This window comes from Mobula birostris, chromosome 28 (assembly GCF_030028105.1).
Source record: "Mobula birostris isolate sMobBir1 chromosome 28, sMobBir1.hap1, whole genome shotgun sequence".
In the NCBI taxonomy this organism is placed as follows: Eukaryota; Metazoa; Chordata; class Chondrichthyes; order Myliobatiformes; family Myliobatidae; genus Mobula; species Mobula birostris.
The window spans coordinates 20,841,188-21,399,424 of NC_092397.1; the positions used below are offsets into that span (position 1 = coordinate 20,841,188).

At 45.4% G+C, this 558,237-nt stretch overlaps 10 protein-coding genes, 13 non-coding genes and 1 pseudogene across 23 annotated transcripts; 11 read left to right on the plus strand and 13 right to left on the minus strand.

Annotated features, from left to right (window-relative positions):
* The first annotated feature begins 19,894 nt into the window (after nt 1-19,894).
* On the plus strand, nt 19,895-19,966 carry trnag-ucc (transfer RNA glycine (anticodon UCC)). The gene has a single exon. It is a non-coding gene; the product is annotated as a tRNA-Gly (tRNA).
* A 36,470-nt stretch (nt 19,967-56,436) lies between these two features.
* LOC140189319 (histone H4-like) lies at nt 56,437-56,936 on the plus strand (annotated as a pseudogene).
* Nucleotides 56,937-57,496: 560 nt separating this feature from the next.
* Nucleotides 57,497-57,907, plus strand: LOC140188951 (histone H3). Its single transcript, XM_072245607.1, has one exon. The coding sequence runs from the start codon at nt 57,497-57,499 to the stop codon at nt 57,905-57,907; it is 411 nt and encodes a 136-aa protein (XP_072101708.1).
* Nucleotides 57,908-58,900: 993 nt separating this feature from the next.
* Nucleotides 58,901-59,524, minus strand: LOC140189147 (histone H1-like). The gene has a single exon (XM_072245846.1). It carries the CDS (start codon nt 59,519-59,521, stop codon nt 58,901-58,903), a length of 621 nt encoding a protein of 206 aa, XP_072101947.1. The 5' UTR covers nt 59,522-59,524.
* A 17,863-nt stretch (nt 59,525-77,387) lies between these two features.
* Nucleotides 77,388-485,870, minus strand: LOC140188818 (uncharacterized). The gene is made up of 3 exons (XM_072245467.1): nt 485,491-485,870; nt 170,713-170,720; nt 77,388-77,788 (listed from the first exon to the last, which is right to left on the minus strand). The coding sequence occupies exons 1-3, from the start codon at nt 485,868-485,870 to the stop codon at nt 77,388-77,390; spliced, it is 789 nt and encodes a 262-aa protein (XP_072101568.1).
* LOC140189033 (histone H2B 1/2-like) lies at nt 78,701-79,075 on the minus strand. Its single transcript, XM_072245714.1, has one exon. The coding sequence runs from the start codon at nt 79,073-79,075 to the stop codon at nt 78,701-78,703; it is 375 nt and encodes a 124-aa protein (XP_072101815.1).
* Nucleotides 81,083-81,709, minus strand: LOC140189095 (histone H4). Its single transcript, XM_072245795.1, has one exon. It carries the CDS (start codon nt 81,504-81,506, stop codon nt 81,195-81,197), a length of 312 nt encoding a protein of 103 aa, XP_072101896.1. The 5' UTR covers nt 81,507-81,709; the 3' UTR covers nt 81,083-81,194.
* trnag-ccc (transfer RNA glycine (anticodon CCC)) lies at nt 100,083-100,154 on the plus strand. Its single transcript has one exon. It is a non-coding gene; the product is annotated as a tRNA-Gly (tRNA).
* trnan-guu (transfer RNA asparagine (anticodon GUU)) lies at nt 102,970-103,043 on the minus strand. The gene has a single exon. It is a non-coding gene; the product is annotated as a tRNA-Asn (tRNA).
* Nucleotides 103,174-103,245, minus strand: trnam-cau (transfer RNA methionine (anticodon CAU)). Its single transcript has one exon. It is a non-coding gene; the product is annotated as a tRNA-Met (tRNA).
* On the minus strand, nt 203,803-203,884 carry trnas-aga (transfer RNA serine (anticodon AGA)). Its single transcript has one exon. It is a non-coding gene; the product is annotated as a tRNA-Ser (tRNA).
* On the minus strand, nt 205,034-205,105 carry trnaa-ugc (transfer RNA alanine (anticodon UGC)). The gene has a single exon. It is a non-coding gene; the product is annotated as a tRNA-Ala (tRNA).
* Nucleotides 207,809-207,880, minus strand: trnam-cau (transfer RNA methionine (anticodon CAU)). The gene has a single exon. It is a non-coding gene; the product is annotated as a tRNA-Met (tRNA).
* On the plus strand, nt 252,026-252,097 carry trnaa-cgc (transfer RNA alanine (anticodon CGC)). Its single transcript has one exon. It is a non-coding gene; the product is annotated as a tRNA-Ala (tRNA).
* Nucleotides 427,808-427,879, plus strand: trnag-ucc (transfer RNA glycine (anticodon UCC)). The gene has a single exon. It is a non-coding gene; the product is annotated as a tRNA-Gly (tRNA).
* LOC140189107 (histone H4) lies at nt 464,568-465,075 on the plus strand. The gene has a single exon (XM_072245813.1). It carries the CDS (start codon nt 464,582-464,584, stop codon nt 464,891-464,893), a length of 312 nt encoding a protein of 103 aa, XP_072101914.1. The 5' UTR covers nt 464,568-464,581; the 3' UTR covers nt 464,894-465,075.
* Nucleotides 465,589-465,999, plus strand: LOC140188992 (histone H3). Its single transcript, XM_072245655.1, has one exon. It carries the CDS (start codon nt 465,589-465,591, stop codon nt 465,997-465,999), a length of 411 nt encoding a protein of 136 aa, XP_072101756.1.
* On the minus strand, nt 467,002-467,657 carry LOC140188997 (histone H1-like). The gene has a single exon (XM_072245662.1). The coding sequence runs from the start codon at nt 467,635-467,637 to the stop codon at nt 467,002-467,004; it is 636 nt and encodes a 211-aa protein (XP_072101763.1). The 5' UTR covers nt 467,638-467,657.
* Nucleotides 485,871-486,735: 865 nt separating the features above from the next.
* Nucleotides 486,736-487,122, minus strand: LOC140189179 (histone H2B 1/2-like). The gene has a single exon (XM_072245871.1). It carries the CDS (start codon nt 487,120-487,122, stop codon nt 486,736-486,738), a length of 387 nt encoding a protein of 128 aa, XP_072101972.1.
* Nucleotides 487,123-495,014: 7,892 nt separating this feature from the next.
* Nucleotides 495,015-495,372, minus strand: LOC140188819 (histone H2B 7-like). The gene has a single exon (XM_072245468.1). The coding sequence runs from the start codon at nt 495,370-495,372 to the stop codon at nt 495,109-495,111; it is 264 nt and encodes an 87-aa protein (XP_072101569.1). The 3' UTR covers nt 495,015-495,108.
* Nucleotides 495,373-532,407: 37,035 nt separating this feature from the next.
* On the minus strand, nt 532,408-532,481 carry trnan-guu (transfer RNA asparagine (anticodon GUU)). Its single transcript has one exon. It is a non-coding gene; the product is annotated as a tRNA-Asn (tRNA).
* A 6,573-nt stretch (nt 532,482-539,054) lies between these two features.
* On the plus strand, nt 539,055-539,127 carry trnaa-ugc (transfer RNA alanine (anticodon UGC)). The gene has a single exon. It is a non-coding gene; the product is annotated as a tRNA-Ala (tRNA).
* A 5,744-nt stretch (nt 539,128-544,871) lies between these two features.
* trnas-aga (transfer RNA serine (anticodon AGA)) lies at nt 544,872-544,953 on the plus strand. Its single transcript has one exon. It is a non-coding gene; the product is annotated as a tRNA-Ser (tRNA).
* Nucleotides 544,954-552,974: 8,021 nt separating this feature from the next.
* On the plus strand, nt 552,975-553,046 carry trnad-guc (transfer RNA aspartic acid (anticodon GUC)). The gene has a single exon. It is a non-coding gene; the product is annotated as a tRNA-Asp (tRNA).
* Nucleotides 553,047-558,237: the final 5,191 nt, after the last annotated feature.

Genomic DNA, 558,237 nt, shown 5'->3' on the forward strand with positions numbered 1-558,237 from the left:
TCCCGCGCCTTCTCACCATAACCTTTGATGCCATGGCTACTCAGATACCTATCAATCTCTGTCTTAAATACACCCAATGACTTGGCCCGTGGCAACAAATTCCATAGATTCACCACCCCCTGACTGAAAAAAAATTCTTCGCATTTCTGTTCTGAATGGGCGCCCTTCAATCCTTAAGTTATGCCCTCTCGTACCAGACTCCCCCATCATGGGAAACAACTTTGCCACATCCACTCTGTCCATGCCTTTCAACATTCGAAATGTTACTATGAGGTTTCCCCTCATTCTTCTAAACTCCAAGGAATACAGTCCAAGAGCAGACAAACGCTGTTCATATGTCCCTGCCACGTGCTAGCGAGGGCAAGAATAGTCGGATCAGGCAGTTGAATGCGTGGTTGAGAGACTGGTGTAGGGGACAGGGCTTCAGATTCTTGGTTAATTGGGATCTCTTCTGGGGGAAGTATGACCTGTTCAAAAAGGACAGGTTACACCTGAACCCGAAGGGGACCAATATCCTGGCGGGAAAGTTAAATAGAGCTGTTAGGGAGGGTTTAAACTAATTTGACAGGGGATGGAAACCGGAATGATAGAGCGGAGGAAGGGGAAAACAGAAATAAATCTAAGATAGTGAGCAGTAAAGATGTGAGGAAAGACGGGCAGGTGATGGGGCAAATTTGTAGCCATTGGGATGAGTTGCAGTGCAATAAAGTTGCAGTGAAATCAAAGCGAAAAGTATCAAATACTGGTCTTAAGGTGTTGTACTTAAATGCACACAGCATAAGGAATAAGGTGGTTGATCTTGTTGTACAGTTACAGATTGGTAGGTATGATATTGTGGCCATCACTGAGACCTGGCTAAAGTATGCATGTCTCTGGGAGCTGAACGTCCAAGGATACACGGTGTATCGGAAGGATAGGAAGGTAGGCAGAAGGGGAGGCATGGCTTTATTGGTAAGAAATGATATTAAATCATTAGAAAGAGGTGATATAGGATCGGAAGGTGCAGAATCTTTATGGGTTGAGCTAAGAAATAGCAGGGGTAAAGGGACCCTGATGGCAGTTATCTATAGGCCTCCAAACAACTGCAGTGATGTGGACTACAAATTACAACTGAAAATAGAAAAGGCTTGCCAGAAGGGCAGTGTTATGATAATTGTGGGGGATTTTAACATGCGAGTAGATTGGGAAAATTAGGTCAGCACTGGATCTCAAGAGAGAGAATTTGTAGAATGTCTGCGAGATGGCTTTTTAGAACAGCTTGTTGTTGAGCCCACTAGGGGATCGGCTGTACTGGATTGGGTATTGTGTAATGAACCGGAGGGGATTAGAGAGATTGAGGTCAAGGAATCCTTAGGAGACACTGATCATAACATGATTGAGTTGACTGTGAAATTAGAAAAAGAGAAGCCGAAATCTGATGTGTCGGTATTTCAGTGGAGTAAAGGAAATTACAGTGGCATGAGAGAGGAACTGGCCAAAGTTGACTGGAAATGGACACTGGCGGGAAAAACAGCAGAGCAGCAGTGGCTGGAGTTTATGCGAGAAATGAGGAATGTGCAAGACAGGTATATTCCAAAAAAGAAGAAATTTTTGAGTAGAAAAAGGATGCAACCGTGGTTGACAAGAGAAGTCAAAGCTAAAGTTAAAGCAAAGGAGAGTGCATACAAGGAAGCAAAAATTAGTGGGAAAACAGAGGATCAGGAAGTTTTTAAACCTTACAAAAGGAAACCAAGAAGGTCATTAAGAGAGAAAAGATTAACTATGAAAGGAAGCTAGCAAATAATATCAAAAAGGATACTAAAAGCTTTTTCAAGTATATAGAGAGTAAAAGACAGGTGAGAGTAGATATAGGACTGATAGAAAATGATGCTGGAGAAATTGTAATGAGAGATAAGGAGATGGCAGAGGAACTGAACGAGTATTTTGCATCAGTCTTCACTGAGGAAGACATCAGCAGTATACAGGACACTCACTGAAAAACCATTGAGGATACAGTTGAAGATGTTTGAGAGCAAGGGACAGATGTGAGGAATTCCTTCAGAGAAGTCCTGTCCCTGGAGTGATTGATGGTAAGAAACAGCATTGTTTTCCATTGTGCGTGAGATGAGCGCCACCACTGGAGTGTCTTTCCTGTGCTTCCCGGTGAATGTACTTTTGCCTGTGGGAGGCTGGTCAGAGAGAGATGTCATCACTGACTGTGAAATGATAATGAAAAGACATGGAATGAAAGTGAATTGTTAGGAGATGACGACGATACCTCTGCCGGGCTGGATTCAGGAAGTTAACAGATCGACAGGTGAGTGAACAGGGGATGCAAATTTGTTTCACAAACACAATACTCCAGGTATGCCTAAACTAACCTATTGCATAATTGCTCAGTATCTCCCCATCGATCAGTTCTTAAATTCTATTCCCAGCTCCCTGCCGTCTGTGAACTTGGAGTGTCTAAATGTAGTTAACTTGGCCAGGTGACATGTGGATTATGAGCAGCTGTTTCAAAACTCCGATCTGGCCCAAGAGTAAATGTCTGCCACATAGCAGAGAAGAAACTCCCTTGGTCTGTTTCCAGTCAGTCAAAAGATTGTTAATCCATGTCAGCAAAATGCACCACGAAATTATGTCCTTTAATTTTAGAATGGAAAGGAATATATGAAATTACTTACTCTGCACATACAATATATCTATTGTCATGTACCCTGTGAAGGGTTAAAGAACCAGCAGAAATGGAAAACACTTTGGAATCCAGTATTGCAAATAACTAATGGTATATATTAGTTACTAAGTAATTCAGTAATATAAGTGTAGATAAATCAAACAGGTTAGCAGTGATTATATATATATAAGTAAATATGGAAATATATGAAAAGCAAGCTTCATCAAGTCTAGGGGTAAATAGATAGTCTTACAATGAGAGTAAAGTTCAGTTCAGTTCGTGGTATTGAGTTGAGTAGTGATGGAGCGAGAGAGAGGGAGAAGTCTGAGTCTTCAGGTGAGCTGACGCCGTAAGTCTTCCTGTTGTCCTCGGAAATCCTTTAGAAGTCACCGACTACGACCACAACAGACTCAGATCATTCTTCTGTGGTGGAATTGTCAACCCAGCAAGGGTGGTACACGAATAACTCCCCACCGGTCACACCCTTTTTGCACTGCTAGAGCCACTGATCGATCCGCCTGATCAATCCTCCAAACCCCAACTTTTCTGTGGGCACAACAAAGCTCATTCAGTGTCCAAAACCATGTGTCTGTAGGTCTAACAGCTGACCTTCTATTTATCTCACCACGCTGAATACCAACTGTCCATAAAGCAGCTCCTCCCTTCTCTCTCTGTAAGAACATGGATGCTGCGAGTGTCCTTGTAGAAAGTATAAACAAACTGTGAGCAGTCCTTGCCTCTCTCTCTCTTTCTTTCTCTCTCTTTCTAACGAAGTGTCTTTGTTCCACAACTCACACACACACACACACTCTCTCTCTCTTTCTCTATCTCTTCCCACCCCCCCCCCCCCACACACAGTTCGCAGGGATACTTCAGCACCCCAACACATCCCCTTCCTTTTAGAAAAAAAATGATGCAGGCAAAACTTTACTTTAACTGAAAATTATAAAGTTTGAAACATGTATAATCATCAGATAACAGAGCAAAAACGTGTACAATTTCTAACTTAACATCTAGATAAACTATCAGCTATAATGTTGTCAGTACCTTTCACATATTTGATTGTCAGGTCATATTCTTGCAATATCAGAGTCCAATTTAATAACCTTCTATCCCTATCCTTCATCTTAGTTAGAAACACCAACGGATTGTGATCCGTGTAAACCACAAGTGGTCTCTGGGCAGGACAAACATAGTCTTCAAAATGCCAGAATAAGTGCTAGCAATTCCTTTTCAACAGTTGAATAATTTTCCTAATGCACATTAAATTTCTTTGAGAAATAAGCTACTTGGTGTTCAACGTCATCCACACCTTTCTGTAACAATACTGCCCCAGCAGCTTCGTCACTAGTGTCTGTTGCTATAGAGAATGGTTTTGAAAAATCAGGTGCTTTGAGCAGAGGATGATAACACAGGATGGCTTTCAGATGTTCAAATTCCTCTTGGCAAGGATCATTCCATACAAATCTTTCACTCTTCCCAAATAATTTCGTTAGGGGCAGAATGATGTCAGCAACGTTCTTGCAAAACTTACCATAATACCCAACCATTCCTAAAAAACATTGTCAAAGCTTTCTTGCCAGTTGGAACGGGAACCTCAGCAATAGCTTGAACCTTGGCCTGTACAGGAGCCAGTTGGCCTTGGCCTACTGCATAGCCCAGATATGTAACTGTGGTATGACCAAACTCACTTTTAGCGAGGTTCACAGTAAGATTAGCCTTGTACAACCTTTCAAACAGTTTTTCTACCATTGCAATATGCTCTTCCCACGTGTCATTCCCTACAACCAGATCATCAATATAAGCCCCTGTGTTTTCCAGAGAACATTGTCAACGTTTTAGATCACATGCTAAATCTGCACAAACTGACATAGTATAGGCTGTAAATGCTGGGAAATATTTCCATGATGTCAACAAAATCCACTCCTCGGGGCCTCGACGATAAGACAATCCGATCCAATGTTGGGGAAATTACAGTCAGACACTACTCTGTTGTTTTCACTACTTTCCAGAACCTGCCTACATTTCTGTTCCTCTTTCTGCTGCTGGCATCTCAAAAATCTTTGGAAATTGAAGCACACATCAGTTACGGTTCTCCTTCACCAACTCTCTGTTACATCCTGAGAGATGTCCAGTGGGATTGGGGGATAGATACTGTCCATGAATTGAAGTCCATTATCACGGTTGTACAGCTCTCTGTCCTTGAAATGCTGTGGTTGTCCGAGTGTTTAACGGTTGTTAAACAAATGTTGTTGCGATCTTTGTTCTTAAAGTACGGTGCCGGCAGTTTAAACATCATATTTAACTGCATGTGGTCTGGGTCTCCCAATGTACTAAATTCCCCCAAAGGACTTACCCATCAAAATGATTTGAGATCCAACAGCACTTCCTGTTTAGTATCAACACGCTGGAGAATATCACCATATAGCCTTTCTCATCACACTTTCCTCCTTGTCCTTTTCCTTAGTGATCACCAATATTCATTTTCTACCTCGCATGCTAACTCTGTCTCGGGGCATAAACTCCCACCTTTGTCCTTGGGTAGTCCTGTCCTCTCCCACTACACTGTTGTTTTCTGTGTATGCATACGATGCCTTGGGATTCTCATTGATCCTCCTGAATGAGGGCATTTCCTGGTAAATCTTCACTCTCCTGATTCACTGTGTGACTTGTTTCTTGCTTCCTGTATGTTCCTCCAAGATCCTGTCTAATTTCATCTTCCTCGTCCTTACATATGACTCCTCTTACGTTTTTAAACAAATACAATATTTCTCATCACCCTAAGTTCCTGACCATCCCTGTCCTTCTCTACCCTCCTCATAGGAACAGGGAACTACTAAATTCTGACCGGCAGGGCTGTATGTGACTCTCACAGTATCAGACATCAGCTGACATCAGCTCCATCCAGTAACAACCAGTAACATCAGCTCCCAGAAAACTCTCTATGACACCTGCCCAATTCTTCCACAAATTTATAATCATTGACTTGCAGGTGAAAAAAAAAATTCTTATCAATAATCATCTGAAACCCTCCAGAATTAAGATCCATATATCTTTCCCAATTAAACTCCAATCGTCTTGCTAGGTTAATTTCCCAATACCATACCAAGTATGTCTCCCTCCCTGGTGGACCGTCTACATACTGTTACTGGAAACATCCGTGAACACACCACACAAATAATGCCCCATCGGCTCAATGCTACTTACGGACCGGTAGGTCTGGATCCCAAAACTCCCTCCACATGCCTCATGATAAAAATCGTCAGAGTGGCTTCAGCAAGCTTCCCTGTGAGAATATTACTTCCCCTTCACTGTAGCCAATCCCTGTTACACCAGTCCCACTTATCCAGGAAGAGAGCCCAATGATCTGTGTTGCTGATGCCCTCCCTCTTGCACCGAATTGTTAGCCACACATTTAAGTGTACCAACTTACCATATCTTACCTCGCAAGCGTGTGGCACCTGAAATAATCCTGAAATCACCAGCCGAGAGTTACTATTTCCTAACTTTCTGTCCTACTCCTTAAATTCTTTTTGCAGGACCTTTTCTCTCTGTTGTTAGTTCTAAGAAGGAACATGACCTCTGGCTGTTCCTCCTGCCCTTTCACAATGGCCCTTACTTTCTCAGAGACATCCTTGGCCATGGCATGATTGGGGTAATGCATCATCCTGCAATCTCACTCATGTACACACATACTCCTGTCTGTGCCCCAGTTATAGTGTTCGCTGCATGTGATTTATATCTTTCCATCCCCGTGTACTTTTGTGCTTTCTGTTTGTAATGAACATTGTTTGAAAATTCTTTCATTATATTCTTCTCTGGTTCAGCTCAGGCAATTTACTTATGCATTCGCAAACAAAGGAGACACGTGTTGAAACCAACCATTTGTTAGAACTCGTACAATTTTAATATCGAACAAAAAAACTAATGTCTACAGTAGTAGATGCACATAATTCAAAATAATACTAATCATCCACAAATAAGTCGATCTCTGTGAAAGAGTGGAACCACAGCAGATCCGGCAATGTCACACAGCCGGTTCCCTTGCTTCTTTCCTTCCTTCCTCCCTTCCTCCCTCTCCCTCTCCCTCACGATGTCTCTGTCGCTTTACTATCTCGCTCCCTCTCTCATTCTATTCTCTCTGTCTCTCCACACGCCCATTCCCTCGCGCTCACTCCCGCGACATCTTCCTCGTGTCCTCTCCCTCGCGTGCTCTCCCTCACGTGCTCTCCTTTGCGCCCTCTGCCTCCCGCCAACTCCCTCGTGCGCTCTCCCCCTCGCGATGTCCCCTTCTGTCGCTCTCTCTCGCGCTCACCATCGCCCGCACGCTCTCCCTCAGGCCCTCTCCATCACGCTCACTCTAGCGTCATCTCCATGGCACCCTATCCGTCGCGCCCTCTCCCTCACGTGCTCTCCCGCGCGCCCTTTCCTCGCGATGTCTCACTCGCTCTCTCCTTCGCGCCCTCAGCCTCGCGCTCACTTTCTCTGTCTCTCCATCTCTCACAGAGAGACAAGTGAACGGATCGGTTCTCTGTCTTCAATTGTAAAACAGGAGCATTCTCCTACAGGAGGATAGTTCAAGTTGGCAATGAGAGGGAGAACCAACAGGTAGAGATGGAGGAGAAAAGGAAGGTGAAGGAAAGGACGGGTTTTGACGGGAGCAGGAGTGGTTGATAGAGACGAAAGTAAACCTCAAGATCAGGCAGTTTTGTCAGAACCGGGAAGCAGGGAAAACAGGTTCTCTTCAAGCTCCAATTTAACAGGGCGAGAGGTGAGGCGCAAAAGGGATTTTTCTGGGATGGTGAGGTCAGTGATGCCGTCGGGCTCAGCTGTAAACAGTTGTTTTGTAACTCTAAAGCAACACACAGAAAATGGAAAAGATTAAACAGTTGACAGGATTCTGATGAACGGTCTCGGCAGGAAAAGTCGACAATTTACTCTTTTCATAAATGCTGCCTGGCCTGCTGAGTTCCTTCAGCATCTTGTGTGAGGAAAATAGTAAACAGTCGACGTTTCCAGTCGAGACCTTTCATCAGGATGTGATTTTGTGTGAGTTGTTTTGTATTTCGAGCGAATGCAGATTTTCTCGTGTTTGTTTTGTTACTCTGTTCATCACATTGTTTCCATTTAGCCACAAGTGGGGGGATAGAATAGGGAGCATGAAGGCAGCTGAATTGTAAAACTTTGCAGCATTTATTTCTAACGTTTCATGAGTTTCAAAATCAGATTCAGCGGGTATTTCACCGCATTCTTCAGTTCCTCTCGGAATTTGCTCTGAGTCAGGGCGTAAATACACGTGTTGGTGCAGGAACTGAGAACCTGCAGCATTCCCGATGTGTGTTCTGTGATGTAACCGGGATCCGTGACAGAATAAACAAAACTCATTGAAATCCGTTGATAGATAGAAAATACCACCTGTGTTCCCCACAACAATATGAAACTACCGGTTATGCTGAAGAGCAAAACGATGGATTTGCGTCGGTTCTCCATCTCCCGGTCCTTGTCATTCTCTCCACTCTTTTGTCCCCGGAGCCCCCTGCGGGCTCGACTGGCCGCTAAAATGCGCCTGACAGTCAGAATATTGAACAGCAACATCAGAAAGAATGGGACACAAGGGACTAAAATGCGGTGAAACACCTCAAATGTCGCCCATGAGGGAGAGTTTTTGTAGCTCGGTGCAGTAACACAATCCCAGGGAACACCGTTAATTGTTTCTCCAGACTCATATACAAAGCCCCAGGGGACAGTCTCCAAACAGGCCAGCACACTCACTGTCCCGATAACCACAGCCGCCGTTCTCTCGGTGCAATATTTTGTTTTCAGCTTCTCACAGCAAATAGCCACAAATCGATCGACGGTGAAAGCGACAGTCAGCCAGACTGAGGCCGCAGTGCTCGCAAAAATCAACCATAGACCAAGTCTGCACACAGGAGTGATGGACAGGAATGATCGGGGAAAATAAATCGCAGCAGTCCCCCTCAGCATCGGATCGGAGATAACGACCAGGAGATCGGCCGCTGCCATTCCCACCAGGTGGCGAGTGACACATTTGGAGAGACCGCACTTTCCCCGGGACAGGATCACAATCGCCACCAAGTTCGCTGGAAGAGAGACAGAGAACAGCAAGTTGAGAAAACACTGAGCAGAAGCCGATGCTGCAGCTTGAGGGGATCCTGTAATATTTCCACTTTATTGTTACATTTAGCGGTGGGAGAGTCGAGAGAGGGCGCAGAGCTGGCGGGACAGAGAATGAGTTTACACAGTAAAATAAAGTCAATATCATCTGAATACGGATTTCTTATTGATGAGCGGACTGTGAAGTGGCAGTACAAAATCTAAAACTGGGTATCTACCTCCTCAGAGTCAATACTGGAATCTCGTCTGGATGAAATGAATAAATCCGGACGCTGATGGCGGGATTCTTCCACCAGACAATCATTAACTTCCATGGCGATCCCTGTCAGCGACAGAACGGCCGAAGGACGGAACAACAACAGGAAATGCTGGAAACACTGATGCAGGTAAAACAGAACATGTGGAAAAACAGTTAACGTATCTCTCCTCAGAACTGTTCTCAGAGAGACCCCTGACACGAGTATTAACTGGTTTCTCTTTCCATACAAGCTGCTTGGGGCTCAGCATTCCCCGAGTTTGTTCCTTGTTCCAGCATTTACCACCTCACTGACTTTACAACAGAACATTGACCGATTCCAACAGATACAGCGAGTTCTGGCAAATCCTCAGACAGGCATGACGCCTCCCGTTGATTCCATCACAGGGAAGCAGGGGAGAGGAATTCAACGTCCAGCAGCAAACTCGGTGCCGTCGTCAGATGTCTGTCAGATAGAGATAAGATGGAAAACGTTTCACTCTGAAGCACTAGGTCGGCTGTGTTAATTGACTCTGCAATGAGTTCAGTCTGTTTTCCATCAGCTGTTTACATTCAGGCATACCGCAGACATTTATTTAAAATCGACAATAGATTCGATCTACAACACGAAAGTCCGCACATTTGCTGAATTGTTACTACCAATCATTTGTTTGAGTGTTGCTCATAACTCAGAAATCCGCTCACATACAAATGCAGACGATCAATTAGTATAATCTCCGCGGGATCTATAAACACAACATTTGCAGATGCAGTGCAGCTGCTGCAAGACCAAACGCACAGAGACGGAACATCCCATTATTGATCACAAACCGCTGGAAGAACACTGTCTGACAAGTTCAGTTCCACCCATGTTGGCGGATTCGGTAAATTCCTGCCTCGGTTTGTTTCTAGATCCAAATTCCAGCATCTGTCGTCCCGGTGTTTCTACTCTCTTTAAGAAAAGCGGAATACCGGGACGAGAATGTGAGCGTTTAAGCCGGCGGCAGAATCAATCACAACATTGGAATTAAACTTCAACATCGCCCACGGCAGCTGACACTGCGGCTTACCGGGAATTCCAAAGGCTGAAATAAAAGGATAGTAAACGTCTTCTATCCGCCAGATGACTGGATACACCATTTCAGTGAGAATCTGTGATTTCTGTTGCTCCTGCATTCACAGCTCCGGCAGACAGCTGATGCATTCAAAGCGGCCCTGATTTATACAGAGGATCTGTCTCCAGAGATACGATTATACACCTCACTAACTTGCTCAGTTACAGTTGCTTGAACAAACACTTTCATTCAAAACCTTTGTCTCTATTGTAAATATTCGGGCGATTAGAGACAAATACATGAAAATTCTTTGGCATTACCTCAGCAGAGTCTCTGGTGAAAATAGGCCGGTTGATTTAATTACAAAGTCTGAGTTTTGTCACGGACCAGCGACATTTACAGATCTCGTCTTTTTGTTGGCTAATTACTGATTTCTGAACGGACACCAGCGACACAGACCGATCTCTACTTCCGTCCCTACAGTTTCCCATTTTGTAAATGTTGTTTAGTACTTCAGCTTTTTCCTGATCTCTCTCTCTCTCAGCCCCCCCCCCACACACTCACACACACACACACACACACACACACACACACACACACACACACACACACAGACACACACACACACGCACACACACACACCGAGAGAGAGAGAATTGTACACTTGTATTTCTATGTTATATCAAATGTCCTGTTGAACATACTGGACAGGAAAATGGAGGAATTTAAGGTGGGGAGTTGAATGGAAGGCAGGGTTTGTGGGTCCGCACAACATTGTGGGCCGAATGGCCTGTACTGTGCTGTACTATTCTACACTTCTATGCTCTATGCTTACTATAAATTGCAAATTGCACATTTAAACAAAGACTTAACTAGAGATTTTTACTCCTTGTGTATATGAAGGATGTAAGTTATAAAGTCAATTCAATTCAAAACCCACAACCACAGATTCGAACAAAGGTATAATAGTGAGACGGCGATTAGGATGGGAGTGGTCAAATGAGCACATTGCTAATGTACAATCAGGAGAAAATATGCAGATGTTGGAAATCCAAGTCAACACAAGAAATTCTGCTGAGTTCCTCCAGCATTTTGTGTGTGATATTGCTGAAGTCACAGTCTTTAATGGGCATCTCAAATCTGTCAAATGTCAAAAGAAATTGAGAAGAAACATTTCAATCTGCAAAGGAATTGGCAAACTGTTTAAATAAAAAAAAAGTACTCGAAACAGGGAGATGAATAGATGCAGGATGACTGAAAGTGAAGGAGAAAAAAGGCAATCGTGAGATAACATGTTAGCTGAGAGAGAGAGAGAGAGACAGAGACAGAGACAGAGAGAGAGAAAGGGAGAGAGAGAGAGACAGAGAGAGAGACTGAGATTGAGAGAGAGAGACAGAGAGGGAGAGAGAGAGACAGAGAGAGAGGGAGAGGGAGAGAGAGAGGGAGAGAGAGACAGAGTGAGAGAGTCAGAGAGAGGGAGAGAGAGACAGAGAGAGGGAGAGAGTGAGAGAGGGAGACAGAGAGAGGGAGAGAGACAGAGAGAGAGACAGAGAGGGAGACAAAGAGGGAGAGAGAGAGACAGAAAGAGAGAGGGAGGGAGAGAGAGACAGAGAGAAAGAGACAGAGAGAGAGAGAGAGAGAGAGAGACAGAGAGAGAAACACAGAGAGAGAGACAGAGCGAGAGGGAGAGGGAGAGAGAGAGAGAGGGAGAGAGACAGAGAGAGAGATAGTGAGAAAGAGTGAGAGACAGAGAGAGGGAGAGAGAGAGAGGGAGAGAGACAGAGAGATAGAGAAAGAGAGAGAGGGAGAGAGAGAGAGGGAGAGAGAGATACAGAGAGAGAGAGACAGTGAGAGAGTCAGAGAGAGGGAGAGAGAGAGGAAGAGAGAGACAGAGGGAGAGAGAGACAGAGAGAGAGGGAGGGAGAGAGAGAGAGACAGAGAGGGGGAGAGAGAGAGAGAGGCAGAGAGAGGGAGAGGGAGAAAGAGGGATAGAGAGAGAGGGAGAGACAGACAATTAGGCAGATGTTTCTCCTGTATCTGCCAGTCTCTGCTACAGAGTGAGGGTGTAGGAGTCAATCTCTGCTGGTCAGTTTTGGGTGCCTTGTGTAAATGTCTGCTTGATTCTCCAGCGGTCAGTCTCTGGTACAGTGTGAGAGTGTGGGGTTCATTCTGTACCTGTCAGTCTCTGGTACAGTGTGAGAGTGTGGGGTTGATTCTGTACCTGTCAGTCTCTGGTACAGAGTGAGAGTGCGAGGTTCATTCTGTACCTGTCAGTCTCTGGTACAGTGTGAGATTTGTGGTTAACACTGCATCTTTTAATCTCTCATCTAGTGTAACATTACAACATTTCTTTCAGATTTATTCTTGCAGTTGAATTTTTTGATTAAGTCTATTTTTCATTTTAATCAATACCACAGAGACGATGCCACTGGTTACATTGAACTAATATTCAGGTACTTTGCAGCAGAGCATCTGGAGCAACAAGACTAGACCATTGATTCAAACACTCTTCTGTGATAAATATATAACTTTCCTCGAGTCTCGGTGTGGGATGGTTTGAGTGGTGTGTACTCTGTAGTGACATTTGGGCTGATGGAATTGAGAATGATTTTGACTGTAAATTTGTAACCTGTGTGTGCACAGTGATCAGTAATGAGACCTCTGTTTGATCAGATTAAAACACACATGGGTGATCAGATCGCTGATGACATGAATATTGGTGCAATTGTGGGTGGTGAGGAAGGTTGTCAAATGGACAGAACTGGATGTAGTTCAGTTGGAATCATGGATGGAGAAACGGGGGACAGAGTTTAATCTGGACAAGTATGACGAGTTTACATTCCAATGTTGGAGGAATGTACACAGTAAATGACAGCACCCTTGGGAGCAGTGATATATCTTGATGTGTCTGTCCATATCATCCTGCAAGAGGTATTGAAAGGAAATGGAGATGTGCGGTAACCTTGTCTTCATCAGTCATGGTGTTGTGTACAAACCATAGGATGACGTGTTACAGCTGGACAAACCCTTGGTTAGGTCACGTTTCGAGCCGTGGGTGCAGTTCTGTTTGCTACATCACAGAAAGGACGTGGGGACTGTGGAAAGGGCGCAGAAGAGATTTCCCAATGTGCTGTCTGGATTAGTATAGGGAAAGTTGGATAACACTTGGATTGTTTTTTTTTAATTTTATTTATAAACACAGAGCAAAATAAACCCTTTGAGCTACACTGCCCAGCAAACCCTGGTAACCCAATTTAACCCTAATCTATTCACAAGATAGTTTACAACCACGAGTTAGCCTTCCCGCTACATTGTTGGACAGTGGGGAAAAAAGAGGAGGATCTGAATAAAACTGACGCAATCCACAGGAAGAACATACAGAGACTCTTTAAAGAAGGTGCTGGGGCTGAATTCTGACTCCGATGCCCCGAGCTGTAACAGCATCATGCAAATCCCTACATGGTCATGGCGCCCCAGAGTGCAGTCTCACCTGACACCAGTGTCAGCAGAGGTATCGTGGGCCGAATGGGCTGTTCCTAATCCTGTTTGCAGCTATAAGTAGTAGAGAGAACATGACATTTTATTGATGGGGAACAGAATACAAATGTCGGGAGCTTATGCTTCCCTTATAGAAACATTGAAACATAGACAACCTACAGCATAATACAGGACCTTCAGTGCACAATGCTGTGCCACACATGTACTTTAGAAATTACTTAGCGTTACCCAAGCCCTCTAGTTTTCTGAGCTCCCTGAACCTATCCAAAAGTCTCTTAAAAGACATTATTGTAAACTCCCCCCAACACCGTCACGGGCAGCCCATTCCATGCACTCACCACTCTCTGCATAAAAAAACTTACCCCTGACATCTCCTCTGTGCCTACTTCCAGGCACCTTAAAACTGTGCCCTCTCGTGCTAGCCATTTCAGCCCTGGCAAACAGCCTCTGACTATTCACATGATCAATGTCTCTCATCATCTTATACACCATAAAAAGGGTGGGGGAGCCCATTTATATATTATTCAGGGAAGAATCTCAATGTGTTGGAATCAGTTCAGGGAATGTTCACTGGACCAATACTGGTAGTGAGCTGGTTGTCTGATGAGGAAAGTCTGGGCTTGTGTTTTCTGTTCGTACTGTCTCCATGTGCTTATACGACCAGAAGATACAGGGGCAGAAGTAGGCCATTGAGTCTGCTCTGCCATTCGATCATGGGCTGATCCAATTCTTCCAGTCATCTCCACTCCCCTGCCTTCTCCTCATACCCTTTTATGCCCTAGTTAATCAAGAACTTATCTATCTCTGCTTTAAATGCACCCAAAGACTTAGCCTCCACAGCTGCTCGTGGCACCAGATTCCGCAGCTTTACCACCCTCTGACTAAAGTAATTTCTCCGCATGTCCGGTCTTAATGGACAATCCTGAAGTCATGCGTCTTGTCCTGGACCTCACCTACCATGGGAAATAAGTTTTCCATATCTAATCTGTTCAGGCCTTTTAACATTAAGAATGTATCTATGAGATCCCCATTCATTCTCCTGAACTCCAAGGGATACAGCCGAAGAGCTGCCAGATGTTCCTCATATGGTAAACCTTTCATTCCTGGAATCATTCTCATGAATATTTTCTAAACCCTCTCCAATGTCAGTATATTCTTTCTAAAATAAGGAGCCCAGAACTGCGCACAAGACTCCAAGTGTGGACTAACGAGTGCCTTATAGAGCATCAACATCACACCCCTGCTCTAATATTCTATACATCTAGAAATGAGTGAAAAAATTGCATTTGCCTTCTTCACCACTGACTGAACCTGGAGGTTAACCTTTTGGGTATCCTGCACAACGCATCGCAAGTCTCTTTGCATCTCTGCATTTTGAATCATCTCCCCATCTAAATAATAGTCTTCTCATTTATTTATTTTACCAAAGCGCATGACTATACACTTTGCAAATTGTATTTCATTTGCCGCTTCTTTGTCCATTCCCCTAAACTATCTAAGTCTCTCTGCAGGCTCTCTGTTTCCTCAACACCACATGCTTCTCCACCTATCTCTGTAGCATCAGCAAATGTTGCCACAAATACATTAATCCCACAGTCCAAATAATTGACATACCTCATAAAAAGCAGCGGTCCCAACATCGACCTCTGTGAACTCCACTGGTAACTGGCAGCCAGCCAGAAAACGATCCCTTTGTTCCCACTCTCTGTTTTATGCCGATAAGCCAGTGCTCCACCCATTGGCAACTAGAACCAGGGACCAGTATTTCATGATTTGAGCAAAAGATCAGAAGATTCTTTTCTGAATCTTAATGCACCCTCAGACATTGGAATTGATTAACTGACAGGTTTTTTGGATAATATCCTTGTATGCTTTTAAGGGAAAGAGAGGGGGATAGTTTATAAGGAGGGGGTGAAATGTTCCTGTGGGCAGACAGGAACATGGAGTTTAATGTTGAAACAGGACAGTCGTGACCTTATTAAATGACAGAGCAGGTGGGAGTTGCTGAGTGGGGACCCCTGCTCCTCATTTGGATGTGGGTGTGAGCCTGTGGTGTGCTGACCAGGACTGTACACAGAGATCCAGCCGTGACCCCACTTGTGTCTATACAATTCCAGCAGAGCTCCCTCCCCTGCCATTCTGTATCTTCAGCCAACAAAAGCAAGCCTCTCATCCACCTTTTAAACCCATCGAATGCTCCGTCCTTCTAACTTGAGGAATCATTCCACATGCTCTCCCTCTGACCCTCTATTCTTCTCCATATTCCACAATGTACCGTCTGTCTCCTGGCCTTTTTGGGCTCCCCATCTGCATTACCTCACCTCACGGATTAAATTCCACCTGCCTATCTGTCCAGTCCACTGATACCTTCCTGTAGTCCTCAGCTTTCCCCCGCACTCTCACCCACATGGCCAACTACACTGGACAACAAATATTTTGCTTCCTGATTACTTTTAGGTACGTATATCTTATGGATTTGGACTGCTGATATTGAAAATCACTATGCAATGTCCCTATCACACACCATCTCTTTGAAATTGCCTATATTTTTATATTTCAATTCATAATCCAAGTCAGATTATTTGATGCCAAGATTAAGGGAGGCATTTGTGCTGGTCCACAAATCAAGCAGGCCAGCAATAACAGGCAATTCAAAGAACTTCTATTGGGACCAGAGAAAATCGCATGGAATGCATTCAAGGAAGTTGTTGAAAATGTTCAATATTTTCCCAGGGACCAGGGAAATATTGACCAGCTGTGTTTCACTGTAACTGTCGTACTGGAAATGTGTGTCTGGGTCCTGGGCTCAGTGTGGGACTGAATGTCTCTGCTGTCTGAGACTGTGGAACAAATGAGCTGTCAGTATCTCTGTGCTCAGTAACACACCTTGTGTGTGAGAGATGGAGCCACTGTTCTATTCATTGAGCCTTGCCAAGAGGGAACATTGGCGAACATTGAAGTCTTTCCTGCAGGTAGGAGAAGGAAAGTGAAAGAGGTAAAAGGCAGACACGGTGTGAAGCGACTGGTGCAGCCAGTGCCAGTGTGTGAGGCCACTCACAAGCTGCAGCTCTCAGCTTCTTCTGAGCAGCAGATGGAGGAGGCTCCAAACCAAGGAAGAGACGGACAAACCCCACCACTTCCCGGTATGGATCCGGGAGTGGAACAGAGGGATGGACACAACTTTCATTTCCCATGGGATTCACCACTCGGAGCACTCACTGTCCAGCAACAACAGACATTGGGAAGTGGGCTAATGGGAAACCGTCTTCCCATGGTCAGGGGAGAGGAAGCAGCAATTATAGTCAGCAGCAACTTCTTCCCACTCCGCCACACTCGCCGTGGCCCAATCCCAGCGCAGGAATTAATTCTCACTCCACATTCAAGCTACAGGACCTAGGCCTCTGCAACTGGATCCATGACTTCCTAACCGGAATACCACAATCTGTGCGGATTGGAATAACATTTCCACCTCACTGACAATTAACATTGACACTCCACAGAGCTGTGTCCTTATCTCACTGCTCCACTGTCTCTACACCCAGAACTGTGTGACTAGGCATCGCTCAAACAGCATTTATAGATTTGCTGATGATACAACCACTGTTTGCAGAATTTCAGATGGTGACAATAAATCATAAATTAGGGTGAACTACCAGTTAGTGGAGTGTTGCTGCAGCAACAATCTTGCACTCAACGTCAGCAAGATCAAAACGCTGCTTGTGGACTTCAGGAAAGGTGAGATGAAGGAACACAAACCAATCCTCATCAAGGAATCAGAAGTGGAGAGAGTGGACAATTGCAAGTTCCTGGGTGTCAGCATCTCTGAGGATCTAACCCGGATGCAACATATGATGCAGTTATGAAGAAGGCAAGACAGCGGCTATATTTCATTAGGAGTTGGAGGAGATTTGGTTTGTCAAATACACTAAATAAACTTCCAGAAACGTAGAGTGGAGATCATTCTGACTGGCTGCATCTCCATCTGGTATGGGGGGGGGGGGGCGGGCTTCTGAACGAGATCAAATTAAATAGCAAAAACTTGTAAAACTGGTCAACTCTACCATGGGTCCAGGCTCGGTAGCACACAACATCTTCAAGGAGCGGTGCCTCAGGAAGGCACCGATCATCATTGAGGATCGCCACCACCCAGAACGTGCCCTTTTCACACTGTTACCATCAGGAAGGAGGGAGAGAATGCTGAAGGCACACACTCGGTGATTCAGGAACAGTTTCTTCCCCTCTGACACCCAAATTCTGAATTCTCAATGGGCATTGAACCCAAGAGCACTACCTAACTACTTTTGCTTTTAATTTATGTTTTAATTCTTGTTTAACTACATATTTTAACTTAAATATTGAATACTTAATGTAACTCAGTTTTTTCTCTATATTTATTTATCATGGATGTCATTGTACTGCTGCTGTAAAGTTAACAAATGTCACGACGTATGCTGGTAATATTAAATCTGATTCTGATTAAGTTGCTAATTGAGTCTGCCTCATCCTCTCCAGCAACAACCTCCATTGCCCTCACTCCAGAATCGATACCATTCGCTCAGCAACACACGCACAATTCTGGAGGAACTCAGCAGGCCGGGCAGCATTAATGTAAAAGAGTACATCTTTGGCATCTTAAGCCAAGATCCTATGCTTATGAGTAAAAATAAAACACATATACTGATTTAGAATAGTCCAAACACCATTCTCCCATTGTTGATAATGCTGTTTGTCCAAGACCTTCCCACATAGGAACTATTACAACCCCTTTTCCACAGAGCCCCATCATCAGCATAGAAAGCCAAACTGAACTCAGGCCCAAGACCATTAAAAAGTAGAATTAACTATCAGATTAAACAATATTAAACTGATAACATTATACTGGGGAGGGAGGAACATTATCTTCTGCAAACTCTGATGACCCACCCTCACTGAAAATGATTCCCCTAAAAAATGATACCCATTTGCAAAACCAACGCCAACACCAAGCTTAATGAGTGTAATAAAAATCCTCTCCCTCCATTGCATGTCATAAAACGATTTCAATGTCCAAAAACACTGCAACTACCGATTCTTTCAGTGTAAAAGGATTCCCAGTAGTACAAGGGCGTCATAGATCTCCCTTTGCGAAACCCACATCGGTAGTGACGAAGTAATTCTCTCTTATCCAAAACAATCATCAGCCTAATTACTATCATTTTCACCATTATTTTACACAACGAGGAAGTGAGACAACAGGCCTGTAGAAACTGGACAGCATCGGATCTCACCCAGGTTTTACAACAGGCTTCACCACAGACCTTTTCCAGTCTCCTGGGAACATTCTTTGCTTCCAGATCTTCTTATAAAACTCAAACAACTTCTTTTAGACTGCCTCAGGCAGATACTGGAGTACAGTATATGATAGTTTCCCATATCCTGTCCTGGTCTATAGTACATGCCTTACTGGTGGCAAATTTCCATTCAGCCAATGTAAAGTCATCATCCATGGCAATCTCAAATGCCTCTTGTTTCTCACAAATCTCCCCACTGTCCACCAAGAGGCTCTCTCTTCTCTTAAAACACTCATCCCCTATATTGTCTAGACTATGTGTGTTTGCAAACGTGTTTCTCAAACACTTTGCCTTTTCGTTGTCCTTTGCATCAAATGTCCGTTCTCCACTAATACTGGAATCTAGTTATAACCTCTGACACCATTCATTTTCTTCAGCATTCTCCACACCACCGTCAGAGGATCATGGGACGGGAAGCCTTGGGAGAAAGAAAGAGGGAGGGGGATTCCCAGAGGATAGGCAAGGAGTATAGTGAGAGGGACAGAAGGAGAAAAAGAGAAAAAGATATAATAATAATAATAATAATAATAATAATAATAATAATAAACAAATAAACAAACAAATAAATAAATAAATAACGGATGGGCGGCCCCATGATCCTCTCATATCCCTTTTGCCAGTCAACTGTCCAGCTCTTGGCTTCATCCCTCCCCCTCCTGTCTTATCCTATAATTTTGGGTCTCCCCCTCCCCCTGCCACTTTCAAACCTCTTACTATCTCTTCTTTCAGTTAGTCCTGACAAACGGGCTCAGCCCGAAAGGTCGACTGTACCTCTTCCTTTACATGCTGCCTGACCTGCTGCGTTCAGCAGTAATTTATTATGTGGGTTGTATAACTCCGGTCTGTTGGGGATGGCGACATTAATTTACCGGAATAAAACTTGCAGCAGAGTGAGGAATGATCCGACAGAAAGCAACTTGGGGACTGGTCGAATCACATGGAACTATGGGAGACGCCTCACTACTCGGATGCTTTGCCACGTCATTGAGCGATGGTGGTATAGTGGTGAGCATAGCTGCCTTCCAAGCAGTTGACCCGGGTTCGATTCCCGGCCATCGCAGATTGTACAGTTTTAGACTACATAACATATAAACCTTTGACATAGACACGATCCACGCAGAACTCTAAGGGCCATCACGCTAATTCACGCTGTGAGTGTAAATTGATTCATTAATTATCATTCACTGGTCATGAATCAGAGTTGGAATTAACATCCCTCGAGAGTTTCTCGTTAAATCCTGTTCTGACTCTATTCCAGATTCTACAAGAATGGACACTTCACAGGAAGGATCGGCAGGATTTGTAAAGTGTTGCCTGATTAAAGTGTTTGAGCTTGTTTGCCTTCATTGGAATATCAGAGCCTGAGAGGAAACTTGACCGAATTATCAGAATCAGAATCCTTTATTATCGCCAAGTATGTGACACATACAGGGAATTTGATGCCGGTTTCCCTGAGCTCTCGCTGTACAGAATCAAAAAGCAAACAAAACAATAGTGTAAATAACCTTGAACTATATACAATGAGGTACTGTGTACCAGAGTATGTACAGGTGGACTTCGTTTATAATAGACTAAAATTCAAGTGTTCATAAGACTGATGGCAGACGGAAAGAAACTGTTCCTGTACCTACGGGTCCTGGCATACAGTGATCTAAAGCGCCTACCAGAAGGAAGGAGTTGGAACAGGTGATGTCCAGGGTGTGGTGGGTCTACAGTGATGCTGTTTGCTCGCTTCCTGACTCGATGAGAGACATAGACTGGGCAGATAGTCAGAATTGGTTTCCCAGGGTAGGGGTTTGAAATTCCAGCGGGAATGAATTTAAGGTAGGAGAGAGTTTAAAGATATGCGGGTCACGGTTTCAGACAGAGTGGGGTGGGTGCTTGGAACGGGCTGTCAGGTTCAGAGACGGAAGATATACAATGTGTTTAGATAGGCATATGAATATGTTAGTGTAGAGCGACATCGATAGAGGCACAAAGAGAAAATCTACAGATGATGGAAATCCAAGCAACACAGAAAATGTTGGAGGAACTCAGCAGGCCAGGCAGCATCTGTGGGAAAAATACAGTCGACGTTTCGGGCCGAGTCCCTTCATCCGGACTGGAGCAAAAACCGATGAGGAGTCAGAGTTAGACGGTGAGGGGAGGAAGAAACACGAGGTGATATTTGAAACCGGTGGGGGTGGGGAGGTGGCTGGTAAATTAAAGACCTGAAACTTTGGTTGGTGAAAGAGACACTGGGCTGGAGAATAGGGAAGGAGAGGAGGCCATGGAAGAAAGAAAAGGGGGAGGAACACCAGAGGGAGGTGATGGGCAGGTAACAGATAAGGTCAGAGAGAGAAAAGAGAATGGGGCTTCGTGAAGGAGGGTGCATTACCGGAAGTTTGAGAAATCGATGTTCATGCCATCAGGTTGGAAGCTACCCAGATGGAATATAATGTTTTGGTCTTCCACCCTGAGTGTGGCTTCATCGCGACAATACTGGAGGCCATGGGCTGCCATGTCGGAATTGGAATGGGAAGTGGAATTAAAATGGGTGGCCACTGGGAGATCGCTCTTGTTCTGGTGGAGGGAGTGTAGGTGCTCGGCGATGTAGTCTCCTAATCCGTATCGGGTCTCACCGATATACATGAGGCTACACCAGGAGCACTGGATACAGTAGATGACCCTAAAAGACTCACAGCTGAAGTGTCGCCTTACCTGGAAGGATTGCTTGGGGCCCTGAATGGTACTGAGGGAGGATGTGTAGGGACAGGTGTAACACTTGTTTCACTTGCAAGGATAAGTGCCAGGAGAGAGATCAGTGGGAGGGACGGACACACATGGGATTCACATGGGATCCCTGCAGAGAGCAGAACGTAGAGGGGGGAGAGAAAGATGTGTTTGGTGGTGGGATCCCGCCGGAGATGGCGGGAATTACAGAGAATTGTGTGCTGGAGGCGGAGGCTGGGGTGGGTGAGGTAGGTGAGGACAAGACAAACCCTCTCCCTGGGGGAGGGAGCGAGGATGCGGTGGGGGCAGACGTGAGCAAAATGGAAGAGATTCTGTTGAGAGCTGCTGTCATGGTGGAGGAACGGAAGCCCCTTTCTTTGAAAAAAGACGAATTTCTCCTTTGCTGTTGAATGAAAGGACTTATCCTGAAGGCAGATGCAGCGGAGACGGAGGAATTGAGAGAAGGGGCGGGCATTTTTACATGTAATGGGGTGCGAAGCGGTATAGTCCAGGTAGCTGAGAGAGTCTGTGTGGTTATAATAGACATCAGTAGACAAGCTGTCTTCAGAGATAGAGACAGAGAGATGGAGAAAACGGAGGGAACTGTCGGATATGGGACAGGTAAACTTTTGGGCAGGGTGGAAGTTGCAGGCAAAGCTGATGAAGTGGACGAGTTCCACATGGGTGCAGAAAGAGGTAGCAATGCCGTCATTTACATAGTGTAGGGAAAGTTAGGGAGCGACACCAGTGTAGGCTGGGAACATAGACTGTTCCACGTCGCCGACACACAGGCAGGCACAGCTGGGACCCATGCAGGTGTCCATGGCTCATCTTGTGTTGAAAGGAAGTGGGAGGACAAGTTCCGCCAGACGGAGATGAATGGTGGTGGAGGAGAGCTGGTTGGGTCTGGTTTCCTGATGGAAGCGGAGAGATTTGAGACCTTCCTGGTGCGGGGGTGGGTGGTTTGCTGGACGTGTATAGGGATTGGACATCCATAATGAAAATAAAAAGATCGAGGACCTATATGGGATGAAAACAATTAAACTCCAACTGAATGATCCAAAATTAAATCAAAACCACGACATTAGACCCGGCAAGTCCGTTAGTTCCAAGGATGTCGCTCGAGGAAATATACACTTATGGTCAAAGAGAATGGTGAAGGAGTATGTAACTTACACACTCCTGACAAAAATATACCATGCGCCCCGGATACTGTACTCTCTCTTTCCCCTTCTTCTATCCGGCTGAAGGTGCAGGACAGCACGTACTACAGGCTCGTGGACTCCGCCGTTATGTCCATTGGATGGTGCCCGAGTCGATAAGATGGAGTCTTGACCTCACAATCTACCCGTTATGATGCGGCACCTGATTGTTTACCCGCACTGTGCTGTCTCTGTCGCAGTTACATTTCATTCTGCATTCTGTTATTGCTTAACATTGTTCTTTCTCAATACGCTGTGTAATGATTTGATCTCTAGGAATAGTGTGAAAGAGAAGCTTTCAGAAAATATTTTAATTCCCACTGAAGTTAATGCGGCAGTCGCAGGGTCTCCGGACAGCACAGCGTTACCCAGCTGGCAATAAAACGCGCCGCAAAAACTGCCGGGTTACCTCCGTCCCTGGGTGGGCTCGGACCACCAACCTTTCGGTTAACAGCCGAACGCGCTGACCGATTGCGCCACAGAGACAAACTGGAAAAGGAGACTATGAATGGTCTATTCCGGGGTTGGAAGATGGTGACTAACAATCGATCAACACACATCAAAGTTGCTGGTGAACGCAGCAGGCCAGGCAGCATCTCTAGGAAGAGGTACAGTCGACGTTTCAGTCCCAGACCCTTCGTCAGGACTAACTGACGAAGAGTGGTAAGAGATTTGAAAGTTGGAGGGGAGGGGGAGATCCAAAATGATAGGAGAAGACAGGAGGGGGAGGAATGGAGCCAAGAGCTGGACAGGTGATAGGCAAAAGGGATACGAGAGGATCATGGGACAGAATGTCCGGGGAGAAAGACGGGGGGGGGGGAGGGGAACCAGAGGATGGGCAAGGGGTATAGTCAGAGGGATAGAGGGAGAAAAGCAAGAGTGAGAGAAAGAATGTGTGTGTAAAAATAAATGACGGATGGGGTACAAGGGGGAGGTGGGGCATTAGCGAAAGTTAGAGAAGTCGATGTTCATGCCATCAGGTTGGAGGCTACCCAGACGGAATATAAGGTGTTGTTCCTCCAACCTGAGTGTGGTTTCATCTTTACAGTAGCGGAGGCCGTGGATAGACATATCAGAATGGGAATGGGACGTGGAATTAAAATGTGTGGTCACTGGGAGATCCTGCTTTCTCTGGCGGACAGACCGTAGGTGTTCAGCAAAGCGGACTCCCAGTCTGTGTTGGGTCTCGCCAATATATAGAAGGCCACATCGGGAGCACCGGACGCAGTATATTACCCCAGCCGACTCACAGGTGAAGTGTCTCCTCACCCGGAAGGACTGTTTGGGGCCCTGAATGGTGTTAAGGGAGGAAGTGTAAGGGCATGTGTAGCACTTGTTCCGCTTACAAGGAGGGAGATCAGTGGGGAGGGATGGTGGGGACGAATGGACAAGGGAGTCGCGTAGGGAGCGATCCCTGCGGAAAGCAGAAAGAGGTGGGAAGGGAAAGGTGTGCTTAGTGGTGGAATACCGTTGGAGGTGGCGGAAGTCACGGAGAATAATATGTTGGACCCGGAGGCTGGTGGGGTGGTAGGTGAGGACCAGGGGAACCCTATTCCTAGTGGGGTGGCGGGAGGATGGAGTGAGAATCTCCCCCTCCCCCTCCCACTTTCAAATCTCTTACCACTCTTCCTTCAGTTAGTCCTGACGAAGGGTCTCGGCCTGAAACGTCGACTGTACCTCTTCCCAGATATGATGCCTGGCCTGCTGCGTTCACCAGCAACTTTGATCTGTGTTGCTTGAATTTCCAGCATCTGCAGAATTCCTGTTGTTGCGTTTTTAAGACTAACAATCGATGTTGTGAGGCGGCTTTTCACATATCACAATCACAACATTGGAATTAAACTTGAACTTCCACCAACGGCAGCTGACACCGCGGCTTACCCGGAATCCCAAAGGCTGTAATAAAAGGATAGTAAACGTCTTCTATTCGCCAGATGACTGGATACACCATTTCAGTGAGAATCTGTGATTTCTCTTGTTCCTGAATTCACAGCTCCGTTAGACACGCTGAGCTGATGCATTAAAAACGACCTCGATTCAAACAGAGTCTCAATCTCCAGCGATACGGTCAAACACTTCACTAATTGTCTTAGTGACGAGCACGTGAACAAACACTTTAATTAAACACCATTGCCTCTGATGTAAACATTGGACGATTGAAGACCAACACATCACAATTCTTGGGCATTACTTCAGCAGAGTCTTTGGTGGCAATGAGGCCGGTAGATTTAATTTTAAACTCTACATTTGTCACGGAAGAGCTACTTTTTACAGATTTCATTGTTTATTGTTTGATCATTATTGCGCTACAAATGGAGACCAGCGCCCCTGAACGACCCATATTTCGTGTCCCTCAGTGCTGTCCTTCAGTCCTGCAACTCCCTCCTGGTCGCACACACAAACAGTCTGGCAACACAGATACGAAGAAAAATACAACAGAGAAAACAAGGTCGGGATAGAAAGCGTCAAATAACGACGTTCTTGATGTACAAACACGAGAAAATGTGCAGATGCTGCAAATACAAGGCAATACCCAGACAGTCCGCTGAGTTCTTCCAGCACTTTGTCTGTGATATTGCTGATATAACAGATTTTATGAGCATCTCAAATCTGACAAAGGTCAAAGGAAATTGTCTTGAGCCGGAGGGCGGTGAGTCTGTGGAATTCTTTGCTGTCGACGGCGATGGAGTCCGAGTCACTTGGTATGCCTAACGCGGAGGGTGGTAGTTACTTGCTCAGTAAGGAAGTCAAAGACTGTGGAGAGAAGGCGTGAGAATGGAGTCGATGAGGATAATAATTCAGCCAAGATGGAATGGGCAGACTGACTCTGCTGCCTTCTCTTACGGTCTTATGACCGTATCCCATCAGCGCCTGGGTTCAGGTGTACAGAATTGTTCGCACTTCTGTTGTTTATGTTTCCTCAACGTCGTATTTATTGTTCTGTGTTTATCAGTCTGCATTTCACGGGTGGTGTAGAAAACTGCACAAAACACAGCGTGATATAATCATTTGCAGGTTGACTGTGTGGTTAAGAAGACATACGATTGTATTTAACTTCATCAACCGTGGGATTGAGTTCAGGAGCCGACAGGTAATGTTACAGCTATATAGGACCCTGATCAGACCCCACTTGGAGTACTGTGATCAGTTCTGGTCACCTCACTACAGGAAGGATGTGGAAAGTATAGAAAGGGTGCAGAGGAGATTTACAGGGATGTTGCCTGGATTGCCGAGCGTGCTTTATGAGAATAAAAGCATAGAGACATAGAAAACCTACAGCACAATACAGGCCGTTCGATCCACAAACCTGTGCCGAACATGTCCCTACCTTAGAAATGACTAGGTTTACCTATAGCCCACTATTTTTCTAAGCTTCATGTACCTATCCAAAAGTCTCTTAAAAGACCCTGTCGTATCCGCCTCCACCACCTTTGGCGGCAGCCCATTGCACGCACTCACCAATCTCTGAGTAAAAACCTTACCGCTTCATCTCCTCTGTACCTACACCCCAGCACCTTAAACCTGTGTCCTCTTGTGGCAACCATTTCAGCCCTAGGAAAATACCTCTGACTATCCACATTATCAATGTCTCTCATCACCTTATCCACCTCTATCAGGTCACCTCTCATCCTCCGTCGCTCCAAGGTAAAAAGGCCGAGTTCATTAAACCTATTCTCATAAGACATGATCCCCAAGACATGCTTTGAGGGTCCGATGGAGTCAGACCCCAGGATCCTTTTGATCCTCCACACTGCCAAGAGTCTTACCATTAATACTATATTCTTCCATCATATTTAACCTATCAAAATGAACCACTTCACACTTATAACTTACAGATTGAGTGAACTCGACCTTTTCTCCTTGGAGCGACGGGGGATGAGAGGTAACCTAATAGAGGTGTATAAGATGATAAGAGGCATTGATCGTGTGGATAGTCAGAGGTTTTTTTCCCAGGGTTGAAATGGCTCACACCGTTTTCAGGTGCTTGGAAGTCGGTACAGATGAGAAGTCAGGAGTAAGTTTTCTTTACGCAGAGTGTGGTAAGTGCGTGGAATTGGCTGCCGGCGACGGTGGTGGAGCCTGATGCATTAGGGTATTTTAATAGACTCTTGGATAGGTACATGGTGCTTAGAAAATAGAGGACTATGGATCACCCGAGGTAATTTCAAAAGTAAGTCCATGTTCGGCACAGCATTATGGGCCGAATGACCTGTATTGTGCTGCAGGCTTTCTATGTTTCAATGTTTCTATATATAGAAAGTTAACAGAACTGTTAGAGCGGGCATCGGAAGCTGGAAATAGGAGGTAGTAATAGAGGACAAATAAATGGCGGGCGAAATTATTAGGCATTATGCGTCCGTCTGTTATGTTGAGGATACAAGCAGTATGCCAGAAATTCGAGAGGGGTAAGGGATGTAAGTGAGTGTAGTTGCTATTATTAAGGAGAAGGTGTCTGGAAGCTGACAGACCGCAAGGTCACCTGACCAGATGGACTGCACCGCGGGTTTCTGAAAGGAGATTACGAGATCGTGGAAGAGTTAATGGTGATCTTTCAGGAATCACGGGCTTCTGAAATGGTTCAGAGAAATAGAAAATTGTTAATCTGATTTTGTTCTTCTCGACAGAAGGGAAGCAAAATACAGAACACTACAGGCCGGTTATCAGGGCTGTTATGGTTGGGAAAATGCTGGAGTCCATGAGGTTTCTGGGTGCGTGGAGACACCTGTTCAAATAGGCCGGCCTACATGGTTTCTTTCAGGGGAAATCTTGCTTGATTAATCTGCTGGAATTAATTCGGGAAATAACAGGCAAGATGGACAAAGGAGCATCAGTGGATGTTGTTTACTTGGATTTTAAAAGGCATTTGTCAAGGGCCGCAGATAAAGTAGCTAAACAATATTAGAGCCTACGGCATTACAGGAAAGATCCGAGCATCTGCTGCCAACATGGACTGGACTGCTTTCCTATTGAGCCGTACTTCTTCAGAATTGGACCCGACTCCCGATCTTGTGGCTCTGTGATTATGCAAAGGAATAGGATTATTCCAGAGAGTATCGGCCAAGATTCATTAGGCTCTCCTGACCGGACAAACCTTATGATCCTCTGCCCCATCCCCTCGGTCGTTAAAGATATCTTTCCTGAGGCAGGCAGGAGAGCGGGTTTGTTTGAGTCTACCTTCCTCAGACGGCGATAGAAGCCACAGGAGGAAAGAGTCTACTTCGGGTTAATTCAGCTGCAGCTCAGCCGCTGTCCATTGATATTTATGCCGAAGAACTGCCAGGAAACAAAGAGAAAGAACGCGGAAGAGACACGGTGGAAGAATGATTCCGGGAATGAGAGGGTTAACATATGAGCAGCGTTTATCCGCTCTTGGACTGTATTCCTTGGAGTTTAGAAGAATGAGGGGAGACCTCATAGAAACATTTCGAATGTTGAAAAGTATGGACAGAGTGGATGTGGCAAAGTTGTTTCCCATGATGGGGGAGTCTAGTACTAGAGGGCATGACATAAGGATTGAAGGGCGCCCATTCAGAACAGAAATGCGAAGATTTTTTTTTATGTCAGAGGGTGGTGAATCTATGGAACTTGTTGCCATGGGCAGCAGTGGAGGCCAAGTCATTGGGCGTATTTAAGGCAGAGATTGATAGGTATCTGAGTAGCCAGGGCATCAAAGGTTATGGTGAGAAAGCAGGGGAGTGGGACTAAATGGAGGAATGGATCAGCTCATGATAAAATGGCGGAGCAGACCCGATGGGCCGAATGGCTGACTTCTGCTCCTTTGCCTTATGCTCTTATGGTTTTATGAACAGAATGTGTGACAGCAGGGCCACTGAAACTAGGTTCAGTAAATAATGTGAAACACATTCATTGCTGATATGTCGGGAACGAGGTCTCCGAATGCGTCGGAGGACAGACAGCACAGAGATAATATCAGGAGGGGGCAGGGTTATAGCAAATACGAGATGAAAAGCAGAGAGAAAGGAGCGAAATAAATCAACAAAGAACAATTAATAAAGGAAACCCTCTATTGGAGCTTAGAAAAATAGAGGGCAATGGGTAACCGTAGGTAATTATTAAGATAGCGACATGTTCGGCACAGCATTGTGGGCCGAAGGGCCTGTATTGTGCTGTAGGTTTTCTGTGTCTCTATGAAACGATGTGACGTCAGCAAAGAATCGACAAATGAAAATGAAGAGAAGAATGAGCAACGTCCACGACGGAGCAGCGCGTCACCACGTTCAGACAACAGCAGAGAGGCGCAGCGGCAGCGTGCTGGGCCCATGGGCGTCCATTCGGCCGATGGATTGACGATTGTTTCCATGGAGAGCTCTGGAGGTGACGGAGGTCATATCAAATTAACCCGGGCCTATCAGGATAGTAGAAAACTGTCCTGACGTGTGTAAACTTAGAGAGCATCACATGGAGAACGTTATGCGGATGTTTTTGGAAACTGGAACCCATGCCTGAGTGACTGGTGAGGCAGGTACACTCACAACATTAGAGAATTGTCTGGGCGACCACCTGAATCATCAAGACACTGAAGAGAATAGCTAGTAAGCGAGCTCTTTTCTGGTGTGATTGGTAGTTGATTGTCAACGCGGACATTGTGGGCCGAAAGGCTTGTTTTAGGGTCGCATGATTCTGTGAATCTATATTACATTTGTGTATCACAATAAAGAGTTTTATTTACTCTAGTAATGAGGGAGGGGGCTGAGAGAGATCCCATTGTGTATAAATAGACAGAGTGGATGGTGAGTAGACTGACACCACTCAGTGTGAACACATCATCCGACATGTTTTGATGTGTCCTAGTTGGCTGTGGCAATCTGAGTTGGAGTGCGAGCAGGAAGCTGCACGGATCAGTTCACTGTGAAAATGCAAGGGACAGCACTTCAGTCCTTGATCCACTGGCCACCCCAAGGTGAATAATAATTTTACACTCACCCATCGATTTAAGTAACTTCGGGAATTCGTACGCGGATTGTCAGGGTTGAACCACTCGGACGCTAGAAGTGTATGACTGTGGTTTGAGCTGTTTTCTGAACGTGGTCACTGTGATTCCTCACTCTGGTGCAGTTCCTGTTATGTCCGGTTGAGGTCGCCATCCTCCGACAGACCGGAGATACACAACACCCAGTGTTTCAATGAAGTGGGAGTGATTGGTTCAGAATTCGATTCGCTACATATCGTTTCCCGCCTGTCGCATTAAAAAAGCAGAAATATAAATATATAACTGTGATTAAAAATGTTGATTCCAACAACACGGATTTGGGCTCGAATGAGAGCAGTTCCTTTCGCTAATCCTTGAACACAACAGGTGACTGAATCGCTGGAGCAAACTGAGACACTGCTGTGGGAGGGACACGAGTGAAAGGCTCCAGTATTACAGCTGAGAAACATCAAGGTAATTCTGTTCACCCTCCTGTACTCTTAAATGTGCATGACATGAGCTATTAACTGCAATTCCTCGTTAGTATAGTGGTTAGTATCCCCGCCTGTCACGCGGGAGACGGGGTTCAATTCCCCGACGGGGAGAGATGAATTTTACTACATTATTCAACGGGAATATTGAATTCAAAAGACAAATAAAAGCGGACAAAGAATTTGTGTTTGCGCTATCCAGTTCATTGGGCATTGGGAAGGATGGAATTGCTCGGGCTGCTGTGATCCTTCCGAGAAGAAAGTGGTGTTATTGTCAACCTCTTTCCTCAAGAATCCCCTGAGAATCTATATCTCAGCACCGTTCTTTGTTACTTGTTCGTTGTTACACTGAGTCCATCATTCCGGGCATATTAATCCGGGGCTTTTGTTGTCGACTATGAATTCCCGCATGGTCCCACCACAGTAGTAAGGTAACTAACTAATATCAGTCCAGACGAAGTGTGCCGGTCGGAAACGTCGACTGTTTACTCTTTTCCATCGATTTGCTTGGTCTGCTGAGTTCCTTCAGCATTTTGTGTGTGTTACTTGGATTTCCAGCATCTGCAGATTTCTCTTGTGTGTGACCAATATTAAGTGTCACCCTGGAACACATCGATTGCATCCTCATCTTGTTTTGGTGTGCAAAATGGCTCCAGTCCCCTGCTATGCAAAGGGAAACTCTGCTCTTCAAAGACCTTTCTTCCCTGGGTTGACTGCACACTATCTGTGAACTATCCTTGCCAAGGCGCTACATTAACTTGACTTGCTGTAACATCCACAGTCCCCACTTCCCTTTGCGTCCTGTAAAGGACCACATGAATTGTGGATGCAGCTGAATTGCAGAGAAAATTCGAGTCTCCCCAGTGATCCTGTCATCGTCTGTCTGCAGAGTAGGATTGCTGAACGATAGGAGGCAGCTGTCCTTCGGGTCCTCTCTCCACAGAGTGCTCTCAGTAATAAACTTAAACAAGTTTCAACACCAGCAAGAATATAAACCACTTGCCCACTGTGCACTGGAGTTGCACAAACTTCCTGGCAGAGAATGAGGCTAATCAGAAGGGTTCCAAAGGTGATGATAGAGTCGTATGTAACTCCTGCCCAAACTTCTTCACTTTAACAGCTTCTAACAGGATCTGCACGGATAAAATCGACGATGTTTTGCATTATTTCAGTCCAATAATGACACAAGTTCCTCCCCTCTCGGCCAACAGGAAGTTTAATGCTGTTCAGATTTGAAAGGCCATGATGCAGCTTGCTGCCACTTTGTTAGAAATGTCTTTGATGACCAGACTTGTATCATGCAGCACTACAGCAGTGTTGTTAGCCGATCACTGCAACACTGGGGTCATTGAATTTTTTGAGGATGTAACTAGTAGACTGGATAGGGGAGAACCAGTGGATGTGGTATATTTGGATTTTCAAAAGGCTTTTGACAAGGTCCCACACAGGAGATTAGTGTGCAAACTTAAAGCACACGGTGTTGGGGGTATGGTATTGATGTGGATAGAGAATTGGTTAGCAGACAGGAAGCAAAGAGTGGGAATAAACGGGACCTTTTCAGAATGGCAGGCAGTGACTAGTGGGGTACTGCAAGGCTCAGTGCTGGGACCCCAGTTGTTTACAATTTATATTAATGACTTGGATGAGGGAATTAAATGCAGCATCTCCAAGTTTGCGGATGACACGAAGCTGGGCGGCAGTGTTAGCTGTGAGGAGGATGCTAAGAGGATGCAGGGCGACTTGGATAGATTGGGTGAGTGGGCAAATTCATGGCAGATGCAATTTAATGTGGATAAATGTGAAGTTATCCACTTTGATGGCAAAAATAGGAAATCAGATTATTATCTGAATGGCGGCCGATTAGGAAAAGGGGAGGTGGAACGAGACCTGGGTGTCATTATACACCAGTCATTGAAAGTGGACATGCAGGTACAGCAGGTGGTGCAAAAGGCGAATGGTATGCTGGCATTTATAGCAAGAGGATTCGAGTACAGGAGCAGGGAGGTACTACTGCAGTTGTACAAGGCCTTGGTGAGACCACACCTGGAGTATTGTGTGCAGTTTTGGTCCCCTAATCTGAGGAAAGACATCCTTGCCATAGAGGGAGTACAAAGAAGGTTGACCAGATTGATTCCTGGGATGGCAGGACTTTCATATGAAAAAGACTAGATGAACTAGGCTTGTACTCGTTGGAATTTAGAAGATTGAGGGAGGATCTGATTGAAACGTAAAAAATCCTTAAGGGATTGGACAGGCTAGATGCAGGAAGATTGTTCCCGATGTTGGGGAAGTCCAGAACGAGGGGTCACGGTTTGAGGATAAAGGCGAAGCCTTTTAGGACTGAGATTAGGAAAAACATCTTCACACAGATAGTGGTGAATCTGTGGAATTCTCTGCCACAGGAAACAGTTGAGGCCAGTTCATTGGCTGTATTTAAGAGGGAGTTAGATATGGCCCTTGTGGCTAGGGGGATCAGAGGGTATGGAGGGAAGGCTGGTGCAGGGTTCTGAGTTGGATGATCAGCCATGATCATAATAAATGGCGGTGCCGGCTTGAAGGGCCGAATAGCCTACTCCTGCACCTATTTTCTGTGTTTTCTATGTTTTCATGATCTCGTCTGGTAGGTCCCCAGAACAGGAACACTAGAATCCAGTTACACTCATCAGTCTCCTTCATGCTTCAATGCTGGCAGGTGTTAGTATTTTCTACTACAGACTCCAAATATCAATAAGTATTTGACAGCTTCTGTTCAGGCCAAAGGCTCAATTTAAAGACAAAGAGCATACTCCTGGCAAACAGCAGTGAGCCTGCCATCCAATATTGTAAGTGCCATTAACAGAAGTTACAGGATTACTGGTGACATGGACATTGCACGTACTGTTACCTAAATCTGATCCTATTACCCCGTAGTTGCAGTAACAGACTTCACCCTCATCCTCATGAAGCAGCTTCAGAGCTGAGGATTTATGCAGTCCATGATGAGAAGTTTATTGCCATCGTTGAAAGCAGTTCCATTGGCAAGTGTGATTTCTCTGGGCAGTGCGGTCCAGTGCTCCCTTCACAGCTCTAATCTTCTTAACAAAGTGGTAAACAGAAACAAACTCAGTACAATTGAGGGGTAGAGACTGCACTGTTAACCCACCTTCCGAATGTCTGGGCCCCCTACAGCACACTCAACAACTCGACCAACATGCATTCATAACTAAGGGTCATGTTGTTTTAGTGGAACATGAGCTGTGCTGCCTCGCCTGTGACATGAAGCACACAAACCACATACCCACTAACATTTCTCCCAGTGTCGGATCAGGAGAAGAAGCTATCAATGCCAAACATTGACATACCAGCTTACATCTGGTGCTATCTTACAATGGGCAGAATTACAATTGTACAGATTCTACAGTACAGATTGGGAAAGGATAAATTAAAGTAAGCTTCATAGTCTGTGGTGGTGATGGCGATAGAGGCTGAAACTGACTGTTATCAAAGTTGCCTTGGCGCTGAGGGTATCTTTGAGTTCGGTGGCCAGGCTGTCTCCATCTTTTACCCCTACTGTGTCCACCGCCAACATCCCCATGTTTGTTAAAGTGAATCAAAGAAATGCAAAATCCATACAGTTAGAATAGCTTTTTCTAAACAATGCTATACGCTTTTCAAAACAAAAATAATACCAGTCACAAGTGGGTGACAAGTCAAAAGCATGTAAGGCAGGTAATGTTGAAAGTAAGAGTTAAACTGTAAACAGAAGTTAATCTAGTAATGATCAAAAACAATGTGGTTACTGTTATTTTATTAAATATAAAACAGAATACAAGTTAAAATAACGTTCAAATTAATAAATAATTAATCAAATTAATTAATAAAATAATGGGCAACTGTCACAATATTTTTATACAATGGTCAATATTAATGAGACAGTGGTAGAACAGTCCAGGGAGTCTCCAGTCCTCACACAAATATTATCCATTCCCTTAACAGTTTGAATCTTCCAGTAATCTTTCCCCTTCAGCCCGTAGAATGATTGTATTTCTTACTTTAATGGCGAAAAGATGTATTTTACAACATTGGAAGGAGATTAATGCCCCAACTACGTTTTTTTTTGTTTTCTCAAACGATACTATCTTTAGATTGGGAAAAAGTCAGAAGTAATCTTTATGATACTTCAGTAGAATTTGAACAGACCTGGAGATCTTTTATTCAACATTTTCATTTAATGTAACTTTTTTTTCTCTTTGATAATATTTACATTTCCTTCTTGGTTTTTAACGGTTATTAATGGAGGTCGGGTTTGAGGACGTGATTGTTTAAGTTGTTTAAGTCTACTTGATACCTAGTTAGCCTATTGCTTTGCTTTGCTTTTTAGGTTAGTTGCACGGTGTTTTTTTTTGGGGGGGGTCTTTTTTGGGGGGTTTTCTTCTCTTTATTGATATATATGGAAAATTAGTATACTACTATATTACCTCATTATTTTATAACTAAAATGCACTGTTTGTATTGTTTTTTATGCATTAATATCTCCTGTAAATTTATATCGCAACAATGTATTAGTTTATATATGTTGTACCTTTTGTGTACTAATTCAATAAAAAAAGATTTAAAAAGAAAGAAAGAAACAGTTTGAATCACTTGATTTCATCTGGAATTATTGTAAACCACTCAGAATTTTACTTACCTCTTTTCACCTCAGACAAGTAACAGTCTGCATTTTATTTAACCTGGCCTAATTTACTCATCATTTACAATAACATTCATTACGATCGAGTAAATCCGTGAACTTCTGAAATATCTTGCTTGTCTACTTTATAAATTCATTAACGTGCTCATCTGCTTTTTGTGCAATACTGTATATCATATGTCACTGTGGAGTGTGAAGGAAACACTTCAATATAACACACCATTTTAGTTCAGAGTGCATAAAAGTCTCCATATTGCTCATTCTGCCATCGTGCTAGTGAGAGGTTTACACCTGCCTCGGCGAGTACTCAGGAGACACGACTGGGGTGGGCTTTGTTGTAACCGTACCTGTGGGAGGCAGAGGTACAGCAGGTTCCTACTACTTCCTACTCAGACATTGGTACGAGTTGTGTCTTGCTGCACACTGAGGTATACTCGATTACATTTTCCTGTTCTTTCTGAGTCTTTTTTCTCTAACTTTATTTCATCTTCTTTGCTCTTACTGTGAGAAGCAACCAATTATTTTTGCATTTCGCTCCAGGTGAACACCACAGGGCAGCTGAAAGTTTCCTCACACCTTTCTCCTTATATCTGTACTTCTGCAAGCACTCCCTTCTTCCATTCCACCCACTGCTCAACACACTTCATTCTGTCTGCTCCATAATGTGTGAACACACACGCCACCGGAGTTCTCTTAGATGTCCAGGACAGTGACCCTCACGTGACCATTCAGACACATAATCAGGGCACTCACTCATACTTCAGAATTCCCTTTCTTTCGTGCATCATGGGGTCAAATCCACCCCAAGGCATATGCATCATGACCAATGGGATTCCATCCCGGAGGTGGCAAATCCTACAAAAGGTAGTGGATTCGGCCTGGTATATCACGGCTGAAACCCTCACAACCACTGAGCACATCTACATGAAACATTGCCGTAGGAAAGCAGCGTCCATCGTCAAAAATCCTCACCACCCAGGCAATGCTCTTTTCTCATTGCTGCCATCAGGTAGAAGGTACAGGTACCTCAGAACTCACACCACCAGGTTCAAGAACAGTTACTACCCCTCAACCATCAGTGTCTTGAACAAAAGGGGATAAATACACTTATTTAAGAGCTCTGTTATATTGTTATGTCATACTCGTTATTTATTGCTATTTATCTTTCTTCACTTGCACAGTTTGCTTACAGTTTATCGTTCCTCATATTTACAATTTACAGTTACTGTTCTGTAGATTTTGTTAAGAATGCCCACAGAAAAGGACTCTGAGGGTTGTAGAAACATAATAGAAACATAGAAAACCTACAGCACAATGCCGGCCCTTCGGCCCACAAAGTTGTGCCGAACATGTCCTTACCTTAGAACTACCTTGGCTTACCCATAGTCCTCTATTTTTCCAAGCTCCATATATCCATCCAGGAGTCTCTTTAAAAACCCTGTCGTTTCCGCCTCCACCACGGCCGCCGGCAGCCCATTCCACGCACTCACCACTCTCTGCGTAAAAAACTTACCCCTGACATCTCCTCTGTACCTACCTCCAAGTAGGTTGTACAGTATATGGTTTCACGTATGTACTGTCAGAATAAATTGTACTTTGAACTATATGGTGACATATAAGTACTATAATAACAACTTGCCTGGGTTTAACTTTTGACTTTGACAATATTTTTTCGTGACGCTCTTTTTTCACGGAGTGTTCAGTGATCCAGTTACAACGTGTTTTGCCGAAAATTACAAAAGATTATCCACACAAAAATATACAGTATACAAACATTAAATATTTCTAAGACCGTGAAGAGTCAAATTAAAATATGAATATTACTGTCTATAACACACTCAATTTCCGTGGGGGTGGGGACACCGATCCCGGAAATCTCCCACTGTCCCCATTCTATTTACAATGTTCGCAAATTCCCCAGCTGATCCAGTGATTGACAGCTCCCGCCGCCCCTCCGGCACGTGACACAATATGAATACGACCATGGCGAGCTGACGTCACAGAGGGCCCTCCTTCACCGACATCGTTTCCTGGGAAACGGTCCGGTCCGGGGCTGGGCGGTAAATCCGGGATGGACGGGACGGCTCTGCAGAGAAGTGGAGCCGATCTCTACTTGTTGGGGTTTCGGCTCCGCTGTGGGATCCGCCTCTCCTCTTCCTGCCCGCGGAACAGTGAGTGTCTGTCAGCGCTTCACTGCACCGGCTCTCTGCCTCAGGTACAATATTTAAAACATATTTCCACAGTCACATAGATGGGAAAGGTTGAGAGGAATACGGCCCTAATGCAGGCAGATGGGACGAGTTCAGGTCGACAACTTGGTCGGCGTGGATGAGTTGTACCGAAGGGACTGTTTCAGTTCTGTATAAACCAGTGACTCTATTTTGGGAGGTTGAACCAGGGCAGGATGTACACAGTGAACGACAGGTTCCGGGGAAGTTTTCATGAACACAGACTTTATGGGTTTCTGCCCCCCACACCTCCGGCGGCTCATTCGGGATACCAATTATTCTCTGTGTGAAGTATTTACACTTCAGATCCCCTTTTCACTGTGACCTTAAAACTATTCCCTTTAGTTTTAAAAAGCCGGTCAGGATGCTGTCAATCGTGCCCCTATAGAAAGTTTTTACGATTTGGGTTCCACACCAAATTTCTTCAACCGTCTGAGGTGAAAGATGCGCTGTTGTGCCTTTTCCCCACACAGCCGGTATGCACAGACCACGTGAGATCCTCGGTGATGTTTATGCCGAGGAGCTTAAAGCTGTTCACCCTCTCAACCCCCGATCCATTGATGTCAATAAATGTCTCCATTCATCCTGTAGTTCACAACCAGCTGTTTTGTTTTTGCGATATTGTCGGAGAAGTTGTTTTCTTGACACCACTGTGTCAGGGTGATGATTTCTTCAATGTAGGTTGCCTCATAATTATTTGAAATTAGGCCAATCAGTGGAGTGTCGTCAGCAAATGTAATCAGCAGATTGGAGCTGTGGGTGGCGACACAGTCATGGGAATAGAGAGAGTAAAGAAGGGAGCTCAGTACACAGCCCTGAGGGGCACCTGTGTTGTGGGTCAGAGGGACAGCGGCGAGGGAGCCCACTCTTACCACCTGCCAGCAATCTGACAGGAAGTCCAGGATCCAGCTACAGAAGGCAGGATGAAGGCTGATGTCTCTAAGCTTCTTGTTGAGGCTGGAGGGAATTATGGTGTTGAATGCTCAAGTGTAGTCCAAGAACAACATTCTGACGTAAGCATCCCTCTTCTCCACGGGCAATGTGCAGAGCTGTGACTATTGCATCAGCTGTTGATCGGTTGTGTCAGTAGGCAAATTGGGGGTCCCGTGTTCGTGTCAGCACACTGCAGATGTAGTCCTTGCCCACCGTCTCAAAGCATTTATTTATTATTGAAGTGAGTGCGACAGGAGATTGTGGGATTGAGTTCAAGAGCTGTGAGGTAAAGCCCTTGGTCAGACCCCACTTGGAGTTCTGTGTTCAGTTCTGGTCACCTCACTACAGGAAGGATGTGAAGAGGAGTGCAGAGGAGATTTACAAGGATGTTGCCTGGATTGGAGAGCATGCCTTGTGAGAATAGGTTGAGTGAACTTGGCCTTTTCTCCATGGAACAATGGAGGATGAGAAGTGACCTGATAGAGGTGTACAAGATGATGAGAGACATTAATCTTGTTGATAGTCAGAGGTCCTTTCCCAGGGCTGAAATGGCCAACACGATGGGGCATAGATTTAAGGTGCCTGGAAATAGGTACTGAGGGGTTGTTAGGGGTAAGTTTTTCACACAGAGTGGTGGATGTGTGGAATGCACTGCTGGCGATGGTGGTGGAAGCGGATAAAATAGCGTTTTTTTAAGAGCCTCTTACACAGGTACATGGAGCTTAGAAAAATAGAGGGTTCTGCACTAGGGAAATCCTAGGCAGTTTCAAGAGTAGGTGACATGGTCTGCACAACATTGTGCTGTAGATTTCTATGTGTTCTATGAATAAGTAAATTACAGTCAATAATTTATATGTATATTAAATAGTAAAAATAGTGCAGAAACTGATATAAAATATATGTGTTTTAAAAAGCGAGGTAGTGTCCAAAGCTTCAGTGTCCGTTTAGGAATTGGATGGCAGAGGGGCAGAAACTGATCCTGAATCACTGAGTGTGTGCCATCATTTCCAAAAATATCCCCACCACTAATGTATGAGTCACCAGGGTATAGTTTCCTGTCTTGTCCCTATTGCAGTTCCTAAAAAGGGAAAGAATATTTGTCATTTTCCACTCTTCTGCATCCTGGCCTGTAATTAAAAAAGCATCAGTTTTGAATTTTGTTAAATTTTTCACCATATTTAATCCCTCAACCATCAGGTTTTTGAACCAAAGTTCAAAGTACATTTATTATCAATGTATGTTTATATTCTACAAACTTGAGGTTCGTTCCAAACAGGCTGCCATAAAACAAAGAAAGCCAAAAGAACCCACTGATAAAATAAGACTGTCAAACACCCAATGTGCAGAAAGGAAAATAAATCATGCAAACAATAAACACAAGCAAATACTGTAGCATTTTGAACTGAAATCCTCAGAGAGTCCGTCCACAGATGCTTAGTTCAGCGCAGAATGGAGCAGCGAGCTGAACCGGCTCGTCCCTGGCCTCGGGCCCAACACATTGACCATTTCAATCTGGCCTGGCACCGAAATCATCATCCAAACACTGGGTTCAGTTGCTTCGATATGATCTGGGGCCTGGTCCCCGCTGCTTCCATTTGGCCTGTACCTGACTTTTCCATTTGGGCCCGGCGTTTAAATCAAACGAACTTCGTGTTTTCCTCACTGTCAGTGACGGGTCCGCTGCCTCACCTCCGTTCTGCCACATCAAATTGCCTCCAAGTCCAAAGGGAAGTTACAGGCTATTCATTTACTAGAAAAAGAGATTCACCAGTGTCACCTTAAACCAGAACCAGTGGAGATAACTCGGTTTAACTTCACTTAACTCATCACAAACTGTTTCCCACAATTACGAGGTTAATTCCCGGGATGGCAGGGCTATCATATGTTGAAAGATTGGAGCGACTGCGCTTGTATACACTGGAATTTAGAAGGATGAGAGGGGATCTGATTGAAATGTATAAGATTATTAAGGGATTGCACACACTGGAGGCAGGAAACATGTCCCCGATGTTGGGGGAGTCCAGAACCAGAGGCCACAGTATAAGAATAAGGGGTAGGCCATTTACAACGGAGTTCAGGAAAAACTTTTTCACCCAGAGAGTTGTGGATCTGTGGAATTCTCTGCCTCAGAAGGCAGTGGAGGCCAATTCTCTGGATGCTTTCAGGAAAGGGTTAGATAGAGCTGTTAAAGATAGTGGAGTCAAGGGATATGGGGAGAAGGCAGGAATGGGGTACTGATGGTGGATGACCAGCCATGATCACAGTGAATGGCAGTGCTGGCTCGAAGGGCCGAATGGCCTACTCCTGCACCTATTGTCTGTTTCTGTTGACTCACTTCCACAACCTCTGCATCTTATGTTCTCTATTTATTTCTCATTTCTTTATGATTATTATTATTTTCTCTCTTGTATTTGCACACATTGTTGTCATTTACACATTGGTTGTTTGGTTACTGGGTTGGGTGCGGTCTTTCATTTATTATGTTGTGATTCTTGGATTTACTGAGTAAGACCATAAGACATAGCAGCAGAATTAGGCCATTTGGCCCATCGAGTCTGCCCCACCATTCAATCATGGCTGACGCTTGTTTCTCCTCCTCAACCTCACTCCTCGGCCTTTTTCCTGAAGCCTTTGATGCCCCATCCAATCAAGAAACTATCAAACTCTGCCTTAAATACACCCAACGACCTGGCCCCCACAGCTGCCTCTGGTAATAAATTCCACAAATTCACCACACTCTGGCTAAAGAAATTTCTCTGCATCTCTGTTTTAAATGGGCGCCCCTCTACCCTGAGGCTGTGCCCACTTGTCTTAGACTCCCTCGCCATGGGAAATGGGAAACGTCTTTTCCACATCTTCTCTGTCTAGTCCATTCAACATTTGAAAGGTTTCAATGAGATCCCCCCTCATCCTTCTAAATTCCAGTGAGTACAGACCCAGAGCTATCAAACATTTCTCAGATGCTAACACTCTCAATCCTGGAATCATCCTTATGCACCTCCTCTGAACCCTCTCCAGTGCCACCACATCTTTTCTGAGATGAGGAGCCCAAAACTGTTCACTGTCGTCAAGGTGAGGTCTCACCAGTGCCTTATAAAGCCTCAGCATCACATCCCTGCTCTTATATTTGAGACCCCTTGAAAGGAATGTTAATTATAGTATTTGCCTTCCTCACCACCAGCTCTATCTGCAAGTTAACCTTTAGATTGTTCTGCACGAGGACTGCCAATTCCCTTTGCACCTCAGATTTTTGGATTTTCTGCCCATTTAGAAAGTCTGCACATTTATTTCTACTACCAAAGAGCATGACCATGCATTTTCTGACATTGTATTTCATTCGCTACTCTCCTGCCCATCTCCTGATCTGTTTAAGTCCTTCTGCAGCCGACCCATTTCCTCAACACTACCTGCCCCTCCACCAGTCTTCATATCATCTGCAAACTTGACAACAAAGCCATCTATTTCATCATCAATATCATTGATATACAGCATAAAAAGAAGCGGTCGTAACACTGACTCCTGCAGAACACCACTACTTACTGGCAACCAACCAGAAAAGGATCCTTCTATTACCACTCGCTGCCTTCTACCAGTCAGTCAATGCTTGTAACTTTCCTGTAATACCATGGGCTCTTAATGTGGTAAGCAGCCTCATATGTGGCACCCTGTCAAAGGCCTTCTGAAAGTCCAAATATACAACATGGCAGCATCCCCTTTATCTATCCTACATGTAATCTTCTCAAAGAATTCCAACAGGTTCATCGGGCAAGATTTTCCCTTAAGGAAACCATACAGTATTTGTCCTATCTTGTTCTGTGTTTCCAAGTACTCGAGAACTTCATCCTTAACAATTGACTCCAACAACTTCCCAACCACTGAGTTCAGGCTAACTGGTCTATAATTTCATTTCTGTTGCTTTCCTGGAGTCTTAAAGAGTGGGGTGACATTTGCAGTTTTCCAGTTATCTGGCACCATGCTAGAATCCAATGATTTTGAAAGATAATTACTAATGCCCTCACAATCTCTATTGCTATCTCTTTCAGAACCGTAGGGTGCAGTACATCTGGTCCGAGTGACATGTACCTTCAGGTCCTTCAGCTTTTTGAGCACCTTCTCACTTGCAATTGTAACTGCACTGATTCCTCTTCCCTCACACCTTTACACCCTTTAAGGTGGGGGGTAATATGGGATGGAGAGTTTAAGGGGCAGCACAACATTGTGGGCTGAAGGGCCTGTATTGCGCTGTACTATTCTATATTCAATATCTGGCACACTGCTAGTGTCTTCTGCAAAGACTGATGCAAAATACCCATTTAGTTCATTAGCCATCTCCTTGTCCCCCTTTATTATTTCTCCACCCTCGTATTCCAGTGGTCCTATATCCACTCTCATCTCTCTGTTATTTTTAACACACTTGAAAAAACTATTACTACGCACTTTGATATTGTTTGCTATTTGTTTTCACATTTCATCTTTTCCCTCCTGTTATTCTTTCTGTAGGCTGTTAAAAGCTTCCCAATCCTCTGTCTTACCACTAATTTTTGCATTGTTGGATGCACTTTCTTTTGCTTTTACATTAGCTGTGACTTCCCTCATCAGCCCCATTTTACCATTTGAGTGTTTCTTCATTTTTAGGAAAACATCTATCCTGCATCTTCCTCATTTTTCCCACAAACTCACACCATTGCTTCTCTGCTTGATCCCTGCCAGCATCTGCTTCCAATTTACTTTGGCCAACTCCTCTCTCATACCACTGTAATATTCTTTACTTCACTGAAATACTGATACGTCAGACTTTTCTTTCTTCCTATCAAATTTCAAGTTGAACACAATCATATTGTCATCACTGTTTCCTAAGGATTCTTTTACCTTAAGCTCCCTAATCATCTCAGGTTCATTATATAACACCCAATCTAATGTAGCTGATCCCTGTTCTAAAAAGCCATCTTGTAGGTATTCAACAAACTCACTCCCTTGAGATCTATTTCCAACCTGATTTTCCCAATCTATCTGCATGTTGAAATCTCCCATGACTATCATAACATTGCTCTTTGGCACGTCTTTGCTATTTCCTGTTGTAATCTGTGGTCCATATCCAGGCTGCTGTTTGGAGGTCTGTATATAACTGCCGTCAGTGTCCTTTTACCCTTGCAGTTTCGAAACTCAATGCAGAATGATTCAGCATCTTCTGATCCTATATCACATCTTTCTACTGAATTGATGCCACCCCCTCTGCCTACCTTCCCATCTCTCTGATACAACATGTAACCTTGGACATTTAGCTCCCAACTGCAAGCATCCTTCTGCCACGACTCAGCGATGGCCATGACAGCATGTCTGACAATCTGTAATAGGGCAATAAGATCATCCACCTTATTTCTTATACTCTGTGGGTAGAGATATAACACCCTGAGTACAGTATCGCTACCCTTTGATTCTGCATCCCTCATGCACTGATACCCACCCTGCTGGCTGCGGTGATGTCCTATCATCTGCCTGCCCTTCCTGACAGTCTAATTGCATGCTATCTTTGCTTTTTTACCCTCCATCCTATCCTGAGTGCCTTCACTCTGGTTCCTACAACCCCACCCTTGCCACATTAGTTTAGCCCTCCCCTACCGCTCTAACAAACCAGCAGTATACCCAGAAGAAAACTAATCTCAGGGTTGTATATGGTGACAGAAATATATTTTGATAATACATTTACTTTCAGCTTTGATCTTTGTAGTAGAGAGCCGGGTGTTGTACTGGTCTGTGTCCTCACTGGCCGGTGCTGTGCTCTGGCAGCTCAGTGTGCTTGGTATACAGTGTCGGTGTTTCGACAGAAGTGTGTCCTTATTACACAATTGACCTTGTCCACCCTGGAGCTGAGAAGATTCACTGGCGACCAGAATGATTTGTTTTGGTCACCCTGCTGTATGACAGACAGCATTAAGCTGGAAAGAGTGCAGAGGAGATTTGTGGAAAGGATTTTAGACAATTTTCCCTGGAATGTTGGAGAATGAATTCTGATACTGCAGAGGCGTATAAATTCATGAGGAATCTGGGTTGGATCAAAGAGAACAGTCTTTTTGCCAGTGTTGGGGAATCAAGAACTGGAGGGCATTGGTTTAAGATGGGATGTAATAGGGACCTGAAGGGCAACTTTTCCACACACAGGCTGATCAGTAAATGGAATGAGCTGCTATGGGGAGTGGTTGAGTCAGCTACATTAAAAAGGCACTTAGGCGGGTAGATGGAAAGGAAAGGTTTTGAAGGATATGGGTCAAATGGAAGGAAATGAGACAAGGGGGAGGACAACCTTGTTCATAATGTGGTGGTGAGGGGGTTACAGATCACAAGCTCAGATGGGAACTTTGGTCAGCATGGACTATTTGAGCTGAAGGGCTCGTTTCTGTGCTGTGTGAATTTGACTGTAAACCCTGGTGACTTATTTCAATGACATTAAACTTTTCTAAATGACATTATTTCTTTATAGATTATGGACTCCAGTACCTGAAGTGAAGTTAACTGGACTACAGTTACTTGCTTTTCATCTTTCACCCATCTTCAACAATGGTTTTCAACTCCACTGGGACCTTTCTGTAACAGTGAGTTTTGACAGACTTCAATGTCTCTACTTTCTCTCCAGACTTCCTGTGAAAGCCTCCAGTGCAGGTCTTTGGGACCAAGTAATGTTTGCGTTTAGTCCCATTAGTTTTTTCCCTCGTGATGGTGATTGTACGCATTATGGCACAATATTGAAATGTCACCATCTGTGGGATGTTTGCTGCACCAGCACTGTGAACACTAATGCAAATTACTGGAGTTAACTTCTCTGCTTTTTCCTTGTTAGTTTTAGTTTTTGTCTCATCACTAGTTCCTGGAAAAGTCCTGATCTTCTTGTCTGCCTCCTTTGACCACAGAATGTTCTTTGCTGTCTGGGATCCCTCTATCTAATCGGGATCAACGTCTGCTGAGTGTTACGAACACTCTCTCCTTAAACATCTGCCACTGCTCATTACTGACCTGTCCCTGAGCCTATTTACCCCATCTGCCCCAGACAACTCCACTGTCACGTCTCTGTAATTGTCTTTATTTAGGTTGAGAACACTGGTTCTGACCTGGTGTTCACCCTCAATCTGTCGTCTGGAGATCTCCCACATTGTGATCACTTCTTCAGGGATCCTTCACCACAAGATCTCTCTGTAATCCCACCTCATTGCACAGATTACATCTGAAATGGCCCGTTCATGGGTAAGATACTGCTGTAGGAAACTGTCTCTGACCATTCCACAAATTCCTCTTCCACTGTACCAGTTAGATTAGCTTAATCAATACACAGACTGAAGAAAACACACAGAAAATGCTGGAGGAACTCAGCAAACAGTTGACATTTCGGGCTGAGAACCTTCATCGGGATTAGAAAGAAAGGGACAAAAGCCAGAATACGGTGGTGGGGGAGAGGGAGGAGGACAAGTGAGGGGTGGGGAACGTGTGGTTTGTGGAGGGATGATGATGTGAGGAGCTGGGTGACAGGCAGAAAAGGCAAAGAGATGGAGGGAAAGAAATCTAATAGGAGAGAATGATGGGCCATGGGATGACACGGAGGAGGTGGAGAACCAGAGAGAGTTGATGAGCAGGTCATGAGGGTGCATGAGGAGAGGTGGCAAAAGTCAGAAGAAAAGTAGCAGTTCACTGGGGGGGGGTGGCAACAGAGGGTAATCATTTCTTGAATTTGGAGAAATCAGTGTTCATGCCTTCGAGGTCGGAGGCTGCACAGTCAGAATATGAGGATTTGCTCATCCAACCTGTACTTGGCCTCACTGTAGCGGGAGAGGAGGCCGTGTACGGACATGTTGGTGATGGCCCTCTGCAGGTCAGGGTCGATCATGGATATTGCACCCTAGTGTCAAAGTCAATATGTAAGTCAGGGAAGTGTGATATGTAAAGCAAGCAGTTGCCCATGCAGGGGCCCCTGCTCTCCACACAGCTGATGAATGCAAAGCAACGTCAGAGACCGATGCAGTCAGGCACCAGCGGTGTTGCAGGATTGCCAGTCTGCATTGAACACAGGACCGACAGGGAATCCAGCTCCGGATTGTTCCTCAGGGTTTACTCTCGAAGTCTTCCCATGAATGGGTCTAGCCACAGCCCAGTGGAGGTTTGAGATCAGAATTTTTCTTCCACTGGATCTGCCAAGTATGGCTGAGGAGCCTCATCTGCCCATAGCAATTGGTTATATGATGCCAGTAAACCCATTTGCATCTTCCCCTGTCACTAGAAACAGTTTGTCGGATGTCGTAGCTAAGCCATATGTAAAAGCCAGGAGCTGGACTTGGTTGACAGAGACAATCTGAGGCACACACCATTGGCAGCATTTAAATGAAAGTGGGAGCTTGTCCCATTATTACCCCACCACCAGTTAAAACAGCTGTAAGGGACCGATATGTCGGTATGTGAATGGGAAACTCAATTGGAATGGGTTGCCACCAGCAGATCGTGGTTGTTGCAGCTCACAGAGCAAAGATATTCGATGCAGCGCTACCCTAATCTGCTTCTGATTAAATCTCTCATGACAACCACAGTTCCATTCTCATCTCTGATATTTCCCCTCTTTGTGTTTTATCCCATCAGGAGGAACACCTGAGGATCTTGAGACCACTCCTCCCCGTGTCTTCTTTCCTTCCCCTTTTCACCATCACTGTCGCTACATGTAAAGTGCCGATGAAAAGTATTCACGCCCCTTGGAAGTTTTCATCTTTTATTGTTTCACAACATTGAATCACTTTGGTTGAATTTGGCTTTTTTTTATACTGATCAACGGTAAAAAAAACTCATTTGTGTCAAAGTGAAAACAGATCTCTAAATTAATTACAGATATAAAAACATAAAACAATTGCCTGTATAAGTATTCACCCCTTTTAATATGACACACCAAATCATCACTGGTGCAGCCACTTGGTTTTAGGAGTTACATAATCAGTTTAATGGAGATCACCATGTGTAGTCAAGGTGTTTCAATTGATTGTAGTAAAAATATGTCTGTTTCTGGAAGGTCCAACTACTGGTGAGTCAGTATCCTGTGAGAAACTACAGCATGAAGACAAATTAACACTCCAAGCAGCTCTGCAAAACTTGGAGTACAGTTATGTCACTCATCCAGAAATGGGAAGAATATGGCACAGCTGTAAATCTGCCAAGAGCGGGCCGTCCTCAAAAACTGAGTGACCGTGCAAGAAGGGGACCAGTGAGAGAGGCTCCAAGTGACCTGTGACAACTCTGGAGGAGTTACAAGCTGCAGTGGCTGAGATGGGAGACACTGTGCACACAACAACTGTTGCCCAGGTGCTTCACCAGTTGCAGCTTTTTGGGAGAGGGGTGAAGAGAAAGCCACTGAAAAATGCTCTCATGAAGCCTTGCCTGGAATTTGCCAGAAATGACAGACCCTGAAGTCAGCTGGAAGAAGTTTCTATGGTCTGACATAAACAAAATTGCCCTTTTTGACCATCAAACTGAACACTAAGTTTGGCGGAAGCCAGTGAAAGGCAAACACAAAACCAAAGCTACACAGGAACGCCTTAAAACAAAGTTAATGTCCTGCAGTGGCCAAGTCAGAGTCCAGACCTCAATCTAATTGTGGCTGGACTTGAAATGGACAGTTCACACACAAACTGCATGCACTCTGACAGATCTTCAGCAGTTTTGTGAAGAAGAAGGGGAAAAATTGCAGTGTCCAGATGTGCAAAGCTGATAGAGACCTATCCACACAGAGTCCACTATGATTATTGCCAAAGGTGCATCAACTAATTACTGACTTGAAGGAGGTGAATACTTATCCGTCAATTATTTTGTGTTTTATATTTGTAATTAAATTAAATCCCTTTTTAAAGATCTTTTCATTTCGACACCACAGTGTCTTCTCTGATGATCAGTGTTTTAAATTAAATCCACTATGATTCAACGTGGTAAAACAATAAAACATGAAAACATCCAGTGAGACTAAATACTATAGGCACTGTATCCACCCCCTCACCAGCACATTATGAACAAATCCACTCTTCTCCTTTCCATTTTGCCGATTCCGTGTGGAACATGGAACATGATGGAAGGTTGAGTTCCCAGTCCCAGTAACCATGTCCCTGCAATACCTGGTAGATCAAACATATTCGTCAAAACGCAATTTGGAATAGATGGCAACCTGTCCCTTGGCCCACAATATACGTGCTAATCATAATAATGTTGAGAATTTATAAAGTACTGGTGTGGTCTCACTTGGAGTATTGTGAGCAGTTTTGGGCCTTTTATCTTAGGAAGGATGGGCTGAAACTGGATGGGTTTCAAAGGACGTTCTCAAAATTGATTCCAGGATTAAACAGCTTGTCATATGAAGAGTGTTTAGTGGCTCTGGGCCTGTATTCACTAGAATATCAAATGGTGAAAGACCTTGATAAATTGCATGTACAGAGGATGGGAGTATCTAAGACCAGAGGACACAGGCTCAGAATAGAGGAGGATCCTTGTAGAATGTGGAGATGAGGAATTTCTTGAGCCACAGAGTGGTGAATCTGTGGAATTCATTGCCAAAGGCAGCTATTGATCCAAGACTTCATGTATATTTATATGTAGAGGTTGATAGATTCTTGATTGGTCAGGGCATGAAGGGACACATGGAGAAGGCAGGAGATTGGGGCCGAGAGGAAAATTGGATCAGCCACAATGCCTAAGCAGGCCATGCCTTTCCAAACGTGCATAAATCCTGTACCTCAATATCCCCCCCAGTAGCTTCTCTACCACTGAAATGAGGCTGCCCTGCCCATAGAAACACAGAAAACCTACAGCACAATACAGGCCCTTCGGCCCACAAAGCTGTGCCGATCATGTCCTTACCTTAGATTACCTCAGCTTACCCATAGACCTCTATTTTTCTAAGCTCCATGGATCCATCCAGGAGTCTCTTAAAAGACCCTATTGTTTCCACCTCGACCACCGCCGCCAGAAGCCAAGTCATCGCACTCACCACTCTCTGCGTAAAAAAAAAAAAAAAAATCTCTTCTGCACCTTCTTCCAGGCACCTTAAAACTATGCCCTCTCGTGCTTGCCATTTCAGCCTTGGGGAAAAGCCTCTGATTATCCACAAGATCAACGACTGTCATTATCTTGTACACACCTATCAGGTCACCTCTCATCCTCCGTCACTCCAAGGAGAAAAGGCCGAGTTCACTCATCCTATTCTCATAAGGCATGCTCCCCAATCCAGGCAACATCCTTGTAAATCTCCTCTGCACCCTTTCCATGGTTACCACTCCTTCCTGTAGTGAGGCGACCAGGATTGAGCACAGTACTCCAGGTGGGGTCTGACCAGGGACCTGCATATCTGCCACATTACCTCTCGGCTCTTAAGCTCAATCCCACGGTTGATGAAGGCCAATGCACCATATGCCTTCTTAACCAGAGTCAACCTGCGTAGCAGCTTTGAGTGTCTTATGGGCTTGGACCCCAAGATCCCTCTGATCCTCCACACTGCCAAGTGTCTTAACATTAATGCTGTATTCTGACATCATATTTGACCTACCAAACTGAACCACCTCACACTTACATGGGTTGAACTCCATCTTCTACTTCTCAGCCCAGTTTTGCATCCTACCAATGTCCCGCTATAACTTCTGACAGTACTCCACACTATCCACAACACATCCAACCTTGGTTTTACCAGCAAATTTACTAACCCATTCCTCCACTTCCTCATCCAGGTCATTTATAAACATCATGAAGAGTAGGGGATCCCAGAACAGATCTCTGAGGCACACCAGTGGTCACAAACTGCCATGCAGAATATGACCCATCTACAACCACTCTTTGCCTTCTGTGGGCAAGCCTGTTTCTGGATCCACAAAGGAATGTCTCCTTAGATCCCATGCCTCCTTACTTTCTCAGTAAGTCTTGCATGGGGTAGCTTATCACATGCCTTGCTGAAATCCATATACATTATATCTTGGGCTCTACCTTCATCAATGTGTTTAATGAAATCCTCAAAAAATTTAATCAGGCTCGTAAGGCACGACCTGCCTTTGACAAAGCCAAGCTGACTATTCCTAATCATATTATGCCTCTCCAAATGTTCATAAATCCTGCCTCTCAGGATGTTCTCCATCAACTTACCAACCACTGAAGTAAGACTCACTGGTCTGTAATTTCCTGGGCTATCTCTACTCCCTTTCTTGAATAAGGGAACAACCTCCGCAACCCTCCAATCCTCCGGAACCTCTCCCATTGTTATTGATGATGCAAAGATCCTCGCCATAGGCTCAGCAATCTCCTCCCTCACTTCCAGCAATAGCCAGGGTACATCCCGTCCAGTCCCAGTGACTTATCCAACTTGATGCTTTCCAAAAGCTCCAGTACATCCTTAATATCTATATGCTCAAGCTTTTCAGTCACCTGCAAGTCATCCCTACAATCGCCAAGATCCTTTTCCATAGTGAATACTGAAACAAAGTATTCATTAAGTACCTCTGCTATCTCCTTCGGTTCCATACACACTGTTCCACTGTCACACTTGATTGGTCCCATTCTCTAGCGTCTTATCCTCTTGCTCTTCACATATTTGTAGAATGCTTTAGGGTTTTCCGTAATCCTGTCTGCCAAGGCCTTCACATGGTGTCTTCTGGCTCTCCTAATTTCATTCTTAAGCTTCTTCCTGCTAGCCTTTTAATCTTCTAGATTCATATCATTATCTCTTTTTTTGAACCTTTCGTAAGCTCTTCTATCTTCTTGACTGGATTTACAACTGCCTTTGTACACCACGGTTCCTGTACCCTACCGTCCTTTCCCTGTCTCATTGGAATGTACCTATGCAGAACCCCACACAAATATCCCCTGAGGATTTGCTACATTTCTTCCATACATTTCCCTGGGAACATCTGTTTCCAACTTATGCTTCCAAGTTTGCCTGAATAGCCTCATATTTCTCCTTACTCCGATTAAACGTTTCCCTAACTTGTCTGTTCCTATCCCTCCCTTATACTATGGTAAAGGAGATAGAATTGTGATCACTATGTCCAAAATGCTCTCCCACTGAGAGACCTGACACCTGACCAGGTTCATTTCCCAATACCAGATCAAATACAAGTCTCTCCTCTTGTAGGGTTATCTACATATTGTGTCAAGAAACCTTCCTGAACACACCTAACAAACTCAACCCCATCTAAACTCCTCACTCTAGGGAGATGCCATTCAATATCTAGGCAAATTAAAGTCTCCCACCACAACAACCCTGTTATTGTTACATCTTTGCAGAATCTGTCTCCCTACCTGCTCCTCGATGTCACTGTTACTATTGGGTGGTCTATAAAAAACACCCTGTAGATTTATTGACCCCTTCCTATTCCTAACTTCCACCCACAGAGACTCTGTAGACAACCCCTCCCTCACTTCTTCCATTTCTGCAGCCATGATACTATCCCTGATCAACAGTGTCACGCCCATACCTCTTTTGCCTCCTTCCCTGTCCTTTCTGAAACATCTAAAGCCTGGCACTTGAAGTAGCTATTCTTGCCCCTGCAACATCCAAGTCTCCGTAATGGCCACAACATCATAGCTCCAAGTGCTGATCCATGCTTTAAGCTCATCCGCATTTTTCATAATACTCCTTGCATTAAAATAGACACATCTCAAACCATCGGTCTAAGCGCGTCCCTTGTCTATCACCTGCCTATTCTCCTTTTCCAAGCTTTCTCTATCTGAGTGCCAACCTCCCTTTCCTCCGTCACTTCAGTTCAGTTCCTACGCCCTACAGTGCTAGTTTAAACTCTCTCCAACAGCCTTAGTAAACCTCCCCGCCAGGATATTGGTCCCCTTGGGATTGAAGTGCAATTTGTCCTGCTTGTACAGGTCACACCTGCCCCAAAAGAGGTCCCAAAGATCCAGAGATCTGAATCCTTGCCCCCTGCTCCAATCCCTCAGCCAGGCATTTATCCTCCACCTCATTCTATTCCTGTACTCCTGAGATTACCTGTGAGGTCCTGCTGCTCAACTTCCTTCCAAACTCCCTGCAGTCTGTTTTCAGGACCTCCTCCCTTTTTCTACATATGTCATTGGTACCAATATGTCCCACAACCTCTGGCTGTTCTCCTCCCTACTTCAGGGTATCGTGGATGTGATCAGAAACTTCCCACACCCTGACACCTGGGAAGCAAACTACCATCCGTGTTTCTTACCTGCGTGGACAGAATCGCTTGTCCAACCACCTAACTATAGAGTCCCCTATCACTGCTGCCATCCTCTTCCTTTCCCTGCCCTTCTGAGCCACAGGGTCAGACTCTGTGCCAGAGGCGTGGCCACTGTTGTTTCCCCAGGAAGGTTGTTCACCCCCCCCAACAGTACTCAAACAGGAGTACTTATTGTTATGTGTGACAGAAACTGGGGTACTCTCTAGCAACAGGAATTCTGCAGATGCTGGAAATTCAAGCAACAAACATAAAAGTTGCTAGTGAACGCAGCAGGCCAGGCAGCATCTCTAGGAAGAGGTGCAGTCGATGTTTCAGGCCGAGACCCTTCGTCAGGACTAACTGAAGGAAGAGTGAGTTAGGGATTTGAAAGTTGGAGGGGGAGGGGGAAATCCAAAATGATAGGAGAAGACAGGAGGGGGAGGGATGGAGCCAAGAGCTGGACAGGTGATAGGCAAAAGGGATACGACAGGATCATGGGACAGGAGGTCCGGGAAGAAAGACAAGGAGGGTGTGGGGGGGGGTACCTAGAGGATGGGCAAGGGGTATATTCAGAGTGACAGAGTGAGAAAAAGGGGAGAGAGAGAAAGAATGTGCGTATAAAAATAAGTAACAGATAGGGTACGAGGGGGAGGTGGGGCATTAGCGGAAGTTAGAGAAGTCGATGTTCATGCCATCAGGTTGGAGGCTACCCAGACGGAATATAAGGTGTTGTTCCTCTAACCTGAGTGTGGCTTCATCTTTAAAGTAGAAGAGGCCGTGGATAGACATGTCAGAATGGGAATGGAATGTGGAATTAAAACGTGTGGCCACTGGGAGATCCTGCTTTCTCTGGCGGACAGAGCGTAGGTGTTCAGCAAAGCATCTCCCAGTCTGTGTCGGGTCTCGCCAATATACAAAAGGCCACATCGGGAGCACCGGATGCAGTATATCACCCCAGCCGACTCACAGGTGAAGTGTTGCCTCACCTGGAAGGACTGCTTGGGGCCCTGAATGGTGGTAAGGAAGGAAGTGTAAGGGCATGTGTAGCACTTGTTCCGCTTACACGGATAAGTGCCAGGAGGGAGATCAGTAGGGAGGGATGGGGGTGACGAATGGACAAGGGAGTCACGTAGGGAGCGATCCCTGTGGAATACAGGGTGGGGGGAGGGAAAGATGTGCTTAGTGTTGGGATCCCGTTGGAGGTGGTGGAAGTTACGGAGAATAATATGTTGGACCCGGAGGCTGGTGGGGTGGTAGGTGAGGACCAGGGGAACCCTATTCCTAGTGGGGTGGTGGGAGGATGGAGTGAGAGCAGATGTACGTGAAATGGGGGAGATGTGTCAGTATTACAATTGAACAAAGAGAACTATGGTGCTGTGAGGGAGGAGCTGGCCAAAGTTCAGTGGAACAATATCCTAGCAGGGATGACAGTGGAAAAGCAATGGCAGTGTTTCTGGGAATAATGCGGAAGGTGCAGGATCAGTTCATTCTAAAGAGGAAGGAAGATCCTGAGGGGAGTAAGGGGAGGCCGTGGCTGACAAGGGAAGTAATGGACAGTATAAAAATAAAAGAGAAGTATAACATAGCAAAGATGAGTGGGAAGCTGGAGGATTGGGAAACTTTTAAAGAGCAACAGAAGGTAACTGAAAAGGCAATACGCGGAGAAAAAATGAGGTATGAAGATAAACTAGCCAAGAATATAAAGGAGGATAGTAAAAGCTTCTTTAGGTATGTGAAAAGGAAAAAAAAAATAGTTAAGACCAAAATTGGGCCCTTGAAGACAGAAACGGGTGAATTTATTATGGGGAACAAGGAAATGGCAGACGAGTTGAACAGGTACTTTGGATCTGTCTTCACTGGAGAAGACACAAACAATCTCCCAGATATAATAGTGGCCAAAGGACCTAGGGTAATGGATGAAATGAAGGAAATTTATATCAGGCGGGAAATATTGTTGGATAGACTGTTGGGTCTGAAGGCTGATAAGTCCCCGGGACCTGATGGTCTGCATCCCAGGGTACTTAAGGAGGTGGATTAGAAATCGTGGATGCATTGGTAATCATTTTCCAATGTTCTATAGATTCAGGATCAGTTCCTGTGGATTGGAGGGTGGCTAATGTTGTCCCTATCTTCAAGAAGGGAAGAAGAGAGAAAACAGGGAATTATAGACCAGTTAGCCTGACCTCTGTGGTGGGAAAGATGCTGGAGTCAATTATAAAAGATGAAATTACGACACATCTGGATAGCAGCGACAGGATCGGTCCGAGTCAGCATGGACATACAAAGGGGAAATCGTGTGTGACTAATCTTCTGGAATTTTTTGAGGATGTATCTATGAAAATGGACAAGGGAGATCCAGTGGATGCAGTGTACCTGGACTTTCAGAAAGCCTTTCATAAAGTCCCACAAAGGAGATTAGTGGGCAAAATTAGGGCATGTGGCATTGGGGGCAGAGTACTGACATGGATTGAAAATTGGCTGGCTGACAGAAAACAAAGAGTGGCGATTAACGGGTCCCTTTCGGAATGACAGGCAGTGACCAGTGGGTTACCGCAGGGTTCAGTGATGGGACCGCAGCTGTTTACAATATATATTAATGATTTAGATGAGGGAATTATAAGTAACATTAGCAAATTTGCTGATGACACAAAGCTGGGTGGCAGTGTGAAATGTGAGGAGGATGTTATGAGAATGCAGGGTGACTTGGACAGGCTGGTTGAGTGGGCAGATGCATGGCAGATGCAGTTTAATGTGGATAAATGTGAGGTTATCCACTTTGGTGGTAAGAACAGGAAGGCAGATTATTATCTAAATGGAGTCAAGTTAGGAAAAGGGGAAGTACAACAAGATCGAGGTGTTCTTGTACATCAGTCACTGAAAGCAAGCATGCAAGTACAGCAGGCAGTGAAGAAAGCTAATGGCATGCTGGCCTTCATAACAAGGGGAATTGAGTATAAGAGCAAAGAGGTCCTTCTGCAATTGTACAGGGTCCTGGTGAGACCACACCTGGAATACTGTGTGCAGATTTGGTCTCCAAATTTGAGGAAGGACATTCTTGCTATTGAGGGAGTGCAGCGTAGGTTCACAAGGTTAATTCTCGGGATGGCGAGATTGGAGCGACTGGGCTTGTATACTCTGGAATTTAGAACGCTGAAAGGGGATCTTATTGAAACATATAAGATTATGAAGGGATTGCACCCGCTGGAGGCAGGAAGCATGTTCCTGATGATGGGTGAGTCCAGAACCAGAGGCCACAGTTTAAGAAAAAGGGGTAGGCCATTTAGACCGGAGTTGAGTGGTGAATATATGGAATGCCTGCCCCAGAAGGCTGTGGAGGCCAAGTCTCTGGATGCTTTCAAGAAAGAGATGGATAGAGTTCTTAACAATAGCGGAATCAAAGGTTATGGGGGTAAGGCAGGAACTGGATACTGATTGTGGATGATCAGCCATGATCACAGTGAATGGCGGGGCTGGCTCGACGGGTCGAATGGCCTACTCCTGCACCTATTGTCTATTGTCTGTTCCTGCTCGTTTAAACCCTTCCGTGCAGCTGGAGGGAATCTCCCCGTAAACATATTGTCTCCCCTCCACCTTGGACCCGTCTCCCCTTCATTTCGAGAGTCCAATGATCCTTGTACCTGAAGCCCCCACCCACCTCACACCAGCTCCTCAGCCACACCTTTACCTGGGCTTTCGAAGGCGCCAGAAGCGCGGTCTATATATCTGGTTATGTATCCTGTTCCTGTATGTGACCGGTCTTTCATTTCCCTGGGGACTCAGAGGAACAATTGTTCTAATGAATCAACCCTCTCATCACTGGAAGTGACTGCACCCTCGCCCACCAACTGCTGTGTGTGAGGGCGCTCGCACTGGTCATGGAGCCAGGTGGGACAGACCGAGGTCCTCGGGGATTTGTAGAATGGAAAAGCACTTCCTATAATTTAAAGCAGGAGAATCAGCAAAAACCCAGAAACCGTTCAGTACGTACGTGGTGTGTGAGGGAGTTTTGTTTTTCGCTGGAGCGCTTTGTGTCGGATGAATCGTTGGAAATTGGCGGTTGTGGTAAAGTGAGGCGGAGCTGGACGATGAGAGGCCGCTCTCGGCTCTGTCCGTCACTCTGACTCTGTCTCCTCCCCTCCCCGCCTCTGTCTCTCTGCGCGTTTCTCGGGCAGGTCGGGGCGCTGTGTATAAAAGGAGACAGCAGCAGGCAGTTTGTCAGTGAGCGGCGACCTGAGTGAAGCAGCATCATGTCTGGCAGAGGGAAAGGCGGAGCCAAGCGGCACCGGAAAGTGCTCCGTGATAACATCCAGGGCATCACCAAACCGGCCATCCGCCGTCTGGCTGCCGTGGCGGCGTCAAGCGGATCTCGGGTCTGATCTACGAGGAGACCCGCGGGGTGCTGAAGGTTTTCCTGGAGAATGTGATCCGGGATGCGGTCACCTACACTGAACACGCCAAGCGCAAGACCGTCACTGCCATGGATGTGGTGTACGCTCTGAAACGCCAGGGCCGCACTCTCTACGGCTTCGGCGGCTGAAAATCACCCACTTCCTCCCGAGCACGAAACAAAGGCTCTTTTAAGAGCCACCCACCGCCTCACGGACGAAGCCGTATCCACAGACAAAATTTTGATTATTTTTTATCGATATATTCACCTGAGTTACATTTGCAACAGATTAATCGGTTCCGCTTGAAATCAACCTGCGAACCTGCCTTTCCAGTCCGTGATTACAATAAAATCTCTGAATTCATTAAGGTGGATCTTAATCCTTTTATCCGTCTCGGACAGAAATAAGTTCACTCGTTTAGAGAAACGATTCCGTAATTACGCATTTAAATCTTAACTGAGGGAATTAGATATTAAATAAAAGTGAAATTGTATAATCCGTCATAGAATTAATTGCAAATAAAAATAATCAGGCAGTTGCTGGCTGCTCTGAAATTGGCGGGCGATTTGAACTGTATCCCGCGCTAATCACATTGCACTCTGATTGGATGAACACCGACTGCCAGTTAACACTTTCTCATTTGGCCCTTAATTGTTATTCGCCATCAGCCTGCATGAAATGAGTCAACCAATCGCAGAAACTAGATCCTTTAATAGACACCTGATGACGAGCCAATCAGAGGCGATGGGATGGCCCTTCTCAAACAGTATATAGTCATGTCCCTGAACCCATTCCGTCTATATTGTTCCTGTATTTCAGCCTGTGTTCTCGGTTTTGAGGGAGAATGGCCCGCACCAAGCAGACAGCGCGTAAATCGACCGGAGGGAAAGCTCCTCGTAAACAGTTGGCGACCAAAGCGGCGCGGAAGAGCGCTCCAGCCACCGGCGGAGTGAAGAAGCCTCACCGCTACCGGCCCGGCACCGTGGCTCTGCGGGAGATCCGGCGCTACCAGAAATCCACCGAGCTGCTCATCCGCAAACTTCCCTTCCAGCGCCTGGTGCGGGAGATCGCTCAAGACTTCAAAACCGATCTGCGCTTCCAGAGCTCGGCCGTCATGGCCCTGCAGGAGGCTAGCGAGGCTTACCTGGTCGGGCTGTTTGAGGACACTAACCTGTGTGCCATCCACGCCAAGCGAGTCACCATCATGCCCAAGGACATCCAGTTGGCCCGCCGCATCCGCGGGGAGCGCGCCTAAACCCAGCCTCCACAACAAACAGAAGAAAAGGCTCTTTTAAGAGCCACTACCACAGCAAAGGAAAGGGCTGTCGCTTGCTGATCATTGTATTATTGTAGTGGCGATCGGCCCTCCTGATGGGGTTGTTCGGTTTTGTACTAACTGACCGCGATCATCAGCTGTTCTGTGCCGTCTGGTTGATTCAGCGAGGGACAGGAGGTGAATGCGCTCCCTCCCCGTCAGGGTCTCAACTGGCCCTTCATTTCTCCCACAAACCAGCCATGTACAGCTGCTGCGGCTGTTACCGTTTTGTTTGCTTTGGACATGCCCGGCTGTCCTTGGAGTGGGAGCATGTGGTCGCGCTGGGAACAGAGGGGGATTTCCTGGAGCGGTGACCCCAGGCAATAGTGCTTATTGTTTTTTTTTAATTTGCTTTCCCTCTCTTGTACATATTTGATGTTGGTGTTTTGTGTGAATAAACTTATGTAGTTTTGTGGCTGGTAACTGAATGAAGGTCAGTCGGCAATGTCACGGGGTAGTTTATCATATATCTTCCCCCTGCAGTCCATCCCCAGAGACAGATCCCTCTCTCAAGACGCCCCCTCCCCTCTCACATGGGTTTCAGCAGTTCCCAATCAACACAGCAGAATCGGGCTTTGGGGTGTGAGGCGCGTAATCTCCGCTGGAGTCAGTGTCTCAGTCACTCTCTCCCGGCATAGGAGAAGGGACTGGGCTTACACCTACATCACATGTCTCTCAATCTCAATCTCTCTCTCTCACACACACACACCCTGAGTGAAACTCAGTGTTTCACTTCAAATCTGGGACGTCACGGCGGCACTGAATGTCAGAGAGGTACCGGGAATATCGGATTTTATGGGAGAAGTTCCCCCGGAAAACTCAGTCGGACCCGCAGCGGGAATCACAATATTCATGATCAGCTCTTTTCTGAGATGTGGGTGGCTCTGAGAAGAGCCGTTGGGTTCAAACACTCACAAATGGTGTATTCTCGATTTACTTTTTGACTGCTGTCTTCTTGGGCTTCGGCGCCGCCTTCTTAGCCGCTGTTTTCTTCACTGCCGCTTTCTTGGCCGCTGGTTTCTTCGCTGCCGCTTTCTTGGCCGCTGGTTTCTTCGCTGCCGCTTTCTTGGCCGCTGGTTTCTTCGCTGCCGCTTTCTTGGCCGCTGGTTTCTTCGCTGCCGCTTTGTTGGCCGCTGGTTTCTTCGCTGCCGCTTTCTTGGCGCCAGACTTGTTGCTGGAAGATTTCTTTGCCGGTGGCTTGTTCGCTTTCTTCACCGTTTTCACGGCACTTTTTCCTTGACCGGATTTAAAGGATCCCGAAAGACCCGCGCCCTTGGTCTGAACCAAGGAGCCGCTTTCCACTCTCTTCTTGATGCACATCCTGATCTGGGCGCGACGTTTCCCCACATCGACACCGCTGCTGGTCAGAGCCTTCATGATGGCCACAGCGGACATCCCCTTCCTATCGCGACAACCCGCCACAATCTTGTCGATTTGTTCGCCCAGCTTGGGACCGGCTGGTTTGCTCCGGCCGGCCGCCTTCTTCTTGGGACTCCTCTTTGCGGCGGCGGGTGCGGCTGGAGGAGCCATTTCGGCGGGTGCTGTCTCGGTCATGTCGGCGACTCTGGAAAATGCTTCTCACAATCAGACTGAATGAGAACTGAAGCGAAAGGCGGCGGCACAGAGCAATTTAAAGGCAGCGAGCGGACGGGGCGGAGACATCCTGCTGTCAGCTCCCGGAGACTTCAGTTTTCTGTGTTTCTCTCTCCTCAAAAACTCTCCGATTCCAATTAAAATCGGACAGTCCGGAGACTCGGACTGGCCCCTGTCCGTCACTGACGCCGCAAAGTTCGCTGGAAATAAAGTTTATTCAAGATTAAAGGCAGCTCTTTCTATTTTAACCCGTTTCATTATTGCGCTGCCCGCGATCTCTCTCCCGATCAGTGACCTGTTCTCTCCTTTTGGACTGAAATACTAAAAGTAACGAAAACTTTGCGGTTTACTCCAGCTTCGGGACGGAGCGGGAGAGTGAGGCGATTCCGTAACAGAGAATTTTTTTTCATTTTGTTTATCAGACGCTGGGAAATCCTACGATATGTTCGGACCCACAAACACAGCGACAGTAGTCTAAACCGCCCGCCCCTTTTACACACTCTCTCTGACATAATGCTCCCAGCAACACACACAGAAAATGCTGGTGAACGCAGCAGGCCAGGCAGCATCTATAGGAAGAGGTACAGTCGACGTTTCGGGCCGGGACCCTTCGTCAGGACTCTGGTGCTAAATGCGGCCTGACTTGTTGGGTTCCTCCAGCATTTTGGCCATCAAAATTAAACGACAGTTTCCATGTCATATAACACTGATAAATCTGATTCTGATCCCAAGGAATAGAGGACAAAGGACATTGTTTGGCCAAATTCTCTGTGTAACTGAGAACCTCAGGTCCGGGAAACATCATTGGAAATCTTTTCTACACTCTCCCCAGTTTAACCCTGTTTCCGATAACGGTGACGAGAGCTGTACACAAATCAGCAAGTGTGGCCTCCGGTCACTTACACAACTCTATCATAATGTCCGAACTGATATACTTAATCCCCTGACTAATGAAGACCAGCATGTTACGTTCTGCATCACCCTGTCTACCAGTGATATCTCTTTCAATGAACCGTGTGTGCACTTTACCCCTAAATCTCTCCAGTCCATTCCACTCCCTAATGACCGATCATTCACAGTGCAAGTTGATTTAGGCTAGTTAGAAGAGTGGGCTGAAAGATGGCAGATGGAGTTTAATGTTCATAAATGTGAGGTGCTATATTTTGTTTGGACTAATCAAAATATGACATACATGGTAAATAGTAGAGCATTGAAGAATGCAGTAGAACAGAGGGATCGAGAAATAATGGTGCATAGTTCCCTGAAGGTGGAATCTCATGCTGATAGGGTGGTGAAGAAAGCTTTTGGTATGCTGGCCTTTATAAATCAGAGCATTGAGTATAGGAGTTGGTATATAATGTTGAAATTGTACAAGGCATTGGTAAGGCCAAATTTAGAGTATTGTGTACAGTTCTGGTCACCGAATTATAGGAAAGATGTCAAAAAAATTGAGAGAGTACAGAGAAGATTTACTAGAATGTTACCTGGGTTTCATCTCCGAAGATACAGAGAAAGGTTGAACAAGTTGGGTCTTTATTCTTTGGAGCGTAGAAGGTTGAGGGGGGACTTGATAGAGGTATTTAAAATTATGAGGGGGATAGATAGAGTTGATGTGGATAGGCCTTTTCCATTGAGAGTGGGGGAGATTCAAACAAGAGGACATGAGTTGAGAGTTAAAGGGCAAAAGTTTAGGGGTAACATGACGGGGAACTTGTTTACTCAGAGAGTGGCAGCTCTGTGGAGTGAGCTTCCAGCAAAAGTGGTTGAGGCAGGTTCGATGTTGTCATTTAAAGTTAAATTCAATAGCTATATGGACAGGAAAGGAATGGAGGGTTATGGGCTGAGTGCAGGTTGGTGGGACAAGGTGAGAGTAAGAGTTTGGCACAGACTAGAAGGACTGAGATGGCCTGTTTCTGTGCTGTAATTGTTATATGGTTATAAGTTCTACACTGGTTTGACTTTCCAATATGCACCGCCTCACACTTAACTGTATTGAAATACATTTGCCACACTGTGGCCCTCTTCCCGAAATGATCACGGTCCCCCTGTAATCTGCAACAATCTTCTTCGCTATCAAGAACATTTGCTGATCATATGTAAATCAAATATACAAATAACAAATGTCGAGGCTCCAAACTCTGGCCCCTGCAGCTCACCGCTAATCACCGGCCTCCATTCTGTGAAACAACCTTCAAGCACAACCCTCTGCTTCCTACCACCAAGACAACTTTGAATCCAGCTGACTCGCTCACACTGGAGACAGTGGGGCCTAACCTTCCAGACCAGGCTGCCATGTGAGACTTTCTCCAAGGTTCATATAATATCACATCTACCTTTTTACCCTCCTGCATCTTCAAAAACTCAGAGATTCTCCAACCACAACTCCCTGTGCACAAAGCCCTTATGACACCTAATTCGCTATTCAAATGCTGGTACATCGTGACTCAGAATCCTCTCCAGTAGCTTCCCCACTACTGATGTCAGACTGACCTGCATGTAGTTCCCGGCTTGTCCTTGCAAATAATGGAAAAACATTCGCCTCTTTCCATTCTCCAGGATTTTCATCAGTGGTTTCTACCTCCCGTGAAGTAATTGCTCAGGTCCGGAGGATTTATCCCCCACCTAATGCATTGTATGGCCCTCCATTCTCTGCACATCCACGTACCTATCTGGGAGACTCTTGGATGCCTGTATTGTTCATCAGGCAAGGTGGTGCTGGCGATACACGGTGACATCGTGAGGGCAGCTCACAAAGCATGTAGATACACTTCTTCTGAACTACTATCACTGCAAACTGCAGCCTGTAATTTCCATTTAAAGACATGTACTTGGAAACCATTTGAAGAAACAAGCAATTTTCTGAGCTCTTTGTTGTCTCTGCAAACTTGACTCTTAGAAATGCAGGTATGGCACCTTGAAGTTCGAAGTTCAAATTCCAAAGTAAATGTTTTATCAAAATACTCTAGATATATGTCACCATGTACAAACCTGACATTTGTTTTCCTGTGGGCATAGTCAGTCAATCCAAGAAACATAATAGGATCAATGAAAGACTGCACCCAACGAGATGGACAATCAACCAATGTGCAAATGACAACAAACTGTGCAAATACCAAAGGAAAAAAATCAGAAATAATAATAATAACTTAATAAGGAATAAATATCGAGAACATGAGATGAAAAGTCAGTGAAAGCAATTCCATAGATAGTGGGAACAGTTCAATGTTGGGATGAGTAAAGTTGAGTGAAGTTATCCCAACATATTCACATGCCTTTTGTACACTGGCCGTGATCAGTGAATGTGGTTAGTATCGGAATCAAAATCAAGTTTATTAATACGAATATATGTCATGAACTTTGTTGTCTTGCTACAGCAGTACACTGCAATTTATTAAAAAAAAACAGTTAAAATAAGAACTATACATTAAACTAAACAGTGTAAAAAGAGGATCAGGGAGGGGTGTGAGCCCGAAGATGAGAATGAGAAACATGATACCTGATCCATTCTAGCCTGTTTTACTCTTTTCATGTCTGAAAAATAAAACTTTTAGTATCTTCTTTTATATCATTTCCCAGCTTACTTTCACAATTCATCTGTTCTCTCCAGGTTGCTATTGTAGTTGTCTTCTGTTGTTTTCTTAAGTTTCCTAATCCATTAATTTTTGTGATATTGTATGCCCTCTCATGTTCTTTTATGAGGCCTTTGTCTTCTGTTGTTAGTGATATTTGCCTCATCCTCCCTTTCAAATACTGTTTCTGCTGAGGGATGAACTGATCCTGCATCCGTCAAATTACTCCTGGAAACTCAAGTTTTTCATACAAAGGTAATCTGCTTAATACTGGGGAAGTCAAAATGCCCGACTGCTGTAAGCCTGTTCCCATTACCCCTCTGTGTGACTTACCAACACGTCTGGTCCATAATATCTCACCCTATCGGGAGACTGGCAGTATAATCCCATCAAAATCATCATACATCATTTTATTTAAAACCTCCACTTACAAGACCTTATCAAAACCCTCACTTATTACTGCAGTGTTGGTCTCCTTAATCAAAGATGCAACACCTCCCACACCTGAGTCTGAGAGAAGTGAAATGTCTTTGAAGCATGATAACTGTGTCCTTGTTGACAACTTCCATGTTCAATATGTACACCAGCATCTGTGTGGCAAAACCGTGACCCTCAGGTACACTTTAAATATTTCCCCTTCACCTTAAAAAATTATCCTGTAGTTTTACACTCCCCTACCTTCACACATAGACTGGTCACCCAATGATTTTATAAACCTCTGAACGGTCACAGCTTCTTATCATCTAGGGAGAGAAAGAGAGTCCCAGCCTATCCAAGCTTCTGCTGATAATTCAAGGCCTCCAGTGTCAGTGACATCCTCATTAAACTTCCCTCCACACTGTCCAGCTTTGTGACATCCTTCTTGCAACTGGGTGAGCAGAACTGTGCACAATACAGTGTGGTCTCACTTTGACTTTTACAGTTGCCATATGACATCCCAACTTCTCTACTCAATTCCCTGACCAATGAAGACAAATAGGACAAACACCATCTTCACCATCCTGACTACCTGTGTTGTCACTTTCAGTGAATGATGTTCCTGTATTCCATGGTCTTTCTGTTCTGTAATACTCTCCAAGGGACAATAATTTACTGTGCAGGTCCTTCCCTGGTTGAACTTCTCATAATGCAACACCTCAGCCTTGTCCATGTCAACATCCTTCTGCCATTCTTTGGCCAACTTCCCCAGTTCATCTCGATCCCATTGTACTCTCAGATAATCTTCACTGTCCACTCTACCACCAATGTTGTTGTCACCTGCAAACTCACTAATCACATTATCAACAATGACAGGGAAATTGTTAACATACATGACAAATGACAGTACCAGCACTGATCCCTGTGAATGTGACTGGTCAGAGGCCTCCAACCTGAATAACAAGCTGCCACGACCACCCTCTGTCTCCTTCCACCAAATCAATTTTGTGACGCTGATGTTAGGTAGTGTTGATAGTCCAGTTGGAAATCAGTTAGTGGAGAGGAGGAAGCTGTTCCTAAAACATTACGTGTGCGTTCAGGTTCCTGTACCTCTTCTCCAATGGTAATAATAAAAAGCGGGCACATCCTGGATGGTCCAGAGAGCAGAGCAGATACAGACCTGACATGGGAGATTTGAAGGGGAAAGTGAATCCATTTAATGGGACTGGTGAAGCAGAGTGACTTGGAGAATTGATCAACAGGAGACATGGCCTTTCAGGAGAGCAGCAGCAGCCGGGTCTGTGATTCTGATGTACAGCAGGGGAGGGTGGAGACAAAGAGATCTGTAATCACTGGTTTACTCCTGATGCCAAGTGCTGGTAAGGACAGGGCAGGTGGATGTGAGGATGAGGAGCTGGTACAGGAGAACAGGTTCAGGTTTCCAGCCACTGGGATCTCTGCTGGGGCAGAGGTGACCTGTAGAAGTGGGACAGGCTGCACTTGAACCAGCCGGGTCAAATATGGGCAGATTTGTTAATGTGTCGCAGGAGGATTGAAATGATTCATCAGTGGGTTGGCAACCAAAATAGTGGTGTGGCAGATGATAGCCCTTTACTCTGCCATGATAGTGGCTCCTAAAAGAGCCTTTTGTTGTGTTTAGTGCCAAGGCTGGGTTCAGGCGGGCTCCCCGCAGAAGCATCGAGCCAGCTGGATGGTAACTTACTCGGCGTGGATGGCGCACAGGTTAGTGTCCTCGAAGAGCCCCACCAGGTAAGCCTCGCTCGCCTCCTGCAGGGCCATGACGGCCGAGCTCTGGAAACACAGATGGGTTTTGAAGTGCTGAGCGATCTCCCGCACCAGGTGCTGGAAAGCCGAGGATCCAGCTGCACAAGGAGGGACAGAGGCCGAGGTTCTGTAGCTATTTTATCAGGACGAGGAATGATGGTGTTAAATGCTGGGTTCTAGTCAATATACAGCATCCTGACATAGGTATTTGTATTGCCCAGGTGCTCCAGTGCTGTGTGGAGAGCCACTGAGATCACATCTACCGCAAACATATTGTGGCGAGAGGCAAATTGCAGTGGGTCCCGGTCCTTCCTGGGACAGGTGTTCATTCTATCCATGACCAACCTCTCAAAGCATTTCATAACCGGAGATGTGAGTGCGACTGGACAATAGTCGTTAAGGCAGCTCACACTGACCTTCTTGGGTTCGGGAGCAGTTGTTGCCCTTTTGAAGCAGGTCAGAACTTTTGACTGCAGCAGTGAGAGATTGAAAATGTCTTTGACCACTTCCAGCAGTTGGTAGGCACAGGTTTTCAGAGCCTTACCAGGTACTCCATTGGGCCCTGCTGCCCGGCGAGGGTTCAGCCTCTTGAAAGACAGCCTGATGTCGGCCTCCAAGACAGAGATCACAGGGTCATCAGGCGCTGCACGTATCCTCATAGCTGTGGCTTTATTCTTCCTCTGAAAGTGAGCATAAAAGGGGTTGAGCTGGTCTGGTTGTGAAGCCTCACTGCCATTCATGATGTTGGGTTTGCTTTGTAGGAAATAATGGCTGCAACCACTGCCAGAGTTGACGTGCATCTGATGCAGGGAACATCTGGAATTCTCTACCCGGTGGGCATGAGGTCTGGATGAATGGACGGGTTTAAAGAGGAAGGGGTGGCACAGGAGCATCATGGTCAGCGCAGTGGTGACAGTACCAGTGACCTGGGTTTAATTCCCACTGTTGTCTGTCAGGAGAGCGGTTCGCATCTGGAATTCACTGCCTGCAGGGGTTGTGGGAATAAACAAACAGGACGTTCAAAGCCGAATTTGTCAGATCCTGCAGAGTCAGGTATACTGGTTCCAAACCCTCCCCTCACCTCCCAGCAATGTTTAAAGTCCATGGTAGACAAGGTTAGTTTGTGTAATAAAGACACTCTTCAGTAAAAACACTGACACTGTATTTCAAACACACTGAGCTGCCAGAGCACAGCACCGGCCGTGAGGACACAGACCAGTACAGCACACAGCTCTCTAAATAAAACACAATACTGACAGCCCAGAGCTGGACAACCCAGCATTTCACTGTAACTCTGACCTATAAACATCATTACCCCATCTACAGTATTTCACTGTAACTCTGACCTATAAACATCATTACCCCATCTACAGTATTTCACTGTAACTCTGACCTATAAACATCATTACTCCATCTACAGTATTTCACTGTAACTCTGACCTATAAACATCATTACCTCATCTACAGTACACACTTCATAATTTTGTATACCTCTATCTAATCTTGCAACAATATTCTGCATTCCAAGAAATAAAATCCTAACCTATTTGATCTTTCCAGAGAACTCAGGTCCTTAAGTCCCAGGAACATCCTTGTAAATTTTCTCTGTACTCTTTCAAGCTTATTTACATCTTTCTTATGGGTAGGTAAACAAAACTGCACACAATACTCCAAATTAGGAGTCACCAATGTCTTACACAACTTCAACATAACATCCATCTCCTGCACTTTGCCCTTTGTAAATCGAAGTACCATGTGCCTAAACTTTCTTTTTGACTTCATCTATCTGTGATACCACTTACTAGGAATTATGAATCTGTATTTCCAGATCCCTCAGCTTTAATGCACTTTTCAGTGCCCGACTGCTCACCGTGTAAGACCTACCCTGGTTTGTCCTTCGAAAATGCAACACCTCATCCTTGTCAGCATTAAATTCCAGCTGATCCAGATCACAGTGCAAGCTTTGAGCATCTTCCTCACTGTTCATTATACCTCCAATCCTGGTGTCATACAGAAAATTGTTGTCCCAGTTCACCACATTGTCATCTATATCAAAGATCTGGATGATAAACAATGGACTCAGACTGATTCCTGTGGCACATCACCAGTCACAGGCCTCCCGTCAGAGAAGCAATCATCTACAACCACTCTCGAACCTAACACTTAATCCAATTTACTACCTCATCTTGATGCTGAATGACTGAACTTTCTTGACCAAGAACCCATGTGAGACCTTGTCAAAGGCGTTGCTGAAGCCCATGTAGGCTACATCCACTGTCTTGCAGTCATCAACTTTCCTAGTAACTTCCTCAAAAAAACTCTACAAGAGTAGTTAGACATGACGTACCATATACAAAACTATATTAACTATTCCCAATCAGTCCCTGTCTATCCAAATAATTATATCTATGGTTGTTATATCTAGAGTTTATGTCTGGATCCAGAGCAAGTGGGCAAGGGACTAAACCAGTACTTCACATCAGTATTCATCAATGTGGTCATCGAGGATAGTGAGATCAGAGAAGGGAGTGATGCTGATATTCCAGGGCATGTTGTTCCTCAGGCAATAGAGACAAACCAGGAAATTATAGACTGGTGAGATTTGGATCAATGCTCGGGAAATACTCTTAGACGTAGGACCTCTCATAAAAGTTTGGAGGGTAAAATGAGGATATCAGGATTTGGAAGGCAAAGTGAGCAAAATCCCAAGAGATTCTCTCAGTATATTCATAGGAAAAGGGAAGTTAGATGGAAAATCATTCCCCATGGAGATGAACATGGCCTCGGTATGTGGAACCGAAGGAAATAGGAGAGGCTTTCCATGAATATTTCCAACAGTTATCTCACCATTGAGAAAATGCGGAAGCTAAGGAAGTGACAGAAATGAGCTGCGATGTCTTAGACCACATTCAAATGGGCAGGGATCTGTATTTGAGGTCTTAAGATTCATTAAGGTTGTTAAATCTCCAGGGTCTTATCAGGTACATTCTCGTACTTTGTGGGAAGCTGGAGAATACACTGTGGGGGCCAGGGGAGAGAGGGGACATATTCAGCCAGATGGGATCAGTTGTGGTCAGTGCAGACACTGTGGGCTGAAGGGCCTTTCCCTGTGCCGGACTGTCCCACGTGTGTTGTGTGTTGAAACTCAGACGGACACTCACTGTTACCGGTCGGCAGGCAGGAAGAGAAGAAGCCGGTGTTCACAGTGGAGACGCAGTCAGGTCCACCAGTCCGCTCCCACATCCACATGGCAATGGCAGAGAACAAGGAGCAGCTCGTCTCATCACCTCTGTGGCCCATTCCATCACCTCTCATTCTTCCAAAGGGCAGCAGGTTCAGACCGACCCTTCAGTTCAGTCGCTGCCGCCCCGCCGGGGGGAGGAAGCCTCACCTCCGCCCCCGGGCCCAGGGCGCTCCCCCTCCCGCCTCCGCGGCCCGTTGCCGAGGCAACGAGTCTCACGCTCCATGTGCTTCTCTGTGACGTCACAAGCAGCGACTCGGCAACGGGACGGGAAGGCAGCGGCCCAGGAGGCGGAGCAGAGTGAGCTGTCAATCAGAGGAGCCGCTGGTAAAGCTGCAAATCGGTCAATGTACTCTTCATGAAAAAGACCCGATCAGCGGGGGAAACCTCAAGTCGACCCCGGGTCCAGGGCCCTACCCGACCCTGGGGACTTTTCCAAGACTGCACTCTGGCTCTTGGACGTGTTTCCGCAAGATGCTGTCCTGTCACGTGACATCGCGGCCGCAGCCCGGGAGGAGGAGCGATGTAGCTGTCAATCAGAGGAGCGGCAGCGGGCCGTCACTGTGCTCGGAGGGATTTTGTTGTCAAACCTGTAACTGGAGGGAAAATGAACCTCTTGTAAACGAAAACAATAAAGATGTGGAAAATGGAAATGAGCGAGGTACAGTATAAAACTAAACAGAAGGGAAAGCTAATGCTGAGATGTTTAGTATGAATCAATTTCAGACATTCCACCCTGCAAAAACTCATTTCAGAGAAATAGCATCACCATTTCAGGATTTCAGGGAGGTAGAACCGGCCCCGCTCCTCCAGCAAGCCCATATACCACCCCCCCCCCACCCCCGGTCGACCTCCTAGGGCGCATGTATACGGGACATTTGATTATGAAAGAACACAACAATTTGACAAATATAGTAATTATTTACACACATACACATATATTATATATGTATATATACATACACATATTCCTTGTTGAGTATTTTGTTGGCAATCTCAATGTTAATGCAAATAACTTTTCTATTTCTTTTGCAAACTTTCCTTGTACTGTGATGTGGCTCTGCTGAAAAGAACTGTGAAATACTTGAGCAGCCTTCCCTGCAATTAGCCTCCCTAATATGTTATGTTCCCTAAAAAAAAGCATAAGGTGTATCCTTATTATATTGTCTTATGTAATACTTTGTTTAGTGATTTTGTCTAATCTGTAAACTGGGTATCTGCAGAAAATGTGACATTAAAATATGTACTTATAGATTATCATGGAGTCATTTTTTTATTCTATTACAACTTTAAGCACGTGTACAGGGAGTCTGGCCTCGTCACATAGGACATCAATAGAGTAGCTCTTTAGCAGCTAGCCAGCTAGTTTAGATAACATTAGTTATGCTACAGGAGCAGGGAGGTACTACTGCAGTTGTACAAGGCCTTAGTGAGACCACACCTGGAGTATTGTGTGCAGTTTTGGTCCCCTAATCTGAGGAAAGACATTCTTGCCATAGAGGGAGTACAAAGAAGGTTCGCCAGATTGATTCCTGGGATGGCAGGACTTTCATATGATGAAAGACTGGATCGGCTCGGCTTATACCCTCGGGAATTTAGAAGATTGAGGGGGGATCTGATTGAAATGTATAAAATTCTAAAGGGATTGGACAGGCTAGATGCAGGGAGATTGTTCCCGATGTTGGGGAAGTCCAGAATGAGGGGTCACAGTTTGAGGATAAAGGGGAAGCCTTTTAGGACCGAGATGAGGAAAAACTTCTTCACACAGAGAGTGGTGAATCTGTGGAATTCTCTGCTACAGGAAACAGTTGAGGTCAGTTCATTAGCTATATTTAAGAGGGAGTTAGATATGGCCTTTGTGGCTAAAGGGATCAAGGGGTATCGAGAGAAGGCAGGTACAGATTTCTGAGTTGGATGATCAGCCATGATAATACTGAATGGCGGTGCAGGCTTGAAGGGCCGAATGGACTACTCCTGCACCTATTTTCTATGTTTCGAATGAACGAATGATGCCTGTTAAACTCACCTCAACATGCCTTTTACAGTCTTAACCCACCATGGGCAATAGAAAAGTCATTGTTGCAAACAGGGCAGCGAGCAACACTGTTGTTATTTTTGACCTCTATTAGGCAGGAGTACACTTTAATGTAGTCTGCAGTGATGTAAGTTTTATATTTTCTTTTATTGAAACACTTTGCCATGGCGGTGCAGGACACGAAACTGAACTGATGGAGAGACAGAGGTCGACTGTAAAGCCCACCCACAGAGAAATTGGATGTCCAGTCCCTATATACTTCCATCCCCCATCAGGAAGGTCTCAAAGCTCTCCGCTTCTTTTTGGATTCCAGACCTAACCAGTTCCCCTCTACCACCACTCTGCTCCGTCTAGCGGAATTAGTCCTTACTCTTAATAATTTCTCCTTTGGTTCCTCCCACTTCCTCCAAACTAAAGGTGTAGCCATGGGCACCCGTATGGGTCCTAGCTATGCCTGCCTTTTTGTTGGCTTTGTGGAACAATCTATGTTCCAAACCTATTCTGGTATCTGTCCCCCACTTTTCCTTCGCCACATTTATGACTGCATTGGCGCTGCTTCCCGCACGCATACTGAGCTTGTTGACTTCCTCAACTTTGTCTCTATCTCTGGAGACAGCTTATCTACTGATGTCTACTATAAGCCAACTGACTCTCACAGCTATCTGGACTATTCCTCTTCTCACCCTGTCCCTTGCAAAAACGCCATCCCCTTCTCGCAATTCCTCCGTCTCCGCCGCATCTGCTCTCAGGATGAGGCTTTTCATTCTAGGACAAGGGAGATGTCTTCCTTTTTTAAAGAAAGGGGCTTCCCTTCCTCCACCATCAACTCGGCTCTCAAACGCCTCTCCCCCATTTCACGCACATCTGCTCTCACTCCATCCTCCCGCCCCCCCCCCACTAGGAATAGGGTTCTCCTTGTCCTCACCTACCACCCCACCAACCCGAGTCCAACATATAATTCTCCTTAACTTCCGCCACCTCCGACTGGATTCCACCACTAAGCACATCTTTCCCTCCTCCCCTCCACCAGGGATCGCTTCCTACGTGACTCCCTTGCCCATTCATCTCCCCATCCCTCCCCTCTGAACTCCCTCCTGGCACTTATCCTTGTAAGTAGAACAAGTGCTACACATGCCCTTACACTTCCTCCCTTACCACCATTCAGGGCCCCAGACAGTCCTTCCAGGTGAGGCGACACTTCACCTGTGAGTCAGCTGGGGTGATGTACTGCGTCCGGTGCTCCCGATGTGGCCTTTTATATATTGGCGAGACCCGACGCAGACTGGGAGATTGTTTCGCTGAACACCTACGCTCTGTCTGCCAGAGAAAGCAGGATCTCCCAGTGGCCACACATTTTAATTCCACGTCTCATTCCCATTCTGACATGTCTATACACGGCCCCCTCTACTGTCAAGATGAAGCCACACTCAGGTTGGAGGAACAACACCTTGTATTCTGTCTGGGTAGCCTCCAACCTGATGGCATGAACATCGACTTCTCTAACTTCCTCTAATGTCCCACCTTCCACGTGTACCCCATCCGTTATTTTTTTATATATACACATTCTTTTTCTCCCTCCGTCCCCCTCACTATCCCCCTTGCCCATCCTCTGGTTTCCGCCCTCCCCCTTTTCTTTCTCCCTGGGCCTCCTGTCCCATGATCCTCTCATATCCCTTCTGCCAATCAACTGTCCAGCTCTTGGCTCCATCCCTCCCCCTCCCGTCTTCTCCTATCATTTCAGATCTCCCCCTCCCCCTTTCAAATCTCTTACTAGCTCTTCTTTCACTTTGTCCTGACAAAGGATCTCGGCCCGAAACATCGACTGTATCTCTTCCTAGAGATGCTGCCTGGCCTGCTGTGTTCACCAGCAACTTTTATGTGTGTTGCTTGAAATTCCAGCATCTGCAGATTTCCTTGTGTTAATGCCACAGAGAAAACTGATAGATCTATTTAGCACAAGGAGAGACCAATCAGAATGCTCGCTCCCACTGTCCCTCTCATTTCCAGGATATTGTATATAATTTGCGGGCATCAGGGAGCCACTATTAATATGCGGGAGACTCCCAGAATTTCCGGCAGAGGTAGGATGCCTGCAACTGATTGCTGAGAATTTTAGCTTCATCGGTAAAGCACCGTGAGTCTAGGAGATGGTGCGAGAGTCAATGGCAGAAAATAAAGAGATAGTAGATTAACAAAGAGATGTCAGGCACCCGTTTGATAATATTTGGTTTCGCACACCACTGCATACTGGGTGCTGTTCTGATGGGCACACTGTAAAAACATGATTGCTCTGTAATCTGTGACCTGGTGCTCTCGTCCCCATCCCCCTGCCAATTCCCGGGAGCAGAATGAACCTGCCGGACAGTGTAGAGCAGGTTTACCAATTGTTGTCTGGGATGGAGCTCTTCCGTTGTGAGCCCATAAAATATAGGAGCAGAATTAGTCACTTTGGCCCATTGAATCTGCTCTGCCATTTCATCCATTTCCCTGTCAGTCCCAATCTCCTGATTAGTCCCTGTAATCCATCATGCCCTGAATAATCAAGAAACTAGCAGCCCCTGCCTCAAATATACTCAATGACAGCCTCGACATTAGCCTCTGGCAACAAATTCCACTCTCTGGCTAAGGAAATTCCTCCTCATCTCTGTTTAAAGTCCCTCTATTCTGAGGCCATGGCCTCTGATCCTGGACTCCCCCTCCATTGGAAACGTCATCTCCATATCCACTCGACCACGGCCTTTCTACACTTGAGAGGTTTCAATGAGATTCCTTCTCATTCATCTGAATTCTGGTGAGTACAGGCCCAGAACATTCAAATGGTCTTCATATGATAACCCTTTCAATCCCAGAGTCATTCTTGTGAACGTCCTCTGAACCTTCACACCCTTCCTTAGATAAGGGCCTAGAATTGCTCACAATACTCCAAGTGAGTCCTTACCAGAGCCTCAAAGCCTCAACATTACATCCTTGGCTCTTCTATTCTAGTCCTCTCGACACTGTATCCCATCTGCCATTAAATATCCATTCTCCTAATCCATCTAAGCCCTTCTGTAGCGCCTCTGCTTGCTCAGCACTATCTGCCTCTCCATGTATTTTTGTACTGTCCGCAAAGCCATCAATTCCATCATTCTAATTACTGACATACAGCATAAAAAGAAGCGATCCAAAAACTGATCGCTGTAGAACTCTGCAGGCAACCAGAAAAGGCTCATTTTATTCCCACTCTGACTCCTGCAAATCAGCTATTATCTTTCCTGTAATATCATGGGTTCTTAACTTGTTAAGCAGCCTCATGTGCAGCACCTTGTGATATACAAAGGACCAGACAGGGCACTGAGTGTATTACAGATTGGAGTTTCAGTGAGGTGGTCTCTCCTGAGGTACAGGCAGCAGGTAGCTGAGTGACTGTGAGGAGAGGTAACGGGAACAGGCCCTCAGTACAGCAAGCTCCTGTGGCCATTCCCCTCGGCAACACTGAACCTCTTTTTGCTACTGCTGGGGGATGTCCTGTCACTGAGACTGGCTCTGAAGCTTACCGGGTGAGGGCTGTCAGCCAGGGTGATCGTTCTGAGTAAATCGATAGATGAGTTGGTGGGGGTCAGTGAGAGATTCTGGATCCACAAAATGATGGTGTGTTGCCTCCCTGGTGCCAGGGTCAGGGACGTCTCAGAGCAGATACAGAACGGGGGCGGGGGCAGTGTTCATTCAGCCAGAGGTGGTGGTTGATGTCAGTTTCTAATGGACAGGCAGAAAAGGGAAGGGGTGCCACACAGTGAATATAGAGAGTTAGGGAAGAAGTTAAAGAGCGGGACCTGAAGGGTTATAACCTCCAGGTAAATCCCAGTGCCGTGTGGTAGTGGTGTTAGGGACAGAAAGTTAGAGCAGATGAATTTGTGGCTGAGGAGCTGGAGCAGGGGCAGGTTTCAGGATTCTGGATCATTGGAACCTCTTCTGATGACCTGTACAAGAGGGATGGTTTGCACCTTCACTGGAGGGCGGTCAGTATCATGAGGTTCATTGCTGCTCCCTGGGAGGGCTGAAACGAGATTGACAGGGGGATGTGAACCGGAACACCAGTCACTGAATGGAGAGATTGAAGCTGAGTTTGATGTCATGCACAGTAATGTTGTAAGGATGGATTTTGAGGCAAATCCACATCTGACATGGAGTTTTTTTTTAAAGACCAGCTGCACAGTGTTTCAGGGCCAGTTTGTTCCAGTGAGAGGGAGGGTCAAGGTCAGCAAGGTACAGGAACCTTGGATGATGAGAGAGGAAATTAATTTAGTCAAGGAGGAGGAAAAAGCATTTGTAAGGTTTAGGAAGCTGAAATCAAACAGGGTGAGGTGTCCAACAAGGTCCCACATGGTAGGCTCAACAAGGAGTTTAGGATGGGTCCACAGTGATGTGGCCTATTGTCTTTCCCATGGAAGGGAGTGGTTAGTGGTGCATGGGTCCTGTTCTGGGTGGAGGTCTGTGATGAGTTGTGATCCAGAGATGTTTGTACTGGGACCTCGGTTACTCGTGATATAAATGATGTGGATAAAAATGTGGTAATCTGGGTTTACAGATGGCACACAGATTTGTGAACACTGTGCATTGCACAGAAGAGTTCCAAACGATACAGCAGGATATTGAACAGTTGCTGATATGGTAGGAACATTAACAGTATTGACAAAGAGAAGGATGATGGAGTCCAAGCATACAGTCTCACTGAAACTGCGAGCACAGGTTGACGGGGAGGTGAAGCCGTGTGTGACATGTTTGTCTTCCTCAGGCAAGGCATTGAGTTCAAGCACCAGGACATGATGTTACAGGTTTCTAAAAGCTGGTGAGGCCACATTGAGAGTACAGTGCTCAGTTCTGGTCACCTCATTATTGGAAGCGTGTGGAGGTTGTGGAGCAGATGCAGAGGTGGTTTACCAGGATGTCTGGTCTGGAGGTGGTGTTCGGTGAGGAGAGGCTGCACATGTTGGAGCTTTTTCCTCTAGTGGCGTCAGCTCAGGAGAGAGTTGACAGAAATTTATAGATGTTTGCAGGTCATTGTTGGTGTAGATAGCTAGCAATACTTTTCACAGGCGTGAATTGCCTTCTACTAGTTGACATGTATTTAAGGTCAGAGGAAGGAAGTGAAGAAAACAGAGTAGTGGAGGTTTTGAATGCACTGCCAGGGGTGGTGGCAGAGGCAGAGAACACAGGAATATTTAAGGAAATCTCAGACAGGCACAGGAATAAGTAGAGAAGGGCCAAAGTTCCACCCCTGTACTGTCCTGTGTTCATGAACAGCAGATGGCCCCGGGCATGGATTCATGCACGAGGCTGGGGTATTATATCGCAAACGATAAATGGTTGTGCGAGGGGCAACAAATGCTACAAATACCTGTCGCATTTCACAGTACAAATGCTACAGGTATGATGGAGTGGAGGGAAGAGAGGAGGAAGAGATGTGCTTGATCAGAGAGAACATCTCAGTGGTACTTGGAGATTGTCCCAATAATATTGAAGTAAGGAAGGGATAGCAAACACCAGAGGGCATATGGACAAAGTCAAGGAAGGGAAGTTTAGGGCAGACATTAGGGGAGGGGTAGTTCTTTTTTTAAAAGAGGGTTGTGGGTGCCTGGAATGATTTGCCAGGGACGGTGGTGGAGGCTAAAACATTAGGGGTAATTTAAGAGACTCTTGGACAGGCACATGGATGAAAGAAATACAGAGGGTTACGGAGTAGTGTGTGTTTAGTACTTTTGTTTAAAGGAATCTATGGGTCGGCACAACATCGAGGGCTGAAAGGCCTGTACTGTGCTGTGGTGTTCTAGGATGTTTTGATGGGATTGTATTATTGGCCATCAAATATCAGGAGTCAACAAGGTTGTAATAGAGGGACATTTCAACTTCTCTCACGCTGACTGGGACAGCCGTAATGCCAAGGGTTTGGTGGATCAGAATTTATTCAATGTGCCCAGGAGATTCTTCTCAATCAGTATTTCGAAGTTCCTACCAGAGACAGGGCAACACTGAACCTCTTTGTGGGAAATCAGACTCGACAAGTGACGGGTCCTTCGGTGCTGGAGACCTCGATCCACCCACCCACCCACGCCCCCCCCCCCCCCCCCCCCGCTCCCTGGCACAAACCAAAGTCTGTTCTCAGAGCGACCCACCGCCTGACAGAGGGAGCCTCTCGGGAAATCTGACCAAACTCTCTCGCAAAATATTCATTTATATTTCAGAGACCTGGGTGGACGAGATTTCCAGTAAATACTGTCAGTTCCACACGGTAAATGCACTTTTGTAGATAAATGTAAATATTATTGTTCTGTGAGGCGGTGGAAATTCTCATGAGGCAACGAACAGGCGATTTTCCCGCCTGCTGCACACCGGAACGGTCCCGGGTCAACCTGCAATGTCAAACCCAGACAACGCGGATTTAGGTCATGAAGAGCGGAGTCGTACAATGATCGAATATTAAATTCTCTGTCCGGGGGCTGACTCTGGAAATTAATTTCACGACCCTAGGCCGAGTGAACCCGCTGACTCTCCGCAAGGGGAAAGCTGCATTGCGCCGGCAGAGAGGGGAAATGAGTCAGGACCGAAGCGGACCGATTTCTGTGCAGATAGATATCGGTTTACTTCGCGGAAGAAACGTGACGGACATTGAACTGTCGTGACTGTGACAGATACAGAGTCCAGTTACTCTGAACGGAAATCACCCGCTGCTCAGCCCTTCCACAGACACTGTGAGTGGCTCTGAAAAGAGCCTTTGGGTAAATAGGTTCAGCTTACGTCGCTTCACTTACTGGCACCGCCGGTTTTCTTGGGCAACAGCACGGCCTGGATATTGGGTAACACACCGCCCTGAGCGATAGTCACCCCTCCCAGCAGCTTGTTCAGCTCCTCGTCGTTGCGGACGGCCAGCTGCAGGTGTCGGGGGATGATGCGGGTTTTCTTATTGTCCCGGGCCGCGTTGCCGGCCAATTCGAGGATTTCGGCTGTCAGATACTCGAGCACAGCAGCCAGGTAGACCGGGGCTCCAGCACCCACCCGCTCAGCATAGTTGCCCTTTCTTAGGAGTCTGTGAACCCGGCCGACCGGGAACTGCAGTCCAGCCCGAGACGAGCGAGATTTGGCCTTGGACCGAACTTTGCCAGCGGTGCCTTTTCCACGTCCAGACATTTTCACAGTCACCACAACTGCTCCAAAGAGAATGAAACAATGTTCGCCACGCCCCATCTCGCCCTTTTTATACGTTCTTTGAGAATGCAAACTGATATTTGTGATTGGTGTAAATTTTCTTATTCTCATTGGTGAAGAGAAATGTCCCAATCGAAGAGCTGCCTTAATAACCAATCAGCAGTCCGTAAAGATAGAAGCGCCGAAAGTAACCGTCTCCTTCCCAAAGTACACTGAAATTTCGAAAAAGCCCGCCAAAAAAATAAATCTCTTCTTCAGATTTAATCAGAAATTAAATAATTGCTGATCTGTTTGACGATTGAGTGTTCGTACTTCCCCGTTACTGAAACCGGGCACATTTAATGCAAGTGTAGTTGATATTGAAATGTCTGGGAACTCAATCCTCTAATTTCTTTCAACCCGTAACGGAACCGAGTAAAACTGAATCTCAGCTTCTGCCCGGTGCCGGTCATTGCGTAAACGTTATCAGGTTATGGACAAACGGCTCTTCTCAAACTGTGACCAGCGGCTCGTCTGCAATTTAAAAATGTTCTATGAAACAATCATGAACTCGTTCAGGCCTCGCATTGAAATAATATTCAGAGAAGTTACCCAACTGTAACTAACAAACTCCAGAACCCACAGCTAAAACAGCAAAGGCAGCAATCCTCCGCTCGTCATGGATACCGGTGGGGACGGACTGATGAGGATTTGAAGGTAACAAGTCCGTGTACGTGCAGTGGGAGGAATGTAAAACACCGGGATTATACGGAGATGAACCGGATACTCCAACCCTACCTTAGCTCTTGTAAAAGACACCAGACATAAAATGTGTGCAATTTAATGTCTAAATTTTAGTACAACCCTCTTAGTGAAATTGTGAGTGGCTCTTAAAAGAGACGTTTTGTTTTCGATCATCGCACTGGAGAGCTTTACTTGGAGCTGGTGTACTTGGTCACCGCCTTTGTCCCTTCGGACACGGCGTGCTTGGCCAGCTCCCCGGGCAGCAGCAGGCGCACGGCGGTCTGGATCTCCCGTGAGGTGATAGTTGACCGCTTGTTGTAGTGGGCCAGGCGGGAAGCCTCGCCCCCGATTCTCTCGAAGATATCGTTGACGAACGAGTTCATGATGCTCATGGCCTTGGAGGAGATGCCAGTATCGGGGTGAACCTGCTTCATCACTTTGTAGATGTAGATGGAGTAACTCTCCTTCCTCAGCCTCTTGCGCTTCTTCCCTGCCTTGCCTGCTGGTTTGGACAAAACTTTCTTGGTGCCCTTCTTCGGAGCGGATTTCGCTGGCTCAGGCATTTCTTCCGTCGGTTTCAGACCCTGAAGAAGCAGAACTGACTCGGAGCACGAATTAAATAGGCAGCGCCCGGAACAGTATGCTAATGAGGTTGGGTGATCTCATATTTCCCCACACTCTGTTCCATCTGTCACATTCTCAACCATTCACTCTCCTGTCTACATCCCTCAAACCTTCTCACTACTGACACTGTCCCTCCCGCTCTGCCACAGCAGCAGACATAGTCACTGAGTTATGCAGCACAGAAACAGGCCCTTCAGCCCAACACATCCATGCTGACCAAGTGGCCAAACAAAACCATTGTCAGGTGCCTGCATTTGGCCCATGTCCCTGTGAAACTTCCTTCTCCACAGTCCAAGAGATATTGCAACTGTGCCCAACTATACCACCACTTGGGGTAGTTTGCTCCATGTAAACAGCACATTCTGCGTATAAAACCTGATCCTCAGGGTCCCATTTAAATCTTTCCTCTTTCACTTTATACCTGTAATCTCTCGCTTCCAACTCCATATCCCTGGAGATAACAGATTCACTATTGACCGTATCAATGACTGCCATTATTTTTTCACCTCTCTAATGTCACATACAATCTGGTGAGAAAGGTCCTGGCCTATCCAGCCTCCTGTTAAATCCCTTTTGCACCCTCTCCAGTTTCATGTCACCCTCTGATCCCAGGGCAACTATAACTGTACTCCGTGCTCCGAGAGTAGTTTCCCCGAGGCTGGTAGAGCTGTAATGTGACGTCACAGTCCAGTGCCCGATACTCTGACCGATGAATGCGAGTGTAGCGAACAGCTTCTTCACCGTCCTGCCGACCTGTGTTTACACTCTGAAGGAATTCGATATCTACACCCCGATATCTCTGTTTTACAGCACTCCCAGGGACAGACCATTCCCCACGGCAGTTCTGCCCTGGTTCGTCAATGACAATGGAACTACTCACATTTATCTGTCATTCCTCAAATCACTGACCTCATTGATCACCATCCTGTTGTAATGTTAGTTACATTGTTTCACACTCCACGATATCACCAACTTTACTGACATCGGCAGATTTGCTGAGCCGGACGTTGACATTGTCAGCCGAGTCTTTAGCAACAGCAGACTTGACTCGAATCCCGGTGCCAGACTATTGATCACAGGTCTCCAGTCTAAATAATGACTTTTTCTCCGACCACCAGGCCGATATTGTACCCAGTGCCCTGGATCACGTGGTCTCTCCTTCCAGACACGGTCTCACCAGTCTGAAGCTCCCGGGCTTTTCCTTGCAGCGACACACACACAATGCTGGAGGAACTCAGCAGGCCAGGCAGCGAGTAAACAGCCGGCGTTTCAGGCCGAGACCCTCCATCAGCATCTGCACAGTTTCTTGTGTTTAGTTTTCCTTCGATTCTAAATTACTGCATAACATAACCCATCCTCCAGTCCTCTGCCACTACTCCTGCCCGAGAAACGCGCAGAGAGGCAGAGGCGGGGAGAGGAGGAGACAGAGTCAGAGTGACGGACAGAGCCGAGACCGGCCTCTCCTCCTCCAGCTCTGTCTTCACTTTAATACACCCGGCAATTTCCAACGGTTTTTCCGAAACACAGAGCTCCAGAGAGAGAGAGAGAAACACACCACGTCATAGTGAAGGATCTCCAGGAATTTACTGGCGGTCGGACTTCATCGGATCAGAATACAGTGTGATTGGCGCAGGATTAATTTCAAATTGCCCGCCAATTCAGGGCACCCAGCAACGGTGCTTGACTACTTTTAAAATTATTTACCATTAATTGTACAATGTCAGTTTCTTTTAATGAATTTAATATCTAATTAGAGTTAAGATTTGAATTCATAATTCTGGAATCGTTTCTCTAAACGCCTGAACTGATTTCTGTTCGAGACGGATAAGAGGATGAAGATCGATCTTAATGCGTTCAGAGGTTCTGAAGTAATCACGGACTGGAAAGGCAGATTCGCAGGAATATTTCAAGCGGAACCGATTAATCTGTTTCAAATGTAACACAGCTGAATATATCGATAAAAATAATTAAAATGTTGTGGATACGGCTCCGTCTGTGAGGCGGTGGGTGGCTCTTAGAAGAGCCTTTGTTTTGTGCTCGGGAGGAGGTGGGAGTTTTTCAGCCGCCGAAGCCATAGAGAGTGCGGCCCTGGCGTTTCAGAGCGTACACCACATCCATGGCAGTGACGGTCTTGCGCTTGGCGTGTTCAGTGTAGGTGACCGCATCCCGGATCACATTCTCCAGGAAAACCTTCAGCACCCCACGGGTCTCCTCGTAGATCAGACCCGAGATCCGCTTGACGCCGCCACGGCGAGCCAGACGGCGGATGGCCGGTTTGGTGATGCCCTGGATGTTATCACGGAGCACTTTACGGTGCCGCTTGGCTCCGCCTTTGCCCAGTCCTTTGCCTCCTTTCCCTCTGCCAGACATGATGCTGCTTCACTCAGGTCGCTGCTCACTGACAAACTGCCTGCTGCTGTCTCCTTTTATACACAGCGCCCCGACCTGCCCGAGAAACGCGCAGAGAGACAGAGGCGGGGAGGGGAGGAGACAGAGTCAGAGTGACGGACAGAGCCGAGAGCGGCCTCTCATCGTCCAGCTCCGCCTTCACTTTACCACAACCGCCAATTTCCAACGATTCATCCGACACAAAGCGCTCCAGCGAAAAACAAAACGCCCTCACACATCACATACATACTGGAGGATTTCTGGGAATTTGCCGATTCTCCTGCTTTAAATTATAGAAAGTGCTTTTCCATTCCGCAAATCCCCGAGGACCTCGGTCTGTCCCTCCCCGGCCCCATGACCAGTGCGAGCGCCCTCACACACAGCAGTTGGTGGGCGAGGGTGCAGTTACTTCCAGTGATGAGAGGGTTAATTCATTAGAACAATTGTTCCTCTGGATCGCCAGGGAAATGAAAGACCGGTCACATACAGGAACAGGATACATAACCAGATAAAAAACTGCGCTTCTCTAAGGGTCAGAGCCGTCTCCATTTCCTGAGGAGACTGAGGTCCTTTAACATCTGTCGGACGATGCTGAGGATGTTCTACGAGTCTGTGGTGGCCAGTGCTATCATGTTTGCTGTTGTGTGCTGGGGCAGCAGGCTGAGGGTAGCAGACACCAACAGAATCAACAAACTCATTCGTAAGGCCAGTGATGTTGTGGGGATGGAACTGGACTCTCTCACGGTGGTGTCTGAAAAGAGGATGCTGTCTAAGTTGCATGCCATCTCGGTCAATGTCTCCCATCCACTACATAATGTACTGGGTGGGCACAGGAGTACATTCAGCCAGAGACTCATTCCACCGAGATGCAGCACTGAGCATCATAGGAAGTCATTCCTGCTTGTGGCCATCAAACTTTACAACTCCTCCCTTGGAGGGTCAGACACCCTGAGCTGATAGGCTGGTCCTGGACTTATTTCATAATTTACTGGCATAATTTACATATTACTATTTAAATTATTAATGGTTCTAATACTATTATTTATGGTGCAACTGTAACGAAAACCAATTTCTCCCGGGATCAATAAAGTATGACAATGACTATGGCTTCTGGGATCTTCTAAAGCCCAGGTAAAGTGGTGGCTGAGGAGCGGTTGCGAGGTGGGTGGGTCTTCAGGTACAAGGATCATTGGGTCTCAAGGGAAACGAGAGATGGGTCCAAGGAGGAGGGGAGCCAATATGTTTCCGGGGAGTGGCCTTCATGCTACACGGAAGGGTTTAAACGAGCAGGGATGAGGTCCTGCACAGTGATTTTCGGGAACAAGGTTAACAAAAATCAGGACTTCCAGGATTGTATTACGATTCAAAGCATGTGGCTGTGGGGTGGGAAATCGATATTTCATGCAGTTTAATATGTTGCTGAGGAACTGATGTGGGAGGGAGGTCTTCATGGATCAATGGGTTCTCTTCCAGGCAGGTGGGAGACCAGGACAAACGAGACCATTTGCATCTGAACCGGACGGTAACCAACATTTTCGCCAGGAGGTTTGATGGTGTCACTTGGCAGAGTTTGAACTAGAGTAGCAAGTGGGAGAATGTATGTATGACAAGACAGTCTGAAAAGAACGAGAGCCAATGTCAGGCTAATAAACATGGTGGGACTGATCGGCTGAAATGAGTTTATTTCAACATTAGGAGTGTTATGTTGTCAGACGGACAGGGCTGGCAGCTCAACATTCCTGGGTTTGATTGTTTTACATGTGACTGGGGATGGGGGGGGGGCGGTTAAAAGATGCAGAGGTTACCCCACTGGGAATGTCACAGCAAACTGGAAGGCTCATTTACAGAGGCAATCTGCAGTTACACTGATGGGATTATTGTATTGGCCCCCAATAACCACCGGGAGGTGGAGGATCAGATATGTTGATGCTTATGGAGAGGTGCAGAACAACAGGGTTGTCATAGTGAGGGACTTCATCTTCCCTAGAATTGACTGGATCTTGCTTAATACTTAGATGCGCAAGATTTGTTCAGTGAATTAGAGGAGTGTTTGGAACATTATGTACAGGGCCCAACCAGAGTTGAGAACATACAGGAATTAGTTTTGAGAAACGAGCCAGGCCAGCTAACAGCCGAGAGTCAGTGAACATTTTGGGAACAGTGATCACTACTTTTTTTTTTTAAAACTTATGAGTAGAATAAAATTAGATCTTGTATGAATGTACTAATTTGCAGGAGGACAAGTCAGGACGGAGGAAGACAGGAGCCAAGGGGCATTGATCGGGAGCAGCCACTGTCAGACAAGTCCACATCTGACATGTGGGAGTTGTTTAAAGAGCAGCAACTCTGAGTTCAGGATCAGCATGTTCGGTGAGGAGTGAGGAGGGGGAAGGGAACTTCGGATGAGCACAGAGATCCTAAATTTAGACAGAAGGATATGTAAGGTTTGTGAAGCTAAAGTCAGACTGGGTACCTTTGGAATATAACGATAGCAGGGAAATGCTAAAGCAGATGATAGGAAAGGCCAAATCGGGGCCACAACCGGTCCTTGTGAAGTGGGACTAAAGATAATCCCAAGGCCTTGTGACTTGTATTAATAAAACGAGGATAACCAGAGAATGGAAAGGTCAACTCAAGATTAAAGGAGGAATGATGTGGTTGAAGTCAGACCAAGTGGCTGAGGTACTAAATGGGTACGTTGTGTTAGTATTTATGAGAAGGAATTGAATGGCAATGAAAACAGAGTGAGACATGCTAATGTGCAGAGACATGTTGAGATTAAGGAGGAGGTTGTGCTGGGATGTCTGAAAATCAATAAGATGGATAACACCCCAGGCCTGAAGGCATATATCCTACAATAGTAAAGGAAGCAGGCGAGCAGATTGCTGGGGATTTGACAAGGATCTATGTGTCCTCGATCACAACATGTGAGGTCCCACAGGACTGGAGTGTTGCAAATGTTGCAGTTTTGATTAAGAAGGGAAATAACAAGAATCCAGGAACCTATAGGCAAGGCAGCCTCATTTCAGTGGTAGAGAAGCTACTGGGGAGGATATTGAGGTACAGGATTTATGCACATTTGGAAAGGCATGGCCTGTTAAGGGACAATCAGCATGATTTTCTGTGGGCAGATCACACATGATAAAATTGATTGAGGTTTTTGAGGAGATAGTACAGACTAAGGTATAGGAGCAGAATCAGACCATTTGGCCCATCAAGTCTGCTCCGACATTTCATTGTGGCTGATCCATTTTTCCTCTCAGTCCCAGTCTCCTGCCTTTCCCCTGTATCCCTTCATACTCTGACCAATCAAGAATCTATCAACCTCCGCCTTAAATATACATAAAGTCCTGGCTTAACAGCTTCCTTTGGCAATGAATTCTACAGATTCACCACTCCCTGGCTAAAGAAATTCCCCATCTCCACATTCTACAAGGACGATCCTCTATTCTGAGGCTATGTCCTCTGATATTATACAGTCCCATCTTCTGCACATCCACTTTATCACTGCCTTTGACCATTTGATAGGTTTCAAATGGGCCACCCCTCATTGTTCAGAAATTCCAGAGAAAACAGGCCCAGAGCCATCAAACGCTCTTCATATGACAAGCTGTTTCATCCAGGAATCAAACTGGAGAACGTCCTTTGAAACCCACCCAATTTCAGCTCATCCTTCCTAAGGTAAAGGGCCCAAAACTGCTCACAATACACCAATGAGGCCTCCCCAGGTTTATAAAGTCTGATCATTATCATGATTGGTGCAGATATTGTGGGTCGAAGGGCAGGTTGCATCTGTCCCATATTGTGTACTGTCGAATATGTTTGATCTAAAAGCTATTGCAGGGACATGGTTACAGAGAATGGAACTGGGAATTCGACCTTCCACTGTATTCAATGTTCCACACAGAATCGGCAAAATGGAAAGGAGCAGGGTGGATTTGTTCATAACGTGCTGGTGAAGGAGTGGATACAGTGCCTATAAAAAATGTTCAATCTCCTTAGAAGTTTTTATGTTTTATTGTTTTGCAATGGATTTAATTTTGCTTTTTTGACACTGATCAACAGAAAAGACTCCACGGTGTCAAAGTGAAAACTGATCTCCACAAAGTGATCTAAATTAATTGTAAATATAAAACAAAAAATAATTCATTGCATTAGTATTCATCTCCTTCAAATCAGTAATTAGTTGATGCACCTTTAACAGTATTTACAGTTGAGTGTGTGGATAGGTGTCTATCAGCTTTGCACATCTGAACACTGCAATTTTCCCCATTCTTCTTTACAAAACTGCTGAAGCTCTGTCAGAATGCATGGGTTGGTGAGTGAACAGATCTTTTCAAGTCCAGCCACAAATTCTCAATTGGATTGAGGTCAGGACTCTCACAAAGCCACTCCAGGACATTAACTTTGTTGTTTTAAGGCATTCCTGTGCAGCTTTGGTTTTATGTTTGCGGTCATTGTCTTGCTGGAAAATTAATTTTCTCCTCTAAGTCGCAGTTCTCTTGAAGACTGAATTAGGTTTTCCTCCAGGATTTCCCTGTATTTTGCTGCATTCATTTTACCCTCTACCTTTATGTGCCTTTCAGGGCCTGCTGCAGTGAAGCATACCCACAGGATGATGCAGCCTCCACCACACTTCACGGTAGGGATGGTGTGTTTTTGATGTTGTGCGGTGTTTGGCTTACTCCAAACTTAGTGTTTGTGATGGTCAAAAAGTTCAATTTTGTTTTTGTCAGACCACAGAATCTTCTTCCAACTGACTTCAGAGTCCCCCACAATTCTGGCAAACTTCAGGCAAGATTTCATGAGAGCATTTTTCAACAGTGGCTTTTTCTCTGCCACTCTCCCGTAAAGCTGCGACTGGTGAAACACCCAGGCAACAGTTGATGTATGCGCAATCTCTCCCACCACTGAAGCTTGTACCTCCTCTAGAGTTATCATAGGTCTCCTGGTGGCCTCCCCCACTGGCTCCTTCTTGCATGGTCACTCAGTTTCTGAGGATAGCCTGCTCTTGGCAGATCTACAGCTGTGCCATACTCTTCACACTTCTGGATGAGTGACTCTACTATACTCCAACGGCATTCAGTGACTTGGAAATATTCCTGTATCCATCTCCTGGCTTGTGTTGTCAATTACCTGTTTGCAGAGCAGCTCGGAGTGTTGATTTGTCTTCACGGTGTAGTTTCTCCCAGGATACTGACTCACCAGCAATTCGACCTTCCACTTACAGGTGTACTATTACTACAATCAATTGAAACACCTTGACTGCACACGGTCATCTCCAATTAACTGATTATGTAACATCGAAAACTAATTGGTTGCACCACTGATGATTTGGTGTGTCATATTAATGGGGATGAATACTTAAATAGACAATTATTTTGTGTTTTAGATTTGTAATTAATTGAGAGCATTTTGTAGAGATTTGTTTTCACTCTGACACAAGAGTCTTTTTCTATTGTTTAGTTTCAAAACAGCCAAATTCAATCCACTGAGATTCAATGTTGTAAAACTATAAAACATGAAAACTTCCAAGGGGTGTGAATACTTTTCATAGGCACTTTACATGTAGGGACAGTGATGGTGAAAGGGGGAGGGAAAGAAGACATGGGGAGGAGTGGCCTCAAGATCCTGAGGTCTGGTCAAAGGCATTCAAGGAAATATTAAATCAAAGAACATACAAAGAGACAAGGGCTGGTGGTAGACAAGAGAATCAGGAATTTTCTAGGAAGCAGTGATGAGATAAAAGCTAAAAGTAACAAGGAACACGCAGAGATGTTAACTCAATAATTTGCATTAGTGTTCACAGTGGGGCACAGCAAACATCCCACAGATATCTAACGGTGACATTTCAACATTGTGCCATAATGTGTAACGATCGCCATCACAAGGGAGAAACTAATGGGACTAAAAGCAAACTTTACCAGGTCCCAACGACCTGCACTGGAGGCTTTCACAGGAAGTCTGGAGAGAAAGTAGAGACATTGAAGTTTGTCAAAACTCACTGTGTTACAGAAAGGTTCCAGTGGAGTTGAAAACCATTGTTGAAGAAGGGTGGAAGATGAAAAGCAGGCAACTGTGGTCTTGTTAACTTCACTTCAGCTACTGGAGTCTATAATCTATGAAGAAATAACAAGTCGTTTGGAAAAGTTTAATGTCATTGAACTAACTCAACAGGGTCTACAGTCAGATTGACACAGATTCCACAACGACCAAAGTTCCCAACTGAGCTTGTGTCTGTAACCCACTCAACACCACATTATGAACAAGGTTATCCTCCTCCTTGTCCCATTCCTCTGCATTTGGCCCAGATACTTCAAAATCTTTCCTTCCCATCTACCTGTCCAAGTACCTTTTTAATGTACCTGACTCAACCACTCCCCTTAGCAGCTCATTCCATTTACTGACCAGCCTCCATATCCCTCATGATTTTATACACCTCTGCAATATCAGCACTCATTCTCCAACATTCCAGGGAAAATTGTCCAAAACACCTTTCCACAAATCCTTTGAGATCCAGTAACATCCCCGCAAGTCTCCTCTGCACTCTTTCCAGCTTAATCATGTCTGTCATACAGCAGGGTCACTAAAACTAAACACTATTTGCGAAATGTAGCCAAACCAACGTGTTGTACGACTGCAACATCTCATCCCAGCTTTTGTGTTCCGTGACCTGACTGAAGGCCAGTGTTCCAAAAGCCTCTTCCACACCCTGTCCATCTGGAACCTGCTCTTGGACCCTGTAACCTGGGATGTTGAATGTTCAGTCATGTTTGACAAACATACCAGAGACTTGAGACTTTACAGGGGAAGTTGGAGAAGTGGTGTTTTTGGATTTTCAGGAGCCATTTGCCAAGGTGCCACATGGCAGGCTGGTGCACAAGACCAGAGCTCAGTACTGGGAAGGAAGTGTGTTAATACTGACTGAAGACAGTTATCATACTGAGACAGAATAATGGGTCTGTTTCGGACTGGGATGATACAAGTACTGCAGTAACACAGCGACCAGTTCTGGATCGTCTGAGGCTTGGATGGGGCATAATTTGTGTTCAGGAAGGTTTCCTGAAACAATATGTCGTCCACCAGGGAGGGGGACATTCTTGACTTCACCTTGGGAAATATGGGACTCAGCGGAGTGGTGGCAGGAACAACCAGTGTTCAAAGAGGAATTAGACAAGTCATTCAGGGGAAATGACCTGCAGAGCTGTGGGGACGGAGTGGGGAATGGGACTGGAAAAGTTGTGGCAGGAGTTGGTATTAACTTGATGAGTCAAATAGTCTCGACAATCACAGAATGATTCTCTGCCCAATAATAGTCTGAAAAAATCATTCTGGTCGCCAGTGAATCTTCCAAGCTCCAGGATGGACAAGATCAATTGTGTAATAAGGACACACTTCTGTCAAAACACTGACACTGTATACCAAGCACACTGAGCTGCCAGAGCACAGCACCGGCCAGTGAGGACACAGACCAGTACAACACCTGGCTCTCTACTACAAACTTCAAAGCTGAAAGTAAATGTATTATCAAAATACATTTCTGTCACCATATACAACCCTGAGGTTAGTTTTCTTGTGGGCATACTGCTGGTTTGTTAGAGCGGTTGGGGAGGGTTAAACTAATTTGGCAGGGGCGTGGGAACAGGCGTGAAAGGACTCAGGGTAGGACAGATGGTAAAGAAAGCAAAGATCGCATGCAGTCACACTGTCAGGAAGGGCAGGCAGATGACAGGACATAACTGCAGCCAGCAGGGTGAGTATCAGTGCATGAGGGATGCAGAATGAAGAAGGGTAGCAAATGCTGTACTCAAACTGTTATATCTCAGTTCACAGAGTTTCATAAATAAGATGCATAATCTTATTGCCCTATTACTGATGGTCATGTATAATGTTGTGACCATCACTGAATCACGGCTGAAGAATGTTTGTAGTTGGGAGCTAAGTGCCCAAGGTTACACGTATCAGAGGGATAGGAAGGTGGGCAATGGGGATGGCGTGGCTCTGCTGGTGAAGAATGGTAACAAATCAGTAGAAAGATGTGACAAAGGATTGGAAGATGTTGAATCCTTGTGAGCTGAGTTTAAAAACTGCAAGTGTAAAAAGGACGTTGATGGCAGTTGTATACAGGCCTCCGAACAGTTTCTGGGATGTGGACCACAGGTTACAACAGGAAATAGAAAAGGCAGGTCAAAAGGGCAATGTTGTGGGAGATTTCATCGCAGTCATGGGAGATTTTAACATGCAGGTCGATTGGGAAAATCAGGTTGGAAATAGATCTCAAGAGAGTGAGTTTGGTGAATGCTGAACAGATGGCTTTTTGGAGCAGTTTGTCATTGAGCCTGCGAGGGGATCAGCTATACTGGATTATGTGTTATTGAATAAACTGGAGGTGATTTGGGAGCTTAAGGTAAAAGAACCCTTAGGAGGCAGTGGTCTCAGTATCACTGAGTTCAACTTGAAATTGGACAGGGAGAATGTACAGTCTGACACAGCAGTGTTTCAGTGGAGTTAAGGTAGTTACAGTGGTTTGAGAGAGGAGTTGGCTAAAGTAAATTGGAAGGAAATGCTGGCAGGGATGGCAGCAGAGCAGCAATGGTGTGAGTTTCTGGGGAAAATGAGGAAGGTGTAGGATAAATGTATTCCAGAAACAAACAAATACTCAAATGCCAAATAGTACAACCGTGACTGACAAGGAAGTCAATGCTAATGTAAAACCAAAAGGGAGGACATACAACAAGCAAAAATTATTCAGAATACAGAGGATTGTGAAGCTTTAACAGCTGACAGAGAGCAACCTAAAGAGGGAAGAGATGAAACATGCAAGCAAGCTGGCAAACATGATCAAAATGGATAGTTTTAGCTTTTTCAAGTACGTAAAAATAAAAGAGAGATGAGACTGGGTAAAGGACTGCTAGAAAATGAGGCCAGAGGAATAATAATGCTGGGGGTTGGGGGGGATACAAGGAAATGGCAGATGAACTAAATGAGTATTTTGTATCAGTGGAAGATACTAGCAGTGTGCCAGGTGCTGAAGGGTGTGAGGGAAGAGAAGAGCAGTTATTATTACAAGGGAAAAGGTGCTCAAAAAGCTGAAAGACCTGAGGGTTCATGAGTCACCCGGACCAGATGAACTGTACCCCAGGGTTCTGAAAGAGGTAACGCTCCTGACTGACCGTGTGAAGGAAATGGAGCTGGAGATGGACAGACCCAGAGTTTCCAGGATGCTGAGACCAGAGATTCAGTGGGTTGGTCAAACCTGAGGTCAGGCTGCAAATAGTTTGGTCACGACCACGACTGGAAAGGGGAAGAGACAGACAGTGCAATGTCTCCCTGTGGCTGTGACCCTCAGAAACAAGTACACTCATTTAGATACCCCTGGGAGGATGACGAACCAGAGCACAGCAGCCCGTCAGGTCGGTGGTACTGACACCCCAGTCCGATGCTCCGCGGGAGGAAAGGTCAATCACAGCAGTGATGACAGCAGACTCACAGTACAGGGGATGTGCAGCAGATTCTGTGGCCGCAACAGAGATAACACGGTGGTGTGTCCCCTCCTGGGTACCAGAGTGAGGCACGTCTCAGATGTGCAGAATTTCCTAAAGATAAACTTGCTGGTTGAGTCGGTGGCAAGGAAGAGCCAAATGCCATGTTAGCATTCATTTAGACAGGAGTACAATACAAAAGCAAGGATGTAATGCTGAAGATTGATAAGGCATTGGTCCGCTCACACTTGGAGTATTGTCAACTGTTTTGGGCCCCTTATCTAAAAAAGTACGAGCTCGCATAGGAGAGGGTCCAGAGGAGGTTCACAAGAATGATCCTGGCAATAAAAGGGTTAATGCACAAGGATTCTTTGATGGCTCTGGGCCTGTACTCAACGGACTTTAGAAGAATTAGGGAATCTTGTTGAAACCGATCAAATATCGAAAGGCCTGGGATGGAGTGGGCAGTCTAGGACCACAGGACACAGCATCAGAATACTAGGACACCCTGTTAGAACAAAGATGAGGAGTAATTTCCTCAGTAAAGGTAGTGAATCTGTGAAGCCTATGTCAGGACGTTGTTCATTGACTAGAGCTCAGTGTTTAACACCATCATTCCCACAGTCCTGATTACTAAGCTACAGAACCTGGTCCCTCTGCAGTTGGATCCTTGACTTCCTAACCGGGAGACCACAATCTGTGCAGACTGGTGATAATCAGAATGTGTGGATTAATGGAGTCGGGCTAACCCCTATTGACATCAATGGATCCGGGGTTAAGAGGGTAAACAGCTTTAAGTTCCTCGGCATCAATATTACTGAGCTCACATGGTCTATACATACAGGCTGAGTGGTGAAAAAGACACAACAGCGTCACTTTCACCTCAGACAGTTGAGGAAGTTTGCTATGGGCCCCCAAATCCTAAGGACTTTCTACAGGGGCACAATTGAGAGCATCCTGACTGGCTGCATCACTGCCTGATATGGGAACTGTACCTCCCTTAATCGCAGGACTCTGCAGAGAGTGGTGTGGACAGGCCAGCACATCTGTAGTTGTGAACTTCCCATGATTCACGACATTTACAAAGACAGGTGTGAGAAAAGAGCCTGAAGGATCACTGGGGACCTGAGTCACCCCAACCACAATCTATTCCAGCTGCAACCATCCAGGAAATGGTACCGCAGCATAAAAGCCAGAACCAACAGGCTCCGGGACAGCTTCTTCCACCGGCCATTAGACTGATTAACTCACACTGATTTGAGGGCATTTCTATGTTACATTGACTGTTCTATTTATTATCAATGATTATAAATCACTATGATTGCACATTTAGACGGAGACATAACGTAAAGATTTTTACTGCTCATGTACGTGAAGGATGTAAGAAATAAAGTCAATTCAAGTTCAAATTAATATCTTCTCTTCGCTGATGATCAACACTGGCCCTGGTGCACCTCAGGGATGTGTGCTTAGCCGACTGCTCTACTCCCTCTATAACCATGACCGTGTGACTAAGTATAGCTCAAAAGCCAACTACAAATCTGCTGTTGGTAGAATTTCAGATGGAGAGGAGAGAGCATACAGGAGTAAGATTTACCAGCTAGTTGAGTGGTGTCACAGCAACAACCTTGTGTTTAATGTCAGTAAAACAAAAGAGCTGATTGAAGGAAGGGTACGATGAGGGAACACGAACCAAGGATCAGAAGTGGAGAGAATGAACAATTTCAAATTCCTGGGTGTCAACATCTCTGAGGAACTAACCTGGTCCCAACATATTGATGCAGCTACAGTATAAAAAAGGCAAGACAGTGGATATATTTTATCAGGACTTTGAAGATATTTGGTCTGTCACTTTAAAACACTCAAAAACTGCTATAGATGTATTCTATATACTGTATATTATTTAAACTATATTATTTGTTTTTGCACTGTTTTTAATCTACATGATATATATATCCCTATACACACATACTGATTTATTCATTCTTTCTATATTATCATGTACTGCATTAAACTGCTGCTGCTAAATTAACAAATTTCATGACACCTGCCGGTGGTAATGAACTTAATTCTGGTTCTGACTCTGAATTCATCCCCACAGACGGCTGTGGCCAATTCATTGGGGATATTGCATCATCACTGCCTGGTTCAGAAATTGCACTGTCTCGGATCGCAAGACCCTGCAGCGGATAGTGAGGACAGCTGAGATCATCATCGGGGTCTCTCCTCCCACCATTACAGACATTTACACCACACGCTGCACCCGTAAAGCCAACAGCATTGTGAAGGACCCCAGACACCCCTCATACAAACTCTTCTCCCTCCTGCCATCTGGCAAAAGGTACCGATGCATTCGGGCTCTCACGACCAGACTGGGTAACAGTTTCTTCCCCCAAGCCATCCGACTCCTTAATACCCAGAGTCTAGACTGACAGCTACATCATTATTATATTGTAATTTGTCCTGTACTGTGGCTATTGTTTTGTTTATTATTTATTGTACTGCCCTGCACTGTTTTGTGCACTTTGTGTAGGTCTGTAGTCCAGTGTAATTTCTGCGTTGCCTTTTCTTATCTCACTTAGTCTAGTGTAGTTTTGTGTTGTTTCATGTAGCACCATGGTCCTGGAGGAATGTTGTTTTGTTTTTACTGCGTACTGCACCAGCAGTTTATTGTCGAAATGACAATAAAAAGTGACTTGACTGTATTTAATGTGGAGGTTCTTGATTCTTGGTGGGGGTAGGAAGAGGATTTGAGAGGGTTAAGAGATCTGTCATGATCGTTGATCCCTGGCAGAATGGTGCAGCAAACTGCATGGGGCCAAATGGCCTAATTCTTCTCCTGTACTTCATGGTCTGATGGTCTCGCAGCAGTCGCAGGACATTTCAAATGGAAGGCTGAGCAGCCAGACATGGTGGTGGACGGTGCATGTTAGTAATAGCAATGTAGGGAGGAGGCGGGATGTGCCCTGTGCAGTAAATATAGAGAAAGAAGAGAGAAACTAAAATTACTAAGCTTCATATTACCGCCAGTGATACTTGTTAGTGCAGAGAGATATAGGAAGATACCACTGATGAATGTGTGGCTGAGAATCTGGTGCAGGGGACAGTTTCATGGATTAATGGAATCATCTGGAGATGGGTAGGCAGAAACTGTTCACTCCCCAGGGTCTTCTACGGAAGGAACAGTTTTCTCACTCCGAAAACTGAAGGGAGTAGTTTTGGCGTGAGAGATTGGAGGTTTAAAGGGGATCTGAAAGGTGAGTTGATGGAGGTGGATAAAATTATGTGAGGCATATAAAGGTTAGAGGGACAGAGACTGTTTTCCGACTAAAACTGAAGGGAATGGATTTAAGGTGAGAGGGAGGAGGTTTTAAGGTGATCTGAGGGTAAATATTTCGCATGGAGAATTGAATTGACCTTATTTCTTACATCCTTCACATGTATCAGGAGTAAAAATCTTTACATCATGTCTCCGTCTAACTATGCAATCACAGTAATTTATTATAAATGGAACAGTCAATGTAACAGAGAATAGCTGGTATCCCAAATGAGCCGCCAGAGGAAGTAGTGGAGGCAGAAACACACAAAGTCTCTGTTCATGAACACTTCTCAGGAACCTGTCATTCACTGTGTACATCCTGCCCTGGTTAAACTTCCCAGTGCTGGGTCCATTGTTGTTTTCCATCTGTATTAATGATCTGGATGAGAATGTATTAAACTGGATCAGCAAATTTACAGATGACACCAAGATTAAGGGTGCAGAGGACAGCGAGGAAGGATTGCTAATCTTGACATGGGACGTGGACCAGCTGGAAAAATGGCAGATGGAATTTAATACACACAAGTATGCGGTGTGTGCAACTAAGTTGAATGGGAGAAATGTGTGGTTTAAAGAGGATCTGAGGAAAACTGCCCTCGCTCCCCAGGAGGTTACAATCTGGAACACTCTGCCTGAGGGGGTGGTGCAGGCTGGTATTTAAGGACCATCTGGATGAGCATTTGAATCACCAAGGCAGGGTAGGAGACAGACCAAGTGCTGAGTTAGCAAAGACAGATTCTCGATGGCCACTATGGACATGCAGAAACCACTGACTGTGAAAATGCAGTGGGAACCTGAAACACAGAACTTCAGGATGGACTCAGCTAAAACATTCAGAACCCAGTACGATGGATTTTTGTTGTACAAAGGTATTAATGGTCAAGTACTGAACAAACCCCCTTAAAAGGCTACCAAAATGCTCCCATTTCCTGGGCACTAGTTACAATACTTTGAAATAGGAATTTGGTGAAGTACTCTGGGTGATATTAGGACAGATGGCTGACAGCTTGCTCACGGTGGGAGGGTGCAAATGTCTTCTCAGAGGATAAGGGGTTCAGTGGAACAAGCTCACAGCTGAGAATGAAGGTGACAAACCCCACTGCATTGGAGGACTGCTGTGGTCAGGGTTGTACAGGATAGAAACAGACCCTCCAGCCCATCACATTTATGCCTCCATCATGCACAGCTATAATAATCCCACTTTCCTGCATTAGATTCATATCCCTCTGGGCCTTGCTCACTGAAGCCCCTGTGCATGTGCCTCTAATATTGTTACACAGTTCCCTGTACGTGGCATCACAGGTAGACAGGGTTGTGTGTTCTACTTGCCTTGTCAGCCAAAGAACTGCCTCTCATTAGAGCAGGACAAAACTGTTTAAAGAGAGATTTAAAGGGGATCTGAGGGGTAAATATTTCACACAGAGAAGAACTGGCATCCGGAATTAACTCCCAAAACAGAGTCACTGGTTTATACAGAAATGAAACAGTCCCTTCGGTACAACTCATCCCCGCCGACCAAGATGTCGACCTGAACTCGGCCCATCTGCCTGCATTAGGCCCGTATCCCTCTCAACCTTTCCCATCCATGTGACTGTGCAAATATGTTTTAAATATTGTACCTGAGGCAGAGAGCCGGTGCAGTGAGGCGCTGACAGACACTCACTGTTCCGCGGGCAGGAAGAGGATCCCACAGCGGAACCGAAACGATCGAGCCCACGTCGCCATTGTCCTGACGCCACCAGCCGGGATTTACCGTTCCCCAGGAAACGACGGAGGTGGGACATCTGTGACGTCATTCGTCACGGATTGGTTGTCTCTGTGTGTCACGTGATGGAGAGTGCACTGCCCGGGAGGCGGGGCAGAGGGAGCTGTCAATCAGTGGAGCCGCTGAAAAACTTGCCACCATTGTAAATAGAGTGGGTGCAGACGGAGATTTCCGGGATCGGTGACTCCCTCCCCACCCACGGGAATTGAGTGTGTTAGAGACAGTAATATTCATATTTTAATATGACTCTGCGGCATTATACATATTTAATGTTTGTATTTTGCATATTTTTGTTGGATAATCTTTTATAATTTGGGGTAAAAACCTTGTAACTAGATCACTGAAAAATTCATGAAGAAAGAGCGTCACGGAAAAATATTGTCAAAGCCAAAATTTTAACCCAAAGTAAGTTGTCCTCATGGTACGAAAATATCACCATCTAGTTCAAAGTAAAATCTATTCTCACAGTAGATTCATGTCACCACATACAACCCTGAGATTCTTTCCTGCGGCAATTCTTAGCAAATCAATATAACTTACTGTGAACTGTAAATATGAGGAATTATAAACTGTAAACAAACAGTGAAAATTCAGGAAAAAAAGCAATAAATAATGAGCATGAAATAACCATGTAACAGAGTCCTGAAAAGAGTCCTGACGTGAGTGTATCTATCCCCTTTTGTTCAAGTCCCTGATGGTTGAGGGGTAGTAACTGTTCTTGAACCTGGTGGAGCGTGCACTGAGGCACCTGTACCTTCTGCCTGATGGCAGCAGTGAGAAAAGAGCATTGCCTGGGTGGTGAGGATCTTTGATGATGGATGTTTCTTCCCTATGGCTATGTTTCATGTAGATGTGCTCAGTGGTTATGAATGTTTTACCCGTGATGTAGCTGGGCTGAATCCACTAGCTTTGTAGGAATTTCCACTCAAAGACATTGGTGTTCCTATACCAGTTCATAATGCTGCCAGTCAGCACACCTACCATCAGACATTTATAGAAGTTTGACAAAGTTTTCAATGGCATGCTGAATCTCTGAGATTCCTGAGGAAGTAGAAAAGCTGTCATGCCTTGTTCACAGTAATATTTATATGATGGGTCCAGGACCGGTCCTCTGAGAGAGTGACACACAGGAATTTAAAGTTACTGACTCTCTCCACTTTTGATCGTACTTTGATTACTGGCTCATGTACCTCCAGATCCCCTGCTGAAGTCAACAATCTGTCCCTTGGTCTCACTGACATTGATTGAGAGGTTGTTGTTATTATGCCACTCAACCAAGTTTTCTGTCACCCTACTGCATGCCAATTCACCACCACCTTTGATACAGCCCACAACAGTGGTGTCATCAGCAAACTTGTATATGGTGTTGGAGCTGTACTCAGCCACACAGTCATAGGTGTAAAGTGAGTAGAGCTGGGGGCTAAGCACACTTCCCTATGGTGCTCCTGTGCTGATAGAGATTGTGGAGGAGACGTTTTTGCCAATCTGAACTGGCTGGGGTCTGCACCTGAGGAAATCCAGGATCCAATTTCACATGGGGGTATTGAGGCCCAGGACTGGGAGTTTACTGATTAGTTTTGAGGGGATGATGGTGTTGAGTGCTGAGCTGTAATCAATAAAGGGCATTCAGATGTTTGCATCTTTGCTGAAAAGATGTTCCAGAGTTGTGTGAAGAGCCAACGAGACAGCATCTGCTGTTGCTTCAGTAGGGGAATTGGAGAGGATACAAGTCATCATTCAGACAAGAGCTGATATGCGAATTCTTGGTTCCATCCCTCCCGCTTCTGTCTTCTCCTATCATTTTAGATCCCCCCTCCCCCTCCCACTTTCAAACCTCTTACTAGCTCTTCTTTCAGTTAGTCCTGTCGAAGGGTCTCGGCCCGAAACGTCGACTGTACCTTTTCCTAGAGATGCTGCCTGGCCTGCTGCGTTCACCAGCAACTTTGATGTGTGTTGCTTAAAAATGAGTCCCTGCTTTTCGAAGGTTAAGTCCCGGCTCTATGTTGATGTTCGGTCCCGAGTCTGTCTCTGATCTCCAAGAACCCAAGCCTCGACGATCCCGCAGCCAAGCTCAAGAGGAAAGGCCCCAGCTTGTCTCCTAGTCCATGGTTTCTAGCCCTGGTCCCGCTTTCCCCAGCCCACGTCTGCGTTTTTGTCCCTGTTCCTGGTCTGAATCCTGTCACGTCCCTACTCTAGTCAAGTCCTGTTCCTTGTACTTCAATGTCTGTGTCTCGCATTTGGGTCCGTTCCCAGCACCCCTTTGTGACAGTTCTAACACCCCGGATACCTCTATTTTCATCAGGAAACAGAGATATTATCTTATTTTAACCCAATAAAGCCTTCTCACAGTTTCTTATCTTAACGATTGGCACATCTCCTCCTCTTCAGGTTTGAGCACATTCTATACTCCCTAAAGCAGATTTCAACTCTGCAGTTAATTTCAAACGAGAAAACGTGCGGATACTGGATATCCAAACAACACATACACAATGCCGGAGGAACTCAGGTCTGATGAATGGTCTCGGTCCGAAATGTGGACTGAACTCTTTTCCATAGTTGCCGTTGCGTTTCTCTAGCATTTCGTGTGTTGTTGCAGTTAATTTAATGAGATTGATGAAAGAAGGCTGTTCCAGGTCAAATTTAAACATTACCTTGAAGTCTTTTTTCCTTCCAAAGTATCCAGCCTTTCCTAACAAATCACTTGAAATTATTCCAGATCCAGATTCCAGATGTAAATTCAACTTCATTCCAACCTCCTCCCGCATTCACCAGAACCCTCAGTTTCCGGATCTTTTTCCAGACGGAGGGCCCCTCCTGAACCTACATTATTTCCCACAATCCCCACACATTCACTGCCAGCGCCACCAACCGCTATTGCTCCTGAGCCAGTCAGCAGCTCGAACCCTCTTCTTGGTTCTGCTGTCAATCAGGTCCAGGGGCGGGGCCACGCAGCGTTTACGTACATGCTGCAATGACGTCACAAACATTAAGCTAACCTTCCTCCAGTGCACTTTTTGAGCGTCTGGTCGGAGGGTCCGGGGCTGCGGGAGGGGCAGGGTGACTTTAAACCCGTCGGTAAACACGGCCACATGGTTTGGTTGTCTCCAAAGTGTTTCAGCTGTACCTTTGCCTGTCTTCTCCACACAGTCACCCAGGGAATCTGACAGAGTCGCCATGAGTGGTGGGAAAGTGCGGGGGTTCATATCTTGGAGCAGCAGCCCCGGTTTAATGTTTCGGAGTGAAGGATTCGGTCACCGAGCTTAACGCCGAACGGCGTTGAAGTACAGACACGATGATGGAACACTGAAAAAAAATGCTGAACAGACCGTCCCTTGTTCTCGGGAAACTCTCCAGTCGCGGGCTATTTGCACACTAGACTCTCCCATATTCTAATCCTGTCTTCATTTGAAGCAGGAAAACGGTCTTCCCGTCGGCGAATCGAACCCCTCTCTCTCGCGTGACAGGTGGGGAAACTAACGAGGAATAAACAGGAGTGTGGAACCTGTCACACGGATGTCAGGGTGCAGGAGAACTCATAGAGTCACTCTGATGTCTGTTTGCTGAGTGTAGAGGTGGCGCATTTTACCCATCCCCTCCTCACCGTGTGACTGGAGGGGTCTCAGACTTCTTCAGTGATTCAGTCACTGATTGAGTTCAAGGACTGGCCAACGGAAGGGATCCCATTAAAGTCTAACCGCGTGTTTGTTTGAACGGATATTTATAATCAGAATTTGGTTCCCATTTACTGATACGTCAAGCAGGAAACCATTTGTAGCCCTTCGAATCTCTCGGGTCGATTCTCCCTTCAGTCGGATCCCAGGTGCTGTGTTTCTCCGGTCTGTCGGAACGTCGCGACATCCAGTGGTCGGAATAGGAACTGCAACAGAGTGAGGCATGATCCTTCAGAAAACAGCTCAGACACTGAGAATCGAGTTACAGACTCTTATAGCACCAGAGACCATTCAGTCACCGAATCTGGTTTGCATCATGGGGCGATGGTGGTATAGTGGTGAGCATAGCTGCTTCCCAAGCAGTTGACCCGGGTTCGATTCCCGGCCATCGCAGGTTGTACACTTTTAGACTGAAAAAGATAACCTCTCACCAAGCACTATGAACGCAGAATTCATGGGCAATTTACTGTCAGTGAAATTCACTCTAATGGATCAGACGGATCCCTCAGGTACGATGGTGGTGGTCCCTGATGTAGGAGGATCGAGGACCCCAAATTGAATGAAAAACATAACTTTAGACCCCATCCGTTAGTTCCAAGGACTCTGCTCGAGGAAACGTACACTTTCTGGTCAAATCGAACATACAGATTCCTGATGAAAGACACAACGCGCCCCAGATATTTTCTGGTCTCCCTCCTTCATCCAGCAGAAGGTACACATCACAGTCTCATGGAAAGTTGTGTCTGTTGAATGGATCCCTAGTACGATAAGATGGACTCTTGACCTCACAATCCACCTCGTTATGGTGCTGCAGCATATTATTTACCTGCGCCGTGCTTTCCCTGTGGCTGTTACACTTTATTCTGCATTTGCTTATTGCTTCACTTTGTTCTCTCCCAATGCACTGTGTATTTGATCTCTATGAACAGAGAGAAAGAGAAGCATTTCACTGTATTTCGGTATATGTGACTGAAACACGTAGAACAGATTCAATTCCCACTGTACTCATCGCGACTGCAGTACGGAGCGCTGCCTCCGGACAGCGCAGCGTTTCCCAGCTCGCAATGAAACACAGCAGAAACAGAAGAGCTGAAATTGCAGAGGGGGCGGCAGTGAGAGAGGGTTTCACTGAACTCTCGTCGAAGGGAAGATTTAAACTTCTTCAGGGTAGGCATCCATTGAAGGGACTTTGAAGTACAGAAGTCGAATCACAAACGAGAAACTGTGCAGAGGCTGGAAATCCTCGCAACACACACAAAATGCTGGAGAAACTGAGCAGGTCAGGCTGCTTCATGATCCTGAAGAATGTGACTAAACACATTGATGAAGGTAGAGAAGTAGATGTAGTGTGTATGGATTTCAGCATGGGATTTGATAAGGTACCCCATGCAAGGCTTATTGAGAAAGTAAGGAAGCATGAGATCCTAGGGGACATTGCTTTGTGGATCCAGAACTGGCTTGCCCACAGAAGGCAAAGTGTGGTTGTAGACTGGTCATATCCTGCATGGAGGCCGTTAACCAGTGGTGTGCCTCAGGGATCTGTTGTGGGACCCCTACTCTTCGTGATCTTTATAAATGACCTGTATGAGGAAGTGGAGGGATGAGCTAGTAAATTTGCTGATGCCACAAATTTTCAGGGTGCTGTGGATAATGTGGAGGGCTGCCAGAGGTTACAGCGGGACATTGATAGGATGCAAAACTGGGCTGAGAAGTGGCAGATGGAGTTCAACCTAGATAAGTGCGAAGTGGTTCATTTTGGTAGGTCAAATATGATGACAGAATATAGTATTAATTGTAAAGCTCTTGGCAGTGTGGAGAATCAGGGGGATCTTGGGATCCGGGTCAATAGGACACTCAAAGCAAGTTGACTCTCTGGTTAAGCAGGCATACGGTGCATTGGCCTTCATCAACCGTGAGATTGAACTTAAGAGCCGAGAGGTAATGTTGCAGCTATGTAGGACCCTGGTCAGATTCCACCTGGAGTTCTGTGCTCAGATCTTGTCACCTCACTACAGGAAGGGTTTGGAAACCATAGAAAGGGTGCAGAGGAGATTTACAAGGATGCTTCCTTGACTGGGGAGCATGCCTTATGATAGATAATAGGTTGAGTGAACTCGGCCGTTTCTCCTTGGAGTGACGGAGGAAGAGAGCTGATCTGATGGAGGTGTAGAAGATGAGATGCATTGATCGTGTGGAGAGTCAAAGGTGTTTCCCCCCCTCCCCCCCCCCCCCCCCCGCAGGGCTGAAATGGCCAGCACGAGAGGGCACAGTTTTAAGGTGCTTGGAAGTAGGTACAGAGGAGATGTCAGGGGTAAGTTTTTACGCAGAGAGTGATGAGTGCATAGAATGGGCTGCCAGCGACAGTGGTGGAGGCGGATACGACAGGGTCTTTTTAAAGACGCCTGCATAGGTACATGGAGCTTAGAAACATAGAGGGCTATGGGTAACCCTAGGTAATTTCTAAAGTACGTGCATGTTCGGCACAGCACTGTGGGTCGAAGAGCCTGTATTGTGCTGTAGGTTTTGTATGTTTCTATGTTTCTAAGGGTTTCGGCCTGAAACGGCGACTGTGTACTTTATTCCATAGATGCTGCTGCACATTTTCTCTTGTATGAGAGAGAAAAAAAAACTGCCGGATCACTAGCGTGTGTAAAATAGACCCGCAGGTTTGTTGGGGACCCGAGTCACTCCAATCTCAAACTGTTCCAGCTGCTACCATCCGGGAGTCAGTACCGCAGCTTAAAAGTCGGGACCAACAGCTCCGGGACAGCTTCTTCCACCAGACCAACAGACTGATTAATTCACGCTGATACAATCGTATTTCTATGTTATATTGACTGTCCTGTTGTACATACTATTTATTACATATTACTATAAATTGTACATTGCATAGTTAGACGGAGACGTAACGTAAAGATTTTTTTCTCCTCATGTATGTGAAGGACGTAATTAATAGTTAATTCAGTTCAATTCCATGGAAGAGACTTCACAGTGCAGAAGTCGAATCACAAGCGGTAAAATGTGCAGGTGCTGGAAATCCAAGCAACACACACAGAATGCTGGAGGAACTCAGCAGGCCAGGCTGCTTCATGAACCTGTGAAGGGTTTCGGCCTGAAACATCGACCGTATACTTTATTCCGTAGCTGCTGCTGCACATTTTCTCTTGAATGAGAAAGAGATTAAAAAAAAACTGCTGACGATCACCAGAGTCCCTGGGTGGGCTCGAACCACCAACCTTTCGGTTAACAGCCGAACGCGCTCACCGATTGCGCCACAGAGACGAGAATTAAATGAAGTACGAATAAATGACGAATTTTCATTGAAATCCGGTTTCCTTTTACAGATGCATAATATGACACATTTGTGTTTTAAAACACGAGGATGCATAAGCGCTGCCGCTAACAGAAAATATAGCAGAGGATGGTTTCGATCCATCGACCTCTGGGTTATGGGCCCAGCACGCTTCCGCTGCGCCACTCTGCTGCCGAGAATATAAAGAATTGTTGTATGTGAGTGTTGTGGATGCTTTGTGTGTGTTGTGTATGTGTTTATCTCTGTGTCTGTTTATGTCTTAGTCACAGTCATAGTCATAGTCATAGTCATACTTTTTTGAACCCGAGAGAAATTAGGTTTCGTTACAGTTGCATCAACCAAGAATAGAGTATAAATATAGAAATATAAAACCATAAATATTTAAATAATAATATGTAAATTATGCCAGGAAATAAGTCCAGGACCAGCCTATTGGCTCAGGGTGTCTGACCCTCCAAGGGAGGAGTTGTAAAATTTGATGGCCACAGGCAGGAATGACTTCCTATGACGCTCTGTGTTGCATCTCGGTGGAATAAGCCTCCGGCTGAATGTACTCCTGTGCCCAACCAGTACATTATGTAGTGGATGGGAGACATTGTCCAAGACGGCATGCAACTTAGACAGCATCCTCTTTTCAGACACCACCGTCAGAGAGTCCAGTTCCATTCCCACAACATCACTGTCTGAGTCTGGGTCTGGGTCTGTATATGTCTGGGTCCATTCCCGCTTTTCCCCCTATTCATACCCAGTTTCTTTCGTTCATTCCCTGTTTCTCCTCTTTCTCTTTTTCTCCACCTTTCTTTCTTTCCTCCCTACTTTCTGGCCCACTCAGTTATCATCTCTGTGCCGTTTATGCTCTAACCGCCTTGCACCTCGTTCCCGATATTTCACCAGTGACTCTGTTCTACATTGTTTAGTTGTTCAGACAGACAATTCATCCCACTTCTGAGGCTTTTTAAAAGCATGAACAGCGACGTTTTCACCCACAACGGGGACTCAGTCCCGAGGTGCCATTAACTTCCTAATCCTGGCCTGATGATTGGATGACTGTCCGAGTCCCTTCAGTGCTGAACCAGCAGTTCACCTTGTGAAACGGAACTCGCGACATTAATGCATTGCAAACACTTCCCTCAAATGCAGCAATTCCTCCTCCGGGATTAACTGTTCGTATCACGTTCAGACCATCACGGCCGGACCAGTGAGTGACAGATGGAGCGGTAGGGACTATCGCTGATGGTTCGCCCCTCCCTGTAACGAGGGGCAGTTTTTCCATTTCTCCACCGTAGCTTTGTAACTGACACAGTAAGGGTTGGGTTTTAACTCCCCCACGTGGGACGGTGTAAAGACACGCTGGCAGCTGATTATCCCCTATCACCGGGCTTCTCCCTCTCTTCTCCCACTTTTCAATTCTACTCCTCATTTGATTTCTCCAGACCTCCTGAAGGGTCTCGGCCCAAAACGTCGACTGTACTCTTTTCCATAACTTCCTCCGTCGCTCCAAGGGAAAAACTGCCTGACTTGCTGAGTTCCTCCAGCATTTTGGGTGTGTTGATCCGTGTCTTGCTAAACCCATGAATCATCTTCCCAAATCTTTTGTAAAGTAGATATTCGGAGAAATGTTCTTATATTGTAAAAATAAAATTACGTGTGATTAATTCAACAAAAAGCTATTAACAGATACCAAAACGTACCACAGAAAATGTAATTTAAAGACCTTTTTCATGAAAGAAATTGACCCTTTCCTTCCCAGTAGCAGACTCTTGATATGAGTTGTTTCTCTGGTCTGGGAATGAGTTTCCAGATATTAAATTGATATTATATCCGCCAGTGAAAAGAAATACACACACACACACACACACACACACACACACACACACACGTGTAAACAAACAGTAACACACACGCACAGGCACGAAAACAAACAGATACACACGCACAAACACACGCATACTCACACACACTCCCCCACCCCCCCGCACACGCGGAAACAAACTAAGTTAAATACAGAAAGCGCAGTGACTAGCAAACTGAAGGAATAAATGTGATAACACAGTTGAGATATTGAACACGAACAGGCCTGGAAATATCTCAAATGAATTATGTTAACATTAGTTGTATGTGGACATTAATAAATACGCGATGGTCATAACCTCCTGGCAGCGTGTTATGCCTTTGGAGAGACGGCGCTCCTCTGAAGACACCAACGGAAGAAGCACTGGAAACATTTCGAGGTAGTTAAACTATCACTGAAGTGGAGTTATGGGAGTGAGTTGCAAACTCAGCACAAGAAATGAAAGAAGTGAGAAGGGAATCTATGTGAAAAGCCGAGTGAGGGCACAGTGCAGATGTTGAGGGACGAGGAGAATCAGCGAGGGAAGGATGAGGGAGTAACTTTAAATTCCTCAGTGTTATCATTTCAGGTTATCAATCCTTGGCCCGGCACATACGTTTCATTACAGAAAAGGCTCGGCAGCGCCTCTACACGCCATCTAAACTGTTGACAGATTTCCATAGGTGTGCGGTGGAGAGCATATTTACTGGTGGCATGAGGACCTGGCATGGGACCACCAATGCCCTTGTACGGAAAAGCTCACAAACAGTAATGGATAGAGCCCAGTCCAGCACAGGTAAATCCCTCCCCGCCGCTGAGCTCAGCTACACGGAATGCCGGATCCTGGCCATCCAGGTCATACTCTCTTCTCGCTGCTGCCATCAGGAAGGAGGTAACCCATCAATAGGTCCATTACCCCTCAGCCATCAGGCTATTGAAGAAGAACGGACAACTTCATTTACCCAACACTGAACTGTACCCACAACCCAGAGACTTACTTTCAAGACTCATCACTTCATGTTTTCGATATTTATTTATTATTTACTATTAACACTTTCTTTGTTCTTTCTTGTATTTGTGTAGTTTATGGTTTTGTTCACCTTTCTCGTTTGCTGTCTTTGCTGAGTGTGGTATTTCATTGATTCACTTTTGTTACGTTCCATTTACTGTTGACGCTCCTATGGTGACGTGTATATAGTTCGGGAATAAATTTAGTTTAATCTTGCAACTTTGGACTTTCGGGAGAGGAATCTATTGGGCGAGACACGGATGCTGTTTCACACTGTTAGCGACGTGGTGGAAAGATTGGTGGAGCCCAGCAGCTTTATTCTCTGGGACAGCATTGCGGCAGAGGACAGCACCGAACGGAACGCCTTATCTCCGGACATAGAAGATAGGAAGGGGAGTGGGCGACACAGGTCTTCCAGTTGTTTCATTTGAATGGTCATCTCTGCATTGCAATCACCGGACCACTGTTCCAGCATTTCATATCAACGGGCTGTTGTGACTGTAATCTATATCCTCATCCAGGAGGAACCAGTCTCATCACATCCTGTTTGTTAAGACACCTCAGGATTTTACATCTATTCTGTAACAAGTTCTTACTGCTCTATATTCCAGAATATACAATCCTTGTATCTTGAACTCGGTTCAGAACACAAATTGCACACCACAGGTATTAATTTAATTTAAAAAAAAATAAAGTTTACTCGTTTCCCGCGATTAACACCACCCCTTTAAATGCCTGTACTCTAAGTGGTGTTCCAGATGTTGTGTCTCTACATAATTGAAAAAAAATTTCTCTACTGATGGATTCGGGTCTCCTCGCTATATACCTTGCTTGCTTAACCGAAGTTTTGGAACATGCTGTATGGTTGCCAGCAAGCATTTTGGAATTGACGTCCTCGCCCAGCTGAATCACATTGACTGTCAGAGGGCGACAAAACCTTACCATTCCGATAAAATGCTTCCTTCTATCTTAAGCTACTATGTTGATTAACGTTACCTCCCATTTCACTGAACTTTACACACTCACTAATATTTTGATATCTTTCTTTTTATATAGTTTTAGAATCGGTGTGAAACTGGAAGGTGTATAGCCAGACAGTGAGGTGGGGATGTGGAACATATTGACAGAGCAGCTGATCTACTGTGGGGAGAAGAGGCATTGTTTGCAGTCCAGAGCTTCTGCAAACTGATCCATAGTAACCATCAGTAATCAATCCCCATCATTCCTCGTGTAGGTTCTTATCAATTCAGGGTTTTCATTGGAAATTCTGTCGGCTGAGTGACCCTGGTCACTCTTAACATTCGACTGATCATCTGCTACCAACATGGACTGAACTGCTTTCCTATTGAGTCGGACATCTTCAGAACTCCTAACCATGGGGCTCCGTGAGTGTATGAAGAAATGAGATTATTCCAGACAGTATCAGCCCACAGTGTTTAAGGTCTCCTCAGCGGACAAATCTAGTGACCACTTGCCGCATTCTCTCGTTCACTAAAGGTATCCTTCCTGAAGTACGGGCCCCTACCTGCAGGCAGGAGAACGGGGTTGTTTGGATCTCCCTTTCTCAGAGGCAATAGAGGCGAAGTCTATTAACGAGAGAGGATTCAAATTCAACGCATATTTATGATCAAAGAAGGTATAAATTATACACCTTGAGATTTGTCTGTTCATAAGCAACCACAAGGCAAGAAACTCGAATAATCCAATTTTAAACAGACCAAAAGCCAATGCACAGAGAAGGAGAGAGAAAGAAACACACATCGTGCAAACAAGAGAAGCAAGCTAACAGCATTCCGAACCAGACTGGATAACAGATCCGCTCCCGGAGCATCCGGAGTAGGCCAAAAGACTCGGTCCCCGGTTTTTACACCAACGAGCCAGAAAAGCACAACAGCGGGATCCACCGCGATCTATTTCATTGTGTTATTTATTCAATTACATCAACGGGCTGAGAAGTTAACGAGACCTCGGGATTCATTAAATTAAGTCACCTTGGTGTGAGTGAAACTATCGTAAGCTGCAAAATACCGACAGGAGGAAATAGTGTCCTTTGGCTAATTTCGGCTCTCTATTGTTCGACCCATTGATGTTTGTCCCGAAGAACAGCACACAGACAAAGAGGGAGAACGCAGTATAGACACAATGGAAGATAAACAGAATGTGTGACAGCAGGGCTACTGAAATCGTGTTGATTAGATAATGCAAAATACATTCATTGCTGACATGCCTGGAACGAGACCTCCGAATGGGTTGGAGCACAGAGATAAGGACAGGATGGGGCCGGGGGTAGGAAACACGGAAAAGAAAACAGAGACACGGGCAGAGAGATAGGCGCGAAATAAATCGACGAAGACCAGTTATTAAGGGAAACGATGTGATGTCAGCAGAACACCGATAAGTAAAAATAAAAGAAAAGATTAGAAGCTTCCACAACGGAGCAGCGCAACACCACGTTCAGCCAATAGCAGAGTGGCTCAGCGGAAGTATGTTGGGCCCATGGCCATTCGGTCGAAACCATCGGTCCCTCCGCGACTCCCTGGTCCACACGTCCCTCCCCACGGATCTCCCACCTGGCACTTATCCCTGTAAGTGCAAGTGCTACACCTGTCCCTACACCTCCTCTCTTGTCACCATTCAGGGCCCCAAACAGCACTTCCAAGTGAGGCAACACTTCACTTGTGAGTCTGTTGGGGTCATCTATTGCATCCGGCGCTCCCGGTGCAGCCTCCTCTACATCGGTGAAACCAGACGCAAATTGGGGACCGCTTCGTCGAGCACCTCCGCTCCATCCGCCAAAACAGATAGGATCTCCCAGTAGCCACCCACTTCAACTCTGCTTCCCACTCCCATTCAGATATGTCCATACATGGTCTCCTCTACTGCCATGATGAGGCTAAACTCAGGTTGGAGGAGCAACACCTCATATACAGTCTAGGTAGTCTCCAGCCCCTTGGTATGAACATAGAATTCTCCAACTTCCGGTAATTCCCTCCTACTCCCGTCCCCTATCCCTATGTCAAGCTGCCCCCTCCCCCAGTTGCCTACCACCTCCCTCATGGTCCCGCCTCCTTCTACTACCCATTGTGTTTTCCCCTATTCTTTCTTCAGCTTTCCTGCCTATCACCTCCCTGCCTCCCTTCCCCCACACCTTTACCTTTCCCCTTACTGGTTTTTCATCTGGAACCTACCAGCCTTCTCCTTCCCACCCTCCCTCCACCTTCTTTATGGGGCCTCTGCCCCTTCCCCCTACAGTCCTGACGAAGGTTCCCGGCCCGAATCGTCGACTCATCGTTTCCACGGATGCTGCCCGAACTGCAGAGTTCCTCCAGCGTGTTGTGAGTGTTGCTTTAACCCCAGCATCTGCGGATTATTTTGTGTTTACCATTTATGACTTGTCTAATTTACCACAGATTCGAGAAACGAAACTTCTGCGCACTCTGTAAACGGACTGAAGCGTTGAATGCAGGGGATATTCATAAGGATTTTGGCTGAGATGGAGAGTTCCCGTGTAAGCGGAGACTGGATAGAGTGCGGTTGTATCCATGGAGTGCTGGCGGTGACGGAGATCTTTGAAGGTCATATCAAATTAGCCGGGGCCTATCTGAATGCTGGTATAATGTCCTGACGTGTGTAAACCTAGACAGCATCAGATTAGGAATTTCATGAAAACGGTGTTTGGAAACTGGAACCCATGCCGGAGGCAGATACACGCAGAACATTAGAGAATTGTCTGGGCAAGCACCTCAACCAGCAAGGCACTGAAGGCAATAAATCAGTTCGTAAGTGAGTTGATTTACTTTTACTCTGGTGAGATCGGTTCTTGATTGTCGGCATGGACGTGGTGGGTCGAAAGGCCTGTTTCAGGGTGACATGAGACTGTGATTCTATCTTACATTTGTTAATCACAATAAAGGTGGGTTTAATTTAATCGTGTGCTGGAGAGAGGGTGTGGAGAGGGATCCCACAGGGACAGGCAGATTGAGTGGTGTGTAGAATGACACACTCAGGGTAAACACATCATCTGACAGGTTTGGATGCGTTTTAGTTTGTTGTGGGAGTCTGGGTTACAGTGAGAACAGGAAGCTGCACTGGTCGGTTCATCGAGAAAATCTGAAAGGTAGGAAATCCACCCTTGATCGACTGGCCAACCCAGGGTGCATAATAATTATATACTCAATCATGGATATAAACAATTTCGGGAACTCGTACGCTATTTAGCAGGTTTGACCAGTCGGCCGAAAGAAGTCTGCGCAGATCGGGTTCTATGAAGAGTTTATTTCTGATAGTTTCGATGAAAGATGAAAACTCTGCTAAATGCAATCGTTGGAAATTACACCTGCGTTAATTTTCTGTGAGACCGCGATGTTCACCATTATATCACCATTGTGCCATCATTCTGCAGGAGGCTTGGGTCCTGAATCGTCTCCAGGGGTGTTTGACTGTGGCTCGAGCTGCTTTCTGAGCCCGGTCACTCTGATTCCTGACTGTGCTGCAGTTCCTGTTATGTCCAGTTGACGGCGGCATCTTTCTACAGACCGGAGATACAAAACTCCCAGTAATTGGCACGGAACCGGACTGAAGTGAGAATGATTCCTTCAAAATTCGAAGAGCTACACATCGTTTCCGCCCTGTCGCATTACTTTTCAACAAGACGGAGTTGAGTTCGAACGAGAGTACTTCCTTTCGCTAATCCTTGAACACAACGGTGACTGAATCGCTGGAGGAAACTGAGACACCTCTGTGGGAAGGACACTGACTCCAATGTTGCACTCAACAAACAACAAGGGAATTCTATTCACCGTCTTGAGCTCTTATATGTGCTTCAAATGTTATACCAACAGTAATTCCCCGTTAGTATAGTGGTTAGTATCCCCGCCTGTCACGGGGGAGAAAGGGGTTCAATTCCTCGACGGAGAGATACTAATCTTACTGCTCAAAAGATAAAGAAAGGTGAACAAATAATTTGGCATTGAAGTGATCAGTTCAGCGCTCATTGGGAAGGTGGAATCTCTTGCTGCTGTGAGCTCGGAATGGTAGAGTTTTCCAAGAAGAAGGACACTTTGTGTTCAGACTGCTTCTTCGAATCTCCCTAGGAGAATCTGTATTTCGCAGCGTTCGTTGTTACACTCAGCGGCTGAGTCCATCACTCCGAGCACACTAAACCCTGGGTTTAGTTGTCAGCTCCGCATTGTCCACCACTTTAGCAAAGTAACTAACCAACATTGACTGTCATTTGCATCCTCATCTTGCTTTGCTACGCAAAATGACTCCAGTCCCCTGCTGTGCAAAGGGAAATCAGACTTTACAAAGACCTTTCTTGCCGAGGTTGACAGCACATTATCTGTGAACTTTCCCTGCCAAGGCGCTACGTTAATTTGACTTGCTGTATCTCCTCCCACTTCCCTTTCGTTCTGTAAAGGACAACATGGATTGTGGGTGCAGTTGAATTGTCCAGAGAATTCAGGTCTCCTCAGTGATCCTGTCATCGACTATCCTGAAGAGGAGGGTTGCTGAACAACAATGCAGGCAGCCGTTCTTTGGGCCATCACTCCGCAGAGTGCTCTCATGCAAGAAATTAAAACAAAGTTTAATATCAGCAACTGGAGTTGCACAAACTTCCTAGCGGGGACTGAAGCCAATTATAGGTCCCAAAGGTGATAATAGAGTCGTATGTATCTCCGGACCAAACTTATTACCCTTAACAGCTTCCAACGGGATCCATACGGTTAAAGTTGGTGATGTTCTCAGATATATCAAGGGTGTTTGTCCATTATTCCAGACCAATGATGGCACAGTTATCTTCACTCTCAGACAACAGAACGTTTAATGCTGTTCGGTTTTGAGACGCAACTTTGCAGTTTTCTGCCATTTTGTGAGAAATATCATTGGTGTTCAGACTTATATCAGCACTGTGGCTGTGTCGTTAGCCAATTACTGCAACACTGGGGCCATACCGATGCTCCCACGAGTCAGTCTGGTGGGTCCCCAGAACAGGAACACTAAAATCCAGTAACGCTGCTCAGTCTCCTTCAGCCTTCAAAGCTGGCAGATGGTATGTATTTGGTACTACCTTCGCCAAATTATAATAACCCCTTGACAGTGTTTGTTCAGACCAGAGACACCATTAAAGTAGAAAGGGGATACCCCGGGACAATAAATACAGTCGGCTTGCTAGCCCATTCTGTAAGTGCCATTAACAGAAGGTGTGATATCACTGGTGATATAGGTATTGTTACCTAAATCTGATCCCATCACCCTGTAGATGCAGTAACAGACTTCACCCTCATCCTCACGAAGCAGCTTCACAGCTGAGAATTTATGCAGTCCATTATAAGAAATTTAATAGCATCATTCAAAGCAGTTCCATTGGCAAGTGTGATTTCTCCGGGCAGTTCAGCCCAATGCTCCTTTCACAGCTCTAACATTGATACCACAGTGAAAAACAGAACCAAACTTTCCCGAACCTCGTCACCTCCATTTGGCCTTCGGCCCGGCGCTGACATCGATGGAAGCTTGTGATCTCCTCGCTGTCAGCGAAGGATCCGCCACCTTGTCACGGTTCTGCCACCTCGAATTGTCTTCAATTCCAAAGGGAAGTTACAGACTATTACTTGTGATAATCAACCCACACAAATTGCTGGAAGAACTCAGCAGGCCAGACCGCATTTATGGAAGAAGATTTTTTTTTCCATAGATGCAGCCTGGTCTGCGGAGTTCCTCTGGCAATTTATGTTTGTTGCTCGAATTTCCAGCATCTGCAGATATTCTCTTGTTTGCCAATTGCGATAATCGTTTGCCAGAAAAAAAGTGCGATGGACAAAGCAGAAATGAACCTCATGATACCGACCACTACCCCCTTTCAGTGAAGCCATCTCTTTTGTACAGTTCACCTTTGCACCACATGAAGTCACGGAGATCCGGTAAATGCAAGTAGGCATTTTCCATGCTGAGCTCTTTGACTTCGCTAACTTTGCCTCCAACTTTCACCCTGTCCTCAAATTTACCTGGTCCATTTGCGACACCTCACCCTCCTTTCTTGATCTATCTCTGTCTCTGGAGACAGCTTATGTACTGATGTCTACTATTAGCCAACAGACTCTCACAGCAACCTGGACAATTCCCCTTCCCAACCTATGTCTTGCAAAAATGCCATCCTATTCTCGCAATTCTTCCGTCTCTGCCGCATCTGCGCTGAGGATGAGGCTTTTCATTCCAGGACGAAGGAAATGTCTTCCTTTTTTAAAGAAAGGGGCTTCCCTTCCTCCACCATCAACTCTGCTCACAAACGCATCTCTCCCATTTCATACACATCTGCTCTCACCCCATCCTCCCGCTACCCCACTAGGGTTAGGGTTCCTCTTGTGCTCACCTACTGCCCCAGCATCCTCCGGGTCCAACACAAAATTCTCCGTAACTTTCACCACCTCCAACGGGATCCCACAACCAAGCACATTTTTCCCTCCCTCTCTTTCTGCTTTCCGCAGGGGTCGCTTCCTACGCGACTCCCTTGTCCATTCGTCCCCCACCCCCCATCTCTTCTCACCTATCTCCCTCCAAGCACTTATCGTTGTAAGCGGAACAAGTGCTCCACCTGCCCTTACACTTCCTCCGTCATCACCATTCAGAGCCTCCGACAGTCCTTCAGGGTGAGGCGACGCTTCACCTGTCAGTCGGCTGGGCTGATATACTGTGCCCGGTGCTCCTGGTGTGGCCTGTTATATATTGTTGAGACCCGAAGTAGACCGGGAGACCGTTTCTCTGAACACTTACGCTCTGTCCGCCAGGGAAAGCAAGTTCTCCCAGCCACACATTTTAATTCCACGTCTCATTCCCATTCTGATATGTCTATCCACGGCCTCCTCTACTGTCAAGGTGAAGCCGCACTCAGGAAGGGGGAACAACACCTTATATTCCGTCTCGGTAGCCTGATGGCATGAACATTGATTTCTCTAACTTCCGTTAAAAAACACAGAAACATTACAACACAGAAACAGGCCTTTTGGCCCTTCTTGGCTGTGCCGAACCATTTTTCTGCCTAGTCCCACTGACCTGCACCTGGACCATATCCTTCCATATACCTCTCATCCATGTATCTGTCCAAGTTTTTCTTAAATTTACCACTTTGTCTGGCAGCTCATTCCACAGTCACACCACTCTCTGTGCGAAGAAGTCTCCCCCCCCCCCGATCCCCAATGTTCCCTTTAAATTTTCCCCTTCACCCTTAAACGATGTGCTCTGTTGTTTTTTCTCTCCCTTAGCCTCAGTGGAAAAAGCATGCTTGTATTCACTCAGTTTATACCCATGATAATTTTATATCCCTCTATCACATCTCCTCTCATTCTTATACGTTCCTAAGAATAAAGTCCTAACCTATTCAACCTTTCTCTGTAACTCAGCGTCTCAAGTCCCGGCAATATCTCTGTAAACCTTTTCTGCACTCTTTCAACCTTATAATATCTTTCCTGTAATTAGGTGACCAAAACTGCACACAATACTCCAAATTCGGCCTCACCAATGTCTTATACAACCTCACCATAATATTCCAACCCTTATACTCAATACTTTGATTTATGAAGGCCGAAGTACAAAAGCTCTCTTTACGACCCTATATACCTGTGACGCCACTTTTAGGGAATTTTGTATCTGTATTCCAGATCCCTCTGTTCTACTGCACTCCTCAGTGCCCTACCACTTACTTTGTAATTTACCTTGGTTTGTCTTTCCAAAGTGCAATACCTCACACTTGTCAGTATTAAACTCCATCTGCCATTTTTCAGCCTATTTTTCCAGTTGGTCCAAATCCCTCTGCAAACTTTGAAAACTTTCCTCACTGTCCACTATTCCTCCAATCTTTGTATCATCAGCAAATTTGCTGATCCAATTTACCACATTATCATCCAGATCATTGACATAGATGACAAATAACAATGGACCCTGCACTGATCCTTGTGGCACACCACTAGTCACAGGTCTCCACTCAGCGAAGTAATTCTCCACTACCACTCTCTGGCTTCTCCCATTGAGCCAATGTCTAATCCAATTTACTACCTCACCATGTATACCTAGCGACTGAATCTTCCTAACTAACCTCCCATGCGGGACCTTGTCAAAGGCCTTACTGACGTCCAGATAGGCAATATCCACTGCCTTCCCTACATCCACTTCCTGGTAAACTCCTCGAAAAACTCTAATAGATTTGTTAAACATGACCTACCACTCACAAAACCATGTTGACTCTCCTAATAAGTCCCCATCTATTCAAATACTTGTAGATCCTATATGTTAGTACTCCTTTCAATAATTTACCTACTACCGAAGTCAAACTTATTGGCCTATAATTTCCCGAATTACTTGTTGAACCCTTTTTAAACAAGGGAACTATATGAACTATCCTTCAATCCTCCGGCACTACACCCGTGGATACTGACATTTAAAATATATCTGCCAAGGGCCTCTGCAATTTCAATACTATTCTCCTTCAAGGTCCGAGGGAATACCCTGTCAGGTCCTGGGGATTTATCTACTCTGATTTTCCTCAAGATAGCAAGCACCTCCTCCTCTTCAATTTTTATAGGTTCCATGACCTCACTACTTGTCTGCCGTATTTCTATTGACTCCATGCCAGTTTCCTTAGTAAATACAGACGCAAAAAAAAAATAACTATTTAAGATTTGCCCCATTTCTTCTGGTTCCATACATAGCCGAACACTCTGATATTCAAGAGGACAAATTTTATCCCTTGCTATCCTTTTGCTCTTAATATACCTGTACAAGCTTTTTGAATTATCCTTCACCTTGACTGTCAAAACAATCTCATGACTTCGTGCCACTCCTCCCCTTCTTACCCCACCCCTTGTTTATTTTCATTCTCCCCCTTTTTTTTACTTCTTTCTCTGTCCCTGTCACAATCACTCCTTGCCTGCTCCCCATCTTCCTCTGTGCTCCCCTCCACCTTTCTTTCTCCCTAGGCCTCCTGTGCCATGATCCTCCCTCTTCTCCAAATCGGTATCCGTTTTGCCAATCAACTTTCCAACTCTTAGCTTCATCCCTCCCCCTCCTGTCTTCCCCTATCATTTCGGATCTCCCCCTCCTCCTCCCACTTTCAAATCTCTTACTATCTCTTCTTTAAGTTTGTCCTGACGAAGTGGCTCGGCCCAAAACGTTGACTGTACTTCTTCCTATAGACGCTGCCTAGTCTGCTGCGTTCCACCAGCATTTTGACTGCGTTGCGTGAATTACCAGTATCTGCAAATTTTCTCGTGTTTGCATTTTCCGTGCGGGTTTGGAGGGACTACAACCAGAGGTCATGAGTTAAGGGTGAAAGATGAATGTTTAAGGAGAGCTGGAAAGGAAAATTCATCACTCAGATGGTTATGAGAATGTCTGAACAAGCTGCCAGCACAAGTAGTGCATACAAGTTTGATTTCAACATTTAAGAGAAGTTTAAATAGTTGCGTGCATGGTAGGGGTATGGAGGCATATGGTCCCAGTGCAGATCGATGGGAGTAGGTAGATTAAATGATTTGGCATAGACTGGATGGGCCGAATGGCCTGTTCCTGTGCTGTACGTTTCTATGATTCCATGAATCTATGATGCAGAATTCTGAAACCTGCCCCTGCACCAGCTCCTCGGTCACACATTCATCTGCTCTAACTTTCTGTTCCTACCCCCACCACCACACGGTACCGGGAGTAACACGGAGATTACAACCCTTCAGGCCCCGCTCTTCACCTTCTTCCCCAACTCTCAATATTCACCGTGTGGGACATCACCCCTTTTCTGCCTGTCCATTGGTTCCGACGCAAACCACCAATTATGGCTGAATCAACACTGGCCCGCTGTTCTATAGCTGCTCTGAGACGTCCCTGACCCTGGCACCAGGGAGAGGACACTCCGGTTTAAGATGGCGCTGGTGAAGCACAGCGATGACTCACCGGTATCAAACAAAACCACGAATTACTTCATGAATCACACATTTTCAAGTAAACGATCACTGCAATCAATAGCCTATTGTTTTCCTATCGGAGCTGAGCTTTTCAACCTCCTGTACAACCTGGCATTTTTGCGGTGTGAACTGAAGAATTAAAGATGCAGGACGGTTGTGCGTGACGTGCCCGGGCCGGAGAGTGGGGAACGAGACAATGTTTGGCCATTGCTGGAGAGGACTGAGAGTTGATCCGATGTGACAGAACTGAGGCGAGGAAAGCGGACACAACGCAGAGTAGAGTTGACTGGGCCCGGGCCCAGGCCTGCGAGCGAGAAAACACCTGAGGTTTGATCGATTTAAATGCCAGATCAGGGAGTCGGGGTCGGAGGCAAGGGACGGGCCGGTTCAGCTGGCTGCTCAGCGAGGTGCACTCGTCTCTCCACTGAACCGAGGCTCTGGCCTGCAACTAACGGGCTGCTCGGCTGCAGTGACGACTGGCTTCACAGCCCTGGACCCACTCTCTCACTCTCGTCAACTTCAGGTGTCTGATCGCTTCTGTTGTTTGCACGATTTGTTTTTATTTTCCTGCACTCTGCATATTTGATGGTCTTTTTTAAAAAGCGTTCCATCGGGATTATCCATTTTTTAGCTGCCCGTATGGAGACAAATTTCCAGATTATGTATGATATATATATACTTTGATCATAAATGTACTTTGAACTTTGAACAGCATAATTTTGCGGATAGTGGGCAGCAATCGAGTTACACAGCGCTATCACTTGCTTCTTAACCAGCCAGACTCAGAGCCAGTCTCAGCTCCTCAGCTTCTTCCTCCCTCATTTATTTTCTGCCAGTAACTCCTATACCAACCACTAGACTCGCCGTTCTTTTCCGATAGAGTTAATATTATCAGCGAGAAATCAGTTAATATCAATAATTCGGCATTAACATTTTCCTAGTACGGGGCTCTCCCGAGTCGACGTCTGTTTCTTTCCTCTCGCAGGCGATCCTCCAGTAGATTATTTTGGTTCTGGTGAGGTCATGGCTGGACAAATCTGCGTGGATAACTTCTCTCACGTCAACTCTGAACAACCTATGTGCTCACTATCACTGGTCTCTAACTCGTGTCTTCAGTATTATTTATTTGCTTGTTTACTTGCATTTGCAGAGATTGTCGTATTTTGCTCCTTGATTGTTTCTCAGTCGTTGTATGTCTTGCTTTGATTATGTGGTATTTCTTTGTTCTACTGTGTATAATGGCAATAAAATGAATCTCAAGGTGGTAATGGTGACATATACTTATTGCACTTTGATAACAAATTTAATTTGAACTTTGTGTATTGCATGCTGTTCTGGTTTCCTCTCTTGAGGAAAACTATTGGTTTCCTTGGTGTTGCAGAGCAGGATGACCATATTGATGGCGAGTTTGTCAATGAGCAGAGGTTGAATTGACTGCGATTATGCATGCTGAAATTCAGAAGAATGAGAGGGAAACTTAGAGAAACATACAGAATTGTGAAAGGGATAGACGAGATAGACAGTAATGTTCATTCTTCTAAACTAAAACTAGGGGTCATAACGTCAATATTCTGAGGAATAGATTTAGGATGGAGTTGACAGGAAATTGGATATAAAAGGGAGTAGTGAATTTGTGATATTCTCTGTGCAAGGAGGGGGTGGAAGCTAACTTATTAAAGACATCTTCAAGAAAAATACCAGGAAATTTGACGAAGGAAAGGCAGTGGATGTTGTCTACATGGACGTTAGCAAACCCTTTGACAAGGGCCTGCATGGGTTGTTGTTCAAGAACGTTCAGTCGTATGCCATTCAAGGTGTGTTAGTGAAATGCATTACAGTTTGATTTTGCTGACTAAGCCAGAGAATGGTAGTAGATGCTGCCTCTCTGACTGGAGCCTTGTGACGAATGGAGGGATGCAAGAATTGGTGCTGGCTTTTTGTCCAGAGACTGGGAGATACAGGAGAAACACCACAATCCTGCAATCTATGCACCTGTTTCTTGTTGTCTTTCTACCTGCATGGCCTATCTATTTTTCAGTTTGCCTATCGGCGTCCGTCTCTCCGTCTCCCCGTCTCCCCGTCTCTCCGTCTCCCCGTCTCCCCGTCTCTCCGTCTCTCCATCTCCCCGACTCTCCGTCTCTCCGTCTCTCCGTCTCTCCGTCTCCCCGTCTCTCCGTCTCTCCGTCTCTCTCTCTCTCTCTTTCTCCAACTTCCTCACGCTTGTCTTTCTCTCGTTCTTTTCCAGCCGCCATGCACCTATTCGTCTGCCATTTTCCAGTATTTTCTTGTATTATTTAACAGTCTGCCCAGTCCTTTGCAGATTGAAATATTTACTCTCGATGTCTTTTTACTTTTGACAGATTTGAGATACCCATTAAAGACTGTTACATCACCAAAATGACAAACAAAATTCTAGAGGAATTCAGTAGCATTCCTTGTGTTGTCCTGGATTGCCAACATCTTCAGATTTTCTCCTGTTTGTACATTAGCGACGTGCTTATTTTACCGTCTCTCTATTGTATCTTCGTTCGAATCTGTTTTTTTTTGTGTGTATTTCGAATTGCATTGACTTCATTACTTACATACTTTATATAGTCATAGTCGTATTCATAGTCATACTTTATTGATCCCGGGGGAAATCGGTTTTCGTTACAGTTGCACCATAAATAATAAATAGTAATAGTAATATTACTATTAGTAAATCGTAAATAGTAATAGTCATAGAAATAATAAATAGTAATAGAATAGTAATAGAAATAGTAATAAATAGTTAAATAGTAATATGTAATTTATGCCAGTAAATTATGAAATAAGTCCAGGACCAGCCTATCGGCTCAGGGTGTCTGACCCTCCAAGGGAGGAGTTGTAAAGTTTGATGGCCACAGGCAGGAATGACTTCCTATAACGCTCTGCGCTGCATCTCGGTGGAATGAGTCTCTGGCTGAATGTACTCCTGTGCCCACCCAGTACATTAGGTAGTGGATGGGAGACATTGACCAAGATGGCATGCAACTTAGACAGCATCCTCTTTTCAGACACCACCGTCAGAGAGTCCAGTTCCATCCCCACAACATCACTGGCCTTACGAATGAGTTTGTTGATTCTGTTGATGTCTGCTACCCTCAGCCTGCTGCCCCAGCACACAACAGCAAACATGATAGCACTGGCCACCACAGACTCGTAGAACATCATCAACATGGTACGGCAGATGTTAAAGGACCTCAGTCTCCTCAGGAAATAGAGACGGCTCTGACCCTTCTTGTAGACAGCCTCAGTGTTCTTAGACCAGTCCAGTTTATTGTCAATTCGTATCCCCAGGTATTTGTAATCCTCCACCATGTCCACACTGACCCCCAGGATGGAAACAGGGGTCACCGGTACCTTAGCTCTCCTCAGGAAATCTGTAACTGACTTTGTAAGCAACTATCAACGATAACCCACTACCACCGGACCGGTCAGCAGGTAGACGATGGCATCCTCAACTCCTAGTCGGGGCTGGTAGGCCAACTGGAGGGGATCTAAGTGTGGCCTGATCATAGGACGGAGCAGCTCCAGAACAAGTCTCTCCGGGGTCTTCATGCTGTGGGAGGTCAATGCCACCGGTCTGTAGTCATTGAGGCCGCTGGGGCGCTGCGTCTTCGGCACAGGGACGAGGCAGGACGTCTTCCACAGTACAGGAACCCTCCGGAGCCTCAGGCTCAGGTTGAAGACATGGCGAAGTACTCCACATAGCTGAGGGGCACAGTCATTGAGCACCCTGGTACTGACACCATCCGGTCCTGCAACCTTGCTTGGGTTGAGACGTTTCAGCTGTCTTCTCACCTGTTCAGCCGTGAAGCCCACCATGGTGGTTTCGTGTGGGGGAGGGGTATAGTCATGAGAGCAGGGCGGGGGACTGTGAGGAGGGGTAGGAGGGGAGAGTGGAATATGTGTTGGTTGGGGGCCGACAACAGATGGCTCACGTGGGGGATGAGCAGGGGTCATAATGTCAAATCTGTTAAAGAACAGGTTAAGTTCGTTGGCCCTGTCCACACTGCCTTCAGCTCCTCTGTTGCCAGTTTGCCGAAACCCAGTGATGGTCCTCATCCCACCTCCAGACCTCTCTCATGTTGTTCTGCTGCAGTTTCCACTCAGGCTTCCTCCATGAGAAGTAAAAATCTTTACGTTATGTCTCTGCCTAAATGTGTAATGTGCAATTTGTAGTAACTTATAATAAATAGTATGTACAACAGGACAGTCACTATAACATTGAAATATATTTGTGCAATTGTTTCTGTGTGCGTGTGTGTGTGTGAGAGAGAGAGAGAGAGAGAGTCACCAGGAAGAAGCTGAAGGACTGAAGGACAGTTCAAAATGGGAAACTGCAGGGACAGAGGTAGGGATCGGTCAGTGTTGCTGGTCTCCGTTGAGAGATGAATAATTAGCCAACAAAATGATGAAAACTGTAAGTATAGCTGTTTCGTGACAAAGCTCAGTCTTTGAAATTAAATCTACCGGCCTATTTCCACCAGATACGCTGCTGAGGTAATGCCAAATAATTTTGATGTATTTGTCTCCAATCGACCCAATATTTACATTAGAGCAATGGTATTGCATTGAAGTGCTTGTTCAATCAACTGTAACTAAGACAGTTGGTGAGGTGTACAACCCTGTCTCTGGAGACAGATTTTCTGTATAAATCTGGGCCGCTTTGAATGCATCAGCTGTCTGCCAGAGCTGTGAATACAGGAGCAACAGAAATCACAGATTCCTTCTGAAATGGTTTATCCAGTCATCTGGCAGATAGAAGACGTTTACTACCCTTTTATTTCAGCCTTTGGAATTCCCGGTAAGCCTTAGTGTCAGCTGCCGTGGGTGGATGGTGAAGCTTAATCCCAATGCTGTGATTGATTCTGCCGCTGGTTTGAACTGTCACATTCCAGTCCCAGTATTCGGCATTTCAGGAATGGAGTGGAACCACCGGCGCTATGGATGCTGCGATTTCTATCTAAAACCAAACCAATACAGCGAATTCAGCGGCCAATTTCTCAGGGTGTGAGCGGGTCAGGCAGCGTACTTCCAGCGCTTTATGATCAATGATGAGATGTTCGGTACTCTGCATTTGGTCTTGTAGCAGCTGCACTGCATTTGTAAATATTGTGTTGATACAGCCCGCGGAGTTTATGTCAGTTCCTCGTCTGCATTTGAATGTGAGTGATTGTCTACTTAGGAGCAACAATAAAACCATTCACTGCAGTAACACTTCAGCAAATGTGAGGAGTTCTATCTTGTAACACGAAACTGTTGTGGATTTTTAGTGAATATCTGCGTTATGACTGAATATAAAGCAGTTGATAGACAGCACAATGAAGTTGATGCTGAGTCAATTAACACAACCGACGTGGTGCTTCATAGTTATCACTACTGTGAAATGTATTCCATTATATATACATCCGGCACTGTTACAGACATCTGACCACGGCACCGAGTTTGAATTCCTCTCCCCTACATCCCTGTGAAGAACTCAGTGGAAGGAGTCATGTCCGTCTATGAGGTTTTGTCAGACTGCGCTGTATCTGTTGGAATCAATCAATGTTCTGTTGTAAAGTCAGTGAAGTGGCAAATGCTGGAATAGGAAACAAACTCGGGGAATGCTGGAAACACCAGGTAGCCTGTATGGAAAGAGAAACCAGTTAACACTCGTGTCAGGGGTCTCTCTGAGAACAGTTTTGGGGAGAGATACTTTTACTGTTTTTACACATATTATGTTTCGGCTGGATGAGTGTTTCGTTTCCAGCATTTCCTGTTTTTGTTCCGTCTTTCAGCTATTCTGTCGCCGATAGAGATTGCCCTTAAAGTTGATGATTGTCTAATGAAAGAATTCCGCCATCAGCGTCCGGGTTTATTCATTTCATCCAGATGATAGTGAGGTCAGCTGAGAAGATCATCGGGGTCTCTGTTCCCGCCATTACAGACATTTACACCACACGCTGCATCCGTAAAGCAAACAATATTATGAAGGACCCCACGCACCCATCACACAAACTCTCTCCCTCCTGCCATCTGGCAAAAGGCACCGAAGCATTCGGGCTCACACGACCAGAATATGCAACAGTTTCTTCCCCCAAATCCATCAGACTCCTCAATTCAGAGCCTGGACTGACACCAACCTACAGCCCTCTACTCTGCCTATTGTCTTGTTTATTATTTATTGTAATGTCTGCACTGTTTTTTACACTTTCTGCAGTCCTGAGTAGGACTATAATCTAGTGTAGTTTTTCTGTTGTTTTACGTAGTTCAGTGTAGTTTTTATATTGTTTCTTGTAGCACCATGGTCCTGAAAACGTTGTCTCGTTTTTACCGTGTACCAGCAGTTATGGTCGAAATGACAATAAAAGGTGATTTGACGTGAGACACAGAAGGCGCCGGTAGAAAATGTTCCATCCAGTATTGACTCTGAGGAGGACGTTATCCAGTTTTAGCTTTCCGCTGCCACTTCACATTTCACTCATCAGTAAGGAATCCGTATTCAGATCAGATAGAATGTATTTTACTGTTCAAACTCCTTCTCTGTCTCCTACAGCTCTGCGCCATCTCTCGACCCTCATACTGCTAAATGCAGCAATAAAGTGGAAATATTACAAAATCTTCTCAAACTGCTGCATTGGCTTCTGCTCGGTATTTTCTCAACTTGCTGTTTCCTGCCTCTCTTCCAGCGAACTTGGTGGCGGTTGTGATCCTGTCCCGGGGAAAGTGCGGTCTCTCCAAATGTGTCACTCGCTACCTGGTGGGAATGGCAGCGGCCGATCTCCTTGTCGTTATTTCGGATCCGCTGCTGAGGTGGACTGCTGTGATTTATTTTGCCCGATTATTCCTGTTCATCACTCCTGTGTGCAGAATCTGTGAATGGTTGGTTGCCGCGAGCACTGCGACCTCAGTCTGGCTGACTGTCGCTTTCACCGTCGATCGATTTGTGGCTATTTGCTGTGAGAAGCTGAAAACAAAATATTGCACCGAGAGAACGGCGGCTGTGGTTATCGGGACAGTGAGTGTGCTAGCCTGTCTGGAGACTGTCCCCTGGGGATTTGTATACGGGCCCAGGGAAATAATTGACGGTGTTCCCTGGTATTGTCTTCTTACACCGAGCTTCACAAACTCTCCCTCATGGTCGGCATTTGAGATGTTTCACCTCATTTTGACACCTTGTGTCCCATTCTTTCTGATTTTGCTGTTCAATATTCTGACTGTCAGGCGGATTCTAGTGGCCAGTCGGGGCCGCAGGGGGCTCCGGGGACAAAAGAGTGGAGAGAATGACAAGGACCGGGAGATGGAGAACCGACGCAAATCAATCGTTTTGCTCTTCAGCATAACCGGTACTTTTGTATTGTTGTGGGGAACATTTGTGGTATTTTCTATCTATAGACGGATTTCAATGAGTTTTCTTGATACTGGCACGGATCCCCGTTACATAACAGGACAGACAGCGCTAATGCTGCAGGTTCTCAGTTCCTGCACCAACACGTGTATTTACGCCCTGACTCAGAGCAAATTCCGAGAGGAACTGAAGAATGCGGTGAAATACCCACTGAATCGGATTTTCAAACTCATTACACATTGGAAATAAATGCTGAAAATTATTATAATTCAGGTGCCTTCATGCTCCCTATTCTAGCTCCCCAGTTCTGGGTAAATGGAAACAATGTAATGAACAGAGTTATAAGCAATCACGAGAAAATCGACAGTTGCTCGAAATACAAAACAGCACACACAAAATCTGATCCTATAAAGTGTCTCGGCCAGAAACGTCGACTGTTTACTCTTTTCCTCACATAGAATGCTGGACGAACTCAGCAGGTCTGGAATTATCTATGGAAAAGAATAAACTGTCGACGTTTCTGGCCGAGACCCTTCATGTGTCATAATGGGGTGCTGGGAACGGACCCAAATGCGAGACACAGACACTGAAATACAAGGAACAGGACTTTACTGGAGTAGGGACGTGACAGGACACAGGCAAGGAGCAGGGACAAGAACGCAGACGAGAGCTTGGACCGCGAGCCAGAGACTGGACAAGGACCCAGAACCTGGGTTTTGCTCGGGTTCGGGCGCCAGAGCCAGGCATGGACATGACATGACTACAGGCTTCAGGCTGGGGTCCTGGTCCTGTGGCTTGAGCTTAGAGACAGGCTGGGTTCGTGGTCATGAGGCTTGCGGCATGGAGGCAGGCTTGGTGTCTTGAGGCTTGAGGCTTGGAGACAGGCTTGGTGTCTTGAGGCTTGAGGCTTTGAGGCAGGCTTGGGGTCTTGAGGCTCGAAGCTTGGAGACAGGCTGGGGGTCTTGAGGCTTGAAGCTTGGAGACAGGCTGGGGGTCTTGAGGCTTGAAGCTTGGAGACAGGTTTGGGATCCTCGAGGCTTGGGTTCTTGGAGCTTGGCTTGGGATCTTGAGCTTGGCTGCTGGCTGGGATATGGGATCTTGAGCTTGGCTGCCGTTGGGTACTTCGAGGCTTGGGTATGGACACCGAGCCAGAGACTGGGCAAGGACACGGAATATGGGACTTGACTCGGTCCCGGACTTCAGAACTGGGCAAGGACAAGACGAGGCTACAGGACTGAACATGACTTCGGTGTGGAACTCCTGGGTAGGGCGAGACATAAGGACAGGTAAAGGAACATGGACAGGACTCGGACAGGACTGGACTAGGCATGGACTGGACAAAGGCCTTCAGGAGCACGGCGCCTGCGACTAAAAGAGACAGGAGCATGGAACACAGAGTCAGGACCCCTCCTTCGGAACAGGATGTAGGACCGGGAGTCGCACAGATAACACAGAGCCGGGACCCCTCCTTGGGAACAGGACATAGGGTCGGGACTCATGCACAGAACACTGCACATGCAGAGACGGATCCCAACACAAGGTGGCGGCAAACGGCCGGACCCATCTAGCGAAGGCGTGGAATCAGAGACAGATCCTAACACTAGATAGCGGCAAACGGCCAGAACTACCTGGTGAAGGCGTGGACACAGAAAGACAATTCCACACAACGAAAGACAGTTTCTTATCGTGAGCTAACAAGGCTGTGGGCTTACTCCGGCGGTAAAACTTCAGTGGAACAGGCAGGGTATACAGGCGGGGCATCCTGGCTAGGTGAGTAGGCAGAAAGTCAGGCAAGGGGGGGAGGGGGTTGACAGGGAGGGGAACAAAACAGTTCAGCAGGGATTCGCTGGTTTGCAGAGGTATTTATGTCTCAGCCCCAAAATGAGAAACATGTGCCCACAACAGAAACTGGGGTAAACCAGAAATCCCGGAACAACGAACCATGGACCGGACCATGAACCAGAACACGGACATCACGGACTGGACCATGACATCATGAGAGTCCTGTTAACTGCTTATTCTTTTCCATTTTGTTTGTGTTCCCTTGGAATTACATAACAGTTATTTACAGCTCCTCCCGTCAGTATCACTGGCCTCAACACCACAGAGAAATCCCTTTTGCATCTCACGTCCCGTCCTGTTAAATTGAAGCTTGAGGAGAACCTGTTTCCCCTGCTTCCTGGTTCTGACAAAACTGCCTGATCTTGGAGTATATTTTGGTCTGTATCATCCACTTCTTCTCCTGTCATAACCGGTCCTTTCCTTTTCCTGAGAGAGTGAGTGAGAGAGAGAGAGAGAGAGAGAGACAGACAGACAGAGAGACAGAGAGAGATGAGGCTGCATGATATTGTCGGATGTGTGTTTCCCCTCCATCTCGGAGATCGGCTTGTTTAGTGGATGATAAGTATTATTTTGAATTATGTACTGTTACTGCAATAGAAATTTGTTTTTTCTTTCTGTATTAAAATCGTACGAGTTCTAACGAAGTGTTTTGTTCTAACAAAGTGTGTTGTTTCAAACCGTGTGCAGTCTCCTTTGTTTGCGTATGCCTAAATCAATACCCTTAACTGAATCCAAAACGAGAGGCAATTTGAAGGCACATGAATATACTGAGATGGAATGCTATGAATCACATGCAGTCATCACTTTAGCCGGGTGCTGGGGGTGTGGTCACAGACAAGATTATCTGTGGAAATGAGTGAAACTGCAGGAAGGTACTTTGCATCGATCATGCCAGGGACAAGGATGTCTCTGAGAAGGTACAGGCCATTCTGAAAGGGCAGGGCCAGCAGCCAGGAGTCATGATCCTTATTAGAACTAACAACACAGAGACAAGGTACTGCAAATTGTATTTAAGGAGTAAAGGAGTAGGAATTTCAGGATTTCTTCAGTTGTCACATGCTTGCGAGGTAGGGTATGGTAATTTGGTACACTTAAATGAGTGGCTAACAATCTGGTGCGGGGGGGTGGGGGAATGCATCAGGAACACAGATCATTGGGTTCTCTTGCAGAATAAATGGGACTGGTGTAAGGAGGATGGGTTACAGTGAAGGGAAACTAATATTCACACAGGGAATCTTGCTGGAGTCACACTGATGATTTTTATCATGTGCCATGTGGAGCGGGTGTTGGGATCCAGAGCTACAGGTCAGTAAGTAGCATTGATCGGAAGGTAGAGGTGAGGTCAAAGAACCCCCAAAGGAAGTAAAGATGGGGACACATTAATGAGCAGAGTGGCACCGAAAGGCAGATGTGAGTTTATTTCAGGGCAGAGTGTAGAACAGTGAAAGCAGGTGTGCTTAGAGCCTGGATTAGTAATGTCAAGGTAATTCATCCACTGCAGAGATCTGGTTGAGAGAAGGGTAGGACTGGTATCTGAACATTGCAGGATTTATATGATTCAGACAGTCCAGAGGGAGCTAAAAGAGGTTGGGGAGCTGTACTGCTGATCCGGCAGAAAGTAACACGTTTGAGGTCATCCTAGAGGCTCATCAAGTAAGACAATGTGGAAGGAATCAGGAATAAGAAATGCACAATCACGGTGATGGGATTATACTGTAGACCTCCCAATAGCCAGTAAGAGAGAGGAAGAGATATGTTAGCAGGTTATGGTCTAATGTAAAAACAATAGAGTAGCATTGAAGAAGAAGAAATCTTATAACTCCGGCTAGACTCACAAGGACGCCGTCTTCGCGGCATTTTTGTCGCAGGCTTTCTTAATTTTACGAGGCAGAGTTGCCAGCTCGACGCTCAGCCAAGTACGGATGGAATGCCTGCAAGGGTGGGGGCCCTCTGGGTTCGAACTCGGGAGGTTTCAGCCGGCAAAGTAGCTGTAGTGGCTGAATAATCTTCTCAGAATAACTGAGGCACCTTCACCACCTGAGGCTTGGATGCAGCATTATTTGTGAGGTGTGTTCAGGAAGGTTTCTAGAAACAGTGTATAGGTGGTCCGCCAAGGAGGGGGGCATATGTGGCATAGTATTGGGAAATAAGCCTAGCAAGATGATTGGAGATTAAATGGGAAAACAAAAACTAAGGATGATAATGCAGGAAGTTTTCAGAAGGTTATTAATAAGGATAAACATGGACAAGCAGGTGGGTGAATGTAAGTTTCTGGAAATCAAATTACAGCAGAATCCAGCAGGAATCATAGAGAGTAGTCTGGGAGCTGATGTTACTGGATAGAGCTAATGTTAAGTGATTTCTGACATGCGAGCGTCTCTTACAGTCCAGTCAGTCAGAATTCAGGTGTACCCTGTTTCTGTGAGGAGGGTAGAGAAGGACAGCGTCGTTCAAGAACCTAAGGTGATGGGAAATATTGTACATGTTTAAAAATGCAAGAGGAGTCATGTGTAAGGTTGAGGAAGATGAAATTAGACAGGGTCTTGGAGAACCATTCCAGAAGCAAGAACCAGGTCACACTGTGAATCAGGAGAGCGAACAGTGATCAGAAAATGAATACATTGAGTTTATGCCTGGTGGCAGAGTTAGCATGTGAGGTAGAAAATGAATTCTTTGCATTCAATGGCGATCACTAAGGAGAAGGACATGGAGTACAGCGTGAAAAGAAAGGGGGTATGGAGATATTCTCTGGCTTGTTAATACTAACAAGGAGGTGCTGTTGGGACGTTCAGACCATTTATATGGGTAAATCCTTTGGGTTATTTAGTACTTTGGGATACACAGACCACATGCTGTTAAATATGATGTTTAAATTGCTGGTACTGTACTGTAAGGCGACAGAACCTAACAATATCTGGCCCGTCTTGCAAGGGGACGGACAAAGTCTATTTCTGGTATAAACATACCCTGCATATGTGACTGCTCAAGAAAGGCAGCAGTTGAATACAGGGACAGTGAACTTAACCATATCTAGACCTTCAGTACCAGCACACAGGCCCGTGCAGTGAGCACACGGATCTGTACATACCCAGAACTGCACTCCACCATTAAACACTTCTACAACACAGGGACTTCAAGGAAAGACACCTGTACAACCCTGATACTGGACTGCTATTCATAGACAATATCTATCCCCTCCTTCCGACTGGGCATCTCTCAGGATGTAACAGAGATTTGAAAAGGGAGAACCTTGAATTATGTGTGCTTCAATTTCCAAAAGGTTTGGAAATGCCACCGGCAGAAAGAGGAACAAGAATGTAGGTAGTTTATGGAAAGTTGTGAAAGCAGCTGAGGAGTGTGTAACTGTAATTTCCCCAAAATTGACTGAGATTATCTTCGTGCAGAATTTGTTGGATTTTCCAGAATTTACGCTCTATACTATGTAAGTTTGTGCAGATGAAGGAATTTCATCTAGAACTTCGATAATGTTGAAAACATAGAAAACGTACAGCACGATACAGACCCTTTGGCCCACAAAGCTGTGCCAAACATGTCCTTACCTTAGAACTACCTCAGCTTACCCATAGCCCTCTATTTTTCTAAGCCCCATGTATCCATCCAGGAGTTTCTTAAAATAAGCTATCGTTTCTGCCTCCACCAACACCGCCGGCAGCCCATTCCAGGCACTCATTATTTTTAAATTAAAAACAAACTTACCCCTGACATCTCCTCTGTACCTATTTCCAAACACTTTAAAACGATGTCCTCTCCTGCGAGCCATTTCAGACTTGGGAGGGGGAGGGGTGGGGAAAGTAACTCCGACTATCCACAAGATCAATGCCTCTCCTTATCTTGTACGCTTCTATCCTATCACCTCTCATCCTCCGTCGCTCAAAGAGAAAAGGCCGAATTCACTCAAACTATTCTCATAAGGTATGCTTCTCAATCCCGGCATCATCCTTGAAAAGCAACACTCACATCACACTGAAGGAACTTCCTTGAAGATCTCCTCTGCACCTTATCTGTGGTTTCCACGGCCTTCCTGCAGTGAGGCGACCTGAACTGAGCACAGTACTCCAAGTGGGGTTTGATCAGGGTCCAAAAGAGCTGCAACCTTACCTCTTGGCTCTTAAACTCGATTCCACGATTGATGAAGGCCAATGCACTGTATGCCTTCTCAACCGCAGAGTCAACCTGCTTAGCAGCTTTGCGTGCCCTATGGAGTTGGACCCCAGGATCACTCTGATCCTCCACACGGCCATTAATACGTATTCTGTCATCATATTTCACCTTTACAAAATGAACCACCCCACACTAAATTGGTTGAACCCCACCTGCCACTTCTCAGACCAGTTATGCATCCTATCAATGCTCTGTTGTAACCCCTGACAGCCCTGCTCACTTTATCCACAACACTCCCAACCGTTGTGTCATCAGTATATTTCTAACTCATCCCTCCACTTCCTCATCCAGGCCATTTATAAAAATCACAAAGAGTAGTGGTCCGAAAACAGATCCCTGAGTCACACCACTGGTCATCGTCCTCCATGCAGAAATGATCTGTCTACAACCACTCTTTGCCTTCTGTTGGCAAGCCAGTTCTGGATGCACAAATCAATCTCCCCCTGGATCCCATGACTCCTTATATTCTCAATAAGCCTTGCATGGGTACCTCATCGAATGCCTTGCTAAAATCCATATACACTACATATGTGGCACTCCCTTCATCAATGTGTTCAGTCACATCCTCAGTATATTCAATCAGGCCCGTTAGGCACGATCTGCCTTTGACAAAGCCTTGCTGACTATTCCGAATCATATTATGCCTCTCCAGATGTTCATAAATCTTGCCTCTCCGGATATTCTCCAGCAACTTACCAGCCATTGAAGAAAGACTCACTGGCCTCTAATTTCCTGGGTTATCCCAACTCCCTTTCTTGAATAAAGAAACAACATCTGCAGCCCTCCAATCCTCCGGAACCTCTCCCGTCTCATTGATGATGCAAACATTATCACCAGAGTCTCAGCAATCTCCACCCTCGCTTCCCGCCGTAGCATGGGGTAAATTCCGTCCTGTCCCGGTGACTTATCCAACTTGATGAATAATGAGCACACCATGTTGGGGAATTTACTAAACTGAGGGCAAGCTAATGAGAACTATACTGGGCAGGAATGGGGAGAGTGGAGACTGGGAGCTGCTGTGATCGGGTAAACTCACATCTGGCCTGTCGGATTTATTTAAAGTCGAGCAGTTCATCAACGTTGCAAATTGTCAGAAAGGAGAAGCGACCGTGAGGAAACTTTAGTAAGTGGAAATTATACAAGGCCCCCGATGAATGTAGAGCAATATGCAAATTAAACAGAGAATCAAGTGTTGAATGATGCTGGGAGAAGGGGAATTATTTTGCAGAGAAGACTGGCGAGAATACCAAGGCACTTTGCAGATATATTAAAAACACGAGGAACATCACAAAGAAGGTGGGAAAGTAGAACAACTCAGAGGAGAGAACGTATGCCTGGAGGTGGGCAAAGCACCAAATGATTACTTCATGTCAGTATTCCTTGAACGGAAAGTGATGCAGTAAAGAAAGTTCAGGAGGATACAGCAAAATTCCACTGCACGTTGATAACAAGCTGATGGGAGCGTCGAGACTCTCACTAGACTGGATGGGATACATCCGAGATTATTGAGTGAACGAGGCTAGATAGCAGATTTCTGGGGCCTTCACGGAGACCTTTGTCGACTATTTTTAATGGCACATGTTGTTTCAAAGGACTGGAGATGTGTCGATGTTGTTTCCCTGTTTAACGAGGGCAATAGTGACAATCCAGGAATTGGTTGACTCCGACATTAATGTTGTGGAAATAACTGGAGATAATTCTTACTCATAGAATCAACCTACATTGGTAAAGTCATATCTTTTCAGGGTAGCCATCATGGCTTTCTGTGGGTGAGATCACATTTTATGTAAAACAGTTGATTGATGAAGGCTGGGCCGTGGATATTGTACACATGGACTTTGATAAGCTTTCAACAAGGCCTCTCATGGTAGGCTCATCCAGAGCATTTAGACTCCATGGGGATTTGGTAGAGACTCCGTGGAGATTCCATGCAGAAAGCAATGGTTGAAGGGTGTTATTCTAACTGGAGATCTGTGAACAGAGGTTCTCCACGAGGATCAGTGCTGGGAACTGAATTTAAACTGAACTGAATTAACTTTATTTCTTATATCCTTCATATACATAAGGAGTAAAAATCTTTATGTTACGTCTTCATCTAAACGTGCAATGTGCAATCATAGTAATATACAATAAATAGAACAGTCCATGCAATATAGTGTACACTCAAATCAGCGTGAGTTCATCAGTCTGATGCCCTGGTGGAAGAAGCTGCCCTGGAGTCTTTTGAACCTAGCTGTTATGCTGCGGTACCGTTTCCCGGATGTTAGGAACTGGAATAGATCGTGGCTGGGGTGGCTCGAGTGCCCAGTGATTCTACGAGCCCTTTTTACAAACCTATCCTTGTAAATGTCCTGAATCATGAGAAGTTTACAACTACAGATGCGCTGGGCTGTCCTCACCACTCTCTGCAGAGTCCTGCGATTCAGGAAGGTACTGTTCACATACCAGGCAGTAATGTAGCCAGTCAGAATACACCCAATTGTGCCCCTTTAGAAAGTTCTTATCATTTGTGTGCCCACACCAAACTTTCTCCACCGTCTGAGGTGAAAGTAGCTTCAGTGAGTAGAAAGTGGGGGTTGTGCTTTATTCACCACACAGCTGGGGTGCACAGACCACGTGAGGTCCTCGATGATGTGCATGCCGAGGAATCGGAAGCTGCTCAACTCCAGACCGATTGGAGTCAATAGGGATTCGCCGGTCTCCATTCCTCCTGTAATCCGCAACCAGCTTCTTTGTTTTTGCGAGGTGGGGGGGGTTGTTTTGCTGACACTACTGTGTCAGAGGGATGACTTCTCCCCTGAGGGCCAGCTCACTATTGTTTGACAGTAGGCCAATCACTGTCGTGTCGCTGGGTAATTTAATTAGCAGCTTAGAGCTGTGGGTGGCGATACGGTCACTGGTGTACAGGGAGTAAAGGAGGGGAATCAGTTAGCAGCACCGAGGGGCTCCTGTATTGAGAGTTAGAGGGTTCGTGGTGAGGAAGCCCACCCTTACAACCTGCTGGTGATCTGACAGGAAGTCCAGGATCCAGCTACACAAAGCTGGATCAACGCCGAGGTCTCCGAGCTTCTTTTCGAGCCTGGATAGAACTATTGTGTTGAATGCCAAACTGTAGTCCAAGAACAGCATTCTCACATGTATGCTTCTTCTCCAGCTGTGCAACGACTAGCTGTAGAGCTGTGGTTATTGTGTTCTCTGTCGATCGGTTGTGTCGGCAGGCAAATTGCAGGGGTTCCAGTCTGGGTGGCAGCGAGCTGCAGTTGTAATACTTGACCAGCCTCTCGAAGCCATTGCTTATTATTATGGTGTGCGCAAGAGGACGCCAGTCGTTCAGGCATGTTACCTTGGTATGTTTTGCTACAGGGACAATGGTGGATAACTTGAAGAAGGAGGGCACTCTGTCCTGGGAGGGGAGATTGGTGAGGACGAGTGAGACATCGCGGCGAGAGACAGATTGAGACACAGATAGGGGGCAGGACGGAGAGAGAGTGAGACAGTGAAATTGAATGAGACATTGCGAGGGAGAGACAGAATGAGACAGAAACGGAGAGGGGGATAGAGAAATAGTGAGAGTGAATGGGACATCGTGAAGGAGTGAGCGAGAGGCTGCAGGACGCGAAGGAGAGAGAGCGAATGAGTCATCGCCAGAAAGATGGCGCGAGGGAGTTGGCGTGAGGCAGAGGGTGCGAGGGAGAGGACCTGAGGGAGAGCGCGTGTGGGGCAGACAGAGAGAGAGAGAGAGAGAGAGAGAGAGAGAGAGAGAGAGAGAGAGAGAGAGAGAATTGAATGAGACATATAAAGGGTAAAGGGAGACCGGGACAGTAAGGGAGAAAACAGGCTGCGTGACAATGTCGGATCTGTGTTTCTCCTCCAACATGAAGATTGGCTTGTTTAGTGGATAGTAAGTATTATTTTAAATTATGTACTGCTGCTACTGTAGATATTTGTTTATTCATTCTGTATTAAAATCGTACGAGTTCGAACAAAGTGTTTTCATTTCAACATGCGTGCAGACTCCTTTGTTTGCAAATGCATGTGTAAATATCCTGAGCTGAATCAAAAAAGAATACAATGAAAGATTTTTAAAACAATTTTCATTGCAAGATTCTGTTACATAAGCTCATCAATATACAGGACATGGAAGGATATGAATCACAGGCAGCAAGCACCTTAGCCGGGGGAACACAGACGGGAGTGTCTGTGGAAATGAGTGAGATTACAGGATAGTGCATTACTTCACTCATTCCAGGGACAAGGATAACTCTGAGAAGCTACAGGCCATCCTGAAAGGGCAGGATGAGCAGCCAGACCTTATTAGAACTAGCAACAGAGACAAGATTCTTTAACGAGAATTTCAGGGAGTTGGGCAGAAAATAAACATAGAACATAGAACATAGAATAGTACCGCACAGTACAGGCCCTTCGGCCCACAATTTTGTGCCGACCCTTAAACCCAGCCACACATTTAACCCCATATACCTGTCCAGCCATCTCTTAAATTTTACTAGTGTTTCTGCCTCCACCACATACTCAGGCAGTGTATTCCACGCACCAACCACTCTCTGAGTAAAGAATCTTCATCTAATATCCCCCTTGAACTTCCCACTCTTTATCTTCAAGCCACGTCCTCTTGTTACTGAACAGTGGAGCCCTGGGGAAGAGGCTCTGGCAGTGCACTATATCTATTCCTCTTAATATCTTGTATACCTTTATCATGTCTCCTCACATCCTCCTTCTCTCCAAAGAGTAAAGCCCTAGCTCCCTTAATCTCTGATCATAATGCATGCTCTCTAAACCAGGCTGCATCCTGGTGACTCTCCTCTGTACCTTTTCCAATACTTACACATCTTTCCTATAGTGTGACGACCAGAACTGGACACAGTACACCAAGTGTAGCCTAACCAGAGTTTTATAGAGCTGCAATATTACCACGCGACTCTTAAACTCTATCCCGCGACTTACGAAAGCTAACAACCCGTAACCTTTCTTGACGGCCCTATCTACCTTTGAGGTTACTTTCACAGATCTGTGGAAATGTACCCCCAGATCCCTCTGCCCCTCCACACGACCAAATATCCCACCATTTACTCTGTACTCTGTCTTGGAGTTTGTCCTTCCAAAGTCTACCACATCACGGGTTGAACTCCATCTGCCACTTCTCAGCCCACTTCTGCATCCTATCATTGTCTGTCTGCAATCTTGGACAATCCCCTTCCCAATCTATCACACCACCAACCTTTGTGTCGTCTGCAAACTTGCTAACCAACCGTTCTACCACCACATTCAGGTCGTTAATAAAATCACGAAAGGTAGAGGTCCCAAAACGATCCTTATGGGACACCACTAGTCACAACCCTCCATTCCGAATGTACTCCCTCCACCACGACCCTCTGCTTTCTGGCAGGCAAGCCAATTCTGAATCGACCTGGACAAACCTCCCTGGAGCCCATGTCTTCTGACTTTCTGAATAAGCCTAATGTATGGAGCCTTGTCATATGCCTTACTAAAATCCATGTAGATCACATCCACTGCAGTACCCTCATCTATATGCCTGATTACCTCCTCAAAGAACTCTACCAGGCTTGTTAGACACGATCTGCCCTTCACAAAGCCATGCTGACTGTCCTTGATCAGACCATGATTCTCTAAATGCCCAGAGACCCTATCTCTAAGAATCTTTTCCAGCAGTTTTCCCACCACAGAAGTAAGGCTCAGTGGTCTATAATTACCCGGACTACCCTTACTACTTTTTTTTTTTGAACAAGGGGACAACATAAGGCTCACTCCAATCCTCCGGTACCATTCCCGTGGGCAACAAGGACATAAAGATCCTAGCCAAGGCCTCAGCGATCTCTTCCCTCGCCTCGTGAAGCAGCCTGGGGAATATTCCTTCAGGCCCCGGGACTTGTCTGTCCTAATGTATTTAACAATTCCAGCACCTCCTCTCCCTTAATATCAAAATGCTCCAGAACAACAACCACACTCATATTGTCCTCACCGTCATCAAGTTCCCTCTCATTGGTGAATACCGAAGAGAAGTATTCATTGAGGACCTCGCTCACTTCGACAGACTCCAGGCACATCTTCCCACCTTTATCTCTAATCCGTCCTACCTTCACCCTGTCATCCCTTTTGTTCTTCACATAACTGAAAAATGCCTTGGGGTGTTCCTTTACCCTACTCGCCAAGGCCTTCTCATGCCCCCTTCTTGCTCAGCTCAGCCCATGCTTAAGCTCATTTCTTACTACCCTATTTTCCTCAATAGACCCATCTGATCCTTGCTTCCTAAACCTCATGTATGCTGCCTTCTTCCAGCTGATCAGGTTTTCCACCTCACTTGTCACCCATGGTTCCTTCACCCTAACATTCTTTATCTTCCTCACCGGGATAAATTTATCCCTAAGACCTGCAAAACATCGCTAAACATCGCCCACATGTCCATAGTACATTTCCCTGCAAAAACATCATCGCAATTCACAACCGCAAGTTCTAGCCTTATAGCCTCATAATTTACCCTTCCCCAATTAAAAAATGGTCCTGTCCTCTCTGATTCTATCCTTTTCCATGATAATGTTAAAGCCAGGGAGCGGTGGTCACTGTCCCCCAGATGCTCACACACTGAGCGATCTGTGACCTGACCCGGTTCGTTACCTAATACTAGATCTATTATGGCATTCCCCCTAGTCGGCCTGTCAACATATTGTGACAGGAAATCTAGGAATATTCAGAATTCCTTCCTGCCCTGGTGCCAGCCACGTCTCTGTAATGGCCACTACTTCATAATTACATGTATGTATCCAAGCTCTCAGTTCATCCCCTTTGCTCCTAAAGCTTCTTGCATTGAAGTACAGGCACATTAGCCCTTCTACTTTACTAACTTTACACCCTTTATTCTGTTTCTCTTTCCTCAAAGCCTTCGAATATATATGAGATCTGGCTATAGTCCATGCACTATTCTTGCAGATCTCGGATGACCTTTATCCTCCTTCACCTAATTATCTGCTCTAACACTCTGGTCCCCACTCCTCCCCGCAATTCTGGTGTATTTCCTCCGGAGCAGCACTCGGAATCCTTCCCACAAGGATGTTGGTCCCCCCTCCAGTTCAGGTGGAACCCATCCCGTCGGAACAGGTCCCACCTTCCCTGGAAAAAGGCCCAATTGTCCAGAAACATGAAGGCCTTCCTCTTGCACCAACTCCTTAGCCACGTGTTCAGCTTCATTATCTTCCTATTTCTAGCTTCACTAGCACGTGGCACAGGTAGTAATCCTGAGATTGCAACCCTGGAGGTCCTGCCCTTCATCTTTGCACCTAACTCCCTAAACTCTCTTTGCACCGCCTCCTCCACCTTCCTATACAGGTCATTGATCCCTACATGGACCACGACATCTGGCTGCTCACCCTCTTTACTGAGGATACAGAGAAATCGCAATGAGACATCGCGGACCCTGGCACCAGGGAGACAACAGACCTTCCGGGATTTTCGATCTCCCACAGAACCTCTTATCTGTCCCCCTAAGTATCGAATCCCCTATCACTACTGTTCTCCTCTTTTCCCTCTTTCCCTTCTCAGCTGAGGGTCCAGTCTCAGTGCCAGAGATGCGACCACAGCAACTTGTCCCTGGTCGGTCTTCCCCATCAACAGCTTCCAAAACGGTATATTTATTATTGATAGGACCGGCCGCAGGGGTGCTCTGCTCATTCTGTCTATTTTCCTTCCCTCTCCTGACAGTCATCCAACTACCTGTCTCCTGACTTTTAGGGGTGACTATCTCCCTGAAACCCCTCTCCATTTCTGCCTCTGCCTCCCGAATGATCCGAAGTTCATCCAGCTCCAGCTGCACTTCCCTAACTCGGTTTGTCAGGAGATGCAGCTGGATTCACCTTTTACATTTGTAGTCATCAGCAACAATTTTGCTCACCCTGTATTCCCACATACTGCAAACGGAGCACTCGACTGCCCTAACAGTTGCCTACATTATCTACTCGTAAGTTAATTATATTAATGAAAAGAGCTTACACTTCTTTACCTCACTGGGTGCAAGCTCTCAAGGAAGTAGGAACCCTAGGGTGGTGATCGCAGGATTACGTCAGGTGCCACATGCTTGCGAGGTAAAATATGGTACGTTGATACACTTAACTGTGTGGTTAGAAATCTGGCGCAGGAAGGAGGACATCACGTAAACAGACCATTGGGCTCTCTTCCAGGATAAGTGGGACTGGTGTAAGGAGGATGGGTTACAGTGAAGGGGAAGGAACATTCTGACAGGGAGGCTTGCTGGAGCCACCCTGATGATTTTTATCATGGGGCATGTGGAGGGGGTGTTGTGATCCAGAGCCACAGGTCAGTAAGTAGCATCGAGCGGAAGGTAGAGATGAGGTTGAGAAACCGCAAAAGGAAGTCTAGATGGGGTGTAAGAACAGTTAATGCAGATGTAGTTATAGCCCGGATTAGTACATGTCGCGGTGATTCATACATTACAGAGATTTGGTTGAGAGACGGGCAGGACAGGTATCCAATTATTGCAGGCTTTATATGATTCAGACAGTCCAGAGGGAGGTAAATGAGGTTAGGGAGCTGCATTGCTGCAGTCAGAACATCACAAAGCTGAGCTCATCACGGAGGCTCATCCAGTAAGACACTATGGGTAGAACACAGGAATAAGAAAGGTGCAGTCGTTGTGATGGGATTATACTGTAGACCTCCCAATACCTAGTAAGAGAGAGGAACAGGTATCCCGGCAGGTTATGGACTGATATGAAAACAATAGAGTAGCTGTAGTGGGTGAATAATCTACCCAGAATGATTGGGACTCCCTTATCACTTGAGGCTTGGATGGGGCATTATTTGTGAGGTATGTTCAGGAAGGTTTCCATAAACAGTGTATAGATGGTTCACCAGGGAGGGGGACACTGTCGGCATAATAGTTAAATGAGCCGAGCAAGATGATTGGAGTTTCATGGGAAATACCTTAGGATGATAATTCTGGAGGTTTTCAGATTGTTATTGATAAGGATAAGAATGGACCTGCAGGTGGATGAATGCAAATTTGTGGAAGGAAAATTAAAGCAGAATTGGACAGGAGTTATAGAGAATTGTCTAGGAGCTGATTTTGCTGGTTGCTACTGGATGGAGCTGATGTTAGCTAATGTCTGACATGGAAGAGTCACTTACAATCCAGTCAGTCAGAATTCCGGAGTTCCCTGTCCTTGTGAAGAAGATAAAGAAGGACAAGGACCTTCAGGAACTTATTGAGATGAAATTTATTTAAAAAGGTAGGAAGGGTCATATATCAGGTCTAGGAAGATCAAATTGGACAGGGTCTTGGAGTATCATACAGAAAGCAAGAAACAAGTCAAACTGTGAATCAGGAGAGTGAATAATGACCAGGAAGTTGTCACACCCTGCACTGTACTCCATCATTAAACACAAGTACAACCCCAGCTCTTCAAGGACAGAGACTTGTACAACCAAGATAATGGACTGCAAATCATAGACACTATCTAATCCCGTCCACCCCTGGGCATCTTTCAGGGGAATTGATAAAGAAGAATATTGAATGATATGCACTTCAATTTCCATATGTTTTTGAAACGCCACCGGCAAAAAGAGAAACATGAATAAAGACAGGTTATGGAAAGTTGTAAAAGCAACAGAGTTGCAACAGTGTGACTGAGATTTTCCCGATTTTGACTGAGATTATCTTAGTGTGGAGATTCAGAGGAGAGGAATTAGTTGTCATCATAAAAAAAAAAGATTTACCAGTAGTTACGGCCTATACTATGTAAGTTTGTACAGATTGAGCATTTCATCTGAAACTTCGATAATGCTCTATAGATCTATAGTGGAGAATAGCCTGGCTGGTCTGGTTTAGAAACACCAAGGCCCTTGAATGGAATAGCATCTGAAAAGTTGTGCATGCAGCCGGTCCATCACAGGTAAAACCCTCCCCACCATTGAGCACATCTGCACGGAGAGCTGTCACAGGAAAGCAGCATCCATCATCAAGCACCCCATCATCCAGCTGATGTTCGCTTCTCGATGCCATCAAGAAGGAGCTACTGCAGCCTCAGATCCCATAGCACCAGGTTCAGGAATAACCATTCCCCTCAACGGTCAGGCTTTGCAAGCAGAGGGGATAATTTCACTCACCACAACAATGAACTCACTTTTAGGGACTCCACAACTCAGGTTGTTGATAGTTACTTCGTATTTATTATCACTTTTTCGTTTATTGTTTATTTACACAATTTGTTCTCTTTGTTGTCTTTTATAAATTGGTCATTTCTCCATCTTTGATGTGTGCAGTTTTTCATCGATTCTTTTCTGTTTCTTTGTAGTTACTGTGCATAGCCGCAACAAAATGTATATGGTAACATTTCTGCTTTGATAATAAATATTTTGCATCAGTCTTCACTGAGGAAGACAGCAGGATACTGGACACTCAAGGGTGGCAGGGAAGAGAAGTGTGCGCAGTCAGAATTATGACAGAGAAAGTACTCAGGAAGCTGAATAGGCTAAAGGTCGATAAATCTCCTGGACCAAATGGAATGCACCCTCGTGTTCTGAAGGAAGTAGCTGTGGAGATTGTGGAGGCATTAGCGATGATCTTTCAAAAGTCGATAGATTCTGGCATGGTTCCGGAAGACTGGAAGATTGCAAATGTCACTTCGCTATTTAAGAAGGGGGCAAGGAAGCAAATAGGAAATTATAGACCTGTTAACTTGACGTCGGTGGTTGGGAAGTTGTTGGAGTCGATTGTCAAAGATGAGGTTACAGAGTACCTGGAGGCATATGACAAGATAGGCAGAACTCAGCATGGATTCCTTAAAGGAAAATCGGGCCTGACAAACCTATTACAATGTTTTGAGGAAATTACCAGTAGGCTAGACAAGGGAGATGCAGTGGATGTTGTATATTTGGATTTTCAGAAGGCCTTTGACAAGGTGCCACACATGAGGCTACTTAACAAGATAAGAACCCATGGAATTACAGGAAAGTTACATACATGGATAGAGCGTTGTCTGATTGGCAGGAAACAGAGAGTGGGAATAAAGGGATCCTATTCTGGTTGGCTGCCGGTTACCAGTGGTGTTCCACAGGGATCAGTGTTGGGGCCGCTTCTTTTTACATTGTACATCAACGATTTGGATTATGGAATAGATGGCTTCGTGGCTAAGTTTGCTGACGATACGAAGATAGGTGGAGGGGCCGGTAGTGCTGAGGAAACGGAGAATCTGCAGAGAGACTTGGATAGATTGGAAGAATGGGCAGAAAGTGGCAAATGAAGTATAATGTTGGAAAGTGTATGGTTATGCACTTTAGTAGAAAAAAATAAACTGGCAGACTATTATTTAAATGGGGAAAGAATTCAAAGTTCTGAGGTGCAACGGGACTTGGGAGTCCTCGTACAGGATTCCCTTAAAGTTAACCTCCAGATTGAGTCAGTAGTGAAGAAGGCGAATGCAAAGTTGGCATTCATTTCTAGAGGAATAGAGTATAGGAGCAGGGATGTGATGTTGAGGCTCTATAAGGCGCTGGTGAGACCTCACTTGGGGTACTGTGGGCAGTTTTGGTCTCCTTATTTAAGAAAGGATGTGCTGACGTTGGAGAGGGTACAGAGAAGATTCACTAGAATGATTCCGGGAATGAGAGCGTTAACATATGAGGAACGTTTGTCCGCTCTTGGACTGTATTCCTTGGAGTTTAGAAGAATGATGGGAGACCTCATAGAAACATTTCGAATGTTAAAAGGCATGGACAGAGTGGATGTGGCAAAGTTGTTTCCCATGATGGGGGAGTCTAGTACGAGAGGGCATGACTTCAGGAATGAAGGGCGCCCTTTCAGAACAGAAATGCGAAGAATTTTTTTTAGTCAGAGGGTGGTGAATCTATGGAATTTGTTGCCAGGGGCAGCAGTAGAGGTCAAGTCATTGGGTGTATTTAAGACAGAGATTGATAGATACCTGAGTAGCCAGGGCATCAAAGGTTATGGTGAGAAGGCGGGGCAGTGGGACTATATAGGATACAATGGATCAGCTCATGATAAAATGGCGGAGCAGACTCGATGGGCCGAATGGCCTACTTCTGCTCCTTTGTCTTATGGTCTTATGGTCTTATAAATTTACTTTCAGCATTGAACTTACAGTGAACCAGGAAATGACAATCTTGTCCCCTGCATCAGTCTCCCGTTCACATATTCATCAGAATCATTATTTGATTTCTGTCCTCAGCCAATATGTGGCAGAGGGAGTCATCTAGAGATTACTGCTCTTGAAGTTGTGCTTTTTCAGCTCTCTCTTAACTCGCTATATTCACTGTGCAGACGTTCAACCCTCTTTTTACCATGTCATATGCACCAACAGCACTTGAGAATTATCTGCAGCTGCTCTGTCACGTTCCTGACCCTGGTACTCAGGATGCAACACACCATCCTGTTATTTCTTTTACAGACACTGAATTTTGTGTCTTCTCTCAACTACTGTCCCGCCGGATCTCTTCCTCCCTTTCTGGGCATCAGACACATTCACAGTGCCAGCATCCTGGCTGCTGCTGTTGTGTCAGCCCCCGTCAGTATTCAGACGGTGTACTTGTTGTGAGGAGAGCAGCCACTGGGCGATCCCGCACTGTCTGACTCTTCCTCCTCTATCTCCTTGTAGTACCTAAACTTACCAGAAACCTGCACCTTAGGGGTGACCATCTCAGTAACGATCTGCTCTCAGTGTCCCAGATGATCCTTGGTCTGTCGATCTCCCCCTCCATTTCCTTCACTGGGTCAGTCAGGAGCTGCATCTGGTGCACTTCCCTCAAGTGAAGTTATCGGGAACATTGACCGAATCCCTGATCTCCCACATCCTGAGGCAGATCATGTCACTGGCATAACTGCCATTTCAGCTACTCAAATAGGGAGAGGGATTCTGTAGAAAACCTCTGAAATTTGCCTTCCCAGAGTACAACACTTCATCTGCTATTTCTCAGCCACATTTCCAGATGGTCTGTGTTCTGTTGAATCGTTTGGCAATCTTCCTCACTATCAGCAGAGGAGGGAAGGAACAGCCGGAGGATGAGGGCAGGGACAAAATTGATACTTGATGTCAGTGTTTATCACACAGAATGTGATAAAGAAAACAATGATAAGGAAGGATATGCTGACATTACACAGCACGTTGATAACAAGCTGGTGGGAGCGTCGGGACTCTCAAAGAACACTAAGTGGATAAATCACCGGGACTGGAAGGAATATATCCCAAGTTTTTGAGAGAATGAGGGAAAATAGCAGATTACTGGGACCTTCACAAAGATCGTTGTATGCTCCTTTTAATTGCTCATCCTTTGCCAGAATACTGGAGATAAGGTAACATTGTTCCCCTTTTTAAAGCGGGCTGTAGAAACAAAGCAGGAAACTATAACTTTGACTCAAAAATTTGCGTGGGCAGAGACATGGCAAATGAGGTGTGGTACTCTAGGACGTCGAAATTTACAGTTCTTTTCTTTAGAGTATCTCTATCTATTAGAGTAGCTGGAATTGCAGTTACGCCAATGACGTGCCTGGCTCAAGAAGTGGGATATCGGGGAGTCGGTCTGTGTCCCCGATAATTTCACACGAGGGAACTTCACCAGCCGCAGCTGCTAACTGACCGTGTGAAGGTTAACTTCCTGAACAGGACGACAGCATCGTTTAGAGCTATTAGGTGGGACCTTGCCGTGGTTCACTCGCTAGATTGTTTACAGGAAAGATGGATCTGCCAAGTGGAAAAAATTGAAAAGTGTGATGTCAGGAATTCAGGACCTGCGTGATCCTGTAAGGGAGAAGAAAAAAGGCTGGCAGGTTTCAGGAACCGTGGTTGCTAAGAGATACCGAGGCTGCGGAAAGAGGCAGGTGCACAATGCACGTAAGCAGACTTGAACTGGTCATTCTCTTGATAATACAATGAACAGATGATATTAAACTTAGGAGGGAAAGCACTGGATAACGGCAGTACTGAAAGCCGGGATGAGACAAATGACCAACAAATTCTTTTGGTATATAAAGCGTTTCGGAGTTAATGAAATCTTAGTGGTGTTAAAGAAAAACTAGCTGTTATTAAATGCTTGACCATCTGTAATGAGTAACAAAAGGAAAATGGAAAGATGTTTAATGAAATCTTAAATCTCTTCACTTTTCACTGTGTGGGAGCTGATGGAAGTGAAGTAAAAGCGGAAAATCAGTAGTGATGTATTGGAGCAGATATGAGTTAGCGGGGGTGGGGTGGTGGTGAGGGAAAATGGCAAAAATCTTGGCGAGGTCCTTTGAGATTTTTGCTGCATGCCCATCCACGGGTGATATTTCGACAACTAGACGGTGGCTAAACATGCAAATGGCCTGAGGGCCGTTCTCTGTATGGATTCTAACAAAGCTGCTGACAAATTCCCACATGAAAATTTAGTCTAACAGGTTAGATTGAATGGGATCCAGAGAGTGGGAGCTGATTGGATTCACAATTTCCTCAGTAGTAGGAGGCAGATAGTGATACTTGAAGGTTGCGTCTCATAAAAGGATGTGTCACGGGGGTCAGTTCTGGGACACCAAATCCAAGCGGCGCAGCGTATGGCAGCCGTGTTGCATGCTCAGAACCAACTTTAAAGCGTACTTCCCATTCCAGCAATTTCCTTCGTATTTCTTGCTCAAGAAGCCGATAGTCATATCAGATATGATCTCCTGACTCTTCTAAACATCAGAAAAATGATATTTACACACAGCGTGCCGTATTTCTACACTAGCAAGTCCTGCCCTTACGCGATCATTTATTACTCTGTTTCTACATCGGAAACAACACCGGAGGCGAGGAAGAAGGGCCGGCGTCCAGGTAGGATTGAGACGGTGTGCTAATTGGCCTCCGCTCCGTAGCATACTCCTGGCTAACGTTCAGCCCATGAATAACAAGTCCGTCGCCGGACACTTCAATGGAGCGTCGCTATCTAAAGCCTCTCCGAAGATCTGTCAACACATCCAGGTGAGCAGACGGGGAGACAGCATACTCGACCACTGCTACTCTACCTTCTGCAATGCTTACAATTCACTCCTCCGTCAGCCGCTTGCGAAGTCGGATCACTCCTCCATCTTTCTTCTGCCCAGGTACAAAACAGAAGCTGAAACAAAAGGCGGCCATAATTAAAACCGTTCACTGTTGGCCCGACCTATCGTTCTCCATGCTTTAAGACTATTTTGATGACGTCAACGGGAATGTCTTCCGTGGTGACGATGTCATTGAGTTCACGGAAGAGGTCAGGAGCTTCTTCCGAAATTGTATCGTGGGCGTTGACCCCCCAAAATAGGTCAGACTCTATCCAAACCTGGATCAACATTTCCGTGCCTGATGCATTTGCTGTGTAAGACATAGCTTATGCCGCCGACAGCTAAAAGGAACTCAAGGAATGCAGCTACGATCTACGCATAATCATCAAGGCAGCGCAGCGACAATACAAGGACAAGCAAATGTCACCAACAATCCACACAGCTTATAGCAAGGTCTGAACGTTATCGCAGACTTTAAAGCTCAGCGCAGTCGTACTGCCTGTCTCCCACAGGAGCTAACACGGTTCCATGCCTCCAACACAGAGCCCCTGAAGAGATCCACCGAGGCGCCCTGCACCTTGGCCATCTCAGAGGCTGAAATCCGCAGGCGCTTCCAATGAGTGGACAGTGGTAAGACTGCGGGACCGGTCAGCATCCCAGGGCTTTGAGCGGCATAACATAATAGCAGGTGTACTTGAAGACATTTTTCATCTCTCCCTCTCCCAGTGTAGAGTGCCCTTCTGTTTCAAAATATCCACCATTGTACAGAAAACAAAGTAACATATCCTATCACACTTATCTCAACAATAAGCAAATGTTTTGAGAGGCTGGTCCAAGACTACAAATGGATCATACTGCCACCCACACTGGATCCGCTACAATTCCCCTACCAATAGAACCGATCGACAGATGACGCAAGCACGAGGAATTCTGCAGATGCTGGAAATTCAAGCTATAAACATCAAAGTTGCTGCTGAACGCAGCAGGTCAGGCATCGTCTCTAGGAAGAGGTACAGTCGACGTTTCGGGACGAGACCCTTCCGTCCGAGTAGTCTAACCCTGCTCACTCGCGTACGAATTCCCGAAATTGTTTAAAAAATGAGTGAGTGTAATATTGTTATTCACCCTGGGCTGGCCAGTCGATTACTCTAACCCAGACTCCCACAACAAACTGCGACACATCAAAACATGTTAGATCATGTGTTCACCCTGAGTCTGTCAGCCTACTCGCCACTCACTGTGTCTATCCATGTGGGATCCCTCTCCATTACAAGATTAAATTACGCCCTTATTCTGATTAACAAATGTAAGATAGAATCACAGACTCGTGCACCCCTGAAACAGGCCTTTCATCATACCACTTCCATGCTGACAATCAAGAAACAATCTCACCAGGAAAAAAAAAACATCTCACTTTCGAGCGATTGCCTTCATTGCCTTGTTGGTTGAGGGTCTTGCCCAGACAATTCTCTAATGTTGTGAGTGTACCTGCCTCCACCAGCCACTCAAGCTTGGGATCCAGTTTCCAAACACCTTCTTCATGAAATTCCTCATCTGATGCTGTGTAGGTGTACACACGTCAGGGTAGTTTACTAGTATTCTGATAGGCCCCCGGTAATTTGATATGACCTTCAAAGATCTCCGTCACCTCCAGCACTCCATGGATACAACCGCACTCTATCCAGTCTCGGTTTATACCGGAACTCTCCATCTCAGGCAAAATCCTTATGAATATCCCCTGCATTCAACGGTTCAGTCCGTTTACGTGTGCGCAGAAGTTTCGATAACTCGAATCCGCGGTAAATTAGACAAGTCATAGATGGTTGCGACCGAATGGATGACTATGGGCCCAGCACACTCCCGCTGCGCCACTCTGCTATTGGCCGAACGTGGTGTTGCGCTGCTCCGTTGTGGACGCTTCCGACTATTTTCTTTTATTTCTATTTGCTAACATCACATCCTTTCTCTTAATAACTGATCTCAGTTGGTTTATTTTGCGCCTATCTCTCTGTCCGTGTCTCTCTGTTTTCTTTGCCGTGCTCCCCACCCCCGGCCTCATCCTGTTCCCGACCTCGGAGACCTCGTTCCAAGCATGTGTTTTGCATTATCTAATCAACACGATTTCAGTAGTCCTGCTGTCACACATTCTGTTTATCTTCCATTGTGTCTCTTCTGCGTTCTATCTCTTTGTCTCTGGGCTGTTCTTCGGGACAAACATCAATGGGTCGAACAACAGAGAGCCGAATGAGCCAATGGACACAATTTCCTCCTGTCGGTATTTTGCAGTTTACGATGGTTTCACTCACACCTAGGTGATTTAATTTAATCAATCCCGAGGTCTCGTTAACTTCTCAGCCCGTTGATGTAATTGATAAATAACACAATGAAATAGATCGCGGCTGATCCTGCTGTTATCCAGTCTGGTTCGGGATGCTGTTAGCTTGCTTCTCTTGTTTGCACGATGTGTGTTTCTTTCTCTCTCGTTTTCTCCGCATTGGCTTTTGGTCTGTTTAAAATTGGATTATTCGAGTTTCTTGCCTTGTAGCTGTATATGAGCAGACAAATCTCAAGATGTATAATCTATACCTTCTTTGAAAATAAATAAGCGTTGCATCTTTGAATCCTGTCCCGTTAACAGATTTCACCTCTATTGCCTCTGAGAGAGGGAGATCCAAACAACCCCCTTCTCCTGCCTGCAGGTAGGGGCCCGTGCTAAAGGAAAGATACCTTTACTGAACGAGGGAACGCGGCAAATAGTCACTAGACTTGTCCGCTGAGGAGACCTTAAACACTGTGGGCCGATACTCTCTGGAATAATCTCAGTTCTTCACACACTCACGGAGCCCCAGGATTAGGAATTCTGAAGATGTACGGCTCAATAGCTTTCCGCCAGTTGTAGTAACCGGTGACAGTGAAGGTAGACCCAGAATGGAACCCAAGTCCTCCATACAGGAAATGCCTGCATGCGAAGCAGAACGTAGTATCTTTCGAGATCGAATATTCCAGTCAGTCAAACCAGCCACGAATAAAACTGCTTTGCAGATTGCCAAACAATTGCGAGCAGCGAAGGGTACTTTTTCAATGCTGGCCGACGGGGTCCTTCCTCAGACTGCTGGCTAACATCGCTAACAGTATTCCCAGTAGCACTGAGAGCAGCTTCATCCACTTTCTCTTCCGAATCTTGCTCCATTTGTTGTTCGCTACTTCGCCCTCATACTTCTTCCATGACCTGCTGTCTTCCTCATCCCCACTTAGTTCTTTCTGCATGTCACTTTCAATTAGGACATGCTCAGGCTGAGACACCACTGATTCATCTGGATGAGGTCGTTTTCTCACTAAAAATTGATTCATGATTTCACACTGGCCAAAATAATGCACGTGCCAGGCCCACGCTAGCTTATAAAAGCAGAATGTGTGTGTGTGTCTGTGTGCGTGTGTGTGTGGCATCCGTTGGTCTTGCGAGAACACGCATCTGCGCCTGGATGTATACTATCAGTTTCTCGCGTGAGTGAGAGTGAGTGACATCACCACCTTCGATCAGCTTAACTGATCTAAGGACAGCAACGGCAAGACATTGACAACGAACGAAGTGTAGAGTGGATCTGACAGAGTTTATAACTTTATTGCTGCGCGGGTGCTATGGTAATTGTGGGCGCTGTTTCACTAGATCAACTAGAGAAAGATGCTGTATTCAAAACTATACAGAGCAAGCAGAGAAGCTTCAATTTGTATGTGAAATTTCAGTTAATTTCTTGGTGGTGCTACGCTGGTGCTATTGAAATTTTTGCTGGGGCTACACCATCATCTCGGACCACCTTAGCGCCGCCCCTGAACTCAGTCCAAACTTTTGGAAGTTTTGCAATGACTCTTTCCTTTGTTACAGTTTAAAACGTTTTCATGGAAAAGTTGATGAAATACCAGGTCTGGAGGTTTCTGTTTTCTGCTTTAGCTTCAGTGTAGAGAATTTGGAGGTTTTTGTATCCATTATTTCTTTTGTATTTACTTATTTTTCCTCCTATTCGGAGCAAAGGAGTAACTCATAGAAACATCGAACAATTATAGGACAATACAGGCCCTTCGGCCCACAAAGCTGTGCCGAACATGTCCCTACCTTTGAACTACCTAGGCTTCACACATAGCCCTCTATTTCTCTAAGCTCCATGTAGCCATCCAGGAGTCTCTTAAAAAACCCTATCATTTCCACCTCCACCATCGCCGCCAGCAGCCCATTCCACGAAATCACCACACTCTGCTTATAAAATCTTACCCCTGACATCTCCTCTGTACGTGCTTCCACGCAGCTTAAAACTATACCCTGTCGTGCTAGCCATTTCAGCCCTGGGGAAAAGCCTCTGACTATCCACACGATCAGTGCCTCTCATTATCTTGTACACCTGTGTGGTCAATGTTGTCATCCCTGCAGACACAGACTAGTTTATTGGTCTTAAACACCCTCACCCAGGTCTGCTGACCATGTTTATTGATGTGGTTCTTACGGGCCTCAGTCAGGCCATTTGGTAAGCTGGATCCAGAATTGGTTTTGCAATAGGAGACAGAGTGATGGCAGAGGGTCGTCTTGTGATCCGAACCTGGTGACTGGTGTTGTTCCACATAGATCTGTTCTGGAACCCTTGCTGTTTATGATAAGGCTGACGGATTTGGGGGTGAATGTAGGAACTGTGAGCAGTAAGTTTACACTGACTGAGATGGGTGAAGGTATTTCTGGTGTGGACGGTCGTCTTAGACTAAAGGGAGACATTGATGTGTTGCTGAAAATAGCTGAGATGTGGCTGATGGTGTCTATTTCTGATAAATATGAAATGCTGCATTTTTAAAATCTGGAAGAGTCATGAAAATGCACATGTAGGGCAGTTTCCTGGAGATAATTGGAGGCCAGGGAGAGCCTGGGATTTAAGTCCAATAATTCTTGTTGGTAATTCATATGTTTATAAAGTTATCCCATTTGGAATATTCAGGGCCGTGTCTTCCAGAGCAGGGAGGAGATGCTCCAACTTTATAAAACATTGATGATACCAGACCAGGAGCCCTGTGTGAAGTTCTGGTCATCACATTACATTTCCCCATAACAGAAGTAGATAAGATTGCTAGATGCGAGGTTAGGTTTGTTACGTACCCCGTAACTGGGTTGCCAAACCAGCATAAATGGAACGCTCGTTGGAATCTGTGATTACTAGGAACTAATAAAATTTTATTAAAGAAATAAGTAATACAGTACATTAATCGTAAGGATATAAATGTAACATGTTAGCAATGACAATACACACATATACACAGAACTAGAGTAATAGGAATCAACCAATCTCTATCGCAGTCTGGGGTAAAATGATCAGTCTTAAATGAAGCAGAGTTCAGTTCAGTTTAGTGCAGTTCGAAGTAGTCGCTGTTGTACCGTTGGGGAGAGAGAGAGAGAGAGAGAGAGAGAGAGAGAGAGATGCAGTTGGCTTCATGCCGACCTTTTGATCCTTTTGATTTCTTCACCGTTGGTTTCGGGCAGATCTTTTGATGTCTTCTAATCCCGCTGTTGTCACCGATTGTGACCCCTCCGTTCCGGATTCGGTCGTTCTTCCGCGGTGAACCCGGCACCCAGGCAAGGGCGGACACACACCCCAGGTTCCCACCGATCGTACCTTTATACCCGGTGAGCCTCTGATCGGCTCCCGCGAACCGGTCCTCCAAACTTTACCAACTTGTGGGGGAACACTGCTCTTTCCAGGGTCTCGTGGCCTGTCTCGTGCCTTAGCAAACCTGCTCTTTTTATCCCCCTGCTGGGGTATCACCTGTCCGTCAAATCTCAAGCAGTTCAGGTTCAAAGCAAACGATCTGTCAATATCTGAATTGCGTTTCTTTCTCGTTAATCTCTCTCTTTTCTCTTATTAGCGTTTTGAATGTTTCTGCATTGCCTTTCGTTAACTCTCTCATTAGCACCATCCGCCCGGTAGCTCTGCTTGGCGCCACACATAACAGGTTAAGCGGGTAAAAGGGTGAGAGACGATCTGAGAGGACCTGTTCACCCAGTGAGTGGTGAGTACCTGGATCACACCGCTAGAGGGAGCAGCTGAAGCAGAGTTGCTGATGGTATTACAAGTGTCTCGTCGGTCAGTTGAATTATGAAGGACAATTGCTAGAAAGTAGGACCATCACAGGAATATGTCCACTGGTCAGTATTAGATTAGATTAGATTAGGTTCAGTTTTATGTCATTGTGCCAAGTACAGATACAAAGTCAATGAAATGCATTTAGCATCTGACCAGAAATGCAAAGAATAGTGTTAGTAACAATATAACTGCGAATAAAAAGTAAGTGCTACAGTACACAAATATTAAAGTACTGAGACAGTACAATATAGGCGCAATACTGCCTATGAGGTTTTATGTAGGTAAACTATTTTTCCAGTATGAATAAAATTGTTCCAACTTATTATTAACAGATGCTGTCATCTTCTCCATTTTGTAAATGTCCATTGTAATTTCCATCCATACATTTAGAGTTGGGCTCTCCTGTGATAACCATTTCCTGTTGAGGGTCCTTTTTTTACCAGCTACCAGTAGTACATTCATTAAATATTTATCGCTTTTCAAACATTCTTGAGGTATATACCCAAAATATATGGTCTTACTCTCTAAGGGTATTTTACTTTTAGAGATGTCTTATCGGGCATTAGTCTTTGATAAAGGGGCATTCCCAGAAAATATGATAATGGTTTGCATTTCGATTTCCACAATTACTCCAGCAAACGGGGTGGCGGGGGTTTAATATCATAATGGGATTTCTGAGAGGGTGTAACAAAATATCTTATCAAGTTTTTCCACCCGAACTCCCTCCATTTCTGTGAACTGGTACACTTCCATTGATACCTTCATATTATTGCCCAGTCTTCCTCAGATAGTATTATTCCTTCTTCCTTCTCCCATTCTGTGTTTAATGTGTGAAGTCGAATGTGTTTTAAGAGTTGACAAACCCTTATACACGCTTGAAATGATTTTACTACCGTTGTCTGAATTATATTCTTTTCTAAACATCTCTATCAGAAATGTATTTGCCTTGGTTACATTTTTAACCGTCCTATTAACATACTGTCGCATCTGTAATACCAGTAAAAGTCTTGGTTTTTTTTTCTAATAAGTGTTTCTCTTTGAGCATTTCAAAACTGAACAGTGTTCCTTCTTTCATTATATCGCAAATAGTTGTTATCCCTTTAGCTGTCCAGTCCTTAAATCTAGCATCCAGTTTATTCAGCGTAAAATCTGAGTCATATGAACACCATTTAAGAATTGCAATGTCTATCTCTAGTTTATATTCTTTTAAAATAGTTTTCCATATTTTAAGAGTCCATTTCACCCACGGGTTGTTAATATTATCTATGTAACTTTGTAGGTTGTTATCAGCCAAAATTGCCTGTATGGGGATGGAAAGTATCCTCTCCTCAATATTTTTCCATTGAGCGTCATAGGATGGGTTGCACTAGCATACCACAGCTTTCAACTGTGCCGCAAAATAACAATCTCTAAGAGAAAGTCGGTCCCATCCTCCCTTTTCCTTGGCTAATTGCAAAATTTGGAGACGAACAAAAGGCCTTTTACCTTGCCATGTATATCTTGATAGCATCTTGTTCAATTCATTGAATTGATTTTGGTTAATCTCTAACGGTAGGGTCTGAAAGAGATATAGTTGTCTTGGCAGTATATTCATTTTAATAGGTTCAATTCTTGAACTGAGACCAAGAAAAGGAATTAGGATCCACCTTGTTATATTTTCCTTTTTTTATATATATATTGGCTGATAATTGCATTCTGACAATTTTGCCAAAGCTTTTGGCATAATGATGCCCAAATATTTGACGGACTCTGTTTGCAACGCCCAAGTATATCTACTTTTAATTTCTCTTGGTGGGCTATAGTTAGATGAAAGTAGTTGGGTTTTATCTATATTGATCTTGTATCCTGACAATTGGCCATTTTGTTCAAAGGATTGCATCAGTTTAGGTAAAGAGTCTGTTAGTTGCCCTAGATAGATCAAAATGACATCCGCGTAACAGGCCAATTTATGTTCTGCCCTTTAATATTAATTCCCCTGATACCTTCATTTTGTCTGATGTATCGAGCTAATGGTTCCAGATATAATGCGAAGAGTAGCGGTGACCATGCACAACCCTGCCTCATGCCCCTTTCTAGGGTAAAACTATTATATAAATATCCATTGATTTTAACCCTGGCAGTAGGATTGTCGTATAGTGCCTGTATAGTTTTAATAATTGTGTCACGTAGACCAAATACCACTCTGCCGTATATCCATCTGATCCTGGTGACTTGCTTAATTTGCGCCTAGTAATTGCAGCTTCTAGTTCAGCTTCAATTAGGTTAGTAGTCATCTTTCTAATTTGTTCTTTGCTTAAAGTAGGTAATTCTAAATAATTCAGGAAGGTGTCAACTTGGGTTATGTTTCCCCCTGTAACTTTGGAATATAGAGGTTTGTAAAACATTTCAAAAGCTTCATGAATTTCACTTAGCTTATTTTTTTTTAACCACTTTTGTTCTTGGATCCCTAATTCTATGAATTGAATTTTCTGTTATCTCTTTTTCTTTTCAGTTTCCACGCCAGTATTTTCATAGATTTAGATTTACATTCGTAGTCTCTCTGTTTTAGAAACATTATTTTTTGCTAATTTCTTGCGAAGCCAAACTATTAATTTCATTCCTATTTTGTGTTTAACTTCCTCTAGTGCATCCTGTGCCAAACTTAATTTGTGTGTTTTTTTTCTAGATCTTCAGTTTATTTTGTAATTCCTCTAATGTTCTATTCCTTTTTTTTCTTATATGAAGATATTGCTATAATTTTCCCTCTTCAGACAGCCTTCAGAGTATCCCATAGAATGGGAGGTGAAACCTCTCCATTATCATTGAATTCCAAGTAAAGTCCAATTTCTTTTTTTAAAATCTGTTCCTTAAAATAGGGGTCATTGAGTAGACTTGCATTTAGTTTCCAAATAGTACTCTTTGGTTGTAGGTCAAAATCAACTGATAAATATATAGGTGCATGGTCACTTACATCTATTGTCCCAATTCCACAGGTGAATATTTTGTCTTTATATTTTCCAAATGTTATGAAATAGACTATTCTGGTATATACGGAAAGGGGGGTGGGTGGGCAGAATATTGAATGTAATCCCTTCTGTCAGGGAAAAGGTCCCTCCGTATATCAATTAATCTAACATCCTCAAAAAGAGTGTTAACTTTCTTATGTAAAGATTTTGTTTCAAAAGTTTTCGTATTGGATGAGTCCAACTTTGGTTGTAATTGTAAATCTAAGTCTCCCCCACATATCAAGAGACCTTCTGTTTCCCTTACCAAATTTTCTGTAAGATACTGATATCACTTCCTGGGGCTGCGTATACATTCAATAAAGTAACTGGATTTCCTTTTATATTCTCCCTTACCAGAACATATCTGCCCTCCTTATCTCCCATTTCGAATACTGTTTCAAAATTTAGCTTACTGGAGATGTGAGTGGCAACTCCTCTTCTATGTCCTGATTTATATGAGGAGAAAAACAAACTAGTGAAGCCCGTTCTCTTTAATTTTCCATGCTCATTATCACTTAAGTTAGTTTCCTGTAAATATACTACATGGGCTTGTTCTTTTTTTTTCATTTTTGATAGAGTTTTGCTGCACTTGACTGGATTCAACAGCGCATTGACATGAAAAGAAATGAATTTTACTTCCTACTTAGCCATGTGTATTTATCTGTTAGTATATCATTAAAATTTGCAGAAAGTAGCCGAACCGATCTACTCCCTGAACAAATTAAAGACAAGAAACGCGAATAATAATGATAATAAAGTAACGAAGGTTAGATTCCAAGGCTGGGGTCTCTAGATGACCCTTGGTTCGGCTAGAAGAAAATTCTAGCCGTGGGGGATAGCCCCTCCTACCTGTGGGTTGATGGCCCCTGTTGAAGTATCGATAAAAGTAAAAAATAAATGTCCGTTACACAGAAATGATTCCCCTGTGTATTCTTCCCATGTATATATTCTCATTTAGCTGGGGAAAATGGAATATTTTTTTTAATTGAATAATATAAAATCCACATTATAACAAATATTTCTCGAATTAGGTCTATTTTGCTTCCGTTTAGATTATCAGCACTTTTAAAGTTAGCCAAATATTATGGCTCTTCTGGAGGAGGTGAGGGCTGCCCTCGGAGAACTGACAGTCTCTTCCTAATATCCTTCTCTCGTCATGCTCCCGTTCCCTGCTTTCTAGGTTCTCTTACTATTTCCCAAGCAGCTCGGGATAACTGTTCTGCCAGACTCCCACTTGGTTTGACGGCTCTAATGGACAGTCCTCTGTTGCTCATGTTTGTAGTAGCCTCTTCCACCGTCTGGTACAATCGTATCCCTTCTTGGTAAAATACCCTCAGTTTAGCAGGGTGCAGGGTTTGGAATTTAATCTTTTCCTTTAATATTTGTTTCGCTTAGGAATACTCCTTCCGTTTCTGTAGGACCGCTGCGGGGTCATCATGAACGAAGTATATAAACTTCCCGTTCCAAAAAAACCTCTTCTTACCCCAGGCCCTTCGTAGAATCTCCGGCTTGCTCTTAAACAAAGAAGTTTAAGTACTATAGATCACGATTTACTTTGTCTGTCTCCGGGAGGCCGCTTGGCGAGCGAACGATGTGCCCTCTCAATTTGAATCTGCGTCGTCTGGAGAATCTCCAGCGCCTCCCGCAGCAGCTTGTCTAAAAAGTCCATCATCGACAATCCCTCTGCTCCTTCGGGATCATTATAAATCCTGATATTTTTCGTCGCGATCTTCCTTTCTGGTCAAGCATTTTACCTTCCTGTTGAGTTAATGTTTTTTTCTATCGTCTTACTTAGTATCTGTTCCACGTTTTTCACCCGGTCTTCCACCTTCTCAATTCCACTCTCTGCCACCGCTGTTTTCTCATTGACGTTGGCGAGCTCTGACTTTATATCATTGAGTTGTTGCTTTATATATTTTTGGACTTCCCGATCTCTTCCAGAATCCTTATCTGCACCTTTCTCTTCCACAGGCTCTGCAGTTATTTTTTTATCTCCATTCTGGCCCACCAATCAATTCAGATATTTTCCAAAGATCTTATACTTGATGGGTCAACGGGGCGGAATATGCGTTTTTCTGGAGGAGCTGTTGATTTCAGCTACCATTCTGAACGATGACCTCACCGGAACCATCTTGCTCCCATGTCTTAAGGTCATAGTCATAAGTGAATCAAAAATAATGCATGAACCCTATTCTCTCACACTGTACCAGAGACTCGAATTTGCAGAAGGAATACTACTGTCTCACAATGTACCACACACTGAGAGGGAAAGAATGATCCCCACACTCTCACAATCTACCAGAAACTGGCAGGTACAGAAAGAACCACACACTCCCACACTGTACCAGAGACTGACAGGTACAGAATGAACCCCACACTCTCACACTCTACCAGAGACTGACAGGTACAGAATGAAACCCACACTCTCACACTGTACCAGAGACTGACGGGTACAGAATGAATCCTACACTCTCACACTCTACCAGAGATTGACAGGTACAGAATGAATCCCACACTCTCACACTCTACCAGAAACTGACAGGTACAGAATGAACCCCTCACTCTCACACTGTACCAGAGACTGACGGGTACAGAATGAATCCCACACTCTCACACTCTACCAGAGATTGACAGGTACAGAATGAATGAATGAATCCCACACTCTCACACTCTACCAGAGACTGACAGGTACAGAATGAAACCCACACTCTCACACTGTACCAGAGACTAACGGGTACAGAATGAACCCCTCACTCTCACACTGTACCAGAGACTGACGGGTACAGAGGAAACCCCACACTCTCACACTGTACCAGAGACTGACAGGTACAGAATGAACCCCACACTGTCACACTGTACCAGAGACTAACGGGTACAGAATGAACCCCACACTCTCACACTGTCCCAGAGACTGACGGGTACAGAATGAACCCTACACTTTCACACTGTACCAGAGACTGACAGGTACAGAATGAACCCCACACTGTCACACTGTACCAGAGACTGACGGGTACAGAACGAGCCCCACACTGTCACACTGTACCAGAGACTGACGGGTACAGAATGAGCCCCACACTGTCACATTGTACCAGAGACTGACGGGTACAGAATGAGCCCTACACTCCCACTCTGCTCCAGAAAAGAGGAGATACACGAGAAACATCACGATCTGATACGCTATGCTTTAGTCTCTGTCTATCTGTTTGCCTACCTGTCTGTCTGTCTCTCAGTCAGTGTGTCTATCTGCGACGCTTTCTTTCTCTCTCTCTCTCATCTATTTTGTATCGTATGTTAGTCTGTTTCCCTTTCATTTCCAGCCATTCTTCATCTAATCCTCTCCCAATTTTGAGCACTGTTTTTATTATTTAACCCGACTGCCCATCTTTTGCAGATTGACGTATTTCTTCGTATTTCTTCTCATGTTTCTTTCGACCTTTGGCAGATTGAGATAGTCAGAAAAGACTGTTACATGAGCAACATCACACACACAATGCTGGAGGAACTCAGCAGAGTTCCCTGTGTTGCCTCGGACTTCTATCGTCTGCAGATTTTCTCCTGTTTATACATTAGCAAACTGCTTATTTGATCGTTTCCTGTGTGTGTGTGTGTGTGTGTGTGTGTGTGTGTGCGTGTGTGTGTGTGTGTGTGTGTGTGTGACGAGTAAGGAGCAGAAGGATAAACGACGGTACCAAATGGGAAACTGCAGGGACAGAAGGTGAGGGTAGAAGAGTGTGGTCTCCGTTTACAGCTGAAATCTGTAAATGTAGCTGCTCCGTGACACCGCCCAGTATTTACAATTACATCTGGAGGCCTCATTGGCACCAGAGGCACTACTGATGTAAAACTCAAGAATTCTGATGTATTGGTCTTCAGTCGGCGCAATAGTTACATCAGAGACAATGGTGTTGAATTAAAATGTTCGTTTGTAACTGAATTAAAGTGCTTGTTCAAGTTACTGTAACTAAGAAAATTAGTGAGATGTATCACCACATCTCTGGAGATTAATACCCTGTATAAATCTGGGCCGCTTTGAATGGATCAGCTGTCTGTCGGAGCTGTGAATTCAGGAGGAACAGAAATCATAGATTCTCACTGAAATGGTTTATCCAGTCATTTGGCGGATAGAAGACGTTTACTATCCTTTTATTTCAGCCTTTGGAATTCCCGGTAAGCCGCAGTGTCAGCTGCCATTGGTGGATTATGAAGTTTAATTCCAATGTTGTGATGGTTTCTATCTCTAATTTCCACTATCACATGTCCATTTCTAGTGTTCTACATTTAAGGAATGGAATAGACCACAGAGAGGTGGAATCTGGGATCTGGATCTAAAATCAAACCGCTGCAGGAATTAAGCGAATCCACAAACATCCGTGGAAAAGAGTGGGCCCGGCAGAGTTCTTCCAGCGGATTGTGATCATTAACGGGATTTTATTGGGCTTTTAGCAGCTGCACTGCATTTTCAAATATTGTATTTACACAGCCCTCAGAGATATATCAATTGTTTATCTGCATTTGTATGTAAGCGGTTGTCTGAGTGAGGGGCAACAATCAAACCATCGACTGGTGGGAACACTTAGCAAATGTGAGGAGTCTGCGATGTGGCTGAATGCAGAACAGTTGATGGACAGCACAATGAAGTCGTTGCCTTGCCAATGAGCATAAGTGATGTGGTACTTTATAGTCATCAGTACTGTGAAATACATTCCATTATATCGACATCTGACATCGCTACAGGCGTCTGACTACGGCACCGAGTTTGCTGCTGGACATTGAATTCCTCTCCGCTGTTTCCCTGTGGTGGATTCAGTGGGAGCTGTCATGTCTGTCTGTGAGGTTGTGTCAGACTGCGCTGTATCTGTTGGAATCAGTCAATGTTCTGTTGTAAAGTCAGTGAGGTGGTAAATGCTGGAATAGGTGATAAACTCGGGGAATGCTGGAAATACAAGCAGCTTGTATGGAAAGAGGAACCGGTTAACACTCATGTCAGGAGAACAGTCTGAGGAGAAACGGTTTTCCACATATTCTGTTTGTTTTGCCTTGAAGAGTTTTCCGGCATTTCCTGTTTTTCTTCCGTCCTTCATCTGTTCTGTCGCTGCTAGGGTTCGCCATGGGTGCTGATGATTGTCTAATGGAGAGAATCCCGCCATCAGAGTCCGGATTTATTCATTTAATCCAGACGAGACGCGGAAGACGCCGGTATAAAATGTTCCTACCAGTTTTGAATCTGAGGAGGTAGTTACCCAGTTTTATCTTTCCGCTGACACTTCACATTCTGTCATCAGTAAGAATTCCGTATTCAGATCATATTGACTATATTTTACTGTATGAACTCCTTCTCTGTCTCCGCCAGCTCTGCGCGCTCTTTCGACCCTCCCACTGCTAAATGAAACAATAAAGTGGAAATATTATATGATCCCCTCACACAGCTGCATTGGTTTCTGCTTAGTATTTTCTCAACTTGTTGTTCCCTGTCTCTCTTCCAGCGAACTCGGTGGCGATTGTGATCCTGTCCCGGGGAAAGTGCGGTCTCTCCAAATGTGTCACTCGCTACCTGGTGGGAATGGCAGCGGCCGATCTCTTGGTCGTTATCTCGAATCCACTGCTGAGGGGGACTGCTCGGATTTATTTTCCCCGATCATTCCTGTTATTCACTCGTGTGTGCAGACTCGACGAATGGTTGATTTCTGCGAGCACTGTGTCTTCAGTGTGGCTGACTGTCGCTTTCACTGTCGATCGATTTGTAGCTATTTGCTGTGAGAAGCTGAAAACAAAATACTGTACTGAGAGAACGGCAGCTGTGGTTATCGGGACAGTGAGTGTGCTGGCATGTTTGCTGTCTGTCCCCTGTGGCTTTGCATTGGGGCCTGGAAAAGTAATCGATGGTGTTGCCTGGTATTGTGTTGCTACACCGAGCTTCAAAAACTCTCCCTCATGGGCAGCATTTGAGATGTGTATCATCATTTTAACCGCTTGCGTCCCATTCTTTCTGATGTTGCTATTCAACATTCTGACTGTCAGGCGGATTCTAGCCGCCAGTCGAGCCCGCAGGGGGCTCCGGGGACAAAAGAGTGGAGAGAATGACAACGACCGTGAAATGGAGAACCGACGCAAATCCATCGTTTTGCTCTTCAGCATAACCGGTAGCTTCATATTGTTGTGGGCAACACTGGTGGTATTTTATATCTATAGACGGATTTCGTTGAGTTTTGTTTATTCTGTCACGGATCCCCGTTACATCACAGAACACACAGCGGACATGCTGCAGATTCTGAGTTCCTGCACCAACACGTGTATTTACGCCCTGACTCAGAGAAAATTCCGAGAGGAACTGAAGAATGCGGTGAAATGCCCACTGAATCGGATTTTGAAATTCATTAAACTATCGAAATGAATTATGTAACGTTTTACAATTCAGCTGCCTTCATGCTCCCTATTCTATACCCCTCATGTGGGTAAATGGAAACAATATGATGAATAGTTACAAAACAAACACGAGAAAATCTGCAGATGATCGAAATTCAAAACAACACACACAAAATCAGTTCATGATGAAGGGTCTTTGTCCGAAAAGTCGACTGTTTACTCTTTTCCTTACACAAAATGCTGGAGGAACTCAGCAGGACAGGCAGCATCAATGGAAAAAAATATACTGTCGTCATTTCTGGCCGGAATTCTTCATCAGAGTCCTATCAACTGTAGTTTGTGTTGTCTTAGATTTACAAAACAGCTGTTTATAGCTAATCCCGACGGCATCATTGACCCCACCGTCCCAGAGAAATCCACTTTGCAGCCTACGACCCGCCCTGTTACATTGAAGCTTGAGGTAAACCTGTTACACCCGTCTCCCGTTTCTGAAAAACCTGCCTGATCTTGGAGTATATAAAACACTCCTGCTCCCGTCATAAACCGTCCTTTCCTTCACCCTCTTTTTCTCCTCTTCCTCTACCTGAAGGTTCTCCTCCTATCTGCTGACTGAAACTATCTTCCTGTAACAGAATTTTACCTTCTTTATAATTGAAGACAAAGTACCATCACCTTCACTTGTTGCTCTGTGACAGATATAGAGATTGATAGACTGTTGCACGGAGCGACTGAGGAGAACCCAAGTGCAGGACACCGGCACGCCGACTGAGTTGGGGATGCTGTTGTAGCCGTGAACGTAGAACAGCAAACCGGAGGAATCTTAACAAGGAGACGGGATCTACAGACACTATCCTGAAACTAGAGCAGAACTTGGAACTAAACTTAGAACTAACGGTTCTAAGCGGACAAGAGAACGAAGCATCACACAAGAATAGACCACCAAACTGGCGACCTGTGCAGAGACGCCATCGTACTTACTTCACAGTCTCTGATGCAAACCAGGAGTACCGTAATTAAGTAAACTAGCAGCAATGGGAAATCTAATGGCTGAAATTAGGGCATAATCAGGGAGAAAGGAGCATTAAAGGGGAACAACCAAAGGGAGCCATGATAGTAACCCTCCCTCAACAGGAGCCTCCTGGCGATCCCCCAGGTTTGTCTGGATGGTCCCGATGGAAATCCCGGATGAGAGAAGAATCCAGAATGTAGGAGCGGGGAATCCAGGAAGGATCCTTCCTTCGGGCCGTTTCCCTCCCAGTCAACCAGGCACTGTTGACCCCTGCCCCAACGGCAGACATCCAATAACCGCCGGACGGTGTACGTCGGATGGTCGCCGATGATCGGGGGGGGGCGGGGGAGTGGTGGAGGGAGTTCTGTCGGAGGGCACAAGGGACTGACAGAAACTGGTTTTAACTGGGAGACGTGAAATGTAGGATGAATCCGTATAGGCGTAGGTAGTTTGAGCCGGACTGTCGAGGGGTTGATAATGCTCTCAACCTCAAAAAGTCCCAGGAAGCGTGGGGGCGAGCTTCTTGGGCAGGTTCTTCAGTGGAATGTCTCTAGACGAGAGCCACACCATCTGCCCAGGTCGATACTCAGGAGCAGGGGTAAGATGGCGGTCGGCAATTTTCCGATTACGGTTGGCTGAGCGAAGAATGGACGTGCGTGTGTCTTCTCAGATTTTTTGGCACCTGTGTATATGGGCCTGGACTGACGGCAACGCAATCTCTTCTTTCTAGGCGGGCAACAGCGGGGGTTGATAACCAAGAGAGCATTCAAAAGGAGATCTTCCGGTCGCTGTGCTGACCAGAGAGTTGTGGGCATATTCTACCCATGCGGGATGGTTGCTCCAGGTAGACGGGTTGCTGGCTGTTATACAACGTAACGCCGCCTCCAACTCCTGGGTGACACGCTCCTTTTGCCCGTTGGTCTGTCGGTGAAAACCAGACGATAGGCTAACTGAGGCACCAAGGGCTAGGCAAAAAGATCTCCAAACTTGCGAAATGAATTGAGGTCCCCGGTCGGAGACAATATCCGAAGGGATTCCGTGAGGTCGGAAAACGTGGGTGACGAGAAGGTCTGCGGTCTCCTGCGCGGAAGGGAGTTTAGGGAGGGCTACAAAATGTACCGACTTGGAGAAACGGTCCACCACAGTTAGTACGGCAGTGTTTCCACGTGAAGGGGGTAGCCCGGTGGCGAAATCCAGAGCTATGTGTGACCAGGGACAGGCAGGTGACGAAGCAATCCCGCAGGTTGCCGATGGGAGGCTTTTCCACGGGCGCAGACGGAACATGCAGAGACATAGGAACGGATGTCGGCGTCCATGGAGGACCACCTGAAATGCCTCTTCAGAAGGGTCAGAGTCCGATCGATTCCCGTGTGGCAGGCGAAACGAGGTGTGCCCCCACTGGAGCACCTGCGATCGGACAGAATCAGGTACAAAGAGGCGATTGGGAGGTCCGATGACTGGGTCAGGTAGAATCCGTTCGGCCTCTTTGACTCTGGGCTCGATCTCCCAGCTGAGGGCAGCCACTACACAGGATGATGGAAGGATGGTCTCGGGGTTGGGAAGGTCCTCCTCGGAAACGTATTGACGGGAGAGAGCATCGGGCTTCCTGTTCTTGGACCCCGGACGATAGGTGAAGGTAAACCTGAACCGGCCAAAAAATAATGCTCAACGGGCCTGGCAAGAATTTAGGCGTTTGGCGATCTCTATGTATTTAACGTTCTTATGGTCTGGCTAGACGATGAAAGGGTGTTCCGTCCCCTCCAACCAGTGTCTCCATTCTTCCAACGCCAGTCTGACCGCCAGTAGCTCCGGTTCCCCACGTCGTAATTTCGATCAGCGGGAGACAGTCGGCGAGTGAAGAAGGCACAGGGATGTAGTTTCTCATCCGGGCCCGAACGTTGGGACAGTACCGCTCCCACCCCGGAGTCGGAGTCATCAACCTCCACAATGAATTGACAGGAGGTGTCCGGTTGAATCAGAACGGGAACAGACGTGAAACGCCTCTTTAGTTCCGCGAATGCTATTCCGTCTGGGAGTTCCAAAGGGAAGGTGTGGCAGGTGAGGTAAGTCGGGTCAGGGGAGCCGCCAGCTCACTGTAGTCTCTGATGAACCGGCCATGGAAGTTCGCAATCCCCAGGAACCGCTGGAGTTGCTTGCGCCCCTAAGGTTTGGGCCACTCCGCCACAGGCCGGATCTTCTCGGGATCAGCTCTCACCTGTCCGCTCTCGATGATATAACCTAGGAAGCTGACCGACGGGACGTTGAATTCACACTTCTCCGCCTTTACAAATAATTTATTCTCCCGCAGCCTCGGCAGGACTTGGCGAACATGATGAACATGTTGCTGGTGATTGCTGGAAAAGTTTAGGGTGTCATCGAGATAGGCAAACACAAAGCGGTTAATAAAGCCTCTTAGTACATGGTTAATCAAGGCTTGAAAGACGGCAGGGGCATTGGTGACGCCAAAAGCCATGACCAAGTACTCGAAGTGGTCTAAAGGGGTATTGAACGCCGTCTCCCACTCGTCGCTCTCCCTTATTCGGACCAGATGGCAGGAGCTTCGTAGATCCAGCTTCGAGAAGATGGTGGCTCCGTGAAGTGGTTCGAACGCAGAACCTATCAGAGGCCGTGGGTACTTGTTCTTTATGGTTATATGATTTAGGCCTCGGTAATCGATGCAGGGACGTAGGGAACCATCCTCCTTCCCCACGAAGAAGAACCCTGCGCCGACCGGGGAGGATGAGGGTCGGATGACGCCCGCCGCGCAGAGATTCACTGATGTAACCCTCCATTGCCTCCCTCTCTGGCCGGGACAAGTTATACAGCCGACTGGTGGGTAGAGGAGCTCCGGGAAGAAGGTCGATAGCACAGTCGTATGGTCGGTGTGGTGGCATGGAAAAGGCGGGTTGTTTGCTAAACACGTGTCCCAGGTCCTGGTACTCCGCTGGAACCCTGGACAAGTCAGGGGGTTCAACGGCAGGTGAGGTGGAGGTGGTCTTTATGGACAATAGACAACAGACAACAGACAATAGGTGCAGGAGTAGACCATTCGGCCCTTCGAGCCAGCACCGCCATTCACTGTGATCATGGCTGATCATCCACAATCAGTATCCAGTTCCTGCCTTTATCCTCATAACCCTTGATTCCGCTATCTTTAAGAGCTATGTCCATCTCTTTCTTGAATGAAACCAGAGACTTGGCCTCCACAGCCTTCTGGGACAGAGAATTCCATATATCCACCACTCTCTGAGTGAAAGAGTTTTTCCTCAACTCCGTTCTAAATGGCCTACCCTTTATTCTTAAACTCTGACCTCTGGTTCTGGACTCACCAATCAGCGGGAACATGCTTCCTGCCTCCAGCGTGTCCAATCCCTTAATAATCTTATATGTTGCAATAAGATCCCCTGCCAGCCTTCTAAATTCCAGAGTATACAAGCCCACTCGCTCTAATCTTTCGACATATGACAGTTCCCCAATCTCGGGAATTAACCTTGTGAACCTACGCTGCACTCCCTCAATAGCAAGAATATCCTTCCTCAAATTTGGAGACCAAAACTGCGCATAGTACTCCAGGCGTTATCTCACAAGGGCCCTGTACAGCTGCAGAAGGACCTCTTTGCTCTTATACTCAGTTCCCCTTGTTATGCAGGCCAACATGCCATTAGCTTTCTTCACTGCCTGCTGTACTTGCATGCTTGCTTTCAGTGACTGATGTACAAGAACACCTCGATCTCGTTGTGCTCGCCCTTTTCCTAACTTGACTCCATTTAGATAATAATCTGCCTTCCTGTTCTTACCACCAAAGTGGATAACCTCACATGTATCCACATTAAACTGCATCTGCCCACTCACCCAGCCTGTCCAAGTCACCCTGCATTCTCATAACATCCTCCTCACATTTCACACTGTCACCCAGCTTTGTGTCATCAGAAAATTTGCTAATGTTACTTTTAATTCCCTCATCTAAATTTTTTATATATATTGTAAACAGCTGCGGTCCCAGCACTGAACCCTGCGGTACCCCAATAGTCACTGCTTGCCATTCCGAAAGGGACCCGTTAATCGCTACTCTTTGTTTTCTGTCAAGTCCATTCAATACTGGAAAACGCATTTCGATCTCTACACTACATCATGAAGCAATTATCAATGGCCTCTACCTCACGTCAAAAACTGAGAATGGAGTCAAGCGAATAAACACGGTCTTCCTGTGCGCTGCATACCAGGCCGAGAGAATCCTTTGCTTATTTATTTATTTGTTTGTTTGTTTGTTTGTCTGTTTGTTTGTTTGTTTATTTATTTATTTATTCTTAAATCACGATGTCTCGCGGTACCCCAGGATTCCACGTAATCCCGGTTGACTCTGGTTTTAGTGGGTATGAATAACAAGGAGGAGTTGGAGTAACTGGAGTGTCGGCGGCAGAAGGTAGAACTGATAGAAGTTCATTCGCTTATTAGAGGAGTCGATGGAGGAGGCAGTTGGTATATTTTCCCAACTGGAAATATCAAATATCAAAGGGTTTGAATTAAGTTGTGAGGGGTTAATTTCAAATGAGTTGTGTGTGCCTGGTTTCTTTTCACACAACGAGTAATGAGTGCCTGCAATACGCTGACAGGAGTGGTGATGACGCAGATGCGATAGAGGCGTTCAAAGTGGCTGTTAGACAGAACGTGGAGGAAATTGAGTGATAGGGATATTGCCTGGACAGTAGGGATTGTTGGCCATAAAGAACTACAATCAATAAATCAGTCAATTCGAATGAATCAGGGACAGTGGAAGCGGATTGACTAATTTACTTTGTTCTCGCCATGTGGAAGAAGATGGTGACTGGCATTTTATGGATCTGTTTTCTCTTTTTTGTGAGCTAAATTCGCTGGCTTGATCAGTGTTTTAAAGTTGACACAATTACGTTTCGGGTTATTTGCAGAATTAGGGATCATTTCCAAATAAAAAGTTACGTCTAAGGTGCTCTTTGGTTGCATATACATGCAGGTCTGTGACTGTTAAGGTCTGTGTTTGCCCTGTGTGATTGAAGCTGGTGGCTGATTGAGTACCAAGAGCCATAAGTTACCGGCTGTTGCTAGCTGAGAAGAGAAATACCGGCTGGGAGTAGAACCAGTTAAAAAGGTGTTAAAGGTCTGACACATGACCTGTAGCTATTGAAACTGACATGCAAAATTTCAACTGGTAAGGAATGAATATAAAACCGTACACTTCGTGAGTGCTGGCAATGATGACTCTGTGGTGATTCTCCATCGTGGATATGAGATGTCCCACGGAATGGAGATTTGAAACAAGTCTACCAGGAGCAGTTGATCAGCAGCATAGATTCATCTCAATAGTATTATCGTTTATATTATTTGACTGTTCATGGTAGGGAAGGAAAAGGTAGTAGGTGTGCACACAGGTATTCGGTTGTGTAAGTTCATGTGTTCTTCCGTTGACATAATAAAGATATTTGTCGGCAATTACTCTGTGCCTCTCTCATCATTTCATTAGGGAGGTTCTTGCAGCAGAATTAGTTAGTCAGACACTTATTTACGAGTTTAATTAGTTTGGCACAAAACAATGGACCGAACAGCTTACTCCAATGGCCGTATTGTTCTGTGTCTATGTTATATGTTTTACGTTAAATAATTCATATCCTACCTTCTTGAAACAAAATCCACGAGTTGGGCCGACTCACCCTCCGCACTCCAGGATCATGCTACGGAACCTTGGGCTTGGAGGTTAATTGCCGCTTAGAAACATAGAAACATAGAAAATAGGTGCAGAAGTAGGTTATTCGGCCCTTCGAACCTGCACCGCCACTTAGTATGATCATGGCTGATCATCCAACTCAGAATCCTGTACCAGCCTTCCCTCCATACCCCCTGATCCCTTTAGCCACAAGGACAATATCTAACTCCCTCTTAAATATAGCCAATGAACTGGCCTCAACTGTTTCCTGTGGCAGAGAATTCCACAGATTCACCACTCTGTGTGTGTAGAAATGTTTCCTAATCTCGGTCCTAAAAGACTCCCCTTTATCCTCAAACTGTGACCCCTCGTTCTGGACTCCCCCCAATATCGGGAACAATCTTCCTGCATCTAGCCTGTCCAATCCCTTTAGGATTTTATACGTTTCAATAAGATCCCCCCTCAATCTTCTAAATTCCAACGAGTTCCAATGAAAGTCCTGCCATCCCAGGAATCAATATGGTGAGCCTTCTTTGAACTCCCTCTATGGGAAGAATGTCTTTCCTCAGATTAGGGCACCAAAACTGCACACAATACTCCAGGTGTGGTCTCACTAAGGTCTTGTACAACTGAAGTAATACCTTCCTGCTCCTGTACTCGAATCATCTTGCTATGAATGCTGGCATATCATTCGCCTTTTACACCGCCTGCTGTACCTGCATGCCCAGTTTCAATGACTGGTGTATAATGACACCCAGGTCTCGTTGCACATCCCCTTTTTCTTAATCGGCCACCATTCAGATAATAATCTGTTTTCCTGTTTTTGCCACCAAAGTGGATAACCTCACATTTATCCACATTAAATTGCATCTGCCATGAATTTGTCCACTCACCTAACCTCTCCAAGTCACCCTGCATCCTCTTAGCATCCTCCTTACAGCTAACACTGCCACCCAGCTTCGTGTCATCCGCAAACTTGGAGATGCTGCATTTAATTCCTTCATCTAAGTCATTAATATATATTGTAAACAACTGAGGTCCCAGCACTGAGCCTTGCGGTACCACACTAGTCACTGCCTGTCATTCTGAAAAGGTCTTTGTCCGATGATTTCACTGCTTTCCAAATGTGTTGTTATCACATCTTTGATAACTAACTCTAGCAATTTCGCCACCACCGATGTTAGGCTAACCGGTCTATAATTCCCCGGTTTCTCTCTCCCTCTTAAAAAAAAAAGCGGGGTTACATTAGCCACCCTCCAATCCCCAGGAACTTGTCCAGAATCAAAAGTGTTTTGAAAAATTATCACTAATGCATCCACTATTTCTTGGGCTACTTCCTTAAGCACTCTGGGATGCAGACCATCTGGCCCTGGGGATTTATCTGCCTTTAATCCCTTCAATTTACCTAACACCATTTCCCTACTAACATCTATTTCCCTCAGTTCCTCCATCTCACTAGACCCTCTGTCCCCTACTTTTTCCGGAAGATTATTTATGTCCCCCTTAGTGAAGACAGAACCAAAGTAGTTATTCAATTGGTCTGCCATGTCCTTCTTCACCATAAGCAATACACCTGTTTCTGTCTGTAGGGGACCTACATTTGTCTTAATCAATCTTTTTCTTTTCACGTATCTATAAAAGCTTTTACAGTCAGATTTATGTTCCCTGCCAGTTTTCTCTCATAATCTTTTTTTCTCTTTCCTAATAAAGCCCTTTCTCTTCCTCTGCTGGATTCTGAATTCCTCCCAGTCCTCAGGTGAGCTGCTTTTTCTGGCTAATGTGTATGCTTCTGCTTTGGAATTTATACTATCCCTCATTTCCCTTGTCAGCCACGGGTGCACTCCCTTCCCTGATTTATTCTTTTGCCACACTGGGATGAACAATTGTTGTAGTTCATCCATGCGATCTCTAAATGCTTGCCATTGCATATCCACCGTCAACCCTTTAAGTATCTTTTGCCAGTCTATCTAAGCTAATTCACGTCTCATACCTTCAAAGTTACCCCTCTTTAAGTTCAGAACCTTTGTTTCTGAATTAACTATGTCACTCTCCATCATAATAAAGAATTCCACCATATTATGGTCACTCTTACCCAAGGGGCCTCTCACGACAAGATTGCTAATTATCCCTTCCTCATTGCTCAATACTCAGTCTAGAATAGCCTGCTCTCTAGTTGGTTCCTCGACATGTTGGTTCAAAAAAAACATCCCGCCCTACATTCCAATAAATCCTCTTCCTCACACCCTTACCAATTTGGTTCACTCAATCTATATGTAGATTGTAGTCACCCATTATAACTGCTGTTGCTTTATTGCACGCATTTCTAATTTCCTGTTTAATGCCATCCCCAACCTCACTACTATTGTTAAGTGGCCTGTACACAACTCCCACCAGCGTTTTCTGCCCCTTAATGTTATGCAGCTCTACCCATATCGATTCCATATCCTCCCGGCTAATGTCCTTCCTTTCTATTGCGTTAATCTCCTCTCTAACCAGCAATGCTACCCCACCTCCTTTTCTTTCATGTCTATCCATCCTGAATATTGAATATCCTTGAATGTTGCGCTCCCATCCTTGGTCACCCTGGAGCCATGTCTCTGTGATCCCAACTATAACATATTCTTTAATAACAATCTGCACTTTTAATTCATCCACCTTGTTACGATGTTCCTTGCATTGACAAACAAAGCCTTCAGGCTTGCTTTTACAACACTCTTAACCCTTATACAATTATGTTGAAAAGTGGCCCTTTTTGATTTTTGCCCTGGATTTGCCGGCCTGCCACATTTACTTTTCACCTGACTACTTTTTTCCTCTATCCTCATGTTACCCCCCCCCCACTGTCTCTCTGCACTTGTTCCCATCTCCCTATTGTGAAATAACCTCCTCTCTCCTAGACTCTTTAATTTGATTCCCACCCCCAACCATTCTAGTTTAAAGTCAGCTCAGTAGCCCTTGCAAATCTCCCCACCAGGATATTGGTCCCCCTAGGATTGGAGTGTAACCCATCCTTTTTGTACAGGTCACACCTGCGCCAAAAGAGGTCCCAATGATCCAAATACTTGAATCCTTGCCCCCTGTTCCAATCCCTCAGCCACGCATTTATCCTCCACCTCATTGCATTTCTACTCTCACTCTCGCGTGGCACAGGCAGTAATCCCGAGATTATTACCTTTGCGGTCCTTTTTCTCACTCCCTTTCTAACTCCCTATATTCTCCTTTCAGGACCTCTTCCCTTTTTCTACCTATGTCATTGGTACATATATGTACCACGACCTCTGGCTCCTCACCCTCCAGCTTGTTAATGACCCATCGTGCTTGCGTGTGTGCGAGAATCCAAGATGTTTTTGATAGGATTGCCAGAAGCAGTGTGAAGGGATTGTGCGGGCTCGATGACCCAATGGGTTCCGTTTCACTGCACTGTGATGCTCAGTCCCCACGGCAGAACCACCTATTCACTTTAAGTATGTGTTCCAATTAGCTGCCCCACTTACCCTGCTCTCCACCCCTGTAGGGTGGGTGGATTTCTGTATCCAACCCCCACTGACATTTACGGCAGTGATTCCATATCCTCACCCCCATCCCACCACCGCCCCCCCCCCCCCCCGCCCACCGCCGGGACCGAGAAACACGCTTGATCTACCCACTGGGAGTGGGGAAATTCCGGTAGCCGATTAACGCACTGACTCGATTAAATGTAGGAATGTGTGTGAGACCGCAACATCAGGGGAAAAATGCACCTAGATACAGGGAGAACGTGCAAACTGTATAAACACCACACACGCCTTGTACACGACAGACTACATATTGCCACAGGCGAACACACTGAACGTACATCATAGAACATCACAGAAAAGTCGAGGGTCTTTGGTCCAGGATGTTCGCCGACGTTTTAACATACTCCAAGACCAATCTAACCATTCCCTCGCACATAACGCTCCATTTTCCTATCATCGGTGCGCCTATCTTAGAGTTTCCTAATGTATCTGCCTCTGCTGACAAACTCGGCAGCGCATTACAGGCACACATCAATGACCATCTCTAAAAGAAAGAAAAATAAAGAACAGTCGCTGACATGGTAAGAGTCTTGGCAGTGTGGAGGATCTCAGAGATCTTGGTCTCCGTGTCGAGGGGACACTTAAAGCTGCTGCGCAGGTTAACAGTGTTGTTAAGAAGGCGTGTGGTGCGTTAGCGTTCATCAACCGTGCGACAGGGTTCAAGAGCCCTGAGGTAATGTTACGGCCATATAAGGCCTTGGTTAGACCCCACGTGGAGAATTGTGCTCAGTTCTAGTCACCGAACTACAGGAAGGATGTAGATACATGATAGATTTGAGAGGGGATTTACCAAAGATGTTGCTTGGTTTGGACGGCGTACCTTCTGAGAATAGGTTGAGTGAACTTGGCCCTTTCTCCTTGCAACGACGGAGAATGAGAGGTTCCCTGACAGAAGTGCATAGGATGACGAGGGGCATTGGTCGTGTGGATAGCCAGAGTCTTTTTTTTTTCCCCAAAGCTGAAATGGCTAACACAAGGGGCCATACTTTTACGTTGCTTGGAAATATATACCGAGGGGATGTCAAGAGTCAGTTTTTCAGAGAGAGTGGTGGGTGCGGAAAGCCCTGCCGATTGGTGGAAACGGATGCAACAGGGTCATTTAAGAGCCTCTTAAATATTTACATGGAGCTTGGAAAAATAAAGGACTATACGCAAGGGACATTTTAGGAAGTATCTAGAGTAGGTTAGATGGTCGGCACAACATGATGAGCCTGTAATCTGCTGCAAATTTTTATTATATATTGGATCACATACTTCAATCACGTTAACATTTTGCACCCCTGTATTAACCATTTGCGCCCTGGGAAAATATCCCTGATCAGACTTTCAACTCAGTCACTTCTTATTATTTTCAATGACTCTCCTTCGATTCACCTCTCAGCCTTTTTGATTGCAAATAAATACATCTACCCACCGTACCAATGGGCAAAACTAAACTTACAGATCACCAAATCTGCGAACGTGAATGTTCCAAGAAAAGTCTTCTGTCCCGCAAGACCTTTGACCTTTTGCCATCTGTATTCAGTTAGGCATGATCAGCAACGCTGATCCCGATGATTTTACTTTGTTTAGCCAATTTCTTAAATTCTCTCTCACCACTAACGTTTTGTGCCAGTTGCAATTTAACCCTGTAGGTCAAATAAAAAAAATCTTGTCCAATCCTGTCTTAAGGTGTGTTCTAGTGTTTAGCCTGAATTACAAAGAATCAATCAAAAGATGCACGGTAATCAGATGTGTGGCAGTTGCCAAAATCATAGCCCATGAAAAATGAAAAGGTGACAAATCGTTATGTAACTTCTATACCTGTTCTCCAACAGTAGTTGGAGACGAACACCATATATTCTGAAAGTATACGAGTTAAAAATGAAAATTGTGTATTCATAAAAGCTACAATTTTAGGCAAGCTGAAAACCCTATTAAAGGCATAAAAAAGAGCCGATTTCAACTAAACCTACAGCACGGAAACAGACTATCCGGCCATCCTATCGATATCCCCGTTTATGCTATTTTACACTTCGCAATTGTAACTGCACCTAGCTCTTACTCTGGTAGCGCATTCCATATACTCTTTGTTCAACGACGTTTCGTGATCAAATTATGCAGTTGTCACTATATAATATAATGTTTGATATTCATTTTCTACCACGTATTCACAGTCAAACAGAGAAATACAATAGAAAAAAATGAAAAACTACATACAAAGACTGACAAACAATTAATGAGCAAAAGAAAATACAGCTTGCAAATAATGCATAAATACATAGTAAACAAATATTACTGAGACATAAGTAGTAGAATACTTGGAAATGACTCCTTAGATTGTCTATACAGAAAGAAACAAATCTGCAGATGATGGAAATCAAAGCAACACCCATCAAATTCCGGAGGAACTCGGCAGGCCAGGCAGCATCTGTTGGATAGAGTACAGACGACGTCTTCGCGCAGTCCCTTCATTAGGACCCCCTATCTATTACACCGTTCACTGCATTTAATGTAAATACAATAAACCACTGTTTGTTCAATGGATCAACCAAGGGTTCCACATAATATAAGCGAGTGTATACTTTATTCATCCTGAAATTCTTGGTCTCCGCAGATATCCACGAAACCGAAGAACATCTCATAAAGAGAATGATAAAAAAACAAAGTTAGATCTCCAACGACACCCTCTCCCCCAGCCCCCTCCACTCATTTGAAATTGGTTGTATATTGTAAATGCAAACAGTGTGTCAAAGCCATTAATTCTGCTATCTAGACGGTTAACATAAAACTTGAAATATAGCACGACTTTAAAAGAATCTTGGTCAGAACGCGCGTTGAGTATTGTGTACAGGTCTGATCTGCCGTCCTCCGGAAGGATATATCTGCAACACAGTGAGTTCCGCACACAGACTGGACTGTTTATAAGTATGTTAGTTGGCTGTGGGGGGGGGGGGTAGCATAGACAAGGAGAGTAGGGTCGGTTCCAATGGAGACATAAAGATTTGGAAGTGAAACGGCAGAATTACTGAATGCAAGATGTTTCCCCCTGTCAGTAAGAGTCATCAATTCTATCAGGGTTTGGTAATTAAGAGCGTGATGTGAAGGCAACTGTGTAATAATTAACCAGTATCTGGTTAATCTTGATGTTAGTTATTATTTTTGGGGCGCATTGTTGTGCTAGAAAGGCTGAATATAATCAAGGCTGAAATCAATAGTCTCAGATAACACCGCATAATTATTGGCGTCAATGCATCTCCGATCAGTACAAGCATGAGGTGCTAAGGTGTAGACCAGCAGTCACCTTCTTGAATCGTGCAGCAGGAACGTTGAGCTGTGGGGAAGGGAATGTAAGAAACTGATTGAAGCGGGTGAGAGCAACGTATCAGAGGGAAACAATTTTGTTCTGCATCTTTACAAACCAACAAGTCAATAACTCTCAGAACAAGCCCGGACGTGTTCTTAGCAAGGTAGATTGGAATAGCAGAGATTATGACGATCAGATTTTGGTCCTCCTGTGCTACAGGTGTGGTGCCGCAGGTTGGCAAGGCTGCTGCTGTGGTGTCAATGTTTACAAATTCTAACAGAGCAACCGTCAGCATAGGGCTGATGGAAATATTGTGTGAATTCTGAGGAACAGAGAAATTATCACTAACAAAGGCACACATCTGGATTATATGTTTCAGATGTGAGTTTTCCGCTGAATATAGAGAATACTGTTCCTTTGAGTATATGCTCTCTGGAGGTCTGTGACGTGCATGAAGACATGGATGGGTGCAGTACTCTCCTGACGAAAGGTCTCGGTCCGAAAAGTCCACTGTTTATCCTCTTCCATGGGTGCTGACTGCCCTGTTGAGTTCCCCCAGCATTTTGAGTGTATTGCCTCTGATTTCCAGCATCTGCAGATGTTCTCGTCTGTGTGAAATTCTAAGTTTGTGGCTGATAATGCCTTTGCAGATATGGGCAGACAATGAGGTTTTTCTGCACAAGTCTGTGTTATTGATTCTTCGGAGAACAAATGGTAAGTGTTACTACAATGCTAATAATACAACTTGTTTTACAGTTTGACGTATAGAGGCATCTTACTATCTCAGTCTGTAGCTTCTTGAAAATGGCTGTCCAGGTTGATGGGGTGTTTAGAGAAGCAGATGTCATGGCGGGCTCTGGAGCAGGGCAAGATCAGGAGGACTCCTGATACCAGTTTACAAAACAATGACTGTCCTAAATCGGGTAGAGTACAGTATAGGTATCATTCACCGACGGCTAAGAGATAGAATATCAGACGCTCTCTCCTTAAGGTCAGAGCGGTAAGTTCAAAGAACTTGTGGGCAACACTAATGGAGTTCCAGGGAAAATTAAAGTCGCCACTCCAAGTACATTTGCTTTTTTTATGTTTGCCCATGCGCTGTCAAAATGTTTCTTCCACTCCTTGTCATTTTGGTAGGCTGTAGTACAGCCCCATCGCAGTCATGACTTACTGCCTATAATAGCAATGGCGTTAGGAGCAGCAATAAAGGTGCACCATCGTTCACTATCCTTGGCCTCATACAGACATAGAAGGATTTTGTATTGATCTTACCGTATTTTTAACCAGTTATGGTTACTAACCCAGCGCTGAACCCCGAACGTCGAGGACTGGTGGAACACTTTAAGTCTGGTGTCTACCGTTTGTCCTGCTTGCGAGTGACTATTCCAAGACTCAAAGCACAAGTCCCTGACCCAACCAACACCGCTCTCCGAAACATCAGAACACGCAAACCTCCTAACCTGATCTCGGACGGTCACAGGCACTGCACTATCCCTATCCCTAAACACAAGCGATTCAGCCATGGAACCTGCACCAGGGCTGGATCATGCTGATGCAGGTTTCGGTCGAAACATTGACTACATTGGATCACCATGGTTACATTGACACCATGGTTACAGACTGAACCTGCGGATTTCCTCCAGCATTTTGTATGAGTTGCGTTCCCTATTCCAGGGCTCCACCTTATACTGTGTTTTTTTATGAACCCTTCAGCCTGCCCTCAGTGCCACATTGAAGGGATGGAATGATCCCCGTTGCGTTCCACAAGTTACACCTCTCTCGCTGGAGAAACTAATTCGATTTCGCAAGTAGGGCGGCCTTAAATCCATGCGGAAACAATACTACAAATTTTCATAAAACTATGTCTCATGTGTAGACTTGAGATATGCCTGTTGTGAATTTCAGGTCATGTCAAGAGATTTCTGGTTTATTCCTGAAAGACACCCAGTGTGAGGCAGGTGATTGCTTGTATGAACACGTCAGTGTTTCTCTGATTTCTGTCCATGAAGTGCTGGGGTTGTACTTGCTTCTACCAGTGAACAATAGTGCTGAATGCGAGCAGGTTAGATTTCTCACTGTACCACCTAGATTTATTTACAGCGGGTGCGTGTCGCATCAGTGAAGAACTTCATTGATAGCGTTCATTGTGCGTATAGATATGTCCTGACTGTGTTTGTACTGTCTAATGTGTGTGTGTGTGTGTGTGTGTGTGTGTGTGTGTGTGTGTGTGTTTAGAGGCTTGTGCTATGCAGAGAGTGAGTATTGGTTATACCATGGATATACCTTCAACAGCCCAACTTCTTGATGTTGGAGAATCCTGTGGTCCCGCCATGTTTGTTTTCTACTTATTAAACTCTCTGCTGTGGGGCGCTGGAATTTTACTGGGCCGATTCTGTTTCCATGACACTGAATCATTTGCGTTTAGGGATATAAACAGTTTAGTGTCTGTGATCCTCCAAGATCTAGTTTAGAGGTTTGCGAGCTTCGATGTTTTGGAGAGCTGTGTTGTTTGGAGAAGGGACTTGTGCTTTGAGTCTTGGAGTAGTCACCCTTGCCAAACCCCCTGCTCGTACCTTTCCACCCTGTGCGCTTCCGGTACTTCCCACCGACTCGTGAGAGGCGAACCGCCTCCAGGGTCTCGTTATCTCGGGTGTCGTGTGTGTCCTGCCTTAGCGAACCTGTCCCTTGTTATCCCCCTGCTGGGGTATCGCCTGTCCATCACTTCAAACAGTTCAGGGTTCAAAGGGGGAGCCGCTCCAGACAGCTCTCTCTCCCGTCCCTTCATTACACATCTCCAGATCCTGTTTCATTGTATTCCTTATCTCTCTCTTGAAGACAGGTGGCAGACCGACTGCTGATCACACAGGACAGCTAACATCTTATCTGTCTGTATTCTTGTCACACGTCCCCCCTTTAAGGATTTTTACCGGGAGGTAAAAATTACAAACATAAATACATTATTTGATACACACACAAATATAAATCTTTATCAGCTATTTGGCTAATACAGAGAATTTGAAGTTGTCAATACCTTGACAGACAGTCATCACATTTTCTGTTCCTTTTACATGTGTTATTAATAATCCCTTAGACCAGGCTCCCACTCAGCAAACTTCATAGTGGCCAAAAACACTGATGAATTGCGATCAATGTAACCTCTCATTTGGTTTTGTCCCGGGCCACAATAACAAGGGTCGTCCCATTCTGAGTCAGTTTTCTCTCGCAAGGGCTTAGTAGGAGGGGGAGGGGTATTGACCGCAGAGTTATTGCAAAACTTCCTACATTACCCCACCATCTCCAAGAGCCTTCTGAGGGCCCTCTTGTCTGTCGGGTTTGGGAGGTCAGCGATAGCCTGCACTGTAGCTTGCATCGCTGCCAGCTGCCCCTGTGTCACCACAATTCCCAGGTAAGTGACCCTCGTGTGGCCGAATTCATTTTTTTCAAGGTTCACTATCAAGCTGGCTTCAGACAGCCGTATTAAATTGCCAATACACACCTCTGTGTTCATCAGCCCTTTAGTCACTGTATTACTCATTATATATGGTGGTTGTTTGCTAGGCTAACCTATTGTAACAGACATCACCCAACGTCCCAGTTCTTTGCATTGCCTCGGGGCAATCAACCACACGGGTGCGAGTCGTTTAATTACTCCTAAAGAGTTGCTTTGTTTGGAGATTAAGGGAGAGACCTTATCAGTAGACCTGACCAAAACAATAGCCTTCTCCCATCTGATCGATCCCATACTAATCTTTTCAAAATGTTTTTTTTCTTTTATCAGGGGGCCCCTAGTTTCATTGATTTCCACACTAACCCCGACTAGGTTTGTTAGCATATCAAAAGCCGGTGACCGTCTCAGTTCGCGTCGGTCATGATCAATAACATTCTTCCCCCTGGGCAGCAGGTAAATCTCTTTCACGATTCCACCAACTGTTTCCTCCAGCACCGCAAAATTTCCACCGGGGGGTACCTCGTGGGCCATGTTAAAAACCTCATCCCCATAACACTTTTGCACCACCCCCCACTCCTCATCTACGGGTACTGTACTTGATTTCCCTTTCTTCCTTAGCACTTCCTCCTCCACACAATAGCCTACTAGTTCCCTTGTTAGAGCTGTGTCAGAGAGAGCTGTCTCTGCCGAAACCATCAGCCCCTCGCCTCGCTCCTGCGTCTGCACAAATTCTTTCCTGGCTACTGCTACGTCTGTCCCAGCTCCCTCACTACCTCTTGTCTCACTTCACTCGTTTTCATTTTCTACCCCCGTCTCGTACAAGACTGGCAGAAACGTCTCAGCTAAATTTACCACCGCAGCCCCATGATGAACCAGTGAGGCCATGGGCGGGGCCTCACTGCTGGCAGGCTGACCTGTCAATCTCACGACTGGGAACACGATTCCCCCGGCGATGTCATTACCGAGCAAGACTTCCACGCCTTTCATCGGTAATTCGGACCTCACCCCGATCGTGACTAGTCCAGAGATCAGGTTGCTTTGTAAGTGTATCTGGTGCAAAAGGACTGACTCTGTCCCTTCCCCAACATCTTTGACCTCTACATCCCCAGTCTGGGTCTCTGAGCTAAACTCTAATACACTCTTCCGTATTAGTGACTGACACGCTCCCGTGTCTCTCCAGATCCGCACTGGAACTGGTTTTAACCCCTCTTTCACTGAGACCAGTCCGACCGAGATAAACCTCTCGCGCCCTTCCTGGACTTTGGCAGACCTGCCCTTCCCTAGCGCTTCGCTTAACAGCTCGATACAGTCGTTCAAAATTTCCGCTTTTCCTTTTCCCGTCTCTTTCTTTGGGACAAAGCACCTGGACGCAAAGTGTCCGGCTTTCCCACTATTATAACAGACGACCCCAGGAAACTTCCTACCAGACTGCTCCCGGTCTACCTTATCCTTCTCACTAGTCCCCGGCTTACTTTCTGACTTTTCCGGCGGACTCTCCCCGCCGTCCTGACTACCCTTCTGGTAGCCTTTACTCGGGACAAACTTCATTTTATGCGTCAACGCGTACTCATCCGCTAATTTAGCAGTTGCGGCTAACGTGGCTGCCTCTTTCTCATCGAGGTAGGGTCTCATACCCACAGGGACACAACTTTTAAACTGCTCAATCAGGATCAGCTGTAGCAGTCTGTCATAATCCCCCTCTACCCCCTTTGAGGCGCACCAACGCTCACAATATGTCTGCATCTCACGGGCAAACTCCAAATACGTGCGGTCTCACTGCTTCCTCGCATTCCGGAACCTCTGCCGGTATGCCTCCGGGACCAACTCATAAATCCTGAGGATGGCCTCTTTTACCACCTCATACCTCTGGGCATCTTCCGCGGACAAAGCGGAGTAAGCTTCTTAGGCTTTCCCTTTCAGTACACTCTGAAGTAACACAGCCCACTTATCCCTCGGCCATTCCTGACTTATAGCCACTTTTTCGAAATGGAGAAAGTACCGATCCAAGTCGGTATCGTCAAATGGAGGAACCAGCCTAACCTCCTGGTTCTCCCGGAGCCCTCCACCTTGGTTCAGCACGAGCCCCTGCTCGGCCCTTATCTTTATCTTCTCCAGCTCAAATTCTCTTTCCCTCTGTTTCTCCTCTCTCTCCAACTGTCTGTCCCTCTCTTTCTCTTCTCTCTCCAACTGTCTCTCTCTCTCTTTCTCTTCTCTCTCCAACTGTCTCTCTCTCTCTTGCCTTTCTACCTCCTTCTCTTTCTCCCGCCTTTCTACCTCTCTCTCCTGCCTTTCTAACTGCTTCTCTTCGTGTTCTAACTGCCGTACCAGGAACTCGTGCTCGAGTCTCAGTTTTTCAAGCTGTACCTGTACCGCGTCTCCAGCAGGTTTTTCAATAGACACCACCCCCAGCTCGCCTTGGGGAAACACACCTTTAGATACATAGTGCTCTACAATAGCTCTGTGTATCTCCTCTCTTCTCATTATCGCCTTCACCTTAGCAAGATTCAACCATTTGGCCACAGCTACCAATTCCGATTTCCTGGCATCCTCTAATGCCTCCAAGGTCGGCGCCTTTATAAATTCCTCACCCTCCATTTCTGCTGTTTTTCTTTTCTTTCTTTCGGGAATTTTAACCCAATCAATTTACTCCGTCCCAAATTTAGCGTTCAAAATCGCGGACGAGAACCCCACTTATGTTACGTACCCCGTAACTGGATTGCCAAACCAGCAGAAATGGATCATTCAGTTGGAGTCTGGATTACTAGAACTAAGAAAGTTTTATTAAAGAAACAAGCAACACAGTAATCGAAAGGATAACAATTGCAACAGTTCAGCAATGATAAACACACATGTGCACAGAATTAAGATAACAGCATCAATCAAGCTCTATCGTTGTCTAGGGGTAAATGACCAATTTCAAAGTGACACAAAAGTCCAGTTCGATTTGATAGTTCAGTTCGCAGTAATCGTTGCCGTGGCGATGGACAACGTGGGGGGGGGGGGGAGGAGAGAGAGAACGGGAACGACTGATCATTCAGACACGGCTTCCACTCACAGACCGGCGATATTTACTCACAAGCAGCTTCTGGGCGGGTCCTTTGTGATGTCACCTGAGGTCACCGTCTGTGACCCTCCTCCAGATGCGGTCGATCCTCTGCAGTGAACCCGGCACCCAGGCGAGGGTGGACACACACCGGGTTCCCGCTGATCGTACCTTTCCACCCTGTGCGTTGTCCGGTACTTCCCACCGACTCATGAGAGGCGCACCACTTCCAGGGTCTCGTTACCTCGGGTGTCGTGTGTGTCCTGCCTTAGCGAACCTGTCCCTTTTTATCCCCCTGCTGGGGTATCGCCTGTCCATCACTTCAAACAGTTCAGGGTTCAAAGGGGGAGCCGCTCCAGACAGCTCTCTCTCCCGTCCCTTCATTACACATCTCCAGATCCTGTTTCATTGTGTTCCTTATCTCTCTCTTGAAGACAGGTGGCAGACCGACTGCTGATCACACAGGACAGCTAACATCTTATCTGTGTGTATTCTTGTCACACCTGGAAGAAACCCCAATGGTCCATATACCTGAAACTATCCCACTGCGTGAATGCCTGAGCCACAAATTGAACTGTACCGCCTTATCACAGCCGCTAACCACCGAGGAAAACAGATCCCCGTATATCCAATCTTGGCTTCTAACTCAAACCCTGCAGTCCAAATATAATCCATGTAAAACTATTATGCACCATCTCCAGATTAATTTCATCTTTCCGCCAATGTGGTAACCGGAACTATACACGGTGAACTAAGGGCGACCTAATAAATCATTTGATCAACTATCACACGTTTTTCCAAAACCTCCGATGCTTTTCTGTGTAACGACAAACATGCTGTTCACTTCCTTCACCGGTTTGTCTGCATGGCACAGAACAGAGAGACGTCCAATTAGGACAGAGATGAGGAGGAATTTCTTTAGACTGAGGGTGATGAATCTGGTATTCATCGGCACCAACTGCTGGAGCAGCTCCTCAGAGTTATTAGGCCTTTTGAACCCATGAGATATTCGGGCATGCAAACAAATTTAATTTTCGAAATATTCACTAGCGAATGCTGACGCCTGCTGCACGAACGGCACTGAAAGACGAGACGGCAAATATATTGTCCCGTCCTCGGAACCCACATGGAACATCTCACCTACACTGAATTCACTTCATTTTATCGGTACTCAGAATCGTATAATTGCTGGATAACAGAAGGAGATGGCGTTTGTTTTCCAAAAAGAAATGAAGAGTATAATGATAAAAGGTATATTTAACGATTCAAGCATTGCAAAACAGAACTGCACTGACACTTTACACTGAATATATTTCGAAGCAACACAAATGGACGTCCTTCTAATTCTCCTTGTAGATCTGAATTGATAGACGATAACACGTGAGAGAAAATAGTTGACACTGTGTGTTTGTTTAGTGGATTGTATCTAATGAGACCAATGGGAGCACTAACTGATTTAAGTGGGGTTCTGACTGTTATATAAGATCTCTTCCAAGCAGCACGTGCAGGCATTTGGGGCAACTTGTACAACTGATCGCTGCTTCAGAGCGAAAATGGCATACTCCACAATTTTCAGCATTGTCAGAATTTACTGCCCGGTGCTTGCGGCACTCGGTGTTCCAGGTAATGTGATGTTTTTTGTATTACGGTTGGAGCATTTTAAATGAACTGTATCTTGACAGCCAAGGCGCATTTACCATGCAGTGCATTTTATTTCTGTAATCGGACGAAGAATATAAACATTCGTCATTTAAAAAAAAATGTAAATCGCGTTAATTTAATGGTTTAATTTTACATTGGTATATGATTGAGATGTTTGATAAAATTATATCTATATTAATGTGATTTTAACCGAAGCATACATTATACAGGTTATACTATTTTTAACACAACTGTATGCTACAAATGTTTACATATGATTACGCAATGCGTAGACAAGAAAATACCACGCACCTAATGCTGGCGGAACTCAATAACTCAGGCAGCATCTTTGAAGCGAAGCAAATATTCGACATTTCCGTTCCGACCCATCACGAGGACTTAATAAGAACAGATTGCAAAGATATAACCTACTGATAGTGACAGCAATGTCTCACCAGACTCGCTTAGCACTGAGCCCGTTCTGTGCCGTGATACCTCTCTCTGACCCCGGGGAGTCTCAGCACAATACGGTGAACGCTTAGTGTAGGGACGAGGAGACCTGATGCATCACAGTTATTGTATAATTGCCAAATTATTATCAGATTTCCCCTTTCTCTCCAAGTTAAATGGGTTCCTCCCCTGCTGTCATCACAAACTGACGGGAATAGAAAGATATTATCTGTATATGATCCGTCTGGTTTAGGTTTAAGTTGCAAATTAATACATAAGCTCTGCAATATTATTCAGTGAAATAAATAAATCATGTTATCGTTTCACATCGTTTAACAATTCTAATCGGCGCGTGGCCAAGTGGATAAGGCGGCGGTCTAGCGATCTGAAGGTCGTTAGGTCGAGCCTCAGTTGAAGCAGCGTGTTGTATCCTTCAGCAAGTCACTTAACCACACATTGCTCACCGACGACAGCTAGTGGCCTTCCCTTGGACAACATCGGGCGTGGAAAGGGGAGACTTGCAGCATGGGCAACTCTCTAAACAACTTAGCCCAGGTCTGCACACTAGAAATCTTCCAAGGCGCAAATCCATGGTCTCACGAGACTAACGGATGCCTATATAATTGTTATTTAATTATATAAACGTAGTCAACCTTTGAAAGTAATTCGGTCCTGAATATTTCAGATGAATTATCTTGGTACCTGCAATTCGATGCTCAATCAACGAACCTTACACTTTCTCATTGGTCCCGCCCTGCAGCAGAGACGACACAGTCACGCAAATGAAATGTGTTTTTAAGAGTACTCTGTCTGTCAGTTATTTGCATGTTGATCCAAACAGGATGAGGTTTATCCTCAAACCAGCGCACTGGCTATTCCTCCATTACTTTGTCCATTCCAGCGCAGCCGTCTGCTGAAGGCAGGAGTATGACGTGTAATCAACTTCCTACTGTAATAAACCCCGTTCATAAGCGGCTTCGTTTGTCATTTTACTCTAAACTATCTAACCAGCCATTTTGGAATGTGGGGAACTTAATTACCGGACATTACCTTCAAATTAATTGATTGTTCACTGATTGCGCCAGGCTCGGTAAAACACTATTTAACTCTCATGCGGTATCTATTCGTAATTGTAGCGTCTCTCTCTTCGTGGGCCAGCTAAGATTTCAGGACGCTTTCTTGGCATCTCTGTTCTTGGTGGAGAGCGTTGAGTGCGAGTCTGACTTTGAAATGCATTTATTTCATTTTTTCGATATAGTTAATAAATAATATCGTTTTAATTGTAAGCCTATTAATTAACTCATTTCAAAGCTGTGTAATAAAATCAAATTGACTGAATTTAAAACCAATCTGCACATTAACCTTGCCGTTCTCTGGAAGACGCCATCCTATCAGGGACATCTCTGGATATCCATGCATTCCGGGACTGAAATACGGCCCTATATTCGCTGCATAACAGAGCCGTCTGAGGGCGCTCTATTATTAGCCTTCGGCTTTCCTTCTGATGGTCAACTGCTGGATGTGAAACTGGCGGTGTAAATTGTGCGTTATAATGTAGCATCAACTGATCAGGCCAATTGCATTCAATCTCAGTCTGAGCAAATGGTTAACCTGACTCCGGGCAATGGCCTAAGCAACTAATATTCATACTACGCAAAATAAAGTCACAAAATCTATTCTGTGGTAAATGATAGTAATTTATTTTCAATTACTTATTTCAGTTAACATAACGGCGATTGTGATCCTGTCCCGCGGGAAATGTGGTCTCTCCAAATGCATCACTCGTTACCTTGTGGCCATGGGGGCAGCCGATCTGATGATGGTCATCTTTGTTATTATATTACAGAGAATAAATTACATCTATTTGTTTGCCAGTTTCTTGCTCGTACCTCCGGCGTGTTCTCTGCTACTTGTCCTGAGTCTCGCAACATGAGATTGTTCCGTTTGGTTGACGGTTGCTTTCACTTTCGATCGCTGCGTCGCGATCTGCTCTCAGAAACTGCGGAGCCGATATTGCACCGAGAGAACAGCGACGGTGGTGGTAGCAACAGTGAGTGCAGCGTGTTGTGCCCAGGCTATTCCATTTTACTTTGCAGTGGATCGATGGCGCTGTGTCCCTGTAGCTGAATACAGCACGGCAGCCCTATGGAAAGCCTACCAGATATTTGACAGCATCGCAACACCGTTATTACCAATCTGTTTAATTCTGATCTTTAATGTTTCAACCGTCAAACGGATTAGGGAGACAAACAGAGCTCGTCAGGTACTTCGGAAAAACAGCGAAAATCGTGATGATCCAGAGGTGGCAAACCGGAGAAAGTCAATGATTCTTTTGTTCGCTCTTTCAGCCAATTTTATATTATTTTGGATGCCCCCTGCAGTACATTCTTTGTACTGGCCAGTCGAAAACTACTTCTTCACTGACAGATATTTAAACAAGCCGACCTATATCCTACAGGTATACGGGTTTATGTTATCTTCTCTCAGTACCTGCACCAACACGTGTATCTATGGACTGACGCAGCGAAAATTCAGGGAGGAGCTGAAGAATGGAGTGAAATACCTGTTTATAGCATCGGGGAAGATTTGCAAATAAATCCTCCAAATTAACTCATAGCAAAATAAAATTTGCTACAAGCGACCGTTATTTTGCGCATTTACCAATATAGATTACGGTATTATTATCTTCACGGAAAGATTATTGTCTGGTATAACATAAAATGACAGTCTATGGTGGCTGATTACAAAGTATCTAAGCATTTGAAAATGAATGAAATTAATTTCTTCCGTAATCACACTGTTTACAAAAGTTCATCATGGTAGTATAAAGATAGAGAATATATAAAAATAAATCATTGTGTAATCCGAAAATTACCATTTTCCCCCCGGTTTTGCGGCACTTTTCTGTCATTTTATTATCTCTGATATCTGCATCGGACGGTCACGTCAATATAATCGCAGTGGAATGATTTGATGCTATGCCAGAATGGCCGGCAATAGCAAAGTAGCAAGGGTTCCTTTATATTTACCAGCCGCCAAGTTAAGTTGATTAGCTGGGGTTGTCTGTTGCTCTTAGGTAAAGCTGACGCCTTTGCAATAAAATAGTGCATGTTTCTCGACTGCTGTTATGTTTTGGTAATATAAGCTAGGGAAAATGCTCCTCTGAACTGATCCATAAAACCATAAGGCCCTGAGATACAGAGACAGAGGTAGGCCAATTCACCCATCACATCTGTTCCGTATTTCATCATGGCTGATCCAAGATTCCTGTCAGACAAAATCTACTGTCCCTTCCCGATGAAGAATCTATCATCCTCTGCCTTACATATGCGTAAAGCCTTCGCTTCACAGCTGCCTGTGGCAAAGAATTCCACAGATTAACCACTCTTTGGCTAAAGAAATTGGTTCGTATTCTCCATTCTAAAAGGAAACCCCTCTACTTTGAGGCTGTGTCTTCTGATCATAGACTCTACAACCATAGACAATATCCTCTTCACATCCACTCTATCAAAGCCTTTCAACATTCTATAGGGTTAAATCTGTACACCTATCATTCTGCTGAATACCAATCAATACTGTCCCCGAATCATCAGACTCTTTTATCTGACCGGAGATTTGATTCTGCGTTTATTTTCGAGTAACTCCTTTGAATCCTTTCCAGTTTCACCACATTGTTTTTTTAAGATAAGGGTCTCTGAGCTGCTCACAATATTCAAGTGTGCTATCACGAGTGCATTCACAAATCGCAGCATAACACCCTTACTTTTATATTCTAGTCGCCCTTAAATGATGGTGAACATCGCAATCGCCTTCTTCAGCACAGTCAACCTGCAAATTATCCTTCAAGGAATCACCCACGTGCCTCCAAGTCCCTTTGCGAAGCAGTATTTGTGTAATTTATCTCTGTTTCGGAAATAGTCAACCCTTTCATTTATTCCGCCAAAGTGCATGACCAATAACTTCCAGTTACTATATTCTATCTGTTAATTCTTTGCTGATTCTCGTAATCTGTTTCTGCCATATTGCAGCACCCCTACTTCCTCAAACCGACCTGCCAAATCATATCGTCTGCCAACTTTGCAACACAGCCATCAATTCCATTATCCAAATCATTGACATGTAACATGTAAAGAATTGGCCCCAAAACAGACTACTCTGGAACACTACTGGTCACACCCAACCAGATAGAAAAGGCTCCATTTATTATCATGCTTTGCTTCTGCCAATGAGCATACGCTTTATCCATGCTCGAATTGTCTCTTTAATACCATGATCATATAACTGTTAAGTCGTTTCATGTGTGGCACTTTGCCATATGCATTCCTAACATTAAGTGCATATGAACCTATTCGCCTTTGTCGACACTGCTTGCTCATTTCTACCGCGTATGGATAACGATTTGCCAGGCAAGCTTATCCTTTGAGGAAATAAAGCATATTACGGCCTTGTTCTATTATGTCCCCTCAAGTAGCCTGAGTGATCGCCTCCGACATCCTGCCAACTGCTGAGGTCAAACTAACTGGCCGACAGTGTCATTTCTTCTGCATCTTAAACATAGAATGAATTTTCCAAGTTTCTGGTCTTCCGGAACCATTGTACAATCATGTAATTCTTAAAAAAAAGATCATTACTAAAACGCCTCCACGATGACTTCTGCTCTCTCTTTCAAAACCCTGGGTTGTGCACCGGTTGGTCAAGGTGACTGATCTACCTTTCGCAACTTTCTTGCGTTGGAAAGCTGCAAACCACATTACCCAGCAGAAACAATGCGACATGGCGATCTGTCAATCGGATGCCCGGGTACAGTCGGGGGCTGGGGAGTGGTCAGGGCGGGGTTTCTCAGAGGATTACTCCGAGGTTTTCTGGTTAACTGAAACCGACCTTCATAGACATTCACTACTCCCTCCGTGAAAGGACATGTTTCGGGATTTGTATTCGTGCTCTCCTTGTGTCAAGCGCTGGACGGATGAAAGTTCGCTATTCTGTTTTCATTGTCTGTTAGTGAGATGAACAGTCACCAGCATGATTTGCCGTCTGAGTAATTGATGCAGGCAACGATTTGCCGTTATGGACCTGTGCGGTCTGTTGTTGATTCTAACCTCCCTCTGGATGCCTCTTGAAAGAATGGTATCACCCTTCCTTTACCACTGATATTGCCCTCACCGTCATCTCCTCAATTTCACCCCCATCCGTCCTCAACACATTTCTTGCCTCTCTAACAAGGATACGGTTCCCCTTGTCCTTACCAAGCACTCCACCGGTATATGCATTGAACAGGTCATTGTCCATAATTTCCGCATCTTCAACGGGATCTTACCACTAATCGGACCTTTACCTCCTATCCCCTGCAAAACTCTCCGCTTACTGCAGAAACCACTCTCTTCCTGATTATTTTAACAATTCGCCCTTACCCAACGATTTTCATCCTGTTCCTTATCCCTGCAAGCGTAAGAAGTAATGCAATGCCCACTCACGTCCTCACTCAGGCCCCCAAACAGTCCTTCCACATTTAGAAAATAGACTGCAGAAAAAAATATTCGAGCAAAGCGCATGAGCATGCATTTATCAACATTGGATCTTTAAGTCCTTCTGAAGCCTTTTTGCTTCCTCAGATTACCTGACCCTGCACCAATTGCCGTATCATCTTCAAACGTGGCAACAAACCATCTATGGCATTTTCCAATTCTTTGATATACATCATGAAGTAAAGCAGTTCCAATGCCGACCATTGTGGAACACAAGTTGTCACCAGCAGCCAATTATGAAAAGATCCTAAATCCGTAAGACGCTTCCTGTGTGGCACAGTATCATAGACCTTCTGAAATTTTAGATATACAATATCCAATCCATCCCCTTTATCTATCCTACTTGTAATCTCTTCCAATAATTCCAACAGTTTCGTCAGGCAAGATGCACTCGGAGGGAAATCATGCTGACTTTGTGCCATCGTGTCCCGTGTCACCATAACCTCATCCTTAACAATAAACTCTACCATCTTCCTAACCATTGAACTCAGGCTAATTGATTATAATTTCCTTTCTGCTGTTTCCTTTCTTTCTTTAATAGTCGAGTGACATTTGGTATCTTCTTGTCCATCAGAACCACGGCAGAATCGAAAGATGATTGAAATATCGTTACTAAGGACACTACAAGCTCGTGGGTGCAGTTCATCTGCCGTGGTGACGTCTGTAGCTTTAGGTCTTTAGCTTTTAGAGCACGTTTTACCGAGTAATAGTAACTGCACTCAGTTTTCTTCCTTCACAGTCTTCAGAACCTGGCGCACTTCTAGTGTCTAACAGAGTGAAAACTGATACAAAATACACAGTTATTCCATCTGCCTTCTTCTTTCCCCCTTTAAAATTCCTCCCACCTCAGTTTCTAGCGGTCCTATATCGACTCTCAAATGTCTTCTATTTTTTTTTTCTAGGTGGCTTTCTTCTATCCACATTGATACTGTTTGCCAGCTTGCTTTCATATTTCATCCTTTCCCTCCTGATGATTTTAGTTGCTTTCTGCATGTTTTAAAATCTTCCCGCTAACGTATGTTTTGTTTTAAGATCTTTTTTACATTAGGTTTGGCATTCATTGTCAGTTACGATTGTACTATCTTGCTATTGAGTATTTCATCTGTTTTGGAATATATCTATCCTGCCCCTTCTCATTGATCCCAGAAGCCCATGCCATTTCTCCATTCCTGTTGTACTATCATCTCTGCCAGCATCTACTTCCAACTTACGTTTGCCAGCTACTCTCTTATGCCACTGTAATTTCCTTTACACCACTTAAATACTGATACGTCAGACTTTAATATCGCCCCATCAAATCTCTAATTCAACTCAGTCATAACGTGATTACTGCCTCCGACGGCTTCCTTTACTTTAAACTCCCCAGTCGCCTGCAGTTGATTAAAACACAATATATTATAACGATCCCCGAGGTGTTTCAACGACAAACGGTTCTAAAATGCCATCTGATAGAATTGCAACAAATTCACTCTCTTGAGATCCACTACCAACCTAATTTTCCTCATCTACCTGTATGTCAAAATTTCCCATGACAATTATGACATTACCCTTTTGACACACCTTTTCTATTCCACTTTGTGTTTTTTTGCAGTTCACGTATCAGCTACCGTCAAGTTCCTTTTACCCTGGCAGGTTCTGCACTTAATCGACATGGACACAACATCTCCAATCCTATGTCACATCTCTGATACTCACCATGCTTGCTGCAATTTTGTCCTATCATGTGCCTTTCCTGGCAGCTCGTCTGCACGCAATCGTTCCTTTTATTTTACCATCCGTCATGCATTGAATCCATTCACCTCGGTTTCCACCGCCTGTAAACAATATTTAAAGCTTCCCAACAGGTCTTACAAACTTACCTGCGAACCTATTGATTCCCCTCTTTCTCAGGTGCAACCTGTCATTTTATACAGGCCATATATCCCTCAGAAAATATCTCATTGATAGAGGACACTGAAGTCCTGGCTCCTGCACCAGTTACTCAGTCACATAGGTATCTCCCAAATTATCCTGTTTCTACCCTCCCGAGCACCTGGCACGTCTTTAATAATTTGGGACTCCTCTTTCTCGGCTCCCTTATATCCCTCTCTTCAGGACCTCTTTGCTTTTCCCTTGAAACATAGAAAACCTTCAGCACTATACAGGCCCTTCAGCCCACAAAACTGAGCCGAACATGAACCTTAGAACGACCTAGGCTTACCCATAGTCCTCTGTTTTTCTAAACTTCATGTATCCATCCAAGAGTCTCTTAACAGACAGTATCGTTTCCGCCTCCACTACCGCTGCCGGCAGCCCATTCCACGCACTCACCGATCTCTGCGTAAAACACATACGCCTGACATCTCCTCTATACCTGCTTCCAAGCACCTTAAATCTAAAACCTCTCGTGCTAGCCATTTCAGGCCCAGGAAAATGTCTCTGGCTATCCACACGATCAATACCTGTCATTACTCTGTACACCTCTATCAGGTCACCTGTCATGTAATTCATATGTAATTTGTTGCAGTATGTAAAACGGAGCTGGCTTCTCTGCCTTGCCCTCTAAAGTCATGTGCAGGTGATCTCAGAGGTCCCGACCCTGGATGCAATTCACACAGATGTAGATCTGTGGCAGAATCTGGCACTCCCAAGACTCCAATATCCAGTAGGAAGAACACAGAATGCTCAATTGAACTACGCAATATTCACGGAAAATTAACAGAAACTTACTCAGAGCCAGAGCCTATTCCGATCCGAAGGCTCTTTTGAGCTAAAGTCTGACATTTTCTCAAATGATGAATTCCTCTTTGGATAACAATGCTGACTTTACAATAATATATCATCTGTCTCAAAATATCCCGAAAGCTTGTCCTAAATAATAAACTCCACATCGCGTCAACCACTGAAGCTAGGCTAGTCCCAGTATCTGGTGGAAGGATCGCCACCAATTCCTGCACAATCCCTTCAGTTAATACTTTCAGAACCCAGCAGTATAGTCGATCCGCTCCATATAACTTTTTTCCCCTTACGCTTTTCAAATATCGAGCATCTTCTCCTTAATAATGCAAACTACCCTCACATCTGAATCCCCCTGACACTACTCCATTTCTGGCATTAAGCAAAAACTATGAAGACTGACGCAAAATACTGATTTAGTTCGTCTGCTGTTTCTTTATGCCCCATCAGTACCTCTCCAGGTTCATTTTCCAACAGTCCGATAATCTACTCTTGTCGCTCCGTCTTACCGTTAATACCATATTATACCATCATATTTGACTACCAAGATGAACCACCTCACATTTATTTGAGTTGAACTCCATCTGCCACTTCTCAGCCCAGTTTTGCATCCTATCAATGTCACGCTGTAACCTCTGCCAGCCCTCCATATTATATACCACACCCAATCTTTGTGCCGTCAGCAAATTTACTAATTCATCCCACCACTTCTTCATTAAGGTCATTCAGAAAAATCACGAAGAGAAGGGGTCTCATAACAGATCCCAGAGGCACAGAGGTGGTCACCGACCTCCATGCAGAAATTGACCCATGTACAACCAATCATTGCCTTCTGTGAGCAAGCCAATTTTCGATTCACAAAGCAAGGTCCACTTGCATCCCATGCCCCCTTACTGCCTCAATAAACATTGTATGGGGTACCTTCTCAAATGCCTTGCTGAAATCCATATACACTGCATCTACGGCTCTACCTTCATCAGTGTGTTTCGTCACTACCTCACGTTTTATAATTGTAATTAAATTACAAGAAATGCGGCCAAACTTCCCAGTTACATCAGAAAAACATCAGAGAATGAGACATAGGAAGAGTAGCGCATCCGGCCGTCAAGCTTGCACTGCCATTCAATAATGTCATGGCTTATCTCGCCATGGAGTCTTCTTCACCTGCCTGCCTTTCACCCATAACGCTTAATTCTCCAAACATGCAAAAATCTGTCCAACGCTTGTTAAATATATTTACTTAGATAGCCTCCATTGCTTCTAATGGCAGAGAATTCCACAGATTCAAGAACTTCAGGGAAACGCAGTTCTTCTGCTTCTCCGTCATAAATCTACTCCCCCTAATCTTGAGGCTCCTTTTCCTAGTTCTAGTCTCACTTGCCAGTGGAAACCACTTTCCCGCCTAGATCGTAACTATCCCTTTTATAATTTTATATGTTTCTATAAGATCTCCTCTCCTGATTTCCAGCGACTACAGTTCCAGGCAACTCAATCTCTCCTCATTGTCTAAAAGCTCATAGAAACATAGAAAATAGGTGCAGGAGTAGGACATTCTGCCCTTCGCCTAGACGGCCATTCAGTATGATCATGGCTGATCATCCAACTCAGAACCCTTTACCTGCCTTCTCTCCATACCCCGTGATCCCTTTATCCACAAGGGCCATATCTAACTCTCTCTTAAATATAGCCAATGAACTGGCCTCAACTGTTTCCTGTGGCAGAGAATTCCACAGATTCACAACTCTCTGTATGAAGAAGTTTTTCTCATCTTGGTCCTAAAAGGCTTCCCCTTTATGCTTAAACTGTGGCCCCTCGTTCTGGACTTCCCCAACAATCGTCCTGCATCTAGCTTGTCCAAACCCTTTAGGATTTTATACGTTTCAATCAGAACCCCCCTCAATCTTCTAAATTCCAGCGAGTATAGGACTAGTCGATCCAGTCTTTCATCATATGAAAGTCCTGCCATCCCAGGAATTAATCTGGTGAACCTTCTTTGTACTCCTTCTATGGCAGGAATCCTCAGATTAGGGGACCAAAACTGCACACAGTATTCCAGTACTTACCATGGCTTTGTACAACTGCAGTAGTACCTCCCTGCTCCTGTACTGGAACCTCTTACTACGAAAGCCAGCATACCATTCGCCTATTTCAACGCCTGCTGTACCTGCATGCCCACTTTCAATGACACTCAGGTCCGTTTTCCTACTCTGCCGCCATTCAGATAATAATCTGTTTTCCTGTTTTTGCCACCAACGTCGATAACCTCACATTTATCCACATTAAATTGAACCGGCCATGAATTTGCTCACTCACCTAACCTATCCAAGTCACCCTGCATCCTCTTAGCATCCTCCTCACAGCTAACACTGCCGCCCAGCTTCGTGTCATCCGCAAATTTGGAGATGCTGCATTTAATTCTCTCATCTAAGTCATTAATATATATTGTAAACAACTGGGGTCCCAGCACTGAGCATTGCGGTACCCCACTAGTCACTGCCTGCCATTCTGAAAAGGTCCCGTTTATTCCCACTCTTTGCTTCTTGTCTGCCAACCAATTCTCTATCCACATCAATACCTTACCCTCAATACCGTGTGCTTTAAGTTTGCACACTAAACTCCTGTGTGGGACCTTGTCAAAAGCCTTTTGAAAATCCAAATATACCATATCCACTGGTTCTCCCCTATCCACTCGACTAGTTACATCCTCAAAAAATTCTATGAGATTCGTCAGACATCATTTTTCATTCACAAATCCATGCGGACTTTTTCCGACGATTCACCGCTTTCCAAATGTGCTGTTATCATATCTTTGATAACTGTCTGTAGCATTTTCCCCACCACCGATGTTAGCCTAACCGGTCTATAATTCCCCGATTTCTCTCTCCCATCTTTTGTAAAATGCGGGGTTACATTAGCCACCCTGCAATCCTCAGAAGCTAGTCCAGAATCTAAAGCGTTTTGAAAAATGATCACTAATGCAACCACTATCTCTTGGGCGACTTCCTTAAGCAGTCTGGGATGCAGACCATCTGGCCCTGGGGATTTATCTGCCTTTAATCTCTTCAATTTACCTAACACCACTTCCTTACTAACATGTATTTCCCTCAGTTCCTCCACCTCACCAGACCCTCGGTCCCCTACTATTTCCGGAAGATTAATTATGTCCTCCTTAGTGAAGACAGAACCAAAGTAGTTTTTCAATTGGCCTGCCATATCCTTGTTCCCCATGATCAATTTATCTGTTTCTGACTGTAAGGGACCTACATTTGTTTTAATCAATCGTTTTCTTTTCACATATCTACAAAAGCTTTTACAGTCAGCTTTTATGTTCCCTGCCAGTTTTCTCTGATTTTGTTTTCCTTTCCTAATTAAGCCCTTTGCCCTCCTCTGCTGCGCAATTTGCTTTCCCACTCAATTTTGTGTCATCAGCAAACTTGGATATATTACACTCGGTGCCCTTTTGCAGATTATTAAAGTATTTCATGAAGATTTACCGGTCCAGCACCGAACCCTGCGGCTCACCATTCACCACTGATCGCTAAACAGAGTAACACGCATGTATCTGCTTTCTATTAATTCACTAATCCTCCATCCATGTGAATACATCATCCCCAACTCTATGCATCCTTATCTTATGGACACGTCTTTTTATAGCTGTCACAATAGGGAGCGTTGGGGATGGACTCAAAAGCAAGACACAGACATTGAAGTACAAGGAACAGGACTTGACTAGAGTAAGGACGTGACAGGATACAGAACAGGAGCAGTAATGCAGACTTGCGCTAGGACATGGACAAGACAGGAAACGTGGACAAGGTAATATGCACTAGGAGCTCAGAGCCAGAGACTGGACAACGACCCAGAACCTGGATTTTGCATCGAGCTCGGGACCCAGAGCCAGGTAAAGACATGACATGACTTCAGGGCAGGACGTGGCTGAGGTCGAGAGTCTTGAGTCTGAGGCTCGAGGCTGGGGGCTTTAGGCTTGTGGCTGGGGTCTTGAGTCCTGAGGCTTGAGGCTGGGGGCATTAGGCTTGAGGCTGGGGTCTTGAGTCTTGAGAGTTGAGGTTGGGGTCTTGAGTCTTGAGGGTTGAGGCTGGGGTCTTGAGGCTTGAGGGTTGAGGCTGGTGTCTTGAGGCTTGAGGCCTGAGGCTGGGGTCTTGAGTCTTGATCCTTGAGCTGGGGTCTTGAGTCTTGAGGCCTGAGGCTGGGGACTTGAGGTTTGAGGCTGGGGACTTGAGGCTTGAGGCTTGGAGAATGGCTGGGGTCTTGGATTTGAGCTGGGAGACTGGCTGCGGTCTTGGATTTGAGCTGGGAGACTGGCTGGGATCTTGGATTTGAGCTGGGAGACTGGCTGTGGTCTTGGTCTTGAGCTGGGAGCCTGGCTGGGGTCTTGATCTTGAACTGGGAGATTCGCTGGTGTCTTGGTCTTGAGGTTGGAGACTGCGAACTGTACATCAACATAGAGCCGGGACTTATTCTTCGACAAGCCGGGACTCATCTTTAACAAGACACCAATATGAGACAGGACAGTACATAGACATAGAGCCGGGACTTATACTTATACAAGCGGGGACTCCACTTCTCCACACCAAGGTGGGACAGGATCATTCGCGGGGTAACAGCAGAACGGCCGGAATACCCAACAGAGGCAAAGACAAGAGAAGACAAGACAGGTCCCCCCGCAGGGCAACGGCACCGCACGGAGGCGAGGACAAGAAAAGGTAAACACCAAAGCGAAACAGAAAGTTCCATGTATGATCCGTGGTAGCTCCAAATCTCAGTTTAGCCGGCAATCTAAGCTGGCTAAGGAAACAGCCGGACCCAACCTAGCTCGCAGTGGCTGGCAGCCACGCAGCTGGCCCGGAAAACAGCCGAATCCATATCGCAAAGACAGCTCCGACTACCGACAGCAAGGCGGCATTAAGCGATGGTTATCCAACGCGGTCTAAATATGGCAAGTGGCCACACTAGCCTTCCACCAGCAAGTTCCTCCCAGGGGATCTTGACAAGACAAACCAGCCGCCCACACTTAGCCCCAAGGCTACTTATATTCCAAGCCTCAAGATGGGAATCAGGTACCTATGATTAACTCAATCAAAACAAGGAAAAGCTGGAAGACCCGGAGTCCTGAGTCCACGTACCGGAACGTGAACCGGAATACGGACCTCACGGACCACACCGTGACAATAGAAGTTTATCAAACGTCTTCTGGAAATCTAAGTAAATAACGTCCATCTCTTCTGCTCCAGCAGCCGCATCCCTTATGTCGTTAAAGATGTCCAGTAAGTTTGTTAAACTCAATCTACCTTTGCTGAACCCATGCTGCATCTGCCTGATGGATCTGTTTTTTTTTCAGATGTCTCGCTATTTCCTCTTTACTGATAGTTTCAAGCATTTTTCCAACTACAGATGTTAAACTAACTGGTCAATAGTTACCTGTCTTTTACCTACATCCGTTTCTCAACAGTGGCGTGACGTTCGCCATTTTTCAATCTGCCGGGACATACCCAGAGTGCAGAGAATCTTGGTAATTTATCCACAAAATCTCTGCAATAACTTCTGCCATTTTTTTCAGTAACATGGTGTGCATCCAAATAGGACCTGGAAAGAGACTTGTCTATCTTGAGGACCACAAGTTTGCTCAGCACTACCTCTTCAGTGATAGTTACTGTATTGAGGTCCTCATATCGGATCACAGCCATAGCATGTCCTTTGGCGTATCAGACGTGTCCTCCACTATGAAGACCGACACAGAACAATCATTCAAAGCCTCGGCCATTTTTTATGACCGTATATCACTTCGCCATTCTCGTCCTCGAAAGGACCTAAGTTCACTTTCGCCACAATTTCCACCTCATATAAATATAAAATCAACTTTTACTATTTTTATATGCAATAAAATTTTAATTTGATAACCTATCTTTCCTTTATTTATTGTTCGCTTATTGATTCTTTGTTGATTTTATTTTTTATTCACAATCTTTCCGTATATCACAACTCATGGCCCCAGCCCGGGAACAGCCACTCTCTACGCGCTCACTCGCGATTCCGAACTCAGTCGTTGTTACACTCCGCCTCTTTCTCCCAGCTACCATCTCCGAAGTCAGTGCCGATCTCCGATCCTGTCTGTAGAGCCGCTCCCGGAGCGCTGCGCTACTGCTGGAAGGAGGACACTGGTAGCGCCCTTGTCCCGCGCCCAGGAGCTCTCCATTTCCGGCTGCTGTAAAACCGCTCCCGGGGACGTGTTCTGCTGTCCTCTGTCAATCAGGTCAAGGGACGGAAGGACGCTGCGCATGCTCTCATGTTTGAACGACGTCGTAGAGTGAAACTTAGCCATTCCTTCCCTCAGTTCACTTTCTGAGAGTCTGTTCGGAGGGACCGAGTCTGGGAGAGGGACGGGGTGGATTTAAACCGGGCAATAAATACGTTGCCCACTTGGCATCGTTCTTTCCAAAGTGTCTCAGCTGTTCTTCTCGCTGCCTTCTACAGTCACGCCGACACACTGACAGAATCGGCATGTGTCCGACAGGTGCGAGCTTATATCTCAGCAACAGACCATGTTTAATGTTTCGAAGTGACAGAATCGGTCACCGAGTGTCACGCCAAACGGCGCTCAGTTGCAGTCTCGTGGATGGATTAATTGAGAAAAACGTGCTGAACACAACTTTCTCGGTAAACTCTCCCGTCCAGGACTATCTGCCGTCTGGGTTGTTTCATATTCTAAACAACCACTCCAACCCCGTTTTGTTTTATTCAAAAATTCTCCTGTATTTCCAGTTTTCATTTCCAGCTGGAAAACGGTTTGCACGTCAGGGAATCGATCCCTAGTCTACCGATTGATTGGAGGGGAGATTAACCAGCACACTAGTGAGGAGTAAACGAGGGTGTGGAATCTGTCATAACGATTGCAACCAGGAAAATCTGCAGATGCTAGAAATCAAAGTAATACAGACAAAATGCTGGAGGAACTCAGCAGTCCACGCAGCATCAATGGAAAAGAGTAAACCGTCGACATTTCTGTCTGAGATCCTTCATCAGGGCGTTCATACGGGTGTCAGGGTACAGGAGAGTTCACAGACTCAATTTGATGTCTGTTTATTGAGTGCAGAGGTGGCGCCTTTCACCCCTCCCCACCTCACTGTGTGACTGGAGGGTCTCAGGATTCCTTAGCGATTCAGTCGCTTACTTTGCCCAAGGAACGGATCCCATCAGCGTCTAAATGCGTGTTCTTTCCGTTGTTTGAAACATTTATAATCAGGGTTTGTTTTCCCTTTCGCTGATGCGTGAGGCAGGGAACCATTTCTAGCTCCTACTCTCGGAAGAGTCGATTCTCCCTGCAGTCCGAATCCAGAGTGTTTTGTTTCTCCGGTCTGTCGGAACCTCGCGACACCCACTGGTCGGAACTGGTACTGCAACAGAGTGAGGAATGATCCTCCAGAAAACAGCTCGGAAACTGATATTCGAATTATAGGTTCATAGAGTAAAAGAGATGGTTCACTACTCCAACCTCCACTCGATCATGAGCCGATTGCGGTATAACGGTGAGCATAGAGGCTTCCCAACCAGTAGATCTGAGTTCTATTGTTGGCAATTTAAAAATCTACAATTTTAGACTCTAAAATAACCTCTTTCAGAACTATGTACACGGAACTCGTGGGGCTAAGTAGACCACTCACACTAATCTATGGGCAATTTACTGTGAGTCTAAACGTTTTATTAATTATCATCACCTAGTAGATCAGAGATTGAATTCTCATCCTTCATCTGGGTTGAACTCCGACTGAATGATCGAGGACCCCAAATTAAATGAAAAACACACATAATAACATTTATCTATGATACAATTATGAAATTACAGCCAGGTATATCTGATAAAATTAAAATTGAATGGGAAAGGGAACTTCAACTTTGCCTACCTCTAGCGAAATGGGATTTTTTTTCAATTAGTCAGTACTTCTTCTACATCTGCTAAACATACATTAATACAATTTAAATTAGTGCATTGAGCACATTTGTCTAAAGCTAAATCAGCCCGTTTTTATTCCCATATAAACCCTATTTGTGACAGATGTCACTCTGAATTGGCTTCTTCAACTCATATGTTTTGGTCCTGTCCTCTTTTCAAAAAATATTGGAAAGATGTTTTTTGTTATTATCTCAGCATTTCTGTGTTTTGATTTACAACCTCATCCCATTACGGCAATTTTTGGATTGCCAATGGTAGAACATAGACTTTTATCCTCTTCAGCCTGTCGGGTGATTGCATTTGTTACTTTAATGGCCAGAAGATCTATTTTATTGAACTGGAAGGAGACCAATCCTCATACTACATTCCAATGGTTTTCCCAAACTATATTAGGTTTAAATTTAGAAAAAAAAATAGAAGTGATATTTTTGATCCTTTGGTTAAATTTGAAGAAACTTGGAAACCATTTATTCAACATTTTCATACGATGTAATTTGACCTTCCCGAATCCTTCTTATTAACTTAAAATATACGAATAGCGGAGCGGAGTTGACGACATTACTGAACGTGTTCGATTTACGATATTGGTCTAGCCCTGTTTTGTTCGGTTTGCTTTTTCGGGGTTTAATATTTAGTTCTTTTTTTCTTTCTTGTTTGGGGTTTTTCTTTGTATTTTTTGCCTTTTATTTGTTTTATTCTTTTTGATTAATTACATCATGAGTTTGCAGGTCTATTATACCTGTGTTATCTGAAATCTTTTCTGTACACGTTTATCAAAAATAAGATTATTCCAATCTCTTTGTATCAACATTGTTATTTTGTTTATAACTTTGGAAAAAATAATAAAAAAAGAGTTTTAAAATAGAAGAAAGAAAAAAGTGGACCCCAAATTAAATGGAAAAAAAAGAAAAACAATATTAGTCCCGGCAAGGCCGTTAGTTCCAAGGACTCCGCTCCAGGAAACACACTTTCTGGTCAAATCGAACAGACAGATTCCTGAGCAAAGACACCCCGCATCCCGGATATTCTCTCCTTTCCCCTCTTCCATCGCGCAGAAAGCACAAAATCCTGAAAAAAAGTATCACAGACTCATGGATAGTTTCAGTCCCGCTGTTTTGTCTACTGAATCGTTTCTTAGTACGATAAGGTGCACATTTGACCTCACAATCCACCTCGTTATGTTGCTGCCCCTTATTATTTACCTGCGCTGTGCTTTCTCTGTCGCTGTTACACTTTATTCTGCACTCTGTTGTTGCTTTACCTTGTGCGATCTTAAGGCACTGCGCAATAATTTCAACTCCACGGACAGTATGAACGAGAAGGTTTTCTCTGTATCTCGGTACATGTGTCTAAAATATAAAAGTTTAAATTCCCATCGCGGCCGCAGTAGGGAGACCCGGCCTCCGTTCAGCGCAGCGTTTCCCAGCTGCCAATGAAACACAACAGAAACAAATCTGCCGGATCATTGGCCGCCAGCCTGTCGGTTAACAGCCGGACGCGCTCACCGATGCGCCGCAGAGACAAGTTTTGTGGAAAGTAGGAATAAATGGTTCAATTCTGCGTTGTAGAACGTGACCAACAATCGCTGCTGGGCGGGACCCGGTTTTTCACAGTCTTCATGACTGGTTTGCATCAGAGAGTCAAACAGAAAATGTTGGAAATACACAGTTGTCAGGTCTCGAAGCTGCGCGAGGAAATCCCAATGGATTCCGGGTGCATTGCGAAACAATTCGGCCACGACTACACACTCCCACTGATTACCCTTCTGGCATTTAACCAAACGGAAGAATGCTGCGCCTGCCCGTTCACCTCCTCCCTCACAACATTCAGGACCCCAAACAGTCCTTCCAGGTGAGGAAACACTTCAGCTGTGAGTTTGCCTGGGCCAATCTACTGTATCGAGTGCTTCCAATACGGCCTCATCTACAATTGCGAGACGCAAGATGGATTGGAGAAACACACATCAAAGTTGCTGGTGAACGCAGCAGGCCAAGCAGCATCTGTAAGAAGAGGTGCAGTCGACGTTTCAGGCCGAGACCCTTCGTCAGGACTAGTCTCCTGGCCTGCTGCGTTCACCAGTAACTTTGATGTGTGTGGCTTGAATTTCCAGCATCTGCAGAATTCCTGTTGTTTATGGATTGGAGAACCATTTTGTCGAGCAACTTTGCTCCGTCCGCAACAAGCAGGATTTACCTATAGTCAACCATTTTAATTCCACTCCCATTCCTATTCTGACATGTTGGTCCATGGATTGCTCTGCTGCCACGATGAAGCCACGCTCGGGTTGGAGGAGCAACACTTCATATTCCGTCTGGGTAGCCCTCAAACTGAGATTATGAGCATCGATTTCTCTAACACAGTAAATTTCTCCATTCTACTCACTGTTTTAATTTTCATTTCGGGATTTCTCTTGCGTCTTCACCTTTCCTCGACTGACTACTGCCTCCCTCCAGTCAACCCGCCTCTCCAATCTGATTTCTGCTTTTCAGCCCTTTTCCTTTTCCACTAATCACCACCCAGCCTCTCATTTATTTCCCTTTCTCCAACATTTCTACCTTCCATCCTCACCTGGCTCCACCTATCACCTCCCAGTTTTCAATACTGCCCTTTGCCCAACATATCTACCTCTTGTTCTCACCTGGCTCCACCTATCACCTCCCAGTTTTCAATCTCCCCTTTCTCCAACATATCTACACTCTTTCCTCAAATGGCTTCACATATCACCTCCCATTTTTCAATAATCCCCTTTCCCGAACATATCCAGTTTCCTTCCTCAGCTGGCTTCACCTATCACTTTGTAGCGTGAACTCCTTCTCCTCCCTCACTTTCTTATTCTGGCTTCTTCCTACTTCCTGTCCAGTACTTATGAAGGAACGCGATTTGTTATTCCTCTCCACAGATGCTGACTGACCTGCTGAGAGCGTCCAGTGTTTTGTGTGTGTTACTCTGATTCTTGTGCCAAAAAATACCCATCTTCGACCATCGCCCACCTGATCTATGACTCTTTTTTTCCCCTCCTTTCATTACCATAGTCTGCTGTACTGGACAATTCCCGCAGTTTTGATGTTTATGCAACATAGAAACAAGTGTCCCGATTATAACAGTGACAGTCACTCACTTGGTCTCACCAGATCCGCGGCTTTTCTTCTGCCTGATCACGTTCGCCCATCTTGTCTGAAACTGAAAAGTACCTTATTTTCTCTCTTTCCCAGTGATGACGAATGGGGCTCCGCCTGAAACATTAAATTTGTTTCCCTTTGTACTAATGTGACCGACCCGTGAACTTCGCAGAGGAGCAGCAAGTCGCCGCTTTATTTAACTTGCACGTTGATGTGAAGAAGAAGCGAAACGTCCCGGCTCCTGGGTTCACAAAACAACCCGGAGAATCGCTTTGAGATCTGTGAGGCAGTACCAGCCACTGGCCACGAGAGGGCACCGAGGGTCTGGGTCCTGTGTCCTGTGTAGCGGCGCAGAACACTTCAGAGTTCAAAGTCAATTCATTATCAGATATGCTACCATTAGATGCATTTTCTCGAGAGGATTCACAGTAAGTGCACAGAAACAGAATACGATCAATGAAAGAGTGCACACAAGACGGACAATCAATGCAGAAAACATAACAGACTGTGAAAATACAAAAACGTAAAATAATAATCAAATAAAGTTATATTTGATAATATTAATTATCAAATTATAATAAATTATATAAAGTTGTAGGAGCAGCAACCCTCCTTAATTATATAAAGTTATAGGAGCAGCAACCCTCCATGGAAAACATCCACATGATCTGAGCAGACTAGATGTGAAGAAGGAGACGTGGAACGCTTGGTTCAGTGTTGGAGACCTCTTCCCAGAAACAGAGGGGTTCGTTGTGGCATTACAGGGCCAGGTGGTTAACACAAAAATGTTATAAATACATAATAAAGGCCTAATAAAATAAAGCTTATCGAGCATGAACAGGGTATACATAGTCCCAATGGTAATATCAACATCTAGTACCTCAAAGTCACTAGACAATAGCATTAAACATTTTGGCCACTAAAGCAAAATTTCTGTAAATCTCCTGAAAGCCACTATACTATACACCACTAGAATGGTCCGAAGTCCGCAGCTATTGAGGAATGAGTGTTCTTCAGCACACCCGTACTTCAGGCCAGCTTGAGCTGAGAAAGTAATAATAATAACAACAAAGCAAAAATGTTTCTAGCATGAAATGTCGAGTTTGAAAGTGAGTTGTGGAAACAGTCAGTGCTGGTGTGACTGAAGTCGAGTGAGTTTATCCCTCTAGTTCAAGTGGCGATAACATAAATTTAAACATGAAATACATTGGTGCCCTGTAAGAGTTTCTGTTGGTTTGATCGTCCATGTACAATATATTAAGTTTATGCCAACATGAATGTAAGCAAGACAGGTCGTGGTAGTGTTCAGTTTTCTATATGTGGATTTTTTTTTTTTAAATGAATGTATTAGGAACAGCACGGAGCGCACAAAACGGACACAAAAGGCCACTGGATCAGTAGCGTCCCTGGATAAGCTGGAACCACCAGCACTTCGGATAAAAGCCGAACAGCGGCTGACTAATTGCATCGTACAGCCCACCTGAATAAAAGCAGATCACATGGGCACTTCCTGGTTTTGGAGGCGGCGAAAAAAGTTGGGTGTTTCGACTGGCTCTTTACAATCTGTATCCCTGGGAGGGATCAGGGAGTCAAAACCGATATAAACACGTAGTCGGCAGGACTCGAACCTGCGCGGGAAAACCCCAATGGATTTCTAGTCCATCGCCTTAACCACTCGGCCACGACTACAAGTTCTTCACAGCTGGATTCAAATCCCGGAGTCAGATAAACAGGGTTGATCCTGAACTAAAAGCGGGGATTGCTGGAAATATTCAGCAGATCTGTTAGCGGCTGTGAAGAGAGAAACCGAATTCACGTTCAGCTCAATGACCTTTCACCAGGAAATCAGTCACTGAACTGGATGGAGTCTCAGTCAGAGCGGAGCAGGATCGGGAGATGTAGAATCCTCGTAGGGGGATTAAGAAGCTGCTCGGGTAAGAAGACCCTGATGGGAGTTTCTTTATAAGCTTTCGAGTTGTAGCCATGGATGTGGTCTACAATATACGGCGGGAGATTCTCTTTGCCTGCTGACTGTTATTTAGGTTATAAACACAGGAGATTCTGCAGATGCTGCAAATCCAGAACACAGAATGCCGGGGCAAATCACCAGGTCTGACAGCATCTCTGGGGAGGAGGAAACAGTCCATATTTCGTGCGCAGATGCCCGTTGAGTTCCTGCTGCATTTTGTGGATGCTACGTCGGTCAGTCTCGACGTGACCAGCAGCGACCGCAGTCTGAGGTGAACCGGAGAACACACCCGCACTCCGGGATTAATTTGTCCAATCCCGAGTCTCGTTCACCTTCCCATCCGTCCATATGATCCAATGAAGGACAGAATTCCGTCAGTTTTCAATAGTCCGCAAATCACTGGGTCTGAATGTGAAAGTGAGCTGCTGTCGCAGTCCTCTCTCTCCTCTGTAGAGTCCTGCCGTCGGATGTCTTGCGATTCTCGTACCAGACGGTTTAGCAAGTGGTTAGAGCTCGCTCAATGACCCTCCTGTGAAATAAACACAGATTGAAGAGGGGTTGGGGAAGTCTCACTGAAGCCAGGAAGTGGACACACCGGTGCGCTTTCTTGCTGTTCTCTGTGGCGTTCATAGGGCGGGTTTGGTGGTCCACTCTCTCTCTCTGTTGAGGAGCCGTTTATTTGCGGTAATGAGCGGTCAGCCTGCACCTTCCAAATGAATCATCTCTTTGGTCTTGTCCACGTTCAGACTCAAAGCATTATTCTACCTCCTTTATGTGTGCCGCTGTATCGCGGTACCGTCATTGTGCCGACTGCAAACCTGATGATTCGGTTTGAGCTTTGCAATGTTCAAAATTCCAGCTCACTAGCGTGGAGATGCCGGGGATCGAACCCGGGACCTCATACACGCAAAGCATGCGCTCTTCCACTGAGCTACATCCCCACTTAAAATACAGAAGTGTTCAGGTCCAAACCTTCCTGCATATCACAACTGAGCAGTGCAACACGGATAATGGCTGATGGCCACAGTCATTCGGCCCCGAGGCTGCTCCACTATCCAGTGCGATCATACTTCATCCTTGTTCAGTTCTCTTCCTGAGCATCATGATAATTTTTGTGGAAAAGAACCAATTAGACTCCGGCAGAATGATCACGGAAAATAAAGCATGTGCCACGCTCTGAAGCATAGTTTGAATGGTCTCCTCGTTAAAAAAGATGGACGCCTCACAATCTCCCTCGTCACGACGCTCCACCTTATTATTTTCCCGCACTGTGATTTCTCTGTGGCTGTTACACTTTATTCTGCATTTAATTAATGATGAACCTTGTTCTCAGACAATGCTCTGTGTCATGATATGATGTCTATGAAAGCAACTCACATAAAAAATGCTGGTGAACGCAGCAAGCCAGGCAGCACCCATAGGGAGAGGTACAGTCGACGTTTCGGGCCGAGACCCTTCGTCAGGACCAACTGAAAGAAGAGATAGTAAGAGTTTGATGTCTATGAAAATTATAAAAGAGAAGCTTTTTGTCACATATTGTATCTGGCAAAAATAAAACCATTTAAGTCCCCACTGCACTCTGTACGGCAGCAGAAAGGGAGCATCCCCCCATTCCACCCCCACCCACTATCCCAGCAGACAATCAAATGCACCGAAAAAGCTGCTGGATCACCAGACACCCTGGGTGGTCTCGAACGACCAACCTGTCGGTTAACAGCCGAACGCGCTCACCGATTGCGCCACCAAGACAGGGAGTGAAAAAGGATTAAATGATCCATTTCTTCGTTGGACGATGTTGACTAGTAGTCGATGCTAGGACACCGATTTTCACAATCTGCGTGAATGAATGATTTCCATCAGAGAGTCGAGGACACCATAAAAAGAAAACGTGAGGAACAAATATTTGTCCGATTTAGAAGCTTCGCGGGAAACTCCCAATAAATTCATATCGCATCTGCAAGCGACTCGGCCACGATTACACACTCCTTACAACTGCGGAGGCCAGGCACAAGGGCATTTTACATGGAAAGTGGTCACTGTGTCCCGGAACGTATGGGGAGTGTATCGATCCTGGGGTCGGAGAAAACAGGACAATTACCGAAGTAAAATCTGAAACTGCCGGAAATATTCCGCAGCTCAGACAGCGTCTGCGGAGGGAGAAACAGAGTTCACGTTTCAGGTCGATGACCTTTCACCCTGAGCTCTGGGCGCGGTGTTGGGGGAGAGAATCTCAATCAGTCTCTGCCGGGTGGCCTGAGCTCGGCGAAGTTCTCGGTTTCACTCTCTCCTCCTTTCTAACTCGTTGAACCATACTCCTTAAATCGAGCGTAAGACCGGCCTTTGCTTAAAGTTTAAAGTATAGCAGAGGTGGATGATGGAAAAATTTTAGCGAACATGGGACTCTGTCACTGAGGGTTACACTGAATGGCGCTGAGATACAGAGTCGCTGAGGGGATATCTGAAGAAGCTGAACACCGATCGCGAGATTCTCCCTTCCCGGGGTCACTGCAGACCGGCCTGTTCCACATCCCCGATGAACCGATCATTTCAACATCAAACTCCGACTTAACCTCCTTAACACTTTTCTGTTTGTTTTGAAAATTCCGTTTGAAATCACATTTAATATGGAAACAGCAAAACTAATTCCTCGTCGGGGAATGAAACCATCATTTTGCATGACGGGCGGGTATACTAACCAGTGACGAGAAACCAGCGCGAAAGTAAACCTGTCCGTCAGATGTCCGAACACACGAGATTTCACGGGGTCAAACCGATATTTGTTCGGCGATTACGAAACCGGTACTTTTCAGACATTTTACATTTCTCCCTTTGCGACCGGAGAGGACTCGGGAATCCTTTCCGATTCAGCTACTTCTTTGTCGAGCACTGGCCAGAGGACACGCTCCCGTTTGTGCCTGACTGTGCGTTGGGATGAAGAGCATTCCCCAACAGGATTTATTGTCTGAGTAATCGATGCAGGGAACGGTTTGGAAAATCGAGAGAGAGAGAAGGGGGGGGGGGGAGGGAGGGAGAGAGAGAGAGAGAGAGAGACGGAGAGAGAAAGAGAGACGGACAGAGAGAGATATAGAGAGAGACAGAGAGAAAGAGAGAATAGAAAGAGAGAGGGAGAGAGAGAGAGAGAGAGAGAGAGAGAGAGAGAGAGAGAGAGAGAGAGAGAGAAGCTCCTCTGCAAGGTCTTCTCATCTTTTTCTCCAGTCCTGATGAAGGGTCTCGGCCGGAAACGTTGAGTGTACTCTTTTCCATAGATGCCGCCTGGCCTTTTAAGTTCCTCCAGCATTTTGTTTATTTTCTCTCTTTTCCAGTTGGGACGAACGGGCATCCACCGGAAACATCAAATCTCTTCTTTCTGCAAATGTTGCCTACCCACTGCGTGTTTCCAGCATTTTTTTTTCTTTTTTTATATGCAAGACACGGGTTTATTCTGCAGAGAATAGATGGCATTAAGATACCTCAATCTGTTAATCTTTCCAACCAAACAGAAACCTCCGCAAAAATTTAAAAGGATAACATATAGACGTACATTCCAGCCGAAAGCCAGTGGATTTCCTTGCATCTACCAATTATGGGATGCCGTCGTGTTTTAAAGCGCACTGACAGAAAATTATTGTTGGCAGCATTTGAGATAGCAGAGGATGGTTTCGATCCATCGACCTCTGGGTTATGGGCCCAGCACGCTTCCGCTGCGCCACTCTGCTATGGAAAAAAAACAGCATTGCTCTCCCATGAATGATGTGCAATCTCTTGCGTTTGTTTGTGTATGCGCCCGTATCATTGTGTGTGTGTTTGCGTTTGTGTGTGTTGGTATGGGTGTGTGTCTTTGCGTATCTGTATATGTCTGAGTCTATATTTCAGTCTGTGTCTGTGACTGTGTCTGTCTATGTTTGAGTCGGTGCCTATATCTGTCTTTGTCTTGTCTTCTCTATGTCTGTACATGTCTGGGTTTGTGTCTGTATGTCTGTGTCTGTATAATGTCTGCATCTCTGTCTCTGTCTTTTTCTGTCTATGTCTGTGTCAGTGCCTGTATATGTTTAGGTCTTGTCTGTGTCTGTACATGTCTGGGTCTCCCTCTGTGTCTGTCCATATTGCATCAATTCCATCTTTCGCCCTTATTTCTACCCACTTACTTCACTTTCTGTCGTTAATTCTGTCTCCACTTTCGTTTCTTTCTTCCTTACTTTCTGGACCACCCAGTTATTCTCTCCGTGCCGTTTATGCTTTTATCCCACCTTGCACCTTGTTCCCGATATTTGCCAGTGAATGTGTTTTTTTCTTAATTAATTGTTAACATATACAATTCATCCTTCTTGTGGGGCTTCTTATAAATAACGCCATTCTGAGCCACACTCGGGAATCACTACGTTCAATCCCGAGGTCCCATTAACGTTCCAATCCTGTCCTGATCATTGAATGAATGTTGGAATTCCAAGCTGAACCAGAAGTTGACCTCGTCTCCCTGTGAACGGAACTCGCGGATTTAGATGCTCACTTGGTTTCCGCATCGCAAGCACGTACCTCAAACCATCCCTTCATCAGGATTTAGTTAGACTATAAGACTATAAGACATAGGAGCAGAAATCGGTCATTCAGCTCATCAAGTCTGCTCCGCCATTCCATCCCGGCTGATCCCGGATCCCACTCAACCCCATACACTTGCCTCCACCGCAGTCTGCGGCTGAGCGTTCCACAGATTTGTTACTCTCTGACTAAAACAAAATCCTCCTCACCTCAGTCTAAAAGGTCGCCCCTCAAATTTGCGGCTGTGCCCTCTAGTTCTGGACACCCCCACCATAGGAAACATCCTCTCCACGTCCACATAATCTTGGTTCTTCCACATTCAGTATGTTTCAATGAGAGTTGTAGTTGTTGCTGTAATGTTCAGAACACCACGGCCGAGCTTTCGTCCCTTCCTTAAAAGTGGGGGTGTTTTTAGAATTTCCCTACCGATGACTGATATACAGCAAGGAACCATTCTTACCTACCGGACGTGTTACAGGGTTATCGTGGCGCCTCAACGACGGCAATGAAAGGCCAACGATAGTGCAGGAAATTTCTTCATCTGGGATTTTCCGCTCAGATTTCAAACTTCACAAACAACTATGTGGAAATTCGGGGTTTGAGCCCTGGAGTTCACACATGCGCTCCTCCACTGAGCCAGGTCACCACTGTCACATGAACGATGATCTCTTCTGTCTGAGACTCTGATCATAAAGATTGGGCGTTGAAAGATAGAAAATAGAAGCCGGAGTAGGCTATTCTACTTTTCGAGCCAATTCCGCCATTCACTTCGATCCTGGTCGCTCACCTAACCTCAGTTTCTCTTTCCGATCACCAGGCACGCCCTTTGATCCCTTTTGTATATGAAAATATGTCTGACCTCTCCTCGATTTATTCTCATTGTGGAGACCTGCGTCAGGGAGAAAAGGAGACGTGACTGTCTGACGGTCCCACACCACTGACCTGCAAAATTTAAGGAGTTTCAGGCAAAAAGAAAAAATAGGCTTTTTAAAAAATATATAAAATCAGAGTATTAGTTTAAAAGGCCAACGTGAAGGCGGAAGAAGCAAATATTTCACCAAACACAAGACTGCACATTTGTCCTGAATACAAACAGAACATTTTTGGAAATTCGCATCCACGCCAAATTAAAGAGAAAATGTTTAAATCGGAAATCACTTGTCACATTCTTCAGACTGGAACGGATTGATCATCGACTACCCAAATAAACATTGTTCCCTGCAGTCTGGAATGCCGTCAACCGTGTCGTGAGGATGTCAAGTTGTGGGTTTATTTATCTTGCACGATGATGTGAACGAAACATCCGGACTCCTGGGTCGGAAAATGACACAAAGAGACTAAGTGAGGTCAATAAATCAGCCACTTCCCACTTGGGGTTCTGGGTCTAGTGTTATAGCCACCTGCCACCAGAAGGCAGAGAGGAGCTGAGTCTTGTGTTATAACCAGTGGCCAGCAGAGGGCAGAGAGGAGCTGGTATCCGATGGAACCGCCGCAACACGTATTGGTTGCAGGGCAAACGTTTGATATACTGGTGCCAAATGAGAGTTTGTATTGGTTTCATATTCCATGTTCTGTCCATTCATTTCATGGCAAACTGCATGCAAAGAAAGGCAAGTGGTGATAGTATTCTATTTTATAAATGTGGTTATCGATTTTAATGAATACAACACACATAGACAACAAAAGCTGCAGTATTTCCAGAGACTATGAGTGGCCTCGACCACTGATGTTCCGGTAACGCGCAAGGCTTTGATCGATTGCGCCACGGAGACATCCTGAAATAAATTGGAATAAATCGGCTCTTCCTGGGTTTAGATACGGTGACCAGATACTGGTTTTTGCACCCGTTCTTTTACAATCCGTGTCGGTGAGGCGGATCAGAGAGTCACGAAGAATATAAAACAAAAAATGAAGCGGAAGGTAATTGTCAGGATTCAAAACTATGCAGAGACAACATAATCGATTTGTCATCCATCGCCTTAACCACTCGGCCACAATTACTATGTTCACATGTGACAGGGTCAGACAAACAGAAATGATCCTGAACAAAACGCAGAAACTGCTGGAAATACTCAGCATCTGTGAAAGGAGAAACAGAGTCCACATTTTGCTCGGTGACCTTTCACCCTGAAATCCATGGGGCATTTGGTCGGAGAAAAAACTCTATTACAGCGGGATAAATTTTCATTATATCGCGATGACAAACCCAGAGATCCCCATGTTGGCCTCAGCAGTTGGGACAAAGGTGTTTGCCGTTTCCCAGCTATCCTGGAGAAGGCGGAGCCGGGCCCTATTCCTGTCACACGGATCTACGTGTGCTGAGGGAGCCCCCAATGGGCTCTCAATGACAGGGCGCCAGGACACTGAAGCAGAGCGCAGGGACTGACTGCAATGGTGACGTCTGCGGGGTAGCAGGGGCCGCCGTCCCGGACTTGTTCCACTCTCTTCCTACTTTCTCCCATCAGGTGCATTAGCACCACCTACTGTAATGGAGTATGAGGGGACGCTTGATGGGGATCAGATGCGACATCACAAATCTATTTTAACTAAAACGTTCACCAGGGCCCTACACGACTTAACCGTCCCGGCCAGAGGTACCAGTATATCCTGCAAATTCCGCACCCCGGCTCGACCCAACAAATGCCTAAACAGCTTCCAACTTTCCAAAGAATATCTGTGGCACATCATGATCACATGCTCCACCGTCTCTGGGATATTACAAAAAAAAAATCCCACGGCCAATTCCCATACTACCCAACAAGTACCAAAGAGGAGTGTAAACCAGTATGTCCAACCATTAGTCTCATAAACCATACACTTTCCCTCCCATTCCTTCCTAAAAGGTGCATCGTTTGGACTGATGGAAACAAACTATAATACCACCTCCCTCTGCAACTCCTATCCCACAATTTCTGCTATTTCCCAATCTAGTGCAACATTTGGCTTCATGCCTTCCCGTATGAACTAGAATATCTGCCTCGGACTTAGTAAGTGTCTGCTTGCTGTAACATCTGCCCTTTCATTACCCGACACACACACAAGTGCAAGTACGTAAGAGAAAGTGTGTGCAAGTACGTAAGTACGTAAGTACGGAGAATGGGAGGTGACCTGATAGAGGTGTATAAGATGATGCGGGGCATTGACGTCAGGGGTAAGTTTTCACATAGAGAGTGGTGGGTGCCTGGGATGCACTGCCGGCGGCGGTGGTAGAGGCGGATCCAATAGAGTCTTTTAAGAGCCTCTTATAGGTACACGGGGCTCAGAAATATAGAGGGCTATGCTCTAGGGAAATTCTAGGCAGTTTCCAGAGTAAGTTACATGGTCGGCACAACGTTGTGAGCCGGAGGTCCTGTAATGCGCTGTAAATTTCTGTGTTCTGTGTTCTGTCTTCTTCCCACACACATCAGAACATATAGATCAGAATACACTTCCATCAACAGATCAGCTATGATCCCCTTGAAGACTTCGATTCGAAACTCTGCAGTACCGAGGCAGTGTCTGGGCAGATCACAACTCTGTTTCACTTAACTTGTTCAACCCATTGCAGACTAATGATAATGGTCATGAGTTCTGCTGTATAGACAGGCAACGTTTACCCACCTGTCCACTTTGGAAGGACAAACTCCAAGGCAGAGTTCAAAGTAAATGGCAGGATACTTGGTAGTGTGGAGGAGCAGAAGGATCTCGGGGTACATGTCCACAGATCCCTGAAAGTTGCCTCACAGGTGGATAGGGTAGTTAAGAAAGCTTATGGGGTGTTAGCTTTCATAAGTCGAGGGATAGAGTTTAAGAGTCGCGATGTAATGATGCAGCTCTATAAAACTCTGGTTAGGCCACACTTGGAGTACTGTGTCCATTTCTGGTCGCCTCACTATAGGAAGGATGTGGAAGCATTGGAAAGGGTACAGAGGAGATTTACCAGGATGCTGCCTGGTTTAGAAAGTGTGCATTATGATCAGAGATTAAGGGAGCTAGGGCTTTACTCTTTGGAGAGAAGGAGGATGAGAGGAGACATGATAGAGAGTAAAAATTAATAAGAGGAACAGATAGAGTGGATATCCAGTGCCTCTTCCCCAGGGCACCATTGCTCAATACAAGAGGACATGGCTTTAAGGCAAGGGGTGGGAAGTTCAAGGGGGATATTAGAGGAAGATTGTTTACTCAGAGAGTGGTTGGTGCGTGGAATGCACTGCCTGAGTCAGTGGTGGAGGCAGATACACTAGTGAAGTTTAAGAGACTACTAGACAGGTATATGGAGGAATCTAAGGTGGGGGCTTATATGGGAGGCAGGGTTTGAGGGTCGGCACAACATTGTGGGCCGAAGGGCCTGTACTGCGCTGTACTATTCTATGTTCTATGTTCTATGCTCAACATTAAACCAGGGGATAAATAACACACCTGGTTACCAACTGGGTTTTCAGAACAATCTAAAGATAGGCAAAAAGGAAATAATACTGATGCCGTAAATAACCCGATACCCTCTCACCCCAACAAGAGTCTGTTTATCCTCTGGAAATCTCAAATGTATTCCCACATCTGGAAATGTCCATGATGGAACTCCAGGCCAGGCCAGTTGTCCACAAATCCCCAAGACCGTACTCCCACACTTACTCTCTAAGTGTCTACAGAAAACATTTATCAGCTCTGCCGGTATATTCTCAACAACCCATTAAAACAGAATTAGTCACACGTGACGTCCTCACTCTATTAAGTAAGTCCAGTTTGCAAGACTCATTGTTTATTTCTCCCGGCAGGTCAAGAGACATCTCGCCTTGTTTAACCTCCGATGCATCTCTAGCTGTGGTCCGGAACGCTCCATTACAGATTCACAGTGCACTGGTCTGTAGAACATCCAACCTATATAAAACTGAATGAGCTGCCTCTCTATAAATTAAACAACCTGTATTAAAGGACAATAAATTGTCAATAGAACACCCTGGAAGAGCCACAGTCAAATCCAGCCACACTGTGCATAAAGTTAATGACCTGTTTACATTTATCCTCCAAACACTTTGTATTTGCTCTCCACATCAGCCAAAGCCCGTTATAGTTAAACACAGGAACACTAGACAGCAAACACTCATACACAGTAAAGTGAATACAATCCGCACTATGTTTCCGAGTAAACACACACATTTTGATTTGGACACAGAAAATTTAAAACCCAGCCCAGAGACTATTCCTCCATTACTGTTAACACTGCGTATACAGACCGTAGCACATAGGCGGCATTTTCCACAGACCCCATCATCTGCACATAAAGCCAGACCAAGCCCAGCCCCAACACCACCAAATATCCTTAATCCTCAGATTAAACAATATTGAGCTAATAACACCATCCTGAGTGTGAGGCGTCTGCAAATTCTGATGGCATTTCTTCACAACCCACCACCACTCCGAATGACAGGCCGAAATAAAACAATATGCAGTTGTAAAACTTGCCACCAATGCCAAGCTTACTGAGTTTAATATAAAAAAACCTCCCTCCTTGATTTTTCAATGTGCAAAAACTGCTGATACTTTACTGTAAAAAGCTTTCAGAATATCGTTTCCCAGTGGTACCAGGGCGTCTTAGATCTCCTTTAACGAAACGCAAATTAGTAGGGACGAAATAATTCTCTCGTCTCTAAAACAAAGAATGGACAGCACAGCAGCCCTTTTCCAGTCTCCTGGAAACATCCCTAACTTCCAGATCTTCTTATAAAACTCAAAGAACCTCTTTCAGGCTGCCTCGGGCAGATGGAGTATATGATAGCTTCCCATATCATATCCTGGGTTGTCTGACTTGACCTATTGACAACAAATGTCAATTAATCCAACTTAAAGTCATCATCCAAGGCACTCTCAAACGCCACGATTCTCATAGATCTTCCCATTGTTCATCAAAATATGCTCTTGATTCTTAATATACTCATCCCCTATGTAGACTAGTCTACCACAAACCGCCGAAAGGTCTCGGCCCGAAACGTCGACGGTACTCCTTTCCATAGATGCTGCCTGGCCTGCTGAGTTCCTCAGGCATTTTGTGTGTGTTGTTCGTCTAGACTAGGTATCTTTGTAAACAGGTTTCACATTAATTCTTCCTTTTCTTTGTCCGTTGCCGCCAAGTTTTCATTCCCCATTAATACTTGCTATATCTTCTGACACCATTCATTTTATTTAGCATTCTTCACACCCCTGGCAGACCAGATTCCCTCCCAATTGATCAGCAAATGCCCTCAAGCCGCCCTTTTGTCATTCCTAATAACTCTGCTTGCTATCGTTCTATCCTTCTGAAAATTCAGCAAAGCTTCTTGCGGGACTCCCCGTTAAGAAACACCGAAAGCCCCTCTCCGGTCTCTCTCTCCATTCCCGCGCCCCGGCCCGTTGCCAGGGGAACGAGTCTCGCGATCAGCGCGCGTTCTCTGTGACGTCACCATTAAACTACTCGTTAATCGTTGTGTATCACGTGACGGTTAGGCGCCAGCCTCGGGGGGGGGCGGGGAGCAGAATAAATTGTCAGTCAGAGCAGCCAATGGGAATCCTCCAAATATTACAAATAAATCATGAAACAGGCTCGACTGGGGCGGGGTGGGGTTTTCGCGGTGGGGAAGCCGGATGTCTATACCGGGCCTACGGAAAGGAAAATAACAAATACTTAAAAAGGGAAGTAACGAACGAGATATAAAACTTAACAGACATATTAAATTGTCTGCAGGACTGTCGGTGGGAGGTAAGAAATAGACGCCGATTTGGATCGAACCCTCATCAGGACAATGTTAATGCCGAGATATGTAATACTGTATTAGTTGATTTCTCGCTGAAAAGTTTAATTACATCGGGAAAGAACAGAAAGTCTTGTGGGTGGTGTGGCAGTTAATGATTGAAAATAAAGAGAAATTAGATTAACGAAGAGGTTTCAGACGAACATGATTGCACTGTAATCTGTGACCTCGTGCTCTGGTCCCCATCCCCCCGCCAGTCCCAGGGAGCAGCAATGAACCTCCCTGACAGTGTAGAGCAGATTCGGCAGGATGTTGTCTGGCATGTGGCCTTTCTGTGAAGAGGTGAAACTAGATGGCTTGGCTTTGTTTTCCTCAGAAAGGTGGAGAAGCTGAGCTGCTGAGAGTGGCAGCAGACAACTGAAGTTCACAAGAGTGAGTCAAGTGTTGTGTGGCCAGTCATCACTGCAGCCGCTGCAGCAGCCCATTAGTTGCAGCCAGAGCCTCAGTTCAGTGGAGAGACGAGTGAACCTCGCAGAGCAGCCAGCTGAACCGGCCCATCCCTTGCTCCGGCTTCAACACGCTGACCTGGCACTTAGACCGATCACTCGGGTGTTTTCTACCTCGCAGGCCTGGGCCCAGGCCCCGCCACCTCTACTCTGCATTGCGGCCGCTTGTCTCTGCTCAGTTCTGTCACATCCAATCACCTCCAAGTCTGCTCCAGGACATTGTCCCACTCTCCGGCCCGGGCCCCGTCGCCTCGATTCGGTCCGAATGCGCCACGCACAACCGCCCTGCATCTTCAAAACTGCAGTTCACACCGCAGAAATTCCAGTTCGTATAGGCGGCTGAAAAGCTCAACTCCGAATGGCAAGCAACAGCCTATTGATTGCAGTGATCGTCTACCTGAAAATGTGAGATTAATAAAGTAGTTCGTGGTTTTGTTTGATACCGATAAGTCATCGCCGTGCTTCACCAGCGCCATCATAAACCGGAGTGCCCCTCCCTGGCGCCAGGGTCAGGGACGTCTCGGAGCAGCTACAGAAAACTCTCAAGGGGGTCAGTGTTTATTCAGCCGGAGGTGGTAGTTCACGTCGGTACCAATGGACAGGTAGAAAGCAGATGATGCCCAGTACTGTGAATATAGAGAGTTAGGGAAGAAGGTGAAGAGCAGGACCTGAAGCGTTGTAATCTCCGGGTACTCCCGGTACCGTGTGGTAGTGGGGGTAGGAACAGAAAGTTAGAGCAGATGAATGTGTGACCGAGGTGCTGGTGCAGGGGCAGGTTTCAGGACTCTAGATCATAGATTCATAGCGCCATTGAAAAGTATAGCAGAGAAACAGGTCATTCGGTCCATCTAGTCTGTGCCAAATCATTTAAACTGTCCACTCCCATCGAACTATACTGGGAACATATCCCTCTATACCCTACCATCCGTGTACCTATCCAAAACTTCTCCTAAATGTTGACATCAAATTTGCATGCATCACGTGTTGGCAGCTCGTTCCAAAACCCCCATCTGAGTGATAAATTTTCCCTTTGTGTTCTGATTAAACTTTATCACCAACCAACCTTAACCCATGATCTCCAGTTGGAGTCCCACCCAGCCTCCGAGGGAAAAGTCTGCTTGCATTTACCCTATCATCGGGACTTCTCCTGGTGTGGGGATGACTTGTACACGAGGGATAGTTTGCACCTTCACTGGAGGGGGGTCAGTATCATAAAGTTCATTACTGCTGTCTGGGAGGGTTGAAACGAGATTGACAGGGGAATGTGAACCAGAACACCAGTCACTGAATGGAGGGATTGAATCTAAGTGAGATGTCATGCGCAGTAATACTGTATGGATGGATGGGCAGGAGCTCAGGAATATAAACGACAGCACAGATGGATTGAGATGTGTTCAGTTGAATGTGAGAAGCATTAAGAGTGAGTCTACAAAATTAAGGACGGCAATTAATCTGATGTTATACAGCCTCATCTCCATCAGTCACAGAGACAGATTTTAGGAAGGAGCAAAAACAGTGTTATCATTATGGGTGACTTCAGGATAATCACAGTGGGTGTTGATTCGGAACGGGTTTAAGATGGTGATGGTGAACTTAAGCGAGTTCTGGCTGGTGGCTAATGAAACACGAAATATATATATATTTAATTCAGCTTTTTCTGACTAATGATCACTGCAAGTAATAACTTCCCTTAGGTCTTTAAGGTAATTCGCAGCGGCAGAACCGAGGCGAGGTCAGGAGACGGACCGGTCGCCAAGAGCGAGGCGGACTCACGGTTCGATCAATTTCAGCGCCGTGCCGATGGCCGAAAGGAGGTGGCGACGTTCGGGCACCAGCGCAAACCGATTCGACTGAACTCGATGCTTGGACCCAGAGTTAATCGCCGTGCCGAATCGGGGATCAGATCGACCCGACGAGGTCCAGGCCCCAAATCATATCGAGGCGATTAAACCCGACGTTTGGCCATCGATTTAGGTGCCGGATCAAACTGAAAATATCGGGGTGCCAAGACCTGAGCCCCTCATATCACTGTTCCACGAAGTTCACTCGGCTCCGCGTTGAATTGTGGGCTCGATGGCGGAATTCAGTTCAGAATGTTGTTTGCTCGCATTTGTTTCTTCTCTGTATGTTGGGTGCTCGACGGTCTTTTTTACTTGATTTGGGAGGGGGCTTCTTTGTTTTTGTGGCTGCTTGTTAGGAGACGAATCTCGAATTTGCTTAATGTATATATACTTTGATAATAAATGTACTTGGAACTGTTGAACTTCGAACCGCTCCAACATTGCCTGGGGACTCTAATGGAGCAATAGATTTGATAGGGCAGTATTTGTTAGCCATGTCTAAAAGGGTTTCTTTAAGCAGTTCATGCGTGGTCCAAGTAGAGGTGAGGTTATGCATTGTATCCCGTTCCCGGAAATGAGCCAAGTGACCGACCTTTCAGTTGGTGAACCAGTGCAATTTGCAACAAGGCAAGAGTTACGTTATTGCTCAGGTAAGGATAGTTTTCAGATAGCGTACAGTCAATCTCGGCAAGAAAGGTCTTTGAAAAGCAGAGCTTCCCTTTCACAGAAGGGGATTGGATCCACTTACATACCAAGACAACATAATGACAATTATAGCAAATGACAGATTATAGTGTAATATTTCCCTTACTAATTCTGAGTTATCATTGTCTTTAATATGCAGATTCTTTTGGCTATCAATACTGTATTATTTTAGTTTGAAGATTGACTAAACAAGGACACAAGGAATTTGAACAAAAACATTGCAAACACGAGGAAATATGCAGATGCTGAAAATCCAAAGCGACGCGCACAAAATGCTGGTGGAACTCAGGAGGCCAGGCAGCAGCTATGGAAAAGAGTAAACAGTTGACGTTTTGGGCTGAGGCCGTTAATTAGGACTGGAAATAAAAAGGTCAGATTAAGAAGGTGGGGAGATAAGGTAGGTGATAGGTAAAGTGGTGGCCGGGGTGAAGTAAAGAGCTGGAAAATTGATTGGTAGAAGAGATAAAGGGATTGGGGGATGTGATAGTAATGGATAGAAGACCATGAAAGAAAGGGTGAAGGACTGGTAAGGAGATAAGGTAAGAGAGGGAAATAGGAATGGAGAATGGGGAATGGTGATGGAGAGGAGAGGGCAATTACCAGAAGTTTGAGAAATCAGTGTTCATGCCATCAGGCTGAAGCCTACCCAAACGGAATATAAGGTATTGCTCCGCCAACCTGAGTGTGGACTCATGGTAGTAATAGAGGAGACCATGGTCTGACATGTCGGAATGGGAATAGAAGGTAAAATTGAAATGAGTGTCCACCGGGAGATCCCACTTTTTCTGCCAGATGGAGCGAAGATCCTTGACGAGACGTCAGGTTTCTCCGATATACACCATACCACAATATGGCCACTGGATACAGTAGCCAACACCAACATACTTGCCGGTGAAAGTGTCACCTCAGACTCTTGGGGCAATGAATGGTAGTGAGGGAGGTGGTGTAGGGGCACAAGTGGCACTTGTTCCGTTTGCAAGGATAAACACCAGGAGGGGGATCAGTAGGGATCGTCGTGGACAAGGGAGTCGCATCGGGAGCAATCGCTGCAGAAAGCAAAGAGTGGGGGTGGAGGAGGAGGGACAGATTACCATTTGGTCATTTTCAGTCTCCGAATAAACAACTCTAAGAAGTGGTATTTCTTTGTTCAAACTTGCGAACAGTTTGGTTCAGAGGCCATGTTGTTCTCCTTGTGCACAGCTAACTAATGTTTATTTGAAGAACGTGTGCGAGTTTGCAGATTACAGCTAATGGTGATGGTAGATACACGAAGTTTCCTCGAAGATACCAAACCCTTGAGTTTATTGTACAGTAAAAAGGAATTCAGCCCCATTGGCCGATCAGTCCTCACACAGAATTCCTCCTGTGTGGAGTAGTCGATCACCTTTGTCAAATGTGGGAAAGCTGCAACAGTAAAACAGGGGCATTAGTTGGGCTCGAATCAGGTGAGTGAACAGATGGAAACAGTAGCTGCCTCGGGCCGGGCTGGATCTTATGAATCGATGGGACAAGAGGATGCCTCATGTTGGATTGAATCCCATTGGTGCATGATGGATAGAGACTGCCTCGGGGTGGATTCGATCCCATGATTATGAAAGAAGCGACAGAGTGAGAAAGTGAATTCTGAAGTATGAGTGAGTGCCTGGATTGTGTATCTGATGGTCACGTGACAGTCCCTGTCCTGGACATCAGGAGGACTCCGGTGGCGTGTGTATTGGCACGTTATGGAGCAGAAAGTAGGAAATATGTTGAGAAGTGGGTGGAATGGAAGAAGCGAGTGCTTGCAGAAGTACAGATATAAGGAGAAAAATGGGAGAAAGCTAGCAGATGTCCTGTGACTGTTTACTGGAAGAGTGAAATGCAAAAAATAGTTATATGATTGTCGCAGTAAGAGCAAAAAATATGAACTAAAGTTAGAGAATGAAAAGGCACAGAAAGAGCACTCTACAGTGTTTAACAAGAAACAACTTGTAGCAGAGTCTGAGCAGCAAGTAATGTCTATAACCCGCTGTACCCCTGCCTCCCGCAGGCACGGTTACAACAAAGCCCATCCCTCAGTTGTACTGAGTTTGATTCTGTCTACCACTCTGATAAGAAGGTTAGAGCTGTGAAGGGAGCACTGGACCGCACTGCCCAGAGAAATCACACTTGCCAATGGAACTGCTTTGAACGATGGCAATAAACTTCTCATCATGGACTGCATAAATTCTCAGCTCCGAAGCTGCTTCATGAGGATGAGGGTGAAGTCTGTTACTGCAACTACCGGGTAATGGCATCAGTTTTAGGTAATAGTACGTGTGATGTCCATGTCACCAGTGATCTTGCAACTTCTGTTAATGGCACTTACAGTATTGGCTGGCAGGCCTACTGCTGTTTGCCAAGGGTATCCCTTTCCCTTTAAATGGGGTATTTGGCCTGAACAGGACCTGTCAAGCGGTTATTATTCTTTGGTGTATGTAGCAGCAAATACTAACACCTGCCAGCATTGAAGGACGAAGGAGACTGATGAGTGTAACTGGATTGTAGTGTTCCTGTTCTGGACACCTACCAGACAGACTCGAGAGAGCATCAGTATGACCCCAGTGTTGCAGTAATTGGCTAACGACACTGCTATAGTGCTACATGATACAACTCTGGTCACCAATGACATTTCTAACAAAGTGGCAGCAAGCCGCAATGCGGCCTTTCAAAACTGACCAGAATTAAACTTTCTGTTGGCTGAGAGGGGAGGTAGTTGTGCCATCATTGGCTGGAATGATGCACAAACATCCTTGCTATATCTGAGAACATCACCGACTTTCGCCATGAAGATCCCGTTGGAAGCAATTAAGGTTAAGAAGTTTGGACAGGAGAGACATCACATTTGGAAGTCTATTCATTAGCTTCACTCCCTGCTCGGAAGATTCTGCAACTGGAGTGTACAGTGGGCAAGGGTTATTTCCTTGCTGGTTTTGACACTTGTTCTCCTGTCCTGCCTGAGATCACTCTGTGTAGTAATGGTGCAAATAACAGCTGCCTCCATTACAGTTCAACAGGCCTCCTCTTCAGATAGTCACTGAAGAGAGCCGAATTCTCTGTGCAAGTCAACTGCAGCCACAATCCGTGCTGTCATTGACGAGGGAAGGGAAGTAGGGAGTCTGGAAGTTACAGCAAGTCAAGTTCATGTAGCGCCTTGGCAAAGGAAAGTTTACAGATAGTGTGCAGTCAACCTCGGCAAGAAAGGTCGTTAAAGGGCCGGCTTCCCCTTTTGCATACCAAAACAAGATGAGGATGCAAATGACGAGCTCTCGGAATATTGGCCACAAACAACAGAAATCTGCAGATGCTGGAAATCCAAGCAACGCACACGAAATGCTGAAACAACTCAGCAGGCCAGGCAGCATCGATGGGAAAGAGTAAACGGTCGACGTTTCGGAACGAGATTCTGCATCAGGACTGATATTGGTCAGTTCCTTTACTAAGGTGGTGGGACCATGTGGGAGTTGATATTTGACAACAACAGCACCGGTTTAAATGTGTTCGGAGTGATGGACTCCGTCACTGAGTGTAACAACGAATGCTGCTGAGATACAGATTCTCGGGTTATATTTGAGGAAAGAGGTTGAACACAACGTCGCTCTCTTCTCGGATCTACATTCTCGAGCTCACAGCAGCCGGGATATTCCACCTTTCCAATATCCAAAGAAATGATCACATAAACCGAATTCCTTGTCCGCATTTACTTTTTAAAATTCATTATCCCTCTTGAATACTAATGTAGTAAAATGGCATTCTCCTCGTCGGGGAACTGAACCCCGGTCTCCCGCGTGACAGGCGGGAATACTAGCCACCATACTAACGAGGAACATCCCTTGGCATTTAACTCTGTCATCTGTCTTATGTATAAGAATACAAAAGGGTAAATAGGATTATTTTGATGTGTGTTGACTGCAATACTGGAGCCTTTTACTCGTGTCTTTCCCCTAGAAGTGTCTCAGGTTTCTCCAGTGATTCAGTTACCTACTGCGCTCGAAGATTAGCCGAGGGAAGTTCTCTCATTACAGCCCAATTCCCTGTTGTTGGAAAGTTCATTAATAATCATATTTATATTTTATTTCTGCTTTTAAAATGTGATAGGCAGAAAACGATGTGTAAGTCTTCGAATTTTGAAGGGATCACTTCCACTTCAGTCCGATTCCGGGTGATTATTCACTGGGTGTTGTGCTCTCCGGTCTGTCGGAGGATGGCGACATCAACTGGACAGAACATGAACTGCACCAGAGTGAGGAATCAGACTGACCAGTTGGAAAGCAGCTCGGGACGTCATTCGACGTCATACACCACTGCAGACAGTCAGTAGCTGAGTCTCCTGCAGAATGATGGACCGATGGTGATATGATCGTTATAAAAGTAATTTGTCTCGTTTTTTTTTTCCGTTATCTAAAAAGTAAAAGAGTGGTGAGAGTTGATATTGCACCACAGGAAAATTATGCTGGTGCGATAGTAATGGGGACAAACAAATAGCAGATGAACTTCATGGGTACTTTTCTTGTTTCTTCATTGTGGAAGACACTAGCAGTGTGCTAAACGTCTGTGACTGTCAGGGAATAGGTGTGAGTGCCTTTGCTATTACAAAGGATAAAGTCCTAGGCAGACCCAAAACCATTATGGTGGATAAATCACCTGGGTCAGATGGACTACATCCCAGAGTCCTGAGAGAGGTTGTTCAGGAGATAACTGATGCATTGGCAATGATCTTTCAAGAATCGCTTCATTCTGGCATGTTTCTGGAGGACTGGAACATTGGGAATGTCACTCCACTCTTTAAGAAGGGAGGAAGGGAAAAGAAAGGAAAGTATAGGCCAGTTAGCTGAATGTCAGTAGTTGGGAAAGTGTTGGAGTCTATTATTAAGGATGCGGATTCAAGGTACTTGGAGACTAATGATAAAACAAGTCAAAGTCTTCATGAGGAAATCTTGCCTAACAAATCTGTTAGAGTTCTTCGAGGAAGTAACAAGCAGGTCAGACAAACGAAAGGCAGTGGATGTCATTTACCTGGAATTTCAGAAGGCCTTTGATAAGGTGCCACACATGGAACTGCTTAACAAGATAAAGTTCTATGGCATTACAGGAAAGATACTGGCATGGATAGAGGAATGGCTGACAGGCAGGGGACAATGAAGAAATAGAACGGACCTTTTCTGGTTGGCTGCTAGTGAGCTAATGGTGTTCTTCAGAGGTCAGTTTGAGACTGCTGCTTTTCACATTGTTTGTCAACGATTTAGATAATGGAATTGATGGCTCTGTTTACGGATGATATGAAGATAGGTGGAGGGGTTTGATAGTGCTGAGGAAGCAATGTGATTGTAGTGGGAATTGTGGCAGATGGAATACAGTGTTGCGAAATGTATGTACAACACGTCACAATTGTCTGCATTAAATTTCATCTACCAATATAAAGATGCAAAGTACTTATTTAGTATTTTAATCACATACTTTGGCTTCTGGCAGAAATTCCCTCGTTTATTTTTGAGAGCTCCTACATTCTCCACTGCAAACTTCCTGTTTTAACAGTCAGTAAAATACCATTGAATTTTCTTAATCTCACTCATGACGTTTAATGTTCCTTTTCTTGGAATATGGAACAAACAAACAGGTCTAGCACTGGAAAGGCCATTCGGCCCATGATATTGTACTAATATTGATGCCAATTCATATTAAATGCCATCCTTCTGTTTATCATCCAGTCACTTCATATTCACATGTTCATCTAAAAGCTTCGCAATCTCCAGCAACTCTCTGCTTCCATTGCTATCAGAAACATACCCTCTCCTATTGGCATTTCTACCATGGGGAAAAGATTCTGACTACCCTCTCATGATTTTAAACACCTCCATCGGGTTTCCGGTCAGCTTCTGAGGTCCCAGGGAGAACACAAGTTTGTTCAAACTTTCCTCAGACCTCCTATACTCTAATCTGTGGAGCATCCTGGTGAAGGTCTTCGGCATCCGTTCCTGACTGTCCTTTCTTAACTCTTTCTGTGCCACACTGAAGACTGCATTGGCACTGTTTCATGCACCCATGCTGAGCTCAAAAACAAAAATCATCAACTTTGACTCCAACTTTCCAGGTGCCCTTAAATTCATTTCCACATGTTTGACACCTGTCTCTGATTTCTCAATAGTTTTGTCTCCATCTCTGGAGACAGACTATCTAGTGATATCTTCCTATAAACCTACTGACTCTCACAGCTATCCTGACTATTCCTCTTCCCACCCTGCCTACTGTACAAATGCCGTCCCTTTTATTCGCCTCCACCACATCTGTTCCCAGGGTGAGGGTTTCCTTGTCAGATTATCAGCGATGTCTTCCTTCTTCAGCGAACGGCATTTCCCTTCCTGTCTCATTGCTGCTACTCTCACCCTCATACATGCCTCCATTTCTCAGACATCTTCTCACTGCCATAACAGGGTTACAGTTCCCCTTGTTCTTACGTATCACCCCCGTGTGTCCCTTTCCAGGGCAACATTTTACATAATTCCACCATCTTCAAAGGAATTCTAGCACTAAACACATCCTTGCCCCACCCTACTCCCCACTTTCAGCCGGGATCACTCTCTCCGTGATTCCCTTGTCCATTCATCCCTCCCCACTGATCTCACTGCTGACACTTATCCCTGTAATCGGAACATGAGCTACACCTGCCCCTGCACCACCATTCAGAAACACAAATAGTCCGTCCAGGAGAAACAAAACTTCACCTGCAAGCCTGTTGAGATCGTCACCTGTATCTGGTCAACACACACAAAATGCTGGAGGGTCTCAGCAGGCAAGGCAGCATCCATGGAAAAGAGTATAGTCGATGTTTCGGGCCGAGACACTTCATCAGGAATGGAGAAAAGAAGACGAGGAATCAGAGTTAGAAGGTGGGGGAGGGGGAAGAAACACAAGGTGAAAGGTGACACTGTGAGAGGGGCCGGTGAAGTAAAGAGTTGGGAAGTTGATTGGTGTATGAGATACAGGGCTAGAGAAGGGCAATCTAGTAGGAGAGGACAGAAAGCCATGGAAGAGAGAAAATGGGGAGGAACACCAGAGGGAGGTGATGGGCAGGTAGGAAAATAATGAGAGATGGAAAAGAAAAGAGGAAATGGTAAAGGAGGCATGGAACATTACCGAAAGTTAGAGAAATATAAGTTCATGTCCGTGACAGGCGGGTATACTAACCAGTGACGAGAAAGCAGCGCGAAAGTAAACCTGTCATTCAGATGTCCGAACACACGAAGTCTCACGGGGTCAAACCGATATTTGTTCGGCGACTGCGAAACCGGCGCTTTTCAGACATTTTACATTTCTTCCTCTGCGACCGGAAAGGACTCGGGAATCCTGTCCGATTCAGCTACTTCTTTGTCGAGCACTGGACAGAGGACACGCTCCAATTTGTGCCTGGTTGTGCATTGGGATGAAGAGCATTCCCCAACAGGATTTTGTTGTCTGAGTAATCGATGCAGGGAACGGTACGGAAAATCGAGAGGGAGCGAGAGAGAAAGGGGTGGTGGGAGAGAGAGAGAGAGGGAGAGAGACAGAGAGGGGGAGAGAGAGAGAGAGAGAGAGAGAGAGAGAGAGAGAGAGAGAGAAGCTCTTCTGCATGGTTTTCTCATATTTTTCTCCAGTTCTGATGAAGAGTCTCGGGCGGAAACGTTGAGTGTACTCTTTTCCATAGATGTCACCTGGCCTGCTGAGACCCTCCAGCATTTTGTTTGTGTTGTTGTTCATTTTCTCTCTTTTCCAGTTATTACGAACAGGCATCCACCAGCAACATCAAATCTCTTCTTTCTCTAAATGTTGCCTACCCATTGCGTGTTTTCAGCATTTTTGTGTTTTTATACAAGACACGGGCTTATTCTGCAGAGAATAGATGACGTTAAGATACCTCAATACACAATCGGTTAATCTTTCCAACCAAACAGAAACCTCCGCAAAAATTAAAAGGGATAACATATAAAAGTACAGTCCAGCCGAAAGCCAGTGGATTTCCTTGCATCTACCAATGATGGGATGCCGTCGTGTTTTAAAGCGCACTGACGGAAAATTGTTGTTGTTAGCAGTTGAGATAGCAGAGGATGGTTTCGATCCATCGCCCTCTGGGTTATGGGCCCAGCACGCTTCCGCTGCGCCACTCTGTTCTGGGAAAAAAAACAGCATTGCTCTCCCATGAATGACGTGCAACTTCTTCCGTTTGTTTGTGTATGGTGCATATCACTGTGTGTGTGTTTGCGTTTGTGTGTGTTGGTATGGGTGTGTGTTTTTGCGTAACTGTATATGTCTGAGTTTATATTTCAGTCTGTGCCTGTGTCTGTGTCTGTCTATGTTTGTTTCGGTGCCTGTATCTGTCTTTGTCTTGTCTATATTTGTACATGTCTGAGTTTGTGTCTGTATGTCTGTGTCTATTTCTGTTTATGTCTGTGTCCGTGCGTATATGTTTAGGTCTTGTCTGTATCTGTACATGTCTGGGTCTCTGTCTGGGTCTGTGTCTATGTCTGTATATGTCTGGGTCTCACTCTGTGTCTGTCCATGTTGCATCAATTCCATTTCCCCCTTATTCCTACCCAATTACTTCACTTCTGTTGTAAATTCTGTCTCCACTTTCGTTTCTTTCTTCCTTACTTTCTGGACCACCCAGTTATTCTCTCCGTGTCGTTTATGCTTTACCCCATCTTGCACCTTGTTCCCGATATTTGCCAGTGAATGTGGTTTCTCTTATTTAATTGTTAACAGGGACAATTCATCAGTCTTGTGGGGTTTCTTATAAATAACGACATTTTGAGCCACACTTGGGAGTCACTACGTTCAATCCCGAGGTCCCATTGAAGTTCTAATCCTGTCCTGATCATTGAATGAATGTTGGATTTCCAAAGTGAACCAGAAGTTCACCTGGTCTCCCTGTGAACGGAGCTCGCGGGTTTAGATGCTGACTTGGTTTCCGCATCACAATCACAGACCTCAAACCATCCCTTCATCGGGAGTTAGTTAGACTATAAGACCATAAGACATAGGAGCAGAAATCGGTCATTCAGCTCATCGAGTCTGCTCCGCCATTCCATCCCGGCTGATCCCGGATCCCACTCAACCCATACACTTGCCTCCACCGCAGTCTGCGGCTGAGCGTTCCACGGATTTGTTACTCTCTGGCTAAAAGCAAAATCCTCCTTACCTCAATATAAAAGGTCTACCCTCAATTTTGGGGCTGTTCCCTCTAGTTCTGGACACCCCCACCATAGGAATCATCCTTTCCACGTCCACATAATCTTGGTTCTTCCACATTCAGTAGGTTTCAATGAGAATTGTAGTTGTTGCTGTAACGTTCAGAACACCACGGCCGAGCTTTCGTCCCTTCCTTAAAGGTGGGGGTGTTTTTAGAATTTCCCTCCGGAGGACTGATATGCAGCAAGGAGCCATTCTTTACTATCCCACGGGTTACAGGGTTATCGTAGCGCCTTTACGACGGCAATGAAAGGCCAACGATAGTGCGGGAAATTTCTTCATCTGGGATTTTCCGCCCAGATTTCAAACTTCACAAACAACAATGTGGAAATGCGGGGTTTGAACCCTGGACTTCACACATGCGCTCCTGCACTGAGCTACATCACCAGTGTCAAATAAACGATGATATCTTCTGTCTGAGACTCTGATCACAAAGGTTGGATGTTGGAAGCTAGACAATAGAAGTCTGAATAGGCTATTCGGCTTTTCGAGCCATTTCCGCCATTCATTTCGATCCTGGTCACTCACTTAACCTCAGTTTCTCTTCTCGATCACTATGCACCCCCATTGATCCTTTTTGTATATGAAGATATGTCTGACCTCTCCTCGATTTATTCTCATTGTGAGGAGCTGCGTCAGGGAGAAAACGAGACGTGACTGTCTGACGGTCCGGCACCACTGACTTGTGAAATTTAAGGAGTTAAAGGCAAAGAAAAACAATAGTTTTTTTTTTCAAAAAAAACATAAAATCAGTGTATCAGTTTAAGAGGCCGATGTAAAGGCGGAAGAAGCAAATATTTCACCAAACACAAGACTGCACATTAGTCCTGAATGGAAACAGAACATTTTTGGAAATTCGCATCCAAGCCAAATTAAAGAGAAAATATTTAAATAGGAAATCACTTGTCACATTCTTGCAGACTGAAACGGAATGATCATCAACTACCCGAATAAACATTGTTCCCTGCAGTCGGGAATGCCGTCAACCATGTCGTGAGGATGTCAGGTTGTGGGTTTATTTCTCTTGCACGATGACGGGAACGAAACATCCAGACACCTTGGTCGGAAAATGACACAAAGAGAGTCAGTGGGGTCAATAAATCAGCCACTTGCCACAGAGGGCATGGTGGGGGGTGAGATGCGTGGGGGCTGTGTCTTGTGTTACATCCATATGCCACCAGAGGGCAGAGAGGAGCTGGGTTTTCTGTTATAGCCACCTGCCAGCAGACGGCATAGAGGAGCTTGGTCTTGTGTTCGAGTCACCTGCCACCAGAGGGCAGAGAGGAGCTGATGTCCGAAGGAACCACCGCAACATGTAATGGTTGCAAGAGAAGCTTTAGATATAGTGGTGCCAAATATGAGTTTGTATTGGTTTCATATTCCATGTTCTGTCCATTCATTTCATGGCAAGCTGCATGCAAAGAAAGGTAGTATTCTCTTTTATATATGTGGTTATCACTTTTATTGAATAAAACACACAATAGACAACAAAAGCTGCAATATTTCCAGAGACTATGAGTGCCCTCGACCACTGATGTTCCGGTAACGCGCAAGGCTCTGATCTATTGCGCCACAGAGACATCCTGAAAGAAACTGGAATAAATCGGCTCTTCCTGGGTTTAGAAACGGTGACCAGATATTGGTGTTTGCTCCGGTTCTTTCACAATCCGTGTCCGTGAGACGGATCAGAGAGTCACGAAGAATATAAAACAAAAAATGAAGAGGCAGGTAATTTGTCAGGATTCAAAACTATGCAGAGACAACTTAATCGATTTGTTATCTATCGCCTTGACAACTCTGCCACAACTACTATGTTCACATGTGACAGGAGTAGCAGTGATCCAGAGTCAGGCAAACAGAAATGATCCTGAACTAAAAGCAGAAACTGCTGGAAATACTCAGCATCTGTGAAAGGAGAAACAGAGTCAACATTTTGCTCGGTGACCTTTCACCCTGAAATCCATGGGGCATTTGGTCGGAGAAAAACTATATTACAGTGGGATAAGTTTTCATCATATCGCGATGACAAACACAAAGATCCCCATGTGGGCCTCAGCAGCTGGGATAAAAGAGTTTGCCGTTTCCCAGCTGTCCTGGAGAAGGCGGAGCTGGGCCTTATTCCTGTCACACTGATCTACGTTTGCTGAGGGAGCCCCCAATGGGCTCTCAATGACGGGGCGCCAGGACACTGAAGCAGTGCGCAGGGACTGACTGCAATGGCGACGTCTGCAGGGTAGCAGGGGCCGCCGTCCCGGACTTGTTTCACTCTCCTCCTACTTTCTCCCATCAGGTGCATTAGCACCACCTACTGTAAAGGAGTATGAGGGGACGCTTGGTGGGGATCAGATGCGACCTCCCAAATCTATTTTAACTAAAACGTTCACCAGAGTCCTACACGACTTAACCGTCGGGGCCTGAGGTACCAGTATATCCTGCAAATTCCGCACCCCAGCTCGACCCATTAAATGCCTAAACATCTTCCAGCGTTCCAAAGAATATCTGTGGCACATCATGATCACATGTTCCACCGTCTCTGGGATATTACAAAACACGACACATTCCCATACTACCCAACAAGTGCCAAAGAGGAGTGCAAACCCGTATGATCGATAGGTACATGGAGCTTAGACGAATAGAGGGTTATGCGCTAGGCATATTCTAGGCAGTTTACAGAGTAAGTTACATGGTCGGCACAATATTGTGAGCCGAAGGGCCTGTAATGCGCTGTAAATTTCTGTGTTCTGTGTTCTATTTTCTTGCCAAACACATCAGAGCATATAGATCATAATACACTTCCATCAACAGATCAACTATGGTCTCCTTGAAGATTTTGATTCCAAACTCTGCAGCACCGAGGCAGTGTCTGGGCAGTTCACAACTCTGTTTGACTTAACTTGTTCAACCCATTTCAGACTAATGATAATGGCCATAAGTTCTGCTGTATAGACAAACAACATTTACACACCACAACATTAAACCAGGCGATAAATAATCCACCCGGTTACTAACTGGGCTTTTAGAACAATCTATAAAGATAGGGGAAAAGAAAATAATGCTGCTGCCGTAAATGATCAGACACTCTCTCACCCCTACAAGAGGTTGTTGATCCTCTAGAAATCTCAAATCTATTTCCACATCTGGAAATGTCCATGATGGACCTCCTGGCCAGGCCACTTGTCCACAAATCCCCAAGACCATACTCTCACACTTGCTCTCTAAGTGTCTGCAGAAAGCATTTATCAGCTCTGCCGGTATATCCTCAACAACCCATTAAAACAGAATTAGTCACACGTGACGTCCTCACTCTATTAAGCAAGTCCAGTTTGCAAGGCTCATATTTTCTCTCGACTGGTCAAGAGACATCTCGCCTGTTTTAACCTCCGATGCATCTCTAGCTGTGGTCCGGAACGCTGCATTACAGATTCACAGTGCACTGGTCTGTAGAACATCCAACCTATATAAAACTGAATGACCTGCCTCTCTATGAATTAAACAACCTGTACTAAAAGACAATAAATTGTCAACAGAACACCCTGGACGAGCCACAGTCCTATCCAGCCTCAGAGAGCATAAAGTTACTGATCTACTTACGTTTGTCCTACAATCACTATATACTTGCTCTCCACATCAGCCAAAGCCCGAAATATTTACATACAGGAACACTCGACAGCAAACAGTCATACACAGTTAAGTTGATATAATCCGGACCATGCTTCCGAGTAAAACACACACATTTCGATTTAGACACGAATAATTTAAAACTCAGTCCAAAGATTATTCTTCCGTTGCTTTTAACACTGCGTGTACAACCCCTAACGCATAGGCAGTATTACAATCCCTTTTCCACAGACCCCATCATCTGCACATAAAGCGAAACCAGGCTCAGGCCCAACACCATCAGTGGCACCTGTTAGTCTCGCAAGACCATGGATCTGCACCTGTAAAGTCTTGCTTCTCCTCTCCAGGTCGTAGGCCTAGGCAAAGTTATATGGAAGGCCGGCAGTTGCTAATGCAGCAAGTCTCCCCTCTCCACGATACCGATGTTGTCCAAGGGAAGGGCAAGGGCCGATGCAGCTTGGCACCAGTGTCGTCGCAGAAGTAGCCAGATCGAGGTTGAAGACAACGTCGGACTGCCTTAGGGACTCCAGCTCCGGATTTGTCCTCAGGGTTTACTCCCGAAGCCTTTTCCATGAGTGGGTAGCAGAGTTTGAAATCAGAGTTTTCCCTCTCTTAGCGGCCAAAACGTTATATTAAAAATATTCTAAAGAACATCTAAACAAGTCTGATGCATTTTGGAAATAAGTCCTGTGAACCGATGAAGTTAAAATAGAACTTTCTGGCCTCAAAAAAAAAGTATGTTTGGAGAAAAAAAGGTGAAATATTTCATGAAAAGAACCCCCCTCCAGCTTTTAAGCACGGGGATGGATCGATCATGCTTCGGGCTTGTGTTGCAGCCAGTGGCACGGGGAAGTTTCACTGGTAGAGGGAAGAATGAATTTAATTAAATACCAGCAAATTAGCAGCTATACTTCCTTAGAGTTTGAAGAGATTTGTTATGTCCACAGATACACTCAGAAACATCAACTGATGTACCGTGAAGAGTATTTTGACAGGCTGCTTCACTGTCTGGTATGGAGGGCTATTGCACAGGACCGAACGAAGCTGCAGATGGTTGTACACTTAGTCAGCTCCATCTTGGGAACAAGCCTACAAAGTATCCAAGGAACAGTGTCTCAGAGCGGCAGTATGCATGATTAAGGACCTTCAGCACCTAAGGCCTGCTCCTTTCTCACTGTTACCATCAGGTTGGAGATACAGAAACATGAAGGCACACACTTAGTGGTTCAGTGGTTCAGTAATAGCTTATTCCCCTCTGCCACCCGATTCCCAAATTGACATTGAACCCTGGAGACTATCTGACTTGTATTAATATATAGTATTTCTTGTTTTTTTTTTTTGCACAATTTCTAATCTTTTCAATATATGTATACTGTTGTTTATATGTTATTTATTTAATTATTATTCTTTTTTTTTCTTTTTGTTCGACATTATGTTTTACCTTAAACTATTACTACTAATTAACAAATATCACGTCATATGCCGTTGATAATAAACCTGATTCTGATTCGTCCACCTGCAGGTTCAGACTTATCCTTCTCAATAACCATCGGAAACCCTCCAGAATTATAACCTGTAAATCTATCTCAATGAAACCCCAATCATTTCTCTAGGCTCATTTCCCACAATATCTCATGTCCCCTCCCTGGTGAACCATCTACATCAGTCAATAATCTGCAGACATATCTGTTTCCCTCTCTTACTGGTTATTATAAGGCTTACTGTATTACACTTTTCTTATTCCTGAGTCCCTCCACATTGTCTTACTGGTTGAGCTTCCGGGATGAACTCGAGCTTGTGACATTCTGTCTCATCAGCAGTGCAGCTCCCCAACCTCATTCAGCTCCCTCTGGACTCTCTGAATCATCTAAATCCTGGAATGTTTCGATACCAGTCCAAACCTTCTCTCAACCAGATCTCTGTAACGGATGAATCACTGTGCCGTGTATAAATGCAGGATCTAGGTACGTCTGTCTGACCTGTTTTAAACTCTACACTGAAATAAACTCACTTTTTTTTTCCTTTCGGTGTCACTGTGCTCACTAAGGTGACCCCATCTTGACTGCCTTTATGCGTTCTTTGACCTCATCTCTACCTTCCACCAATGCAACCTCCTGACCTGTAGCTGTGGATACCAACATACCCTCCACAGGCAACATGATCACAGTCATCAGGATGGCTCCAGCAAGATTCCGTGTGAGAATATGATTTACCCTTCAGTGTAACCCATCCTCCCTGTAAAACAGAGCCTAATGATGAGTGTTCCCGATGCCTTTCCTCCTGACCCAGATGGTTAGCCACACATTTAATTTCACCAACATTTGATCCCTTACGTCGCAAGCATGTGGCATCGAAAGTAATCGTGAAATCACCACCCCAGAGATTTTATTTTTTAAATTACTGCTCACCTCCCTAACTTTTCCTTGCGGGAAGTTTTCTCTCTGTTGTTAGTTCTAATAAGGACCATGACATCTGGCTACTCATCCTACCCTTTGAGAACGGTCTGTACCTTCTCACAGACATCCTTGGTGAAGGTAACGTACTTTCCTGCAATCTCACTCATTTCCACAGATGTTCCTGTCTGTATCTCCTCGGCTAAAGAGTTTGCTGCATGTGATTCATATCCTTCTATTTCCTGTATATTCATGAACTTATGTAATAGCCTCTTTGTAAGGAAAATTGTGTTATAATTTATTCAGTATTCATTTTTGATTCAGCTCAGGTTATTTACATAGGCGTTCGCAAGTAAAGGAGACGGCACACGTGTGAAAACAAAACACTTTATCAGAACATGCACGGTTTTAGTACAGAAAGGAAAACAAATATCTACAATAGTAGCAATACATGAATCAAAATAATTCTGATCCTCCACCACACACACAAGCCGATCTCAGTGTTCGACGGAAACAGAGATCCGACAATGTCATGCAGCTTGTTCTGTCCCTCCCCTTCTCATTCTCTCTCTCTCTGTCTCTCCCTCTCTCCATCGCGATGTCTCATTACCTCTCTCCCCCTCGCGGTGACTCCTTCTCACGCTCCTCTTCGCTCACGCCCTGTCCCTCGTGCGCTCTCCCTTGCACCCTCTTACTCGCGATGTCTCATTCACTCACTATCCTTCGCACCTCAGACTTCGAGCTGTCTGCTTCTCGCGCTCACTCCTTCACAGTGTCATTCGCGCTCTCTCTCTCCCTCTCTCTCTCTTTCTCTTTCTCTTTCTCTCTCACTCTCCCCTTCCCACCCCTCTCTTCGAACATAAAGAGTGTTTTTCTCGCTTTACTTCGCGCTCATCCTCGCGCACGCTCTCACCCTCGTGCTCACTCTTGCGCCCTCTCTCTCAGGCTCTCTACATTGTGCGCTCTTCCTCGCGAAGTCTCATTCACTCACTATCCTTCGCACCTCAGACTTCGAGCTGTCTGCTTCTCGCGCTCACTCCTTCACAGTGTCATTCGCGCTCTCTCTCTCCCTCTCTCTCTCTTTCTCTTTCTCTCTCACTCTCCCCTTCCCACCCCTCTCTTCGAACATAAAGAGTGTTTTTCTCGCTTTACTTCGCGCTCATCCTCGCGCACGCTCTCACCCTCGTGCTCACTCTTGCGCCCTCTCTCTCAGGCTCTCTACATTGTGCGCTCTTCCTCGCGAAGTCTCATTCACTTTCTCTCCTTCCCACCGTCAAACTTGGTGCTGTCTCCTTCTCACGCTCACTCCTTCACTGTGTCTCATTCGCTCTCTTTATCTCTATCTTTTGCCCTCTCTCTCTCCATTTTCTCTGTCTTCCGTCCCCTCTCTCTGCCAATTCGCGCTCTCTCTCTCTCTCTGCTTCTCTCTCTCTCTTTCTCTATCCTTTTTTTTTCCTCACAGAGCTACAAGTGAAGGTAATGGTATTTGTCTTCAATTGTAAAACGAGAAATCTGTTACAAAAGACAATTCAAGGTGGCAATAAGAAGGGAAACCTCCAGATAGAGAAGGAGGAGGAAACAGGGTGAAGGAAAAGACGGGTTGTGACGGAAGCACGAGTGGTTGATACAGACGATCATATTCTCCAAGGTCAGGCAGTTTTGTCAGAACCGGGAAGCAGGGGAAACAGGCTCGTCTCCAGCGTCAATTTAACACGGCGCGACGTGAGATGCAAAGGGGATTTTTTGGGAAGGTGAGGCCAGTGATGCCGTCGTTATCAGCTTTAAACAGCTGTCTTGTCACTGTAAGCAACACACACAAAATCGAAAATAGTGAAGTGTTGACAGGTTTCTGATGAAGGATGTCGGTCTGAAGTCTTGACGATTTATTCTTTTCCGTAGATGCTGCCAGACCTGCTGAGTTCCTCCAGCATTTTGTGTGAGACCCTTCATCAGGATCTGATTTTGTGTTTGTTGTTTCGTATTGCGAGCATCTGCAGATGTTCTCATGTTTGTTTTGTAACTCTGTTCATCACATTGTCTCCATTTATCCACAAGTGGGGAGCTAGAATAGGGCGTACGAAGGCAGCTAAATTGTAATACTTTACACCGTTTATTTCTAACGTTTCGTGAGTTTCAAAATCAGATTCAGTGGGTATTTCAGCGCATTCTTTAGTTCCTCTCGGAATTTGGTCTGAGTCAGGGCGTAAATACACGTGTTGGTGCAGGAACTGAGAACCTGCAGCATTGTCGATGCCTGGTCTGTGACGTAACGGGGATCCCTGACAGAATAAACATAACTCTTTGTAATCCGTCTATAGTTAGAAAATACCACCAGTGTCGCCCACAACAATAGGAAACTACCGGTTATGCTGAAGAGCAAAACGATGGATTTGCGTCGGTTCTCCATCTCCCGGTCCTTGTCATTCTCTCCACTCTTTTGTCCCCGGAGCCCCCTGCGGGCTCGACTGGCCGCTAGAATCCGCCTGACAGTCAGAATATTGAACAGCAACATCAGAATGAAAGGGACGCAAGGGTAGAATATGCGGTGAAAAATCTCAAATGCGGCCCATGAGGGAGAGTTTGTGAAGCTCGTTGTTAAAACACAATACCATGAAACACCATCAATTATTCCTCCAGACTCGTACACAAAGCCCCAGGGAACAGTCTCCAAACAGGCCAGCACACTCACTGTCCCGATAACCACAGCCGCCGTTCTCTCGGTGCAATATTTTGTTTTCAGCTTCTCATAGCAAATAGCCACAAATCGATCGACGGTGAACGCGACAGTCAGCCAGACTGAGGTCGCAGTGCTCGCAAACATCAACCACGTGACGAGTCTGCACACAGCAGTGATGAGCAGGAATGATCGGGGAAAATAAATCGCAGCAGTCCACTTCAGCAGCGGATTCGAAATAACGACCAGGAGATCGGCCGCTGCCATTCCCACAAGGTAGAGAGTGATACATTTGGAGAGACCGCACTTTCCCCGGGACAGGATCACAATCGCCGCCAAGTTCGCTGGAAGAGAGGCAGGGAAGAGTAGTTTGAGAAAATCCAAACAAAAGCCACTTCTGCAGTTGAGCGGATCCTGTAATGTTTCCACTTAATTCTTGGATTTAGTGGTGGGAGGCTCGAGAGAGCGCGCAGAGCTGGCGGAGACCAAGAACGACTTTACACAGTAAAATAATTTGAATACGGATTACTTACTGATGACCAAAATATGAAATGCCAGAGGAAAGCTTAAACTAGGTAACCACCTCCTCTAAGTCAATACTGGATGGAACATTTTCTGCCGGTGCCTTCCGCGTCTCTTTCGGACACTGATGACAGGATTCTTCCATTAGACAATCATCAACTTCCATGGCGATCCCTGTAAGGGACAGAACTGCCGAAGGACAGAACAAAAACAAGAAATGCTGGAAACACTCATTCAGATAAAACAGAATATGTGGGGGAAAAAACTGGTAAAATATCTCTCCTCAGACCTGTTCTCGGATAAACCCCAGACACGTGTGTTAACTGGTTTCTTTTCCTGTACAATCTGCTTGGCGTTTAGTGTTTCCAGCATTCCCCGAGTTTGTTTCCTATTCCAGCTTTTGCCTTCTCACTCACTTTACAACAGAACATTGACTGATTTCTGACACAACATCACGACAGTCATGATTCCTCCCAGTGAATCCATCGCAGATAAGCATGAGAGAGGAATTCAATGTCCAGCGGCAAACTCGATGCCGCAGTCAGATGTCTGTAACGGTGTCAGATGTAGATATAATAGAATACATTTCACAGTATGGATAACTATGAAGTACCACGTCGCTTGTGATAATCTGCTCAACAAATATTTCATTGTGTTGTCCGTCAGTTATATTCAGTTCAGTTATATTGCACAAAGTTATTAAAAATCCACATCATGGAACTCCTGACATTTGCTAAAGTGTTACTGCCAGTCGATGGATTGAACATCGCACCTAACTCAGTCAATCGCTCACTTACAAATATGGACAATCAATCAATTGGTTGAATGTCCGCGGGCTGTTTCAACACAATATTTGCAAATTCAGTGCAGCTGCTACAAGACCAAAAATACAGAAACCCGAACAGCCCATTACGGATCACAAACCGGTGGTAGAACGCTGCCTGACCCATTCAGTTCCACAGAGTTTGGCGGATTCCCTGAGTTCCTGCAGCCGTTTGTTTTAGATCCAGATCCCAGAATCCATCGTCCCGGTGTTTCCAATCCAAACCTGAAATGCGGAATACGGGGACTGGTATGTGGCAGTGACAGGAGCAATCACAGCATTGGAAATAAACTTTATTTCCCACCAACAGCAGCTGACACTGCGACTTACCGGGTACTCCAAAGGCTGAAATAATAGGATAGTAAAGGTCTCGTATCCGCCAGATGACTGGATACACCATTTCATAAGAATCTGTGATTCCTGTTGCTCCTGAATTCACAGCTCCGGCAGACACTTTGCTGATGCTTCACATCAACCCTGATTTATAGAGAGGCTCAGTCTCCAGAGATACGGTTATACTCCTCACTAACTTTCTCAGTTACAGTTACTTGAACAAACAATTTGATTCAACACCATTGTCTCTGATGTACAGATACTGTGTACATGAAAATTCTTTGGCATCACCTCAGCCGTGTCTCTGGTGGAAATAGGCCGGTAGCTTTAATTACAACGACTGAACCTTGTCACGGAGCAGCTACATTTAGAGATTTAATTTTTGTTGTCTAATTATTCAGTATTCAACGGAGACCAGCGACGCTGTCCGACACCTACATTTCTCTGTAGTTTCCCATTTTGATCTGTCCTTCAGTCACTCAGCTTCATCCTGGTCAATAAGGATACAATAGAGAAAAAGGTCGGGATGGAAACGATTTATTGACAACGTTGCTGATGTAGAAACACGAGAAAATCTGCAGATGCTGGAAATCCAAGAAAACACACAAGCATTCCTCTAGCATTTTGTGTTTGGTGTTTCTGATGCAGTCGTCTTTTATACACGTTTTACATTTGACAAAGTTCAAAAGACAATTGGGAACTAATGTGTTATCCATCAATAGAAATGGAAGACCGGTAAAATAATAAAAATAGTACTCGGAATTGGCAGAACAATAGTTGCAGGATGACTAAAAGTGAACGAGAAAACTACTAGCTTGAGATTGAGATAGATAGATAGATAGATAGATAGAGAGAGAGAGAGAGAGAGAGAGAGAGAGAGAGAGAGAGAGAGAGAGAGAGAGAGAACAGGCTCCGTGACATTATCGGATCTGTGGTGCCCTCTTAAACTGAGATCGGCTTCTTTAATGGATGATACGTATTATTTTGATTTCTGTACTGCGAGGTACAAAATGAATACATTGCATTCATTGTTATTCACTAAGGAGAAGGACCTGGAGGAAAGCGAGATCAGGAAGCGGGTATGGTTACATTCTCGGGCGTGTTGATCCTTGGCAAGAGGTGTTGTTGGGTCTCTCAATGTTTATTTAGGTGGATAAATACTGTGGGGGATTTAGTCCACTGGGGGAGACAGACCACATGCGAGCAAACATACAGATCGAACTCACATCATGGTCAACACACACACAGTGAGCTGAGGGAACTGTTCCTGTGCTGTTCTGTTCACTGTAAATTGTTCAATGATTTGAGAAGAATGGGCAAAGGATCAAAGGAGCATGCAATGAAATTCTTATTTTTACACTGATTGTTGTTCTCATCTGGGGCATATTGCCTGCAGGGGTGATGAGAACAGCCAATCAAATTGTTCAAAGACGAAGTGGACAGGTCCTTCCGAAGAAGTAACCTGCAGATCATGGGAAGAGAATTGGGAATGGGACAGTGGGAATGCTGTGCTATAGACTTGATGCTCCGCACTACAGAATTAATGGGTTGAATGTTCTAGTGTATCCCCCAATGATCCTGTGTCCACTAATGATCTGAAACAGTCAGTCTGGTCTCCAGGAAACAGTTAATTTAGTCATGGTCCAGTCTGTGTAATCTACATTCCGGTTCACGGTACGCTGCCTGTACCTTATTCCAGGTTTTCCGGTATTCCTCAGTTTCTGTTGAGACAGCTGATTCTCGTTTGGCTGGTCTCATAAATAGCTTCAGGATTGAGCCTCTGGCTGCTGGATTGTTCCTGTCCATACCCGCTGTGTGAATCCCTTCTGTTCCCCTTCCTTCTTTGACCTGCCAGAAGCCCTGCCTCGCCTCGCTTGCCTCGTTTGAAGCTCTGCCTCGCCGGCACCGATGTCAAGTTCAATCGCCGGAGCAAGGTAAGGAACTGTCTATCGTTGTTTTGAATTTTCTATGTCCACGCCTTCGCGAGGTAGGTCAGGCAGTCTGACGCTGCCTTGTGTTGGGAACCGTCCTGTCATATTTTGTGTTCTGTGTTTCAGTCCAGGCCCTACGTCCTGTTTCCAAGGTGGGGGGGGGGGTGGTTGTGGTCCCGGCTCTGTGTTCCATATTCCTGTCTCTTCCTTGACCAAGGCTCTGCGTTCCGGTCTCTTCCTCGACCAAGTCAAGGCTTCGGGATCTCGTCCAGTTCTAGCCACGTCCAAGAACCTTATCCTGTCCAAGCCTCGGCTTTGTATTCTCGTCGTGTCCATGTGTCTCTCCCAGCCCAGGAGTACCTTGCCCAGCCCGGTGCTGGGGGTCCCTCGTCCTGTGCTGTGTTTCCCTTGTCCTGTCCGGGAGTTTCATCTCCAGTTCTGTTGCTACTCCTCAGTTGTAGCCACGTCCTGTCCTCGCCTAGTTCTGGAGACGGAGCCCGAGTCAAGTCCCAGGTTCTGGGTCGTTGCCCAGTTTCTGGATCGTAGTCCAAACCCAAGCCTCGAAAAAAAACACAGCCATGTCCAGTCCTGTAGCCACATCATGTCCTCACCTTGTTTCAGGGTCCGAGCCAGAGTCAAGACCCAGGTTCTAGGTCAGTCACCAGTCTCTGACTCGGAGTCCAAGCCCAGGCTCCTAGTTCGATGCTCCTTGTCCTGGATCCTGTAAACTAGTCAAATCCTAGCCCAAGGCTGTGTTCTTGTCCCAGCTCCTAGTTTGCATCCAGGCACGTCCCTAACTCTAGTCTCTAGCCATGTCCAGTTCTTAGTAATTCAGTGTTTGTGTCTTGCATTTGGGTCCGCCCCCAGCACCCCTACCATGACAGAACAGTCCAGCCACACTTGGACTCAGCGACACAAACACTGTCGTTTGACTCGCGCTATACTGGGTTCTTTCCCGTCTAATGCCCCACCCCCACCCGCTCAAGTCTTCAATAGTTTTGGAAGAGTTTTGGGTCTCCTGAAGGCTCCCATTGAGCGGGGAATGCTGTCATTGCCCGGTCCCTGAAATCCACATTCCGGTTCACGGTCCGGTCAATGTTCCTTATTCCAGGTATTCCGGCTTTCCCCACTTTCTGTTGAGGCAGCTGAATCTCGTTTAGCTGGCCTCGTAAACAACTTCATGATTCAGTCTCTGGCTGCTGGATTGCTCCTGTCCATACCTCCTGACTGAATCCCGTCTGTTGCCTCGCCTGGACCCTTGCCTCGCCTGGACCCTTGACACGCCGTGCCTCGCCTGAAGCCTTGACTCGCCTCGACTCGCCTCGACTCGCCTGAAGCCTTGACTCGTCTCGACTCGCCTGAAGCCTTGACTCGTCTCGACTCGCCTGAAGCCTTGACTCGTCTCGACTCGCCTGAAGCCTTGACTCGTGTCGACTCGCCTGAAGCCTTGACTCGTCTCGACTCGCCTGAAGCCTTGACTCGTGTCGACTCGCCTGAAGCCTTGACTCGTGTCGACTCGCCTGAAGCCTTGACTCGTGTCGACTCGCCTGAAGCCTTGACTCGTGTCGACTCGCCTGAAGCCTTGACTCGTGTCGACTCGCCTGAAGCCTTGACTCGTGTCGACTCGCCTGAAGCCTTGACTCGTGTCGACTCGCCTGAAGCCTTGACTCGTGTCGACTCGCCTGAAGCCTTGACTCGTGTCGACTCGCCTGAAGCCTTGACTCGTGTCGACTCGCCTGAAGCCTTGACTCGTGTCGACTCGCCTGAAGCCTTGACGCGTGTCGACTCGCCTGAAGCCTTGACTCGTGTCGACTCGCCTGAAGCCTTGACTCGTGTCGACTCGCCTGAAGCCTTGACTCGTGTCGACTCGCCTGAAGCCTTGACTCGTGTCGACTCGTCTGAAGCCTTGCCTCGTATGATGCCTTGCGTCGCCTTGACTCGTCAGAAGCCCTGCCTCGCCTTGCTTCGTCCTAAATCTTGCCTCGCTTTGCCTCGTCTGAAGCCTTGCCTCGCACGTAACGGTCACCTGCACCGCTCTCAAATTTAATCGCCGGAGCAAGATAAGGATTTGTCTATCGTTCCTTTGAACTGCCTCTGTGTTCACGCCTTTACTTGGTGGAACTGGCATCTTGCCGCTGACTAGTATTGGGAACCCTCTGTATCCACGCCTTCTTTAGGTAAGTCTCGCCGTTTGCCTCTACCTCGTGTTGGGAACTGTTTATGTCCACGCCTTCTTTAGTTAGTTCCGGGCGTCTGTCACTGCCTTGTGCTGGGAACCGTCTTGTCATATTCTGTGCTCTGTATATGAGTCCCGGCCCGACGTCCTGTTTCGAAATAGGGGACCCGGTTCTGTGGTCCATGTTCCTGTCTCTCCCTTGACCAAGGTTTTGCGTTCCTGTCTCTTCCTCGACCATGTCAAGGCTTCGGGGTCTCGTGCAGTTCTAGCCATGTCAAAGAACCTTGTCCTGTCCAAGCCTGGGCTTCGTGTTTTCGCCTTGTCCATGAGTCTCACCCAGCCCAGGAGTACCTTGCCAGCCCTGTGCTGGGATTCCCTCGTCCCGCGCTGGGGTTCCCTTGTCCTGACAAGGAGTGTCACGTCCAGTTATGTTGCTAGTACTTGTCCTGTAGCCTTGTCCTGTCCTCGCCTAGTTCCGGAGTACGAACCCGAGTCAAGTCCCAGTTTCTGGGTCCTTGCCCAGTCTCTGTCTCGGAGTCCATACCCAAGCGTCGTAGAAACCCGAGTCATGTACAGTCCTGTAGCTACGTCATGCCCTCGCCTAGTTCCGGGGTCCTTGTCCAGGCTCTGGCTCGGAGTCCATGCCCAGGCTTCTAGTTCGAAGATCCTTGTCTTGGTTCCGCTATCCTAGTCAATTCCTAGCTAAAATCTGTGTTCTTGTCCCAGCTCCTAGTCTGCATCCAGTCACGTCCCTAACTTTAGCAGTCCGGGCACCGCTCAGAAGAGCACCAACCTCTTGAATTTTCAAGTTTATATGGAGATACATACCCTCGGGGTCCTCCGAGTGGGTGAAGGAATGATGGACCCAATCGGACGGATACAGTTAATTACAGGGAACGACTACGTCCAAGAGCTAGGATAAGAGGCTCTGAGTGTCCAGTGTGTTGGCGTGGGAGAGCGTTTTCCAGCATCAAAGGTTTACGAGTCCACTAAGCAAAGTTGAAGTGCTGTTCCATCCCAGTGGATGAAGATGAGATTTCTTCACCAAGCACAGTTGATGTCGTCCTTTTAACCACTGATTCACAAGCCACGGCGATTCGCTCTGGACAGAGTCATCATACTCCAGGTCAGACGAGCGATAACACAGGTCAGGTTTCAGACCAGAGTACCCAGGTAGATTCTTTGCATGATGGCGGTGGGGAGGAGGTAGATAAGATGAGGAAGATCAAGTGGCTAGCAATGGCAGATGAGAAGGCTTGGCGTGTATTTGATGAGGATATCAGTATGATGTTGGAGAACACTCTCAGGGGAACATCAAAGAGAAAGTTATAATTGATGGGCGATATGATTTACGATGTTGTAAAGTACAGGTATGGTTTGGTTGAGTTGAAGAAAACAAAGCCTACTCAGCAACCAAGCAGGCGCCAGAAGGAGATTAGTAGGTTCAGGAGAGAGTTTAGATCGTTGAGACAGAGGTGGAAGGTAGCAAGTGAGGGTGACAAGCCAGGGCTTGCTGATCTCCGAGAGCATTTTCGAATGAAGTTAGCATCACTCCGTCGTGCAGAGTCAGAAGGTAAAAAAAGAAAGAAGAGAGAGAAGGCAAGAAAGTCATTTTTTGAGAACCCTCACGACTTCACAAAGAAACTGTTTGAACAAAGTAAGAGCGGGCAGCTTAACATCTGTCAACTAGAACTTGAGGATCACCTGGTAAGCACTTACTCTAACGAACAGCAGGAGGCTCCTTTGCTTGACATTTCAGGGCTTGTGAAGCCTACCGAGCCACGAGTAAAGTTCGATCTGTCAGAACCCAAACTGGCAGAAGTCGAACGGTTCATCAGAAAGGCAAGGTCAGGTTCAGTGCCAGGACCTAATGGAGTGCCGTATAAGGTGTTCAAGAAGTGTGAACAGCTGAGGAAATGCTTGTGGAGATTGTTAAAGCTGGTGTGGAGACAAGATGTTGTTCCTTTGTCATGGAGTGAGGCTGAAGGAGTATACCTCCCGAAGGTAGAGAGTTCTTCTACATTGAATCAGTTCCGACCAATTTCACTCCTGAATGTAGAAGGGAAGATTATGTGTGGCATTCTGGCAGAAAGACTATCTTCATTTGTGATTGAGAATGGATTAGTAAATATATCTGAGCAGAAGGCAGGAATACCAGGCTTTCCAGGATGTCTTGAACATTTTAGTATGATATGGCAAACCATCCAGGAGTCAAAAAGGCTGAGAAGAAACCTGGCTGTAGTTTGGCTTGATCTGGCAAATGCATATGGTTCTGTGACCCATGTCCTGATTGGGTTTGCGATGGATTTCCTACGGATTCCTGCTAAGGTGTGGAACTTTGTTATGCAGCACTACAACGATTTCCGGATGAGGTTTTCCACTCAGCAGTTTACAACTAGGTGGCAGAGCTTGGATGTTGGAATCCCAATGGGATGTGCAATTTCACCCATCCTTTTCGTGTTAGCCATGGAGGTTATTGTGAGGGCTGTAGAATCAGTGGGACCAGGTGTTGCACTTGGTGGCGGAGAGGAGTTACCACCAATACGAGCGTTCATGGATGATCTTACACTTTTGGGTCCCAGCACGGAGGCAGTGGAAAATGTACTATCTAGACTCGAGAAGCTAATGGATTGGGGAAGAATGAAGTTCAAGAACAAGAAGTCAAGGAGCCTTGTTCTTAGGAGAGGAAAGCTGGTTGACTTTCATTTCACTCTTTGTGGAGAGGAGATTCCATCCATTCAGGACCAACCAGTTAATAGCCTCGGGCGATGGTACACAGAGGAGCTGAGAGACACCAAGAGTGTTCAAGAGACAGCAGAACAGATCAGCAGAGGTCTGATGTCTGTTGACAAGTGTGGCTTGCCTGGCAAGTTGAAGTTGTGGTGCTTGCAGTACGGACTGATTCCATGGATAATGTGGCCACTAACTGTCTATGAAGTGGCAATGTCTCACGTTGAGGCAATGGAACGGAAGATCAACAAGTATGTGAAGGACTGGCTTGGAGTACCGAGCAGCCTCATCAATGTTGCAATCCACAGTAGCCAGACAAAGGTTACCATCCCAGTGCAATCCCTTGTTGAGGAAGTCAAGGTAGCCAAGGTAAGATCATTCTTGATGCTTCGAGACTCAAAAGACCCTGTCATCAAGGACACCCAGCCGGATGTGAGATCAGGCAGGAAGTGGTCAGCCTGTGTAGCAGTTGATGAGGCAGAGTCCAGGTTGAAGCACAAGGAGACGGTTGGGACTATCCAGCTAGGTCACCAGGGACTTGGATGGACACCCCACAATTGGTGGTCATCTTCTACAGGTAAGGAGCGCCGTGAGCTTGTAACACAAGAAATACGAGAGGTAGAAGAGGAGAAGAGGTTAACTAAAACAGCTGGCCTGGCCAAACAAGGGGTTTGGACCCGGTGGGAAAGTGTTGAACAACGACATCTATCTTGGAATATTTTGTGGTAGATGGAACCGTTCCGCATCTCTTTTCTATGCAGAGCAGCGTACGATCTGCTCCCAACACCTGACAACCTCAGCACCTGGTATGAAGGTAAGACAGACAGGTGTGCTGCTTGTGGCGAGGAGGGAACATTTCAACATACCTTGGGTGCATGCAGAGTCAATCTTTCCAGCGGCATGTACACGTGGAGACATAACAACGTTCTCAAAGTTGTAACAGAAGCGGTTGAGCAGAGAGTACCGCAGCACAACTTATCTCATGCCCCATGCTGCACAGAACATCGCATATCATTTGTGAAAGAAGCGTCCAATTCAAGGGTGTACGGCATAGGCTCACGAACAAGCATATTTTCTTCAGCCAATGATTGGTGTGTCAAGGCTGGCCTGGACGGGAAAGGCAGTTTCCCGGAGCAAATAGCTTTCACAACATTGCGTCCAGATATAATTGTATGGTCTGACAGCAGTAGAGAATCGGTTATTGGTGAATTCACAGTCCGCTGGGAAGACAACATCGATGAAGCCCATGAGCGCAAGTTAGCCAAATATGCAGAGTTAAGATCAGAGTGCCGAGACAGAGGGTGGAAGGTCTCATGCTATCCATTCGAAGTAGGCTGCCGAGGGTTTATTGCGTTCACTCTCCAGAAGTGGCTGCGTGACCTTGGCTTCACTAGAAGAGAGATCAAGTCAACCAGCAGGGCTGTAGCTGAGGCAGCAGAGAAAGGATCAGCATGGGTGTGGACCAAGTATATCCAGAGGGGCAGATAGTCAGACAGTGTATACATATCTTGCAAACCGTTCAGTAGTTGCATAGACACCTGAAGAGCAGACTATCTGTTGGATGGAAGTGACCAGCAACTCTGATGGAGGCAGATGCCGAGTTTTTAAGCTCACCAGTTGGAGGTGGTTCTTCAGCACTGCTGGCCCACCACCTCGAGGGAGTCTTGATCATAAGCGGGCCGAAACTCCTGACGACAGGTGGCAGATCCACGGATGATCCCACTGGTGACAGCACAGGACAGTTAACGTCTTAGTCCATGAGTATTTTGTGACTCTAGAGAGAGTGCAGAGGAGATTTACAATGGTGTTGCCTGCATTGGAGGGGGTCCCTTATGAGAATAGGTTGAGTGAACTTGGAGCGACGGATGATGAGAGCTGGCCTCATAGAGGTGTATAAGATGATGGGGGTCATTGATCATGTGGATAGCGAGAGGCTGTTTCCCATGGCTGAAATCATTAACACGAAGGGACATAATTATATGGTGCATGCAAATAGGTACCGAGGGGATGTCAGGGGTAAGTGTTTCACGCAGAGAGTGGTGGGTGCGTGGAGTGCACTGCCGGTGGCGGTGGTGAAAGCGGTTACAATAGGGGCTTTTAAAAGCCTCTTAGATAGGCACATGAAGCTGGGAGATATAGAAGGCGATGCGCAAGGGATATTCTAGGTATTTCCTAGAGTAGGTTACATGGTCGGCACATCGTTGTGGGCCGAAGAACTTATAATGTGGTGTAGACTTCTCTGTTCTCTGTTCTATGTTCACCCTTTGTGCTACAGAGAAATCCCGAAGGGAAATGGAATACAGTAAATCGGTTCTCCCCGGGTTTAGAAGCGGAGACCAGAGACTGGTTTTTGGAGCGATTTTTTTTTAAAAACCCGCATTTGTGAAATGGATCAGGGAGTCACAGAGAATATAAAGATAAAAAGCTGGAGACACGTAGTCTACAGGATTCGAACCTGCGCGGGGAAAACCCAATGGATTTATCGTCTATCGTCATAACCTCTTGGCCACAACTACAGCGCTCTCCACACGCGACAGGGGCAGTCGTGATCCCAGTTTCAAAGAAACAGACTTGTCCTTGAACTAAAAGCGAAAACTGCTGCAAATAGGCAGCAGAACCATTAGCATCTGTGGAAGGTGAAACAATATTCACGTTCAGCTGAATTCAATGCGGGCATTTGGGCGAAGGGAAATTGAAATAGAGCGGGACAGGTTTCTTCACTCTGTGAACACAACACCCCCTCTCCTCGCCCCCAGATCCCCATGTGGGTCTCAGCAGCAGGGACAACGGTGTTTGCCGTTTCCCAGCTGTCATGGAGAAGGGCGTGCTGGGCCGCCTTCCTCGGTCGCTGCTCTACGTGGGATGAGAGAACTCCCACTGGACTCTCAGTGACGGGGCTGCAGAATTCTGACCACGCGTCCAAGCAGTGACGGCGATGGGGGAGTCTGCCCGATGGCTGTGTCAATATTCGGACTGGTTCACTCCCCTCCATCTTCCTGATCCATTCGACATCCTTAGAGGTTTGAAAGGACAATTATAAACAGGATTTCTTTGTCCATTTGGTGTTGCGCGAGGCAGGACCCCATTATTAGCTCTTCGGCTCGTTCAGGGCTCGATTCTAACACAGTCTGACTCCTGGAGTATGCTCGCCGTGGATTGTATAACTCCGGTCTATTGGGAGATGGCGACACTAATTTACCGGAATAGGATCTGCAGCAGAAATAATCCGACAGAAAGCTGCCTGGGTACTGATCGAGTCACACGGAACTATGGGAGACGCCTTACTCCTCCAGTCTTTTGCAACGTCATTGAGCGATGGTTGTTACTGGTGAGCAGAGCTGCCTTCCAAGCAGTTGACCCGGCTTCGATTTCCAGCCATGGCACACTGTACCATTTTAGACTACATAACAAAGAAACTTCTTACATTGACAGGATCTACGCAGAACTCCAAGGGCCAAGTAATCGACTCACGCTAATTCATGTTGTGAGTGTAAGATGGCTTCATTAATTATCATTCACTGTGTCGTGGATCAGAGATGGAATTAACGTCCCTCAAGAGTTTCCCGTTCAATTCTGTCTTGATTCTATTCCAGATTCTGCAAGAATGGCATTTCACAGGAAGGATTGGCAGGATTTGCAAAGTGGTTCCCCGATGTTGCCTGATTAAAATGATTGAGCTTGTTTGCCTTCACTGGAATGTCAGCGCCTAAGAGGAAACTTGACCGAATTAAGAAGTCGAAAATTATGAGGTACATAGATTGGGCAGATAGTCAGAATTAGATTCCCAGGGTATAGATTTGAAATTCTACCGGGAATGAATTTAAGGTCGGAGTGCGAGAGAGTTTAATGAAGATGTGTGGCTCACGTTTTTAGACAGAGTGGCGTGGGTGCTTGGAACGGGCTGCCAGATTCAGAGACGGAAGGGTGTATGATGTTTTTAGATAGGCTCATGAATATGTTCGTGTGGAGCGACATCGATAGAGGCACAAGGAGAAAATCTACAGATGATGGAAATCCAAGCAACACAGAAAATGTTGGGGGAACTCAGCAGGACAGGCAGCATCTTGGGAAAAATACAGTCGACGATTCGGATCGAGTCCCTTCATCCGGACTGGAGAAACAATCGACGAGTAATTAAACTCAGACGGTGAGGGGACGGGAGAAATAAACACAAGGTGATGGGTGAAACCGCCGGGGTAGGGGCTGGTGAATTAACGACTTGAAACCTTGATTTGTGAAAGAGATCCTGGGCCGGAGAACAGGGAACCTAATACGAGAGGACAGCAGGCCATGGAAGAATGAAAGGGGGAGGTGATTGGCGGGTAAGGAGATAAGGTCAGTGAGGGAAACGAGACCCGGGCTTGGTGAAGGAGGTGCCATAACCAGAAGTTCAAGAAATCTATACTCATGCGATCAGGTTGGAGGCTACCCAGACGAATATAATGTGTTGTTCCTCTACCCTCAGTGTAGCTTCATGGCGACAATCCAGGAGGCCATGGGCTGCCATGTCGGAATTGGAATGGGAAGTGAAATTAAAATGGCGGCCAGAGGGGGATGTCACTTACCCTGTTGGACGGAGTGTATGTTCTCAGTGAAGTGGTCTCCCAATCTGTGTCAGGTGTCACCGATATATAGGAGGCCTCACCGGGAGCACTCAATGCAGTAGATGACCTTCAAATACTCAGAGGTGAAGTGTCGCCTTACCTGAAAGGATTGTTTGGGACTCTGAATGGTAGTGAGGCAGGAGGTGTAGGGGCAGGTGTAGCACTTGCTTCACTTGCAAGGATAAGTGCCAGTGGGAGGGATGAACGCACATGGGATTCAGATAGGGAGCGATTCCTGCAGAAAGTAGGACGTAGAGGGGGGAGGGAAAGATGTGATTGGTGGTGGGATCCCGCCGGAGATGGCGAAAGTTACATAGAATTGTGTGCTGGAGGCAGAGGCTGGGGGGAGGTAGGTGAGGACAGGACGAACCCTCTCCCTGGTAGAGGGCGCGAGGATGAGATGAGGGCAGACGTGAACAAAACGGAAGATATTCCGTTGAGGGCAGCTTTGGTGGTGGAGGAAGGGAGGACCTTTTCTTTGAAAACAAAAACACGTTATCTCCTTTGTTCTTGAATGAAACGTCTTATCCTAAGAGCAGACGCGGTGGAGACGGGGAAATTGAGAGAAGAGGATGGCATTTCACAAGTAACGGGGTGGGAAGCGGTATAGCCCAGATAGTTGTGAGAGTCTCTGTGTTCAAAATAGATGTATCAGTAGACAAGCTGCCTTCAGAGAGAGAGACAAAGAGATTAAAAAAAAGGAGGGAGGCGTTGGATAAGGGCCAGGTAAATTGTTGTGCAGGGTGGAAGTTGGAGGCAAAACTGATGAAGTGGATGAGCTCCACATGGGTGCAGAAAACAGCAGCACTGCTGTCGGTTATGTAGCGGAGGAAAAATTATGGAGCGATACCACTGTAGGCTGGAAGATAGACTGCTCCTGGAAGCCGACAAACAGACAGGCATATTTGCGACCCCTGCCAGTGTTTATGGCTACACCTTTTGTTTGAAGGAAATGGGAGGAGTCAAAGGAGAAATTATTGAGTGGGGACGTTCCTCTAGACAGAGGTGCGTAGTGGCAGAGGAGAGCTGGTTGGGTCTGGTATCCAGATGGAAGCGGAGAACTTTAAGGCCATTAATTAATAGCTTTTAATGTGTAGCTTTTTGTTCATTGATGCTGTTGTGTTGTTCAGATCTACTCTGAAAGCCAACAAGTACATGAATGCCAGAGTAGTCGATGTTGACATATACGTAATTAGATAATGATACTACTTTGGACTTTGAACGTGCTCTCCGAGTTCCTATTGCCCACTATTAATTGCTTATATCTGGCTTTTATCAGATTTTGGAATGCTGGGAGCACAGAACCCGCCGTCCTCACTCGTTTTCCACTGGATGTGAGTCTATTCCACACCAAAATTGTTATCTGGTGACGGCCCTCGGAAGCGGCCGAGTCAGGTTGGCGGATGGATCAGAAAGAAGGACAAGAATGAAATAAGTCCGGGCGCCGGTCCTGCTACCTGCAGACTTTCCATATCGATCAGTGCCAGGGCGCCGGGCCAGCGTCCTGGAGCTCCGTCATTGAGAGCCCCCTCACCTTACGTAGATCAGTAGCTCAGGAAGCAAGCCCCACTCCGCCTTCTCCAGGACAGCGGGGAAGCGGCAGGCACCATTGTCTCTGACGCTGAGGCCCACCTGGCGATCTTGGGGTTTGTGGTCGCGATGTGAAGAAACCCTGTGCCGCTATAATTGAGTCCCTCTGTCGCATGGGGAGAACATGGTAATCCTAGCCGAGTGGTTCAGGTATTGGACTGGAAATCCATTGGGTTGTCTTCGGGAAGATTCGAATCCTGTCCACTGCAATGAATGGCCGAGCAGACTCGAAAGGCAGAATCACCCACTCCATCTTTTCTTTTATATCTTTCAACGTCCAGCCTTTGCAATTTGCTACTCAGATTTACTATTAAGGGTGAGGTTATGGAGTACTTGGTGACACAGGACAAGATTAGACAAAGTAAGTATGGTTTCTTTAAGGAAAAGTATTTTGAAAAGTCTTGGGCTGCTCACCTCAGAAAAGATGTGCTGGCATTGGAGATGATGGAGAGCAGGTTCACAAGGATGACCACGGAAATGAAAGGGTTATCATATGAGGAAAATTTGATAGCTCTGGGTCTGTACTCAGTGGTATTTAGAAAGATTAGGTGGGATCTTATTGAAACATTTCGAATGTTGAAAGGCCTGGACAGAGTAGATGTGGGAAAAGATATTCCCTACGGTGGTGAAGTTACGGATAAGAGGTCGTAGTCTCAGGAGAGAGAGGCGTCTATTTCAAGCAGAGATGCAGACGCAAGCATCGGCGGATGCGAGGTCGTTGGGGGTATTGAAAGCAGAGCGCGGTATTCTCTTGGCTAGACAAGGCAACAAAGCCTATGAGAGAAGGCGAGGAACTGGGACTGAAGAGGGGAAACATAGATCAACCCCCATGATCAGATGGTGATGCAGACTCGATGAGCCACATAACCTAATACTGCTCCTGTACCTTATAATCTGCGGGATCAGATTGAAGATTTCATCATAAATTCGACATCGGGGATGTAGCTCAGTGGGAGAGCGCATGCTTCGCATGTATGAAGTCCCGGGTTCAATCCCCGGCATCTCCACAGAATGTTTTATAAATGGGCGGAAAACAGATGAAGAACTTACTCTACGCTCAGCCTTCATTTTCCTCATTGAAGTACGGGATAAGCCTGTAACATGTGGGAGAGTTAAGAACGGGCCCTTGCTGTATCCGTGGGGAAACTCAAATAACATTGCGCAACATTCATTGCACAGCGATTCCAGTTACTCTGTGAAGCACAGTGTCTCAGCGGATCCGCGGAACCCATAACCTCCAGGTCGATGGATCGAAACCATCTTCTGCTGTATTCATCACTTATCAGTGCGTTTTAACACCGCGAACTGTCACATTATGCGCAGATACTTGGGAATCCACCGCTTTCGGTTGAATAATGGAAGGAGAAATGAAGAAAGGTTTTAAATTACATGTGTGCAACGATCGGAGATGGGCATTTCTGGTTTATCTGAGGCTTTTGGTTCTGGTGTGTACAATATGATTTCGTAGGCGCACACTCATCCACACAGGTTTTAATGAAGTCAGTGACAGCTGTGGCGTAACCCATTGGGACTCGAAGATGAATCCCTGAACACAGTCCTGTCTACAGATTTAAAGCTCTCCTACAAGAGCCGCTGCACCTCCCTTGTCCATATCTTTTTAGTCCTCAGTACTGATACTGCGGACATCAGTGCCTACCTATATTTAGGGAGTAGAAATAGAGTCAGACTTTCCAGTGTGGGCAAAGTGGAAATTTGGAAAAATATTTTCTTGTATCAGTTAAATCCTGTTGACGAATGTTCCCTTTCCCAAAACACAATCATGCCGGGATGGAAACTTTATGCAATGAACCGCTGAATCGGAAACGATTCCGAGGACTCTCCCATCGCCCAGTAAAAAGCGCGTCTGTGAAATGCGCCAGTGCCACAGTCAACGAACAAACATTGGGTGACTCAATGAAGTATCCTCTCCTCGGAAATCTCAATGTCAGATCGCTCTTTCGCACTGAATTTTCGTTAGTTTAGTGGTTAGTATCCCCATCTGCACGGGGAAGACGGGGTCAATTTCTCCGTCAGAGAAATGGTTTTGCTCTTTCCATATTAAATGTAATTGTAACTCGAATTGAAAAGGGTTAAAGAGGTTAAATCCGAGTTTGGGGTTGAAGTGATCGGTTGTTTGGGGATGTGAAACAGTCGATCTGCAGTGAACCCGGGAAGGGAGAGTCTGCCGAGAGGGCGGGACTTTGTGTTCAGCTTCGATAAATCTCCCCTCAGCGACTCTGCATCTCAGAGTTATTCAGCGTAACACGCGGTGACAGAGAACAATGTTTCCAGAAATATTTACTTCATCCGCCTCTGCCACATTTTAAAAGTTAAACAAAGGCTGTTCTTGCGCTCGATTTAAGGTTTACAGTTCAAAGTGTCAGAAAGGAGAGGGCGAGTGGAATCGGTGCCTTCACCCAGCTCAGGCCATCCTGCAGAGACTCCGTGAGACTCCTTCCGTCTGACTGCGAGCTCGGAGCTGTGAAAGGTCATCGACCTGAAACGTGAACTCTGTATCTCCCTCCACAGTCGCTTCCTAATCTGCGGAGTATTTCTGGCTGTTTCGGCTTTTAGTTCAGGAACAGTCCTGTTTCTCCGACCCCGGGATCGGTGCTGTCCTCATCCGTCCCGGGACACAGTGATTACGTCCCATGTAAAAGGTCCTTCTTTGAGGACTGTGTACTCGTGGCCGAAGTTTTTGGCGATGCACTGGGAATCTATTGTTATTTCCCCTTCTAATTCTGACAAGTTTGTGGTTCGAACGTTTTCTGTTTCACGTTGTCTGCTAACCTCTGATGCAAACCATTCATGCAGATTGTGAAAAGCCGGGTCACACTATCAATTGCCAGTCACCATCTTCTAACGTTGGAATGGCAGATTTCCCCGGCTTGTCTCTGTGGCGCAATCGGTGAGCGCGTTCGGCTGTTAACCGAAAGGTTGGTGGTTCGAGCTCACCCAGGGACGCTGGTGATCCAGCAGCTTTTGCTGCGCGTTGTATTGCCCACCGGGAAACGCTGCGCTGTCCGGAGACCGGCGTTCCCTGTACTGCCCCATCACGTTCAGTGGGATTTAATCTTTTTGTCATGTACCGAGATACAGCGAAAAGCTTCTCTTTCACACTGTTAATAGCGATCAAATCATTACACAGTGTATTGAGAGAGAACAATGTAAAACAAACACAGAATACAGAATAAAGTGTGACAGAGAGAGAGAGAAAGCACCGTGCGGGTAAATAATTAGGTGCAGCATCACAACGGCGTAGATTGCGAGGGCAAGTGTCCATCTTGTTCTACTCGGGCACCATTCAATAGACATAACAGAGGAGCTGAAGGTATCCTTGAGCTGTAGTACGTGCTGTCCGACACATTCAGCCGGATAGAGGAATGAGAAGAGAGAATACCCGGGGTGCATTATATCTTTTTATCAGGAGTACGTAAGATCCACTTCTCTTTGACCATTAAGTGTATGTTTCCTCGAGCTACACCCTTGGAACTAACGGAATTGCCGGGTCTAATGCCGTGGTTTTGATTTAATTTAATTTTGAGCCCTCGATCTTTCAGTTGAAGTCCAATCGTTTTGCATGCCACATAGGGCCCCGGTCATATTATTTTCACTCTGGATGTCCAGTCCCTATAGACGTCCACCCCCGACAAGGAAGGCCACAAATCTCTCCGCTTCCATCTAGATACCAGTCCCAACCAGATCTCCTATACCACCATGCACCTCCGTCTGGCGGAACTTGTCTCTACTTTGTCCTTCGATTCCTCCCTTTCCTTCAAACAAAAGGTGCAGACATAGACACTAACATGAGTCCCAGCTATGCCTGTCTGTTTGTCGGCTATGTGGAACAGTCTATCTTCCAGCCTATCTCTGAAGACAGCGTGCCTACCATGCGGAGCTCATCCACTTCATTAGCTTTCCCTCCAACTTCCACACAGCCCAGAAGTCTATCTGCCCATATCGGACATCTCCCTCCCTTTTCTCGATCTCTCTGTCTTTATCTCTGAAGACACCGTGTCTACCGATATCTATTTTGAACACAGAGACTCCTACAGCTACCTGGACTATACCTCTTCACACCCCATTGCTTGTAAAAATGCCATCCCCTTCTCTCAATTCCTCCGTCTCCGCCACATCTTCTCTCAGGGTGAGGCGTTTCGTTAAAGAACAAAGGAGATATTATCTTTTTTCAAAGAAAGGAGCTTCCCTTCCTGCACCATCAAAGCTGCCGTCAACAGAATCTCTTCCATTTTGCTCACGTCTTCCCCCTCCCCACTCCATCCTCGCGTCCTCCACCAGGGAGAGGGTTCGTCTTCTCCTCACCTACCTCGCCCAGCCTCCGCCTCCAGCGCACAATTTTCTTCAACTTCCGTCATCTCCGGCGGGATCCCACCACCAAACACATCTTCCCAACCCCCTCTACTTTCTGCTTTCTGCAGGGGTCGCTCCCTACGTGAATCCCGTGTGCGTTCGTCCCTCCCCGCTGATCTCTCGCCTGGCACTTATCCTTGCAAGTGAAACAAGTGCTACACCTGCCCCTACACATCCTCCCTCACGACCATTCTGGATCTCAAGCAGTCCTTATAGGTAAGTGGACACTTGAGATGTGAGTCTTTCGGGGTCATCTACTGTATCCAGTTCTCTCGGTGTGGCCTGCTGTATATCTGTTGGACCTGTCACAGATTGGGAGACCGCTTCGCCGAGCACTTGCATTACGTCCACCAGAAAAAGCGAGATCTCCCGGTGTCTTCTACTACCACTACGTCGAATCTGGCCTCGGGGCATAAGGCATAAGGCTCCCAGTGGCCACCCATTTTAATTCAACTTCTCATTCTATTTCTCACATGGCAGCCCATGGCCTCCTGTACTGTCATGATGAGCCCGCACTCAGGATGGAGAAGCAACACATTATATTCGTCTGGGTTGCCACCAACCTGATGGCAGGAACATCGATTTCTTGAACTTCTGGTAATACCTCCTCCTTCACTAGTCAACGTTCCAGATCTTTACTTCACCCCCTGCCCCCCTCCACCCGCTGGTTTCACCTATCACCTGGTTTTTCTTCCTCCCCTCCCCTCACCTTCTAACTCTGATTCCTCATCTTTTTTTTCTTCAGTCCTGATGATGGTACTCAGCCAGAAACGCCGACTGTACTCCTGTTCATAAATGCTGCCTGACCTGCTGAGTTCCTCCAGCATTTTGTGTGTGTTGCTTGGCTTTCGATCATCTGCGATGTTCTCTTTGTCCCTCTCTCCATATCGCTCCACACATACATATTCATATGCCTATGTAGAAACATCGTCTATACCACCATTGCTCCATGATGTTGTATGAGATTCGAGTAGTGAAGCGTCTCCCATGTTTCCATGTGACTCGACCTGTCAAGGAGCAGCTTCCTGCCGGATCATTCCTCACTCTGCTGCAGGTCCTATTCCGGTCATTAATGTCGCCATCCTCCAGCAATTCGGAGTTCCCGTTGAGTCTACTCCGGGAATCAGATTGGGTTAAAGCAGACTCCTGAACGAGTGAAGGGCTACTGATGGGGTCCTGCCTCGCGCATCAGCAAATGGGAAAACAAATCCTAATTATAATTGTCCTTTCAAACCACACGCTGATGGGATCCCTTCCTTCGGCCAGACCTTGAACACAGTAAGTGACTGAATCGCGAAAGAATCCTGAGACCCTCCAGTCACACAGTGAGAGGGGACGGGTAAAAAGCGGCAGATCCACACTCAACAAATAAACGTCAGGGTGACTCTGTGAGTTCTCCTGTACTCTGAAATCTGTGTGACAGATTCCATATCCTTGTATATTCTTCGGTAGTTCAGTGGTTAGTATCCGCGCCCGTCACGTGGGAGACCGGGGTTCAGTTCCCCGTTGGGGAGACCATTTCCTGCTTCAAGTGTAAAATAGCCAAAAAAAAAAAAACGGTGCTGAAATCGGTCTTTGAGACTAGGGAACAAGTCTGCAATGAGCTCAGAACGTGAGAGTTTCCGAGGAAAAAGAGACGACGGTTAGTTTCAAAATATTTCCCCAAACATTCCCTCAGCGAGTCTGTATCTGGGCGCCATTCGGAGTCACACCCCGTCACTCCGAATACATTAAACCGGGGCTGTTGCTGTAAGATATCAACTCCCACACGGTCCCAGCAATCCTGCCGTCTCCCTCAGTGCGTCTGTGTGACTGTGTGGAGAAGACAGGCAAAGGGACACCTGCAACAATTTGCAGAGAACGATCGAAGTTCAGATATGTTTAATTCCAGGTTTAAAGCGAGCCCGTCCCACCTGCAGTCCCCAAAACCTCTTCTCAGACCCTCATAAAGCGAATTGGGGGACGGTCCGGAGGCGCTTCGCACTTTGGCGACAGTCGCTCGCATGCGCTGCGAGGCTCCGCCCTTAGGCCTGATTGACAGAGTACAGCTGAAGACATGTGCTGTCCCATTCCCTCACCCAGTTGCAGCAGCGGCTTTAAAGCAGCTGGGAATGGGAAGGCCCCTGGCCCGAAGTGGTACATTGAGGTGGTGGAGCGGAGAAATCCAGGGGAAAGCTAGGCCCGGCCATCGGAACTGGGTCCAAGAAGGCGACCGGTCTCGGTTGTAGTTTGGACGGGTAATTGTGGGGGAGGGCAGGGGAGACACCTGCAGAGTGTTGGGGCGACAGTGGCGGGAGCTGGCTGGCGGTTTGCAACATCTAAAATGTGACTGAGGGGTGCCAATGTTGGGAAAGTCAGATGCGGCATATGGGGAGTTAAGTGATAGTATGGAATCGATTTGTCAAGAAATAAGTGGAAAATGAGTCGGGACAGATGGGGAGGGACGTCCGGTAAGGGAAGAAGGACTCGGGTAGAAGATACTGTCGATTTCATGGTAATGATTAGTTTCAAATCTTATTGTGATAAACATCTCCATCCAGTTAGATTAACTAATGCTATTGTTACGTACCCCATAACTGGGTTGCCAAACCAGCAGAAATGGATCACTCAGTTGGAGTCTGGATTACTAGAACTAAGAAAGTTTTATCAAAGAAACAAGGAACACAGTACTCTAATCAAAAGGATAATAAATGCCAACAGTTCAGCAATGATAATCACACATGTACACAGAATTAGGATAACAGGATCAATCAAGCTCTATCGTCGTCTAGGGGTAAATGACCAGTTTCAAAGTGACGCAAAGTTCAGTTCAATTGAATTCAGTTCAGTTCGCAGTAATCACTGCCGTGGGAGATGGACAGATGGGGAGGGGGGCGGGAGGAGAGAGAGAGCAAAAACGAATGAATATTCAAACAGCTTCCACACAGACCTCGATATTCTTCGCAGTCAGCTTTCGGGCCAGCCCTTTGTGATGTCTTCTGAGGTCACCGACCGTGACCCCTCCGTTTCCAGATACGATCGTTTCTCTGCGGTGAACCTGGCACCCAGGCAAGGGCGGACACACAAAAGATTCCCGCTGATCGTGCCTTTCCACCCTGTGCGTCTATGGCTTGGTCCCGCGACCGACCTTTCAAAACTTCCCACCGACTTGTGGGAGATGCACCGCTTCCAGGGTCTCGTTACCTCGGGGTGTCGTGTGTGTCCTGCCTTAGCGAACCTGTCCGTTTTTATCCCCCTGCTGGGGTATCGCCTGTCCATCACTTCAAACAGTTCAGGGTTCAAAGGGGGAGCCGATATTGACAGCTCTCCTTCCGTTAAACTCTCCCGTCCCTTCATTAACATCTCCAAATGCTGCTCCATTGTTTTCCTTATCTCTCTTTCTACTGAAGACAAGTGGTAGACCAACTGCTGATCCCACTGGTGCCAGCACAGGCCAGCTAACATCTTAATCTATGTGTATTCTCGTTATTGATACGTCAGTAGTATGTCTGAGCAATGAGCGGCTGTAGGCTACATGTGTAGGAACAGGAGAAATTGGTGAAAATGAAGACTCTGGACGGAAGTAAAAATGACAGTACATTGGTAGGAGAAACGAAGATTCAGGATGTTATTTCATTTGTACCTGCGTGTGTTTTGTGTGTGGAGTATAGCAGGACAACCTGAGAGGGGGTAAGATAGCTTTGGCTAAGAGATTACAGACTTTGAGAGGAGGGAAAGTGTTTGCCTGTTCTATTGTGCTTTTCTGATGAATTTAGACTGCATTCGTTATTCTGTCAAACCGGTTCACCCTCCGCCGTTGCATTGATTTAAATGCCAAGGGTGGGACATGTTCGTTCTTCTTGCAGGGGAAATTGCGATGTGCAGAATACGGAGGTGAACATGAATATGGGGATTGTGACGTTGGTGCTGATGCAAGATGCTGTATCTGTGCGCATGCTCAGAGAGCTGCTCATTTAGGTTGTCCAGCTTTACAAAAGGCTCAAGATGTTCAAAAGGTGAAACTAACGAATAACATTTCTCCTGCTGAATCCACCAGAATTCATTTCTCTGCATATGGTGGATGTTGGATTAAAACAGGCACTTACGAGCATTCAGATGGGGGAAGACCACGGAGAGATGTGAAAGGGGGCAATGTGGGAGATGAGGCATGTCGTGAAGTGTTGATTCGTAAAAATAGATTTTCTTGTGGTATTGTGTGCTGTGGCTAATGGAAGAGTGCAGGTGGGAAAGAAATCCGATAGATTCAGAACAGTGATGGATACAGCATGAAAGTGTTTGGGATTAGTGGAGACTCCTGCAGAACAGGTGCATGAAGTACTTTGGAGAGAAGATTTAAGAATTGGTAGTAGAGGGAGTGGGCTGCTAGTTGAGAATGACTGAGAAATGAAAGTAGAGGGATTAGACAGTGGTTGAGGAATGGTCTATTGGTGGAGGGTGATTGGGAATAGGCTGGTGGTAGATAGTGATTGGGTAATTATAGTAGAAGCAATGGGTTGGTGGTGGAGAGTGATTAGGGAATTGTCTAGTGGTGGAGGGTGATTAGAGGATGATTATAGAGAGAATGGCCTGTTGGTGGAGGATGATTGGGAATGGGCTGGTGGTGGAGAGTGATTGGGGAATTGTCTAGTGGTGGAGGGTGATTGGAGGATGGTTATAGAGAGAATGGACTGTTGGTGGAGGGTGATTGGGAATGGGCTGGTGGTGGAGAGTGATTGGGGAATTGTCTAGTGGTGGAGGGTGATTGGAAGATGATTGTAGAGGGAATGGACTGATGGTGGAGGGTGATCGGGAAGGGGTTGGTGGTGAAGAGTGATTGGGGGATGATAGTAGAGGGAATGAGCTGGTGGGGGAAGGTAATTGTACACAGGGTGCTATACGTGGATAATTTCCAATCAACTCACAGTTCTTCATTGGAATGCAACAAGACTGTTAGTCAAATGATAGGAATTTAAAGACTCTGTTTTGGTGTTCCCTTGGGTGTTATTTGTGTACAAGAAATTTGCTGCAATCACATGTATTGTTCAAGACTCCGGGTTATGATGATGTGAGATATGATAGACACATAGCTGTGGAGGAGGGAGTGGCATCTTTGTGAAAAAGGGTTTACTTGAAATAATTCTGCCTTTTCCAAAGAAAAATGAATGCATGATTATTAAATTATTGTATCCATGCGGTGGGATCAAAATTATGAACTTTTTATAATCCGGATTGGAAGTTATCTGTCAAATGGTTGGGGAGAATGCTGTGAACTTATTGTTTTTTTGTGTGTGCGGCGACTTCAATGCACATCGTGGTCTTTGTGTCAGTAAGACTACAGAAACTAACAGGACGGCAGCAGATGAGTTTCTGGAAGAGTCTGATTTACCCTATTTAAATGATGGAAGAGAGGTAAGAGAGGATATTGCCAAAGGTGGGGTTCTTGTTTGGACTTGACTCTTATCTGTGCTCCACTTGCTGGACAGTAGCTGGAATGTAAGGGTTAATGGTATGGGGAGTGATCATTTTCCAATCCTCTATAATCTAAGCGTCAAAGTACGCTGTCAGAATTTGAGTTGTGTTACTAAATGGTGTTTTATGAGGGGAAACTGGGGAAAATTCCATTAAGTGTGAGAAATCATTTGAATAATTGTCTCTCGGCAGTACTATGGAAGAAATCTATCAGAGTGTAATTTCTGAAGTGTGTGGACCTGCCCGTTGAGCCATTCCTTGGTGTCCCGGAGAGCTGGTAAGAAATATGTTCCTTGTTGGACACAGAAATGTTCAGAGGACATCAGAGACTGGAGTGGGGCATTTCGTGTGTTGAAATGTAGGTTAATGCAAGAAGCTTTGCTGAGGCTTTTCAGAGGAAACGAGCAATGGCAATGAGAGTTATTAGGAATGCTATCAGGGCAGCTTGGAAGAGATTTTACGGAACATTTGAGAGGGAAACTGTCCTGACAGTGTTGAGGAGAATACTGAAGAAAGTGAATGGTGTCGGAGGTAAAACCAGATTCCAGTATTAATTTGGCTGCAACAGACAAATAAAATGCAGAATGTCCGTGAAATGCGTTTACAAAGATACACAGACTCAACAGTATAGGGGATGAGTGCATTAAGAGATGAAAGTGTATTTTGATGGACAGTAGGAAGATTTTTGAGAAACAAGAGGTGTTTGAGATGCCATTGATGATGAGTTTACATTGGCTGAATTGAAATTTGCTGTCAATAGGGCGAGTACTACAGCCCAGGGCAGGAAATGGGAAGCTTGAAAGATCATGACCATTATCTCTTCAGCAACCTCTCTCAGGAATCTGAGGTGCAGACCCTCAGGTCCTGGTGACTTATCCACCTTAAAACATTTGAATTTGCCGAGAGTTTTTTTGTTATTTTATTAACAATGGCATTTACTGCTGCTCCCTGACGCTCACAGGCGTCTGGAATATAGTTAGTATCTTCTACAGTGAAGACAGATGTGAAGTCCTCATTAAGTTCATCTTCTATTTTATGTCCCCCATTACTATCTCACCAGCATCATTTGACATTGGTTCAATATCAACTCTCACCTCCTATTTACTCTCTATATAACCAAAAAAAAACTTTTGTATCCTACTTTATAGGTACTCCTGTCAATGTGAGATCTGCTCTACTCCGCTGTAATCCCTGCCATTATCAACCTCCAATCCACCGGGGCAAGGTCCTCTCTCATGTCTCTGTAAATCTCTTTATTCCATTGGGATACTGATATATGTGAGTAATGCTTCACCCTCTCAAATTGCAGTATGAATTCAATCATATTATGATAACTGTAGGGTTCCTTCACTTTAAGCTCCCTTATGATATCAGGGCTATTAATTAACACGCAGTCTAAAGATAGGTTTTCGCCGAGCAGGCTCAAGCACAAGCTGCTCTAAAAAGCCATCTCGTAGGCGTTCAACAAATTCCCTCTACTGTGATTGAACACCAACCTGATTTTCCTAATCCCCTTATTGTGTCATTACCCTTATTATCAGAATAAGAATCAAGTTTGTTAACTTAGCAGCAGCAGTTCAATGCAATACATGACATAGAACAAGAAAAGAACAAAATAAAATAATAATATTAAACAGATAAGTAAATGAATTACAGTACAGGAAAATTGATTAGTTTAATATCATGCAAAAACACGGAAATAATATATATTAAAAAAGTGAGGTAGTGTCCAAGGGTTCAAAGTCCATTTCGGAATCGGATGGCAGACGGGAAGCTGTTCCTGAAACGCTGAATATGCGCCATCAGGCTTCTATACCTACTACCTGGTGGAATTAATTAGAAAATGGCATACCTTGAGTGCTGGAGGTCGTTAATGCTGCCTTTCTGAAACAGCGCTCCTTGAAGATCTCCTGGGTACATTGTAGGCAAGTACCCGAGATGGAGCCGACTTAATTTACAACCCTCTGCAACTTCTTTCTGTCCTGTGCAGTAGCACCTCCCCCACCCCATCCTCCATACCAGACAGTGGTGCAACCTGTCAGAATACTCTCCGCGGTACATCTATAGACGTTTTTGAGTGTATTTGTTGACGTACCAAATCTTTTTAAATTCCAAATTATGTATAGTTGCTGTCTGGTCTTCTTTATAAATGCATCCATATGTTTTGACCAGGTTAGATCCTCCAAGATCTTGACACCCGTGAACTTGAAACTGCTCAGTCACTCCACTTCTGATCCCTCTATGAGGATTGGTATGTGTTCGTTCATCATACCCTTCTGGAAATCCAGAATCAGCTCTTTCATCTTACTGGCATTCAGTGCCAGGTTGTTGCTGCGACATCACTCCACTAGTTGGCATATCTCACGCCTGTAGGACCTCTCATCACCACCTTTGATTTTACCAACAATGGTTATATCATTAACAGATTTATAGATGGTATTTGAGCTATTGCTATCCGCACAGTCAAGGGTATGGAGAGAGTAGAGCAGTGGGCTAAGCACACACCCCTGAGGTTCGCCAGTGTTGATTGTCAACAAAGAGAAGAGGTTATCACCAATCTGCACAGATTGTGGCCTAATGGTTAGGAAGCTGAGTATTCAATTGCAGAGGGAGGGACAGAGGCCTAGGTTCTGCAACTTCTCAATCAGGATTATGGGAATGATGGCATTAAATGCTGAGCATTAGTCTTGTCATCGGTGTTTGTGTTGTCCAGGTGGTCTAAAGCCATGTGACGAGTCATTGAAATTGCATCTGTTGTTGAACTACTGCGGTGACAGGCAAATTGCAATGGGTCCAGGATCTTGCTGAGCCAGGAGTTCTGTCATGTCATGATCAACCTCTCAAAGCATTTCATCACTGTAGATGTTAGTGCTACCAGACCATAGTCATTAAGGCCGCTCACATTATTCTTCTTAGGCACTTGTATAATTGCTGCCTCTTTGAAACAAGTGGAAACATCTGCCCGTAGCAGTGAGATGTTGAAAATGCCTTTGAATACTCCCACCAGTTGGTTAGCACAGGTTTTCAGAGTCTTAGAAGATACGCCATCGGGACCTTCCACCTTGTGAGAGTTCACTTTCTTTAAAGGCAGCTTAACATTGGGCTCTGAGACAGGGATCTACCTCCTTGCCCTCCAAACTCCCTGACATATTTATGCATGCAGCATTGTCTCCTAGTCCAAATCGTTCCCCTTTGGTAAATACTGAAGCAAAGTACTTATGATGTATTTCACTCATATTCTGCACATTCAAGCAAATGATTCTCTTTTTATCATTGAGGTGTCCTTCCCTCTCCCAAGTTATCTTCTTATCTTGATGTATGTACAGAGTACCTTGTGATTTACCTTATTTCTACTTGCCATTGACTTCTCATGGCCCCTTTTGGCTTTCATATATTTCCTTTTTTAGTTCTTTTCTGGATTCTGTATAACCTTCATCTACTCCATTTGATCCTGACTTCCAAAACGTGACATATTTTCCTTTTCCTTCTTGACTAAATTTATCATTTCTGTGGTCATCCAAGTTTCCCTTTTCTTTCCACCCCTGTCCTTCCCTCTAAGAGGAATATACCTTTCCTGTACACTGTGCAATTGATCTTTAAACACTCTCCCCATGTCTGATGTGGATTTTCCAGAAGAAATGTTATTTCCAATTAACCCTTCTGAGTCATTGCATAATACCCTTGTAATTTGCCCTTCTCCAATTAAAAAAAAGAATCCCATCTTTATCTATAACTATCTTAAAACTGAGGGAGCTGAGGTCTCTGTCAGCTAACTGCTCACCCACTGAGGGGGCAGCCACCTGAATAGACTCATTACCCAACACTAGGTAGTAGTACAATCCCATTAGTTTGATTGCTCCCTTCCTGTTCTTGAGTTCTACCCAAATGGATTCAGTGTCTGAACCCTCCACTAGATATGCCCCGAGTGCAGCTGTGATATTGTCCCTGGATGGTAGTCCAACTCACACCTCTTTTACCTCCTTCTCTATCTTTTCAAAAACTTCAAAAGCCTGGTAGATTAATCTCGCATCCCTGCCCATCTTTCAACAAAGCCCCTGTAATGGCCACAACATTGTAGTTCTATGTACTGATTCATGTTCTATATTAATCACCTTTATCCATAATATTCCTGACATTCAGTACACACCATTGAAAATATATGTCTAATAATACTTGTTAATTTGATTTTGTCTGGCCATATTTTCACTGATATCTACCTTCGGGTCCAATCCTTCACTTACTGACTGCTGTTCCCATTCGCAGCCCCCTGTAAAACTAGTTTAAACCCTCTGAGTAGCATTAGCAAAACTCTTGGCCAGCATATTAGTTCCTCCCTATTCGACAGATCAGTCCTTGCCTAGTAAAAGGTTCCAATGATCCGAGCGTGAAACCCTGCCCCCTGCACCATCTCCTCAGTCACTCATTCAATTATGCTGTAATTCCATTCCTAGCTACACTCGCCCATGGCACGGGGAGTAAGCCGGAAATTACTACCTTGGAGGTCCTTCTCTTCACCCTATTTCCTGTCTCTATATGCTCAGTCTGTAGAACCTCATCCCCTTTTTTGGCAATGACATTGGTATCAGTATGCACCACGAGCTCTGGCTGTTCACTCTTCCCCTTGAGAATATCCCGCAGCCGCCCTGATACATCTGGACCCGAGCACCTGGGAGGGAACACAGCATTCTGGAGTCTCTTTTGTGTGCACAGTATCTCCTGTTTGTACCACTAACTATCCAGTTCCCAATCACTAATGAACTGCATGACTTTACCTTTCCCTGCCACAGGGGAACCACCAGGGTTTCTTCATCTCATTTTTAACTTTAAGAAATTCATTGAATCAGGTATAGGGAAAAGTTAGCAGAATTGTTCGTGGACCAGTGCTGACTGGCGAATAGTCGGTGACTGCATCGGTTTCCTTCCAGAGACCAAAGGCGAGTTGGATGGTGCATTCACTGGCTGCAAGATACTGTCCTTTGTGTACATGAGAGACAGGAGGAAAGCGGCGATATGAGATAGTGCAGTTACTGTGGATATGGTGAGGGCCATATCAATGACAGTTATGTCCTGCAGAGTCAGAGCCCAAGTTCACGGTCAGATTGCGAAGTTCGGTCTAGGATGAGGAGCAGCGAGATCCAGTGCCTGATTCTGGGAGCAAATCTCAGCGATTCCAGGACCAGTGCATTTGTCAAATTGTGGCCGGTTGGGAATATTTTACTGTAAGTGTCATTACACTCACAAATTGCGGTGTTGCCATTGTGTGCTGTTCTGGGTCTGGGGAGGAGCTCTGAGTGGAACTGCAATTATACCTTATTGCGGACCGCACTGGTTTCCTTCCAGAGACCAAAGGCAAGATAGATGGTGTGTTCACTGGCCACAAGATACTGATCTTTGTGTACATGGGTGACAGAAGGAAGGAGGCCTCTTTTCTAATTCTATACACGCAGTATGTAGGATCTCTTAGTTTTTGACAATGACATTGGTGCCAATTTGCACCAGGACTCTGGCTTTTCACCCTTCCTCTTGGCAATATCCTACAGCTGCACCTCTACACCCTGGACTCCAGCACCAGGGAGGCAACACACCATCCTTGTGTTTATTTTGCTGCCACAGTATCTCCTGCCTGTCCCCACTAACTACTGAGTCTCCTGTCACTACCACACTGCCTGACTTTTACTTTCCCTGCCACAGGGGAACCACCAAGGTTCCTTCGTCTCGTTTTGAACTTCAAGAAATTCATAGAATCAGGTACAGGCAAAAGTTTCCAAAAAGTGTTAGTGGACTCAGGCTGACTGTCTGAGAACCTCGCGTAAAAACTGCTACGCTCTTGACATTGAAGATCATGGAGATCAGGCCCACAGGCCAAGTGTTGCATGGAGCAAATAGAAGGTGACCACATCGGTTTCCTTACAGAGTCCAAAGGCGAGCTGGATGGTGCAGGCATTGGGTGTAGGATACTGTTCCTTGTGTACATGGGTGACATCTATATATGGACTACAGAAAAAAATAGTACCCCTGCAATACGTTTTAACCACAGGGAATATGCAAGTATGAGAGCTATAGTCAAGTGGGAAATTGTGATTGCCAAAGACAGGTTGAGAAGGATATTCCTGATAATGATAAGATTGATCCCAACGGACTTTGTCAATACTTTAGTCGTAAAAGAGACGTTAAGAGGGAAGTTAAGTATATTTGGAATAACAGTGGGGTATTAAATTATGCAGAGAAGGACATAGCGGATACTCTCAACTCTTATTTTTCTAAAGTGTTCACCTGAAAAGATGTTAGCAATCTGACAGTAAGCGTAGAGAAAAATAAAGTTGCTTAAAGTGACTCTGAGATCTTAGAAAGTGAAAAGGCTGAAAGTTAATAAATCTCAGTGTCAGGCAACATATATCCAAGGGTACTTAAATTAGTCTATGATTGAAAACACAAACACCTAACAAGAATTATTCAAAATTCTGTGAAGATTGGTCAAATTCTGAAGGAAATGGGGTAACATTTTACCGGTATTTAATAAGGGTGACTGCCCTAACACTTGTAACTGTGGACCAGTAAACTTAACGTGTATTGTGGGTAAGATAAGGGAAGCATTAGTAAAGAACGAGTTGTAAAGTCATCTGATAAGAACAGGCATGCAGCTAGTGGGAGCATAGTATCCTTGTCAGGTTGACTGCCAGTGACTAGTGATGATCCGCAGGGGCCGGTGTTGGGACCACTTCTTTTTATGGTGTATATAATGAATTCGAAGATGAAATAGATGGGTTTGTTGCCAAGTTTATAGATGATACAAAGATTGGTGGAGGGGCAGGTAGCGCTGAGGAAATAGTTAGGATGCAGAAGGATTTAGACAGATCAGGAGAATGGGCAGGAAAGTGGCAAATGAAATATAATGTTGGAAAATGCATGGTCATGTACTTTGGTAGTTGAAATAAATGTGCGAATTATTTTCTAAACGCGGAGAAAATCCAAAAATCAGAGGTGCAAAAGAACTTGGGAATCCTTGTGCAGAACACCCTAAAGGTTAACTTGCAGGTTGAGTTGGTGGTGAGAAAGGCAAATGCAATGTTAGCATTCATTTCAAGAGGTCGAGAATACAAGAGCAGGGATGTGATGCTGAGGCTTTTTGGAGGCACTGGTGAGGCCTCACCTTGATTATTGTCTACAGCTTTAGGCTTCTCATCCCAGAAGAAATGTGCTGGCATTGCAGAGGGTCCAGAGAAGGTTCATAAGGATGATACCAGGAATGAAAATGTTGTCATACGAAGTACGTTTGATGGCTCTGCGTCCATACTCACTGGAATTTAGAAAGATGAGGGGGGATCTCCGTGAAGCCTTTCGAGTATTGAAAGGCCTGGACAGAGTAGATGTGGAAGGGTGCTTCCCATTGTGGGAGAGTCTAGCACAAGAAGGCACAGACTCAAGCTAGTGAGGTGTCCATTCAAAACAGAGATGTGGAGAAATTCCTTTAGCCAGAGGGTGATGAATATGTGGAACTTGTTGCCATGTGCAGCTGCGGATCCCAGGTCGTTGGGTGTATTTAAGGCAGAGATTGACAGATTCTTGATTGGACGTGACATTAAAGGTTATAGGAAGAAGGCCGGGAAATGGGGTTGAGGAGGAGAAAAAAAAGATCAGCCATGATTAAATGACACGATGAGCCAAATGGCCTACTCCTGCTATGTGTTATGGCTTTATGGTCTTATGTTAGCAGAAAGTCAGCATGGGTTCAGAAAGGGTAAATCACGTTTTATAAATATGTTGCAGGTCTATGAAGAGGCAAGTAAAATTTATGATAACAATAAAGAGGTAAAAACTTACTGAGAGCTGAAGAGGTAAAGAGGTAAAAATGTACTTGGACTTTCAGAAGGATTTTGGCAAGGTTCCCCACAAGAGATTGATAATCAAATTACAGGATGTAGAGGTTCAGGGTGTGGTATGCGAATGTGTGGAGAATTGGCTCAAAAAGAGAAAACAATGAGTTATGGTGAGAGGATCATTTTCACAGCTGGAAAATGTTCAAAGTGGGGTTCCACAAGAATAAGTTTGACGGCTGCTTCAATTAAACTAGTTAAGTTTGTAGATGACATAATATTAGAGAGATGGGCTGATAAACATCAGGCAGCAGAATCAACACATGTCGATCTAAACAAAATTCTGATGTGGGCAGATGAATGGCAGATTTAACTCAATGCAGGTAAATGTAAAATATTACATACAGGAAGTAGAAATATTAGATATAAATATACAATGGGGTTCTTGAGTAAGAAAGTGCATTGTATGGGAGGGTTTTGGGTGTCCTGGAAGTCATCACTATCAACATCTAGGCAATGCACTGAAGCAATTAGGAAGGCTAATAAAATGTTGGGCTATACAATGTGCTCAGAGGAGTTCACAGATAGAGACGTTTAAAGAGACGTTCTCCTTAAGCTGTATAATGCACTTGTGAGGCCACGCCTTGAGCACTGTGTACAATTTTGATCTCCACATTTTGTGACGGGTGCGAAGGCACTGGAAAGAGTTCACTGAAAGGCAACTAGACTCATACTCATTGCAGGATTGCAGCGTATGAGCTATGCAGTAAGATAGAGTGAACTAAATCTATTTGGCCTAAGATGACAGAGAATGAGAGGAGACGCGGCAGAAGTGTTCAGAATCATTAAGGGTAGAGGTAAGGTAGATGCGATCTGCTACTTCAAAATTAGTCCATCAACAAGGAAATGGGTCCACACATGTAGACTGGTTAAAGGGAGATTTCAGACTAACATCAGGAACAAATTCTTTTCAGAATGATTTGACAAGTACAGAATGAACCCCACACTCACACGGTACGAGAGACTGACAGGTACAGAATGAACCTCACACTTTCAGACTGTAACAGAAACGGACGGGTACGAATGAATCTCACACTCTCACACTGTACCAGAGACTAGCAAATACATGAGGAACATCATAGGACTCCCACTTTCAAATCTCTTACTATCTCTTCTTTCAGTTAGTCCTGGCGAAAGGTCTCGGCCTGAAACGTCGACTGTACCTCTTCCTATAGATGCTGCCTGGCCTGTTGCGTTCACCAGCAATTTTTATGTGTTGCTCATTATTTTGCAGACTGAAATATTTCTCAATTTCTTTTGACATTTGAGATGCGCATTAAAGACTATTAGATCAGGAACATCACACACCAAATGCTGGAGGAACTTGGATTTCTGGCATTTACAGATTTTTTCATGTTTATACAATCTACGCAGTTTTATCTCCTGGATCCATTCATCTGCCTATTTTGAGTACTGTATTTATTCCTGTAGCCAGTTTGCCTCTTCCTTTGCAGATTGAAATATTCTAAATTTCTTTTGTCCTTTGGCGAGATTTGAGATGCCCAGTAAAGACTGTTACATCACACAAAATGCTGGAGGAATCAGCAGAGTTCATTGCATTGCCTTGGATTTCCAGCATCTGCAGATTTTCTCCTGTTTGTACATTAGCAATGTGATCATTTGACCGTTTCCATCCAGATCTCGGTTTCTCTGTTGTATCTTTGTCCAAATTTGTGTTTGTATGTTTTGAATTGTATTGACTTTATTAATTACATCCTTCATATACATGAGGAGTAAAAATCTCTGTGTTACGTCTATGTCTCAATGTGCAATGTGCAATTTATAGTAATTAATAATAAATAGAATGCACAATAGGACAGTCACTATAACATAGAAACACAATTGTACAGTTGTTCCGTGTGTGTGTGTGTGTGAGAGAGAGAGAGAGAGTCTGTGTGTGTGTGTGTGTGTGTGTGTGTGTGAGAGAGAGAGAGAGTCTGTGTGTGTGAGTGTGTGTGTGTGCGTGTGCGTGAGAGAGAGAGAGTCTGTGTGTGTGTGCGTGTGTGTGTGTGTGACAGAGAGAGAGAGAGAGAGAGTCTGTGTATGTGACCAGGAAGAAGCTGAAGGACTGAAGGACAGTCCAAAATGGAAAACTGCAGGGACAGAGGTAGGGATCGGTCAGTGTCGCTGGTCTCCGTTCAGAGATGAATAATTAGCCAAGAAAAGGATGAAATCTGTAAATGTAGCTGCTCCGTGACAAAGTTCAGTCTTTGAAATTAAATCTACCGGCCTATTTCCACCAGAGGCACTGCTGAGGTAATGCCAAAGAGTTTTGATGTATTTGTCTCCAATCGCTCCAATATTTACACCAGAGACAATGGTATTGAATTGAAGTGTTTGTTGAAGCAACTGTAACTGAGCAAGTTAGTGAGGTGCATAACCGTATCTCTGGAGACAGACCCTCTGTATAAATCAGGACTGCTTTGAATGCATCAGCTGTCTACCGGAGCTGTGAATACATGAGCAACAAAAATCACAGATTCGAACTGAAATGGTGTATCCAATCATCTGGCGAATAGAAGACGTTTACTATCCTTTTATTTCAGCCTTTGGAATTCCCGGTAAGCCGCAGTGTCAGCTGCCGTGGGCGAATGTTGAAGTTTAATTCCAATGTTGTGATTGATTCTGTCGCTGGTTTAAACTGTTACATTCCAATGCCGGTATTCGGCATTTCAAGAATGGAATGGAAACACCGGGACTATAGATGCTGGGATTTGGATCTGAAAACAAACATCTGCAGGAATTCAGCGAATCGACCAATTTCTGTGGGACTGAGTTGGTCAGGCAGCGGTTTGTGATCAACAAGGGGATGTTCGTGTCTCTGTGCTTTTGGTCTTGTAGGAGCTGCATTGAGTTTATAAGGGTGATTCATCAATTGATTGTCTGCATTTTTATGTGAGCAGTTTTCAGAGTTAGGTGCAGCAATAAAGCATTGACTGCTAGTAACACTTTAGCAAATGTGAGGAGTTCCGTGTTGTAAGACGAAACTGTTATGGATTTTTAATAAATGTCTACAATATGACTGTATGCAAAGCAGAAAGAAATCGTTGCTAAGCCAATGAATAAGATGTGGTGCTTCATCGTTATCAATACTGTAAAATGTATTCTATTACATCTACATCTAACTCTGTTACAGACATCTGACTACGGCACCGAGTTTGCTGCTCGACGTTGAACTACTCTCCCCTGCTTCTCTGTGATGGACTCAACGGAAGGCGTCATGTCTGTCTGTGAGGTTGTGTCAGACTGCGCTGTTTCCGTTGGAATCAATGTTGTGATCTAAAGTCAGTGAGGTGACTTTGCTGGAATAGGAAATAAACTCGGGGAATGCTGGAAACACTGAGCCCTAAGCAGCTTGTATGCAAAGAGAAATCAGTTAACACTCGTCTCAGGGGTCTCTCTGAGAACAGTCCTGAGGACAGATATATTAACTGTGTGTCCACATATTCTGTTTTGCCTGGGTGACTGTTTCCACCATTTCCTGTTATTGTTCCGTCCTTCGGCTGTTCTGTCGCTGACAGGGATCGCTATGGAAGTTGATAATTGTCTAATGGAAGAATCCCGCCATCAGCGTCCGGATTTATTCATTTCATCCAGACGAGACGCGGAAGGCGCCAGTCGAAAATGTTCCATCCAGCATTCACTCTCAGGAGGTAGATACCCAGTTTTAGATTTCTACTGCCACTTCACATTCCGCTCATCAGTAAGAAATCCGTATTCAGATGATATTGAATTTATTTTCCTGTGTAAACTCATTCCCTGTCCCGCCGCTCTGCGCCCTCTCTCGACTCTCCCACCGCTAAATGTAACAATAAAGTGGAAATATTACAGGATCCCCTCAAGCTGCAGCATCGGCTTCTGCTCAGTATTTTCTCAACTTGCTGTTCCCTGTCTCTCTTCCAGCGAACTTGGTGGCGATTGTGATCCTGTCCCGGGGAAAGTGCGATCTCTCCAAATGTGTCACCCGCTACCTGGTGGGAATGGCAGCGGCCGATCTCCTGGTCGTTATCTCCGATCCGCTGCTGAGGGGGACTGCTCTGAATTATTTTCCTCGATCATTCCTGCGAATCACTCCTGTGTGCAGATTTGATCTATGGTTGATGTCTGCGAGCACTGTGAGCTCAGTCTGGCTGACTGTCGCTTTCACCGTCGATCGATTTGTGGCTATTTGCTGAGAGAAGCTGAAAACAAAATATTGCACCGAGAGAACGGCGGCTGTGGTTATCGGGACAGTGAGTGTGCTGGCCTGTTTGGAGACTGTCCCCTGGGGCTTTGTATCCGGGCCTGGAGAAATAATTGATGGTGTTCCCTGGGATCGTGCTCTTACACCGAGCTTCACAAAGTCTCCCTCATGGGCGGCATTTGACATGTTTGACCTCATTTTAACCCCTTGTGTCCCAATCTTTCTGATGTTACCGTTCAATATTCTGACTGTCAGGCGGATTCTAGCGGCCAGTCGAGCCCGCAGGGGGCTCCGGGGACAAAAGAGTGGAGAGAATGACAAGGACCGGGAGATGGAGACCGGACGCAAATCCATCGTTTTGGTCTTCAGCATAACCGGTAGTTTTATATTGTTGTGGGGTAACATACGTGGTATTTTCTATCTATAAACGGATTTCGATGAGTTTTGTTTATTCTGTCACAGCTCCCCGTTACATCACAGAACACACATCGGCAATGCTGCAGATTCTGAGTTCCTGCACCAACACGTGTACTTACGCCCTGACTCAGAGCAAATTCCGAGAAGAACTGAAGAATGCGCTGAAATACCCACCGAATCGGATTTTGAAACTCATGAAACATTAGAAATAAAGGCTGTAAAGTATTACAGTTCAGCTGCCTTCATGCTCCCTATTCTATCCCCCCACTTTTAGGTAAATGGGAACAATGTGATGAATAGCGTAACAAAGCAAATACGAGAAAATCTGCGGATGCTGGAAATACAAAACAACACACACTATCAGATCCTGATGAAGTGTCTCGGCCAGAAACGTCGACTACTTAACCTTTTCCTCACACAAAATGCTGGAGGATCTCAGCAGGCCAGGAAGTCTCAATGGAAAAGAGTATTTAGGGGGTTAAGTAGTAGGAACGCTGGGGTGGTGATTTCAGGATTTCTTCAGTTGCCACATGCTTGCGAGGTAAGATATGGTAATTTGGTACACTTAAATGAGTGGCTAACAATCTGGTGCAGGGGGGAATGCATCAGGAACACAGATCATTGGGCTCTGTTGCAGAATAAGTGGGATTGGTGTAAGGAAGGTGGGTTACAGTGAAGGGAAACCGTAACTTTGAATTATGTGTGCTTCAATTTCCAAAAGTTTTGGAAATGCCACCGGCAGAAAGAGAAACAAGAATGGAGGCAGGTTATGGAAAGTTGTAAAAGCAACTGAGCAATGTGTGACTGTAATTTCCCCAAAATTGACAGATTATTTTATATTCACAGAGGGAATCTTGCTGGAACCACCCTGAGGATTTTTATCATGTGCCATGTGGAGGGCGTGTTTGGATCCAGAGCCACAGGTCAGTAGGTAGCATTGAGCGGAAGGTAGAGGTGAGGTCAAAGAACCCCCAACGGAAATCATGATAGGGCTGTGGCTGTGTGCTACACACAGCGCTAAAATAACCACACGTAGTCGGTGAGTTAGAGTTGCGATGAAAGAGACTTATTCAAACTTCGCGGCCTGCTTTAAAGCCTTCCCGTTCCTACCCTCGCTGGGCGGGACTGCTATGGGGATTGCATATTCCAAGACCCTATCTGCGCGAGGGATTTTCCCCCTGCTGGTGAAGATGGCCTGGCGCCCTTTTCTGCGGCCGGCCCTCTGCCTGTGCGCGCTGTTTCGTGAGCCGGTTCGTGTGTTCTAGAAAGTGGGTCGCCACATAACCCCCGCCCCCCACCCACTCCCAGAACCGGCGATACCTCCCCCAATGTCGACAGTCTGGATCGGCCTCTGTTTGGGAGGTCTGCCCCTGCGCCGCGGTGCCTGAGCCTGGACCAGCTGCGCCAAGTCCACATGGGCCGGTTTGAGTCGGCCCACCGTGGAAACCTCCTCTCTCCCGCCAATGTCCAGCACGAACGTGGACCTCTTGTTGCTGATCACCTTAAACGGCCTCTCGTAGGGCCGCTGTAGCGGTGCCCGGTGTCCGCCCCGTCGTACAAAAAGAAACTTACAGTTCTGCAGGTCTTTGGGTACGCAGGTCGGGCTCTGTCCGTGCTGTGAAGTGGCTATGGGGGCCAGGTTACCGAGCCTCTCACGTAGTCTGTCCAGGACTGCTGTGGGTTCTTCCTCTTGCCCCCCTGGGGCTGGTATGAAATCTCCTGGATATACAGGGGTGCGCCGTACACCAACTCGGCCGACGAGGTTAACAGATCCTCCTTGGGTGCCGTGCGGATTCCGAGCAGGACCCAGGGAAGCTCGTCCACCCAGTTAGGCCCCTCCAGGCGGGCCATGAGAGCCGACTTCAGGTAACGGTGGAAACGCTCCACTAGTCCGTTCGACTGTGGGTGGTAGACAGTTGTGTGGTGTAGCTGTGATCCTAAAAGGCTGGCCATAGCTGACCACAGGCTGGAGGTGAACTGGGCACCCCTATCGGAGGTAATGTGGGCCGGTACCCCGAAGCGGGCTACCCAGGATGCGATGAGTGCTCGGGCGCAGGATACGGAGGTGGTGTCGGTGAGCGGGACTGCATCTGGTCATCTGGTGAACCGGTCTACCATAGTTAGGAGGTACTGCGCTCCTCACGACACTGGCAGGGGCCCCGCGATATCCACATGAATGTGGTCAAACCTCCGGCGGGTGGGTTCGAACCGCTGCGGCGGAGCCTTTGTATGCCGCTGCACCTTGGCCGTTTGGCACTGCATGCACGTTTTGGCCCATTCACTGACCTGTTTACGCAGCCCATGTCACACGAACCTGTTGGCGACCAGCCGGACGGTTGTCCTGATGGAGGGGTGCGCTAAATTGTGAATGGATTCGAAAATCCGCCGGCGCCAGGCTGCTGGGACGACGGGGCGGGGTTGGCCAGTCGCTAATTACACAGTCGGGTCCTCTTACCTGGGCCTACGGGGAGGTCTTGGAGCTGCAAACCGGAGACTGCAGTCCTGTAACTAGGGATCTCATCGTCTGCCTGCTGTGTCTCTGCCAGCGCTGCATAGTCCACCTCCGGGTGAGGGCTTGTATGGTAGGTCTGGATAGTGCGTCCGCCACGACGTTGTCCTTTCCCGAGACATGCCGGATGTCCGTCGTGTACTCGGAGATGTAGGACAGATGTCGCTGCTGGCGGGACGACCAGGGGTCGGACACCTCAGTGAACGCAAAGGTAAGCGGTTTGTGGTCCGTGAACGCGGTGAAGGGCCTACCTTCTAAGAAGTACCTGAAATGCCGGATTGCCAGGTACAGTGCCAATAGCTCCCGGTCGAAAGCACTGTATTTGAGTTCGGGTGGTCGTAGGTGTTTGCTGATGAACGCCAGGGCTTGCCAGCGACCCTCGATGAGTTGTTCCAGCACTCCACCGACTGCTATGTTGGATGTGTCCACCGTGAGGGCAGTAGGGACGTCCGTTCTGGAGTGCACTAGCATTGCGGCGTTTGCCAAGGCTTCTTTGGTTTTAACGAAAGCGGCTGCGGCCTCTTCATCCCAGGTAATGTCCTTGCCCTTACCCGGCATCAGAGTGAACAGGGGGCGAATGGTTCGGCTGCTGAGGGGAGGAAACAGTGGTAGAAATTCACCATACCCACGAATTCCTGCAGGCCTTTGATTGTGTTGGGTCGGGGGAAGTTGCGGACCGCGTCTACCTTGGCAGGCAGCGGGGTTGCCCCGTCTTTAGTAATCCTGTGGCCCAGGAAGTCGATGGTGTCGACACCGAACTGGCATTTGGCTGGGTTGATTGTAAGGCCGAATTCCCTCAGGCGGGAGTAGAACTGGCGGAGTTGGTACAGATGCTCCTGACGACGACTGCTGGCTATGAGGATGTGGTCCAAATAGATGAATGCAAAGTCCAGGTCGCGTCCCACCGCGTCCATTAGCCGCTGGAAAGTCTGTGCGGCATTCTTTAGACCAAACGGCATTCGGAGGAATTCGAGAAGTCCAAACGGGGTGATGAGTGCTGTTTTGGGGATGTCGTCCGGATGTACCGGGATTTGATGGTATCCCCGGACGAGGTCTACCTTGGAAAAGATCCTTGCGCCGTGTAGGTTTGCTGCGAAGTCTTGAATGTGCGGAACAGGGTATCGGTCTGGCGTTGTAGCCTCGTTCAGTCTGAGGTAGTCACCGCATGGTCTCCAGCCGCCCCGCCCCCCCCCCCCCCATTGCCTTGCGCACCATGTGCAGGGGGAAGGCCCATGGGCTGTCGGACCGTCGTATGATCGCCAATTCCTCCATCTTCTTGAATTCCTCCTTCGCCAGTCGGAGCTTGTCCGGGGAAAGCCTTCGAGCACGGGCGTGGAGGGGTGGTCCCTGGGTCGGGATGTGGTGCTGTACTCTGTGTCTGGGCATGGCTGCCGTGAACTGCGGTGTCAGAACTGATGGGAAATCCGCCAGGACCCTGGTGAATTCGTCGTCGGACAGCGTGATGGAGTCCAGGTGTGGGGCTGGCAACTTTGCTTCACCCAGGGAGAACTTTTGAAAAGTCTTGGCGTGGACCAGTCGCTTCCCTTGCAGGTCGTCTAGCAGGCTGTGGGCTCGCAGAAAATCCGCCCCCAGGAGTGGTTGGGCCACGGCGGCCAGTGTGAAGTCCCACGTGAACCGGCTGGAGCTGAACTGCAGTCGCACCGTGTGGGTGCCGTAGGTTCGTATTGTGCTGCCATTTGCGGCCCTCAGGGTGGGTCCCAGTTCTCTGTTGCGGGTGTCGTAACTCGTTGGAGGTAAGACGCTGATCTTTCCCGGGAATTTGCAGGGTGATCTACAGCGGCGGCCTCTGTGTCCCACCGCTGGTGGTAGAAGCACCATTGTTCGTTGGGCTCCTCACTCCCGTCGCCGGGTTTTGTAGGCTCTGCTGCCGGGCCTGGTCTCGTCTGTCGTTGGGAACGCGGCTTGGAGATCTGTGCGACGGACGCCCCTCTCTCTTTCCTGGCATTCCACAGCGCATCTGCCCGGGCCGCCACCTCCCGGGGGTTGCTGAAATCTGCGTCGGACAGCAGCAGGCATATGTCCTTGGGCAGTTGCTCTAGGAACGCCTGCTCAAACATGAGGCAGGGTTTGTGTCCTTCAGCCAGGGCCAGCATTTCGTTCATTAATGCCGACGGCGGCCTGTCTCCCAAACCATCCAGGTGCATTAAGCGGCGTGCTCGTTCGCGCCGTGAGAGTCCGAAAGTCCTTATGAGCGGGGCTTTGAATGCTGTGTATTTGCCGTCCTCCGGGGGCGACTGTATAAACTCAACATGTGCAGCTGTCTCCTGGTCGAGGGAGCTCAGCACGTAGTAGTAGCGAGTGGACTCCGAGGTTATCAGCCGACTGTGGAATTGAGCTTCTGCTTGTTCGAACCACAGGCCGATTCGCAGCGGCCAAAAGCTTGGCAGTTTTAACGAAACTGCTTGAACAGATGCGGCGTCGGTCACCTCTGGTCCAAATATCGTTTGGGCCGTCGGGGTCACCAATTGTGGCGGTGTGCTACACACAGCGCTAAAATAACCACACGTATTCGATGAGTTAGAGTTGCGATGAAAGAGATTTATTCAAACCTCGCGGCCTGCTTTATAAAGCCTCCCTGTTCCCGCCCTCCCCGGGTGGGACTGCTGTGGGGAATGCATATTCCCAGACCCTTTCCGCGCCCGGGATTTTCCCCCTGCTGGTGAAGATGGCCTGGCGTCCTTTTTGTCGCCGGCCCCTCTGCCTGCGCGCACCGTTTCGTGAGCCAGTTCGTGTGTGCTAGAAAGTGGGTCGCCACAGGGCCACATTATTGAGCAGAGTGGCACCAAAAGGCAAAAGTGAGTTTATTTCAGAGTAGAGTGCAGAACAGTGAAAACAGGTGTATTTAGAGCCTGGATTAGTCATGTCACGGTGATTCATCCATTACAGAGATCTGGTTGAGAGAAGGGCAGGACTGGTATCTGAACATTCCAGGATTTATATGATTTGGACAATCCAGAGGGTGCACAAAGAGGGTGGGGAACTGTACTGCTGATCAGGCAGAATGTCACAAGTTTAAGGTCATCCCAGAGGCTCATCCAGTAAGACAATGTGGGGAGAAATCAGGAATAAGAAAGATGCAATCACTGTGATGGGATTATACTGTAGACCTCACAATAGCCAGTAAGAGAGAGGAAAAGATGAGTCAGCAGGTTATGGGCTGATGTTAAAACAATAGAGTAGCTGTAGTGGGTGAATAATCTTCTCGAATGACAGGGACTCCTTTAACACCTGAGGCTTGGACGGGGCATTATTTGTGAGGTGTGTTCAGGAAGGTTTCCAGAGAAAGTGTATAGATGGTCCACCAGGGAGGGGACATATTTGGCGTAGAATTGGGAAATGAGCCTAGCAAGATGATTGGAGATTCATTGGGAAAAAAAAAATGATGATAATGCAGAAAGTTTTAAGATGGTCATTGATAAGGATAAAAATGGACCTGCAGGTGGATAGATGAAAGTTTGTGGAAGTTTAATTACAGCAGAATTGGACACGAATCATAGAGAGTAGTCTGCGAGCTGATGCTACTGGATGGAACTAATGTTAAGTGATGCCTGACAAGCGAGAGACACTTACAGTCCAGCCAGTCAGAATTCAGGAGTTCCCTGTCTCTGTGAGGAAGCTGGAGAAGGACAGGGACACTCAGGAACTGAGGGTGATGAGAATTTGTTTAAAAATGCAAGAGGGAGTCATGTATAAGGTTGAGGAAGATGAAATTAGACAGGGTTTTAGAGAACCAGACCAGAAGCAAGAAACAAGTCACACTGTGAATCAGGAGAGCGAACAGTGACCAGAAAATGAATATATTGAGTTTATGCCTGGAGCCAGAGTTAGCATGCGAGGTAGAAGATGGACACATTGCATTGGTGTTCACTAAGGAGAAGGACATGGAGGACAGCGCGATCAGAAAGGGGGTATGGTGATATTCTCTGGCTTGTTGATACTAAAGAGGAGGTGCTGTTGGGACTCTCAGACCATTTAGATGGGTAAATCCTGTGGGTTATTTTGTCCTTTGGGATACACAGACCACATGCTGTTAAATATGATGTTTAAATTGCTGGCGCCATACTGTAAGGAGACAGATCTTAACAATATCTGGCCCGTACTGCAAGGGGAAGGGGAGGGTCTGTCTCTGGTATAAACATGTCCTGCATATGTGACTGCTTAAGAAAGGCAGCAGTTGAATATGGGGGCAGTGAACTATACAATATTGAGACCTTCACTACCAGTACACAGGCCTATAATACTCACAGGACTGTGCAGTGAGCACACGGACCTGTACATACCCAGCACTGTACTCCACCATTAAACACTTGTACAACACTGGCACTTCAAGGACAGACATCTATACAACTCTGACAGTGGACTGCTATTCATAGACACTATCCATCCCCTCCCTCCCTCCCACTGAGCATCTCTCAGGATCTAACAGAGAGTTGATAAAGTTGAACTTTGAATTATGTGTGCTTCAATTTTGAAAAGTTTTGGAAATGCCACTGGCAGAAAGAGAAACATGAATGTAGGCAGGTTATGGAAAGTTGTAAAAGCAACTGAGTAATGTGTGACTGTCATTTCCCCAAAATTGACAGATTATCTTAGTGCAGAATTTTTGCAGATTTAGAAATTTCATCTAAAACTTTGATAATGTTAGAAACATAGAAAACCTGCAGCACAAAACTGGCCCTTCAGCCCACAAAGCTGTGCCAAAGATGTCCTTAACATAGAACTACCTCGGCTTACCCATAGCCCTCTATTTTTCTGAGCTCCATGTATTCATCCAGGAGTTTCTTAAAAGACCCTATTGTTTCCACCTCCAGCACTGCTGCCAGCAGCCCATTCCATGCACACACTACTCTCTGCATAAGAAAAACTTATCCCTGACATCTCCTCTGTACCTACTTCCAAGCACCATAAAACTATCTCCTCTCATGCGAGCCATTTCGGCCCTGGGGGAAAAGAAAACCTTTGACTATCCACATGATCAATGCCTCTCATTATCTTCTACACCTCTATCAAATCACCTCTCATCCTCCGTCGCTCCAAGGAGAAAAGGCAGAGTTCATTCAACCTATTCTCATAGGCATGCTCCCCAATCCAGGCAACATCTTTGTAAATGTCCTCTGAACCCTCTCTATGGTTTCCACATCCTTCCTGTAGTGAGTTGATGAGAATTGAGCACAGTACTCCAAGTGGAGTCTGACCAGGGTCCTATAGGGCCTCAACCTTACCATTTGGCTCTTAAACTCAATCCCAGTGTTGATGAAGGCCAATGCACCGTATGCCTTCTTAACCACAGAGTCAACCTGAGTAGTAGCTTTACGTGTCCTATGGACTCGGAACGCAAGATCCCTCTGATCCTCCACATGGCCAAGAGTCTTGCCATTAATACTACAGTTGAAGTCAGGAGTTAGCCAGTCAGAAGTCAGGAGTTGGCTACACCTTAGCCAAATACATTTAAACCCGGTTTTTCACAATTGCTGACATTTAGTCCGAGAAAATATTCCCTGCCTTCGGTCAGTTAGGATCACTACTTTATTTTAAGAATGTGAAATGTCAGAATAATAGTAGAGAGAATTATTTATTTCAGCTTTTATTTCTTTCATCACTTTCCCAGTAGGTCAGAAGTTTGCATACACTTGGTTAGTATTTGGTAGCATTGCCGTTAAATTGTTCAACTTCCGTCAAACGTTTCGGGTAGCCTTCCACAAGCTTCTCAGAGTAAGTTGCTGGAACTTTGTTCCATTCTTCCAGACAGAACTGGTGTAACTGAGTCAGGTTTGTAGGCCTCCTTGCTCCCACATACTTTTTTGGGTCTGCCCACAAATTTTCTATCGGATTGAGGTCAGGGCTTTGTGATGGCCACTCCAGTACCTTGACTTTGTTGTCTTTAAGCAATTTGAACAGATACATGAAGGAATAAACTCCTTTATTCCTCCAAAGAGAAAAGGTAGGATCACTGAGTGAAGGTTTAAATAAATAGTTTTGATAAATTAAACTAAAAAGGTTATTTTTTTTTAAATTAAAAAAAAATATGAAATGGGACAAAATTCATAATGACTGCTTAATCATAGGATATAAATTTAGTTTAGAAATTTTGGCTAGTTGTACAGGTAAAGAAGTTCCTAATAATGAAGTTAAGTAAAATTGTTCACAGCTTTCAATTCCAAATCAACCCAAGGTGGTCGTTCATTTTTATCAGTCCAATATAACCAATAACACACATAACACATATTAACAGCCCAATAATACATTCTGAATGCTCAAAATATTCAATCAGGCTCGTAAGGAATGGCCTGCTTTGACGAAGCCATGCCGACTATTCCTAATCATATTATGCCTGTCCAAATGTTCACAAATCCTGCCTCTCAGGATCTTCTCAATCAACTTACCAACCACTGAAGTAAGACGCACTGGCCTATAATTTTCTGAGCTATCCCAAATCCCTTTCTTGAATAAGGGAATAACATTTGCAGCCCTCCAATCCTCCGGAACCTTTCCCATCCTCATTGAAGATGCAAAGATCATTGCCAGAGGTGCAGCAAACTTCTCCATTGCCTCCCACAGTTGCCTGGGGTACATCTCGTCCGGTCCGGTGACCTATCCAACCTGATGCTTTCCAAAGGCTCCAGCACATCCTCTTTCTTAATATCTACATGCTCAAGCTTTTCAATCTGCTGCAAGTCATCCCTACAATCGCTAAGATCCTTTTCCGTAGTGAATACTGAATCAAAGTATTCATTAATTACTCTGCCATCTCCTCCGGTTCCATACACACATTTCCACTGTCACACTTGGTTGGTCTTATTGTCTCATGTCTTAGCCTCTGGCTCTTCACATACTTGTAGAATGCCTTGGTGTTTTCCTTAATCCTATCCTCCAAGACCTTCTCATGGTCGCTTCTCGCTTGCCTAACTTCATTTTTAAAATCCTTCCTGCAAGCCTTATAATCTTGTAGATTCCTATTATTACCAAGTTTTTTGAACCTTTTGTAAGCTCTTCTTTTCTTCTTGACCAGATTAACAACAGCTTTTGTACACCACGGATCCTGTACCCTACCACCCTTTCCATGTCTCATTGGAACGTATCAACTCAGAATCCCACGCAAAAATGTCCCCTGAACATTTGCCATATTTCTTCCGTACCTTTCCCTGAGAACATTTGTTTCCAATTTATGCTTCCAAGTTCCTGCCTGATAGCCTCATATTTCCCCTTACTCCAATTAAACGTTTTCCTAACTTATCTGTTCCTATCTCTTTCCAATGCTATGGTAAAGGAGATAGAATTGTGATCACAATCTCCAAAGTGCTCTCCCACTGAGAGACCTGACACCTGACCAGGTTCATTTCCCCATACCAGATCAAGTACAGCCTCGACTCTTGTAGGGTTATGTCCATATTGTGTCAAGAAACCTTCCTGAACACACTGAGCAAACTCTACCCCATCTAAACCCTCACTTTAGGGAGATGCTGATCAATATTTGGGGACTTAAAATCTCCGACCAGAACAGCACTTACTATTACTCCTTTCCAGAATCTGATTCCCCATCTGCTCCTCGATGTCCCTGTTGTTATTGGGTGGTCTATAAAAACACACACAGTCGAGTTTTTGGCCCCTTCCTGTTCCTACCTTCCACCCACAGAGACTCTATAGACAACCCCTCCATGTCTTCCTCCTTTACTGCAGCTGTGACACTATCTCTGATCAACAGTGCCACACCCCCACCTCTTTTGCCTCCCTCCTTATCCTTTCTGAAACACCTAAAGCAATTCCTGCTCCTGTACCATCCATGTAATGGCCACAACATCATAGCTCCACGTGCTGATCCACGCTCTAAGCTCATCTGCTTTATATATAATACATTTAAAATAGACATACAAGGGGTAGTTGATAAGTTCGTGGCCTAAGGTGGAAGGAGATGAGTTATTAACTTCAAACTTTCTGCATTATCATTCAAAGAGTTGAACTGCACGTGCATGTAACAAGATCGTCTTGGGAGATCTGTGCTATAACCCCATCAGTGAATGACCCTCTGTTATTCTTCTACGACTGAAGAAATGGAGACATCCAGTGTCCTTGATGACTACTGTTACTGAAGGCATAAAGCTGAAACTTTTATCAGGCCGTGCTGAGGAGTTGGAGATTGAACTGGATGGACTCTGGATCCCTCGAGAGACTGAGGTGTTGATTGACAGGACATGGGGCAAGTAATTAAAGCCAAGGTGCTGGATGATTGTCAGGAGGGGGAGACTGAATAGGAAGGCAGTGCAGAGTATCCCTGTGGCTGTTCCCGTCAACAACACGTATACCACTTTGGAATACCGTGGGCCACATGGGTCAGGTCACTGGGACTGAGTCTGGCACTGTGTTTCAGGAGGGAAGTGGCGAGAAGAGGTGAGCTGCAGTGATGGGGGTTCATTGGTTAGGGGAATAGAAAGGAGTTTAAGTGAATGAGAACAAGATTCCCAGATGGTTGCTGCCTCCCGGTTGCCAGGATCAGAGACATCTCAGATCGATTTCACAGCACTCTTAAGTGAGAGGGTGAGCATCCTGAGGCTGTGATGCACTTGTGTACCAATGACGTGGTGAGGGTGACTGCCGAGGTCCTGCAAAGTGAGTTCAGGGAGTTGGGTGCTACATAAAGCACAAGATCCACAGGGTTGTTAATTTCAGGATTGCTACCTGTGCTACATGCCAGTGACGTCAGAAATAGGAAGATCATACAGTTTAAAGAGGCTCAGGATTTGGTGCAGGAGGGAGGGCTTCAGATTTCCGGATCACTGGGTTCTCTTCTGAACTTGAGGGGGACTAATATCCTAGTGGGAAGGTTTACTAGGGGTGTTGGTTTAAATGGGAGTTTCAAGGGGATGGGAACCAGAGCACCAGAGCAGATAGTGAAGTGGTTGTGGGAAAAGATGTTGTTAACCCCACGTACAAAGTCAGGAATCAAAAGCTTGAGCAAGGTAGGATTGATGTCCTAAACTGCGTATATTTCAACACAAGGAATATTGTAGGAAAGGACAGATGAGGTCAGTGCATGGATCAACATGTGGAATTATGTCATTAGTGAGGCTTGATTGCAGGAGGGGCAGGACTGGCAGGTCAGTGTTCCAGGGTTCCATTGTTTTAGATGTTATAGAGCAGAAGGGATTAAAGGGGGTGAGGTGGCATTACTAGTCAGGGAAAATGTCACGATAGTGCTCAGTCAGGGTAGACTGGAGAGCTTGTCTCATGAGGCTTTATGGGTAGAACTGAGGAATTAAGAAAGGAATGGGATTATATTATAGACAACCCAACAGTCTGTGGGATTTAGGAGAGAAAACTTGTAGAGAGATCACAGACAAGAAAATTAAGGTTGTAATAGTGTGTGATTTCAATGTTCCACGTATTGAATGTGACTTCCATACCATAAAAGGGCTGGATGGGAAGAGTTTGTCAAATTTGTCTCAGGGAAGTTTCCTTAATCAGTACACAGAAGTTTCAACTGGAGAGAGTGTGGTACCAGAACTCCATTAGACAATGAGACAGGGCAGATCACAGAAGTTTGTGTAGGGGAACACTTTGGATCCTGTGATCATAATGCCATTAGTTTCAATGTAATTATGGAAGAGGATAGGTCAGGTACTCAGGTTGAGATTCAAAATTGGAGAAAGGCCAATTTTGTGGTACCAGAAGGATCTGGCAAGTGTGGATTGGGATAGGTTATTTTCTGGCAAAGGTGTGATTTGTAAGTGGGAGGATTTCAAAAGTGAAATTCTGAGAGTACAGAATTTGTATCTTCTTTCAGAATAAAAGGCAAGGCAAACAGGTTGAACCTTGGCCCTTGTTTCGGAGAGAAATTGAGAGTGGATTAAGAAAATGACAGATGTACGGTATGTAGCAGGTCTCGAGAGGCAGGAACAAATGGGGTACTTGAGGTGTTTAAGAGATGCAGGAGAAGACGTAAGAAGGAAATCAGGAGGGTGAAAAGAAAACGTGCTTAATGTCGCAGAAAAGATGAAGGAAAATTGAAACCATTTATACAGATATATTAAGAGCAAAAGGATAGAAAGGGGCAAGACTGGTCCTTTGAAAGATCAGATTGGTAATCCGTATGTGGAGCCACAAGATTTGTAGGAGATAGATTTTGTTCAGCTGTAAATCCTCAGGAGAGGGACACATATGTGAGACAATGCTGCAGCGAGGTCATGGACCCTATACAGATCACAGAAGAGGAGAAGTTTGCTGCCTTAGGGTGAATAAATCTACTGGCCCAACAAGGTGGTCCCTCAGACCTTGTGGGAGGATAATGCAGAAATTGCAGGGTCCCAGCAGAGATATTTTAAACCTCCTCATCCACGGGTGCGGTACTGGAGGATTGGAAGATAGTTAATGTTGTTCTGTTGTTTAAGAGAGGGTCTACAAATTAGCCAAGAAATCATAGGCCAGTGAGCCTAATATCAGTTGTTGGAAGGTTATTGGAAGGTATTCTAAGCAACCATAGATATAATTATTTGAATAGAGAGGGACTGATTGGGAATAGTTAATATGGCTTTGTGCATTGTACGTCATGCCTAACCAATCTTGTAGAGTGTTTTTGAGGAAGTTACCAGGAAGGTTGATGAAGCTGATATAGTTTCAACGTTTTTTATCCAAAATTAAAAGGACTATCCACACAAAAATATACAAAATACAAACGTTAAATATTTATAGGACCTAAGAGTCAGATTGCAATGTGAATATTACAGTCTATAACACAGTCACTTCCTGGAGGTGGGGTGGGAGAGTCACCGTTCCTGGAAATCCGCCCCCACCCTCCCCAGACCGATTCTACTTACGATGCTCCCCAGTTTTCCGGCGGCTCCACTGATTGACAGCTCCCGCTGCCCCGTCACGTGACAAACACGAGGTGACGTCACAGGGGTCCCACCGTCACCGCCGTCGTTTCCTTGGAAACGGTCCAGTGCGGGAAGTCCGAGATGGTGGAGCCGGTCTCGACTTGTTGGGGTTTCGGCTCCGCTGTGGGATCCGCCTCTCCTCTTCCTGCCCGCGGAACAGTGAGTGTCTGTCAGCGCCTCACTGCACCGGCTCTCTGCCTCAGGTACAATATTTAAAACATATTCGCACAGTCACCTGGATGGGAAAGGTTGAGAGGGATTCGGGCCTAATGCAGGCAGATGGGCCGAGTTCAGGTCGACAACTTGGTCGGCGGGGATGAGTTGTACCGAAGAGACTGTTTCATTCTGTATAAACCAGTGACTCTGTTTTGGGAGTTAATTCCGGATGCCAGCTATTCTCTGTGTGAAATATTTACCCCTCAGATCCCCTTTAAATCTGTCTTTAAACAGTTTTGTCCAACTCTAATGAGAGGCAGTTCTTTGGCTGACAAGGCAAGTAGAACACACAACCCTGTCTACCTGTGATGCCACGTACAGGGAACTGTGTAATAATATTAGAGGCACATGCACAGGGGCTTCTGTGAGCAAGGCCCAGAGGGATATGAAAGCCTGACCACAGCAGTCCTCCACTGCAGTGGGGTTTGTCACCTTCATTCTCAGCTGTGAGCTTGTTCCACTGAACCCCTTATCCTCTGAGAAGATATTTGCACCCTCCCACTGTGACCAAGCTGTCAGACATTTCTCCTAATATCACCCAGAGTACTTCACCAAATTCCCATATAAAAGTACAGGGTGCACAGAGGATGGGAACACTTTGGTCACCTTTTGAGGGGTTTGGTTCACTGTGTGACTATTAATACCTTTATCCAACAAAAATCCATCGCACTTGGTCTGTCTCCTACCCTGCCTTGGTGATTCAAATACTCATCCAAATGGTCCTTAAACACCAGCCTGCACCACCCCTTCAGGCAGTGTGTTCCAGATTGTAACCTCCTTCTGGGGAAAGGGGAAAGAGGACCGTTTTCATCATATCATCGTTAAACCACACATTTCTCTCGTTAATCCTATGTTCAAAAACACCTCATACTTGTGTGTATTAAATTCCATCTGCCACTTTTCCAGCTAGTCCACATCACATGTCAATATTTGTTAGCCTTCTTCACTGTCCACTGCACGACTAATCTTGGTGTCATCTGCAAACTTCCTGATCCAGTTCACCACATTCTCATCCAGATCATTAATACTGTACAGATGGAAAACAACAATGGACCCAGCACCTGGAAGTTCAACCAGGGCAGGATGTACACAGTGAATGACAGTTTCCTGAGAAGCGTTTGTGAACAGAGACTTTGTGTGTTTCTGCCTCCACCACCTCCTCTGACGGCTCATTTGGAATACCAGCAATTCTCTTGTGTGTAATATTTACCCTGCAGATCCCCTTTAAATCACCCCCCCCACATTAAAACTATTCCCTTTAGATTTACACCTATACCAAGGGAAATTGTCTCTGTCTCTCTAACCTCTGTACGTCTCAGATAATCTTATCCACCTCCATCACCTCACCCTTCAGATCCTCTTTAAACCTCCAACCTGTCATGTTAAAACTATTCCCTGCAGTTTCAAGAGGGAGAAAACTGTTCCTTCCCATGAAGACCCGAGGGAGTGAACAATTTCTGTCAATCATCCCTAGAAGTTATCCCCATTGATCGATCAAACTGAATCTCTTGCCCTGCACCAGCTCCTCAGCCACACATTCATCAGTGGTATATTTCTATATCTCCCTGCACTAACAAGTGTCACTGGGAGTAATAAACAGCTTACTATTTCTTAGTTTCTGTCTTATTTCTCTAAATTCACTGCACAGGACCACATCCCTCCTCCTCCTTACGTTGCAATTACCAGCATGCACCGTCCACCACGATGTCTGGCTGCTCAGCCTTCCATTTGAAATGCCCTGCAGCTGCTCCGAGACCATCAGACCATAAAACACAGGAGCAGAATTAGGCCATTTGGCCCATCCAGTCTGCTGCACCATTCTACCAGGAGTAAGAGATCATGACAGATCTCTGAACTCTCTCAGACCCTCTTTTCGTCCCCATAGTCGAGAACCTCCACATTAAATATACCCAGTGAATTGGCCACAGCCGTCTGTGGGGATGAATTCAGAGTCAGAACCAGAATCAGGTTTGTTACCACTGGCGTGTGTCATGAAATTTGTTAATGTAGCAGCAGCAGTTCAATGCAGTACATGATAATATAGAAAGAATAAATAAATCAGTATATGTGTATATGGATATGTAGATTAAGTAGATTAACTAGAGTGCAAAGACAGAAATAACGTGTATTATAAATGCTATACATCGAATACACCTATAGCAGTTTTTGAGTGTTTTAAAGTGACAAACCAAAAATCTTCAAACTCCTGATGAGATATATCCACTGTCTTGCCCTCTTTGTACTGTAGCTGCATGAATATGTTGGGACCAGGTTAGATCCTCAGAGATATTGATATCCAGGAACTTGAAATTGTTTCCTCTCTCCACTTCTGATCCCTCCATGAGGATTGGTTCGTGTTCCCTCGCCTTACCCTTCCTGAGGTCGACAATCAGCTCTTTTGTCTGACTGACATTGAGCGCAATGTTCTCGCTGCGACACCACAGCTGGTATATCTCATTCCTCTGTGCCCCCTCATCTCCATCTGAGTTTCTACCAACAGTGTTTGTGTCATCAGCAAATTTGTAGATGGTATTTCAGCTATGCCTAGCCTCTCAGTCATGGGTATATAGAGAGTGGAGCAGTGGGCTAAGCACACACCCCTGAGGTGCACCAGTGTTGATCATCAGTGAGGGGGAGATATTATCACCAATCCACACAGATTGTGGTCTCTCGGTTGGTAAGTCGAGGATCCAGTTGCAGAGGGACCGGGTTCTGTAACTTATTGATCAGGATTGTGGGAATGATGGGGTTAAACAGTGAGCTCTATTCAATGAACAGCATCCTGACATAGGCTGCTCAGATTCACTGCCCTTTACTAAGGAAATTACTCCATATCTTTGTTGTAACAGGATGTCCTAGTATTCTGAGGATGTGTCCTGTGGTTGTAGATGCCCCACTATCAGAAACATCCTCTCCACGTCCACTCTATCTCAGCCTTTCAATATTTGATAGGTTTCAATGAGATCCCCTCTTTCTTCTAAACTCCAGTGAGTACAGACAGGCCCAGAGCCATCAAAGATCCTCATGCATTAACCCTTTCATTGCTGACATCACTCTTGTGAACCTCCTCTGGACCCTTTCCAATGCTAGCTCATACTCTTTTAGATAAGGGGCCCAAAACAGTTCACAATACTCCAAGTGTGATTGAGCCAATGTCTCATCAATCCTCAGCATTACATCCTTGCTTCTGTGCAGTAGTCCTCTGGAAATGAATGCTAACATTGCATTTGGCTTCCTCACCACCGACTCTGCCGGCAAGTCTATCTTTTGGAAATCCTGCATATCTCAGAGATACCTGACCCTGGTACCCAGGAGGCGACACATTATCCTGGCATCTCTGATGCTGCCACAGAATCTCCTGCATGTCCCCTGTACTGTGAGAGTGCTGTCATTACTGCTCTGCTTGTCCTTTCCTCACGCAGAACATCAGACCCGGCTGTCAGTACCACCGACCTGACGGCTGCTGCGCTCTGGTTTGTCATCCTCTCAGCGATATCGAAAGGAGTGTACAGCCACAGGGAGACATTGCACTGTCTGTCCCTTCCTCTTTCCAGTCATGGTGGTCACTAAACTATCTGCAGCCTGACCTCAGGTGTGACCAACTCACTGAATCTGTGGTCTCAGCATCCTGAAAACTCAAGATCTGTCCATCTCCAGCTCAGTGTCCTTCACACGGTCAGTCAGGAGCTGCAGATGGTGCATTTCCCTGATGTGAAGTTGTCGGGGACGCTGACTGACTCCCTGATCTCCCACATCTTGAGGTGGAGCTTGTCATTGCCATAAATGCCATTTCAACTACTCCAACAGGGAGAGGAATTCCAAAGAAAACCTCTGAAATCTGACTTCCCAAAGTTCTTTGGCTCATCTGCCATTTCTCTGTCCGTATTTACAGCTGGTCTATATTCTGCTGAATCCTGAATGAGGAAAGAGGACCGGGTCGAGACAACAGAGACTTGTGGAGAAGAGGAGTTCTCCACTTGGACTGCACGTGGACATACCCGACCAAAACTTTTCCATGGAGGGCTTCCAGACCGTTCGGGCTGACCAGAAGTTCACTGAGAGCGGGAAGCGTAAAGGAGTTGGGGGCTTGCTGTTCTGGTTAACAACGGATGGTGCAATCCTGGTCATATTGCGATCGAGGAACGTGTTTGTAGCCCGGATATTGAACTTTTTGCTGTTGGACTCCGGCCATATTCCACCGCGACACAACTGGGCGTCATGGGAGGTTGTTCCTGACTGTGGCCATCGAACTTTGCAGCTCCTCCCGTGGAGGGTCAGTCACCATGAGCCAATAGGCTGGTCCTGGACTTATTTCTATATTTCTGCTCTATTCTTGGTTGGTGCAGCTGTAACAAAACCCAGTTTCCCTCTGGATCAATAAAGTATGTCTATGTCTATGTCTATCCTGTGTGAACCTTGCACTGTATCCACAACTCCACTAAATTCTCTGTCTCTTCAGACCTACAAATCAGCCCAGCTTGATTTTCATTCAAGCCACTTCACAAAGAGCAGACACATTCAAGTCACTTCACAAAGAGCAGTTGCTGGCAAACGCAGCAGGCCAGGCAGCATCTCTAGGAAGAGGTACAGTCGACGTTTCAGGCCGAGACCCTTCATCAGGACAGAGTTCCCAGTACTGATCCTTGTGGGGTACCACTGTTCACAGGTCTCCAGTCAGAATCACACCCCTCAACCATTACCTTCTGTGTTCTCTGACCAAGCTACACTTTGAATATATTCTACCAAATATCTATTCAGCCCATGTGCCTTCTTGCTTTCGATCAGTGCCTTTGTTGAAAGCTTCACCAGAGTCCACATGCTCTATATCCACTACCCGGCCCTCAGCAATTGAATTTCTCACTTTAAAAATTCAACCGAGTTTGCAATACTTGACGTTGCCCATGCAAAGAGATTTTTGCTACTCTGAATGCGTTTATGCTTTCTCAGATACAAGTTGATCCCATTGTTAAAGATCATTTCCAAAAATAACCCTACCACTAATGTAAGAGTCACCAGGGTATAGTTTCCTGTCTTGTCCCTATTGCAGTTCTTAAAAAGGGGAAGAATATTTGTCATTTTCCACTCTTCTGCATCCTGGCCTGTAATTAAAAGATCATCAGTTTTGAGTTTTATTAAATTTTTGACCTTATTTTAACCCTCAACCATCAGGTTTTTGAACCAAAGTTCAAAGTACATTTATTATCAAAGTATGCTTATATTCTACAAACTTGAGGTTCGTTCCAAACAGGCTGCCATAAAACAAAGAAAGCCAAAAGAACCCACTAATAAAGCAAGAAGACTGTCAAACACCCAATGTGCAGAAAGGAAAATAAATCATGCAAACAATAAACACAAGCAAATACTGTAGCATTTTGAACTGAAATCCTCAGAGAGTCCATCCACAGATGCTTAGTTCAGCGCAGAATGGAGCAGCGAGCTGAACCGGCTCATCCCTGGCCTCGGGCCAACACACTGACCATTTCAATCTGGCCTGGCTCCTAAATCATCATCCAAACACTGGGTTCAGTTGCTTCGATACGAGCTGGGGCCTGGTCCCCGCTGCCTCCATTTGGCCTGTACCTGACTTTTCCATTTGGGCCCGGCGTTTAAATCAACCGAACTTCGTGTCTTCCTCACTCTCAGTGACGGGTCCGCTGTCTCACCTCTGTTCTGCCACATCAAATTGCCTCCAAGTCCAAAGGGAAGTTACAGGCTATTCATTTACTAGAAAAAGAGATTTAACTTCACTTAACTCATCACTGAACTGTTTCCCACAATCTATGGACTCACTTTCACGACTTCTGTATCTTATGTTCTCTATTTATTTCTCATTTCTTTATGATTATTATTATTTTCTCTCTTGTATTTGCACACGTTGTTGTCGTTTACACATTGGTTATTTGGTTACCTGGTTGGGTGCGGTGTTTCATTGATTATGTTGTGGTTCTTGGATTAACTGAGTAAGACCATAAGACATAGCAGCAGAATTAGGCCATTTGGCCCATCGTGTCTGCCCCACCATTCAATCATGGCTGACGCTTGTTTCTCCTCCTCAGCCTCACTCCTCGGCCTTTTCCCCGAAGCCTTTGATGCCCCATCCAGTCAAGGAACTATCCAGCTCTGCCTTAAATACACCCAACGACCTGGCCCCCACAGCTACCTCTGGTAATAAATTCCACAAATTCACCACACTCTGGCTAAAGAAATTTCTCTGCATCTCTGATTTAAATGGGCGCCCCTCTACCCTGAGGCTGTGCCCACTTGTCTTAGACTCCCTCGCCATGGGAAATGGGGAACATCTTTTCCACATCTACTCTGTCTAGTCCATTCAACATTTGAAAGGTTTCAATGAGATCCCCTCTTATCCTTCTAAATTCCAGCGAGTACAGACCCAGAGCTATCAAACATTCCTCAGAGGCTAACACTCTCAATCCTGGAATCATCCTTATGAACCTCCTCTGAACCCTCTCCAATGCCACCACATCTTTTCCTAGTTGAGGAGCCCGAAATTGTTCACTGTCGTCAAGGTGAGGTCTCACCAGTGCCTTATAAAGCCTCAGCATCACATCCCTGCTCTTATATTTGAGACCCCTTGAAAGGAATGTTAATTATAATATTTGCCTTCCTCATCACCAACTCTACCTGCAAGTCAACCTTTAGGTTGTTTGGCACGAGGACTGCCAATTCCCTTAGCATCTCAGATTTTTGGATTTTCTGCCCATTTAGAAAAAGGTCTGCACATTTATTTCTACTACCGAAGAGCATGACCATGCATTTTCTGACATTGTATTTCATTTGTTACTCTCCTGCCCATCTCCTGATCTGTTTAAGTCCTTCTGCAGCCTACGCATTTCCTCAACACTACCTGCCCCTCCGCCAGTCTTCATATCATCTGCAAACTTGACAACAAAGCCATCTATTTCATCTTCTATATCATTGATATCCAGCATAAAAAGAAGCAGTCGTAACACTGACTCCTGCAGAACACCACTACTTACTGGCAACCAACCAGAAAAGGATCCTTTTATTACCACTCGCTGCCTTCTCCCAATCAGTCAATGCTTGTAACTTTCCTGTAATACCATGGGCTCTTAATGTGGTAAGCAGCCTCATATGTGGCACCTTGTCAAATGCCTTCTAAAAGTCCAAATATCCAACGTGGACTGCATCCCGTTTACCCATTCTACATGTAATCTTCTCAAAGAATTCCAACAGGTTCATCAGGCAATATGTTCCCTAAAGGAAACCATGCTGTATTTGTCCTAGCAACACACATCCAAGTTGCTGGTGAACGCAGCAGGCCAGGCAGCATCTCTAGGAAGAGTTACGTTTGATGTTTCAGGCCGAGTCCCTTCATTAGGACTAACTGAAGGAAGAGCTAGTAAGAGATTTGAAAGTGGGAGGGGGAGATCCAAAATGATAGGAGAAGAAAGGAGGGGGAGGGATGGAACCAAGAGCTGGACAGGTGATTGGCAAAAGGGATATGAGAGGATCATGGGACAGGAGGCCCAGGGAGAAGGAAAAGGGGGAGGGGAGAGGAACTCAGAGGATGGGCAAGGGGTGTTGTCAGAGGGGCAGAGGGAGAAAAGGGAGAGTGAGAGAACGAATGTGTGTATATAAATAACGGGTGGGGTACAAGGGGGAGGTGGGGCATTAGCGGAAGTTAGAGAAGTCAATGTTTATGCCATCAGGTTGGAGGCTACCCAGACAATATAAGGTGTTGTTCCTCCAACCTGAGTGTGGCTTCATCTTTTCAGTAGAGGAGGCCATGGCTAGACATGTCAGAGTGGGAATGGGATGTGGAATTAAAATGTGTGGCCACTGGAAGATCCTTCTTTCTCTGGCAGACAGAGCGTAGGTGTTCAGCAAAACGATCTCCCAGTCTGCGTCGGGTCTCGCCAATATACAGAAGGCCACATTGGGAGCACCGAACGCAGTATATCACCCCAGCCGACTCACAGGTGAAGTGTCGCCTTACCTGGAAGGACTGTCTGGGGCCCTGAATAGTGTTAAGGGAGGAAGTGTAAGGGCATGTGTAGCACTTGTTCCGCTTACAAGGATAAGTGCCAGGAGGGAGATCAGTGGGGAGGGATGGTGGGGACGAATGGACAAAGGAGTTGCTTAGGGAGCGATCGCTGCAGACAGCAGGGGGGAGGGGGAGGGAAAGATGTGCTTAGTGGTGGGATCCCATTGGAGGTGGCGGAAGTTACGGAGAATAATATGTTGGACCCGGAGGCTGGTGGGGTGGTAGGTGAGAACCAGGGGAACCCTATTCCTAGTGGGGTGGCGGGAGGATGGGGTGAGGGCAGATGTGCGTGAAATGGGGGAGGAAGGGAAGCCCCTTTCTTTAAAAAAGAAGGACATCTCCCTCGTCCTGGAATGAAAAGCCTCATCCTGAGAGCAGATGCGGCGGAGACGGAGGAATTGCAAGAAGGGGATGGCATTTTTGCAAGAGGCAGGATGAGAGGAGGAATAGTTCAGATCGCTGTGAGAGTCAGTAGGCTTATAGTAGACATCAGTAGATAAGCTGTCTCTGGAGATAGAGACAGAAAGATCTAGAAGGGGGAGGGAGGTGTCGGAAATGGACCAGGTAAACTTGAGGGCAGGGTGAAAGTTGGAGGCAAAGTTAATAAAGTCAATGAGCTCAGCATGCGTGCAGGAAGCAGCACCAATGCAGTTGTCAATGTAGCAAAGGAAAAGTGGGGGACAGATGCCAGAATAGGTTTGGAACATAGATTGTTCCACAAAGCCAACAAAAGGCAGGCATAGCTCGGACCCATGTCGTTATTAACTTTGCCTCCAACTTTCACGCAGTCGTCAAGTTTACCTGGTCCATTTCCGACACCTCCCTCCCCTTTCTAGATCTTTCTGTCTCTATCTCTGGAGACAGCTGATCTCCTGATGTCTACTATAAGCCTACTGACTCTCACAGCTATCTGAACTATTCCTCCTCTCATCCTGTCTCTTGTAAAAGTGCCATCCCCTTCTCGCAATTCCTCCGTCTCTGCCGCATCTGCTCTCAGGATGAGGCTTTTCATTCCAGGACGAGGGAGATGTCCTCCTTTTTTAAAGAAAGGGGCTTCCCTTCCTCCCCCATTTCACGCACATCTGCTCTCACTCCATCCTCCCGCCACCCCACTAGGAATAGGGTTCCCCTGGTCCTCACCTACCACCGCACCAGCCTCCGGGTCCAACATATTATTCTATGTAACTTCCGCCACCTCCAATGGGGTCCCACCACGAAGCACATCTTTCCCTCCCCCCCACTTCTGCTTTTTGCAGGGATCGCTCCCTATGCGACTCCCTTGTCCATTTTCGCCCCCCCATCCCTCCCCACTGATCTCCCTCCTGGCGTTTATCCTTGTAAGCGGAACAAGTGCTACACATGTCCTTACACTTCCTCCCTTACCACCATTCAGGGCCCCAGACAGTCCTTCCAGGTGAGGCGACACTTCACCTGTGAGTCGGCTGGGGTGATATACTGCGTTCGGTGCTCCCAATGTGGCCTTCTATATATTGGCGAGACCCGACGCAGACTGGGAGATTATTTTGCTGAACACCTACGCTCTGTCCGCCAGAGAAAGCAGGATCTCCCAGTGGCCACATACGTATTTTAATTCCACGTCCCATTCCCTTTCTGATATGTCTATCCATGGCCTCCTCTACTGTAAAGATGAAGCCACACTCAGGTTGGAGGAACAACACCTTATATTCTGTCCGGGTAGCCTCCAACCTGATTGCATGAACATTGACTTCTCTAACTTCCGCTAATGCCCCACCTCCCCCTCGTAACCCATACGTTATTTATGTACACACATTCTTTCTCTCACTCTCCTTTTTCTCCCTCTGTCCCTCTGACTATACCCCTTGCTCATCCTCTGGGTTTTCCCCCCACTCCCCCTTTTCCTTCTCCCTGGGCCTCCTGTCCCATGATCCTCTCATATCCCTTTTGCCAATCACCTGTCCAGCTCTTGGCTCCATCCCTCCCCCTCCCGTCTTCTCCTATCATTTTGGATCTCATCCTCCCCCTCCCACTTTCAAATCTCTTACTAGCTCTTCCTTCAGTTAGTCCTGATGAAGGGTTTCGGCCTGAAACGTCGACTGTATCTCCTCCTAGAGATGCTGCCTGGCCTGCTGCATTCACCAGCAACTTTGATGTGTGTTGCTTGAATTTCCAGCATCTGCAGAATTCCTCATGTTGGAGTATTTGTCCCATCTTGTTCTGTGTCTCCAAGTACTCCCTAACTTCTCCCTTACAAGTTGACTCCAACAACTTCCCAACCACTGAGTTCGGGCTAACTGGTCTATAATTTCCTTTCTGTTGCTTTCCTGGAGTCTTAAAGAGTGGGGTGATATTTGCAGTTTCCTAGTCATCTGGCACCATGCTAGAGTCCAATAATTTTGAAAGATAATTATTGATGCCCTCACAATCTATTGCTGTCTCTTTCAGAACCATAGGGTGCAGTACATCTGGTCCAGGTGACACATACACTCAGCCCTTTCAGCTTTTTGAGCACCTTCTCACTTGTAATAGTAACTGCACTCATTTCTCTTCCCTCACACCCTGCAATATCTGGCACACTGCGAGTGTCTTCTGCAAAGACTCATGCAAAACACCCATTTAGTTCATTTGCCATCTCCTTGTCCCCCTTTATTATTTCTCCACCCTCGTATTCCAGCGGTCCTATATCCACTCTCATCTCTCTTTTATTTTTAATATACTTGAAAAAACTATTACTACGCACTTTGATATTGTTTGCTATTTGTTTTCACATTTCATCTTTTCCCTCCTGTTATTCTTTCTGTAGGCTTTTAAAAGCTTTCCAATCCTCTGTCTTACCACTAATTTTTGCATTGTTGGATGCACTTTCTTTTGCTTTTACATTGGCTGTGACTTCCCTCATCAGTCCCATTTTGCCATTTAAGTGTTTCTTCATTTTTTGGAATACATCTATCCTGCATCTTCCTCATTTTTCCCACAAACTCACACCATTGCTTCTCTGCTTGATCTTTGCCAGTATCTGCTTCCAATTTACTTTGGCCAACTCCTCTCTCATACAACTGTAATATCTTGTACTTCACTGAGATACTGGTACGTCAGACTTTACTTTCTTTCTATCAAATTTCAAGCTGAACACAATCATATTGTCATCACTGTTTCCTAAGGATTCTTTTACCTGAAGCTCCATAATTACCTTGGTTTCACTATATAACACCCAATCTAATGTAGCTCATCCCTGTTCTAAAAAGCCATCTTGTCGGTATTCAACAAACTCACTCTCCTGTGATCTAATTCCAACCTGAATTTCCCAATCTACCTGCATGTTGAAATCTCCCATGACTATCATAACATTGCCCTTTGGCACGTCTTTGCTATTTCCTGTTGTAATCTGTGGTCCATATCCAGGCTGCTGTTTGGAGGCCTGTATATAACTGCATCAGTGTCCTTTTACCCTTGCAGTTTCTTAACTCAATGCAGAATGATACAGCATCTTCTGATCCTATATCACATCTTTCTACTGAATTGATGCCACCCCCTCTGCCTACCTTCCTATCTCTCTGATACAACATGTAACCTTGGACATTCAGCTCCCAACTGCAAGCATCCTTCTGCCACGACACAGCGGTGGCCATGACATCATATCTGACAATCTGTAATAGGGCAATAAGATCACCCACCTTATTTCTTATACTCTGTGGATAGAGATATAACACTCTGAGTACAGTATCGCTACCCTTTGATTCTGCATCCCTCATGCACTGATACTCACCCTGCTGGCTGCGGTGATGTCCTATCATCTGACAGTGTAATTGCATGCTATCTTTGCTCTTTTACCTTCCCTCCTATCCTGAGTGCCTCCACTCTGGTTTCTACAACCTACCCCCACCAAATTAGTTTCATCCTCCCCTACCGCTCTAACAAACTGGTAGTATGCCCACAAGAAAACTAATCTCAGCGTTGTATACGGTGACACAAGTGTATTTTTGATAATACATTTACTTTCAACTTTGAATTTTGTAGTAGAGAGCCGGGTGTTGTACTGGTCTGTGTCCTCACTGGCCGGTGCTGTGCTCTGGCAGCTCAGTGTGCTTGGTATACAGTGTCAGTGTTTTTACTCAAATGTGTCCTTATTACACAATTGACCTTGTCCACCCTGGAGCTGAGAAGATTCACTGGTGACCAGAATGATTTGTTTTGGTCACCCTGCCGTATGACAGACAGCATTAAGCGGGAAAGAGTGCAGAGGAGATCTGTGGAAAGGATTTTAGATATTTTTCTCTGGAATGTGTGAGAAAGAGTGCTGATATTGCAGAGGCGTATAAATTCATGAAGGACCAGGGTTGGGTCAAAGAGAACAGTCTTTTTGTCAGTGTTGGGAAATCAAGAACTGGAAGGTATTGGTTTAAGATGAGATTTAATAAGGACCTGAAGGGCAACTTTTCCACACACAGACTGGTCAGTAAATGGAATGAACTGCTATGGGGAGTGGTTGAGTCAGGTACATTGAAAATGCACTTGGGCAGGTAGATGGAAAGGAAAGGTTTTGAAGGATATGGGTCAAATGGAAGGAAATGGGAGAAGGATGAGGATAACCTTGCTCATAATGTGGTGGTGAGGGGGTTACAGACCACGAGCTCAGATGGGAACTTTGGTCAGCGTGGACCATTTGAGCTGAATGGCTCGTTTCTGTGCTGTGTGAATTTGACTGTGAACCCTGGTGACTTAATTCAATGACATTAAACTTTTCTAAATGACATTATTTCTTCATAGATTATAGACTCCAGTACCTGAAGTGAAGTTAACTGGACTACAGTTACCTGCTTTTCATCTTCCACCCTTCTTCAACAATGGTTTTCAACTCCACTGGGACCTTTCTGTAACAGTGAGTTTTGACAGACTTCAATGTATCAACTTTCTCTCCAGACTTCCTGTGAAAGCCTCCAGTGCAGGTCATTGAGACCAAGTAATGTTTGCTTTTAGTCCCATTAGTTTTTTTCCCTAGTGATGGTGATTGTTACACATTATGGCACAATGTTGAAATTTCACCATGAGATATCTGTGGGATGTTTGCTGTGCCCCCACTGTGAACACTAATGCAAATTATTGGAGTTAACCTCTCTGCTTTTTCCTTGTTAGTTTTAGATTTTGTCTCATCACTGGTTCCTGAAAAAATCCTGATCCTCTTGTCTGCCTCCTTTGACCACAGAATGTTCTTTGCTCTCTGTGATCCCTCTGTCTAATCGAGATCAACGTCTGCTGAGTGTTACGAACAGTCTCCTTGAACATCTGCCACTGCTCATTACTGACCTGTCCCTGAGCCTATTTACCCCATCTGCGCCAGACAACTCCACAGTCACGTCTCTGAAATTGCCTTTAATTAGGGTGAGGACACTGGTTCTGACCCTGCTGTTCACCCTCAATCTGTGGTCTGGAGATCTCCCACATTGTGATCACTTCTTCAGGGATCCTTCACCACAAGATCTCTCTGTAATCCCACCTCAATTACACAGATTACATCTGAAATAGCCCGTTCGTGGGTAAAATACTGCTGTAAGAAACTGTCTCTGACCATTCCACAAATTCCTCTTCCACTGTACCAGTTTGATTAGCTTAATCAATACACAGACTGAAGCAAACATACAGAAAATGCTGGAGGAACTCATCAAACCGTCGACATTTCGGGCTGAGAACCTTCATCGGGATTAGAAAGAAAGGGACAAAAGCCAGAATACGGTGGTGGGGGAGGGGGAGGAGGACAAGTGAGGGGTGGGGAACGTGTGGTTTGTGGAGGGATGATGATGTGAGGACCTGGGTGACAGGCAGAAAAGGCAAAGAGATGAAGAGAAAGAAATCTAATAGGAGAGAATGTTAGACCATGGGATGACACGGAGAAGGTGGAGAACCAGACAGAGTTGATGGGCAGGTCATGAGGGTGCATGAGGAGAGGTGAAGGGGTTAATTGGTCATCAGAATGGGTGAAAAGTCAGAAGAAAGGTCGGGGTGGGTTGTGGAAACAAGAGGTAGTTATTCTTGAATTTGGAGTAATCAATGTTCATGCCCTCGAGATTGGAGGCTACACTGTCAGAATATGAGGCGTTGCTTGTTCAACCTGTACTCGGCCTCACTGTAGCGGGAGAGGCGGCCCTCTACAGACATGTTGATCATGGCCCTCCGCTGGTCAGGATTGACCATGGATATTGCACCCTAGTGTCAACGTCAATATACAAGTCAGGGAAGTACGATATGTAAAGCAAGCAGTTGCCCATGCAGGGGCCCCTGCTCTCCACACAGCTGATGAATCCAAAGCAACGGCGAAGATCGATGCAGTCAGGCACCAGCGGTGTTGCTGGATTGCCAGTCTGCATTGAACACAGGACCGACAGGGAATCCAGCTCCGGATTCTTCCTCAGGGTTTACTCCCGAAGTCTCCCCATGAATGGGTCTAGCCACAGGCCAGTGGAGGTTTGAGATCAGAATTTTTCTTCCATTTGAGCCCAAGTATGGCTGAGGAGCCCCATCTGCCCATAGCGGTTCGTTATATGACGCCAGTAAACCCATTTGCACCTTCCCCTGGCACTAGAACAGTTCATTGGGTGTAGTAGCGAACCCATATGTAAAAGCCAGGAGCTGGACTTGATTGACAGAGGCAATTTGAGGCGCACACCATTGTCAGCATTTGATGGGAAGTGGGAGCTTGTCCCATTACTACCCCACCACTGGTTATGACAGCTGTAAGGGACCGATATGTTGGTATGTGAATGGGAAACTCAATTGGAATGGGTTGTCACCAGCAGATCATGGTTGTAGCAGCTCACAGAGCAAAGGTACTCAGTGCAGCGCTACCCTAATCTGCTTCTGATTAAATCTCTCATGACAATCACAGTTCCATTCTCATCTCTCTTTGATATTTCCCCTCTTTGTGCTTTATCCCATTGGAAGGAACACCTGAGGATCTTGAGACCACTCCTCCCCATGTCTTCTTTCCCTCCCCCTTTCACCATCACTGTCCCTACATGTAAAGTGCCGATAAAAAGTATTCATGCTGTTGGAGTGAGTTTTTTTTCGGTAGATGATATGTTTACACTTAAATGACTTTGGCCACCAGATTTCTATTTTAACAGTTTGACAAAGGACTGTGGATTGAGTCCACCACAATGAGCTTCCTAAAAGGTGTAAATACCAGATGCTTCTGGCGCCATAGTTTGACCTAATGCTGCAGTTTCAAAGACAGTATTATCTATACATTATAAATATTAATTGTCTTCTATGTTAGCACGCAAAATGCCAAGTAAATCCTAAAGGCTGTGGATACCAACCCAGATATATTGGCATCAGAAGGAAAGAATGGTGTGATATTTTGTATGTAGCTTCAAAAGGAAGCATTGCCTATGCATTGTCTGCAACTTTTCAAGTAGCGATTGCCTTTGTGTTTAGCATATTTAAGCTTTAAGTTCCTCGGGGTCAGTATCACAAATGACCTGACTTGGTCCAACCAAGCAGAGTTCACTGCCAAGAAGGCCCACCAGCGCCTTTACTTCCTGAGAAAACTAAAGAAATTTGGCCTGTCCCCTAAAACCTCACAATTTTTTATAGATGCACTGTAGAAAGCATTCTTCCAAGGTGCATCACAACCTGGTATGGAAGTTGTCCTGTCCAAGACCGAAAGAAGCTGCAGAAGATCGTGAACACGGCGCAGCACATCACACAAACCAATCTTCCGTCCGTGGACTCACTTTATACCGCACACTGTTGGAGCCGTGCTGCCAGGTTAATCAAGGACTGACCCACCCAGCCAACATACTTTTTGTTCCTCTTCCCTCCGGGAGAAGGTTCAGGAATTTAAAGACTCCTATGGCCAGATTTGGGAACAGTTTCTTTCCAACTGTGATAAGACTGCTGAACGGATCCTGACCCGGATCTGGGCTGTACCCTCCAAATATCTGGACCTGCCTCTTGGTTTTTTTGCACTACCTTACTTCCCATTTTCAACTTTCTATTTATGTTTTATAATTTAAATTTTTAATATTTACAAATTTTAACTATTTTTAATATTTGTAATCCAGGGAGTGTGAAGCGCAGAAACAAATATCGCTGTGATGATTGTACGTTCTAGTACCAATTGTTTGGCGACAATAAAGTATAAAGTATATAAATATCGAGCCCACATTGGACTAGCAGACCTTTCTACGGAAAGCGTCTCCGTCCGTAAGATGCCTGCTGTACCTTGTTGTGTTGAATAAAGAAGCTGCTTTGTATCTACCAGTGACTCTGTCTGTCCGGTGATTTCACCCACGATGCAACATTTGGTGTCAGGAGTGGGATACTTCGTGATCTGTCTAGTGGCCAGCGTTCCTAGCAGTCTAAGTTGGTGAGTATTTTTCTAAAATAACACTCACACTTGGATCTGTTCGGTCGGCGGACACACGGGAACACGAGGTATGACGAAAGTGGAGAGCTGAACTGGTAGATATTGAAGTAGTGTGTGCATGTGCATGTGTGTTTATATAAGTGAGGAACCTTTGCATGTTAACTTGGTTAACTTGGTGAGACTTGAACCACCAGTTGCGAAAGGTGTTAACCAACGGTACGGTTCGAGACGCCAGAGTGGGGGCGTGTATTCTCGTTCGGGGAGCTGCATTTTAGTGTATGCGTTTGCAAGTGTGATGCGAGGGAATACAGCAGGCCTCATGAGTTCGGGTACTCAAAATTGGCAGATTGAGGAGTACATACTCTGCAGTTTTATATTTTGCGTAGTGTGGGAATTAGTATGGAGATATTTCAGGGAGAGGTTTTGCCCAGAGAGATCAGCCAGAATGGCACCTATTGAAGTCAGTCAACATCAGGTTGAGAACTCTGATGATCCGAGCCAGCCCTTGACCTTGATTATGACTATTCATAAGCCCTTCACCCCCGGGGAGAAACAGAGCATTTTGTCCAAGTTGCCCTCACTTAAAGTTGCCTGTGGGAATTCAGAGTTCTGGCGCAAACTCGAGGAAATGGTTGAAATTCACCAGATGCACCTTAAAGATGTACATGTGTTAGTGAAAGCCAAGTGCCTGAGGAATACGTGGGACAGGGTGGCCCAGAGGGTGCAGGATGGTACATGGACAACTACCGGGAGCGCCAGTAATGAAGAAAGATATTGCTCTTTTAAAGGGGAAGTGAGGCAGTGACTGGGGGGAGGCGAGAGTAGCTGGGGAATGATAATGGCAGTGACCCAGAGGGCTGACGAGACAGCCATGGATTATGCAGAACGTAAATACCGAGTGTACGAGGAGTATTCAGGGTTGGATAACCCAGGGAGGGACGACCCAGGATTCCTAAAAATGCCGAAGGAAGGCCTGAGCTCAGCCCACCGGGAAGTTTTAGATTCAAGCATAACGGTGGGGTCCAACTACTCTGAGATAGTTTCGTGGGCCAGTGAGATAGACCATAGAAAAGGCAAGAGAAATCGTAAAGTGGGTATAGTGGATGCAGCTGCTGTGATGTCCCAGAGGGCTTGTTTTGCTTGCCGGCAGCCAGGGCACCCAGCAAAGGACTGCCGGACCAAGTATAAGGCAGTGAAGGAGTTGATATGCTACAGCTGTGCCCTGTCGGGGCATGGCTGGAGCCGGTGTCCAAAAGGGAGGGGGAAAACCCAGGCGAAGGTCACGGCAGATACCCAGTCACTCACCCCATCAGCAAACGGTCTGACTGTCGATCAGATAAAAGAGCTGGTAACGGTGCCTCTTAAGACAGAAAAAGATGTGGCAGTGGGCTGCCCTGCCAGCGCTGGTGACCCGCGGATGTACACAACGGCATTGTTAGGGGTTGGCAATGCAATATGTTAGTGGACACAGGGGCATCGGTATCGATAACAAACTTACCGTTACCAGCAACCGGACAGGCCAGTTATATCAGGGGTGTAGGAGGAAAAAACAGTAAAAGCAGAAAGAAGGGAATTGCAGGTACTAGAAATCGGGGGAGTGCAGCTTCCAGTGTATTTCTGGGTATGTCCAAATAATGAGGGCACAATCCTTGGAATAGACATCCTGAGGGAAGCAGGAGCTTTTGTAGATTCGGGAAAGGGAGAAATAATGTGGACGAGTCAGGGGCAGTGAACGCGCACAACCAACAGAATACACGGCCTGGCGAGCTGAGGCGCAGCTGCCCTGATCATTAGAGACTGGAGCCAGGATGGTGTCTATGGGTTACCTTGTCAACAGTTCCCAGCAGTGTGGGCTAGAGACAAGCAGGATTGTGGGCAGGTGAAGATAAACCCAGTTAAAATAGAGGAGGGTCTGTATAAACCCCCTAAGCAGGACCCTATACAAAATGACACACTGACTGCTGCTCAGGGAAAAGCGAAGGAACAAAAACACCAGGAGATACTCAGAGAGACTGCGGCCACTCCAGAATATAAAGTTTTCCCAGTTCCTCTGAGGGCAGACATTGCTGCGAATAAGGCAGCAGGGGGCAAGAGGCAACTGAAATTGCAAGTGTGCAGGAGGAAACGACAGAAGCTAGCTTAGTAAAATTATATGAAGAGATAGAGGCTGAAGAGAAGGAAAAATGGACGAGAAAAGGAGCAAAGGAGGGATCAGATGGGTGCTGGACACACGGGGAGGAAATAGTCGCGATGGACCCACCCTGTATTAGACAGATACTACTAAAGTTTTATCATGGGGCGATGCATGAGGGAAGGCAGAGCATGATCACAACCCTCCAGCAGGACTGGTGGTGGCCAGGGATGGGTGGGGATGTTGAGAAATTCTGCCGCCGTTGTATCATTTGTGCCCAGCGTAACCCTGGTAAGGGCAGAAAGCTACAACTGGCAAATCAGCCTCAGCTGAGGTGACCCTGGGAAAACATCCAGATAGACTTCACAGGGCCCCTGCTAAAAAGCCGGGGGAAAAGCTACTGTCTGGTAATTATGGATCACTTCACTCGGTGGGTAGAGGCTTTCCCAACAAGTGACTGCACCGCCCGCACTGCTGCATGGATCCTAGTTCAGGAAATCCTCCCAAGCTGGGGAACCCCAGTTCAGGTGGATTCAGATCAGGGAGCACATTTCACGGGGAAAGTGATGAAGGAAATGTGCCAACTACTAGGGATTCGACAACGGTTCCACGTACCCTACCACCCCCAGAGTTCAGAGATGGTAGAAAGGATGAACCGAGCAATCAAGAATGCGTTAGCCAAAGCTATAGCTGAGACAGGAAAGACATGGGTTGATGTATTACCAGGAATCTTGATGAGATTGCACGCAACCCTGAACTGCACTTTGGGTCTCAGCCCCTACGAATTATTGATGGGGTGAGCAATGCGACTCCCTTATGGGGTAATTATGGGTTGCGGGGAGCCTGGGACATTCAGGGATAGAATGACCCAATACATGAAAGACCTTTGAAACCAATTTAAAGTATTAAAGGACCGAGCGAAACAACAACAGTGAATGGCTGATCAAAAGGAGCCAGAGGGAGAGGGGATAGTTTTTCCACAGCCCGGTGAACAGGTTATGGTGAGGGTGCTGCCAGAAAGGCCGGGGTTTGCCCCCAGGTGGATAGGACCACAGACGGTACTCTTAGGAACACTCACAATGTGCTGGAGGAACGCAGCAGGTCAGTCAGCATCAGTTGAAAAGATTAGTCGACGTTTCGGGTCGAAACCCTTCGTCAGGACTGAAGGAAGAACTGTGGGGAGGGTTTGAAGAATGCTGGTAGTTGAACAAAACAGTAATTTGAAAGATGAAGGGGTGGGGGAGGGGAAGCAGGGAGGTGATTGGCAGGAGAACAATGCGCAGTAGTAGAAGGAGGCGGAACTATGAGGGAGGTGATGTGAAATCGGGATAGAGGAACCAGAGTGGAAGTGAGCAATCTAGCACTCAAATCCTAAGGCAGACATTGTATCATTGTCCAGGCTCCATTTGATATGTTGATGTTAAATTGGAGAGGAGAAAATGGCGACGCGACGCGGTGCACAGCAGCCACTCCGTGATGAATATCTGTTATCTATCAAGTAGGGTGCCGTGCACAATTCTGACTTGATGGAGGCAGACGTGAGAACACGGAGGAACATCTGGTGAAACTTCTGAACTACCTGTTTCGCTGCCACTGCTACTGTGTGATCTGAAATCTCCGGAGGGGAAGGCCCCGAGTCCTTGGCTTTGCTGTTGCTCGGCGGGCGGGGCAGGGTCGAAGCACTCGGCAGAGACAGTGCTTGGTGTCGGAGGGCTGGTCGGGGGCTCCAAGTTTTCGTACGGATTCAGAGTCAGCTGTGGTCAGGTGCTTCCAGAATGCTGCATCGGCAAGTTTGCGGCGCTGGAGGCGCATGGCAGGGAGAGTTTCTCCCTTCTACCGTCTGCGTGAGATGTTGGGGCTATCGGGACTTTGAGACTTTTATTTTTACCATGCCCATGGCCTGCTCTTTATCAAATTACGGTATTCTTTTGCACTGTTGTAACTATATGTTATAATTATGTGTTTTTTGTCAGTTTTAGTCTTGGTCTGTCCTGTGTTTCGGTGACATCATACTAGGGGAACATTATACCATTTCTTAATGCATGCATTTCTAAATGACAGTGAACGAGGACTGAGTGTCCTCATAATCTAATCTAATATCTAGCCATTAGGTAAGACAAATAAATTTACTTCTGAATTAGATGAGATGGATTTGAGGTTTTGGGCAACCAATAAAGGATGTAAATGAAGAACTTTTTGATACAGCAAGATCAAGTCCAGGAATCTGATGTTTTAGGTTGTTGGAAGTAGATGTGATTTCAAATGGAAATAGCATTGGCAGTTGAAGGATATGGCTTGCAAGCTGTCTGGAGGGGGAATGGATATCCCTCCAGAGTACTGACTTGGACTTGATGGGATCCATGCCCTCTATTGGTGTGACTAAAACACTACAATATGCATGTGAAGGACTGGGTCGGCTGAATTCAGTATTCAAGTCCTTTATCTTCAGCATCAGTCATCTGTTGTCTGGTGTTACACTATCTTCATTCGCATGATCTCATTCTGTTTCTCAAAGGTCCTTCAACGGCTTATTCTTTTCTCATCCTTTACATCTCTCATGTGATTGTAACAGGGAGGAAAATGTCTTGACCCCTGCAGTACAATATTAGGAACAGGCTAAGCACTAAGAACCACTAAGCACATCTTTACCTCTCCACCCCTCTCCGCTTTCCGCAGGGATCGATCCCTCCGCAACTCACTTATCCACACGTCCATCCCCACGAATCTCCCACCCGGCACTTATCCCTGTAAGCGTAAGTGCTACACCTGTCCCAACACCTCCTCTCTTGCCAACATTCAGGGCCCCAAACAGTCCTTCCAGGTGAGGCAACACTTCCCTTTTGAATCTGTTCGGGTCATCTATTGCATCCGGTGCTCCCAGTGCGGTCTCCTCTACATCGGTGAAACCCGACACAGATCGGGGGACCACTTCGTTGAGCACCTCCACTCCGTCCGCCACAACAGACAGGATCTCCCGGTAGCCACCCACTTCAACTCTGCTTCCCATTCCCATTCAGATACGTCCATACATGGCCTCCTCTACTGCCATGATGAGGCTAAACTCAGGTTGGAGGAGCAACACCTCATATACCGTCTAGGTAGTCTCCAGCCCCTTGGTATTAACATAGAATTCTCCAACTTCCGGTAATTCCCTCCCCTCTCCCATCCTCTATCCTTATTTCGCATCACCTCCCTCATAGTTCCGCCTCCTTCTACTACTGCGCATTGTTCTCCTGCTAATCACCTCCCTGCCTCCCCTCCCCCTCCCCTTTGTCTTTCAAATTACTGTTTTTTTTCAACTACCAGCATTCTTCAAACCCTCCCCAAAGTTCTTCCTTCAGTCCTGACAAAGGGTTTCGACCCGAAACGTCGACTAATCTTTTCAACTGATGCTGACTGACCTGCTGAGTTCCTCCAGCGCATTGTGAGTGTTCCTTTGACAACAGCATCTGCAGATTATTTTGTGTTTATGATTTGCTACTCCGCTGCGAACTCTCTTCAAGGTATGCCTACTGTGAAGAAGTTTAAATCCTCTCTTCGACAGGAGTTCAGTGAGACCCTCTCTCACTGCTCCCCCTCTGTGATCTCTGCCTCTCTCCGACTCTTCGACCACATCCTGTCTCAGACCCGCTACCACAGCCACGGCTCCTTCCTGGGAGCGTGTCTCCGCCACCATCTGTTACCGCAGGGATTCCAGCTCCGGTTCCAGGCCTCCCAGTTCGGGCCCAGCAAGGATCCCAGGTACCTCCGTTTCATTGACCACTGCTCGTTCCGCTGCTCCCACAGGATTCTCCGCGCCACGCTCGCTGCCATGCGGAGATACCTACGGGTCCTGTCCGTCTCTCTGCCACCACTCCGGGACTCACTCTCCACCGTCTGCCATGGACCTCTCCTACACTTCATTCTCCGCCGGATTCACGCCTCAAACTGCCGTTTCTTCCCCTTCCTCGCATCCAAGAAGGACAACAAGCTCGCCTGCCTGGAGCTCGAGGTCTGTGGTCAGCAGTATTCTGCAGTGATCTGTGCTACGGCTTCTGGGTAATTTCGATCAGTTGCAGATATGGGCAGAGAAACGTCAGATGGAGTTCAGCCCAAATAAATGGTTAGACAAGTGCAAGGAGACAGTAATCAGTTTATGGCATGATCTTGGGGCCGACATTTATAGCTCCTTCAAAGTGGCTACACAGGTTGATCATGTGGTTGCCAATGCTTATAGACTGCTTGTCTTATTATTTGAGGCCTTGAATTCAAATGTCACGAGGTAATTTAAAAAGACCCTGGTTATGCCGCATCTGAAGCATTACATACAGTTATGCTCGCCCCAATATAGGAATAATGTTGAGGTAGTGCAGAGGGTGCAGAAGAGGTTTGCCAGGTTGCTGCCTGGTTTAGGGGACAGGCTATTATGAGAGGCTTGACAAAGTTGGGTTATTTTCTTTGGATCGGTGGAGGCTGAGGGCAGATCTGATAGAGGTTTGTAAGATTATGTGAGGCGCAGATCAAGCAGAGATGGAGTTTCTTTTTCCCAGGATAGAAATCTCCAGTAACAGAGGGCATGCATTGGAGGTGAGAGGGTGTAGATTCAGAGGAGATATGAAGGTTAAGTGTTTGCTTAGAGGGTGGAGGATGCTCACAATCTGCAGCCTGGGATAATGACATTGTGTGGGTAGGAGCGATCACTTCATGGAGATTTATTGATATAGTTTTCAGTTGGTTCCACACAACATTGTGGGTCAAACCGTCTTGTCCTGTACTGTAGTTCGAAGTTTCTTTCTATATTCCATGATCAGAAGGGACGGCATCTAGTGCCCAATGGTCTTTAGAAGGAAACTGGTGCAGTTTCTTTCTATTCTCATGATCTACTCCATGGCCGGTGGGTCTGCCGTCCGAGATCTTGTGTCAGGGTGTAGCAGTCAGACCGAATTCACTGACGCTGTTCGTGACTTTGGCCCCCTGCTTGATTCTACGAATTTATTTAATTTGAACGGGAAGACTAAGAAACTGTGGGAACGTTCGGCAGGCTACACCGAATCCCTGGAGAGACAAGGTTTACCAGTTGAAAAACTGCCATCAGAATGGCACAAAATAATTCTGTTAGTTCAGCATTATTGAATATAGAGGTCCCGGGAGCAGATACGATCAACAGGTGTTTTCCGCAGACAGAATTCACATTACGAATGCGTGTAGGAATTGCTGTGACAGTAGTTCTGTTAAGCAACAAACAACCTTGATTAGCATGAAGTAGAGATTCCAAGGCTCAGTGTTGTTGTAGATTTGAGCGGCTGGAGTGCAGGGCTTTATTATTAGATGTTTTTGGAAGGAGAGGGACGAGGTCCTGGTCAGTACAAGTCCAGCCACAAACTGTGCTGGTGGTGTGTGGGGTTTGGGAAGTGTGACAGGCTGGTGCCGTTTGGATTAGACAATAGACAATAGATGCAGGAGTAGGCCCTTCAGCCCTTCGAGCCAGCACTGCCATTCACTGTGATCATGGCTGATCATCAATCAGCATCCAGTTCCTGCCTTATCCCCATAACCTTTGATTCCGCTATCTTTAAGAGCTCTATCCATCTCCCTATTGAAAGTATTCAGTGACATGGCCTCCACTGCCTTCTGGGGCAGAGCATTCCACATATCCACAACATTCTGGTTGAATTTTTTTTCCCGCAACTCCATTCTAAATGGCCTACCCCTTATTCTTAAACTGTGGCCTCTGGTTCTGGACTCGCCCATCAGCGGAAACATGCTTCCTGCTTCCAGCATGTCCAATACCTTAATAATCTTATATGTTTCAATCAGATTGTGTCAAAAATTGAAGAACATGCTGGAGACAATGAACTTGGAAACCAAAACTGACAATGCTGAAAACACACATCACTTTGCATTTAAAAAAAAACAGCCGAGCGATCTGCTCCATATACAATAGTAACTTTACACAGATGGCGTCTGATCCACAGATGCTGCCTGACTTGCTGAGTTCCTCCAACAGTTTGTGTGTGTTTAAATTGGATTTCCCGCATCTCAAGATTTTCTCGTGTTTGTGATATCACTCTTCAAATGTTGCAGTGAAAGAAAAGTCATTGAGGATACAGTTGAAGATGTTTGAGCCCAAGGGACAGATGTGAGGAATTCCTTCAGAGAAGTCCTGTGCCTGGTGTGATTGACGCTAAGAAACACCATTATTGTCCATTGTGCGTGAGATGAGCGCCACCACTGGAGTGTCCTTCCTGTGCTTCCCGGTGAATATACTTTTGCCAAAGGTAAGCCGGTCAGGGAGAGATGGCATCACTGACCAGGGAAATGATAATGAAAAGACATGGAATGAAGGTGAAATGTTAGGAGATGACGACGGTACCTCTGCCGGGCTGGATTCAGGAAGTTAACAGATCGACAGGTGAGTGAACAGGGGATGCAAATTTGTTTCACAAACACAATACTCCAGGTATGCCTAAACTAACCTATTGCATAATTGCTCAGTATCTCCCTATCGATCTGTTCTTAAATTCTATTCCCAGCTTCCTGCCGTCTGTGAACTTGGAGTGTCCAAATGTAGTTAACTTGGCCAGATGACATGTGGATTGTGAGCAGCTGTTTCAAAACTCCGATCCCTTCACTGGCCCAAGAGTAAATGTCTGCCACAGAGAAGAGAAGAAACTCCCTTGGTCTGTTTCCAGTCAGTCAAAAGATTGTTAATCCATGTCAGCAAATTTCAGCACAAAATTATGTCCTTTAATTTTAGAATGGAAAGGAATATATGAAATTACTTACTCTGCACATACAATATATCTATTGTCACGTACCCCGTGACGGGTTGAAGAACCAGCAGAAATGGAAAGCACTTTGGAATCCAGTATTGCAAATAACTAATGGTATATATTAGTTACTAAGTAATTCAGTAATATAAGTGCAGATAAATCAAACAGGTTAGCAGTGCTTATATATATATATGTATAAGTAAATGTGGAAATATATGAAAAACAAGCTTCATCAGGTCTAGGGGTAAATAGATAGTCTTCCGATGAGAGTAAAGTTCAGTTCAGTTCGTGGTATTGAATTGAGTAGTGATGGAGCGAGAGAGAGGGAGAAGTCTGAGTCTTCAGGTGAGCTGACGCCGTCAATCTTCCTGTTGTCCTCGGAAATCCTTTAGAAGTCACCGACTGTGACCACAACAAACTCAGACCATTCTTCTGTGGTGGAATTGTCAACCCAGCAAGGGTGGCACACGAATAACTCCCCACCGGTCACACCCTTTTTGCACTGCTAGAGCCACTGATCGATCCGCCTGATCAATCCTCCAAAACCCAACTTTTCTGTGGGCACAACAAAGCTCATTCAGTGTCCAAAACCATGTGTCTGTAGGTCTAACAGCTGACCTTCTATTTATCTCACCACGCTGAATACCAACTGTCCATAAAGCAGCTCCTCCCTTCTCTCTCTGTAAGAACATGGATGCTGCTAGTATCCTTGTAGAAAGTATAAACAAACTGTGAGCAGTCCTTGCCTCTCTCTCTCTTTCTCTCTCTCTCTTTTTAACAAGGTGTCTTTGTTCCACAACTCACTTACTCACTTTCACTCTCTCTCTCTCTCTCTCTCTCTGACGCAGGCAAAATTTTACTTTAACTGAAAATTATAAAGTTTGAAACATGTATAATCAACAGATAATAGAGCAAAAACGTGTAGAATTGCTAACTTAACATCTAGATAAACTATCAGCTATAATGTTGTCAGTACCTTTCACATGTTTCATTGTCAGGTCATATTCTTGCAATATCAGAGTCCAATTTAGTAACCTTCTATTCCTATCCTTCATCTTAGTTAGAAACACCAACGGATTGTGATCCGTGTAAACCACAAGTGGTCTCTGGGCAGGACAAACATAGTCTTCAAAATGCCAGAATAAGTGCTAGCAATTCCTTTTCAACAGTGGAATAATTTTCCTAATGCACATTAAATTTCTTTGAGGAATAAGCTACTGGGTGTTCAATGTCATCCACACCTTTCTGTAACAATACTGCCCCAGCAGCTTCGTCACTAGTGTCTGTTGCTATAGAGAATGGTTTTGAAAAATCAGGTGCTTTGAGCAGAGGATGATAACACAGGATGGCTTTCAGATGTTCAAATTCCTCTTGGCAAGGATCATTCCATACAAATCTTTCACTCTTCCCAAGTAATTTCGTTAGGGGGAGAATGGTGTCAGCAACGTTCTTGCAAAACTTACGATAATACTCAACCATTACTAAAAACATTCTCAAAGCTTTCTTGCCAGTTGGAATGGGAACCTCAGCAATAGCTTGAACCTTGTCCTGTACAGCAGCCAGTTGGCCTTGGCCTACTGCATAACCCAGATATGTAACTGTAGCATGACCAAACTCACTTTTAGCGAGGTTCGCAGTAAGATTAGCCTTGGACAACCTTTCAAACAGTTTTTCTACCATTGCAATATGCTCTTCCCACGTGTCATTCCCTACAACCAGATCATCAATATAAGCCCCTGTGTTTTCCAGAGAACATTGTCAAAGTTTTAGATCACATGCTAAATCTGCACAAACTGACATAGTATAGGCTGTAAATGCTGGGAAATATTTCCACGATGCCAACAAATTCCACTCCTCGAGGCCTCTCTGATAAGACAATCTGAGCAAATGTTGGGGAAATTACAGTCAGACACTACTCTGTTGTTTTCACTACTTTCCAGAACCTGCCTACATTTCTGTTCCTCTTTCTGCTGCTGGCATCTCAAAAATCTTTGGAAATTGAAGCACACATCATTCAATGTTCTCTTTTTCAACTCTCTGTTATATCCTGAAAGATGTCCAGTGGGATTGGGGGTATAGATACTGTCCATGAATTGAAGTCCATTATCACCGTTGTACAGCTCTCTGTCATTGAAATGCTGTGGTTGTCCTAGTGTTTAACGGTTGTTAAACAGATGTTGTTATGATCTTTGTTGTTGCAGTACGGTGCCAGCAGTTTAAACATCACATTTAACTGCATGTGGTCTGGGTCTCCCAATGTACTAAATTCCCCAAAGGACTGACCCATCAAAATGATTTGAGACCAAACAGCACTTCCCCTTTAGTATCAACACGCTGGAGAATAACACCATACAGCCTTTCTCATCATGCTTTCCTCCTTGTCCTTGTCCTTAGTGATCACCAGTATTCATTTTCTACCTCGCATGCTAACTCTGTCTCGGGGCATAAACTCCCACCTTTGTCCTCGGGTGGTCCTGTCCTCTCCCCACTATACTGTTGTTTTCTGTGTATGCATAAGATGCCTTGGGATTCTCAGTGATCCTCCTGAATGAGGACATTTCTTGATAACTCTTCACTCTCCTGATATGCTGTGTGACTTGTTTCTTGCTTCCTGTATGTTCCTCCAAGTCCGTCTAATTTCATCTTCCTCTTATGACTCCTCTTACGTTTTTAAACAAATACAATATTTCTCATCACCCTAAGTTCCTGACCATCCTTGTCCTTCTCTACCCTCCTCATAGGAACAGGGAACTACTAAATTCTGACCGGCAGGGCTGTATGTGATTCTCACGGTATCAGACATCAGCTGACATCAGCTCCATCCAGTAACAACCAGTAGCATCAGCTCCCAGACAACTCTCTATGACACCTGCCCAATTCTTCCACAAATTTATAATCATCGACCTGCTGGTCCAAACATATTTTTATCAATAATCATCTGAAACCCTCCAGAATTAAGATTCATAAGACTTTCCCAATTAAATTCCAATCGTCTTGCTAGGTTAATTTCTCAATATGTCAGGTATGTCTCCCTTCCTGGTGGACCGTCTACATACGGTTTCTGGAAACCTTCCTGAACACATCAAACAAATAATACCCCATCCGCTCAATGCTACTTACGGACCGGTAGGTCTGGATCCCAAAACCCCCTCCACATGCCTCATGATAAAAATTGTCAGGGTGGCTACAGCAAGCTTCCCTGTGAGAATATTACTTCCCCTTCACTGTAACCAATCCCTGTTACACCAGCCCCAGTTATCCAGGAAGAAAGCCCAATGATCTGTGTTCCTGATGCCCTCCCTCCGGCACCAAATTGTTAGCCAGAAATTTAAGTGTACCAACGTACCATATCTAACCTCGGAAGCATGTGGCACCTGAAATAATCCTGAAATCACCACCCAAGAGTTACTATTTCCTAACTTTATGCCCTACTCCTTAAATTCTTTTTGCAGGACCTTGTCTGTCTGTTGTTAGTTCTAATAAGGAACATGACCTCTGGCTGTTCATCCTGCCCTTTCAAAATGGCCCTTACTTTCTCAGAGACATCCTTGGCCATGGCATGATTGGGGTAACGCATCATCCTGCAATCTCACTCATTTACACACATACTCCTGTCTGTGCCCCAGTTATAGTGTTCGCTGCATGTGATTCATATCTTTCCATCCCCGTGTACTTTTGTGCTTTCTGTTTGTAATGAACATTGTTTGAAAATTCATTCATTGTATTCTTCTCTGGTTCAGCTCAGGCAATTTACTTATGCATTCGCAAACAAAGGAGACTGGACATGTGTTGAAACCACAGAATTTGTTAGAACTCGTACGATTTTGATATAGAACAAAAAGAAAACTGATATCTACAGTATAGCTATACATAATTCGAAACAATACTTATCCACGAAACAAGCCGATCTCTGTGAAAGAGTGGAACCACAGCAGATCCGGCAATGTCACACAGCCGGTTCCCTTGCTTCTTTCCTTCCTTCCTCCCTTCCTCCCTCTCCCTCTCCCTCACGATGTCTCTGTCGCTTTACTATCTCGCTCCCTCTCTCATTCTATTCTCTCTGTCTCTCCACACGCCCATTCCCTCGCGCTCACTCCCGCGACATCTTCCTCGTGTCCTCTCCCTCGCGCGCTCTCCCTCACGTGCTCTCCTTTGCGCCCTCTGCCTCCCGCCAACTCCCTCGTGCGCTCTCCCCCTCGCGATGTCCCCTTCTGTCGCTCTCCCTCGCGCTCACCATCGCCCGCACGCTCTCCCCCAGGCCCTCTCCATCACGCTCACTCTAACGTCATCTCCATGGCAGCCTCTCCGTCGCGCCCTCTCCCTCACGTGCTCTCCCGCGCGCCCTTTCCTCGCGATGTCTCACTCGCTCTCTCCTTCGCGCCCTCAGCCTCGCGCTCACTTTCTCTGTCTCTCCATCTCTCACAGAGAGACAAGTGAACGGATCGGTTCTCTGTCTTCAATTGTAAAACAGGAGCATTCTCCTACAGGAAGATAGTTCAAGTTGGCAGTGAGAGGGAGACTCTACAGGTAGAGATGGAGGAGAAAAGGAAGGTGAAGGAAAGGACGGGTTTTGACGGGAGCAGGAGTGGTTGATAGAGACGAAAGTAAACTGCAAGATCAGGCAGTTTTGTCAGAACCGGGAAGCAGGAAAAACAGGTTCTCCTCAAGCTCCAATTTAACAGGGCGAGAGGTGAGGCGCAAAAGGGATTTTTCTGGGATGGTGAGGTCAGTGATGCCGTCGGGCTCAGCTGTAAACAGTTGTTTTGTAACTCTAAAGCAACACACACAAAATGGAAAAGATTAAACAGTTGACAGGATTCTGATGAACTGTCTCGGCAGGAAAAATTGACAACTTACTCTTTTCCATAAATGCTGCCTGGCCTGCTGAGTTCCTTCAGCATCTTGTGTGAGGAAAATAGTAAACAGTCGACGTTTCCAGTCGACACCTTTCATCAGGATGTGATTTTGTGTGAGTTGTTTTGTATTTCGAGCATCTGCAGATTTTCTGGTGTTTGATTTGTAACTCTGTTCATCACATTGTTTCCATTTACCCACAAGTGGGTGGATAGAATTGGGAGCATGACGGCAGCTGAATTGTAAAACTTTACAGCGTTTATTTCTAACGTTTCATCAGTTTCAAAATCAGATTCAGCGGGTATTTCAGCGCATTCTTCAGTTCCTCTCGGAATTTGCTCTGAGTCACGGAGTAAATACACGTGTTGGTGCAGGAACTGAGAACCTGCAGCATTTCCGCTGTGTGTTTTCTGTGATGTAAAGGGGATCCGTGACAGAATAAACAAAACTCATTGAAATTCGTTTATAGATTGAAAATACCACCTGTGTTCCCCACAACAATATGAAACTACCGGTTATGCTGAAGAGCAAAACGATGGATTTGCGTCGGTTCTCCATCTCCCGGTCCTTGTCATTCTCTCCCGTCTTTTGTCCCCGGAGCCTCCTGCGGGCTCGACTGGCCGCTAGAATCCGCCTGACAGTCAGAATATTGAACAGCAACATCAGAAAGAGTGGGAGACAAGGGGTTAAAATGCGGTGAAACACCTCAAATGTCGCCCATGAGGGAGAGTTTGTGAAGCTCGGTGTCAGAACACAATGCCAGGGAACACCGTCAATTATTTCTCTAGGTTCGTACACAAAGCCCCAGGGGACAGTCTCCAAACAGGCCAGCACACTCACTGTCCCGATAACCACAGCCGCCGTTCTCTCGGTGCAATATTTTGTTTTCAGCTTCTCACAGCAAATAGCCACAAATCGATCGACGGTGAAAGCGACAGTCAGCCAGACGGAGGCCGCAGTGCTCGCAAACATCAACCATTCACGGAGTCTGCACACAGGAGTGATTCGCAGGAATGATCGGGGAAAATAAATCACAGCAGTCCACTTCATCAGCGGATCGGAGATAACGACCAGGAGATCGGCCGCTGCCATTCCCACCAGGTAGCGAGTGACACATTTGGAGAGACCGCACTTTCCCCGGGACAGGATCACAATCGCCACCAAGTTCGCTGGAAGAGAGACAGGGAACAGCAAGTTGAGAAAACACTGAGCAGAAGCCAATGCAGCAGTTTGGTGGAGACAGAGAAGGAGTTTACACAGTAAAATAAATTACACAACCTCACAAACAGACATGACGCCTCCCGTTGATTCCATCACAGGGAAGCAGGGGAGAGGAATTCAACGTCCAGCAGCAAACTCGGTGCCGTAGTCAGATGTCTGTCAGATGGAAGACGTTTCACTCTGAAGCACCAGGTCGGCTTTGTTAATTGACTCTGCAATGAGTTCAGTCTGTTTTCCATCAGCTGTTTACATTCAGGCATACCGCAGACATTTATTTAAAATCGACAATAGATTCGATCTACAACACGAAAGTCCACACATTTGCTAAATTGTTACTACCAATTATTTGTTTGAGTCTTGCTCCTAACTCAGAAATCCGCTCCCATGCAAATGTAGACGATCAATTAGTATAATCTCCGCGGGCTCTATAAACACAATATTTGTAAATGCAGTGCAACTGCTGCAAGACCAAACGCACAGAGACGGAACATCCCATTACTGATCACAAACCGCTGGAAGAACACTGTCTGACAAGCTCAGTTCCACCGATGTTGGCGGATTCGCTAAATTCCTGCAGCGGTTTGTTTCTAGATCCACATTCCAGCATCTGTCGTCCCGGTGTTTCCACTCCATTCCTGAAAAGCGGAATACCGGGACTGGAATGTGAGAGTTTAAGCCGGCGGCAGAATCAATCACAACATTGGAATTAAACTTCAACATCGCCCACGGCAGCTGACACTGCGGCTTACCGGGAATTCCGAAGGCTGAAATAAAAGGATAGTAAACGTCTTCTATCCGCCAGATGACTGGATACACCATTTCAGTGAGAATCTGTGATTTCTGTTCCTCCTGTGTTCACAGCTCCGGCAGACAGCTGATGCATTCAAAGCGGTCCCGATTTATACAGAGGGTCTGTCTCCCGAGATACGGTTATACACCTCACTGACTTGCTCAGTTACAGTTGCTTGAACAAACACTTCCATTCAGTACCTTTGTCTCTATTGTAAATATTCGGGCGATTGGAGACAAATACATGAAAATTCTTTGGCATCGCCTCAGCAGAGTCTCTGGTGAAAATAGGCCGGTTGATTTAATTACAAAGACTGAGTTTTGTCACGAAGCAGCGACATTTACATATTTCGTCTTTTTGTTGGCTAATTACTGATTTCTGAACGGACACCAGCGACACAGACCGATCTCCACTTCCGTCCCTACAGTTTCCCATTTTGTAAATGTTGTTTAGTACTTCAGCTTCTTCCTGATCGATCTCTCTCGGTCTCTCTCTCTCTCTCTCTCTCTCTCTCACACACACACACACACACACACACACACAAACCGAGAGAGAGAGACAATTGTACTATTGTATTTCTATGCTATATCAAATGTCCTGTTGTACACACTGGACAGGTATATGGAGGAATTTAAGGTGAGGAGTTGAATGGAAGGCAAGCTTTGAGGGTCGGCACAACATTGTGGGCCGAATGGCCTGTACTGTGCTGTACTATTCTATGCTCTATGCTTACTATAAATTGCACATTTAGATGGAGACGTAACGTAGAGATTTTTACTCCTCGTGTAAATGAAGGATGTAAGTTATAAAGTCAATTCAATTCAAAACCCACAACTACAGATTCGAACAAAGATACAATAGTGAGACCGCGATTAGGATGGAAATGGTCAAATGAGCACATTGCTAACATACAATCAAGAGAAAATATGCAGATGTTGGAAATCCAAGTCAACACAAGAAATTCTGCTGAGCTCCTCCAGCATTTTGTGTGTGATATTGCTGAAGTCACAGTCTTTAATGGGCATCTCAAATCTGTCAAATGTCAAAAGAAATTGAGAAGAAATATTTCAATCTGCAAAGGAATGGGCAAACTGGTTGAATAATAAAGAAAAGTACTCCAAACAGGGAGATGAATAGGTAAAGGAGAAAAAAAGGCAAATGTGAGATAACACGTTAGCTGAGAGAGAGAGAGATCGACTGACAGACAGGCAATTAGGCAGACAGCCAGAAAGTAGGCTGCAGGATTGAGATGTTGCTCCTGTGTCTGTCTCCTAGTCTCTGCTACAGAGTGAGGGTGTAAGAGTCAATCTCTGCTGGTCAGTTTCTGGCGCCTTGTGTAAGTGTAGGGTTGATTCTCTACCGGTCAGTCTATGATACAGTGTGAGAGTGTGGGTTTTATTCTGTATCTGTCAAATCACTTTGTACAGAACGTCTTCATGATTTTAGTCTGAAATCTCCCTTTAACCAGTCTCCACATGTGGCCCTATTTCCTTGTTGAAGCATTAATTTTGAAGTAGTAGCTGGCATCCCACTTACCTCCACGCAAAATGATTCTGAACACTTTTATTGCATCTTTTCTCATTTTACGTCAAAGTGGGCTGAACATATGTAATGCTCAGTTTTTCTGCATAGTTCACATCCTGCAATGAGTCTAGTCGCCCTTCTCTGAACTCTCTCCAGAGCCTTCACATCCCTCACAAAATATGGGAATCAAAATTGTACACAAGGCTTAATGTGTATCCTCACAAGTGCATCACACAGCTTAAGGAGAATGTCGCGAGAACTCCTCTGAGCATATTATATAGCCCAACATTCTAATAGCCTTCCGAATTGCTTCAATGCATTGTCTAGATGTTGATAGTGATGTCTTCTGGAACGCCAAAATCTTTCTCATACAATGCACTTTCTGACTGAGGACCCCCATTGTATATTTATATCCAGTAATTCTACTTCCTGTATGTAATACTACTTACATTGAACTTCATCTGCCATTTATCTGCCCACATCCGGATTGTGTTTAGATCCACCTGTATTGATTCTGTGCCTGAATGTTATCAGTCCATCACTCTAATTTCGTGTCATCTGCAAACGAATTTGTTCTGTGCTTATCCAAATCATTAATGTTAATTAAACACAGCAGCACCCCTAAGAATGGTTCTTGTGGAACCCCCTTTTAACATCTTCTAGGATGAATACGATCCTCTCACCATAACTCGCTGTTTTCTGTTTCTGAGCCAATTCTGCTCACATTCGCATCCCATACCTGAATCCGTACCTCCTGTAATTTGATTATTAACCTCTTCTGGAGTACTGTGTCAAGAACCTTCTGGAAGTCCAAATAAATGATATCAACCTCTCTATTGTTATAATAAATTTTAGTTGCCTCTTCATAGAACTGCAGCGTATTAGCAAGACGTGCTTATCCTTTCTGAACCCATGCTGGCTTTCTCTTAACATGCCGGTTCTTATCAGCCGCTTTTCAAACTTGATCTTTATTAGTGTATCCTGTTCTTACCTACGTCACACCTTAAGCTTACTGGAGCATAATTACCAGGGTCAGTGTGGTCACCCTTCTTATATTCTGGGAAAATGTTAGTCCATTTCATGTCTTTACGGATTTCACCAATCTTCACAGAATTTTGAAAAATACTTGTTAGGTACCTGTATTTTTAATCACAGACATTTTTTAAGTACCCTGGGATATATGTTGTCTGACACTGAGATTTATAAACTTTCAGCCTTTTCAGCTGAGACAGGACCTCATTTTCTAAGATCGGAGTCACTTAAAGCAACTTTAATTCTTGCTACACTTACTAGCATGTTGATGACTCTACAGGTGAACACTTTGGAAAAATAAGAGTTAGGAATATCCTCTCTGTCTTCCACAGCATAACTTCACAGGTCACTGTTATACTGAATGCGCCTAAGTACCTCCTTACAGTTTCTTTCATGACTTCAGTATTAACAAAATTTTCGGAATCAGTCTTGGCATTATCAGCAATATCCTTCTCAACCTGCCATTGGCAATCCGAATTTCCCACATGGCTGTAGCTCGCATATTTTAATATCCCCAATGGTAAAATTTATTACTTTCTGTTTCTGTATTCTTTATACAGCTGCCTTTTCTTCATTTTTGAACATATATTTATTCATCCATATAGTTTATCTATTGATTTATTGCTTCTCCTGACCTTGGCCATGGAGATTTCCTGCAGTGACTCGATGCCATTGTCCCTCAACTGACTCAATGTCAAGCAGTTCCTTCCAGTGAACCTTCTGAGGTCTTTGCCACGTCAGCACAAACCTTGACTTCATGGCTTTGTTTTTTACTGATACGTTTCCCCAAAGTACTTCAAGATTAACTATATTATGACCTTGTGTTCCTAAAGACTCAGCAACTTCCTAACTCAAAATTATCCCTTGAATGTTACAGAATGTCAGATGTGGACAGGCCACCCGACTTGTTGGTGTATTAGCATACTGGGTCAAACAAACAATCCAATGCAGAGTAAAGTATAACATCTGCAGAGAAAGGTAAACCATAAGGTGCAAGATCTTTAGGAGACAGATTGTGAGGCTAATCATTCATCACATAGTGCTAGTCTCATAGCAGTGCAATAAATGTTGTCATTAAGCCCCGTGGTACGTGCTGTTAGAGTGATTTCTTAATGATTCCTGTGGCTTTGCAACTTTTATTTCTCCCTTAAGGGAGATATGAGCGTAGAACTGAATACCTTTCGGACAGCGGTTGGTGGGTATTTGACAAACAAAGTGGTGAATGTTTACCGTGGGTATACGGGGATATGGAGTTGGAGTTCCAATGAATTCTTGTCTAATATTGAATGGAGAAGTGCGCTAGTGCAGCAGAATGGGGATTCTTCCTCCTAATTTTAATGTTGGTCTGTCTGTATATCCCTGTGGTGTAATAACCAGGACTGTATACAGCGCTTCATGTGTGGCCCAACTTGTGCTTCTATAGTCCCAGCAGAGCCACCTTCTCTGGCATTCAGTACCTGCAATGAACAAAGGCAAGTCCCCACGCAGATTTGAAATGACCAGCTGAACTGAGCCACTATCAATGGAGATTTGTCTAAATGCTTTTCAGAGTCCATCTGGCCCTCTGTGTTTCTTCTCATTCCATCACCAAACAAAGGCAACTCTCCATCCATCTGTTAACTGACCAATCAAACTCAACCCCTACCTTTGGAGATCTGTCCTCATGCTTTCCAGAGTCACTCTGGCCCTCTGTGTTTCTTCATATTCCACCATTTGCAATGCATCCCCTGGCCTTGTTTAGACACTCCGTCTGCATTGCCTCACTTCTGCATGGATGTGAAACATCAGATTTCAATTAAAAACTTCCTATTATTAATCCACCTATGACCTTCACCACTTTTTAAAATCTCAAACATCAATCTTACCTTCCTCTGCTCAAAGGAAAGGAAAGTCACACAAGGCGAGTACCATTAGAATATTTATTCATAGTGGGCTTCCAGCCGTGTAACCGGTGCCGATTACAACCAATGTTTTGATGACAAACTCTGCCACCCTCATCAGGATTGATGCCTGTTGGCATCGAGACTTCGGTTATATTTGATACCTACACCGGGCCGGAATCCTGAGAAAAGTTTATTTGTCAAATATGTTGGGAAAGCAGCAGATCCTTTTTCATTCATTCATCTCGTATTGGTCTAATAGTATGTCATATTTCTTCCGAATCATCACAGGGAAGGTGAGACTCTAATTCAGCCCTGGACCATGAATTTGCGCTTGGTCTCAGAAGGAAATAACTCTCATGGCTATAGCCCTGACCCTGTCTACGGTAACTCCCCTGTCTCATACCCCCTCTTTCCTCCTGTCTCCCATCTACACAAGGGACAGTATCTTACAGCCAATAAACGCGCCACCAGCTCGCCTTTGGTCTCTGTAAGAAGCCGGTGTGGTCTCCTTCTGTTTGCACCATCCAACACCGGGTCTGTGGGCCTGATCTCCGTGATCTTCAATGTCAAGGGTGTAGCAGTTTTTAAGCGAGGTTCTCAGGCAGTCAGCTTGAGTCCACTAACACTTTTTGGAAACTTTTGCCCGTACCTGATTCTACAAATTCCTTTAAGTTCGAAGCGAGATAAAGAAACAATGGTGGTTTCCCTGTAGCAGGGAAGGATAAAGTTAGGCAATGCATTAGTGATAGGGGACTTATTAGTTAGGAGTACAAACAGGAGATACTGTGGCTACAAAAGAGACTCCACGATGCTGTGTTGCCTCCCGGGTGCTAGGGTCCAGGTGTATCAGAGCGGCTGCAGGGGAAGGATGAACAGCCAGAGGCCGTGATACATATTGGCACCATGTCATTGTCAAAAAAGGGGAAGAGGTTCTACTGACTGAGTTTATAGAGTTAGGAAATAGGGTGAAGAGAAGGACCTCCAAGGTAATAATTTCACGATTACTCCTGGTAACATGGGCTTGTGTAGGTGGGAATAGCATAACACATAAATAAATGAGTGACTTGAGGAGATGGTGCAGGAGGCAGGGTTTCCAGCTTGGATTATTAGAACCTTTTTTCTGGGCAAGGGATGACCTGTAGAAGAGGGACAGGTTTCACCTGAACTGAAAGGGAACTAATATGCTACTAGTGAGGGTTTAAACTAGTTTAGCAGGGGGCTGGGAATCGGAGCACCAGGTCAGTAAGTGAAGGATTGGACATGAAGGTAGATATCAGTGAAAGCATGGCCAGGCAAAATCAAATTAACAGGTATGATGAGAGATATAGTTTAAATGGAGTGTATTTGAATGTTTGAATGGAGTGTATTTGAATGTAAGGAGTACTATGACAGAAGGTGATTTACATAGAACATGTATCAGTATGTGGAACTACAATGTTGTGGCCATTACAGAGACTTGGTTGAGAGATGGGCAGGGATGCGTGATTAATTTTCCAGGCTTTTGAAGTTTTTGAAAATATAGAGAAGGAGGTAAAAGAGATGTGAGTTGGACTACTAATCAGGGAAATTATCACAGGTACGCACAGCAGAGACATAGTGGAGGGTTCAGACTCAGTCCATTGAGTAGAACTCAGGAACAGGAAGGGTGCAATCAAACTAATGGGATTGTTCTACTACCTGGTGTTGGATAATAAGTCTATTCAGCTGACTGCCCTTTCAGTGGGTTTGCAGTTAGGTGGCAGAGAACACAACTACCCAACTTTAAAGATAGCTGTAGATAGCTGTGAGTGAAGTACATAATAAGTACTTTCCTTCTGTATTTACCAAAGGGAAAAGGTGTGGAGTGGGAGACAGTGCTGCATGCATAAACACGTCAGGGAGTTTGGACGTCAATAAGGAGAAAGTCTTGGGTCTCCTAATGAGTATTAACATTAGACGAGATTGCTGGGGTCTTGATCAGTAGCTTCATATCCACACTTGGCACAGATGAGGACCCAGAGGACGGGTGAGTCGTGAATGTTATACCTGCATGTAAGAAGGGAACAAGGGGAAATCTGGAGAACTGCAGACCTGCAGATGGAAATTGGTGGAGAAACTTCTTCATGATAGGATATATGAGCTCTTAGAAGCAAGGGCCTAATTAGGGAGAGCCATCATGTCTACATTTGGGGCAGGTCCCATCTTCACAACTTGAGTTTTCTGGCAAAGTGATGAAAGAGATTGGTGATGGTAGAGCAGAGGATATCAATCTACATGGATTTTACTAAAGCATTTAATGAAGTCCCTCCTGGTAAAATTAAGAGAGTAGTGTTTGAAGAGCCTTTTTCGGGCTGGAGATCTGTAATTAGTGGTGTTCTGCAGGGATCTCTTCTGGGACCTCAGCCTGTAGCTCAATAGGCTAACACATAAATTCTGTGGCTGCTTTTAATTTCTCCTTTTCCCCAGTTTACAGTTTGAATTTTTAACTTTTATTTGTCGGATATTAGAGGGGTTAGTTGTCATTATGTCACAATCTTTAAGATGTAGAAGGCAGCTTTCTGAATCCAGCAACAGAAAGGGAAAAACTTCGAAAGAAAAATCAGAAGATATACCTGTCTGGGATAAGAGTTTAGAACATGCGGTGATGGCTCTCGACAGTAAAATAGACAATAACACTTCTGAGAAGAAGTCATTTCGACAGAGCTTTCAGTTCTTAGAGGAGAATATCATTTCCTTGAATACTGAGCTTAAAGAGTCGAAGCGTCAGATAACGGATATTTCAGCCCACTTGGAACGGGCTCAACGCAAGATTATCGATTTGGAAGCAAGGTCTCATCGGAATAACATTCCAATTTTTGGACTGGAGGAAGGATCTGAGAGTGGGAGTTTATTGGGCTATTTTGCTAATTTGTTTCAATCTCTGTTTCCGGATATTCTACCTCAGCCTCCCGATATTGAAAGAGTGCATAGAATTCTCACTTCAAAATCTCAAGATCCAGATAAAGCAAAGTCAGTTTTGGTCAGTTTTCTTCATTTCAAAGTTGAAGACCAAATCATAACATATACAAGGAAACACAGAGGTTTTAAATTTATGGGTTCCGAGATTAGTTTTTTTCAAGACTATCCACGGGAATTTATGGAACAGCAGTTCAAATTCCTTCCAGGTATGAAGATAGTCCATGATAAGGGATTATTCCCATCACTTCGCTATCCAGCGCGATTAAAATTATTTGCAAAGATTCGACTCCACGTGTTTTTTTGGAACCCCAATGCGGCATTGGACTATGTTAATTCTATTTTGGAGGTGGCCGAGGTCTGAATGGTATTAGTCTGCTGAATAATTTTCTGAAAGAAAACAGGCTTTGAAGATTTCTGATATGTTGAAGATATCCTTTGATTGATGAGCTATTGAAAGAAGATGTGAACTTCTTGATTTGACTGATGAATGATTTTTTCAAAGTCTGTTTGTTATACTGAGTATACACAGCGGACAGATTGTTAACTGGTTTAATTGTCTGTTTTTATTCTTCCTTTTCTTCATTAATTAAGTGATAGTTTTCATAGTTCATAGAGAATTGTTCATAGATATATATATAGCGAGGAGTGCTCAAAAATAGATAATTAGTTTCAGTTTTTCTGCTACAACCAGTGTTTTTTCATCGGGCAGTAAGTCAAAGGGATAAAGAGATTTTTCTTCATTAGAGATTACATTGTTTAGAGAAGTCTGAGCCAGCAGCTTGACAAACACTGCTAGGTTTGCTAATGTATCTTTTCAGTAACATTGGAGAGTGAAGACGGGACCCTGAAGGAAACGTTCGACAGGTTTGGAAAGGATCGACCATTTCTGAATTCATTCAAGAAGAAGTCATCTGCATGAGATAGCTCTGCTAAAAGTGGCAGGAAAGCTGTGCAAGATTATTCTACGGAGGAAGGTCAGTGCCTTTAAAATCGTTTTATTTTCGTCGCCGTGAATCCTGTGGAAAAGGCAGGATCCAGCTGGGAGTGGCAGTGACGCCGTGTCTTCGAGGAATTCGTTACTTCATGAAAGTCTCTCCTAATTGACTGTATAAATCTCTTGGACTTTAAAATTTACCATTCGAAGAACTGTGTTTGAATTTACTGCTTTAAGAACTGTTTTCACATTTATCGCTTTAAGAATCAGTACTGAGTGACGAATTGTTGAACATCCGCATAGTGGTTAACTTCCAGTTAAGGTGTTCATTTTTTTTTTATTGTTTATCCGTGTTTAATAAATGTTTGGTTGTTTGTATATAACCTGTCTCGATTGATATTCATTGTTGCCGGTTACGTAACGTAATTTGTGGGGGCTTGTCCGGGATCTTGTTCCAAATTTTTGAGTTGAAGTGCTGGTAATTGCCGTTCTGATTTGGAAAAGGGAAATACCCCTTGTTTTTTTTAGTTTCATTGGTGTGTGAGCGGTATTCGGCAGCAATGAATGTTGATGATTTTATGGTCACACCTGACCCAGTGTTTTTAGAGAATGTGAGAAAACCTGTTGTATTGAAGATTTCTAGGAAGTTGGATATTAAGGGAATTACGAAGAATACCACAAAGGCTTTAATACAAAGAAAATTCACTGAGCATTAGATCTGTATGAAAACGTTTGATGATGAGGTGTTAGGTAGGTTTCCAATGAGTAATCTGGAAATGCAGTTACATCTTGAACAGATAAAGTTTGAAAGATTTAAAGCGGAAATGGCAAAAGAGAGGCTAATAATAAAAGGGAATTTGATGAAAGAAAGGCAAATAAATTAAGGGAATTTAAAGAAAGAGAGGAAAGTAAACTAAGGGAAGGTAAAGAAAGAGAAGGTGAAAACCAGAGGAAATTTGAGTTAGAGATGGAGAAATTAAGGAGGGCAAATTAGTCTTCTGGTTCTAATAAACAGTTTATTGCTAGTCGTGAGGTTATTTTGGCTCTTCCATTTAATGAAGCTGAAGTGGACAAATATTTCCAGCATTTCGAAATTGTGCTCTGAGTTTAGGGTGGCCGAAAGAGCAATGGCCAGTGATATTACAAAGTATAATTAAAGGCAAGGCACAACAAGTTTATACAGCTTTAAATGCTGATCAAGCACTGGATTATGATATTGTTAAACAGCTAATATTAAAGGCATATGAGTTGGTTCCGGAAGCATGTAGAGAAAGATTCAGACATTTGAAGAAATCTGTGGAAAAAACTTATGTGGAATTTGCCTATGAGAAATCGGTGTGTTTTGAGAGATGGGTTTCCTCTAAAAATGTGAATGGGGAGTATAATAAATCAAAAGAGTTGATTTTACTGGAGGAATTTAAAAGAAGCATTCCTGTTGAAGGGAGAACATACTTAAATGAAAGAGACACTTCTGCATTGCAGGAGACTGCTAAATTAGCTGATGAGCATGCTTTAATTCATAAGAATAAATTTTCTCCAGGTAGAATTTTTAAAAGGAAAAATAGCACAGAGAGGCAAGGTAAACCAGATTTAAAAAAAAGAGAAATAAGCCATCCCAGATGCTTGTGTGCGGCATATTGAAACATCTGTAAATTCACAGGATTTAGAAAATACTAATGAAGATGTGTCAGAGTCTGACCAAGTTAAGAAGGGATATGAAGTTTTTATAACAGAAGGGTTTGTATCCTTGAAAGAAGGATCCAATTCAGTACTAATAAGAATACTTAGAGACACTGGAGCTGCTTAATCACTAACATTAGACAGTGCGCTAAAGTTTAGTGATGAGTCTGACATTGGTGAGGTAAATTATATAAGAGGAGTTGGGAGTTCCCTTATGCCAGTACATTTACATAGAATAAATTTAAGGTCAGGATTAGTTACAGGGGTTGTTAAAATAGGACTGCAATCCAGTTTACCTGTGAATGATGTTTCTCTTTTGTTAGAGAACGACTTAGCAGGTGGACGAGTTTTTCCTGAAGTGCATTTGACAGTAAATCCAAATTCTGAGGAACGACAGAGGGATTCTAACACAGATACTTCATGTGTTGTAACAAGAGCTAAAGCTAAAAAGACCGATATACAGGATAAGGTTGTTACCCACAACTGTTCAATTCAAGATTCGAATTTTGAGGATGTATCAGAAACTTTCTTACCTACATTATTTGATCAGGATTTTGGTAGTAAGTCTGACCATGAAGATTTGTCTTTATTGTGGAAGGAGATGATAGCAGAGCAGGGGAGAGATCCTGAGATAGGCAAATTAAAAGAACAAACTCTTCCAGATAGTGAAATTGAAAAAGTGCCAGTAGGATAATATTTTGAAAAGGGAGTATTAATGAGAAAGTAGAGATCACCTACAATTCCTGCTAGTGAGGAATGGAAAGTTAATCATCAGGTAGTAGTTCCTAAAATTTATCGAAATGAGATTTTAATTATGGCTCATAGTATTCCTTTGGGTGGTCATTTAGGTGTAAAGAAAACTATGAACAAGGTTTCTAAACATTTTTATTGGCCTAGTTTAAGAAAAGATGTGGCGACATTTTGTAGAACGTCTCATACGTGTCAAATTGTGGGTAAACCTAATCAAGTTACTCCAGTGGCCCCAGTACATCCAATTCCAGCATTTGGTGAGCCGTTCTGAAAAATCATTGTAGTCTGTGTAGGTCCTTTGCCAAAGACTAAAACTGGACATCAATATTTGTTAACTATTATGTGTACAGCATCTAGGTTTCCAGATGCATTACCTCTTAGGAATATAACAGCCAAAACTGTGACAAAGGCTCTTATAAAATTCTTTACTTATTTTGGGTTGCCTAAGGAAATACAATCGGATCAAGGTAGTAATTTTATATCTGGATTGTTTCAGCAGATAGTTTATAAACTGGAAGCAAAACAGATTATTTCATCAGCCTATCATCCAGAATCGCAAGGAGCCCTGGAGAGATTTCATTCTACATGAAAAACTATGATTAGAACATATTGTGTGGAAAATGAAAAGGACTGGGATGAAGGTATACATTTACTACTTTTTGCAGTACGAGAGGCAGTAGAGGAATCATTAGGTTTTAGTGCTTTTGAACTTGTGTTTTGGCATAGAGTTCGAGGACCTTTGGCTTTGTTGAAGGAATAGTGGATTAATAAAGAAGTACACACTAATTTGCGAGATTATGTTTTAAAATTTAAAGAAAGATTATATAAAGCTTGTAGCTTGGCAAAGGAAAATTTAAAATTGGCTCAAGAGAAGATGAAGACTTGGTATGATAGGGAAGCTAGGATGAGGTTATTTAAGCCTGGAGATAAGGTGTTGGTTCTTTTCCCGGTGCAAACAAACTCATTACAAGCTAAATTTCGTGGTCCTTATGAGATTAAATCTAAGGTGAATGATGTGGATTACATGGTAAAAACCCCAGATCATAGAAAGACAACACAGCTGTGTCATATAAATATGATAATACCGTATTATGAGAGGGAAGCTGCTACTATGACTGTCGTGGTCAATAATGAGTCTGATCTTGATAAAACCTTAATGGATGATTCATCTGAAACTCATTTTAACCCAACATTATTTCAGCCAGGTTACCAAATTCAAAAATTCTAGAAAATATTGATGAACAATTAGCTCATTTACAGCCAGAGCAGAGAGAGCAGATGAAACTGTTAATTTTTAAATATAGAGATTTATTTCCAGACGTTCCTAGAAGAACCACCGTAGCTACACATGATGTAGATGTTAGAGACGCAAAACCCATAAAACAACATCCATATCGAATGAACAGGGAATAATGTGAACTTGCTGAACAAAAAATTAGGTATATGTTAGAAAATGATATGATGAGACATTCTAATTCGAATTGGAGTTCACCATTTGTTATGGTGCCCAAGCCAGACAATAGTATTAGGTTTTGTAAGGATTACAGGAAGGTGAATGCTGTGACAAAAACTGAAGCATATCCAATCCCTAGGGTAGACGATTGTGTGGATAAAGTTGGACAAGCCAAATTCCTTACAAAGATTGATTTGTTACAAGGTTATTCATGTATTCTTTTGACAGATAGAGGTAGAGAGTTATCTGCATTTGTAACCCCATCTGGATTATATGTGTGAAGAAAGACCAAGTTATCAGAAGATTGATTCTAATGAGAGAGATAAGTGAGACAATGGAGTAGCATTCGGAAATGTTAATGAGAGACGAGAGAGATTAACGAAAAGAGACACAGTTCCGAGTACTGTCAGACCGGTTGTTTTGAACCTGAACTGTTTGAAGTTTGATGGACAGGCAATACCCCAGCAGGGGAATAAAAGGAACAGGTTCGCTAAGGCAAGGGACACCACGAGATCACGAGATAACGAGACCCTAGAAGTGCGGTGTGCCCCCCCACAAGTTGGTGGGAGTTTTGGATGTCTGACACGGGACAGACCATAGACGCACAGGGTGAAAAGGTACGATCAGCGGGAACCTGGTGTGTGTATGTCCACCCTGGCCTGGGTGCCGGGTTCACCACGGAAGAATGAACATATCCGGAACGGAGGGGTCACAGTCGGTGACCTCAAAAGACATTAAAAAAAGGGCTCGCCCGAAAGCTAACTGTGGAGGAACATCAAGGTCTGTCTGAATTCGATTTGCATATCATCATTCTCATTCTTTCTTTCTCTCTCTCTCTCTCTCTCTCTCTCTCTCTCTCTCTCTCTCTCTCTCTCTCTCTCTCTCTCTCTCTCTCCCCCTCCCTCCCTCCCTCCCCCTCCCTCCCTCCCTCCCTCCCTCTCTCTCTCTCCCTCCCTCCCTCCCCCAACAGCGATTGCTGCGAACTGTGCTGAGCTGAACTGAACTCTGCGTCACTTGAGACTGATCATTTTACCCCAGACTGCGATAGAGCTTGATTGATTCCTATTATCCTATTTCTGTGTACATGTGTGTTTTATCATTGCTAACCCGTTGCATTTATATCCTTACGTTTAGAGTACTGTGTTACTTATTTCTTTAATAAAACTTTCTTAGTTCCAGTAATCCAGACTCCAACTAAGTGGTCCATTTCTGCTGGTTTGGCAATCCAGTTACAGGGTACGTAACATAAGTGGGGTTCTCGTCCGCGATTTTGAATGCTAAATTTGGGACAGGGTAAATTGATTGGGTTAAAATTCCCGAAAGAAAGAAAGGGCAAACAGCAGAAATGGAGATTGAGGAATTTCTAAAGGCACCGACCTTGGAGGCATTAGAGGATGCCAGGAATTCAGAATTGGCAGCTGTGGCCAAATGGTTGAATCTTTTTAAGGGGAAGTCGACAATGAGGAGAGTGGAGATGCACAGAGCTATCATAGAGCATTATGAATCTAAAAGTGTGTTTCCCCAAGGGGAGCTGGAGGTGGTATCTATGGGAAAACCTGGTGCAGAAGCAGTACAGCTGCAGATTGAAAAATTGAGACTCGAGCACGAGTTCTGGGTAAAACAGTTGGAGCGAGAAGAGAGGGACAAGCAGTTAGAACGAGAAGCGAGAGAGAAACAGGGAAAGGGAATTTGAGATGGAGAAGTTAAAGATGATGGCAGCGCTGGGGCCCATGCCGAACCAAGGTGGAGGGTTCAGGGCAACCCAGGAGGTTAGGCTGGTTCCCCCATTTGAGGAGACCGATGTTGATCGGTACTTTCTCCGTTTTGAAGAAGTTGCTGCAAGTCAGGACTGGCCGAGGGATAAGTGGGCTGTTTTGCTTCAGCGTGTACTTAAAGGAAAAGCCTAACAAGCTTACTCGGCTTTGTCCGCAGAAGGTGCCCAGTGGTATGATGTGGTGAAGGAGGCCATATTCAGGATTTATGAGTTGGTCCCGGAGGCACACCGGTGGAGGTTCCGGGATGCGATGAAGCAATGGGGCCGCACGTATTTAGAGTTTGCCCGTGAGATGCAGATGTATTGTGAGCGTTGGTGCGCCTCGAAAGGGGTCAATGGGGATTATGACAGATGGCTACAGCTAATCCTGACTGAGCAGTTTAAAGGTTGTGTTCCTGAATGTATGAGACCCTACCTAGATGGGAAAGAGGCAGACACCTTAGCCGCAACTGCTAAGTTAGCGGATGAGTACGCGTTGACACATAAAACAAAGTTTACCCCAAGTAAAGGCTACCAGAAGGGTAGTCAGGACGGTGGAGAAAGTCCGCCAGAAAAGTCAGAAAGTAAGCCGGGGACTAGTGAGAAGGATAAGGTAGACCGTGAGCAGTTTGGTAGGAAGTCTCCTGGGGTCGTATGCTATAGTGGTGGGAAAGTCGGACACTTTGCGTCCAGGTGCTTTGCCCCAAAGGAGGAGATGGGGAAAGGGAAGACGACGGTTCCGACTGGCTGTATTGAGCTTGTAAACAGACCGCTAGGGAAGAAGAGGTCTGATAAAGTTCAGGAAGGGCGCGAGAAGTTTATCTCGGCCGGATTGGTGTCGGTGAAGGAGGGGTTATACCCAGTTCCAGTACGGATCTGGAGAGACACTGGAGCTTGTCAGTCATTGATATTAAAGAGTGTGTTAGACTTTAGTTCAGAGACCCAGACTGGTGAGGTCAGGGTGATAAAAGGCATTGGAAAAGGGACTGAAGCAGTACCTTTGCACCAGATACACCTAAAAAGCGACTTGGTCTCCGGACCGGTCACGATCGGGGTGAGGCCCGAACTACCGATGGAAGATGTGGAGGTCTTACTCGGTAATGACCTCGCCGGCGGAGAGGTGTACCCAGCAGTAAAACTGACAAGCCAGCCTGCCAGCATTGAGGCCCCGCCCATGGACTCACAGGTTTATCCTGTTTGCGCAGTGACTCGGCGCATGTCCAGAAAGGCTGCCGAAGCTAATATAGATTTAGCTGAGACGTTTTTACCAGCCTTGTACCAGGAGGGGTTAGCAAGGAAGGAATTTGTACTGGCACAGGAGCGAGACGCGGAGCTGATGGTTTTGACGGAGACAGCTCTCTCTGAAGCAGAATTAAAAAGGGAGTCTGTGGGCTATTATGTGAAGGAGAGAGTACTAAGGAGGAAATGGAGACCAAGTACCATGCCCGCAGGTGAGGAACCGAAATGAGGTGCCGAAAATTTATAGGGGCGAGATTTTTAACCCAGCCCACAAGATACCCCTCGGTGGACATTTTGGGGTGAGGAAGACAGTCGACAGAATTATGAAAGAGTTTTACTGGCCGCACAGGAGGAAGGATGCTATTGACTATTGTAGATGTGAGCTAACACAGTTACAGGCTTTTGATATGCTGACAGCTCGCCACGATAGGCGAACAGACCTAGTCGGTGTTATCATGAAAATTAATGAGGCTAGGGTGCCACCTGATAAGGGGAAACCCATTTTGAAAAGATGAGTATGGTGCTGACCAGATGGGAGAAGTCTATTGTTTTGGCCAGCTTTGCTGATAAGGTCTCTCCCTTAACTCCCGATGGTGTTGTTGTCACATCAGGTCAGCCTAGTGAGCAACACCCCTATAGGACGATTAATTCAGTGTCAAAAGTGCTAAAGAACGCAGAAGCGTATATTGGCGATGTAGTTGTCTGGAATGACACGTGGGAGGGGCTGTTTAAAAAGCTTTTTGAAGCCAGCCTGACAGTGAACCTCACAAAAAGTGAATTCAGCCACGGAAAGATCACTTATCCGGGATTGGTGGGAAGATAGGGGCAGCTGGCACTGATGCAGGCTAAGGTGCGTGCTATCTCTGAAGTCCCCACCCCGACAGACAAGAGAGCCCTGAGAAGGTTATTGGAGATGCTGGGGTACTATCGGAAGTTTTGCAAAAAAAAACTTTGCAGATATTACCCTCCCGCTTACTAAGCTCTTGCCAAAGAATGCTAATTTGGTGTGGGACGACCCTTGTTATCTTTGTCCGGGACGAAAACCACTGAGAAGTTACACTGATCACAACTCATTAGTGTTTTTGGCCACTATGAAGTTTGCTTAATTGGAGCCTGGTCTTAGAGGATTACTAAAATAAAACATATAAAAGGAACAGAAAATGTGATTGCTGACTGTCTGTCAAGGTGTTGACAATTTAAAGTTCTCTGTATTAGCCAAATAGCTGATGACCAATGTATATTTGTGTGTATCTAATAATGTATTCATGCCTATAATTTTTACCCCGGTAAAAATCCTTTGAAGGATAGGGGTGTGACGAAAGACCAAGTTATTAGAAGATTGATGCTAATGAGAGAGATAAGTGAGACAATGGAGCAGCATTCGGAAATGTTAATGAGAGACGAGAGAGATTAATGAAAACAGACACAGTTCCGAGTATTGTCAGACCGGTTGCTGTGAACCTGAACTGTTTGAAGTTTGATGGACAGGCGATACCCCAGCAGGGGAATAAAAGGAACAGGTTCGCTAAGGCAAGGGACACCACGAGATCACCAGATAATGAGACCCTGGAAGTGTGGTGTGCCCCCACAAGTTGCTGGGTGTTTTGGAGGTCTCGTCGCGGGACTGGCCATAGAACGCACAGGGTGAAAAGGTATGATCGGCAGGAACCTGATGTGTGTGTCCGCCCTGGCCTGGGTGCCGGGTTCACCGCGGAAGAACGGACGTATCCGGAACGGAGGAGTCACAGTCGGTGACCTCAAAAGACATTATAAATAGGGCTCGCCCAAAAGCTAACTGTGCAGGAACATCAAGGTCTGTCTGAATTTGATATGCATATCATCATTCGCTCTCACTCTCTCTCTCCGACGGCACAACAGCAATTGCTGCGAACTGTACTGAGCTGAACTGAACTCTGCGTCACTTGAGACTGATCATTTTACCCCTAGACTGCGATAGAGCTTGATTGATTCCTATTATCCTAGTTCTGTGTACACGTGTGTTTTATCATTGCTAACCCGTTGCATTTATATGCTTACATTTAGAGTACTGTGTTACTTATTTCTTTAATAAAACTTTCTTAGTTCCAGTAATCCAGACTCCAACTAAATGGTCCATTTCTGCTGGTTTGGCAACCCAGTTATGGAGTACGTAACATAAGAATATAATGTTCTTCCATTTGGGATGAAGAATGCCAAAAAAATACCAGGTACTTTTCAGAGGATGATTAATAGCATGATTCAGGGATTAAGAGATACAGATGCCTATATTGATGATTTAGTTAGGAAATAATACGTGGAAAGCCCATATTACTGCAGTGGAGAAACTATTTGAGAGACTTTAAAAAGCTAACTTAACTCTTAACTTAGCTAAAAGTGAATTTGGCCATGCCACAGTGACCTACCTTGGTTATGTTGTGGGTCAGGGAAAATTAGCACCTGTTGAGACGAAAGTTCAGGCAATTTTAGAAGTACCCACTCCAACTAGTAGAAAAACTCTCAGAAGATTGTTGAATATGGTAGGATATTACAGAAAATTTTGTAAGAATTTTGCAAACATTACTCTTCCATTAACTAATCTCTTGAAGAAAAATGAAAAGTTTGTTTGGACAGAAGCTTGTCAGGAGGCATTTGATAAATTGAAACTATAATATGTAGTCAACCTGTACTTAAATTTCCTGACTTTGAAAAACCATTTTCGTTAGCTATAGATGCTAGTGATGAAGCTGCAGGAGCAGTGTTACTTCAAAGAGATGATGGTGAAGAAGTTGATCGTCCAGTAGCTTATTTTTCTAAGAAATTTAATGCCCATCAAAGAAATTATTCAACAATAGAGAAAAAAATTATTATCTCTTGTTTTGGCTTTACAACATTTTTAAGTGTATGTTAGTACTACTCATAAACCACTCACAGTTTATACCAATCATAATCCATTGGTGTTTTTGATAAGATGAAAAACAAAAATAAAAGATTACTAAATTGGAGTTTAATGTTACAGGAGTACAATATTTTGATTACTCATATTAAGGGTAAAGATAATGTGATCGCTGATTGTCTATCTAGATGGTAAATGTACAATGAAAAGTTTTTTTATGGAGTGATATTTTAACATTCCTAACACTCCTACAGTATATTAGTTTGTAAAGTGTTGAAAGATAAGACTATATATTGTGTATGTTGTAAATTTTATACCTTTGTATTTTTTTGTGTAAATTGTTATTTGTCAAAATTTTGCTCTTTAAGAGACCCATTTCTTTATGGAGGGAGGAGTTACATCCCTCAAGGAGATCTTGTCAGAATGATGGAATTGTCTTTTGGAGGTCAGCTGATGTAGTTTTCCCGCCGATGTGAGGTCACGTGAGGACCTCATGTTCACCACAAGTATAAAAGGGAAGACCTCTGATGACGCTGTTAGTTTTTCCAGTTTGAACGTTAATGAGGTACTCCGCTCCGCTGTGTATTTGCATTATGACGGAGTTTTGATTTTAAACAGAGTTTTATGTTCTAACATAAGGTACAGAAGTCTGAGCCAGCAGTATGATAATCGCTGCTAGGTTTATTAATGTATCTTTTCAGTAACATTGGAGAGTGAAGATGGGACCCTGAAGGAAACGTTCGACGGGTTTGGAAAGAATCAACCATTACAGAATTCGTTGAAGAAGGAGTAATCTGCATGAGATAGACTCTGCTGAAAGTGGCAGGAAGGCTGTGCAAGGTTCTTCTGCGGAGGAAGGTCAGTGCCTTTAAAATCGTTTTATTTCCGTCGCCGTGAAACCTGTGGAAAAGGCAGTTTCCATCTGGGAGTGGCAGTGACGCCGTGTCATCGAGGAATTCGTTACTTCATGAAAGTCTCTCCTAATTGACTGTATAAATCTCTTGGACTTTAAAATTTACTGTTCGAAGAACTGTGTTTGAATTTACCGCTTTAAGAACTGTTTTCGCATTTGTCGCTTTAAGAATCAGTACCGAGTGACGATTTGTTGAACAGCCACATAGCGGTTAACTTCTGGTTAAGGTGTTTGTTTGTTTTTTTATTGTTTATCCGTGTTTAATAAATGTTTGGTTGTTTTTATATAACCTGTCTCGATTGATATTCATTGTTGCTGGTTACATAGCACTTTATAAAAGTGAATTATTTCCTCTCAATGATTCTGCTTCTATATATGATGATATTCTTTGTAACGTCACGGACTCTTTTAAATATTTAGGTATTATCATCACTAAAAATTATGGAGACCTTTATAGAGCTAATTTGGTTGCCTTAGAGGATGTTATGAAGCAATTATTTTGTAGATGGAATGCACTTACACTTCCGTTAGCTGGCCGAATTCATGCAGTTAAAATGGTGATTTTACCCAATTTTCATATGTATTTCAAAATATTCCTTTTTTCTAACTAAGGAGTTTTTATATCAGGCTGATTTTATCATTTCATCTTTTGTTTGGAATAATAAAAGACCAAGAATTGGAAAACATCATTTATAAAAATTTAAAAAAGGATGGAAGTCTTGCTCTGCCTAATTTAAGAATGTATTATTGGGCTGTTAATATATATTACGTGTGGGGTATATGGAGTGTCAGGGAGGAGTAGCCCCTCTGGTAGGGGAACATGTCGCGTCCTTTTCAGGGCGGTTAGTCCACCTTTGGTCCCCACCTGGCACTCAGCTCTCACCTGTGGCTCCCCGTAGCTGTTTGCATGCGACAGCGGCCACACCCCGGGCAACGGCTTCGACAAGCCGGCTAAACCAGGTGAGGGTAGCCGACGGGTCTCAAACCCTCGGTGAGATAGGGAGTTGTCTATCCCAGCATGTGCAGACAGACTCCGGCGGATTGAACGGACGAGACCAATGGAAGGTCCAAAGGTCAAGAAGGCGGTCTCTGCAAGCGTCGTGGAACGTGTAGAGCAGGACAAGACACAGAAGACGTCCTGGTCACACTGCGCCTAGTCCCATCTCCAGCCGTCTAGACTCTGTCTTGCCACTGGATCCAGATGGGAATTGGGAAGAGAGAGTGAGGCTGACGCTGCGCAACTCTCCCTCGCTTAAATCCAAATCACGCGCTAGTCTCGACACCATCATTATGGTGTCGAGGTCCTCTTCGACGTCAACGATGGACGAACAACAATATGTTATGTGTGCTCTTGGTTATATTGGACTGATAAAGATGAAGGACCACCTTGGGTTGATTTGGAATTGCAAGCTGTGAACAATTTTACTTAACCGTCATTAGGAGCTTCTTTACCTGTAAAATTAGCAAAAATTTCTATTCTACACTTATATCCTGTGATTAAGCAGTCATTACGAATTTGGTACCAGTTTCATAATTTTTATAATCTTAAAAAAATTAACCACCTTAGTTTAATTTATCAAAAGTATTTATTTAAACCTTCACTTAGTGATCCTACCTTTTCTCTTTGGAGGAATAAAGGGGTCTATTCCTTCATGGATCTGTTCCAAGAAAGCCAATTGATGTCTTTTGAATAGTTAGCAACTAAATATTCTCTCTCGTACTCACATTTCTTGCAATATCTTCAGGTCAGACATTTCATACAAAAATCTTTAAGTAATTTTCCATATATACAAGATTCTGACCGGTTAGACATTATTTTAAAAATGAAATCTTTAGTGAAAGGTTTTATTGAGAAAACTTATAATTTACTATTACAACAGTACAATTATCCTTTACTTAAGATTAAGCACAGCTTAACATGACCTTGATAACAGAGGATTGGTTGCGAATTATGAAGTTTGTTAAATCTTCTTCGATTTATGCCAGTCACTCTCTAATTCTATTTAAAATTGTACATTGTTACTATTTGACAAAGGAGAGACTGTCTAAAATATTTCTTAATGTTGAAAGTCAGTGGGATAGGTGTAAACCTGAGACCACTACATTGACACATATGTTTTGGTCGTGTTCTGTATTGAAACAGTTTTGGAAATGTATTTTCTCTACAATTTCTAAAGCTTCAAAAATTAACCTACAACCTAATAAATTGACAGTTTTGTTCGGTATAATCCCTCAATATATTTATGGTATTTCTACGTAATTGCATTTGTCAGATTATTGGCCAGAAGGGCTATTTTATTGAAATGGAAAGATGCCTCTGCCCCCACTTTGATACAATGGTTCTCTCAGGTGATGTTATGTCTTAGTTTGGAGAAAATCAGAAGTCACAGCTCCTGGAAACTGACTTTTGATCCTCGATTTGTCTTTGAGAAAAGGTGGGGTTCTTTTGATGGACCCTTCAGATTCTTGTTTAAATGGATTTGGTTGGCGGATTGATGTTTTTCTTTTATGGAAGCTTGTATGGTGTATAGCTCTGGAGTTCTGCTCCCAATGTTTGTTTGTTTTTAGTAGTTTTTTTTTTGTTTTAGTTAGTAGAGGTTCTGTTTTCCTCCTTTCGTTTTCCCAAAAAATAGTTTTAACATTTTTTTTCTTCTTATTATTGATATATTGTTTAGCTTTGTTAATCACTTATTTGTTAACTTAATTCTTATTGTACGTATTGACATGTTCACTTGATTACTTTAATGTATTTGTTGTTGATTTTTAATAATAATTAATCAAAAAGATTTTTACCATGAAATGAAAATGACCGAAATCAAAATGTAGATGGGTGCTTTAGTTAGTTTGTGAATTATACCAATAGTGGTGCAGTTGTGTATAATGAAGAAGACTGGCAATGAATACAGCGTAATATAGATTATTCACAGCTAAGGACAGAGAAATGGCAGATCAAGCTGAACACGGATAAATGTGAGGGGTTGCAACTTGGTAGACCAAAAGCAAGTAGTTAAATGCTAAGGAGAAGACCCTTAACAGTGTTGCTGAACAGAGAGGATTGACGTCCAAGTTCACAGCTCCTGGAAAGTGACCACACGGGTCAATCTGTGGTTAAGAATGCTTATCAAATGCTTGCTTTTATTAGCTGAGTTACTGAGCTCAATTCAAGAAGTGATGTTTCAGCTGTAAAAGGACTCCACTGAGGCCACATTTGAACTATCGAATATAGTTCTAGTTCACCCATTTTGAGAATTGAGCATTGGAGAAGGAGCAGAATTTTACTAGGATGCTGTCTGGTTTACAGGGCATGTGCTAACATAAGTGGTCTCACGAACTTGGTAGTTTTCTTTGGAGTAGCAGAGGCTGAGGGGAGATCAGATAGAGATTTATAACTATATGTCAGAGACGGATCGACTAGACATGGGGTGTCTTTATCATAGGGTAAAGTGTCTAATACATTGAAGATGAGAGGTGATGAGATGTGAGGGAGATGCTTTCTTTTTTAACTCAGAGAGTGCCAGATGCCAATTATGGTGGTGGAGTTAAATAAATCAGCGACTTTTACGGGATGTTGAGATAGGTACATTAATATGAGGAGGATGGGGTGAGATGGACTTTGTGTTGGTCAGAAGGATTAGTTTTTGTGGGTTTACTGATTTACTTTTCAGATGGTTTGACATGATATTATGGGCCAAACAGTCTGTTCCTGTGCTGTACTGTTCTATGATTTGTTCCATATACTGGGAACCATTATGACAGAGCTGAGCGTAACCCAACAGGTTTACAAGTAGATGATGGGTATAACATGAATGTATGGAAGAACAAGTAATGATTGGGTACAAATCCAAACAGAGCAAAGAGTTAAATTGTACCACAGGAACAACATTTAAAAGGACAAATAATTCAGGACTGAAGGTGATATATTTCAATGTGCGTAGCACTTGGTATAATGTGAATGAACTCATGGCACAATGAGAGACTGGTCAGTTTGGTGTTGTGGGCATCACTGAGTCATGGCTGAAAGAAGGCCATAGTTGAGAGTGTAACATCAAATGATATACTTTGTATCAAAATATAGGAAGGGTGGCACAGGCGGTGATGTGGCTCCTCTAGTAAAAGATGGAATTACATCTTTAGATAGAGGTGACATAGGGTCAGAGAATGTTGAATCTTTGTGGGCGGATTTAAGAAATTGCAAGGGTAAAAACTGGTCATCGAAAATAGGTCTCCTTATAGTAGCCAAAATGTGGGGTTGAGATTGTAAAGTCATGTTCTTATATTCCCAAACGAAAAGCCATAGATGAACCAGGAGGTACGTCGTCTGCTGAAGGCTAGATCTATGGCATACAACTCTGGCGATCGAGGCCTGTACCAGAAAACCAGGTATGGTTTGCGGTGGGGTATATCAAGGGTGAAGAAACAATTTTGAATGAGTTTGGAGGTGACATTGGATGTATGGTAACTCTGGCAGTGTTTGCCAGACACTACTTCATACAAAGTGAAAGCTAATAGCTTCACTACCAGATGAACTCGCCTGCTTTGAAAAGGAGAATATAACTACAGCTGTGAAGTTGCCTGCTGCACCTGATGACCCAGTGATCTCTGTCTCTGAGTCCGATGTTAAGCTGTTTTTAAAGAGAGTGAGCCCGCTGAAGGTGGAGGGTCCCGATGGAGAGCCTGGAAATGTTCTGAAAACCTGTGCCAACCACCTGGTGGCAGTATTCAAGGGCATTTTCAACCTCCCATTGCTACGGGCAGAAGTTCCCAGTTGTTTCTAAAAGGCAACAACTATGCCAGTGCCTAAGAAGAATAATGTGATCTGCCTTAATGACTTCCGCCTGGTAGCACGAACATATACAGTGATGAAATACTTCGAGAAATTGGTCATGACTAGTCTGAAGTTCTGCCTCAGCAATGACCTGGACACTTTGCAATTTGACTATTGCCACAATAGTTCAACGGCAGATACAATCTCAATGGTTCTTCACATGGCTTTAGCCCACCTGGAGAACACAAACACCGATGTCAGGATGCTGTTCATCGACTATTGCTCAGCAGTTAGTACCATCATTCCCATAATCCTGATTGAGAAGTTGCAGAACATTGGCCCCTGTACCTCCCTCTGCAATTGGATCCTCGTTTCCCTAACCGGAAGACCGCAATCTGTGCGGATTGGTGATAACATCTCCTCATGCTCGACAATCGACACTAGTGAACCTCAAGAGTGTGTGCTATGTCCACTGCTCTACTCTCTCTATACCCATGACTGTGTGGCTAGGCATAGCTCAAATACCATCTATAAATTTGTTGATGGTACAACCATGTTTGATAGAATCTCAGGTGGTAACGAGAGGGCATACAGGTATAAGGAATGCCAACTAGTGAAGTAGCTTCACTGCATAACGCGGCACTCAATGTCAGTAGGATAAAAGAGCTGATTGTGGATGCTGCTTCAGAAAGAGATGAAGGACCACATACCAATCCTCACAGGTATCAGAAGTTAAGAGTATGAGCAATTTCAAGTTCATGGATGTCAAGATCTCTGAGGATCTAACCTCGTCCCAACATGTCGATGCAGTTATAAAGCAGGCAAGACAGCAGCTATGCTTTATTAAAAATTTGAAGAGATTTGGTATGTCAACAAATACACTCAAATACTTCTATAGATGTACCGTGGAGAACATTCTGACAGGCTACATCACCGTCTTGCAAGTGGTGGGGGCGGGGGGAATGGGTGCACTACTGCACCTGATAGAAAGAAGTTAAAAAGCCTACAGCACAATACAGACCCTTCGGCCTACAAAGCTGTGCCTCACATATCCTTACTATAGAAATTATCTAAGCTCCATGTACCTATCCAGGAGTCTCTTAAAATACCCCATTGTAACTGCCTCCACTACCATTGCTGGCAGCCCTTTCCACACTCTCACCACTCTCTGTGCAAAAACACTTACCCCGACGTCTCTTCTGTACCTACTTCCAAGCACTTTAAAACTGTTCCATCTCAGGTCAGCCACTTTGGCCCTGGGAAAAAAAGCCTCTGACTATCCACACAATCAATGCCTCTCAACATCTTATTCACCTCTGTCAGGTCACCTCTCATCCTCCATCGCTCCAAGGAGAAAAGGCCAAGTTGATTCACCTGCTTTCATAAGGAGTAATCCCAAATCCAGGAAACATCCTTGTAAATATCCTCTGCACCCTGTCTATGCTTTCCACAAGCAATGTCCCCTTGGATCCTACTTACCTTCTCAATAAGCCTTATATGGGGTAACTTGTCCAATACCTTGCTGAAATCCATATACACTACAGCTACTGCTCTCCCCTCATCGATGTGTTTCATCACATCCTCAACAAATTCAATCAGTCTCGTAAGGCACAACCTGCTTTTGACAAAGCCATGCTGACTATTCCTAATCATATTATGCCTCTCCAAATGTTCATAAATCTTGCCTCTCAAGATTTTTTTTTCATCAACTTCCGAACCAGTCACAGAGGGTTGTAAATTTAGATGGATCCATCTTGGGTACTAGCCATAAACTACCCAGGATATTCCAAGGATCGGCATCTCAGAAAGGCATCGTCCATTATTAAGGAACTCAGCATGCAGTGCGTGCCATTTTCTCACTGTTACCATCAGGTTGGAGGTACAGAAGCCTAAAGGCACACATTCAGCGATTCAGGAATAGCCTCCTCCCGTCTGCAATCTGATTCCTAAATGGAGATTGAAGACTTGGACACCACCTCACTTTTTTAATATATATTATTTCTGTTTTTTGCATGATTTTAATCTATTCAATATTCATACACTGTAATTGATTTACTTAATTATTCAGTTTTTTTCTTCTTCTTTCTTATGTATTGCATTGAACTGCTGCTGCTAAGTTAACAAATTTCATGTCACATGCAGGTGATAATAAACCTGATTCTGATTCTGAAAAGAAGGGTAATGCCACAATTTTAATGGGTAATTTCAGTATGTAAGGGGACTGGGAAAATCAGGTTGGTGTTGAATTACAAGAAAGGGAATTTGTTCAATACCTACGAGATGGCTTTTTAGAGCAGTTTGTGATTGAAAATCTCAGGGAAAATCTATCTTTAGATTGGATGATACGTAACAGCCCTGATCATAAGGGAACTTAAAGTAACCGAACCCTTACTAGGCTGTGACCATAATATGATTGAATTTGTGTGGCAATTTGAGAGGGTGAAGCATAACTCAAAAATATGCAATAAAGAGATTTACAGAGGCAGAGAGAGGACCTTGCCCAGAGGACGCTGGAGAAGGATATTGGCAGTGATTAGAGCAGTGAAGAGATGGCTGAAGTTTCTGGGATTATTTCACAAGGTACATGATAGATATAGAAACATGGAAAATAGGTGCAGGCCATTCGGCCCTTCGAGCCTGCACCGCCATCTATTATGATCATGGCTGATCATCCAACTCGGAACCCCGCCCCAGCCTTCCCTGCATACCCCCTGACCCCGTATCCACAAGGGCCATATCTAACTCCCTCTTAAATATAGCCAATGAACTGGCCTCAACTGTTTCCTGTGGCAGAGAATTCCACAGATTCACCACTCTCTGTGTGAAGAAGTTTTTCCTAATCTCGGTCCTAAAAGGCTTCCCCTCTATCCTCAAACTGTGGCCCCTCGTTCTGGACTTCCCCAACATCGGGAACAATCTTCCTGCATCTAGCCTGTCCAATCCCTTTAGGATCTTATACGTTTCAATCAGATCCCCCCTCAATCTTCTAAATTCCAACGAGTACAAGCCCAGTTCATCCAGTCTTTCTTCATATGAAAGTCCTGCCATCCCAGGAATCAATCTGGTGAACCTTCTTTGTACTCCCTCTATGGCAAGGATGTCTTTCCTCAGATTAGGGGACCAAAACTGCACACAATACTCCAGGTGTGGTCTCACCAAGGCCTTGTACAACTGCAGTAGTACCTCCCTGCTCCTGTACTCGAATCCTCTCGCTGTAAATGCCAGCATACCATTCGCCTTTTTCACCGCCTGCTGTACCTGCATGCCCACTTTCAATGACTGGTGTATAATGACACCCAGGTCTCGTTGCACCTCCCCTTTTCCTAATCGGCCACCATTCAGATAATAATCTGTTTTCCCATTTTTGCCACCAAAGTGGACAACTTCACATTTATCCACATTAAATTGCATCTGCCATGAATTTGCCCACTCACCCAACCTATCCAAGTCACCCTGCATCCTCTTAGCATCCTCCTCACAGCTAACACTGCCACCCAGCTTCGTGTCATCCGCAAACTTGGAGATGCTGCATTTAATTCCCTCATCCAAGTCATTAATATATATTGTAAACAACTGGGGTCCCAGCACTGAGCCTTGCAGTACCCCACTAGTCACCGCCTGCCATTCTGAAAAGGTCCCGTTTATTCCCACTCTTTGCTTCCTGTCTGCTAACCAATTCTCCACCCACACCAATACCTTACCCGCAATACCGTGTGCTTTAAGTTTGCACACTAATCTCCTGTGTGGGACCTTGTCAAAAGCCTTTTGAAAATCCAAATATACCACATCCACTGGTTCTCCCCTATCCACTCTACTAGTTACATCCTCAAAAAATTCTATGAGATTCGTCAGACATGATTTTCCTTTCACAAATCCATGCTGACTTTGTCCGATCATTTCACCGCTTTCCAAATGTGCTGTTATCACATCCTTGATAGCTGACTCCAGCAGTTTCCCCACCACCAACGTTAGGCTGACCGGTCTATAATTCCCTGGTTTCTCTCTCCCTCCTTTTTTAAAAAGTGGAGTTACATTAGCCACCCTCCAATCCTCAGGAACTAGTCCAGAATCTAACGAGTTTTGAAAAATTATCACTGATGCATCCACTATTTCTTGGGCTACTTCCTTAAGCACTCTAGGATGCAGACCATCTGGCCCTGGGGATTTATCTGCCTTCAATCCCTTCAATTTACCTAACACCACTTCCCTACTAACATGTATTTCGCTCAGTTCCTCCATCTCACTGGACCCTCTGTCCCCTACTATTTCTGGAAGATTATTTTTGTCCTCCTTAGTGAAGACAGAACCAAAGTAATTATTCAATTGGTCTGCCATGTCCTTGCTCCCCATAATCAATTCACCTGTTTCTGTCTGCAGGGGACCTACATTTGTCTTTACCAGTTTTTTCCTTTTTACATATCTATAAAAGCTTTTACAGTCCGTTTTTATGTTCCCTGCCAGTTTTCTCTCATAATCTTTTTTCCCCTTCCTAATTAAGCCCTTTGTCCTCCTCTGCTGAACTCTGAATTTCTCCCAGTTCTCAGGTGAGCCACTTTCTCTGGCTAATTTGTATGCTTCTTCTTTGGAATTGATACTATCCCTAATTGCTCTTGTCAGCCACGGGTGCACTACCTTCCTTGATTTATTCTTTTGCCAAACTGGGATGAACAATTGTTGTAGTTCATCCATGCAACCTTTAAATGCTTGCCATTGCATATCCACCGTCAATCTGTTGCACAGAGAAAGATGTCCTCAAAATGACAGGAATACCTGTATAAAGCAGGATACCAAAAGATGTTCTCAAAATTCCTTTGTTTTCAAACGCATATGTAAATACCCTGAGCTGAAATAAAAAAGAACACTGACTGACTGTTAAAACAATTTTCATTACAAAGAGGCAATCAGATAAATACATGAATGTACAGGATTGGAATCACATGCAGCAAAATACTTTAGCGGGGAGGGAGTGGGGGACACAGTCGAGAGTATCTGTTGAAATGAGTGTTACCTACATCATGCCAGGGCAGGGGGAGCAGCCAGAGGTTGTGTTCCTTATTAGAACTTACAACAGAAGGAAGGTCCTGCAAATACCATCTGGGTAGTTGGGTAGAAATTTAAGAAGTAGGACTCTGGGGTGGTGATCTCAGGATTAATTCAGGGGCCACATGCTTTTGAGCTAAGAGATTGTAAGGTGAAATGTATGGCTAACAATCTGGTGCGAGAGGGATGGCATCAGGTACACAGATCACTGCATTATTTTCCAGGATAGGTGGGACTGGTGTAAGGAGGATGGGTTACACCTGTACTGAGGGGAGCTAATATTCTGCCAGGGAGTTTTGTTGCAGCATTGCGGAGTTTTCTCATTTGGCATGTGTGTGGAGGAAGGGGATGGGTGGGAACCAGAGGTACAGGTCAGTAAGTAGCATTGAGCAAAAAGTAGAGACGAGGTCGAGAAACCCCATCAAGAAGTCAAGATGGGGCATTGTTAATGAGCACAGTGGCTCCAAGGGGCTGAAGTGTGTTTATTTCAGTGCAAGGTATAGTACAGTTAAGGCAGATGTAATTGTTGCGAATATTACTCTGTGACACAGTAAATTAGCCACTACAAAGATCTGGCTGAGAGAAAGGCAGGGGTGATAGCTAAATGTTCCAGGATTCAGATGATTCAGACAGTCCAGAGGGAGGTGAATGAGGTTGGGGAGCTGCATTGCTCATTAGGCAGAATGTCACAAGGTTGAGGTCATCCAGTAAATTAATGTAGGTAGAAACATAGAAAACATGCAGCACAATACAGGCCCTTCGGCCCACAAAGCTGTGCTGAACATGTCCCTACCTTTCAACTACCTAGGCTTTAACCATAGCCCTGTATTCTTCTAACCTCCATGTAGCCATCCAGAGTCTATTAAAAGACCATATCATTTCCGCCTGTACCACTCCACTCATTCACCACTCTCAGCGTTAAAAAAAACATACCCCCGACATCTCCTTTGTACCTACTTCCAAGCACTTTAAAACTCTCTCGTGTTAACCATTTCAGCCCTGGGAAAAAGCCTCTGACTATCCATACAATCAATGCCTCTCATTATCTTGTACACTTCTGTCAAGTAACCTCTCATCCGCCATTGCTCCAAGAAGAAAGGGCGAAATTCACTCAACTTATTCTCATACAGCATGCTCCCCAATTCAGACAACATCCTTGTAAGTCTCCTCTGCGCCCTTCCTATGGTTTCCACGCCCTTCCTATAGTTAGGTGACCAGAACTGAGCACAGTACTCCATGTAGGGTCTGACCAGGTCCTATATAGTTGCACCATTACCTCTCAACTCTTAAACTCAATCCCAGGATTGATGAAGGCCAATGCACCATATGCCTTCTTAACCACAGAGTCAACCTGAGTAGCAGCTTTGAGTGCCCTATGGACTCAGACCACACCGTCTCGCAACCCTAACCCTCTGTTCCTCCACACTGCCAAGAGTCTTACCATTAATACCATATTCAGCCATCGTATTTGACCGACCAAAATGAAGCACCTCACACTTATCTGGGTTGAACTCCATCTGCCGCTTCTCAGCCCAGATTTGCATCCTATCAATGTCCCATTGTAACCTCTGACAGCTCTCCACACTGATCATAACACACCCAAGTGGGGTCGGACCAAGGTCTTATATAGCTGTAACATGACCTCATAACTCTTGGACTCAATCCCATGGTTGATGATGCCAGCAGAACATACGCCTTCTTAACAACACTGTCAATCTGCAGTTTTCAGTGTCCTATCGAAACGGACTCCAAGATCTCTCAGATCTTCTACACTGCCTAGAGTCTTACCATTTAAATTATATTCTGTCCTCAAATTGGACATACCAAATTAACCACTTCACATTTCTCTTGGTTAAAATCCATCTACCACTTCTCAGCCCAGTTCTGCATCCTATAAATGTCCGGTTTAATCACTGAGAGCCCTCCAGACAAAGCACAGTAACCCCAACCTTGGTATCATCAGTAAGCTTACCACCATTCTACTAATTCATCCGGGTCATTTATAAAAATTTCAAAGAGGATAGGTCCCAGAATCGATTCCTGTGGAAAATCATGGGTCACCGACCACCATGGAGAATATGAAGCATTTACAACCACCCTTTGTTTCTGTGGGCAAGCCAATTCTAGATCCACAAAGCAAAGTCTCCTTGTATTCCATGCCTCCATACAGTCTAAAGGAGCCTTGCATGGGGCAACCTTATCCAATGCCAAAAACAAACATGGTAAAAAGAGGGTTGAACTTCTACAAAGTGAATAGGGGGAATTAGGACAGAACTTAAAAAGCTCAACTTTCAGAGCAGTAATCTCGAGATTACACGCTGTGCCACATATTGGTGAGGATAAAAATAGAATGATGATTCAGATGAATATGTCACTGAGGGGCTGAGGCATGGAGCAAGATTGAAGTTCTTGGATCATCGCTATTTCATCTGTGGTAGAGCGACATGTACAGAAGAGATGGATTCTGAGTTGAGAATTAGAGGACAGAAGTTTAGGGGTAACATGAGGGGGAACTTCTTTACTCAGAGAGTGGTAGCTGTGTGGAACGAGCTTCCAGCAGAAGTAGTTGAGGCAGGTTCGATGTTGTTGTTTAAGGTTAAGTTGGATAGATATATGGACAGGAAGGGAATGGAGGGTTATAGACCGAGTGCAGGTCGGTGGGTCTAGGTGAGAGTAGGGGTTTGGCACGGACTAGAAGGGCCGAGATGGCCTGTTTCCGTGCTGTAATAGTTATATGGTTATATGCTCCTGAACTGGAGGGGAACCAGTATCCTGTAGATTTGTGAGTGATGCGCAGAATAGTGTAAATGTGAGTTGCAGTCACTGTGACCCTGAGCAGGAGATTATACTGTCGCCAATGAGAGCTACTTCGGTAAACGGGATAGACAGGAGTACAGACAAAAGAGAGGAAAGACAATGAGTTTGAACTGCATTTACCTCAATGCAAGCGGCTTGACAGGTGAGGTGGATGCGCTCAGGTGTGACGGGTGCTCGGGACTGCTGGGTCACCTCCTTTCATGTCGCATACAGAATTAATGGCTTTTCATTCCGGTTTGCAGACAATTCGAAGATAGGTGGGGGTTAGGTAGTGTTGAGGAAGCAGGGAATCTGCAGAAGGACAGACAGATTGTGAGAATGGACAAAGAAGTGGCAGATAGAATGTCATGCAGGGAACTGTATAGTCATGTATATAAGCAGTAATGACGTGGGCCTTTTTCTAAGCAGGTTAAAAATTCAAAAACTGTGGTGCAAAGAGACTTGGGAGTCCTCCTGCAGGATTTCTGAAGGTTACCTTGCAGTTTGCAAGATGTTAGGGATAAATTTGTCCTGGTGAGGAAGATGAGGAACGGTAGTGTGAAGGAACTTTTAAAAAGGACGGAGGAGTTGAAAGTATTAGACAAGAGTTCAATGTACATATATGTGCCTATATATAACTCCGATTAATTTTCTTGCCTATTCAACAAATCTGTAAATAATTACTATAACAGAATCAATGAAATTCCATCCACCTAGGACATTCAATCAGAGTACGGAGGACAACAAACAGTGCAAATGCAAAAAAAAAGAAACAATAATTAAATAATCAATAAATATTGAGACTATGCGATGAGCTGGCCTTGAAAGTAAATTCGTTGGTTGTGCAAATATTTCAATGATGGGGCAAGTGAAGGTGACTGAAGCTAATTTCATTGGGCTCAAGAGTAAATGTAAGCAGGCTGTTTCCACTTTTTCAACCATGGCCTCGGTATTTCTCATCAACCAGTGAGCCTTGTTCTTTCCCCTAAAAGGAACAAGAAGGCCCTGAACTCCTGACATCACACTTTTATAGGTTTTCTACTTGCCAGATGCATCTTTCTTGTCAACCACTGCAAGATCGCGCTTATTCGCTCCTAACTGTGTTCTGGTCCTGTTTGGGAACTTAACTTTTTAATGGATTGCATTGTTCACAACAACCATTGAAAATCTATGAGAATTCTGGTTATTGGAGCCAGACTGCTCACCGACAGACAATTCTGCCACTGACCTACATCACTTCTCAGAAGCAGTCCCAGTGTTGTGCCCTCTCGAGCAGTGTTCATCTCTGTCTTGATGAAGGAAACTTTCTTAAACACATTTCACAAATTCAGCTCCATGCCTTTTACACTATGAAAGGTCCAGTCAATGTGAGGAAGTTAAAATCTCTTTCTAATACTACCTTATTATGTTTACAACTGCAGTCTCTCAACATATCTGTGACTCCAATTCCTGCTGACTGTTAGGGTTTCTATAATACCAAATCCTTATATCTAAGTGGTATTGATAGGGCCTCACCAGACGACTCAGGTAAGAATGATGCCCTCCCTACAGATCATTATTATGTCCTCTGCACTCAAGTGTTAACTCCTCCTCCCCTCATACCTGCATCTTTGTATCCTGGAACATTGAGCTGCCCATTCTGCCCTTCCCTCAGCTACGTATCTGTTATGGCTGTGATCGGACCACAAGGGGTAGTGACAGAATTAGGCCATGCAACCAAATCCAGTCTGCTTCACCATTCCAGAATGGCCGAGGTGTTTTTTTTTATCCCTCTTAACGCCATTCTCTAGCCTTTTCCACACAACGCATTTATGCACTGACGAATCAAAAATCTATCAACCTTTATTTTATACTGAATGGCTTGGCCTCCACTGCAGTCTGTGGTAATGAATTCCAGTTTCACTACCCACAACCTGAAGTAATTCCTCTTCATTTTTGTTCTAGATGGATATCCCTCTTCTCTGAGACTGTGCACTCTGGTCATAGACGCCTCCACTATAGGAATAAATTGAATTGAATTGACTTTATTTCTTACATCCTTTACATACATGGAGTAAAAATCTTTACGTTACCTCTCCATCTAAATGTGCAATTATAATAATTGATAATAATTTCTAATAAAGCAAACAGCCAATGTAATATAGATTACACTTAAATCAGTCTGAATTAATTAGTCTGATGGCCCAGTGGAAGAAGCAGTCCCGGAACCTGTTGGTCCCGGATTTAATGTTGCAGTACCACTTCCCGGATGGTAGCAGCTGGAATAGATTGTGGTTGGGGTGACTTGGGTCCCCAATGATCGTACGGGCCCTTTGTACACACGTGTCTTTGTAAAGCTCCTGAATCATGGGAAGTTCACAACTACAGATGCGCTGGGCTGTCTGTACCACTCTCTGCAAAGTCCTGCATTTAAGGGAGGTACAGTTCCCATGCCAGTCAGGATGTTCTCAATTGTGCCCATGTGGAAAGTTTTTAGGGTTTTGGGGCTCAAGCTAAACTTTGTACACTGTTCGAGGTGAAACAGGTGCTGGTTGTGCCTTTTTCACCACACAGCTGGTGTGTACCCACTACATGAGGTCCTCGAGGATGTGGATGCTGAGGAACATAAAGCCAGTTATCCTCTGAACTCCAGATCCACTGATGTCAATAGTGCCTAGCCCGTCTCCATTCCTCCTGTAATCCACAACCAGCTCCTTTGTTTTTGCGACCTTGAGGGAAAGGTTCTTTTCTTGACACCACTATGTCAGAGAGATGACTTCTTCTCTGTTGGCCGCCTCGTTATTGTCTGAGATAAGGCCACTCAATGAAGAGTCGTTGGCAAATTCAATTAGCAGATGAGAGCTGTGGGTGATGATGCAGTCGTGAGTGACAGGGAGTAAAGGAGGGGATGCAGAAGACAGCCCTGAGCGGCTCCTGTATTGAGAGTCAGAGGGGTGGAGGTGAGGGAGCCCAATCTTACCACTTGCTGGTGGTCTGACAGGAAGTTCAGGATACAGCTGCACAAGACAGTGTCAAGCTCGAGGTCTCTGAGCTTCTTGTCGAGCCTGGGTGGAATTATGATGTTGAATGCTGAACTGTACTCCAAGAACTGCATTCTCGTACAAGCAATCTTCTTCTCCAGATGTGTAAGGACGGTGTGTAGAACAGTGGCTATTGCGTCGTATGTTGATTGGTTGTGTCAGTAGATGAATTATAGGGGGCCCAGTTTGGGTGGTAGCAAACTGCAGATGTAATCCTTGACCAGCCTCTCAAAGCATTTGCTTGTTATTGCGGTGACTGTGAAAGGACGCCAGTCGAGGCATGTTACCTTGGTCTTTTTTGGTACAGGGACAATGTGGATAATTTGAAGCAGGAGGGCACTCTATACTTGTAGAAGGAGAGATTAAACATCTTCTCGACATCCACTCTATATTGGTATTTCAATATTCAACAGTCCTCAATGAAATTCCCCCTATTTCTAATCAACAGTGAGTACAGGCCTAGAGCCACCAATCACTCCTCAAGCATTAACATTTATTTTCACTAATCAATCCCGTGAATTTCTTTAGATCCTTTCTACCGCCAGGATATCTTTTTTGAGATAATGGGCCCACAACTGCTCATAATACTCCAAGTGTGGTCTGACCAATGCCTTGTATACCTTGCATGCCTTGTATGCCTCAGCATTAAATTTTGCTTTTGTATACTTGTCCTCTTGAAATGATTGATAATATTTGATTTGTCTTCCTTACCACAAACTCAATCTGCAAGGTAACCTTTAGGAATCCTACAGGAGGACTCCCAAGTCTCTTTGCACATCCGCTTTTTTGAATTTTTAACCTGCTTAGAAGACAGCCTACACCATTACTGCTCATAAGCATGACCATACAGTTCCTGGCATCTGGCACTTCTTTGTCCATTCTCCGAATCTGTCTGTCCCTCTGCAGATTCACTGCTTCTGCAACACCACCTGTCCCTCCACCTATCTTAGAATTGTCAATCACAACCTCCATTTCCATCACATCATCAGTCAGGAACTGCAGCTACTGCAAATTCCCTCATATGAAGTTATCGGTGACACCGACCAACTCCCTGATCTCCCAGATACTCAGGCAGAAAATGTCTCTGCCACAGCTGTCATTGCAGCTATGCAACAGGGAGAGGAATTCTGAAGAAAACCTCTGAAATTTGACTTTGCAGAGTACACCTCACCTCAGATGCCATTTCTCTGATTCACAGTCTGACTTGTTTCTTGCTTCCTATATGTTTTTCCAATGTCCTGTCCAATTTTAGCTTCCTAAATCTGACATATGACTCCTCCTACTTTTTTAAACAAATACAATATCTTTTATCTTCCTGAATTCCTGAAAGTCCCTGTCATTCTCTACCTTCCTAACATGGACAGGGAAATCCGAAATTCTGACCGACTGGACTGTGAGTGACTCTGACATGTCAGATGGACTGAACGGGAACATTGACTCCCAGACTACCCTCTAAGATTCCTTTCCAATTCTCATGTAACTTGCCATCCACAAACTTACATTCATCGACCTGTAGGTCTATCCTTATCAATAACCATCTGAAACCCTTCAGATTTATAATCCTTAAATCTTTCCCAATTCAACTGCAAACATCTCTATAGGCTTATTACCAAGACGAAGTGAAGTATATACCCCTCCCTGGTGAGCATCTAGATGCTGTTTCAGGAAACGTTTCTGAACACACCTAACAAATAAAGCTCCATCCAAGCCTCAGGCAATAAGGGAGCCCTAGTAATTCTGGGGAGATTAATCGCCTCAGTACAGCAACTCTATTGATATTTAATCAGATCATAACCTGCTGACATATCTGTTAATCTCTCTCACTGTCTATTGGTAGGCCTACAGTTTCATCCCATTACAGTGATTGCACCTTCCGTATTTCTGACTTATACCTACATTGTCTTACTGTATGAGAATCTTGGAGGACCTCAACTTTGTGACATTCTGCCTGATCAGCAGTGCAGCTCCCCAACATCATTCACCTCTCTCTGGACTGTTTGAATCATCTAAATCCTGGAATGTTTAACCATCAGTCCTGCCCTTCTCTCAGCCCGATCTTTGCAATGGCTAACTCACTGTTTCACATAGTAATCCTGTCTCCAAGTATGTCTGCCCTAACTTTTCCACACCTTTTCAGAATTACAAGACAGGGCAACAAAATCCTGATTGGCTAACATGCATCCAAGTCCTGTTATCTCCAGCCATAAACCAAACATTGCTGCTACAGAGAAACCGTTACTCCAGCGGTGAACATTACAAAAAAAAATTACATTAGCAGCAAATGCTCACAGCTCATTACAATAGGAAGCATCCTCTCCATATCCACCCTATCTATTCTTTTCAACATTCAGTAAGTTTCAATTAGATGAACCGTATTTTTCTCAATTCCGGTGAGTACATCCGAAGGTTGCCAAACGTTCCTCATATGTGAACCCCTTCATTCCCGTAATCATCCTCGTGAACCTCCGCTGGACTGTCTCCAATGACAACACATCCTTTCTAACATATGAGACCCAAAACCATTGTCAATACTCCAAGTGAGGCCTGGCTAGTGGCATATAAAGGCACAGAATTATCTCTTTGCTTTTGTATTCTGTTCCCCTTGAAATAAATGCCAACATTGCATTTACCTTCTTTACCACAGACTCTGCCTATGAAATAACTTTTTTTGATGTCTTTCATGAGGACATCTATGTCCCTCTGCACCTCTGATGTTTGAACCTTCTCCCCATTTAGATAATAGTCTGCACTATTGCTCCTTTTACCAAAATTCATTTGCATAACTCTCCCAACACTATATTCCATCTGCCACTTTTTTGCCTATTCTTCCAACTTCTCTAAGTCCTGCTGCAAACACATTGCTTCCTCAGCATTACTTACCCCTCCACCTACCTTCATATCATTTGCAAACTTTGCCACAGACCCTTCAATTCGATTATCTAAATCATTGATAAACAATGTGAAAAGTAGCAGTCCCAACACAGACCCCTGAGGAACACCACCAGTCAGTGGCAGCCAACCACAAAAGGCCTCTTTAATTCTCACTTTCTGCCTCCTGCCTGTCAGCCATTCCACTGTCCATGCGAGTATCTTTCCTGTAATACTCTAGGATTTTATCTTGTTATGCAGCCTAATGTGTGGCACCTTATCAACACCTTCTGAAAATCCGACTAAGTGACATCCACAATTTCCACACTGCTTGTTACTTCCTTAAAGAATTCTAACCGATTTATCAAGGAAGATTTCCCTTCATAGAAATTATGCTGACTGTGACATATTTTATCATTAGTTTCCAAGTACCTCGAAACCTCATCCTTAATAAGACTCCAACAATTTTCCAACCACTAGGGTTAGGTTAACTGGCCTCTTTTTTTTTTTTTTTTTTTTTTTTTTTGCCTTTCTACCTTCTTAAAGAGTGGAGTGACATTTTCAATCTCCCAGTCCTCTGGGACCATGCCAGAATCAAGTGATGCTTGAAAGATCATGACCGTTATCTCATCAGCAACCTCTCTCAGGAATCTGAGATGCAGTCTCTCTGCTCCTGGTCACTTACCCACCTCAAATCCTCTGAGGTTGCCTAGCAGTTTTTGTTTTCTTTTATTAACAATGGCATTTACTCCTGCTCCCTGACACTCACAGATCTCTGGAACATAGCTAGTATCTTCTACAGTGAAGACAGATGTGAAGTCCTCATTAAGTTCATCTTCTACTTTTTGTCCCCCATTTTTATCTCACCAGCATCATTTGCCATTGGTTTAATATCAATCGTCACCTCCCTTTTACTCTGTATATAACCCAAAAAACGTGTGTATCCTACTTTATAGGTACTCCTGTCAATGTGAGATTATCCTTTTCTGTGCAACATAGCTATCCTGCACCTTGTGCAATATTCCCAGAAACCTCAGCCACCTTTGCTCTGCTGTAATCCCTGCCAGTATCAACCTCCAATTCACCTGGACAAGGTCCTCTCTCATGTCTCTGTAAATCCCTTTATTCAATTGGGATACCGATATATGTGAGTAATGCTTCACCCTCTCAAATTGCAGTATGAATTCAATCATATTATGATAACTGCCTCCTAAGGGGTTCCTTCACATTAAGCTCCCTTATGATATCGGGGCTATTACTCGACATGCAGTCCAAAGATAGGTTTTCACCGAGCAGGCTCAAGCACAAGCTGCTCTAAAAGCCATCTCATAGGCATTCAACAAATCCCCTCTCCTGTGATTGAACACCAACCTGATTTTCCCAATCCCCTTGCATATTGAAGTCTCCAATACAATTGTGTCATTACCCTTATCATCAGAATAAAAATCAGTTTGTTAACATAGCAGCAGCCATTCAATTCAATACATAAGATAGAAGAAGAAAATAAATAAATAAATAAATAAATAACAGTATAGGAAAACTGATTAGATTAACATCATGCAAAAACACAGAAATAATATATATCTAAAAAGTGAGGAAGTGTCTAAGGGTTCAAAGTCCATTTAGGAATTGGGTGGCAGAGGGGAAGCTGTTCCTGAAACGCTGAATGTGTGCTTTCAGGCTTCTGTACCTCCTACCTGGTGGAATTATTTAGAAGAGGGCATGCCCTGGGCACTGGAGGTCCTTATTATTTGATGCTGCCTTTCTGAAACAGTGCTCTTTGAAAATCTTCTGGGTACATTGTAGGCAAGTACCCAAGACAGAGCTGACTCAACTTACACCCTCTGCAACTTCTTTCCGTCCTGTGCATTAGCACCTTCCCCACCCCACCAACCCCCAGCCCTTACCAGGCAGTGGTGCGGCCTGTCAGAATACTCTCCACGGTACACCTATAGACATTTTTGAGTGTATTTGTTGACATACCAAATCTTTTTAAATTCAAAATTATGTATAGCTGCTGTCTGGCCTTCTTGGTAAATGCATCAATATGTTGTGACCAGGTTAGACTCTTAGAGATCTTGACTTCCATGAACTTGAAACTGCTCAGTCTCTCCATTTCTGATCCCTCTATGAGGATTGGTATGTGTTCGTTCGTCATACCCTTCTGGAAGTCCACAATCAGCTCTTTCGTCTTATTGACATTCAGTGCCAGGTTGTTGCTGTGGCACCACTCCACTAGCTGGCATATCTCACGCATGTAGGACCTCTCATCACCACCTGAGATTCTACCAACAATGATTATATCATTAGCAAATTTATAGATGTTATTTGAGCTATTGCTAGCCACACAGTCAAGAGTATAGAGAGAGTAGAGCAGTGGGCTAAGCACACACCCTGTGGTGCACTCATGTTGAGTGTCAGCAAAGAGAAGAGGTTATCACCAATCCGCACAGATTGTGGCTTTCTGGTGAGGAAGGGACAGAGGCCCAGGTTCTGCAACTTCTCAATCAGGATTATGGGAATGATGGCTTTAAATGCTGAGCAATAGTCTTGTCATCAGTGTTTGTGTTGTCCAGGTGGTCCAAAGCCATGTAACGAGCCATTGACATTGCATCTGCCTTTGAACTATTGTGGCTATAGGCAAATTTCAATGGATCCAGGATCTTGCTGAGCCAGGAGTTCAGTCATGTCATGACCAACCTCTCAAAGCATTTTATCACTGTAGATGTTAGTGCTACCAGACCATAGTCATTAAGGCAGCTCACATTATTCTTCTTAGGCACTCATATAATTGTTGTCTTCTTGAAACAAGTTGGAACATTTGCCCGAAGCAGCGAGAGGTTGAAAATGCTCTTGAATACTCCCACCAGTTGGTTGGCACAGGTTTTCAGAGTCCTAGAAGGTACTCCATCGGGACCATCCACTTTGCGAGAGTTCACTCTCTTTAAAGACAGCTTAACATTGGCCTCTGATACAGGAATCTTCCTCCTTGCCCTCCAAACTTCCTAACATATTTATGCATGCAGCACTGTCTCTGAGTCCAAATCTTTCCCCTTTGGTAAATACTGAAGCAAAGTACTTATGATGTATTTCACTCATATTCTGCACATCCAAGCAAATGATTCTCTTTTTATCCTTGAGGTGTCCTACCCTCTCACAAGTTACCTTAAGATTCACCTTAATTCTACTTGTCAATGACTTTTCATGGCCCCTCTTGGCTTTCATAAATTTCCTTTTTCAGTTCTTTTTCTGAAATCTGTATAACCTTCATATACTCCATTTGATCCTAACTTCCAAAACTTGACATACTTTTCCTTTTTCTTCTTGACTAAATTTATCACTTCTGTGGGCATCCAAGTTTCTCTTCTCTTTCCATCCCTGTCCCTCCCTCCAAGAGGAATATACCTTTCCTGTACTTTACTTTTATACTTTATACTTTATCGCCAAACAATTGATACTAGAGCGTACAATCATCACAGAAATATTTGATTCTGCTCTTCGTCCTACCTGGAGTACAAATCGATAGTAAATATTAAAAATTTAAATTATAAATCATAAGTAGAAAAGGGAAAGTAAGGTAGTGCAAAAAAACCGAGAGGCAGGTCCGGATATTTGAGGGTAGGGCCCAGATCCGGATTCACAGAGATCAATTGCAAAGAGATGTACTCTGTGCAATTGATCTTTAAACTCTATCCCCATGTCTGATATGGATTTTCCAGAAGAAAAGTTATTTCCAATTAACCCTTCTGAGTCCCTGCATAATGCCCTCATAATTTGCCTTCTCCAATTAAAATTATCCCATCCTCATCTATAACTATCTTGAAAGTGAGGGAGTTGTGGTCTCTGTCAGCTAACTGCTCACCCAGTGAGAGGGCAGTCACCTGAATAGACTCATTACCCAACACTAGGTTGTAGAACAATCCCATTAGTTAGATTGCACCCTTCCTGTTCTTGCATTCTACCCGAATGGACTCAATGTTTGAACCCTCCTCTAGTTCTCCCTTGAGTGCAGCTGAAAATTGTCCCCGACTGGTAGTTCAACTCACTTCTCTTTAACCTCCTTCTCTATCTTTTCAAAAACTTCAAAAGCCTGGTAGATTAATCACGCAGCCCTGCCCATCTCTCAACAAAGTCTCTGTAATGGCCACAACATTGTAGTTCCATGTACTGATCCATGTTTTATGTTATTGATCTTTATCCATAACATTCCTGACATTGAAATACACACCACTGAAACTATGTGTCTCAGAATACCTGTTAATATGATTTTGCCTGGCCATACTTTCACTGATATCTACCTTCGGGTCCAATCCTTCACTGACTGACCTGGTGTTCCATTTCCCAGCCCCCTGCAAAACTAGTTTAAACCCTCTGAAAACTCCCAGCCAGCATATTAGTTCCCCTCCAGTTCAGGTGCAACCCGTCCCTGTTCTACAGATCAGTCCTTGACCAGTGAAGGGTTCCAATGATCCGAGCGTGAACCCTGCCCCCTGCACCATCTCCTCAGTCACTCATTCAAATATGCTATAAGCCCATTCCTATCTACACTCGCCCATGGCACCAGGAGTAATCCAGAAATTATTACCTTCTCTTCACCCTATTTCCTGTCACTATATGCTCAGTCTGCAGAACCTCATCCCCTTTTTTGGCAATGACATTGGTGCCATTATGCACCACGAGCTCTGGCCGTTCACTCTTCCCCTTGAGAATATCCTGTAGCCACCCTGATACATCTGGACCCGAGCACCCGGGAGACAACACAGCATCCTGGAGTCTCTATTGTGTGCACAGTATCTCCTGTTTGTACCACTAACTATCAAGTTCCCAATTGCTAAAACACTGCATGAGTTTACGTTTCCCTGCCACAAGGGAACCACCAGGGTTTCAAAATCTCATTTATAACTTTAAAAAAAATAATTGAATCACTACTACTACTACTACGTCAACTCAGGCCTAGGGGGCCGGCGACGGGCACTTCTCCCTCTCCCTCATCAGTCTGTTCAGTTCATCTACACTAGCCACGCCACTGTCTTCTCGGAGCGTGTTGGCCATAGTCTTGGGAGGGTGCCCAGGGTTCATCCTCCCGTGCCTGGGCTCCCATATGATGACTGGGCTGGCAGATAGCTTGGGGTGGCGTAGGCAGTACCCCGCTAGTTGCAGTCTTCTCGCCTCGATTTTAGTGGTGAGCATCGGTAGGTTGTTATAGAGCTCGGAGTTCATCATGTGCTGTTGCCAATTCACGTCAAGAGCCATCCGGAGCATTCATGTATCGCAACCATCTAGATACTTTCGCATTGTCTTGGTGAGTGTCCACGTCTCGCATCCGTACGTGAGAGTGCGCTCTATAACTGCAATGAAAATCCTCTTTTTCAGCCCTCTGGTCAGGTTCAACTTCCAGATTTCCTTCATGTCGTTCGCAGCCCTCCACGCCAGTGCCTTCCATATCTTTATGTCTTTCTTTATGTTATTGAATCAGGTACAGGTAAATATTACCAAAATTTTTGGTGGACTCATGCTGACTGGCGAATAGTCGGTGACTGCATCGGTTTCCTTCCAGAGACTAAAAGCGAGTTGGGTGGTCCGTTCACTGGCCACAAGGTACTGTCCTTCGTGTACCTGGGAAAGAGGAGGAAAGTGGCGATATGAGGTAATGCAGTTCCTGTGGATATGGTCAGGGCCAAACCAATAACAGCTATTTCCTGCAGAGTAAGAGCCCAAGTTCACGGTCAGAATGCGAAGTTCGGTCTAGGATGAAGAGCAGCGAGAGCCAGTGCCTGATTCCGGGAGCAAATCTCAGCGATCCCAGGACCAGTGAAGTTGTCAAATTGTGTCCGGTTGGGAATATTTTACTGTAAGTGTGATTACACTCACAAATTGCGGTATTGCCATTGTGTGCTGTCCTGAGTCTGGGGTGAAGCTCTGAGTGGAACTGCAATTATACCTTATTGCAGACCGCACTGGTTTCATTCCAGAGATCAAAGGCAAGATAGATGGTGTGTTCTCTGGCCACAAGATACTGACCTTTGTGTACATGGGTGACAGATGGAAAGAGGCCTCTTTCCTAATTCTATACACTCAGTATGTAGGATCTCTTCTCAGTTTTTGGTAATGACATTGGTGCCAATTTGCAACAGGACCTCTGGCTTTTCACCCTTCCTCTTGACAATATCCTACAGCTGCACCTCTACACCCTGGACTCCAGCACCAGGGAGACAACACACCACCCTTGTGTTTATTTTGCTGCTACAATATCTTCTGCCTGTCCCCACTAACTACTGAGTCTCCTGTCACTACCACACTGCCTGACTTTTACTTTCCCTGCCACAGGGCAACCACCAGGGTTCCTTCGTCTCATTTTGAACTTAAAGAATTCATAGAATCAGGTACAGGCAAAAGTTTCCGAAAAGTGTTAGTGGACTTAGGCTGACTGTCTGAGAACCTCGCTTAAAAACTGCTATGCTCTTGACATTGGAGATCACGGAGATCAGGCCCACAGGCCAAGTGTTACATGGAGCAAATAGAAGGTGACCACATCGGTTTCCTTCCAGAGTCCAAAGGCGAGCTGGATGGTGCAGGCACTGGGTGTAGGACACTGTTCCTTGTGTACATGGGTGACATCTATATATGGACTACAGAAAAAATAGTCATAAAGTTTAACCATAAGGCATATGTAAATATGAGTGCTATAGTCAAGTGGGTAATTGTGATTGCCAAAGACAGGTTGAGAAGGATATTCCTGATAATGATAACATTGATCCCAAGAGACTTTGTCAATACTTTAGTTGTAAAAGAAATGTTAAGTGGGAAGTTAATTGTATTTGGAATAACAGTGGGGTATTATATTGTGCAGAGAAGGACATAGCGGATACTCTCAATTCTTATTTTGAAAAAGTGTTCACCTGCAAAGACATTAGCAATACGCCTGTAAGTTTAGAGGAAGTTCCTTAAAGTGACTCAGGATCTTAGAAAGTGAAAAGGCTGAAAGTTAATAAATCTCAGTGTCAGACAACATATATCCAAGGGTACTTAAATTAGTCTATGATTGAAAACACAAAGGCCTAACAAGAATTATTCAAACTTCTCTTAAGATTGGTAAAATCCTGAAGGTCTTGAAATAGGCTAACATTTTACTGGTATGTAAGAAGGGTGACTGTGCTGACCCTTCTAACTATGGACCAGTAAGTTTAACGTTTATTGTGGGTAAGATAAGGGAAACATTAATAAAGAACGAGTTGTAAAATCATCTGATAAGACCAGGCATGCAGCTAGTGGGAGTATAGTATCCTTGTCAGGTTGACCTGCCAGTAACTAGTGATGATCCGCAGGGGTCGGTGTTGGGACCAATTCTTTTTATGCTGTACATAACGATTTAGATGATGACATAGATGTCTTTGTTGCCAAGTTTGCAGATGATACAAAGATTGGCCGAGTGGCAGGTAGTGTTGAGGAAACAGGTAGGATGCAGAAGGACTAAGACAGATTAGGAGAATGGGTACGAAAGTGGCAAATGAAATATAATGTTAGAAAAGGCACGGTCAGGTACTTTGGTAGTTGAAATAAATGTGCGAACTATTTTCTATATGGGGAGAAAATCCAAAAATCAGAGATGCAAAAGGACTTGGGAATCCTTGTGCAGAACACCTTAAGGGTTAACTTGCAGGTTGAGTCGGTGGTGAGGAAGACAAATGCAATGTTAGCATTCATTTCAAGAGGTCGAGAATACAAGAGCAGGGATGTGAAACATCCACTGTACCTCTTCCTATAGATGCTGCCTGGCCTGCTGCGTTCACCAGCAATTTTTTATGTGTGTTGTTCATTATTTTGCCGACTGAAATATTTCTCAATTTCTTTTGACATTTGAGATGCTCATTAAAGACTATTAGATCAGCAACATCACACACAAAATGCTGGAGGAACTTGGATTTCCAGCATTTGCAGATTTTCCCGTGTTTATACAATCTACGCAGTTTTATCTCCTGCATCCATTCATCTACCTATTTTGAGTACTGTATTTATTCCTGTAGCCGGTTTGCCTCTTCCTTTGCAGATTGGAAAATTTCTTCTCAATTTCTTTTGTCCTTTGACGAGATTTGAGATGCCCATTAAAGACTGCTACATCACACAAGATGCTGGAGGAATCAGCAGAGTTCATTGTGTTGCCTTGGATTTCCAGCATCTGCAGATTTTCTCCTGTTTGTACATCAGCAACATGCTCATTTGACTGGTTCCATGCTGATCTCGGTTTCTCTCTGAATTTTTGTTTGTATGTTTTGAATTGTATTGACTTTATCAATTACATCCTTCATATACATAAAGAGTAAAAATCTTTATGTTACGTCTATGTCTCAATGTGCAATGTGCAATTTATAGTAATTAATAATAAATAGAATGCACAATAGGACAGTCACTATAAAATAGAAACACAATTGTACAGTTGTTCCGTATGTGTGTGTGTGGTGTGTGTGTGGTGTGTGTGTGAGAGAGAGAGAGAGAGACAGAGAGAGAGACAGTCTATGTGTGTGAGAGACTGAGAGTGAGTGTGTGTATCACCAGGAAGAAGCTGAAGGACAGTTCAAAATGGGAAACTGCAGGGACAGAGGTAGGGATCGATCGGTCAGTGTAGTTGGTCTCCGTTCAGAGATGAATAATTAGCCAACAAAAAGATGAAATCTGTAAATATAGCTGCTCCGTGACAAAGCTCAGCCTTTGAAATTACAGTAAATCTATCGGTTGATTTCCACCAGAGGCACTGCTGAGGTAATGCCAAAGAGTTTTGATGTATTTGTCTCCAATCGCTCCAATATTTACACCAGAGACAATGGTATTGAATTGAAGTGTTTTTTTTCAAGCAACTGTAACTGAGCAAGTTAGTGAGGTGCATAACCGTATCTCTGGAGACAGATCCTCTGTATAAATCAGGGCGGCTATGAATGCATAAGCTGTCTGCCGGAGCTGTGAATACAGGAGCAACGAAAATCACAGATTCGCACTGAAATGGTGTATCCAGTTATCTGGCGGATAGAAGACGTTTACTTTCCTTTTATTTCAGCCTTTGGCATTCCTGGTAAGCCGCAGTGTCAGCTGTCGTGGGCGGATGTTGAAGTTGAATTCCAATGTTGTGATTGATTCTGCCGCTGGTTTAAACTGTCACATTTCAGTCCCGGTATTCGGCATTTCAGGAATGGAGTGGAAACACCGGGACTATAGATGCTGGGATTTGGATCTAAAATCAAATATCTGCAGGAATCCAGCGAATCGGCCAATTTCTGTTGGACTGAGAGGGTCAGGCAGCGATTTGTGATCACAAGGGGATGTTCGTGTCTCTGTATTTTTGGTCTTGTAGGAGCTGCACTGCATTTGCAAATATTGTGTTTATAAGGGTGATTCATCAATTGATTGCATTTTTATGTGAGCAGTTTTCAGAGTTAGGTGCATTGACTGATAGTAACACTTTAGCAAATGTGAGGAGTTCCGTGTTGTAAGACGAAACTGTTAGGTTTTTTAATAAATGTCTACAATATGACGGTGTGCAAAGCAGAAAGAAGTCGTTGCTAAGCCAATTAATAAGATGTGGTGCTTCATCGTTATCAATACTGTAAAATGTATTCTATTACACCTACATCTGACTCTGTTACAGACATCTGACTACGGCACCGAGTTTGCTGCTCGATATTGAACTACTCTCCCCTGTTTGTCTGTGATGGACTCAGCGGGAAGCGTCATGTCTGTCTGTGAGGTTGTGTCAGACTGCGCTGTATCTGTTGGAATGACAAATGCTGGAATAGGAAACAAACTCGGAGAATGCTGGAAAAAGTAAGCCCCAAGCAGCTTGTATGGAAAGAGAAACCAGTTAATACTCGTGTCAGGGGTATCTCTGAGAACAGTTCTGAGGAGAGATACTTTAACTGTTTTTCCACGTATTCTGTTTTACCTGTATCAGTGTTTCCAGCATTTCCTTGTTTTTTGTTCCGTCCTTCGGCTGTTCTGTCGCTGACAGGGATCGCCATGGAAGTTGATGATTGTCTGATGGAAGAATCCCACCATCAGCGTCCGGATTTATTCATTTCATCCAGACGAGACGCGGCAAGCGCCGGTAGAAAATGTTCCATACAGTATTGTCTCAGGAGGTAGTTACCCAGTTTTAGATTTACGCTGCCACTTTGCATTCCGCTCATCAGTAAGGAATCCGTATCCAGATGATATTGAATTTATTTTACTGTGTAAACTCATTCCCTGTCCCGCCAGCTCTGCGCCCTCTCTCAACCCTCCCACCGCTAAATGTAACAATAAAGTGGAAATATTACAGGATCCCCTCAAACTGCTGCATTGGCTTCTGCTCAGTGTTTTCTCAACTTGCTGTTCCCTGTCTCTCTTCCAGCGAACTTGGTGGCGATTGTGATCCTGTCCCGGGGAAAGTGCGGTCTCTCCAAATGTGTCACTCGCTACCTGGTGGGAATGGCAGCGGCCGATCTCCTGGTCGTTATCTCCGATCCGCTGCTGAGGGGGACTGCTGTGATTTATTTTCCCCGATCATTCCTGTCCATCACTCCTGTGTGCAGATTCTATCTATGGTTGATGTTTGCGAGCACTGCGGCCTCAGTCTGGCTGACTGTCGCTTTCACCGTCGATCGTTTTGTGGCTATTTGCTGTGAGAAGCTGAAAACAAAATATTGCACCGAGAGAACGGCGGCTGTGGTTATCGGGACAGTGAGTGTGCTGGCCTGTCTGGAGACTGTCCCCGGGGGCTTTATGTACGGGGCTGGAGAAATAATTGATGGTGTTCCCTGGGATTGTGTTCTGACACCGAGCTTCACAAACTCTTCCTCATGGGCCGCATTTGACATGTTTGACCTCATTTTAACCCCTTGTTTCCCATTTTGTCTGATGTTGCTGTTCAATATTCTGACTGTCAGGCGGATTCTAGCGGCCAGTCGAGCCCGCAGGAGGCTCCGGGGACAAAAGAGTGGAGAGAATGACAAGGACCGGGAGATGGAGAACCGACGCAAATCCATCGTTTTGCTCTTCAGCATCACCGGTAGTTTCATATTGTTGTGGGGAACAATGGTGGTATTTTCTATCTATAGACGGATTACAAAGAGTTATGTTTATTCTGTCACGGATCCCCGTTACGTAACACAACACACATCGGAAATGCTGCAGATTCTCAGTTCCTGCACCAACACGTGTATTTACGCCCTGACTCAGAGCAAATTCCGAGAGGAACTAAAGAATGCGGTGAAATACCCACTGAATCGGATTTTGAAACTCATGAAACATTAGAAATAAATGCTGTAAAGTTTACAATTCAGCTGCCTCAGCAGGCCAGGCAGTATCTATGGAAAAGAGTACATTGTCGACGTTTCGGGCCGAAACCCTTCATCAGAGTCCTGTCAACTGTTTACTCTTTTCCATTCTGTGTGTGTGTTGCCTTTGGGTTAAAGCTGTTTACAGCTGATCCCGACGGCATCACTGGCCTCACCATTCCAGAGAAATCCCCTTTGCGCCTCACGTCCCGCCCTGTTAAAATGAAGCTTGAGGTGAACCTATTTCCCCTGTTTCCCGGTTCTGACAGAATTGCCTGATCTTGGAGCATAGTTTCGTCTCTATCAATCACTCCCGCTCCTGTCAAAACCCGTCCTGTCGTTCACCCTCTTTCCCCCGTCCTTCTTTACCTGTAGGTTCTCTTTCTCACTGCCATCTTCAACAATCTTCCTGTAGGAGAATTTTCCTGTTTTACAATTGAAGACAAAGTACCGTTACCTTCCCTTGTCTCTGTGTGAGAGACAGAGAGAGAGACAGACAGCGAGAGAGAGGGAGAGAAAGTGAGCGCGAGGCTGAGGGCGCGAACGAGACCTCGAATGAGAAATCGCGAGGGGAGACAGAGAGAGAGAGAGAGAGAGAGACAGAGAGATAGTGAGAGAGAGAGAGAGTGTGTGTATAGAGAGAGAGAGACAGAGAAATAGTGACTGTGTCTGCGTGTGTGAGTGAGAGAGAGAGACAGAGAGATAGTGAGAGAGAGAGAGAGCGCTAATGAGACATCAGGAAGGAGTGAGCACCAGGGTTGAGGGCGAGAAGGAGAGAGTGAATAGGACATCGCGAGAATGAGGGCGCGTGGAATTGGGCGCGAGGCAGATGACGCGAGGGTGAGCGCAAGAGAGAGGGCGTGTGGGAGAGACAGAGAAAGATTGAATGAGAGAGAGAGATAGTGAAACCATTGAGACATTGTGAGTGAGAGAGGGAGATAGAGAGAGGGAAGAGGCTGCATTATATTGTCGGATCTGTGTTTCCCCTCCATCACTGAGATTGGCTTGTTTAGTGGATGATAAGTATTATTTTGAATTATGTACTGCTGCTACTGTAGAATTTTATTCTTTCTGTATTAAAATCGTCCGAGTTCTAACAAAGTGTTTTGTTTCAACACGTGTGCGGGCTCCTTTGTGAACGCGTAAATCAATACCGTTAACTGAATCAAAAAAAAACATACAGTGAATGAATTTTAATACAATTTTCATTACAAAGAGGCTATTTGAAGGCACATGAATATACAGAGATTGAATGCAAAGAATCACATGCAGCAATCAGTTTAGCCGAGGTGAGGGGTGGTAATAAACAGGAGTATCTGTGGAAATGAGTGAGATTGCAGGAAGGTACGTTACCTCGATCATGCCAGGAACAAGGATGTCTCTCAGAAGGTACAGGCCATTCTGAAAGGGCAGGGCGAGCAGCCAGAAGTCGTGATCCTTATTAGAACTAACAACAGAGAGACAAGGTTCTGCAAATAGTATTCAGGGAGTTAAGAATCAGAAACCCTGGGGTGGTGATTTCTGGATTTCTTCAGTTGCCACATGCTTTCGAGGAAAGATATGGTAATTTGGTACACTTAAATGAGTGGCTAACAATCTGGTGCAGGGGGGAATGCATCAGGAAGACAGATCATTGGGCTGTCTTGCAGAATAAGTGGGTCTGGTGTAAGGAGGATGGGTTACAGTGAAGGGAAACTAATATTCACACAGGGAATCTTGCTGGAGCTACCCTGATGATTTTTATCATGGGGCATGTGGAGGGGTTGTTTGGATCCAGAGCCACAGGTCAGTAGGTAGCATTAAGCGGAAGATAGAGGTGAGGTCAAAGAACCCCCAAAGGAAGTAATGATAGGGCCACATTATTGAGCAGAGTGGCACCGCAAGGCAGAAATGAGTTTATTTCAGAGCAGAGTGCAGAACAGTGAAAGCTGGTGTACTTAGAGCCTGGATTAGTAATGTCACAGTGATTCATCCATTACAGAGATCTGGTTGAGAGACGGGCAGGACTGGTATCTGAGCATTCCAGGGTTTATATGATTCAGACGGTCCAGAGGGAGATAAGAGGGGTTGGGGAGCTGTACTACTGATCAGGCAGAATGTCACAAGTTTGAGGTCATCCCAGAGGCTCATCCAGTAAGACAATGTGGGTAGAGTTCAGGAATAAGAAAGGTGCAATCACTGTGATGGGATTATACTGTCGACCTTACAATAGCCAGTAAGAGAGAGGAAAAGATGAGTCAGCAGGTTATGGTCTAATGTAAAAACAATAGAGTAGCTGTAGTGGGTGAATAATCTTCTCCGAATGACAGGGACTCCTTTAACACCTGAGGCTGGGACGGGACATTATTTGTGAGGTGTGTTCAGGAAGGTTTCCAGAAACAGTGTATAGATGGTCCACCAGTGAGCGGGTATATTTGGCGTAGTATTGGGAAATGAGCCTAGCAAGATGATTGGAGATTCATGGGGAAAAAAAAAAATAAGGGTGATAATGCAGAAAGTTTTAAGATGGTTATTGATAAGGATAAAAGTGGACCTGCAGGTGGATAGATGTAAGTTTGTGGAAGTTTAATTACAGCAGAATTGGACACGAATCATAGAGAGTAGTCTGCGAGCTGATGTTACTGGATGGAGCTAATATTAAATGATGTCTGACATGCGAGCGTCACTTACAGTCCAGCCGGTCAGAAATCAGGAGTTCCCTGTCTCTGTGAGGGAGCTGGAGAAGGACAGGGATACTCGGGAACAGAGGGTGATGACAATTTGTTTAAAAATGCAAGAGGAGTCATGTTTAAGGTTGAGGAAGATGAAATTAGACAGGGTCTTTGAGGGCCATACCAGAAGCAAGAAACAAGTCACACTGTGAATCAGGAGAGTGAACAGTGACCAGAAAATTAACACATTGAGTTTAATGCCTGGAGCCAGACTTAGCACCAGACTTAGCATGCGAGGTAGAAGATGAACACATTGCATTGGTATTCACAAAGCAGAAGGACATGGAGGACAGCGTGATCAGAACGGGGGTATGGTGATATTCTCTGGCACGTTGATACTAAAGAGGAGGGGCTGTTGGGACTCTCAGACCATTTAGATGGGTAAATCCTATGGGTTATTTTGTCCTTTGGGATACACAGACCACATGCTGTTAAATATGATGTTTAATCAGCTGGCACCATACTGTAAGAAGACAGATCTTAACAGTATCTGGCCCATAATGCAAGGGGAAGGGGAGAGTCTGTGTCTGGTGTAAACATGCCCTGCATATGTGACTGCTCAAGAAAGGCAGCAGTTGAATACAAGGACAGTGAACTTTACAAAATCTAGACCTTCACTACCAGGACACAGCCGTATAATACTCACAGGACTGTGCAGTGAGTACACGAACCTGTACATACCCAGCACTGTACTCCACCATTAAACACTTGTACAACACAGGCACTTCAAGGACAGACACCTGTACAACCCTGATAGTGGACTGCTATTCACAGACACTATCCATCCCCTCCCTCCCTTCCACTGGGCATCTCTCAGGATCTAACAGAGAGTTGATAAAGTTGAACTTTGAATTATGTTTGTTTCAATTTTCAAAAGATTTGGAAATGCCACCAGCAGAAAGAGAAATATGGTTGTAGGCAGGTTATGGAAAGTTGTAAAAGCAACTGTGTAATGTGTGACTGTCATTTCCCCAAAATTGACAGATTATCTTAGTGCAGAATTTTTGCAGATTTAGGAATTTCATCTAAAACTTTGATAATGTTAGAAACATAGAAAACCTGCAGCACAAAACTGGCCCTTCAGCCCACAAAGCTGTGCCAAAGATGTCCTTAACGTAGAACTACCTCGGCTTACCCATAGCCCTCTATTTTTCTGAGCATGTATTCATCCAGGAGTTTCTTAAAAGACCCTATTGTTTCCACCTCCACCACTGCCGCCGGCAGCCCATTCCATGCACACACTACTCTCTGCATAAGAAAAACTTACCCCTGACATCTCCTCTGTACCTACTTCCAAGCACCATAAAACTATGTCCTCTCATGCGAGCCATTTCAGCCCTGGGGAAAAGAAAACCTTTGACTATCCACATGATCAATGCCTCTCGTTATCTTCTACACCTCTATCAAATCACCTCTCATCCTCCGTCGCTCCAAGGAGAAAAGACAGAGTTCATTCAACCTATTCTCATAAGGCATGCTCCCCAACCCAGGCAACATCTTTGTAAATTTCCTCTGAACCCTCTGTATGGTTTCCATATCCTTCCTGTAGTGAGGTGACGAGAATTGAGCACAGTACTCCAAGTGGGGTCTGACCAGGGTCCTACAGAGCCTCAACCTTACCATTTGGCTCTTAAACTCAATCCCACTGTTGATGAAGGCCAATACACCGTATGCCTTCTTAACCACAGAGTCAACCTGAGTAGCAGCTTTACGTGTCCTATGGACTCGGAACGCAAGATCCGTCTGATCCTCCACATGGCCAAGAGTCTTGCCATTAATACGACAGTTGAAGTCAGGAGTTTACATACACCTTAGCCAAATACATTTAAACCTGTTTTTTCACAATTGCTGACATTTAGTCCGAGAAAATATTCTCTGTCTTAGGTCAGTTCGGATCACTACTTTATTTTAAGAATGTGAAATGTCAGAATAATAGTAGAGAGAATGATTTATTTCAGCTTTTATTTCTTTCATCACTTTCCCAGTAGGTCAGAAGTTTGCATACACTTTGTTAGTATTTGGTAGCATTGCCGTTAAATTATTGAACTTCCATCAAACATTTAGGGTAGCCTTCCACAAGCTTCACAGAGTAAGTTGCTGGAATTTTGTTCCATTTCTCCAGACAGAACTGGTGTAACTGAGTCAGGTTTGTAGGCCTCCTTGCTCCCACATACTTTTTTAGGTCTACCCACAAATTTTCTATCGGATTGAGGTCAGGGCTTTGTGATGGCCACTCCAGTACCTTGACTTTGTTGTCTTTAAGCAATTTGGAACAGATACATGAAGGAATAAACTCCTTTATTCCTCCAAAGAGAAAAGGTAGGATCACTGAGTGAAGGTTTAAATAAATAGTTTCGATAAATTAAACTAGAAAGGTTATCTTTTTTAAGATTAAAAAAAATATGAAATGGGACCAAATTCGTAATGACTGCTTAATCATAGGATATAAATTTAGATTAGAAATTTTGGCTAGTTGCACAGGTAAATAAGCTCCTAATAACGAAGTTAAGTAAAATTGTTCACTGCTTTCAATTCCAAATCATCCCAAGGTGTTCGTTCATTTTTATCAGTCCAATATAACCAAGAACACACATAATACATATTAACAGCCCAATAATACATTCTGAATGCTCAAAATATTCAATCAGGCTCGTAAGGAACAGCCTGCTTTGATGAAGCCATGCCGACTATTCCTAATCATATTATGCCTGTCCAAATGTTCACAAATCCTGCCTCTCAGGATCTTCTCAATCAATTTACCAACCACTGAAGTAAGACGCACTGGTCTATAATTTTCTGGGCTATCCCAACTCCCTTTCTTGAATAAGTGAATAACATTTGCAACCCTCCAATCCTCCGGAACCTCTCTCATCCTCATTGAAGGTGCAAAGATCATTGCCAGAGGTTCAGCAAACTTCTCCGTCGCCTCCCACAGTTGCCTGGGGTACATCTCGTCCGGTCCAGTGACCTATCCAACCTGATGCTTTCCAAAAGCTCCAGCACATCCTCTTTCTTAATATCTACATGCTCAAGCTTTTCAATCTGCTGCAAGTCATCCCTACAATCGCTACGATCCTTTTCCGTAGTGAATCCAGAATCAAAGTATTCATTAATTACTCTGCCATCTCCTCCGGTTCCATACACACATTTCCACTGTCACACTTGGTTGGTCTTATTGTCTCACGTCTTAGCCTCTGGCTCTTCACATACTTGTAGAATGCCTTGGTGTTTTCCTTAATGCTATCCTCCAAGGCCTTCTCATAGCTGCTTCTCGCTCCCCTGATTTCGTTCTTAAAATCCTTCCTGCAAGCCTTATAATCTTGTAGATTCCTATTATTAGAAGTTTTTTGAACCTTTTTTAAGCTGTTCTTTTCTTCTTGACCAGATTAACAACAGCTTTTGTACACCACGGATCTTGTACCCTACCATCCTTTCCATGTCTTATTGGAACGTATCGACTCAGAATCCCACGCAAAAATATCCCCTGAACATTTGCCATATTTCTTCCGTACCTTTCCCTGAGAACATTTGTTTCCAATTTATGCTTCCAAGTTCCTGCATGATAGCCTCATATTTCCCCTTACTCCAAGTAAACGTTTTCCTAACTTGTCTGTTCCTATCTCTTTCCAGTGCTATGGTAAAGGAGATAGAATTGTGATCACTATCTCCAAAATGCTCTCCCACTGAGTGACCTGACACCTGACCAGGTTCATTTCCCAATACCAGATCAAGTACTGCCTCTCCTCTTGTAGGGTTACCTACATATTGTGTCAAGAAACCTTCCTGAATACACCTAGCAAACTCTACCCCATCTAAACCCCTCACTCTAGGGAGATGTTGATCAATATTTGGGGAATTAAAATCTCCCACCAGAACAACACTTGCTATTACTCCTTTCCAGAATCTGTTTCCCCATCTGCTCCTCGATGTTCCTGTTATTATTGGGTCATCTATAAAAACACAGTAGAATTATTGGCCCCTTCCTGTTCCTACCTTCCACCCACAGAGACTCCATAGACAACCCCTCCATGTCTTCTTCCTTTACTGCAGCCGTGACACTATCCCTGATCAACAGTGCCACACCCCCGCCTCTTTTGCCTCCCTACCTTTACTTTCTGAAACACCTAAAGCCATTCCTGCTCCTGTACCATCCATGTAATGGCCACAACATCATAGCTCCACGTGCTGATCCACGCTCCAAGCTCATCTGCTTTATTTATAATACTCCTCACATTAATATAGACATACGAGGGGTAATTGATAAGTTCGTGGCCTGAGGTAAAAGGAGATGAGTTATTAACTTCAAACTTTCTGCCTTATCATTCAAAGAGTTGAACTGCACGTGCATGTAACAAGACCGTCTTGGGAGATCTGTGCTATAACCCCATCAGTGAATGACCCTCTGTTATGCTCTCTTCTACGACTGAAGAAATGGAGACATCCAGTGTCCTTGATGACTACTGTTGCTAGAAGGCATAAAGCTGAAACTTTTATCAGGCCGTGCTGAGGATTTGAAGATTGAACTGGATGGACTCTGGATCCCCCGAGAGACTGAGGTGTTGATAGACAGGACATGGGGGAAGTGATTAAACCCAAGATGCGGGATGGTTGTCAGGAGGGGGAGAGTGAATAGGAAGGCAGGGCAGAGTACCCCTGTGGCTGTTCCCGTCAACAACACGTATACCACTTTGGAATACCGTGGGCCACATGGGTCAGGTCTCTGGGACTGAGTCTGGCTCTGTGGTTCAGGAGGGAAGTGGGGAGAAGAGGTGAGCTGTAGTGATGGGGGTTCATTGGTTAGGGGAATAGAAAGGAGTTTAAGTGAATGAGAACAAGATTCCCAGATGGTTGCTGCCTCCCGGTTGCCAGGATCAGAGACATCTCAGATCGATTTCACAGCATTCTTCAGTGGGAGGGTGAGCAGCCTGAGGTTGTGATTCACTTGTGTACCAATGACGTGGTGAGGGTGACTGCCGAGGTCCTGCAAAGTGAGTTCAGGGAGTTGGGTGCTACGTAAAGCACAAGATCCACAGGGTTGTTAATTTCAGGATTGCTACCTGTGCTACATGCCAGTGATGTCAGAAATAGGAAGATCATACAGTTTAAAGAGGCTCAGGATTTGGTGCAGGAGGGAGGGCTTCAGATTTCCGGATCACTGGGTTCTCTTCTGAACTTGAGGGGGACTAATATCCCAGTGGGAAGGTTTACTAGGGGTGTTGGTTTAACTGAGAGTTTCAAGGGGATGGGAACCAGAGCACCAGAACAGATAGTGGAGTGGTTGTGGGAAAAGATGTTGTTAACCCCACGTACAAAGTCAGGAATGAAAAGCTTGAGCAAGGTAGGACTGATATCCTGAGCTGCTTATATTTCAACACAAGGAGTATTGTAGGAAAGGACAGATGAGGTCAGTGCATGGATCAACATGTGGAATTATGTCATTAGTGAGGCTTGATTGCAGGAGGGGCAGGACTGGCAGGTCAGTGTTCCAGGGTTCCATTGTTTTAGGTGTCATAGAGCAGAAGGGATTAAAGGGGGTGAGGTGGCATTACTAGTCAGGGAAAATGTCACGATAGTGCTCAGTCAGGGTAGACTGCAGAGCTTGTCTCATGAGGCTTTATGGGTAGAACTGAGGAATTAAGAAAGGAATGGGATTATATTATAGACAACCCAACAGTCCGTGGGATTTAGCGGAGTAAACTTGTAGAGAGATCACAGGCTGTTACAAGAAAATTACAAAAATCCCTTACTCACTCTTCCTTCAGTTAGTCCTGACGAAGGGTCTCGGCCTGAAACGTCGACTGCACCTCTTCCTAGAGATGCTGCCTGGCCTGCTGCGTTCACCAGCAACTTTTATGTGTGTTGCTTGAATTTCCAGCATCTTCAGAATTCCTGTTGTTTACAAGAAAATTAAAGTTGTGATAGTGTGTGAGTTCAACGTTCCACGTATTGAATGTGACTTCCATACTGTAAAAGGGCTGGATGGGAATAGTTTGTCAAATGTGTTCAGGGAAGTTTCCTTAATCAGTACACAGAAGTTCCAGCTGGAGAGAATGTGATACCAGATCTCCAAATAGGCAATGGGACAGGACAGGACACAGAAGTTTGTGTAGGGGGATACTTTGGATCTTGTGATCATAATGCCATTAGTTTCAATGTAATTATGGAAGAGGATAAGTCAGGTACTCAGGTTGAGATTCAAAATTGGAGAAAGGCCAATTTTATGGTACCAGATGGATCTGGCAAGTGTGGATTGGGATAGGTTATTTTCTGGCAAAGGTGTGATTTGTAAGTGGGAGGATTTCAAAAGTGAAATTCTGAGAGTACAGAATTTGTATCTTCCTTTCAGAATAAAAGGCAAGGCTAACAGGTTGAACCTTTGCCCTTGGTTCTGAGAGAAATTGAGAGTGGATTAAGAAAATGACAGATGTAGATAGATACACTTTATTGATCCCGAGGGAAATTGGGTTTCGTTACAACCGCACCAATGAAGAATAGAGCATAAATATAGCAATACAAAAACCACAAACAATCAAACAACAAAATACAAGCTATGCCAGATGGAAAATAAGTCCAGGAACAGTCTATTGGCTCAGAGTGTCTGACCCTCCACGGGAGGAGCTGCAAATTCGATGGCCACAGGCTGGAACAACCTCCCGTGCTGCCCAGTGTTGTATCTCGGTGGAATATAGCCAGAGTCCAACAGTAAAAAGTTCAATATCCGGTCTACAAACACATTCCTCGATTGTAATATGACCCGGATTGCACCATATGTTGTTAACCAGAACAGTAAGCACCCAACCCCTTCACACTTACCGCTCTCAGTGCACTTCCGGGCAGCCGGAAGCAGTCCATGGAGAAGTTTTGATCAGGTATGTCCTCGTGCAGCCCCGTTCCAGTAAAACACATAACACTGCACTCTCGAAATGTTCTCTGATGCCTGGCTAGCGCCATGAACTCATCCATTTTGTTACCCACCGAACTCCTCTCCTCCATAAGTGTCTGTTGTCTCGACCCGGTCCTCTTTCCTCGACATTGTGATCCCCGTCTGCATCCTCTGTGTTTTTTCCTCCAGATTTCAGCAGGGCTGTCCGCCGCTGTGTTTGCTAAACTGGCCGGCATGAGCGCAATCAGCTGGTCCCTGGAATAAACAATGCAACCATGCTTCTGTCCCACTAATGAGACGTGTCAGAATGTAACTATTTCCAGCGCTAAAAACCCAAATAAAACTCTCTATACCAGCATGTTAGAGAGGGTGCAGCTTTGACATGTTACCGTGAAAAAAAATACAAGAAATAACGTAAGTTGAAAAGTAAGAAGAAAAAAAAGATGTACGGTATGCAGCAGGTCTCGACAGGCAGGAACAAATGGGGTACTTGAGGTGTTTAAGAGATGCAGGAGAAGAAGTACTGAGGAAATCAGGAGGGTGAAAAGAAAACGTGTTTGATGTCGCAGAAAAGATGAAGGAAAATTGAAAGCATTTATACAGATATATTAAGAGCAAAAGGATAGAAAGGGGCAAGACTGGTCCTCTGAAAGATCAGATTGGTAATCTATATGTGGAACCACAAGAGTTGTAGGAGATAGATTTTGTTCAGCTGTAAATCCTTAGGAGAGGGACACATATGTGAGACAATGCTGCAGCGAGGTCATGGACCCTGTACAGATCACAGAAGAGGAGAAGTTTGCTGCCTAAGGGTGAATAAATCTACTGGCCCAACAAGGTGGTCCCACAGACCTTGTGGGAGGATAATGCAGAAATTGCAGGGTCCCAGCAGAGATATCTTAAACCTCCTCATCCACTGGTGCGGTACTAGAGGATTGGAAGTTAGTTAATGTTGTTCTGTTGCTTAAGAAAGGGTCTACGAATAAGCCAAGAAATCATAGGCCAGTGAGCCTAATATCAGTTGTAGGAAGGTTATTGGAAGGTATTCTAAGCAACCATAGATATAATTATTTGGATAGAGAGGGACTGATTGGGGATAGTTAATATGGCTTTGTGCATGGTACGTCATGTCTAACCAATCTTTCAGAGTGTTTTTGAGGAAGTTACCAGGAAGGTTGATGAAGGTGATCCAGTTCCAACGTTTTTTACCCAAAATTAAAAGGACTATCCACACAGAAATATACAAAATACAAACATTAAATATTTCTAGGACCGAAGAGTCAGATTGCAATGTGAATATTACAGTCACTTCCCGGAGGTGGGATGGGAGAGTCACCGTTCCTGGAAATCCGCCCCCACCCTCCCCAGACCGATTCTATTTACGATGCTCCCGAGTTTTCTGGCGGCTCCACTGATTGACAGCTCCCGCTGCCTCGTCACGTGACAAACGCGCGGTGACGTCACAGGGTCCGATCGTCACCGCCGTCGTTTCCGTGGAAACGGTCCAGTGCGGGAAGTCCGAGATGGTGGAGCCGGTCTCCACTTGTTGGGGTTTCGGCTCCGCTGTGGGATCCGCCTCTCCTCTTCCTGCCCGCGGAACAGTGAGTGTCTGTCAGCGCCTCACTGCACCGGCTCTCTGCCTCAGGTACAATATTTAAAACATATTTGCACAGTCACATGGATGGGAAAGGTTGAGAGGGATACGGGCCTAATGCAGGCAGATGGGCCGAGTTCAGGTCGACAACTTGGTCGGCGTGGATGAGTTGTACCGAAGGGACTGTTTCATTTCTGTATAAACCAGTGACTCTATTTTGGGAGTTAATTCCGGATGCCAGTTATTCTCTGTGTGAAATATTTACCCCTCAGATCCCCTTTAAATCTGTCTTTAAACAGTTTTGCCCAACTCTAATGAGAGGCAGTTCTTTGGCTGACAAGGCAAGTAGAACACACAACCCTGTCTACCTGTGATGCCACGTACAGGGAACTGTGTAACAATATTAGAGGCACATGCACAGGGGCTTCAGTGAGCAAGGCCCAGAGGGATATGAAACTAATGCAGGAAAGTGGGATTAGTATAGCTGTGCATGATGGGGAGCATAAATGTGATGGGCCAGAGGGTCTGTTTCTATCCTGTACAACCCTGACCACAGCAGTCCTCCACTGCAGTGGGGTTTGTCACCTTCATTCTCAGCTGTGAGCTTGTTCACTGAACCCCTTACCCTCTGAGAAGACATTTGCACCCTCCCACTGTGACCAAGCTGTCAGCCATCTGTCCTAATATCACCCAGAGTACTTCACCAAATTCCCATATAAAAGTACAGGGTGCACAGGGGATGGGAACATTTTGGTCAACACAAAATAATCTGCAGATGCTGTTGTCGAAGGAACACTCACAATGCGCTGGAGGAACTCAGCAGGCCAGTCAGCATCAGTTGAAAAGATTAGTCAACCTTGGTCACCGTTTGAGGGATTTGGTTCAGTATGTGACCATTAATACCTTTGTCCAACAAAAATCCATCGTACTGGGTTCTGAATGTTTTAGCTGAGTCCATCCTGAGGTTCTGTGTTCCAGATTCCCACTGCACTTTCACAGTCAGTGGTTTCTGCATGTCCATACTGACCATCGAGAATCTGTCCCCACTAACTCAGCACTTGATCTGTCTCCTACCCTGCCTTGGTGATTCAAATGCTCATCCAGATGGTCCTTAAATACCAGCCTGCACCACCCCTTCAGACTGTGTGTTCCAGATTGTAACCTCCTTCTGGGGAAAGGGGAAAGAGGTCAGTTTTCGTCAGATCCTCTTTAAACCACACATTTCTCTCGTTAATCCTATGTTCAAAAATACCTCATACCTGTGTGTATTAAATTCCATCTGCCACTTTTCCAGCTAGTCCACATCCCATATCAAGATTTGTTAGCCTTCCTCACTGTCCACTGCACTCGTAATCTTGGTGTCATCTGCAGACTTCCTGATCCAGTTCACCACATTCTCATCCAGATCATCAATACAGATGGAAAACAACAATGGACCCAGCACCTGGAAGTTCACCCAGGGCAGGATGTACACAGTGAATGATCGGTTCTGAGAAGTGTTTGTGAACAGAGACTTTGTGTGTTTCTGCCTCCACCACCTCCTCTGACGGCTCATTTGGAATACCGGCTATTCTCTGTGTGAAATATTAACCCTGCAGAGCCCCTTTAAATCTCCCCCCTCTCACATTGAAACTATTCCCTTTAGATTTACACCTATACCGAGGGAAACTATCTCTGTCTCTCTAACCTCTGTATGTCTCAGATAATTTTATGGACCTCCATCAGCTCACCCTTCAGATCCTCTTTAAACCTCCAACCTGTCACGTTAAAACTATCCCCTGCAGTTTCAGGAGGGAGAAAACTGTTCCTCCCCATGAAGACCTGAGGGAGTGAACAGTTTCTGTCAATCATCCCTAGAAGTTATCCCCATTGATCGATCAAACTGAATCTCTTGCCCTGCACCAGCTCCTCAGCCACACATTCATCAGTGGTATCTTTCTATATCTCCCTGTCACAAGTGTCACTTGGAGTAATACACAGCTTACTCTTTCTTAGTTTCTGTCTTATATCTCTAAATTCACTGCTCAGGACCACATCCCTCCTCCTCCCTACGTTGTTATTACCAGCATGCACCGTCCACCACGATGTCTGGCTGCTCAGCCTTCCATTTGAAATGTCCTGCAGCTGCTTCGAGACCATCAGACCATAAAACACAGGAGCAGAATTAGGCCATTTGGCCCCATCCAGTCTGCTGCACCATTCTGCCAGGAGTAAGAGATCATGACAGATCTCTGAACCCTCTCAGACCCTCTTTTCCTCCCCACAGTCGAGAACCTCCACATGAAATATACCCAGTGAATTGGCCTCAGCCATCTGTGGGGATGAATTCAGAGTCAGAACCAGAATCAGGTTTGTTACCACTGGCGTGTGTCATGAAATTTGTTAATGTAGCAGCAGCAGTTCAATGCAGTACATGATAATATAGAAAGAATAAATAAATCAGAATGTGTGTATATGGATATGTAGATTATGTAGATTAACTATAGTGCAAAAACAGAAATAACGTGTATTATAAATGCTATACATCGAATACACCTATAGCAGTTTTTGAGTGTTTTAAAGTGACAAACCAAAAATCTGCAAACTCCTGATGAGATATATCCACTGTCTTGCCCTCTTTGTACTGTAGCTGCATGAATATGTTGGGACCAGGTTAGATCCTCAGAGATATTGATATCCAGAAACTTGAAATTGTTCACTCTCTCCACTTCTGATCCCTCCATGAGGATTGGTTCATGTTCCCTCGTCTCACCCTTCCTGAGGTCGACAATCAGCTCTTTTTGTCTGACTGACATTGAGTGCAATGTTCTCGCTGCGACACCACAGCTGGTATATCTCATTCCTCTGTGCCCTCTCATCTCCATCTGAGTTTCTACCAACAGTGGTTGTGTCATCAGCAAATTTGTAGCTGGTATTTGAGCTATGTCTAGCCTCACAGTCATGGGTATATAGAGAGTAGAGCAGTGGGCTAAGCACACACCCCTGAGGTGCACCAGTGTTGATCATCAGCGGGAGGGAGATATTATCACCAATCCGCACAGATTGTGGTCTCTCAGTTAGTAAGTCGAGGATCCAATTGCAGAGGGACCGGGTTCTGTAGCTTATTGATCAGGACTGTAGGAATGATGGGGTTAAACAGTGAGCTCTATTCAATGAACAGCATCCTGACATAGGCTGCTCAGATTCACTGCCCTTTACTAAGGAAATTACTCCATATCTTTGTTCTAACAGGATGTCCTAGTATTCTGAGGATGTGCCCTGTGGTTGTAGATGCCCCATTATCAGAAACATCCTCTCCACGTCCACTCTATCTCGGCCTTTCAATATTTGATAGGTTTCAATGAGATTCCCTCTCTCTTCTAAACTCCAGTGAGTACAGACAGGCCCAGAGCCATCAAACCACCTCATGCATTAACCCTTTCATTGCTGGGATCATTCTTGTGAACTTCCTCTGGGTCCTTTCCAATGCCAGCACATACTTTTTTAGATAAGGGGCCCAAAACGTTCACAATACTCCAAGTGTGATTGAGCCAATGCCTCATCAATCCTCAGCATTACATCCTTGCTTCTGTGCAGTAGTCCTCTGGAAATGAATGCTAACATTGCATTTGGCTTCCTTACCACCGACTCTACTGGCAAGTCTATCTTTTGGAAATCCTGCATATCTCAGACATACCTGACCCTGGTACCCAGGAGGCGACACATTATCCTGGCATCTCTATTGCTGCCACAGAATCTCCTGCATGTCCCCTGTACTGTGAGAGTGCTGTCATTACTGCTCTGCTTGTCCTTTCCTCACGCAGAGCATCAGACCGGGCTGTCAGTACCACCGACCTGACGGGCTGCTGTGCTCTGGTTTGTCATCCTCTCAGGGATATCCAAAGACGTGTACAGCCACAGGGAGACATTGCACTGTCTGTCCCTTCCTCTTTCCAGTCATGGTGGTCACTAAACTATCTGCAGCCTGACCTCAGGTGTGACCAACTCACTGAATCTGTGGTCTCAGCATCCTGGAAACTCCAGATCTGTCCATTCTAGCTCAGTTTCCTTCACACGGTCAGTCAGGAGCTGAAGATAAATAAAAGTTGCTGGTGAACGCAGCAGGCCAGGCAGAATCTCTAGGAAGAGGTGCAGTCGACATTTCAGGCCGAGACCCTTCGTTAGTCCTGACGAAGGGTCTCGGCCTGAAACGTCGACTGCACCTTTTCCTGGAGATGCTGCCTGGCCTGCTGAGTTCACCAGCAACTTTTATGTGTGTTGCTTGAATTTCCAGCATCTGCAGAATTCCTGTTGTTTGCAGGAGCTGAAGATGGTGCATTTCCCTGATGTGAAGTTGTCGGGGACAATGACTGACTCCCTGATCTCCCACATCTTGAGGTGGAGCTTGTCATAGCCATAAATGCCATTTCAACTACTCCAACAGGGAGAGGAATTTCGAAGAAAACCTCTGAAATCTGACTTCCCAAAGTTCTTTGGCTCATCTGCCATTTCTCTGTCCGCATTTACAGCTGGTCTATATTCTGCTGAATCCTGAATGAGGAAAGAGGACCGGGTCGAGACAACAGAGACTTATGGAGAAGAGGAGTTCTCCACTTGGACTGCACATGGACATTCCCAACCAAAACTTTTCCATGGAGGGCTTCCAGACCGTTGAGGCTGACCGGAAGTGCACTGAGAGCAGCAAGCGTAAAGGAGTTGGGGGCTTGCTGTTGTGGTTAACAACGGATGGTGCAATCCTGGTCATATCGCGATCGAGGAACGTGTTTGCAGCCCGGATATTGAACTTTTTGCTGTTGGACTCGGGCCATATTCTACCGAGATACAACTGGGCGTCATGGGAGGTTGTTCTTGCCTGTGGCCGTCGAACTTTGCAGCTCCTCCCGTGGAGGGTCAGACACCCTGAGCCAATAGGCTGGTCCTGGACTTATTTCCATCTGGCATAGTTTGCTTATTGTTGTTTGATTGTCTGTAGTTTTTGTATTTCTATATTTATGCTCTATTCTTGGTCAGTGCAGCTGTAATCAAACCCAATTTCCCTCGGGATGAATAAAGTATGTCTATGTCTATCCTGTGTGAACCTTACTCTGTACCCACAACTCCAATAATTTCTGTGTCTCTGCAGACCAACAAATCAGCCCAGCTTCATCCAAATCACTTCACAAAGAGCAGACACATCAAAGTTGCTGGTGAATGCAGCAGGCCAGGCAGCATCTCTAGGAAGAGGTACAGTCGACGTTTCAGGCTGAGACCCTTTGTCAGGACAGAGTTCCCAGCAGTGATCCTTGTGGGGTACCACTGTTCACAGGTCTCCAGTCAGAATCACACCCCTCAACCATCACCTTCTGCGTTCCCTGACCAAGCTACACTTTGAATATATTCTACCAAATATCTATTCAGCCCGTATGCCTTCCTACTTTCGATCAGGGCATTTGTTGAAAGCTTCACCAGAGTCCACATGTTCTATATCCACTACCCGGCCCTCAGCAATTGAATTTCTCACTTTAAAAATTCAACCAAGTTTGCAAGACTTGATGTTGTCCATGCAAAGAGATTTGCGCTACTCTGAATGTGTTAATGCTTTCTCAGATACAAGTTGATCCCATCGTTAAAAATCATTTCCAAAATTATCCCTACCACTAATGTAAGAGTCACCAGGGTATAGTTTCCTGTCTTGTCCCTATTGCAGTTCCTAAAAAGGGGAAGAATATTTGTCATTTTCCACTCTTCTGCATCCTGGCCTGTAATTAAAAGATCATCAGTTTTGAGTTTTGTTAAATTTTTGACCTTATTTTAACCCTCAACCATCAGGTTTTTCAACCGAAGTTCAAAGTACATTTATTATCAAAGTATGCTTATATTCTACAAACTTGAGGTTCGTTCTAAAGAGGCTGCCATAAAACAAAGAAAGCCAAAAGAACCCACTAACAAAGCAAGAAGACTGTCAAACACCCAATGTGCAGAAAGGAAAATAAATCATGCAAACAATAAACGCAAGCAAATACTGTAGCATTTTGAACTGAAATCCTCAGAGAGTCCGTCCACAGATGCTTAGTTCAGCACAGAAAGGAGCAACGAGCTGAACCGGCTCATCCCTGGCCTCGGGCCCAACACACTGACCATTTCAATCTGGCCTGGCACCTAAATCATCATCCAAACACTGGGTTCAGTTGCTTCGATACGATCTGGGGCCTGGTCCCCGCTGCCTCCATTTGGCCTGTACCTGACTTTATCATTTGGGCCCAGCGTTTAAATCAACCATACTTCGTGTCTTCCTCACTCTCAGTGACGGGTCCGCTGTCTCACCTCTGTTCTGCCACATCAAATTGCCTCCACGTCCAAAGGGAAGTTACAGGCTATTCATTTACTAGAAAAAGAGATTCACCAGTGTCACCTTAAACCAGAACCAGTGGAGATCACTCCATTTAACTTCACTTAACTCAACACTGAACTGTTTCCCATAATCTATGGACTCACTTTCCCGACTTCTGTACGTCATGTTCTCTATTTATTTCTCATTTCTTTATGATTATTATTATTTTCTCTCTTGTATTTGCACACGTTGTTGTTGTTTACACATTGGTTATTTGGTTACTGGGTTGGGTGCAGTCTTTCATTGATTATGTTGTGATTCTTGGATTTACTGAGTAAGATCATAAGACATAGCAGCAGAATTAGGCCATTTGGCCCATCGTGTCTGCCCCACCATTCAATCATGGCTGACCCTTGTTTCTCCTCCTCAGCCTCACTCCTCGGCCTTTTCCCCGTAGCCTTTGATGCCCCATCCAGTCAAGAAACTATCCAGCTCTGCCTTAAATACACCCAACGACCTGGCCCCCACAGCTACCTCTGGTAATAAATTCCACAAATTCACCACACTCTGGCTAAAGAAATTTCTCTGCATCTCTGTTTTACATGGGCACCCCTCTACCCTGAGGCTGTGCCCACTTGTCTTAGACTCCCTCGCCATGTAAAATTGGAAACATCTTTTCCACATCAACTCTGTCTAGTCCATTCAACATTTGGAAGGTTTCAATGAGATCCCCCCTCATCCTTCTAAATTCCAGCGAGTACAGACCCAGAGCTATCAAACATTCCTCAGAGGCTAACACTCTCAATCCTGGAATCATCCTTATGAACCTCCTCTGAACCCTCTCCAATGCCACCACATCTTTTCCAGATGAGGAGCCCAGAATTGTTCACTGTCGTCAAGGTGAGGTCTCACCAGTGCCTTATAAAGCCTCAGCATCACATCCCTGCTCTTATATTTGAGACCCCTTGAAATGAATGTTAATTATAGTATTTGCCTTTCTCATCACCAACTCTATCTGCAAGTTAACCTTCACGTTGTTCTGCACGAGGACTGCCAATTCCCTTAGCATCTCAGATTTTTGGATTTTCTGCCCATTTAGAAAAAAGGTCTGCACATTTATTTCTACTACCAAAGAGCATGACCATGCATTTTCTGACATTGTATTTCATTCTCTACTCTCCTGCCCATCTCCTGATCTGTTTAAGTCCTTTTGCAGCCGACCCATTTCCTCAACACTACCTGCCCCTCCACCAGTCTTCATATCATCTGTAAACTTGACAACAAAGTCATCTATTTCATCATCTATATCATTGATATCCAGCATAAAAAGAAGCAGTCGTAACACTGACTCCTGCAGAACACCACTACTTACTGGCAACCAACCAGAAAAGGATCCTTTTATTACCACTCACTGCCTTCTGCCAGTCAATCAATGCTTGTACCTTCCCTGTAATACCATGGGCTCTTAATGTGGTAAGCAGCCTCATATGTGGCACCTTGTCAAATGCCTTCTGAAAGTCCAAATATCCAACGTGGACTGCATCCCCTGTACCCATTCTACATGTAATCTTCTCAAAGAATTCCAACAGGTTCATCAGGCAATATTTTCCCTTAAGGAAACCATGCAGTATTTGTCCTAGCAACACACATCAAAGTTGCTGGTGAACGCAGCAGGCCAGGCAGCATCTCTAGGAGGAGGTACATTCGACGTTTCAGGCCGAAACCCTTCGTCAGGACTAACTGAAGGAAGAGCTAGTAAGAGATTTGAAAGTGGGAGGGGGAGGGGGAGATCCAAAATGATAGGAGAAGACAGGAGGGGGAGGGATGGAGCCAAGAGCTGGACAGGTGATTGGCAAAAGGGATATGAGAGGATGATGGGACAGGAGGCCCAGGGAGAAGGAAAAGGTGGGGGGGGGGGGGGAGAAACTCAGAGGATGGGCAAGGGGTATATTCAGAGGGGCAGAGGGAGAAAAAGGAGAGTGAGAGAAGTCAATGTTCATGCCATCAGGTTGGAGGCTACTCAGACAGAATATAAGGTGTTGTTCCTCCAACCGGAGTGTGCTTCATCTTTACAGTGGAGGAGGCCATGGATAGACATGTCAGAATGGGAATGGGAAATAAAATGTGTGGCCACTGGAAGATCCTGCTTTCTCTGGTGGACAGAGCGTAGGTGTTCAGCAAAACGATCTCCCAGTCTGCGTCGGGTCTCGCCAATATACACAAGTCCACATCGGGAGCACCGGACGCAGTATATCACCCCAGCCAACTCACAGGTGAAGTGTCGCCTCACCTGGAAGGACTGTCTGGGGCCCTGAATGGTGGTAAGGGAGGAAGTGTAAAGGCATGTGTAGCACTTGTTCCGCCTACAAGGATAAGTGCCAGGAGGGAGATCAGTGGGGATGGATGGTGGGGATGAATGGACAAGGGAGTCGCATAGGGAGCAATCCCTGCGGAAAGCGGGGGTGGGGAGGGAAAGATGTGCTTAGTGGTGGGATCCCGTTGGAGGTGAATATTATGTTGGACCTGGAGGCTGGTGGGGTGGTAGGTGAGGATCAGGGGAACCCTATTCTTAGTGGGGTGGCGGGAGGATGCAGTGAGAGTAGTTGTGCGTGAAATGGGGGAGGAAGGGAAGCCCCTTTCTTTAAAAAAGGACATCTCCCTCGTCCTGAAATGAATAGCCTCATCCTAAGAACAGATGCGGTGGAGAAGGGGGAATTGCGAGAAGGGTATGGCATTTTTGCAAGCGACAGGGTGAGAGGAGGAATAGTCCAGATAGCTGTGAGAGTCAGTAGGCTTATAGTAGACTTCAGTAGCTAAGCTGTCTACAGAGGTAGAGACAGAAAGATCTAGAAACAGGAGGGAGGTGTCAGAAATGGACCAGGTAAACTTGAGGGCAGGGTGAAAGTTGGAGGCAAAGTTAATAAAGGCAACGAGCTCAGCATGTGTGCAGGAAGCAACGCCGATGTAGCAAAGGAAAAGTGGGGGACAGATGACAGAATAGGTTCAGAACATAGATTGTTCCACAAAGCCAACAAAAACTCGGACTCATGTGGTTATTAACATTGCCTCCAAATTTCACTCTGCCCTCAAGTTTACCTGGTCCATTTCCGACACCTCCCTCCCCTTTCTAGGTCTTTCTGTCTCTATCTCTGGAGACAGCTTATCTACTGATGTCTACTATCAGCCTACTGACTCTCACAGTTATCTGGACTATTCCTCCTCTCACCCTGTCTCTTGCAAATATGCCATCCCCTTCTCGCAATTCCTTCGTCTCTGCCACATCTGCTCTCAGGATGAGGCTTTTCATTCCAGGACGAGGGAGATGTCCTCCTTTTTTAAAGAGAGGGGCTTCTCTTCCTCCACCATCAACTCTGCTCTCAAACGCATCTCCCCCATTTCACGCACATCTGCTCTCACTCCATCCTCCCGCCACCCCACTAGGAATAGGGTTCCACTGGTCTTCACCCACCACCCCACCAGCCTCCGGGTCCAACATATTATTCTCCGTAACTTCCGCCACCTCCAACGGGATCCCACCACTAAGCACATCTTTCCCTCCCCCCACCTTCTGCTTTCCGCAGGGATCGCTCCCTACGCAACGCCCTTGTCCATTCGTACCCCCCCCATCCCTCCCCACTGATCTCCCGCCTGGCACTTATCCTTGTAAGCGGAACAAGTGCTACACATGCCCTTACACTTCCTCCCTTACCACCATTCAGGGCCCCAGACAGTCCTTCCAGGTGAGGCGACACTTCACCTGTGAGTTGGCTGGGGTGATATACTGCGTCCGGTGCTCCCGATGTGGACTTGTGTATATTGGCGATACCCGACGCAGACTGGGAGATCGTTTTGCTGAACACCTGCGCTCTGTCCGCCAGAGAAAGCAGGATCTTCCAGTGGCCACACATTTTATTTCCCATTCCCATTCTGACATGTCTATCCACGGCCTCCTCTACTGTAAAGATGAAGCCACACTCTGGTTGGAGGAACAACACCTTATATTCTGTCTGAGTAGCCTCCAACCTGATGGCATGAACATTGACTTCTCTCACTCTCCTTTTTCTCCCTCTGCCCCTCTGAATATACCCCTTGCCCATCCTCTGAGTTTCTCCCCCCCCCCCCAACCTTTTCCTTCTCCCTGGGCCTCCTGTCCCATCATCCTCTTGTATCCCTTTTGTCAATCACCTGTCCAGCTCTTGGCTCCATCCCTCCCCCTCCTGTCTTCTCCTATCATTTTGGATCTTCCCCTCCCCCTGCCACTTTCAAATCTCTTACTAGCTCTTCCTTCAGTTAGTCCTGACGAAGGGTCTCGGCCTGAAACGCCGACTGTACCTCCTTCTAGAGATGCTGCCTGGCCTGCTGCGTTCACCAGCAACTTTGATGTGTGTTGCTTGAATTTCCAGCATCTGCAGAATTCCTCGTGTTTGAGTATTTGTCCCATCTTGTTCTGTGTCTCCAAGTACTCCATAACTTCTCCCTTAAAAATTGACTCCAACAACTTCCCAACCACTGAGTTCAGGCTAACGGGTCTATAATTTCCTTTCTGTTGCTTTCCTGGAGTCTTAAAGAGTTGGGTGACATTTGCAGTTTTCCAGTCATCTGGCATCATGCTAGAGTCCAATGATTTTGAAAGATAATTACTAATGCCCTCACAATCTCTATTGCTATCTCTTTCAGAACCGTAGGGTGCAGTACATCTGGTCTGGGTGACATGTACCCTCAGGTCCTTCAGCTTTTTGAGCACCTTCTCACTTGTAATAATAACTGCATTCATTTCTCTTCCCTCACACCCTTCAATATCTGGGACACTGCTAGTGTCTTCTGCAGAGACTCATGCTAAATACCCGTTTAGTTCATTAGCCATCTCCTTGTCCCCCTTTATTATTTCTCCACCCTCGTATTCCAGCAGTTCTGTATCCACTCTCATCTCTCTTTTATTTTTAGTATACTTCAAAAAACTATTACTATGCACTTTGATATTGTTTACTATTTGTTTTCACATTTCATCTTTTCCCTCCTGTTATTCTTTCTGTCGGCTTTTAAAAGCTTCCCAATCCTCTGTCTTACCACTAATTTTTGCATTGTTGGATGCACTTTCTTTTGCTTTTACATTAGCTGTGACTTCCCTCATCAGCCCCATTTTGCCATTTGAGTGTTTCTTCATTTTTTGGAATACATCTATCCTGCATCTTCCTCATTTTTCCCACAAACTCTCACCATTGCTTCTCTGTTTGATCCCTGCCAGCATCTGCTTCCAATTTACTTTGGCCACCTCCTCTCTCGTACCACTGTAATATCTTGTACTTCACTGAGATACTGATACGTCAGACTTTACTTTCTTTCTATCAAATTTCAAGCTGAACACAATCATATTGTCATCACTGTTTCCTAAGGATTCTTTTACCTTAAGCTCCCTAATTACCCTGGTTTCACTATATAACACCCAATCTAATGTAGCTCATCCCTGTTCTAAAAAGCCATCTTGTCGGTATTCAACAAACTCACTCTCCTGTGACCTAATTCCAACCTGAATTTCCCAATCTACCTGCATGTTGAAACCTCCCATGACTATCATAACATTGCCCTTTGGCACGTCTTTGCTATTTCCTGTTGTAATCTGTGGTCCATTTCCAGGCTACTGTTTGGAGGCCTGTATATAACTGCCATCAGGGTCCTTTTACCCTTGCAGTTTCTTAACTCAATGCAGAATAATTCAGCATCTTCTGATCCTATATCACATCTTTCTACTGAATTGAAGCCACCCCCTCTGCCTACCTTCCTATCTCTCTGATACAACATGTAACCTTGGACATTTAGCTCCCAACTGCAAGCATCCTTCTGCCACGACTCAGCGATGGCCATGACATCATATCTGACAATCTGTAATAGGGCAATAAGATCATCCACCTTATTTCTTGTACTCTGTGGGTAGCGATATAACACTCTGAGTACAGTATCACTACCCTTTGATTCTGATCCCTCATGCACTGATACTCACCCTGCTGGCTGCAGTGATGTCCTATCATCTGACAGTGTAATTGCATGCTATCTTTGCTTTTTTACCTTCCCTCCTATCCTGAGTGCCTCCACTCTGGTTTCTACAACCCACCCCCGCCAAATTAGTTTCATCCTCCCCTACCGCTCTAACAAACTGGTAGTATGCCCACAAGGAAATAAATCTCAGGGTTGTATACAGTGACAGCAATGTATTTTGATAATACATTTACTTTCAGCTTTGAACTTTGTAGTAGAGAGCCGGGTGTTGTCCTGGTCTGTGTCCTCACTGGCCGGTGCTGTGCTCTGGCAGCTCAGTGTGCTTGGTATACAGTGTCAGTGTTTTTACTGAAGTGTGTCCTTATTACACAATTGACCTTGTCCACCCTGGAGCTGAGAAGATTCACTGGCGACCAGAATGATTTGTTTTGGTCACCCTGCCGTATGACAGACAGCATTAAGCTGGAAAGAGTGCAGAGGAGAGTTCTGGGAAGCATTTCAGACAATTTTCCCTGGAATGTTAGAGAATGAGTGCTGATATTGCAGAGGTGTATAAATTCATGCGGGACCTGGGTTGGGTCAAAGAGAACAGTCTTTTTGCCAGTGTTGGGGAATCAAGAACTGGAGGGCATTGGTTTAAGATGAGATTTAATAAGGACCTGAAGGGCAACGTTTCCACACACAGGCTGGTCAGTAAATGGAATGAGCTGCTGTGGGGAGTGGTTGAGTGAGGTACATTAAAAAGGCACTTGGGCAGGTAGATGGAAGGAAATGGGACAAATAACCTTGCTCATAATGTGGTGGTGAGGGGGTTACAGACCACGAGCTCAGATGGGAACTTTGGTCAGCGTGGACCATTTGAGCTGAATGGCTCGTTTCTGTGCTGTGGGAATTTGACTGTAAACCCTGGTGACTTAATTCAATGACATTAAACTTTTCTAAATGACATTATTTCTTCATAGATTATAGACTCCAGTACCTGAAGTGAAGTTGACTGGGCTACAGTTACCTGCTTTTCATCTTCCACCCTTCTTCAACAATGGCTTTCAACTCTACTGGGACCTTTCTGTAACAGTGAGTTTTGACAGACTTCAACGTCTCTACTTTCTCTCCAAACTTCCTGTGAAAGCCTCCAGTGCAGGTCTTTGGGACCAAGTAATGTTTGCTTTTAGTCCCATTATTTTTTTCCCTAGTGATGATGATTGTTACACATTATGGCACAATGTTGAACTGTCACGATGAGATATCTGTGGGTTGTTTGCTGTGCCCCCACTGTGAACACTAATGCAAATTATTGGAGTTAATCTCTCTACTTTTTCCTTGTTAGTTTTAGATTTTGTCTCATCACTGGTGCCTGGAAAAATCCTGATCCTCTTGTCTGCCTCCTTTGACCACAGAATGTTCTTTGCTCTCTGTGATCCCTCTATCTAATCGGGAACAACGTCTGCTGAGTGTTACGAACACTCTCTCCTTAAACACCTGCCACTGCTCATTACTGACCTGTCCCTGAGCCTACTTACCCCATCTGCCCCAGACAACTCCACAGTCACGTCTCTGTAATTGTCTTTATTTAGGTTGAGGACTCTGGTTCTGACCTGGTGTTCACCCTCAATCTCTGGTCTGGAGTTCTCCCACATTGTCATCACTTCTTCAGGGATCCTTCACTACAAGATCTCTCTGTAATCCCACCTCATTACACAGATTACATCTGAAATAGCCCGTTCATGGGTAAAATACTGCTGTAAGAAACTGTCTCTGACCATTCCACATATTCCTCTTCCACTGTACCAGTTAGATTAGCTTAATCAATACACAGACTGAAGCAAATACACAGAAAATGCTGGAGGAACTCAGCAAACAGTCGACATTTCAGGCTGAGAACCTTCGTCGGGATTAGGAAGAAAGGGACAAAAACCAGAATAAGGTGGTGGGGGAGGGGGAGGAGGACAAGTGAGGGGTGGGGAATATGTGGTTTGTGGAGGGATGATGATGTGAGGAGCTGGATGACAGACAGAAAAGGCAAAGAGATGAAGAGAAAGAAATCTAGTAGGAGAGAATGTTGAACCATGGGATGAGACGGAGGAGGTGGAGAACCAGAGAGAGTTGATGGGCAGGTCATGAGGGTGCGTGAGGAGAGATGAAGGGGTTAAATGGCATCAGAATGGGGGAAAAGTAGTAGTTCGGTGGGGGTGGTGTGGAAACAGGGGGTAAGATTTTTTGAATTTGGAGAAATCAATGTTCATGCCATCGAGATTGGAGGCTACACTGTCAGAATATGAGGCGTTGCTCGTCCAACCTGTACTCGGCCTCACTGTAGTGGGAGAGGAGGCCGTGTACAGACATGTTAGTGATGTCCCTCCGCTGGTCAGGGTCGACCATGGATATTTCACCCCAGTGTTGAAGTCGATATGTAAGTCAGGGAAGTGTGATATGTAAAGCAAGCAGTTGCCCATGCAGGGGCCCCTGCTCTCCACACAGCTGATGAATCCAAAGCAACGGCAGAGACCGATGCAGTCAGGCACCAGCGGTGTTGCAGGATTGCCAGTCTGCATTGAACACAGGACCGACAGGGAATCCAGCTCCGGATTGTTCCTCAGGGTTTACTCCCGAAGTCTTCCCCATGAATGGGTCTAGCCACAGGCCAGTGGAGGTTTGAGATCAGAATTTTTCTTCTACTTGAGCTGCCAAGTATGGCAGAGGAGCCTCATCTGCCCATAGCGGTTCGTTATATGACGCCAGTAAACCCATTGTCACCTTCCCCTGTCACTGGAAACAGTTCATTGGGTGTAGTAGCTAAGCCATATGTAAAAGCCAGGAGCTGGACTTGATTGACAGAGGCAATTTGAGGTGCACACCATTGTCTGCATTTGATGGGAAGTGGGAGCTTGTCCCATTACTACCCCACCACTGGTTAAGACAGCTGTAAGTGACCGATATGTCGGCATGTGAATGGGAAGCTCAATTGGAATGGGTTGTCACCAGCAGATCGTGGTTGTAGCAGCTCACACAGCAAAGGGACTGGATACAGCACTACCCTAATCTGCCTCTGATTAAATCTCTCATGACAATCACAGTTCCATTCTCATCTCTCTTTGATATTTCTCCTCTTTGTGCTTTTATCCCATCGGGAGGAACACCTGAGGATCTTGAGACCACTCCTCCGCATGTCTTGTTTCCCTCCCCCTTTCACCATCACTGTACCTACATGTAAAGTGCCGATAAAAAGTATTCATGCTGTTTGAGTGAGTTTTTCAAGTAGAGATTGCCTTTGTGTTTAGCATATTTAAGCTTTAAGTTCCTCGGGGTCAGTATCACAAATGACCTGACTTGGTCCAACCAAGCAGAGTTCACTGCCAAGAAAGCCCACCAGCACCTTTACTTCCTGAGAAAACTAAAGAAATTTGGCCTGTCTCCTAAAACCCTCATGAATTTTTATAGATGCACCGTAGAAAGCATTCTTCCAGGGTGCATCACAACCTGGTATGGAAGTTGTCCTGTCCAAGACCAAAAGAAGCTGCAGAAGATTGTGAACACGGCGCAGCACATCACACAAACCAATCTTCCGTCCGTGGACTCACTTTACACCGCACGCTGTTGGAGCCGTGCTGCCAGGTTAATCAAGGACACGACCCACCCAGCCAACACACTTTTCGTCCCTCTTCCCTCCGGGAGAAGGTTCAGGAGCTTGAAGACTCGTACGGCCAGATTTGGGAACAGCCTCTTTCCAACTGTGATAAGACTGCTGAACGGATCCTGACCTGGATCTGGGCCGTACCCTCCAAATATCTGGACCTGCCTCTCGGTTTTTTTGCACTACCTTACTTCCCATTTTCTACTTTCTATTTATGTTTTATAATTTAAATTTTTAATATTTACAAATTTTAACTATTTTTAATTTTCAATATTTGTAATCCAGGGAGTGTGAAGTGCAGAAACAAATATCGCTGTGATGATTGTACATTCTAGTACCAGTTGTTTAGCGACAATAAAGTATAAAGTATATAAATATTGAGCCCACATTGAGCTAGCAGACCTTTCTACGGAAAGCGTCTCCGTCCGTAAGATGCCTGCTGTACCTTGTTGTGTTGAATAAAGAAGCTGCTTTCTATCTACCAGTGACTCTGTCTGTGGTGATTTCACCCACGATACAACATTTGGTGTCAGGAGTGGGATACTTCGTGATCTGTCGTGTGGCCAGCGATCCTAGCAGTTTAAATTGGTGAGTATTTTTCGAAAATAACACTCACACTTGGATCTGTTCGGTCGGTCGACACATGGGAACACGAGGTATGACGAAAGTGGAGAGCTGAACTGGTAGATATTAAAGTAGTGTGTGCGTGTGCATGTGTGTTTATATAAGTGAGGAACCTTTGCATGTTAACTTGGTTAACTTGGTGAGACTTGAACCACCAGTTGCGAAAGGTGGTAACCAACGGTACCGTTCGAGACGCTGGAGTGGAGGCGTGTATACTCGTTCGGGGACCTGCATTTTAGTGTATGCACTTGCAAGTGTGATGCGAGGGAATACAGCAGGCATCATGAGTTTGGGTACTTGAAATTGGCAGATTGTGGAATACATACTCTGCGTTTTTATATTTTGCGTAGTGTGGGAATTAGTATGCATATATGTCAGGGAGAGGTTTTATCCAGAGGGATCAACCAGAATGGCACCTATTGAAGTCAGGCAACATCAGGCTGAGAACTCTGATGATCCGAGCCAGCCCTTGACCTTGATTACGACTATTCATACGCCCTTCACCCCCGGGGAGAAACAGAGCATTTTGTCCAAGTTGCCCTCACTTAAAGTCGCCTGTGGGAATGCAGAGTTCTAGCGCAAACTCGAGGAAATGGTTGAAATTCACCAGATGCACCCTAAAGATGTACATGTGTTAGTGAAAGCCAAGTGCCGGAGGAATACGTGGGACAGGATGGCCCAGAGGGTGCAGGATGGTACATGGACAACTACCAGGAGTGCCAGTGATGAAGAAAGATATCGCTCTTTTACAGGGGAAGTGAGGCAGTGGCTGGGGGGAGGCGAGAGTAGCTGGGGAATGATAATGGCAGTGACCCAGAGGGCTGACGAGACAGCCATGGATTATGCAGAACGTAAACACCGAGTGTACGAGGAGTATTCAGGGTTGGATAACCCAGGGAGGGACGACCCAGTCTTCCTAAAAATGCTGAAGCAAGGCCTGAGCTCAGCCCACCAGGAAGTTTTAGATTTTGGCATAACGGTGGGGTTCAACTACTCTGAGATAGTTTCGTGGGCCAGTGAGATAGACCATAGAAAAGGCAAGAGAAATCGTAAAGTGGGTATAGTGGATGCAGCTGCTGTGATGTCTGGGAGGGCTTGTTTTGCTTGCCGGCAGCCAGGGCACCCAGCAAAGGACTGCCGGACCAAGTATAAGGCAGTGAAGGAGTTGATATGCTACAGCTGTGCCCTGTCGGGGCATGGCTGGAGACAGTGTCCAAAAGGGAGGGGGAAAACCCAGGCGACGGTCACGGCAGACACCCAGTCACTCACCCCATCAGCAACCGGTCTGACTGTCGATCAGATAAAAGAGCTAGTAACGGTGCCTCTTAGGACAGAAATAGATGTGGCAGCGGGCTGCCCTGCCAGCGCTGGTGACCCGCGGGTGTACACAACGGCATTGTTAAGGGGACGGCAATGCAATATGTTAATGGACACAGGGGCACGGTATCGATAACAAACTTACCCTTACCAACAACCGGACAGGCCAGTTATATCAGGGATGTAGGAGGGAAAACAGTAAAAGCAGAAAGAAGCGAATTGCAGGTAGTAGAAATCGGGAGAGTGCAGCTTCCAGTGTATTTCTGGGTATGTCCAAATAATGAGGGCATGATCCTTGGAATAGACATCCTAAGGGAAGCAGGAGCTTTTGTAGATTCGAGAAAGGGAGAAATAATGTGGACGAGTCAGGGGCAGTGAACGCGCACAACCAACAGAATACACGGCCTGGCTAGCATAGGCGCAGCTGCCCAGATCATTAGAGACTGGAGCCAGGATGGTGTCTATGGGTTACCTTGTCAACAGTTCCCAGCTGTGTGGGCTAGAGACAAGCAAGATTGTGGGCAGGTGAAGATAAACCCAGTTAAAATAGAGGAGGGTCTGTATAAACCCCCTAAGCAGGACCCTATACAAAATGACACACTGACTGCTGCTCAGGGTATAGCGAAGGAACAAAAACACCAGGGATACTCAGAGAGACTGAGGCCACTCCAGAATATAAAGTTTTCCCAGTTCCTCTGAGGGCAGACATTGCTGCGAATAAGGCAGCAGGGGGCAAGAGGCAACTGAAATTGCAAGTGTGCAGGAGGAAATGACAGAAGCTAGCTTAGTAAAATTATATGAAGAGGTAGAGGCAGAAGAGAAGGAAAAATAGAGATTAAAAGGAGCAAAGGAGGGATCAGATGGGTGCTGGACACATGGGGAGGAAATAGTCGCGATGGACCCACCCTGTATTAGACAGATACTACTAAAGTTTTATCATGGGGCGATGCATCAGGGAAGGCAGAGCATGATCACAACCCTCCAGCAGGACTGGTGGTGGCCAGGGATGGGTGGGGATGTTGAGAAATTCTGCCGCCGTTGTATCATTTGTGCCCAGCATAACCCTGGTAAGGGCAGAAAGCTACAGCTGGCAAATCAGCCTCAGCTGAGGTGACCCTGGGAAAACATCCAGATAGACTTCACAGGGCCCTGCTAAAAAGCACGGGGAAAAGCTACTGTCTGGTAATTATGGATCACTTCACTCGGTGGGTAGAGGCTTTCCCAACAAGTGACTGCACCGCCCGCACTGCTGCATGGATCCTAGTTCAGGAAATCCTCCCAAGCTGGGGAACCCCAGTTCAGGTGGATTCAGATCAGGGAGCACATTTCACGGGGAAAGTGATGAAGGAAATGTGCCAATTACTAGGGATTTGACAACGGTTCCACATACCCTACCACCCCCAGAGTTCAGAGATAGTAGAAAGGATGAACCGAGCAATCAAGAATGCGTTAGCCAAAGCTAAAGCTGAGACAGGAAAGACATGGGTTGATGTATTACCAGGAATCTTGATGAGATTGCACGCAACCCTGAACTGCATTTTGGGTCTCAGCCCCTACGAATTATTGATGGGGTGAGCAATGCGACTCCCTTATGGGGTAATTATGGGTTGCGGGGAGCCTGGGACATTCAGGGATAGAATGACCCAATACATGAAAGACCTTTGTAACCAACTTAAAGTATTAAAGGACCGAGCGAAACAACAACAGTGAATCGCTGATCAAAAAGAGCCAGAGGGAGAGGGGATAGTTTTTCCACAGCCTGGCGACCAGGTTATGGTGAGGGTGCTGCCAGAAAGGCCAGGGTTTGCCCCCAGGTGGATTGGACCACAGACGGTACTCTTAGGAAGACTCACAATGCGCTGGAGGAACGCAGCAGGTCAGTCAGCATCAGTTGAAAAGATTAGTCGACGTTTTGGGTCGAAACCCTTCGTCAGGACTGAAGGAAGAACTTTGGGGAGTGTTTGAAGAATGCTGGTAGTTGAACAAAACAGTAATTTGAAAGACAAAGGGGTGGGGGAGGGGAAACAGGGAGGCGATTGGCAGGAGAACAATGCGCAGTAGTAGAAGGAGGCGGAACTATGAGGGAGGTGATGTGAAATAAGGATAGAGGAACCAGAGTGGAAGTGAGCAATCTTGCACTCAAATCCTAAGGCAGACATTGTATCATTGTCCAGGCTCCATTTGATATGTTGATGTTAAATTGGAGAGGAGAAAATGGCGACGCGACGCGGTGCACAGCAGCCACTCCGTGATGAATATCTGTTATCTGTCAAGTAGGGTGCCGTGCACAATTCTGATTTGATGGAGGCAGACATGAGAACACGGAGGAACATCTGGTGAAACTTCTGAAATACCTGTTTCGCTGCCGCTGCTACTGTGTGATCTGAAATCTCCGGAGGGGCAGGACCCGAGTCCATGGCTTTGCTTGTTGCCCGGCGGCCGGGGCAGGGTCGAAGCGCTCGGCAGAGACAGTGCTTGGTGTCAGAGTGCTGGTTGGGAGCTCGAAGTTTTCGGACCGACTCAGAGTCAGCTGTGGTCGGGTGCTTCCAGAATGCTGCATCGGCAAGTTTGCGGCGCTGGAGGCTCATGGCAGGGAGAGTTTCTCCCTTCTACCATCTGCGTGAGATGTTGGGGCTATCGGGACTTTGAGACTTTTATTTTTACCATGCCCATGGTCTGCTCTTTCTCAAATTACGGTATTCTTTTGCACTGTTGTAACTATATGTTATAATTATGTGTTTTTGTCAGTTTTAGTCTTGGTCTGCCCTGTGTTTCGGTGATATCATACTGGAGGAACATTGTATCATTTCTCAATGCATGCATTTCTAAATGACAATAAACGAGGACTGAGTGTCCACATAATCTAATCTAATATCAAGCCATTAGGTAAGGCAAATAAATTTACTTCTGAATTAGACGAGATGGATTTGAGGTTTTGGGCAACCAATAAAGGATGTGAATGAAGAACCTTTTGATACAGCAAGAGGCAAGTCCAGGAATCTGATGTTTTAGGTTGTTGGAAGTAGATGTGATTTCAAATGGAAATAGCATTGGCCGTTGAAGGATATGGCCTGCAAGCTGTCTGGAGGGGGAATGGATTTCCCTCCAGAGTACTGACTTGGACTTGATGGGATAGGTGCCCTCTATTGGTGTGACTAACACACTACAATATGCGTGTGAAGGACTGGGTCGGCTGAATTCAGTATTCAAGTCCTTCATCTTCAGCAGCTGTCATCTGTTGTCTGGTGTTACACTATTTTCATTCGCATGATCTTATTCTGTTTCTCAAAGGTCCTTGAATGGCTTATTCTTCTCTCATCCTTTACATCTCTCATGTAGCAGGGAGGAAAATGTCTCGACCCCTGCAGTACAATATTAGGAACAGGCTAAGCACTAAGAAAATAAGCACATCTTTCCCTCTCCACCCCTCTCCGCCTTCCGCAGGGATCGATCCCTCCGAGACTCACTTATCCGCACGTGAATCCCCACGGATCTTCCACCCAGCACTTATCCCTGTAAGCATAAGTGCTACACCTGTCCCAACACCTCCTCTCTTGCCACTATTCAGGGCCCCAAACAGTCCTTCCAGGTGAGGCAACACTTCCCTTGTGAATCTGTTGGGGTCATCTATTGCATCCGGCGCTCCCGGTGCGGCCTGCTCTACATCAGTGAAACCCGACACAGATCGGGGGACCACTTCGTCGAGCACCTCCACTCCGTCCGCCACAACAGACAGGAGCTCCCGGTAGCCATCCACTTCAACTCTGCTTCCCATTCCCATTTAGATATGTCAATACATGGCCTCCTCTACTGCCATGATGAGGCTAAACTCAGGTTGGAGGAGCAACGCCTCATATACCGTCTTGGTAGTCTCCAGCCCCTTGGTATTAACATAAAATTCTCCAACTTCCGGTAATTCCCTCCCCCTCCCTTCCTCTATCCCTATTTCGCATCACCTCCCTCATAGTTCCACCTCCTTCTACTACTGCGCATTGTTCTCCTGCCAATCACCTCCCTGCTTCCCCTCCCCCTCCCCTTTGTATTTCAAATTACTGTTTTTTTCAACTACCAGCATTCTTGAAACCCTCCCCAAAGTTCTTCCTTCAGTCCTGACGAAGGGTTTCGACCTGAAACATCGACTAATCTTTTCAACTGATGCTGACTGACCTGCCGAGTTCCTCCAGCGCATTGTGAGTGTTCCTTTGACAACAGCATCTGCAGATTATTTTGTCTTTACGATTTGCTACTCCGCTGCAAAGTCTCTTCAAGGTATGCCTACCCTGAAGAAGTTTAAATCCTCTCTTCGAGTGATCTCTGCCTCTCTCCGACTCTTTGACCACATCCTGAACCAGACCCGCTACCACAGCCACGTCTCCTTCCTGGGAACATGTCTCTGCCGCCATCTGTTACCGCAGGGATTCCAGCTCCGGTTCCAGGCCTCCCAGCTCGGGCCCAGCGAGGATCCCAGGTACCTCCGTTTCATTGACCACGGCTCGTTCCGCTGCTCCCGCAGGATTCTCCGCGCCACGCTCACTGCCATGCGGAGATACCTACGGGCCCTGTCCCTCTCTGCCACCACTCCGGGACTCTCCACCGTCTGCCATGGACCTCTCCTACACTTCATTCTCCGCCGGATTCGCGCCTCAAACTGCCGTTTCTTCCCCTTCCTCGCATCCAAGAAGGACAACAAGCTCGCCTGCTGGAGCTCGAGATCTGTGGTCAGCAGTATTCTGCAGGGATCTGTGCTACGGCTTCTGTGTGATTTTGATCAGTTGCAGGTATGGGCAGAGAAATGTCAGATGGAGCTCAGCCTAAATAAATGGTTGGACAAATGCAAGGAGACAGTAATCAGTTTATGGCAAGATCTTGGGGCCCACGTCTATAGCTCCTTCAAAGTGGCTACACAGGTTGATCATGTGGTTGACAATGCTTATAGACTGCTTGTTTTATTATTTGAGGCCTTGAATTCAAATGTCACGAGGTAATTTAAAAAGACCCTGGTTATGCCGCATCTGAAGCATTACATACAGTTATGCCAGCCCCGATATAGGAATAATGTTGAGGTAGTGTAGAGGGTGCAGAAGAGGTTTATCAGGTTTCTGCCTGGTTTAGAGGACAGGCTATTATGAGAGGCTTGACAAAGTTGGGGTATTTTCTTTGGATCAGTGGAGGCTGAGGGCAGATCTGATAGAGGTTTGTAAGATTATGTGAAGCGCAGATCAAGCAGAGATGGAGTTTCTTTTTCCCAGGACAGAAATCTCCAGTAACAGAGGGCATGCATTGGAGGTGAGAGGGTGTAGATTCAGAGGAGATATGAGGGTTAAGTTTTTTGCTTAGAGGGTGGAGGATGCTCAAAATCTGCAGCCTGGGATAATGACATTGTGTGGGTCGGAGCGATCACTTCATGGAGATTTATTGATATAGTTTTCAGCTGGTTCCACACAACATTGGGGGTCAAACCGCCTTGTCCTGTACTGTAGTTCGAAGTTTCTTTCTATATTCCATGATCAGAAGGGACGGCATCTAGTGCCCAATGGTCTTTAGAAGGAAACTGGTGCAGTTTCTTTCTACTCTTATGATCTACTCCATGGCCTGTGGGTCTGCCGTCCGAGATCTTGTGTCAGGGTGTAGCAGTTTATAAGCAAAATTCTCAGACAATCAGCGAAATCCACTGACGCTGTTCGTGACTTTTGCCCTCTGCTTGCTTGATTCTACGAATTTATTTAATTTGAACGGGAAGACTAAGAAACTCTGGGAACGTTCGGCAGGCTACACCGAATCCCTGGAGAGACAAGGTTTATCAGTTGAAAAACGGCCATCAGAATGGCACAAAATAATTCTGTTAGTTCAGCATTATTGAATATAGAGGCCCCGGGATCAGATACGATCAACAGGTGTTTTCCGCAGACAGAATTCACATTACAAACGCGTGCAGGAATTGCTCTGACAGTAGTTCTGTTAAACAACAAACAACCTTGATTAGCATGAAGTAGAGATTCCAAGGCTCAGTGTTGTTGTAGATTTGAGCGGCCGGAGTGCAGGGCTTTATTATTAGATGTTTTTGGAAGGAGAGGGACGAAGTCCAGGTCAGTGCACGTCCAGTTACAAACTGTGCTGGTGGTGTGTGAGGTTTGGGAAGTGTGACAGGCTGGTGCTGTTTCGATTAGACAATAGACAATAGGTGCAGGAGTAGGCCCTTCAGCCCTTCGAGCCAGCACTACCATTCACTGTGATCATGGCTGATCATCAATCAGTATCCAGTTCCTGCCTTATCCCCATAACCTTTGATTCCGCTATCTTTAAGCGCTCTAACCATCTCTTTATTGAAAGCATTTCAGAGGCATGGCCTCCACTGCCTTCTGGGGCAGAGCATTCCACATATCCACAATGCTCTGGGTGGAAAAATTTTTCCTCAACTCCATTCTAAATGGCCTACCCCTTATTTTTAAACTGTGGCCTCTGGTTCAGGACTCGCCCATCAGCGGGAACATGCTTCCTGCCTCCAGCATGTTCAATACCTTAATAATCTTATATGTTTCAATCAGATTGTGTCAAAAATTGAAGAACATGCTGGAGACAATGAACTTGGAAACCAAAACTGACAATGCTGAAAACACACATCACTTTGCATTTAAAAAAAACAGCCGAGCTATCTGCTCCATATACAATAGTAACTTTACACAGATGGCGTCTGATCCACAGATGCTGCCTGACTTGCTGAGTTCCTCCAACAGTTTGTGTGTGTTTAAATTGGATTTCAAGCATCTCAAGATTTTCTCGTGTTTGTGATATCACTCTTCAAATCTTGCAGTGAAAGAAAAGTCATTGAGGATACAGTTGAAGATGTTTGAGCCCAAGGGACAGATGTGAGGAATTCCTTCAGAGAAGTCCTGTGCCTGGTGTGATTGACGCTAAGAAACACCATTATTGTCCATTGTGCGTGAGATGAGCGCCACCACTGGAGTGTCTTTCCTGTGCTTCCCGGTGAATATACTTTTGCCAAAGGTAAGCCGGTCAGGGAGAGATGGCATCACTGACTGTGAAATGATAATGAAAAGACATGGAATGAAGGTGAATTGTTAGGAGATGACGACGGTACCTCTGCCGGGCTGGATTCAGGAAGTTAACAGATCGACAGGTGGGTGAACAGGGGATGTAAATTTGTTTCACAAACACAATACTCCAGGTATGCCTAAACTAACCTATTGCATAATTGCTCAGTATCTCCCCATCGATCTGTTCTTAAATTCTATTCCCAGCTCCCTGCCGTCTGTGAACTTGGAGTGTCTAAATGTAGTTAACTTGGCCAGGTGACATGTGGATTGTGAGCAGCTGTTTCAAAACTCCGATCCCTTCACTGGCCCAAGAGTAAATGTCTGCCACAGAGAAGAGAAGAAACTCCCTTGGTCTGTTTCCAGTCAGTCAAAAGATTGTTAATCCATGTCAGCAAATTTCACCACAAAATTATATCCTTTAATTTTAGAATGGAAAGGAATATATGAAATTACTTACTCTGCACATACAATATATCTATTGTCACGTACCCCGTGACGGGTTAAAGAACCAGCAGAAATGGAAAACACTTTGGAATCCAGTATTGCAAATAACTAATGGTATATATTAGTTACTAAGTAATTCAGTAATATAAGTGCAGATAAATCAAACAGGTTAGCAGTGCTTATATATATATATATGTATAAGTAAATGTGGAAATATATGAAAAACAAGCTTCATCAAGTCTAGGGGTAAATAGATAGTCTTCCGATGAGAGTAAAGTTCACTTCAGTTCGTGGTATTGAGTTGAGTAGTGATGGAGCGAGAGAGAGGGAGAAGTCTGAGCCTTCAGGTGAGCTGACGCCGTCAATCTTCCTGTTGTCCTCGGAAATCCTTTAGAAGTCACCGACTGTGACCACAACAAACTCAGACCGTTCTTCTGTGGTGGAATTGTCAACCCAGCAAGGGTGGCACACGAATAACTCCCCACCGGTCACACCCTTTGTGCACTGCTAGAGCCACTGATCGATCCGCCTGATCAATCCTCCAAAACCCAGCTTTTCTGTGGGCACAACAAAGCTCATTCAGTGTCCAAAACCATGTGTCTGTAGGTCTAACAGCTGACCTTCTATTTATCTCACCACGCTGAATACCAACTGTCCATAGAGCAGCTCCTCCCTTCTCTCTCTGTAAGAACATGGATGCTGCTAGTGTCCTTGTAGAAACTATAAACAAACTGTGAGCAGTCCTTGTCTCTCTCTCTCTTTCTTTCTCTCTCTTTCTAACGAAGTGTCTTTGTTCCACAACTCACTTACTCACTTTCACTCTCTCTCTCTCTCTCTCTCTATCTCTCTCTCTCTCTCTCTCTCTCTCTCTCTCTGACGCAGGCAAAATTTTACTTTAACTGAAAATTATAAAGTTTGAAACATGTATAATCAACAGATAATAGAGCAAAAACGTGTAGAATTGCTAACTTAACATCTAGATAAACTATCAGCTATAATGTTGTCAGTACCTTTCACATGTTTCATTGTCAGGTCATATTCTTGCAATATCAGAGTCCAATTTACTAACCTTCTATTCCTATCCTTCATCTTAGTTCGAAACACCAACGGATTGTGATCCGTGTAAACCACAAGTGGTCTCTGGGCAGGACAAATATAGTCTTCAAAATGCCAGAATAAGTGCTAGCAATTCCTTTTCAACAGTGGAATAATTTTCCTAATGCACATTAAATTTCTTTGAGGAATAAGCTACTGGGTGTTCAATGTCATCCACACCTTTCTGTAACAATACTGCCCCAGCAGCTTCGTCACTAGTGTCTGTTGCTATAGAGAATGGTTTTGAAAAATCAGGTGCTTTGAGCAGAGGATGATAACACAGGATGGCTTTCAGATGTTCAAATTCCTCTTGGCAAGGATCATTCCATACAAATCTTTCACTCTTCCCGTCAAAATGATTTGAGACCCAACAGCACTTCCTCCTTATTATCAACACGCTGGAGAATATCACCATACAGCCTTTCTCATCATGCTTTCCTCCTTGTCCTTTTCCTTAGTGATCACCAGTAATCATTTTCTACCTCGCATGCTAACTCTGTCTCGGGGCATAAACTACCACGTTTGTCTGCGGGTGGTCCTGTCCTCTCTCCACTATACTGTTGTTTACTGTGTATGCATAAGATGCATTGGGATTCTCATTGATCCTCCTGAATGAGGACATTTCCTGGTAAATCTTCACTCTCCTGATTCGCTGTGTGACTTGTTTCTTGCTTCCTGTATGTTCCTCCAAGACCCTGTCTAATTTCATCTTCCTCGTCCTTACATATGACTCCTCTTACAATATTTCTCATCACCCTAAGTTCCTGACCATCCCTGTCCTTCTCTACCCTCCTCATAGGAACAAGGAAGTACTAAATTCTGACCGTCTGGGCTGTATGTGACTCTCACAGTATCATACATCAGCAAACATCAGCTCCATCCAGTAACAACCAGTAATATCAGCTCCCAGACAACTCTCTATGACACCTGCCCAATTCTTCCACAAATTTATAATCATCGACTTGCAGGTCCAAATATATTCTTATCAATAATCATCTGAAACCCTCCAGAATTAAGATCCATAGATCTTTCCCAATTAAACTCCAATCGTCTTGCTAGGTTAATTTCCCAATACCATACCAAGTGTGTCTCCATCCCTGGTGGACCGTCGACATACTGTTTCTGGAAACATCCCTGAACACACCACACAAATAACGCCCCATCCGCTCAATGCTACTTACTGACCGGTAGGTCTGGATCCCAGCACCTCCTCCACATGCCTCATGATAAAAATTGTCAGGGTGGCTACAGCAAGCTTCCCTGTGAGAATATTACTTCCCCTTCACTGTAACCAATCCCTGTTACACCAGTCCCACTTATCCAGGAAGACAGCCCAATGATCTGTGTTCCTGATGCCCTCCCTCCTGCACCAAATTGTTAGCCAGAAATTTAAGTGTACCAACTTACCATATCTTACCTTGCAAGCATGTGACACCTGGAATAATCCTGAAATCACCAGCCAAGAGTTACTATTTCCTAACTTTATGCCCTACTCCTTAAATTCTTTTTTTGCAGGACCTTTTCTCTCTGTTGTTAGTTCTAATAAGGAACATGACCTCTGGCTGTTCATCCTGCCCTTTCAAAATGGTCCTTACCTTCTTAGAGACATACTTGGCCATGGCATGATTGGGGTAACGCATCATCCTGCAATCTCACTCATGTACACACATACTCCTGTCTGTGCCCCAGTTATAGTGTTCACTGCATGTGATTCATATCTTTCCATCCCCGTGTACTTTTGTGCTTCCTGTTTCTAATGAACATTGTTTGAAAATTTATTCATTGTATTCTTCTCTGGTTCAGCTCAGGCAATTTACTTATGCATTCGCAAACAAAGGAGACTGGACATGTGTTGAAACCACAGAATTTGTTAGAACTCGTACGATTTTGATAGAGAACAAAAAGAAAACTGATGTCTGCAGTATCGCTATACATAATTCGAAACAATACTTATCCACGAAACAAGCCGATCTCTGTGAAAGAGTGGAACCACAGCAGATCCGGCAATGTCACACAGCCGGTTCCCTTGCTTCTTTCCTTCCTTCCTCCCTTCCTCCCTCTCCCTCTCCCTCATGATGTCTCTGTCGCTTTACTATCTCGCTCCCTCTCTCATTCTATTCTCTCTGTCTCTCCCACACGCCCACTCCCTCGCGCTCACTCTCGCGACATCTTTCTTGTGTCCTCTCCCTCGCGCGCTCTCCCTCACGTGCTCTCCTTTGCGCCCTCTGCCTCCCGCCAACTCCCTCGTGTGCTCTCCCCCTCGCGATGTTTCCTTCTGTCACTCTCCCTCGAGCTCAATATCGCCTGCACGCTCTCCCCCAGGCCCTCTCCATCACGCTCACTCTAACGTCATCTCCATGGCACCCTCTCCGTCGCGCCCTCTCCCTCACGTGCTCTCCCGCGCGCCCTTTCCTCGCGATGTCTCACTCGCTCTCTCCTTCGCGCCCTCAGCCCTCGCGCTCACTTTCTCTGTCTCTCCATCTCTCACAGAGAGACAAGTGAACGGATCGGTTCTCTGTCTTCAATTGTAAAACAGGAGCATTCTCCTACAGGAAGATAGTTCAAGTTGGCAGTGAGAGGGAGAACCTACAGGTAGAGATGGAGGAGAAAAGGAAGGTGAAGGAAAGGACGGGTTTTGACGGGAGCAGGAGTGGTTGATCGAGACGAAAGTAAACTCCAAGATCAGGCAGTTTTGTCAGAACCGGGAAGCAGGGAAAACAGGTTCTCCTCAAGCTCCAATTTAACAGGGCGAGAGGTGAGGCACAAAAGGGATTTCTCTGGGATGGTGAGGTCAGTGATGCCGTCGGGCTCAGCTGTAAACTGTTGTTTTGTAACTCTAAAGCAACACACACAAAATGGAAAAGATTAAACAGTTAACAGGATTCTGATGAACTGTCTCGGCAGGAAAAATCGACAACTTACTCTTTTCCATAAATGCTGCCTGGCCTGCTGAGTTCCTTCAGCATCTTGTGTGAGGAAAATAGTAAACAGTCGACGTTTCCAGTCGAGACCTTTCATCAGGATGTGATTTTGTGTGAGTTGTTTTGTATTTTGAGCGAATGCAGATTTTCTCGTGTTTGTTTTGTAACTCTGTTCATCACATTGTTTCCATTTACCCACAAGTGGGGGATAGAATTGGGAGCATGACGGCAGCTGAATTGTAAAACTTTGCAGCGCTTATTTCTAACGTTTCATGAGTTTCAAAATCAGATTCAGTGGGTATTTCACCGCATTCTTCAGTTCCTCTCGGAATTTGCTCTGAGTCACGGAGTAAATACACGTGTTGGTGCAGGAACTGAGAACCTGCAGCATTGTCGATGTGTGGTCTGTGATGTAACGGGGATCCGTGACAGAATAAACAAAACTCATTGAAATCCGTTGATAGATAGAAAATACCACCTGTGTTCCCCACAACAATATGAAACTACCGGTTATGCTGAAGAGCAAAACGATGGATTTGCGTCGGTTCTCCATCTCCCGGTCCTTGTCATTCTCTCCACTCTTTTGTCCCCGGAGCCCCCTGCGGGCTCGACCGGCCGCTAGAATCCGCCGGACAGTCAGAATATTGAACAGCAACATCAGAAAGAGTGGGACACAAGGGGTTAAAATGCGGTGAAACACCTCAAATGCCGACCATGAGGGAGAGTTTGTGAAGCTCGGTGTCAGAACACAATCCCAGGGAACACCGTCAATTATTTCTCCAGACTCGTACACAAAGCCCCAGGGGACAGTCTCCAAACAGGCCAACACACTCACTGTCCCGATAACCACAGCCGCCGTTCTCTCGGTGCAATATTTTGTTTTCAGCTTCTCACAGCAAATAGCCACAAATCGATCGACGGTGAAAGCGACAGTCAGCCAGACTGAGGCCGCAGTGCTCGCAAAAATCAACCATTCACCATGTCTGCACACAGGAGTGATGGACAGGAATGATCGGGGAAAATAAATCGCAGCAGTCCACTTCATCAGCGGATCGGAGATAACGACCAGGAGATCGGCCGCTGCCATTCCCACCAGGTAGCGAGTGACACATTTGGAGAGACCGCATTTTCCCCGGGACAGGATCACAATCGCCACCAAGTTCGCTGGAAGAGAGACAGGGAACAGCAAGTTGAGAAAACACTGAGCAGAAGCGGATGCTGCAGTTTGTGGGGATCCTGTAATATTTCCACTTTACTGTTACATTTAGCGGTGGGAAGGTCGAGAGAGGGCGCAGAGCGGCGGGACAGAGAATGACTTTACACAGTAAAATAAATTCAATATGATCTGAATACGGATTTCTTACTGATGATCGAATCTGAAGTGGCAGCGGAAAACTAAAACTGGGCAACTACCTCCTCAGAGTCAATACTGAATGGAACATTTTCTACCGCGCGTCTCGTCTGGATGAAATGAATAAATCCGGACGCTGATGGCGGGATTCTTCCATCAGACAATCATCAACTTCCATGGCGATCCCTGTCAGCGACAGAACGGCCGAAGGACGGAACAAAAAAGGAAATGCTGGAAGCACTGATACAGGTAAAACAGAACATGTGGAAAAACAGTTAACGTATCTCTCCTCAGAACTGTTCTCAGAGAGACCCCTGACACGAGTATTAATTGGTTTCTCTTTCCATACAAGCTGCTTGGGGCTTAGTGTTTCCAGCATTCCCCGAGTTAGTTTCCTGTTCCAACATTTACCACCTCACTGACTTTACAACAGAACATTGACTGATTCCAACCGATACAGCGAGTTCTGGCAAATCCTCACAGACAGACATGACGCCTCCCGTTGATTCCATCACAGGGAAGCAGGGGAGAGGAATTCAACGTCCAGCCGCAAACTCAGTGCCGTAGTCAGATATCTGTCTGATAGAGATATGATGGAAAACGTTTCACTCTGAAGCACTAGGTCGGCTGTGTTAATTGACTCTGCAATGAGTTCAGTCTGTTGCCCATCAGCTGTTCACATTCAGTCATACCGCAGATATCTATTTAAAATCGACAACAGATTCGATCTACAACACGAAAGTCCGCACATTTGCTAAATTGTTACTACCAATCATTTGTTTGAGTGTTGCTCCTAACTCAGAAATCCGCTCACATGCAAATGTAGACAATCAATTAGTATAATCTCCGCGGGCTCTATAAACAGAATATTTGCAAATGCAGTACAGCTGCTGCAAGACCAAACGCACAGAGACGGAACATCCCATTACTGATCACAAACCGCTGGAAGAATACTGTCTGACAAGCTCAGTTCCACCGATGTTGGCGGATTCGCTAAATTCCTGCAGCGGTTTGTTTCCAGATCGAAATTCCAGCATCTTTCGTCCCGGTGTTTCCACTCTATTCCTGAAAAGCGGAATACCGGGACTGGAATGTGAGAGTTTAAACCGGCGGCAGAATCAATCACAACATTGGAATTAAACTTCAACATCCGCCCACGGCAGCTGACACTGCGGCTTACCGGGAATTCCGAAGGCTGAAATAAAAGGATAGTAAACGTCTTCTATCCTCCAGATGACTGGATACACCATTTCAGTGAGAATCTGTGATTTCTGTTGCTCCTGTGTTCACAGCTCCGGCAGACAGCTGATGCATTCAAAGCAGCCCTGATTTATACAGAGGGTCTGTCTCCCGAGATACGGTTATACACCTCACTGACTTGCTCAGTTACAGTTGCTTGAACAAACACTTCCATTCAATACCTTTGTCTCTATTGTAAATATTCGGGCGATTGGAGACAAATACATGAAAATTCTTTGGCTTTGCCTCAGCGGAGTCTCTAGTGAAAATAGGCCGGTTGATTTAATTACAAAGACGAAGCTTTGTCACGGAGCAGCGACATTTACATATTTCGTCTTTTTGTTGGCTAATTACTGATTTCTGAACGGACACCAGCGACACAGACCGATCTCTACTTCCGTCCCTACAGTTTCCCATTTTGTAAATGTTCTTTAGTACTTCAGCTTCTTCCTGATCTCTCTCTCTCTCAGCCCCCCCCCACACACACACCACACACACACACACACACACACACACAGACAGACACACACACACACAGACACACACACACAGACAGACACACACACACACACACAGACAGACACACACACACACACACACACACACACTTGTAAAATTGTATTTCTATGTTATATCAAATGTCCTCTTGTACACACTGGACAGGTATATGGAGGAATTTAAGGTGGGGAGTTGAATGGAAGGCAGGGTTTGAGGATCGGCACAACATTGTGGGCCGAAGGGCCTGTACTGTACTATTCTATGCTCTATGCTTACTATAAATTGCACATTTAGACGGAGACATAATGTAGAGATGTTTACTCCTCGTGTATATGAAGGATGTAAGTTATAAAGTCAATTCAATTCAAAACCCACAACCACAGATTCGAACAAAGATACAATAGTGAGGATTAGGATGGAAATGGTCAAATGAGCACATTGCTAACATACAATCAAGAGAAAATACGCAGATGTTGGAAATCCAAGTCAACGCAAGAAATTCTGCTGAGTTCCTCCAAAATTTTGTGTGTGATATTGCTGAAGTCCCAGTCTTTAATGGGTATCTCGAATCTGTCAAATGTCAAAAGAAATTCAGAAGAAATATTTAAATCTACAAAGGAATGGGCAAACTGGTTAAATAAAAAAAGAAGAGTACTCGAAACAGGGAGATGAATAGATGCAGGATGACTGAAAGTGAAGGAGAAAAAAGGCAATCGTGAGATAACATGTTAGCTGAGAGAGAGAGAGACAGAGAGAGAAAGACAGAGAGAGAGAGGGAGAGAGAGACAGAGAGAGGGAGAGAGAGAGACAGAGAGAGAGGGAGAGAGAGACAGAGAGAGAGGGAGAGAGAGACAGAGAGGGAGGGAGAGAGAGACAGAGAGAGGGAGGCAGAGAGAGAGAGAGGCAGAGAGAGAAAGAGAGGGAGAGACAGGGAGAGAGAGAGGGAGAGAGAGAGGCAGAGAGAGAGATAGTGAGAAAGAGAGAGAGACAGAGGGAGAGTGAGATAGAGAGACAGAGAGAGAGGGAGAGAGTCAGAGAGAGGGAGAGAGAGAGACAGAGGGAGGGAGAGATAGAGACAGAGAGAGGGAGAGAGAGACAGAGAGGGAGTGAGACAGAGAGAGAGAGAGCGAGAGAGAGACAGAGAGGGAGAGGGAGAGAGACAGAGAGGGAGACAAAGAGGGAGAGAGAGACAGAAAGAGAAAGAGAGTCAGAGAGAGAGAGAGACAGAGGGAGAGAGAGACAGAGACAGACAGAGATAGAGAGGGAGAGAGAGATAGTGAGAAAGAGAGAGAGACAGAGAGAGAGAGACAGAAAGAGTCAGAGAAAGGGAGAGAGAGACAAAGAGAGGGAGAGAGACAGGGAGAGGGAGAGAGAGGGAGAGAGAGAGAGGGAGAGACAGACAATTAGGCAGATGTTTCTCCTGTATCTGCCAGTCTCTGCTACAGAGTGAGGGTGTAGGAGTCAATCTCTGCTGGTCAGTTTCGGGTGCCTTGTGTAAATGTCTGCTTGATTCTCCAGCGGTCAGTCTCTGGTACGGTGTGAGAGTGTGTGGTTCATTCTGTACCTGTCAGTCTCTGGTACAGTGTGAGATTGTGGGGTTGATTCTGTACCTGTCAGTCTCTGGTACAGTGTGAGATTTGCGGTTAACACTGCATCTTTCAATCTCTCATCTAGTGTAACATTACAACATTTCTTTCAGATTTATTCTTGCAGTTGAATTTTTTGATTAAGTCTATTTTTCATTTTAATCAATACCACAGGGATGATGCCACTGGCTACATTGAACTAATATTCAGGTACTTTGCAGCAGAGCATCTGGAGCAACAAGACCAGACCATTGATTCAAACACTATTCTGTGATAAATATATAACTTTCCTCGAGTCTCGGTGTGGGATGGTTTGAGTGGTGTGTACTCTGTCGTGACATTTGGGCTGATGGAATTGAGAATGATTTTGACTGTAGATTTGTAACCCGTGTGTGCACAGTGATCAATAATGAGACCTCTGTTTGATCAGATTAAAACACACATGGGTGATCAGATCGCTGATGACATGAATATTGGTGCAGTTGTGGGTGGTGAGGAAGGTTGTCAAACGGACAGAACTGGATGTAGGTCAGTTGGAATCATGGATGGAGAAACGGGGGACAGAGTTTAATCTGGACAAGTGCGACGAGTTTACATTCCAATGTTGGAGGAACGTACACAGTAAATGACAGCACCCTTGGGAGCAGTGATATATCTTGATGTCTCTGTCCATATCATCCTGCAAGTGGTATTGAAAGCGAATGGAGATGTGTGGTAACCTTGTCTTCATCAGTCATGGTGTTGTGTACAAACCATAGGATGACATGTTACAGCTGTACAAACCCTTGGTTATGTCACGTTTCGAGCCGTGGGTGCAGTTCTGTTTGCTACATCACAGAAAGGACATGGGGACTGTGGAAAGGGTGCAGAAGAGATTTCCCAATGTGCTGTCTGGATTAGTATAGGGAAAGTTGGATAACACTTGGATTGTTTTATTTTATTTTATTTATAAACACAGAGCAAAATAAACCCTTCGAGCCACACTGCCCAACAAACCCTGGCAACCCAATTTAACCCTAATCTATTCACAAGATAGTTTACAATCACGAGTTAACCTTCCCGCTACATTGTTGGACTGTGGGAGTGGGAAGAAACAGGAGGATCTGAATAAAACTGACGCAATCCACAGGAAGAACATACAGAGACTCTTTAAAGAAGGTGCAGGGGCTGAATTCTGACTCTGATGCCCCGAGCTGTAACAGCGTCGTGCAAATTCCTACATGGTCATGGCACCCCAGAGTGCAGTCTCACCTGACACCAGTGTCAGCAGAGGTATCGTGGGCCGAATGAGCTTTTCCTAATCCTGTTTGCAGCTATAAGTAGTAGAGAGAACATGACATTTTATTGATGGGGAACAGAATACAAATGTTGGGAGCTTATGCTTCCCTTATAGAAACATTGAAACATAGACAACCTACAGCACAATACAGGACCTTCGGTGCACAATTCTGTGCCACACATGTACTTTAGAAATTACTTAGCATTACCCAAGCCCTCTAGTTTTCTGAGCTCCCTGAACCTATCCGAAAGTCTCTTAAAAGACATTATTGTAACCTCCCCCAACACCGTCACCGGCAGCCCATTCCATGCACTCACCACTCTCTGCGTAAAAAAAACATACCCCTGACATCTCCTCTGTACCTACTTCCAGGCACCTTAAAACTGTGCCCTCTCATGCTAGCCATTTCAGCCCTGGCAAACAGCCTCTGACTATTCACATGATCAATGTCTCTCATCATCTTATACACCATATATAGGGTGGGGGAGCCCATTTATACATTATTCAGGGAAGAATCTCAATGTGTTGGAATCAGTTCAAGGAATGTTCACTGGACCAATACTGGCAGTGAACTGGTTGTCTGATGAGGAAAGTCTGGGCTTGTGTTTTCTGTTCGTACTGTCTCCATGTGCTTATATGACCAGAAGATACAGGAGCAGAAGTAGGCCATTGAGTCTGCTCTGCCATTCAATCATGGGCTGATCCAATTCTTCCAGTCATCCCCACTCCCCTGCCTTCTCCTCAAACCCTTTTATGCCCTAGTTAATCAAGAACCTATCTATCTCTGCTTTAAATGCACCCAAAGACTTGGCCTCCACAGCCGCTCGTGGCACCAGATTCCGCAGCTTTACCACCCTCTGACTAAAGTAATTTCTCCGCATCTCCAGTCTTAATGGACAATCCTGAAGTCATGCCTCTTGTCCTGGACCCCACCTACCATGGGAAATAAGTTTTCCATATCTAATCTGTTCAGGCCTTTTAACATTCAGAATGTTTCTATGAGATCCCCATTCATTCTCCTGAACTCCAAGGAATACAGCCCAAGAGCTGCCAGATGTTCCTCATATGGTAAACCTTTCATTCCTGGAATCATACTCGTGAATATTTTCTGAACCCTCTCCAATGTCAGTATATTCTTTCTAAAATAAGGAGCCCAGAACTGCGCACAAGACTCTAAGTGTGGACTAACGAGTGCCTTATAGAGCATCAACATCACACCCCTGCTCTAATATTCTATACATCTAGAAATGAATGCAAAAATTGCATTTGCCTTCTTCACCACTAACTGAACCTGGAGGTTAACCTTTTGGGTATCATGCACAACGCATCGCAAGTCTCTTTGCATCTCTGCATTTTGAATCATCTCCCCATCTAAATAATAGTGTAACGTTCCGTTATATTGGCTCGTGAATGTCTAGGGGAAATCCCGCCCAGCACCTGCTTCAACAGTCCCTTCAGGGTCAATCGTCGCCCGAATCAATCACAAACATCAATCATCAGCCAGCACACCCAGTAAATTTTAACACATACACTTTATAGATATTACTAATTCTAGGGCATTAATATACATTTGATACAGAGAGGAAAGTAATGGGGAAAAAAAAGGCGCCAACACTTATCAAAGTCCAAGTTCTTCGCGCGCTACCGTTGAAGCTCAAATTCGACGTCAGACGACCACCCTAATTCCGCCGACCCACGGCTCGGGACCACCCGAAGTGATCGACCGGAGCCTCTCCGCACGTCCGCCGTCCTCCTCGTCTCTCCTCCCGACTCCCCGCCAAAACTCAGTCCACAGTCATATCATACAGCATGGCATCCGAAAACAAAACGATACATAACCACCCATTGGCTAATAGCACCCTCTTATCACCCTCTAAACCACAATAAGCTGCTAGCGCAAACTCTCTGCAGCGTTAAAACACAACAAAGCCGCATTCCACAGATTAACATAACAAAATCGCCATTTTAAATGTAACAAAAGAAAGACCCCGTACACTCTCCCCCCACCTCAAAAAGTCATGCCCTCATGACGTTAACAGAATTCACTAGTACTCCTTGTAAAACACAAAACCCAACCCAGATGCATAATGCAGTGACATAACTTTGCAGGGCAGTAGAGATCACACCCTGCTCTCCCGGCGCTATATAAGTGAGTCTTTCCGGGGGATGCCTACTCCTCTGAGACCTCAGGACTTCCTCTGCTGTCTCTCCCTGTTCAGACACCCCAGTTGACCCCTCGAGCCTATCTGACGGACCTTTCCCTTCACCGGGATCCCTCTGCCCCGGTGAGCCCTCTGGCTCGGGTTCTGCCTCCACCCTCTCCTCCCCCAATGCCGTCTGTAATACAGGCGGCTCTGCAACACCCTCCCTCGGTTCCCCTGACTCAGTGATGGAAGGGCCAAGAGTCTCTTCTTCTGGCACCGGGGAATCAGCGAACGGAAGCAGGTACCACATGTCCGACTCATCATCTTCCGATGACGTATCCCTTCTCGAGGTGGGGACCGGCCCCGTTTTCTTCGCAGCGGGCTCTTCCCGCGCCCCGCGCCCTCGCAGAGTCCTCGTACTAGGGGTAAACTCCCATTCGGGCTCTGGGTCCATCTTCACCTCTCGACCCAGAGGCAACAGATGGTTCCGATGGAGTACCTTGACAGGCCCCTGCCCGCCCTCAGGTCTCACCTGGTAAACTGGGAGATTCGGCATCTGACTCTCCACCACATATGGGGTGGCTGCCCAACGGTCCGCCAACTTGTGCTTACCCTGTAGTCCTAAATTCCGGATAAGGACTCGGTCTCCCGGCAATAGCTCGACGAACTTTACCTTCTGATCATACCTCCTTTTATTCCGCTGGTTCTGCTTGGTGGCTGCCGCCTCAGCCAACTCGTACGCCCTTTTCAACTCTCTCCTCATATCGGACACGTACTTCAGACATGGCTTCGAAGGTATTTCCCCCGCTTCAGTCCCAAAACACAGATCAATGGGCAACCTCGCTTCCCGTCCGAACATCAGATAGTAGGGCGAGTACCCCGTAGCATCATTGCGAGTACAATTGTAACAATGAACCAAATGGGCGATGTGCTGACTCCACTTACTCTTCCGTCCAATCTCCAAGGTGCCGAGCATGTCCAGCAGGGTCCGGTTAAAACTCTCGGGTTGAGGATCACCCTGCGGGTGATAGGGGGTGGTTCTGGACTTTTCAACCCCAAGCATATCCAGCAATTCATGGATAAGCCTGCTCTCGAAGTCCCGTCCCTGATCACTGTGGATCCGCCGGGGAAGGCTATAATGAACAAAGTACTTCTCCCACAACACCTTCGCCACCGTAATCGCTTTCTGATCCTTAGTAGGAAAAGCCTGCGCATATCTAGTGTAGTGATCCGTGAGGACCAAAACATTCGCGGTATTGCTGGTGTCCGGCTCAATAGACAGGAAATCCATACACACCAGGTCCATGGGTCCTGCACTCTGCAAGTGGGATAACGGAACCGCCTGCGCAGGCAAGGTCTTCCTCCTGACGCAACGGCTACAGGTCTTACAGTATTCTTCCACCTCCCCCCTCATCCGGGGCCAGTAAAACCGGTCCTTGACTAATCCATAGGTCTTCTCTACCCCCAAGTGCCCGGAATCATCATGTAGAGCCTGAAGCACAACCTTTCGATACTTCTCAGGCATGACCAGCTGCCAGCGCCGGGGGTGGTCCGGAGGCGACGTGACTCGGTACAGGACGTGGTTCTTCAGCTTCAACCGGGGCCACTCCTTCAGTAGTAGAGGAACAGAGGCATGTTTCGCCTTCTCCACATGCCCCATATTACCCTGGCTAACCGCGTACCAGATAGTGCCAAGGCTTGGGTCATCACGCTGAGCCGCCTTTACTTCCTGGGGACTCAACTCCGGCAGCTGCCTGTTCCTCAGAGCAGTCACATTACAGTAAACAGTGGGTAACGCGTCATCGTCAGCCCCCAGTTGATCTACTGCCCGATCCGTTCCCATCTGTGCTCCTACTTCCCCGTCGCTCCCAACTTGACACATGGCCTTTACTCCCTGGGCAGGGACACTCTTCCACTCCTCGGCCGTGCCCGACTCGTCGTGCGCCCGACGAGACAGGGCATCTGCATCGATGTTCCGACTCCCCGGCCGGTACTTCAGGCTGAACTCATAGGCAGACAAGGCTGCTAACCACCGGTGCCCAGTAGCGTCCAGCCTCGCCGAGGTCAGGATATAAGTGAGGGGGTTGTTATCAGTTCTCACCTCAAACTGGGCCCCGTATAGGTAGTCACTCAACTTGTCCACCACCGCCCATTTCAACGCCAAGAACTCCAGCTTGTGTAGTTTCTCTCAGATGGCGACAAGCTCCGACTGACAAACGCCACTGGCCTCAATCCGTTTCCCTGTTCCTGGTACAGAACAGCCCCCAGACCGTCGTGACTGGCATCAGTGTGTAGAACATACGGCTTCCGGGGATCAGCAAAAGCCAACACTGGGGCCTGTGTCAGCGCCCTTTTTAGAGATTGGAACGCCTCCTCACATTGAGCATCCCACCTCACTCCAAAAGGCTCCCCCGGGTTCAAGTATCCTCCTACCTCCGACCCTCGGTCTCCCTTCCTCCTCCTCCCCACAGGTGGATAGCCACACAGCAGCTGGTTCAATGGATGACTCATTTTCGCATATCCTTTCACGAACCGCCGGTAATATCCGCAAAACCCCGAAAACGAGCGTAAGGTGCTCACCTTCTGAGGTCTCGGCCAGGTGGTGACTGCGGCTATCTTACCCGGATCGGTGGCCACTCCATTTCGCGAGATTATGTGTCCGACATAGCTGACCGACGTCTTACAGAACTGGCATTTATCCAGGGAAAGTTTTAACCCTTCCTCTTTCAGCCGACTCAGCACCTTCAGCAGCCGCTCCTCATGTCCCTCCAACGTAGATCCAAACACTATCAGGTCGTCCAGGTACACCAATACCTCCAGCAGGTTCATGTCCGCCACTGTCCGCTCCATGAGCCGCTGAAAGGTGGCTGGGGCCCCCGAGATACCTTGGGGCATTCGTTCGAACTGGAAAAACCCCAGGGGACAGATAAAGGCTGTCTTCTCCTTATCAGTCTCGCTCATCGGAATCTGGTAATACCCACTCCGCAAATCCAATACACTGAACCACTGTGCACCACTCAGACAGGCCAATGCATCTTCCACCCTCGGGACCGTATATTGGTAGGGAACAATGCGGCGGTTCAGGGTCCCATGGTCCACGCACATGCGTACCTTCCCATTTTTCTTCCTTGCCACCACTATGGGGGACGCATATGGGCTTCGGGACTCCGCAATAATTCCTGCATCTTTCAACTGCCGCAAGTGCTGCCGCACATCCTTCACATCTGCTGGGGCCAACCGCCGCGACCTCTCCCTAAACGGGGTGTCATTTGTTACCCGAATGGTGTGCCGAGTGCTCTTGGAAAACCCTACATCAAACTCCCCCTGAGAAAACACATCCCCTAACTTCAGCATCTTCTCCACCAGCCTGCTTTTACACGCCAGCGGTACAGAGGAGTTTTCAAAATTAAAGGCCTCCTCGGTCAGCCGCCCCCGGTTTCCCAATAGTTCTCTTCCAGTGGGCTTCACGGGGGCGCTGGACATCACCGTCACCGGGAACAAGTGCGCGAGGGGCATCCCGCGCTTAAAGGTGATCTCCCTCTCCGTTATGTTCCGTATCATCACCCCCATCCGTCGTGCCTGTACAGCTGAGGGCCTCTGCAATTCAGGTCTCACCAGCGCCCCAGCCGGGAACCGGGACTCCCTTTCCAGGTCGTCGGGGGCGTCTACTAGCAGGGCCTCTCCCGGCGGCAATCCGGGGAATCTGGGGGTTCCCATCACTAATGCCGCCTCCCCTGGCTGTATCACCTTAGGCCTCGCCTGAGTGCACCACACCGTCCCTCGTTTGCACTCCGGGTCCAGCCCCTGGGGGTCACTCACTCCTTCGTACACTGCTCGGAACACGGGGTGTATCGAGAGGGTCTCCAAAAAGTTCTCCCCCACCTTCTTCTTACAGGCTCCCAAGAGCCGTCGCACCAGAGGGGAGTTAGTCCCCACCAACAGGGCAGCACCACCGGTCTCCACCGGGTCCGGACAAACCAACACCAGCGTCTCAAAGGCTTCCGATACTCCCACATCTCCCTCTGAAAATTCCAATCTCACTGACAAGTATCCATCGTACGGGTAATCACCATCATTTATGCCCCAAATCTCCAATGCGTTAAACGGAGTTACTGCCAAATGCTTCAGATATTTGTTGTAGAACGACCGGTACAGTAAGGTAACCTGCGACCCGGTGTCAAGGATGGCTTTCGCAAAGATTCCCTCTTTCCGTAGGGACACGCTGGAACGGGGCCCCACCAGTCCATCAGGAATTTGGGCTTGTTCGTTCCGGGGTTCCATAGAGGTTTTCTCGGAACGTGTTCCTCCCGAGACTCCAGTCCGTTCCCTCACTGAGCCTCTCTTAAGTTTCCCGACACCTCTCCCTTCTTGGTGGCCTGGGGGCCCTCCCCCCTCGGCGCATCTCGTCTCTCACAATCCTTCCGCAAGTAGCCAGCTTCCCCACAGTGGTAGCACGCCCCCGGCCACTCACATTCCCGGCGGAAATGCCCCTCTCTCCCACAGTTATAGCACCCACTACTCGCCGCCTCTCTCCTCCCGATACGGGCCCCCGAGAACCCCTTGGATTTCTCTGGTCTCACCCCGCCTACCACCTCCTGAACCGCTGAAGACCGTCCCTGAGGGTCCGAGCCCCCTGGTCGGCCCAAAGCACACTCCTCGGCCCGTACCTCTCGGATCAGCCGTCCGAATGATGGAGGGGAGCTCTGCTTAAATGACTGCCGTACACTCCAAGCCACCCTGTCATCCTCCCGGGAACCGCTACATATCTGGCTCATCCTTAACTCCGCCACATCGTCCTCCCTCACTATACCTCGTCGCAGCAACCCCGTAAGCTTTCCTTCCAGCCTGAAAGCATAGTCGGAGAGCTTTTCCCCTCTTCTCTGCCCCATCCGTTGAAACTCTGCTAAATGCCGCCAGGGATCCCCTGACAGTCCAAACACTTCCTCCAAAGCGTCTAAACACTCCGATAGGGAAGCCAAGGGGCGTGCCGCTCTCAGATCGCGGACCACCCGGGCCGCCCCGCCCCTTAAGCTTTCCACCAATCGCTGTCTCTTTTCCTCATCCGAAACTGGCCACACCTCTAACAATTGGGATGTATCTTCAACCCAGGTCTCATAGTCATCCTCGCCTTCCGGGGTGGGCTTGGCTCCCAAGAAAATTCTCAGCTTCGGGCGGGGCCCCTCAACCCTTCTTGCCAGGGAGGTAATGGCAGCCGTTAACTCGGCAATCTCCTCAAGCCCATGGGGGCGAGGCCTGGCCAAACCTTCCCACTCCACACCTCTACCGCTTACTACGGGCACCCGGCCGGGGGCCTCATCTAGCTCCTCCTCCTCCGGCACCTCCTCACTTGCGTCCTCTGGGAGGGTGTGGAGACCCCACGGCCCCGCCTCCCCCTGGACCTGGACTGTTGCTGGTAATTCTAAAGTCATGACGTCGGCACTCGCCCGCACCAACATCCAGCTAGCCTCCAGTTCTTTCCCACCCCTCCTAGCTACAAGTTCTACCTGCCCGATACCTTTAATCAAACTCAACCCTCGCACCAGTACCTCTGCCGGAATGCGATAATCGACCCCGCTTACCACACACGCATGATTCACCGGTACCTCCTCCATTTCACACCAACTTACAATCTTATCTTGCTCCATCTTCACACCACTTACCGCAACCACAAGTACAACTTTCCCGAAAAAAATCCAAATCCCTGACGGTTGCCCCCACTTGTAACGTTCCGTTATTTTGGCTCGTGTATGTCTAGGGGAAATCCCGCCCAGCACCTGCTTCAGCAGTCCCCTCAGGGTCAATCGTCGCCCGAATCAATCACAAACATCAATCATCAGCCAGCACACCCAGTAAATTTTAACACATACACTTTATAGATATTACTAATACTAGGGCATTAATATACATTTGATACAGAGAGGAAAGTAACGGGGAAAAAAAGGCGCCAACACTTATCAAAGTCCAAGTTCTTCGCGCGCTACCGTTGAAGCTCAAATTCGACGTCAGACGACCACCCTAATTCCGCCGACCCACGGCTCGGGACCACCCGAAGTGATCGACCGGAGCCTCTCCGCACGTCCGCCGTCCTCCTCGTCTCTCCTCCCGACTCCCCGCCAAAACTCAGTCCACAGTCATATCATACAGCATGGCATCCGAAAACAAAACGATACATAACCACCCATTGGCTAATAGAACCTGGTTATCTCATTTAAAGTAAAACAAACTGTTAGCGCAAACTCTCTGCAGCGTTAAAACACAACGAAGCCGCATTCCACAGATTAACATAACAAAATCGCCATTTTAAATGTAACAAAAGAAAGACCCCGTACAATAGTCTGCCCATTTATTTATTTTACCAAAGCGCATGACCATACACTTTGCAACATTGTATTTCATTTGCCACTTCTTTGTCCATTCCCCTAAACTATCTAAGTCTCTCTGTAGGCTCTCTGTTTTCTCAACACTACATGCTTCTCCAGCTATCTTTGTAGCATCGGCAAATGTTGCCACAAATACATTAATCCCACAGTCCAAATAATTGACATACCTCATAAAAAGCAGCGGTCCCAACATTGACCCCTGTGAACTCTACTGGTAACCGGCAGCCAGCCAGAAAACGATCCCTTTATTCCCACTCTCTGTTTTCTGCCGATAAGCCGGTGCTCCACCCATTGGCAACTAGAACCAGGGACCAGTATTTCATGACTTGAGCAAAAGATCAGAGGATTCTTTTCTGAATCTTAATGCACCCTCAGACATTGGAATTGATTAACTGACAGGTTTTTTGGATCATATCCTTGTATGCTTTTAAGGGAAAGAGAGGGGGATAGTTTATAAAGAGGGGGTGAAATGTTCCTGTGGGCAGACAGGAACATGGAGTTTAATGTTGAAACAGGACAGCCGTGACCTTATTAAATGACAGAGCAGGTGGGAGTTGCTGAGTGGGGACTCCTGCTCATCATTTGGATGTGGGTGTGAGCCTGTGGTGTGCTGACCAGGACTGTACACAGAGCTCCAGCTGTGATCCCGCTTGTGTTTATACAATTCCACCAGAGCTCCCTCCCCTGCCATTCTGTACCTTCAGCCAACAAAAGCAAGCCTCTCATCCACCTTTTAAACCCATCGAATGCTCCGTCCTTCTAACCTGAGGAATCATTCCACATGCTCTCCCTCTGACCCTCTATTCTTTTCCAGATTCCACAATGTACCGTCTGTCTCCTGGCCTTGTTTGGGCTCCCCATCTGCATCACCTCACCTCACAGATTAAATTCCACCTGCCTATCTGTCCAGTCCACTGATACCTTCCTGTAGTCCTCAGCTTTCCCCCGCACTTTCACCCACATGGCCAACTACACTGGACAACAAATATTTTGCTTCCTGATTACTTTTAGGTACGTATATCTTATGAATTTGGACTGCTGATATTGAAAATCACTATGCAATGTCCCTATCACACACCATCTCTTTGAAATTGCCTATATTTTTATATTTCAATTCATAATCCAAGTCAGATTATTTGATGCTAAGATTAAGGGAGGCATTTGTGCTGGTCCACAAATCAAGCAGGCCAGCAATAACAGGCAATTCAAAGAACTTCTATTGGGACCAGAGAAAATCGCATGGAATGCATTCAAGGAAGTTGTTGAAAATGTTCAATATTTTCCCAGGGACCAGGGAAATATTGACCAGCTGTGTTTCACTGTAACTGTTGTACTGGAAATGTGTGTCTGGGTCCTGGGCTCAGTGTGGGACTGAATGTCTCTGCTGTCTGAGACTGTGGAACGAATGAGCTGTCAGTATCTCTGTGCTCAGTAACACACCTTGTGTGTGAGAGATGGAGCCACTGCTCTGTTCGTTGAGCCTTGGCAAGAGGGAACATTGATGTACATTGAAGTCTTTCCTGCAGGTAGGAGAAGGAAAGTGAAAGAGGTAAAAGGCAGACACGGTGTGAAGCGACTGGTGCAGCCAGTGCCAGTGTGTGAGGCCACTCACAAGCTGCAGCTCTCAGCTTCTTCTGAGCAGCAGATGGAGGAGGCTCCAAACCAAGGAAGAGACGGACAAACCCCACCACTTCCCGGTATGGATCCGGGAGTGGAACAGAGGGATGGACACAACATTCATTTCCCATGGGATTCACCACTCGGAACACTCACTGTCCAGCAACAACAGACATTGGGAAGTGGGCTAATGGGAAACTGTCTTCCCATGGTCAGGGGAAAGGAAGCAGCAATTATAGTCAGCAGCAACTTCTTCCCACTCCGCCACACTCGCCATGGCCCAATCCCAGCGCAGGAATTAATTCTCACTCCACACTCAAGCTACAGGACCTAGGCCTCTGCAACTGGATCTATGACTTCCTAACCGGAATACCACAATCTGTGCGGATTGGAATAACATTTCCACCTCACTGACAATTAACACTGACACTCCACAGGGCTGTGTCCTTATCTCACTGCTCCACTGTCTCTACACCCAGAACTGTGTGACTAGGCATCACTCAAACAACATTTATAAATTTGCTGATGATACAACCACTGTTTGCAGAATTTCAGATGGTGACAATAAATCATAAATTAGGGTGAACTACCAGTTAGTGGAGTGTTGCTGCAGCAACAATCTTGCACTCAACGTCAGCAAGATCAAAACGCTGATTGTGGACTTCAGGAAAGGTGAGATGAAGGAACACAAACCAATCCTCATCAAGGAATCAGAAGTGGAGAGAGTGGACAATTGCAAGTTCCTGGTTGTCAGCATCTCTGAGGATCTGACCCGGATGCAACATATGATGCAGTTATGAAGAAGGCAAGACAGCGGCTATATTTCATTAGGAGTTGGAGGAGATTTGGTTTGTCAAATACACTAAAAAAACTTCCAGAAACGTAGAGTGGAGATCATTCTGACTGGTTGCATCTCCATCTGGTATGGGGGGGCGGGGGGGGGGCTTCTGAACGAGATCAAAATAAATAGCAAAAACTTGTAAAACTGGTCAACTCTACCATGGGTCCAGGCTCGGTAGTACACAACATCTTCAAGGAGCGGTGCCTCAGGAAGGCACCGATCATCATTGAGAATCGCCACCACCCAGGACATGCCCTTTTCACACTGTTACCATCAGGAAGGAGGGAGAGAATGCTGAAGGCACACACTCGGTGATTCAGGAACAGTTTCTTCCCCTCTGACACCCAAATTCTGAATTCTCAATGGGCATTGAACCCAAGAGCACTACCTAACTACTTTTTGCTTTTAATTTATGTTTTAATTCTTGTTTAACTACATATTTTAACTTAATGTAAACTTAATGTAACTCAGTTTTTTCTCTATATTTATTTATCATGGATGTCATTGTACTGTTGCTGTAAAGTAAACAAATGTCACGACGTATGCTGGTAATATTAAATCTGATTCTGATTAAGTTGCTAATTGAGTCTGCCTCGTCCTCTCCAGCAACAACCTCCATTGCCCTCACTCCAGAATCGATACCATTCGCTCAGCAACACACGCACAATTCTGGAGGAACTCAGCAGGCCGGGCAGCATTAATGTAAAAGAGTACATCTTTGGCATCTTAAGCCAAGATCCTATGCTTATGAGTAAAAATAAAACACATATACTGATTTAGAATAGTCCAAACACCATTCTCCCATTGTTGATAATGCTGTTTGTCCAAGACCTTCCCACATAGGAACTATTACAACCCCTTTTCCACAGAGCCCCATCATCAGCATAGAAAGCCAAACTAAACTCAGGCCCAAGACCATTAAAAAGTAGAATTAACTATCAGATTAAACAATATTAAACTGATAACATTATACTGGGGAGGGAGGCACATTATCTTCTGCAAACTCTGATGACCCACCCTCACTGAAAATGATCCCCCTAAAAAATGATACCCATTTGCAAAACCAACACCAACACCAAGCTTAATGAGTGTAATAAAAATCCTCTCCCTCCATTGCATGTCATAAAACGATTTCAATGTCCAAAAGCACTGCAACTATCGATTCTTTCAGTGTAAAAGGATTTCCAGATATCATTCCCAGTAGTACAAGGGCGTCATAGATCTCCCTTTGCGAAACCCACATCGGTAGTGACGAAGTAATTCTCTCTTATCCAAAACAATCATCAGCCTAATTACTATCATTTTCACCATTATTTTACACAACGAGGAAGTGAGACAACAGGCCTGTAGAAACTGGACAGCACCGGATCCCACCCAGGTTTTACAACAGGCTTCACCACAGACCTTTTCCAGTCTCCTGGGAACATTCTTTGCTTCCAGATCTTCTTATAAAACTCAAGCAACTTCTTTTAGACTGCCTCAGGCAGATACTGGAGTACAGTATATGATAGTTTCCCATATCCTGTCCTGGTCTATAGTACATGCCTTACTGGTGGCAAATTTCCATTCAGCCAACGTAAAGTCATCCATGGCAATCTCAAATGCCTCTTGTTTCTCATAAATCTCCCCACTGTCCACCAAGAGGCTCTCTCTTCTCTTAAAACACTCATCCCCTATATTGTCTAGACTATGTGTGTTTGCAAACGTGTTTCTCAAACACTTTGCCTTTTCGTTGTCCTTTGCATCAAATGTCCGTTCTCCACTAATACTGGAATCTAGTTATAACCTCTGACACCATTCATTTTCTTCAGCATTCTCCACACCACCGTCAGAGGATCATGGGACGGGAGGCCTTGGGAGAAAGAAAGAGGGAGGGGGATTCCCAGAGGATAGGCAAGGAGTATAGTGAGAGGGACAGAAGGAGAAAAAGAGAGAAAGATATATATAATAATAATAATAATAATAATAATAATAATAATTAATAAATAAATAAATAAATAAATAACGGATGGGTGGCCCCATGATCCTCTCATATCCCTTTTGCTAGTCAACTGTCCAGCTCTTGGCTTCATCCCTCCCCCTCCTGTCTTCTCCTATAATTTTGGGTCTCCCCACCCCCCCCGCCACTTTCAAACCTCTTACCATCTCTTCTTTCAGTTAGTCCTGACAAACGGGCTCAGCCCGAAAGGTCGAGTGTACCTCTTCCTATACATGCTGCCTGACCTGCTGCGTTCAGCAGTAATTTATTATGTGGGTTGTATAACTCCGGTCTGTTGGGGATGGCGACATTAATTTACCAGAATAAAACTTGCAGCAGAGTGAGGAATGATCCGACAGAAAGCAGCTCGGGGACTGGTCGAATCACATGGAACTATGGGAGACGCCTCACTACTCGGATGCTTTGCCACGTCATTGAGCGATGGTGGTATAGTGGTGAGCATAGCTGCCTTCCAAGCAGTTGACCCGGGTTCGATTCCCGGCCATCGCAGATTGTACAGTTTTAGACTACATAACATATAAACCTTTGACATAGACACGATCTACGCAGAACTCCAAGGGCCAAACGATCGACGCACGTTAATTCACGCTGTGAGTGTAAATTGATTCATTAAATATCATTCACTGGTCATGAATCAGAGTTGGAATTAACATCCCTCGAGAGTTTCTCGTTAAATCCTGTTCTGACTCTATTCCAGATTCTACAAGAATGGACACTTCACAGGAAGGATCGGCAGGATTTGTAAAGTGTTGCCTGATTAAAGTGTTTGAGCTTGTTTGCCTTCATTGGAATATCAGAGCCTGAGAGGAAACTTGACCGAATTATCAGAATCAGAATCCTTTATTACCGCCAAGTATGTGACACGTACAGGGAATTTGATGCCGGTTTCCCTGAGCTCTCGCTGTACAGAATCAAAAAGCAAACAAAACAATAGTGTAAATAACCGTGAACTATATACAATGAGGTACTGTGTACCAGAGTACGTACAGGTGGACTTCGTTTATAATAGACTAAAATTCAAGTGTTCATAAGACTGATGGCAGACGGAAAGAAACTGTTCCTGTACCTACGGCTCCTGGCATACAGTGATCTAAAGCGCCTACCAGAAGGAAGGAGTTGGAACAGGTGATGTCCAGGGTGTGGTGGGTCTACAGTGATGCTGCTTGCTCGCTTCCTGACTCTATGAGAGACATAGACTGGGCAGATAGTCAGAATTGGTTTCCCAGGGTAGGGATTTGAAATTCCAGCGGGAATGAATTTAAGGTAGGGGAGAGTTTAAAGATGTGCGGGTCACGGTTTCAGACAGAGTGGGGTCGGTGCTTGGAACGGGCTGTCAGGTTCAGAGACGGAAGATATACAATGTGTTTAGATAGGCATATGAATATGTTAGTGTACAGCGACATCGGCAGAGGCACAAAGAGAAAATCTACAGATGATGGAAATCCAAGCAACACAGAAAATGTTGGAGGAACTCAGCAGGCCAGGCAGCATCTGTGGGAAAAAATACAGTCGACGTTTCGGGCCGAGTCCCTTCATCCGGACTGGAGCAAAAACCGATGAGGAGTCAGAGTTAGACGGTGAGGGGAGGAAGAAACACGAGGTGATATTTGAAACCGGTGGGGGTGGGGAGGTGGCTGGTAAATTAAAGACCTGAAACTTTGGTTGGTGAAAGAGACACTGGGCTGGAGAGCAGGGAAGGAGAGGAGGCCATGGAAGAAAGAAAAGGGGGAGGAACACCAGAGGGAGGTGATGGGCAGGTAACAGATAAGGTCAGAGAGGGAAAAGAGAATGGGGCTTCGTGAAGGAGGGCGCATTACCGGAAGTTTGAGAAATCGATGTTCATGCCATCAGGTTGGAAGCTACCCAGATGGAATATAATGTTTTGGTCTTCCACCCTGAGCGTGGCTTCATCGCGACAATACTGGAGGCCATGGGCTGCCATGTCGGAATTGGAATGGGAAGTGGAATTAAAATGGGTGGCCACTGGGAGATCGCTCTTGTTCTGGTGGAGGGAGTGTAGGTGCTCGGCGATGTAGTCTCCTAATCCGTATCGGGTCTCACCAATATACATGAGGCTACACCAGGAGCACTGGATACAGTAGATGACCCTAAAAGACTCACAGCTGAAGTGTCGCCTTACCTGGAAGCATTGCTTGGGGCCCTGAATGGTACTGAGGGAGGATGTGTAGGGACAGGTGTAACACTTGTTTCACTTGCAAGGATAAGTGCCAGGAGAGAGATCAGTGGGAGGGACGGACACACATGGGATTCACATGGGATTCCTGCAGAGAGCAGAACGTAGAGGGGGGAGAGAAAGATGTGTTTGGTGGTGGGATCCCGCCGGAGATGGCGGGAATTACAGAGAATTGTGTGCTGGAGGCGGAGGCTGGGGTGGGTGAGGTAGGTGAGGACAAGACAAACCCTCTCCCTGGGGGAGGGAGCGAGGATGCGGTGGGGGCAGACGTGAGCAAAATGGAAGAGATTCTGTTGAGAGCAGCTTTCATGGTGGAGGAACGGAAGCCCCTTTCTTTGAAAAAAGACGATATCTCCTTTGCTGTTGAATGAAAGGACTTAACCTGAAGGCAGATGCAGCGGAGGCGGAGGAATTGAGAGAAGGGGGGGGGGGCATTTTTACATGTAATGGGGTGCGAAGCGGTATAGTCCAGGTAGCTGAGAGAGTCTGTGTGGTTATAATAGACATCAGTAGACAAGCTGTCTTCAGAGATAGAGACAGAGAGATGGAGAAAACGGAGGGAACTGTCGGATATGGGACAGGTAAACTTTTGGGCAGGGTGGAAGTTGCAGGCAAAGCTGATGAAGTGGACGAGTTCCACATGGATGCAGAAAGAGGTAGCAATGCCGTCATTTACATAGTGTAGGGAAAGTTAGGGAGCGACACCAGTGTAGGCTGGGAACATAGACTGTTCCACGTAGCCGACACACAGGCAAGCACAGCTGGGACCCATGCCAGTGTCCATGGCTCACCTTGTGTTGAAAGGAAGTGGGAGGACAAGTTCTGCCAGACGGAGATGAATGGTGGTGGAGGAGAGCTGGTTGGGTCTGGTTTCCCGATGGAAGCGGAGAGATTTGAGAACTTCCTGGTGCGGGGGTGGGTGGTTTGGGGTGTATAGGGTGTATGGGGTGCGGGGGTGGGTGGTTGAGACCTTCCTGGTGCGGGGGTGTATAGGCATTGGACATCCATAATGAAAATAAAATGATCGGGGACCTATATGGGATGAAAACAATTAAACTCCAACTGAATGATCCAAAATTAAATCAAAACCACGACATTAGACCCGGCAAGTCCGTTAGTTCCAAGGATGTCGCTCGAGGAAATATACACTTATGGTCAAAGAGAATGGTGAAGGAGTATGTAACTTACACACTCCTGACAAAAATATACCATGCGCCCCGGGTACTGTACTCTCTCTTTCCCCTTCTTCTATCCGGCTGAAGGTACAAGACAGCACGTACTACAGGCTCGTGGATAGCTTCAACTCCGCCGCTATGTCTATTGGATGGTGCCCGAGTCGATAAGATGGAGCCTTGACCTCACAATCTACCCGTTGTGATGCGGCACCTGATTGTTTACCCGCACTGTGCTGTCTCTGTCGCAGTTACATTTCATTCTGCATTCTGTTATTGCTTAACATTGTTCTCTCTCAATACGCTGTGTAATGATTTGATCTCTAGGAATAGTGTGAAAGAGAAGCTTTCAGAAAATATTTTAATTCCCACTGAAGTTAATGCGGCAGTCGCAGGGTCTCCGGACAGCACAGCGTTACCCAGCTGGCAATAAAACGCGCCGCAAAAACTGCCGGGTTACCTCCGTCCCTGGGTGGGCTCGGACCACCAACCTTTCGGTTAACAGCCGAACGCGCTGACCGATTGCGCCACAGAGACAAACTGGAAAAGGAGACTATGAATGGTCTATTCCGGGGTTGGAAGATGGTGACTAACAATCGATCAACACACATCAAAGTTGCTGGTGAACGCAGCAGGCCAGGCAGCATCTCTAGGAAGAGGTACAGTCGACGTTTCAGTCCCAGACCCTTCGTCAGGACTAACTGACGAAGAGTGGTAAGAGATTTGAAAGTGGGAGGGGGAGGGGGAGATCCAAAATGATAGGAGAAGACAGGAGGGGGAGGGATGGAGCCAAGAGCTGGACAGGTGATAGGCAAAAGGGATACGAGAGGATCATGGGACAGGATGTCCGGGGAGAAAGACGGCGGGGGGGGGAGGGGAACCAGAGGATGGGCAAGGGGTATAGTCAGAGGGACAGAGGGAGAAAAGGAAGAGTGAGAGAAAAAATGTGTGTGTAAAAATAAATAACGGATGGGGTACAAGGGGGAGGTGGGGCATTAGCGAAAGTTAGAGAAGTCGATGTTCATGCCATCAGGTTGGAGGCTACCCAGACGGAATATAAGGTGTTGTTCCTCCAACCTGAGTGTGGCTTCATCTTTACAGTAGCGGAGGCCGTGGATAGACATATCAGAATGGGAATGGGACGTGGAATTAAAATGTGTGGTCACTGGGAGATCCTGCTTTCTCTGGCGGACAGACCGTAGGTGTTCAGCAAAGCGGTCTCCCAGTCTGTGTTGGGTCTCGCCAATATATAGAAGGCCACATCGGGAGCACCGGACGTAGTATATCACCCCAGCCGACTCACAGGTGAAGTGTCTCCTCACCCGGAAGGACTGTTTGGGGCCCTGAATGGTGTTAAGGGAGGAAGTGTAAGGGCATGTGTAGCACTTGTTCCGCTTACAAGGATAAGTGCCAGGAGGGTGATCAGTGGGGAGGGATGGTGGGGACGAATGGACAAGGGAGTCGCGTAGGAAGCGATCCCTGCGGAAAGCAGAAAGATGTGGGGAGGGAAAGATGTGCTTAGTGGTGGAATCCCGTTGGAGGTGGCGGAAGTTACGGAGAATAATATGTTGGACCCGGAGGCTGGTGGGGTGGTAGGTGAGGACCAGGGGAACCCTATTCCTAGTGGGGTGGCGGGAGGATGGAGTGAGAATCTCCCCCTCCCCCTCCCGCTTTCAAATCTCTTACCACTCTTCCTTCAGTTAGTCCTGACGAAGGGTCTCGGCCTGAAACGTCGACTGTACCTCTTCCTAGAGATGCTGCCTGGCCTGCTGCGTTCACCAGCAACTTTGATCTGTGTTGCTTGAATTTCCAGCATCTGCAGAATTCCTGTTGTTGCGTTTCTAAGACTAATAATCGATGTTGTGAAGCGGCATTTCACATATCACAATCACAACATTGGAATTAAACTTGAACTTCCACCAACGGCAGCTGACACCGCGGCTTACCCGGAATCCCAAAGGCTGTAATAAAAGGATAGTAAACGTCTTCTATTCGCCAGATGACTGGATACACCATTTCAGTGAGAATCTGTGATTTCTCTTGTTCCTGAATTCACAGCTCTGTTAGACACTCTGAGCTGATGCATTAAAAACGGCCTCGATTCAAACGGAGTCTCAATCTCCAGCGATACGGTCAAACACTTCACTAATTGTCTTAGTGACGAGTACGTGAACAAACACTTTAATTAAACACCATTGTCTCTGATGTAAACATTGGACGATTGAAGACCAATATATCACAATTCTTGGGCATTACTTCAGCAGAGTCTTTGGTGGCAATGAGGCCGGTAGATTTAATTTTAAACTCTACATTTGTCACGGAAGAGCTACTTTTTACAGATTTCATTGTTTATTGTTTGATCATTATTGCGCTACAAATGGAGACCAGCACCCCTGAACGACCCATATCTCGTGTCCCTCAGTGCTGTCCTTCAGTCCTGCAACTCCCTCCTGGTCGCACACACAAACAGTCTGGAAACACAGATACGAAGAAAAATACAACAGAGAAAACAAGGTCGGGATAGAAAGCGTCAAATAACGACGTTCTTGATGTACAAACACGAGAAAATGTGCAGATGCTGCAAATCAAGGCAATACCCAGTCAGTCCGCTGAGTTCTTGCAGCATTTTGTCTGTGATATTGCTGATATAACAGATTTTATGAGCATCTCAAATCTGAGAAAGGTCAAAGGAAATTGTCTTGAGCCGGAGGGCGGTGAGTCTGTGGAATTCTTTGCTGTCGACGGCGATGGAGCCCGAATCACTTGGTATGCTTAACGCGGAGGGTGGTAGTTACTTGCTCAGTAAGGAAGTCAAAGACTGTGGAGAGAAGGCGTGAGAATGGAGTCGATGAAGATAATAATTCAGCCAAGATGGAATGGGGCAGACTGACTCTGCTGCCTTCTCTTACGGTCTTATGACTGTATCCCATCAGCGCCTGGGTTCAAGTGTACAGAGTTGTTCGCACTTCTGTTGTTTATGTTTCCTCAAAGTCGTATTTATTGTTCTGTGTTTATCAGTCTGCATTTCACGGGTGGTGTAGAAAACTGCACAAAACACAGCGTGATATAATCATTTGCAGGTTGACTGTGTGGTTAAGAAGACATACGATTGTATTTAACTTCATCAACCGTGGGACTGAGTTCAGGAGCCGACAGGTAATGTTACAGCGATATAGGACCCTGATCAGACCCCACTTGGAGTACTGTGCTCAGTTCTGGTCACCTCACTACAGGAAGGATGTGGAAAGTATAGAAAGGGTGCAGAGGAGATTTACAGGGATGTTGCCTGGATTGCCGAGCGTGCTTTATGAGAATAAAAGCATAGAAACATAGAAAACCTACAGCACAATACAGGCCGTTCGGTCCACAAAGCTGTGCCGAACATGTCCCTACCTTAGAAATGACGAGGCTTACCTATAGCCCACTATTTTTCTAAGCTTCATGTACCTATCCAAAAGTCTCTTAAAAGACCCTGTCGTATCCGCCTCCACCACCTTTGGCGGCAGCCCATTGCACGCACTCACCAGTCTCTGAGTAAAAACCTTACCGCTTCATCTCCTCTGTACCTACACCCCAGCACCTTAAACCTGTGTCCTCTTGTGGCAACCATTTCAGCCCTAGGAAAATACCTCTGACTATCCACATTATCAATGTCTCTCATCACCTTATCCACCTCTATCAGGTCACCTCTCATCCTCCGTCGCTCCAAGGTAAAAAGGCCGAGTTCATTAAACCTATTCTCATAAGACATGATCTCCAAGACATGCTTTGAGGGTCCGATGGAGTCAGACCCCAAGATCCTTCTGATCCTCCACATTGCCAAGAGTCTTACCATTAATACTATATTCTTCCATCATATTTAACCTATCAAAATGAACCACTTCACACTTATAACTTAAAGATTGAGTGAACTCGACCTTTTCTCCTTGGAGCGACGGGGGATGAGAGGTGACCTGATAGAGGTGTATAAGATGATAAGAGGCATTGATCGTGTGGATAGTCAGAGGTTTTTTTCCCAGGGTTGAAATGGCTCACACCGTTTTAAGGTGTTTGGAAGTAGGTACAGATGAGAAGTCAGGAGTAAGTTTTCTTTACGCAGAGTGTGGTAAGTGCGTGGAATTGGCTGCCGGCGACGGTGGTGGAGCCTGATGCATTAGGGTATTTTAATGGACTCTCGGATAGGTACATGGTGCTTAGAAAATAGAGGGCTATGGGTCACCCGAGGTAATTTCAAAAGTCAGTCCATGTTCGGCACAGCATTTAGGGGCCGAATGACCTGTATTGTGCTGCAGGCTTTCTATGTTTCAATGTTTCTATATATAGAAAGTTAACAGAACTGTTAGAGCGGGCATCAGAAGCTGGAAATAGGAGGTAGTAATAGAGGACAAATAAATGGCGGACGAAATTATTAGGTATTATGCGTCCGTCTGTTATGTTGAGGATACAAGCAGTATGCCAGAAATTCGAGAGGGGTAAGGGATGTAAGTGAGTGTAGTTGCTATTATTAAGGAGAAGGTGTTTGGAAGCTGAAAGACCGCAAGGTCACCTGACCAGATGGACTGCACCGCGGGTTTCTGAAAGGAGATAACGAGATCATGGAAGAGTTAATAGTGATCTTTCAGGAATCACGGGCTTCTGAAATGGTTCAGAGAAATAGAAAATTGTTAATCTGATTTTGTTCTTCTCGACAGAAGGGAAGCAAAATACAGAACACTACAGGCCGGTTATCAGGGCTGTTCTGGTTGGGAAAATGCTGGAGTCCATGAGGTGTCTGGGTACGTGGAGACACCTGTTAAAATAGGCCGGTTAACATGGTTTCTTTCAGGGGAAATCTTGCCTGATTAATCTGCTGGAATTAATTCAGGAAATAACAGGCAAGATGGACAAAGGAGCATCAGTGGATGTTGTTTACTTGGATTTTAAAAGGCATTTGTCAAGGGCCGCAGATAAAGTTGCTAAACAATATTAGAGCCTACGGCATTACAGGAAATATACGAGCATCTGCCGCCAACATAGACTGGACTGCTTTCCTATTGAGCCGTACTTCTTCAGAATTGGACCCGACTCCCGATCTTGTGGCTCTGTGATTATGCAAAGGAATAGGATTATTCCAGAGAGTATCGGCCAACATTCATTAGGCTCTCCTGACCGGACAAACCTTATGATCCTCTGCCCCATTACCTCGGTCGTTAAAGATATCTTTCCTGAGGCAGGCAGGAGAGCGGGTTTGTTTGAGTCTATCTTCCTCAGACGGCGATAGAAGCCACAGGAGGAAAGAGTCTACTTCGGGTGAATTCAGCTGCAGCTCAGCCGCTGTCCATTGATATTTATGCCGAAGAACTGCCAGGAAACAAAGAGAAAGAACGCGGAAGAGACACGGTGGAAGAATGATTCCGGGAATGAGAGGGTTAACATATGAGCAGCGTTTATCCGCTCTTGGACTGTATTCCTTGGAGTTTAGAAGAATGAGGGGAGACCTCATAGAAACATTTCGAATGTTGAAAAGTATGGACAGAGTGGATGTGGCAAAGTTGTTTCCCATGATGGGGGAGTCTAGTACTAGAGGGCATGACATAAGGATTGAAGGGCGCCCATTCAGAACAGAAATGCGAAGATTTTTTTTATGTCAGAGGGTGGTGAATCTATGGAACTTGTTGCCACGGGCAGCAGTGGAGGGCAAGTCAGTGGGCGTATTTAAGGCAGAGATTGATAGGTATCTGAGTAGCCAGGGCATCAAAGGTTATGGTGAGAAAGCAGGGGAGTGGGACTAAATGGGGGAATGGATCAGCTCATGATAAAATGGCGGAGCAGACCCGATAGGCCGAATGGCTGACTTCTGCTCCTTTGTCTTATGCTCTTATGGTTTTATGAACAGAATGTGTGACAGCAGGGCCACTGAAACTAGGTTCAGTAAATAATGTGAAACACATTCATTGCTGATATGTCGGGAACGAGGTCTCCGAATGCGTCGGAGGACAGACAGCACAGAGATAATATCAGGAGGGGGCAGGGTTATAGCAAATACGAGAGAAAAGCAGAGAGAAAGGAGCGAAATAAATCAACAAAGAACAGTTAATAAAGGAAACACTTATAAAGGAAACCCTCTATTGGAGCTTAGAAAACCAGAGGGCAATGGGTAACCGTAGGTAATTATTAAGATAACGACATGTTCGGCACAGCTTTGTGGGCCGAAGGGCCTGTATTGTGCTGTAGGTTTTCTGTGTTTCCATGAAATGATGTGACGTCAGCAAAGAATCGACAAATGAAAATGAAGAGAAGAATGAGCAACGTCCACAACGGAGCAGCACGTCACCACGTTCAGACAACAGCAGAGAGGCGCAGCGGCAGCGTGCTGGGCCCATGGGCGTCCATTCGGCCGATGGATTGACGATTGTTTCCATGGAGAGCTTTGGAGGTGACGGAGGTCATATCAAATTAACCCGGGCCTATCAGGATAGTAGAAAACTGTCCTGACGTGTGTAAACTTAGAGAGCATCACATGGAGAACGTTATGCGGATGTTTTTGGAAACTGGAACCCATGCCTGAGTGACTGGTGAGGCAGGTACACTCACAACATTAGAGAATTGTCTGGGCGACCACCTGAATCATCAAGACACTGAAGACAATAGCTAGTAAGCGAGCTCTTTTCTGGTGTGATTGGTAGTTGATTGTCAACACGGACATTGTGGGCCGAAAGGCTTGTTTTAGGGTCTCATGATTCTGTGAATCTATATTACATTTGTGTATCACAATAAAGAGTTTTATTTACTCTAGTAATGAGGGAGGGGGCTGAGAGAGATCCCATTGTGTATAAATAGACAGAGTGGATGGTGAGTAGACTGACACCACTCAGTGTGAACACATCATCCGACATGTTTTGATGTGTCCTAGTTGGCTGTGGCAATCTGAGTTAGAGTGAGAGCAGGAAACTGCACTGATCGGTTCACCGGGGAAAATGCGAGGAACAGCACTTCAGTCCTTGATCCACCGGCCACCCCAAGGTGAATAATAATTTTACACTCACCCGTCGATTTAAGTAACTTCGGGAATTCGTACGCGGATTGTCAGGGTTGAACCACTCGGACGCTAGAAGTGTATGACTGTGGTTCGAGCTGTTTTCTGAATGTGGTCACTGTGATTCCTCACTCTGGTGCAGTTCCTGTTATATCCGGTTGAGGTCGCCATCCTCCGACAGACCGGAGATACACAACACCCAGTGTTTCAATGAAGTGGGACTGATTGATTCAGAATTCGATTCGCTACATATCGTTTCCCGCCTGTCGCATTAAAAAAGCAGAAATATAAATATATAACTGTGATTAAAAATGTTGATTCCAACAACACGGATTTGGGCTCGAATGAGAGCAGTTCCTTTCGCTAATCCTTGAACACAACAGGTGACTGAATCGCTGGAGCAAACTGAGACACTGCTGTGGGAGGGACACGAGTGAAAGGCTCCAGTATTACAGCTGAGAAACATCAAGGTAATTCTGTTCACCCTCCTGTACTCTTAAATGTGCATGACATGCGCTATTAACTGCAATTCCTCGTTAGTATAGTGGTTAGTATCCCCGCCTGTCACGCGGGAGACGGGGTTCAATTCCCCGACGGGGAGAGATGAATTTTACTACATTATTCAACGGGAATATTGAATTCAAAAGACAAATAAAAGCGTACAAAGAATTTGTGTTTGCGCTATCCAGTTCATTGGGCATTGGGAAGGATGGAATTGCTCGGGCTGCTGTGATCCTTCCGAGAAGAAAGTGGTGTTATTGTCAACCTCTTTCCTCAAGAATCCCCTGAGAATCTATATCTCAGCACCGTCCTTTGTTACTTGTTCGTTGTTACACTGAGTCCATCATTCCGGGCATATTAATCCGGGGCTTCTGTTGTCGACTATGAATTCCCGCATGGTCCCACCACAGTAGTAAGGTAACTAACTAATATCAGTCCAGACGAAGGGTGCCGGTCGGAAACGTCGACTGTTTACTCTCTTCCATCGATTTGCTTGGTCTGCTGAGTTCCTTCAGCATTTTGTGTGTGTTGCTTGGATTTCCAGCATCTGCAGATTTCTCTTGTGTGTGACCAATATTAAGTGTCACCCTGGAACACATCGATTGCATCCTCATCTTGTTTTGGTGTGCAAAATGGCTCCAGTCCCCTGCTGTGCAAAGGGAAACTCTGCTCTTCAAAGACTTTTCTTCCCTGGGTTGACTGCACACTCTCTGTGAACTATCCTTGCCAAGGCGCTACATTAACTTGACTTGCTGTAACATCCACAGTCCCCACTTCCCTTTGCGTCCTGTAAAGGACCACATGAATTGTGGATGCAGCTGATTGCACAGAAAATTCGAGTCTCCCCAGTGATCCTGTCATCGTCTGTCTGCAGAGTAGGATTGCTGAACGATAGGAGGCAACTGTCCTTCGGGTCCTCTCTCCACAGAGTGCTCTCATTAATAAACTTAAACAAGTTTCAACACCAGCAAGAATATAAACCCACTTGCCCACTGTGCACTGGAGTTGCACAAACTTCCTGGCAGAGAATGAGGCTAATCAGAAGGGTTCCAAAGGTGATGTTAGAGTCGTATGTAACTCCTGCCCAAACTTCTTCACTTTAACAGCTTCTAACAGGATCTGCACGGATAAAATCGACGATGTTTTGCATTATTTCAGTCCAATAATGACACAAGTTCCTCCCCTCTCGGCCAACAGGAAGTTTAATGCTGTTCAGATTTGAAAGGCCATGATGCAGCTTGCTGCCACTTTGTTAGAAATGTCTTTGATGACCAGACTTGTATCATGTAGCACTACAGCAGTGTTGTTAGCCGATCACTGCAACACTGGGGTCATTGAATTTTTTGAGGATGTAACTAGTAGACTGGATAGGGGAGAACCAGTGGATGTGGTATATTTGGATTTTCAAAAGGCTTTTGACAAGGTCCCACACAGGAGATTAGTGTGCAAACTTAAAGCACATGGTGTTGGGGGTATGGTATTGATGTGGATAGAGAATTGGTTAGCAGACAGGAAGCAAAGAGTGGGAATAAACGGGACCTTTTCAGAATGGCAGGCAGTGACTAGTGGGGTACTGCAAGGCTCAGTGCTGGGACCCAGTTGTTTACAATTTATATTAATGACTTGGATAAGGAAATTAAATGCAGCATCTCCAAGTTTGCGGATGACACGAAGCTGGGCGGCAGTGCTAGCTGTGAGGAGGATGCTAAGAGGATGCAGGGCGACTTGGATAGATTGGGTGAGTGGGCAAATTCATGGCAGATGCAATTTAATGTGGATAAATGTGAAGTTATCCACTTTGGTGGCAAAAATAGGAAATCAGATTATTATCTGAATGGCGGCCGATTAGGAAAAGGGGAGGTGCAACGAGACCTGGGTGTCATTATACACCAGTCATTGAAAGTGGACATGCAGGTACAGCAGGTGGTGAAAAAGGCGAATGGTATGCTGGCATCTATAGCAAGAGGATTCGAGTACAGGAGCAGGGAGGTACTACTGCAGTTGTACAAGGCCTTGGTGAGACCACACCTGGAGTATTGTGTGCAGTTTTGGTCCCCTAATCTGAGGAAAGACATCCTTGCCATAGAGGGAGTACAAAGAAGGTTGACCAGATTGATTCCTGGGATGGCAGGACTTTCATATGAAAAAGACTAGATGAACTAGGCTTGTACTCGTTGGAATTTAGAAGATTGAGGGAGGATCTGATTGAAACGTAAAAAATCCTTCAGGGATTGGACAGGCTAGATGCAGGAAGATTGTTCCCGATGTTGGGGAAATCCAGAACGAGGGGTCACGGTTTGAGGATAAAGGCGAAGCCTTTTAGGACTGAGATTAGGAAAAAACATCTTCACACAGACAGTGGTGAATCTGTGGAATTCTCTGCCACAGGAAACAGTTGAGGCCAGTTCATTGGCTATATTTAAGAGGGAGTTAGATATGGCCCTTGTGGCTAGGGGGATCAGAGGGTATGGAGGGAAGGCTGGTGCAGGGTTCTGAGTTGGATGATCAGCCATGATCATAATAAATGGCGGTGCCGGCTTGAAGGGCCGAATGGCCTACTCCTGCACCTATTTTCTGTGTTTTCTATGTTTTCATGATCTCGTCTGGTAGGTCCCCAGAACAGGAACACTAGAATCCAGTTACACTCATCAGTCTCCTTCATGCTTCAATGCTGGCAGGTGTTAGTATTTTCTACTACAGACTCCAAATATCAATAAGTATTTGACAGCTTCTGTTCAGGCCAAAGGCTCAATTTAAAGACAAAGAGGATACTCCTGGCAAACAGCAGTGAACCTGCCATCCAATATTGTAAGTGCCATTAACAGAAGTTACAGGATCACTGGTGACATGGACATTGCACGTACTGTTACCTAAATCTGATCCTATTACCCCATAGTTGCAGTAACAGACTTCACCCTCATCCTCATGAAGCAGCTTCAGAGCTGAGGATTTATGCAGTCCATGATGAGATGTTTATTGCCATCGTTGAAAGCAGTTCCATTGGCAAGTGTGATTTCTCTGGGCAGTGCGGTCCAGTGCTCCCTTCACAGCTCTAATCTTCTTATCAAAGTGGTAAACAGAAACAAACTCAGTACAATTGAGGGGTAGAGACTGCACTGTTAACCCACCTTCCGAATGTCTGGGCCCCCTACAGCACACTCAACAACTCGACCAACATGCATTCATAACTAAGGGTCATGTTGTTTGAGTGGAACAGGAGCTGTGCTGCCTCGCCTGTGACATGAAGCACACAAACCACATACCCACTAACATTTCTCCCAGTGTCGGATCAGGAGAAGAAGCTGTCAATGCCAAACATTGACGTACCAGCTTACATCTGGTGCTATCTTACAATGGGCAGAATTACAATTGTACAGATTCTACAGTACAGATTGGGAAAGGATAATTTAAAGTAAGCTTCATAGTCCGTGGTGGTGACGGCGATAGAGGCTGAAACTGACTGTTATCAAAGTTGTGTTGGCGCTGAGGGTATCTTTGAGTTCGGTGGCCAGGCTGTCTCCATCTTTTACCCCTACTGTGTCCACCGCCAACATCCCCATGTTTGTTAAAGTGAATCAAAGAAATGCAAAATCCATACAGTTAGAATAGCTTTTTCTAAACAATGCTATACGCTTTTCAAAACAAAAATAATACCAGTCACAAGTGGGTGACAAGTCAAAAGCATGTAAAGCAGGTAATGTTGAAAGTTCGAGTGAAATTGTAAACAGAAGTTAATCTAGTAATGATCAAAAACAATGTGGTTACTGTCATTTTATTAAATATAAAACAGAATACAAGTTAAAATAACGTTCAAATTAATAAATAATTAATCAAATTAATTAATAAAATAACGGGCAACTGTCACAATATTTTTATACAATGGTCAATATTAATGAGACAGTGGTAGAACAGTCCAGGGAGTCTCCAGTCCTCACACAAATATTATCCATTCCCTTAACAGTTTGAATCTTCCAGTAATCTTTCCCCTTCAGCCCGTAGAATGATTGTATTTCTTACTTTAATGGTGAAAAGATGTATTCTACAACATTGGAAGGAGATTAATGCCCCAACTACGTTTTTTTTGTTTTCTCAAACGATACTATCTTTAGATTGGGAAAAAGTCAGAAGTAATCTTTATGATACTTCAGTAGAATTTGAACAGATCTGGAGATCTTTTATTCAACATTTTCATTTAATGTAACTTTTTTTTCTCTTTGATAATATTTACATTTCCTTCTTGGTTTTTAACGGTTATTAATGGAGGTCGGGTTTGAGGACGTGATTGTTTAAGTTGTTTAAGTCTACTTGATACCTAGTTAGCCTATTGCTTTGCTTTGCTTTTTAGGTTAGTTGCACGGTGTTTTTTTTGGGGGGGGGTCTTTTTTGGGGGGTTTTCTTCTCTTTATTGATATATATGGAAAATTAGTATACTACTATATTACCTCATTATTTTATAACTAAAATGCACTGTTTGTATTGTTTTTTATGCATTAATATCTCCTGTAAATTTATATCGCAACAATGTATTAGTTTATATATGTTGTACCTTTTGTGTACTAATTCAATAAAAAAAGATTTAAAAAGAAAGAAAGAAACAGTTTGAATCACTTGATTTCATCTGGAATTATTGTAAACCACTCAGAATTTTACTTACCTCTTTTCACCTGAGACAAGTAACAGTCTGCATTTTATTTAACCTGGGCTAATTTACTCATCATTTACAATAACATTCATTACGATCGAGTAAATCCGTGAACTTCTGGAATATTTTGCTTGTCTACTTTATAAATTCATTAACGTGCTCATCTGCTTTTTATGCAATACTGTCTATCATATGTCACTATGGAGTGTGAAGGAAACACTTCAATATAACACACCATTTTAGTTCAAAGTGCATAAAAGTCTCCATATTGCTCATTCTCCCATCGTGCTAGTGAGAGGTTTACACCTGCCTCGGCGAGTACTCAGGAGACACGACTGGGGTGGGCTTTGTTGTAACCGTACCTGTGGGAGGCTGAGGTACAGCAGGTTCCTACTACTTCCTACTCAGACATTGGTACCAGTTGTGTCTTGCTGCACACTGAGGTAGACTCGATTACATTTTCCTGTTCTTTCTGAGTCTTTTTTCTCTAACTTTATTTCATCTTCTTTGCTCTTACTGTGAGAAGCAACCAATTATTTTTGCATTTCGCTCCAGGTGAACACCACAGGGCAGCTGAAAGTTTCCTCATACCATTCTCCTTATATCTGTACTTCTGCAAGCACTCCCTTCTTCCATTCCACCCACTGCTCAACACACTTCATTCTGTCTGCTCCATAATGTGTGAACACACACGCCACCAGAGTTCTCTTAGATGTCCAGGACAGTGACTCTCAGGTGACCATTCAGACACACAATCAAGGCACTCACTCATACTTCAGAATTCCCTTTCTTTCGTGCATCATGGGGTCAAATCCACCCCAAGGCATATGCATCATGACCAATGGGATTCCATCCCGGAGGTGGCAAATCCTACAAAAGGTAGTGGATTCGGCCTGGTATATCACGGGTGAAACCCTCACAACCACTGAGCACATCTACATGAAACATTGCTGTAGGAAAGCAGCGTCCGTCGTCAAAAATCCTCACCACCCAGGCAATGCTCTTTTCTCACTGTTACCATCAGGTAGAAGGTACAGGTACCTCAGGACTCACCCCACCAGGTTCAAGAACAGTTACTACCCCTCAACCATCAGTGTCCTGAACAAAAGGGGATAGCAACACTTATTTAAGAGCTCTGTTATATTGTTATGTCATACTCGTTATTTATTGTAATTTATCTTTCTTCATTTGCACAGTTTGCTTACAGTTTATCATTCCTCATATTTACAATTCACGGTTACTGTTCTGTAGATTTTGTTAAGAATGCCCACAGAAAAGGACTCTCAGGGTTGTAGAAACATAATAGAAACATAGAAAACCTACAGCACAATGCCGGCCCTTCGGCCCACAAAGTCGTGCCAAACATGTCCTTACCTTAGAACTACCTTGGCTTATCCATAGTCCTCTATTTTTCTAAGCTCCATATATCCATCCAGGAGTCTCTTTAAAAACCCTGTCGTTTCCGCCTCCACCACGGCCGCCGGCAGCCCATTCCACGCACTCACCACTCTCTGCGTAAAAAACTTACCCCTGACATCTCCCCTGTACCTACCTCCAAGTAGGTTGTACAGTATATTGTTTCACGTATGTACTGTCAGAATAAATTGTACTTTGAACTATATGGTGACATATAAGTACTATAATAACAACTTGCCTGGGTTTAACTTTTGACTTTGACAATATTTTTTCGTGACGCTCTTTTTTCACGGAGTGTTCAGTGATCCAGTCACAACGTGTTTTGCCGAAAATTACAAAAGATTATCCACACAAAAATATACAGTATACAAACATTAAATATTTCTAAGACCGTGAAGAGTCAAATTAAAATATGAATATTACTGTCTATAACACACTCGATTTCTGTGGGGGTGGGACACCGATGCCGGAAATCTCCCACTGTCCCCATTCTATTTACAATGTTCGCAAGTTCCCCAGCGGATCCAGTGATTGACAGCTCCCACCGCCCCTCCGGCACGTGACACAATATGAATACGACAATGGCGAGCTGACGTCACAGAGGGCCCTCCTTCACCGACATCGTTTCCTGGGAAACGGCCCGGTCCGGGGCTGGGCGGTAAATCCGGGATGGACGGGACGGCTCTGCAGAGAAGTGGAGTCGGTCTCTACTTGTTGGGGTTTCGGCTCCGCTGTGGGATCCGCCTCTCCTCTTCCTGCCCGCGGAACAGTGAGTGTCTGTCAGCGCCTCACTGCACCGGCTCTCTGCCTCAGGTACAATATTTAAAACATATTTGCACAGTCACATGGATGGGAAAGGTTGAGAGGGATACGGGCCTAATGCAGGCAGATGGGCCGAGTTCAGGTCGACAACTTGGTCGGCGTGGATGAGTTGTACCGAAGGGACTGTTTCAGTTCTGTATAAACCAGTGACTCTATTTTGGGAGGTTAAGCCAGGGCAGGATGTACACAGTGAACGACAGGTTCCGGGGACGTTTTCGTGAACAGAGACTTTATGGGTTTCTGCCCCCCACACCTCCGGCGGCTCATTCGGGATACCAATTATTCTCTGTGTGAAGTATTTACACTTCAGATCCCCTTTTCACTGTGACCTTAAAACTATTCCCTTTAGTTTTAAAAAGCCAGTCAGGATGCTGTCAATCGTGCCCCTATAGAAAGTTTTTACGATTTGGGTTCCACACCAAATTTCTTCAACCGTCTGAGGTGAAAGATGCGCTGTTGTGCCTTTTCCCCACACAGCCGGTAAGCACAGACCACGTGAGATCCTCGGTGATGTTTATGCCGAGGAGCTTAAAGCTGTTCACCCTCTCAACCCCAGATCCATTGATGTCAATAAATGTCTCCATTCATCCTGTAGTTCACAACCAGCTGCTTTGTTTTTGCGATATTGTCGGAGAAGTTGTTTTCTTGACACCACTGTGTCAGGGTGATGATTTCTTCTCTGTAGGTTGCCTCATAATTATTTGAAATTAGGCCAATCAGTGCAGTGTCGTCAGCAAATGTAATCAGCAGATTGGAGCTGTGGGTGGCGACACAGTCATGGGAATACAGAGAGTAGAGAGGGGAGCTCAGTACACAGCCCTGAGGGGCACCTGTGTTGTGGGTCAGAGGGACAGCGGCGAGGGAGCCCACTCTTACCACCTGCCAGCAATCTGACAGGAAGTCCAGGATCCAGCTACAGAAGGCAGGATGAAGGCTGAGGTCTCTAAGCTTCTTGTTGAGGCTGGAGGGAATTATGGTGTTGAATGCTCAAGTGTAGTCCAAGAACAACATTCTGACATAAGCATCCCTCTTCTCCACGGGCAATGTGCAGAGCTGTGACGATTGCATCAGCTGTTGATCAGTTGTGTCAGTAGGCGAATTGGGGGTCCCGTGTTCGTCTCAGCACACTGCAGATGTAGTCCTTGCCCACCGTCTCAAAGCATTTATTTATTATTGAAGTGAGTGTGACAGGAGATTGTGGGATTGAGTTCAAGAGCTGTGAGGTAAAGCCCTTGGTCGGACCCCACTTGGAGATCTGTGTTCAGTTCTGGTCACCTCACTACAGGAAGGATGTGAAGAGGAGTGCAGAGGAGATTTACAAGGATGTTGCCTGGATTGGAGAGCATGCATTGTGAGAATAGGTTGAGTGAACTTGGCCTTTTCTCCATGGAACAATGGAGGATGAGAAGTGACCTGATAGAGGTGTACAAGATGATGAGAGACATTAATCTTGTTGATAGTCAGAGGTCCTTTCCCAGGGCTGAAATGGCTAACACGATGGGGCATAGATTTAAGGTGCCTGGAAATAGGTACTGAGGGGTTGTTAGGGGTAAGTTTTTCACACAGAGTGGTGGATGTGTGGAATGCACTGCTGGCGATGGTGGTGGAAGCGGATAAAATAGCGTTTTTTAAGAGCCTCTTACACAGGTACATGGAGCTTAGAAAAATAGAGGGTTCTGCACTAGTGAAATCCTAGGCAGTTTCAAGAGTAGGTGACATGGTCAGCACAACATTGTGCTGTAGATTTCTATGTGTTCTATGAATAAGTAAATTACAGTCAATAATTTATATGTATATTAAATAGTAAAAATAGTGCAGAAACTGATATAAAATATATGTGTTTTAAAAAGCGAGGTAGTGTCCAAAGCTTCAGTGTCTGTTTAGGAATCGGATGGCAGAGGGGCAGAAACTGATCCTGAATCACTGAGTGTGTGCCATCATTTCCAAAATATCCCCACCACTAATGTATGAGTCACCAGGGTATAGTTTCCTGTCTTGTCCCTATTGCAGTTCCTAAAAAGGGAAAGAATATTTGTCATTTTCCAGTCTTCTGCATCCTGGCCTGTAATTAAAAAAGCATCAGTTTTGAATTTTGTTAAATTTTTCACCATATTTAATCCCTCAACCATCAGGTTTTTGAACCAAAGTTCAAAGTACATTTATTATTAATGTATGTTTATATTCTACAAACTTGAGGTTCGTTCCAAACAGGCTGCCATAAAACAAAGAAAGCCAAAAGAACCCACTGATAAAATAAGACTGTCAAACACCCAATGTGCAGAAAGGAAAATAAATCATGCAAACAATAAACACAAGCAAATACTGTAGCATTTTGAACTGAAATCCTCAGAGAGTCAGTCCACAGATGCTTAGTTCAGCGCAGAATGGAGCAGCGAGCTGAACCGGCTCATCCCTGGCCTCGGGCCAACACACTGACCATTTCAATCTGGCCTGGCACCTAAATCATCATCCAAACACTGGGTTCAGTTGCTTCGATACAATCTGGGGCCTGGTCCCCGCTGCTTCCATTTGGCCTGTACCTGACTTTTCCATTTGGGCCCGGCGTTTAAATCAAACGAACTTCGTGTCTTCCTCACTGTCAGTGACGGGTCCGCTGCCTCACCTCCGTTCTGCCACATCAAATTGCCTCCAAGTCCAAAGGGAAGTTACAGGCTATTCATTTACTAGAAAAAGAGATTCACCAGTGTCACCTTAAACCAGAACCAGTGGAGATAACTTGGTTTAACTTCACTTAACTCATCACAAACTGTTTCCCACAATTACGAGGTTAATTCCCGGGATGGCAGGGCTATCATATGTTGAAAGATTGGAGTGACTGCGCTTGTATACACTGGAATTTAGAAGGATGAGAGGGGATCTGATTGAAATGTATAAGATTATTAAGGGATTGCACACACTAGAGGCAGGAAACATGTCCCCGATGTTGGGGGAGTCCAGAACCAGAGGCCACAGTATAAGAATAAGGGGTAGGCCATTTACAACGGAGTTCAGGAAAAACTTTTTCACCCAGAGAGTTGTGGATCTGTGGAATTCTCTGCCTCAGAAGGCAGTGGAGGCCAATTCTCTGGATGCTTTCAGGAAAGGGTTAGATAGAGCTGTTAAAGATAGTGGAGTCAAGGGATATGGGGAGAAGGCAGGAATGGGGTACTGATGGTGGATGACCAGCCATGATCACAGTGAATGGCAGTGCTGGCTCGAAGGGCCGAATGGCCTACTCCTGCACCTATTGTCTGTTTCTGTTGACTCACTTCCACAACCTCTGCATCTTATGTTCTCTATTTATTTCTCATTTCTCTATGATTATTATTATTTTATCTCTTGTATTTGCACACATTGTTGTCATTTACACATTGGTTGTTTGGTTACTGGGTTGGGTGCGGTCTTTCATTTATTATGTTGTGATTCTTGGATTTACTGAGTAAGACCATAAGACATAGCAGCAGAATTAGGCCATTTGGCCTATCGAGTCTGCCCCACCATCCAGTCATGGCTGACCCTTGTTTCTCCTCCTCAACCTCACTCCTCGGCCTTTTTCCTGAAGCCTTTGATGCCCCATCCAATCAAGAAACTATCAAACTCTGCCTTAAATACACCCAACGACCTGGCCCCCACAGCTGCCTCTGGTAATAAATTCCACAAATTCACCACACTCTGGCTAAAGAAATTTCTCTGCATCTCTGTTTTAAATGGGCGCCCCTCTACCCTGAGGCTGTGCCCACTTGTCTTAGACTCCCTCGCCATGGGAAATGGGAAACGTCTTTTCCACATCTTTTCTGTCTAGTCCATTCAACATTTGAAAGGTTTCAATGAGATCCCCCCTCATCCTTCTAAATTCCAGTGAGTACAGACCCAGAGCTATCAAACATTTCTCAGAGGCTAACACTCTCAATCCTGGAATCATCCTTATGCACCTCCTCTGAACCCTCTCCAGTGCCACCACATCTTTTCTGAGATGAGGAGCCCAAAACTGTTCACTGTCGTCAAGGTGAGGTCTCACCAGTGCCTTATAAAGCCTCAGCATCACATCCCTGCTCTTATATTTGAGACCCCTTGAAAGGAATGTTAATTATAGTATTTGCCTTCCTCATCACCAACTCTATCTACAAGTTAACCTTTAGGTTGTTCTGCACGAGGACTGCCAATTCCCTTTGCACCTCAGATTTTTGGATTTTCTGCCCATTTAGAAAGTCTGCACATTTATTTCTACTACCAAAGAGCATGACCATGCATTTTCTGACATTGTATTTCATTCGCTACTCTCCTGCCCATCTCCTGATCTGTTTAAGTCCTTCTGCAGCCGACCCATTTCCTCAACCCTGCCTGCCCCTCCACCAGTCTTCATATCATCTGCAAACTTGACAACAAAGTCATCTATTTCATCATCTATATCATTGATATCCAGCATAAAAAGAAGCGGTCGTAACACTGACTCCTGCAGAACACCACTACTTACTGGCAACCAACCAGAAAAGGATCCTCTTATTACCACTCGCTGCCTTCTACCAGTCAGTCAATGCTTGTAACTTTCCTGTAATACTATGGGTTCTTAACGTGGTAAGCAGGCTCATATGTGGCACCTTGTCAAAGGCCTTCTGAAAGTCCAAATATACAACATGGCAGCATCCCCTTTATCTATCCTACATGTAATCTTCTCAAAGAATTCCAACAGGTTCATCGGGCAAGATTTTCCCTTAAGGAAACCATACAGTATTTGTCCTATCTTGTTCTGTGTTTCCAAGTACTCGAGAACTTCATCCTTAACAATTGACTCCAACAACTTCCCAACCACTGAGTTCAGGCTAACTGGTCTATAATTTCATTTCTGTTGCTTTCCTGGAGTCTTAAAGAGTGGGGTGACATTTGCAGTTTTCCAGTTATCTGGCACCATGCTAGAATCCAATGATTTTGAAAGATAATTACTAATGCCCTCACAATCTCTATTGCTATCTCTTTCAGAACCGTAGGGTGCAGTACATCTGGTCCGAGTGACATGTACCTTCAGGTCCTTCAGCTTTTTGAGCACCTTCTCACTTGCAATTGTAACTGCACTGATTTCTCTTCCCTCACACCTTTACACCCTTTAAGGTGGGGGGTAATATGGGATGGAGAGTTTAAGGGGCAGCACAACATTGTGGGCTGAAGGGCCTGTATTGCGCTGTACTATTCTATATTCAATATCTGGCACACTGCTAGTGTCTTCTGCAAAGACTGATGCAAAATACCCATTTAGTTCATTAGCCATCTCCTTGTCCCCCTTTATTATTTCTCCACCCTCGTATTCCAGCGGTCCTATATCCACTCTCATCTCTCTGTTATTTTTAACACACTTGAAAAAACTATTACTACGCACTTTGATATTGTTTGCTATTTGTTTTCACATTTCATCTTTTCCCTCCTGTTATTCTTTCTGTAGGCTGTTAAAAGCTTCCCAATCCTCTGTCTTACCACTAATTTTTGCATTGTTGGATGCACTTTCTTTTGCTTTTACATTAGCTGTGACTTCCCTCATCAGCCCCATTTTGCCATTTGAGTGTTTCTTCATTTTTAGGAAAACATCTATCCTGCATCTTCCTCATTTTTCCCACAAACTCACACCATTGCTTCTCTGCTTGATCCCTGCCAGCATCTGCTTCCAATTTACTTTGGCCAACTCCTCTCTCATACCACTGTAATATTCTTTACTTCACTGAAATACTGATACGTCAGACTTTTCTTTCTTCCTATCAAATTTCAAGTTGAACACAATCATATTGTCATCACTGTTTCCTAAGGATTCTTTTACCTTAAGCTCCCTAATCATCTCAGGTTCATTATATAACACCCAATCTAATGTAGCTGATCCCTGTTCTAAAAAGCCATCTTGTAGGTATTCAACAAACTCACTCCCTTGAGATCTATTTCCAACCTGATTTTCCCAATCTATCTGCATGTTGAAATCTCCCATGACTATCATAACATTGCTCTTTGGCACGTCTTTGCTATTTCCTGTTGTAATCTGTGGTCCATATCCAGGCTGCTGTTTGGAGGTCTGTATATAACTGCCGTCAGTGTCCTTTTACCCTTGCAGTTTCGAAACTCAATGCAGAATGATTCAGCATCTTCTGATCCTATATCACATCTTTCTACTGAATTGATGCCACCCCCTCTGCCTACCTTCCCATCTCTCTGATACAACATGTAACCTTGGACATTTAGCTCCCAACTGCAAGCATCCTTCTGCCACGACTCAGCGATGGCCATGACAGCATGTCTGACAATCTGTAATAGGGCAATAAGATCATCCACCTTATTTCTTATACTCTGTGGGTAGAGATATAACACCCTGAGTACAGTATCGCTACCCTTTGATTCTGCATCCCTCATGCACTGATACCCACCCTGCTGGCTGTGGTGATGTCCTATCATCTGCCTGCCCTTCCTGACAGTCTAATTGCATGCTATCTTTGCTTTTTTACCCTCCATCCTATCCTGAGTGCCTTCACTCTGGTTCCTACAACCCCACCCTTGCCACATTAGTTTAGCCCTCCCCTACCGCTCTAACAAACCAGCAGTATACCCAGAAGAAAACTAATCTCAGGGTTGTATATGGTGACAGAAATATATTTTGATAATACATTTACTTTCAGCTTTGAACTTTGTAGCAGAGAGCCGGGTGTTGTACTGGTCTGTGTCCTCACTGGCCGGTGCTGTGCTCTGGCAGCTCAGTGTGCCTGGTATACAGTGTCAGTGTTTTTACTGAAGTGTGTCCTTATTACACAATTGACCTTGTCCAGCCTGGAGCTGAGAAGATTCAATGGCGACCAGAATGATTTGTTTTGGTCACCCTGCTGTATGACAGACACCATTAAGCTGGAAAGAGTGCAGAGGAGATTTGTGGAAAGGATTTTAGACAATTTTCCCTGGAATGTTGGAGAATGAGTTCTGATATTGCAGAGGCGTATAAATTCATGAGAAATCTGGGTTGGATCAAAGAGAACAGTCTTTTTGCCAGTGTTGGGGAATCAAGAACTGGAGGGCATTGGTTTAAGATGGGATGTAATAGGGACCTGAAGGGCAACTTTTCCACACACAGGCTGATCAGTAAATGGAATGAGCTGCTATGGGGAGTGGTTGAGTCAGCTACATTAAAAAGGCACTTAGGCGGGTAGATGGAAAGGAAAGGTTTTGAAGGATATGGGTCAAATGGAAGGAAATGAGACAAGGGGGAGGACAACCTTGTTCATAATGTGGTGGTGAGGGGGTTACAGACCATGAGCTCAGATGGGAACTTTGGTCAGCATGGACTATTTGAGCTGAAGGGCTCGTTTCTGTGCTGTGTGAATTTGACTCTAAACCCTGGTGACTTATTTCAATGACATTAAACTTTTCTAAATGACATTATTTCTTTATAGATTATAGACTCCAGTACCTGAAGTGAAGTTAACTGGACTACAGTTACCTGCTTTTCATCTTTCACCCATCTTCAACAATGGTTTTCAACTCCACTGGGACCTTTCTGTAACAGTGAGTTTTGACAGACTTCAATGTCTCTACTTTCTCTCCAGACTTCCTGTGAAAGCCTCCAGTGCAGGTCTTTGGGACCAAGTAATGTTTGCGTTTAGTCCCATTAGTTTTTTCCCTCGTGATGGTGATTGTACGCATTATGGCACAATATTGAAATGTCACCATCTGTGGGATGTTTGCTGCGCCAGCACTGTGAACACTAATGCAAATTACTGGAGTTAACTTCTCTGCTTTTTCCTTGTTAGTTTTAGTTTTTGTCTCATCACTGGTTCCTGGAAAAGTCCTGATCTTCTTGTCTGCCTCCTTTGACCACAGAATGTTCTTTGCTGTCTGTGATCCCTCTATCTAATTGGGATCAACGTCTGCTGAGTGTTACGAACACTCTCTCCTTAAACATCTGCCACTGCTCATTACTGACCTGTCCCTGAGCCTATTTACCCCATCTGCCCCAGACAACTCCACTGTCACGTCTCTGTAATTGTCTTTATTTAGGTTGAGGACACTGGTTCTGACCTGGTGTTCACCCTCAATCTGTGGTCTGGAGATCTCCCACATTGTGATCACTTCTTCAGGGATCCTTCACCACAAGATCTCTCTGTAATCCCACCTCATTGCACAGATTACATCTGAAATGGCCCGTTCATGGGTAAGATACTGCTGTAGGAAACTGTCTCTGACCATTCCACAAATTCCTCTTCCACTGTACCAGTTAGATTAGCTTAATCAATACACAGACTGAAGCAAACACACAGAAAATGCTGGAGGAACTCAGCAAACAGTTGACATTTCGGGCTGAGAACGTTCATCGGGATTAGAAAGAAAGGGACAAAAGCCAGAATAAGGTGGTGGGGGAGGGGGAGGAGGACAAGTGAGGGGTGGGGAACGTGTGGTTTGTGGAGGGATGATGATGTGAGGAGCTGGGTGACAGGCAGAAAAGGCAAAGAGATGGAGGGAAAGAAATCTAATAGGAGAGAATGATGGACCATGGGATGACACGGAGGAGGTGGAGAACCACAGAGAGTTGATGGGCAGGTCATGAGGGTGCGTGAGGAGAGGTGGCAAAAGTCAGAAGAAAAGTAGTAGTTCACTGGGGGGGGGGTGGCAACAGAGGGTAATCATTTCTTGAATTTGGAGAAATCAGTGTTCATGCCTTCGAGGTCGGAGGCTGCACAGTCAGAATATGAGGATTTGCTCATCCAACCTGTACTTGGCCTCACTGTAGCGAGAGAGGAGGCCGTGTACGGACATGTTGGTGATGGCCCTCTGCAGGTCAGGGTCGATCATGGATATTGCACCCTAGTGTCAAAGTCAATATGTAAGTCAGGGAAGTGTGATATGTAAAGCAAGCAGTTGCCCATGCAGGGGCCCCTGCTCTCCACACAGCTGATGAATGCAAAGCAACGGCAGAGACCGATACAGTCAGGCACCAGCGGTGTTGCAGGATTGCCAGTCTGCATTGAACACAGGACCGACAGGGAATCCAGCTCCGGATTGTTCCTCAGGGTTTACTCCCGAAGTCTTCCCATGAATGGGTCTAGCCACAGCCCAGTGGAGGTTTGAGATCAGAATTTTTCTTCCACTGGATCTGCCAAGTATGGCTGAGGAGCCTCATCTGCCCATAGCAGTTGGTTATATGATGCCAATAAACCCATTTGCATCTTCCCCTGTCATTAGAAACAGTTTGTCGGATGTCGTAGCTAAGCCATATGTAAAAGCCAGGAGCTGGACTTGGTTGACAGAGACAATCTGAGGCACACACCATTGGCAGCATTTAATTGGAAGTGGGAGCTTTGCCCATTATTACCCCACCACCGGTTAAAACAGCTGTAAGGGACCGATATGTCGGTATGTGAATGGGAAACTCAATTGGAATGGGTTGTCACCAGCAGATCATGGTTGTTGCAGCTCACAGAGCAAAGATACTCGATGCAGCGCTACCCTAATCTGCTTCTGATTAAATCTCTCATGACAATCACAGTTCCATTCTCATCTCTCTTTGATATTTCCCCTCTTTGTGTTTTATCCCATCAGGAGGAACACCTGAGGATCTTGAGACCACTCCTCCCCATGTCTTCTTTCCCTCCCCCTTTCACCATCACTGTCGCTACATGTAAAGTGCCGATGAAAAGTATTCACGCCCCTTGGAAGTTTTCATCTTTTATTGTTTCACAACATTGAATCACTTTGGTTGAATTTGGCTTTTTTTTATACTGATCAACGGTAAAAAAAACTCATTTGTGTCAAAGTGAAAACAGATCTCTAAATTAATTACAGATATAAAAACATAAAACAATTGCCTGTATAAGTATTCACCCCCTTTAATATGACACACCAAATCATCACTGGTGCAGCCACTTGGTTTTAGGAGTTACATAATCAGTTTAATGGAGATCACCATGTGTAGTCAAGGTGTTTCAATTGATTGTAGTAAAAATATGTCTGTTTCTGGAAGGTCCAACTACTGGTGAGTCAGTATCCTGGGAGAAACTACAGCATGAAGACAAATTAACACTCCAAGCAGCTCTGCAAAAATGTTTTGGAAAAACACATGTCAGGAGATGGATTCAAGTCACTAAATACCCTTGGAGTACAGTTATGTCACTCATCCAGAAATGGGAAGAATATGGCACAGCTGTAAATCTGCCAAGAGCGGACCGTCCTCAAAAACTGAGTGACCGTGCAAGAAGGGGACCAGTGAGAGAGGCTCCAAGTGACCTGTGACAACTCTGGAGGAGTTACAAGCTGCAGTGGCTGAGATGGGAGAGACTGTGCACACAACAACTGTTGCCCAGGTGCTTCACCAGTTGCAGCTTTTTGGGAGAGGGGTGAAGAGAAAGCCACTGAAAAATGCTCTCATGAAGCCTTGCCTGGAATTTGCCAGAAGTGACAGACCCTGAAGTCAGCTGGAAGAAGTTTCTATGGTCTGACATAAACAAAATTGCCCTTTTTGACCATCAAACTGAACACTAAGTTTGGCGGAAGCCAGTGATGGCAAACACAAAACCAAAGCTACACAGGAACACCTTAAAACAAAGTTAATATCCTGCAGCGGCCAAGTCAGAGTCCAGACCTCAATCTAATTGTGGCTGGACTTGAAATGGACAGTTCACACACAAACTGCATGCACTCTGACAGATCTTCAGCAGTTTTGTGAAGAAGAAGGGGAAAAATTGCAGTGTCCAGGTGTGCAAAGCTGATAGAGACCTATCCACACAGAGTCTACTATGATTATTGCCAAAGGTGCATCAACTAATTACTGACTTGAAGGAGGTGAATACTTATCCGTCAATTATTTTGTGTTTTATATTTGTAATTAAATTAGATCCCTTTTTAAAGATCTTTTCATTTCGACACCACAGTGTCTTCTCTGATGATCAGTGTTTTAAATTAAATCCACTATGATTCAACGTTGTAAAACAATAAAACATGAAAACATCCAGTGAGACTAAATACTATAGGCACTGTATCCACCCCCTCACCAGCACATTATGAACAAATCCACTCGGCTCCTTTCCATTTTGCCGATTCCGTGTGGAACATGGAACATGATGGAAGGTTGAGTTCCCAGTCCCAGTCCCTGTAACCATGTCCCTGCAATACCTGGTAGATCAAACATATTCGTGAAAACGCAATTTGGAATAGGTGGCAACCTGCCCCTTGGCCCACAATATACGTGCTAATCATAATAATATTGAGAATTTATAAAGTACTGGTGTGGTCTCACTTGGAGTATTGTGAGCAGTTTTGGGCCCTTTATCTTAGGAAGGATGGGCTGAAACTGGATGGGTTTCAAAGGACGTTCTCAAAATTGATTCCAGGATTAAACAGCTTGTCATATGAAGAGTGTTTAGTGGCTCTGGGCCTGTATTCACTAGAATATCAAATGGTGAAAGACCTTGATAAATTGCATGTACAGAGGATGGGAGTATCTAAGACCAGAGGACACAGGCTCAGAATAGAGGAGGATCCTTGTAGAATGTGGAGATGAGGAATTTCTTGAGCCACAGAGTGGTGAATCTGTGGAATTCATTGCCAAAGGCAGCTATTGATCCAAGACTTCATGTATATTTATATGTAGAGGTTGATAGATTCTTGATTGGTCAGGGCATGAAGGGACACATGGAGAAGGCAGGAGATTGGGGCCGAGAGGAAAATTGGATCAGCCACAATGCCTAAGCAGGCCATGCCTTTCCAAACGTGCATAAATCCTGTACCTCAATATCCTCCCCAGTAGCTTCTCTACCACTGAAATGAGGCTGCCCTGCCTATAGAAACACAGAAAACCTACAGCACAATACAGGCCCTTCAGCCCACCAAGCTGTGCCGATCATGTCCTTACCTTAGATTACCTCGGCTTACCCATAGACCTCTATTTTTCTAAGCTCCATGGATCCATCCAGGAGTCTCTTAAAAGACCCTATTGTTTCCACCTCGACCACCGCCGCCAGAAGCCAAGTCATCGCACTCACCACTCTCTGCGTAAAAAAAAAAAAAAAAAATCTCTTCTGCACCTTCTTCCAGGCACCTTAAAACTATGCCCTCTCATGCTAGCCATTTCAGCCTTGGGGAAAAGCCTCTGATTATCCACACGATCAACGACTGTCATTATCGTGTACACACCTATCAGGTCACCTCTCATCCTCCGTCACTCCAAGGAGAAAAGGCCGAGTTCACTCATCCTATTCTCATAAGGCATGCTCCCCAATCCAGGCAACATCCTTGTAAATCTCCTCTGCACCCTTTCCATGGTTACCACTCCTTCCTGTAGTGAGGCGACCAGGATTGAGCACAGTACTCCAGGTGGGGTCTGACCAGGGACCTGCATATCTGCCACATTACCTCTCGGCTCTTAAGCTCAATCCCACGGTTGATGAAGGCCAATGCACCATATGCCTTCTTAACCAGAGTCCACCTGCGTAGCAGCTTTGAGTGTCTTATGGGCTTGGACCCCAAGATCCCTCTGATCCTCCACACTGCCAAGTGTCTTAACATTAATGCTATATTCTGACATCATATTTGACCTACCAAACTGAACCACCTCACACTTACATGGGTTGAACTCCATCTTCTACTTCTCAGCCCAGTTTTGCATCCTACCAATGTCCCGCTATAACTTCTGACAGTACTCCACACTATCCACAACACATCCACCCTTGGTTTTACCAGCAAATTTACTAACCCATTCCTCCACTTCCTCATCCAGGTCATTTATAAACATCATGAAGAGTAGGGGATCCCAGAACAGATCTCTGAGGCACACCAGTGGTCACAAACTGCCATGCAGAATATGACCCATCTACAACCACTCTTTGCCTTCTGTGGGCAAGCCTGTTTCTGGATCCACAAAGGAATGTCTCCTTAGATCCCATGCCTCCTTACTTTCTCAGTAAGTCTTGCATGGGGTAGCTTATCACATGCCTTGCTGAAATCCATATACATTATATCTTGGGCTCTACCTTCATCAATGTGTTTAATGAAATCCTCAAAAAATTTAATCAGGCTCGTAAGGCACGACCTGCCTTTGACAAAGCCAAGCTGACTATTCCTGATCATATTATGCCTCTCCAAATGTTCATAAATCCTGCCTCTCAGGATGTTCTCCATCAACTTACCAACCACTGAAGTAAGACTCACTGGTCTGTAATTTCCTGGGCTATCTCTACTCCCTTTCTTGAATAAGGGAACAACCTCCGCAACCCTCCAATCCTCCGGAACCTCTCCCGTTGTTATTGATGATGCAAAGATCCTCGCCATAGGCTCAGCAATCTCCTCCCTCACTTCCAGCAATAGCCAGGGTACATCCCGTCCAGTCCCAGTGACTTATCCAACTTGATGCTTTCCAAAAGCTCCAGTACATCCTTAATATCTATATGCTCAAGCTTTTCAGTCACCTGCAAGTCATCCCTACAATCGCCAAGATCCTTTTCCATAGTGAATACTGAAGCAAAGTATTCATTAAGTACCTCTGCTATCTCCTTCGGTTCCATACACACTGTTCCACTGTCACACTTGATTGGTCCCATTCTCTCACGTCTTATCCTCTTGCTCTTCACATACTTGTAGAATGCTTTAGGGTTTTCCGTAATCCTGTCTGCCAAGGCCTTCACATGGCATCTTTTGGCTCTCCTAATTTCATTCTTAAGCTTCTTCCTGCTAGCCTTTTAATCTTCTAGATTCATATCATTACCTCGTTTTTTGAACCTTTCGTAAGCTCTTCTATCTTCTTGACTGGATTTACAACTGCCTTTGTACACCACGGTTCCTGTACCCTACCGTCCTTTCCCTGTCTCATTGGAATGTACCTATGCAGAACCCCACACAAATATCCCCTGAGGATTTGCTACATTTCTTCCATACATTTCCCTGGGAACATCTGTTTCCAACTTATGCTTCCAAGTTTGCCTGAATAGCCTCATATTTCTCCTTACTCCGATTAAACGTTTCCCTAACTTGTCTGTTCCTATCCCTCCCTTATACTATGGTAAAGGAGATAGAATTGTGATCACTATGTCCAAAATGCTCTCCCACTGAGAGACCTGACACCTGACCAGGTTCATTTCCCAATACCAGATCAAATACAAGTCTCTCCTCTTGTAGGGTTATCTACATATTGTGTCAAGAAACCTTCCTGAACACACCTAACAAACTCAACCCCATCTAAACTCCTCACTCTAGGGAGATGCCATTCAATATTTAGGCAAATTAAAATCTCCCACCACAACAACCCTGTTATTGTTACATCTTTGCAGAATCTGTCTCCCTACCTGCTCCTCGATGTCACTGTTACTATTGGGTGGTCTATAAAAAGCACCCTGTAGATTTATTGATCCCTTCCTATTCCTAACTTCCACCCACAGAGACTCTGTAGACAACCCCTCCCTCACTTCTTCCATTTCTGCAGCCATGATACTATCCCTGATCAACAGTGTCACGCCCATACCACTTTTGCCTCCTTCCCTGTCCTTTCTGAAACATCTAAAGCCTGGCACTTGAAGTAGCTATTCTTGCCCCTGCAACATCCAAGTCTCCGTAATGGCCACAACATCATAGCTCCAAGTGCTGATCCATGCTTTAAGCTCATCCGCATTTTTCATAATATTCCTTGCATTAAAATAGACACATCTCAAACAATCGGTCTAAGTGCGCCCCTTGTCTATCACCTGCCTATTCTCCTTTTCCAAGCTTTCTTTATCTGAGTGCCAACCTCCCTTTCCTCCGTCACTTCAGTTCAGTTCCTACCCCCTACAGTGCTAGTTTAAACTCTCTCCAACAGCCTTAGTAAACCTCCCCGCCAGGATATTGGTCCCTTTGGGATTCAAATGCAATTTGTCCTGTTTGTACAGGTCACACCTGCCCCAAAAGAGGTCCCAAAGATCCAGAAATCTGAATCCCTGCCCCCTGCTCCAATCCTTCAGCCAGGCATTTATCCTCCACCTCATTCTATTCCTGTACTCCTGAGATTACCTGTGAGGTCCTGCTGCTCAACTTCCTTCCAAACTCCCTGCAGTCTGTTTTCAGGACCTCCTCCCTTTTTCTACATATGTCATTGGTACCAATATGTCCCACAACCTCTGGCTGTTCTCCTACCTACTTCAGGGTATCGTGGATGTGATCAGAAACTTCCCACACCCTGGCACCTGGGAAGCAAACTACCATCCGTGTTTCTTACCTGTGTCGACAGAATCGCTTGTCCAACCACCTAACTATAGAGTCCCCTATCACTGCTGCCATCCTCTTCCTTTCCCTGCCCTTCTGAGCCACAGGGTCAGGCTCTGTGCCAGAGGCGTGGCCACTGTTGTTTCCCCAGGAAGGTTGTTCACCCCCCCCCAACAGTACTCAAACAGGAGTACTTATTGTTATGTGTGACAGAAACTGGGGTACTCTCTAGCAACAGGAATTCTGCAGATGCTGGAAATTCAAGCAACAAACATAAAAGTTGCTAGTGAACGCAGCAGGCCAGGCAGCATCTCTAGGAAGAGGTGCAGTCGATGTTTCAGGCCAAGACCCTTCGTCAGGACTAACTGAAGGAAGAGTGAGTAAGGGATTTGAAAGTTGGAGGGGGAGGGGGAGATCCAAAATGATAGGAGAAGACAGGAGGGGGAGGGATGGAGCCAAGAGCTGGACAGGTGATAGGCAAAAGGGATACGACAGGATCATGGGACAGGAGGTCCGGGAAGAAAGACAAGGAGGGTGTGGGGGGGGGTACCTAGAGGATGGGCAAGGGGTATATTCAGAGTGACAGAGTGAGAAAAAGGGGAGAGAGAGAAAGAATGTGTGTATAAAAATAAGTAACAGATAGGGTACGAGGGGGAGGTGGGGCATTAGCGGAAGTTAGAGAAGTCGATGTTCATGCCATCAGGTTGGAGGCTACCCAGACGGAATATAAGGTGTTGTTCCTCTAACCTGAGTGTGGCTTCATCTTTAAAGTAGAGGAGGCCGTGGATAGACATGTCAGAATGGGAATGGGATGTGGAATTAAAACGTGTGGTCACTGGGAGATCCTGCTTTCTCTGGCGGACAGAGCGTAGGTGTTCAGCAAAGCATCTCCCAGTCTGTGTCGGGTCTCGCCAATATACAAAAGGCCACATCGGGAGCACCGGACGCAGTATATCACCCCAGCCGACTCACAGGTGAAGTGTTGCCTCACCTGGAAGGACTGCTTGGGGCCCTGAATGGTGGTAAGGAAGGAAGTGTAAGGGCATGTGTAGCACTTGTTCCGCTTACACGGATAAGTGCCAGGAGGGAGATCAGTAGGGAGGGATGGGGGTGACGAATGGACAAGGGAGTCACGTAGGGAGCAATCCCTGTGGAATACAGGGTGGGGGGAGGGAAAGATGTGCTTAGTGTTGGGATCCCGTTGGAGGTGGTGGAAGTTACGGAGAATAATGTGTTGGACCCGGAGGCTGGTGGGGTGGTAGGTGAGCACCAGGGGAACCCTATTCCTAGTGGGGTGGTGGGAGGATGGAGTGAGAGCAGATGTACGTGAAATGGGGGAGATGTATCAGTATTACAATTGAACAAAGAGAACTATGGTGCTGTGAGGGAGGAGCTGGCCAAAGTTCAGTGGAACAATATCCTAGCAGGGATGACAGTGGAAAAGCAATGGCAGTGTTTCTGGGAATAATGCGGAAGGTGCAGGATCAGTTCATTCTAAAGAGGAAGGAAGATCCTGAGGGGAGTAAGGGGAGGCATAGCTGACAAGGGAAGTAATGGACAGTATAAAAATAAAAGAGAAGTATAACATAGCAAAGATGAGTGGGAAGCTGGAGGATTGGGAAACTTTTAAAGAGCAACAGAAGGTAACTAAAAAGGCAATACGCGGAGAAAAAATGAGGTACGAAGATAAACTAGCCAAGAATATAAAGGAGGATAGTAAAAGCTTCTTTAGGTATGTGAAAAGGAAAAAAAAAAATAGTTAAGACCAAAATTGGGCCCTTGAAGACAGAAACGGGTGAATTTATTATGGGGAACAAGGAAATGGCAGACGAGTTGAACAGGTACTTTGGATCTGTCTTCACTGGAGAAGACACAAACAATCTCCCAGATATAATAGTGGCCAAAGGACCTAGGGTAATGGATGAAATGAAGGAAATTTATATCAGGCAGGAAATATTGTTGGATAGACTGTTGGGTCTGAAGGCTGATAAGTCCCCGGGACCTGATGGTCTGCATCCCAGGGTACTTAAGGAGGTGGCTTTAGAAATCGTGGATGCATTGGTAATCATTTTCCAATGTTCTATAGATTCAGGATCAGTTCCTGTGGATTGGAGGGTGGCTAATGTTGTCCCTATCTTCAAGAAGGGAAGAAGAGAGAAAACAGGGAATTATAGACCAGTTAGCCTGACGTCTGTGGTGGGAAAGATGCTGGAGTCAATTATAAAAGATGAAATTATGACACATCTGGATAGCAGTAACAGGATCGGTCCGAGTCAGCATGGACATACAAAGGGGAAATCGTGTGTGACTAATCTTCTGGAATTTTTTGAGGATGTATCTATGAAAATGGACAAGGGAGATCCAGTGGATGCAGTGTACCTGGACTTTCAGAAAGCCTTTCATAAAGTCCCACAAAGGAGATTATTGGGCAAAATTAGGGCATGTGGCATTGGGGGCAGAGTACTGACATGGATTGAAAATTGGCTGGCTGACAGAAAACAAAGAGTGGCGATTAACGGGTCCCTTTCGGAATGACAGGCAGTGATGAGTGGGTTACCGCAGGGTTCAGTGATGGGACCACAGCTGTTTACAATATATATTAATGATTTAGATGAGGGAATTATAAGTAACATTAGCAAATTTGCCGATGACACAAAGCTGGGTGGCAGTGTGAAATGTGAGGAGGATGTTATGAGAATGCAGGGTGACTTGGACAGGCTGGTTGAGTGGGCAGATGCATGGCAGATGCAGCTTAATGTGGATAAATGTGAGGTTATCCACTTTGGTGGTAAGAACAGGAAGGCAGATTATTATCTAAATGGAGTCAAGTTAGGAAAAGGGGAAGTACAACGAGATCGAGGTGTCCTTGTACATCAGTCACTGAAAGCAAGCATGCAAGTACAGCAGGCAGTGAAGAAAGCTCATGGCATGCTGGCCTTCATAACAAGGGGAATTGAGTATAAGTCCTTCTGCAATTGTACAGGGTCCTGGTGAGACCACACCTGGAATACTGTGTGCAGATTTGGTCTCCAAATTTGAGGAAGGACATTCTTGCTATTGAGGGAGTGCAGCGTAGGTTCACAAGGTTAATTCTCGGGATGGCGATGTTGAAAGATTGGAGCGACTGGGCTTGTATACTCTGGAATTTAGAACGCTGAAAGGGGATCTTATTGAAACATATAAGATTAAGGGATTGGACACGCTGGAGGCAGGAAGCATGTTCCTGCTGATGGGTGAGTCCAGAACCAGAGGCCACAGTTTAAGAATAAGGGGTAGGCCATTTAGACCGGAGTTGAGTGGTGGATATATGGAATGCCTGCCCCAGAAGGCTGTGGAGGCCAAGTCTCTGGATGCTTTCAAGAAAGAGATGGATAGAGTTCTTAACAATAGCGGAATCAAAGGTTATGGGGGTAAGGCAGGAACTGGATACTGATTGTGGATGATCAGCCATGATCACAGTGAATGGCGGTGCTGGCTCGACGGGTCGAATGGCCTACTCCTGCACCTATTGTCTATTGTATGTTCCTGCTCGTTTAAACCCTTCCGTGCAGCTGGAGGGAATCTCCCCGTAAACATATTGTCTCCCCTCCACCTTGGACCCGTCTCCCCTTCATTTCGAGAGTCCAATGATCCTTGTACCTGAAGCCCCCACCCACCTCACACCAGCTCCTCAGCCACACCTTTACCTGGGCTTTCGAAGGCGCCAGAAGCGCGGTCTATATATCTGGTTATGTATCCTGTTCCTGTATGTGACCGGTCTTTCATTTCCCTGGGGACTCAGAGGAACAAATGTTCTAATGAATCAATCCTCTCATCACTGGAAGTGACTGCACCCTCGCCCACCAACTGCTGTGTGTGAGGGCGCTCGCACTGGTCATGGAGCCGGGAGGGACAGACCGAGGTCCTCCGGGATTTGTAGAATGGAAAAGCACTTCCTATAATTTAAAGCAGGAAAATCAGCAAAAACCCAGAAACCGTTCAGTACGTACGTGGTGTGTGAGGGAGTTTTGTTTTTCGCTGGAGCGTTTTGTGTCGGATGAATCGTTGGAAATTGGCGGTTGTGGTAAAGTGAAGGCGGAGCTGGACGATTGGAGGCCGCTCTCGGCTCTGTCCGTCACTCTGACTCTGTCTCCACCCCTCCCCGCCTCTGTCTCTCTGCGCGTTTCTCGGGCAGGTCGGGGCGCTGTGTATAAAAGGAGACAGCAACAGGCAGTTCGTCAGTGAGCAGCGACCTGAGTGAAGCAGTATCATGTCTGGCAGAGGGAAAGGAGGCAAAGGACTGGGCAAAGGCGGAGCCAAGCGGCACCGTAAAGTGCTCCGTGATAACATCCAGGGCATCACCAAACCGGCCATCCGCCGTCTGGCTCGCCGTGGCGGCGTCAAGCGGATCTCGGGTCTGATCTACGAGGAGACCCGCGGGGTGCTGAAGGTTTTCCTGGAGAATGTGATCCGGGATGCGGTCACCTACACTGAACACGCCAAGCGCAAGACGGTCACTGCCATGGATGTGGTGTACGCTCTGAAACGCCAGGGCCGCACTCTCTATGGCTTCGGCGGCTGAAAATCTCCCACTTCCTCCCGAGCACGAAACAACGGCTCTTTTAAGAGCCACCCACCGCCTCACGGACGGAGCCGTATCCACACACAAAATTTTGATTATTTTTTATCGATACATTCACCTGAGTTACATTTGCAACAGATTAATCGGTTCCGCTTGAAATCAACCTGCGAACCTGCCTTTCCAGTCCGTGATTACAATAAAATCTCTGAATTCATTAAGGTCGATCTTAAACCTTTTATCCGTCTCGGACAGAAATAAGTTCACTCGTTTAGAGAAACGATTCCGTAATTATGCATTTAAATCTTAACTGAGGGATTTAGATATTAAATAAAAGTGAAATTGTATAATCCGTGATAGAATTAATTGCAAATAAAAATAATCAGGCAGTTGCTGGCTGCTCTGAAATTGGCGGGCGATTTGAACTGTATCCCGCGCTAATCACATTGCATTCTGATTGGATGACCTCCGACCGCCACTTAAGAGTTTCTCATTTGGCCCTTAATTGTTATTCGCCATCAGCCTGCATGAAATGAGTCAACCAATCGCAGAAACTAGATCCTTTAATAGACACCTGATGACGAGCCAATCAGAGGCGATGGGACAGTCCTTCTCAAACAGTATATAGTCACGTCCCTGAACCCGTTCCGTCTATATTGTTCCTGTATTTCAGCCTGTGTTCTCGGTTCTGAAAGAGAATGGCCCGCACCAAGCAGACAGCGCGTAAATCGACCGGAGGGAAAGCTCCTCGTAAACAGTTAGCGACCAAAGCGGCGCGAAAGAGCGCTCCAGCCACCGGCGGAGTGAAGAAGCCTCATCGCTACCGGCCTGGCACCGTGGCTCTGCGGGAGATCCGGCGCTACCAGAAATCCACCGAGCTGCTCATCCGCAAACTTCCCTTCCAGCGCCTGGTGCGGGAAATCGCTCAGGACTTCAAAACCGATCTGCGCTTCCAGAGCTCGGCCGTCATGGCCCTGCAGGAGGCTAGCGAGGCTTACCTGGTCGGGCTGTTTGAGGACACTAACCTGTGCGCCATCCACGCCAAGCGAGTCACCATCATGCCCAAGGACATCCAGTTGGCCCGCCGCATTCGCGGGGAGCGCGCCTAAACCCGGCCTCCACACCAAGCACAAGAAAAGGCTCTTTTAAGAGCCACTACCACAGCAAAGGAAAGGGCAGTCGCTTGCTGATCATTGTATTATCGTAGTGACGATCTGCCTTCCTGATGGGGTTATTTGGTTTTGCACTGATTGACCGCGATCATCAGCTGTTCTGTGCCGTCAGGTTGATTCAGCGAGGGAAAGGAGATGAACGTGCTCCCTCCCCGTCAGGGTCTTACCTGGCCCTTCATTTCTCCCACAAACCTGGCATGTACAGCTGCTGCGGCTGTTACCGTTTTGTTTGCTTTGGACATGCCCGGCTGTCCTTGCAGTGGGAGCATGTGGTCGCGCTGGGAACAGAGGGGGGTTTCCTGGAGCGGTGATCCCAGGCAATAGTGGTTATTGTTTTTTTTAATTTGCTTTCCCTCTCTTGTACATATTAGATGTTGGTGTTTTGTGTGAATAAACTTATGTAGTTTTGTGGCTGGTAACTGAATGAAGGTCAGTCGGCAATGTCACGGGGTAGTTTATCATATATCTTCCCCCTGCAGTCCATCCCCAGAGACAGATCCCTCTCTCAAGACGCCCCCTCCCCTCTCACATGGGTTTCAGCAGTTCCCAATCAACTCAGCAGAATCGGGCTTTGGGGTGTGAGGCGCGTAATCTCCGCTGGAGTCAGTGTCTCAGTCACTCTCTCCCGGCATGGGAGAAGGGACTGGGTTTACACCTACATCACATGTCTCTCAATCTCAATCTCTCTCTCTCTCACACACACACACACACACACCCTGAGTGAAACTCAGTGTTTCACTTCAAATCTGGGACGTCACGGCGGCACCGAATGTCAGCGAAGTACCGGGAATATCGGGTTTTATGGGAGAAGTTCCCCCGGAAAACTAAGTCGGACCCGCAGCGGGAATCACAATATTTATGATCAGCTCTTTTCTGAGATGTGGGTGGCTCTGAGAAGAGCCGTTGGGTTCAAACACACACAAATGGTGTATTCTCGATTTACTTTTTGACTGCTGTCTTCTTGGGCTTCGGCGCCGCTTTCTTGGCCGCTGATTTCTTCACTGAGACTTTCTTAGCCGCTGGTTTCTTCGCTGCCGCTTTCTTGGCCGCAGGTTTCTTGGCTGCCGCTTTCTTGGCCGCTGGTTTCTTCGCTGCCGCTTTCTTGGCCGCAGGTTTCTTCGCTGCCGCTTTCTTGGCTGCTGGTTTCTTCGCTGCCGCTTGCTTAGCCGCTGGTTTCTTGGCGCCAGACTTCTTGCTGGAAGATTTCTTTACCGATGGCTTGTTCGCTTTCTTCACTGTTTTCACGGCACTTTTTCCTTGACCGGATTTAAAGGATCCCGAAAGACCCGCGCCCTTGGTCTGAACCAAGGAGCCGCTTTCCACTCTCTTCTTGATGCACATCCTGATCTGGGCGCGACGTTTCCCCACATCGACACCGCTGCTGGTCAGAGCCTTCATGATGGCCACAGCGGACATCCCCTTCCTATCGCGACAACCCGCCACAATCTTATCGATTTGTTCGCCCAGCTTGGGACCGGCTGGTTTGCTCCGGGCGGCCGCCTTCTTCTTGGGACTCTTCTTTGCGGCGGCGGGTGCGGCTGGAGGAGCCGTTTCGGCGGGTGCTGTCTCGGTCATGTCGGCAACTCTGGAAAATCCTTCTCACAATCAGACTGAATGAGAAATGAAGCGAAAGGCGGCGGCACAGAGCAATTTAAAGGCAGCGAGCGGACGGGGCGGAGACATCCTCCTGTCAGATCCCGGAGACTTCATTTTTCTGTGTTTCTCTCTCCTCGAAAACTCTCCAATTCCAATTAAAATCGGACATTCCGGAGACTCGGACTGGCCCCTGTCCGTCACTGAGGCCGCAAAGTTCGCTGGAAATAAAAGTTTATTCAAGATTAAAGGCAGCTCTTTCTATTTTAACCCGTTTCATTATTGCGCTGCCCGCGATCTCTCTCCCGATCAGTGACCTGTTCTCTGCTTTTGGACTGTAATACTAAAAGTAACGAAAACTTTGCGGTTTATTCCAGCTTCAGGACTGAGTGGGAGAGTGAGGCGATTCCGTAACAGAGAATTTTTTTTCATTTTGTTTATCAGACGCTGGGAAATCCTACGATATGTTCGGACTCACAAACACAGCAACAGTAGTCTAAACCGCCCGCCCCTTTTACACACTCTCTCTGACATAATGCTCCCAGCAACACACACAGAAAATGCTGGTGAACGCAGCAGGCCAGGCAGCATCTATAGGAAGAGGTACAGTCGACGTTTCGGGCCGGGACCCTTCGTCAGGACTCTGGTGCTAAATGTGGCCTGACTTGCTGGGTTCCTCCAGCATTTTGGCCATCAAAATTAACCGACAGTTTCCATGTCATATAACACTGATAAATCTGATTCTGATCCCAAGGAATAGAGGACAAAGGACATTGTCTGGCCAAATTCTCTGTGTAACTGAGAACCTCAGGTTCGGGAAACATCATTGGAAATCTTTTCTGCACTCTCCCCAGTTTAACCCCGTTTCCTATAACGGTGACGAGAGCTGTACACAAATCAGCAAGTGTGGCCTCCGGTCACTTACACAACTCTATCATAATGTCCGAACTGATATACTCAATCCCCTGACTAATGAAGACCAGCATGTTACGTTCTGCATCACCCTGTCTACCAGTGATATCTCTTTCAATGACCCGTGTGTGCACTTTACCCCTAAATCTCTCCAGTCCATTCCACTCCCTAATGACCGATCGTTCACAGTGTAAGTTGATTTAGGCCAGTTAGAAGAGTGGGCTGAAAGAACGCAGATGGAGTTTAATGTTCATAAATGTGAGGTGCTATATTTTGTTTGGACTAATCAAAATATGACATACATGGTAAATAGTAGAGCATTGAAGAATGCAGTAGAACAGAGGGATCGAGAAATAATGGTGCATAGTTCCGTGAAGGTGGAATCTCATGTTGATAGGGTGGTGAAGAAAGCTTTTGGTATGCTGGCCTTTATAAATCAGAGCATTGAGTATAGGAGTTGGTATATAATGTTGTAATTGTACAAGGCATTGGTAAGGCCAAATTTAGAGTATTGTGTACAGTTCTGGTCACCGAATTATAGGAAAGATGTCAAAAAAATTGAGAGAGTACAGAGAAGATTTACTAGAATGTTACCTGGGTTTCATCTCCTAAGTTACAGAGAAAGGTTGAACAAGTTGGGTCTTTATTCTTTGGAGCGTAGAAGGTTGAGGGGGGACTTGATAGAGGTATTTAAAATTATGAGGGGGATAGATAGAGTTGATGTGGATAGGCCTTTTCCATTGACAGTGGGACAGATTCAAACAAGAGGACATGAGTTGAGAGTTAAAGGGCAAAAGTTTAGGGGTAACATGACGGGGAACTTGTTTACTGGTAGCTCTGTGGAGTGAGCTTCCAGCAAAAGTGGTTGAGGCAGGTTCGATGTTGTCATTTAATGTTAAATTCAATAGCTATATGGACAGGAAAGGAATGGAGGGTTATGGGCTGAGTGCAGGTTGGTGGGACAGGGTGAGAGTAAGAGTTTGGCACAGACTAGAAGGACGGAGATGGCCTGTTTCTGTGCTGTAATTGTTATATGGTTATAAGTTCTACACTGGTTTGACTTTCCAATATGCACCACCTCACACTTAACTGTATTGAAGTACATTTGCCACGCTGTGGCCCTCTTCCCGAAATGATCACGGTCCCCCTGTAATCTGCGACAATCTTCTTCGCTATCAAGAACATTTGCTGATCATATGTAAATCAAATATACAAATAACAAATGCCGAGGCTCCAAACTCTGGCCCCTGCAGCTCACCGCTAATCACCAGCCTCCATTCTGTGAAACAACCTTCAAGCACAACCCTCTGCTTCCTACCACCAAGACAACTTTGAATCCAGCTGACTCGCTCACCCTGGATACAGTGGGGCCTAACCTTCCAGACCAGGCTGCCATGTGAGACTTTCTCCAAGGTCCATATAATATCACATCTACCTTTTTACCCTCCTGCATCTTCAAAAACTCAGAGATTCTCCAACCACAACTCCCTGTGCACAAAGCCCTTATGACACCTAATTCGCTATTCAAATGCTGGTACATCGTGACTCAGAATCCTCTCCAGTAGCTTCCCCACTACTGATGTCAGACTGACCTGCATGTAGTTCCCGGCTTGTCCTTGCAAATAATGGAAAAACATTCGCCTCTTTCCATTCTCCAGGACTTTCATCAGTGGTTTCTACCTCCCGTGAAGTAATTGCTCAGGTCCGGAGGATTTATCCCCCACCTAATGCATTGTATGGCCCTCCATTCTCTGCACATCCACGTACCTATCTGGGAGACTCTTGGATGCCTGTATTGTTCATCAGGCAAGGTGGTGCTGGTGATACACAGTGACATCGTGAGGGCAGCTCACAAAACATGTAGATACACTTCTTCTGAACTACTATCACTGCAAACTGCAGCCTGTAATTTCCATTTAAAGACATGTACTTATAAACCATTTGAAGAAATGAGCAATTTTCTGAGCTCTTTGTTGTCTCTGCAAACTTGACTCTTAGAAATGCAGGTATGGCACCTTGAAGTTCGAAGTTCAAATTCCAAAGTAAATGTTTTATCAAAATACTGAACATATATGTCACCATGTACAAACCTGACATTTGTTTTCCTGTGGGCATAGTCAGTCAATCCAAGAAACTAACAGAATCAATGAAAGACTGCACCCAACGAGATGGACAATCAACCAATGTGCAAATGACAACAAACTGTGCAAATACCAAAGGAAAAATATCAGAAATAATAATAATAATTTAATAAGGAATAAACATCGAGAACATGAGATGAAAAGTCAGTGAAAGCAATTCCATAGATAGTGGGAACAGTTCAATGTTGGGATGAGTAAAGTTGAGTGAAGTTATCCCAACATATTCACATGCCTTTTGTACACTGGCCGTGATCAGTGAATGTGGTTAGTATCAGAATCAAAATCAAGTTTATTAATATGAATATATGTCATGAACTTTGTTGTCTTGCTACAGCAGTACACTGCAATTTATTAAAAAAAAACAGTTAAAATAAGAACTATACATTAAACTAAACAGTGTAAAAAGAGGATCAGGGAGGGATGTGAGCCCGAAGATGAGAATGGGAAACATGATACCTGATCCATTCTTGCCTCTTTTACTCTTTTCATGTCTGAAAAATAAAACTTTTAGTATCTTCTTTTATATCATTTCCCAGCTTACTTTTGCAATTCATCTGTTTCTCCAGTTTGCTATTGTAGTTGTCTTCTGTTGTTTTCTTAAGTTTCCTAATCCATTAATTTTTGTGATATTGTATGCCCTCTCATGTTCTTTTATGCTGCCTTTGTCTTCTGTTGTTAGTGATATTTGCCTCATCCTCCCTTTCAAATACTGTTTCTGCTGAGGGATGAACTGATCCTGCATCCGTCAAATTACTCCTGGAAACTCAAGTTTTTCATACAAAGGTAATCTGCTTAATACTGGGGAATCAAAATGCCCAACTGCTGTAAGCCTGTTCCCATTACCCCTCTGTGTGACTTACCAACACGTCTGGTCCATAATATCTCACCCTATCGGGAGACTGGCAGTATAATCCCATCAAAATCATCATACATCATTTTATTTAAAACCTCTACTTACAAGACCTTATCAAAACCCTCACTTATTACTGCAGTGTTGGTCTCCTTAATCAAAGATGCAACACCCCCCACACCTGAGTCTGAGAGAAGTGAAATGTCTTTGAAGCATGATAACTGTGTCCTTGTTGACAACTTCCATGTTCAATATGTACTCCAGCATCTGTGTGGCAAAACCGTGACCCTCAGGTAGACTTTAAATGTTTCCCCTTCACCTTAAACAATTATCCTGTAGTTTTACACTCCCCTACCTTCACACATAGACTGGTCACCCAATGATTTTATAAACCTCTGAATGGTCACAGCTTCTTATCATCTAGGGAGAGAAAGAGAGTCCCAGCCTATCCAAGCTTCTGCTAATAATTCAAGGCCTCCAGAGTCAGTGACATCCTCATTAAACTTCCCTCCACACTGTCCAGCTTTGTGACATCCTTCCTGCAAATGGGTGAGCAGAACTGTGCACAATACAGTGTGGTCTCACTTTGACTTTTACAGTTGCCATATGACATCCCAAATTCTCTACTCAATTCCCTGACCAATGAAGACAAATAGGACAAACACCATCTTCACCATCCTGACTACCTGTGTTGTCACTTTCAGTGAATGATGTTCCTGTATTCCATGGTCTTTCTGTTCTGTAATACTCTCCAAGGGACAATAATTTACTGTGCACATCCTTCCCTGGTTGAACTTCTCATAATGCAACACCTCAGCCTTGTCCATGTCAACATCCTTCTGCCATTCTTTGGCCAACTTCCCCAGTTCATCTCGATCCCATTGTACTCTCAGATAATCTTCACTGTCCACTCTACCACCAATGTTGTTGTCACCTGCAAACTCACTAATCACTTTAACAACAATGTCAGAGAAATTTTTAACATACATGACAAATGACAGTACCAGCACTGATCCCTGTGAATGTGACTGGTCAGAGGCCTCCAACCTGAATAACAAGCTGCCACGACCACCCTCTGTCTCCTTCCACCAAATCAATTTTGTGACGCTGATGTTAGGTAGTGTTGATAGTCCAGTTGGAAATCAGTTAGTGGAGAGGAGGAAGCTGTTCCTAAAACATTACGTGTGCGTTCAGGTTCCTGTACCTCTTCTCCAATGGTAATAATAAAAAGGGGGCACATCCTGGATGGTCCAGAGAGCAGAGCAGATACAGACCTGACATGGGAGGTTTGAAGGGGAAAGTGAATCCATTTCATGGGACTGGTGAAGCAGAGTGACTTGGAGAATTGATCAACAGGAGACATGGCCTTTCAGGAGAGCAGCAGCAGCTGGGTCTGTGATTCTGATGTACAGCAGGGGAGGGTGGAGACAAAGAGATCTGTAATCACTGGATTACTCCTGATGCCAAGTGCTGGTAAGGACAGGGCAGGTGGATGTGAGGATGAGGAGCTGGTACAGGAGAACAGGTTCAGGTTTCCAGCCACTGGGATCTCTGCTGGGGCAGAGGTGACCTGTAGAAGTGGGACCGGCTGCACTTGAACCAGCCGGGTCAAATATGGGCAGATTTGTTAATGTGTCGCAGGAGGATTGAAATGATTCATCAGTGGGTTGGCAACCAAAATAGTGGTGTGGCAGATGATAGCCCTTTACTCTGCCATGATAGTGGCTCCTAAAAGAGCCTTTCGTTGTGTTTAGTGCCAGGGCCGGGTTCAGGCGGGCTCCCCACAGAAGCACCAAGCCAGCTGGATGGTAACTTACTCGGCGTGGATGGCGCACAGGTTAGTGTCCTCGAAGAGCCCCACCAGGTAAGCCTCGCTCACCTCCTGCAGGGCCATGATGGCCGAGCTCTGGAAACACAGATGGGTTTTGAAGTCCTGAGCGATCTCCCGCACCAGGTGCTGGAAAGCCGAGGATCCAGCTGCACAAGGAGGGACAGAGGCCTAGGTTCTGTAGCTATTTTATCAGGACGAGGAATGATGGTGTTAAATGCTGGGCTCTAGTCAATATACAGCATCCTGACATAGGTATTTGTATTGCCCAGGTGCTCCAGTACTGTGTGGAGAGCCACTGAGATCACATCTACCGCAAACATATTGTGGCGAGAGGCAAATTGCAGTGGGTCCCGGTCCTTCCTGGGACAGGTGTTCATTCTATCCATGACCAACCTCTCAAAGCATTTCATAACCGGAGATGTGAGTGCGACTGGACAATAGTCGTTAAGGCAGCTCACACTGACCTTCTTGGGTTCCAGAGCAGTTGTTGCCCTTTTGAAGCAGGTCAGAACTTTTGACTGCAGCAGTGAGAGATTGAAAATGTCTTTGACCACTTCCAGCAGTTGGTAGGCACAGGTTTTCAGAGCCTTACCAGGTACTCCATCGGGCCCTGCTGCCCGGCGAGGGTTCAGCCTCTTGAAAGACAGCCTGATGTCGGCCTCCAAGACAGAGATCACAGGGTCATCAGGCGCTGCACGTATCCTCATAGCTGTGGCTTTATTCTTCCTCTGAAAGTGAGCATAAAAGGGGTTGAGCTGGTCTGGTTGTGAAGCCTCACTGCCATTCATGATGTTGGGTTTGCTTTGTAGGAAATAATGGCTGCAACCACTGCCAGAGTTGACGTGCATCTGATGCAGGGAACATCTGGAATTCTTTACCCGGTGGGCATGAGGTCTGGATGAATGGACGGGTTTAAAGAGGAAGGGGTGGCACAGGAGCATCGTGGTCAGCGCAGTGGTGACAGTACCAGCGACCTGGGTTTAATTCCCACCGTTGTCTGTCAGGAGAGCGGTTCGCATCTGGAATTCACTGCCTGCAGGGGTTGTGGGAATAAACAAACAGGACGTTCAAAGCCGAATTTGTCAGATCCTGCAGAGTCAGGTATACTGGTTCCAAACCCTCCCCTCACCTCCCAGCAATGTTTAAAGTCCATGGTAGACAAGGTTAGTTTGTGTAATAAAGACACTCTTCAGTAAAAGCACTGACACTGTATTTCAAACACACTGAGCCGCCAGAGCACAGCACCGGCCGTGAGGACACAGACCAGTACAGCACACAGCTCTCCAATAGAGATTTAGTAAAACACAATACTGACAGCCCAGAGCTGGACAACCCAGCATTTCACTGTAACTCTGACCTATAAACATCATTACCCCATCTACAGTATTTCACTGTAACTCTGACTTATAAACATCATTACCCCATCTACAGTATTTCACTGTAACTCTGACCTATAAACATCATTACTCCATCTACAGTATTTCACTGTAACTCTGACCTATAAACATCATTACCTCATCTACAGTACACACTTCATAATTTTGTATACCTCTATCTAATCTTGCAACAATATTCTGTATTCCAAGAAATAAAATCCTAACCTATTTGATCTTTCCAGAGAACTCAGGTCCTTAAGTCCCAGGAACATCCTTGTAAATTTTCTCTGTACTCTTTCAAGCTTATTTACATCTTTCTTGTGGGTAGGTAAACAAAACTGCACACAATACTCCAAATTAGGAGTCACCAATGTCTTACACAACTTCAACATAACATCCATCTCCTGCACTTTGCCCTTTGTAAATCGAAGTACCATGTGCCTAAACTTTCTTTTTGACTTCATCTATCTGTGATACCACTTACTAGGAATTATGAATCTGTATTTCCAGATCCCTCAGCTTTAATGCACTTTTCAGTGCCCGACTGCTCACCGTGTAAGACCTACCCTGGTTTGTCCTCCGAAAATGCAACACCTCATCCTTGTCAGCATTAAATTCCTGCTGCTCCAGATCACAGTGCAAGCTTTGAGCATCTTCCTCACTGTTCATTATACCTCCAATCCTGGTGTCATACGGAAAATTGTTGTCCCAGTTCACCACATTGTCATCTATATCAAAGATCTGGATGATAAACAATGGACTCAGACTGATTCCTGTGTCACATCACCAGTCACAGGCCTCCCGTCAGAGAGGCAATCATCTACAACCACTCTCGAACCTAACGCTTAATCCAATTTACTACCTCATCTTGATGCTGAATGACTGAACCTTCTTGACCAAGAACCCATGTGAGACCTTGTCAAAGGCGTTGCTGAAGCCCATGTAGGCTACATCCACTGCCTTGCAGTCATCAACTTTCCTAGTAACTTCCTCAAAAAAACTCTACAAGAGTAGTTAGACATGACGTACCATATACAAAACTATATTAACTATTCCCAATCAGTCCCTGTCTATCCAAATAATTATATCTATGGTTGTTATATCTAGAGTTTATGTCTGGATCCAGAGCAAGTGGGCAAGGGACTAAACCAGTACTTCACATCAGTATTCATCAATGTGGTCATCAAGGATAGTGAGATCAGAGAAGGGAATGATGCTGATATTCCAGGGCATGTTGTTCCTCAGGCAATAGAGACAAACCAGGAAATTATAGACTGGTGAGATTTGGATCAATGCTCGGGAAATACTCTTAGACGTAGGATCTCTCATAAAAGTTTGGAGGGTAAAATGAGGATATCAGGATTTGGAAGGCAAAGTGAGCAAAATCCCAAGAGATTCTCTCGGTATATTCATAGGAAAAGGGAAGTTAGACGGAAAATCATTCCCCATGGAGATGAACATGGCCTCGGTATGTGGAACCGAAGGAAATAGGAGAGGCTTTCCACGAATATTTCCAACAGTTATCTCACCATTGAGAAAATGCGGAAGCTAAGGAAGTGACAGAAATGAGCTGCGATGTCTTAGACCACATTCAAATGGGCAGGGATCTGTATTTGAGGTCTTAAGATTCATTAAGGTTGTTAAATCTCCAGGGTCTTATCAGGTACATTCTCGTACTTTGTGGGAAGCTAGAGAATACACTGTGGGGGCCAGGGGAGAGAGGGGACATGTTCAGCCAGATGGGATCAGTTGTGGTCAGTGCAGACACTGTGGGCTGAAGGGCCTTTCCCTGTGCTGGACTGTCCCACGTGTGTTGTGTGTTGAAACTCAGACGGACACTCACTGTTACCGGTCGGCAGGCAGGAAGAGAAGAAGCCGGTGTTCACAGTGGAGGTGCAGTCAGGTCCACCAGTCCGCTCCCACATCCACATGGCAATGGCAGAGAACAAGGAGCAGCTCGTCTCATCACCTCTGTGGCCCATTCCGTCACCCCTCATTCTTCCAAAGGGCAGCAGGTTCAGACCGACCCTTCAGTTCAGTCGCTGCCGCCCCGCCGGGGGGAGGAAGCCTCACCTCCGCCCCCGGGCCCAGGGCGCTCCCCCTCCCGCCTCCGCGGCCCGTTGCCGAGGAAACGAGACTCACGCTCCTCTGTGACGTCACAGGCAGCGACTCGGCAACAGGACGGGAAGGCAGCGGCCCAGGAGGCGGGGCAGAGTGAGCTGTCAATCAGAGGAGCCGCTGGTAAAGCTGCAAATGGGTCAATGTACTCTTCATGAAAAAGGCCCGATCAGCGGGGGAAACCTCAACTCGACCCCGGGTCCAGAGCCCTCCCGGATCCTGGGGACTTTTCCAAGACTGCACTCTGGCTCTTGGACGTGTTTCCGCAAGATGCTGTCCTGTCACGTGATATCGCGGCCGCAGCCCGGGAGGAGGAGCGATGTAGCTGTCAATCAGAGGAGCGGCCCCGGGCCGTCACTGTGCTCAGAGGGATTTTGTTGTCAAACCTGTAACTGGAGGGAAAATGAACCTCTTGTAAACGAAAACAATAAAGATGTGGAAAATGGAAATGAGCGAGGTACAGTATAAAACTAGACAGAAGGGAAAGCTAATGCTGAGATGTTTAGTATGAATCAATTTCAGACATTCCACCCTGCAAAAACTCATTTCAGAGAAATAGCATCACCATTTCAGGATTTCAGGGAGGTAGCACCGGCTCCGCTCCTCCAGCAAGCCCATATCCCCCCCCCCCACCCCCGGTCGACCTCCTAGGGCGCATGTATACGGGACATTTGATTATGAAAGAACACAACAATTTGACAAATATAGTAATTATTTACACACATACACATATATTATATATGTAATATACATACACATATTCCTTGTTGAGTATTTTGTTGGCAATCTCAATGTTAATGCAAATAACTTTTCTATTTCTTTTGCAAACTTTCCTTGTGCTGTGATGTGGCTCTGCTGAAAAGAACTGTGAAATACTTGAGCAGCCTTCCCTGCGATTAGCCTCCCTAATATGTTATGGTCCCTAAAAAAAAGCATAAGGTGTATCTTTATTATATTGTCTTATGTAATACTTTGTTTAGTGATTTTGTCTAATCTGTAAACTGGGTATCTGCAGAAAATGTGACATTAAAATATGTACTTATAGATTATTATGGAGTCATTTTTTTATTCTATTGCAACTTTAAGCACGTGTACAGGGAGTCTGGCCTCGTCACATAGGACATCAATAGAGTAGCTCTTTAGCAGCTAGCCAGCTAGTTTAGATAACATTAGCTATGCTACAGGAGCAGGGAGGTACTACTGCAGTTGTACAAGGCCTTAGTGAGACCACACCTGGAGTATTGTATGCAGTTTTGGTCCCCTAATCTGAGGAAAGACATTCTTGCCATAGAGGGAGTACAAAGAAGGTTCGCCAGATTGATTCCTGGGATGGCAGGACTTTCATATGATGAAAGACTGGATCGGCTAGGCTTATACCCTCAGGAATTTAGAAGATTGAGGGGGGATCTGATTGAAATGTATAAAATTCTAAAGGGATTGGACAGGCTAGATGCAGGGAGATTGTTCCCGATGTTGGGGAAGTCCAGAATGAGGGGTCACAGTTTGAGGATAAAGGGGAGGCCTTTTAGGACCGAGATGAGGAAAAACTTCTTCACACAGAGAGTGGTGAATCTGTGGAATTCTCTGCCACAGGAAACAGTTGAGGTCAGTTCATTAGCTATATTTAAGAGGGAGTTAGATATGGCCTTTGTGGCTAAAGGGATCAGGGGGTATGGAGAGAAGGCAGGTACAGGGTTCTGAGTTGGATGATCAGCCATGATCATACTGAATGGCGGTGCAGGCTTGAAGGGCCGAATGGACTACTTCTGCACCTATTTTCAATGTTTCTAATGAACGAATGACGCCTGTTAAACTCACCTCAACATGCCTTTTACAGTCTTAACCCACCATGGGCAATAGAAAAGTCATTGTTGCAAACAGGGCAGCGAGCAACACTGTTGTTATTTTTGACCTCTATTAGGCAGGAGTACACTTTAATGTAGTCTGCAGTGATGTAAGTTTTATATTTTCTTCTATTGAAACACTTTGCCATGGCGGTGCAGGACACGAAACTGAACTGATGGAGAGACAGAGGTCGACTGTAAAGCCCACCCACAGAGAAATTGGATGTCCAGTCCCTATATACTTCCATCCCGCATCAGGAAGGTCTCAAAGCTCTCCATTTCTTTTTGGATTCCAGACCTAACCAGTTCCCCTCTACCACCACTCTGCTCCGTCTAGCGGAATTAGTCCTTACTCTTAATAATTTCTCCTTTGGTTCCTCCCACTTCCTCCAAACTAAAGGTGTAGCCATGGGCACCCGTATGGGTCCTAGCTATGCCTGCCTTTTTGTTGGCTTTGTGGAACAATCTATGTTCCAAACCTATTCTGGTATCTGTCCCCCACTTTTCCTTCGCCACATTTACGACTGCATTGGCGCTGCTTCCCGCACGCATACTGAGCTTGTTGACTTCCTCAACTTTGTCTCTATCTCTGGAGACAGCTTATCTACTGATGTCTACTATAAGCCAACTGACTCTCACAGCTATCTGGACTATTCCTCTTCTCACCCTGTCCCTTGCAAAAACGCCATCCCCTTCTCGCAATTCCTCCGTCTCCGCCGCATCTGCTCTCAGGATGAGGCTTTTCATTCTAGGACAAGGGAGATGTCTTCCTTTTTTAAAGAAAGGGGCTTCCCTTCCTCCACCATCAACTCGGCTCTCAAACGCCTCTCCCCCATTTCACGCACATCTGACATCTGCTCTCACTCCATCCTCCCGCCCCCCCCCCGTAGGAATAGGGTTCTCCTTGTCCTCACCTACCACCCCACCAACCCGAGTCCAACATATAATTCTCCTTAACTTCCGCCACCTCCGACTGGATTCCACCACTAAGCACATCTTTCCGTCCTCCCCCCCACCAGGGATCGCTTCCTACGTGACTCCCTTGTCCATTCATCCCCCCATCCCTCCCCTCTGAACTCCCTCCTGGCACTTATCCTTGTAAGTGGAACAAGTGCTACACATGCCCTTACACTTCCTCCCTTACCACCATTCAGGGCCCCAGACAGTCCTTCCAGGTGAGGCGACACTTCACCTGTGAGTCAGCTGGGGTGATATACTGCGTCCGGTGCTCCCGATGTGGCCTTTTATATATTGGCGAGACCCGACGCAGACTGGGAGATTGTTTCGCTGAACACCTACGCTCTGTCTGCCAGAGAAAGCAGGATCTCCCAGTGGCCACACATTTTAATTCCACGTCTCATTCCCATTCTGACATGTCTATACACGGCCCCCTCTACTGTCAAGATGAAGCCACACTCAGGTTGGAGGAACAACACCTTGTATTCTGTCTGGGTAGCCTCCAACCTGATGGCATGAACATCGACTTCTCTAACTTCCGCTAATGCCCCACCTTCCACGTGTACCCCATCCGTTATTTTTTTATATACACACATTCTTTTTCTCCCTCTCCTTTTTCTCCCTCTGTCCCCCTCACTATCCCCCTTGCCCATCCTCTGGTTTCCGCCCTCCCCCTTTTCTTTCTCCCTGGGCCTCCTGTCCCATGATCCTCTCATATCCCTTCTGCCAATCAACTGTCCAGCTCTTGGCTCCATCCCTTCCCTCCTGTCTTCTCCTATCATTTCAGATCTCCCCCTCCCCCTTTCAAATCTCTTACTAGCTCTTCTTTCACTTTGTCCTGACAAAGGATCTCGGCCCGAAACATCGACTGTATCTCTTCCTTGAGATGCTGCCTGGCCTGCTGTGTTCACCAGCAACTTTTATGCGTGTTGCTTGAAATTCCAGCATCTGCAGATTTCCTCGTGTTAATGCCACAGAGAAAACTGATAGATCTATTTAGCACAAGGAGAGACCAATCAGGATGCTCGCTCCCAGTGTCCCTCTCATTTCCGGGATATTGTATATAATTTGCGGGCATCAGGGAGCCGCTATTAATATGCGGGAGACTCCCAGAACTTCCGGTAAAGGTAGGATGTCTGCAACTGATTGCTGAGAATTTTAGCTTCATCGGTAAAGCACCGTGAGTCTAGGAGATGGTGCGAGAGTCAATGGCAGAAAATAAAGAGATAGTAGATTAACAAAGAGATGTCAGGCACCCGTTTGATAATATTTGGTTTCCCACACCACTGCATACTGGGTGCTGTTCTGATGGGCACACTGTAGGACGAACATGATTGCTCTGTAATCTGTGACCTGGTGCTCTCGTCCCCATCCCCCTGCCAATCCCCGGGAGCAGAATGAACCTGCCGGACAGTGTAGAGCAGGTTTACCAATTGTTGTCTGGGATGGAGCTCTTCCGTTGTGAGCCCATAAAATATAGGAGCAGAATTAGTCACTTTGGCCCATTGAGTCTGCTCTGCCATTTCATCCATTTCCCTGTCAGTCCCAATCTCCTGATTAGTCCCTGTAATCCATCATGCCCTGAATAATCAAGAAACTAGCAGCCCCTGCCTCAAATATACTCAATGACAGCCTCGACATTAGCCTCTGGCAACAAATTCCACTCTCTGGCTAAGGAAATTCCTCCTCATCTCTGTTTAAAGTCTCTCTATTCTGAGGCCATGGCCTCTGATCCTGGACTCCCCCTCCATTGGAAACGTCATCTCCATATCCACTCGACCACGGCCTTTCTACACTTAAGAGGTTTCAATGAGATTCCTTCTCATTCATCTGAATTCTGGTGAGTACAGGCCCAGAACATTCAAATGGTCTTCATATGATAACCCTTTCAATCCCAGAGTCATTCTTGTAAACGTCCTCTGAACCTTCACACCCTTCCTTAGATAAGGGCCTAGAATTGCTCACAATACTCCAAGTGAGTCCTTACCAGAGCCTCATAAAGCCTCAACATTACATCCTTGGCTCTTCTATTCTAGTCCTCTCGACACTGTATCCCATCTGCCATTAAATATCCATTCTCCTAATCCATCTAAGCCCTTCTGTAGCCTCTCTGATTCCTCAGCACTATCTGCCCCTCCATGTATTTTTGTACTGTCCGCAAAGCCATCAATTCCATCATTCTAATTACCGACATATAGCATAAAAAGAAGTGATCCAAAAACTGATCGCTGTAGAACTCTGCAGGCAACCAGAAAAGGCTCATTTTATTCCCACTCTGACTCCTGCAAATCAGCTATTATCTTTCCTGTAATATCATGGGTTCTTAACTTGTTAAGCAGCCTCATGTGCAGCACCTTGTGATATACAAAGGACCAGACAGGGCACTGAGTGTATTACAGATTGGAGTTTCAGTGAGGTGGTCTCTCCTGAGGTACAGGCAGCAGGTAGCTGAGTGACTGCGAGGAGAGGTAACGGGAACAGGCCCTCAGTACAGCAAGCTCCTGTGGCCATTCCCCTCGGCAACACTGAACCTCTTTTTGCTACTGCTGGGGGATGTCCTGTCACTGAGACTGGCTCTGAAGCTTACGGGGTGAGGGCCGTCAGCCAGGGTGATCGTTCTGAGTAAATGGATAGGTGAGTTGGTGGACATCAGTGAGAGATTCTGGATCCACAAAATGATGGTGTGTTGCCTCCCTGGTGCCAGGGTCAGGGACGTCTCAGAGCAGATACGGAACGGGGGCGGGGGCAGTGTTCATTCAGCCAGAGGTGGTGGTTGATGTCAGTTTCTAACAGACAGGCAGAAGAGGGAAGAGGTGCCACACAGTGAATATAGAGAGTTAGGGAAGAAGTTAAAGAGTGGGACCTGAAGGGTTGTAACCTCCAGGTAAATCCCAGTGCTGTGTGGTAGTGGTGTTAGGGACAGAAAGTTAGAGCAGATGAATGTGTGGCTGAAGAGCTGGTGCAGGGGCAGGTTTCAGGATTCTGGATCATTGGAACCTCTTCTGGTGACCTGTACAAGAGGGATGGTTTGCACCTTCACTGGAGGCGGGTCAGTATCATGAGGTTCATTGCTGCTCCCTGGGAGGGCTGAAACGAGATTGACAGGGGGATGTGAACCGGAACACCAGTCACTGAATGGAGAGATTGAAGCTGAGTTTGATGTCATGCACAGTAATGCTGTAAGGATAGATTTTGAGGCAAACCCACATCTGACATGGAGTTTTTTTTAAAGACCAGCTGCACAGTGTTTCAGGGCCAGTTTGTTCCAGTGGGAGGGAGGGTCAAGGTCAGCAAGGTACAGGAACCTTGGATGATGAGAGAGGAAATTAATTTAGTCGAGGAGGAGGAAAAAGCATTTGTAAGGTTTAGGAAGCTGAAATCAAACAGGGTGAGGTGTCCAACAAGGTCCCACATGGTAGGCTCAACAAGGAGTTTAGAATGGGTCCACAGTGATGTGGCCTATTGTCTTTCCCACGGAAGGGAGTGGTTAGTGGTGCATGGGTCCTGTTCTGGGTGGAGGTCTGTGATGAGTTGTGATCCAGAGATGTTTGTACTGGGACCTTGGTTACTCGTGATATAAATGATGTGGATAAAAATGTGGTAATGTAGGTTTACAGATGGCACACAGATTTGTGAACACTGTGCATTGCACAGAAGAGTTCCAAACGATACAGCAGGATATTGAACAGTTGCTGATATGGTAGGAACGTTAACAGTATTGACAAAGAGAAGGATGATGGAGTCCAAGCATACAGTCTCACTGAAACTGCGAGCACAGGTTGACAGGGAGGTGAAGTCGTGTATGACATGTTTGTCTTCCTCAGGCAAGGCATTGAGTTCAAGCACCAGGACATTATGTTACAGGTTTCTAAAAGCTGGTGAGGCCACATTGAGAGTACAGTGCTCAGTTCTGGTCACCTCATTATTGGAAGCGTGTGGAGGTTGTGGAGCAGGTGCAGAGGTGGTTTACCAGGATGTCTGGTCTGGAGGTGGTGTGTGGTGAGGAGAGGCTGTACATGCTGGAGCTTTTTCCTCTAGTGGCGTCAGCTCAGGAGAGAGTTGACAGAAATTTATAGATGTTTGCAGGTCATTGTTGGTGTAGATAGCTAGCAATACTTTTCACAGGCGTGAATTGCCTTCTACTAGTTGACATGTATTTAATGTCAGAGGAAGGAAGTGAAGAAAACAGAGTAGTGGAGGTTTCGAATGCACTGCCAGGGGTGGTGGCAGAGGCAGAGAACACAGGAGTATTTAAGGAAATCTCAGACAGGCACAGGAATATGTAGAGAAGGGCCAAAGTTCCACCCCTGTACTGTCCTGTGTTCATGAACAGCAGATGGCCCCGGGCATGGATTCATGCACGAGGCTGGGGTATTATATCGCAAACAATAAATGGTTGTGCGAGGGGCAACAAATGCTACAAATACCTGTTGCATTTCACAGTACAAATGCTACAGGTATGATGCAGTGGAGGGAAGAGAGGAGGAAGAGATGTGCTTGATCAGAGAGAACATCTCAGTGGTACTTGGAGATTGTCCCAAAAATATTGAAGTAAGGAAGAGATAGCAAACACCAGAGGGCATATGGACAAAGTCAAGGGAGGGAAGTTTAGGGCAGACATTAGGGGAGGGGTAGTTCTTTTTTTAAAGAGGGTTGTGGGTGCCTGGAATGACTTGCCAGGGATGGTGGTGGAGGCTAAAACATTAGGGGTAATTTAAGAGCCTCTTGGACAGGCACATGGATGAAAGAAATACAGAGGGTTACGGAGTAGTGTGTGTTTAGTGCTTTTTTGAAAGGAATCTATGGGTCGGCACAACACCGAGGGCTGAAAGGCCTGTACTGTGCTGTGCTGTTCTAGGGTTTTGATGGGATTGTATTATTGGCCATCAAATATCAGGAGTCAACAAGGTTGTAATAGAGGGACATTTCAACTTCTCTCACGCTGACTGGGACAGCAGTAATGCCAAGGGTTTGGTGGATCAGAATTTATTCAATGTGCCCAGGAGATTCTTCTCAATCAGTATTTCGAAGTTCCTACCAAAGACAGGACAACACTGAACCGCTTTGTGGGAAATCAGACTCGACAAGTGACGGGTCCTTCGGTGCTGGAGACCTTGATCCACCCACCTACCCCCTCCCTGGCACAAACCAAAGTCTGTTCTCAGAGCGACCCACCGCCTGACAGAGGGAGCCTCTCGGGAAATCTGACCAAACTCCCTCGCAAAATATTCATTTATATTTCAGAGACCTGGGTGGACGAGATTTCCAGTAAATACTGTCAGTTCCACAGGGTAAATGCACTTTTGTAGATAAATGTAAATATTATTGTTCTGTGAGGCGGTGGGAATTCTCATGAGGCAATGAACAGGCGATGTTCCCGCCTGCTGCACACCGGAACCGACACGGGTAACCCGCAATGTCAAACCCAGACAACGCGGATTTAGGTCATGAAGAGCGGAGTCGTACAATGATCGGATATTAAATTCTCTGTCCGGGGGCTGACTCTGGAAATTAATTTCACGACCCTAGGCCGAGTGAACCCGCTGACTCTCCGCAAGGGGAGAGCTGCATTGCGCCAGCAGAGAGGGGAAATGAGACAGGACCGAAGCGGACCGATTTCTGTGCAGATAGATATCGGTTTACTTCGCGGAAGAAACGTGACGGACATTGAACTGTCGTGACTGTGACAGATACAGAGTCCAGTTACTCTGAACGGAAATCACCCGCTGCTCAGCTCTTCCACAGGCACTGTGAGTGGCTCTGAAAAGAGCCTTTGGGTAAATAGGTTCAGCTTACGTCGCTTCACTTACTGGCACCGCCGGTTTTCTTGGGCAACAGCACGGCCTGGATATTGGGTAACACACCGCCCTGAGCGATAGTCACGCCTCCCAGCAGCTTGTTGAGCTCCTCGTCGTTGCGGACGGCCAGCTGCAGGTGTCTGGGGATGATGCGGGTTTTCTTATTGTCCCGGGCCGCGTTGCCGGCCAATTCGAGGATTTCGGCTGTCAGATACTCGAGCACAGCAGCCAGGTAGACCGGGGCTCCAGCACCCACCCGCTCAGCATAGTTGCCCTTTCTTAGGAGTCTGTGAACCCGGCCGACCGGGAACTGCAGTCCAGCCCGAGACGAGCGAGATTTGGCCTTGGACCGAACTTTGCCAGCGGTGCCTTTTCCACGTCCAGACATTTCCACAGTCACAACAATTGCTCCACCGAGAATGAAAGAATGTTCACCCCGCCCCAACTCACCTTTTTTATACCTTCTTTGAGAATGCAAACTGATGTTTGTGATTGGTGTAACCGTGCTTATTCTCATTGGTGAAGAGAAACGTCCCAATCGAAGAGCTGCCTTAATCACCAATCAGCAGTCCGTAAAGATAGAAGCGCGGAAAGTAACCGTGTCCTCCCCAAAGTACACTGAAATTTCGAAAAAGCCCGCCAAAAAAATAAATCTCTTGTTCAAATTTAATCAGAAATTAAATAATTGCTGATCTGTTTGACGATTGAGTGTTCGTACTTCCCCGTTACTGAAACCGGGCACATTTAATGCAAGTGTAGTTGATATTGAAATGTCTGGGAACTCAATTCTCTAATTTCTTTCAACCCGTAACGGAACCGAGTAAAACTGAATCTCAGCTTCTGCCCGCGGTCGGTCATTGTGTAAACGTTATCAGGTTATGGACAAACGGCTCTTCTCAAACTGTGATCAGCGGCTAGTCTGCAATTTAAAAATGTTCTATGAAACAATCATGAACTCGTTCAGGCCTCGCATTGAAATAATATTCAGAGAAGTTACCCAACTGTAACTAATAAACTCCTGAACCCACAGCTAAAACAGCAACGGCAGCAATCCTCCGCTCGACATGGATACCGGCAGGGGCGGACTGATGAGGATGGGAAGGTAACAAGTCCGTGTCAGTGCAGTGGGAGGAATGTAAAACACCGGGATTATACGGAGATGAACCGGATACTCCAACCCTACCTTAGCTCTTGTAAAAGACACCAGACATAAAATGTGTGCAATTTAGTGTCTACATTTTAGTACAACCCTCTTAGTGAAATTGTGAGTGGCTCTTAAAAGAGCCGTTTTGTTTTCGATCATCGCACTGGAGAGCTTTACTTGGAGCTGGTGTATTTGGCAGCAGGCGCACGGCGGTCTGGATCTCCCGTGAGGTGATGGTTGACCGCTTGTTGTAGTGGGCCAGGCGGGAAGCCTCGCCCCCGATTCTCTCGAAGATATCGTTGACGAACGAGTTCATGATGCTCATGGCCTTGGAGGAGATGCCAGTATCGGGGTGAACCTGCTTCATCACTTTGTAGATGTAGATGGAGTAACTCTCCTTCCTCAGCCTCTTGCGCTTCTTCCCTGCCTTGCCTGCTGGTTTGGACAAAACTTTCTTGGTGCCCTTCTTCGGAACGGATTTCGCAGGCTCAGGCATTTCTTCCGTCGGTTTCAGACCCTGAAGAAGCAGAACCGACTCGGAGCACGAATTAAATAGGCAGCGCCCGGAACAGTATGCTAATGAGGGATGGGATGCCTTGGATTCCCAATGGCTATTTGAAGATTCTATTCATACAGTAAAGTCATTTGATTGGCTCTCTGAAGGCACACGTACAACCAATCAGAACTCTATCTCTCTGAACTGCCCCGTGTTCGCTTGGGTAAAACTGCGGACTGGGAACTGGCGCTGATCTGGTGAGTTACCGCTGCCGGTTCATTCCGCGGGAAGGAAATCTAACACACAAAATGGACCATAAGGCACAGGAGCAGTATTCGGCATTTGGCTCATTGTGTCTGCTAGAAAAGCAGAAGGAATGAGAAAAACACACACTCGATAATATAAAACGTTTATGTAATGAAACAGGGCAGCAGGAGATCGAAGGTCCAATTGTCATCATGAGACCCATTTCTGTGTGAGGTTAAAAGTCGTTTATTGTCATTTGCAACTTGCTTGCAGCAGATTCATAGACACACAGTTTCAGAGACACACCATTCACAAAATAAAAACATACTCTACAGAATTACAAACAGGTAACAGAATTTGAACAAGAGTCCATTGTAGTGTAAAGTGGTCAAAGTGGTGCTGTACTGAGATGGTGATGAGGGTTGTCCAGGTTTGTTAAACAACAGAATGTCTGTACCCGTCAGTCTCTGGTACAGTGTGAGAGTGTGGGGTTCATTCTGCACCCGTCGGTCTCTGGTACAGTGTGAGAGTGTGGGGTTCAGTCTGTACCTGTCAGTCTCTGGTACAGTGTGAGAGTTGGACTTCACAATGTATCTTCCAATCTCTCATGCAGTCTAAATTTATAACGTTCTCAGAGACTCATTCTTACAATTGAACTCTTTGATTAAATCAAGTTTGCTTTTTAAATAAAATCATACAATGCGATGAAGCTACACAGCTTGGAAGAACAATATTTTCTGTCTGGGTAACTTTCAAACTGATAGCATGAACATTAAATTTTCAAACTTCTGGTAATGCTCCCCCCCCCTCACCAATTCTCATCCCCTTTTCTTCTCTCATCTTGCCCACCCATCACCTCCCTCTTGTGCTCCTCCCCCCTTTTCTTCCATGGCCTTCTCTCTCTTTCACCAATCAACTTCCCAGCTCTTTACTTCATTCCTCCCCTTTCAGGGTTCACCTATCACCTTGTTTTCTCTCATCCCTACCCCCACCTTTTAAATCTACTCCTCGTCTTTTCATCTCCAGTCTTGCCGAAGGGTTTTGGACGGAAACATTGACTGTATTTTTTTGTTCTACAGGTGCTCCCTGGCCTGCTCAGTTCTTTTGTCTGTGTTGATTGGATTTGCAGCAACTGCAGATTTTCTCCTGTTTGTGCCACAATGCTGTACATCAGTGTATCAGCGATGATGTGTCTGGTTACATTGTACTAATCTGAATGGACTGTGGAGCAGAGCATCCAGAGCAACAAGTCCAGACTATTGAATCCAACTCTGGTCTTGTGATAAATATGTAACTTTCCTCGAGTCTCTGCATGGCGGGGGGGGGGGGGGGCGGGGTTGAATAGTGTGTAGCGTGTAGCAACATTCGGCCTGATGGAATTGAGAATGATTTTGACTGTAGATACGTAACCCATGTGTCCACAGTGATCAGTGATGGGACCTCTGTCTGATCAGATTAAAACACACATGGGCTGATCAGATCGCTGATGACACAAATGTGGGTGCAGTTGTGGGTGGTGAGGAAGTTTGTCAAACAGACAGAACTGGATGTAGATCAATTGGAATCATGGATGAAGAAATGGGGGACAGAGTTTAATCTGGACAAGTGTTTCGGAGTTTACAGGTCCAATGTTGGAGGAAACTCCACAGTAAATGGCAACACCCTTGGAAACACTGATATATCTTGATGTGTTTGTCCATAACATCCTACAAGTGAAATTGAAAGGAAATAAACTGCTATAAAGATCACAAAGTGAGAGGACTTGGGGGGAAGGGGGTGTCTGTGTAGGGTAATGAAATGGGTGGAAACACGCAGAATTAACAACCACCAACATTGAGCTGTGTTTCTCTTTAAGAGGCTGGACAGATGTTATGATGTAATTAGGTGATTTTTTTAAAACCGTGCTTTGTTTCTGTGTTTGGAGAACAATAAATGAGTCGTTATAGTTGTCCTTAAACATAAAATGCCTCATGCCATTTTATTTGCAAAAACCCACAATAACATACTGGGTACCAGTAGCATTCACACCACAAGAATATCGCAGTGTCAAGCTGCACCCAGAAAGCCTGATCACATTCCCTTCAGCTTCAGTGGCGTTGCTGAATCTGAGTTTACCATGGTCAAATGCCAGCAGGGTCATAATCAGCAGAAACTCTCACAAAGCAGCTCTGTTTGTATTGTGTGATTAGTAGGTCTGTGGGAGATACCCAGAATGTGAAGCTATACTAATGGAGAGAGACACACTGACCCAAGTCACAGCTTGATGGGCAGAGAGGAAAACAGAGAATTTGATGTTGTGTCCTGATGCCTGAACTATGCCCAGTTACAAATGTTGTTCCTCCAAACTGTGTTCAGCCTCACTGTAACAGTGTGACATCAGACATCAACATGAAAACTAAAATAATCTCAGCTGAGGTGTATTCTCTTTCACCTGTTGATCTTCTTTGCAAACATTTTACAGGGCAGAAAAGACAGAATTTCTGTCTGAGAATCTCAAACACAACAGTGTGTCGGTTCTCACGTGTTTGTCAGTTCCCCAACGTTCGAATGCTACCAACCATTGAATGTGAAGGATGAGATGGTTGAGAAGACAGCACACCAGTCTTTGCAAGGAGAACCCCAATATGTGGACATGTCCTTGATCTGACCTGATAAATGGCCAGTGTTGATACTGGTGAGCTGACATTCACCGCAAGGGATTCACCAGGCCACTGTACCCGCAGATACACCAGCAAGTTCACACGGGAAGAGGCCATTCACCTGCTCCATGTGTGGGATGAGATTCATTCAGTCACATGAGCTATTACAACACCAGCCAGTTCACATGGGAAGAGGCCATTCACCTGCTCTGTGCATGGAACGGGATTGATTCAGTCACATGACCTCTTAAAACACCAGCAAGTTCACACGGGAAGAGGCCATTCACCTGCTCCGTGTGTGGGACAGGATTCATTCAGTCACATGAGCTATTACAACACCAGCCAGTTCACACGGGGAGAGGACATTCACCTGCTCCCTGTGTGGGGCGGGATTTATTCAGTGACATGAGCTATTACAATACCAGGCAGTTCACGCCGGTGAGCAGCTGTACTTGGCTCTGTTGTCTCGGTCTCTCAGTACAGCTTCACACCTGCTCCGAGTGTGGGAGGAGATTCATTCAGTTGACCCACTTTGTGAGGCTCCAGTGAGTTTATAATACATAGAGGACACACTTCGGTCTTGTGTCGGTAAGGAAGTTTATGCAGTCATCCCACCTGCTGAAACACTGGCAACTTCACAGCAGGGAGGAAGTTGAAATAAGCTCCATGTGAACATTTTAATCATCATGGTGACTGAATCTAGTTGGAAGTTCATGTGAGACTGTTAATGTCAGATTCTGCAGATATTGCAACTGATCACTGAGCATTGGAGGGTTCGTTCTGCTGATGTTAGTTTTAAGCAACACTGGTGTTTAATATTATGGATCTGTGACAAATTAATCAGTTCTATTTCAAATCCTGTGTGTCAGGTGCTTCCCGCCTGTCACACAGCTAATGTACAGTAGACAGGCCACTCAGTTCATCTGGTACCTGCTCATATTCCTGTTGCACAGCAGAGCTTTCAAATCCATCCCTGCTGTTCACCACTCACTCACCCTATAAAATTCAGCTTGCAACTGCTCACCGGTCTGTGAATGAACAGGTTTACTTTGAATTAAATCCCGAACTTTCTGGAAACTGCAGAAGATGAATTCACGAGGGTTTTGTCCCAAATATTCCTCATCCCTCACAGCTCTGGACCAAGGATGAAGTCTTGTGTGCTTAAAATCTTCCTGTGCTGCTCTATTCATTGTTTTGTGTCATTTTCACTGATTTCGAAGGGCTGTGCCTCACCCTGCCGGGCTGTTGCAATACAACACTCTCCTCTAAAGTACGACAGCAGAATGGTGGAGCAGAAACAAGAGGAGTCAGCACAAATGAGGGCTTTGGGGCTCCAGATGTGATGGAGGCTCGAGTTTACGTGGAGTAGAAGGAGGGAATCAGACCAGGAGGATGAGGCTGCAAATGAAAGTTCAGCAACATTTGGAAACTGATTGAAAAAAAGAGGTTTATGTTTGCAAAGTGCTGGAGGGAGTCAGTGGCCCTGGCAGCATCTATGCAGAGGAATAAATAGTTGATATTATGGGCCAAGACACTTCATCCTATCTAGACTGTTTATTCCTCTGTTTAGCTGCTGCCTGACCTGCTGAGTTCCCGCAGTACTTTGTGTGTGTTAGTTTACAGTTTATTCCCAGCATCTGCTGAACCTCGAGTTTCATATCTGCATTTCGAAGTGAGTGGGACTTTGACAGCTGTCACACAAAATGCCTGTTGACATTGAGTAATAAACAGGAGAAAATCTGCAGATGCTGGAAATCCAAGGAACACACACAACATGCTGGAGAAACTCTGCAGGCCAGGCAGCATCTGTGGATAAAACTACAGCCGATGTTTTGGGACAAGGTTCTTCAGCAGGACTGGAGAAAAAACAATGAGGGGTAAATTTTAAAGGTGGGGAGGGGAGAGAGAAACACAAAGTGACAGGTGGAACTGGGAGAGGGAGGGATGAAGTAAAGAGCTGGGAAGTTGTTTGGTGAAAGAGATACAGGGCTGGAGAAGGGGGAGTCTGACAGGAGAGAACAGAAGGCCGTGGATGAAAGAAAAGGGGGGAGGAACACCAGAGGGAGGCGATGGACAGGCAATGAGAGGGAAAGGGGGATGGGGAATGATGAGCGAGGGGAGGCATGACTGGAAGATCAAGAAGTCGATGTTAATGCCATCAGATTGGAGGCTACCCAGACAGAATACAAGGTGTTGTTCCTCCTACCTGAGTGTGGCCTCATTGCGACAGTATACGAGGCCATGGATTGACGTCTCCATTGAGTACACTGTTTGTGGAAGCTTGCTGTGTTAAAGTAGCTGCTGAGTTTTCTGCATAAAATCATTGACTGATTTTGAAACAAGTGGCGTGCAACCAGCACTTGCCCCTCAAATTAATCCAGTATGTTAACAACAGCACATCACCTCCCTTTTCCAAAATATAATTCAACCACACTATTACCATCCATTTCGTAAGTTTATACAAATGGGACGTCAGTGATATTGGTCTATAACTAGAAGGATCCAACAGGGGTTTCCCAGGTTTTAGAACAGACTCTACAATTGCCATTTTCCATGAGGATGGAAGATGGCCTGAATTCCAATTATGATTCAGAAATGTAATATTATCTCAAGAGAGCTGTTGGCCATATGTTTAAACATGCAATAACATGTATCTGTTGCACAGACGTGGTTGGGGATGAACCCAAGTGCAGGACACAGGCACTGAGGCAGAGTTGTGAGGCGTTAGTACCACCATGAACGGGGAACAAGTATCCAGGAGAGTCTTTACACAGAGACAAGGGTCACGTAGTGTATCCAGGAAACGATGCAGAACTTAGAACTGACAGTCCTCAGGAATCAGATTTACTCACATGAGAGTTGACCAATGAATTGGCAGCTCCTTGTTGTGATCACAGTGTCTTTATCCTGCATTTCCTGATGGAAAGCAGGTGTGTGCAGTTAGTGGAACCTGGGAATGATTGGAAATTCAATGAGGGAATTGAGGCCCAATTGCTGAGGTAACTAGCAAGGTCGGGGATTGCCAGAAGGGACCATGACAGTACCATCCTTTCCCGGAGCCACCTGACCTGTTCTATTAATAACTTTCTTAAACTCACACAAAGAAAATTCTACTTCGTTATCACTGCTACAGCTGATTTCCAACACGTTGGGGTATTCTCTTAAAACCTTATCCCTACATTGTTTAGTCTCTTCATTATTTTGATTATGAATTGCAGAAAAGGACCGAGCCAGTAACTAAACCCTCTCCATTTCAGTAACAATTGTATTACCTTCTTTAATCAATACTGGGAACCCTATGAATCCCACACCCCTATTTTCTTAATCATTCCTCAAACATCTCCAAGTTTAATAGTCCTTCCAATACTTTCACAATATGACCTCGCGTAAATCTTTTTCACAACCTTCATTACTTTCCTCACCATGGTCTGTGACCTGTTACACTTAATATGATCATGCAGAGAGTGATATGCATAACTTTCTGAAATGCCTTATTTCTCTCAATAATTGCCTCTGCACACTCCTTCATCACCCATTGTCCAGCTTTTCTCCTATTACTGCACTATGAATCTCTTCCACCACAATCTGATGAATAACATGACAGCGTTTCTTTGCAGAAATCCACATCATCCTCACCATTCAGCCCAGACAGACGCTCACCACATAAAACATTCAAACTTCTCCCAAATTGCTTTACCAAAGTTCCACTTCCTAAAAGTGGCCTCCTTTCCCCTACATAAATCCAAACCCAAGCTTATAAATACAGGAAAATGATCGCTCCCCAATGCTTCATCTCCCATGGCATTCCACACACTCATTGCAGCCTGAATGTTTGAAATTAAAGTTAAATTTACAGCAGTTTCAGAACTATTATGAACATTAAATCTCGCAACTGTCCCACCAGTAAGACACAAGATGTGAACTGTCTAAAACTCTTCTACAATCAAACCATCACCATCATTCTGAGAACAACCCCACAGTGAACTGTATGCATTAAAACCCCCACACCACACAACCCTTAGTGAGCTAGAGCTACATATACTGTCCAACAAATCAATCGAAAGCTTTCCATAGTGGTTATAATATACCACTTTACTGTCCTTACCTATTGAATCAAATATTTCTACAAGTGCCTTATACATTTCATTTACATCTACAACTCCATGCCCTCTCCCTTTCTTTATAAAACTTGCAACACCACTTCCTGTACCAACTAATCTATCACGCCTAATTACAATTTAATCCTGGAAGAAAGAATTTAAATGCGGTAACAACCAGGTTTCCTCAATACATACAACGTCGGATAGATTTGATAAATCAGAAATAAACTTCAAGTCTTCACCATTAAAAATCAGGCTTCTAGAAATATGCCTTATCGCCCTTCCTTATACAGTCTGGAGGATAGTCGTGGGGCGTTTATGATTGGTGAAACAGTGCCTTATCTGATTGGAAAGATGAAGTATTCTAATCAGAGAGCTGCTTTATTCACCAATCAAGAGACAGCAACGGCAGAAGCGCGGAAAATAACCGTTTAACCGCTGAAATAAACTGAAATTTGCAAAAGACCGCCAAAAAAGCCGTTGCTGTTGAAATTAAACAGGTTTGTTTGTCGACCCTTTACCCCCGTTACTGGAGTCCGACACATTTAAACCGGGTGTAGTTAATACTGCGATGGTGTCTGGGAACTTAGTTCACCGATTTCTTTCAATTGATAAACGATTGGAATAAAACAGATTCTCAACTTCTGTTCGCGGTCGGTCATTGTGAACGGGTCGCCCTTCAGAAAGTGGAGCTTTAACAAATACTCTGAACGAACCGTGACTGTGTTCAGCTCTCGCGTTGGAATGGGGTTAAGAGAAGTAACCAAAATGGGACAAAGCTTAAGGAACCGCATTCTCCAGGGCAATTAAACCAGAAACAATTAGTGTCCTCTTCAGGGAAATATGATGAACGAGAGAAAACGACGGGGAAGGGGTGCGTAACGATTCCGTGCTGTGCAGTCGGTTGGGATATAACAGAGAAATCAGACTATACTGAGCAGTGGACAGCAAGCTCTGATTAACGGAGATAAGATTCTGAAATGAGATCAAAAATAACTCTTTTAATGAAGCCGTGAGTGGCTTTTAAAAGAGCCTTTGATTTTCTGGTTTGTTTTGTCAGTGAACTTGGAGCTGGTGTACTTGGTCACCGCCTTTGTCCCTTCGGACACGGCGTGCTTGGCCAGCTCCCCAGGTAGCAGCAGCCGCACGGCGGTCTGGATCTCCCGGGAGCTGATGGTGGACCGCTTGTTGTAATGGGCCAGGCGGGAAGCTTCGCCCGCGATGCGCTCGAAAATATCGTTGACGAATGAATTCATGATGCTCATGGCCTTGGAGGAGATGCCGGTGTCGGGGTGAACCTGCTTCATCACTTTGTAGATGTAGATGGCGTAAGTCTTCCTTCCTCGACCTCTTGCGCTTCTTGCCAGTCTTGCTCGCTGGTTTGGACAAAGCTTTCTTGGCGCCCTTCTTGGGAGCGGGTTTCGCTGGATCCGGCATTTCCTCGTCGGGTTCAAACACAATAATAAGCAGAAGCTGTTCGGAGCGCGGATTAAATAGGCAGCGCCCAAAAGGGTATGTTAATGAGGATGGGAATGCTGAGCATTTCCATTGGCTGTTTGGAGAAATGAATCACCAATTGGAACGCTGGGGGATGGGAAGCGGCGCCAATGGGTGGGGTTTACCGCTGTCGTTTGATGCGGTAGGGAGTACTGAAGGGCAGAGACAGGCCGGGGTGCGGGCTGAAATTGAAAAGGGAAAGGCAAATTTCAAAAGCAGAATTAAATAAAATCAGATGAAATATTGTAAAATTAAACACTAGGCCATTTAGTTCATGACATAGGGCTGCAGGAGAGTGAAGGAGAGATGTGGACATTTCAGTGTCAATTTTAAATCGAGTTTATTTATGCACAGGTGAAAGGAACAAAGTCTTTGTAGCAGCATCACAGACATATTGCCTCAGAGACACAGCATTGACAAGAAACACTGAAATTAAATATGAATTATACCAAAATATTCAAAGAGATAGAAGACTATCAGAACAAAATCAAACTAACAAACAGATTATGCGGGCAGTGGGAGAATCATCCCTCTTGTGCTTCTTCATCTCGTCACTCTGGATTCAGTGTCACACAACGCTGCCACTTTGATCTGGTCCATGCCTTCATTAACCAGGTCCAACACTTGCCTTTATTGCATCTTCCTTCTCCTTACACTGGTCATCGGGTTTGTGGGGGTGTGCCCAGGGTTAGTGGGGGTGTGTGCCCCCTTGGACCTCAGGATTAGGTTTGAGGGTAGGGCTGGTGGATGTATATGCGGGGCTGGGAGAGATAATGCTGTGGAGTTTAGTATGGTGAGATATGTGGGGCTATGGTGGATAGGGTAGTGTAGTGGAGTCACTTCAATCTGGCCCATTCCCTTCATTAATGTGGCCTGACACCACTTGGCTTAATGAACCGGGTGTTGCAAAGGGACACATCGTCAGTAATGCAACCTGGGGTCATTGGGTGTTTTGGGTCTTTAATCATGAGACATCCTCACCCAGGCGACCCAGCCAGGGTTAATCAGTCCGCTTGTGTTTATCCCATGGATCAAGGTAATGAGAGGCATGTAACTCTGCATGTTGTGGGTATTTTAAACCTTGTTACTTGGCTTTATTTTGACCATTTGGGGAGTAGAATGTTCTGAGGCCTAGTAATCAGGCTTTACCTCCACTAAGGTTCAACTTTCCTACTTTCAATTTAGAATTGTCTTTATTTTGCATCTGTATGCCTGGGATTGCATGGGTTAAATTAACAGTGTTCACTGCAGTACAAATTAGTGATTAAGGTTGTGCAGATTGATCCATAATTCCAAAATGCAAACATCTCTGAAATCCAGAATTTTTTGTTTTGACATGACGTCACAAATGGAGAATTTTACTCAGGGTTATATGGCTTGTCTAATGAAGAGAGTTTTACGGCTCTGAGCCTCTATTCACTGGAACTTCGAAGAAAGAAGTCAAACCTATCAAATAGTGAAAGGGTTTGATTGAGTGGATGTGGAGAGGATTTTTCCTGTGGTGGGAGTGTCTAAAACCGGACCACACAAATTCAAAATAGAGGGGCATCCTTTTAGAATGGAAATAAGGAGGAATTTCTTCAGCCACAGAGTGGTGAATCTGTGAATTTTTTTGCTACAGGCAGCTGTGGAGGCCAAATCACTGCGTAAAGGCAGAGATTGATAGATTCTTGATTGGTCAGGGCATGAAGGGATACAATGGAAGGCAGGAGATTGGGGCTGAGAGGAAAAATTGATCAGTGATGATGAAATACCAGAGAAGGCTCGACAGGCAAAATGGCCAAATTCTGCTCCTATATCTTATGGTCTTACGGACTCACTTAGTGACTAAATCTCTCCCAGAAACTGTTGATCTCAGCTTTGACTCAACCCAGCAACTGAGGCTCCACATTACTTATATAAGGAATACTGAGATGCTTTGTTCTTTGATTAACGAAATATCTCATTTCCATCCTGAATGCTTGTCATCTCATTCTGAGCAACAGACACAAAATGCTGGAGGAAGTCAGCAGGCCAGGCAGCACCTATGGAAAAGAGTAACGAGCCGATGCTTCGGGCTGAGAACGTTCACGCTGAGATCTGATGAAGGGTCTCGGCCCAAAGTGTCGACTGTTTACTCTTTTCCTTAGGGTCTGCCTGTCCTGCTGAGTTCCTCCAGCATCTTGTGTGTGTTGTGTTTGATTCCCAGCATCAGCAGATTATCTCGTGTTTGTGATTTATGCCTCATTCTGAGGGTATTTTCCTCAGTTGTGGAGTTCTCATTCAGCAGAAAGATTCTCCCTGCCGACTGCCTGTCACATCCTGAAAGAATCTAACAGATTTCCTCGTTTTCTCATGAACGCCAGGGAATACAGACCCAGCCCACTCACTCTCCTCTCATATAACCAACCTTCCATCCCCGGAACCAGCCCAGTCAGTGTGGGGAACAGTCACTGCACTCCCTCTATTTCAGGGATATCCTTCCTGAAGAAGTGTGACTAAACCTGGACACGATACTCAAGGTGTGCTCTCACCAGGGCCCCTATATAATCCCAGTGAGACATCTGTACCCTCTTCTCCACTCCTCCTGGACCACAGGACAAAATACTGTTTGCCCCTCTCATTACTTGTTGTATCTGCATGTAAACTCAAGTGATTTGTTTACAAGGATGCCCAGGTCCCTCTGAACATCCCTGTGTGGAAATGACTCTGAAAGTTTGTTCCTGAGGTTGGGTGATCTCACATTTCCCCACACTCATTTCCATCTGCCACATTCTCAACCATTCACTCTCCTGTCTACATCCCCCAAACCTTCTCACTACTGACACTGTCCCTCCTGCTCTGCCACAGCACAGATGTAGTCACTAAGTCATGCAGCACAGAAACAGGCCCTTCAGCCCAACACATCCATGCTGACCAAGTGGCCAAACAAAACCATTGTCAGTTGCCTGCATTTGGCCCATGTCCCTGTGAAACTTCCCTCTCCACAGTCCAAGAGATATTGCAACTGTGCTGACCTATACCACCACTTGGGGTAGTTTGGTCCATGTAAACAGCACATTCTGTGTATAAAACCTGATCCTCAGGGTCCCATTTAAATCTTTCCTCTCTCACTTTATATCTGCAATCTCTCGCTTCCAACTCTATAACCCTGGAGATAACAGATTCACTATTGACTGTATCAATGACTGCCATTATTTTCTCACCTCTCTTATATCACATACACTCTGGTCCTGGCCTATCCAGCCTCCTGTTAAATCCCTTTTGCACCCTCTCCAGTTTAATGCACCCTCTGATCCCAGGGCAACTATAACTGTACTCCGTGCTCCGAGAGTAGTTTCCCCGAGGCTGGTAGAGCTGTAATGTGACGTCACAGTCCAGTGCCCGATACTCTGACCGATGAATGCGAGTGTGGCGAACTCCTTCTTCACCGTCCTGCCTACCTGTGTTTACACTCTGAAGGAATTCGATATCTGCACCCCGATATCTCTGTTTTACAGCACTCCCAGGGACAGACCATTCCCCATGGTAGTTCTGCCCTGATTCGTCAATGACAATGGAACATCTCACATTTATCTGTCATTCCTCAAATCAGTGACCTCATTGATCACCGTCCTGTTGTAATGTTAGTTACATTTTTCACACTCCACCATATCACCAACTTTAGTGACATCGATAAATTTGCTGAGCCGGGCAGTGACGTTATCAGCCGAGTCTTTAATAAATGGACGACAGCAGCAGCCCTGACTCAGCTCCCGGGCTTTTCCTCGCAGCGATACACGCGCAGTGCTGGAGGCACTCAGCAGGCCAGGCAGCATCTATGAGAAACTGGAAACAGCCAACGTTTCAGGCCGAGACCCCCCATCAGCATCTGCACAAATGTCTTGTGTTTACTCTTCCATCGATTCAAAGTTACTGCATAACATGACCCATCCTCCAATCCTCTGCCACCACTCCTGCCCGAGAAACGCGCAGAGAGACAGAGGCGGAGAGGGGAGGAGACAGAGTCAGAGTGACGGACAGAGCCGAGAGCGGCCTCTCATCGTCCAGCTCCGCCTTCACTTTATCACAACCGCCAATTTCCAACGATTCATCCGACACAAAGCGCTCCAGCGAAAAACAAAACTCCCTCACACACAGTCTGAAAAGAACGAGAGCCAATGTCAGGCTAATAAACATGGTGGGACTGATGGGCTGAAATGAGTTTATTTCAACACTAGGAGTACTATGTTATCGGACGGACAGGGCTGGCAGCTCAACATTCCTGGGGTTCATTGTTTTACATGTGAGTGGGGGGTTAAAAATGCAGAGGTTACCTCCCTGGGAATGTCACAGCAAACAGAGGCAAACTGCAGTTACACTGTTGGGGTGTTTGTACTGGCCCCGCAACAACCAGTGGGGGGATATTATCTTCTCTAGAATTGACTGGAACTTGCTTAATTCTAAAATGCGCCAGATTTCTTCAGTGAATCTGAGTGTTTGAAACATTATGTACAGGGCCCAACCAGAGGTGAGAACAGTTGGGAATGAGCCAGGCCAGGTGACAGTTGAGAGTCAGCGAACATTTTGGGAACAGTGATCACGAGTTTCTTTTTTCTTAGTTACAAGTAAAAATAAAAGTAGATCTTGTATGAAGGTACTAATTTGCAGGAGGACAAGTCAGGACGGAGGAAGACAGGAGCCAGGCAACATTGATTGGGAGCAGCCACTGTCAGACAAGTCCACATCTGATGTGTGGGAGTTGTCTAAAGACCAGCAACTCTGAGTTCAGGATCAGCATGTTCCGGTGAGGAGTGAGGAGAAGGATGGTAAGTAAGGGATCTTTGGACAAGCAGAGAGATCCTAAATTTAGTCAAAAGGTTATGGAAAGTTTGTGAAGCTAAAGTCAGACTGGGTACCTTTGGAATATAAAGGTAGCAGGGAAATGCTAAAGCAGGTGATAGGAAAGGCCAAAAGGGGCCACAAACTGTCCTTGTAATGTAGGACCAAAGATGATCCCAAGGCCTTGTGATTTGTATTAATAAGACGAGGATAACCAGAGAATAGAAATGTCGACTCAAGGTTAAAGGAGGAATGATGTGGTTGAAGTCAGATCAAGTGGCTGAGGTACTAAATGAGTATGTTGTGTCAGTATTTACTGAAGTGAAGGAATTGAATGGCAATGAAAACAGAATGAGACATTCGAATGTGCAGAGACATTTTGAGATTAAGGAGCAGGTTGTGCTGGAACGTCTGAAAAGCAATAAGATGGCTAAGACTCCAGGGCCTGAAGGCAAATATCCTACAACAGTGAAGGAAGCAAGTGAGCAGATTGCTGGCGATTTGACAAGGATCTATGTGTCCTCGATCACAACATGTGAGGTCCCACAGGACTGGAGTGTTGCAAATGTTGCAGCTTTGATCAAGAAGGGAAATAACAAGAATCCAGGAATCTATAGGCCTCATTTCAGTGGCAGAGAAGCTGCTGGGGAGGATATTGAGGCACAGGATTTATGCACATTTGGAAAGGCATGGCCTGCTTAGGGACAATCAACATGGTTTTGTGTGGGCAGATCACGCTTGATAACATTGATTGAGGTTTCTGAGGAAGTGACACAGACTAAGATATAGGAGCAGAATTCAACCATTTGGCCCATCAACTCTGCTCCAACATTTCATTGTGGCTGATCCATTTTTCCTCTCAGCCCCAGTCTCCTGACTTTCCCCTGTATCCCTTCATACTCTGACCAATCAAGAATCTATCAACCTCTGCCTTAAATATACATAAAGTCCTGGCTTAACAGCTCCCTGTGGCAATGAATTCCACAGATTCACCACACTCTGGCTAAAGAAATTCCTCATCTCCACATTCTACAAGGACGATCCTCTATTCTGAGGCTGTGTCCTGATATTAGTCACTCCGATCCTCTGCACATCCACTTTATCACTGCCTTTCACCATTCGATAGGTTTCAATTGGGCCACCCCTCATTGTTCAAAAGTTCCAGTGAATACAGTCCCAGAGCCATCAAACGCTCTTCATATGACAAGCTGTTTCATCCTGCAATCAATCTGGAGAACATCCTTTGAAACCCATCGAGTTTCAGCTCATCCTTCCTAAGATCAATGGCCCAAAACTGCTCACAATACTCCAGTCAGACTTCCCCAGTACTTTATAAAGTCTGTTCATTATTATGATTGGCGCAGATATTGTGGGACGAAAGGCAGGTTGCCATCTTTTCCATATTGTGTACTGATGAATATGTTTGATCTAACAGCTATTACAGAGACTGGGACTGGCAATTCGACATTCCACTATATTCAATGTTCCACACAGAATCGGCAAAATGGAAAGGAGCAGGGTGGATTTGTTCATAATGTGCTGGTGAAGGAGTGGATACAGTGCCTATAAAAAATGTTCAGTCTCCTTAGAAGTTATTATGTTTTAATCTTTTGCAATGGATTTAATTTGGCTTTTTTGACACTGATCAACAGAAAAGACTCCACAGTGTCAAAGTGAAAACAGATCTAAATTAATTGTAAATATGAAACAAAATAATTCATTGCCTTAGTATTTCCCTCCTTCAAATCCGTAATTAGTTGATGCACCTTTGGCAGTATTTACAGTTGAGTCTGTGTGGATAGGTGTCTATCAGCTTTGTACATCTGAACACTGCAATTTTCCTCATTCTTCTTTACAAAACTGCTGAAGCTCTGTCAGAATGCATGGGTTGGTGAGTGAACAGATCTTTTCAAGTCCAGCCACAAATTCTCAATTGGATTGAGGTCAGGACTCTCACAAAGCCACTCCAGGACATTAACTTTGTTGTTTTAAGGCACTCCTGTGCAGCTTTGGTTTTATGCTTGCGGTCATTGTCTTGCTGGTAAATTAATTTTCTCCTCTAAGTCGCAGTTCTCTTGAAGACTGAATTAGGTTTTCCTCCAGGATTTCCCTGTATTTTGCTGCATTCATTTTACCCTCTACCTTTACGTGCCTTTCAGGGCCTGCTGCAGTGAAGCATACCCGCAGGGTGATGCAGCCTTCAACATACTTCACGGTAGGGATGGTGTGTTTTTGATGTTGTGCGGTGTTTGGCTTACTCCAAACTTAGTGTTTGTGATGGTCAAAAAGTTCAATTTTGTTTTCATCAGACCATAGAATCTTCTTCCAACTAACTTCAGAGTCCCCAACAATTCTGGCAAACTCCAGGCAAGATTTCATGAGAGCATTTTTCAACTCTGGCTTTTTCTCTGCCACTCTCCCGTAAAGCTGCGACTGGTGAAACACCTGGGCAACAGTTGATGTATGCACAATCTCTCCCACCACTGAAGCTTGTAACTCCTCTAGAGTTATCATAGGTCTCTTGGTGGCCTCCCCCACTGGCCCCTTCTTGCATGGCCATTCAGTTTTTGAGGATAGCCTGCTCTTGGCAGATTTACAGCTGTGCCATATTCTTCCCACTTCTGGATGAGTGACTTAACTGTACTCCAAGGGCATTCAGTGACTTGGAAATGTTCTTGTATCCATCTCCTGGCTTGTGTTCGTCAATTACCTGTTTGCAGAGCAGCTCGGAGTGTTGATTTGTCTTCACGGTGTAGTTTCTCCCAGGATACTGACTCACCAGCAGTTCGACCTTCCACTTACAGGTGTACTATTACTACAATCAATTGAAACACCTTGACTGCACACGGTGATCTCCATTTAACTGATCATGCAACATTGAAAACTAATTGGCTGCACCAATGATGATTTGGTGTGTCATATTAAAGGGGGTGAATAATTAAACAGACTATTATTTTGTGTTTTAGATTTGTAATTAGTTGAGAGCATTTTGTAGAGATTTGTTTTCCCTTTGACACAAAAGATTCTTCTTCCATTGATTGGTTTCAAAAAAAGCCAAATTCAATCCACTGAGATTCAATGCTGTAAATTTTCATAGGAACTTTATATGTAGGGACAATGATGGTGAAAGGGGGAGGGAAAGACAACATTGGTAGGAGCGGCCTCAAGATCCTGGGGTGTGGTCAAAGGCATTCAAGGAAATATTAAATCAAAGAACATACAAAGAGGCGCTGGTGGTGCACAAGAGAATCAGAGATTTTCTAGGAACCAGTGAAAAGCTAAAAGTAACAAGGAACACGCAGAGAAGTTAACTCAATAATTTGCATTAGTGCTCACAGTGGGACACAGCAAACATCCCACAGATATCTAATGGTGACATTTCAACATTGTGCCATAATGTATAACAATTGGCATCACAAGGGAGAAACTAATGGGACTAAAAGCAAACTTTACCAGGTCCCAATGACCTGCACTGGAGGGCTTCACAGGAAGTCTGTAGAGAAAGTAGAGACATTAAAGTTTGTCAAAACTCACTGTTACAGAAAGGTCCCAGTGGAGTTGAAAACCATTGCTGAAGAAGGGTGGAAGATAAAAAGCAGGTAACTGTAGTCCTGTTAACTTCACTTCAGGTACTGGAGTTGATAATCTATCAAGAAATAACAAATCATTTGGAAAAGTTCAATGTCTACAGTCAGGTTCACACAGATTCCACGATGACCAAAGTTCCCATCTGAGCTTGTGGTCTGTAACCCCCTCACCACCACATTATGAAGAAGGTTATCCTCCTCCTTGTCCCATTACTCTGCATTTGGCTCAGACACTTCAAAACCTTTCCTTTCCATCTATCTGTCCAAGTGCCTTTTTAATGTACCTGACTCAACCATTCCCCCTAGCAGCTCATTCCATTTCCAGCCTCCAGGTCCCTCATGATTTTATACACCTCTGCAATATCAGCACTCATTCTCCAACATTACAGGGAAAATTATCCAAAACACCTTTCCACAAATCCTTTGAGATCCAGTAACATCCCCATAAATCTCCTCTGTGCTCTTTCCAGCTGAATGGTGTCTGTCATACAGCAGGGTCACAAAAACTAAACACTATTTGCAAAATGTGGCCAAACCAACCTGTTGTACAACTGCAACATCTCATCCCAGTTTCTATATTCGGGGCCCTGAGTGAAGGCCAGTGTTCCAAAAGCCTCTTCACCACCTTGTCCATCTGGAACCTGGTCTTGGACCCTGTAACCTGGGTTGTTGAATGTTAAGTCATGTTTGACTAACATACCAGAGATTTGAGACTTTACAGGGGAAGTTGGAGAAGTGGTGTTTTTGGATTTTCAGGAGCCATTTGCCAAGGTGCCACATGTAAGGCTGGTGCACAAGACCAGAGCTCAGTACTGGGAAGGAAGTGTGTTAATACTGACTGAAGACTGGTCATCATACTGAGACAGAATAACAGGTCTGTTTCAGACTCGGATGATATAACTAGTGGAGTGTCCCAGCAACCAGTTCTGGATTGTCAATGATCTATTATTGATATTAATGACCGGGAGGAGCGGCAGAGAGTGAGGAATCCACGGTGGCAATGACAGGGAATGTGGTGGGGGACATGTTGTGATTGGACATTTCATCTCTTCAATGGGACATGGGAAGCTGGCGAGCAGAATACATGGTAAATGGAGTTTAATGTGGTGAAGTGTGAAGGCATGTAGAGTGGTAGAAGGAATCAAAAGTCAAACTATTATTTATGTGGAGATAAATTATAAATGAGAGAAATAGAGAGGGGTCGAGGTGCTGAACTACACAACAAAATAGAGACGGGAGCAGTGAGTGGTTCATAAAACCATATATGACCAAGGTTCAGAGCTGAATGGTCCATTGACATTTACTGCTGGGGTGTAGGTGCAGAGAAACAGAGAAGTGTTGTTACTGTGACAGACAAGTGCACAATGATGGATTTTGGGAAGTTAAAGCAGGTCAGGACATACCCAGTGAATGGAGGGTCCTGAGGAGTGTTGATGAAAGAGAAACCTGGGGCACAGGTACCTTACTCCCTGAAAGTGCCAACACAGGCAGACAAGGTGGTGAAGAAGGAGCACAACATGCTTGTCTTCATCGGCAAAGGCTCTGAGAGGAGTTGGGACATCACATTACAGTTGTACAAATCAATAATGACACCACACCAGGAGTACCCTGTGCAGTTCTGGTCACATGAGAGGAAGGATGTGATTAAGCTGGAAAGGTGCAGAAACGATTCACAGGAATGTTACCTGGACTGGGGGCTTGAGTTACAAGGAAAGATCAGACTGACTGGGACTGTTTTCCCTGGAGTGAAGGAGACTGAGGGGAGACCTGACAGAAGATTATAGAACTATGAGAGGTGTAAACAAGGTAAACAGGCAAGAGCATTTTGCCAGGGTAGAAATATCAAATATGAGAAGGCGCAGCTTTAAAATGCCAGGGTGAGAATTTAAAGGTGGACGTTAGGACAGGTAAGATTTCTGTTTCTGTACAGAGAGTGGTGAGGGCTGGGTATGGGCTGCCATGGGGAGTGGTGGAAGCAGATATGATAATGACATTTAACAGGGTTTTAGATAACCACATGAATATTCAGAGAATTGAAGCACATGAATTATAAGCAGGCAGAAGAGACTTAGTTTCATTTGGCATCGTGTTCAGCACAGACATCATGGGAAGAAGGGTCTGTTCCTGTGCTGTACTGTTCTGTGTTCTCGGTGAGCCTCAGTGACAGGGGAGTCTTTAGCCGGGGTCACAGACAAGTGTATCTGTGGCAAGGAGAGAGACTGCAGGATGGTGCATTACCTCCCTGGTACCAGGGTCAAGGATGGAACTGAACAAGTACAGGCCATTCTGAAAGGGCAGGGTGAGCAGCCAGAGGTCGTGGTCCATATTGGCTCTAACAAAAGAGACCAAGTCCTGCAAGGAGAGCTCAGGGAGTTGGGGAAAAAGTAAAGTGGAAACTCTGTGGTCGGGGGAGGGGGGGGCGGCGGTGGTGGAAACCCCAGTGCCACCTGCTAGCGAGGGAAGAAATAAAAGTGTGGTACAGTTATATGTGTGGCTCACGAGCTGGTGCAGGACGGAGGGTTTTAGTTACATGGATCATTGGGCTCTCCTTCAGGACAGGTGATGGGAAGAGTAAGAGGTCAGTAACTGGCATTGACGGATGTGGATTAACACAGGAAGTAAGTCCAAATGGATAAATTACAGTGTCTCAGTAGCATTACAAGTGCACAGATATACAAATATCAGAAGAGAAGCAAGAGAAAGAATAAAAAGTCAGTTACCTCCAACAGTCTAACATGGGGGTGGGGGGGGGGCATCACTTCCCTGGCTATAGGTTGACTCATTATTGACCCTGATGGCCAGTGTAAGAATGACTTCATACAGCGCTCCTTGGAGCAGCAGAGTTGTCTTATTCTGTTACAGAAGGTGCTCCTCTGTTCAGCCAAGGTGGCATGCAGAGGGTGAGAAACATTGTCCAGGATTGCCAGGATTTTCCGTAGGGTCCTTTGTTTTACCACGGCCCCCAGTGTGTCCAGTTTCTCTCCTATAACAGAACCAGCCTTTCCAATCAGTTTATTGAGTCAGATGGCATCACCCGTGTTGGTGCCATTGGCCCAGTGCACCACTGTGAAGTTAGGCCAAGTTACTGAGCACAGTGGCACTGAGGGCCTGAAGTGTGTTTATGTCAGTGCAGTGTAGAACGGTTAAGGCAGACGTACTTAGAGCCTGGATTAGTACATGGCATGGTGACTCAGCCATTACAGAGATCTGGCTGAGAGAAGGGCAGCACTGACAGATAAACATTCCAGGATTCAGATGATTCAGACAGTCCAGAGGGAGGTGAATGAGGTTGGGGCTCTGTACTGCTGATCAGGCAGAATGTCACAAGGTCAAGGTCATCCCAGAGGCTCATCCAGTAAGACAATGTGGGTAGAAATCAGGAATAAGGACGGTGCAATCACCATGATGAGATTATACTGCAGACCTCCCAATAGCCAGTAAGAGACAGAAACAGATATGTTAGCAGGTTATGGGATGATGCAAAAACTACAGAGTAGATTTGGTGAGTGAATATCTCCTCAGAGTAACTGGGACTCCGTTACACCCTGAGGCTTGGATGGGGCATTATTTGTGTTCAGGAAGGTTTCCTGAAACAATATGTGGTCCACCAGGGAGGGGGACATTCTTGACTTCACTTTGGGAAATATGGAACTCAGCAGAGTGGTGGCAGGAACAACCAGTGTTTAAAGAGGAATTAGACAGGTCTTTCAGGGGAAATGACCTGCAGAGCTGTGGGGACAGAGTGGGGAATGGGACTGTGGAAATGTTGTAGCAGGAATTGGTATTAACTTGATGGGTCAAATAGTCTTGACGATCACAGAATGATTCTCTGCCCAATAATAGTCTGAAAAGATCATTCTGGTCGCCAGTGAATCTTCCAAGCTCCAGGATGGACAAGATCAATTGTGTAATAAGGACACACTTCTGTCAAAATACTGACACTGTATACCAAGCACACTGAGTTGCCAGAGCACAGCACCAGCCAGTGAGGACACAGACCAGTACAACACACAGCTCTCTACTACGAAGTTCAAAGCTGAAAGTAAATGTACTATCAAAATACATTTCTGTCATCATATACAACCCTGAGATTAGTTTTCTTGTGGGCATACTGCTGGTTTGTTAGAGCAGTTGGGGAGGATTTAAACTAATTTGGCAGGGGCGTGGGAACAGGTGTGAAAGGACTCAGGGTAGGACAGATGGTAAAGAAAGCAAAGATCGCATGCAGTCACACTGTCAGGAAGGGCAGGCAGGTGATAGGACATAACTGCAGCCAGCAGGGTGAGTATCAGTGCCTGAGGGATGCAGAATCAATAAGGGTAGCAAATACAGTACGCAAACTGTTATATCTCAACACACGGAGTATAAGAAATAAGGTGGATAATCTTATTGCCCTATTACGGATTGTCCTGACCATCACTGAATCACGGCTGAAGAATGTTTGTAGTTGGGAGCTAAGTGCCCAAGGTTACACGTATCAGAGGGACAGGAAGGTGGGCAATGGGGATGGAATGGCTCTGCTGATAAAGAATGGTAACAAATCAGTAGAAAGATGTGGCATAAGATTGGAAGATGTTGAATCCTTGTGAATTGAGTTAAAAAACTGCAAGGGTAAAAGACGCTGATGGTAGCTATATACAGGCCTCCCAACAGTTGCTGGGATGTGGGCCACAAATTACAACAGGAAATAGAAAAGACATATCAAAAGGGGAATGTTATTCAAGATTTCATGGGAGTCAGGGGAGATTTTAACATGCAGGTCGATTGGGAAAATCAGGTTGGAAATAGATCTCAAGAGCGTGAGTTTGCTGAATGCTGAACAGATGGCTTTTTAGAGCAGTACTAGGGGATCATTGAGTGTACTAGGGGATCAGCTATACTGGATTATGTGTTATTGAATAAACTGCAAGTGATTAGGGAGCTGAAGGTAAAAGAACCCTTAGGAGGCAGTGATCTCAGTATCATTGAGTTCAACCTGAAATTGGATAGGGAGAAAGTACAGTCTGACATATCAGTGTTTCATTGGAGTTAAGGTAGTTACAGTGGTATGAGAGAAGAGTTGGCTAAAGTAAATTGGAAGGAGATGCTGGCAGGGATGGCAGTAGAGCAGCAACAGTTTCTGGGGAGAATGAGGGAGGTGCAGGATGAATGTATTCTAAAAACAAATAAATACTCAAATGGCAAAATAGTACAACCATGGCTGACAAGGAAATCAAAGCTAATGTAAAACCAAAAGGGAAGGCATATAACAAAGCAAGGCAGCAGAAAGGGAATTATAGACCAGTTAGCCTGACCTCAGTGGTTGGGAAGAACTGGAGTCAATTATTAAGAAGTATTGGAAACACAGGACAAGAAAGGACAAAGTCAGCACGGTTTCCTTAAGGGAAAGTCTTGCCTGATGAACCTGTTGGCATAGTTTGAGGAGATTGCACGCAGGATGGATAAAGGGGATGCACTGATGTCATATATTTGGACTTTCAAAAGGCTTTCTTTGACAAGGTGCCACAAATGATCCTGGCAATAAAAGGATTAATGCACGAGGGTGACCACTAGAAGTGGGAATGGTGCTGGAGATGGACAGACCCAGAGTTTCCAGGATGCTGAGACCAGAGATTCAGTGGGTTGGTCAAACCTGAGGTCAGGCTGCAAATAGTTTGGTGACTGCCACGACTGGAAAGGGGAAGAGACAGACAGTGCATGTCTCCCTGTGGCTGTGACCCTCAGCAACAAGTACACTCCTTTGGATACCCCTGGGAGGATGACAAACCAGAGAACAGCAGCCCGTCATGTCAGTGATACTGACACCCTGGTCCGATGCTCCACAGGAGGAAAGGTCAATCACAGCAGTGATGACAGCAGACTCACAGTACAGGCGATGTGCAGGAGATTCTGTGGCAGCAAGAGAGATGCCACAGCGGAGTGTCGCCTCCTGGGTACTGGGGTCAGGCACGTCTCCGATGTGCAGGATTTCCTATTGATAAACTTGCCAGTTGATTTGGTGGTAAGGAAATCAAATGCAACGTCAGCATTCATTTCAAGAAGACTACAACACAAAAGCAAGGATGTAATGCTCAGCGTTTATAAGGCATTGGTCCGATCACACTTGGTATTGTGAACTGTTTTGGGCCCCTTCTCTAAAAAGGTACGTGTTCACATAGGAGAGGGTCCAGAGGAGGTTCACAAGAATGATCCTGGCAATAAAAGGGTTCATGCACGAGGATTGTTTGCTGGCTCTCGGCCTGTACTTGCTAGACTTTAGAAGAATGAGGGAATCTCATTGAAACCTATCAAAAATAGAAAGACCTACAATGGAGTGGGGAGGATGTTTCCGACAGCGGGGCAGTCTGGGATCACAGGGCACAGCCTCAGAATACTAGGACATCCTGTTAGAACGAAGATCAGGAATAATTTCCATACCAAGGGGTAGTGCATCTGCACAGCCTGTGTCAGGATATTTTCACTGACTATAGCTCAGTGTTTAATATCATCAATCCCACAGTCCTGATTAATAAGCTGCAGAACCTGGTCTCTCTGCAACTTGATCCTCGACTTCCTAACCGGGAGACCACAATCTGTGCAGATTAATGGAGACGGGCTAACCCCTATTGACATCAATGGATCTGGGGTTGAGACGGTAAACAGCTTTAAGTTCCTCAGCATCAGCATACCCGAGGATCTCACGCAGTCTGCACACACCAGCTGAGCGGTGAAAAAGGCACAACAGCGCCGCTTTCACCTCAGACGGGTGAGGAAGTTTGCTATGGGCCCCCAAATCCTTACAACTTTCTACAGGGGCAAAATTGAGAACATCCTGAATGGCTGCATCACTGCCTGGTATGGGAACTGCATCTCCGTTAATCGCAGGACTCTACAGAGAGTGGTGCAGACAGCCCAGTGCATCTGTAGTTGTGAACTTCCCATGACTGAGGACACTTACAACAAAAGGTGAGAGAAAAGGGCCTGAAGGATCACTGGGGACCTGAGTCACTCCAACCACAATCTATTCCAGCTGCAGCCATCCGGGAAACAGGACCGCAGCATAAAAGCCAGGACACACAGGCTCCGGGACAGCTTCTTCCACCAGGCCAGCAGACTGATTAACTCACACTGATTTGAGTGTATTTCTATGTTACACTGGCTGTTCTATTTATTATAAATTAATATAAATTACTGTGATTGTACATTGCACATTTAGACGGAGATGTAACGTATAGATTTTTACTCCTCCTGTACATGAAGGACACAAGAAATAAAGTCAATTCAAATTCAAATTAATATCTCGTCCTTGCTGACGATCAACACTGACACTGGTGCACCTCAGGGATTGTGCTCAGCCGACTGCTCCACTCCCCCTCTACCCATGACTGTGTGACTAAGCGTAGCTCAAAAGCCGTCCAAAAATATGCTGGATACAAACGTTGCTGGTACAATCTCATATGGAGAGGAGAGGACTTACAGGAGCAAGATATACCAGCTAGCTGAGTGGTGTCGCAGCAACTACCTTGTGCTTAATGTCGGTGCGACAAAATAGCTGATTGAAGGAAGGGTACGATGAGAGAACACAAACCAATCCTCATAGAGGGATCAGAAGTGGAGAGAGTGAATAATTTCAAGTTCCTGGATATCAATATCTCTGATCATCTAACCTGGTCCCAACATATCGATGCAGCTACAGTAAAAAGAAGGCATGACAGCAGATATGTTTCATAAGGAGTTTGAAGACATTTGATTTCTCAATTTAAAACAGACAAAACTGCTCTAGATGTATTCTATATATGTTATTTCTGTTTTTGCACTGTTTTCAATCTACAAAATAAACATATCCATACACACACATACTGTAATTTATTTATTCTTTCTATATTATCATGTACAGCATTGAACTGCTGCTGATACATTAACAAATTTCATGACAAACGCCAGTGGTAATAAACCTGATTCTGGTTCTGACTCTGAATTCATCCCCACAGACGGCTGTGGCCAATTCATTGGGTATATTTAATGCGGATGTTCTAGATTGTGAGTGGGATGGGAGGGGGGTTTGAGAGGGATAAGGATCGGTGATGGTCTCCCGAATGAGCTGCCAGAGGAGGTGGTGGAGGCAGAAACGCACAAAGTCTCTGTTCATGAACACTTCCCATTCACTGTGTACATCCTGCCCTGGTTGAACTTCCCGGTGCTGGGTCCATGGTTGTTTTGCATCTGTATTAACGATCTGGATGAGAATGTGGTAAACTGGATCAGCAAGTTTGCAGATAACACCAAGATTAGGGGTGCAGTGGACAGCAAGAAAGGTTAGCAAATACTGACATGGGATGTTGTCCAGCTGTTAAAATGGCAGATGGAATTTAATGCAGACAATTATGAGGTGTGTGCAACAAAAATTTAACGAGAGAAATGTGTGGTTTAAAGAGGATGAGGAAAAGCAAGAAGGCTGCGAATGGCACGGCTCAGGATTTCTCGAGCGAAGGTATTTTACTACTTGGAGTAAAGAGAGGCAAGATTGCACAGGCACGTGAAATCAGCCAGTAGAGCAGGAAAAGGTTAAAAAGAAGACCGCCATATCCAGCGGGCAGCAGAGTGAGAGGGCTTTGGCTCAACGGGCTTAGGTGGTAACGAGACAAGGTAGGTTTACCTGCGTTAATTGTGGAAAGGAAGTATGTATGTGAGACCGGTGTTCTGTGCTCGGTGTCAGATGTTGAAAGTTCTGGAGTCTCCCAGCCTCCTGGATGGCAATATCCGCACCTGGTGTGTTGAGCTGCGACCCCTAAGGGACTGCGTTAGGGAACGGGTGCTGCAGCTCGTTGACCTTTGTCTGGTCAGGGAGAGCGAGGAGGTGATAGAAGGGAGTTATAGGCAGGTGGTCACACCGGGACCACAGGAGACAGACAAGTGGTTAACAGTCAGGAGAGGGAAGGGGATGAGTCAGGTACCAGAGAGTACCCCTGTGGCTGTCCCCCTAAACAATAAGTACTCCTGTTTGAGTACTGTTCGGGGGGGGGGAGGGGAGAGATAGCCTTTCTGGGGGAAGCAACAGTGGGAGTCTGGCCCTGTTGCTCAGAAGGGTAGGGAAAGTAAGAGAAAGGCAGCAGTGATAGGGGACTCTTCAGTTAGGCGATTCTGTGGACGCAGGAAAGAAAGACCGATGGTAGTTTGCCTCCCAGATGCCAGGGTCTGGTAAGTTTCAGATCGTGTCCAAAACATCCTGCAGTGGAATGGAGAACAGCCAGAGGTCGTGGTACATATTGGTACCACTGACATAGGTAGGAACAGGGAGGAGGTCCTCAAAACAGTTTACAGGGAGTTAGGAAGGAAGTGGAGAAGCAGGAGAGCAAAGGTAGTAATCTCAGGATTACTGCCTGTGCCACGTGACAGTGAGTATAGGAATAGAATGAGCTACACACATCAAAGTTGCTGGTGAACGCAGCAGGCCAGGCAGCATCTCTAGGAAGAGGTACAGTCGACGTTTCAGGCCGAGACCCTTAGAATGAGCTGGAGGATAAATGCATGGCTGAGGGATTGAAGCAGGGGGCAGGGATTCAGATTTCTGGATCATTGGGACCTCTTTTAGGGCAGGTGTGACCTGTACAAAAAGGACGAGTTGCACTTGAATCCCACAGGTAGAGTTTAAACTAGAACTGTTGGGGGGTGGGGACCGAATTGAAGAGACTGGGGAAGAGGCGGTTGGCTCACAAATAGAGAAAGCTTGGAGACAGCGTGTGAGGGAGGACAGGCAAGTGATAGAGAAGGTACGTGCTCAGACCAACGGTTTGAGATGTGTCTATTTTAATGCAGGGAGTATTGTGAACAAAGCGGATGAGCTTAGAGCATGTATCACTACTTGGAGCTATGATGTGGTGGCCATTACAGAGACTTGGATGGCTCAGGGACAGGAATGGTTACTTCAAGTGCCGGGTTTTACATGTTTCAGGAAGGACAGACAGGAAGGCAAAAGAGGTGGGGCGTGGCACTGTTGATCAAATATAGTGTCGTGGCTGCAGAAAAGGAGGACGTCATGGGAGGATTGTCTATAGAGTTTCTGTGGGTGGAGGTTAGGAACAGGAAGGGGTCAATTACTCTACTGGGTGGTTTTCATCGGCCACCCAATAGTAACAGGGATATCGAGGAGCAGATAGGTAAACAGATCCTGGAAACGAGTAATAACAACAGAGTTGTCACGATGGGAGATTTTAATTTCCCAAATATGGATTGGCACCTCCCCAGAGTAAGGGGTTTAGATAGGGTGGAGTTTGTTAGCTGTGTTCAGGAAGGTTTCTTGACACAATGTGTAGATAAGCCTACAAGAGGAGAGACTGTACTTGATTTGGTATTGGGAAATGAACCTGGTCAGGTGTCAGATCTCTCAGTGGGAGAGCATTTTGGAGATAGTGATCATAATTCTATTTCTTTTACAATAGCATTAGGAGAGGTAGGAACAGACAAGTTAGAAAAGTGTTTAATTGGAGTAAGGGGAATTATGAGGCTATCAGGCAGAAACTTGGAAGATTAAATTGGGAACAGATGTTCTCAAGGAAAGGTACGGAAGAAATGTGGCAAATGTTCAGGGGATATTCGTGTGAAGTTCTGCATAGGTACGTTCCAATGAAACAGGGAAGTTATGGTCAGGTACAGGAACCGTGGTGTACAAAGGCTGTAGTAAATCTAGTCAAGAAGAAAAGAAAAGCTTACATAAGGTTAAGAGAGCTAGGTACTGTTAGAGATCTAGAAGATTGTCAGGCTAACAGGAAGGAGCTTAAGAAGGAAATTAGGAGAGCCAGAAGGGGCCATAAGAAGGGCTTGGCGGGCAGGATTAAGGAAAACCCCAAGGCATTCTACAAGTATGTGAAAAGAGCAAAAGGATAAGACGTGAAAGAATGGGACCTATCAAGTGTGACAGTGGGAAATTGTGTATGGAACCGGCGGAAATAGCAGAGGTACTTAATGAATACATTACTTCAATATTCACTACAGAAAAGGATCTTGATGATTTTAGTGATGACTTGCAGCAGACTGAAAAGCTTGAGCATTTAGATATTAAGAAAGTGGATGTGCTGGAGCTTTTGGAAAGCATCAGGTTGGATAAGAGGCCGGGACCAGATGATATGTACCCCAGGATACTGCGGGAGGTGAGGGAGGAGATTGCTGAGCCTCTGGCGATGATCTTTGCATCATCAATGGGGACAGGAGAGGTTCCGGAGGATTGCGGATGTTGTTCCCTCATTCAAGAAAGGGAGTTGGGATAGCCCAGGAAATTATTGACCAGTGAGTCTTACTTCAGTGGTTGGTAAGCTGATGGAGAAGATCCTGAGAGGCAGGGTTTATGAACATTTGGAGAGGTATAATATGATTAGGGATAGTCAGCATGGCTTTGTCAAGGGCAGGTCGTGCCTTACGAGCCTGATTGAACTTTTTGAGGATGTGACTGAACACATTGATGAAGGGAGAGCAGTAGATGTAGTGCATATGGATTTCAGCGAGGTATTTGATAAGGTACCCCATGCAAGGCTTATTGAGAAAGTAAGGAGGCATGGGATCCAAGGGGACAATGTTTTGCGGATCCAGAACTGGCTTGCCCACAGAAGGCAAAGAGTGGTTGTAGACGGGTCATATTCTGCATGGAGGTCGGTGGCCAGTGGTGTGCCTCAGGGATCTGTTCTGGGACCCTTACTTTTTGTAATTTTTATAAATGACCTGAATGAGGAAGTGGAGGGATGGGTTAGTAAGTTTGCTGATGACACAAAGGTTGGGGGTGTTGTGGATAGTATGGAGGGCTGTCAGAGGTTACAGCAGGACACTGATAGGATGCAAAACTGGGCTGAGAAGTGGCAGATGGAGTTCAACCCAGATAAGTGTGAAGTGGTTCATTTTGATAGGTCAAATATGATGACAGCATATAGTATTAATGGTAAGACCCTTGGCAATGTAGAGGACCAGAGGGAACTTGGGGTCAGAGTCCATAGGACGTTCAAAGCAGCTGCGCAGGTTGACTATGTGGTAAAGAAGGCATTCAGTTCATTGGCCTTCATCAATCATGGAATTGAACTTAGGAGCCGAGAGGTAATGTTGCAGCTCGATAGGACCTTGGTCAGAATCACTTGGAGTACTGTGCTCAATTCTGGTCGCCTCACTACAGGAAGGATGTGGAAACCACAGAAAGGTGCAGAGGAGAATTACAAGGATGTTACCTGAATTGGGGAGCATGCCTTATGAGAAGAAGTTGAATGAACTTGGCCTTTTCTCCTTGGAGCGACAGAGGATGAGAGGTGACCTGGTAGAGGTGTATAAGATGATGAGAGGCATTGACTGTGTGGATAGTCAGAGGCTTTTTCCCAGGGCTGAAATGGCTGCCACAAGAGGACACAGGTTTAAGGTGCTTGAGAGTAGGTACAGAGGAGATGTCAGGGTATGTATGTATGTATGTATGTACGTACGTACTTACATACTTACTTACTTACGCAGAGCGTGGTGAGTGCTTGGAATGGGCTGACAGCAATGGTGGTGGAGGCTGATACGATAGGGTCTTTTAAGAGACGTTTGGATAGATACACGGAGCTTAGGAAGATAGAGGGCTCTGGGTAACCCTAGTAATTTCAAAGGTAGCTACATGTTTGGCACAACTTTGTGGGCCAAAGGGCCTGCATTATTCTGTAGGTTTTCTATGTTTCCTTTGTCCCCAGAGGGACGTTACAATCTGGAACACAGTCTGAAGGGGTGGTGCAGGCTGGTATTTAAGGACCATCTGGATGAGCATTTGAATCACCAAGGCAGGATAGGAGACAGACCAAGTGCTGAGTTAGTGGGGACAGATTCTCAATGGTCAGTATGGACATGCAGAAACCACTGACTGTGAAAGTGCAATGGGAACCTGAAACACAGAACTTCAGGATGGTCATACCTAAAACATTCAGTACCCAGTATGATGGGATTGTTGTTGTACAAAGGTATTAATGGTCAAATACTGAACCAACCCCTCAAAAGGCTACCAAAATGCTGCCATTCCCTATGCACCAGTAACAATAGTTTTCTATGGGAATTTGGTGAAGTACTCTGGGTGATATTAGGAGAGATGGCTGGCAGCTTGGTCACAGTGGGAGGGTGCAAATGTCTTCTCAGAGGATAAGGGGCTCAGTGGAACAAGCTCACAGCTGAGAATAAAGGTGACAAACCCCACTGCAGTGGAGGACTGCTCTGGTCAGGGTTGTACAGGATAGAAACTGACCCTCTGGCCCATCACATTTACGCTCCCCATCATGCACAGCTGTACTAATCCCACTTTCCTGCATTAGTTTAATATGCCTCTGGGCCTTGCTCACTGAAGCCCCTGTGCATGTGCCTCTAATATTATTACACAGTTCCCTGTATGTGGCATCACAGGCAGACAGGGTTGTGTGTTCTGCTTGCCTTGACAATCAAAGAACTGCCTCTCATTAGAGTAGGACAAAACTGTTTAAAGACAGATTTAAAGGGGATCTGAGGGGTAAATATTTCACACAGGGTATAACTGGTATCTAAATCAGTACCAGAAGAGGTGTGCGGGGGGGGGGGGGGGGAGGGGCAGAAACGCCTCAGGAACCTGTGTACATCCTGCCATGATTTAACCTCCCAAAACAGAGTCACTGGTTTATACAGAAATGAAACAGTCCCTTCGGTACAACTCATCCACGCCGACCAAGTTGTCGACCTGAACTCGTCCCATCTGCCTGCATTAGGCCCGTATTCCTCTCAACCTTTTCCATCCACGTGACTGTGCAAATATGTTTTAAATATTGTACCTGAGGCAGAGAGCCGGTGCAGTGAGGCGCTGACAGACACTCACTGTTCCGCGGGCAGGAAGAGGAGAGACCGAAACCCCAACAAGTGGAGACCGACTCCACCACCCCGGACTTACCGCCCACCACGGCCCGTTCCCCGGGAAACGACGTCGCTGAAGGTGGAGATTTGTGACGTCAGTGCGTCGCGGGTAAACAATCACATCGTGTCACGTGACAGTGACCCGGCAGCCGGGGAGGCGGGGCAGAGGGAGCTGTCAATCAGCAGAGCGGCAGAAAAACTTCCGACCATTGTAAACAGAATGGAGAGAGTGGGAGATTTCCAGGGACGTGACCCACTCCCCCATTCCCTGGAATTGAGTGTGTTATACACAGTAATATTCATATTGTAATTTAGCTCTTCGATCTTATAAAAATGTAATGTTTGTATTTTGTATATTTTTATGTGAATAATCTTTTTATAATTTTAGATAAAATATGTTGGAACTAGATCATGAAAAAAGAGCGTCACGGAAAAATATTGTCAAAGCCAAAATTTTAATCCAAAGTAAGTTGTTATCACACTACGCATATGTCACCATATTGTTCAAAGTTCAAATTCATTCTCACAGTCCATACGTGTCACCACAGACAACCCCGAGAATCTTGTTCTGCAGATATTCTTGGCAAATCTATAGAACAGTAACTGTGAACTGTAAATATGAGGAACTATAAACTGTAAACAAATTGTGTAAATGCAGAGAAATAAATAGCAATAAATTACAAGCATGAAATAACGATATAACAGTGGTGACATGAGTGTTTTGTTCAAGACACTGATGGTTGAGGGGTAGTAACTGTTCTTGAACCTGGTGGGGCGAGTCCTGAGATACCTGTACCTTCTACCTGATGGTAACAGTGAGAAAATATCGTTGCCTGGGTGGTGAGGATCTTTGCTGATGGACACTGCTTTCCTACGGCAATGTTTCATGCAGATGTGCTCAGCGGTTGTGAGGGTTTTACCTGTGATATACTGGGCCGAATCCACTACTCTTTGCAGGATTTCCCACTCAAAGGCATTGGTGTTCCTGTATCAGGCCGTAATGCAGCCAGTCAGCACATCTTCCACCACACATTTATATAAGTTTGCCAAGGTTTTCAATGACATGCTGAACGTCCGCAGAGTCCTGAGGAAGTAGAGCGCTGTTGTGGTTTCTTCACAATTATATTTATGTGATGGGTCCAGGACAGGTCCTCTGAGTGAGTGACACACGTGCATTTAAAGTTACTGACCCTCTCCACCTCTGATCGTCCTTTGATTACTAGCTCATGGACCTTTGGTTTCTCCCTCCTAAAGTCTACAATCTGTCCCTTGGTCTTACTGACATTGAGTGAGGGGTCGTTGTTATTACACCACTCAGCAAAGTTTTCAATCTCTCTCCTGTTTGCTGATTCATCACCACCTTTGATTGTCATGTAATCAGCAAACTTGTATATGGTGTTGCAGCTGTACTCAGCCACACAGTCATAGGTGTAAAGTGAGTAGAGCTGGGGGCTAAGCACACTTCCTTGTGGTGCTCCTGTGCTGATAGAGATTGTGGAGAAGCTGTTTTTGCTAATATGAACTGACTTGGATCTGCACCTGAGGAAATCCAGGATCCAATTGCACAAGGGGGTATTGAGGCCCAGGTCTGGGAGTTTACTGATCAGTTTTGAGGGGATGATGGTGTTAAATGCTGAGCAGTAATCAATAAAGGGCATCCAGATGCTTGCATCTTTGCTGTCCAGATGTTCCAGAGTTGTGTGAAGAGACAACGAGACAGCATCTGCTGTTGCTTCAGTAGGTGAATTGGAGAGGATCCAAGTCACCATTCAGACAAGAGCTGATATGCTTCAACACCAGCCTCTCAAAACACTTCATCACTGTGGATGTAAGTGCCACTGGGCAATAGTCATTTAAACAGGTTACCACGCTCCTGTTGGCCACCGATATGATTGAAACTTCCTTGAAGTAGATGGGTTTCACACACTGCCAGATCGAGAGGTTGAAGGTATCCGTGAATACACCAGCCAGCTGGTCAGCACAGGTCTTCAGTACTCGGCCAGGTACACCATCCAGACCGGATGCTTTCCTTGGATTCACTCTCTTGAAGGCAGCCTGCACGTCATCTTCAGATACTGAGACCAAATGACCATCGGGAGACATGGGGGTGCGCGATGGTTCCTCCCTCTTCTGGTGGACAAAGTGAGTACAGAAGGCATTGAGCTCATCTGTCCCCTTTGTCACTATTTACCTTTGCAGGACATTCTGGCATTCAAACTCTGCTGCCGCTGTCAAGCATCTCTCTTTTATTCCAGTCTAGTCCGGAATCTCCACTTTGCCGAAGAGATGGTTTCTGGAGATCATACCTGCACCTCTTGTAGCATTCCTGATCTCCAGACTTGAATGCCTCTGACCTGGCACTCAGCAGGTTCCGGATCTCATTGCTCATCCAGGCCTACTGATTTGGGAAAACCCTGAATGATTTTGTGGGGACACACGCCTCCACAGCTGTTTTAGTAAAGTCTGTAGTGACCCCGGTGTCGTCCTTCAGGTCCTGAGATGAGTTCACGAACATGGCTCAGCCTGCTGACTCAAGGCAATCCTGTAACCGTTCCTCTGCCTCTCAACACCACCCCTTGATCTCTGGAGACTTGTTCCTTAGGCTCTGTCTGTGTGCAGGTAGAACGAGTGCAGTCAAATGATCCAACTTGACAAAATGTGGTCTTGGGAGCAAACAATAGACATTCCTTATCGTAGTGTAGCAGTGGTCCCCTGTGTTGGGACATCTGACACAACAGGTTACTACTTTCAGATTCATTTTCTTTCAGGCATTTACAGGGAAATGAAGACAGTGGAATTTAGAAAAACTATAAACAGCAAAGATTGACATATAACCAATGTGCAAAAGACAGATCATGCAAATACTAAAACATAAATATTACTGTGCAATTCAATTGTGGAGTACTTGAAAGTGAGTGTGCAGGATATGGAATCAGTTCAGTGGAGATACCTACACCATTTCAAGAGCATGACTGGTGTAGGGTAATAACTCTTCCTGAACCTGGTGGTGTGGGACCTAAGGCTCCTGTACGTCCTTCCCGATGGCAGCAGTGGAAGAGAGCATGAGGTGGCTGAAGGATGTTGTTGATGATGGATGCAGCTTTCTTGTAGAAGTGCTGCTTGTAAATGTACTGAATGATGGGGAGGGCTTTGCCTGTGATGAACTGGGATGCATCCACCAGTTAGAAACATGGAAAACCTACAGCAGAATACAGGCCCTTCGGCCCACGATGCCGTGCCAAACCTGTACCTATTTTAGAAATTACCTAGCATTCCCCAGAGCCCTTTGTTTTTCTAAGCTCCATGTACCTATCTAGGAGTCTCTGAAAATACTCTATTGTATCCGCCTCCACTACCTTTGCCGGTAGCCTATTCCACACACTCACCATGCTCTGTGTAAAAAAAATTACACCTGACATCTCCACAAATTTCTTGTAGACATTTTCCTTTCCATTCCTGATCATTGTGTTTCCATATCAGGCCATGATGAAACCAGTCAGGTTACTCTCCACTCTGCATCTATATACGTCAAAATTTGAGATGTCACGCTGATTACACACAGGCAGAGTCTCTGCCCTGCCTGCTTTATAGTGACACTTACTGCTAGTCCCAGGACAGACCCTCTGAAATGATAATGCTCAGAAATTTAATGTTACTGACTCTCTCCACCTCCAGTCCCCTAATGATGACTGGCTCATGGATCTCCGGTTTCCTGCCCCTGTGGTCAGTGATCTGCTGATATTGAGTGAGAGGTTGTCGTTGTGGCACCATTCAACCAGATCACACATCTCCCTCCTGAGGGCAAATTTGTCACCACCTTTGATTCATCCAACAACAGTGGTGTCATCTGCAAACTTAAATATGTCACTGGGGTTGTACTTAGCCACACAATCACAGGTATAAAGTGAGTAGAGTCATGGGCCAAGCACAACCTTGTGGTGCACCAGTGCTGACAGTGATTGCGGAGGAGATGTTGTTGACTTTGAATGCAAAGTCTTCACCGTGCAGAGAAATAGAAATTACAACTGAGGAAGAAGATTACATTAAAATCAGCAAAATATAAGAATGAAAATTAGTTACTTTTCTTACAGAAATGTGATAACAGGGGGCCCACTTGTCCATACTGACATTTGTCAGTTCGCAAGGAGTATTGTGAGCAACGCTGGGCCCTTTATCCAAGGAATGATGTGTTTGCATCAGAGAGGGTCCAGAGCAGGTTGACTAGAATGACCCCGGGAATGAAAAGGTTAACATATTAGGAGCATTTGATGGCTCTGGGCCTGTACTTGCTGGAGTTCATAAGAATGAGGAGAGAATGACATTATAACCACTTGAGTGAACGTGGAGTGGATGTTTCCTGTAGTGGGTTAGTCTAGCACCAGATGGCACACACTCAGAATAGAAGGATGTCTCTTCAGGAAAGAGATAAGAAGACATTTCTTTAGCCAAAGGGTCAGGTACAAGTTCACACTCTCCCTCCCCCACAATATCCCAGCTGTCAGACCTGTGTCCATTCACGTCACCTGTATCTACCCCTTTGTAGACTCCTCACCGCTCTTCACAACTCAGTTCCCATCAGTGTTTGTGATCAGCAAGTTCAGAAATCACAGTCAGCTCTCACTTTCCCCAATCCCCTGTGATGGAGCGGCTTATCAAACGTGTCCTGGACATCTCGGTTCAGTGCGTCACTGGGTCCCTTTATCCACAGTTGGTGTTACAGCTACAACCACTCAAATGCGTTTGTTAAACATGGAGTCACTTTCACCAGACTCTGCTGACTTTGCCTGATGGTTTTGTAAATTGGCAAAAATTTCCTGCTTTGCTACAGCTCCAAATGTTTTCCTGGTACAAGTGGAGAACACTCAGGTCTGCAGTTTCCTGTTTTCTGCTTTTGCTTCAGACTACAGAATCTGCAGTTTCTATTGTAATGTTTTACTTCTCTTCTATTTACTTATTTTTCTCCTATTTGGAGCAAAGGAGTTACTCAAAGTGGTCTTCCCTCCAGACACAGACTGGTTTTGAACCCTGTCGTTGTTTCCATCTCCTATCGTGTCTGGATTTTAGTCTCTGATACTCCAGCACTTGGGTCCTGACCATCCTCACCCAGGTCTGCTGTCACTGACGAAGTTTATTGATACGGTTCATATGGGCCTCAGTCAGGCCATTTGGCAAATTGGATCAAGAATTGGCTTTGCAATAGGAGACAGAGTGATGGCAGAGAGTCGTTTTGTGATCAGATGCTGGTGACAAGTGTTGTTCCACATGGATCTGTTCTGTGACCCTTGCTATTTGTGATACAACTGAGTGATTTGGGCGTGGATGTCGGAACCGTGAGCAGTAAGTTCACACTGACTGTGAGATGATGGAGTTATTGCTGGTGTGGATGGTCATCTTTGGCTAAAGTGTGACATCAATGTGTTGATGAAATGAGCTGAGACCAAAACAAGTAGATCAGTTGGTGTGAGAATTGGGATTTCCCATCAAACAACCCCAAAACTCCCATGGGGGAGATCAGTGTGTCAACACCACAACAGTGTAATGAAGAGAAAGCGACAACCCTTTCCTCTTCCAGGTTAGTGGCTTTTAAAAGAGCCTTTTGTTGTGTTTGCTGCCGAGGCCAGGCTGAAGCTCGCTTCCGGCGGATGCGGCGAGCCAACTGAATTTCTTTGGGCACAAGGGTGACTCGCTTGGTGTGGATGGTGCAAAGAGCCCGACCAGGTAAGCCTCGTTATTCTCCTCCAGGCCTTTGATGGCCGAGCTCTGGAAGCATAGATCGGTTTTGAAGTCCTGCCTGATCTTCTGCACCAGATGCTGGAAGGGAAGTTTACAGATGAGCAGATCGGTGGATTTCTAGTAGCATTGGTTCCCTGTCAGAGTCACGGTGATGGGCCGATAGCTCCCCAAGAATACCCACACAGACACCCAGGGATATTCAGTGCTCCTTTACACTTATCAATTATTTACAGAGTCACAGTGATGGGCCTGTAGTGCCCCAACAATACGTACACAGACACCCAAGAATATTCGGTGCTCCTTTACATTTATCAATTATTTTACTGATATGGTGCTTCCACGTCGGCTTATTATCAAGCCACATGCCATAAAATCTTACCACTGACACTTATTCAAGAGTTTGAACATATAATTTCAGATCAATTGCTATTGAGGATGATATGGATCAATAAAGAGGTCTATTGATCATCTTAGTAAAACACAAATGTATTTTAGCTTCTGAAAGCTTAAAACCCTGTCTATATTCCCACTGTTTGACTTTATTAATCACTAATCACATTCTTTATACAATTCAATTGAATTTTCTACCTCTGATCCATAAATCTGCATCATCTGCAAAAAGTCATTTCCCCACCCCAGTACCTATCTCAGAAAAAATATCACTAATCATAATATTAAACAATAAAGGGCTACAAATACTGTCTTATGGGGTCCCATTCTCCACCACATAGAAGCCCAAATATACCTTACGTATCCTTAACTGCCTGGAGCATACAAATAAAAAACTCAGAAAAAAATAATGTAGCCTTCTTCTCACTCCACATTTCTATAATTTAATCCTTTCATAACATAAGATGTTTTTTTTTCAATACAAAAATACTGCAATTACAACTTCTTTATTTACAAGTGCTTTCCCAATATCATCTTCCGAATATAAAACTGAATCCAATGTCATTCTGCACTTTCAAAATCCACACTGATAAAATGCTACATCACCTCTCTTTTCCAAAATATAATTTATTAACTCTATTACCATACGTTCCGTAAGTTTACCGAAATGAGATGGGATGTTAATGATATTGGTCTATAATTAGAAGGATCCTGTGGGGATTTCCAGGTTTTGGAACAGGTACTACCATTTTCTATAAGGAGGAAATATGGTCTAAACTCCAAATATGATTCCAAATTGTTAATATTATCTCAAGAGTTGTAAGCTATTTGTTTAAACATACAATAACATATATCATCCTTTCCTACAGCCATCTGACTTGCACTGTTAATAGCTTTCTTACATTCACACAAATAAACTCTACGTAACTAATACTATCATTGTTACAGCTGGCTTTCAACACATCAGTGTATTCACTTAAAACCTCATCTCAACATCATTTAGGCTCTTCACTTAAATTATCTTGATTGTGACTTGCAGCAAATGACCAAGCCAGTAACTCAGCCTTCTCTATTTCAGTAGAGGGGGTACATTCAGATTGGAGGATCGTGACTAGTGGTGTCCCACAAGGGTCTGTTCTGGGACCTCTGCTTTTCCTGATTTTCATTGACGACCTGGATGTGGGGGTAGAAGGGTGGGTTGGCAAGTTTGCAGATGACACAAATGTTGGTGGTGTAGTAGATAGTGTAGAGGATTGTCAAAGATTGCAGAGAGACATTGGTAGGATGCAGAAGTGGGCTGAGAAGTGGCAGATGGAGTTCAAGCCTGAGAAGTCTGAGGTGGTACACTTTGGAAGGACAAAGTCCAAGGCAGAGTACAAAGTAAATGCCAGCATGCTTGGTAGCATGGAAGAGCAGAGGGATCTGGGGGTACATGTCCACAGATTCCCTGAAAGTTGCCTCACAGGTGGATAGGGTAGTTAAGAAAGCATATGGGGTGTTAGCTTTCATAAGTCCAGGGACAGAGTTTAAGAGTCACGATGTAATGATGCAGCTCTATATAACACTGGTTAGGCCACACTTGGAGTACTGTGTCCAGTTCTGGTCGCCTCACTAGAGGAAGGATGTGGAAGCATTGGAAAGGGTACAGAGGAGATTTACCAGGATGCTGCCTGGTTTAGAGACTATGCATTATGATCAGAGATTAAGGGAGCTAGGGCTTTACTCTTTGGAGAGGAGGAGGATGAGAAGAGACATGATAGAGGTGTACAAGATAATAAAAGGAATAGATTGAATGGATAGCCAGCACCTCTTCCCCAGGGCACCACTGCTCAATACAAGAGGACATGTCTTTAAGGTAAGGGGTGGGAAGTTCAAGGGGGATATTAGAGGAAGGTTTTTTACTCAGAGAGTGGTTGGTGCGTGGAATGCACTGCCTGAGTCAGTGGTGGAGGCAGATACACTAGTGAGGTTTAAGAGACTACTAGACAGGTATATGGAGGAATTTAAGGTGGGGAGTTAAATAGAAGGCAGGGTTTGAGGGTCGGCACAATATTGTGGGCCGAATGGCCTGTACTGTGCTGTACTGTTCTATGTTCTATGTTCTAACAATCACCTTCTTTAATCAATACTGGAATGTTATTAACCCGATGAACCCCACCCCCCAATTTTCTGAATCATTCCCCAAACATCTCCAAGTTTAGTATCCTGTCCAATACTATCAGAAGATGACCTCCAGTAAACCTCTTTCACAACCTTCACCACTTTCCTCACCATAGCTTGTACCCTTTCATACTTAATAAGGTCACTCAGAGAATGATAATTCTCAGCTCTCCCAAACACCTTATTTCTCTCCCTAATTCCCTCTGCACACTCCCCCATCCACCAAGGTGCAGTCTTCCTCCTATTAATGTCATTTTTAACAGGCATCACTTCCACCGCAGTTTGATGAATAATGTGACATAACCATTCATTGCAGAAACCCCTATCAGCCTCAACATTCTCCCAGTTTGCTTCATCAAAATTCCACCTCCTAAGAACAGTCTCCTGCCCCCTATATAACTCCAAACCTAAGCTTATAAATATAGGAAAATAATCACTCCCCATTGTCTCCTCACCCATAACATCTCATTCAGTCACTCCAGCCAGAATGTTTGAAACAGGAGTTAAATTTACAGCAGTTTTCAGACGATTAGAAACATTACATTTCATACCCCTTCCATCATTAAAGCACACAAGATTGGAAATACCTGAACATTCTTCTACAATCAAACAGTTCCATGAATGACCCCACAGTGAACTGTGCACAAAATTCCCCAACCATACAACCCTTAGTGATCTAGAGTGACATATGCTTTCCAACAAATCAAGCAAAAGCTCTCCACAAGAGCTTTACCAATTTAGTAACCCTTCCTGTTGAATCAAATGCTTCTGCTACAAACACCTCATACACTTCATTCACATCCACAACTCTGTGTCCCGCCCTTTCCCATATTAAACATGCAACACCACCCCCTCTATCACGTAACCTATCATGCCATTTTACAATATAATTTCCTGTAAAGGAAATGCCGTAACAGCCCGGTTTCATATTGGGCCGATTTGATGAATCAGAAATAAACTTCCTAATGTCTTGACCATCGCATTTCTCTCATTCCACTGCCATATTCTTAATCCCATTCTGTACCTGCACAAAGAGACTGAAATACAGATACCCCACCCATCAGAGCTTCTTTTACAGTTTCCCACATAACACCAGTTATACCGAGATACCTTTCAGCAGCTTTCACAATCATTTTAATTTTCTCAGTATGTCTAGATGACTGAACAGTACAATTCACCACATCTTTTATAAACATCACAAACTTCATTTCATTGACTAGTAAAGTATCTTTATTAATGGACCTGTGATGTGACACATAGCCGCTGACTTCATATTCTATCTGACTGGTTATACTTGATCAACATTTGTTTAACTTTGTTGCAAGGCCTCTGTTTAAGACACACCTAACTGTACTTTAACCTGTTCAACCAGCTGCTTTCTTAAGTACTGTACTTCACATCCTTGTAACATGGTGTGAGCTGAATTATCTGCAGCTTAATGTGAAAAAGACAAAGGAGCTGGTGGTAGACCTGAGGAGAGCTAAGGCACCGGTGACCCCTGTTTCCATCCAGGGGGTCAGTGTGGACATGGTGGAGGATTACAAATACCTGGGGATACGAATTGACAATAAACTGGACTGGTCAAAGAACACTGAGGCTGTCTACAAGAAGGGACAGAGCCATCTCTATTTCCTGAGAAGACTGAGGTTGTTTAACATCTGCCAGACGATGCTGAGGATGTTCTACAAGTCTGTGGTGGCCAGTGCTATTGTGTGCTGGGGCAGCAGGCTGGGTGTAGCAGACACCAACAGAATCAACAAACTCATTTGTAACACCAGTGATGTTGTGGGGATGGAACTGGACTCTCTCACGGTGGTGTCTGAAAGGAGGATGCTGTCTAAGTTGCATGCCATCTTGGACAATGTCTCCCATCCACTACATAATGGACTGGGTGGGCACAGGAGTACATTCAGCCAGAGACTCATTCCACCGAGATGCAACACTGAGCATCATAGGAAGTCATTCCTGCCTGTGGCCATCAAACTTTACAACTCCTCCCATGGAGGGTCAGACACCCTGAGCCAATAGGCTGGTCCTGGACTTATTTCATAATTTACTGGCATAATTTACATATTACTATTAAACTATTTATGGTTCTATTGCTATTTATTATTTATGGTGCAACTGTAACAAAAACCAATTTCCCCCAGGATCAATAAAGTATGACTATGACTATGACTAGACTGCACTATGTTCTCCTCTACAATTACACCAGTCAAACTTTACACCTTCACAATCTTCATTCTAAGTTTCCCACAACACTAACTACACCTTAGTTTCCCAGGAGATACTGCCACAAGATGCCCAAATCTCTGACATTGTGACATCTGAGCAGAGGTGGAATATGCGCTCGTGCATTATAACTAACATACCCCAGACTAACTTTACTTGAAAGCTTCACCTCATCAAAATATATCAATGCAGTTAAACTGTCCATGTTTTCTCCATTTCAAACTACTTGTAATCTCTGCAACACACACAAAAAATGCTGGTGAACGCAGCAGGCCAGGCAGCATCTATAGGAAGGGGTACAGTCGACGTTTCGGGCGAGTCCTGACGAAGGGTCTCGGTCCGAAACGTCGACTGCAACTGTTTCTATAGACGCTGCCTGACCTGCTGCGTTCACCAGCACTTTTGTGTGTGTGTTGCTTGAATTTGCAGTATCTGCAGATATCCTCGCGTTTGCACTTGTAATCTATTTACATTCTTAATCTCTTTATCGAAATCTCCACCAGAACACCTGTCCTAACACCCCGATACCTGTATTTTCATTAGGCAACACAGATACCAAATAAAGTCTTCAAATGTAATGCCTTCTCACAGTTTCTTATCTTAACGATTAGCACATCACCTCCCCTTAAGGTTTGAGCACAATCTATATTCCCTAAAATAGTTATCAAATTTAGTTAATTTCAAATGAGAAAACGTGCAGATGCTGGAAATCCAAGCTACACAAATGAAATGCCGGAGGAACTGAGGACTGATGAATGGTCTCGGTCTGAAATGTCGACTGAACTCTTTTCTATAGATGCTGTTGAATTCCTCCAGCATTTTGTGTATTGCTGCAGTTAATTTAATGGGATTGGTAAAATAAAGCTGTTCCGGGTAAAATTTAAACAATACCTTGAAGTCTTCTTTCCTTTTTTCAGTATCCTCTCAAATCTCTTGAAATGATTGCAATATTGTTTTCCTTTTTCCGTTTTGCAGATCTAGATCCAACTTCATTCCAACCTCTTACCGCACTCACCCGGACTCTTTATTTCCGGTTCCTTTTCCAGACACTCTTCGCCCCCCACCCCCAACCTGAACTTACTTTATTTCCCATCATCCCCGCACATTCACAGCCAGCGCCACCAACGCTACTGAGCCAATCAGCAACTCGCACCGTTTTCAGGTATTTTGCTGTCAATCAGGTCTAGGGGCGGAGCAACGAAACGAATGCTCACGTGTTGTAATGACGTCACAAACTCAATCGTACCTTCCCCCGCCCCCAAATTCATTTTCTGAGCGTCTGTTCAGCGGGTCCAGTGTTGCGGGAGGGGCAGGGTGGCTTTAAACCCGGCGTTACACATTCCATGGCATCGTTCTCTCCAAAGTGTTTCAGCTGTTCCTTTGCCTGTCTTCTCCACACAGTCAACCAGACAAACTGAGAGAGTCGGCACGAGTGCTGGGAAAGTGCGGGAGTTCATATCTCACGGCAGCAGTCTCTGTATAATGTTTCGGAGTGACGGATTCGGTCATTGAGTGTAACGTCAAACGGCCTTGAGATACAGACGTCGTGAGGGAAAAGTGAAAACAAAATGATGAATGTCCCTTGTTCTCGGGAAACACTCCAGTTTTGGGCTATTTGCACACTAGATTGTCCCATATTATAATCCCGTCTTCATTTGAAGCAGGAAAACGGTCTCCTCGTCGGCGAAATGAACCTTGGTCTCCCGCGTGACAGGCGGGGATACTAACCACTGAACTAGCGAGGAATAAACAAGAGTATGGAACCTATCACACGGATGTCAGTGTATAGGAGTACTCATAGAGTCACTCTGATGTTCGTTTGCTGAGTGTAGAGCTGGTGCATTTTACCCATCCGCTCCTCACTTTGTGCCTGGACGGGTCTCAGGATTCATTAGCGATTCAGTCACTTACTGTGTTCAAGGACTGGGCAAAGGAGGGGATCCCATTAACGTCTAACTGCGTGTTGTTTGAACGGATATTTATAATCAGGATTTGTTTCCCTTTTACTGATACGTGAAGCAGGAAACCATTTGTAGCCCTTCGAATCTCTCGGGTCGATTCTCCCTTCAGTCGGATCCCAGGTGCTGTGTTTCTCCGGTCTGTCGGAACGTCGCGACATCCACTGGTCGGAATAGGAACTGCAACAGAGTGAGGAACGATCCTTCAGAAAACAGCTCAGACACTGAGAATCGAGTTACAGAATCTGATAGCACCAGAGACCATTCAGTAACCGAATCTGGTTTGCATCATGGGGAGATGGTGGTATAGCTGCTTCCCAAGCAGTTGACACGGTTTCCATTCCCGGCCATTGCAGGTTGTACACTTTCAGGCTAAAAAAAATCCCTCGCCAAGCATCATGAACGCAGAACTCTAATTCCTGAGCAATTTGTTCTGAGTGAAATTCACTCTAATGGATCTGATGAATTCCTCATGTACGATGGTGGTGGTCCCTCATGTAGGATGATCGAGGACCCCGAACTGAATGAGAAAAACAGCATTAGACCAGGGAAGTCGGTTAGTTCCACGGACTCCGCTGTAGGAAACACACACTTTCTGGTCAAATCGAACATACATTTTCCTAACCAAAGACATGACCTGCCCCAGATATTCTCTCGTTCCCTCTTTCATCCGGCAGAAAGTACAAAAGCTTGAAAGCACGCGTCACAGTCTCAGGGATAGTTTCAGTCCCACTGTTGTGTCTATTGAATGGTTTCCCATAAGGTAGGATGGACGTTTGACCTCATAATCCACCTCGGTACGAAGCTGCACCTTATTATTTACCTGCGCCGTGCTTTCTCTGTCGCTGTTACACTTTATTTTGCATTTTGTTATTGCTTCACCTTGTTCTCTCCCAATACAGTGTGTAATCGTTTGATCTCTCTGAACAGTGAGAATGAGAAGCTTTTAACTGTATTACGGTACAGTATGTGACTGAAACTCGTAGAACAGATTCAATTCCCCCTGAGCCCGTTGCGGCAGCAGTAGGGAGCGCCGGCCTCCGGACAGCGCAGAGTTTCCCAGCTGGTAATGAAACACAGCAGAAAAACAAGAGCTGAGATCACAGAGGGGGAGCAGTGAGAGAGGGTTTCACTAACTCCCGTCGAAGGGAAGATTCAAACTTCTTCAGAGTACGCAGCCCTATCGACATCATTGGATCTGGGGTTGAGAGGTTGAAAGGTTCTCGGCATGCACATCAGCGAGGATCTCACGAGTCTGTAAATACCGGCTGCATGGTGAAAAAGGCACAGCAGCGCCTCTTTCACCCCAGACAGTTGAAGAAATTTGGTATGGGTCCCCAAATCCTAAGGACTTTCTACAGGCACAGAATTGAGAGCACCCTGACTGGCTGCATCACTGCCTGGTATGGGAACTGTACTTCCCTCAATCGCAGGACTCTGCAGAGAGTGGTGCGGACAGCCCAGCGCATCTGTAGATGTGAACTTCCCACTGTTCAGGACATTTACAGAGACAGGTTTGTAAAAATGGTCCGAAGGATTGTTGAGGATCCGAGTGACCCGAATCTCAAACTGTTTCTGCTGCTACCATCCGGGAAACAGTACCGCAGCATAAAAGCCAGGACCAACAGGCTCCGGGACAGCTTCTTCCACCAGACCATCAGACTGATTAATTCAAGCTGATAGAATCGTATTTCTGTCATATTGACTGTAATAAATATAGTAATATCTACTACATATTTACTATAAATTGCACATTGCACATTTAAACGGAGACGTAACGTAAATATTTTTACTCCTCATGTATGTGAAGGACGTAATTACTAAAGTCAGTTCAATCCAATCCAATTCCATGGAAGAGATTTCGTCGTGCACTAGTCGAATCACAAACAAGAAAATGTGCAGCAGATGCTGGAAATCCAAGCAACACACACAAAAGGCTGGAACACACACAAAATAACTCAGTAGATTAGGCTGCTTCATGATCTTGAAGAAGGGTTTCGGCCTGAAACACTGACTGTGTACTTTATTCCATAGATGCTGCTGAACATTTTCTCGGTTACAAGAGAGAGAGAAAAAAATACCGGAATACTAGCGTCCCTGGGTGGGCTCGAACCACCAACCTTTCGGTTAACAGCCGAACGCGCTCACCGATTGCGCCACAGAGACAAGAATTGAACAAGTACGATTAAATGAAGAATTTCAATTGAAATGCGGTTTCCTCTCTAGATGTATGATGTGACACATTGGTGTTTCAAAACATGAGGATGAATATCTGCTGCCGCCAACAGAGAATATAGCAGAGGATGGTTTCGATCCATTGACCTCTGGGTTATGGGCCCAGCACGCTTCCGCTGCGCCACTCTGCTACAGGGATTATTAAGAATTGTAGAACTGTGAATGTTGCGCGATGTTTTGTGTGAATGTATGTATGTGTTTATGCCTGTGTCTGTAAATGTCTGGGTCTGGTTCTCTGTCTGTATATGCCTGTGTCTGTACATGTCATGCTCTGGGTCTGTGCCAGTATATGTCTGGGTCCATTCCGTCTCTTTCTCGTATACAAACTCAAACGTACTTCATTTCTTTTGTTCATTCCCTGTTTTTCCTCTTTCTCTTTTTCTCCACCTTTCTTTCTTGTTTCCCCACTTTCTGGCCCATCTGGTTATTATCTCCGTGCCTTTTGTGTTCTATCCCGTCTTGCACCTCGTTCCCGATATTTCACCCGCGAAATGTGTTTTACTTCACCTAATTGTCTAGACGGACAATTCATCCCACTGGTAAGCTCATTTTTAATAAATAGGACGTTTTCAGCCGAGGTGCCATTAACTTCCTAATCCTGTCCTGATGATTGAATGAATGTCGGAGTTGCTTCAGTGTTGAACCCGCAGTTCACCTTGTGAAGCGGAACTCGCGACGTTGATGTACTGCAAGCACTCACCTCAAACGCAGCAACTCCTCCACCGGGATTATCTGTTGCTGTCATGTTCAGACCATCACGGCCGGACCAGTGAGTGACAGATGGGGAGATGTGGAGTATCGCTGATGCTTCGCACCTCCCTGCCACGCGGGGCGGGTTTTCCATTTCACCACCACAGCTTTGAAACTGAAACAGTAAGGGTCGGGTTTTAACTCTCCACGTGGGACGGTGTGAAGACAGGCAGGCAATTGCTTATCCCCTGGTCTGCTGAGTTACTCCAGCATTTTGTGTGTGTTGCTCGGAATTTCAACATCTGGGATTTCCCACCGATTTTTTTAAATTCACAGTCACCAACCTGGAGATGCCGGGGATTGAATTCCTTGCCTGTCCATCGCCTCCCCTGGTGCTCTTCCTCCGTTTCCTTTCTTCCATGGCCTTCTGTCCTCTCCTATCAGACTCCCTCTTTTCCAGTCCTGTATCTCTTTCGCAAAACAACTTCCCAACTGTTTGCTCTGCCCAGCCCCTCCCGGTTTCACCACTCACTTGGCTTCATCCTTTCCTTTCCCTACATTTTAATTCTACCACTCATCTTTTTATTGCTCCAGTCCTGCTGAAGGATCTCGGCCTGAAACGTCGACTGTTCTCTTTTCCATAGATGCTGCCTGTTCCTCCAGCATTTTGTATGTGTTGATCCGTGTCTTCTATCTCACTTGGCAAACCGCTGAATCTGCTTCCTCATAACATCTCCCCAAATCTTTGATTAGATTAGATTATGAGGATACTCCGTCCTCGTTTATTGTCATTTAGTAATGCCTGCATTAAGAAATGATACAATGTTCCTCCAGTATGATATCACAGAAATACAAGACAGACCAAGACCAAAACTGACAAAAAGACGCATAATTATAACATACATGTATAGTTACAACAGTGCAAAACAATACCGTAATTTGATACAGAGCAGGCCATGGGCACGGTAAAAAAAAAATGTCTCAGAGTCCCGATAGCCCCATCATCTCACGCAGATGGTAGAAGGATGAAAATCTCTACCTGCCATGAACCTCCAGCTTGCCGATGCAGCATCCTGGAAGCATTCGATTACAGCCGATTCTGAGTCCGTCCAAAAACTTCGAGCCTCCGACACCGAGCACCGGGCACCATCTCTGCCGAGAGCTTCGACCCTGGCCCCAGCCGCCAAGCAACAGGCAACGCTGAGGATTCGGGGCCTTCCCCTCTGGAGATTCTGGATCGCACAGTATAGCGGCAGCGAAACAGACATGTCAGAAGTTTCACCAGATGTTCCTCTGTGTTTCTCACGTCCGCCTCCATCAAATCAGGATTGTGCACGGCACCCTACTTGACAGATTACAGATATTCATTCCGGAGTGGCCACTGCGTGCTGCGTCGTGCAGCTATCTTCTCTGCTTTTTAAGTAGATATTCTGAGAAATGTTCTTATGTTGTAAAAATAAAATTCGGATTGATTAATTCAATAAAAGCTATTAACACATACCAAAACCAGCCACAGAAAATGTAATTAAAGTACCTTTTTTGATTTACGAAACTGACCCTTTCCCTCCCAGAGGCAGACTCTTGATACGAGTTGTTTCTCTGGTCTGGGAATGAGTTCCCAAATATTAAATTGAAATTATATCTGCTGGTGAATCTCACACCCACACAAACAACACACACAGAGACAAACATACACACACAGACACACACCAGAGGCGCGCGCGCGCACACACATACACACACACACACACACACACACACACACACACGCACATTTACGCTGGAAAACTGAAAGTCTAAATGTGACAAAACAGAGGGATATAAAAAAAAACAGGTCTGGAAATACCTCAGAGGACCTGTCTAAATATTCGTTGCATGCGGACATCAATAAATACGCGACGGTCATAACCTCCTGGCAGCGTGTTATGCCTTTGAAGAGACGGTGCTGTGGAAGACAACACCGTAAGAAGCACTGGAAACATTTTAGGTAGTTGAGCTATCACGGAAGTAGCGTTATAGGAGCGAGTTGACAAACTCAGCTCACGAAATTAAATGAAAGAAGTGAGAAGGGAATCTATGCCAGAAGCCAAGTGAGAGCGCAGTGCGGATGGAGAGGGACGAGGGAGCAGCAGCGAGGGAAGGATGAAGGAGGAAATATAACTTCCTCAGTGTTATCATTTCAGATTCTCTCTCCTGGGCCCGGCACATACCTCCTGTTACAAAGAAGGCACGGCGGTGCTCTACATGTCATCTAAACATTTGACAGACTTCAACAGATGTGTGGTGGAGATTATATTGACTGGTGGCAAGAGGACCTGACATGGAACCGCCAGTGTCCTTGTATGGAAAAGCCCAGAAAGCGTAATGGATAGAGTCCAGTCCAGCACAGTTATGCCCCTCCCCACCGCTGAGCGCATCTACACGGAATAGAGGGCCGCGACCATGCAGGTCATACTCTCTTCACACAGCTCCATCAGGAAGGAGGTAACACATCAACAGGTCCATCACCCCGCAACCATCAGACTCCTGAAGAAGAATGGATAGCTTCATTCACCCAACACTGAACTGTACCCACAACCCATAAACTCACTTTCAAGTCTGTTCATGTTCTCGACATTTATTGATTATTTATTTATTATTAATATTTCGTTTGTTCTTTATTGTATTTGCATAGTTTATAGTCTTTTGCACATCGCTCGTCTGCTGTCTTTCTTGAGTGCGGTCTTTCATTGATTCTATTGTGTTTCATTGTATTTACAGTGGATGCTCATGTGGTTACGAGTATATACTTCGGTAATAAATTTCGTTTAATCTTTCAACCTTGTACCTTAGGGAGATGAATCCATTTGGTGAGATGCGGATGCTGTTTCACATTGTTGGGCAGGAGGTGAAAAGATTGGCGCAGACCCACAGCTTTATTCTCTGGGACAGGATTGTGGCAGAGGACTGCACCGAACGGAATGCATTATCTACGGAAATAGAAGATAGGAATCTGTGACATTCATTGCTGAGGAAGCCAAGTAATTTGTATATTAAAAACGGACGGCTCTGGTGGTAAAGTTACTGGGTCTATTTAAAGCGGACGTAGGTAAGTTCTTAAATATTAAGAGTGTCACACATTATGGAAAGACGGCAGGAGAATAGGGTTGGGAGGGATAATAAATCAGCCACGATCGAATGGAGGAGCAGACTCCATGGGCCCAGTCACATAACACTGCTCCTGTGTCTGATGCTGTTATTGACTGATAGCATTGATTCTGAGATACTGTATTCATGCGGATCATTGTGTCTAATTGTTCAAAGAAGATTTAAACAAATTTATCAACTGCAGTAGTGAAACTGAATTAACATTACTTCGAGGTAAACTGTGCACTAAACCTCTGCACTATACCAGGAACTGACAGTTATAGATTGAACCCCACGCTCTCAGTTTGTGCCAGAGATTGATGGATACAGAATGAAGCCCACACTCCCACACTGTAACAGAGACTGACAGGTACAGAATGAACCCCACACACTCACACTGTACCAGACAGTGAGAGGTACAGAGTGAAGCCCACACTCTCACATTGTACCAGAGACTGACTGATACAGAATGAACCCCACACTCTCACACTGTACCAGAGACTGACAGGTACAGAATGAACCCCCAGTCTCATTTGCACCAGAGACTGACAGGTACAGAATGAACCTCCAGTCTCACCTACACCAGAGATTGACAGGTACGAAATGAAACCCACACTCTTACACTGTACAGAGACTAATGTGTACAAATGTTTTTGACCTGCCTGTTTTGTGAAACATACTCAAATTTACTGATAAACCGTGCACCATGCCTACTTGTTACCTCTTGAATAAATCCACGCATCACGTGATCGTGACTCGTCTCTGCCTTTCTAAAATGAGATTACACTGTACCTGTGTCCTCTCAAACTGAATGCGAACATTGTATTTACCTCCTTACTCCCAACTCAAGCTGCAAGTCAGCATTTGGGGAATCCTGCACAAGGACACCTAACTTCATTTGTACCTAATGTCTGAATTTTCTCCTTATTGAAAAATCAGTTGACAAGAAAATAATTTATTTGTAAAATAATGCTTAATAATGGACTCCAACATCATGTTAAACACTGAAATCAGGCCATATGGTTGTTGCCCCCTTCCATTCTTCGAAAGGTGGAGAGAGAGTTTCAATTTTCCACTTTCCGGAAACATTTCTGAATCTAGTGATTCTTGAAAAGATGCACCATCTGTTCAGCTACCTCTTTCATATCTCTGCAATGAAGTCCATCCGGCACAGATGAATCCGCTTCCCAAGCGCGTCAGCCTGTTCAGTTATGGGAGGCGACGGGACGACACAAAGTGACTGGGGCGCCGAGGCGAGGAATAGGTGGATACGCGGGACAAAATTGTTCAAAAGACTGGGGAATGTATCGCCCCATGATTAACTCGGTTGTGTGATACAGATACAGATACGGTGTCTCTGGCCATGGAGAACAACGACTTGCTCCTTCTTTCTGCAGAAAGTGACATCAATAGCCAGCGGTGGAATGAGAATGATGTGCTTACATATTTTGACAGTTTTGAGGATTTCGCCCTCTTCGATAGACTGGGGCACGAGTGTGCACCTTGATAGACCAGGGACGAGGGACGCATGATGCTTTAATCATGCAAAGAATGCAAACAACACTTAAAGGGAAAATTAGGAGAGGAAAGGAAAGTATAAGTTTGCTTTGGCAGACAACTGGAAGGAGAATCCCAAGGGATTCTACAGATATATTAAGAGCAAAAGGATAGCGAGGAAACAACATTGGCCTTCACGATGGTCAGCGTGGTCATCTGTAAATGGAACCAAAGGAGATTAGGGAGAACTTAAAAGAATATTGTTTTACTTTAATTTTCTCAGGAAACGGACGCACGATCTATATAACTAAGGTAAAACATTAGTGAGGTTATGGGCAATACTCTGATTGCAAAAGAGGGGGCAAATTGGGGTGTAAATACTTCATGGCCTCGTAAGGTATCCCTTTGTCCTTGTTGAAGGTTAGTGCAGAAATAGCAGGGGCGATTCTCATTTTGGTCTGGCACATAAATACCTCTGCAAACCAGGGATTGTTTGCTGGACTGTTCCGTTCCCTTCCTGCCTGAAACCGTCGCCTGCATCCTCGTCAGTATCCCCATCAAGTTCAACCGCTGGAGTGAGAGTGGAGCATTGCCACGCCAAGGGAAGAAACTATCTATCGTTGAGTTCGGAACTGTCTCTTTTTGTCCCCGTGTTTAGTGTCCGTGTTCTGTGTCCGTGCTCCCTTTCTGCTGCCGTACCTAGATACAATATGTGACAAAAGCTTCTCTTTCATACTATTCATAGACATCATATCATTACACAGTTCCTTGAGAGAGAACAAGGAAAATAAATAATAAAATGCAGAATAAAGTGCAACAGCGACAGAGAAAGCACAGTGCGGGTAAACAATAAGGTGGAGTGTCATAACGGGGTAGATTGTGAGGTCAAGCGTCCACCTTTTTTCACAAGGAAACCATTCAATAGACAGAACAGCGAGATTGAAATTATCCTTCAGAATGTGGTATGTGTTTCCTTTTTCGTGATCATTCTGCTGGAGTCTAATTGGTTTCCTTCCACAAAAATTATCATGGTGTTTAAGAAGAGAACTGAACAAGGATTAAGTATGATCGCACTGGATGGTGCAGCAGACTCGGCGCCGAATGACTGTGGCCATCAGACATTATCTGTGTCGCACTGCTCAATTGTGATATGCAGGAAGGTTTGGACCTGAACACTTCTGCATTTTAAGTGGGGATGTAGCTCAGTGGAAGAGCGCATGCTTTGCATGTATGAGACTCCCGGGTTCGATCCCCGGCATCTCCACGCTGGTGAGCATTGAATTTTGAACATTGCAAAACTCAAACCCAATCTTCAGGTTTGCAGTCAGCACAATGATGCGTTGAGTCTCAACGTGGACAAGACTAAGGAGATGATTCATTAGGCCAGAGGACCGCTCATTACTGCAAATAAACGGCTCCTCCAGAGAGAGAGAGAGTGGACCACCAAACCTGCGCTCTGAACGCCACAAAGAACAGCAAGAAAGCGCACCGGTGTGTCCACTTCCTGGCTTCAGTGAGACCTCCCCAACCCCTCTTCAATCTGTTTTTATTTCACAGGAGCATCATTGAGCGAGCTCTAACCACTTGCTAAACCGTCTGGTACGAGAATCGCAAGACATCCGACGGCAGGACTCTACAGAGGAGAGAGAGGACTGCTGACAGCAGCTCACTTTCACATTCAGACCCAGTGATTTGCGGACTATTGAAAACTGACGGAATTCTGATCTTCATTCGATCATATGGACGGATTGGGAGGTGAACGAGACTCGGGATTGGACAAAATAAATCCCGGAGTGTGGGTGTATTCTCCGCTGCACCTCAGACTGCGGTCGCTGCTCGTTATGTCGGAGACTGACCGAAATAGCATCCACAAATGGAGGAGAAATTCAGCGGACCAGGCGGCATCTCGCACGAAACATCGACTGTTTACTGCTCCCCAGAGATGCTGTCTGACCTGGTGATTTGCTCCGGCATTCTGTGCTTGGGATTTCCAGCACCTGTGTTTATAGCCTAAATAACAGCCCGCTGACAGAGAGAAGGAAGGCAAGGAGACACAGAGGGAGATAACCAGCGTGTCTGACTGCAGGGCCGTAGGAATAGGGCCAGAATGATAATGAAAATCAGATCCGTTGCTGAAATGTCGGGGACGAGATATCCGGCTGGGTCGGAGCACAGAGACCGGATAATAACCGGATGGGGCAGGAAGTGATGAACAGGGAAAAGAGGACGGGGAGGAAGGTAAAAGCGTGAGAGAGACACGAGAGAAATTAGACAGGGAAAATAATCCAACAAACAAAACAATAGATAATCGGGGGAAAGCGTCAAAATTTACAAATAGAAAGACAGGAGAAGAACAGAGATATTTACCTATCAGCAGTATAGCGCAGCGGGAATGTGCTGGGCCCGTTATGCAGAGGCCAACACATCGAAACCACCGTCTGCTATTCTTCAACAGATTTTTTTTTACCGCAAATCGCCGTCACGTCACCTGTGTACAGAACACACATTTAACTTAAAAAGAAAAACTTGTATTTCTAACTGAAATTTCCGTCCACTCACTTCATCACTTTCTGAGATTTGTTGAGAACTTCGAGGGTAAAACGACAATTGCTGTTGTGCTCAGCGTTTGTCCAACACATCCGGTTCTCCGCTGCATGAAGCTGTGTCTGGTATTGAACAGATTGAACAGAAAATACTGGAAACACTCATCACCTCAAGAAACATTTGTGAGTGATGAAACGGGATTACGCTTTCTGATCTTGACACTTAATTAGAAATGATGAGAGAAGAAGATAGTTTTCTGTGTCAAAGAAGGTGAGACGATGGGTGGGAAGTGAAACGGGGGACATCTCTGATAGGGCGACCCCAATATACGATGACGGTAAGACAAATAGGGAAGAGAAAAACTGGTCTAAAATGGCAGAAGAACGACGGGCAGAAATGTCATTTCATAGAGAAGGAAGTGATGTGGCTGAGTGATTCCAGACCGAGGCGTTTATGTGACAAGTGCTGAAAAACAGGTACAACTCACGGCGATCGCCGGGAATCGAACCCGGGTGAGCTGCTTGAAAGGCAGCTGTGCTCATCCCTATACCACTGTCGCTCCATGTTGCGGGAGTTTCGAGTAGCGAAGCGGCTCCCATGCGCCATGTGATTCCACCAGATCCCGAGCTGCTCTCTGTCGGATCAATCCTCACTCTGCAGCAGGTTTTATTCCTGCAAATGGCGCCGGCCTCACGCATCAGCAAATGGGAAAGAAAATTCTGATTGTTCATGTTCTTTAGAAAAGACGATGAATATGTAAGTATGAGTTGAGTTTAGGAATAAATAAAATAACCACCAACAACCACATTGCTGGGATTATACTGTAATTCTCTCCATAGCTGGTAAAATTCTGAGGAGCAGATCTGCTGGCAAATCACACAGAAATGTCATTTTGTAGATAGGATTACAGCAATCAGACATTCCAACTTCTCCAAAATTAACCAGATCATTTTTTAGGCAAGATAAGAAATGGAATTTTTGAAGTGCATCTGGAAGAGTATTTTCGTTCCTGTCCATCGATAGTCCTATCAAACTAGGTTAGGAAATTCACTCTGTAAATACGGTAATCAAAACTCGCACTTCATTGTCTCTGCATAAACAACAACGTAACTGTGTCGACACCGGGCCAACAACTTAGAACAGGAATTCTGCTGTTCCCGCTATACCAATACTCACTCAGACTAATTTTCTCATCTATATCACCAAACTAGGGCATCTCAGTTAGCCAAGTGATCCATCCTTTCTTCTCTCAGTCACCGACTTGGGAGTTCTTCCTTGCGATGGTGGGTTTCTAGAAAGAGTTATTGCTGCTAGCACATTCGAAGTTTCCACTTTTATATTCATATTTTCCAGTTCAGTTATCCCATTCCAGTGTCATTGACTGTAGGCCATCTGATTGGTTTGAATTCTCCTGTTTGTTGACTCTGCTCCAGGTCAGCAACCATTAATTGCCCTCTTCCCAGCAAGCGTCAATCAGTAATTTATGGCTCTTTGTTCCCTTCAGGAACCAGTTTGTGTCATGGTCCGCTCCGTGAAGTCTGCATTCCGGTTCACAGTCCAGTCCGTGGACTCAGGACTCCCGGTCTTCCAAATGTCCCTTGTTTTGATTGAGTTAATCATAGGCACCTGTTTCCCATCTTGTGGCTTGGAATATAAGTAGCCTTGGGGTTGAGTGCGGGCTGCTGGTTTGTCTTGTCATGATCCCCTGGGAGCAACCTGCCTGTGGAAGGCTCGAGCGGCCACTTCCCATCTTAAGGTCGCGTTGGAGAACCATCTCTTCATGGAGGCTTGCTGTCGGTAGTCGGAGCTGTCTTTGCGGTATGGATTCGGCTGTTTCCAGGGCCAGCTGAGTGGCTGCCAGCCACTCCGAGCTATGTACGGATCCGGTTGTTTCTGTAGTCAGCTGAGGTTGCTGGCCGAACTGCGACTCGGAGCAACCCCGATGCAGAGGTGGCACTTTCTGTAGTTCTTTGGTGTTTATTTCTTCTTGTCCTTGCCTCCGTGGGGGTAAGTCAAGCCGTTTCTTCCGTTGCCTGCGGGGAGATCTGTCTTGTCTTGTCCACGCCTCCGTGGGGTAAGTCAGGCAGTTCTGCCGTTGCCCTGCATGGGGTCCTGTCTTGTCTTGCCTTGTCTTTGCCTCTGTTGGGTAAGTCCGGCCGTTCTGCTGTTACCCGACAGATGGACGTGTCCCACCTTGGTGTGCAGATGAAGTTGAGTTCTGGCTTGTCTAAGGATAAGTCCTGGCTCTCTGTCTATGTACTGTCCTGTCTCATGTTTGTGTCGTGTTAAAGATGAGTCCCGGCTTTTCGAAGTATAAATCCCGGCTCTATGTTTATGTACAGTTCGCAGTCTGTCTCCGAGTTTCAGCCTTCGAGTTATCAGCCTCTGCAGGCCTCAAGAACCAAGAGCCAAGACCCCAGCCTGCAGGCTTCAAGAGCCAAGTCCAAGACCCCAGCCTCAAGCCCCAAGACTCTAGACCCCAGCCACGTCCTGTCCTGTAGTTATGTCCTGTCCTTGCCTGGTTCTAGGGCCCGAGCCCTAGTCCAGACTTAGGTTCTGGCTCTTTGTCCAGTCTCTGGCTCGGAGCCCAAGGCTAGGCTCCTAGTGCTTAATTCCTTGTCCGGGTTCCCTGTCTTGTCCATGTCCTAACCCAAGTCTGTGTTCTCGTTCGTGCTCGTTTGCATCCTGTCACGTCCCTGCCCTAGTCAAGTCCTGTTCCTTGTACTTCAGTGTCTGTGTCTTCCTGTTGGGTCCACCATCTACGCCAACCGCCCCCCTCCCCCCGCCATTGTGACAGTTTCAATCACTCCAGGCAGGGATTGACCCCAACATTCACACATTTGCATGTTATATTATATCAAAAACACTTCACAATAACTTCTAATTTGGAAAAGATTTCTTAACCCGCAATTTACCTGAAGCAACGTTGTGTTTACTTTTAAAACAACCAAAATTTTCATCTCATAAAATGGAAGATGTAAAAGGGTTCCACAAAATTACATGTTCACTTCCAAGTACATGGCTGGTACAAAGACACTTGATCTGTCTGCTTCCACTGTCCTTGAGCCATTTGAGTTCTATGTTATGTTACATATTTGAAATCTTCCGTGGGCAACATCTCCTCCTTTTTCATCCACGGAAAATTGTGGGGATCACATTACTGTTTGTCTCAGTGAATATAGCACAAAAGGAACAGCAGAATTCATGACTATATCAAAAAATACCGATAAGGATTTAAAAATAATGTCATAACAAAAGCGTGAAGAAACATGATAACGTAACTAATTTCATACCATATATCAAGGAATTTAACAGGAATTAATAATTTTAAAATAGAACATAGCTATAAGAAATTAAACGATCAACAAAAAAAATTTAGAATGGCATGTGCTTTTCAAACACTGAACTTATTAAAATTGGCCTAAAAAAAAACAACACCGGGGGAAATACCTTGTGTAACCATCAGAACAAAGAGCAAAGCAATAATAACATGGGAAGTAAAACATATCCATTTAAACCTCAGTTCCAAACTTTATTCCAAAAGGGATGGATTCTGCAAAACGTCATTAACTAAACCCACATAATATTTAATAGTCTTGGATAACAGAGCCCATAGTTTAATAACATGTTTAAAACATTAAAAACCAAAAAAAAACTTTGCAACTTAGTTCCCTTCTTGTCAGATACGCTTGAAGTATCAATGCGATGAGTATTATTCACCACACCAAGCAAATACCAACATACATTAGCCTCATTTCCTTTACACACTTCGTCCTACATGCAACCTTCAGTGGAGCCTTCGACCATTCTGAGGCCACTCATTAGCAGAATTCCAACACCAATCGCTTCTGAAGAGCAGCGTGTTTTAATTACTACTGTGTGTTTAATCCATTGATGGATTATCTACCTTGGCTTGTTCACAACAGCTGTCCAGACTGCAGCCAAGTTAGAGGCAACTGAAAAACAACGTAGTCCAAAAAATACACAACACCCAGTGCTGAATTGTTTATTCCCCAGTAGGCTCAACCAAACAGATATCTCGGAGGCATTTCACGCATTCATCAACTTGATTTTCCATCTATATGCTTTTTGAAATACTCCCTCTGACGTAATCTGACCTTTCTTACATGTTTTTTTCTGTCTCCCACTGTAAATTGTAGACCAGATCCGTGGCTACAATCCGAAAGCCTATAAAATACTCCCATCAGGGTCGTCTTAGCCGAGGAGTTTCTTAATCCCCGCAGAAGGATTCTACATCTCCCGATCCTGCTCTGCTCTGACTGAGACTCCATCCAATTCAGTGACTGATTTCCTGGTGAAAGGTCATGGAGCTGAAAGTGAATTCGGTTTCTCTTTTCTCAGACGCTAACAGATCTGCTGAATATTTCCAGCAATCCCCGCTTTTAGTTCAGGATCAACCCTGTTTATCTGACTCCGGGATTTGAATCCAGCTGTGAAGAACTTGTAGTCGTGGCCGAGTGGTTAAGGCGATGGACTAGAAATCCATTGGGGTTTCCCCGCGCAGGTTCGAATCCTGCCGACTACGTGTTTATATCGGTTTTGACGCCTTGATTCCTCTCACGGATGCAGATTGTAAAAAGCCAGTCGAAACACCGATCTGTGTTCGCCGCCTCCAAAACCAGAAGTGCACCTGAAGTTCCGCTTTTATTCAGCTGGGCTCTACGACGCAATCGGTCAGCGCGTTCGGCACTGTATCCGAAATGCTGGTGGTTCCAGCCTATTCAGGGACGCTGTTGATCCAGTGGCCTTCGCTGTACGCTCCGTGTGTTCCTAATACAGTCATTAAAAACCCACATAGAAAACAGAACACTACCACGACCTGTCTTGCTTACATTCATGTTGACATAAACTTAATATATTGTACATGGACGATCAAACCAACAGAAACTCTTACAGGGCACCAATGTATTTCATGTTTAAATTTGTTATCGCCACTTGAACCAGAAGGATCAATTCACTGAACTTCACTCACACCAACACTGACTGTTTCCACAACTCACTTTCAAACCGGACATTTCATGCTAGAGACATTTTTGCTTTGTTGTTGTTGTTATTACTTTCTCAGCTCACGCTAGCCTGAAGTACGGGGGTGCTGAAGCACACTCATTCTTCAATAACTCCGGACTTCGGGCCATTCTACTGGTGTATAGTATAGTGGTTTTCAGCAGATTTACAGAAATATTGCTTTGCTGGCCTAACTGTTTAATGCTATTGTGTAGTGACTTTGAGATGATAGTTGTTGATATTACCATTGGGACAATATATACCCTGTTCATGCTCGATCGTCTTTCAGTTTCTTCTTTCAATTCAGTATAGTTCTGGTGCTTTTCACTTGTTAATTGTTGTAGGTTATGTGTGCTTGCAATGGCTATATCGATTATGTACGTTGTAATTGCCTTTTAATCCAGTAATATTATATATGCAGACGGTTATTATAGATTGTCCTGTAATGGATCAGTCATAAAATAATTGTACGACTCTGACCCTAATCTAGAACAGGGTTGTACTTATAGTAAGGTTTATGAGTTTGCATTTTAAAGCAGTGATGTTTGTCAATTGACTGTCCCTGTGTAAGCAATCAGATTGAGTTAAACTGCTGCTCCATCCTGTAATGTGTTGGATTGTTTCTGGTGTCTCTTGTCATTTTCTGCAATTATCGACTTTAATTTGTTGGGCTTTTATTATGGATTTGTAACATTTTTGTGTTAAACACCTGGCCCTGTAATGCCACAACGAACCCCTCTGTTTCTGGGAAGATGTCTCCAACTCTGACCCAAGCGTTCCACGTCTCCTTCACACCCTGTCTGCTCAGATTATGGGGATGTTTTCCATGGAGGGTTGCTGCTCCATTAGTTAACTTTATTTGATTATTATTTTGCGTTTTTGTACTTTCAGTCTGTTATGTTTTCTGCATTGATTGTCCGTCTTGTGTGCACTCTTTCATTGATTATATTTTGTTTCTTTCACTTACTGTGAATCCTCTCGAGAATATGCATCTAATAGTAGCATATTTGTGCTTTGATACTGAATTTACTTTGAACTCTGAAGTGTTCTGCGCTGCTACACAGGACCCGGACCCTCGGTTCCCTCCAGTGGCCGGTCGCTGGTACTGCCTTACGGATCTCACTGCGACTCTCCGGGTCGTTTTGTGAATCCAGGAGCAGGGACGTTTCGCTTCTTGTTCACATCAACGTGCAAGTTAAATAAAGCGGCGACTTGCTGCTCCTCTGCGAAGTTCACGGGTCGGTCACATTTGTAGAAAGGGAAACAGATAATGTTTCAGGCGGAGCCCCATTCGTCACCACTAGGAAAGAGAGAAAATAAGGTATTTTTCAGTTTCAGACAAAGTGGGCGAACATGATCAGGCAGAAGAAAAGCCGCGGATCTGGTGAGACCAAGTGAGTGACTGACTGTTATCATCGGGACTTTTGTTTCTATGTTATATGTACAACAGAACTGTGGGGAATGCCCAGGACAGCAGTCTATGGCAATGAAAGGAGTGGGGGGGTGGGGGGGAAGGAATCAAAAACCAGGTGGGCGGCGATCAATGATGGGTATCTTTTGGCACAAGAATCAGAGTAACGCACACAAAACACTGGGGCATCTCAGCAGGTCAGTCAGCATCTATGGAGAGGAATAAAAAACCATGTTCCTTCATCAGTACTGGAGAGGAAGGTGGAAGAAGCCAGAATAAGAGAGTCGGGGAAGAGAAGGGATTCACGCTACAAAGTGATAGGTGAAGCCAGATGAGGAAGGAGGGTAGATAACTTGGGGAAAGGAGATTGAAAACTGGGAGGTGACAGGTGAGGAAGGAGGGTAGATATGGGAAAAGGGGAGTATTGAAAACTGGGAGGTGACAGGTGAGGAAGGAGGGTAGATATGTTGGGGAAAGGGGAGATTGAAAACTGGGAGGTGACAGGTGAGGAAGGAGGGTAGATATGTTGGGGAAAGGGGAGATTGAAAACTGGAAGGTGATAGGTGGAGCCAGTTGAGAACAAGAGGTAGATATATTGGGGACAGTGCAGTATTGAAAACTGGAGGCCATAGGAGAAGCCAGGTTAAGATGGAAGTTAGATATGCTGGGTAAAGAGGAATATTTGAGAGGCTGGGCGGTGATTGGTGGAAAAGGAAAAGGGTTGAAAGGCAGAAATCAGTTTGGAGGGGCGGGTTGACTAGAGAGAGGCGGTAAACATGTGGGGAAACGTGAAGACTTAAGAGGGAATCCGGAACAGAAAATTAAAGCAAAAGGAGGAGAATGGAGAGATTAGCGGGTTAGAGAAATCGACGTTCATTCCATCAGATTGAGGGCTACCCAGACGGAATATGAAGTGTTGCTCCTCCATCCCGAGCGTGGCTTCATCGTGGCAGTAGAGGAATCCACGACCAACATGTCAGAATGGGAATGCGCAGCAGAATTAAAATGGTTGACCATTGGGAAATCCTACTCGTTGCGGACGGAGCAAAGTTGTTCCACAAAATGTTTCCCCAATCTATCTTGCGTCTTGCAGTTGTAGATGAGGCCGTATTGGAGCATCCGATACAGTATATGACCCAGAGAAGCTCACAACTGAAGTGTTTCCTCACCTGGAAGGACTGTTTGGGACTCTGAATGTTGTGAGGGAGGAGGTGAACGGCCAGGCGCAGCACTTCCTCCGTTTGGATAAATGCCAGAAGGGAAATCAGTGGGAGTGTGTAGTCGTGGCCGAATTGTTTGGCGATGCACCCTGAAACCATTGGGATTTCCTCGCGCAGCTTCGAGTCCTGACTACGGTGTACTTCCAACATTTTCTGTTTGACTCTCTGATGCAAACCAGTCATGTAGATTGTGAAAAACCGAGTCCCGCCCAGCAGCGATTGTTGGTCACGTTCTACAACGCAGAATTGAACCATTTATTCCTACTTTCCACAAAACTTGTCTCTGCGGCGCATCGGTGAGCGCGTCCGGCTGTTAACCGACAGGCTGGCGGCCAATGATCCGGCAGATTTGTTTCTGTTGTGTTTCATTGGCAGCTGGGAAACGCTGCGCTGAAGGGAGGCCGGGGCTCCCTACTGCGGCCGCGATGGGAATTTAAACTGTTATATTTTAGACACATGTACCGAGATACAGTGAAAACCTTCTCGTTCATACTGTCCATGGAGATAAAATCATTGCACAGTGCGTTAAGATCGCACAAGGTAAAGCAACAACAGAGTGCAGAATAAAGTGTAACAGCGACAGGGAAAGCACAGTGCAGGTAAATAATAAGGTGCTGCATCATAACGAGGTGACTTGTGAGGACAAACGTACACCTTATCGTACTAAGAAACGATTCAGTAGATAAAACAATGGGATTGAAACTATCCATGAGCCTGTGATACGTTCTTTCAGGCTCTTCTGCTTTCTGCCCGATGGAAAGAGGATACAGACAGTCGTTTTTCAGGTAGGTAGGAAGTTTAAAAATACAAGAGTAAACTTCAGACGATGGCAATCGGATAGGGGACAAAACTAGCGGAGGAACTTACGCTTTTTGCGTCTGTCATTTTATGTTGATACCAGCAGTATGTTAGAAATTCCGGATGTCACCTGGACCAGATGAACTACACCGCGGGTTTATGAAAGAAGTGGGTGACGATATCACGGAAGCGTTAATAGTGATTATTCAGGAATGACTGGATTCTGGAATGGTTCAGACGACAGGAAAATTGCAAAAATAATTTTAAGTTTACAAAAGACAAGATATTACGGACCGGTTGGCATGGATTTTATGTTGGGAAAATGCTGTAGTCCATTCGTAAGGATGTGCTTTCAGGCGTCTGATAAAATAGTCCGGCCAACATGGTTTTCTTAGAGAAATCTGGCCACACAGATCTGTTGGAATTCTTTGGAGAAATAGCAGTCGAGATAGAGAAAGGAGAGTCAGTGGGTGTTGTTAACTGGGATTTTCAAAAGACCTTTGTCAAGTGATGCAAAAAGGTTGCTAAACAAAACTAGAGCTCATGGTATTGCAGGAAAGATACGAGAATCGAAAATATATTGGCGACTGTTGGGAGGTAAAGTCTGGGAATAAATATGGCATTTTCAGTCGTTTGTCGGTAACTAGGTGTCTTCTGGAGGGGTCTCTGCCTTGTACCTTATCTGTCAATGATCTGGATGACGAAATTGATGGCTTTGTATGTGATAGAAAATTAGATGGAGGGGCTGGTAATATTGATGAGGCAGGAAGTCTGCAGAAGGTCTTGGAGAATGGGCAACTAAGTGGAAGCTGGGATACAGAGTACGATAATGTATGGTCAGGCACATTGACAGAAAGACTATTTCCCAAATGGGGAGCAAATTCAGAAATCAGACGTGCAAATGTGCTGGAGAGTTCTCGTGCAGGATTCCCTAAAGGATAAGTTGCGGGTTGAGTTGGTGGTAAGAAAGACAAATACAATTTTAGCATTCATTCCGCCAGGACTAGCACCTAAAAGCAAGGTTATAATGAAGATGAATTGTAAGACATTGATCAGATTCATTTGGAGCATCGTAGACAATTGTGGGCCCATTTCTGATAAAGGATGCGCTGGCATTGGAGTGGGCCCAGGGGAGTCTCACGAGAATGATCCCGGAATGAAACGGTGAAGATACAAGGAGCATTTGACGGCTCTGAGCCTCTACTCATTGGAATTCAGATAAATGAGGGAGCATCTCATGGAAACCTATCAAATATTGAGCGGCCTGGATAGAGTGGATGTGGAGAGGATGTTAGTTCAGATTCTCTGACCCTCAGCGTTGATGTTGAGCCCAATCGACCCGGGACATAGTGATAGGATCCCATGAAAATGTCGTTCTGCCTCACTATCTGTGTGGTAGCAGTTGTCATGGCCGAGTGATTAGGCGATACACCAGAAGTTCATTGAGGTTTCACTGCGCAAGTTCCACTGCGGGAGAGGCGGGTCCTCTCAGAGTAATCCGTGTCCACGTAATTTCAAATTTCTTCATTCCTTCTACCAAAGTATTATTTGTTTCGCCGTCTCGTGATGAAACTATGGAATAAGGAAATTAAAACCCTTTATTGCATTGCGCTTCAAGGGTCTTGTTATGAATTCAGGGTGTTCATTGGAAATTCTATCGGGTGAGTCACTCTGGACATTCGAGAGATCTGCCGCCAACATGGACTGAACTGCTTTCCTGTTGAGCCGCACATCCTCAGAATTCCAAATCTCAGGGTTCACTGAGTGTGTGAAGAAATTAGATTGTTCTGGAGAGTATCGGCGATCAATGCCTAAGGTGTCCTGAATGGACAAATCTAGTGTCCCTTTGCCGCACCCACTCAGTCATTTAAGGTATCCTTCCTCAGGTAGGGTCCCCTGACTGCCGGCAAGCGAGCGGAGTTGTCTGGATGTCCCGTTCTCAGAGGGAGATAGAGGCAGATTCTATTAATGAGTAATGACTCAACTATTCAAAACATATTTATTTTCAGATTTGCCTTCATCCAGGCAGCCACAAACCAAGAAACTCGAATAACCCAATTAAAAAAACACTAAAAACCACTGCGCAGAGAAAGAGAAAGAAAAAAAACGTTATGCAAACAAGAGAAGCAAGCTAACAGCATCTCGAAACAGACTGGGTAACGGATCTGCTCCCGGAGCATCCGGAGTAGGCCGAAATCCTCGAACCCCAGTTTTCACATCAGCAGGACAGAAAAGCACAGCAGCCGGATCTGCTGCGATCCTTTTGATTCTGTTATTTATTCAATTAGCTATACGGCACGAGATGTTAACGACACTTCTGGATACAATAAATTAACCCACCTAGGTGTGAGTCAACACATCGTAAAGTTCAAAATACCCAATAACAGTGTCCTCCGATAATCTCGGCTGCAACTCAGCTGGTGTCCATTGTTCGAACCATTGATGTCTATCCCAATGAACAACCCAGAGGCAAAGAGAGAGAACGCGGAAGAGACACAGTGGAAGAGTAACTGAATGTGTAACAGCAGGGCCACTGAAACCGGACTCATTAAATAACGTACAACACATTCACGGCTGACATGTCGTGAACGAGGCCTCCGGAAGGGTCGGAGCACAGAGGCAATAACAGGACGGGGCAGGAGGTAGCAAGCACTGAATGACAGACAGAGTCACGGGCAGAGAGACACGCGAGGAAATAAACCACCAAACAGCAGCTCGCGAGGGGAACGATGTGACGTCAGCAAAGAATCGACAAATAAAAATGAAGGAAAAGAATGGGAAACGTCCACAACGGAGCAGCTCAGCACCACGTTCAGCCAACAGCAGAGTGGCGCAGCGGGAGCGCGCTGGGCCCATGGTCGTCCAGTCGGTAGAAACCAGCTCCGACTTATCAAGTTTACCGCGGATTCGAGAATTGAAAACTTTGGCATTCTGTAAACTAACTGGAGTGTTGAATGCATGGGATGTTCACAAGGATTTTGCCAGAGATGGAGAGTTCCGGTATAAACCGAGGCTGGATAGACTGCGGGCGTTTCCATGGAGCGCTGGAGATGACGGAGGTCTTTGTAGGTCATATCAAATTAACGGGGGCCGTTCAGAATAGTAGGAAACTGTCCTGACGTGTGTAAACCGAGACAGCATGAGAGGAAGAACTTCATGCAGATGGCGGCTGGAAACTGGAACCGATGCCGGAGTGGCTAGTGGAGGCAGGTATTCCAACAATATAAGAGAATTGCCTGGATGAGCACCTGAATCATCAAGGCACGGAAGGCAATAGCTGATAAGTGAGATTCTTTTCTGGTGGGATTGGTACTTGACTCTCAACATCGACGTGACGGGCCGAAAGGCCTGTTTCAAGGTTGAATGATTCTGTGATTCTAGATTACATTTGTTAATCGCATTAAAGGGTTTAATTTAATCGTGTATTGGAGAGAGGGATCGCTTAGGATATAAATAGACAGAGTGGTGAGTGGACTGAGAACACTCAGTGTGAACACATCATCCGACGTGTTTTGGTGTGTCCTAGTTTGTTGTGAGAATCTGGTTCATAGTGACAGCAGGAAGCTGCATTGGTCGGTCCATCGGGAAAATGTGAAAGACAGGAAATCCACCCTTGATCCACTTGATAGCCCAGTGTGAATAATAATTTTACACTCTCTTCGATTTAAATAATTTGGGGAATTCGTACCCGAGTTGGCAGGTTAGGCCCATTCGGACTGTAGAAGTCCGCACGGATCGGGTTCTATGAGACGTTTACATCTGATAGATTCGATGAAAGAATATTAAAAGTCGATTAACTACGATCATCGGAAATGGAACCTGCGTCAATTGCCTGGAAGACAGATATGTTCACCATTATATCACCATCGTTCCATCATTCTGCAGGAGATTCGTGTCCTGAACTGTCTTCAGTGGTCTATGACTGTGACTCGGACTGCTTTCTGAATCAGGTCACTCCGATGCAGTTCCTGTTATGTCAAGTTGTGGTCGCCATCCTCCCACAGACCGGAGGTAAGTGAGTAAAATCACTTCCAAACTCGAAGAGCTGCACATCGTTTGCTGTTTGTCGCATTACAAAACCGGAATAATATATATTCCGATACCACCACCAATTCCTCGTTGGTATAGTGGTTAGTATCCCCGCCTGTCACGCGGGAGACCGGGGTTCAATTCCCCGACGGGGAGATACAAATTTTACTGCATTCGTCAAGCTGAATACTGTCTTAAAAAGACAAATAAAAGAGGAAAAAGTATTCGGTGTTGAAGCGATCAGTCCATTGGACATTGGGGAGGTGAAATACCTCGGGCTCTTGTGAGCTGAACCGCCTCTTCAGGTCAGTGAAAGCCGAATCAGCTTCGGAACCCCAACAAAAAGTTTGGTAGGCGAGGTAAGTCGGTAAGGAGCGCCGCCACTCGACTGTAATCCCTGATAAAACGGCGATAACAGTTTGCAAACCACCAAAACCGCTGAAGTTGATTGCGAGACGTGGGTCTGGGCCATTCTTCCAACGCCCGGATCTTATCAGGAGCTGCCCTCACCTGTCCGCTCTCGATGATATCGCCAAGGAGATGACCAAAGGGACGTCGAACTTACATTTCTTGGCCTCCACAACTAACCTGCTCTCCCACAGTCTCTGGAGGACTAGTCGGACAAGGTGAACGTGTTTCTGGGGGCTGCTAGAAAATATTAAGATGTCATCTAGGTAGACGAACACGAAGCGTTTAATGAAGTCCCGCAGCACATCACTGATTAGGGCTTGAAAAACGGCGGGGCATTTGTGTGGCTCAGACGTGTATTAAAGGCCGTCTTCTACTCGGCTCCCTCCCTCATCCTGACTAGATGGTAGGCGCTACGATGGTCCAACTTTGAGAAGATGGTGGCTCCCTGAAATGGTTCAAATGTCGAGTTAATCAAGGACAGTGGGTACTTATTTTTAACTGTTATATTGTTCAGGCCTCGGTAATCAATACAGGCACGAACTGACCCATCCTCCTTCTATCCAAAGAAGAAACCGGCGCCTACCGGCGAGGATAAAGGTCGTATAATGCCCGCCCAGAGGGACGCACTAATGTATTGTCCGAGAGGGACGCACGAATGCACTGTCCGGTCGGGATAAGTTATAAAGACGACTGCTAGTTAACGAGGCCCCGGCCAGCAGGAAGATAGCGCAATCATACGGGCGGTGCGGGGGCAGGGAAAGAGCCCGTTGTTTGCTGAATACCTGTCCCAGGTTATGCTATTCTGGGGGGACTCCGGACAAGTCCAGTGGTTCCAATACAGGTGGGGTGTGTTGTAATTAGAGGAACTGGGAATGATTGAAAATCAGACGAGGGGATTAAGGCCCATTTAAGGAGGTAATAGCAAGATGGGGAATAGCCAGACGGGCCTATGGCAATGGGTTAAACTTCAACTGCCACTTTTCAGCCCTATTTTGCATCCTAGCGATGTCCCGATTTAAACTCTGTCAGCCCTCCACACTATCCAAATATCCCCAACATTTGTGTTATCAGCAAATTTAGTAACGTACCCCTCCAATTTCTCATCCAAGTCAGTTATAAAAATCACGATCAGAAGGGGTCCCTGAAAAGAACTCTGAGGCAGATCGCTGGTCACTGATATCCAATCTGAATATGATCCGTCTACAATAATTTTTTGCTATCTATGGGCAAGCGAATTCTGGGTCAACAAAGCAATGTCTCCTTGCTTTCTTAGTAAGCCTTGCATGGACTACCTTATCAAATCCCTTCCCTTGCTGAAATCCATACAATCGCCAAGATCCTTTTGCATAGTGAATAGTACCTGTGCTGTCTCCTCTGGTTCCGCACACACTTTTCCATTGTCACGGTTCATTGATCCTATTTTCTCGCATCTTATCCTCTCGCCCTTCACAGACCTGTCGATTGCCTTAGGGTCTTCCTTAAACTGCTCGCCAAGGCCTTTTCATGGCTCCTTCTGGCTCTCCTAATTTAATTTTCAAGCTCCTTCCTGCTAGCCTTATCATTTTATATATCTCTATCAATACCTAGTTTTTTAAACATTTCGTAAGCCTTTCTTCTTGACTATATTTTCATTATGTGTACACCATAGTTCCTGTACCGTAGCATCTCTTTTCTGTCTCATTGACACCTATCTATGCAGAAAGCCACGCAAATATCCCCTGAACATTTGCAACATTTCTGCCATGCATTCTCCTGAGAACTCTGTTCCTTCTAAGTCTCTGCCTGATAGCTTCATATTTCCCTCTACCTCCAGTTAAATGCTCTTGTTACTTGTCTGTTCCTATTCCTCTCCAATGCTATGGTAAAGGAGATAAAATTGTGATCGCTGCCTCAAAAATGCTCTCCCACAGTCACGGTCCGGATCGGCGTCCCTTTAAAATTACTTTGTTTATGATACGATCCGGACCGTTGACTCCCTGTTTCCCTTTGGTTCCATGTTTTCCCGTATCCCTCGGGCTTGGTGATTGGAGGCAATTTGCTCTCGGTTGAACCGGCAGTTTATAGTTTCTGGCTTTCAGCCGTTCGGCGCGACAGCGTTTGCAAAGTCAGCGAAAGTACTGCGAGCCCATGTCATCTGGACGGAGAAAGCCTAGTCTCTTCCCGGAGCAAGTGCCAGCAAGCCGCCTTCCCTTGTCAGTACGGGTCAGTCAAAGTTAACCCGCTGTGGTGAGTCATGAGCTCGCCGCGGCTTGAAGCGTACTTGAGCCCAGTTATAGGTCTGTCCATTATTCTGTGGTCTCCGTATCCATGTCGTACGTCTAAAAGCGATCCCGGCCTTGTACCAAGGAATACTGGGTCACTGTGTCAAGAAGATTCCCGACTCCGTCATGTGTTTACGGAGGATTCCCGGCTCAGTGTTTTATGTCCTGTGTCTGAGTCTGTGCCGTGAATAAAACAGAATTCCTGTCTCCGGAGGCTCCAAGTCTCAAGTCCTGGCCCTGCCGGCTCCAAGTGCCGAGTGCTGAGCCCGGCGGCTCCAAGTCCCGAGACCTGGCCCCGGTGGCTCCAAGTACTAGGTCCTGGCCCTGGCGGTCCGTGATTCCGACTCCTAGCCCATACCCTTATTCCCAGCCTTGTCTCAGGTCTGAGTCCTTGTCCAGTTCACTATTCTTGCTTCTGCTTTGCACCGAGCAATAAAATTAATATAAGTTAACCTCACATGATGTGTTTGAGTCTTGCATTTTGTTCCACCCTTGCTCCCAGCACAGCCCACTGAGATACCTGACACCTGACCAGGTTCATTTACCAACAGTAGATCAAGTGCAGCCACTCCTCTTGTAGGCTTATCTATATATTGTGACAGGTAACCTTCCTGAACACATTTAAACTCTACCCCATCTTAACACCTAGCACCAGGGATATGCCAGTCAATATTGGGCAAATTAAAATCTCCCACCACGTCAACAATTATTTGTTACACCTTTCCAGAATTTGTCTCCCTATCTGCTCCTCGATGTCTCTGTTACTATTGGATGATCTATATATTTAAAAAAAAACACTCAGTAGAGTTATTAACCCCTTCCTGTTCCTATTGTCCACCCACGGAGACTCAGTAGACAAGCCCTCCATCACTTCCTCCTTTTCTGAGCCGTGATGCTGTCTCTGATCAGCAGTGACTCGATCCGACCACTTTTGCCTCCCTGCCTGTCCTTTCTGAAACAGCTGAAGCCTGGCAGTCTGAGAACTTAAGACAATAAGACCATAAGATATAAAATCGTAAGCTATTCGGTACATCGAGTCTGCTCTGCCATTCAATCATTGGCTGATCCAATTCTTCCGGTCATCCCCACTCCCCTGCTTTCACCCTATACCCTTTGATGCCCTGGCTAATCAAGAGCTTATCTATATCTGCCTTGAATACACCCACTGACTTGTCATCCACAGCCGCTGTGGCAACAAATTCCACAGATTTACCACCCTCGGACTAAAGGAATCTCAGTTCTTAAAGGACGTCCTTCAATCCCGAAGTCGTGCCCTCTTGCCCTATAATCGACTATTATGGGAAATAACCTTGCCATATCTAATGTCTTCAGGCCTGTTAATTCGAAATGTTTCTATAAGATCTCACGCCCCCCCCCCCCGCACTCTCCTGAACGCAGCGGAATACAGCTCAAGCGTTTCCAGACGTTGCTCATACGGTAACCCTTTCATTCCTGGAATGATTTTCGAGAAGCTTCTCTGAACCCTTTCCAATGTCAATATATTATTTCTCAAATAAGGAGCACAAAACTGCTAATAATACCCCAATTCTGGTCTCATGAGTGCCTTATAGATCCTCACCAATCACATCCCTGCTCTTGTATTCCATACCTCTGGAAATGAATGCCAACATTGCATTCGCGTTCTTCACAACCGATTTAACCTGGAGGTTAACCTTTAGGTCATTTAGCACAAGGACTCCCAAGCCCCTTTGCATCTCTGCATTTTGAATTCTCTACCCATCTAAATAATGGTCTGCCCGTTTATTTCTTCCACCAAGGTGCATTACCATACACTTTCCAACATTTTCCTTCATTTGCCACGATTTTGCCCATTCCCCTAAACTATCCAAGTCTCTCTGCAGGCTCTCTGTTTCCTCAAGAGTACCCGTTCCTCCACCTCTTTTTTGTATCATCGGCAAATTTAGCCACAAATCCATTAATTCCGTAGGATAAATCATTGATATACATCGTAAAAAGCAGTGGTCCCAACACCGACCCCGGTGGAACTGCAATGGTAACCGACAGCGAACCAGAATAGGATCCCTTTATTCTCACTCCCTGTTTTCCGCCGTCCAGCTAATGCTACGCCCAAGCAAGTAACTTCCCTATAGTTCCATGGGCGCTTAGCTTGCTAAGCGCTTCATGTGCGGCACCTTATCAAAGGCCTTTCGGAAACCCAAGTACACCACGTCTACTACATCCCCGTTGTCTACCCTGCTTATAATTTCTTCAAAGGATTGTAGTACGTTTGTCAGTCAGGATGTCCCTTTCAGGAGACCATACTGGTTTTATCCTACCTTGTGATGTCGCTCCAGGTACTCCGTAAACTCTTTCTTAACAATAGATTCCAACAGCTTCCCAAGCACTGATATCAGGATAACAGGTCTGTAGATTCCTTCCTGATGACTCCCTGCCTTCTTAAATAGCGGAGTAACATTTGCAATTGTCCAGTCATCTCGGACAATGCCAGAATCTAGCAATTCTTGTATGATCATCGTCAATGCCTCTACAATCTCTCCAACTACTTCCTTCAGAACCCAAGGGTGCATTTGATCAGGTCCAGGAGATTCATCCACCCTGAGACCATTAAATCTCCTGAGCACCTTTCTCAGTCGTAATTTTCACAGCAAAACTTCACTTCACTGACACTCTTGAATGTCCGGTACACTTCCACT

Excerpts from the sequence above, each read along its gene's own strand:
- LOC140189095 (XM_072245795.1), bottom strand. The coding sequence starts at position 81,506 with ATGTCTGGCAGAGGGAAAGGAGGCAAAGGACTGGGCAAAGGCGGAGCC.
- LOC140189033 (XM_072245714.1), bottom strand. The coding sequence starts at position 79,075 with ATGCCTGAGCCAGCGAAATCCGCTCCGAAGAAGGGCACCAAGAAAGTT.
- LOC140189147 (XM_072245846.1), bottom strand. The coding sequence starts at position 59,521 with ATGACCGAGACAGCACCCGCCGAAATGGCTCCTCCAGCCGCACCCGCC.
- LOC140188818 (XM_072245467.1), bottom strand. The coding sequence starts at position 485,870 with ATGTCTGGACGTGGAAAAGGCACCGCTGGCAAAGTTCGGTCCAAGGCC.
- LOC140188951 (XM_072245607.1), top strand. The coding sequence starts at position 57,497 with ATGGCCCGCACCAAGCAGACAGCGCGTAAATCGACCGGAGGGAAAGCT.
- LOC140188819 (XM_072245468.1), bottom strand. The coding sequence starts at position 495,372 with ATGAGCATCATGAATTCATTCGTCAACGATATTTTCGAGCGCATCGCG.
- LOC140189107 (XM_072245813.1), top strand. The coding sequence starts at position 464,582 with ATGTCTGGCAGAGGGAAAGGAGGCAAAGGACTGGGCAAAGGCGGAGCC.
- LOC140188992 (XM_072245655.1), top strand. The coding sequence starts at position 465,589 with ATGGCCCGCACCAAGCAGACAGCGCGTAAATCGACCGGAGGGAAAGCT.
- LOC140189179 (XM_072245871.1), bottom strand. The coding sequence starts at position 487,122 with ATGCCTGAGCCTGCGAAATCCGTTCCGAAGAAGGGCACCAAGAAAGTT.
- LOC140188997 (XM_072245662.1), bottom strand. The coding sequence starts at position 467,637 with ATGACCGAGACAGCACCCGCCGAAACGGCTCCTCCAGCCGCACCCGCC.